Here is a 508,033-nt window from a genome sequence, read left to right as displayed (position 1 = left end):
CCTGAGTGTAGCGAACACCAATAATTGAGTGCCGCCACGAATAGCTAAGTGTAGAAGTTAGTGCCAAGTGGCTGTTAGTAGGAAGACATATTAATACTAATAAAACTGAACGCGATCGCGTATTTTAAAACTGCTTAACAGCTAGACAACAGCGCGAAAAGCAAACGAACACAATGGCAAACTAGACAAGACGAACGGACTGACAAAGACAAACGAGCAGGACCCCAAAAATTTTTATTTATTTATTGATTTTATATATATATTTTTTAAACGTTAACTTACTAACTAAACTATAACATACCATAACTATAACTACCATAACATAAGACGAACTTAACCAGACGACTAAAGTTAACAAACCCTAATCTAATTTAACCTAACCTATCATAACCTAACCGGAAACCAAGCTAAGAGTCCCTAATCTAACTTACAACTAGGACTAATCGAATTTAGACTGAAAAAGAAGACAGAAAAAAGAATTAAAATACAAAGTTGAAAGGCAGCTGTATACCGACAGCTGAAACAAAGCAAGGGAAAGCTAATTGCCATCCGTGTCCCCGGGGTGAGTGCTCTCAATAGCCCGACTAAGAGATATAAATGCGAGTAGATGATAGAACATTATACGAGTATGAATTATATACACCCCTCCCATTGCGGGTTGTACTCTTCAAGAATAGCAGCTCTCATTAAACTATCCCTAATGTGATTGTACAGTATCTATTGCAGCGAAAAACTAAGTGAAGTGGTGTTTGGTCCTCCTGAATACCACAATCGCATTGTGGATTGTCCCCAAGGTTAAATCTATGCAAGTATTGCTTAAAGTTTCCGTGTCCTGTAATTAGCTGAGTGAGGATGTAACTAGGATAAAAGTAGCGAAGAATCGCAGTAGTATCAACCTTGGGGATGAAAGTGTAGGTGTGGTGTCATGGTCCCAGCCGTCTTGCCAGAGAATGAAGATTTGCTTCTTGACGTGATTGTTGATGTACGAGGTAGGAATGTAACTGAAAGTAGTAGTGACTGAAGACTTTGCAGCTTGTTTGGCAAGACAGTCAGCGGTCTCGTTGCCGAGAACCCCCGCATGACCCGGGACCCATTGGAAATCTATTCTAATGTTGTCTAAGTGTCTGAGAATGTGGTGTATGAGATGGACGAGTTTTAAGTGGCTATCAGACTTCGCAATCCTGCGAAGTGTAAGTAATAAATGCGATAGTGTAAGTAGTGTCTTTTGTCTTTTTCACGCCTAATGTGAATTAAGCTCATATAAATAGCTAAAGTTTCCGCCTGTGCTATTGAGCAGTGTGTACCTAGACGGAAGAAAACGTTGTGAAGTTTGCGTCCTAAGTCAGAGTAAACTACAAAAGCGGCACCCAACTCGTTACTCATATTGGAACCGTCAGTGTAAATCCTAAACATGGGATGGTCACCTGGATCTTCGAAGTAAACGTCAGGGGCAAGCTAATGGGAGGGGTGGTAATCATAAATCGGGGGGAGGGGTATTTTTGTCGATGCTGAATTTTTTGATATCGTCGATCAAGGTCAAACTGGGGGGAATCTTACCTACTCTAATCATTTTGTCAACATCCGAGTCGCTATAATCTCGCCCGGGTAAGGTGACGAGATTTTCTGGCCAAATAATGCGTTTAATTTCTAAGTCGATAGGGGTCAATCTTGACATTACCAAAAGGGCATTATTGAGTGCGGTCCTATAAGCATTACAAATGCGGAGAGCTGCAATTCTTTGAACAGATAACAGTTTTTTACGGTTATGGACTTCGGCGGCCACGTGGCCCCAGACCTGTACGGCATAGAGGAGTGCTGGCTAAATTGCACTCCTGTAAATAACCTTAGTAGCATTAGAGCCAAGGCCCCATATGTTTCCAGCAATACTAATCAGGGCGTTGGCTGTCTTTTTAGCTTTATCCATGATGTATTTGATATGGGTGTGAAGTCAAGTCTCTCGTCATGAATAAACCTAAATACAGTATTTGGGTACGTTCGTAAAGTCGAACGAGTTAAACGAGAATGACGTCATCGTTATTCTTATTTCGTTAGACTTTTCGAACGATTCGTTTATAACTAAATGGCTGTTTCTAAAATCGAAGATATGACTGTTACTAGTGCAGCCTTATCCGAAATATTTTTCTTAGATTGCTTCGGATGGACAGTTATTTCAATCATTTCACCTTTTAATTCACAATTTAAACACTCGAGTAGATTTAGAAACATAGATATCGTCGGACGCCATTTTCTTAACGAAATAAACTAACTCTTTCCTTCGTGAGCTTCGTTCGAAACGTCAACGCCGCAGAGCATGCGCACTGAACGAGACTACTACTTTTCGAACGATTCGTTACTAACGCGTTTAACTCGTTTGACTTTACGAACATACCCTTTAATTTCCGTTGTTTGCTTTTTTCCGCGAGCACCTATTCGAAGGGTAAGCTTCCTGACGAGTGGCGCGTTCCTACTATCATGCTTTCGCATTTGTCTGTGTTAATGGGTTGCCTATGCTTTTTTTTTGTCCGCCCTGTGGGCACTAAGAGGGCCTCTCATAGCAAGCCCATTATGGGTTCGGCCAGGCCCACAATGGGGCGGCCGGGTGGTGAGGGACGGGAACCGACATATCCGGACGGATCACCCCCCCGAAAAATTCCTGGGGATTTTTCGACCCGTCCGGATTCGATTCCGAGTCCCCCAGGGCGGCAGGCTGCCACCTTTACCGCTCGACCATCCGGCCACTGGTTGCCTATGCTTTTTTTTTTTTTTTTTTAACTCTTTCCGCCCTGTGGGCACTAAGAGGGCCTCTTTTAGTAGGCCCATTATGGGTTCGGCCAGGCCCACAATGGGGCGACCGGGTGGTGAGGGACGGGGCCCGACATATCCGAACGGGACCACCCCCGAAAAATTCCTGGGGATTATTCGACCCGTTCGGATTCGATCCCGGGTCCCCAGAGCGGTAGGCTGCCACCTTTACCGCTCGGCCATCCGGCCGTCGGTTGCCTATGCTTAATACTCCACTAGTGAATGTTATTGAGAATGTCGTTGCATATCTCCTGCAAGCGTTCACTGTTCCTGTGTGTAGCTAGGATAATTGTGTCTCTTGTTCTTTATAATAATTATAAAAAATTCATTTTTTCTTCGTTTCTTTTAGGAAAGCAAAAATGTTTAAGTGTACAAAATTGAAATACAGCACACACTTGATAATCCAGCATATCCCTAGTGTGATCGCCTGTGCGCTTCCGTTTCCATGAAAAATGTTAGTAATGTCAATGGTTTTCCCGTTTACTCGGATTTCATTTCTGTGTACGGTATTGCATATTAGAGCGACGTATTATTTCTGCCTGCCTCAAAAAGAATCGCTACCGAAAGACGACAGGTCGTGTCATTCATTATCCTTAGACCTACAGTATCTCGGTAATCCGGCACCTCTCTATGCAAGAAATGGTCGGAATATCAAGAACGTATTACAAATTCGTAATTTCAAGAATAAAAATATCGAGTTAAGTCGATGCGTATAAGCAGTGGTGATATTCGAAATAGTTAACAAAGGGTTCGCTAGCAGAAAATTTTTCCCTAACAATCACCGACAAACAAAATGGAAGTTTTGGCTAGAAATAAATATAATACCTTTTTTTTGCGATATATCTAATAATCAGTGGCGTATTTGGAACGTAAGGGGCCCTGGGCGAAGACCAGGTAACAATAGTATATTAGTGCTGTCGACTTTTTTTTTTTTTTTTTTTTTTTTTTTAGGCAGAGAAATTTTTCACCCCGAATAGACAGATGTCATCGTCTCTCGAAATCTCGAAATACAATATCCTTTCTAATTCGCTGTCCATAGCCCGACACGTGTTCCACAGCCATCTTGTATTATCTCGCGCGCGTGAGATTGTGAGATCTCTGTTATGACTGGATCTAGTTTCAAGAACTCTCTTGAATCGATCGCGATTAAACCTCGTTTCGGTCGAGATTGAAACGGTCGAGAGAGATCGCACCAAGACATAGTCCCCGACCTTGCTCACAATCTAGATTGAAATGCTCGGTGCGAACGGGGTATAAGGCTCTAGTTTAGTAGTATTACAGAGTATAATACGTATATTTTAATATATTAAAAAAAAAACAAAAAACAAAACCACTGAGAAATGTTCCGTGTGTTTAACAAGGTTCGGAAAACTGAAAATTTTAACAACAGGTTCGGCCGAACCTGTGCGAACCCGCTGAATATCACCACTGCGTATAATACTATACAGTTGGTATGCTATAAAAGTGACTTCTCGAAATCATGTGATATATAGCGAACCAATCATAAATAACAGTATAAAGAATTATTTTCTATATACGGGATATTAATAAAGCTTAGCTCAGTTCGCCGAATGCATTACGGAACTAATGTAATGAAATGAAATTATTTGCATCATTTTACTGGAATTTAATTTTCAGTAAACTACATTTTAATTGATTTTAGGCGTTGGATAGTTTTTGGAAATAATAGATTAACGTCAATAACAGCTGCAAGAAATGGATTAGAAGCGAGTGCTTCTAAAAAAACAACCTGACATTTTTTCGTACAATTGGATTCTACATTTACAAAGAAAAAATGTGCATAAAATACAATGAAAGGTATATAATAAAAATTCAGATGTGTTCCGCTGACCCAAGTATTTTATGCCGCATAAAGCTCTGTCATACAGCATATCAAATACCATAAGCCTTGATTCCAAGTTTCCAGCGGTAGTGTTTGCCGCCATGCAAAGGGACCAATTGGAAATGCTATACATCAGCCAATTAGATGCATTGTCACAATTTGAGCTTGAGATACATTTAATTGCTCTGACGTCAGATATATACTATTGGCTATCGAAATTGGCAGTGGCGCAAGTATTCGGCACGGCGAGCCGCTAGCGTAGTGTGCTCTATCGGAATTTTATGAATCAATGTTAAACCATTGTCCATTGTATCAATGAAAACATCGATGCAACATCGATAAAGCAAAGTAAATATACCTAAAGGGTTCACCTGGGAAATATAAGGAAATTTTGTAGAAAGTAGCGACGTTATTGGTAGGCGTAAAGACGTCAAATCGTATTAAATGTTATGACGAAGGAACAGTAACGCCACCCTCGGCAGAAAGATTAAATGTTTATCAAAACACAACAACTGAAATTACTATTAGAGAGTAACTTTCCAGATATAGTTACTCTACGGATAAAAACATTGTGTGATATAAGGTATTAATACAGTAGAGCGTCGAAAAGTGGAACCAATTGGTGACTGGGGTCCTTCCAGTTAATGATTTGTTCCAGTTTCCGACTTTGTACGAAAAAATACATTAACCTGTCCGATGTTCAAATTTTTCTCCGTTGCGTATCGCTTCCTGTTGAATTTTTCTCCGTTGCGTGTCGCTTCGTGTTGAATTTTCGTCGATTTTAAGCCTAACGAAAATTTTTATAATAATCATCGAGGCTATCATATCGTTAAAAATTATTTCTGCATTTTGTACAAACAAAATAAATATATTAAAGAATATAAAAAACATGAAAATTATACTTTAGAAGTAAATTTAGTATCAAAAACATTCGATTCAGCACGACACAGTCCGACTGAAAATCGTTCCACTTTCCGGCCATTCCACTTACCGACGTTCCACTTATCGACGCTCTACTGTATTTTATTTTTATGGAAAAGAACAATTAACTAATTTAAATAGAGAAACAATTAAGATCGGACAGAGAACTTTTGAAATAAGTCTAAGGAAAATACGACACGTTTTCAACGAAAAGTTATTTCAAATGGATTATCCGTTTGTCTGAAAATATAAAAAGGACAAGACGGATAAAACTGATCACCTATAAATAATTCGGGAGAAGTTGCTCTTCTGGATTTGATTCTGGGTCCTCCAGAGCGAGTGGTGGTGACTTAACCGCCTCGGCAATTCAATGCTGAAAAAAATCACGAAAAATTCGATGCACTTGTAATTATATTTTAGGAAATGATAATATAAGTAAGAGAGTCTCATTAATAATGAAATCTCTTTGCAAAAATTATTTCTTCATCATATTTTCAAAAATAAACAATAAATACGTTACATTAACTCTCTTTTATTTCATGCAAAGCTTGAGAAAACATTTATTAAATTTAATAATAACTCATTAAGATAAATTTTATTTACTTTTCTGTGATATTACATTATGGTTAATTTAAAAGTTTATGAACTATTTAAATTAATTTATTTAAATCTAATGCGTAATTTATTTTCTGTTTTGTTTTGACAGTCTCATTTTAATTAGAGAGATTGTTACCATTGTTGATGATGTTGACTCAGTACACTATAGAATATTGTACAAATAGAGTAAGTGTGCTACAACCAATTCGTAAAGTGAGCCTTAAGCCATGGAGCTACAGGTTTCTAAAGTGCTGTAGCTGGAACCGGAGCTAGTAAAAAATAAAAAAGCTTTGTGGCTCCAACTAATCTGGTTAGCCATATAATTGTGCTACTGCACATGTATGCTCTGAATGCAGTTTAATTTTCCGTTCTTTTTGTTTATTATTTTCTTAAATGTCTAAACAACAATTAAAAACTAAATTAGGATTTTGATATGTTAAAGGAGTCGAAGCTGGAGCTGGAGTCAAATATCTGATAAATTTTCTTTCCTCTCAAGAGCTCTGACTACAATGTATTGGATGCATTGTCTACAGTTTCCGATGACTTATTATTCGGTGGTAATTCAAATTTAAAGTGTTATCGCACAGTAGTTTTAGCAAAACTATGTAAATTGACGATGTAATATTAATATTTCTTTAAAATAATTTAATATATTTTTTGGTCATTCTTTACAATGGCCATGAACACCATAAAAGCATTTATAAATTTTATTGTTATTACATAAAATATCATTACCAACCTGAAAAGACTCAATTCATGCTAAAAATTTTATATTTAATACTAAAATATTTGTATATTTTTCTTTCATCTCTAAACAAAGGAATTTTATATTTTTTTTATATTAGTCAGACAAAATAGCAGTAACATCTATATATAATATTGAAAAAATTTATATTTTATGATAGAATAAAATGTAACCTTATAGATTTTATGTATCACAGACGGAATATGGTATCTATAAGAATAGATATAGTTTTTTTTTTTTTTTTAAATAATAAAAAAACTCAACTTTCTTGTAAAAGGAAAGTACAATCTTAATGCACAAGTCAGCTTTTATATCTTTCTTTTTAATTTTTTTTTTTTCAATTTACAAAACAGTTTTTGATTTATTTTACAATTCAACAATAGTGTTTTCAGTGGTTTTGAATGCAATTCAAACAACAAATGTATTTAAAACCATATGTATAGAGTAGTATTTGGATAAATTCACTGAATACTGTAATTAGACGCGGGTTCGCGCCGCCACGTGTTTTCCAGGTTTTCTTTACGTGTTAGACACGTAAAGAAAACCTGGATGGGCTAATTTACATGGGCTAATTTTCCATAGAAAGTCCTTCCAGTAGACACCCTCCTTGGAAGATCGCCCAAGTATAGTATAGTATTGCTGTATCCTCTCAAACTAAATCAAATTAAAAATAAGTATTTTCTTGTTTGAAAAATACTGGATTTATATTTATACACAATTTTTAGCACTTAAAAAGTGAGAATAATTTTTACTTCAAAAATATTTTTTAAAACCAAGATAAGAAAAAATTTTTGCATTTTGAAGCAACGATACTAACGTTAAGTGTTATATGCTGCATTAGATTAAATTATTTTTGAACAGGCCGCAATATTATAGCTAAAATGTACTCAATATGAAGATTAAATAAGTATTTGTACTCAAATACAACAATATGAAACTATATTAAACTCATATACATTATATAGATTTAAATAATGCTAATGCATTAATGATATTATGAATGGCAGAATCATGAGGCTCGCTGACCATACATTCTGCATTCTGATTTAAAGACATTTCATTTTAAGGAAATTTAAAATATTTCCGTTGAATGTTTAATTTTCGTTACATCCATTTATAGTATAAACCAGCGTTTTGCCATTAGTTTACATAGATTTTCTTGCAGTATTTGTGACTCTCAAAATTTTCTATGCAATATTCTGATTTTGTAAAATAAATGTATCACAAATTGTTTAAAAATTATATATAAATAATGTCATACGTGATTTGGGCTAATTTAACATATAGAGAGACGCCCGCAGGATTTTGTCTCGAGTCGAACATGTATTATTGAGATTAATTAATCAACCAATTTATTTACTAGAATCAGGTTTTTTAAACAATTTGCTATTTATACTATCTTCATTTAGGCCTATTTTTATGAGAGTGAATAATAAACACGCATAAAACATTAGCAACAAGGAATCTTTCCTATGATACAACTGCTGCATATAGCTTAAAAGAAAGCTTGAGGAGCCATTTCGTCTCCCATAGATTGTAGATACTTCAGTGAAACGACCATTAAAATAAATTTACTCTTGCATAAATGTTTATAAAATTTATAAAATTGTTATTAGTAAAAATGCAAATAAGAAAGAATAAAGCACGAACACATCTCAGGAAGGGCAATTCTTCCTCCTCTCCTCTCTATTGGCAACCTTGTTACCATCTTGCTATCAAGTATATTCTTTACTTGCTATCTTCTTTACTTGTATTACGTTACAGACTCTATTGACCAGATATAGAAAAAATGTTATGGTCATCGAGGATGAAGAATGGAGTACCTCGAGATCTCAATTAGAACTAATTTCCATCTCTCTATCTAATTAAATTGAAGTGTAATATTTTAGCGTAAGGTCTCGATTTTTCAGCTGAAATTTTGTGCTCTGGTTTGTGTCTTCATAAACAAAAAAAAAAGCATCTAAAAATTAAAAAAATAGTAGCAATCTTAGATTAATTGAAATCGTTAATATTTTAAAACTCTTCCTTTAGGTTTAAATTGTTGGATTTCTTTTTTAAATTTAAATCATTATGCTTTTAGAATATTAACAATTAATATGCCACAAATCTAGTATAGAATGTTTACAAAATCTTTTCCCATCTTTCATAAAAGAAAGCATTCAGAGTGCGGGCTACATTAAAACATTTTGCATTATAATCAATATGTAATCTGAGAACATTTTAAATAAAGAAAAATACCTTTAACACTTGCTATCAAGAGTCTAAAGACATTTTGAAAAATGTTTTATTATAAAACGCTTGAAATGATTGTGTTACTGTATTCTTTGGAGTGGATCGAAAAGAGAAAAAAACATTAAAAGGGTTGTAACGTTTATCTGTCTTTGGCACACAAAAGGCTAGAGAGAAAATATTTCTTGGAAGTGTAACTTGGATTTCTACAGAGTTGAAAGCATAGCGTAGTGATGCATCGTGTATTCAGAATTATAACAAGTGTAGAATATTTTTCCGGACATGCTACAGCTCAAAACTCAAAATTACTAAGGTTAAAATGGATTTTATGTTCTGAAATTTATATTTTTGGAACATGAAATCCATTGTTTATAAATAAAATATTTTAATAAATCTTTTGTAAAATAAATATTGTTTACTGTTATTTTGGTGAACACGGTAGAAGTTTAGTCCGAAAGCGTAAAACCCTGATTACGGGTTTGCGGTACTGTAAATATTAAGAAACTTTATTAGTTCCTATAAGAAAATTTTACTGAAAGTTAATCATCACTCATTATTTTTACTGTCCCGGCTCTGTTGTATATAATAGAGGAAAAGTATGGCGATCGGTAAAAAATGATCCCCAAAATTTTTACAGTTTTGGACTTGGGACACCTTGAAACGTCCAGAAATGCAAAAAATGGGGGGGGTCTGTATAGATGTTAGTGTATGTGTGGATGTGGGTGGGAGGCACGATTTTGTTCACCCTCTTTAAAGCTTAATAACTCCTGTGCTTTTTGTTGAAAATTTCTGAAATTTTGTAGGAAGATTTGTGTATTAGGGGGATTGATGCTATTAAATTTTGGTGATTAAAGGTCGAGGGGGATATAAAGGAAGTCGTGCCATATCTCGAGTAGGGTCGGACTTAATGACAATTTTACTCGTTATTAGCATTTACGATTTTTTTTAAAATAAATTTTATCCCTACTTTCAAAATCAAGCTTTTTGCCATTTTATAATAGTTAAAAATATAAAAAGTTTTTTAAATAAAATATGATAACAAATGGCGCCACACACGCAGTTTGAAATGTTGCCGGGAAAGTTAAACAACTCATTGCTGGATTTTTTACACACGTAATTTTCATGCTTTGAGTGTGGAAATATCTTAACTATTTATTTAAATTTTTCTTCGGTATTCTCAAATTTGAAAGGGATAATCTTCTGTCAAGTAATAAATAATATACCTTAACTCCTAATTTAATTACTATAATAAAAAAAACCATAATGGTATACTCAAAAGATTTATTTATGAAGGCCATTGAAAAATATTGATTTCTGTATAAAAGTTGTTTTTTTAATACGGCTTTTATATTTTATTTCTTTTTCAAAAAATAGGAAAAGAACATCACCATCCTATGTACAGTACCTAAATAGAATTTTATTTTTCATTGATTTTATTTTCTATTTTTGATTTATTCATCTCCTATATATTAAGTATCCGATATACAGCATATTCCTATATTTCGAAATCTCCTTATCGATATTTATAATTTAAGTAGGAATAGATAAAATGAAAGGAGTAACACGAATCGAAAATTGAATTAGACCTTACGTTTAGGTTTTTAAATTTCGTAAAAATCGACATTTTGGATTAGTTCAACGATACTCCAAATTTCTAAAAGGCGGGAATTCAATGATTTCAATCCTCTCGATCGAATAAGATTCTTTTTCAAGATTTAGAATTTATTGTCAATTTTATAGAATTAAATTGAACCTAAATCCTATTTTATTTCTTTGCTAGCGTTAAGGTCTTTTTTTTATTAATACATCATCAACAGTTATTAATTGTCTAGAAGAAACAATATAAAATATTTTAAATTATATTGTTTAAAATATTTTTTTATTAAATTTATAGTTTATTTGAAATGTTTTGAGATAAAAAAAATAGAAATACAAATATTTAATCTGTATTATAAAATATGAAATAATTATGGAGTTTATACGTTCGTCCTGTAGAACGTCTTAGTTCATGCGACTTCTAGTCATTGGATTGTACACAAATATGGCTTATAGCAAGGTTATAATTATTCTTATGTAGAATGGATGCATCAATCAATTATTTTATGTTTAGAACATCATCCTCTTTCGAATGATAGTGGCAAAAATTCATTTTAATTGTAAGAAAATAAAAATAATTTAAATTCTTATTTTATTACGATATTAGTGTTAGTCATTCTATATATATATGCAGTAAAACCTGTACAAAGCGGAACCTGAATAAGAGGGAAATCTGCCAAACCGAAAAAAATATTTGGTATTCGGTAGCGTACGAGTCCGGTTTACACAGGTTTTACTGTATGAAACAATTAAGTTATTCGAATTTATAAACGCGAGATGTCTTATAAACACTGTAAAATTCTCATAAGGCCTTTGAAATTCGTTTTTTTCCACCCTGAAGGCACTAAGAGGGCCTTTTAATCTACCTATCTAGAAAGTTTTGGATCTAATAATATTTACATTTTATATATATTTATCTAGACGAGCAAATATCTGATTATAAGGTTTACATTAAATAAAATTAGACAACTTATATATATTATTTCTTCTATGAAACACTGACATTATCAAAATGTATTCAATTGTGTAGTTACTATTAAAAAAGTAGTAAATAATCTTTGAACATTAAATTGTATATTTTAGTTATGTTCCTATGAAAGTTTGAAAAATATATGTTTACAAATATTAATTTCATTCAAGCATGGAGAAATTGCTTTACATTGAAGAATATGTAAAGCAATTTCTTATATTTTTATTTAAATTTTGACAGCTTGTTTGAAAGTTGTGTAGGCTAATGTTAACCATGTCACTGATTAAACATGATTCTAATGTTTACAATTCTTTTTTAATTTTAAATTCTTCTTAAAATTTAAGTTAATAATGAAATATTTTCGGATTTTTCAGTTTAAAATTGATGTAAAAGAATCCGAAAGTAATAACATAAATTAATTTTGTAATTTTTATTTAATATTTTAATTATTTTAATCAATTTATAACGAAGATATCTTTCATTCTTTCACATTTCATCCCAAAGGTATAATGTAATAATGTTCAATACTAATCAATAAAGTATTAATTTTAATCATGGTATTGCATTTAATGTATTGCAACGATTATTTATTTAGAAAATAAATTAATATTTAAAATATATATATATATATATATAATATTTATATATATATTATATAATATATATAAACATCTGCAGATGTGCAGATTTATATGCACTTACTACTCTCTATTTAACAAATAATATATATATATATATATATATATATATATATATATATTATTTGTTAAATAGAGAGTAGTAAGTGCATATAAATCTGCACATCTGCAGATGTTTTCTCGGTGGTTTAGGATTTAACGGTGCTTTGAAAGTGCACAATGGTTAAGTCGCGGTGAGCTTGATAGAATAACCATACACCAGCTGGCTAGGTACGTTATGGCAAGTTCGATTGGAAAGTTGATAGAATGGGAATCGATTCCGGAACCTCTAGGTATTACACCATGATATATTATATATCATAGGAATTTGGAAAAAATTCTTCCTACAAAATTAAAATGCTTACATGTTAGAAATCTTTATATATATTTATATACATAATAATATTGCATTCGAACATTATTTTATATTTTAAAATTAAAAATACACTTTAAAAATCTGAAGGGAAAAATGTATAATCTCATATTTATTTTTTCCTTGAGATTTTTTTATATTAATTTAGAGTACGCATTAATTAAAAAATAGCAGTAGATAAACATTAAAAATTGACTTTTCTGTTCATTAGAACAAGCTGCAATTTTAAATGTTAATCGAATATATTCAGATAGGGAGTAAAATAAATAATTTGTCTGTTAAACAGAATCTTTAAAATTTAACAGAATAAATCTAAATTAAAGAATTTCTTTTCTTATTCTAGAGAATGAATGAAATTGGTTTTTTTTTTCCTGTTTTGTTTAATTTTTAAATATAAAATATACATAATAAAGTTTACGTAAAGAATATGATTCCTTACAGCAGAAAATTTAGAATAATTTATAATTTTTAAATTAATTATATAATTTTGAACTAAAAATACTTATCTAACTAATTGTTCTTAATTTTATAATGACATTTATTCATATTTTTATACTTAACTAATTTCTAGCGAAAACTTAAGAATAATAACTTAAGAAAAATATTATTTATAAAGTGACTTTATTCGTTTGTATAACTTAGCACATACGCAAATGGACAATATTTGATATTTATGAATTCAAAAAAATAAAATAAAAAATAGACTAAAATAATTTTTATATGAATATGAATGTGATAAAAGAAAATTATTCAAATTTATTCATCTGAATAATTTTTTAAAGTCTTTTCTCCCTGTGTGCACTAATAAGGCCTTTTTTTTATGGGTTCGGCCAGGCCGCAATGGAGTCCACTGGACTGTGAAGGACGGGCTTAACGTATCCGGGATAGACTGCCCATGAGAAATTTCCGGGAAGCTGCTCGCCCGGATTCGATTCTGGTTCCTCCAGAGTAGTAAGTGGACAGGACCATTCGACAAAATAATTTAAATTATACAATTCTACAAGAAAAACAATATTAATTTATATTTTAAAATCTTTTTAGTATCGATTCATAAATTTTCAAAACTTTATTTAAAAAGAAATAATATTTTTTAATTCGTACAAAAGGAATTTAGAAATTAAAATTCATCCTCTTCTTATTCAAGAAGAATATAGGCGCTCATAATTCAAATTACTTGTATAAATTTGAATAATTCTTTATTTTATTGCATATTAATTTTCATATAAAAATTTATTATGTTTGATTTTAAGTGAAGAAATTATTTGATCGTTTCAAAATTCTTGTAAATTTATTATATGCAACACACACAATTAAAAGTTGTGTGCAAAAATTAAATATATATATATATATATATATATGCTTGTAAAATTTCAATAGATTAAAAGAGTTTTCATATAAATTTTAGTTAAAGTGAATTAAATATTCTCTCACTCTACCATCTCGGGTTTCAAATTTAATATGGTTGAATATTATCGAACTTTGATAAACAGCGGTTACATTCCAACAACAAGTAATTTACCTATCTTATGAATTAGGCGTAAATTCTGCAAATTCATAGTACAGTGATGAAGGGAAGGCAATGATGATTATAAATTCAATTTGTATTCTATTAACTGTGTAATAATGTATTATGAAAATTTTATACTAAACTCATTTATATATAAACCTAGAATTTAATTGCTCCTTATTAATAAATTCTTTACCTCTTGAAAAAAACATTATAATTTATGTAAAAATTCAAGAAATATTCAGCGAAATTTAATGAAATTTTGAAAGAATAGGACAATTTATCTTCTTGATTTTATTTATCTATGTTGGAGTCTTGTTTGAGAATTTATTAAGTGTTTATTATGATAATATATAATTATAAATTCAATTTTTAATATAAATAATTTAAAAATTAATTTTTATCGTCAAAATTCTACAGAATATAAAAAGAATATTTTATATTATATTTTATATTTTGTATTTTATATAAAAAAATTTTCTGGTCCTCGGAAATCAATATTTGCTTCTAGAAATATTTCAACAGCGATGCTTATTTTCTGTATAAACTCAATTATATGCAATTACTGTGATGATTTCATATTAAGAAAATCAATTGAATGTAATGACTTTTATTTTTCTCTCCTGAATTTCTCTAAGAAACACTTCATTTTGTAATTAATTCAGTGCTGAAATTGTGTTTATGACTTCTGCTCTGTATCATTTCCCCTTTAGTGTAAGGAAATTATGATATACACCTGTGTGAAAAAACTGAAATTAGGAGAAAAAAATCTAAGACTTATTAAGAAAATAATTTAGACATAAAATTCTTTTTGTCTATTTCTCTTGAATTTCTTTAAAAATAATCTATGAATAGTTTGTATATTCTTGAATTAAATTAATTCTGAAATTATATACATCCATTCTCTTCAAGAAAAGCAGAACAGAACTATGTTTGTTGTTATTGTAATTTAAGTATAATTTCAATTAGTTTATATTACTTATTTGATTTAGTTTATAAATCTTAAATGTTTAATTATTTGTGATCGTGCTAAACAATTGTAATTTCGAATTCCGAGTAATGTTTATCAACATGTTTCCATCAATGATTGTCAATAATGAAAATTTGTCTCGAAATTTTCAATAAAACATTATCGAGGTTGAGGCCGAAGTTTTAAACGCGGAAACGTGTACGTCGGGCGTTCAGCGCCGCTCTCCTGTAAGCCTAGAAGTTTGACAATGACATTTGACTTTCCAAACGCCATTGTCAAACTTCTAGGCTTACAGGAGAGCGGCGCTGAACGTCCGACGCACACGTTTTCGCGTTTAGAACTTCGGCCTCAACCCCGCTAATGATAATGTAAGACTATAAATTGGAAACTAGATAATTTATTGTGTAACTCCTTCCTCGTGCGTTTATTTAAATATAGAATAATAAGTACACGTTAAAATATTTTTGTTTAAAATATATTGTAAAGGTCGCCTTTGGCGGCCTGAGTCAAAGAAATCGCCCGACTGAGATAATTGCTCCCACCTGGAGCCGGGGCCATAAACGGCCGGAAGGATCAAAGGTGGAGCGTCCCCACTTAAGGGTCAATGTGTTGGCCACGTGCCGGCCAGCTTGAGAAAACAAAAATAAATAAAGCACGGACGCAAATGTGAGCTACGTCGGCGGGAGATAGGGCGGACGTCTTGGAAGGCTCTAAGAAGGGGAAGGAAGTGATTGGTCGCAGGAGGCAGTGCCAGAATCCCTTAAATTGGAAGGGTGGCAAAAAAGCGAGGAGAAAGGGCGAGGGACCTGGTACGTGGCGGTCTCTAACAACAGGCAGACCTTTGAGGCGGATAGAGAGAGTGTTCTCCTCTTGGAAAGTCCTCTGGAGAAAGGTTGTTGTAGAGACGGACGGCCACGAGGTTAAGCCATCTCCGGAAGAGTGACTCGTGTTCCCAGGCCAGCTAAGTCGACGTGCTGCATCACAGCTTCGATACTGTAGTGTACGTAATGCTATTGCATAGTGTATATCTTTGTAAATATTTGTAAATAAACTGTATATAACTAATTATCGAGTGTGGAGGTGTGACTTTCAACGGACCATCAAACGGACAATCTCGAGGCGTACAGAACGACTCGGGACGGAACATTTGTAAAGATCACGTGACGAGTAAGAAGGATCTTCACTTATATTAAGTTTATTCTAAGACTTTCCCATCATGTACTACTCTATTGCCTATTATAGTGAATTTTACCTGTAGTTGGATTAGTCAATATTTCAGAACAGAGAACTAAGATATAGCAAGAGTTTCCGTTTTGTACAAAGAGAATAACAAGAATAAGAACTTCGGTAAGTCAAAATTTGATATTTCTAAGTCTATAAATATATTTAATTTTTGGTTATATATTTTACTTTCTATTAAAAGATTTTCATTATAATTTAGACTTATGAATAAAACATTTTCTTCTTAAATATTCCTTAATAATACAATATTAATATAATTTAAAATATAACATATGTTTCATATATCTTTACTTTTATTACTAACTATTGTAGTATTTCAGAAGGTTCATCCCCAAAAACGGACGTGTGAAATATAAATTAATGGAAGAATGCTTCTGAATTTTGTAGGAATCACCATTGAAAACTACGATTAGAAATTTCAGATTGTGTTAAGGTTATATATATTAGAAAGACTTTAAATATCTTTCTGTTTACAAAATGTTTTAACTAAAAATAATTCCACTACATATAACATCCATTCAACGCATTCATCTGCGAAACGCATTCAATTATTGGCCATTGATTACTCATTTAGTACAAACTTAAAAAAGATGAATTTCTTCAGAATGTTTTATTATTTAATTACTTCTACAACAGAATTTAATCATTCATTTCTAATTTATCATTAATGCAATGCGTTTTTCTGTTGTGTTACAACTAATAATAATGACAACTACTAAAGTAATAACAATAAAATTTAGTAAGTTTACATACAGAAAATCAAAAGTGTTCATTAATATAAGGAAAAGAAATTTGATAATTTCAATGAAGTAAATAATATAATGAAAATAACATTAATTTTGAAATTATGAAAAATTTCCATGTGTTTTATATAATTTGGTGAAAATTCCTAATGAGTTTTAAAAATAAACTCCAATATCAAATTTAAAAATAATTGGATAATGTTTTTCGAATTAAAAACTTTCTTTCTTTATCAATTTAGATTGGGATTTTATAAATTACGATGAAAAATTCGTTTAATTGCTTTTTGATTTAAATAAGTGTGAATGCGATTCGTTATTCAGAGAGGTGATGTTTATTCGAACCTCTTAAACTCAAATTTTTATTAAATGTTGAACTATTTCTCGGGTATAACCAAATGATAATGGGTTTAATTTTTTAAAACATTCTCCATGGAATTTAAAGAACATCAAGTGAAGAGTAAGTTATCAAATGGCTTATAATGCGACATACATAATATCTCATAAAGACAAATCTTCTAGACTTTTATATATGCTTTTTATGCATTTATTAATTATATACAATGCATATAATAGTGACATTAGGTAATGGTACTGGTATAAATAAAAATACATTAGAAATGGCTCTGTATAGTACAGTACATTGAATGTCAATGAATGTTTTTAATCTAATGCTTTCTAGCTTAGATTAAAAATAATTGAGTTTTGAATAGAAAACTTACCGAGTTTCTATTGAAAATCAAGGATCTAACAACGCAGAATTACACAATTATCATAAAATTTGCAAGAGAATGAATGACAAAGACGGATTATAATGTAAATTGCTCTGGTGATAAAGTAATTGTTTCTTTTACGAAATTTCGGTCATTTTTATATAAGAAATATAATTATCAAATTATTTTGTTGATATAATTTGTTAGTATAATTATACGCATAAATCACTAATATTTTTGAATAAAATATATTATCAAATATTGAATATCTTTTTTTTAATGAAAAGAAAAGGTAATAATAAAATAATAATGGACAACGATCTAAAATTATGAAAAATTTTAATGAAATATTAGTGTCTTTTAAGTAATAGAGTAATCTAGGATAGAGGAATCTATCTGAATCAAGTCGATTATGCTTATCGAAAATTGAATTCAATAAGTTAATGGATGCGATCTCAAAATTGCTCTGAAGACCGAGTTGCTTCTGCAACATCGCCTTATTTTATGATAATTTCTCTTGCAAATTTTATGATAATTGAGCTTTATTGATGTTGGATTGAAGAGTTTTTATCCTCTCAACATTGTTTGACCAATGGACAAGTGAATAACACCCCTGAACACTGATTGTGGGTTTGCGCACGACCACCGGGATGTCCAAGTAGAGTTTTTCGGGTTTTATTCACGTGTCTAACTTATGAATAGAGACCGGCTTCTCATAGAAAGTCCTCTCAGGAGGCATCCCTCTTAGCAGATCGTCAATGCGTTTGTTGCATTGCCATATACCGTTAAACTAAACATTTTCCAGCATTTCCGAAATCTTATTTTTCGTTATTTATGTATACAATGCGAATATTTATATAAATAAAGAGTTTATTAACTAAATCTTCAGTTAGCATTTTATTTATATATGTAATACATTATTTAAATTTTAACTATTAATTATTTCAATTTAGAATTAGTTAATAAATATTTAAATAAATATCCACATTTAATTATTTATTTATAAATAATTTAATATTATGTAATTTGAATATTAAATTAGAAATTTAAAATGTTAATATTAATTTTTCATTAATTTAAAAATATTTGATGTTTCTTCCTATGCATATTCTTTTCATTGAAAATTTTTATTTATGACAATATATATATATATATATCATAACACAAATATATTTGAATTTTGCAAACTAGTTTTTTAAAATGTAATTGTAAAATTTTACGAATATTTTCAAATAAAGTCAATATTTTCATTGCAAAATGCAAAGAAAAACTGTTGTTGGTGCAACGTTTGGTCGCATTTTCATTTTAATATTATAATTCACGTTATAGTATATTTAATATCATCATTTATTTATATTTTTATAATATCTAATTGCCTTTTTCAAAGATACAATGTTAAATTTTGCCTATTTTAAAAAGAAATTTGAATTTAAGTGAAAGTTAATTATATGAACTCAGATTTAGAATTTTTGCTAAACTGCAAATGCCAGACTTGATATTGTTCGTTTGAACTCAATTGTAAATAGCAAATAAACGTGTTTGATTCTCAATTAACACGATAAAGAATGATGAGCAACGTACCGATTCATTTAACTTAAAAGTTTTTGTCAAAATTCTATTCTAAAATAACAGTAACCATTTACAACAAAGAATTTTTGAAATTTGACCACGCAAAAGTTCTAAAATTGATTTGATAATTTTGTTCATTATTTTCTACTACATACATAATATCTCATAAAGACAAATCTTCTAGACTTTTATATATGCTTTTTATGCATTTATTAATTATATACAATGCATATAATAGTGACATTAGGTAATGGTACTGGTATAAATAAAAATGCAAGGAATATCTATTATATCTAGGCATACGCCCCAAAATGGCATGCCTTAAGAATTTGCTTGGCACTCCATAAGCCATACGATTTCACTTATTTTTTATCGTACGCTATTAAGAATAATAGTTTTGAATTACAAATCGAGAGGCCAGATGGGACACCAGCTTCAGCCATCTACGAGTATGAGGGATCAAGGACGGCAATATCAGTGATTAAATCGTTTTGAGGATAGCATACTGTATCTGTATGCCTCTATGATGAACTATTGCCGCATGTCCACAACATAATTAAGGTTATATTAAATTGTATTTGCTCTCAGGAAATTGTAATCAGTTATTACTTACCGCAGTCATTATGTCCACATAAATCGTTTCATTCAATTCCAATGTCTCATTTTTTTTTGTGTGTGTAACTTTTTGTCAATGAGTATAGAGTTCAGATCTTTGGGTTTTTAATATGCTACAGAGATATCAATTAATTTATTTGTTTATAGTACATTGAGTAAATTTATATGCATTGATAATACAGATTACATATATTAAATTAGTAATTTTTAATAAAATTATTCTGTTTTTAATTTATCTTTCGTAAGAAAACAATTAAGATATTTAATTTACTTTGTAAGGTTTATAATTATTTTTCAAACATAAATAATTTTTAAAAAAGGAGGGAGATTTTATTCTGTCTATTGTGAATTGTGAATCGTGTATTAAAGTTATGAACATGGGGCTGAAATATTGGGCAAAAATAGCGTTGGCTCAGACAACTTGCCTTAGTGTTACCAGGCAACACTACGTTCGGAAAGGATTCCTCTGGGTTAGGATAAGCATAAAATATAGAATAAAAAGTTTTGCGATAAAAGGATTAACTTAGGAAGATTGTTGAAGACGAAAAAGATAAAGGAACTGAGGTATAAACTGAGAGAAAGCGAAGAAAAGAAAAATCCTATAGTGAACTAAACGGACGAAAAGAGGCAATTTTCAGGTTCAATTGAGCTTTATTTTCTGTAATCATATGCTTAAAAGTTTTGGTTGTTAATAAGAAATCTTTCTGTGAATCTGCGAATAAAATTGGTTAAACAAAGTGGCCTGGAATGTTGTTTGTGTCAAGTCTTTTTGGTTTCGTGTATCTTCTCAGAATCCGGTATATAAAGAGAATTGCTGAAGAATGAACTATTATTTAATATAAATAGAATATCTCAAAATTAAAATATGAATTTTCAACAAAATTGAAGAATTCTTATCTTAGTTCTAATTGTTTTTCTTCAATTTTAAGCAAAATCTTTAGGAATGGAAAAAATTTTAATAACAGATAATGGCAACTCGTTTAATTTTCTATGAATAATGTATTTCTGGCAAACGGTATTATTAAATTTAGCTAAAAGTGCTGCTTGTATCACTTCAGAATTTAGATTAAAACACAACAAAAATGTTTATCTAAAATATTAAATAAAATGTCAAAAATAGTGGCAGTGACAATGCTAAATTCATAATTGCTGACAGAATAATATAATAGAATTCTTTTTTTTATCTTACTTATTCTATCTAGAACAATTTTGAAATATTTTTTCAACGTTTTATGCTGTTCTAACGGAAATTACCGAAGAATCATTATATTACATTGATGGACGTTAAAAATACAGGCACTTGAAAATTCCAAAATCAGTCTGACACTTCGTTCATCTCTTTCTTCGTACGTTTCTCCACAGTCCGAACGATTCGATCGATTTCGTTCAAATTTTCACCTGCTCTTCTAATCGCCCAGTGACCTATCCCGAAATTTTGTCAAAATTGGTCCAATCTTAACACTAGCATCTATAGCTACCATCCGTTTGAAAATTAGTGTTAGATCCTAATGTATTAATCGGTAAATTAAATTTTTACCAGTTCAATTTCATAAACTTATTTTATGCAAGTTTTTAAATTTTTATTACTTTTTACTGAAGAAACTTGAACTAAAGAATCCGAAAAGGTTTACAGATACGAAAGAAAATGGAGATTTTATGTAAAACTATACATCACATACAAAAAATCACTTTGTTCCTGTAATATGCGTTAAAAATAATAGAAAAAAATTTAAATTTGCTTTCGATATTTATTAATTTTTTATGTTATTCATCCAGTTGTTTATGCTTTAATCGAATCATGAAAGAGTAACAAATAATATGTTGTTTAATTTGTTTTAAAAAATAAAATTAAATTCAAAGATTGCATCAGAATTCTGAAGTGAAAGACCTCAAACTAAATAATGAAATTTTTAATAATTAATTTGAGTAATGAATTTAAATGACATCAAAAAATGTTTAGGGCTTAAATATATTTAATTGTTTTCAAAGTTTAGACATTTTGGATTATTTTGTCATTAAAACGCAACGTAACTAAGAAAAATACACTTAAATTTTTATATTGTCATTTCGCAGAAGAAAAGTGTCATCAACAAACAAAAAATAAATAAATACCCTGTACAGATTTACCCTAACGTAGAGAAATTGAATATAACAGCAATTCTTTAAAGTATAAAATTAACTATTTTATACCAAATAAATATATCAATGGACGAATGGACGTTTCGTCCATTCGTCCATTGATTCGTCCAACTATAATGATAAAGGCATTAGATCAAATATTTAAGATGCAGCCGAAAAGAAACCCAAGACACATCATTTGAGTAAAGAATGATTTTCGTTATCCTTTGCCTTTTATTTATTTATTTACTTTTTTTTCTGCTAAACGTTTCTGTTGTCCAGATAGTCACGCAATAAGATATTCGTTTACTTTTTTATTGTAACTTTTTCCTTCTATAGATACAAAGAAGGCTTATTTTATATGCTTACCTTTGGTTCGACTGGGCTTAAATGGTTTCCATTTGTCGATCCGACCAAACCGTAATGATGAGGGACTTAACGGCATCAACTCACCCATAAGAATTTCTGAGCCAATTTGTACTCGAACCCCTCGTAGCAACAAGTCGATATCTTTACCGCTTCAGCCATCTGATATTCAATATTCTTTTAAAATTTTGAACTACCACGGTCTTTTATGGGACTGATTGGATTGCATTGATGAAATAAGGCATTTGAAGCGATCTACCAAGGGGAAGTACCTTTCGGCAGTACTTTCAAAGGAAACTGGCCCCTATTTAGATGTTAGACACGTGAAGAAAAAGTGGAAAACCCAAGTTTTGCGACTTCGTTGAGGAGACACGAACACGCAATCAACTATCAGTGTTCAATAGTATTATCTACTCCGTTATGGTAGACCATGATGATCGGGTCCATTGCAATCAGAAATGAAATGCCCGCAATGAGCAAAATGAGACTATAGCCCTTTCATATTGGTTTTTTTAAATGTTGACAAACCTTATCCAATACAGACTTTCACTAAAACATGTTTGAATAACTACATTATTGGTAATAAATTAGTTTTAAAACTGTTAATAATTTCTGTGCTGTATTATATATTCTCTAGTTCTACGTCTATATAAAAATCACAGACATTATCTAAATAATCAAACTCAGAGCAAAATTTAAGACTTTTTTTTAATGAAACGACTATTTTCAAACGTGTCAAACAATTTAAAGTATTTTATATATATCGACTTTAGTTTTTAAAATAGTTAATTCTACGGCCAATTTATTTAATCATAGTTCCAAAATTTCGGAAATGTAATTTATTTTAAAATATTTTAATTACAATAAATTTTTCTTTAACATTTTATTATAATAGTTACTACAGACTATTTTTAAGCTTCAATTAATCTCAGATTTAACTATTAAAATTTAAAGCTGGCTCAAATGAGATAATTTAAATCGAAACATGCAAAAAAAAGCTTCCATTTTAAATATTTACTTGGCACATTTAATTTCAGGATAAATTCATGAGAGTCTTTAACACTAATTATATAATTTTTTTCTGATTGGAAGCATTTATATTTTGATTGATATAGCCTATTTATTTTTGAGTTTAATTATTTTATAATGGAAAAATAAATAAATAAATAAAGTGAATACTTAAAAATTTAACAGTTTCTATTATTTAATTTCCACGTTTTCGAATTATACTTTAAATTTTATAAAAAAAAATTATGAAATTCCTATGCATTAATTTATAAAAAAATTTAAATGTTGTGATTAGAAATGTTTTGCTTCTAACTACCATTTTTTTTAAAATTAATTAATATAAATTTATATTTATGTACCCATTTAATATATTTTACGATATAGGACTTACATTTTTTAGTAAAAAAAAGTAAAAAAATAATGATAGCAATAGCCTTTAGATATTAATGATGCATCTAATTCTAAAATTTCATTTTAAATTTAAAAAAATGAATAAAACCATTAAAAAATTGAAAAATATAGCAAGTTATTATTTATAAATAGGAATAAAAATATAAGAATCTTATTTCTCTCATTAAAACTGTTATTAGCAATTTATTATCTGATATGATACTTGTTTCTGTCTTTATAAGGAGACCAATATCGTAGGTAACAAGTAAATGACAGTATCTGAAGGATATCATATAACCAATTTTGACAATCTTCCAAACATGATGTCAATAAGAAATATAACAATCGGGCGAAAGTTCACGTTAAACACCATAATTACTTTTCCTTTCCAACAAACGTGTAATGGAAAAGATAAAAAATAAAACTATTTACTTTTTATTTTCAATAAACCTACGTTGGAAAAAAATTATTTTCGGTTTAGTATTTAAAAAAAAACAACTCATAATTCGATTATGGCTGGTGCGAACATTATCACGTGATTTGCAATCGATTTTATATGATAATTATCACGAAGAACTATTAATCAGTTTAAATATTACCCATTTAGCTAGTTTATTAATATTTTTATCTGGTTTAGAAGAAATGCCAAAATGCAAATCGAATTGGTCTTCCTCCTCCTCCGCTACTTTCGTTCTGTATACTTCTTTATCGTTATGGCACCTGGCCAACGTGGTATTGATTTTGCACGATATGTCAAACCATAACATACAGTTGATTGCTATTAATAATCTTCTACTGGACAGTGAGATAACGACGGAGAAATTGCCCTTAGGTTACCCATTTTTTTCTCGAGCTGTAGCTGTGTTTCTTCCTTATACATCCCCCCTTGCTCGCTTCTCTTCCCTCCTAGAAAATACTTTTTGGACCAAGCAGAAATAATGTAGTACTTACGACAACGTGATAGTGACAAAAATGTGTGTTCACGTTGAGGTATATGGAGGTGTCGATGTTCATATATCTTTCAAGAGAAAGAGAGAGTTAATAAATTCAGCAACGTGTTGTTTAATCTTTTAAATAAATAGTTGCTGTCAATAACTGTCTTTTAGCGTGATTTATGTTAAAAATTGAATGAAATATATCTTTAAAGGACCGTATAAGAAAAAAGTAGTTTGATCATCTATTTGTAGAGATATTTGTTAATGGTACTAAGATACAGGACTTTTTTCTTTTTATATAAAGATTATCATTACATGATGCTTTTAAAATGGGACTATACAACAATCTTTCAAGTTCTGTATAAATCTTGGGAATTCGCATTGTCTCTAACGTATTAAAGTTTCGATATATCATACTATATTATTTTCATATTACGAAATCCTTATTTTTCTTCTATTTCAGATCCCTTTTTTCTTATGTTCAAAGATCTCAACGAAAAAGTATATATATTTTTTCCGTTCTGCACGATTCTATCTTACATTTCAAATTATTTATGGTCCTACATGATCCTGGACAATGTTTTTTTTTTTTCTAGTCCCGTGCTTTTATATTCTGTTCTTACTTTTTGTACGTGTTTCTTTTCATGCGCTATGTAACAGGTAAGATTAAATCAAGCACTAGATCTAGTTAAGTTGAAAATAATGTAGCTGTTGCGAAAGAAATTAATTTTGGGACGATCTCATTATAACTAAAACCAGCACAGGGATTTTTTTCAAGTAACTTTATTTCATTTAATATTCCCGAATATCCCTCTTGGGATGCTATATTGGGCTTTTAATCCCTGAACCTATTAAGTTCTACAAGAAGAAATCTCTCATAATCAAAGTTGCATTCAATCTGTAAGTTAATAAATTTTCTACTTTTATCTTTCGTATAATGAATTTTTTTGTAAATATTTTATTTATATATTCAAAAATGAAGTGAATTAACTTCATAAAAGATATATTTTTCTCCTCTCCACAGTTTAAAATTGCTGGAATCTTTACTCTTTCAGCGTAATTGCTGATTGTAGATGGGGTTCGAGTAATTAAACTATCACAAATAACGCTTCGTCTGTTGTATACGTCTGATAGTAAGATTTTGATTGTTGTTAGAATCGCCTTTTAATCGGGATTCACTTGATTGCTAGAAAGTAAGGTAATAAAATAGTATCTTTAATGCAGTGAATAGTTCCTAAGTTATCTCGCTCCTTTCCAGAGTTTATTGCTCTTTCTTTATTTAGATAAATAACTCTTAGGCCATAAATTCCAAATAATTGTATTTATTACAACTTACTTTAGCACCTTACACATCCAGCTATCTCAAGTTGATAGTTAAGAAGCGCGACGCGTCGCGGCAGGCGTGGCGACGCGCTGGCCGTTTCCCTCGAAACATTTATCTGAAAAACACGATTAGTAAAACTTAAAATCGATATGTAAATATAAAATAACAAATTCAAAATGGCCCATCGTCAAGTGATGCCATCTATTGCAGGAAAAAGAAAGCACTTTTATCTATAACAATTTCTTAATCCGTAACAAATCCCAGTATATAACTGGTAATGATTTTTGTGTTAGTTTCACCGTATCAGTTAACCATCTCAAATCTCCATTAACTATTAATATGCAAATTTATCGCGTGTACGCGCCAAAATAGATGTCTTTATATACGACGAATGTCGTACAATATAGTTACAACAGTAATTACAACGGACGTAGTTCGACTTCACGTCACGTGCCCTTCTTACACGAAAGTGATAACGCCTCCCAACCCCCAAGAAAGACACATTTCGATGATGAATTTCGCTAATTACCTCGACTAGACGTATCTATCCATCAAAATATAGCGGATAGGATTGTTAGCTTTAAAAGAAGGTTGCAGATTAAATAGTAGCACGTATGTGACAATCTGTATACGTAACGGTGTTGAAAATGGTGTAGAGTGGGGTGCAGTTATTGTTGGATGAATTCCCATAGTTTGTCATTACCAACACTAAATAATGGCTGACTTTGACACCCCGATTCTGACTGCATCCTATAATTATCGTTTAGTTTTGTGAAAAATGAAGCAAAGTTATGTAATTACCGTTTGTGAATCGCGTGATGACCGATGGATCTACAGCAAATGGAGAAAATGGCGGATTTATGGATGAAACCTGATTGTTTTGTTTCCGTTTTTAAAAATATCATTATCGTCGTTAATACCCGAGAAATCGTGTTTTGATTTTCATTATTTGAATAATATATATTATTCAAATAATGAATATATATATACATATTTTTTTTCAGCAGTGAGTACAAAGCATAGCTAATTTTCGAAAGTAGAATAAATATTTTATTTTTTCCCTCTTTTACTTTATTAAAAAAAATTCATTTTATTTTCTTTTGAGTCTTTAATAATCTCTCCTTTTTTTTATTCTTGAAGCATCATTAGTTTACATAGCTAAATATTTTTATTTCTCGATCATCTTCTAAAAGCCTTTCTTCTTCCATGGTTACTTTCTATTTTCTTTCTTTATATATTTTTTTCAAAAATACTTTTATGTTAATTCTCATATTTTTAAAGGATTAAATTTTTCGAATTTTTTCAAAATTTTAACTGATCAATAAGATTTTTTAAAAATAAATTTAATATAAATATAAATGAGGTTATCGAGAGTAATTGCAGTTTTTCAAAACGAATTTCTAAATTTTTTACTTTCTTTTTCTATAATTTTATATTTTAAAGTTTATTTTTATTTATTATAATTGTTAAGTGAAAATTCTTTTATTCGACTTTACTACAAATCACCGATTTGGAATTGTGATCAATTAGCAATATTTTAAAGATTTTTTTTTTTAAAAAGGAAATATTTTAATAAAATTTCATGAAAAATTTAATGATATTTTAAGGGTTTTTTTTTTTTACTAAAATCGATTTTCTTAGATGAAAAAGCAGAAGATTAAAGTCAAAGTAGGGATTTTGATATTAAACAGTTTTAAGAAATATTTTTGTTTGTTTTATAGATATTTTGGGGAGGATTTTTAAGGAATTCCTATAAAAAATCCTAAAAAATACTTTAAAGGATTTTAAAGAGATTTTTTATAAAGACATCACACAAGTTTAAGTGATAAGTGTGATTTAAAAAAATCTCTCTCTTCATCTGAAAATCCCCACTTCTTATTTTTGTGTCTGAATCCTTAACTCGAATGTTTTTTTATCCCTCGTTCAAAGTAGCCATCTTATTGAGAATTTCTATTGCAATTTTTTCAAGAATTTTTCTGAACGAAATTATTAATAAAAAAATTTTTCTTTTTTAAAAACTTTCCTACTTATAACGTTTGTATTACGAAGTTTCCTAAAAGCTATTTTTATTGTCAAGTTTGAAATTCTTGTCATCTGCTACTGTAAATTGAAGAGTTGAGTTGTAGTTAAAGTATTGTCGACAAAGGAATGGAAAGAGAGTCGTTTCTATTGACTGATCCAGTCGGTCATTGTCTGTCCACGGGGAACGGGGGATTACTGTTATTGATCCTGAACCAGTGGTTCACTGTCATATGGTGCAGGTTGTACATAATTAAGGATATGTGGTTGCAAGCGTATCTGGCTTAGATTTTTAAATCCTCGAAAATGGATGACTTTTGAGAAAGATACTACTTTACTTTCATTACATTCTTTCGAACTAGGCTACTTTAAGGGCCTATACTCTTATATATTTTGAACTGATCAAATTGTCACAAATGTTGGCAAATAAATTTATATTTAATAATTCATCTATAATGCAGCGATCGCAACGCGTCGCGTCACGCATTACTCACAAAGCTAACTGCTCTATAAAAATACGAAAAACTCATAGAGAATATTTTATAGATATAAGCATTTTGATATAAGCTTGATATTATTTATGTGTAGCAGACTGAGATCTCTATTTTTAGAATAAATTCGCCTTTCTCTTTGCACAATGTTTCAATCTTTTCAGATATACTACTCGAAAACCTTTTCTGTCATAAATCTATATTTTATTATGTGAAGAACTAAATAAAATTTCTAGATAAAGATATTTTACGCAGTTTAATGCTACATACAAACGAACTGCAAAAGAAGATATATTTAAAAAGAGAAAAAATGTAAAGTTTAAAAATTAAAAGTAGGTCATCGTGATGGAGATGTTGAATGTTCTTGTTTGTTCTGATGGATTACATTCCTCTTATCTTGGTTTCAATGCAATTCAAATCTAATAACAACTCTCTCTTAAAAATTTGATTTGGGTTGAAGCCAAATAATAACATTTTCAATATCGGGATTAAATTTTATATATATCTACATAAGTTGCTGAATTAAATAGTGCGTTGCTGACTTATAAATACATCAGAAGAGTATTGTAAAGTAATAGAGATTTTATAGAGATTTACATGTGTTGTAGTTAAAATTTCGCTACGTATTTCGAGTTATAAGTGAATTAAATCTGATCATAATTAAAGGAAATTGTACTAATTCCTTTTTTTTGTGAACGACGAAGCTTACAGAGATGGATCGCTGCCTGTCATCACTATGTAGCCACTTAGGTTCATGATGATGTAGTGCACAACTAACCAATCTTCTAAATTGTCGTATCCCCGGTTTCTCGTAAGCTTAATCCACGTTTGTCTTGAAACGATACGATGATGACCATTACCTTGATCATTTGTCCCTATTGACTATTGGGCGCCATTTTATTTTATAGTCTATTCTTACAGTAAGCTTCCTACTCACCGAAAGAATGAATTTCCACCCTAGATTTATGTACAGTTATCTAAATTTAATTAAATTTATGTATTAAATTTATATTTTGTTTTTCGTATTAATATTTTAACACCATAAATTGTTCTACAAGCTTACTTAGTGTTAAATTTTGGTAATTTTGTCCATATGTCCTCATTTCGTCAGCATATTTAATTAAATAACTGAGAAAACAGCGGTGGATCGATTTTGATAAAATCTGTAAAATAGGCTAATAACTCAAAGCGGTATGGATATAAATTTTCATCAAAGTAGGCTTCATGCTTTAATCATTATGGAGTATTATCATCATTAAATTTATATCAGAAAGTTCAGTCCTGTATTAATTCCACAATATAAATATTTTAAAAGTAAAATTTTAATGTTTAAATTCAATTAAAAATAAACATAGCTTAATCTAGAATTAAACAACCCAATACTTATATAAATTTAAAAAACAATTAATACACAGTTGATCCTCCAATAACGGCCACCTCCCAACAAAGGCCATCTCTAAACAGCTGCCATTTTTCCAGGGAAGTTTTTGGGGACAAAAATGCATACAAAATAACCTCTAAACAACGGCCAATTTTGTGTTCCCGTCAGTGACCGTTGTTTACAGGTTTTACTGTATCTGTGAAATATAAGCTTAAAAGTGAACCTATCTGATTAGATAATACATTAAATACTATTTTTCTAAACCTATAAATATATAATTAATTACGTATATCAACAATATACTGAGATATTATAGTGTTAAATAATTTTCCTAGGGGCGTATTTTTTATAAATAATTAATTAATTAAATTTATAAGGTAGGCTTGCCTTAATTATTAAATAAATTTATATAAATAATCTATATTAAAGTTGTTAAATACGTATTATTTAAGCAGAAGACTATTCTTATTATATGTTTAAAAGAAATTTTTTATTATGTATTTATTTAGTAAGTTCAAAACTAACTGAGAAATAAATGTAGGCCTGTACTGAAAAAACCTTTTATTTAAAATAAACTAGAAAAATAAATTCTCAATAAACGAAATTATAAAATTATACTGAAAGCTAAGTAATATTTTCCATAAATTTCGAAGAAAAAGAATTTAGTTCTTTCGAATTTTAGTGAAGAGTCATGACGTTTTGTTTTAAGAACTAAAATTGTTCGAATTAAATGATGCAATAAAAAAAGATTGATGTGTATCTTCTGCCTTCAAGTTAAAGAAATTGAACAAAACAAATCGTGCCACCAAAATTTAACAACATATCAATATTTTAAGAATATTCAAGCTATTCAAAAGGCGGCATTTAAATTTATGAGCAATTTTTCAAAATTTTCTTAGGTAGGAATCTTTAAGTATTAGCCTACCAACGAATTGGATTGCATTAGGAAAAACAAACAGCTCTCGCTCCACTCTCCATTTATCATTTGCCTGACTTAAATTTTAAGTAATAACTTTTCTGTGTAAGATTTTAGAATTACTTTTTATTATTTGAAGCGTAATAAAATGGATAAATTTCAACTTATTCGTATATTTTTATAAACATAACGCAAAGTACATCTAATGCATTAAGTTTAACCTCAGAATTTTAGAAATTTATACATAATTTTTTTCTGTTTTTTTATATTATTTCTTTCGTCTTTCCCTTTTATAACTTTCAACGAATATTAGCAAATGGATTGGGAAAGCGCCAGGATTTTTTTTTTATTTTTATGTATTTTATTCCAAATTATTGCAGCGGAAAATTACACTGAGCAATCATGAATTGTATTAATGAATAAGTTTCGATACATCTACAATCTTTAATGATGATGCTGGATGAAGGAGAACACATATTAGAAGGAAAACCGGATGAAGTAAAGACATAAAGAGCAAGTGAAGAGCCCCATGGGGTGACAGTAAAACAACTTCCATTTCATAGGATACTTGGACTACCCATCTGCTAAGGTTATGACATGCTGATACTCACTATCTGACAGTATAAATGGATATAATTTGGTTTAAAATCTTTCTGGATTGCCTATCCGGAATAGAAATACGACAATACCAAGATAAGTCGCCAGATAAATGGATTTGATATCGCGCATTATATGCGATACACGACCGTATTCTATTGGTTTGGCCCGGTTTTAACGGTTTAATTGTTTACTTAAATAGCATATAAGTGCTTTGCATTCCCTCTTAAGGTTTGTATTTTTTTCATTTAAGCTGCCAAACTCATATAAAATATATTATAAGAGTTAACTCGCAGCAGGTGTTATTGGATACAGTGTTTTGAATGTAGTAGCTATCACCTATAATCCGGTATCTTTTATAAAATGTGAATGTATGACAGCTTTGTTACACTCTTGGGTGTTCACACTCTTCTTTGACTATGTCGGTGTCATATCCTTCTGTGGATGTTGTCTGCTGAATGTCCTTTCTGACATATATCTTTGACTAAAAGTATCTTGCCAAAAACCAGACTTACTCTCCGCAGACAGCTATATACAGTAGATATCAAACTGCTACAATGACAAACAGTCCAGCTAACAAAAACCCACTTCACTGTATCAATACATGTTTTTTTCCTACTTTCAGATTTACGAAACTGTTATGAAAAAGTTTGCAACAATCGCAATTTTTCTCTTTTTTGCTTATAAAATCAATAAAAAAAAAACAACAAAATTTTATTTTAGTTTAAAGGAAAATATAAAATGTCTCCAGACTAGTTTGAGTTGCAATTTCGATTAAAATGATAGACTTAATGTAATTTTATGTCAGAATTACTTTAAAATAAATAAATAATAATATTTAAATTGATTTTATTTGAAAATAAAAATGACTGATTACCAGAAAATTATTGATACTTTCCAGTTATTGATTCAACAAGTTGACACCAAAATCTACAGATAAATCTTAATTATTAACATAATTTAATATTTAAAACTTAAAAAAAAATAGGATAAAATGTAAAATTAAGATAGCGCTATTCGATATTTAAGATATATTAATAACTTTTTCTACAGAAAATCTGAAAAATAGCATCAGTAAATGCTTTCCATTTGTAACATTGTATAAATGATCATTTCTTAATTAAAATATAAAATATCATACGCCATTAATTAATTTCGAATGTTGTGCATGATATTTTTCTATATAAATAAAGAATTATTACAATTTAATGGCCCGTCCTCTTTGTTATCCTCTTTCTCATCCCTTTCTCCAGTCTACACCTTTCAATAGACTCTGTCCTTAATAATAATATAGAAAATAAAAGTTTCGATGTCAGAATCTCACTTTTATATATTATAAGAAGGGTTTATACAGTATTTAATTGGTTTTAAACATTCTATTAATGATAAAGAATGAAATTTTATCTATTAAAACGTTTTATTTATGATCGTCTAAAAACACTACGATCTTATAAGAGAAAATATATTCGTTCATATCTTTGGTTGAAAGAGGGAAGGAATAAAGTAAGATACGGATTATATCGTTAGTAGTGAAGGAAGACTCAACCAATCAAAACGTAATTTGTATCGCCAGCAATCACATCTATCGTTATTTGTTTTCTTCTCCAACTAATTAGAGGAAAGAATGTAACATCGTTTTAAGGTTACTCTTTTTTTTACAATATCGTTGCAAAAAGTTTCATTAGGAAAAGTTGTTTAGCAATCCTAGATCTTTCTATAGATCTACTCCAAAAGATAACACAAGATTCTACTGTCGAATACTTTGTATTTTTCTCAATCAATAGCACTTTATAGAAAAGTACCATTAAATTTCAATGAAATTAAAAATAATTTCTTGATTTACTTTAATTTTTATTTTTATACATATAATTATAAATTTTAATATCATTCTTATTGTTATATTTACATTTTAATTATTATTATCGAATCTCTCTTAGGACTTTGGAGGAGTTCAGATTGTTGTGAAGAAGAAAGAAGAATGAAGACATTTGTATTTTTTAATTTAGTGTTCCTTCTACATGTTTGATAATTAACTGTCGTTTTAGTATTTTATTTATATTTTTAATTCTTAATTATTACGCTAAATAAATTTTTTTAAAGCCAAAATAAATAATTTGTACAAATTTATATACGTAAAGAGTCGTCTGTCTTGTTTATACAAGTATAACTACTAGCTATGTTATACTTATATATAAACAATATTGTAGTTGGTGTTTAAAAATACAAATATTAAAAATATTTATAACTAAAAGTATTTTAAAAGTTATTTTATGGTTGCAGAATTAAAAAAAAAAAAAAAAAAATTTATGTAGGCCTATTCTGCAATAAAACTATTCTAGAACTATATAGATATACAGTAAAACCTGCGTAAACCGGAAATTGCACGGTGCCAAATATCTTTTCCGGTTTGGTAGGTTTCCGTTTTGAATAGGTTTTTTTAAACACAGAAAATCGCTTCGTTCTGAAGAATCCTTCCCTTTTAGTCAGGTTTTCGCTTTATTCAGGTCCGTGTTAGACAGGTTTTACTGTATGTGTGTAAATATATTTTCAAACAGGATGTAATAATTTTATCGACAAATTCTATAGGGTTACAAAACATGGTAATGATTATAATTTATATACTTGTATTGCTATTCTTGTTACGTCTATTTTCTACACATAACCTTTACTTCTGTGAGATCTGCTCTCAAATTTGACATTTCTGGCCACACCTTAACATCTTGCTGTCTCGACTTGGATTACCTGTTTCCATCATTCCGATTGCTTTCTACGCAATCTGTTATCTAGGCGATATCTTTGTGACATTTCAAGCAAATGGCAACTTGCAAATCATTTTTCACCAATAGCAACAGATATGAAAGTGATGAAGTGAGCTTCGCTTATATGGAAATATTGTTATCTATTTGAAGACGATATTTTTATAAACGTCGCATTTATCTACATACAATTATATTATCTCTATGTCTTGTGTTTTGGTTGTAAGAGAGGTACAAATTTAATAATATAATTTATACATTTACTCGAGTTTTATTGATATTATACGGTGTTTGATGGTTAATACTAGCCAAAAAAATATGATTAAAAATGTAAAATTTTGCTGTTTTTTTTTAAATATTTTTCCTGTATATTGTTGTTAAATCGATTAAAGAATCGATTATTTTAATGGAAATTCTAATTTATCAGTAAATTAATTATTTAGAATCACAAGTTGTTATGTCGTTTTTTGCTGCATACTTTTATAAACAGAAAAGTTTGTATGTTTATACTACTTATTTGCACGATTAATTATTCATTTATTTTTGATTTTATCTTAAAAAATTAATAAAATTGATTTGAAATAGTGCCAAATACTAACATATCTTTATGATAAATCTATTTTTGCTTCTATAGTTTATATTTAAAAAAAATCAATTTAAGAATGAAATTAAATGCAATTTCTCTTGTTAAATCTTCACGTTATGCTAATTTAAAGTGCATAGATGAGCAATAAAGTAATGAAAAACACTTATTTTTAATTTAGTTTAATCATCTTTAGACAGATTTACATAGTTGATGAATTAATAAATTATAGTTGTTGATAGAAGCTGAGTGTCAATAATTTTTAGAAATTATACAATAAAAAGTTTTTATTATTACCATATACTACATTAATATGTAGAACAATTTCTGGAAAAATGTCTAGTGAAAGAGGGAGAGATGAGTTAGCAGTAAAATATTTTTATGGTAGAAAATATACATGCATGCATGCGGGAAGAGAGAACATTTGCATCATTGCATCGTCTAAGTTTAATTTATTACTAGTTAAAACATTGCATTCTCTTCTCACTTGATCATCTCTTCCATTTTTATCATTCACAACGATGATAGATATTTGTATATTTAATTATCATCATGATGTAGGCCTATCTCAAAACATTATTAAAATATAAAAAGATATAAAAATTCTTCCTGTACTATTATTTTACTTATTAACTACTTTTAAAATAGTTTTGTAAGATTTACTTCCTTCCGAGCGGTATAACATCTCTTTGTATCATTCACTAATTAAGCATTAATTTCGTTTCGAACTTCTGAAAAGAGGCTGAAATTTTCACATCTTGTAATTAAAAAGTTCGGAAAAGTAATTATAATTAAGTTAATTTTTAATTCAAAAATTTCAGCAAGAATTGAAAAAGTGACAACAAGAAAAATCTCTGTCTAAAGAATAAGAAAAAAAAGAAAGCCATAACATCATTTCATGCATGATATTTCACTCAAGGAATTCAAATATTCCGTGACAAGATTCCTCAGTTAATAAAGAGCGCACAAGTATGCAGAAGTATGAAAAAAGGAAAAGTATTTAGAAGAGAATTTGTTTGGACTTTTAATTCTTGTTAAGGGGGAGGTGACATATTATGGAATAATTATTAGAATGCATTCAACAAGAGATTTTTAATTTCCTAGAGGGGTTTTTCGCATATTTTTGCATTCAGCGGTATGATTATTTATGGAAAACATTAATAAATATGCGAAATGTTTCTGAATGATGTACGCATTTTTGTAATAAATTAATTTTTAGCAATTAATTTTAAGAAGATTAAGCGTTTTCAAAGTTTTCAAAGTTACTCAAGTTAGTCGCGTTTTCGGAGTTACTGCTGAAGCTAGGTTATCTGTCATATCCGAGATGCGAAACTTTAATGACCTTCTACTAGTGAAATTTTCATATTATTTTACACACCAGAAGAGCTTCAGAATATAAATAGATTTTCTTTTAATATATATATAATTAATCATAGGATCATACTATAGAAGTACTGTACAATGTACAACACATGCTTATGATTGCTTTATAATGGCAAGGATTACCTGACAATGACTATCAATATTATTATTTTCTAAAGCTCTTTTTTACAAATATACTATAAAATCATCGATTAATTACAAATTAGAAAAAATGCTGTAAACAAAGAGAAATTATGCTCTGGTAGAATATAAAGTTTATATATTTTAAAACAAGTAAAGTAAGATTGTAAGCAGCTAAATTATCAATCAGGAAATAGTAATAGAAATGCACAAATATATGGGAGTAATTACAAGACATAAAAATGGAAAAGTGAGGGAATATCGTTCATAATTCGATTCAAAATGGCAACATTTAATTCTTAATATACCCTAATAGATATATCGTTGTACATATTATAAACCCAGAAGGGAGTTGATAGTTTTGGATTAATGCGTCGTGTCGGAGTTTATGAAATTCACCATTAAGTTTCTCCAATCAAACTAATGCCAATCAGTGGTGTGGCGAAACGTACTGTGTCCACAGTTCTACTTATCATGCAGTACCATACAATTACGATAAAGCAAATTACCTCCATAAAGAAGTTTTACTACGACGCATTACTGGCATCTAGTACCATTAAATAGATGTTATAGTTTCTGCTGTTTTACTGGAAGCGCGGCAACCTAAGGTGCTGAGTGATATTTCGAATTGCTAAACTATTCTTGATAACATTTAAATTGGAAGTTTCGTTGCTGTCACTTGTCGTAAATTAAGATGATTTGCTTGTATCTTAGTTGAAATTTTTGTATTGTTTCGGTTAATGTCGGTAAGTGAGTGTTTGTCGTGGATATTGCATGTGGAAGAGGGACAATCTCTTGAAAGTTGGAAAAATATCGAAAATGATTACATCATATCACTTCATTATATGATTCTATTTTTAATTTTTATCTACCTTCAACTTATTTAATTTATTTAGAAACATGATACAGTTGAACTTCCAATAACGGCCACCTCTAAACAGGGACCCTTTCTTCAGGAAATATTTTAAACAAAAAATGCATATAAAAATTACCCCAAAATAATTGCCTTCTCCGTACGACGTCCATTTTTTTATGTTTCCGCTAGTGGCCGTTCTTTAAAGGTTTGCATTTTCTTCATATTTTTCTACTTTATTCCTTGATTTTCCTGATAATCTTTCAATGATTTACTGCTCAGCAATCACTATCTTCAAGAGAATTCTTTTGATCACCGACAAAAATACTTTCCATAAATATCAGCATAAAAATATTGCTAATCCATATTTAAGAGGAAATATTAATCTCTTCTTGTGTAGCAATATTGTTCCATAACCATTTCATGCATCTAAAAATTTTCTTCTTTATGAAATTGAAAAATATTTTATTTTATTTTTTTAATCAAAAGCATAAAATCCGATCTTCAGAAAAAGTTTAAATCATGAAAGCTTAAAATGCTCTTTAACCATAAAATCTTATTCCTGAACCCGGAAAAGAAGCTTAAGTCGCTCTTGAGACATAAAATATCTACTTACCTATCCGCCTTCGATAAGAGAACTGGAAGCCTGTTAAACAATCTACCATTTTTTTCCTCTCCCTTATTCTGTCATCGCAACAACGTTAATACGTAAATATCTGTAACTCAATCTCTGATACTCGATCTAAACTACTTAGTGAAGTTCAGTAGAAAAAAAAAGGAATAAAGAAAGAATCACTCATTAAAAAGTTAATAAGATCAATCAAGATGAAGAGATACTGCGTTGAAAACCTCATCAGATGGGAAAAAAGTAGAGCGGCTTGCTTTAATAACCATTTACTAAGCAACGAAAGGAGGAATCATACAACACATTAATGTTATCTTTCAATAGAAAGCAGAAGAGAAAAAGGGTCGAAACATTCTGAAAATGGGGATGATGTAAAGTGGAATGGGCGAAACCATTTTTTTGGGTTACATTTATAGCTTTGGTAACGATCAACTCTATCTATCATAAAAGTCAGGTCAATGAAAGCAGATGTATGAAAGATCTTTTCTTACAAAGTTACCTTTATAGCCTCATGATTCAGCGTCAGAAGAAAGATAAGCAATCTATAGAAAGGTTGGTCAACTGGAGAGAAAGTTCGGACATAATCTAGTGCTTTCGACACATAAAACGACTTGTTAGAATAGGTTAGCTCGGCTTGGTTATATAGTTAGAGCCCTTAAATTGGATATTTGCCACCGGCAATGGCTTTACCACCACAATCAAAACTGCACTTCAGATTTTCTTACATCTGTTTTAAAATGTTACCGCTTTTTCCCCCTTTACCGCATTTCTTTATACAGTAAAATCATTTAAAAATATATAAAATTAATTAAACACAATTAATTTTTGTTGGAATTTTGTAAGGAGCGCAATGCATTGTATATTATTACATCAAAGTAAAATTAGTCTAGTTTTAAGATGATTTTTCTTAAATATATACGAATATAGATCTTATAGGAATCTCAGATTTTATGACTGACAATAAAAATTATTTAAACATTATCATCGGCGAACGAAAAATAACGATAATAATCAGAACGTCCTTCGAGAAATCCAGGATAAGATCTACCTTAAGCGTCCTACTTTCTAAACTTATAAACCTATTAACTTGGAGAAAACTAGAAAACTCATCAATGCACTGTGCTAATATCTGAGAAAGGGGACATTTATTAAAAGTTAATAAAGGCGATGATATATAAAATAATTTATAACATCTAGAGGTAATCTAAGCGACATAACAAAAGTGGAGCAAGTGCAGCGTGCGTAAAAGTGGTTTTAAGATATATGATTTTCTTCTGGGAAACAAAATTAAACACATTAACACGATAATGGGACGTGGGGGAGTTGGTTGCATCTTACCAGTTTAATAGAGTGTTGGTGTACTGTCAATGACTGCCATTGTTTGGCGGTGGAGGACGAATGCTTTGGAATCCACAACTCCCAATGTGCATCGTAACCGGACTATTAACAACGTCGGTGTAATCAGGAAATCGAGGTTGTCCCCCCATATAAACTCTATTTGTATGTCCTCAGGGAGATCGACTCCTTCATCGGCTTAAATTCAAACTGGTTCGTTTTACGATGCCATGGATCGACCACGGATTTCAATTAGTATTGTGATTACAGGAGTTGTTATACCTTGTCCAAAAGGACAAGCTTCGTGTTCTTTCTATGATATTTCTCTCTTGGGTCGTGGCCATTATATTGGTTCACTCTTCAAGTTTTAAAGTTTCTATTCTAGAATTTAATACAAAACAAAATCTTTATGAAGCAAGTTTTTAGTATAATAAAACGATTCATTTTCTTTATATTAAAAAACAATTGGAAAGAGTAGAAATATGGTAGATTAAAGACCAAAATAATATCGCCGTGTCCTTTAAAATTAAGAAAAAAAATCAATTCAAAATTTATATCTTAATATTAGGAAAGATCTGAAATTTTAATAGTTTTAATGTTTTTTCAGATTTTGCATCTTTAAATTTTTATATATAATTATTTTGTATTTTCCTTTTGTTTTAAGTTAATATTATTATAAACTTAAGCTACATTTCCAAAGTTTTAATCTTATTGGCATTTTAAACTTCAAAGTCCAGCAAATGGTAGTTTGATTATTTAAAATTTGAAAAATTTCAAGCTTCAAGCTTCAAAACTGTTTACAATTATAATTATAATCAAATTATTTTTAATAATAAATTATTATTAAATTTACTTTCTGATTTCATAGAGTAAACAATTTTCTAATGCAAAATTTACATGTAAAAAGAAATGATAACTAGTTATTGTCTATTCTTTTTATTAGCAATTTCATTAAATTTTAGAGGAAAATGAAGCTTGTTTTAATAATAAAGAAAGATTTAATTTTACTTTTTAATTATATTTTACTTATAAAGACATAGCGATATTAGTTATAGGAATTTCTGCACGTCAATAGCGATTGATGCATTGATTTAACTTGCAAAACTGACCTGAATTTGACACTTTACTTGATAAACGATGCTGGGACATGGTATCGGATTTCGTTCATTCTGTCTTCCTTACTGGATATGATATTGTGATTATGAGCAAAATTTGTATCAACCAAACTGCATTTATCAACTGCATCTCCAGAAGCATCCCTTCCAACGATATCATTTCGAAATTTGTCACGTAATTCTACTTTTACATAAATTTCTCATGCTAATTTTGTTACCCGATAAATTTTCATATTTATACGAAGCAAAATTTTTTGATTTTTTCAAAAAAATGTTATAAAAATGTAACTAAAGTAGAGAATGAAAAAAGCAAAGGATGAGGACGATGATAAATTCTTTTCCGAATTAAAAATAAGATTGTTTTTATTTTTTCGAAATTTTACTTCAAATTTTTAAAATTCCCGCGCTGAAATTTAAAAAAAATTATTATAATTTGAAAAAATAATGGTTTTAATTCCGAAAAGATTTTTTGATGTACTTGAAGCTAGAATGTAATTAATTATACAAGTAATTTTGAATGGGGCGGCGATGCTTTTATATTAAATAATGATTTTTTAAAATTTTAATGTACTACAATACTTAAATGACAATATAATTTAAAGAAATCGTTTTTTCCATCGATATTGGGCGGAGCACCGATAATGGAAACGTTACTGATAAAATCTTCGTACAAAATATGAGTGACTAACTCTACAAATATGCTAAGAGGAAGGACATTTAAGCGACTAAAGCATGTAAAATTATTATTATTATTATTACTTTTTTTCTGCGTTAAAATCTTCATCAGCAATTAATTTAATTTTATACAAAAAATGATATGACACTTTTGGTAGTTTTAAATAATTCTTACAATAAAAAAGATAAAGTACTGTATATTGCTCAATTCTAATGCTTAACTTGCAACTACATTTGATAAAGTTATAACTTACGAAAATATACATAACTACTGGGAGGAACGACAATATCATGAAATTTTCCAATAAGATGGAACGAAATATAGTTCGGGATGAAAGCATTCGAGTAATTCCACATCATAAAGCAAAGATATTACTATGGCTAGGTTGGCGTTCTACATTGTAATCCCCTCCAGTTTGCTTGTTCACTGCAAGAAATCCCAGCTTAATGTATAGCACCATGTGTCCTCCTGCAAATTTCTATGTTAATCGGTTGGTTGTGGTACAAACTACAAACTTCTATATAATCTCTACAAAATCGCAAAAGACTAGGTGGGTCGACATTCGGGGGGTTTCCAGTTGAAAAACGAGGAAAACCTGGATAACCTGTCACTTTCCATTTGATGGATGGTTGTCGATAAACTGTCTTTTCAACAAGAGTTTTTATGGCTGAAACCATTACCGGTGCGGCTATAGAATTTTTAAAACGTAAGTAAAAAGTTCAATGCATTCCATTCTGGTGTGATAGATCCGTCTCGTTGTCTGTCGTTTCGTTACAGAACTCCAATTTGATACTTACCTACAGTAACTGAGAGAAAAGAGGGGAGAAGTAGTAAAAAAAAAAAAAAACTGATTTGTATTGGAGATTTTTAAATGTTCAATAGAAATAACCTTCTTCAGGTGGATTTCTTTGTTGTCATGGTTACTAATGGGTAAACTATTTCTTGTTAGTTTACTCACTCGTTAGTATGGAAATTTTGAAGTAGGAGTAAATTATATGTTTGTTTAATCGTAGTTTTAATTTAGTTTGTTTGATCTTTTTATTTAAAAAGTATTTTTTTAATTTTTAATATAATTTCAATACTAAATTAGACAGTAAGAGTTAAGGAACTTTTTAATAGATTCTGAATCTCTTGCGTTAAAATTTCACTATAAATTAGAATTATTCATTCCTATTTCGTGACAGAGATTAAAATTCTGTAAATAAATTTAAAAGTTTTAATTAATAAATCAACCGAAATTAGATTTAAAAATTACATAAAAACGTTTAGTTAAATTAAAATTAGTTATGGTTTTCACGTAAAATATAATATTTATATCCTAAACGTTCGACTATTATTAATTAAAATTGACGTTAACTTGAACGAGATGTCTACAGTTAATTAACACTAATTCAGAGTTTTAATAACTAGAATAAAAATTTTTAAATATTAATTTAATAAAAAAAATTTACAGTTTAGTTAATTAGAAGCTAGTGTAATTAATATATAACTGTATTTAATTCTACAATAGATCATCATACAGGTGAACAAATTTAAATCAAGTTAAACGTAAATCATTTGGTTAATTAAAATTAATTCTAGAAAATATGGTCTAATAATTAAAGCAAGGCTAAAATATTCTTAAGTTGCCCAATAGTTCACGCATTTAACTAAGCCCTATCCTAGTCAATATACTAAATTATCGATGGAAACAAAGGAAAACATATAAACAATTGAGCTACACAGTTTAGTGTATTGCTCTTTTACGGAAAATATTAGGAAAACTGCTTAAATTTATGATGTTTTCAAAGGTTTCTGTTTTATTTTACAACTTCTGCAGTGCATATATATAATAATTTCCAACATTACTCGATTTAATTCAATAAAAGCATAAAGATATTTTACATGCATACAAAATTTACTAAAGTTCAGCAATGAATAACAATACTAAAGGAAGGGAAAACATTTCGATTACAGTAAACAAAGTCGTTCAGTAGTTACAGACATACAGAGAGAGAGAGAAGACCGTGACTCATTCGTTCTTCGATCCAATAATAAGTGGTTCAATATAAACATATGCACAATAAATAGTTAAATCACAATTTATATTATATTTTATTATTATCTTTGAATATTGAAGAGAAGAATATAATAACAAAAATACTTTATATAATTTGCTAACATGCGTGATTATTTTTTTCGTTCTATAGAACATTTTCCGCGTTATAACGTTCCAATTTTATTGTTTACAGTGCAATTTTATTTAAACTACGATGTAATTTTATTATTTTAATACGAATTTCAGTATATAAATCTATTATTTTATTCTTTATACATTAAAGTACAACATAGAATTTATAAAATCTATACCGCACTTCAATACATAATAATCCAATTATACCATAATTTTACTACTTTTTAATATTATTTATTACTGCTTATACTAGTCATTTTTTCTCTTATAATTTCTAAAAATCTGTATTTTAGTTTTTCTTACAAATAAATCAATTTAAAATAACCTTCCTAAAAACTCAATTTTAAAAAAAGACATCAACAGCAATATTATTTAAGATATGAAATCGTTAATAACTGTTTAATTATGAAAAAATATCGTGCAATTTTAGCATTTTTGTTGTTTTCTTTATTGTATGAAAGATAATTAAACAAACTGCATACCGTAAGATCAATAACATCATCAGCGTCAGTATTGCTAGGCCAATAAGTCTGTCTTTGCTCTCTACCAAGGCTGTTTTTAGAAAATCACAGAGGAATGTCAGGTAAGGAATGAAGAACATTAATCAGAAAGAAAAGAGAACGGTACGAAAACGATTTCTTGATTTTCTGATTCTTTTACGATTCTCTCAGGAAAATTACTTACATCCAACTCGAATGAAACCGGTTAGAAGTTGTTATTCTATCCTTTTCTTTAAAGGTAATTCTATTTTAAGCTATGAAATCAAACTTTATTTGGCTCTTAAATAAAATTAATATTTATCATAAATTAACTCAATTAAATACTTTTAAAGTTTATATTTTAAATACATTTAAAAATAATAATAATTATTAAAATATCAAATAATTAAATATCACTTGTGAAAAGTTTGTTAATTATATTTATAAAAATAAAAAAAAAATTAATGTTATTTGAATAATTAAAATAATTTTTTTTAAAAATAGAATATTAAGTTTCTTATAATTAACTTAAAAATAAAAATATTTTTTAAAGTACAATTAATTAAAATTTTATTAAGAATTTGATTTAAGCTTGTTATAATGTAAATAGTTTAAAATTTCTAAAATTGTATATATATATTTTTTATTGATTGAAAAATAAATTGACGACGTACATAATTAATTAAAACATTTTTAATTGTTTAATTATTATTATTTTAAATTATATAATTTAAAAAAAAATTATTTTATTGAAAGATTTTTAATACTCGAGTATATAAAAACAATTAATTATTTTAATTATGAAGAGCGTAATGAATTAAAAATTACTTTTAAAATAAAAACAACTTATATATATATAAGTTATATATATATATATAATTTTTTTATTAATTTTATTTTATTTAAAAATGTATAAAATTTAATACTTTGCAATACATTTACACTAATTTAAAACATTGCTAAAGAAATTTATGGAAAAAAATTCATGTATAGACAGCTGCTTGATTAATTTTCCTTTTTTAGACTTTTAATTTTTAGAATAAAAAATTATAATTTAAAAATTAATAATAATAATAATAATAATAATAATAATTCGTTTTTTCCATTACAAAATATCACCATAAGCTTAATGAATAAAATCATTTTGCATTTAATTATTTAAAAAATAATATTTATGATCAAGTAACTTAATCATGATAAAATTCTGTTTATTTAAGAAATAATCATGTTTTTTAATATTATAAGATCAATAAAATTAATAAAAAATATTTATTTTAAATTTATAAAAGTTTATCTTCCTTAATTTATATTCTTTTTTAATAATTGAAGAAATTAATAAAGCAAATATTATAATATTAAAACCTTTACTTAACAAATTTGAAAATTGTTTAAAAATATATGAACTTTTACCGCAAAGTTTAATTAATAATGTATCTAAATCAGCGTCCGATAGAACTTTGTTAATATTAAATTTATCATGTTTACAGATAAGAGTTAAGTCTACGTTTAACAGGAAATATATGTAAATAATTTAAACATTTTTGAGATTTAACACACGAAATACTTTTGAAGAACAAAGCTAATATTCAAAATAAGCGATAGAATTATATCTGACAGTTTGGCTAGTTATCTGAAGTAATATTGTGATTAATTACAGTTGTAGTTTAATTACAGGTATGCAATTAGTATGGAGGAGATGACATTTGAGTTCAAAATGATGTGGAAATATGGATTTAAATGAATTTTTGTTCTGTACCTTTGCACAAAATTCTCTTAAATCATCTCAGATGAAGTTTTCCTGTCAAGATTTGTGCTCTTGATACCGATAATTGGAAGCTATATTGACAGAATTAAAATTAGTGGACGGTATCATTGATGAAAAGTTTAATTTTCTATGCCAAAAAGAATCTACGTAAGCATTTACTCGTATTGATATCTCGTCATTAAATAATGATCATTAAAAATCATTTTTAAAATGTAAGAATTTTACAATAAAATATTTCCTTTCATTAATAAATTTCCTCTACTTTAGTTTTTTTAACGTTTATAAATTAATACACAATCAGATAATGCGCTTATAAAATATTTACATTCTTCAATATATTTCATTAATGATGTGAAATAATTTACTTTAATTTTTAATTTCTGAAATAGAATTGTGTTTAAATGCTAAATTAATGAATTATACAATATAGTTATTAAATCCTATCAGTTAATAATCGGATAATTATTTCAGCGTGAATTTCTAATCTTTTATAAATTCATGAAAGGAAATTCCAAATATCACAAGCATGTAATCTCTATTATTTTATGTTTAGCTTATAGAATTGATCTGATATAAATTAAAATATGTAAGACTTTATTCCAAATTCCATTTAGAATCTCAGATGCAACTAATCTGGCAAATATGACTTAAAAGATTACAATGATAAGAGAATGCATGACTTAGCACATCATTAAAGAATGATCAAAGTTAGAGCAGAGTTATGCAATGAATGAACCATAAAAGTTTTAGCATTGAATAAAGGAAGCCATGCGGAATAGAATGGTATGAAAAACGTTCCTCCATATTTTAACACAAGCAGAAAAGGACACAGTAATTTATTCTATCATCGGAGTAGTCTAATTGCTTTATATGACTTCCATTCGTGGTCATAGTTTAGTGAGAGTACTTTATATGTTCTTTATCAATTACGATTTTATTCAACAAAATATATAATTGAACATTTTAAGCTTATCAAAACTAGAAATATCATTAAATTGTTAAATTTTAATAAATAAGTTTATATATTCATTAGATTTATATTTCAATACTCATCAAAACTCCTAGTTATGATAGCGATTCCATTCGAATTTAAAATTCGTTGAAATGGAATAATATGTATATTTAGTAATGGACTGAAGGTATTATCGATAATGTTTCTCATATAACGATTGATGCCAATTTAGATTTGCTGAATTCCCAATGTTTACGTGATGCAGATGGTCCATCAACAGTATTATCAATGAACTCTGATGGCTAGCATTAGACTGTCTCTAATCATTAGAATCTTTAATGTTAGACCATTTGTACTACTGTTTTTCTATTTTTAGTGAAAATATAGAATATCTCTGATAGCTTTACTCTTTTCTTCACCAAAAATATCTGTGTTTTAATATAGATCCATTTTGTATACCGTACAATATATGATCATTTTTGTTTTCTCATAGGAAAGGTTTGACTAGTGTGACGTTTAATAATAAAAATAAAAGTGTGCTAAGTGTGAAATATTGAATTTGAGTTGTGAGACAATTAAGGTTATTGTCTGTTTACAAATATAAATTGAACGCAATCAAAATAGAATTCAGTATATGGCAAAATAAGATTGTCCAAGCGAATATAATAAAACAGTGACATAGACAACATTCTGTGAGTAATGATCATCAACTTGTTGCTTTCTTGTAATAGGTTTTGTCATCTTTATTCTGGAAGCACGACAATGGATAAAATCCAGAACTGAGGTGTCAAATATTCCAAGTTGTTTACGTGACTTTTCCCGCTTTTCATAATGTTTAAATGAAAGTAACATAGACAATATTATAAATAATTCATTATTTAATAATATGAAACACGAATATAAACCTAATTTATAAATTATTATGAAAGCATTTCAAAATTGATTTATGATTTTTCGAGATTTATTGAATGCGAAGCACATTAAATAAAAATGAGAATTCTCTTTTTTTCAGTTTCGATTTCAAAATAAATATAAAAAAACGTTATTTCATGATTTAAAATTGATATATCGTAGTTTTTTATTTTATATCACGAGTAAAATATTTTATTTTGCAGCCAGATGACTGATAGGAGAATTACATAAATGAACAGAGAGAATATTGTAAATTAAGTATTTAAATAAACTTATAATATTCTATATTTATCCACAGTAAATATATTTCTATAATTTTGTTATGGGAATCGAAAATTCTGAATTCCATAAATTCTACGATACTTCATCGAATATATTCGCATTTTAAAATAGAATTCTTTTTATATAGTAAAAGATCTTTTATGATTTTCTTCATAGAAAATTTTAGTTTTTTTACGATAAAATAATTAAATAAACCTTTGAATGTTTCAAATAATTACTTGATAGACTCAAAAATAAAAATTGTTTAGAGTTTATAAATTTTTTTAAATGATTCGTTTATGAAATAGAAGAATTTATTCATTTGTAGATATGTTTATTCATTTAAAAATAGTCCACTAGTAGCCGAATAGATAAAACCAGTAAACACTAATATTTAATCTCGAGTTCGCTCCTGACCTACGAGTTGGTCACGTAGAGTTTTCCGAGTTTTTTCACGTGTCTAGCCAACACCTCCCGAAACTCAAAGCTTGTACACGAGTATCGTCAATTACAACCTAAGACGTTACAGACAGACTGTATTAAATGATATTTTCTATATATAAATTTATGATGATATAATGTAAAAACATTTAAACTTTTTTTATTATAACGAAAGAAAACTCCTCACAAAAAATTACGAATTATAGTGGTTGTAAAAAAAAGCTATATTTTAATTTATAATAGAGATTATGACATTGTTATCTACGTTAATTACCACGTTAATCTACGTTAAGAAACCATTGACAACTAACATTCTAAACGTTTAGTCTTTTCAGATTTTAACTGAAGGCTAAGCTGAGATATATCTACAAATAAATAAATAAAAAATTTATTAAATAATGAAAAATTAATTTTATTATTACAACGTATACATATTACATACAACAGTTGAGAAAAAAATTACAGATTATTACAAAATACAGAGTATGACACGGTGGGAAAACAGATTATACCAGAAAAAGTTATTGTGACGTTGTCATAATGCCGTGCTTTAATTTTTAATCGCATTTTTAATTTATTTAACTTAAAATATGCTCTCCATCTCAAATTAGTTGTCTTACCCCTGTACATCATACTTTTCCTGATAGCAACAAAGTCATGCCGGTCATCTATGTAAATCCGTTTTAGGGAAAATGTTTGAATTGAAATCAAGTGACTTCCTCTCTAGATTTGAAGTTCGTATATAGTTAATCGGACCTCCTGCCTCTAAGCTTTCCATATCTGGTCTGGGTCTAGACTTTCATTTATCTAATACCGTTTTCGAGATTAAGGAAGAACAAACAACAAATGGATGACAGTGGGAATTTATAGGTCTACAATTTTTTCAAATTGCAGCTCAATAACTTTCTAACTAGGCATTTTTAATTATCAATAAGATTTTTTCAGTGTTTTTACCGTAATATTCTAAAACTACGAAAATTCTCTCCACGAAAATAAAGTATTTAGTTATTAAGTTATATATTAAAAAATGTAACAATTATCAGTATTTAAAAAAATTCCAATTTTATGAATTTAACCTTTAATTTATTTTCGTGAATTAAAAAATTAATTTCAAATGTCTATTTTAGCACTGTTATATTTTTTATGATTAATTATGTTTTACAGACAACCGGAACAACAAGAAAACAATTTTAATAACAAATTATAATAATATTGTAAGAACAGAATATAATTTAATATTAATTGTTGGGCTACATCTCATTTTATGATATGTATAAAAAGATACACAGTAAATAATTTAAATTATGTAAAAGAAATGTAAATAATTTAATAAAAGGCCAAATAAATAAATTAATAAATAGTATATATATATATTATATATATCCTTTAAAATAAGATTATTTATTTTATCTCTAAAATAATATAAAAGATTTATTGAACTTTAACTATTAATAGTAATATATTTACATTATAATACATGTTATTAATCTTACTAGAATTGCAGTAATAATTTTTAAATATTGTCTTTTATTTCTAGACAAATTAGTATTTTCTAAAAGCCTCCATTTTGTCCAAAAGTGTTCATCAGTAACATAATTTTTAACAGGCTATTTTTTAATATTTTGTCATATTTTATCAATTTACGATAATAATAATAATAATTTAATTAACATTTAGTTTATACATTCATCTTATTGAAAACATTTTACTGAAAAATTGACTTACCTTAGACTTCTTTGTTCGAAATTCTCTCATGGTATAGGCTAGTTTTTCTTAATGTGGAATGCGAGAAATCACTTCTACGGGTGGTAATGATAAGTTTTTAATCTTTAGATGTGTAATATGAAATTTAAAACTGAATCATGATATATAAATTTGACTCGCCTGTACTGTGTACTCTCAGATGATGATGAACGCTATGATAATGTCCGGAATCCTCAGTACTACCCTCTCTATCTTTGTCTTCTTGGACTTATTTAGATTTTACAACAAAAATATAGGAACACAATTTTCAAGGGTGTACGAGACCTTATTTTTAGATTCAAGGGGATTCCAATCACTAAAAAGGTTAAGAAAACTGGTATAGTCGTTAACAACTCCATTATTAATTCGAGGTGTCGAGAAAATCCAAAAACGAAAACTTTTGGGCCATTATCGTAGTTTACTTTGCAAAATGGTCCAACACATTTCTTGACATTTTTCTGCTTTATCCTTTCTTTTTCAAATTTAAGTGAAATTTATAAATGACCCTCTATAATTTAGTCTGACATGATGACGTCACGCTCGTTTCATGAACTCTTGAACAGTCTTTGAGTTTTAGGAGGTGTTGGTCTAACACGTAAATAAGAGCCACTTCCCATAAAAAGTCCTCCTGAGAGGCATCACCCCTTGGCAGATCGCCCATGTGTTCCGTTGCCTTATCACACCAATCAACCCAATCCATTTAAAAATAATTACAAAACTATTATCAATTATTTCTTAAGTAAATATTAAAAATTGTGTAATCTTTAAAAATTATCTTACAGTAATTATTACAAGATATTGTATAAATAATTTTTTTCAGTGGTTATTAATATATAAAAATAAATTCCATCAATATAAACAGTTGAAAATATTTTTATTCCAACATAAATAAAAATAGCTCTTTAAGCTACTGCAAATATATAAGCAATCTATCATTGAATAGATTTAAATTAAAAAAACATATTACAAATATTATTCATTAAACTGATTAAAAATTATATAAATATTTTATATAATTTTATAAGTTTTAGTATTTATAAATATAAATTAAAAAATGATCAATTAACCTTTCAAATATATAATATATAAATGTGAATACTGTGTAGAAGAATTAAATATTTTTATAACTTATAAAAATATTTGAATTTTTATTTAATGACGTTTTAAGAATATATATTTTATTAAATGAATATATAATTAATATTTATTTTACTATTAAAATTAAGAAATAATACAAAATATTTTAAAAATAATATGTAAAAGATATTTTTGACAAATAAATATATGTAAAATATAATAATTTATATTATTATGAATATATTATTTCTTCCAATTTCATTCTAATTTGTGTAAAGTTTCATACAGAGACGAATAGAAATTTAGTGAGAGAAATACATTCCGTAAATTCAAATTATATAAACAAATTCGAAAATCTATTAATAACTCTAATATAGGATTTCGTCAGAGTTTGCATAGTCATTGACGTTGTTTGAAGAGAAACCATCAATCGAATTCAATACTATAGATTACATTTGCCATTATTTACCACAATTTACTATTGAATAATTAAACTGTATAAATGTAATATTTTAACTTAAAATATCTCTATAATTTTATTTAATATGATGCATTATAATAACCATTTGTTATGAATGATATTTGTGTTTTTTAACTGCGGTTTTTGCTATAAAATTCATTTATTATATTTAATTGCAGGTTTTTTAAATTACATTTTAAGATTCAGTGATAAGCTTAGCATTGATACTAAAAAAAATGTATTTTTAAGTAAGTAAAGTTTATTTGTAATAGGGCATACCTGTTACAAAGAGGAGTTTTAGTTGATAACCAACATAATTGATTTTGTTATATGATAATATATAAATTACAATATTTTGACATCTTATCAATTTTGTTTAACATTATCATACATTTACAATATTGTGTATTTAAATAAATAAAATTGCAAATCGTGTAACGCAACTACAGAAAACTTTGTTGCAAATTATATAAATTATAAATAATTACAATTTTGTCGTCATAAAATTTCTTAATATTTCCAATTGTTGATCTTGTTCATCGCACAGAGGTATCTATTCAGCAACACTGGTATCTCCCTATACAAAACAAATCATAGGAATATATCCGTTACTATATAAGTATCCTGAAATTGGAATACATCACAGACTTTGTCAGGTTATAGCCATCTTTAGTCTCTTCAGATATATAATTGATCCAAATACTTTTGAATCCTATCTACTTGATACAGTAACCTCGGTGGCTTAGTTGACAATATTTCTTACAATTTCCTAATTTAAAGAAAACTTTTTGAGTATCGACAAGAATAAGCATAGACCGAGACTGTTTCCAGTTTTTCCTATTTTCATGAGTTTAACTTTTAGAATAACTATTGTTTCTTCAATCTAATTATAAATAACTCTATAATATTAGTCAGTTCTAACAACTCAATTGAATTCCTTTGTCTAGATTAACATCATATGTATATTTTATGTTTCTTTTATAAAATAATCATCTCTTATAATAATACTATTTCCATTAAGTTTTTCTTGTTTTGCTATTGCTAGTAGTTTTTTCCTCCTCATTCTAGATCTCATACATAAATCTGAAGTAATTATTATTTTTTCCTTCTCTTTATTACTGAATTTATCTTTTTTTCTCAGAACTCCTTAATAATCAAATTTCTACCGTATAAGAAATTTAATAATATTTTCACTATAGGTTTGGTTTCACTGTTGGATAGTCTGACCAAACTTTCTATATAACTATTAGTTATTTGCAAGTCCTTTTTAATGAAATAATTAATTTCCTTTTCATAATCAGTCGAATTAAACGGAAAACTTATAATTATTATATTTTTATTATTTCTCTCGTTAACTAGTTTGTCTATTTCATATTTCAACATACCTCTTAATTGGGAGTTATTCTTGGATGTTTCTTCTAATTCTTCTACCTTTTGAGAGAATTTTGTCAACTCTCCGTGAAAATGTTTATTTTCCTCTTTCAGAAAATTGACCTCTGTTTTAATTTCTTGTAGTTCAATGTGAAGCTGTAAAAATGTATCTTGTATTAACTCGTATATCGATTTTAAAGTATACTGTGGCACTTCCTGTACCTGTGACTCAGTATCTCTTGATGCTTCGAAGTAATCATAAATTTTCGTAGCTCTCGAGGTCACAGGACTTCTTTCGTCAAAAATTTCATCTAATTGATAATAATCTTCACTCGTTGTATCACTCACTTGCCTTTCTTTTTCCTTTTCCTTGAGATTGTTCTTGCGAGGTCTGCCTCGTTTCCTTCTTTGCATATCTTCTTGGCTCATCTGTTGAGGTGATCGAGGCAAAGAATCTGAATTTGACTCAATCCCGGCAATTATTAATAAACACGTAATTAAGACCCGAGATAATATATTAACAAATATCCAATTCTTTAAGACATATTTCAACTTATGGCATTCCATTCACTCAAAAACTCAATTATCAAACTTCACCAAAAGTTCATCCGTACCACCGGCGGTAGCACACATCTTTTTTTCATTTGCTTTCTCTTTATTTTTTGTTTTAAGTTTTTGGTATAGGAATCATCTTTACCTTATTTGAACAATTTAAATTATATATTTAAAAAATAATAATTTTAAATCTCAATAAATGTAAATTGAACAATTTTTAGTTATTAATTCTGAATTTTTGAACGTGAAAATGTTTTAATAATTAAATTTTATCATTAATGTCGACGTCACGAGTACGCTGTGGTCATCTTTTGTCCTCCAGGTGGTGAAATGTCTTTTTTGTAGTTATTAGAACTGCGCGTGTCTAGGAATACTAAGATACAGTAATATAAAATTATTTTCCTGTAAAGTGTATTGTACCTTTATGTGCTTTTAATCCTCCAACTAACCAAATTCCACGGCTTAACATGTTAAGGACCCAGAAAATGGACTTAAAACCACGTATTGAAACTTTCGAATGAAAATATGCGTTTACAGATTTGCCCTTCGTTAGAATTAATCAAAACATGTCGTCAGGACTCTATCAAACTGAGAAATTATCCAAAGACATGGAAACTGTAGATGCAGATGATATTAACTCGTAGCAATCTGTTGGGATATACTAATGGCGCTATACCCAGACCTGTAACAGAGAATCCGCACAACCTACGGCGTTTGAACGAGATCAACTTATAGAGTGGGTTAGACAAAATCGAAAGGCCCTGGCAAACATTATTTGTATATTAGGTTATCTGCGATACATCATATTAAGAAATGTGAAACTTCAAAGTCTGCTGTACAGTACACACCAGCCTAAAGACCCGACGAGAAAATCTTTCTTATGAAAAGGCTATTAAAATTACGAATGGATCCAAGTATCACACTTCAAGAACACCTCAACGCATTTATTTTGGTAGCAGACTAACTAACCGATGCAAGGTTAGCAATACAAAAAGAATTACTATGCCTCTTACTCTTATGTAGCTTGCCTGATGATTATGAAAACTTTAGAGTAGATATGTGTTACCTGAGTTGGAAATTTTGAAGGTAAAATTGTTTCACGAAGAGACAAAAAAAAGGAGAACAACTATAAGAACTATGCCATAAGCTAGTATAAGGTTGCTGACTACTCGCTCAGAAAGAGCAAAACAATAAATCTGAAAATGTTCAAAAACAGTCAGCCATCAAAATACGTGAAGAAGTGTTTCTTCTGTAAGAGACCAGAACATAAAACTAGTACAGTAGAGCGTCGATAAGTGGAACGTCGGTAAGTGGAATGGCCGGAAAGTGGAACGATTTTCAGTCGGACTGTGTCGTGCTGAATCGAATGTTTTTGATACTAAATTTACTTCTAAAGTATAATTTTCATGTTTTTTATATTCTTTAATATATTTATTTTGTTTGTACAAAATGCAGAAATGATTTTTAACGATACGATAGCCTCGATGATTATTATAAAAATTTTCGTTAGGCTTAAAATCGACGAAAATTCAACACGAAGCGACACGCAACGGAGAAAAATTCAACAGGAAGCGATACGCAACGGAGAAAAATTTGAACATCGGACGGGTTAATGTATTTTTTCGTACAAAGTCGGAAACTGGAACAAATCATTAACTGGAAGGACCCCAGTCCCCAATTGGTTCCACTTATCGACGCTCTACTGTATATGCCGAAAGAAGAAAAGAGATGAAGCAGCGAAAACTGCTGTAAACTACGATTATGAATTCGTCGCTTCAGTTTGCTTGACATAACAGAATAACAAACCTCTACTAAAGGATGAGAATAGTGTCTAGACAGAAGGCCAACTACCCGTATGTGTGGAAATAAAACATTCTTTGAAGATCTGCACACAGTGAAACCAGCAAGAATCAAGCTGGCAAACAATGAGTATATAAATGCAAATTAAACAGATACACTTAACAGTTGATATTGAGGAGGGTGTGCAAAACATCAAACTGCTTGACGTTTTTCGTTTACTTAACATTAAAGGTAATCTATTATCTGTTTCAACCACTACCAAACGTGGTTATAAAACCTTTTTTACAGCAGAAAAGACACTCGTTAAAAGAAAAGGAATAGTAAAAATTGAAGCGGTAAATATATATAGACTCTACGTCGTCAAGACCCTATCGACTCATAAGCGTATTGAACGAGCATTTCCACAAGTTGTCATCACAAATTAATAACCAAGTGGAATTATGGCATCAACGATTGGACATGTAGACCTCCAACATATGAAAATCTTGGCAAACGATGGCACCGTACCAATAGTTAATTTATTTAGTAAAAAAACTATGAGATGTGAAACATGCATCTTCGCAAAACAAACTCGAAATCTTTTCCCAAAGAAAACTGAAATAGGTGCAAATGAACTTCTGGGAATAATATATGTAGTCCGATGAGAAAATCACTTTTCGGTTTTCCAAAATTTCTTCTACTTTCATCGATAACAAGATACATTTATGTTGCGCAAAAGTGAAGTATCTTCCGCCTTCCAAACTTATAAAAAATGGGGCAGAAAAGCAAACTGGTCAAAACATTAAGGAGTACGCACCGATAATGCCAAATAGTATACTAGTCATGATTTTTATGCAATACCGAAATATGCATGGGATTGAACACCAGACCACGACAGCTTATTCGCCCCAACAAAATGAAGTGGCAGCGAGGACCAATAGAACCTTAATTGAAATAGCTCGTTCTCAACTATAGTCCGCGCAGCGAAAGAGTAGACACGAGTCAGCCTGAGCTGGAAGGGTCCATGTTAAATGAAAGGGATGAAATTAGTCGTGTGAAAAACTTATGAGTAACGTTAGAATTAAAAGTAATAAAATTTGTAAAAAACAAATAAAACAACTAAAAGCGATCAGATCCATATCTCAACTCCCAAGGAAGTAGCCACATGTCTCTTTCCATCTCTTTCAACTGACATAGACCATTCCAGCTAAGGCTGACTCATGTCTACTCTTTCGCTGCGCGGACTATAGTGAACTTTAATTTTCCAGAAAGGATGTGGGCCGAACTTGTACGATCATCAGTTTACATTCGAAATAGATGTCCTGCATCAAGTTGCACAGATAAAACGCCATTTGAACTATGCACTGGTAAGAAATCTAACTTCAAGTAGTTCAAAGTAATTGGAAGTCATGTCTATGTAAAATATAATAAACCGGGAAAGGAAAAATTAAACGTTCGAAGTGAAAAATGCATTTTAATAGGATATAATAATGAATCTACGACCTAGTTTAGGGACTCCAAAACTTAATCAAGTGACTGAATCAATCAAAATGAAGAACTAATAGAAGATGAGTATCTCAAATCCGAACTTCACTGGATTATTCAGAATGCTCAAATTTTGCCACAATAATCCTTGCCACGTAAGTAGACGATTTGTTAATTGCATCTAATTCCAATCAAGAAATAATACAATTGAAACAAGAGCTAAAAAAATCTTTTTAAATAAGATATTTAAGAATTTAGCGAAACAAAATTTAGAAACTCATTGTACCGAGATACACCAACAACATTACACTGATCTTATTTTGAAAAGATTCGAAATGGAATTGTTAAGAGGCGTCAAAAATCCAACCTTCAGTTAACAGTCGATCCAGATAAATATGACGCAGCTCCAGTAAATTGAAACAAATACCATGCGTTAATCGGCATGTTGTAAATTATCACACGCAAGATATAGCTTTTGCAGTCAATGTCTTGCGCAAAGATTTAATCAAAAGCCAAAGTTACAACTTTTAAATACAGCAAAACGAATGTTACGCCATATCAAACTAACGAAAAACTACCATGTTACTTTTAGGAAATCTTACGTGCTTATACTGATACTGATTGAGCAAATATTATTGATGTTAGAAAATCTACCATAGATTGTGATTTTTATATCTACTTAGTGGAGCCTCCCTTCTCTGGAAAGTACAAAGACAGCCAATCGTGACTTTGTCATCCACTAAATCACGTCACTCTTACAACAGCTGCTAGATACACAAGAGCTTTAAGACAACAAGTAATGTTCAAAATAACCACTCAGTCGGTTTGACGAAAACACAAATTTTATATTTACAGTAATGTACAAAATAATCCACTTTAGCGTTACAATTAATTAGGCACAAACACTAGTCTGAACAACAACCGACTATTCCCGTACAAATTCGTCGAAAGAACTCCTTACGAACAAACAGACTTGTAATTAACAAAACCTCCGAGTCAGGAACAAGTTCATACACAAACACGTAACTTCCCACGAGAGAGTTAGTTAGCACCTCGATAACGACGATCTCCCTTGATCCGATCCGATCCGATCACCTCCGATACGATGCCAGCCGATCCGAACTCCCGATACGAGCTCGATCCGAGCTTAAATAGTCGACGGCGTTCGAACCCTGCTCCAATCAAATTTGAATGTTCCCGCAACGGCCGCCAACGGTCACTTCCCGCCGGCCAATCGTCCGATGGTTGACGATTCGAAACTTAACGGTTCTTCCCACGGAAGTTCCTAACGGTCGTTTCCAACGGCCGATCCTAACGACTTTTCCGTTATGACAGTTCGTTATAACAAACAGGTGGGAATCGCGCGTCTTGGCGATTCCATACCTTACACAACAGTTAACCTAATTGAGTTTCTCCTCTATTATTAAAGATTCAATAGGCATATATTTTGTATAATGACACCAAAGCGCTCGTCGTTTGGCTGAACACTCAGACATCGCAGAAGAACGTATATATAAGTACGTTTTCACTATGTACGTGAGACAATTCAAAACAAGACTGTTTCGATTATGTACTGTACGTAGGTACCGCTAATATGATAGCGATCATTCTTAAAAATAGACTAGGGATTACAAAACATCACAAACTTTTGTGATATGCTTACTTGTGATATATTACTGTCTTACGGTATTCTTGGATATGTGCGGTTTTAATCATTACAAAAGAGACATGTCGCCACTTGGGGACAAAAGACGATCACAGCACTTGTGATGTTCAGTTTACTCATAACACAATCCCTTAATCTCGTATCAATCTCATATGCTTTTGCCTATATGTAGACAAAGCAAGAAGTTCCAAAAACAAAAATATCGTTGAGACGAGATTAAGGGTTATGAGTAATCTGAACATCACAAGTGCTGTGATCATCTTTTGTCCCCAAGTGGCGACATGTCTCTTTTGTAATGATTAAAACCGCACATATCCAAGAATACCATAAGACAGTAATATAAAATTATTTTTCTCTAAAGTATAATTTTGTGTTTTTAATCCTTCACTTACGCAAACCCCACGGTGCAACAATAACTTTTATGGTTTATATTATGTATTAGTTGGATCACAACAAACATACACACGCAGTTACATACATACCAGTATATAAGTTGTGTGAAATTCAATTTACATATCAAAATTAAAAATAATAATAATAACAATAAATATTGATTTAGAGTAATTACATGTATTGATAATTAATTTACTCTTCAACGAAGAAAGTTTTTAAATGATTTTGATAGATTCTAAGAAAATGCAATTTATTCTTCTAAAATCTATGAAGTTTAGTGTAGTTAATTTATAAAGTATCCAATAAACATTAAGAAACGTTGTTCATTAAGAACAACGCAAAAAACAGAAACAAATTTATATGTTTTAAATTACAGTACATGTCTTATATAATAAAGCTAGACAAATATTCCTCAAATCAATTTTAAAATCAAATCAATGCATAATAGCATTGACGGTTTAAAGGATTTTATCGGTTCTGAAGAGGCGATAAAATCTTCCAAACTGCCAATTATGATGTAAAGTTCGAGGAATAATTTTCGTGTATTATTCAGTCTATAAATTCAAATTTATTTTTTTACTAAAATTTAAATATATTATTTATTTTTCTATGTAATAACTTTCTTAATGAACGGTTACATTAAGAACTTATATTTGTATTTTATATTAACTTATTTATATTTTATTAAGAATTCAATTTGTTACATTTTATAAAAGGTTCACATAGTTTTTGCATATCGAAGATTCTAAATTGAACAATTTTATAAATTCTATGTGATAAAAACTAATTCAACAATTAAATATTCTATAATCATATTTTCGTTTACTGATGAAATTTAGAAATTTATTAATTTGTAAAAATTAATTAGATTATTCATTTACTTTTGAGAGAAATGTATATATATATATTTTAATTTACAAGATATAAATTATTGATACTTATATTTTCCCTTGATTAATTATGAATTTTTATGATACGATTTACGTTGGTTGGATTACATTTTATAGCACGAAATATTATATTATTGCAATTTAATATTAAAAAATATTAGGAAAGAAGAATTCATTTATTATCCAATTTTTCAAGTACTCAAATTTTAAACATCGCACAGAGTTTAAACTAGCTAGATTAATAAAGGTTACTAATTATTAATTATTTACTTTAAATAAGAATCTTTAGTAAAATAATTGAGTGCTGACTTGTTAGTAAACAATGTACATAATTAACACAGCCGCAAAATAACCTCACTGTATGTTAAACTTTACTGTTTAAATCGTAAGGTATAAATAATGCATATTTTAAAACGAGATCCAGTAATCAAGCCTATGATTTATAATGGTTAAAATAAACAAAATAGAGCAGATTATTATTTTTGTTACTGGTACAGACTTTTCGGCCTACAAGTGGTCGAGTGGATAGCACCACTGAACACTGGATCATGGGTTTCCACTTTATAAATAAGTTGGCTACGAGTTTTCCGTGTTTTATCACCTGTCTAACACCTGAATAGAGGCAGTTTCCCATAGAAAGTCTTTCCGGGAAGGACTTTCTATGGGAAACTGCAGATCGCCCACATGTTACATTGCCTTATCCCATCAATCCATTCCAATTCGGTGTAGATTTCTCTACTACGGGTGTATGAAATGCTGTTTTTAAGTGAAATATCTGTATGGTTTTTATATTGTTCAAATGTATTTCTGGGAACATAATCTCAATTTAAGATACTGAACTTATAGAAAAAACTGTTTTCTAGGAATTAATTATGTCGAGTATTCAGCATGAAGAACAGGTCAGTTCCCATTACGAATAAATAAAAATTTTCATTATACGTATAATTGTTTTCTTTAGATACAGGCATACAATTTATAATTTCTACAATATTTGTATTTTTATACACTATTTACTTGCGTAATTTTGGATTTATATTGCATCAAGTGATCTTAAAAATGTATCTATTTTATCTTATTTCCAAACAAAAAAATTAATTTATATAAAAATGAAAAATAAAAACATTTTATACAGCATGGATACCCAAATATGGTTGCTTAATTACGCTGCATTATCATTAATTTAAATGAAATGTAATAAGCAAAATTCTAAAAATATGGAAAATTTGTAGTTAAGAATATAAAGAATTATACTCTTAGCTTGCATATTAGTTTATTTTGAAAATTTGGATTACGCTGGACATTAAAGAAAATTATTTGTACGTGCAATAAGTTAATCTCATTATATTATATGTAATAGGTGTAATGTGTATATATTTTTGTGTACGTTAATGTAATGAAAAAAATTATTTCTAAAATGCCATTACATGTATCACAACATTCTTAAATAAAAAATACTGATGATCACATTTTTTTACGATGAATAATTCTTGAAATATTTTAAAATTCTTATAAATGAAAAGCAGATATATAATTTTCCCATTTTTTATTTAAATTCGTCTATATAAAACTTTGCTTATCTATTTCAAAAATCACGTTAATGCGATTTTAAAAAATAGTGTGACAGAATAATTCAGCTTAAGTCTTTGTAGAATTCCATCTTCAGCTTTGTAGAATTTGTGTAACTGAAGATAGATTAAGCCATAAATAAAAAACAATTTTTCGAAATAAATATTTCAGTTGTACATGTTGAAGAAAAATACCAAACATTTCGGATTATTCTAAGAATAAAATTAATTCCCAATGTATTGGTTAACCAATGTTTGTTATTGCTTTAAACCTCATTTTAATATGTCCAGAATTTTAGAAACAAATTGAAAAGTAAAATAACTTTTCAAAAAATATCAGATAAGATATTGAAATAATGCTAATTAGCAATCATGTAAAACAGTTCAGATCGATTTGAACATTTTCCATAAATTGTTTTCAAATACCCCATATAAAATGACTTTAAAATCAAGTCGAACTTCTAATATTTAATGTGCTAAATTTTATTGTAAGAGCTTGATAAATCTGTATTTTAATATGAACATATATTGCGAACAATATTTAATTGTTTCATTGTATCGATCGGACGTTTCTAAAGTTATCCTGTTTCAGATTTTAATATAATGTAAAAAGTTACATTAAATTTATTGTATGTAAGATTATATATATACAATGAAACAATTAAATATTGTATACTTTGTACATAATATACAGTACAAAAACTTCAATACAATATTAAAATTTTAACTTATTTAACAATGAAAACAAGACAGAAATTTATAGAAGACGAATTCAAAGTTTAAATTCCAAAATTTTTGCCATAATTTTTATTTTTTATACAGTTATATTTTTAAAATTATAAAAGTTAAAGGTATTTTTATATATTTACACGGGAAAGAACCCATGAAAAAAGGTTGACTCCTCTACCTGACCACGTGTTGTTGTGGCTTGAAAAGAATGAAATGTGAAACCTCCAAAATTGGGCTGCAATTTGAAAAAATTGTAGACTTATAAATTCCCACTGTCGTCCGTCTATCTGTCTTATCTGTCCGTCTTTCCTTAATCTCGAGAAGGGTGTTAGATAGATTAAAGTCAATACCAGATATGGAAAGCTTAGGGGTCCGATTAACTATATACGAACTTTTGGTCTAACCGGAAAATTTCAATTCAAAAATTTCCCTGAACGTAGTGACGTAGATGACCGGCATGACTCTGTTGTTATCAGGAAAAGTATGATTTACAGGGGCAAAATGCTTCTGATTTGAGATCGAAAGCATATGTTAAAAAATTGTAGCCCGGCATGAGACGATGTTACAATAATTTTTGCTTGTTTATCTTTATTTTCTAATTTAAAAAATTCTGAAAGGTTTATTTTAAGTAAATATGTATTGAAATATTATTGATTTTATTTCTTAATTTTTTGGAAGAGTTTTTAATCAATTTAACCGAAATATTAATTATTTTCCTTAATTTTATGTGAATAAACTTTTACAGTTATTAGAAAGAGTAAAAATTTTTGTTTTTATACAAAAAATACTCTATCCAATACTACTGTATAGTGATAAAATATTAGAAAAATGTCATTGAAATGCATCAAAAATATGTTGAATTAACTGATTTATATTTAGTCCGTATCAACCAGTTTAAATGATAAATATCCCATCATCATCATTCATGTATAACGTAAATTAGTATATTTAAATAATATATTATTATTAAATTAAAGATTAGATATTGTATATAAAGATAAAAATCAACTCTTAAAAATGCCTTTAAAATTTAGAACATTTTATCCGGAAGATTGATATGAATGGACTTTTCTGATTAGGATGGTTAAATAATATATTGCATCTTAAAAAAAGAATATCTTTATGACTTTCATTTAAAAATCATAATTATTTAAAAACTATTTAAATATTCCCTGTATTTTTTATATCTCAGGAAACTATGGGCCAGTTGCTTAAAGATTAAAGATTAATATTTAAATAAAAATAGCAACGTAAGATTGACCTTAACTCTAGCAAGCTACTTTACGCCAGTTTTCTATTTCTTGATGGATAGCTTTCCTGATATTTTTCTAAAGAGTTGAAACACGATCGTGTTCAGAATTCACCTGCTTGACCTTTAGACGGGCCCGGAATTTCTGAAAGATTTATTTAGATGTGCTCGGGTCTGGCGAATCAAATTTGTAATTATTTTTGAACATATTTATGTCTCTAACGTTGTAATCTTTATTTAAAATGTTGTAAATGTGTTATAATTTCAATCACTAACTAATAATATTTCTGTTTTAACGAATGCATGAATTATAAAGAGATAAAATTTATGCATTAAAATATTTTCAGAATTTTTTTTATAATTACGAAATTTCAAATAATGATAAGGATAGAAGGTAATCGTTCAATTGTAGGTTTACAATGATAAATAACATCTTTAAAAGACTTTCTTAATCTAAAACTTAGCTCTCAAAATACTTGATTAAATTCTATTGTAACATTTAAAAGGGATCGAGAATCTTACAAAGGAATTTGTAATAACAGTGTTTTATACTTAGGCCTACCTCTGTCTTAAAATCATCAAAGAAAAGTTTTAAAACAAATCAGTTTTTGATATTTCTTTACAGATCTGAATTTTTCAAGTAGATCATTCTTTTAAAATTCCAATGGTAGCTTGAATACATTTCAAAAGAGATCCTTCACTTGATTCTCTGTTGATATTTGTATCCTGAGAGTAAGATATGTTTAAAATTTTCAATGGATATAATTGATAGATGAATGTACAGTAAAAATTTAAATTGCTGTTAAGAGAAATCTGGAATCAAATTCGATCCATCCCAAACTTTTATGAGAGGTTTGGATTTCATTGTCACATTAGCTGTTACCATTATGTCTCAAATTCAAAGACGAATTAACTTATCGAGGGATTAGAAAGTAAAATTTTCGATGAGGTAGTGAGTTGATGAATTAATCCTTTTAAATTTCAGACTAGAAAATCGCATTAGCAAGTAGAAACGTAATATAAAATTTATTTAGAATATATATAAATTGAACAAATAAATTATAATCTAAAATGAGTCGTTTTATTGAAAAATTTCTCATCTTCACCAGAGTGATTTTTCGTCTTTTTCTTAAAATTCTTTCCATTTTGAAGGCACTAAAGAAAATCTATATAAATGTCCATCAGGTGTTCAGCCGTGTTCACAATAAGGACCGACCACCAGATAATGAAAATGGGACTAATGTGAGTTAATCCATTTTAGAAGTAACATGTATATAGTATGCATGGTATGCATGAATATAGAATATATCCTATATTCATTTTAAAAATATTTATCACAAAACTTACAATTAAAAGAATGGTTAATATGATAAAAACTCAGTATTTACTCTACTGAAATTACATAGACATATATATGTGTCCATCAGTGGTCGAATGGATAAAAGAACTAAACATTGGTAGTTAGTCACGGGTTTGCGCCTTGTGGAATTTTCGGGTTTTTTCACATCTCTTAGTAGTTTCCAACTGGGGTGCCGCGAAATAGGTTTTTTTTTTTTTTCATGTGGTTTTCAACTGGGGTACCACAACACTTCAAGAATGCCACGAAATATAGTACTGAGCAGCACCAATAACATTTCTTATGTGTATCACGAAAATAATTATAATATTTAACTTTAAATTAATAAAGAAGTAGGAGTGCCGCAAGAAAAAATTATCAAGAAGGGCGCCATTATTAAATTAGAAAAGATTGAAAAAAAACTGTCTTATCCAATCTCTCCATATTTATTCGTAATGATGAAATACAGACACAATTATTTTATGTCCGATAATTTTATATAGTATATTGCTACATAAAATTATTCTAAACAATATGATTTTACTATAAATTAAAACTGATTGATTTATGTGATAAGAACTTTGTGTTTATATTCTTTTTACTTTGCATATAATGAAATTTTGGAAGATTTTTCGGCAAGATTAATAGTAAAACAAATTTTAAAAAATGTTGTTGATAGTCAGAAGAATATTTTACACTGAGATAAATGATGCATTCGATTTAAAACAATCGAAGTATCATAGAAAACCTTAAAAAATTTTCGAAGTTCTCTTAAATTTATATATTTTAAATTAAAGCATAAAAATTTTTAAATATTTTTTTAAAGTAACGAGTAACGTTATTCAATGTTTTTTCTTTAAATTTTAAAAAAAAACTTTAATGAAATTTTGATTTTGGTAATTTACAAATCTCGTGTTTGACGTCGAAACTTTTCAAAGCATGATTATTTAAATGACACTCTACTCATTTTATATAAGCAATTTAATATTAAGAGGAAAATACACGTAAATAATAATAAAAAATCTCTAATGTTTACACGAAAAATAACAAAATAATAAATTTGTTTTTGTTATTCGGACAAATTAAACACAAAATTTAATTATCTAATTTTCTGTATTTTGTTAGGATATATATATATATATTCTGGATTCTGATAATATTTTGTTATAATTTGTTTATAAAACAAATTTCGTTTAATATGTAAAATTAGTTTGTGAAAATATTATTATTATTTCTCTAAACAAGAAGATAGAATCTTTTACCCTAACTCACATAAATTAAATATTAAAACTTTAAATTATAAACTGTTAAATTAAATTACGAAAAGGTGTATAGAAATTTAAATTTACAAATATATTTACTTTATTGGTACAGTACGTTGTTCAACTTTTAAACATCATTTCTTTTATTTATATATATTTTTTGTAACTAAAATAATATTAGTAACAACCGAGTAAATAAAATTTTAAAAACTATTTAAATATTTATAAATTTGTAAATAAAATTGATGATTGGTACTATAAAAAAATATATTTATATATACATATTTATTTACATTAAAGTATTATTTTAATTTAAAATTAAGTTTGTTAAGACGTCTGTCTGTTTATTTAGCAAATATAATTTAATAAAAAAAAATGATGATTTGGAAATTTTCTTCTAAAATAGAAAAATATTAGTTGAATATATATAAAAAACAATTCTATTTTCATATTTTTATTTGAATAGATGCAATATTTCATTTATGATCTCTCATTGTTTTATTTTTCCATTAATTCAAAATGGAAATTTAATGTTTTGAATATGACAATAGGAAAAAAATAAACAAAGTTTAAATTACATATTTGTTTATATTTATGTTTTAAAATTAAAATATACTAAAATTTTATATAATATATTTTATTTTTTAATTTATTTAATAATAAATTTATAAATTCATTCAAAGAGTGTGTAAGGAAGGCACGAGGAAGCTGTTATAATGGAATGAACTCTAAATAAAGGATTATTATTCCACTGCACCAAATGTTCTCCTCAACACATTATAGATAATGATCCTTTAGGATGATTATCTCATTTTAGCTAATAGATTAAACAGGGTATCTTATGAAAATGCCAAATAATTGGATAATAAAGAGAGAGAGAGAATATATATAATTAGATTGTATGAAAAAGTAACTGAGTATAATATGATTAAATATAAAAGTAATTGGATTATTTAACAGGATATATATTTATATACAAATTTAAATTATGTAAAATACGCTAGAAATATTAATAAAAAAGATTTTAAAAAAATCTGGAAGCTCTTGTATTTAAAAATAAAGGCGAATAATATATAAAAATATCAACGTAAATTAAATTAAAATTAAATTGCGTATCAGTTAGAATTTGAAGTGATAAATAAGAAAAAATTTATAAAAATGAAAAGAAATTATGTTTAATCTAAACTTAAAATATTATTGTCTGAATGTAATTTTAAAATAATATATTATTTTTTCATTATTCTAAGCTTTATACATAAACATATTTAATGCAAGGATAGTTAAATAAAAAAAGGAAATATTTATCAATTTAATATTAGCTATAATATATAAAATTGAATAAAGAACGACATAAAATTTAAGTTAATAAAAATGTATTTAATTAATTAAGAAAATAAAAAAGTAATTTTACAAAAATTTCGAAAATTTATAAATTAAATTATTACTTTCTTTTTATAATTTTACATTTTAAAATAATAATAAATAATTTTTAAGAATTATTATTCCAATTTATTAAGGTTTTTTTTTCAATTTATATAATGAATAAATATTAAGTTGATTTTTCTACACGAAATGAAATATATACGATTAAATATCAGTTACATAAATGGATAGAAGTAATGAGATATTTTATTTATTTGCTTATTAAAAGAAAAAAAAAGAAATCTAAATTTCATTCTTCATTGATTTCCACTCGTATTTTAATCCCTGAAATCATGTGAAGGTTGAGCGGATGAGATAGATTATCATTAAAGCGAATGAATGATCAGAAAATGATATGTAAGTGTGATAATGACTGTTACTAGCTGCACATGAAATAAATTACGTAGATTAATTTCATGTTGCTTTAAAAATTTATCATTGTTCAGCTTAAGGATTTATTTGTTGATCCAGAATAATGAAGTTGTTCCACGGAAGATTTGTTCAAATTATAAAAGATAATTGCAACATCTTAGATTTATTTTTGTCTGATTTAAGTGTGTTGAATGAATCACAGAATATCTTTTTTTTTATTGTAATAACTTGTCTGACAATTTGTTTTATTATGAGAATAATTTTTGAATTGTTTTTTACATATCTAAATATTTTCTTGCAGGATTTTATATAGGAATAAAAACAAAAGTGTAATTAATATAATTTAAATAAAATTCATTTTAATGTGAATATTTTTTTGTATAAAAATGTATATTAAAACTAGATATAATAATAGCAATTTATAAAATAATTAGATAAAAAGGTGTTATTTTCCATACAAAAGGATAGAATAAAATAAATAAAAATACAAAATAATATGGAAATATTATTTCTATTTATTAAAAAATATGTTTCTTCTTTCTTATTACAAACAAAAATATAAAATTTATACAGGAAAAATAAGAAAAATGATATATTAAAAAATGATATTTCAATAAGTAGATGTAATATAAATAAAATAGAATAGCGTGCAAAATAAGTGAATATAACGTTTAATATTTTGCAAAATTGTATATATAAAATGATATAAAAATAGTGAAAAATGAATAAATGGAAAAGTAGATATAAGAATTTAATAAAGATTTTAAAAAATTCGAGCACTTTGCTTAAAATTAAAATAAAATAATCAAATCACCAATAATAATTATAAAATATTTTATTTTTATGATTATATAAAAGTACAGTACAGAATTTTATTGATTAGGCGAAACTATTCAAAAGTAAATTTGATTTATAAGATAAATTTAGTGTAAAACTATTTCTATTTGTCTTTTCTATTTAAAAATTTATTCGCTATCTATTTAGATAATATTAATTTTAAATTTATTTTTGCTTGAAAGAATTTTTTTCCTTTTAAAAATTAGAAAAAAGTAAATGCTTCATACTAAAGATAAGGGATATTTTCGTTAAATTATTAAAAGGTTTATTTGATAAAGATTTATCTAGAGAATAATGGGAATATTTTGGATTTGTTTCGCATTAGAAAAAGAATTCTTTCTGTCTTTGATAAAAATAAAAATAAATTTAATATTTTTTCAGTTTTTTAAAATATGTATATATACGGATATGATCTACTGAACTCGAAAGAAAATTTGATTATATCGGTAGGAATTTTAAGTAAATTATTTAAAAATTAAATGCGTTTGCAAAATATGAATTCATTCAATTTTATATGTATATTTTGTTAAGAAAATTCTATAAAATCTTCCGATATTTGTTGGTCTTAAAGGACCAAGATCAGATTTGATAACTTTCAATAGGAAGGATTTGATTTTTATTGAAGTATTCCTCTAAAATTAATTCAATAACCTTCAAAGATATGATAATACAGGGGTAAATTGATATATTGGATATATTATAGGAAAAAGGATTTGAGATATTTGGATATTATAACAAAATTCGGTTCGATTTTGTGTGGTATTTGGAATATATGATATATTTTTAGTTGATTTAAACGTTATGCCAGCCGGAATTGATCAATATTGTAGCGTTTTTCAAGCAAATTCCATCGTTTGTGTTTCTTTTGTCCAATATCGAATTTTCTTTTTTACAGTGTGAAATCAATTGAGAATTTTATTGCACTTCCAAAATAAACTTCGAAAATAGTCAATTTTTTATCGTGAAGAAAAGTCTAAATTTCGAAATTGTTTCTAAAATTCATTAATTATTTTTTGTGGAGAACTTTTTTCATTCATCAATATTTACTTTTTGTTGAAATTTTTTAAGACTAATTAATTAAAATATAAATTTTTATATGAAGTACTGTATCTATATTTAGATAAATATTAAATTTTTGTTTCACTGCTGTCTTAATTAACAGGAAAACTATTTTAAAAAAATGATTCAATACATGAGAGATTCTAGATTTTAGATGATGAAGATTGCTTTGCTTATCGCTACTATACATCTTTAGGAAATTGCAATCATACTATTAGAGTATGAAATGCTCCATGGCACTCATACCACAAAATTGCAGAGTTTAGGAAGGATTTAAATGGTTTATTGGAAGCTATTTCCAACTCTATAAATGTACAGCTATTGATCTAAAGGTATTTCGAACATTTAGAAGGCTGTAAAGGTAGCGTGATGACGTTATCACCTGTAGTAGACTTTTTGCCCAGCTGGCACCCATACTAGATTGTAGCAGAGAGTCGTTTATAACAAATAGCTGCAATTTTTCGATTTTGTGGACAAACTTATTGGAGTGGTGATAGGATAAGATGGAATTTTTTTATTGCATCTCCATCCGTGGCAAGTGTTGCATGAAATTGTAGAGAAACACCCACCTTCGTTATCAATTCTTTAGTAATGGGATTAGTGGATTGAATATCGATTTTTTTCAACTTCCCCACAAAAATGCCATTTTTGTGAAGCCTGTATCATTTTTCAAAATCATTTTTATTTTGTGTTAAATTGAATTGATGCTGTTACGTAATATTGTCTAACCATCTATTCGTTTTTGAAATGTCAAGTTAAACATCACCACAAAGTCTTGGATGACAAGAAGACTTTTTTGGCAGGTCTTGATAACGTTGATCGGCTTTCTTCCACTCGAAGTGGCTTTGATTGATCTTGATGACTTCTTTAATCGGACGTAAAAAATTTCATCCACGTCAAAGTCCAAGAAAACGTCTATGAGTCTATGGTTCTGAAGAATCGTCTCTTTGTAACTACTGTATATTCTTTTCTCTTTTTTTTTTATACACGCCAAGAAAAAAAGAGCTCGCTCTTTGAAGCCAAATGACTCCGAGTCTTTCAGTAAAAACATCGAAACAGAACTTTCTTTTTTTTATTCTCTAGTTTTATTTTCTGTCTCCATTAAAATTTTTCCCGTTTGGTCTTTGCATTTTAAACTTTTCTAATTTATTTACAACGTCCCAAAATTTTCTTTCATAGCCATTGCCTTTCCACATTTTCTGTTAATGGTTTCTGAACTTTAAAATATTTCTAGGCATTCAAATCTTTTTATATTTTCTGATCTCCATCATAAAACTTACAATTTCAATATAGCTTATTGGCCTATATATTAAAAAATAATAATATTTTTAAAAATATCTTCGGTCCAAGCTTGCTTGTTATGGATAAAGGAATATAATTCTTTTCATGCTAAAAAAAATCGGAAGATCTATAAATCCCATTATAAATCTATTCTTAACATCGAAAAAATAATAAAACTGTGTTATAAATGTGTCGTTTCCTCGAAAAAATAAGATCAAAAATATAAAAAATAAAAATAAGAAGGTTGATATTTTTTGTAAAAACCGCACGTAGTTTCTTAAATTCAATGATACTGTTTCTATTTAAATCTTTGTGCATAAAACGTTCTCCATTTGCACGACGAACACGAAATAAATTTTGAAAGAACTAGATTGAAAAAGAAAATATTTAAAATACAGAAAAAAGAAGAATAAAAACTATTAGAGATATTTACAAATTGAAGAGGAAATCCAGAATCAGATATTGTGTATTTTTGTTCCATGCAAAGAAGCAGAAGTTCTATCTCGGGTGGAGCTATAGTTGAATCTTGAATGGAATGCTAATACTTTTATCAGAATTCCAAGACATCACTTGCAAGATTGTGATATTGCTGAATTCACACAATACCCGATGGATGTATTGTTGAAAATTCCGAAATATTCTCTAAAAATTTGGACTATTTTTTGATATTTCTCATTCTTTAACTTGTTTATATACGTGGAACCAGTATGAGGGTAGACGAAATCAATGCAACAGTCCTTTTTCTGGGAATAGCTTAGAATAGTGGAATTCTTCTTTTTAATATATTGAAGACGCCCTCTTTCTGCATTCTGATCTAAAATAATATAAAATCCTCTCAGGCTTATTTTAATATTTATGAATTTTCAACCATGTCTAGAATTAATTCTATATAAATATCCAAAATGCAAAAATACGGATTGCTACTGGATTTTAAATAAACCCTCAAATGAAATGTATAATCAAAGCACCAGGATCTAGGCATAGATTTTTGAATATTTTATGTATTAAAATTTTTATTATAAATATTTTAGTTACGCGTAATGATACTGGCTGACTTCTTGGGCAATTTTATTTTTATTAAAAACTAGCCGATAATTAATGTTTAAGCATATACAAAGTATAATTTATATTAATTTCATAACACTCGAATGAATGATAATGTCTCCAAGGAAAATGGTTTATTTAGATCATAACTTCAACTTTATTTAGTTCTTCAAAGCTTCAGATAGAATACTTCTAGGGAATTCTACAAGACCGTATCAAGAAAATTCTGCAAGACAGTATAAAGAAAATTCTTCCATAATAACACATTCAAAACGAATTTTTAGAAAAGAACCGCACGTAAAATCTGCAATTTAATTAATGATTTAAAAAGTTTTTAAGAGTGCATCACAAATCATCGGAATCCCAAGCCACTTATCCAGCCTTACTACTTAAGATAAATACCATCTACCTTCACTGTTTCTACCTAAATTAAAGTTAGATTTACCAGAAAATCATTCTCGAAACTTCCAACATTTATTAACTTCAATTTATCCGTAATAAGTTTCTTTTTAATATTAGATTCTAGATTAGATTAAAAACTTTGGTGGTTTTTCTTTCAAGAATTTTTTTTCTTTTCTGGTTCGTGATTAAACCAACACTTACCATCTTTTGAAATTTATGAAGGTAAAGCGCAACGACGTAGATGGAATTGGAGTGGCAAGTGGCTGACATAGCAATTCCTTGAATTAGTTTAAACTCGGTTTGACTGGAAAATTGAAAAATCCATTTACTTCTACTTGTCATAATTGAAAGCTGAGCGGTTATTGGTAATTTCATCACTATTATTGAATTATTTTAAAGGTATGATCTAGCAATATTATAACAAGTTTGACCAATTATGCAAATTTTGTTACGCTACTAAACTCGCAGATAAATAGTTATTTTACTAGGTGACTGGATGAAATCAAAGTTGTTTATTCAAAAATTTATTTTTAAACGCACAAAAATATTTATAAACGTAAACATATTTTAATTTAAATGAATAGAAAGCTCAACATCATTAGAAGGGAAATCTAACTGCAGTTTTTAATCAAATTCTCAAGTTTTAAAGAAACTAGAGATTTATTGATACCTTTATATATAGGCCTATATATATAATGAACGTATTCTCACAATTTTAAGAAAATTAATATATAAAATTTTACTATAATTTATAATTTACATAAGTAGATCTTTATAACAATTCTACTTATTGAGTTGTTTTTCCGCTTATATCAGTTTATTATTGTAATAAAATTTTCATAATTAATCATACGTGCCACAATATGTACGAATTATATCTTAAAAATTCTATAATAATGTATAAGAAATTTAAAAATTATTAAACAATGGATTTATTACATACAAAATCAATTTGTCATTAATGATCATTAATGTAGCTATGCTAGGCAATGCGTAACGCATTAAAGCACAAAAATATAGAAAATCATAAAAATAAACTTTAAATGATTTGCAATGAAAGGTACTTCTACTACTATTATTTAATTTACTGTATAAATAAATCTATTTTATCCATAAACTATCCTTGCAAGATTCTATTTTGAATTATACATTTGAAAAAACAGATTAGAAGTCTTTAAAGGACCATTTTAGTTTTAAAATTTACATACATTTCGACGTTCTTAACTACTTTTATGTATTCGAATCTATTTATAGATAGAGAATCTTTTGTCTGTAATTATAATAGACTCAGTTACGCTCCGTTTATTCTGAATAATTTTTCGAGTCGTTCAAGACAACGGGACCTTTCCACTAACAAAATTTTGTTAGTAATTTATTTATTAATAAATCTCGAAGGAATTATTTTGCTGCTTAGTAATCAGAGTAACAAGCAGAAAGATGACTTTAAGCACAACTTCCATGGTGACAAGAAGTCCCGAATGTGCAGAAAGAAAGATCGATCGGCCACAAGACCTTAACGTTGCCTTGGTCGTAGTTTTACTTCAGTGAAGCAACACAAAAGTCTGGCCGGGGTTTGAAAGACAGCAACTCTTGGCCAAAGCTGACCCTTCAAGCTATTGTTGGTTATAAGAGTACTGCTCAGTTAGACATATCTTCTTTACTATCAGTCCATATTGCGATAATCTGACTTTCTCAGAGATGATGGAATATGACATGATAGTATTTTTTTTATATATTTTTATCATCATTACAGCCTCTATTTTTCTTCCCATTCTATCCTGTTTGACATCATTCATTCTGCAGAGTTGCGTGTCCAAGATTGTTTATTTAAGCGAAATATTGTCTAGAACACCGCAAAATAAACGCTGGACAGAGTAAATAATTTTTAATTAATGTTATTTAGATACCACATAATCATAATACACTTAACATAATTTATAGTTTTATTACTTTCGTTCGTTTAAATTCGTTAGGGATGCGACTGGAATTAGATTTTGATATACAGTGATATATGAGTTGAGAGATTCACATATTAGGAGAGAAAAGCTCATTTCATGGTTTAGATTGTGTAACACATCTCATATTTGGGATTAACACGCGTCATATACGGGGATAATTAGCGTAGTTCGTAAATAAGGATGCTATTCTACGCTTCTACATTGATATATAAACTTAACTGGTACTATACTAACTTATAGTAAAAATTTAAACAATTTATAATTATAAGCTTGAAGTTTAATCTGAAAAACGCTAAAATTAAACTCAATTAAATTTGCACGATTTCGGTATTTATTTCTCGTGATAATGAAGCATACTTATAAGTATTAAGCAGGATAAAATAAAGACAGATTTAAGAGCAACAGTTCTAAAAAGACTTTAAATAATACAGTTAATAATAATAATCTTTTAAGTCAGAGGATTTAGTGAGATTAAGGAAAACCTAATAGCTCAACCTAATTATCTTCAGAGAGAAAAGAATCTACCTGAACTTTTATACAACTTAATAAAAATATATAATTCCCATTCTAAAGTTTCTAAGAAGGAATGATAGAAAACTCAATAAATATGATAAAAATAGATTAATATGTAACTTCAAAATGGATATTACTGAATTTTATTTTATTTTTTTTTACTTTTTTTATGTTGGAAGTAAATGCACTCGTGTTTGTAGATTCGGCCATCGTTTTAATCAATAAAATCTTTCCCTATTTGGATTTATCTTAAAGCCAATTTTGAGCGTATCATCGAAAGTTACCAACCTATCAAACTGCATACATTAAGGGATTAAGATTTCTTGAAAAGATTATATGAAGAGACAAGATGAAAGCTACCAGTAAAACTAGATTTTCTTCCACATCTTTCTGAGACTGAATGACTTTAAACTCGTTGTTCCCATTAGAGAGATTTAAGTATCTGGTGCAATAAGTAAGTTGACGTCTATGTGTTGTTTGATGGTTCTTTGACTTCATTAATGGCAATTCAGTCGGTAAATGAAAAGAAAAGATCAGCCAATAATTCACCAAGACAAAACTGAACTAAAGATAAAGAAGAAAAAAAGAAAAAAATATTAATTTTTCTATATTAAAACAAATTAAAATTTAAAAAAATTAAATTATCCAATTAACATCGACAATTTTCATTACGCAACACGATAATTGGCTGATCGATAATTTAAAAAAAATTACTTTACTTAAATCACCAATTAACGATATCGAATTTAAAAATTTAATTTAAAATCGACCAATAAGAGAAGAGATTTTTAAAATTTAATTTAAAATCAACCAATAGACATTGCATAAATTTAAAATCGAATTAAAAATTAATCAATAACTAAAGAGAAATTAAAAATAAAACTTTTACTAAAGAAACAAAATAAAAATCTCTTTAAAAAAGATAAAAGAAATTCCTTTTTTATTTTTATTTTTTTTTATTTCGGAAATCAATCAATAATATCGATTTAAGCTCTTATAAAAATACAAATATTTATCGATCGAAGAACTAAAATATCTAAAATTGATATTATTGATTAGAAAGTAAAGCTGCGCTTAACAAGTCTGGTAAATACAATATGTAATTTGTATTTCCATCGACATCTATCCTGTCAAGAGTAATTCTAATGGAAACTGTGATTCGACAAGCCAAGTAGCTGTCACTAAAGTTTTACTTTCCCGTTCTATGTCAAAATGACTGGCAGGTTACCGTAGGTGTGCCCCTTTCTCTACTCTCCTTGATCGTTAAAATATGTAAACACCGTACCTAAACATTCACCAAATCCCGCACGGTATATACATTATGAACGTCAAAGAATTAAGAGGTTAACTGGAAATAAATCCGATTATCTCGTGATTTTTTGATGTCGCATCCCTAATATTATTTATATTATCTTATAACTAATTCATAAACATTTTTACTGTATTTTTTACAAATTTATTAATAAAATTTTTTATATTTGTTCACTTGTTGGTTATTTTTTTACACTTTGCAGTGTATGAACGAAATATAAATCCTAAGAAATTTATTATTTCTTCTTGTAATTTAATACAAATTCGACTAAAATATTATAAAATTTATGTTTGAAATAAATAATATGTTGATTATTTATATTCTGAGATAAAAGTTTTTTTTAAAAACTGCAAAAATGACAGAGAAAAACGATCTCGAAGCCAAGAAGAATAGGAAAAAATAATAATAAAAAATAGTAAAGTATTTTGTTGCCATTCTAATGCTGGGAGCGTGTAAATATTAAGTCTGCTGTCCCTACTAAAAAAAGTTGAGTCAGATATTATTTTAAAATTTCTTTTATTTACAATAAACAAATTTAAATTCGACATATTCAAAGCTTAATTTTGATTTTGTTATTTAATTTAAAGCGATAAATTTAAATTGGTTTTTACTGTAAAGTAATGAAAGAATGGTTCGTTATTGTTGCTCTCTAACGCGTTAAATTTAAAGAGAAATTTATAAAACTTGGTAAGCGATACATGAAATTATATGCAACACATTAAAAAATAAATTATATCTAGTATTTTAGAATATCAGATGCTTTATAGAAATATATAATAAGTAGCAGTATCATTGACAGTTTCACTACTATAACATCATCTTCAGCGCATCATACAGAGCTTACGAATTTAAAAATTTAAGAATTTCTTACTAAAAACGATTAATTAAAATGAAATGCTAATTAATAATCTAAGAATGTAAATTAATTCCAAAAAAATTAAATTTTCATCAATCGAAGGATAAGAGATTAAAGAATTAAAATTAATCATTCTTTATTTAATCTGTCATCAAAGAAAAATTTTCTTTTGATTTTATGAGAGAAAAATAAAATTTATATCATATAAATCTCTATAATCTCAAGATGACTATTTTAATACAGAATCTCATTTTATCCTTTATCTTCAGGAGGAGTAATAAAAATAAAAGTCACTCTTCTGATTTAAAGAAAAAAGAGGAAAAAAAGAATGCATTCTATCGATATAAAAGAGATTTTTGAGTGTAGAAACTAAATTAGTTTCGCTTTAGGAGATAAGTTAGAAATTAAGAAACAATGGAACCTAATTATCAGCTCTTGAACTCTTGACAAATGGATATATTTGCATGAAGTTATAACGTTTTTTCCTCCCTTTTTTCCCCTTAAAAAGTGACATTTCTACAACTGGCACGGTTGATTATGTAGTCATGTTAGTAGCTCTGTGGTCTAGATAAGATCGGTAAAGTTGAGGAGAAAAAAGAAAATTAGTTGTGAAAAAATCACGACGTATTTTTGATGGAGAGGGTGTGCATCACAAAAAAAATAAAGTCCGAGTTGGTCGCGATGTTGACAAGGTCAAACGTTCTAGTGGTGATTAAAGTTGGCAAAAACGTTGACTTGACGAAAAATCTTCTTCTGCACTATTGCTATTTGGGAGAGGGAGAAGGAGAGGGGGAGAAAGAGAGAGAGAGAGAGGAGGGAAGAAAAATGGTAGCGCTGTTTTTTTCCTGTATTTTTTTTTAACCTAGATACCGTTCCTGTTGTACCGTTGAGAATATTGCTGCTACTTTTTAAAATGATCTGTTATATATTTTTCTTATTTTAATGGTATTTTATGATGAGATATATATATATATTTTTCTTGTAAATAAAAAGTGGGATGAGTAGAAAAACGGTTTTATTTATTCATTTATTTATTTATTATTTCATGAAATTAATTTATACAAGATAAGGTTAATTACAATATATTATCGTTATTATTTGTTTATAATATATTAAATTTTGCTTATAATTTCATAAGATTGATTTATAATGAAATTTCTAATGTAGTTTAATTTATTCGTGTATGTGGTTTATAATATTAATATGGAATAAATTTTATATGATATATAAAATTTATAAGCTGGAGAATGTATAGAATAATTTATAAATATGTTTATTATTTGTTTGTAATTTGTTAAAATTCCTTTATCGCTTGTTGATATTTGTTTACAGACCAATGCAACTTGCTTATATTACGTTATAATTTGTTTTAAATTTATGGAAATTTGTTTCTGATCTACTAAAATTTGTTTATAATCTATTAAAATTACTTTATAATCTATTTAAATTTATTTATAGATCGGTTTACAATTCTGTGTGATTGGTTTGTAATAGGTTTGATGGCAGTTTAAAAGAGATTGCCACTGCTTTATAGACTATTAAAATTTATTTTAAAATTAAAAATAAATAAATATACGTTTTTGTATGGTTTAAAAAATATATTTAAGTTACAGTATACGATGTCAGAAGCGTGTTTACAAGTTGGAATTGTTTACACGCTAAAATAACATTGTGTAAGCATTACTCAACATATGATACAATTACAGAGCAATAACGGAAACGTTACTAAATCATAAATGTTTCACTGGGAATATTTCTAAATAACAACTCCTAAGAATGCATAGGTCATAGTAAAATATTCAATGACCTTAAAAGACAATGTTATATGTTGTTCCTGTCGAGCTATTTTCGTCTCGTATTGATCTGGCTATTGCTTGCTTCTCTTCTACATTTACTTGATGGAATGTATTGCCTATACCTGTTGAGAAAAATATTCGATGCTATCCAAAAGCGATCCATTTTTGTTTATTGTTTGCCAAACGAAATATTAAAGCCAGATAATAGTTTTAATATGAGCTTAACTTCAAGCGTAAAGTCGAATGGAGAAAATTGTTATGCATGTGGATTATTTCTTTGTTTCTAGCCTGAATTTAATTCATTTTGAAAATTTTTTAAATGAATTAGGATGTTATTTCGTTTATAAAATAAAATTTTAAAGTATTTATAAGAGATATTTAGGTATTTTATTTTAGAATAAAAAAAAAAAAAAAAATCAATAAATTTAGGTAGTTGGATAGTGTTAAAATTCTTACACTTTTAAGGGGTTTGTTGTAAAGATACGCTTTTAAAATGTTATATTTTTTAATTAAACTAAAATATTTTATCGATAAATTTAATTATTTGTTAAAAAATAACTTTGATATCTTCACCGTTAGGTTGGAAACGTGATGTCTATCAGTGCAAGCAATTTACTTCGCCACATAGAGTGATTGTTAAGAGCGTACTAGGTTACAATCGTAGATAATCACTGAGCTATTTGTAGGTCACGTTTTGTAATCTAGTCACACCCAATAGGGTGGTCGTAAGGTGTCTTCTCACCTCACGTGACCGACGTTGTATCCTTTCATGGACTTTTGCTCAGTTAACTTTATTTATTCCGGACTGATATTTACTCACGTCACGTGTCATTTATTTATTCTTTAACAGAAAAGTCTTTAATAATTTGAAGAAATAAACGCTTCGATAACTTGACACGTTATCTTGATGAGAGTGATGGGACAAATTATTGAAAATCCGACAGTAATTTTCAGTGCTTTAATTTTAAAAAAAAGAAGAAATAATAAAACTTAAGCTACCTTAAACCTGGGAGACTTTCCTTATTATATATAAAGATAGATAAATATTTCTCTCCCTGCATGTTTTCTTTTAACCATCTAAATTTTTAAATTGTGAAGTATTTCTACATACATTTAAATCTTAAAAAAATGACATGAATTGACAATGATTTATTAATATCTTACAACTCTTGTCAGATTCATTATTATAATTATGGGATGTTCGAGAAATATGTTTAAACTTATTAGTCAGAATTTCAATCTTGTTCAAATGACTGACATAATATGATTGCGACCTCATTGAATGATTAAACACATTTTTGTAACCATAATTATGAATTAAATACACTCACTAATGACGTAAAGTTGTAAGGAAGGGAGGTAAGTATAAGATTTTTTGATGGAATTTTTCTCGAAAAAAGAAACATTTTTATTTAATAAATATATAAACGTTTAGTCCAAATTGATGAAAATAGTTAATTAAAATGGAGATGATCGTAAAAGAATGATATCGGAGCAGAAAGATCGTGACAAATAGACGTATCAGGAGCGTGATGAACATCACGTTTTGTACAGAGACGTTTGATATGATTAGATCGTAATATAAAGAAGATTAATACCATATAAAAAAGGACTACTTTGCTAACTTCTTGTATAGTCGAGGATTTTCTTTATAGATTATCTCAAGATTGTATGGATTAATTTAACAGAAAAAAGAGAGAACACGACCTTTTAATAAACTCTAATCCTACAGTCAATTATAGTTTATTTTCATAAATAATAAATAATTTAACTTAACTACACGATATAAAGCATATATATATATATTTTTGATAGTAAATTTATAATTATATAAACTAATATAAAAATTTAATAAATTCGTGAATATTTTCTCTTATAAAGACTAATTATTTATTATTTAAGACAATAATTGCGTTTTACAGAATATTATTTACTTTTTATACATTCCTAAAGAAATTTTCAAAGGAAAAAAATCAAAATGTCGCTATTCAAATAACAGAATTTGCATATTATTTTTTAAAAATATTTGCATTGAATTTATTATTAATAATGTTATTAAATATCATATTATTTATAATAATTATTTTGTACTTTTTTTTATTTTGCAGAATGCCATCCTTTGAGAATAATATTTAAATTACAAAAACTTTCACGTAATAAATTTCTAGACTCGTTGTATATTATTGCGTTGCGGAATAATCATCAAATAAACAATTTTTTTCTTATATTTTGCAAAGTATTTTATCATATTTTTCCTTTTTATTCTAAAATTCATTTAAGTTTAATAGTAAAAATTGTTTCTAAAGCAGTAAAAATTGATTAGTTAGCTAATTTTTTCACACCGAAGCATTATTTATAGAAGTGTTTTTTCGATTTAAAATAACAGAGAAGCTCATAAGTTCTCTTCTAAAATGACTATCTAGACCCAAATTCACCAAAATAATTTTACGGCGATCTATTTTAGAAGAATACTGTGCAATTTCTTCAATTCAGTTACAATTCTATAGAACATTTTATGTCAGTGTTTCATTTAAAACAATTTAACTATAGTAGACCGTAAATCACAATTTTATACAATTTCATTTCATTTTATAGGGTTTTTTACTTTTCAAATTAAAGAAAATTCATAAATTTCGATTTTATCTTGACGAATTTTCCATCCGCATCCCTTATAGAAACACGGTTTACATCTTAATTTTATCACGTGAGAAAGAATAAAAGAGTGAGGTGATCCGTCCAAAATCCTTTTTTGTATCTCCTTCTTTTGACAATTTTGATACCATTAACATCGTCAAATTCAAAGATGCACATAACAACATCAAAATATACCAAACATAATAATGTCTCCGGGGTAAAGTTTTTCAAAACTGCAGGTTTTATTGATTTTGCTAGACGTCATCTACATACTGAGAACAGATGTAAAATTCTGTCCTTCGGGCCATGTTTGTTAGCGAAATATCCCTTCTAAACTGCTATTACATATACAATTATTAATTACACGATCAAATAAAATCATAAATAGCAAGTTAAGAACGTTATATTATTATTAATAAAAAAGGAAATATATTAACTTAACCTGGGATAAATAAATCAGAAATCGATTTATATTCGTGTCACTCCAGGGTAAAAACCATCCAGCTACTACAAACTTTATATTCTGTTGAGTTAATTTAGACTCGGGGATGTCGACCCTGATCAATAGACACAATTAAGGATTGGTTTGTCTCGTGTGGCTCATTGTTGAAGGAAGTCTTCGGTTAGGATCTACAGATCAACACAATTACGTTTCTTTCAACTCTCCTCCTATTTTGGGTGTAACGATGAAAAGAGACGGATAGGCAAACATAGGAAATTTTCCCTTCTGCTTCTAGTCGATTGTTCAAATAAGAGTAACAGTTATATAGATTGTAATGCTCTTTGCTAGAACTCGCGGGACAGCTTTAACTGTTCTATCTCCTATGATTGTGTTTGAAGAACCCAAAGCTTATAGTGGTTTAGAGGGGAGAAAAATAAATCATTATCCTCATCGAAAACAAGTTTCTTATCAATTAAGCTAGTTTTAATTAGATAAATAGTCAAAATTCTGTTAATTATATCTTGAAAAATTAAATATTTTAATTAGAATGTTAAGTATGAAGGTTTAAATATTTTGGGATAATTATGTTGGCGTGGATCGAAAAGTGTTAAGAAGATAACAATATTGTAATTGCATATTTTATACTGTTTTATGTATTTTTAATATGTCTTAAATAATTTACAAAGCACACTAGGTTAAATACTCTTTTGTTTTGTATTTATATTTAAAATATTTCATTTTTCAGAAAGTAATTGATTTTTTAAAAATGTTTATTAAATTCGCATCCTTAAAAAGCAAAAATATTCATTTGAAATGTTAAGTATTTTGTATTTTTAACCTTTGACATTTCTTTTTTGAGTTCTAATTTATAACCTTCTCGACTTTTGGTTCTTGTTTTATATATTTCTCTTTCCTTTTTCACAGGTAGACTTTTCATCATACAAGTTTCAGTTGTGTACTTTTCACAAGTAGGGTTTGCACATAGTACGGTGCTTTAGTCATTTTGTTTTTAATATAAATTAATCATCGATTATATATATATAGAACGTTATTAAACAGGTTGAAAATCTTAAAGAACAATTCAAGTCTAGATCGCAGTTCCTGCACCTATAATAGAAGCGTCAAAATAAAATTAATGGAGTAAAGGGCTTGTAAGTATGTTTTTGTCCTTAATTTTCCATCTAAACGGTGTGCCATCAATTATAGAACACCCGTGGATTCCCTCTTTAGGAGATAACATGGGTAAATGACCTCTCTCTTTCTGTCTCTCTCTTTCTCTCTTCTTCTCTCATAGGATGTAATCCTAATTATCGATAGCATGGAAATTGCCTTAGTTTTAATCTATTCAACCGAATTACTGATCAATCTGATCATAATTACGCAGGTTGAGATCAGCTGAATGAACACGAAGAAGCCAAACAAAAAGCAACCGCAATTATAATTAACTGGAGATAATTCCTGTATAGATTTATGTTGTAAGGTAGAATAAAATGGAAGAAGAGCCGAGAAGAGGCGGGGGAAAAAAGTAAGAAAAATCAGATAAAAAGTTGCCTAAATGGTAGAAGGGATACTGGAAAGGCCTGCAGCGTATGGCATTCATCGAAGATAACACGGAAATGGCAAAGAAAGATTATGTTAAGGCGTGAAAAAGGTAGCTAAACGATGGCGGAAATGCTTGCAGAATAAATAGAGAAACGTCATTAGTGTGAAAGATTATACCAAACACCCCTTTAATATTCAAGGTGTGAAAATGTTACAGGCACAGGAAGTATATTAGAAATTATAATAAATGTTAGTTAATATGTTACTTATATGCAACGCAGAGAAAACCTTTGACTACTAAAATGGGCAACGATATAATTATTTCAATTTAGATGAACTTTTGGACACAACTAGAAAGGGAAGAAATAGGCAGAGACACAGAATTTACAACATTTCTAACGACAGAAAATTACATAAAATAATTGCTCCATTTAACATAAATTATCACTTGTAAATCGATGAATCCGTCTCTTGGCATCACTCCAACTTGGTGAGTCACAAAACGTGTTGGATGCTAGATTTATGTTGTTATTCCCTTTTAAGTTTGTAAAATCATAGATCAAATATGCTTTCTTTCTTCCTTTTTTGTTAAAATTACGATTGGTTTTTGTATAAGTGCTATATTTTTCCACATTTTTTTTAAATATAAAAAAGTAGGAAGTGTTTCTGAATACTTTACACTCATGTTGAGCTTCTTAAACAACAAACAGTTCTTAAGGATACTTTTTTGGACTCCTATTCATAACTTATAGCTCAGAAATTGGCACTCCTTTCACGTTTAAAGACCACGCAAAGAATCCATATTCTTTATGTTATATCACTACGTAAAATATATAACTTTTAAATATCTTTTAATGCATTCTAAATGAAACAGAATGAAAACAGTTCATTATCTTTGATTAATAATTTAATAATTAATTTGTTACACTCCCAACAGTGAAACTTCATAATTTATTTATCATAATTAAGCTTTAGTTTAGTTATACAAATATTTAGGTAAAGCTACGATAATTATCTATAGGAAAATTACAATATATATGTATATATGTGTGTGTATTGGAGTACGGATTTATAATGAAATTAAATACGAATATAATTTTTTAAACGAAAAAGTAATCATTTTACAACAATTTACATGAAGGAGAATCTATATATTATAATAAATTTAATGAAAATCTAGTAAAGTTTAAGAGTTAACGTCGAAAAAAGTTTATAGACAAACAGACAGGCTGAGATCTTGCACTCTCATACATCAAACTTTAACGAGTTTGTTGAGAAAATATTAGAAAATTTGTTCTCCTTAAAAATTAGAAAAAAATAAATATAAATTTTTAAAAAAATTCAAAACAAAAACTGTAATCGGATTAAGTAATAAAAATATCTAAAGGTTAAAATCCAGTTTGTCTTATGAGTAAAGAAATTAATGGAATTATTCTTTAGTAACAATATTGTAGAGGAATTAATGTACGGTAATCATTTATAATAGAGTTTAAGACAGAAGTGTACGGTTCCTACTTTAATCTGATATTCTACCTAAAATAAGATTAAGTTTTGAAGAATCCAATGCACGGATGGATGATTTTTCGACAAAAATCTCATTTTCTCTGCATGACAACGATTGAATTTCGCAAAAGACATTGTGTGTGGCAATTTCCGCAGTTTGGTTATTACCGGATTTGCTTCATTCTATGACTAATTGGCTATAAAAATAAATGAGATGAAATGCTTGAGTCATTTGTACAATTTTCTCTGTTTTGATTTTAATCGCGTTAAATGTATGTAACCTCGTATTTCATTCCTCTTTTGACTCCCAGCCTGTTTGTTTTGTCCGCTATAAATTACATTTATACTTTTACGTACTTATACAATGAAGATATCTCTGTACAAAATATCAAAAACTACGTTCCTAAATCTTTGTTGCGTTTATCTTGATTATATCACAAGTCAATGTCGCCATTTATAAAGAATTATATCTTTTAAAATTATCTTAAATGCCAGTCAGCAGGACAATAGGAAAAAAAGAAAAAACAAAGATGTTTCTTTTAAATAATATATTTAATATTTTGTATGGATAATGGATATTTAGGTCGTGTGAATAACGAATTTAGACAGTCGACAAACATTAAAAGCAATTGTTTTGGTCAACATTATGTTTGTGTTAAGACACGTGCTTTGTTAAGGACAATCAATTCTGTTTCATCCAAACAATTTTCGCCATTTGCATACTTTATATAAAGAGGAACATTGTTTTAAATTTTTCATATTTTTTTATTTATTTATTTAAGTACATAAACTGAATTTATACAAAAATTACACGCATAAGAAATTTCAAAATACTTCTGAGAATTCTTTGTTTTTTTTTCATTATAAGTACAGTATATCGATATAATATTAATATTCTTGTATTTATAATTTATAATTTTCTGACATGTTTTATACATGTTTAGCGTATTTACAACTCTACAGTTGTAAAATTTACCGACAATTGTAATAAAAGATTAAAACTGTTATTATGGAAATAATAATTTGAATCTTTTATTTCTTTATCCCTATTAACATTTTATTCATTTCTACTTCGTGATGCAAATTTTAATATTTGTACATTAAAATTTTTCGAATTTCTACTCTTGTTAAATAGTTTTGCAATTTTTTTCTTTTTTCCTTCCAATACTTTTCAATTTTTGTGCTTCAGATGGAGGAACCAGCAGGATTATCTTGACTTCAGATACAGAGATACCAAAAAGTTAGTCTTTAATATATTAAAATGATATAAATTAAAATTATTTTTATTTGTTTTATTGATTTTATTCTTACATTTTAATGTATTTTGGAGGAGATGAGACCCCACGATTGTGACTGGCTCGGGCCTCATCTCATCTCTTTTGGATCCTGTTTTTAACTAATGTTCTCAGGAGTTTATTCTGAAAAATTTGTATTTTTTTAAGAATTATTTTGTTCCTGTTTCTTTTTAAGTACATTTTTTATTTTTACACTCCAAGAATATTTGTATAATGCGTTTTCATCACGCTTCATTTTAGTATTTTTATTTGCAAATTTAAAATCTTTGTAAAAAAGTAGTTGTTAAATATACAGAAAAACACGAACAATTTATTTTTACAATTATTTTTCTTTTCTTTTTATTTTTCGGATAGATTTTTTGTGAATTTATCCATTATAAATACCGAATTTAAGCATTGTTTTGTATTATAGGATAAAAAAAATTTAGAATAAAATAGAATATAAATTTAGAATTATTTTAGATAAACTCTAATCGTATAGTATAACTTACTTAATTATAATTTATAATTAATATTATCGAATCTTTACATGAAAAATTATATTTCCAATTGAATGTAGAGTAAAGAATTCTGATGTTAAATCCAGAGTATTAAATATTATATGATAGATTCTATAGAGATTTTCGATAGTTGATTGTCACAACATCATATTAAAGTAGTAACTTCTTGCATCCAACAGTCATCCGGATAATATTGCATTAATCCGCAGAAACTGCCAACTTTGTGGGCGATGCATCAGGAATTATTCAATGCCTTCCTCGTCATAGACATCTTGATTTATCCAAAATTTTCTTTCAGAAAACTCGATCACCGGAAAGGTTGTCACTTTTTATCAAATGATCATCTTTCACGCCAATCTGATGGGTCAAAGAATAAAAATTGAAAATTCGCATGTATAAAGGAGCATCACTTCAAGCGCAATAAATATTGTCGAGTAAATTTTTGCAAATTCGCTTATTTTCGATAAGTATTATAGAAAATATTGTATAGGAAATCAAAAATATTTTAATTGATAAATTAAATTATCGGGAAGGATTTTTTTTCCTTCTTAATTTTTACCAAACGGAAGCATTGGAAAACCCTCGAAATGCCACTCGAAGTGCTTGTTATATTGGAAGCTAGACTTAAGAATCTTCTTGAAAACAGTGAATACCTGAGTATCTGAACGATATTTGATAACGTGGCACTTAAAGAAATACACGATCGAAAAGAAAGTGTACTTATCCTGACTTCTGGCTATTCTTCCTTATTTTTCTTCGACCATCACCTAATGGATGTTTAAAAGTTTCTGGCTATCGACTAATCACAATTTTTTCCTTTTTCGATTCTTTCTTTTCTTTTTTTCCTCTCATTTTTGTATCTTCTCAGCTGAAGGCGAGAAACGGTTCATTGTTCTCTGCATGGACATCTATATACTAATGACTGTTCTAGAGAATGTCCAAGCGTTCTGATGATGACATGGATTGATGATGACAGTAAAATAGTTACCTTCTCTCCGTGTCATTTATATCGATTTTTGTAAAAACCTAACTGTTAATTCGACAATCTAGTCATTTTCCGAGAGGATATATTCCAGTAGACATCAATGCGCTCTATTAATAAAGTTTTCCTGATTTAGAAAGAAAAAATAGCGTTTAAATTTTGTGTAGAGAAGATTAACTTTATCAAATTATTATATTTCTTTCCCTGCTTTAAATTTCTTTAAATATATTTCACAGATTTTAGTTATAACAGTGGTAGAATTATTGAGAAAAAAGCATCCTCTGGCTGGAATTGCAAGGTTTTAATCATAGTTTTGGATGGAGTTTGATACCATCTCTTAAATTGTGCCGATCTATAAACACCGTAATATATAAGAATTAAGGTTATAAATCGTGTGCACTTAACAAATTAAAAGATTTGTCACACAATTTCGATTATTGCTACATCGGTAACATTAGAGTGGTGTTAAAACTTTCTTAAAACTTGACGATTCTCTTTAATTTTTCAAACATTTTCTTGTACTTAAGTGTATATCGATTAAAATTTCAAAAAGATATTCTATTCTTTTATATATATCAAGATAATTTATATCAAAAATAATGAAAAAACATCACAAAATATATATATTTTTTACGTTAAATATAGTGTGTCATACAATATTAATTTTACATCTGTCAGTGTAGCAATTAAATGAAAGTGAAGCATAAAATGATAAATTTTTCTACAGATATATATACAAAGGGAAACTTTTATAAACATGGAAATTTATAGGGAAAAAACGGACATCCGAAGGATTACGGTCAATAATTTTATATGAAGACGGGGGCAAGCCAAGCTGACTCAACAAAGAAAAGAGTTCTGATATACTTTAAACTGGTCGATGATCTAAGATCTATTGCATTTCATAAGGATCAAAGATAAAAATCAAGAAAAGTATTTTATATAATAAAACACTTTCTAAAATATAAATTTAAAAAGAATAGATTTAATACTGTTTAAATATACGTAGTTTGTTATAATTTAGTAGGAATTGCAGTAGAGTTTCTTTATAAAACTTTGAACAAATTTAATTATAAACTCTTCTAGATAAATTATATTTTTCCTAGAATAATCTTGAGCAAACAATAATTTAATAATTTTTTCATGTATCTGTAATGAAATCCCAATCTTCTCGTAAACATAAAAGCAAAAATTAAACAAAAAAAGATTAAATTTTATTGTCGAAATCGTTCCTTTGGGGATTTTTTCCAAAGAAAACAATAAAAATAATTAAAACAATTGCATTATTGTTTATTATTAAAATGGATAATATTATAAAATTATATTTAAAAAACAAAATCCTGTCTGGACGCATATATTTACAATTAAACTATAAAATTTTAAGGTTTAAAATGGGGAAAAAATTATTATAAATATCAAAAAAATAATAATAATTTAAATTTAAATAAAGAAATTCTCTGTTTATAAGGCAGAAAGTTAATTTGAAAGATCAGATTTTTTAGTATATTTTATATAGGCCTAATCTATTTTGAAACGAGATAATAGAATATTTAATAAGGTTCACAAATAAATAAAAAATCTTTGAAGATTTTATTTTAAGTAAAAGATAACAAAATATACTCAAAGTTTCTGAAGTTCAAAGTAAAAAAAATATATATTTTTTATTTCAAAATTTCGAAAGTATAATAGAAAATAATGCTTGAAGTCAAGTCAAAGCAATAGTCTGAATTCTAAGTAGAAAGTTACATTGAATAATGACAAAATAAGAAATTTTGTTAGAGTTTTTCTTAAAAAGGGGGGATATTTTAAAGAATTTGCATACAATAGCAAAATTTATTAAGTTTTAAAATTAAGAATATTCATCTGGAATAATATTTGAATTTCGATATGTCATATTAAGAAAAATATTTTAAAATATAAGGTGATTATAAAATTATATACAATTTATCTTAAAAAAATTATTGCTAACATTACTCATTAGGAAAATTAATATATTTTATTGTGATTTTTTAAAAATTAATTGTCGTATTGGGGAAGGACTTTGTGTCTATGTGTGATCACATGAAAACAATTAGATTAAAAAAATGTCACTAAAACCTTTATTAATTTGCCTAAAAAGTAATGTTAATAATAATTTTTTTAAGATAAAAGAAAATTTGTATATAATTTCATTAATTTTATAACCTGTAAGAGATATAAAAAATACCAACTTTTAAATTTAATGTTAATAATTTATAAAATAATACATTTTTAGTAAAATAATTTACTTTATAATACATTTTAAATGACGTTTTCTTTAAAATATTTTTAATTCATGTTTAAATAAATAAATAAAGAAAGAATTAACAATGTTTATTATAATTTGAATTATAAAGTAAAATATTTAATTTTAATTTTATTTTATAATTTTAAATTTAAAAGAGGTATTTTTAACTTTAAAAAATAATTTAATTGTTAAAATTTTAAAACTATACATATAAAAAACCGATCAGAAAAAAGTCCAACCTCTAAACAACGGCCACTGATTAGAACATAAAAAATGGTCGTTGTTCGGAGGTTATTTCGTTTCTGGAAAAGGTAATAGACACTGTTTAAAGGTGGCATTTATTGAAGATTCCACTGTATTTTATTGTCGAAAAGTCAATTTATAATTAGTACTTGATATGAAAAATATATTTTGTAGAATTCTGAAAGATTGAATGTGCATATGCTTATATTTAATTTATCAGACGTTAATTAAACATATAAATCTATGAATTTCTCGGATATCTTTGAACTTAAAATTAAATTTTATAACTCTTAATTATATTTTATAATTTAATATTAAAATTTTCAAGAAATTCAGAAATAATTTTATAAACTTTCGAATAAGAAATCTCGTTAATTTTTTTTTCTTTTTGTGTAGCAAAGAACGAAAAGAATTTTAAATATCAATAATAATTTGAAATAAATTAAATTATAGAAATATAATTTTAAGTTTAAAATGAAAGTTTTAATTGAATAAAAATTTATTATATCTTCTTATAAATAACTTAACTAATAAGATTTAAAATTTTGAATGAATTAATTAATTTATTATTTGAATTTATAGACATTAGGCATAAAATAATTGCAGATTCACAAAATGCAATTAAAATATTTTTTTTTTAATTTAATTTTAATAAATTTGTTGTATATTTTCGTTCTTAATATAATATATTTTTATATAATATAATATGATTTAATATTTTCAAATTTAAATCCTAAAAGATCATTTTAATGTAAAAAAATATATAATAAAGATTATATTTTTATATAAAATTGATCCATTCGAATTTGATTTTAATAATAAATATTTAAACTAATTTTGTTATAGATATTTGTATTAAAAAGCCGAATCTTTATCAGCTCAATAGTCCTTTAAGGACTAATTTAATTTATTATTTGAATATATAGGCATTAGGCATACAATTGGGAAGTCACAAAATGCAATTGAATTTTTTTAAAAAAATTTATTCAATAAATTTGTTGTATATTTTTGAAATTAATAGTCCTTTAAGGTCTTCTCCTCAAAACCGGATTAACCATTATACAAAATATGTATAGTACTTTGTACTGTACGTATTTTGTGCTCCTAAAGGACCATGAAATAATAATAATGAGATTCTCTGTAAGACTTTTAATTACTTGGAAATTAAGTATTTATTATGCAGGAACCTACGAGTTTTGAATGTGTCAGGCTCACAGTTCTCATTATCTGTCTCTGCCTTTACTCCTTTTACCCGTTTGTAATGTCTAATTCACTCAGAGAATTAGGCATTACGAATTCAATAATCTATTTTATATAATTTTATATTAATTCATAACGTTATAAAGATAACGTATAAAGTTTTTCGTATAAAGAAATTTCCTTACATTAAAAAGAAACTATACAACATTTTTTTTATATAAATAAATAATAAATATATATATTTTGTTTTTCCCTATAAATTTCCATACTTTTATAGAAATAATCGAATTTTATTTTTGGTTTATTAACTCGTTTAAGATTAAATTTACAAGAAAAGATAATAAAACGATTTGAAAATGTCTTCATCATCAATTGATCAAGAAGATTTTGTACCAATTTTTTTTTTTTTGAGGGGGCAAATTATTTTCCGCAAGGTTGCCTGTCAAGTGAGTTTGCTTGATTACATGGATATCACAAAATTCAACTCATTAACTTCCAACACTGTCACATGCATGTGTCATAAAATCGTGCACAAGTCTGTTCTGTGGTTATCATAAAACACTCGAATATATTTTCTTATTATTTTAATAAAATTTTTCACCATTTAAAATATATATTTTAAATTCTAATTTCGCCCCATTTTAATATATTCAAATTATCTTGATTATGTTTAATTACTTTTCTTCGTATTTTTTTAAATTGTGTTTCTGTTTTAAGTATATTTAAAGCGTTGATCGAATGAAGTTAATTTTGCAAATTCAATGAAATTAATTAGAGAAAAATTATTTCTTTATTTAATTTAAAGTAATTATATATTTAATTTATAATTGTGCGTTGGTCTGTGTGTATGTTTGGTGTGTGGGTTAAATGAGGTAGAGGACATATATAAATGTAGTAAATAGAGAAAAAAAATCAGATTCGAGTACTACTGCAGACAATAAAGGGCTTATAGATGTAGACAGATATAACAAATGTAATAAAGAAAACAACTAAAATTCCATTGATAGAGTAAACAGAGATAGTAAGTTTTATAACAATTTTAGTTACAAATAAATTCTTATATAGATTTTTCTTTCTATTTTGGAACATTCTACATCAAGTCAATATTGTTTATTATTAGAAAAACCATTAAAAATATTTTATTGAAAATTCTTTTCTTCGAAAAAATACATCAGAGAATTACGAATTTTTATTAAAAATTAAATAATAAATGCCTTTAAAATCGTCCTCTTTTCTTAAATGATTAATTTAAGTTTTATATTATTAAATATTCACAATTTAATTTTTGCATTGTAAAGTTAAAATAATTAAAATCTTTACTTTTAATCTGTGTAAGCAACAGTTTAAAATTGTATCCTGTTAAATGGTTTCATTAAATGGTGTCGATTAGTAAATTTCGCTCATTTACTTTAAGTAGATTTTCTAAAATGGTGCGTACAGACAGATCGACGGATTACATTAATGTTTTTATATACTAAATGACCAGAAAATTGGATAAGGCGTGAAAAGTAGAAGACAATAGCTTATGTATGGTAGTTTAGGAGAAAATAAAATATAATTAATTGAATAATTATCTAAATGTGAGCAGAATGAGGAAGAATGATAGATTAGCACATCAGTAAAAAGTGAAAGCGAAGCATTATTATTAAGCTTCTCACTAAACACGGTTGATTGTCTGACACAAGGTACAAAATACGAAAATTTAATAATAAAAGTTGATAATTAGATTGGAAAATTGTGGAAAAATTCGAATTTGCGAGGAATTTAGTGCAAAGAACCGATTTTTATTATCTACTAACCTTAGTTTTGGCTTTGTGACGTGTTTTACTTTACCCCTCTCCAAGTATTCGTAGAGAGAAATATAGCGTTGGGTATTTCGAACGTTTTCACAGCTGGCATTGTCATGACACTGACAAAAGAACAGCAGGATATTTACTTTGCCAGTATAGTGACTGCGAGGAGGACTTATATGGAAGCTCGGGATGTTCACCGGAATGGTCTTCCTTCAACTCACTTCCACAGGAGTAAAAAGTCGAAAAATGTTCTCTTCAACATTTTCCATAAATGGCCAGAAAGATTCAAGCATGTAGCTCGTGACAGTTTTGGAAAGCATCAAGACGAAATTGGTCACAATAGATGCGTAATTATCATGACAAAAACACGTAGCAAAGCCGTCACATGGTGCTTTTCTATTGTTAGGAAGTAAACTCGGCGAAATTCTGTATATAATCTCATTTCCAGAAAGGAAATATTCAGAACGTGCCAACAAAAGTAGGAAGTTGATATTAATTAAAAAGGAAAACGCAAAATTAGAATAAAGGGGGGAAAAAAGAACGTCCAGAAAATGTATTGCTCGTGACGCTTGCAATGACTCTTTGTGAATGAAAGTAAGGGAAAAAAATTATATATATACTAACTTTATATCGACGAATCTTAATAGAAAGGTGCAATTTAATATCTTTTACAATTTTCTAATTTGAAAAAGGTAAATAGAATATAGAAATTGGATTCTGAAAGGAATGATTCTGATCAATTTCCAGATAGGTAAATTAAAACCTCTTATCGATCATATTCAAATTTAGATGAGAAGAGCGGAGAAAAAAACAATGAAGAATTTCTTAACTTTCAACTTTTATATCACAATTTATTATAATAGATTGATGAAATTTATCGTATTAATATTAAGTTAGAATTAATTCGAGTCAGTTAATTAATTTCTGTTGTAAGGAAAGATAATAAATTAAGAAGGGTAAAGGAGTATCAGTTTAAAAGAGTTGAAAGGACCAGAAGCTTGAAAGATAAAATAAAACTTTATTATTAATGTATCCGAGAGAATAATGAAAATAATAATAAACTTAGAAACTAGTAATAAATGTAAAAATTGTATTTAATATGAAACTATTCTAGGGAACCGGTAAGGATAAAAAACAAATAAATAAAATTAAAAGTGTAATAATAACTATAAAACTCAATTTAATACCCGGGATATTTTAGTCTCGAATTTATTTTTGAGATTAAGCTAGCTTGCATTTTTATTGTTAGAAAGATAAAGAAGCTACCCAGTCAAGATCCTGTTGCTCATTCTTTCATGCATTTTTTTTCGTGTCTAGAGGTCTAATGATCCTTTACTGTCATTGTTTTTTAGTTGTTTTATCCTTTAAGTCATCCTTTCTTCCTTTCGGAAGGGTGTGGGCGACTTTCTGACATACCAAAAAACATTTTATGTCGAGGGAATTAAAATTCAAAGTATTTTAATGGATTTGCTGGTGCACGCTTCCTATCGAATAGAAAGAAACTAAATTAATTTAAAATGAAGAAAAATTAATTTTATTTTGTATTAAATAAGTGGAAAAAAATGAGTAAAGGCGAAGGAATTATGTAAAGAATCGCGAAAGAAAAATAAGTAGTGCAAAAGAGTGGAAAGAGGCTATAACAATAAAAAGGGACAAATATCGATGGCTAAAAATAAAAATAACATATTGGTGAAGTACTGTTATTTTATTATGTTCATTCTTTTTTCCTAACTCACATAACCCCCGTTTCCTCCCTTTATTTTCTGTTATCTTCGAGTAGCATTAGAACAAACACCGAAGAATGAGCTTTAGAGTAATAAAGGAAATAGAAAAAGAAACATTTTATTGATCTATTTTTAAAATTTAGCTAATTGGCATTTTCGGAATTATGTCGAAAATAAGGTCTCATCAATTTTGACATCGACTTGCATGTGACTCACTAACTCATAGCTCGCTTTAATGAGCATGTCTCCATGGCAAATATCCTTAGGTTATTCTCGATTGTTCACTGAAGTGAAAGCCTTCGGGTCCTTTTCTGCTAATGTAAGTTACTAGTCAATGCTGTTTCCTATGATTTATAATGTTCAAATGTTATTGTCTTTTGTTATACAATTTTCATATTTTGGATGAAGTTTGTTTATATATTCACTCAACAGTTTTAAAAAATGTATTTTAATTTTTTTAAATCGAATTTTAGTTTAAACTATTTCTTTACTTAATAAATTGTTTACATTTTACATAAATTGTGAGTTTATTGAATAACTTTTTAAATTTTACGTATAATTCCCCTTCGATGCGATTCTATATTAGCGACTATTTTGACTTTTTTCCCTCGTAATTTTAAACGAAATTTCTTGAAATTTGAAAGAAAAACATCATAACCTTATTCGTTTAATGTGTAAACTTTCGAAACTTTAACTTTTTCAAGCTTCATGCGGTTACATGAGCCGATATTTGGTCGTCTTTTCCTTAGTATTTCTCTTTGCTTGTGGCAAAGATTTGGGCTTGGCTTGTTGATTTATATATCAATAACAGTTAACATCACAATCTCACCAGCTCATAACTTGACTTTAGTGATGTCTACGATCTCCAGAGATCAAGTGGTGTGTAATTTATAGCTACACATGTTTGAAGTTTATGACTTACTGTCTAAAATTGATATTTCCCCCGATAATGTAAAAATTTCCTACATTTATATATATTCATATCTACTTTCTTTCAAATTTTCTTTACTTAAAACTTTATCAATCTTTAGAGTGAAAGGTGGACGAGTTTTATATTATTTGTTTCATTTTTCTTACCTTTAATTAACCACATTCGTAAGCAAACGGTTACCGCTTGAATAGAAAGATATCAGAACTTTTTCCAATTCCAGACACTTCGATATCGATATTTTATATTGAATTTTCCATTTTATGTTACCACAGGACAGGAAAAAAATTCAATTCTATAGATGATTCCAATTCTTGTCGATGGTTTGAATAAAATCTTCAATGTTTTGAGATGAATAGCTTTATACACAATCATAATAAACGTTTTTCTCCCGCCCCGTTTAATTTAGCATCTTCGATAAAGGTAACAGCTAAGATAGTATGACTGAAATGAAGAGTAGAAGGAGATCAGTTGGGCATCGTATTGACTAAAGATAGTACACGTCCTACCTCAGGCTAATCCCAAGAAAATCTAATCCTATCTCTAGTTGCGAAGATTAATGTCTTATAGTTTTCTGTTACTTTCTGGCTGAATATTTCGTAACATTCGTATCACAATTTTCAATTAGATAGTCGATGTATAATAGTGTTGAATGTGGTTCCTATATAGGTAGAATTTTACGAAAATCGTTTTAAGATCGAAACTTTAAAAAATCGAACTCCGACATTGGATCAAAAATTTTCCTCTTACGAAACTATTTTTTTGCTTTATGAACTATATTTTTCGAAAGAAGTTTTATAAAGCATCAGCCTACTCCTCTGAGGATCCAGGATCGAATTCGGACAAGCGAATTCTCTATGTGTCGAGCCCCATCTCTCACACATTAAGAGGCAACCTTAACTATGTAGGTACTACGAATTAATGGTCCTCTTAGTGCCTACAGGGCGGAAGGAGCCAAAAGTGAAAAAGTTCTCTATTAAATAATATAATATTTTTTAAATTACACGAAATTACTTAAATATATATATTTCTCATTCCTTATCTAAAGAATTAAGTCCTTTTATTTATATATAAAGGGGGGGGGGGTTTAGAGCACCCCAACCTAAAAGATCCATTGTACAGTGTGTTATATAGGCGTACAGTTTTTAAGATTGGGAGGTTTACGTTCGTTTAATATATATATAAATCAGTTCTTAGAAGCGAAAATCAATAATAATAAGGCGTAAAAATATATCGAGCTGAAAAAGTAGGTAATTAGAGCATAATTAAATATAAATATTAACAATTTTTGTAAAAAAATAAGTTAAAAAAATCAAGCAATCTTTACATATTTTAATTCTTTTATTTAATGGAATTTATTAATATCAGGAACTATTTCTTGCTTTTAACTTGGGTTGTTTACAAGAGAGAGATAATTTGATAATAAATTAAAACTAGGGAATGTAGGATATGAAAAAATATATATCATATTGTGTAACGTGAATAAACAGCACGTAAATAAATTCTTTAAAAATCAAAGTTTCATTGTTATGGTAATTGCAAATATCGTAAATATTATTCCATATAAAATCATGAAATTAGATGAGAATATAGTGAAAATATTCAATTCACTATTCTCATGATAATTCAATTTGTATTGGATAGAATATTAAATATCTACTCTGTACAAATGGTTAGATTAGATTAAGTTAGTTTTATTTATATTAGAAATATTTATATTAAATATTTGTATTTTTTACTGATATAAAAAATACCAGAATGAAATTTAATTTTATGGTACAACGTTATACAAATATATTTAAGAAATTAATATACTTATAAATTTTTTATTATTAATATATCATTTTTATCAATTTTCTTAGTGACTTTTGTATATGTTTAGCAATCTTACATGCAAATGTAATCCGTTTTAAAATATTGTAACGTTCCATCCCCCCATTTCAAGTCTGTATATTATTTTATCCATATTTTAGTTCTCGAGGCAAGAGAAATGCTCTAAAGCTTATAGTCGATCACTACGATTCAATCTTTGTATATCATCTTTCTTCTTCAGCAGCTTCTAAATCGCACAAACACTTGATCGAACACATCCACAATTTTAGTATGTCAATACTTTTACTATTAAATCACAATTTATGGCGAATCTTCCTTTTGATCTCAGTAGATATGAATTAATTCAATGTTACAACATATTCATATACCAGTACTGTACGTTAGTTAATTCATATACCAGAATCATCTGGACCATTTTTTATTTGGTAAAAAGCTTAAAATTTAATAAATTTACACATTTTAAAGCAAAACTAAAGCGTTAATTTTTATAAAAGTTGATCGTCTCTGAACTCTTAATTCTCTTTCTAAAAGAAGAGGCCGGATGCAGAGGCAATTAAGGCACTAGTCTACCGCTCTAGGGGGTCGAATTCGGGCGGTTGATAAACCCCAAGTATTTTTGGGGGTGGTCTGCCCCGGATATGTTGTGCCACGTCCCTCATTACCCGGCCATTTCCGTTATGAGCTGGTAGAACCCACGATGAACCCGATAAAGGCCCTTTTAGTGCCCACAGAAGAGTATCAAAAGAAAGAGAATTTAAACAAGAAAAATTGCCACAAAATATATCTGTAAGGCTAAAGGAATTAATAAAGATTTAATGTATTAAATCTTTAAAATTATATTTCTTCTTGTAAAATATGTTATGGGTCGCGGAATCATGTACCACTATTGAATTCTTATAATAAAATTGATGTAAAATTTTAAGTTTGGTTCAATTAACATTCTTAATCTGCAATTTTGAATCAATCATAACAATGGACGATGTTACATTAATCAAGCGATATATTCCCCAATGATAGGAATGCCAACTGACACTTGATTGATCGCATGCAATCTCTAACTGAAGGATCAGGAAACCAACCTAGACTAACATGAAAATTCATTAGAGTAATATAAAATTATTTAAAGGTATTTTATATTTATCATGAAAAATAAGACGTACGAATGTAAAGTGAAAGGTAAAGCTTTTCGATAGATTAGAAAAGTAAAATTCGTTGATGTAAATCTGTATACTTGGCTTTATAAGTATATATACATTTAAGATTTAAAGTTTAATATTAAATCGAGAAGATTAATTGAGTGATATCAGTGATTAAACTGCAATTTGAAAAAGACTGTAGACCTATAAATTCCCACTGTCGTCAGTTCGTCTCTCTGTCTTTCCTTAATCTCGAAAATGGAGTTATATAGATGAAATTCGAGACAAAATATAAAAGCCTAAGGGCAGGAGACATCGATTAATTATATAAGAACTTCCGATAAAATCAAAAGTCACGTTATTTCTATTCAAAACGCTTCCCCTGAAAGCGGTTAGATGACCAGCACGACTATTCTAACAGGAAAAGTATGATATACAGGGGTAAGACACTACTAATTTGAGGTGGCGAAAATTATTGTGAAATCATCACAATAATTTTTGCTCGTTATCAATTAATTTAATGCTGATTTAATAATTTTCCTGCTATATATGATATATATATATATATATATATATAGTAGGTCCTCGATTTAACGAACTAATCGGGGGTGGAAAGACGTCCACAGTTACCAAAAGTTCGTTAAATCGAATATGTTTTAAAAATATACAAGTATATTGTTAACAAACTTATACTGTGATGTGTATGTTAAAATGTTATTGTAATGTACTCATCGACCCAACCTTTTAGCGTGCTCTGCGAATTAAAAGCAGATTCAAAATTTTTTCCGTTAAATCGAGTGTCTACTGTATATTGGAAAACATTAGTCTGTATGACTTGCAAACATTCTTTCTAAATTTATTTACTTTCGCTTTGGATAAGAATTTCATCAAAAATGAATTTTTTTTCCAGCTACAAATTCCAAGAGTATAAAATAATAAATTACATTTTCGATATAATATTAAACATTTCAATAAAGTTAAACATATTTTAAAATTAAAAAATACATTGTTATATACAGTAATTTCATTTAATAGATTCATTTTAATCGACAAGTAACTATTAATGATGTTTGATGTTTTCTAATAATGTTATGAAGGTTGATGTATGATCTTGACTTTCCCGGGTGTTATGTTTAAAAGAGGGGAAAGTATGGCGATTGGTCAAGAATGACCCACAATACCTTTACATTTTTGGACTTGGGGACCTTGAAACGTCGAGAAATGCAAAAATTTTGGCGTTTTTTTTTATATATTTGGATGTTAGTGTGTGTGGGGAGAGCAGAATTTTGTTTACCCATTTTGAAGCTTAATAACTCCTGCGCCCTTTAAAAAATGAAATTCATTCTAAAGAAATTCATGAACAATCGTAACAATACTTTACATAAAGGAGTGCCTAGATCCCACATTTAATATATTTTATTAATATTAAAATTTAAAAAAATCCTTATGTTTAATAGCACTTTATGATAAGATAGTATCTAATTTAATTAAATTAGCGTGTTATACAATGGTATTTAAAATTAATTATTAGCTCAAAGTATAGCAAAATGATGCTTTAATTGATTAGAATTTTGCTAATTAATTATCTAATAAAATTAATATTATTATTTATTGAAAATTGTATTGTATTAGAAGATTTTTAAGTGTTACTTTGCTATATAATGCAGTGATATAGGTTGATATATATATATATATATATCAGAAAATAAAATATTTATAACTAAAGTTATAATAAATATTGAAAATTAATGAATGTAAATCATTAATTTCGTAAGTTAATACAACAATTTTTAAATTTTTAAATTGGAAATTGACTGTTGAGTCTCATTGATAAGGTTAAAATGTTGAGTTTATATAAGATTTATGGTAAATTTAATAGAAATACTTTATTTTTCATAAGCTATACTTGTTTAATTTATAAATATAAGAGCATTATTCAATTATATAAATATTTTAAAGGAGTTACGAATTAAAAACAAATTTCCCAAGTGAATTATGTTTCAAATATTACTCTATTGTTAGTAAGTTCAACGTACGAACCATCTGGAATTGAAAAAATATATATAGGTCTGTTCGATTGGTTGGAATATAGCACATTTTGACGTAAATTTGACGTCATTCTTTAGAATTTTTCATTGTAAAACTAACGTAATGACGTCAAATTTAAAAACGTGCGCTATCCTAACCGGTCGAACAGACTTTATACGACAGAATAATTGAACGTATGTTCCAAAAACTTTTAAAGAGATTTAAACTCTTTATTATCACTCAGGTGAATTACTTTCTACTGTGATTGTATCATTAACTGCACATGAAATGCAAGAAACATCAATTGACTTTCTAAAATCTTTTTTAAAAATTTCTTTTAAAAAGTATAAAACGAAAAGAAATCAAAATTTTTCGATTTATCTCGGTTTAAAAATATCAAGATCAAAGAAATAACAATAATATGGGGAAAAAAGAACAAAGAAATCATAACGCGATGTCCAGGAAAGCAATAATGTTCCAGGTTCACTTTTCATGCAATCAAGAAATTAAGAAGCGTGAAATTGCAAAAAAAGAAGAGAAAAGGAATCTTTGATGTAGTCAGAGCGGAATTTTTTCATTTCTATCAAAGAGCCGTTTATTAATAGAAGAACAAACGTCATGTTTAATGAAAAGCAGTTTATGAAAGTGAAAAAAAGAAGAATCAGGAGAGGTAAGAGCACGGCAGAACGTTACACTTCATTATTTTAAAACCGTTATTTCAAGTATCGTTTTGCTTTGTTGGTCGGGTAGCAATCCTGATAAACGATTACCGAAGATGAATGGGAGGAGATGGTGGCCCGCCCACCTTCTGTACTATGGTCCGCAACACGGTCCACTTCTGGAGTGAAGCAGGTAATTTATACTTGCAGTATACAGTAGGAAGGGCTGTTTAGTAGTATGGCAGAGTCGATGGTTGTTTGGACGAAAACTCGTTGTATTTTCAATCTCTGATGTCTCTCCAATGTACGAGAATGTTCGTGATAAGAATGGAAAAGTGCGATAGAAAGAAGAATGAAAGGCACCACAATAGAGAGAATGTTAGGTCACCCCTAGTCCGAAAAAGTCGATAGTATAAAATGGTAGAATTGAAGAAGACGATTGGGGTGTAAAAAGAAGAAAAAAGAAGAATTGGATGGAGGTCATTACATTAAACTGGCAAGTGATAGAGCAAAAGGACATAAGATGTGTCTTTTTAGATTTCGTGCTTTGATTTTAATTCTTTCCTTACAACTGTTTTGTCTTTTATTGGACAACTTTTCTATTGTTACAAATAGTTATCGATTTCTGCTCTCTTCTCGTAATAAATACAATTTCTGATCGAAGAAAAAATATATATATATGGGCCTATATAAAAATAAAAAGAGTCAATCTTCTCTCCACGCTGTTGCTTTCACGTACACATTTTTGTCTCGTTATCTCGTTTCACCTTTAAGCTCTTCATCCGCAATGGTTTAAATTTTAAGAGTTGCAGATAATCGCAATTTAAGTAAAATACGATTTAATATTCTTCCAACGTTACCGTAAAAACTCTTTTGCATTTCGATCCCATAGACTGATTAGATGAAAATAGTCTACTTTCTCACGCGCTAGTGAAACTGCAAAGCTCACTGGCAATGGATGCTAAATTGCTATTTATACTTTGAATCGCAGTATTTAAAAGATATTTACATATGGTTGTAAAGAGGTATTCACATCGCCATGCAAACGACTACAACTTCTCTTACATCCTGTCTCAACATCACTTACATTAGGATGCACGATCACTAAAACCATATGAAAAGACCATTTTTCTTACGCCTTTCGACTTATAGCTTTTTTTATTCTCGTTTTTTTCTCTTTTCTTTTGTATTCTCCACTATTTTACTTATTATTATTGTGACAGAGGAAATATATAGAAAATAATTAAATTTCTCCTCTTTTTCCTCTATAATTATTGGAATTTTTTGTTCTTGCGTGTTTGACTTAAAGTACCATTTTTGCTTTATATTTTTATTTTTATTTATTTACAATTTATAGTCTTTTCCCCATACTTTTCGTATTATAATCTATCGAGTTTTTCATTTTTACTTTATATTTTGCAATTTTAAAATAAAATAAAATAAATTTATGTTCGTTTCGTATGCTTCTGCTTTTATTTTTTTGCATTCAGATTATTTTAGAATTTTGTTTCTTGAAAATTTCCAATAGTTCTATTTATATTTTTTATCTAAAATTTAACCGAAGATGCAGGTGAAAATTTCTATTTAACTTGATGTTTTCACTTCACGTACTCAAAAGTTTGCATTTTTCTTTCGAGTTCTTTGAAATTTGACATTTTAACTTCTTTACTTTCACAATAAAAAAAATTACATTTTTTTCTTCGAATTTCTTTTAAATTTTGCTCCTTTTTTATATTTCTTATCTTCGATCCATGTTTCATTTTCGGAACGCAACGTGATTTTGATCCTTTTTTCTATTCTGCCCGATAACAATTTAGGTTCAAAACTTGTCCAAAGATTCCTTTAATACTCCTCTTTGAAGGTATCTAACTGTCAGGCTTTGATTTCTTCTCCTCTTTTGGATTTATTTGTAAGAAAATCGTGTAATAAATAAGTTATAACGAAGTTTCTTACTACACATTACAACAAAAGTAAATGGAAGCGTAAAAGGCAAAAATTTTCAGGAGAAAAGTTTCAGGGGAGGTAGAAAAATAAAAAAATAATTTATAATTCTTAGCTGCCATACTTCTCTTTCTCCATTCTTATTTATAAAGGACTTCGAAAGTATAACTGACATATTTAAAAATGGATGTAAATATTGACTGAAGCGTGTATTTAGACAAGAGTCGCAGACGTGACTGACGTGTTTAGGAAAGGAAAACAAGGGGGAAAAACGACAGGCCAGGCTATATATTTAAAAGAGAATACAAATAAAATCCGTATCGAACTGGATAAAGTAAAAGGATGAATTAAAATTAATCTCGAATTCTCAATTAGCTTGAAAGATGACCTTTTAAATTGAAGATAAAGCATTACTTTACATTCGTTTACTTTCGAATTTTTGGCGATTTAACTTCGAATTTATTCAAAAATTTACATTTTTTATCTGTTAAATTTTTTGATAATAATTAATTGTTATTGTAAGAAGCATTACTGACCTAAATTCGTCTGCGAATAGTTAAAAATGTTTCATTTATGTTAATGTTTTTGTCTTTTGTATTTTGATTTAAAATTTATATATATATATATATATATATATATACGTGTATTTTCTTTAAATTAAGAAATTTTAAATCAGAACATCAAAAGAAATTGCTATTTGCAATTTCTGCAAGAAACGAAATTTGTGATTTAGTAGTTTTTGAATTAATGAAAAAAACATGACTTGAGATTTTAGTTTTTTTAAAAAAATCAGGTAAAAACAAGTAAATTTAAAGGATTTTTTTCTAGGATTCTTTCGAGGAACAAATAGCGAGGAAAAAGAGGAAGTAACGAAAAATAACAGCGAGGAAAAACAGCATTTAAAGAGCAGCGGTAGCGATTTTTTTCCTCTTCTTCTTCTTCTTCTTCTTCCCTTTCAGTTTGCTTCAATAAATAACTTTATCTGCAGACCGCAGAATCAATCATCGCCATCTTAAGCACAAAAATAAGCTGTTGAGAGATACACTATCTAGAATTAAATGATGTTTGGTCTTTTATTCTTGATTCAGCATATCTGCCATCACGTGGTGTATGCAATATGGCGTAACGTTTAGGTCGCCTGACCGTAAAGAGTCTTTTTTTTTTCTTTTCTTTGATTTAAGTACTTTTTAAACGTAATTTATTAATTAATTGAGCGATTATAATAAGCGACATAGCTTTTTATATTAAGATAAAGTTTTTATATTAATAAATTTTTCGAATATATCATTATTCTGTCACATGATATAACAGGAACGTGATCATTTTGGGGAATAGATCAGGTGATACAGTAACGATCCGTTTTATTCTGACTCAAGTAACGATTTTACGCTACAAGGATCGAATTACCCTAATAAAATAACTTGCTATTTCGTTGAAATCAAATAATTTTTAATAGATTCATTTGAAATTGTAGGTGATTTCACCCTCTGATTCATATTGTTGCTCACTACATGACTATATTTGTTAGTGAATTTCATGAGAAGCGAGCAAATCACGTTCAGATATACATAATTAACCTTACAATGTATAAAATGCTTGTAAAATTGTCATTTTATAGTAAAAATGTTCTCTCTTCTGTATAAAATCGTCATTCATGGAAGCGTAGGATTTATGACGTACAGAAGGGGAATATGACTAGTTACCTGATTTTTATTCATGTGACAATTTCAGATGAATATTTTTTAGTTATTTGGTGATAGATAATATATATTTATAACTAGTTCATCCAATTTGTATCCATCTCTCATTAAGAAGATCAAAAACGCGACATCAAAGATGACCAAACTTATCCCCTATACTTTGTCTAGCCGACATGAGAAGACCAAGAGAAAGGAGATTTACTTATCCAACCTCTTTTAAAGTAGATTTTTCATTTCATCCTTTCCCTTTTATTGATAATATTTCCGAATAATGGTAACGTGATCGATAAATATTCATGAAGCCGCTTTGTGGACAGAGAAAGGATAATTAATTCTTTGATATGTAAGCCACTTTAATTGTTCTACTTGAATTTTAAATTTTTGCATCTCTCGTCGATCACGTGGACGCCCAAACACGGCACCGTCACGTGACGTGCATCCCGGCTCCAGGAACGAGTAAAAGAGGGGGCAGAAAAGAAAAAAAAAATGCAATTTGTGAAATGAAACCACGTGAAGTTTACGTATTCTGTAGCAAAACACGCCAACAAATCAGGATATATATATATATATATATATTTTTTTTTAATTTAAGGGGAAAAAATAACAGTGATTAAATAAATATTTAAAATACAGATCACATGACAAACGAGTGAGAAAAATAAAAAGTTTCGGGGATAATCGTGCTTAGCAGTCACGTGACGCGACGATAGCGAAAAGTCGTGTCATGAACCAGCCATAGCAGCAAAACAAATCTAAAAAAAAAAAAACAGAAAAAAACGAGGAAAAATCCGAGAAAATTGTGTTTATCACGTGACGTAGAATAATGGAACAAACAATATTTTCCAAATTAATCACGTGATGTAAACAGTGGCGGATAAAAACAATTTCCGAAATGGATCACGTGATGCGTGCAGAGATAGGAAAAACTGCCTCTCGATACGTAATTTATCATTAAAATTTGATGAATATTATTATTTATATCGACAATCGTTTGTTTATTTTATGATATATATATATATATATATATATATATATATTATATATTTATTTATTTATTAAATACAAACCCATTCGGATAAAGTAAAACAATTCTTTTATGTTACAGTGGTAACATTGGATAAATTTTTAAATTAGGAAATAAAAAACCTTCTCTATAAAAAAAAACTTTGTACAGATTTTCAATTTGTGATGGGTTAGTGAAATGATAAAACGTAATTTCTATCATAATATATGATAATGAGTACACGTGAGATAAGAAGAAATTAAAGTTTAAGTATGAATGGAGTGATCTCATTTGCTAACTATCACATGCTGTGATCTAATAGTACGTGTAGTATTATCTTCATCCTTCTTCTAGAAAATAATCGATTTTGATTAAAATTCTCCAAAAATTATGATGACTTTTTATGATTAAATCGCTTACAAAATGTATCTTTTAACTATAATTTAAATAATAATTTTATTTAAATAAATGAATATTATTATAACAATTAACATTGTGTAATTCGAGAATTTTCATATGGAATAGCTTATTTAAATTTACTGACTGTTTTAATAGCATTTTGTTGTCATAAAATTTTTAATATCATAAATTTTTATGTAAAATATTTTTAGAAAATAAGTTAAATAACGCTCTTGCCTTCATTAATATGCTGTAAATTACACACTAAAGTAGTCAATACCATAGATTACATGTTGAGTTTACTGGATACGCCAGTTATATTTTACTTTATTATTAATTTTATGCAGTTTTAAGCTTTTGCCTTTTTATATTTATGACTTTAAACTTATTTTCAATTTATTATTATTGTTATTATTCAGTTTTAGCTCTTAAATTTGCAGGCATTTAGTTTCATACTGTACAGATTCTACACAGAGCCGATTATTTCTATTTTTTAAATAATTTTTAAAAAAAGATTTTATTTTTATGAAGATTAATCTACAATTATTATTCTTAATTACACAAATCAGCGTATTTTTTATGTTAAAAAATGGCATAATTCTCTTGCAAAAGGAGTTTTAAAATAGATTTTAAAGCGCTCCATTCTTATAATAAAACACTATTTTCTTGTTTTATTAATTTATTATAGACTATTTTCTTCACTAAACAATGAATTACACACATTATTAGTCTCTTTTGCATTAGTTTTTAAGGTAAATAATATTATTAATATATTAAAATTTAAATGCACATATGTATACTTATCCATTTTTCTCATTATGAGAAGATGCATCAATAGGATTTATTATTTTCTATTTTTAGTAAATTACCTGCAGTTTTTAAAATAATATGCATACTTATATCTTTTAACATTATAAAATTTAACGAATATTTTAGCATATTTAATTTGTTTTAATTTAATATATTTTTTCCTCTCTATTTTGTAGGTTAAACTTTAAGATATCAATATAATAAAGGCGAAGAAAACAATTAAGTTTTGCACGAGAAATATTTAAGAAAAAAAAATCATCTTGATAACCCAATTAATTCAGGGGTTGGACGGAACTTTGATTCACTAGGGATACGGAAGTCACGTGACCGAAAGTATGCCAATTATTTTTTAATTAGAAGTAACACCGATAAACGCTTCCTCCCTCTATCCTTTTTTTAAGGCACAAGTTAGACGCTAGGATGTTACGTAATCAGGACTGATTTAAAGTCAATAAACCCCCCAAATGGACATTCCAGCATCCATCTATGCTACTAGAGTAACAATTCCTGTCCAGAGACGGCACGATTCCGGCTAACAATTTAATTTCCTGACAAAGGATATGAAATTTGTGACGTCATCGCTTCCCCTGATACGTCACATTACTTCCCTCCTGTAATCCAAAGTTTGTCAATAGAAGGAACGACGATAACGATTTGTCACGCCGTTTCAAATAGGTTGAGCGTTTTAAATTAAAATATCGCTAAAATAATTAGCATAAATTTTAATAATTTGTTTATTTTATGGCTACTTAACTAAGTAAATTCTGTATACATATGTATAAAGAACGTAGAAATAATCTTTTTTATAATAAGAAAATTCTATAAACTGTTTGTCTACGTGATATGTTAGAAGACATAAGAGACAAATAACACAAACGGTGATGGTAGATCAGATAAACCGGTTTTGGGTAAAGAAATGAACAAGCAACTGACGGACAACCAAAATAAAGAAGATAGTGGTGTCAGAAGGACAGGCTGCAGATAAGACAGGCATTTCACTAGAAAGCCAGATAAATGAGACAAATGAAGGACAAAAGCTATGTAACACAAACTTTTCTGCCGATGGAAACTTGTTTGAAGCGGAAATTTCAATTTATCACGAAATTTTACTCAAATTTCTATTTATATTTACACTCAATCGTTTCTAATTTTCAAATAATAACTTTAAAAAATAATCAAGAAAAAATTTATAAATTATTTTTCGCATTAATAATCATTTAAACCACATTTTATACACACAGAAAATCTGTTTTTGTGCATGTTTTCGAATATAATCAAATCTAATGTATGGAAATTTTACTGCAAATGCAAAGAATCGCCAAACCCTCTACAAATAGAAGATCAGGACGGAATCTAAATTCAAACTAAAATAAAGTAAATATGTAGTTTTGATATAAAGGTTACAGAAAATCTTTAATATCCAGTTATATATACATTATTTTAATATTTATTTCAAGCATTTCATCAAAGGATAACACGGAGGAAAAAAAGAGAAACAATTCTTTATTGATCCAATTTCATTTTAGAAATATCAATTGTAGAAAATATTCTACAGATTTATTTTGTTCGGAAGAAACACCACGTATTAAATAACACGTAAGTTGTTTTATAAAGTTGTAGATAGACAAACAAACTAGTTTCTGTAAAAGGTCTGTCAGAGGTGTTGACGGAACGTGATATCTTTATAGCTTCATCTTTTAACTCCTCCCCACTTGCCATGTTCATGTTTAATAGTATTTGATGAGGCTTTATGTATAAAGCTGTCGAATGGACGATTCGTTGGTCAACTACGCCTTTGTCTTGTGATGTTTATGATATGAAAAGGAGAAAAGCTGAGATTGATGTGGACAAATGCATTGGTGTGTAGTGGAAATTGCGATAGAGAATTGAATTTACTAAAGATATTTCCATCCAGATTATATTTCATTTTATTTTTAAACACTTTTGTCATTAGTTTCTTTTGTTTACAGTTTGTTCAATTATTATCCGTTCATATTTCGAAAAAATAAACATTTAAAAACAATTAGTCAGACTCATTTTATACAGATCGAGTTCATTTCCAATAAAGAAAATAACAAATGTATTAAGATATACAGATTTTTGTAGTTTCAGAGTTCATATATTTTTATGTTATGCCCACATACCACTTGGACGTATTGGTTTAAGCTTGGTTTGTTTGATCTTCATGGTACAAGAACTTGCCAGGCCATGTTACTCCATGCGCAAGATAAAACTATATAACAATAAAAATAGAATAGAAAAATCTGAATAAAATCAATAAAAGAAAAATCGTTGGAATAACCTCTACAAACAATAACAAGTGTAAATTTTATACATGTATGATATTTGGCAAATTTGTGCATTGTTGCACGTTCTAAAACGACATGATTTAAGGTAAAAAGTGTGTGTTTTCCAACATACAAGTCTTATCTAAATTTTCTATCTAGAAATTTATGTTCTTTACCGTAATCATAATTCTTTCGTTTCAGAAATTTATTTTCTTCAGACTTACAAATTTCGTGTTTTCCCCCTTTTTTCAAACCCTTATATGCTTGACTAGACAATGCTCACGAGTCTCATATTCTACTTCCTTTTCTCTTTGAACATATAAAACCCTTCAAAATTTCCATACTTCCTCATTCACATAATATTCTTTTTCTGCTTCACATGCCTTTCTTTCTTACGTGGCTGCCCCATCCGTGCAGAAAATTCCATATTTTCCTTTTTCTACCCTGATGGGAAAAGGAAAAGAAAAGAAACTTTACGGTTCACCTTTCCTATTTTTTCTTTCTTTCTTTCTTTTACAGGATTGAAATAGAATGGAGTATAATATGAAACTAATGATCCACACATTATTCTCCATTTTCCAAAATTCTTCTCTTATTCTCGAAAATTTGTCTGAAACGAACATTGTTATTCAGTTCTAGAAGAAAACTCCATTACAACTCTTACTCTTGTTCTTTTAAAGGAGACAACTTACCTTCTAATGCACCTAGAGTAAAATACAGTGGTAATATTATGCGCATTATATGCCATATAAAAATTTAATGCATAAAATGTATATAGTACTTAACCGTTTATATCATCTACTACAGAAGTTTATGGATAGTGATAAATTTCTATAGATGCTACGTAAACATATATAAAATTTAGGGGCTTTCATAAATCTCTCAATATAATGAAATTTTTTTCTATAACTTTCATAAATATAACAGTAAATAGCGACATTCAAAAAATTATTCGTTTAACACTGTTTTCTGATAATAATAATAATAATAATAATAATAATTTTAATTATAAATATTTATATAGTAGACTATAATTACAAAACATAACTATATAATGTAATCAGGGGAAAACTTGCTGGGGGTGTCTTCTCACCCCCTAATGTCGGCCAATTCTGCTGAATAATTGGCAAAGTTGTACCACCAAAAATGACGTAATAATGTATTTTTTTCGGAATTAAAAAGGGGTATGAGGGATAGGGGAAAATGGGGAGGAGATCCAACTTTTTTGACTGACACTTTGTATGAACTACCGGTATCATTTGGCAAAATCAGCTTCCACGCCCCCCAATGATAAATGTTTAAATGCGGCTCTGAATGTAACCTTTAACTGTTTGTAGTTGCAGATATAATTATAGTTGCGGTTACGTGGCTGTATTATTTACATTAAATATCACATGTAAATATTCTACATGAATTAGTTGTATAGCAGATTATACATGATTATACGCAAATATGCTTTATAGTTATATATAATCATAGTACTAAATATATTTATAAGCATTACATAATTTTATATACATTCTTAAACTGAATGTTTATAACATTTTTATGTTCTATAACGCTAAAAAATAACTTAAAACTGTATAAATATACGATGTACTTTTTGTTATTCGTACATATTGGTTTATTAATATATTAAATGAATTAATTTTATTACATTTAACTTTACGTATGACTTATTAAATGTTAGTATATAATTCAACAACAGGGTGTTTGTAGATTCAGAAGCAGGACATTTAATTACGTCCATTCTGTATAATGATATACTCTATAAAGAAAAAAAAAATATATATATATATATACTATAATTATATTATATTGTTGTTTAGCATAAGAGCTGCAAGGAAAAATATATATTATATACTTAAATATTTTTTGTATGTATAAAACAATGAAGTTTAACAGAGAATCAATTTTCAATTCTCGAATTAATAGTATAATTTCCTGTAAAATTTCAATGTTCTTTTATATTTTAACAAAGATAAATTATATTACTCATTTATTAAAAGGAAAAACATTTATGTATAAATGTAATAAAGAAGAAAAAATAAAAAAATAACAGTAATAATAATAAAAAATCTAATTAAAAGATTAAAAAAAACTTCAATTTTTTCTACTAGAATGAATGTATATAAAAATTTATTATATAAACGATTTATTACATAAATTTACTCTTATATTGGAGAATATTTTATTATAAATAAATGTGGAATTTTTAAATTATGAATTTTATACTTAAAACAAATCTTAAATTAAAACGTTATAATGTAATAACGTGTAAAGTTTGCTTATAAGATATAAGACATGTTTACATATGCAGCTTGTGAATATTTCCCTATACTTACTCGATCGATAAAATATTTATAATACATTCATAAACATTTAAAGAATTATGTTCCAAAATTCCGAGATAAAGTTAATAATTTTAGACAATTCGTGATTGATGCTTTATTTCCTGGAAATTTTCGAACATAATCTATTATTTAGCAAACTTATATAAAATTTATAATAAATAATTTTCGAACAAAGGCTTAAATTTTCATGAATTTAAACAAATTCATGAATAAATTCATTTGATTTATTTATTTAGCCAAGCAATAAATTATATTGTTTTAAAGAAAAGTCAACCTTACTAAGTCGACAGCAATAAAGATGTTGACTGCTTATGATTAGATAATGAAGTCATGCGATGTTAAAGAGTACATGATTTGATTATGCTGTTGGAAGTTGATTTTCATTATAATAATCATTAATCTCTAAAAGTTTTTTAAAAAAAGCTACTAAATTTTATCCTTAAAATCATAATTTTCTTATTACATTACTTATCAAGATCTTCTCCAGGCATTCTACAAACATCCTTTATCAATATACTCTATTTTACAAGCTATCAAAATAATGTTATCCATATATTGATAAATTTATAAATTTTGTAAATTAATAATAATTTTCAAAGGAATTTCAAATAAATTATTACAATTAATATCCTTGTTATGAATAGTTATGAAATTTTCTTTCTCTATTTGAATAAAATGATATCTTATGAATGTTTAAATTATTATATTGTTATATTCAAGTTCATAAATATTTAAGATATTTAATTTGGATTTATATCAAATATAATTTAAGTAAATTATCAAAATATAATCGATAATGGTATAACATTAGTCCGGAAAATAACAGAGTGATTATAGAGTGGATGTTCAGTGTTCTCTGCAGAAGGAACTATTGGACAAATTATAACCAAATTTTACTTCAAAATTCAGCCACTAGGGCAAAATTTGCGCTGATGACTCTTTAATGTAGACATTACATATGTTTTCTACCGAATTTCGGGTATAAAGGGAATCGCAAAACGTTCTTCACAATTCTTCGACAGGTGAAGAGTTATGATGCTCATCTTGCCTAATCGTACTTTACTCTTCTATCAACGAAACAACAATGCCAATTCGCACTTAAGGAATTTCGGACGTTTTGCGATTCCTTTTATACCCTACAAAACACAAAATAATCACGTTAAAAAGATAGCAGCGCCAAATTTTGCCTAGCGACTAAATTTTAAAGTAAAATTTTTTCCGAAAATCAAAACCGCATACTCAGAGCAATAAGTATACCAAATTTGGTTGAGATTTGCTCAATAGTTCCTTCTCCAGAGAGCTCTGAACACCTATGATTACCCTGTATATTTAATAAAATATATAGGATATATGTCAAATAAAAAATAATATTTTTAATATTAAACTTAATTTTAATCTGTCAATGGTAATTATCTTGTAAAATTATATACGCAAATGCTTTATTTCAATGAAAAAATATATAATTCTTCTGATAAAACTAATTTAAAAACATGCTTCAATAAATCAAAATAGTTCATTACGATCTGTAAAGATCAAAATGACGGCCTTCTAGTTAATTTTAGAGTTTAATATTAATTTTATAAATTTTTTAATTTAAAAAAATAATAAATTACGCTTTAAATAAAGAAAATTACGTTAATATATTTTTTAAAAGTTGTTGTTATGGCCTTTTTCCCCCTCTCCAAAACTTTCCCTAGTCTAAAACTAAAAATTAAATTAACTGAACTAGTTATAATTTACTATTTATTAAAAAATTTTAGAAAAATAAACAGAATGAAAAGAAAGATAAATAATATTCATTATTCTTCATTTTTTAAAAGCATAATTATTCCTAATTATTTCACAAAAATATCCACGTTGTATTTTCTTACTAATTACGTTGTTAATGAAACTATTTCCAGAGTTATCCATCATTGTTTCTTAATCAATAAAAAAGTAATTTTCTACTTTACCGTCTCAGAAACTTAACCGAAACAAGAAGAAAAAAAAGCACCTTGATAATAATGACTTGCTTTAAATATTAAAATAAAAAGTGTATAGGGATTTTAAATATAATAAAGACATCTCGAGAGTATAGATAACAAAAAGAGCAAGAATAAAGTAAATGTATTAAAATACTATAGTGGTAATATACTAAAATTACCCGATAATTATGACTTATTATCACAATAAACTAATTATATTTAACAAGATAAATTTGGCATGCTCCAACAAATGGGTTATTATCAAACTGAACCAAATGTTCTCCTTCCTCATATTCCCGTATATTGAATTTATTATCACTGAGCTACATGCTTTGTATGTATACACTATGAAAGTTTCATTAAGAAATTACATTTTTTTACAGCTTAACTTTTCTATTTTTAATTAATTTATTTATAATTTTCCATTGATTAACAATGGCAAGATGAATTCTCTTCTCTGAGATGTTATCACGATCGTAAATAATTTAAAGCACTTAAATTATATTAATTAATATATTTTAAAACGTAATTAAAACATAATAATATTAAAATATTTTTATTATAATTTTGGAGAGTTTTTTCTTAAGAAAAAAAATTATAAAATTATCAATAAATTGTAAAAATTCGAATTAATATTTTAAACATTTCGAAAATATTTATTAATACATAAATTTTTAAAATAATTAAGTGTATCACGTGTATAATTTACTATACATGATGTTATGCTATATACAGTATACTTTACATTTTTTAATATTTTAAAAATTATATCTGATTATATAATTACAAAATTTAAAATACTGAAGTGTTTAAGATTCATAATCATATTTGAGTAATTAAATCATGTACAATGACTGATCATGTTTCATTCCCAACTCTAGAACATTTCCAACGTTCAGACTGTATTTATCTACAATTCCAGATAATCTGACCACGTTCCAGAATATCTACTCCCGTTTCAGAACATTTGTCACACTAAACTTGTGCTGAATGCAAGTTTGGATTGTCCAGCCATCTTTCAGAGATTTAGATAGCAAGACGGTTTTTCATCAAGGTGAAACTCTATCAGATTTTATAATATCGGAGTACATTCTAGAGATAAATCTATATATATAGAAATACATATTACTGTAAATTTAAATAAATAAAATAATTTATAGGCTATAATCGCATTAAATCTTTTTCATTTTTATCACTTCGTGGAATACAGAATACGGGTTATTTAGGAGGGAAATCGTATTTTCTTATCTTTTATCTAAGCTAAACGTATTTAAATAACCGAATAAAAGTTTTAACATTATAAAAATCAGTTATAGAAACAATGAAGTTATTTATATTAACATTGAAATAAAAATATTTAACCTTTCGAGTTCTCGTTTAAAATTAACGGATAAGTCACCTCATTATATTCAAAATTATCATTAAAAAGTGTTTTGGTGAATTATCTTAATTGTATCCTCAAAAGTCTGCAACTATTTATTTTAATGGATGCCGTTAAGAAACTAATTTGATCCCATTTGAAAATTCCTTTGAATGATATAAAACGGCGAGAAAAAAATTAATTACTGAAAATGCTATTTTAAATTATTATAAATTAACATTAATTTTGTTGATTCTGATATTTTCCATTATTATTATTATTAGCATACAATCGAACGGCAAGTTTACATGCATCTAAAATTCAAATAAAATTAATATTAAAGTCTTAACTTGATTAACATCTCCATTCAAAAATGCATCATAACAAACGAACCATCATATATTTTTACTGCATTAACTGCTGTATTTGAGTACTTAATAATAATATTTTCTCAACCATAATAAACAATATTATTTTTTACCATTTAAGTTTTAATTTTTATAATTAATTCAATTAAAGTAAGAATTTTTTAATGTAAAGATTAAATATAAACAGAAACTGTTGAGTGAAGTTTGTACAAGCTTCACTCAACGTGAATACAATAATGAACTGTGCCAATTCTAGCTTAAAGATGGACAGAAAGAAGCATTTATTCAAGTCTACAGTAAACAATTCAATTGCAGTTTACAGATATGCACGGATAAACATTAATAGTTATACAGCCACGTGTTTCGGATGTGACACTCCTCTTCGTTTCTTCTTCCAATTGTTTTCGCCTACATGGAACGTTTACATTCTAAAAAATTTGTCTTAAAATTTACTTATACTTTCATGAATCCAACCGTATCATCCACATACAAACACAATAAACGTTAAGCGATTGTAACACACTTCATAATCCATGACCGTATATTGAGTCCTCGATGTATGGTTATGGATTGTGAAGTGTATTGCAATCTCTTAACTTTTATTGTGTTCGTACGTGGATGGTACGATTGGATTCATGAAAGTATAAGTAAATTTTAAGGCAAATTTTTAGAATATTAATGTGTTGTGTACACGGAAACAACTGAAAAAAAGGCCCACCAGTGGCTAAGTGGTCTTCGTTCCCTGAACACTGGGAGTTCGGTCTTGGGTTCACGCCTGGCTCGGACGGGCTGATCACGTGGAATTTTCCGGGTCTTCTCCACTTTTGTAACGCCTAAATAGGGGCCAGTTTCCCTTAAAAAGACCTCCCGGAAGGCATCCCCCTAGGCAGATCGCCCAAGGTTACTTTGCCATAACTTAAAACAAACAAATTGGAAAAAAGCCCACTAGTGGTCGAGTTGATTAAACCATTGAACACTGGTAGCTGGTGGCGGGTTAGCGCATGACCAACGGGCTTGTCACGTTTCTTCACACGTGTAACACCTAAATAGAGACCAGATTCTCATAGAAGGCTGGAAGCTGATCGCCCAAGTGTTCCGTTGTCTTATTCCATCAACCCAATTCAATTGGAAAAAGAAACCATGAGAAGTGAGCTACACACGTTTTAATATTTACACAGCCACATTAGTTTTAATATTTATTCATGTATATCTGTAACCTGCAATTGAATTATTCACTGTCGACACGAATAAAGCCTTCTTTCCTGCTCATCTTTAAGATGGATTTAGAACGATTCATTATTGTGTTCTCGTCGGTATAAGTCGGTACACTGAAAGTTTCGGAATTTCTTTTTCATTTTTGAAAACTTTCAATCTAAAATTACTTTCTTTATCATCATCATCAATAAATAAATAAATGAAATTTTAAAAAATAAATAATTTTCGAGGTAAAACCAAATATTTCATCAGGATATTCGTGCAACAAAAAGCCGTTCATTCATCAAAAGGATCGGGATTCGGGCTCGATTTGAGCTATGGTAATGTTTTTTAATATATTATTTTATATGAATTTCTTTTCCCATTCTATATTCATGATGACCGACATTCTGAGAATATCTATTTATAAGAACGGAAATATGAAAAATATTAGACTATCCCTTGAATTTAACCCAGTGAAGGAATGTAGTATGCACAGATATGTATTGCGATAAAATGTGTTGCATTTTAATATGTATATTATACTTGAAAATTATAAGAAGTAGAGCAATTGTAGTCCAGCTACAGTATATCTAAGAGAAAATGTAATCGAAAATTTAAGCATTAATAATTATAATTTTTATATCTCTAATTTTGCACTAGAAAGTAAATTTAAAAAAATAAATTTTAAGTCATTAATTCAACTGATTAGAAAATAATTTTGATAAGCGCTGATTTTTACAAGATATGCACATCATAATAAAATATACACACGTGTCCAAAACTTAAATATAGAACACAATTGCTGGTGGTGATAAATAGAGAAAAAATTACTTGGTGACGGTGTTGTGAGTTACTTCATCGTTTGAGGTAGACATATTCCCTCTGCCTGAGTATTATTAAAGACTTTTCATCCATTCTCCACTTGTGACAAATTGCTTTATGTATCTTTTCCAGCAAAAACTTGCCTTTATTGCACAGAGTAACGCACCTATGTAAAATCCTACAATTTGTTTGTGCATTACTCCTGTGTTAGACGTCACGTGATAGTTCTTGCCATATTTGTCCTCATTCATCTACAGTTCTCATCTATTCATGTCCAAATGTCGTCCGTCCTTAACTTTTCGACACGTGTGTATGCGTAATATACGAAGTATATACTTTTTCAAAGTATGCACATACACAATATTTACAACGCATTGAAGTAGTAATCAGTTTAAGGAAATTCAATACTGAAATTTATTATTTGATTGCTTATTATTATTGATAAATGATTTATTTATGCATATCATATTTTTCATATTTTCATATTTAATTAAACTTTATCAAACAATAAATTATATGCTCTCCATCTCAAATTTGTAGTGGCTTGGTCATACTTTTCCTGATAACAATAGAACCATGCCGATCATCTATGTATTCAGGGGGAATTTTTGAATTGAAATAATGTGACTTCCATATCTGGTGTCAACTTTCATCTATCTAACATCGTTCTCGAGATTAAGGAAGGACAGACAGTGGAAATTTATACGTCTACAATTTTTTCAAATTGCAGCCCAACTAGTCAAGCTATGTTTTCCTATGGTACACAGACATGGAATCTGGCAACCAAAAAATCTAAGTAAGATGTTTTCATACCACTTATCTAAGTAAGATGCTGGAATATATATATATATATATAGACGATTACAAATTCATTAACGAAATACTACAGGAAGTCCAATTACTCAGCTCATAGGTATAATTTTATAAATGTTCTCATTTCAGACTTACAACCCAACAGACGGCCAGAGAAGTAGGAGAAGATACTTCCTGGTACTGTATATTGGTGTTATAGACAGTGACGAAGTTGAATTTCTTTAAACTTGACTAAAACAGGGATGGCTTAGATACTCAAGTTATATATGATTTCTGTTAGTGTGTACTATTTCTCTATTTGCAAAAGAAAACAATCTTTTGTAAATAAACGATGGTGATGATGGTGATGAATCTTTGATAAAGTTCTATTTCATTTTTACGAATTTTACATTTCTTCTATTTTCAGTGTAAGTATACTTTGATTTCCTTCATTCTTTATATTTATTTAGAACTTTCACAATATATCCTGAAGCGAGTCGTCTTCTCCATAGACCCTGAAATAGAAAAAAATATATAAAATCTTATATACAATTCTAATTTTTTAAACATTATTTTTAGTAGTATTTTTATGCATGTTGCTCATTTAATAGGTTTCTGAAAAATATTTGACGTAAAAATAATATTAAAAAATATTATATTATATTAAAGTTTTAACTCTGAATTAATAGTAAAAAATGTAAAATTATAAAATATTTAATAAAATAATTATAATTAAAAATTATAAATTAAAATAAGTATACACTTTATTTTTAAATTCTATGATCACAGAATTTAAGTCACGACATGTTGACTTACATACGTTACGTAACGTTTCATTACTTTACATTACGTCCGACAAACGTAATTCTAAACTAGATAATGATAATGAGTTGAAAGTAAACAGTGTTTTATTCAATACAAGTACACAATAATTTATTCTTTAATATCATAAATTATCGTTACAAAAATGAATCTTCCCTGTTTTTATGGATTACGTGTGTTTGATAATATGCATATCAATAGTTTAGAATATTATCTATGTATCTATTTATCTATATTATATATTATAGTTTATAATCCCCATATTAATCATATGAAACTTCATGCATACGAAACGTTTCAAGATGAGAATTAGAAGGTTAAATGGTTTATAAGTGGTTATGCAGTGTAACCATTTGATCATTTAACCTTTTATATACTCACTAGAATATATATAATTTATATTGTAGAATGTGTATGTGTTTATGTATATAAACAAGCTATTAAAATACAGTAGACTATATCTACCTTGTTACCTTAAATTTCAAATAAGGTATTATTTTTGAAACAATTTTTATTTGAAATTTTTTAATGTAATTTCATACACTTCCTGCTTTTGCTCTTCCGCAATCAATTTAATTTCATCAATTTTAAAAATTATTTTATTTAAATAAATTAATGTTTATTTTCATAATTTAATTCTTATTAGTTATATGATTTTATTTTATTTCTAGTAAAATAACGTATTATATTTTCATAAATGTTAATTCCTAATTATTAATGTCAGACAACTGTTAACAATTAACCTTTGTTCAATTTTTCCCGTTATGTACTATGGCTTATGTCGCAGTAGATACTTTTTCTATAATTTTAGAAAAGCGAATTTAGAAATTTATAATAAACAAGTTACATTTATTAGCAAACATTTCGCGAAGTTGAACAAAATTTAATTTGATACTTGCTAAAATTCGATATCTTCTTGAACTCCGCCTAATTGAAATAAGTGAAGAATCGATTGACTCATTAGCAGTATTAAGCTCCTTCCCAATATAAATCTCTTATAACAAATGTGAAATTAAACACGTTACAATCTCGAATCAATTCGCAATTTTGATAAAAAAAAATAAAATTCAGTTCTGTAGAACCGAACCCAGTTACAAGAATCGAATGTCCTATTATAAGCTCCATCCCATTACTTCTAACAGAGGAGAGTCTTGGAATTTTATTTCCTTATAAAGGTAGCGTCTTCTTTGCCAATTTTGCCAGGGAGAAGATGAAAATCGTGGCATTCGAAGGTAAAATATGTGTTAATTCGAGACACTCTACCCCAAATTAACATTTAAAACTATTTTCCAGCTCACGGTATGCCATTGCTATTAAAGAAACAAAAAATAGCTTTTCTTATGTTTTCTACGGAGTACACGAAGCGATTTGACACATAGGGAACATTGGAGAGTTTAAATTAACTGCTGTGGGTAAGATTCCATACATTCCATACACAACGTCAAGTGAGGGATGGCAAAAGAGACCAAAGAAGAATGCGGTAAAGAATAGATACAACATAAGCACCTAATGGATTTTACTTCTACAATTTTATCTATTTTTATTTTATTTTTTCTTCTAGATAAAACATTAAGTCATATAGGAGTATATATATATATATCAAAAATATTTTCCATTATCTAAAATATAGTTGAATGAAGAAGTTTTTCCTGTTGGTAGGTGCTCTTAAGTTTATTGCACTTGTGATACTTTTTTGTAGTGGTCTGTAATGATCCTTTATCTCCTTTGGCAGTCTGAACCCTTCTAATCCTAGGGAATTATCACCTGAAGGTATGACACTGTTGGACAAAAATCGATTTGCTTTGGTCTAGATGGACAAGTTTTCAGCTTTCTTATTTTGTCAAGTTTAATTATCCTCTTTCTTTTTCTCTACTTCTTTTAATCATTACTCCATCAAAAAATGAAAAAATGTAATTAGTTAAGTTACTCTTCATGTTTGTATTTAGTTTTGTTAATCTGAGATTTACGTATTTTTTCTTTAATTTTAAACAGAATAATTTGTTTTGGGAAAGCACTGCTGTTCTGAATTGAAGAGAAGAGAACGACAAAATGAAATGATCTAATTTGTAATTTTATTTTTTAAAATTTGTTATAATTTTTAATAAAAATTGAATATATTATTATTAGGCGGAGAATTTTTAGTTTGAATAGCAAACTCTTCTCAAAGGAAAACATTTGATTTTATATTTTTTAATCTTTAAATACTTTAACGTAAGAATAATTTAAATGAAGAGATTGTAAAACATTAATTAACCGTACTAATCTGGTTAAAAATTAACATAATATTTTTTTAAAACTTAAACATGAACCTAAGGCTATAAACTTTGTATATGGAGATCTTGATAGTGTTGAATCAAAAGTTAAAGTCATAAAATGATAATTATGGAAGAAATGATTTTTTTTAACATTGTTTAATGCACTACAACAAATTTTGTTTGCACGAAACTAAATAATTTTAAGTATATTTTAAAGTTTTATTCAACATTAAAGACAATAGAAAGGAATTTTTAAGCCTATTGCATTTTAAAAAATCAATACCTGTTAAATAAAAGCTATAAACGTTTTGTTTACTTAGAATGAACAAGAATTACTGGCAAATTTTGATATCTTTTTGCATTAAATCTTCTTAGTAATACCATAAAGTAGATCTGTGTTAAATATAGTTTGATTAAAATGGCTGCAGCATATGAAAGAACCGAGTTAGAAGTTTTGATTGGTTTGGGGATTTAAAAAATTTTTTCACTAATCGTTTTTAGTTTAAAGAAAATTTTATTTTTTTTTGTTTTTAAAAATAATCAATTCCTCCCTGTAGGTTTAATTTCAACATCTCCCAAAAGTTTAGTTCTCAAATCCCATGGCTAGCGAAAGTAGTTGAGCCTAAAAGAAAATGTGAACTTAATGTCATCCTTAAACCTGGAAGAAAAGAAAGTTTTTATAGTGGTTAAAGGAGAGTGTTCCCCTGCGACGGAAAATAGCACGACAGAGTTTAAGCGACTAAATAAAGAGACAGACAATTAATCACAATTTAAGGAGAAGTTAGATATTGGATAGATGAGATTCCTTATTCTGTTTTGAAAAATGAGTCATTATCCAATCCCATAAAGTGAGAGTTTTTATCTTTTCTTATTGAATGGAAAGAGGTTTGAGGAGAGATAGCTGACAAATGAAGAAGAAATGTCAAGGCCTCAACTTCTCTTCTGTAAAAAGTTCTCTTTAAATTATAGCTGAGCTTGATTTAGTGCACTCACCAATATTAAGGTACTCACCATCCAGAACTTCGTATCATTTAAATCTTTAAAAGTTCAGCCTCATTACTACTACAAAAGCTCATTTTCCAGTAGGAGTAATACCTGCTACAGAAGTCCATTTTCACATCCGATCTCATTACTACTTCATAGTCTTGTTCCCCAAAATGCATCCTCATATAAACGGTATTTTGTACTTTAAAACCTGGCGATCTATTTGCTATAAAGCTCGTTTTGTTTCTAAAATTCTATATAACTCGAAAGTTTTTTTTTTCAAAAATTCGTTTAGTTCTTAGCATTATTCTTTATTGTTTCTTAAATCGTATTTTTTAATTCACATTAGTAGATTCAAAAACTATCGAGCTCCAGATACACACGACACTGTCATTACAGTATTTTTTTATATTTTCATATTACTACAAATATATATATATATATATATTGTTTTCTTTAAATGTAAAGAAAAATGTACAGTGTCTAAAAAGTACACTGAAAATGGAAAAAAATATACTTTACTTTATACTTTAAGGCTTCTTCTTCTTCACATTAGTTTTCATTACCTTTCTTATTGTGTCAAGTAGAATTTCACAAAGTTCTTGCTCAAAAAGAGTCAATAGGTCATAATATTAAGTACCAATTCATATAAGATGATGCCAATGTAATTTATCCTTTTACCTGGATGGACATCAATACAACATTTTATGATTACGTGAAGATGAAAACTTAAAAACTTTGAAAATTGTATTAAAGATATCGAAAATCTCTAGTTACTGTATTAAATCTAATTCATTTTCATCATTTCTAATTTTATTAAATATATACTCTCTTATAAGGATTAGCATTATCTAATTGCTCTTTCAACTGTAAATTCTTCGCGTAATGAAGTAATCATTACAAGTTATACGCTCGAAAGGATTTTAATGGCGATGCGGTAGACTGGATGATCTTTTTTTTTCCTTCCATCTTTTTCTCTCTGTTCTTGTCAAATGGCGATGCTGGAAAGTTTTTGTAAAAATTGACAGTTCAGAGATGGAATGGGTGTTTGAGCTAATATGACTCATTACTTATGTTGTAATTATTATGATCCCTATTTTAAAAGATACTCGATTGTTAATGAAGATTATTGAAGCGAAAGTTTTTAATTTTTTTTCAAAAAAATGATTTATGTATTTAAAAATTAAACAATGTTCCAATATGTAATAATCTGTGCTGCTCCAATTGCTCTGAATAGAAATGCGTTAATTTCATTTTTTGAATGGATCCGGGTGCAAACGGAGGCTTTTCCTCACAGTTTGGCTTCCCCTCAATACTAATCTTTCTCACGAGATTTATTGTTCTCACATGGACTAGTTTTTAGTGTAAATGCATTTATTATTTCATAAATTTCAAGTATTTTATAGATTAAAAATTCTTTAAGTACGAATCCAGAATAAACATTTAAAATATTTAATTAAATTATATTAAATATCTATAGCTTTCCGATGCAGTTATGTTAAAATTATCGAAGGCTATTTAGAATTCTTATTTTTCTTGTTAAGAGTTTATGTCTTTGCTGTAAGAAAATAGCTCCAGTTAAGCTAAAATCAGTTAAAAGTGTTTTTTCAAGAAGATCAACATCCATAATGGATAACTATCACCGTTGTTGTAATAGTAAAAACAGTTATCCAGTGTAGTTCTCAAGTTATAACCTTATCTGTTGTATTTTTAAAAGTAGAATCGACCATAATAATGTAAGAAATCGAACAAATTTAGAATTTTTATTATAAAATATCACCAAATTCAACGATTTCACTCTTTAATAAACATAAATCACATAGAGTTTTTTTCCTATATTAAAATAAGGGATATTTTTACATTAAGAGCCCATTTTTTACAACAAGCTCTACGTATACTCTATCTAATAATACATTTTATTTTCAAAGACAAAATAACTTTATTTTTATATATTTATCTAGTGAATATATTCAATCTTATCAATTGAATATTCTTTTTAGGAATTCAAAAAATTGTAAAAAATTGAATTGGAAAAAATGCTATACTATATTGACAAACCCATCACGATCTCTTTATACATTTATTGTAAACATACATGCACTATTTATAACTTAGAAAAATACTTACCTTTGGTAAATAAGATCGTTAAAAAATCAAAAAGATATATCAAGTATTCATGAAAGAACTGAAAAATATCGAACAACTGAACTATTTTGTTTTCTTGGATATATTTTTTTTTTATCGAAAATGTTATCTGTATTTTGTAAGTCGGAACGGCTTCAGAATTTTGAGTATTCTAAAAAAGGAATTGATGAATTGGGAAGAACTAGTATTAGAAATTATTATCATGATATATATATAACAAATAATAACAACATTTTATACGTTTTACCAAGCCAAACTTTATAGAAGCATTATATAAATAGATTAGCTATGGGGATGATGGCTCGTAGAAACGTTTTATGAAGCACTCAAAATATTTTTGAAGAAGCAATTTCGATGGTATTCATGCTTTTGGAGATGTTCACTATAATAAGTCAACATATTCTCCAAAAGCAAGAATTTAAGAAGGTATTGAAGCTTCCTGAAAGGTTCTAAATCTACTTTGAATAGGAATTTATGAATATGTTAAAACTTTCACCAACCACTATAGCCATTATAGTAACCATTATATAAAAATACACTAGCACTTTTAACATTTTCTTATGGGAGAACTTTATAAAAATTCAGCAAAATTAACCAAGCTTTCAGTTAATACAATGAAGCATGCGATAAAAAATATTACCATAAATACTAAAAAAATAGAGAAAGTTTCATCATTTACGCAACATAATTTCTTCTATAATCGTGTAGACTATAACAAAAAAGTTACATTATCACAAAAAAACACTTCATAAATTAAGAATTAATATCCTGTAAACATCCTTATTATAAGTAACAAAAGAGAACAGTTATTATTCAAGAAGTCTCAACAGCTGCGTATAAAGAAATAATTTGAAACAACAACAATTGTTTAAAATGTTTATTTCTTAAATAAAGTATAAATGTAGTCACTCGTTTCAAGAATTTTTCCCCCTTCTTTTTTTATTTATTTCATAATTTAGAAGTTAGTTTTCATTGTTTGTTTGTAACAATGAGACGATCTGAAATAAAACAATAAAAATAAGTTAAGGTTTTTACCTCCTGCAATTATATATACAATATAAATTCCTGGACATTAGCCAACAAATAAAATATTCAGTTTTGAGTAGAGAGAAAAATTTTGAAATAATAAAAAATATATATATATATATATTCTTTAAGATGAAAAATATATGGCATCAAAACAATCGCAGATTTAGGTTAAAGAAAAAAGAAATTACAAATTTTCAAAAATTTTATATATTACTTGACTCGTGTTTAAAAATGTTTAATGTTTCCTTTTTTTATTTTATTTTATTCTAAAATCTGTAATTTGTTTAAATTTCAAATATAAATTAAGATAATTGTTTTATAAAAAATTTTTTTTAATAATTTCGAATATATATTTAACTTTTAAATCAAGTGATGCCAATCTGATCACTAGTGATACTTGAGGGATCAATCGATTTATCTGGGAGAGTTGGAGACAAATAATATATAATTTAAATATTAATTAAGTAAGACATACAATTTTAAATTTTGATTTATATTTAATAAAAAAAATATATTATTAATTCCTATTTATAATTCAATTCTTATTTTGTATCAGTGGAGCGAATTAAATTTGAAAGTTTGAGAACTTTACTAAGTGATTTTCTTTTATAAACAAGTTAATCGATTTGCTATAGATATATAATTTTATTGTTGTATAAATGAAGTAAATAATATAATTCTTTCGGCGCTGAAGATGAAAAAATAATATATAAAATCTAGATACTTGTATTAAATTTATTTTTGATTTCTGAGCACTTTTTCATGCCTTTTATTATCGGAAAATTTGGCAATTGTAACTTGAATTATCGATAAAAATAAGTCTTGGTATCGAGTAAATTGATTGTACTTACACATGAACTAAACAATAACAAATTAAATCTGTTATTGTATTCGGTTCAATAACAGATTTAATTTGATGTACAACTTACTTTGATAAACTTTATTCGACCGATATTGAATAAAAATCCGTTATTCTTCTATTATCAAATATAAATAAAGAAAAGTTTCAATTATTTCGATGAGATTAAATAACATCAAAATAAAAGTCATGAATATTTTTAAAATTAAAAATTGAACACAGATTAAATAAACACTGAATTAAGTTTGCGATTGTTTAGAAGATAAATAAATTAAACCACGTAAAATATTTATGAATTAAGTTGTAAACAATTATAAAAAATATAATTAACTAAAATATTTAATTAATTAAATTTAAAACATAATAAATAATTTTCTTTGTACTTCATTCATATAGCATTTTATCCCTGGAGGTATATGCTTTTGTGATATGAATTAAAGTAATAATGTGATTGTTATAATATTAAAAAAATATATCAGTGAAAATTTAATGTAGTAGATAAGTTATAGCAAACGTAAACATTGCTCAATCAATGATTTTTTTTTGTTTTAATCCTCTTCTGTCAAAAAATAATCTTAGAATAGCAGAAATAAACAGAATTGATCCATCTTCAATAATTAATCTCTAAGATAATCCAACTTACATTATATCAATAAATGATAATTTTTATAAAAAGAAAATTACATATCTCCATTTCCAGTCATTTTTCCTCTTTCTAATAGTAAAAAAATTCATTAAAAACGAATAAACTGACTTTTACATTTAATAAATGGTCTGTTAAGTATTTTACAACATATATTAATGTACGGAGTGATTACTGTATAACTATTGAAGTATAATTTGTACAAGCAAAAGTTTAATATATGAAATAATACTTTTTGTAGTTTTTTTGGCTTGTTCATTTTTTTCCTTCTCCTCCTCTTCTTCTTCTTGGAGAACATTCTTTCGATAACGAATCTAACAAGACTCCTAGTTATACGTTCATTATCGTAGTTTTGGTATTGATTTTGTGGACAGACCATCCATCGATCAGATTTTTAGGTGGGCGTCACATGTTTCTGGAAAACGGAGAAGAACAGGTTGAAGGGACAAGTGTGCGCTCCAATTGAATTCACTTTGTCAACATGGGACACACGTATTACTTGTATTAAATCTATATGGCAAAGAAGATATTCCAATACTTGCTCAATAATCTAACATGGCCACAGATGTGGTGAATGAAGAGGGGTAGGAAATCTCCTTTTAATTCGGTTTGGATGGTGCTTTTTTTACTTCATATAAAATTACACTATGCAACTGGAAGTTGAAGCGATTATTATTAGCGAAAAGGAATTCAGGAAGATGAATCATTTTTAATTTTTTCCAACTCTCCTTTACCTTCTTTTTGTTTTTTAATTGAGCAATAAAGAAATCTTAATACGCCCAATCGGTTTGAATGAATCTTAATGATGTTAAAATACATTAATTTAAAATAATGTTTAATTCGAGATGTTCGGTAATTTTTCTTGATCGTTTTTTTTATCTGTGTCTGGTTTAGAGTTTGCTTTTTTAAATAAGTATTTTTTAATTATATCTTGCTAAAATAACCACTAGAAATTTAAGCTGTAATAGCTATTTTATTTATATGTTAATTAAAAATACTTCTAATTAATTTTGTATTCTTAATTTTTGTTAATTCTATTCAATTAATAGCGTAATAAATTAATCGAAATTGAAAAGCGATAAACTCGAATAATAGCCAAATAATTGAATTTAAATTATTAGAAATAATAAATTGATTGTATTTTTTAATAAGAAAATGAGCGTATTTTATATTATTTAAAAATATATTTTTACATTTAATTAAACTAGAAAGATAAATAAGAAGTCGTATTAAATGTAAAATATGAAAAGAAAACTATGATTTTTACAAATGAACTGCCCGGAAATAATAATAAGAAGAGAAAAGAGGGACTCACCAGGAAATGTAACGTTTCTGGAATATGAAAATCGTACAAAGCTAAGGATGCTTCTTTGCTCTGAACCGAAGTGAACCAGTCACATCACATAAGACAAGACATTGCTGATAGCATGCACGAGTTGCACTCCTGAGATGTATATTTGTACTGAGAAGCCATGCTCTTATTTTTTACATCCTTCAACGTTGATTTCTCTAGCAGTGTACTTGTTATTGGAATATGAAGATTGATACGTTTCGTACGGTTGACCATGGTTCACATCCCGTCTTCGTGCTTCACTGAACTTTTAGCTCAGATGTCATTTCTTCTGATAGAAATCACTATAAAGATATTTTAACCGAAATAGATGCTGTTTCTCTCTTTCTAACTTAAAAACTAAAAATATTTTTGAAGATTTACTTTATGCGAGATTGCATTGTGAATTCGCTTTGTTTAAATAACTCATTTATGTAAAGTTTTTTTTTTAAATTAATTTTTACGATAATTTATTCATTATTCTCTAGAAAATAAATTATGGAATTCTTTAAAATATATATTTTTACGTAATGTTTATGGATTTATTTTCAAGAATTAATGATTTCTATAGATGAAAATGATAGATAAATATTTTTGTAAGTATACTTTTTGACATTAATATATCTTCGAAAACAATTATATTTACATTTGTTCATGTTTTAAATGAAGTAAATTTCTAAAAATACATTTAAATACGAATATTTCGGATATAAAAGTACCAGTAAAGTTAATGGAAGTTTGTCTTTCGAAAGTTGTCACAAAAAAGATAATTTTCTCTGATAATATCCGAAAAAGACTGTTTTTATAAAAGAAAAGATCAAACATCGCATAGAGATTATTGACTGTTAGGATTTAATTTATCAAGTAATCAATTCATTTATCAAGTTTTTTGTTGTTCTTCTATGGAATTAACTAGGCAAAACAATGTATCAGAATGGAAACTGTTGCTCGGATCAGGGATAAGTCATGCTTTATGAATTTTATGACAAGTTTTTCAACGAAAGGAAAAATATTATTTATGACTGGTAGGAATATCTGTTGAAAGTTTTGGTAAAGTCATAAAACTTTCAGCAGGATTACAAGAAAATTTTCCAGAGAAATCTTTGGAGCAAAACTAATCCATAATTAGAAAAATTTCAATTAAAAATTATTAAAGGGATTATTTAATAAATATAAAAATTCTTGTAAGATTTTCAGTCAAAAGAGTTTCTCTAGTTTTATATCCTAGTTCGATTGTGAAAGGTCCTTAAGTCTCACCGACAGGAGGTAAAGTTTCAATGGAGAGTGAAGTAGTGTGCATTGCCATACCCAGTGCGGATTTTTATTATTTAGGGTTGAATGCAATCTGATAGAAACTTTATAGTTGTGTGTAGAAGGCAGTTTGTTTTTTACAGTTGAGAGAAGAGGTCAGAAAGGATGAAGTAAACTTGATAGATAAGGAAGATGGTAAAGAAACATAGCAAAAAGTATTGACAAAAACAAACAAAAATTGAATTGTAAAAAATATGATTCAAGTTAAACAATTTTCCGTTCGTTTCTTTTTAATTAAAACAAGCAAATAAACGAAGTAAACATCGTTTAGTGTTCAATATTTATTCTCTTTCCTTCTGTTTTTAGGCCAATTATGTAGGAATTTCTAAGACAAAATCTATTTAATTAATGAAAGATTCTACTAATTTTACTCAATATATGTCTTTTCCAATTACATTATCAGCACCATTAATAACCATTCATTCATCAGAAAGGATTTTTCGGCATTAGATAACTTTTCGGATAATATTCTTAACAGGAACTTTTATTTAAGACCTTTGACCTCGATGAACGTTTTAATTATTGATTAAATGTAAGCAGGTTTAGAATTAATTTCAGGGAATAAACTTGATTTACAATTAAGTAGTAATTAGTTGATAATTTATATTTTTGAAAATTTTTCTTAATTAAATCAATAACTAGGAAGATAATCAGAGTTTATATAATTAAAAAATAAAATAAAATAATCTGAATAAAGTATAAATAAAAAATTAGTAAAACCTATAAAACTAAAATGCAGATATAATATTAAAAGATATAAAATGAGTAGTTAGCATAAGATTAATTTAAATAAAATTAATTAAATATATGAAAAGGAAGAAGAAAAACGAGGAAAAATATATAAAAAATAAATCGAAACTATAAAGAAATTAAGGAATAAAACATTTAGATTATTAAATATTAAGTACAGATACGAATCTTTGTAAGCAAAAGAAATCCAGAACTTAAGCTATAGAAGTTAATTAACCATGCTTTATTTTCTATGCGTTTGAAAATGTCGATCAGAAACTGAATTTATGAAAATTTTTGTAAAGTTTGTAAGTAATAAAATATATCAATAAGATAGCATTTTAAGCTAGGCAACGGTTAACTGGCTTTTGGGCTATCTTGTATAGAAAAGGCAAAAACAACGAGCCATTATTTATTGTGACATTGTCAATATGCCGGGCTGCAATTTTTAATTTATTTAATTTAAAATATATGCTTTCCATCTTAAATTAGTAGTGGCTTGCACCTGTACAGTACATCATACTTTTCCTCTAACAATAGAGTCGTGCCAATCATCTATCTAACACTTTCAGGGAAAAATTTTTTGAATTGAAATAACATGACTTCTGGTGCAAATCGGAAGTTTATTTACAGTCAATCGTGGCCTTCTTCTTCTAATCTTTCCATATTTATCTAAGATTTGAAATGTCTAACTTTATTCTCGAGATTAAAGAAAGACAGACGGACGTACGGACAACAGTGGAAATTTATAGGTCTACATTTTTTTAAAATTGTAGCCCAAAAAGAAAAAAAATACATTATAATAAACAAAAAGCAGAGTCTGTACAAAATACCAAAAAGTATTAAATAAATAAAAAAACCTTTTATTAGATCAGTGAAAATATAAGAGGAACGGATTTTAAATTATAGAAAAATCTAGAAAAGATATCAGATCGTTCCGAATAGCAAGGAATCGAGCATTTAATCATAAGTATAGAAGCAAAAATTAGATCTTCTTAACATGGAAGAAACAGATTTCAGTAAATAAAAAGAAACGGATATTAGATTCAGTAAACATAGAGAAACAGATATTGGATATTAACAAACATAAAGGGTATGATATTAGAATTGATAAAATATAGAACAGAGAAGAATAAAACGTAATAAAAAAACAGAATAAAGATAAAATGACATAAACAGAGATCAAGAATAGAACAAAATACAGTAACATAAAATTCGATAGAGCAATAAGGAAAAAAAAATTCGAATAAAAAGACAGAAAACTTCACATTCACCTAACGAGAAGTTAAAGATGTGATTACGTTCACTCCTTAAAATGAAATGTTGAGTGTCTGAGTCAGTTGTGTTTAGAATACAAGAGCATAGAAGATAAGCGTAACAGAACTGATACATGTGCCTGATAAAGGTCAGGATGAGAGTTTATTGATGACTACTGAAGCGACTTACTGAACTGAAGTAAAGCATCAGTATTCCGAGTCGACCAGTGTAAAGATTCGACTAAGCATTAATATATGAGATCTAAACATTTTCTATGGAATATTATTTCTAGATAATTGTAACAATTTAGATTTTTAATGTCTTTAAAAATTGCATTGTTAAGACAAATTTGTTAGAGTAAATAGCAGTTTGGAGCGGTAGAGAGTTCGGAAATTTATGGATAATAATTTTAAAACTTCTGAAACAAAACTAATGAGATTTGTGTATATTTTTGTACTGCTTAACAGTGGAAGAAGTTAAATGAGTCTATTTGGAAGACGAAATTGATAAGATAATAGTATATCGTTAGTGTTATGTATCCTTGTCAAGTAAAGCTGACTCTAATCATTAGAAGAGAACTGAAAAGTAGCACGAGGTGTCCCAACAGTAATTAATTATAGGGTTTAGTAAATATACAGACAAGAGTAATTGGATTATAATTTCATGTTTTATATCTTTATATTGTCAACATGTTTATGGTATAAAATATTAATACCAGGATGATGATGTATTGACTGACAGAAATGCAGTTAAGCATGAAGAACATTTATTGATGAGTTATGTTTAAGTAACTTTTTTCATAATGTTGTTTAAGAACATTATTAATGGCTAATGTGAAATGAAAAATAGAGAAGTGAGTTAAAGAATTGGTTGGTGAAAGAAAGACTGCTGAATCAGTAAGTGGTGAAATAATCCATTCTAATAAATCATTAATTGGGAAGAATGCTTACTAGAAAATCGATAGAACAGCAAAAAACACCTACCTTATGATAAATATAATTGGAAAAAAAATCTTAGTTTCACGTAACAAAATAAAATAACATAAATTTGTAAATTTACAATGATTTTTAGTGTTTAAAAAATTGTGGTGAATATAATTAGTGAGAGAATGCCTCGCAGATATCGTTGAACTAGTGAATCATTAATTAGTAATGGAATGATAAATCAATATATGAGAAGAATAACGGTTTAAAGAATTATATATGCATGAATTACATTTTCTAACGGATCGAAATGGTAGAAATGGCTGCTCGCGAGTTTTATTTGACTAAAATTTCCCGATGATTCGATTAGATAGAATTAGTAATTGATGATTGAATGCTCCGTTGATGGATGAATGCTATTGATATTTTGAAGTGAACAAAATATGTTTCAACTAAATAATTTAAATAGAAAATCGAATTTTCAGACATTTTTACGTAAAATGAGCTAATTAACTGATGCTAATTAAGTCAATTTTTTTGTCAATATTAAACGATTTAATCAGAGTGAAAAAACTGAAAACGTGAATTATTAATTTGTCGAAAATTACCAAACGATGTTATAATCTCTGTCAAAAAGATTAAGAACAAAACAATTCACAGTTAAATGATAAAAGATAATAAAATATGAATGATAAAAATAACTTTCCATGTCAGAAAATTGAATATTACTTGACATAAGTTAATGAATGACGAAGTGCTATACAACATCAGAGAATGACTGATAACTTTTGATATGTTAATAAATTATTAAGTGCGAATTAATATTTTATACACGATAGATAAATATTAATTTATCATCTTATTAATGATACGGGTGACTAATAAATGAATATTTTCAGATGTTAATTATCATAAAGTATTCTTTAATTTTAAAATGAAAAATCGTCGGAAAAGATACAAGATATTCTCAAGTTGATTTCTTGTTTAAAAATATTTATATAAATGTTTAAATTTCACGAATAATCAAAGATAAATTCAGATTTATTATTTATATATAACGTTATAAAACTAAGTTTAAACAGGATGCTTACATAAAGCTATTAATTAATTGCACATCAAACGCATAAACTAAGAATCATTTGTATAATATTTAGCAATTCATTTGTAACATTGTTAATCGATTCATTAACAATTCAATTTACAAAGTAGAAATTTGTTAAACGTTTATAGAAATTTAATACAATATGGAGTTAATAATTTGGTATTAAAATTAAATTTTAAGGTTAGATATTCCTGCCATTTTCTATTTTCCAGAGTCGTTAAACATTTAATTAATTAGTAATTATTTTATTTATAAATTCTATTAAAATAAATCCGATTTTGGATTTAAATCTTCGTTTAGAATTTTTATTAAATGCTATTTGTTAACTGCACAAAATGCTAGAATAATAAGCTTAGCTGGCATAGAAAAAGTTCATGTGTAATATTTTTCAATGTGTACTACTGCAGAAACAAATTGATTAATAATAAAATAATTTTTAAGGTATAATTAAGTTATATATAATAACAAGAAAATGCTACAATTAAATATCGTTATATAATTTAAACTATAATTACTGTAGTTCAATAATAACAACGTTATAATTTATTGACTCAGTGTTGGTGCAGTTACATTTTGTTACTGTTTTATAAGTTCAATATTAATTTTGCTAGAATAAAAACTAAAAAATAACACGTAACATTATTTATTTGTCTAAACAATATAATAGCCTATTTACAAAACATTAAAGATTATATTATTTTAATTTTTTAATCAAAAAATATTATTATTATATATCTTTATTTATTTTTATAGCACAACTAGAACTAATGAAAATTTATGATTATTAAATTATTCATGCTTAATAGTTATATATGTAACAGTTTCTCTCTATTAGCAAAATTATCGTTAATAAAAAGCACATTATAAAACACTATTTATTTAAAAATAATTAATTATATTTATAGTAAAATATATTTTTAAAAATTTATATATTTTATTTAATATAATATAATTTACGTGTTTGATTTATGCCGTATTTACAGTGTATTACAGAGCACATTCAATTTTTTGCTACTGTAAAAAAATATTTATTTAGCAGATTAATGATAATCATTGCTTAAAATATTCTAGGTTAGTTCTCTTTATCATTAAGAATATTATTTAACCTTTATTATCCCATCGGTATATGCTAATCAATCACGTTTATCACAAATTCTCATTAGTTATCATTACTCCATCGGAAATGCTCTTTATCACCATTTCGTACGATAATATTCTTTAATTACTTAATATATTATCTAAGAATGCATTTGATGGACCAATATTTGTAGAATATTTCTTATTTATTCATCCGTTAGTTATTATTAAATTGTATAAAAATTGAAATTTTAATCATTATGAAATAATTAAATTATCTCTTTAAAATAATGATTATTTTCCTTCTTAGTTTCCCTTAAATCATCGTTATTCACAGCGAATTTTCAACAGAAATACCCTTTAACATCAACTGTCATTAGAAATAAGCATTAATTGTTCGTCTCGCTGCAAATGCATGTTAATCAACTCTTTTACCGGAATGTGATGATGTCTTCATTGAAATTGCTTATCATTTCTTACTTGTAGATATAGAATCATCATTATTATCATTGACTAGCTTTTATCATAAAATATCCGAAAATCTGCAAGAAAAAAAATACTTTCTGATCTTCTATTAACCTTTCAATTTTACGATAAACATACGTTAATCATCAGCAAGTGAAGAGAAACACTCGATAACTAATCCCAATTTCATCAAGAAAAACTCGTTAACCACCACTTCATCAAAAAACACTCTTTAACTCATCAAAAAATACTCCTTGGCATCATTTATCCATCGGAAAAAATTCAAGCAGTTCAATAATGAATGATGAAATTCTGCAATTTAAGCATAAAAATTGAATCAGATAGGAATATCTCTTGAATAATTCCATCTAATCAATCAATGAGTCACATTCTATTAACCCCAATATAAGATAAAGCCAAAGTATATAAAAGATTTCTCATTGACACAAATATCGTTTACTTCAACTACTGTAGTAATAATTGTATCAAGTGACCCGGCAAGCGGATCAGAAGGTGGTCATATTAGAATGTAACCTGCACATTCCAACGTCTTTGTATTGATCATCAATTGGACATGGCATTACACATGCCACGTGACACACCTCTAGCGGCAGGAATAGGAAGCAGTGCGACGAGCTTCACTTGTTCTGCTTTACGCTGCAGTCGCTGGGTCTTATCTGTTGTGTGTGTAAGAAATTTTCACTCTTCGTGATGAGGATAAATTTTTGATCGACCCCTCAACTACGCTATCTGCATAACCGGTTAAGAGACTGCCGATGTGACGATGATTGTCAAATTTGTTGCTTGTTTGGCCCGTCTCCCTCCCGGCTCCTGTGTTGCCTTGGTTTTAGTAGGACTTTGGGTGGTTGTAAGCACAGACACGTTGGTCACACCGCAGGGAGGTAAGCACAAATAGACGATCAATTTGCTGTTGGAGTTAATCGAATTTTACAAGATTTATTCATCTTTTGGGACATCAATTTGGGTGTAGAAACATCTAGGTTCACCCCTGAAACCGTTTAAATTAAATCGAGAGTCGAATGTTTAGCAATTACACAGGTCGGGTTGGATTATATACTTGCATTATATAAACCTATAGGTTACTGCTATCTTAGTATTATTTGGTTAAGGTGTTAAGGTGCCTATCGACCAGGTACTTTATTTTTAAACGATTAAATATTTCTCAGCTAAACGGTTTCATATCAGATTGTTGCTATAGAAGTACTGCTTTAAATTACGGTTGTTACGCTAAAAATATTATTATTATTATTTTAATTAATTAAGTGTTTGCTGTTTAAATACAAATAAATTCAGAAAAATATAATTTAAAGCATACATTATAACTAACAACAATAAGCATCAGATAATAGATATCCTATTCTATTAAAAATATCTGTTAAATTATAAATAACATTTTAATTAAAGTATAAACTTATTTTTATACAAATTAATTTAAATTATAATATATTAATATCATTTTTATATTGAATATGTAAACAGATTTATTTTTAAAACGATAAATTAAATTTTTAGATCATATAATGCCATATATTGTATCACTTTAAATTGAGTAATGTGCAATAATAATAATACATATTAATCGCTAAATATTAATTTTAAACGCTTATAAAATTTTAAAATATTTACTTTTGTGTTAAAAAAATTATAATACATTGCTCTTATTATTTTACTATAAATCAAATTTGATTTAATCTAAATTTCAATTATTCTTCTGCAAGAAAATCAAATGTTATTCTTATAGTAGTGGAGATTTAGAATAATATTACATCTCGAATAGTACTGATGCGTGATAACACAGATATTCGCGTGTAGTTTGAATATTTAGTTAATATATATTTAATTTAATTATTTTTATTCCTCTACATAATCTTGTGTACACTGGAGAATAAAATCAGTGAAAAATTGTATTCAAAGATAATTATTAAGCTGAATTTGAGTTATATTATTACCAGTGGATTTAGCTTTATTAAACGAGTTGATTTATGAAAGTTTGTTTATTAATGAACAAATTGGGCTTTTTCTAAAAGGAGTTTTGCGCCTGTAAATGATGTTTTCCCTCATAACTATATAACCTTGCAGAGTAACTCCTTTTTTAAAAATCCATTAAACAATTTATATAATTGATCTAAAACAATAAAAATAATATCTTTTAATATCTTAATAAAGAAATTTTATGATTATTTTTATGGTAATAAATAAATTAAAGATATTTATTATAATTTATAAAAGCGAATGATAAAATTAAATTAAAATAATTATTTAAAATTAATTATTTTTCTTTTTAAAACCATTTATATTAAAGTTAAGCTTCTCAAATCTTTAAGAAAAAAAACTATAATAAAATGCATAATATAATAAAAAATATTAAACTTATTAATATTGGGGAATAAATTGATGAGAATTTTTGTTCGTCTTTAAATAATTTTTTTTAATTTTTTATTTTATGCTAATGGGAAGTGAACAGCTGAAGTTAAGGAACCATCTCAAATAATAAAAAAAAGTTATAATTTTAAATTTCTTCTTTTGCATAGTAGGCAAAGCCTTAAAATTTCTCTTGATTTATATGAAAATTAATATTGCTTTCTAGTAATTTATTTTCATATTATATAAAATTATTATTTTATACATTTTATCTCTACCCAATAACAAATTGTTAAGTTGAAAAAAGGAATGAAAACAGAAAAATTTTATTTTATTCTGTTTTATCTTCATGAATAATTTTTCAAGTAATTATTATAATAATTTCTCTGTACATAATTTATTTTAAATATATTACTCAAAGGGTTTATAATACAAATATATACATATTATCTTAATCATGCATAAATTGTTTATATAATAAAATATTTATATATATTTGTTTGCATTATATTACTTTTGATTTAAAATTTTTTCCATAATTAGTTAAGGTGGTTTTTTTTATTAAGAAAATATAAATGTGTTTATAAATATTTTAAAAATAATGAATTTAAATAAAAATGATAATATTTTCTTTTTCATCAATATAAACTGATTTCTTATTCAGATTGAATTTATTTCTGTAATTTGTTTTTTACTTTTTATTTCATATTTTTAGTGAATTTTTGTAGAGTATCTCCTGCTGTCTGATAGAGTACTTCATGACAGATTTAAAAATGTTTTACTCTCATACATATTCCATCATAGTTGTAATTTTGTAATCAAGAGTTTTATCTGAAATTCTGAATAGAAATTTTTTCTCTCATTTCATTTTAAATTTCTTGTTCTTATTTGCATTTTCATCCAAACTTATACATATATACATTTTTAAATGGTAATTTTACATCATTCAAATCGTTGTATACAATTTTTCCTGTAGAAAATAATTAATTTTGTGTTTGTGTTTTTTTTAATTGATTCAATCTCTGAGATCAGATTTTGATTTGATTTACTAAAAAGAGATTTATATCGCCATAGTAATGTTTTATTATTTTCTTTAAATGAAATCTAGGATTAGGAAAAATAATAGTATAAAATCTTATTTTAAAAGTATAGTTTTTATGACTGAATTTATTGAAAAATAATAAATATATTCTTCAGAAATTTTCATAAAAAGCATGAATTTGATATATTTAAATAAAACGCCTCAATTTTACATCATAAAAATTTAACAATAAGTGAATTTAGATTGCTATATTCTTTTTGTTATATATTGATTACTTATTCATATTTGCTGAGATAATAAAAAGAATAGACGTATTAAAATTGTTTATTTTGTTTTCTTAAACTTTAAATTGTCTGAGTGATTTTAAAAAAGTGGGATTTTTAATGAAAAATCCATCAAAATCTTAAAAATTCATTTGTATTTTGGATTTAGTGAAAGTTAAATTTTGGGGTGGATAGATTCTCCTTGTCTAACTTAATTGTTGTATCTGACGTTTTGGCACAAAGCAAAAGAAGAAATTAACTATAAAGAATTTTACATGTCTTGCAATTTTGTGTAGACAGGATTAAGAAGAAGTCAATGTCATATGGAATAGACAGCTGCGACAACTTTCTTACTTCATATGATATGGAGAATTTTTTTAATTCAATAATATAAAACTGCTTCTATGAATGTCATGTTTCTATACTCGTTAGCATATAAATCAACTTTTCTTGTTTCTTTCTTTCTCATTTTTTTCTTTATAAATCAAGCAATGTGAAAGATTTGTAGTTTATCTGAATAATTATTATAAGTTTCTTTAAATTTGGTTACGTTAATTATTTTTAGTGAATTAATTTATTTTTTATCGAAAGTTTTAAATGTATACATTTTAACTTTATTAAATAGTTTCGAGTTTTTATGTGTAAACAAATTTGTTCAAACATTAATTATCTTTCATTTTTTTAATGGATGGTTTGCAGCATTTTATTTTTATTTTGAAACATCATCAACTTATATTTTTTAATTATTTTAAAAATATATCATTTATTTTTATTTAAATAATTTATATTGGATCAAAATGAATTTATTTCTAATCGATAAAAGCATCATTAGCATCTAATTAAGCATTGTTTTCAGACTGTAACGTTATTCTTAATAGTTAATAATGTTTATTTGAATAATTATAAAATTTTATATATAATTTAGATGTTAAAGAAATAAAAAAAATATCTTTTTTAAGTATTAAAATCAATATTTTATTAATTATATCTTTAATATAATGCCAGGAATATATTAATAAATTTATCCTAAAAAATGGTTTTTGAGTTGTTTGTATATAAGAGTTTATTACTAAAATTATTTTGAACATGCAACCTACTTTTAGTAAACATTATCAATTATTTACTTAAAAAATATACAAAGTATTTCTTTAATATAAATATGTTTATCAAAAGATTTTATAAATATGAACTTTAAAATTTTTTTTATAAATGAATTTAAATTAAAATCAATATTTTATTCTAGAAATACAAAATCTTCATTACATAATTAAATCAGTTTAATCTGTATATTTATCTTTTGTGTTCCATTTGTTATAATATAATTCAGACATTATTATCAGATAATTACATTATCATGTAACAGATAATAGAAGCTATATATTCTGATATATACCTTGATAATAGTTGTCCTGTTTATCTTATTCACATAGTTGTGCTTACCTGTTAATATGCCTACAACAGATATAGAATATCTACATCAGATTTGATGAAAATCATAATATATCTAATTAATTAATTGTAATCTCCAGTGATATCATTTTCGTATCAAACAACAATAATATAATATGATTTTAGAAGTTATTTTATAAATAAAGTTTAAAACATATTTGTATTAATTTTTTCATGATATTTCCCTTTTAAAGGTATAGGCTTTATTTATACTTTTCTATAGGCATTCTGTAGCCCACATATAATATTTTGGCTGCAATTTGAAAAAATTGTAGACCTGTAAATTTCCATGTCTGTCTCTCTGTCTGTCCTTAGACAGAGAGACAGACATGGACATATACACAAACTTCCGATGCAAACCGAAAGTCACGTGATTTCAACTCAAAATTTTACCCTGAAAGGAGTTATATACATGACCGGCACGACTCTATTACTAACAGGAAAAGTATGATGTACAGGGGCAAGACACTACTAATTTGAGGTAGAGAGCATATATTTTAAATGAATTAAATTAAAAATAAAATTGCAGTCCGGCATTGTGACGATGTCATAATAATATTTGTTCTTTATACATTATTACAGTATTAAACTCTATATTTATATGAAAAATGAGTGGAAAATATTAGTGATTATCCTTATTTAATAAGAAATATATGTTATAAATTTAAAATTAAAGCCTTAATTGAATAAATTACTCTTATGATTCTCTAAACGCCAGTCTTGTTTATGGCTAACAAACAAAATGACTTTATTTACCTTATTATATTATCACTTAGGGAGTAACCAATAATCATTCATTAATTAAAGAAAAGCAAATAGAAATAAAACGAACGTTACTTATAGTATAAATCATCACATTAATTATCTAATTAGAAGGTACAATCTGATAAAAATCATTTAGTTTAATAATAAATAAGATTAAATATAACTAGTTTACTGCATAATAGATTAAGATCAATAACTAGATAACTAAATAATGGTGTTATGTTTTCCTTTATTTAACTATTTACGAAGATAAATCACATTTATCTATATTTTTGAGAGAGTTTAATGTATAATGGATAATATTGATATATTTTAGAGCATGAAATTACATCCAGCTAAGTATTTTATAGAAAATTTAATCGAAAATTTCAAAGACTGATATGGTGATTATTAGATTCAAAGTAGAGAAATATAATAATAATATTAACAATTTATTGATCAAAGTTGCCTTGTATAACATTAGTTCATCGAAGATAATTCAATGTTAGCTTTCTAAATTTTATAATAAAAGTAAATATTGTGCAGATAATTCGTATCTAACATTGAAAATGTACGGTACATTAAAGGCTCTTTCAGTTTACTGTTATTGAGATAAATTTACTGACTTACTGATGATTAGCAACACATCATCATTCAATTTTTGTTGATGTTTTATTATTATTAAATTCTGTTGTTTATATTGTAATTATTTTAAAAATGAATTTACTGTTGTATACTTCTTTACGATGTATACAACATTAAATTAAAAGCTATTTTTTGTTCTAATTTTGAAACTGTCTTCTTTAAGTGTGAATTTGCTTACCGGATTTATTTTATATGACATATTTCTGTTGTTTAGTGTTATGTAAATACGACACTAAATAATATATTGTTATTAAATGAAATTATTGTTGTTGTCATCATCTTTCAATTATCATCTTAATTCTGCTATTGTTAAACTGATCCTAAACACACTAGAAAGATGATAATATTATCATCTTATTATTGTTAAAATAATTCACTTTTGTCTTCATAAATTATTGTTAAAATGATCCTGCTGTTGTTGTAGTAATCTCACTATTGTTAAAATGATTGTACTGCTGTCATCATCTTAGTATTGCTAATGATTCTACTGTTGTTGTCAAGATCTTATTATTGTTGACATTTTATTTTTATCGTTATCATCTTATTGTTATTGTTGAAATGTAAGCAACATTTTTAACATTTTAAATTGTTTATTTTATTGATTTTAAGTTTCGGATAAAGATAATATACTTTATTTTCTTTAGAAATTAGTCATGTGTTTTAAATCTAGCAAAGTAATATAGAGAATTATTTTAAAAAATAGGTAAGTTTTTCAGTAGCATACATACATTATAACTAATAATCAGATGTGCGTGTGAACAGTTAGAACGCAAATCAGGTCGTTGTCATCGTTGGAACGTAAATCTGGTTGCAGTTAACCTGCATAACATGAAAGCAACTAATACAATTTTAGTAATATTATTATAATGTACACTAATTTAAACTTTATTATTAGATAAAGACTAAAAACTGCAACTTTATTTTTAAATATCTTTTCGATTATGTTAACACGTAACCCATAACGATCTTATATTAATTAAATTTTTAAAACGTACGCTGTTTCTCATTGTTATATACAGTATTTTAGCAAGAAAGACTTATGACCAACTTATCAATCACAGTATTTTAGTGGGGGGAAGAACTGTAATAAAGGATCCAGCCGGCAATAACGTATTTCTGAAACCTACCATCTTTATCATTGTGGTAGGGTCGAATCTTTGGTGGCCTTTATAAACCATCGAACCAAGATACTGTCGTTGACTTCCGACAATGAGAAGTTAAACAGTCCCAACGTGGAAAGAAAAATTTATTTTTCTTGTACTGACAGAATAATTTTTGACAAGAAATTGTATTATTAAAATATATATTTAGTTGGATTATTACTTTTATTCACTTATATATAAAATATTCCAATGTTAGAAAAGGTAATGGAAGATATCTTGACGAAGACATTCGATGTAATCTCTTCATGGAACATTTTGTTATCCAGAAAAAACATCCATTACCTTTATAGGTTTCCTGTCTTTTCATGTTTTTTCACCAGTTTAGAAAATACTGAATTCCTTTGAGTAACATTTTTCTCTATTCCCATACTACTTTAATATTAAATGTTTATGTTTTCAAACGAGTTGCATCGGTTATAAGATGTAATGATATACTAAGATTTCTTCCTCCCCATTTAGAAATTTAATACTTTTAAGGAATTTCTTTTCTGAACTTTAATACCCATATTTTTAAATTTATGCCAACCAAACTGATATAGAATGCGATCAGATCTTTGTGAATATTTATGCGAGAATAAATTCATACTCCGGATGTATTCATTCCATTAAAGATAGATTTAGGTCAAAGTAAACACGTTTTAGTAAAGACGTTTGTAGAGAGTATTTACAGAGTGACCACACCATTTACTATTTAACTTGGTAGCTTACATCATTCCAAGAACTTTGTCACTTCTATGTTTACTTTCTGAGATCGTTTCCTAGAAGTGGAAATTATTATATAAATGGCTAACTAACAAGATCTATTGTCCATACCCAATAATGGGCGGGTGCTGTGATGCAAAAGAAAACTGTTTTAGATTGTTTTAAAGTAAAATTTATTTATTTTCCTTCATAGAATTAAATCAGGTTTTACAAAGCATCTATACCTTTGTATTTCTTTAATTGGATAGAATAAATTAGAATTATTTCACTGTTAAAGCTTTCATTATTATTTAGATTCATTTCATTAAAGGACTTTTTTGTAATGAATAAATAAATAAAATTTTCCAAACTTAAAGCCACTTAAAGACAATAAATCGAATTTAATAATCCTTTTACTATTATTATGATCTATATTGTAATATGTATAGAAAGTAAAGGAATTTAAATATGCTTTTTTACTTCGTTAATTAAACGTACAATCTGAATTTCGCTTTTCCTTTAAGAGTTTCAACGTCATTTTGATTGGTTTTATTAAAAAATATTAATCTCCATTATGTCATTTTACGAGTTTCATGTCTATTTTTGTTCTATTTTCATTAGTTCGACGAATATTAAGCTTTATCTTTTTCATTACTGTAGCCATGTCATTTTATTTCGGGAGCTTCATCACTGCATTGATTCCTTTCATTTTACAAAAGTAATCAATTTTTCTTTCAAGATCCTCATCTTTGATTTGGTTTCTTTAATCAAGAATAATAATAAACATTTTTTCCCTTCATTCTTTTGTAGTTTTTAAATATGATTTTTCTATAAATGTATATTTTGTTAATTAGATTATCAAATAGCATATTTATAATGTAGCAATTGAAATTTGATGATAACTAGAGATAATAATTAAATTATAATTATCTGAAACTTTCATTAATCTAATTTAATAAATATAATCCTTTTGATTCAAGTTAATAAATATTGTTTATAGTTAATGATTAATAACAATTCTCGATTTTTAATTTCTTTTAAAATGATATTAATCTATTTTGTAATGTTATATCATCTTTTAACACGTTCATACAATAATTAATTCCAAATCTTTATTAATAATATTAACTTAAACGTGCTAAAATAGATTAAAACATTATCATTTTCACTTTAATAATATATATATATATATATATATATATATATATATATATAATTCCACATTTATGCTCTTGATAATGAGAAAATTCTAATCTTAGATAATGTGATATGTTATGTAATAATCAAATCTACAGAAACATTACTAAATAAATTATAAAAATATATATCTTTTTATTATCTTTAGAGTTAGAAATATATTTAAATTTATACATCTTTAATAATTTCTACTTATACTTTAATTTTTAAAAACATTCTAACTTTATTTTTCTTATTTTATTTTTAATACATAAAGTTTGACGTGTATAATTTAAAAGGCTCAAAATTCATATATTGATAGCTGATAATTTCTAAAGAAACACGGAAGGTGTACTTTTGACATGCTACCATGGCAACCGGTGCACATCCCATACATCAAACATTTTGACAAGCGCCACTACCCCCTTTTGTACACAGAACACGAGAAAGAAGGGAGGAAAAAAAGCTGCAATCTCTACAAAAATTTACAACTGAAAGATAATATTAGTGATGCAAATATTGAAGAAGTATCTCCTGCTTGTTTGTGTTTTGTTAATTTTCTAACCACACAGTCACTTCTATATTTGAAATTTTACTAAATATACAGACGTATATTATCGTTTCCATGTCAATTATAGTGTTTTTTTTAATATTATTTTTAGCAATTTATTGATATTATCAAACTTTTACGTTGCCGTTTTTCGTTATAAATAATATAACGAAATCCATTATACATTATGCTTTCGACATATTTTATGTTACTTATGTATCAAAAATATTGGATATACAGTGGAGTATATGTCTTTCTACTATTTCGAATCATCATCTACCTTCTCATATATCGTGCTATTTATCCATTAAGGAACACTATCAATCTAGCGATAAGAAAAATAGCAGATGATGAGGTAAAAGTATGTTCCATACTAAATAAGAGGTTGAATGGCATTAGAAAAAGTGGCGTTATTCGAAGAAATTTGAGGTTTTGAGTCTTCTAAAGTTACACGAAAAGCATGCAAGTCACGTAGAACTTAGAAAAAAAAGAAGAAAATTCTAAAAATCTCGGTTTGCCACTGGACGAAATGTGCTGTCACTGCAAAAGGTAATTTAGCCAAACCCTCTGGTTGGTACAGTACATCACTGAGCTTGGAAAAGAGGGCGAAAAAAAGAAAAAAGGGGGAAAAACAAAATACATCGAACGATCAATACACGGGTTTGGAATCGTGGCTTCCTACTAGTCAAAGAATCTAGAATACCTTATTGTAGAATAAAGTTGATAAAACTCTTATCGCAGAATCATGTATAAAACACTTCTGTTTCAGAAAGGTTTCGAACACTTTTAAAATGAAATGTTATATTATATTGCATCTGTAACATCATAAGAGGTATCTGTACTGTATACACTTATCATTTCTCATTCTTAGTGTTATCATACATCTTTCAGTTGAAAAACTGTAATTTCTTATTTACTACATCTTCTAGAATTAGAAACAAATCACAGTTTATATCGACAACAATATTGTTAACTTATTAAATCGGATAATTTTATATTTATTTAAGCTTCGAAAATATCAAACATTATATAAATATTTTTTTTCGTTTATTCGATAAATTTACCTTTTTTATGTTCATATAAACATAATATATGTAGAAACTAATATGTAAATTAACAATATTGAGTTCATAAATTTGATAACATATAACAATAATTTATTTTGTATTTGATTTATATTTCTATTTCGAAAATAGGACAAATAAATGGTATAAAACATTAATTTATTTCTTTTCTAGTTAATTTATTGCACTTTTTAAAAAATAAATATATCCGATAAGAAATCCAAGATTTGGTGGTTGGCATAGAAATAACTGGCATTCTCCCTCTAATTTTTACAATTTTTTTTTTATTTTCAAGAGTGAAGCTGCTCTTTTCCACAATTTATTCTTCCATCTGTTCTTGTTCTTGTTCTTTTTGTTATATTCTTCCATCTGTGATATTCTTCTCCACAATTCATTCTTCCATCTATTTTTGTTCTTGTTCTTTTCTTCAATTACTTATTCTTCTCCACAATTCCTTACTTCCCAATTGCTCTTGCTTTACTTTTTATTATCCAATTTGTTCAACTGGAGATTTCTTATCTTAACATTTTTACCCTTAATAATTTTAACTTTTATATAATAAGTAACCAACCTTAATTATTACGATTATGAATAAATAAACGCAATAAAATTATTTTAGCATAAATTTCTCAAAAGTTTATGGAATTTTATATTTATATCTTGAATTTTTTAACAAGAAAACAAAGTATTTAATAATAAACTTGGGTATATAAAATATTAATTGCGTCACCGCAACTACCTGATCATATTCGATAAAGGAATTTGTCTCACTGTACTTAGTCGTAGAAATGACATTACTGAAGCATTTAATGTGACAGAATTGTAACCAGTGTGATTTAGTAAGTTGCATTAGTGAAAAGTATAGTTTCCACGCCGTACTTAATTTTCAGTCACGAATTACAACTGGAAAACAAACAATTACCATACTAGTTGCATATATTTGCATTTGCGATTGTTTATTTGATAAGAGAGTGGAAACGAGATGATTGGATTTAGGAAGCAATGCTTGCAGGAAACCTTATTTGTGTACTGCTAGACGTTTGAATCTATTAGTTGTGTGTATATCTGATGACCTGTGTGAGTACTTAAGTCATAATCGCTTTGTTATTGTCAAGAACCTTATGCCCTGTAAAGTTTTAAGAGAAAAACTTTCTTCATTTTTATTTTCTTCAATCGTCATTCTCTCATTATCTGACTTGTTCTATTCTCCGATTTCTTATCCATTTCTGATGCGCTACTTTTCCACAATTTATTCTTCCATTACCCTTGTCCTATTCTCCTCGAATTTCTTATTCTTTTATCGAAGTTCTCAATTTGTTCTGTTATTTTTGTCGTTGTTTTTAAAGTGTTCTTTAAATTATAATGTGCTGCCTTCTTCTGATCCTCATTTTTATGATTTTCTCTAGTTTCTTATTCATCCGCAATTATGTTCCTATCTGAAATATTTCATTTTTTTCCTCCTTAGTTTTCTAACGTCTCCAGTTCAACTTTTACATCAATGGTATATCCTTACACATATTTTTTTAATTTATAAAAAAACTTTTTCATTTGTATAATTTTTTATTCTAGAAATCCATTATCATTTTTATTATCTTTTCCTTCAAATTTAATTTCTTTCTCGTTTAAATATTATCATTTACCTCGAGTATACATCTTAAACTTTTAAATTTAAAAATTGTTTAAATGATATTTTTACATTTCGAATATTTAATGAATAATTTTATATACGTTAATAGATATTTTCTTACCGTTGGCTAATTATTAATCAAATTCATTTTAGGCGAATAATAACATATTGCTGTTAAATCATTCAAACGTACAAATGAAACTAACAGGGATTTGCTATAAACGAGACTAATCATTTTAGTAAATATTATTAATCATATGCAGAGAATAAGTCATCTTTACTTTAGTTATTTAGTCAAATTTTAGTTTTCGAAAATTCATATTACCAATCGACTTGATATTTTTGCCACATTGCATTTTTACTGATGAATTTCCACTTTGAATTTTGCAGTTGTGCATAATTTCTTCCTGTTTTTTTTTTCGGTTTTCCTTTTTCTTAATGTGTCATTTCTTCTTTCCGTTTTACAATATGCCACTTTTATTGTAAGTTCTGTTCTTTTTTTTCACAGTTATTTATTTCACATTACTTTGTTTTCGTTTTTATTATGTTCTTTACATTTTCATTATGTCCTTTTCATTCATATTTTTGTTTTATATTTTCATTTACTTTTTTCATTTTACAATATATTTTATGTTGTTATAGCTTTTGTTATTTATAATTTTTGTTATTTTAATTTTTTCCTCATTTTTATTTTTATTACATTTCTTCTTTTTGCAATTTTAATTTTGTGCTTTTATGATTTTATTGCTGTTTCACTTCATTAAATTCTCTTACAATCGAATCCAATCTTTACATTTTTATCTCCTTTTATATTTTTGCTATTTTTTTAAAGTTTTATTTTATTTAAGAAAATAAAATAAATGCAATTTTATTATTATTTTTTAAAAATTTTTATCAAATATTTTAAACTGTATTTTTCTAATTTGATTTTATTATAAAATGACATTTCGGGAAGTTTTCTTCTATAAAATTATGTTCTTTCCGCCATCTTTATTAGTAAATTGAACAAAATGACCGAACAACATAAAACCATAATATGACTAAAATTGGGCCATAAATAAAGGCCATTAGTGGATAATCTTCCAACAAATCTCGTATTGGAAGTAAATACTACAGTAAAGAATAGATCTATTAATTCTTTATACAAAATCGATTTTTGTAGCAGGAAACGTGGCTTTTCTACCAGATTGAAGTTCTTCACTGTATAATGTATATATATCATGCATTAGATAGCGGTAAACCTCAAAACGTTGTATGTTACTCAATAATGATATTCCTGGTGATATCTATGCTATGCCATTTTTCATGCTGTCCAAAATACAGGCTAAAGCAATTATAGTACATTCGAGAATTGCGCGTAGACTCCATCTTCTCTTAACATGAAAATATACATAGGCTAAACAGTAATAAGTAAATAAAATAATATTTATTTCTTATATGCGAAAAAAGATAAAATTTCTAAGGAGGAATATTGAAAATAACTACAGATAAAATATTTTCACGTTTAGAAGAGTTTTCAGTGGACACGAATTCAACTGTTGAAGAATTGATTCGTCGTCTCGTTCAGTAGAGATGGAAAATTGAAAAAAAAGAAAGAAATAGGAGAAAAATACAAAACAATTGAATAGATAAAATAAAATATATATATATATTTTAAAAGTCATTTATTATTAATTATTATAAAATTTATATGCTGATAAAATGTGAAAAATTCGATAGAATCACCCTTGGTGTATCTTTTCTTACAAATCGAAAGACTTAAATTCCAACAATTTATCGAAAGAATACTAAAAAATCTTCAGTACCCAAGTGCATACACAGTTTTCCCATTTTCTAGAATCAACTAAAAAAACTGGCAAATACAAACAAATAAAAGATTTGACATAAAAAAAACTGAAGTAAGAAAAGAATAGTTTATAAGTGAACGCTAAAACGATGGTAGCAACAGAATCAGTTTAAAAGATAGAAAAATAATATTTTTCTGGTGTTGTAGTAGAAACCATTAAGTATTACTTCAAGATATTTATTCATCTCTATTTAAAATTTCATGGAAAAAAATATATTTTAGCTACTTATTTATTTCAGTATTACTTTCATCAGACAGAACATTAAAAAATTTAATGTTAAGAGTAAAAAAAACAGTATTTTTAATTTAACACGAAAAAGTTTTTTGTGTAGTAAAAATTGTGAAGTAAAAATAGCTTTTTAATTCAACAATTAAGATGCATTATTCATAACGTCTAATCAAAGTCATCTCGAGTGAAATATATTTTTATATCTTTGGCACTTTAAGTCGGCAGCTAAAGGGTACTATCTATGAAGTTTAGCTAGAATTTTCCACTATCAGTTTTAAACTCTTCTCCATTTGCTAGAAAACTTTATCATATGACAAGAATCTGTCTAAAGACATGCTTCATCCGTCTTTAGTTATACACACGTCAAGCTAACAGATAACTTTCTATAAACTGTGTTGAAAACTGTCTTTTCCTTTTGATACAGTAGGCGATACGGCAACTTTTCATTTCAGTCCTCTGCTAACTTCTTTTATTTCTTTGCTAAAAGTCTTTAGATTGATCTAGAAATGCATTTACTGCTTTACTATAAATCCCCCTGTAAAGAAATTTTAAATTATGTGTAAAGTAAGGAGATCAATTCTCAAAATTGCTCTTTTATTATTGAGAATTTTCAAGAAAGATTTATTTCAAAATATTTTACTTCTTTTATATAATTCCTTGTTACATTGTCACTATAGTGGACGATGTTATTTGGAATTATATCTTCATTTTCTCGTGTCCTTCAATGAATGTTTTGCAATATCTATCCATAAAGAATTTTGTTGTAGGGTTAAAATATAGCTTCTACCATTTATTAGAAAATTATTCTCTTTAAGTAACTTGAGTCTTTCGAATCAATTTGTGTTAAGAAAGGAAAATCACGATCAAGACAAAAGTTAGAGTTAGAAGTTTCGATTCTAATTAGAATTTAACATCGTAGTTCAAGCGTATTCGGATTTCGGATGATCGGTATTCCATTAATCGATTCGAATCGATTTTTAACTTTAAAACTAATTTAAAAGGAGAATTTTTGATATTAGTTTGGAAATTTTCGTAAAGTATTTTTCTTTTTAGAAAGTTTTCTAAGTGGAAAATTTACTAAAAACTGAATATATTTTGCTGAGAAAATAAAACTTTTGTCGGGGGAAAAAAAAATCGAATGGAAAATTTTAACTGGTGAAAATGGTATTTGCTGGAAACACATTTGGACTAAAAAGTAGAAAGTAAAGTCTCCTGGAAACAAAATTTCTATAAGAAATAGAAAGGAATATTTCTGATGGAAACAGGAAATACTTTTCGAAATATTTTTGTTGAAAACAAAATTTAGATGTAATATATAAAATTAATTTTGTTTACATCTTACATATTCATCGGAGAGATATTGTAAGACTGTCGTTATCTTAAAAACATGTTAAGGAATTGTTTATACCACGTAAAAAAAGACAAGTAGATATAATTTATAATCGTTTTACTATAAGTATAGAAAGTTTTGTTTATGAAATTCTATGCAAAATAAGTAAAAGAAGTGTTTTTCTTTATCAAAATTATTCGAAAAGAAGATGAAGTGTATAAAAAGCATCACAAATTTTTGTAAACAAAATTCAAATATAAACAGAAAATTCGGTTGAAAATCGATAAAAATAGTAAAACTGTGTTTAAGATGCAATATACTATAAAGTTTTGAAGTGTAACTGATGGTTGCGATGCAAATAAAATTTGGAACATATTTTTATGATATACTATTTACGCTGTATACGATTATCTTCAAGATAAAGATAAAACACAACCACATTCATCACTGGCAGTTATCTTTCATTTTTATCTTTTATATCTCATAGTCTTTCAAGCATCTCGGATATCCAGAAAGAATTTTCTTTCATTTTCCACTCTCTTAGTCTTTTTAATAATTGATGCATCTCTTGTCAAGTGCTTCTTTCTTTCTTAGAATGGCATCCTTCCAGCATACAATTCTTTCTGGTCTAGTAACTGTTTAGCTTCTTTATTATATGTTTTATAATACTTTTAGGTATGCAGAATACATTTTTAATGATTAATTCACTTATTATCGAAATATAAAATGTGTAGAATTCTTTAAAAAATCCCAAGAAAAATTTTTATCTCTACTTTTTCCATCCGTTCTTTTCCGCTTTGAATTTTTATTTTTAATTATTTAATTTAACGTATTGTGAAAGAACTTTTAAAGATTATTTTAATCTTTTACTTTAAAAATTTCAATCAAAAATGTTTATTTAAAATACTAAAAAATTAGAAATTTAATATTTTATTTAAATAAACAAACATAAAATATATTAATTATAATTAAAAGATGTCATCTAACTTAAAATCAAATATTCATCATTTTAAAATCTAGAATATAAATTTTTGATGACGTTAGTTATAAAAATAAATTTTGTCTACACTCAAATCTTGAATTAGTAGAAATCACTCCATCTTAGAAAAGATGCCATCAACTATAATAGATATCTTAGATATGAGCATCATAAACACTTTGAGGATTTCATTTCCAATCCATCGTCACAACTTATCAATAAATCATTCCGAGATGGAATTTTTCTTGAAGTATTAGAAAACTCCTATCTAACACCTGCATTTTTTGGATCCTCCAACTGATAGTAAATCTTACCTTTTCTTTAAAAAAACAACAAAAAAGATACAGAATTGCATATAGCAATTGATCCGTCTCTTTATCACTTTTTATTTAGTGCGTTATCTTCTTATTCCCTCTCCCCAAACATTACAGGAAAATCTTAATATTTATGAATATTTTAGAATAATTTATTATCCTTATTATTCTAATATTATTGATCCGGATAAGCACGAGTTGAAATTCTCTATCGTGTAAGGTGATTAATGCTGTAGAGATTAGAGATATTAAAGATAAAGTCGCTTTAGAAAAAGACATAATTATGGGGCTGCGCTTATAGTTAACACATTATCTTATCTATATTATAAACCGCAGAGTACTTTCATGGTAGATAAATAGTGCATTCATAACGTAATAATAATATTGATCAAAGGGTAGAAAGTGCTTTTCGCAAAATTTTAATCAACAATAAAAATTCCTCATCGATTCCAATCACGTGAAGCGTTATCTACACGCAAATATCACAAAAGCAATGTAACTTTTACTAATCTCTTCTTCCTTTAAACATCGCCTGTGATCCAGGAATGTTATTTTTCTGACAGAGAAGTGTGTATTTATATATATAGAACTCTATTTTTTTGCTTTAAATCCAACTTTACTCAGCAGAATAGAGAAATACACTTTCAAAATGGAGAAACTAAGCTTCTGTATGTTTACCTTCTCTACAAAGATGATAGAATATGTAAGAAATAGCAGTGGGATGTAGAAGATAGACCTACTGAACATCAACATCTACATGAAATTTAACATTGACGTATGTTTAACATTTGCATAGTTATTACACTTGAGAGTTTTTATAGAGTATTTTTTAACTTATAAACTACAGATATATATTTTTCTAGTTGGCATTTTTTTGGATTTTAATATCGTAAACAAAAATTTCAATTTAAATCTTCAGTGAGGAATACAGAAAAGCTTAAGAAGCAAAAATTATATAGGATAGAAAAAGAATTTGTACAAAAAATTCTCTATAAGTAAAATAGTGTTTGTTTGTAAAAAAAAAAATATTAAAAATATATTTTATAAAAAAGCAGGATCGATAATTTTAGATAGGTAATGATAGTTTGTTTTAATTTTTAATTTTTTTTTATAATTTGTAATTTGGATGGAAGTATAAGGCGTTAAGTGTTCTCATCTGTAAAGTTTTCTTGTAAAATTGAACGAAGATAGTTTTTTATGTGAAATGTTTTAATTGGAATTTTTTCTGTATCATACTAATTTCTTAAAAAATTAGTTTTCAAACTCGCTAACTCTTATAATACTTTTAAACTTAACTGAAATTCCGCATATGCATGTTTTTATTTAATTTTTGTATATTTTCATCTGGAAATAATTAAATTTTGAACTAAAACATAACTTAATATACCTGTACACACACATATATATATATATATATACTTTTTTCTGTTATTAATTTAAAAAGACATCTTAAAATATTATTTAAGTAAAAATTTAAAAACAAAAATAAAGAAATTCACGTGCAACTAATTGATTTTATGGGAAGAGAATATTAATTTAGGTATATTAAAATTATATTATACATAACATTTTGAAGTTTTATTTTATAAAATATTTTTAATTTATTTTGTTTTCATTTTAATTAAAACTTTTTAAAAGCATTTACATTTAAATTTTTAAAATTACAGTCAAAAATATTTTACAGTATAAAATTCGGATGAGGTGAATATACACGGTAATTATAATTACCTAGAGATATCAAATGAAACTAAATCTCGCTGATTTTTCAGGGTAGGCAGAAGACATTTCCGTAAAAACAGAATTAGTACCAAAGCTTACCACTAAGGCACTTTTGGCTCTGCAAGTCATGACATTTAAAAAGTGTGGCTTATGGAGAACATGTTGCAAATTTGGCAGCCTGGAAAGACTGTATCACTCTACACGTGAGAAGCATTACAGATCAATTATGGTCGGCCGTTGAACACTCTACACTATCCATCGCCTTCAGACTGGGACGTCGAAAGCTTATATAAGGCCCTGTGTAGAGCGGGCCCCTTTAATCATTGTTTTTTTTTTAACAAATGAAATAAGTAGAATTTTTCTTTTTTTCTTTATTAATAAAAGGCCTCGCCATTACGAGGTCATTAGTTTTCTCCGACCCAGTAAAAATCCTCAACTCGCCTCCCGTCTCGATGGCCTGCCTTCAGATTTTATACTTTCAGAATAGAAACCGCATTGAGCACTATCCCCTGCATCACTAAGATCTCTGCATAGAGTAAGTGTCTTGTACAAATAAACCGTTTATTACTTGCAGCACCAGAAGTGCCACAGTGGCGAGTTTTAGTATTCATTTTCTCTCCAGAAATGTCTTCCATATGTCCTTAAATGTCGCTATATTTCATTGCGTTTTTACTGCTAAATATCTCTAGACAGAGTTGAATAGGAATACTTTTTAATTACAATAAACCGGTATTTACATTTGAGTAGTTTTCTTAAATAATATAAATAGATCTGATTTAAATATTATAGAAAAAACTATAGAAAATTGTTTAAAATTTCGTTGATTTCCATTTAATCTTATTCTTGATCAATTTTTAATCAGAAACAAATTGCATCTCAAACTTTCCCAATTTTAAAACAATTTATAAAGATAAATAATTGGATAAATTCACTTAATTGAGTTATTTAATTTTATTTTTCTTTCAGAAATTTCACTTGATCTACTACAGAAACATTGTTATATAATTAAGCATTATCTTGATAAAAATGAATATTTTTCTCATATTATAATGCAAGTAAATATGAAGCTGTTGTAGAAAAAAATAAAAACATTTTAGAGAGAAACAGCCATATAAATAAGAAAAAAACTTGATGAGGGCTAATTAATTAAGCCAAAACGTTTGTTATTGTGTAAATTTAATGCTTGATATTAAAGATTTTTTTAAAAGTATAGTATAAATAAAATATTACTTTGGTTTGATGGGATACTGTAATGCAACACATGGGCTATCTGCCAAGGATGGTGCCTTTCGGGAGGACTTTCTATGGGAAACTGGTCTCTATTTTGGTATTAAACACGTGAAGAAAACCCGTAAAACTCCACGTAACCAGTCCTTTGACCAGTGTTGAGTTTTTTTTTGTTTTTTTGTTTCTTTTCTTTGGCCATTTGTCTCCTGGTGCGCAATAAACAAGACATTAATCAAGATAATTTTTATTAAAAGTTAAATTAAATTATACCTGTTTTATAATTGTTAGTTAAGCTATTCGTGTTCATTTCCAATCATAAAAACAAATTTTGGCTTCTATACACACAATACAGAAGCCGCTTTCATTCGCCGCTTATGTTCATTGGATTTAATATCATCTCCCGTATCATATATCATCATGTATCAAGATTAATTTACTCTATATTACTATATCGATGGTTTCCTGCAGAGTTACAATATTATATAACCTAGATATCAAACTCTAGCATAAAATATTCTTTTTATATATTATAAACTTCGATTGAAAATTTCAATTATATATATTTATTTGCATAGAATAGCTTGTTAGTTTTTAGTCGTAGATGTGAGAAAAAGATATTCGAAGCGGAAGAAAGAAACGTGAAACTGTACAAAGAGTAAATGCTTTAAAAACGTAAGAAAATACCAATAATCTATTTGGATATTAGAATATATCAGTAAAAACGGAAGAAGATTACAGGATATATCTGCATTGACAGGCTTATCATAGCGGATTCATTTTTTGAAGAGGTTATTTTACAAATTTTCCACTTCATCTTCAATATCAGAAATACTTAAAGCTGTCGAGTTTCTTTGTAAACAGTATTTTTATGGAAGTTTACAGCTAAGTCGATCACAACAGCATCGTCGTTAGCACCTATAATAGCATTTGCTGTACGGGGTAGAAAGAAATTTTATTATTATTTATGAACTTGCAAAATGGTAACATTTTGGATGTTTATTTTTATACTTTATTGAGTTTATTGAATATTTTCTTGGAATAATCAAGTGATCGGATGAAAGTGGAATGTTCGGGATCTTGGTAAGAGGAATGTATGTTTACTTAAGTGAAAGAGAAAATACAGTAGATTGTTTTGTTACAGGAAGACGTAAGAACAACATTACTCTGACGGCACAAAAATAACAAATCAAAATAATTGTTTTGCTTCTGGCATTTTTATGATTTATGACCAAATTGCATAAATTATTTTTGCCTTATGGTTCGTAAAATAATTAGTAAAGTTATTTGTAATGTTTCTGATATTCGTACCATCAATACTACCTGTCAAATGTATTTGCATCAGTAATTTTCTTCTTCTAGGCATTCGGAGTTAACTAAATTGTGGACAAACTTCATAAATTCTGCTTAATTGAAATTACGCGCAACTTCATAAAAATTTGTAGCTATCTCTTTTTGATTTGAAATTGATAAATTTGATCAGTTTATCGTTTATACGTGATCATAATAATAAAATATTCGTTAAATCTATATTTAATAATTCAAGAAATTTAAAATTTTATTAGATAATATTAGGTTTATGATCTAATGTTTCCAGCACTATTGCTTGATAACATCTTTCCTGTGATTTATGAAATATCTATATTACACTTTAATTTATTTATGTTATAATTTTATAAATGAGCACTAACTTCATAAATTTTAAAACATATTTAACGTTCTAATTCAGTATTTTCCGCTTTATTTTTTAATTGATGACCTAAATCGCATCATTTCCGTGAAATATAAAAGATCGTCAATTAAAAATAAGGTCTTGGACTTTAGCACTAGCAATGTGGCTACAAAATATTATATTGTTATTATTAACAAATTTAATTATCTAAATGATTACAATATATTCATATTAATGATATTACAAAGTCATAAACGGATTTCTTACACCGAAAACTATATATAATACCATAATCTGTAATGAATAGCATTTCATAGCTAAATTTACAGTAGAAATTTGAAGTAGTTTGTAAGTTTTCTCTCACGAAAATTATTTTAAATTACTCGGAAAATCTGGAAAAGTTTTTAATATATATTAGCAATAGCTTCAACTTTATACTAAGTTTGTACGAAGTGTAAGAATTACAGTTATACAGTATCTTGCGTGGCTATAATATAAATCCTGGAACAAGAATCATTATGTACGACTATAGCAAAGTTATTACTATTTGCACCATAATTATTAATAATAAAATTAAACTAATGCAGCTTTACTTAGATAAGGAAAACGTACATATACACAAAGTTAAACACACAACAATTTAATGGTGGAGATAAAGCTAACGATATTCACAGCGCCTTATCCAACTAATTACTTTACTAAGACGGTAAGCAAAGAAGCAAATAAGCAAACTTCTGCTTGGTGAGATAAACTAAATCTACGAACTCTACTTGGCTAGATAGTGTGTTTGGATAATCAATTTTTAACATTCGGAGTGGACAGCTTTACGAGCTAAAGTTATATATAGTCACACAGATATTGTTCGTAAAAAGGGGGAAAAATGAGGTTATATTCTATAAAATCTTATCTATTCAGTTTATTCTTGATATTCACTTTCCATTAAATATTTTTGCAAATGAACCGCATTTAATAATCAATAGAAATATTCTGTTGAATTTTGGTTAGATAATTCTCACAGTAATTAATCATTAGTTTAGCGAAAATTTTTAAATAAATGTCAATTAATAAATTATCATATTTATTTATTGATCTTTTACTTTAAAATACGATTTTTAAAAATTTTCTTCTCGGTAATATTAAATTTTAGGAAATTTGCCCGAGTAAAACGATGGAAAATATCTTCTTAGTTTCATTAACAATTTCATTTAAATATGCGAAATATGCATGAAGCCATATAATGCACTAATAAGTGAAGAATTGTGTAAGTGGAAAGTGCGAGGAAATGTTGTTGAATATTACCGTTTTAAAACCTGTTGCAAAATTATAATTATGTTTATGTCTTGCTAAATGTTCTCTTTAACGTTATTCACGCTAAATAATATTTGTAACCCCGTGGTAAATATTCTAATCTATAGCAAATATTTAAGTCATTGTCGAATAACTCACACAAGGGTATCCGCTTTATGTTTGAAGCAGATTTTTCTCAAATGTCAATTTATGCTGAATGTACAAAAGTGTCTTGTCCTAGTTAGGATCTTGCTAATTGCTCTTGATGAAATGCATTTCTCTGGAGCGTGATGAAAGTTCGTCGAATCTTTGATAATATTTTGTTACAAGAATTTAAACATTTGAGAATCTCTTAATGTTCTCTTTACACCGCTACAAATCAAATTAATTCACTCACCTAATTTTGTTAGCCATTTAAAAAAAAATTTAAAAAAATTTAAAAAAATTCGAAATATTTTTGCATAATAATCAAAGAACAGGAACGTTTTAAAATAAAATTTGCATGAAATTGAATGATAATTAATTAAGAATTATCGAAGTTGATAAATTTGCTTGTTTACCAAAATGATAATTAAAATTGTTTTTAATTTCTATCATCAATCAAGAAAAACAAACAAGATTTTATAAATTATTTATTAGAATTTATCATTTTTAAAATGTATTTAGTAACAACAATAATAATAATAATATTTTTTACTTTAAAATGGATTATTATAAAGTTTTTGAACGAACGTCTGATCGTCAGTCCGTAAAATTGAGCAAAATTTTATGTGAATAACTTTAATGTTATTGCTATCACTTTGATAGGCATTTAGAACATAAGCAAAGGATATTAAAGCTACTATTATACGGTATATCCTATAAAAGGGTGGAGTTTTTATACTTGCAAAACTATACAAACTATACTAGCGAAAATTAAAACGTATATTGAATCTTTAAAATGCCTGTAGCTTACCAAATTTTAGTCACGATATTCTCACGGTCCAACAACTATAATCAAGTCTATTCAAGTAGCCTGTTATACTTAAGTTCTTTGCTATCACGGCAACTTTTTTATTGCTCGAAAGATAAAAAAAAATGCCACATTGGAGATGACTCAGGCAGTTTATTTTCAACGTGTTATCCATTTGGTTTAAAAGAAAAAATAAAATAAAAAATGAAAAAATGAAAAAAGGAAGCGAAATAGTCTTTGATGCTTTCAAAACCTGTACTTCTTTCATCACAATTCCTTTTCGCAAATCACTGTTTTGATGCCTCTCGCAAATCCCATCCTCCAGCTATTTTCAATAAACTATTTATTCTAGATTGTCTAGTAAGTAGCTGTGCACTCAATACATGCGAATCATGCAAATAATAGGATTTAATGCAATTATCAATCAATCAGTCAACTTAAGCTCGTAAATAAGGTAAAAGCGGTCAAAAGTTGTTTTTAGTTTTCACTTTTCTAAATCGATTTTACTTAATGGAAAAGTAGTTTTTTTATATTAAGAAACTGCACAGATAATACATTTAATTCTTGAATATTTTGCATGAAATTAATTAAAAATTAAATATTTAATTATCATCTTTTATCGCACCATCTTCAGTATTCGCTTAATTAAAGACGAAGAAATAATTTTTAATGGAAATTTGGAGTTTGATGCTGCACAATATTGATAATGCTCCATATAATTTACATGTCTACGTATTTAGCATAATAATATATTATTTACATTATTGTATATTTCTATTATTTACTCTTTTATGAAATTAATCATGCAAATTACAAGCACGAATTTCATATTTAATAATATTAATTATGTTGTTAAAAATGTTTTCGAAGTTTTATAAATAATAAAATATTAAAATAATTTTTAAAATTTAAAACTCTCATTTGGAACTTCTGTAGAAAGTAAAAAGATTTTTATTCAATAAGAATTATGCTAATATAATTTTTAAAACAGTTTTAATATTTAAAAAACTCTTAGAAGAATAGTTTTTTAAATTAAAAACTATAAAAATTTATTCACAAGTTTACTAGTGAAAGGTTTAAAAATAGAATTAAGGTTATGCTCACGATTTTTTAAGCGTAATATCAATATCATAAATATTCTCGTTTCTTTATAATGAGACAAAATAGAGAACCCACTTCAAGTCGTTTAAGTTTAATAATTTAAAAGATATTTTCCTCTTATTTAACACGAACTTTAATTTTGATGTTCATTATTCGTTAGACGATATCAATTTCGAAGTTTCATTGAACACGACTCGGAATCAAAATTAAATTTGTGAAACATGTTGTCAGATATACCATCGTGTTTTCAATTATGGAAAAGTTTCATGTATTCAACACATTTCTGTTTATTTTCTGAGATAATCTAGAACGTTTCTGAAACATTCTCAATTATCTAAGACAAGGTTGGTTGAAGACAACTCTACTTAATTATAACATGGTGTAGAGAATGAAGAGAGCTTTAAGAAACGAGCGCTGCAGGCAAAGAGAAACTTTATTGCGCTCTTTTAAAACGAGCTAACTCTGAATAATGCGAGAATATATATTCGACTCTGCACACAAAACAAAATTAATAACCCACATTTACCTGTCTTGCGCTATTTTTAGTATCAACTCATTTATAGGGGGTACTTTTATTATGTATGGTCTTCTCGATTGTATGCTCTTTCTACGAGAAGATATTAAAAAATTGCTAATGTCATCTATAATTTTATACAATGATGAAAAATTATTGATTCCATAGCTACAAACTTTGTAAACTTTATCTCGAATTTTTTTCATTGTGTAATAAATCTTTAACTTGGCTGAATTTTAGCTTAAATCTTACAGCTTAAATTTAATGAAGAAAAAAAATTAAATATGTTTATTTTATCAATTTTTTTTAAAAGAATGATAATGTTTTCAAGTGTTAATATTAAATATATCGAAAGCCTTGTAATAGAGGGACCTAAAATTCAAAATTTATAAATTACCCATAGCCTTAAACAATAAGATAATTTTAATTAATCTAATTTATTACTTAAATTAATTATTGACATCAACGTCAATTAAGAAATATATTACAGAGAGACAAATTTTTATGTTAAACAAGTTATGAATTTATTGTATGAAAATGCTGAACAATTTAAATTATGGATATTCTTATGAATATATTTACATACATTTATACAATTTTCTTTCGTGTTAAGGAAACCTTTTAAAACACACTTTAATCTTTCAGTAGTAAAAACATTAAACAATATTTTCTCTTAAAAACAAACGAAAAAATAAAAAATAAAACTCTTCTAAAATCATGAATGTTTCTTGCTTTATTTATTTACTTAAGATTCTAAAATATAAATTAAAGGGTCAATACACGGAAACTTTGTACTAAAATCTAGTGTATAAATCATTGAAATCTTTATCATTTTATTTTGGTAGAATTAGGATCTTTAAAATTTACAACAGCCTTATAGCTTTCTGTTTCTTTCAATGCTATCAATTATTATTCCAGCAACCACATTCCTTGATTATCTTTGATCACTTTTTTTTCTGCTACAGCTCTTCCTAAATGGCAGAACCAATACAAATAATAGCCGTGTGACAGTAAGCGTTTGAATAAATTCTTAGTAATGGCTGACAGTTCAGATATGCTTTACAGATGGCATATTTCATTGCAAATAAATCTGAGCAAAGTAGTTGAACTGTTGTAGACACAAAGTCTGCCAAGCATGATAGAAACCATTTAATGTCCACTCTCTAATGTTGTATTACTTGATGGCTAAGTTTTACTCCACTTGTACAAAATCTCTGCTACTAGCATTACAGGTATTGCTACGGTTTAATAGTTGTAAACATACTTAAAATTAATTTTAAATAATTAAATTATAACTTTATTTTAATTTATTTTGTAAATGATGCCTTGGGATTTGACAATTTTCATTGAATTTATTTGTTTTAAGCAGTAAAATTGGATTGCCGTGTTTAAATTTTGAACTAGTTTCTGTTCTGTTCAAAATTAATCTTCGCTTTTACTCGTATTAATATATATATAATCTCTATTTACCTTTAAGTTTCGACTTATCTTTATCCAAATTATTTCCTATTCATTCTTTAACAAATTTTCCATTTGCTCTGACGTTTATTTAATGATTTCATACCTTTCGGCCCTTTCTCTAGCAAATTTCTAGAACTGCCAATCAGGTTATATATCCTCCGCCCACTTATTCGATAAATTATTATTAAATTTCATCAGTGAATTTTATGCTCCAACCCAATAGAGTCTTCCATTTAATTATAATAATTCATATCCAATATTCAATAAACTTTAATTACATGCGAGAATAATATATTCTCTTCAACTTTATGCTACTTTGACGTTATAAAATTTCAAATTTTTCTTTCTTAAATTAATGTTTAGATGATAGATTTTTCTACAGAATTTTGACTTGAAAAATGATTTGTAACACCTTCAAAATTCTTTACTCTTTTTTATTTTTTATTTTTATTTTTCTCTGTTCGATCGGTACACGTACTCCGCCCAAAATGAAAATTTATTTAAGATATTTAGCATTTCTAGCTGTTTTCTTGGATTCTTTTTCCTAACTCTAATTTGACTTTTTTTCTTTTGTTTGTGTTTGATTATGTACATTTTATTTATTTTATTTAATATAAAATTATTTAATTTTTTTTTAAATTTTTAAACATTTTTAAACATAAAGTAAGGAAATATTTTCTTGTAATAATTGTAAATATTACAAAATGTAATATATTTATAGATATTTTTCATTTTATGTTTTATATAATGCTTTTCCCTGTTGTTATACTTAAATACTCTTGTTAGTTGTAAAATATTTTATAAACGCTACTTTTTTGGATTTCTAACGAGATTTTACTATTGTCTTTATAATTTTTTTAAGTTATCAGTTTTAAAAATTTCAATCTTTATTTATTTATCCTTTGTTAGCATCAAACTATGTCGTATAGATATTTTTCTGAATCTATTGGGGCTAGAAATTTCAAACTTTTCTGATATAATCTAGTTGTCAGACACAGTTATTGTTATATAATTTCATTCTCTTGCTCCGTTTCATTTTATAATGTTATCTGTTTCAGTATTTTTACACAAGCATTCTGCATATACTGTATGAACAACATTCTGATTTACAATGTAATATATAAATGTAAGAATTTAGAATTAATTCGTGATAAAATTTTAATTATTTATATATTTTTCTTTTCAATTTTTACAGAGTAATAAACATATTTTACTTTATTGTAATGAAATAATATGTTGCATTTAATGTTTTACTCATTTTCACATGGCTTCATTTTGAATAAAATAATCACAAATATGCTGATTAAGGTAATTAAAATAATTTATTAAAATATATACTAGATTATATAATCAGGCTTACAAACTTTGTTTATCTTGTAAACAATTCCTCACCATATAAGCTAAGCATAATTTACCCCTATAGTTTACAAAATTATAATATACTTAAATATACAAATATATAATATATTTTTTAAAAATTATAAAGGGCATAATATTATATAGAATACTTTCAAACAATTCTATTATATTTTCACTATTTTTTTCTTATCTTTCATTATATCATTTAACATATAACTGAAGAAATCAAAGCAGAATAAAATATATATATTGAAATTTAAGATTTCAAATTATTTTTCTGACATACTTTCCATTACATTTTATTAAATTCCTTTATTAAAAGTAATGCGTTTTCTATATTTTCAATTGCATTTATTATTTTTTTTCTTTGCTGATACTCCTGTAGTTGGCTTACCTTTTACGCTCAATGTGCGAAAGTTTCCAACATCAAATATGGAGAAACACATTGAAGTAAACGAGTTTGAAATTCATGCTAATTTCTCATATAATCCTTATTAATATTTATAAACAATTTATTTACCGTAATTTGAAAAAATGTTTTTTTCTTTTTTTTCTGGTTAAAAGATCGATTTATTCATGAATAATCTCAAAGTAAAGGAAACTTTTTGGAAATACGTTATCAAAAAGGAACCTTCATTATCTTTTCCCAGAAAAGAATGTATATTGGCGATATGTAAATAAGGTAGAGAAAAAGCAAAGTTATGGTTTTCTTCGGAGGAACATTCATTTTATTTTTCTTCTTTCTTTTCCTTCAGAAAGCGGTTAAAGTTTGGCAATTCATTTTCGGTTATTGATACTTGAATTTTTTTTTTCTAAACTTTAAGAAACATTATCTTGTTTTGTTTATCGTGTAATGGAATAGGTTATTATGCGCATTTTTTAAATGTGATATAACAAGGTTAGGGATGTCTTGTTATCAAAATTTGGTTATCTTTTTAAAGGAAGATTCAATAAAGTTATAAATATAATTTTCCACGAAGTTGAAATATAACCCAATTTAATATGCCTTAACATTGTAATTTGCGGAACCAACTCTTTAAAAGGAGATTTTTTTTACAATGTGAATATTAAATTATTCCTTTTGAAATCATATTCACAGGTATGCGCCACAGATTTAAATCGAGAATAAAATTAACCTATGATGATATGATATTTTTTTCTCTCGTTTAATAAACTTAGTACAGTATATATATATATATATATATATATATAAGCTTAGGGAAGAGGCTGAAGATCCCGTAGTTAATCGGGATCTTCAGCCTCTAAGCTTTCCATATCTTGTTTCGATTTTCATCTGTCTAACTCTGTTCTCGAGATAACTAATGACAGACAGTGGGGGTGTATAAATCTGCAATTTCAAAATTGCAGCCTAAAAATAATAAATAAAGCTGTTAAGAATAAGAAGAACAGTCTCTTATTCACGGTATAAGTATATATGGGACAAGCCTTGTTTTGAAAATTCAAGAGTTTTGTTAGGAATAAAAACGAAATTGTTTATTTTTATTAGTAAAAATTATATATTAATTTTTAAATAATTTAGTAAATATAGTATATAATTTTAAGTAAAAATTTAGTACAGAATACACAATTCTTGCCGAATAAATTTTTATTCAGAAATAAATGATTTTTTGTTCAGTAAAACTTTTCATTTCTTACATCACATAAATTTTCCAGTTTTGACAGTGTCAAGAATTTACTAAAACATTTTAAAAATCCTTCTTCACTATAAAATGCTTTATTTATCTTACAGTCAGACTCTGGTCGAATTTCTTTATTTTATAAACTTTATATCATGCAAAAATATATTTAAAAAAACATGAATTCAACATCTTTCACAAGCTTCAAGTGTAATTTTAAATCTAACAAATTATATTCAATCAGCAGAAGCATTTAATTTCCTCGACACACAGTTTTTATAAAAGAATGAAACTTAGCGATCGAGAAGAAAAACTATTTGATCCATTATCTCCAAGGAAAGATAATAAACAACTTCATCAGAAAATAATTATTATACACACAAAGAAAAAAGGTTGTTCAACTGTTAATTGCTTACTATTCCCTTGCTATGTATAATAACGTGTAATTTGTCACCTAACAGTCTAATTGTCTTTAGAGTTGAATGCCATACTTTCACATTCATTAAGTATTAATCTTAGCAAGAAATTCCGCCATGACATAACGTAATCCCAATGAAACTAATGAGAAACTGCAGGATTGCCATGCGATGGACTTCATTATAAAATATCCTCTTTATTCTTTGTTATTAAAGTAGTATCGATACTTTTGTAATATTAAATTGCAACAAATATGGCGTCATCAATAGAATACACTAAATACCATAATATTGAAACTTGATGCCTTCGTGATTAGAAAAAAGTTTTATTCTCTTCTGAATATTAATGTGGATAATGAGGATATTTATATGATAATCGCTACATAGATAATTGCAAGATGGGAGATAATACCTTAGCTGCATGCATAAATTATTATTTTATTTGCATTCTGCGTGTAGTCGGAGTAGAAGTAAAAGCATTACGAGCCCAAGGACCTAGGGGATTTTTAATTAATTCAAGAATGTTAAATTCCCCAAATTGATACTAAGATCACTATTCAAAAACTATTTTTCAAGATAAGAATATCTTTTTAGTAACTTTCTTTCGTGTTGTTATAGATATAATTAAGCTTATGTAGTGATATCGAGGGAATTTAATTAAGTTATATTGATATATAACACAAGATAGGTCTCATAAATTTATAAGGAGAGAAAGCTTAGGATTGTTTATAATTTACACCACGATTGAACTTGTTTCTACGAAATAAATTTATGATTGAACGATTCAATAATATAACACGAACTAGGTTAGTATTGTAGCTTTAGGGTATTATGTTGGAGTAAAAAATAATTGAAAAATTATATAAAATAATAAGATTAAGATTGGGATTTTTTTTAATATCATTCCCTCTGTCCTAGATTATAATGTTTTCTGGGTGTTCACGTTGGTAGAAGAAACAAAACGATCAAAAAAACAATTCTAAAAGTATTTTTACCTTAACAAGAGCTTTTTATTACTTTAAAACAGAGTATAGAAGAAATTTTTACCATTTCTCTTCACATGTTTGTGATTTGGTAGCTGAGTGCTTTCAAGTGGCTTGGCAAGCAATTGTATGGGTGCAGCTGGCAAGCTCCCAATCTCGTTACGTCATAAAAGACGGGAAAACACTTGTATTTACAGGGGTTAACTTTTAAATATTACTAAAGTTGAAAAAATAACTAGAATAATTTTCCGTTCTAACGAATTTGAATTTATTATGGTCATCATCATCATCGTGATAATTGTGTTGCGATCGCTACTGATATAATTATCATTAATATTAGCATAATTATCACTTTGCAAATGTATTTATCCTGATTATTGTAGCCATTCATGAATGGTTACCCCGTTTCAATTTGTAGAACTAGCTAATTTTGCACTTCTCTGCAATGATTGGAAAGTTAAATAATTAGTGTTATTATTATTGGAGTGATTAGTCTGATTATTATTGTAAATCTAAGCACATAGAGCGTGTAGAAGTTTGTCCTAAGAGCAAATTTAATGTTACTATTTACACAAAAAGAAACTTTCTTGCAACCGATATCACATTCCCTGGAGATACATGACTGACATGGCTCCTTCCCAATGACTATAGTTGTAAAAGGCACTTAGTAATTTCATCATAATAGTTAGCGTGTTAGATGTGTTAGATGGTTTTTGCCCTTTGAGCCCACTAGAAAGAACAATTTTCCCACTGGAGACTTGCCTCTTCAACGGGTTTCCCTTTAAATTCTATAGGGAAGTCCAATAAAGGGGAAAATCTCTAATGAGGGAAACACTTCCCTCTGAGACCAAGCACAATCCCTAGCTAGATTAAAGGGAATAGTAAATGTACATGGATCTACCTTAATGTGATTTGAACCTCTACTTTTACGAATAAATGCAGCTGTGCATTTTATCTATCGTATTAGCTTGTGAATATCAACAAATTCAATAAATATTTGTATAATTTATATTTTTGAATGTATGAATATAAAAATGAAATTTTCATTTGACATTTTCAATTTCTTATTGGTTGAGTGACAATGTTTTAGTACTACTTAAACAGAAACTAATGGACTATGCATTTTCACAATGCGTACTTACTATCGACATTTAAATTTTAATTATCATTAAGATTATAAATTAATAATTAATTATATAATGCAAATATATAGTTAAATATTGTACAATTTTGATATAGATCATTAAATTTTCCAGCTTTATATATTTGTTTAAATAGAACTCTTACAAGGTGCATTGACATTTATAGATATCCCAAATATTCTTATATATTTATACAGCATTTAAATTATTATAACCTATATCTGAGATAACACTAACCGACTATTGTATATTATCGATAGATGACAGTTGTATTATATATTCAGAAATTTGCTATTTCATGATTCCAATTTCCATGTTTGAATTTCATCTACAATTCAATGTAGAATAAGGATGATATCGAACTCAATAAGCTACGATAGAATAGACATGAAACCACGAATATCTTACAGATTTATGTCCAGTACGATGAAATTTATAAATTTAAAAAACGCACACAAAACTGCTTTCATGTTTTCGAAAACGAATTGAATGGAATATAATTATACTTAACAACTCTACTTAATTTTAATGTATAATTTCCTACTCTTTACATATTCTTCCTGAATGATTTCTACAATATCTTTTATAATTTTCTTTTTACTCTTTTCGTTCGTGGGCCTTTGAGGGTCTTTTTTAAAACTCATCGTGGGTTCACCATGCCCACAATAGAGTGGGCTGGGTGACGAGAGACAGGGTCCGATATATCCGGGTCAGTACACCCAAAAAAATTTTAGTACATTTCCGAAAAATATTTTTTTCGGGATGTAGTGACCTGAATTCGATCCCGGATCCCTCAGAGTGATAGGCTGACCTTAACCGCCTCGGACATCTTATCGATTTTTTATAGTTACTACATTAGCTTATATTGCTAATTTACGTAAGAAATTTAAATTACTTTTAATTAAATATAGTTTTATTAATTTTTTTCCTATTATTTTTTACTTCTTTTAAAGATAAAAATGGAAAAATATTGTATAAAATAAATACAGATAATAAATAAATGTATATGCTATATATAATATTTAATATGATTAGAATGAAAATATTTCATAAATTTTATTTTAAATTTAATTTCTGTATATAATTTCTCAAATAATTTTATAAACATTTCCATAATTAAAACATTTACTTTAGGAAAAAAAACCTCTTAAACGAGGAAAAAATATTCTTCTATGAATTTTTAAATGAGCAAAAATATTCTAAAAAATAATATATTTTTTTAACATAATAAAACAATTATTTTAATGAGACCTTTTTCATTTAACAATATCTTTTAAACAGCACGAATTTATTGTTAAATGTTTCTTTAAAACTAGTTTATTTTTAGTGCATTTGCTGGTATGTATACTTCTACTCAACTTTGTTATATAGAATTTTGAAAAATAATAACAATTTAAAGGCGAAACTAATATTTTTCCTTACATTTACAAATAAAAAAAAATAACATATCTAAAATGAAAATCCAAAATTAAAATAAGAAATTAGCTTTTTAGTAATCCTTCCATAATATCATGCAAATAAAATCTAGCAATATCGATATTTCTTCGCTAAGTTATTATAAAACTTGAAGAAATATCGATAGCATATGCATAACATTACAGGGATTACTCGAAAACTTTAATATCCTTATTGAAAAATCAAAGAATGAAAGGAAATTACATTTTATAATTTATAATTAATATAGATAAAATTAGATTTCTGGTAAAGGTAAAGATTCCTCTGATATTTATTAAGAAATATCCATTCTTCATACTAGATGAGATTAAGAATTTTCCTCCACAAGAAAAATCTTTTTGCCATTATTATTATTATTATTTTTAATAACTAGATAAAATAATTAATGAAGGAAATAAGATTTTTGGTCAAACGGTGAATAAGTAGAGGCATTAATATATAAAATTAACATGCAAATCAAAAATGTGGAATCAAAATGTGACACATAATCGATCATTGTAGATAATCTAGTATATGCGCTATTTATCTTGATCTCAAATCAAGATAAATCGCAATTTATGCTACTTAACATGCATACTAAGAATAGACAATAGAACATTTATCATTGAGATGAATATTGTATTGCTCTTCTTCAGTTTTACATGTTGAAGGGTATTCATTTTTTGATACATTTTCTATTTTGAATTCAAAGCAATTTATCTCAGTTTCTACCCTTTTTGGATTAAAAATAATAAAAAAAAGATATCTAGAAATATGTTCACAAAGGTAAAAAAATCTATAAAAGATGTCAAAAATTATGACATTAAAAATTCTTATTTTTACGCGAGAATTACTTAATTTTAACAATAAATATTTATTTAAACGTTCTTACATAGTGCTAAATATAAATAACGCTTATTTATCTAGATAAATAATTATTTTAAAAACAAATAGTTGATAAATAAATATTCTAGAACATAACAAAACATTAAAATTGATAAATAGAAATATTTACAAAATATATAAATGTAGAATATATGTAAATCAGAATTGCTTAGGTAGAAATATTTAAATAAATTATTTTTTTAAAAATATTTAAAATACGGAGAATGAAAAAAATCCATCTCATCTTTTACCCATAAGGTTCAAGAAACACATGAATTCAGCTTTAAAAAAATACTTAAAAAATAAAGCACAAATCACATCAGGAATTAAATGAAATTAGTAAATCTTAGAAATACATTAGCAGTTTAGTAGGGCTTACTTTTTGTTATGTAACCATATCTGCAAAGGTTAAATTACGAAAAGTGCATTAAGTCACTCCAATTGAGCACAACACCGCCATATTTTGACGATGGAACTACTGTATCTTGCTAATGGTGGATCAATACTATTCGATTTCACATATGTCCTGCTTTATTCTCCTTCAATTAGTCTACTTTTTGACGAACTTAAAGTGTTTTAGCGGGTTTGATATCTTACTCTTAAACCGAATTCGCTTATTATAAGAATTTACAAGCTTCTTAAATAAATAAATAAAAAATTATCTAAGAAAGAAAAACATGTTTCGCACCAACTGAAAAGACACGAATGCTTGTGTTTAAGACGTAAACAAATATAATTATATTATATAATTTTCGTTTTATTTTATATTTAAACACTTTTATATACAATAGAATTTGTTTAAATAGTCAAAGTTTATTTATATTTACGTAAATATACGACTAGATTAAGATAGTGAAGTCAGAAGGATGCTTTGAGTATTAATTTAATTTTGCTATTATAAAAGTTTATATACTGTTTTTTTTATGAAAATAAGATCAGTAAAAATTCTTCGCTCCTTAAAACTATTTTAATCTATTTTACTCGGTTTTGCTTTTAAGAAACAGCTAGCCTAAGGACATTCCTAAATCTTTTTAGACAGTTTCCAGATCTGTTAAATCTCAGATTCTTGAAGATTATACTAAAACTTACGTAGATTTTTTTAAAAAGTTGTAGCTGTTGGGGAATAGGGAGATAAGATTAGAAAGAAAGTAAAACTATTTTGATTTTACATATTAGATAAAATAGAAAATTAAAGAAAAACAGAAAAGAACTGATGTCGCGTGTTTGAAAGAAACACAGTTTTATTTAAACCTCCAGAGGTTATTTTTGCCTCCCTTAATTACACTAAAGATGTATAATGGCAGAAAAAAAACCTCTTTATCTACTTCCTTCCAATTTAAAATAATTCGACACCAGGTACGCTGTAGGACTCAGGTAGAGATAACCGGATTGTGGAAGGTACACTCAGGTGCCATTTGTCATGCGATATCGCCCATCTGCTTTGCTACATTTCAGATAAAATGTGGCACCGTTAGGATTTCTATATATAGAAGTGCGGCGTATAACAAACCTTTAACCTCGTTTTCCGCGTAGTCTTTTTGATAAAACCAATTTTCTTTCTGACAAAATATTATAAAATATGACTACTTGTGGTATGTTGAACTGAATTCTACTAAAGTTGCTTAGATGCGTAAGAAAATTCCAATCTAGAACTTTTAAGTACGAGTAATTCTTGATTTTCCTATATTCTTGTTTACGATGGTTTTAAATCTAATTGAATTTTTTAAAATTTAATACCTCCGGTCGAATTTTTGCGCTTTCATGCGCTTCTATCTTACATCACGGTTATATATTGATTTATATATTAAAGACGTTTTGTGAAGTGTAATAGAAGTATTTAGAATAATCTTTAGAATTGTTTCATAAGAAAAATATAATGTAAATTCATTATTTTTAAATTTGATAACTATGATTTTAATAATTTATTATTTTCTAAATGATTAGAAACAGTAAATGAAGCGTAATTCGTACTTGAAGCCTTAAAAACGAGCGATTTTACATACAATAAAAGTTTTCCACCCATAAAAACGGTTGTAGAAGATAAAAATAACGTATAAAAATAAATTTCTATAGACGTTTGAAAGGTCCGTATAGATCTATAACAGATTACCACTAAAATATAACCGAACACCTCAAAACCAACCTTATAAGAACCAAACTAAAATTAACCATAATTTACTAATTTACATTTAATCCAATTAAAAAAAAAACTGCATATTTAGCTATAAAATTTAGTTTTAGATGCGCTTATGAGACGAAATTTGTATAATCTGACTCCCTAAATTCATTCATGCAAACTGTTCTGTGGGTGATTAATATAATTGATCCTCCCATCGCTCCATTGATCAGATAAATTAAGCATATTTTAACATTTTTCTTAACAGGGAATACATGAATCAGAAATCACATCATTTAGCTAACTCGCGAATATTAATTTCCGATGCGATTAAATAAATTCTGATATTTCTTTACAAGTATTATATAGTTTGGCTGTCATTTTAAATAAATTAGAAATTTTCACTTTATAAATATTCCAATTAGTTTCTACCTTAAAATAAATTTTTAAAAATTCTTTCGCTTATTTGATGAAATTTACTTTAATCATTTTACATGATAATATCAAAGTATAAAGTGTCAATTATTAAATTCGGTTCGATCAAGTTTGCGTATTTACTAAATATTTTAAATATATATTATGGATTTATAGGAGTTCGATTATTTTTATAATTTTAGATAATAAATAACATTCGTTTAAAATTCTCCCGTTGATTGCATTCATTAAAATATCTGTATTTTAACGCCGGTTTATAATTTAAACCAATTTATAGATTTATTTAAATGCTTAAAAATATTGATAAATATTTATTCGTTTTGCTTATTGTTATTAATTAATTATGCTTTTTAATTTATTTTAATTGTTTACCTTGTTAATTTATTAAATGTTGATATGTTGTTTCGTTTATTAATTTCTATTTTGTTTAAAAATTTTGTAATATAATTTTTCTGTTTCTTTTCTTGTGATGCATTTCTCTTGTTTTACTTCAATTTGTTTCTATTGGCTTTCTATACTTTGTGCTTTTCCTTTGTATCTAATGCTTTTGCATTGTTTTCAATTCTTTTTCATTTTGTTTTTTTTTTCCTGTTTTAAAGTTGTTCCTTTATTTCGATTTTTAAAATCCTTTCTTTTTCTTTAACCTTTTCAGTATTTTTATAAGGTTCTTTTTTATATCTATATTTCTACGCCATCCTTCCTATTCTTTACTTTTTTCTTTAAATACTATCTAAGGAAAAGAATTAAGGAAAATTTTTTCTTCAATCCTTCTCCAATTGTTTTTCTTTAGGCATAGTCCTATTCTATTTTTTCCAAGACTTCTCTGTTTCTCTATTTTTTCTGAAGTCCTATTCTGTTTCTGTTCTTTTTTAGTCCTTTCTTATTCTGTTTCTTTTATCTTCTTCTTTCCGTTCTTGTTCTTTTACTGTTATTCCTGAATCCGTTTGTTGTTCTTAATAGCCTTTGATTCCTTTTATTTTTTTTGTACTCTGCACAACCATTTCTTCTTCGAGCGGTTCCTTTTACTTTTTCGTCTCTTGAATTCCTTTTATTATTAAAAGTTTTCAGTTCCTTTTATTTCTTTTCCACCTTCAATTTTTTTGTTTTCATCCTCTTTTACCTCGCCTTACTAAAGCATCATCCTAAAATTCCCTTTTTTTTCTTTCTTCATTTTCTTATGATTAATCTTATGGTTTCCTTTTATTATCTACTTGATCCAATTTTCTGTTTGTAAACTTCTGTTTAAATTTGATTCTTTGATATAAAGTTTTATCTATTTATAAGATTTATAAGATAAAAAGTTCGTTGGAATCCACGAAAACTCCACAATTTAACCAATCTTGATAACAAAAATAATAGTTGTTGAGATTTTGTGAAATAAATAATAAATCAAGTTATTTATTATTTACTTATAGAAGCTATTTAAGAGAATAAATAAATTTTTTTATAATTAAATAATTATTTTATTCTTTTAGAATGTTTTATGGTCGTGAAATGGAAGGCAAGAATAATAATTTATTTTTTAGAAAATTATTTCTTTTTACATTTTAATATTATTAATTATCTTAAAATATAATTATTTTTAATAAAATTATTAATTATTATACGGATTTATATATCTAACGTTGACCTTTCGTTGACTCATTAATCTTTAAAGCAAATATTTTAAGAAAGGAAGTTAAAGATTCTGTTTGTCGTCAAAATTTATTAATTTTTTTATTATTTTATTTATCACTGAAACAGGAATATTCCAATAAAAAAAGAATACTTCGATTTTTTTAAAGATCATTAGACAATCCAATTTTATCGATCGCTTCAACCCATTGTTCGTTATCACAAGAGGTGGGAAAAAACAAGGAAGAAATAACTTTTAAAAATTCGAGATTTACTAAGCTAGATAATATAAATAAATAGAAAAATTATACGATTTTTTTCTTAATTTTTTAATATGTAAAATAAATTTTTATCAAGAGGTATCACGCGTATATGCGTACAAGATGCACTCTTCGTATTCTATAATTTAAAATTAAATTATTTATTATAACATTAATTAAATTTTTGATTTTTTTAACTGTTAAAAATCCCGTATATTGTTTTGTAAACTTTGAATTGAACGCCCTAAACATTCCAGTTGGAAGTACAGTACGTCTACAATGCAGTTACAATAACATAGGTAATTTCCAAGCAATGGACATTTTCCAGGAACTTCGTTCCAGATGGATGTCTAATAGACTTTTGCCAGTAATTCCGTTCAGTCCAACTGCGGGTTTCGACATAATTGAAGATAGATCTATCATTACGCAAGTGTAGAGTGATAGTAATGACTATGTGGGAACATTTCGAAGAGGTATAATTTGGGTACAGTGGGTAATGACCGTAAAGACAATGTACATGAAGATAGAAAATAACCAAGTAACCATTGTAAATTAATTTACTCAATTATTGAGATGAACTTAAGACATTTTTTTCTCAGTTTTTTTTTATTTTTATAATTGTTCCTTTCAAAACTTCTTATACTTTTCTGAATAAAAATTTTATTTGTTCATCTTCCCTGATAAAATATTATTATTTTTATATTGATAATACCTTTTTTCATTTACGAATGTAACAAAATTCGCTTTGATAGATTTGATTTTAAAAGATAAATTCAATTATATTTAGAAAAATTTAATGTTTTCATTATTATTATTTTAAGAAAATTTTTATCTTATTGATCTTTAGAAAAGAAAATAAAGCTATTTTTCTATTTTTCGTATTCTGAAAAATATTTTTTTTTCTCCTTTGTAAAAAATAATACAAAAATCAATATATTTTAATCTGTTATTTTTCTGAATTGCCTTTTTTTTTAAAAAATGTACATTTTTAACAATTGTAAATTATTAATAAAGTTATTTTTTATGCTTTTAACGTTTACACTGTTGCTGGAAGTATTTTTTTCCTTCTAATTTTCTGCGATAATTATATTTAAGCGCTTGTTTATGTTTAATTAATCTCGAAATTGTTTTCGTATATCATCTAAAGATAAGATCAGAATATATTTTTTTAATTAATTATAATTAAAAAAATCATATTTTTGATATTTTCATGCAAAGAAAATCTTTAAATTAATAAAGAAATCAAATATTTAAAATTTTTTTAAAGAAATACGAATTTTTTCCTTAAGTTTTATTTCAGCAATTAGAGCTTGTTAAGCATTAATATTTGATTTAAAATAATTTATTTTCGTTATAAAAATTTAAAAAATTACAATTCTATTTAAGGTTTATTTAATTATAAAAGTTAGTGAATATTTTTACCCTTATAAAATTTTATTACTGAATTAGGAAAGAGTAAATTATATTCCTTAAAGTTAATTTAATTTTAATTTTAAAGAAAGTTTCTGAAAACGGAATTTAAAAAATTCTGTCCGAATCCTAGAAAGAAATTTCAAATATCTCGATTCTTGTGAAAATTGTTAAGCATTGCTTAAAATCTGAAAAGAACTTAATAATGTTCGTATATAAATACAAAACAATGGATTGAAATTCTACTCAGAAAGCCTCAAAAAAATTCTCACAACAACAGAAGGTATTAGGAACAAGCAGATTCGATCCTCATCCCATTAGTTACAGCAACTTATAAGGTACAGTAGAGTAAAACAAATGCGATTTAAATAATAAAAGTTCCGAAACAACGTGTATAGTTCAGAAAAGAAAATTACATATCACATATTGAAAAATCCTTTAAATCGTACTTTACTTCTCCCAATACAATACCTAAACTGTAGAAGACAAATTGCATGTCACAGGTAATGCTCCGGAGATATATTTCCATCTAGATTTCAGATAAAATGGTGTTTGGTAACGAGAAAAGCAAAAAAATAGAAGTTTGTCAAACAGAAATGTATTTTTAACTGGTTAGTAGATGACATGCAAACTACTGTAGCAGGATACGGAAATGATGTCTAGGAAGCGGGAGATGACGAAAAACCCGGAAATGATTGCCCGAAGACATCAATTGATCCATTGTTTCCTGCAGAACTTCCTACACTTTATAGATCGTTGATTATGAATCACTTATGACAGGCTGGAAGGGGATAGAGCAGTTGATGTTCCAGCTTGTTTCCTGAACACTGTTCCCATGGTAACAATAGAACTAATTTATAAGTGTCATTAAATAAGGTATTTTTAGCACATTTGCTCCCTAGCATCCAGCTAAACTCTTATTTTGAGAAGATAAATAAGATGTCTCAGTACCAAGATGATTATCATATGCTGTGCAGGAGAGCGATTCCTGGCATTTTGCTTGTAGATAATTTGACTAGCGACTTTAGCCTATTAATACAGATGTAGTTAATACAAATGTATATACTGATAAAACTTGTAATACATTACACAGTAACAGGAATCATTACCTGTTATACTAGTAGATAAATTATACTTATTGGTAAGGCTTATGCACTGATATGTGTTTCTGTCATGTTAAATTATATTATCTATGAATAAGTATTACGATGCAATGTTAGATGAAATATTCAAAGAAGTAGGTCTGGCTTATGCTTTTTAACTAAATTAATTAACTAAAAGACTTACTTCTATAATAAAAATTAATTTTTAATAATTAATTGACTAAGATTTTAAATTATAAATACATATGCTTGATAATACGATCAACAGCAGCGAGGTTTTGGAACTGATTACAATATTATTACTTGATAAACTTTCTTGATGTGTATCAAATAACTAATTTAAACAGTGAAATTCGCCATAAATGTAAGCAGAAATTTCAAATATATTAAATTAATCATGCTTATTTATAAAAAAAATTATATTAACATAAGTTCTAAATGTATAATCTGATGCAGAAGAGTTTTTCTAAATCCGAATTCTTCTAAATTATTTATGGTGAGCAGTTCGTTTAGAAATAGACCTTTTCAATGACATAAATTCTATAATACAGTCTTCACTACTATTGCACATATTCTGAAAAATTCTATTACTAGAATGGTAAATGGTTGTTTTTTTAAAGAAAAATTTACTATAGACCGAAGATAACAGTAAAATTTTAATGAAGTTGATATACGATTACATGAATAATGTGCATGTATCATCGGGATTTAGTGTATTCTTTCTTTAGATCAGAAAATTTTGTTTCTGTAATATATAAATGATTTATCATGTAGAATTTTACTTGGTTTCTTACAGAGTACATTACTATTTCATTATCGAAGATTTTGCAGTATGCATTTTTCATATATCCAGTAATAAAAAATGCTGTTAAATTAGTTTGATAGTGAAGAAATATAATTAGAATTCAGTTTAGAGTCTCTTTTTGGTTTATTATTTGTATTTTCTTGTATTTCTAAGAGACTAATTTAGTACTTTGCTACAGAAGAAGAGCTAAATAAAAAAGATAAGGTAAAGCATGCATCAATAGAATGTTTTTATAGCATTGTTCCGCATCTTCTTTTGTGATTCCAATTGTGTAATGTCCTTGGGATGGCAGTTAGCGGATTATCTTCTAGAAATAATACAAATTTTAACATAAAACAGAAACAGAAAACCATTTGTTTATATTTCATATTTATTTTCGATTATATTTTGAATATTGATTTTAAAATGAAAACATTTTGGACTAAAATTCTTCACATTCTTTTTTTAAAAAAATATTTATTTAAACCTCTACCTAAGTAAATATCTCTCAGCATATAATGTATAATAAACAAAATTCTTCTTCTTATTATTTTCTAGTTAATTAACCTAATAAACTTTCTGAATTAATAAAATGGATCCTATCCCATACCACTCAGCCATTCCGTTGTGGCCCTGGCCGAATCTACGACAGGCTTGAAAAAGCTTCTCTCAGTGCCTATAGACGGAAAGAGCCCACCTAAAAAACAAATAATAAGCCTACAAGTTGGTGTTATTTTAATTATTAGAGGTATTTTATTGTATAAATTTTAACAGTAGTTAATTCGTATAATAGCCTATTCAAATTTCATATCGATCGGATGTTTTATATATTTTTAAAGCTTTGATTTAAATAATAATAGAAAAAAAGAGTCGTAAAGGATTTAACAAATGAAGAATGAAAGCATCTTTAAAGTATAAAAACTATAAAGACGTTTTCACGGTTCGGTATTAAAAATTCAAGTCGTTTGATGGACTAAACCAAACTGACTTTTACGCATCCCCCTTTTGTAATCCAACGAAAGAGTTACAAATTAGAAAAGTAATGTAGAGATTTTATGCATCCACGAATTTGTTGACTTTTTAATAAATTCGCGAATTATAATTATAAATGGTAACTTTCAACTTTTATGGTGTTTGTTGTCGCTCATCATAATCCACGCTTCTTCTACTTACCCTAAATGGTTGACAGTAAAGTTTAGAATGGTTTCTATTTGACTTTCCATACTCGAGTTGAACTAAGGGATCATTTCTCATTTACGGTTATAAAACAAGACATATCTTCTGTTATAAACGGGCTTCAATGTAGATGTTTGCGCTTAAATTTTACTCTTTTGGACACGCAACTCTTAATTGTGTTGGGAATAAGGGAGAAAGGTGTAATCGCATTAAGTGGAATAAGCTACTACTATATACGTAAATTTGCAGTTTGGGATATACAATAGTCATTTTATTATACCTTTATTCTTTACTAACGTCTTACATGCTAATGTGAGCGGAAATTCAGACCTGAATTAGATGTTGGACAACTCTACTTTTGTCTATCATGTTAATCAGATGTTTTCACGTTCACGTTCTGCTAACTATACTTCATTGATTTTTGAGCAAATTACTAAATTATTGTAACGTGTATAAATTATTTTCCCTTTTTATTGAAGGGTATAGGAGAAAATGCTATATATATATTTTTCGTTAGTCTTAAGCATAAACTATTATTTTTTACCTCTTTATTTATAATGCCTTCAAAATGAATTAGTAAAATTCTTTCTAAACGAACAATTTTGAATTAAAATTATTCCCAAATTCTTTACTGAATAATACAATTTACTATTAATCAGTAAAAACATTTTGAATATTTTCGAGATATTTATTTATTTTTTTTTAAATTTTTAATCATATGAAACGTGAAAATCCAAGATCACGTCAATTTAAAATTAATAAAATGCATGAAAAATAATAATAGAAGATCTAGGTATAGAATGCTACAAATTAGAAACAGAAAAATGTTTTAAAAAGAAACTATTACATAAGAATAGAAAAATAAACAATTTAACTTCAGGTAAACTGAACAGTTAAGCATGCAAGAATAATTTTTCAAGTCATTTTCTCAAGGAAAAAAATAATAAAATCTTTCGAATATCTTTTCAATTTTAATTCTTTTAAAATTTTTTAAAGAAATGTACTTTCAAAAATCAACAAATAAGCATTAAAAGTATATTTAAAGAAGCGCAATTCTTTTAAAATAAGTATCAAAACATTCAACTTTAAACCTTCTTTGACTTGTTCAAACTCATAATTATACACGTAAATTTGTTTACTGCTTCAGCGTATTTATCGATTTTTAAAGTAATTTTTTTGTAAGAGGAAGACATCGTTTGATCTTTAATCCGAATATCCTTTTGAAAATTTTAATTGAATTATAAAGTAGAATGGATTTTTTTTAAAAAACTCTCTGCGCGCTGTGCATTTGATAAAAAAAATTGCTGAAAATACACTTTGCAAGTAAAATAAGGAAAGTTTTACTACATTAAGCATTCAGGAAAATGCACGATGTGTAGAAATGTCGACATCAGCAAGCAAAAATGATTGGCAAGCAGCTGAATTGTAAAATGTAGTGGTGGTTGGGATATGTATCCGCAACCGCGGACATAAACCTCTAACTGACAGAGCGAATTGGTAGAAGAGGTCAAGCATTGACAACGGAGCCAGAATAGTCATTTGTCTCTAGCGAGAAGGATCTTTAGTGGCAATTTCCTTTTTATTTGTGGCGTCTTGAGCATGCTATAGCCTTTGACACTGTCTGGTAATAGCTAGATGAAAACTGTCTTCTGTTAGCAGAGGATGATTCGAATTTTCTTTAGCTTGATTGGATGACCATACCTAAAGAAGACAAGATTGCCAATGTGGACAACTTACTACCTATTTCCTGACTTAGCGGATCAGATAGTAACACTAATTTTGCTTAGAACAAAGCCAAGAAAATCAATGCCCAAACAAACATCAGTCCATCATGAGTGTGGCAGTTTATACGTCTTCAGGAATAGATTGAAAGTTATCAAAAAAGAATCGGATCTTCATTTTTTTTACTTGTCAAAAATGTGAAATCATAAAACTAGAAATGCTGTCATTTTGACTCTTGGGTATAAAAGGAGCAGAAAAGAATCTTTTATTATGTGGTATGAAAGATATTTTTTGAACTGTTATAGATAAACAAAAATTCCTTTTAAAAGACTTTCGAATCCATCAAAATATTTTTTAACCTTCATATAACATTCAAATCGTTTTTCATCTATTCCATATATCCCTTCGATATATAGTGAATTGTTTGGTAGAGTTCGTTACAATTTCTGTAGAAGACAAGCGAAGTATCATCTCACACCTTCCTCTGACACTCAACTCTCTATATGTCACAGCTAACGATTGCAGAGTGACATCCATAGACAGAGACTGAGGTCACTGGACTCTAACAGTCGATCGTATACCTCCACACTTCACTTTTCTTCTCCAATCTATGGTATTGATGGAAGACACAAGTTCCGTCCTTACCTATTAGAAAGAATAGAATTGGATCAAAACTTTTCTTTGACAATGACAAGCAAAACTTGTTTTGGTTTTTTATGTAGAATTTATCAAGAATTTTATTGCAAATCCAATAAAAGACTTATTATAATCTAACGTAATATATGGCGACAAATAGGAACTGGAGTTTGTTCGCCATTTATGAACCTAGCTTCGCATTTCCTTCCTGTTTCTGCAAGCTGTTAATTTTTAGTAGGTATGCCTCATTAACATTAGAATATCTAAGTTTGTAAGCAAAGTTTGAAGTATACAGCAATTATTACTTGTAAATCTTCACCTTTAAATTAGCAAAAATTAATTAATTAACAAGAATTACTCAAGGATAATATATAATTAATTTAAGAAATTATTATCTGTAAAGTAGAGTTGTTAACAAAGCAAAAATTGTTACACGAACCGTTGTAGCCTATAAAAGGAAATAAAAAATTGTTTTTGATGAGTTATATTTCTAATTGCTGAAGTAGAAACAACGTTTTAAAGTTTTCATTAATAATCGAAAATTTCGTTATTTAAGCGGAATAAGAGTTAGAACATTGCTATCCTACTAACATTAAATTTAACCAGAAAAGTAGCAGAATATAATTAAACGCCAGGAGGAAAGTGGGAAACACAATTAGAGTGAAGCAAGATTAAACATGGTTTGGTGCAAGAATAGCTGAATGAAGACATCAGAGATGGTGATTGCTAGTAATTGGTTACACGACACCATGATTTACACCTGGCCACGTGACAAACCATCATCTTTGGCATGTCAAGTTTTTGGCACATGCTTTACTAATTAGTAACTCTTAATTAGCTGTTAGATAAATGAAGTTTGTAGAGTTACATGATCTTTGCAACCAATGTTTATAAAGATGTTCTTTCAGCTAAATAATAAATTAATTAAATTTTACAAAAGTGCTTCGTTTGTTTGAGAACATGTTAAAAGAAAACTAAAAAACGAAGTAAATTTAGTTTGCAATTTTCCAATTGCATTACTTTAATTGATGTTCGTGTTGTACGTATGTTCAATTTGTTGTATTCGTGATGATTTTTACAATGTTATCAGGCATAATTTTCATTCTTCTTTATATGAACATTATTATATTGATCTGTATATTTCTCATTTGTTTTATGTTATTACACTTTTTTGTTTTTATATACTAACCTGCAATCAATTCTTTATTTTGTCTATCTCATTTCACACTATAAACTTTATTTTATCTATCGAAATTTGATATTTCCTTTATGTTATCTACCATGTTTATGTTCATTTATTTATTTTTATATCCTGTATTATATTATTTTTATGATATATTTTTATTTTTCTACATTATCTATACCATTTTATGCTATTTAGTTTGTATTTTTCAAATTAATTCTCTTTTTTTTCTACTTAAACTTAATAAATTATTACAATTTATTATTGGACTGCAATTTGAAAACATTGTATACCTGTGAATTCCCACTGTCGTTCGTCTATCTGTCTGTCCTCCCTAAATCTCAAGAACGACGGTGTTAGATAGATGAAAGTCGAGACCAGAAATGGAAAGCTATAAGAACCGATTAACTATATATGAATTTCTGGTATAGAATGGAAGTCATGTGATTTTAATTCAAAAATTTTCTCCAGTACGGAGTTACATAGATAATCGGCACGACTGTTGTTATCAGGAAAAGTATGATGTACAGGGGCAAGATACTACTAATTTAAGGTGGAGATCATATATTTTAAATTAAATAAATTAAAAATACTCGTATTTTACTCGTTATATGTAAAATTTTTTATATTTCGACGTCCTTTATTCTTCTTTCTCAATGAATTTTGAGAATAATTAATCATTATGGCGTAGTTTATAAATTAAAGCGTAAATTTATATAGGTGTGTATTTATGACACATTACATAAATTGGGCGTTGTATAATGTAACATTATCTCATTTTTTCGGATGGACGATTTTTATTATCTAACAGCAGATAACTGTATCGTCTCCAGCAAGAAGATTGCATTTAAAATTGGGACGGAGCTCAGTTGATACGTCTTCCTGAAATCATATCATTGATTCGTTAACATAAAAAAAATAAACTTTAAATATTAATTCCAAAAAAGAAATCTACGTATTTTTGGGCGTGATTAACTCGAAACTGAAAGATTTATGTCCTGTTTAATACTTGATAAAAGATATGTTCACCGACATAATTGACCAAATTCATATGAATATAATTCATATAAATAAGACCTTTACAATATTTGGGCGGAGCTTGAATCTAATAAAATTTTAGGAGAAGTTGTGAAATCGTATATCTTGACATGATTAAACAGGAATTTCTAGATGATATTGCACAGATTCTATAGAAAATGTCGGTTAATATATATAGTTTGCATTAATAAATGAAGAAAATAATTATAAGACTAAATATTGTGTACAAAATGCATTATTTGATGTGAATAACAATTTTTCCGCTCTAAATGCAAGCTTTGTTTTAAATCAGACTATAGCATTTCGTGACTATTATCAATCTTTTATCTGAATTGCGATGATTTATTTACAACAATGATTGTTAATCTATAACTTTAATTTTTACAGGAATTTCTAACCTAACTAAACAAGTGCATATATTATTTAAAATAAATTAAGTTTATTCTTAATTTAAAAATTAAAAGATAAACATCTGAACGTATTTTGGAATGCAGCTGTATAATTACATAAACATTTGAAAAAATATATATTATACAGTCGAAACTTCCACCTGTAAACAGCGGCCATTTTTTTTACAAATAACCTCCGAACGACGACCATTTTTTATATTCCCCTCAATGGCTGCTGTTCAGAGGTTTGACTATAAGCTATATTTTTATTTCACTTTAAATAAGAATAAATTAAATATGTGATATTTATCATCAGTAAAATTAATTTTTAATGAAATTTCTAAACATTTTTCTTGTTAGCGGTTGTATTTTTTTTAAATATATATTTTTTCAACATTATGATATGGTTTCATATTCTATATTTGGTTATCTTATTAAAATTTAACCACGTATCACGTTATAAATAATGTAAAAATTAGTTTTAGATATTCTTTTTATGGACGTATTTATTATAATATTAATAATAAAGTATTTAGTTTTTGAAATGTGATAACATTTGGGAAGGTTCCAAAATAAAATAAAAATAAAAATAAACTGTTTCGGTTTTTTCTTCGCTTAAAATTTATTTTAAAATTTAAGAAATTTAAAAAAATTTATCTATAAATAATAGGATTTTCTGTTGTATTTTTTAATACAAAAAATTCGTAAATTTAATATATTTTTTAAATGTTTTAATGTAAAATTCAATAATCAAAGACACAATACGTGATTCATTTAGGAATTTTTTAATTTTATAAAGGAATTGAATTATTAATTTTTCTAAAATATTTTAGAAAATTTGTCTAAATGATCTGCAATATTTGTTTTTTTTTTTTAAATTTAATATTTAATAAGTTACATATATATACGTTTACTCAATTTTGGGTGGAGATAATTAAAGTATAAATTAAAAAATATAAGCAATTTTCGAACATAAACCTGGACATAAAAGTAAAATTTAATAAAGCGAAACAGTGGTATAATATACAAGAAAATATTTGGGCGGAGACTAAAAGACGCCTGAATAAAAAGAAAAATTGATCTTAGGATGATGTAAACACTTAAAAAAACAAATTAAAAAATAAAAAAAAGAGTGGGGTTACTCTTTGTTAGAGAGAAGTGCACTTTGATAAATTATAAACAACCACAGGAAACATTAGAAGCATCTACTGACTGATAAATGTGACAACATGTTTAAGAAAATTTCAATAAACAGGAAGTTTTTCCTTTTCTAAACTTTACGTTCAATCTCCAGTGGAGAGATGAAAGTTGTGATTTCCGTTGCTTCTATGTTCAACTTATAAATCAAGTAAATGTCAAAAGAAATGATTGCGCTGCAACCCAAGATGATATAATGTCTAAACATATCCATGAAATGGAGAATGCCTCATAGTAAATGGATATATATATATATATATATACGGTAAATAATATATTCTTTAAACTATTCTGACTCAACCCAAGGTAATTTCGTCGCATATTTTAATATTTAGCCTGATAAATGACTCGGGGAGGTAAAGTTGTTCCTATCCACCTTTATTACTTGTTGTCCACTCAGGTTTGTTTAATGTACTTTTTTACGGCTGGACAATTTATAAATTGGTTAGTTCAGCTTATGAATCACCCCTTTAATATAAACTAAAATTATAAATTTCATGATACTATGATTCATGAAGTAACGGTCAAAACTTTGAAAAATTTCAATGTATCTAAACAAATTGAAAAATAATGGCTTTGTATATCGATAATAACTTTTAAAAATTGAAAATGGGAAAAATATTGATTAAATATTTAAAAATAATCATTTAAAGTAGTAAATAACTGAAAATTAAAGTTCAAATAATGATTATAACATTTATTAGATAATTTTTATCATTAAACAGTTTTTTTAATCAATTAAATTAACCTAATTTTTGAAATTTTTTTATATTAGTTGCATTTTAATTTGTATCCTTTATAGATTTAATACTTTTTTTAATTAAAATATATTTGCATTCCCATTTATCTGTTATAGTGAAGTCTAAAACTTCCTTCACAGCGTGATATATAACTTTTAAAATATTTCCTTCAGAAAATATAAAACAAATGGAAAATTTTATCGAATTAGTTTACATTTCTATAACCTCGTAAAATCTTTCTACTGTAAATTTTTTCATTTTTCTCTCCCCTATTCGCTTTACAATGTTGTAAGTGTTCCATTAGACAAGCCTTCTAATTCTTATCCTCACTTATTTTCGCTTCATAAGGATGATTTTCTCATATCTTTCATGTATCCTTTTGTTGTTTTTTTTACAACATTTTCATCAGCTTGATATAGAAATCACATTTGTATCAACCATGATAAATGGATTGTTTCTACGCTTAAGATTTTTTTCTTTTAAGGATAAAACTACTACTTTGCTTTTTTGCCTCCTTGTTGACCCAAATACTCTTATTATTCTTTCTGAAATGCCTTGCTCATTCGAGTTTTTTTCTTTTACCAATTAGAACTCCCGAAAGTTCAATTTGAAGTTTGTTTTTTTAAATGTTAAAAAATTATATATTTTCGATAAAATCGAATATTAAGTCAAGTTTTTTTTAAAGAAATTATAAACACATTATCAGATTTAAAGAATGTTTTCGTCTTAGAGTAGAAATTTTAAAGCAGCCTTTTAGCTTTTAAAGAAGAAAGATATAAGTCAAATTTTGAATGGTACGTCAAAGTCATCTTTCAAACTTTCATTTTGGAAAGAATATAAAATAAACTTTCCATAAATGGAATGTCAAGCGAATCTTTTAAAAGAAAATGTCAAACTATCTATGAGAAAATGTCAAGCGAAACAACTCTGTGAAAATTCTAAGAGGAATCTTGTTAAAAGTAACCCAACTGAGTCACTATTTGAGGAATGTCAACACAATGTTAGCCCGTTTCGATCTGTAACTAAGTAAAAGTGAAACGTTTCTGCAATACTAAAGTAGCATAATTATCGAGATTTTTCCCTCATAAATCAAAATGCGAAATCGTAGACTATCAAGTTTCACATCACAATGAAGCTTCGTTTTCTACCCCCGAAATCATTAAACCGAAATCACCTGTTGTAAAGTCTAAATCATTAGTGAGGAGTAAGAATTTTTACAAATTTTTCTTTCTATCATTCTCTAAATATAGATCAAAAAACTGTAGTAAAAAAAAAAAAATAAAGGTTGTCGATGAACGGGGGCTACGCATCATCGATTTTTCTGGTTCCTTTCAGTACAGAGACCTTCTACGCACCATTACCCAGATCTAAGTAGTCATATGACCACATATACCTCCAGAATATATTTAAAGATATGCGTCATTACTTTAACATATCTGTATATTTTGGCGGTTGTGCATGTTTCTGATGTTTATTGAAAATGGCATCATTACGATTTTTGCATGGGGGTTATTTTATTATCGTGTAGCGACTTAAATTATGTATTTCTTTTGAAGTAATGTCATTTGATATTCCTGGAATGGTTTAATGATGGCGTGAACAGTACTTTTCTAAGGTTTGGTGGTGACTTTGGTAAAAAGTGATTATGCCGAATTTTCGGGTGTGAAGTGTAATTAGAACGAAAAATGTATTTTAAAAAATTTTCCCTTATTTTTTTCAACTTTTTCTGTTTTTATAGGAATTAAGATAAATTATTTAATATTCCTGTATTAAAATAATAATGTATTTATCTTTATTATAGATGCTTTCACATAATTTATACCAGAATTGTAGAAAGATTTATGTAAGAAAGCGAATTTTCTCTTAAAAATGCTATTTTATATCAAATAACTTGATATAAGTTTATGGAATTTGTAGATTTATGAAATTTATAAAAAAAATTTTATTTCTCATTTCGAACATTTTGAAATGCACTATAAAATATAAAACAATGTTATAAATCATATAAGTAAAGTTTTCCATCAAAATTTTTACTACTGTTATATAAAATTTATATACATTATAACCGTAGAATCATGTTTTATTACTCCCGAATAAATTGTAATTTTTGTACGTAAATTTGTAATGTTTAATTAATTTAAAACAAATTTATATTTAAACATTTAAATAAATGAAAAAATTTAATTCGAATTTACAATTTATCTTTATAAACTACAGCTGAAATGTTTATCGGTCGTCTATGCAACAGACCTGTTTAGTATCATTTCAAATAAACAAGTAAAATTCGATTTATTCTACAAAAAATTGATTTTTCTGAAAATTATGTGCTGTTACAATATATACAAAAGCATGAAATATTCTCTAAAGTTTTTTACTCGACTTTACGTTTATGTTGAAAAGTAAAGTGAGCCGAAAAGTTTAATATTGATCATGCAGTAAAAGAAAGATATTAAGTAGATTTAGTTTGGAGATCGTAAAACGAAATTGGCTTATATGTTTCATAGACTCATACTTCAGAAGTATGATGTTCCATTGATTAATTTCCAGTGCAACTTGCTGACTACACCGAGCTATGATTGAATGCAGTTGAAAGCAATTAGAGTTTTAATTAATATCACTTGATCATTTCGACTACCCCTCCCATTTGTGATATAACTATCACTTCTAGTATTTTTTTATATATATATTCTGCAAAAGGAGACCTCATAAGACCCTTCAGAACTGTCAAAGTGTCAGTCAAACCGTAATGCTCTCTTTCTTAGACATTGTCCTGTCTTCATGTATGTATGTCAGCACTTACTAGATTGACAGATGGTCCTATATGTCGGGTCAACCGTTGCCTCAACTTGACCTCAGCACGTGTACGAGGTGATTGATGTTCACATTCGACCTTTCGTGGAGTTCGTAACATTTCGACGTGATTCTCTAATTGATCTAATTCTATAATCCTGATTTATTGTTTCATCAATTATTAAGAGAAATATTTTTTTATGTTTTTAAACCAAGAAAAATTACTTAGAACGTTTATTTTTCTTAAATTCAACACAAACTATAAGAATATAATTAAAATTATATACGCGAGTTTAGTGTGGCTAAACTAATTTTACTTAATTAATAAAATGAAACTAAAGAAATATTTTAATTATTCTGTTATTTTTCTATTAATTTCCTCGCCGAATAAAGATTAAAAATGAAATTTTAAGTACACGATATTCTATAAATCATTACCGAGATTCAATTCATTAAATTCACCTCAATATGTTATCGTATGATTCCTGATTTAAAACATAAGATGCGCTTACTAAAATTGAATTTTATTTAAATTTCTGTTTAACAATCTCATCAATAAATTATTAAACTTAAGAAAATGAATTCTGATAGATTCGAGTGATAAAAAAATCTACTGTTTCGTGTATGAAGCTTCCATGTTCTGTGAAGAAATAATTTGTCTAGAAATTATGTGATTGTTCAAACATTCTTCGGTATAATCAGATTAATGTCAGTTTGTTTATCCATTGTCAATAACTTCTAAGATGTTAAATATATAAAACGCCGAAAATTGGTCACATTATGCATAGACAAGCCTGTCTATCAATGCTAACGTTCAAGGAGAAAATCTTTAAATTACATAGATTTATTAATAAATTTATATATACAGTAAAACCTGTTCGAAATGGAACCTCTATAAAACGGAAACCTGCCAAACCGGAAAAAGTATTCTGTATCGTGCGAGTCCAGTTTAAATAGGTTTTACTGTATATTATTAAATAATTAATAATATATATTAATTTATTTAGATGTTTATAGTTACTTTTATTTGTTTAATGACATATTCAAACTAAATAAAATCTAAAGTTCTAATTTTAATGCCATTGTTTTAAATTTGTTGATAACTAAACACTTTAGTTGTACGGCCCTTCACCGGGCAAAAGTGAACTTTAATGATTCGATATATGCCATGTATACTTAAGTTTATTATTGCTTGTTTAATTCTCAAGATGAGCAGTCAATTAATTAATAAACTTTAATTAAATGAAAAGGCATCGAATTGCTAAAATTGAATAGCTTTCAGAATCCGATATTCAGCGGAATTTAATGAATTTAAGAAAATAAATACATAATAAAAAAACATAAATTTAGATTTTGTTTTCATTTACTTAAGAAAAATAAAATTGCTTTCGTTAAAATTAATATTTTTATATATACATTTTATTTTTATTCGCATTTTATATTTTCATTCGCAAATATAAAATATATGTATTAAATAAAGTAAAATTCAAATTTCCTTCTTGACTAATATATTATCAAAACTTGGGAATTCGGATCCCTATGGTGAGAAGAACATAAAAACTGTTATCGTTGCATAATAACGTTTAGTTCCTCTTATATTGCACTATATAACTTTTTATGATCATTTATCTCTGTACAAGTTTAAATATAAAGTTCATTTTATTCATTTTCCATGCTAAAAAAATTCTAGTTCTAAACATCAATAAATAATTTTGATAATGATCTAGTTTAATCTTGTCAAAACTCGTGGCAGAATTATACGCGAATATTTGCGTATTTTACGTAATTTATTTTGAAATATTTTCATTTTAAATAAAAGAAATATTTAAAGAATTGTTTTAAGTTCGATTAACCGTATCTATTAATTTCAAAGGATGCGATTTCAAAATCACAGGAATAGATCTTGCATTCTTTCTTTTGAATCTGCATGTCATTAAACTAAAATGAACATTTTTATCTTTACTTGTGTTGTTAATAGATCGACCATTCGGTAATTATACGAATGTGTTTAACGGAAATTATTAATATCCTTATTTAAATGACCGAATTAAGGCGTTAGCCTACCGCTCTGGGGTAGCCAAGATTAAATTCGGGCGAGCAACTCCCCAGAAATTTTTTAAGGGCGGTAAAGTTCCTGATATAGCGGGCCCTGTCCCTCACCTTACTATACCGCAATATACTCGATCTTCTCTATTGGTAGGCCTGGCCAAAGAGCCCTTTAAATGAAAAAGGGCTTTTAAATTCAATTAAGAGGCCTTTTCTCCAATATACGACGGGTAAAAGCCTCTTAATGCCCACACGAAGAAAAGAGTAAAAAAGTAAAAAAATTATAATTTATATTTAACAACTTTTCCTAAAAATAATTAACCATCCGACTAAATCAGATTATTGATTTTTTTAATCAAGCTCTCATAGATTTAATGTAAGTCATTTATATTTCATGAAATATAATTGATCCGTAACTCAATTTTAAACTTGTATAATATATTTCTCAACAATTTCGAAACATTTTCTATTAACGTACTTAATTTTCACTGTTTATTTGTTAATTAGAGTTCCAGATAACATTTCAGAATAAACTATAATTATGAAATTGAAAACTTTTGAATAACTTATGATTAATTTTCATTAATCGAAATAGGAGTGTCTTCAAACTTGGTTTATTATAAAGTTGAAATTATTATATAGAAATCTACAATAACTACTTTGAGGAAAGATATTTTAAAAAGCAAAACTGATAAGGAATCAAAAATGTAGATCTATTTTTGTAGGGAAACATGGAAAATCCGAATATGCTAACGACATCACTCGAAAATCAATACCCTTTGACCTAATCTTGGCCCCTGTTTAAGTGAATTTTCTGAGACAGCAAGGATTACCCATCTATCTACAACTACAATATTCTTTAGACATTTCTTATAAAGAATATTAATGTAAAAATATTTATAAATTTAATTTAATTTGAGGAGAAAAAAATAAAAATTATTATTATTATTATTATTATTATTATTGATGAATAAATTCGCGACTATTCAGTAGGGTAGATGTACCAGTTTTGGCCAGTGTACCAGTTCTGGCCAGAAAACAAATTTAACTTAAAAATATAATCACCACATATTCAAATCTGTCCAATGAAACAAACTTTTATTGTTAACTGTTCACACAGTTAACAATAAAAGTTTGTTTCATTTATGATTATATTTTTAAGTTAAATTTGATTTTCTGGCCAGAACTGGTACTACACTGGCCAAAACTGGTACATCTACCCTATTTGCTTATATAAAATATATTTACATTGTAATAACATAAATATTAGCCTAAAATTACGTACATCTAAATACGTCATTTATAAAGTCATAGAAAATGCTTAAATCTATAGAGGAGTAGTGAAATTATAGTAATTTTATGCGGATAGACTTATACATATGTAAGGGGACCATTACAATGGCGTTGAATCTTCAGATTGATTTTGTGATAAATCAGTTAGGATAAGAAACCACATTTGATTTGACTATAAAGTAAATTGAGTGAAATTCCATTGTTGACTATATAATATCATTAATTTGAAATTATTAATAAAGTAATAAAGCTAAACAGAAACATTTTATGGTATAATATTTTCAATTTAAAGACCATTCTGTAAGATGCTTTCCTACTCTACTACTTGAGAGAAGAGAGTAAAAGCACCAGTATACTTCTCTAGAAGACACAAGTTGGGTCCGGATATGCTCAAATTTTCGTTAGTGGGCTCATTCATATATCCAGAGATCAGTCCATTCTCTCCCTTACTATTCGTTTGTCTGTGAGCATAGTCGTAGCCATGATGCGATTTGAAAAAGGTTCTCATACTGCTTCTGGAGAAGAGTTATAAAAACTACTGGAGGAACCCAAATTCGAATTTAATGAATCCTTTGTGATATATTTCACGGTCATTTCGGATGCTTTATTCTCCATTTTTCATACACGCTGGTCTAATCTATTCTATATAATTGGAGAATTAGGATATTCCGTAATGGATAAAATGGCCGATCATATATAACTGATCGCGTGATTTAGAACATTGAGCAAAAAATTTAATCAATTTACATGAATTAAAAATATCTTTTGTTTAAATTTTAATGTAAGATTTTTTTAAAAAGAGCCTAAAAATATCAGAAATAATATAGCGATAATATATTATGTAATTTTGATGGAATTTATTGTGTTTTAAAGGATACTTTTATAAGAATAAACCAAAGATCATTTTATTTATACATTAATTTAATCATTAGCTTCATGAAGCGTAAGCAATCTAACTACAATATCGGGATTTTAATTTACGAATCCCAAATACATGAAATAGGTTGTTTCACGTTCGCTTTTAGTTAAGCAGTATCGCTATATCTATGAAATAAATTATAATTATTTAATATTTATTCAAAAATAGATGTAATGCCTAATATATACGTTTACATGTTTTATTAATAGGATAAATATAGTGTTTAATAAAACGAGCAATTATTTATTGTGACATCGTCACAATGCCGAGCTGCAATTTTTAGTTATTTTAATAATTTTAATTTATTTAATTTAAAATATATGCTCTCCACCTCAAATTACTAATAGTCTTGCTCCTGTACGTCATACTTTTCCTTTAACACGGAAGTCGTGCGGATCATCTGTTAACTGCTTTCAGGGGAAGTTTTGAATTGAAATAACATGGTCTACAATTTTTTCAAATTGTAGTCCAATAAAATTTTGTTTACATATAACATTGTATACATTATTAGTAAGCAGTAATCAAAAAATAAAGAAATGTAACAGAAAAAGAATTCTGTATTCTCATTTGTTACATAGATGACAAGAAATATTTTTGATTCCCATAGAAAAGTAACCCATGAGAAAAGTTTGAGTGCATCATCTTGTTGTTTGTAAGAGAAATAGCAAGTTGTACTCCATTTTCTACAGTTTCAGAATATAGAAGTTTCAGAATGAATCAAAAAGGAAAAAATACACGTTAATGTGTAAACAACAGAAAGAAATTTTATTATTATACCTGATAAGTTTTAAAATTTGATAGAATATTAACGTGTAATATATTATTTTGAACCGAATAAATTTGTATTTAATGCATTAGTTGATACTATAAATAAATAAATATATATCTATGTCTCTTCTTTACTTCTTCTTTCTACCATTTTTAAATTCCGTTCTTTCATAATGCAATTTTCTGAGTGGTGTATTGCCTTCAGGTCTCGGAATCTTCTTGGCCTCTTATGAAAGTCAAATGAAAGAGAAAGTTTTCTTATTTTAAGAAAAAAAAAGTTGAATTTTAATGTGTTCTGCTTACTAAGGAAACACACGAAATAAATTATTCTAAGTAGCGGTAATAAATTGTCAAGTTTCGTATAAAAAATAAAATAAAATAAATTCTTTCATTATAAACAGATGTAGAGATGATTTCAATTAAAGAAAAATTTGCCCCAAATTTTATCAATGTATTATTTGATAATCTTATTTTAAAATAATAAAAAAAACGCGTGTAAAAATTATATGTAAGGTCATTGTTATTTCTCCCAAATTCATTGTTCTTAATTCATATCAAAAATACAGATTTAATTTTCTCGAAAATCGCTACACAGATTGAATGTTTATCGTGTATAAAATATAAAATTAATTTAATTATCCAACTAAATTATTAATATTTTCATGAAATCTATGCAAAATTTCACGAAATGCCTAAACCACATTTACAAACATTTAACTGAATATCATATAAAGATTAAAAATTTTCATTAAAATAGGGAGAAAGTATAGTTTTTACTGCTTGATATTAGTAAAAATTTTAATACTTTTTTAAGTTTGTTTTTTTTTTGAAAAAGTAGGCGTCATAATTTCATCAAGTCATGTGAATAAAACTTATATATTTTCCAATTTTTAAATCAACTGAAGCGAATAACGAATGTTCATTGGTGATCTAAGGGATTTGATGCAGAAAATGTTGCTGTAAAAGCATTTTAATTTGGGATTAAAAAATATATAACTTGTCGTATGCTAATGAGTGTTGCCAACGAAGAGATTAGACTTTAATTAATGAACTATAATACCGAAGTGGGTTTAGGATTTCCCTAATGATTACAATGAAATAAGGATTATTTCCCTTAATTTCGAACATAAATAAATGCAAGTTATTATTTATAATGGATAGTGAGAAACGTAATAACTTCCTTTTCATAAATACTTTTAATTAAAAATAGATAAACGAAATTAAAAGCGAATTTTATATATTTGCATTTAAAAAATTCCAAATTCCAAATAAGGAAGTTTTATTAATTAATATATCAAAACTATATGTCATTTTAAATGATTTTTAATATATAACATTAATATTTTCTAGTGAAATATCTGCAAAATTTATTCAAAGGTTATCGTAATTAAACAGATGTTCAGAGCTCTCTGTAGAAAGAACTATTGGCTAAATCTCAGCCAAATTTGGTATAAATACTATCCTGACACCAATTTCGACTTTTGGGTAAAAAACTTTATTTCAAAATTCAGCCGCTAGGGGAGATTTGGCGCTGATGTCTCCTTAACGCATATATTACGTAGTTATCTAACGAATTCCAAGAGTTGAGAAACAAAGTTTAATAATTATTTTTCTATTACAGATGTGGTTACAGATATGGAGTGCGGAATTTAATAAGTAACGCACCATCAGGCAATGCTCATCCATTCAAACAATTGTGAAGGAAAGTCGAAGATAACTTGAAATTCGCTAGAAAATATGCATATGAAGGGGACAGCAGCGCCTAATTTTTTCCTAGCGGCTGAATTTTGAAATAAAGCTTTCCCCGAAAATCGTAACTGCATACTCAGGATAGTGTACCAAATTTACAAATAGTTCCTTCGACAGGGAGCTCTGAACACCAACTCTTTAATTATGATCACCCCGTATTTTATATCTAGAGTGTAGGTCCGTGTCTATTTGAATTAGAACAGTGTTTTCCAACCCGTGTGCAGAGACACACTTTGCATCAGAAAGAGTTCCTCGGGTGTTTCGCGAAAATATTAAATATTTTTTAGGATTTTGAATATGCTCTGTTTTAAAATTGTATTTATCTTTCATTTTTTACCGCCGACTGACCGAAGGGAGGACGTATTCACCTAAAATGTCGATTGTTGTAAAATTTGCAGCATCAGCATACCCTTCTCACAAAAGTTACGTGCGTCTATTTGTCTGTCGGCGTACAAACTCTTTGGAGCTTCTACAAACGTAGCTCTTTACTCATTGATTCAAATTTTTTGACCGATCGCCATACTTCCCTTCTGTTATATACAGAAAGAAAGTATGGCGATCGGTCAAAAAATGACCACTCAAGATTTTTACATTTTTGCATTCATGGATGTTAAAACGTCGAGAAATGCAAAAAGTATTCAGACGTTTTTCTGTATGTATGGATGGATGTTTCGGGGGCACGATTTTGTTCATCCACTTTGATGCTTAATAACTATTGTGTCTTTTGTGAAAAAATTCTGAAATTTTGCAGGAAGGTTTGTGTGTTAGGAAGATTGATTCTATTAAATTTTGATGATTAAAGGTCGAGGGAGTGGGGAGATAGAGGAGTCATGTATCATATCGCGAGTAGAGACGGACTTAATGAAGATTTTACTCGTTATTTGACTGCAATTTGAAAAATTTGTAGACCTAGAATTTCCTACTGTCGTCTGTCTGTCATTCCTTAATCTTGATAACGGTGTTAGGTAGATGAAATCCGAGACAAAATATGGAAAACTTAGTGGCCAATGGCTCAAATTAACCATATCCGAACTTCTGGTACAAACTGGAAGTCACATTATTTCAATTCAAAAATTTTCCCCGGAAAGGAGTTACGTAGATGACCGGCACGACTATATTGCTAACAGGAAAAGTATTAATTTGAAATGGAGAGCATATATTTTAAATTAAATAAATTAAAAATATATGATTAAAAATTGCAACCTGGCATTGTGACGCTGTCACAGTCAATAATTGCTTGATAGCGTTTTTACAATTTTTATAATTTTACCGTCAAAAGTAAGCTTTTTGTCATTTTATAATATTTAATAATATTAAAAGTTTTATAAAATAAAATTTCGTAACAGATGGCACCATAAATTTATTGCCGTGAAAGTCTGGCAACTCGTTGCTTGATTTTTAAAAATTTGATTTTGTAAATTTTGCTAAATAAATTATAAATTATATAGCATACATTGTGTATATATAGGCTATATTTATATAGCCTATATATTTATAGAGTGTATATTTATTTTTGGATTTTTTAAGTCATGTAATGCTGTCTACAAAACTCAACTTATTTTCTTACAGGCTTATTTTAATAATAAATAAAATGTAAATTCAGTGTATAAAGTATGTAGGAAGAATATATATTCAAATGGGGATCGAATAAATTTTTTTTTTACTCATATCTATCAGTTTTTACTAAAGAATGCGAATTCGGTCCTCATATAAAAAAAATATTTTTTGCTCAACCTTAAATGTTTTTTTAGATAATCATATGATTTATATATCAGAACTTATGCCTATTACCAGCAAATATTTATTGTGACATTGTCACAATGCCGGGATGCAATTTTTAATCGTATATTTTTAATTAATTTAATTTAAAATATGTGCTCTCCATTTCAAATTAGTAGTTGCTTGCCCCCGTACATCATACTTTTCCTGTTAGCAATAGAACCGTGCCCATCATCTATTTAACACCTTTCAGGGGAAAATTTTTGAAATGAAATAACGTGACTTTGAGTTTGCATCGGAAGTTTGTTTGTAGTTAATTGAGACTTCCTGTCCCGTTTTTCGTCTATCTAACTCCGATCTTGAGATTAAGGAAAGACAGTGGGAATTTATTTCTGTAATTTTTTTCAAATTGCGGCCTAATTATTAATATTTTAACACAGTAACAAGACAAGAGGTGACTATCACTAAAATAATAAAAATTTTTCTTTAAATCTGAATTTCATAATGTTTAAGATTGAACTTAATATATAGGTTTTATAATTTTAATATTTTTCTAAATTCTTGATGTTTTATGAATAATTTCTCAAGACATTTATGAAAATTAAATCCATTATTTTTGATTTATAATACAAATACAGTCAAAACTCGAAACAGCGCCCTTCTATATAGCACCACCCTCATAGAGTGCCAATGTATTTGAGATTCTTAAGTTTAGAGCCACATTCGATTTAGTGCCAATTTCGAAAGAGAACGAACAGTAGCGTTATATCGAGGTTTGACCGTAGCTTAATTAAATAACGTACATTACGTTATATTAAAAATTTTTGAAAGAATTAGGCTGGAAGTATTTTTAATTATTTTACTTTATTATTATATTTTTTAAATAAATGCTCTTAATTTCTCGCAAAGGAATCAACAAAACGCATTCGCTAATTCATTTCTTCGATACAAATTTAATGCCTTTGAGATTCGATTAGAAAAAAAATAAAATATATTAGTGAAAAAAATATTAAAATACTTGTAAAACTTTTTTTATGTTGTAGTATGAATAAAATTCCATTAAAAGAGAAGAAGAACGACGTGGACTGATAGATAAAAAAGTAGATGAGCAATTTGACAAAGTTAATGTTAAATAACCTTCTCCTTCAATCAAAGAGACTTTTTCCTTCTTTTTTTTTTAACCAATAAAAGTTTGTCGAGTGTATTCATCCGTACATTAATTGGTTTAGTGTAAATGAAAAACTGACAGAAAAGTTTTTCCGAGGAGCCGGATATGGCCATCTTCTTGCTTCTGTCAAGTAAATATTAAGCCATTCCAATGATTCAAAAAAATAAAAGAAAAATAGTTAAGAGCTTGTGCTTTTCTTACTCATTTACACTTCAAGAACAAAAGGTGCTTCAATTGAATAAGTTAAATGAGACAGGGTTGTTTTTCTTACGTCTATGCACGTTCCTTGCTTATTTATTGTAAAAATTTCCCATTACTCTATAGGCGTTGAAGATTTTATTCAACGCCTAATAAACTTTATTCTTAAAAAAATTATAAAAATTGTGAAAATTATATTAAAAACAATAAAACTGAATATTAAAATTTGATAAATAAGATTAAACACAGAAGAGTGAATAATAAAATTTAGATAACGGGAAATTCACTTTGATTTAAATTTATAAATTAACGTTAAATTTTAATTAAATAGAATATATTGAAGCTTAAACATTTCAAAATAAAATTTTAATGATTAAAATGTAAACAAGTTTTGAATAATGTGAATTAAAATAAATTTAACTAATTATTTTCATTTATTTAGATATTTTTTCCTTCGTTTAAGATGCAAAATAAAGTGAAAGTAATACAAAATGAGGCTGCAATTTATCAAAATTATCTTTAATTACAATTTTATAAAGTTAAAATTTACTTTTAAAAGTACTTTCAAATGGTCCTGACGCATAATTAAAGACTTTGGGGTAAGAAAATGTTAACCCAGTTGAACATTGTTGAATTTCTACAAATATAAATCCCATATAATTTCCAGATTCATGACGCATAATTTCTCATTGACTATTCTAGCAACCTCTAATATCCTTAATTACCCGTGATCAGTCCTAAAATACAGAAAAGATTCTACAGAAGCTTGAGAAAATGAGTTAAAATGTTTTTACCCTAGTCTTCAATTTATATCCTTACTTGCAATAATTGATTAATTACAAATTTATTAGTCTTATACGAGCATTTATAATATTATAATATGATAACTATGAATACAATTAGAGCAAACTACTGTTACTTTTTGCTTGTTTCTTTACAAAAGTTATTCTCTATGAGTAAACAAGAAATCACGAAATGATCTTTCTCGATAGAAGTATCTTCAAATTGTTGCAATAAGTTTCGATCTTTGTTGTAACTTAAGCATTGCTTTTCATTTCTCTTCACGTTATAAGTCCCACAAACCTTGTACAATGTTTCTGCGCTTTAGTAAAGCATCGGTAACAGCTGCCCTGGATCTGTTTAACACATCCATCGATTGTACGGAAGTTTTGGAGAAAGAGTAGAACTGGTATATAAAAATAGGGGTTGAGATAGGCTACGAATTCTACTGTTTCTTATTCGTTTCTGCAAGATTTTATGCGAACTGTCACAGTTGGTTGCAACGTTAAAGTAGGAAAGAGTATGAAGGCATTACGGCCCATGTTATACAAATACGAGTTAAAATCTGAAATCCTTTAAATTGAATGAAAACATACATTTGTAAGGAATAAAATTAACTTACAGAATCACGGAAATCGGTAAAAATTAATATAAAATTATTTTTAACAATAAAAATCCTGTTTAAAAAGTAAAAAATGAGATTTTAAACATTATAATTTACCCTTTAAATCTTCATTTTTATTTTTCTAATTTTACTTGTATTTTTTGAAAAAAACTCAAATTTAGTCCTTCATTTTGATACATTTATATATAATTGCATTATATATATTTATTTTTAAAGTATTTTGTTTTTAAATTACGTAGAAAAATGCATTTAAAATTTTTATTCTTTGCTCGAGAACATTTTACAGTAATTTCTATTGATTCAGAAGGTTGTTTACATTAATATTTACTTCTTTTTAAAACATATTTTCACACAATTTTGAAAGGAATCGGCTTTTAAATCTTCAGAAAAGAAAAAAATACATTAAAAGCTAAAATGAAATTTAAACTTATTTTTTATTGTTAAAATATTTATATTTGTATTAAAAAACTATTAATATAATATTCATTCATTTAATTAATTACAATATCAATTTAAAAGTTTTTAAATAATTTCAATAGAAACCTTTTAAAAAATTTATTATTTAATTTAAAAAGTTAAAAAAATTATTGTTAAATTTACCCAATTATTAAAATATTAATTCAATTTTAAATATAATTTAATACTGTAATTAATATTTTTTAAATAATTTACTAAATAAATAATTACTAATTAAACAAATTTATTAAATTAAATGATAAAACTTAATTAATTAACATATGATTGATATTATTAGAATTTTGTTTATAAAAATTCAAAAATAAAGTAAAATTCGAAGGAAAAAAATAAGAAGGGGGAAATATATAAAATTTAAAATTATAAGAAAAAAGAAAATTTATAAAATTTTATTTTATATTTAAGATCAATAAAAGATAAATCGAAGTTACTGTCTTTTCTATTAAAAGTAAAGATAAATTTTCGATTTACTTTTTTTATATATATATATAATTTTAAAAAAATATATTAAAAAAAACTAAAATAGAAAATATTAGAAGCGGAAAAAATTGAAGTTTTTGTTAAGAAAAAGAAAATATAATAAATATAAAAACAAAAAGTGTATATACATAAAAAAATATATCGAGGACATATACAAAAATTATCAATTGATTTTTAACAGAACTATCTAAACAATTTCCTTAATAGCATCAAAATTTTTAAGAGGAAAGAGGATTGTAAAAACTAATAAAAATATATATATATTATTTTTTTCAATTCTTAAAAAAGATTACTTAAATTAAGAAAAAATTACAAGTGAAAAATAAATTTAATGAGAATTAAAACTTTATCAAACCTATAAAAATAACACGGCAAAAAAAAACTATTCGTAATTTACTTTCAGTTGTATAAAAACACGAATATATATTTATTTTTTAATTGAATAATAAGGAAAAAAAAGGAAATAAAACTGTAATCAACGAATGAAATTGTTGAAATTATTACGTTTTCACAGTTGGAAAAAAGCAAAGAAAGAAATTAAGAAGTAAGTAGTACGTCGATTACTTGGCCTAGTGGCATTGCTACCTAATTTAACAGTAACTTGTTTTGCTATTAATTGTCAAGAAAATCGACTGTTCGGAGATTATAGAAGTAACAGAAAAGTCACATTAATCGTGATCATTGTTCTTCCGGTATGGTAGTAATCCCATGGGATTCGCCTTTACTAAGGTTGTAAGTAGTACAAGGGGTTTTGAATTGAATGAAATAAAATGGATTACTTTCTAAGTCAGGCTTTTGGGGTTCGAGTTTGTGAATTTGGAAGTGAAATGATGTCTACTAACCTTACAGTAGTTTTTACTATTTCTTTTTTTAAAGTCTAACAAAAGAATAGTGATGTTTTATTCAATAGATTTTCTTTTGAGAGGGAAAATAACAGTTTGACTGGTCACGAGAAATAGTTTAGTGTATATATTGTATATATAAGTTTATATTTTTATATATATTTTTACTGTCATTCTTTTCAAAAAATTTCTTAGATTATATGAAAGAAAAACTATTTCAATCGCTTTAAAAAGTCTTTTATGACGACATTCATGACAAAAATATCAATGTAATTTGATATTAAAAGAATATTTTTTTGAATGATTTTTTCCTCGTAAGTGTAAGCTTTGATTTAATTGGCTATTAATTCTATAAAACGTGTTTCTTATATTTTACGAATTGCACGTTTCACTGCTGATAAAGTTAAGAATTTATGCACGTTTCATTGAAGTTACGCACACACTTTATACTTAATCTATTAAATAGTACAAGTACAGTTGAATATTGTATTCATTTTATTGATGATTATGATTGATGTTAGGTCTGGAGGCATATCGTAGATCTAGAATGGATTTAGTGGTTTTGTGAGTCTGATTAAAACTATAGAAGGTCTACATGGTTCAATAATATGTGCAAGCATGCAGTAACTAGAACACCATCTAGTTAATCAATGCGTAGATACGTCCTATTAAGTTAGAATTTAGGATTTATGAATATATTTATCTCGCGTAACTAAATTTGAAAAATAAATTTAACTTTTTTAAATTTGAATTCAACTGAATATTAAAATAAAGCTTCAAAAATGAGTAGAAATTTTACTTTTCTCAAACTTTAAATGAAGATTTGTATACGAAACTTATAACTGTATCAATTAAATTCATTATTAAAACTGTATAAAGTTTATTTTAAGTTTAGGAAGAAACAAGATAATGTTTAAATTGGGCGGAGAATGCTATTTTTAACCAATGGAACAGTAATGTCTCGATCGATTATGCGAATGCATGCAGAAATGGGAACGGTTTTTAGCTCTAGTAAAGGATAGCTTTACGAGATTGGGAAGGTTTGAAGACTTTCTAGTGCGAACAATTTTATGAATAATTGGTTTACGTTGAATTAGAAAGAAAAATAAGAAAAAAATAATAATAATAATAAAATACGACATTTAAATCACCATTTTAATTGGATTGCTTCCTGAATTTATCCTAATTTTCTTTTACCATTACAAAAATTATTAAAAGACGAGGAAATTAACCTCTCCTAATTGAGCAATGTTTAATGAATATATAAATGAAAGTTGTGGATACATTTCCGATGCGATGAAAGAAAAAATGTATTTAATATCGGAAGAAATAATACTGCAAAAAAAAATATAGAAAAAAAGTTTTTAATCTAAAAACAAGTTGGTTAAAGCATTTTTAATTACCAATTGCACTTTCCGATGCAGAAAAAATCCCTTAAACCGAGAAATTCTTTTTTTTTTTTATCAAATTTTCTACTTCGTTTGTTGTTTGTCTTTTACTCGTTTCTTCTTTATTCTTTTAGTCATTAAATATCTTTCAGTTACTGCATTCGAAACATAAATGCCAGTTAAGTAGTTGTTTCTGCTTCCCCCAACTCTTTCTTTTATCCTCATCCATAAAAAAACGAAAAAAAGAAACGAATAAAACTAGAACAGAAGGTAATCGAAATCTTTTGGGGCAATTTAGAAATTCAAAACGTACAAAATTGTTACGATATCAAAATCAGAAGAGCGTAAATATTATGGGGTCGTTGAAGAAATACTTCCCTCATCCCAGCGATTCTTTCATGCATGATGAAGATGCAAGAACATGGAATAGGGAGGGGAGACTTACTTTGATATCAGATGTCTGAATTTATGTGTCAAGGAATTAACTTTATAGTTCCTCTCTGACCATTACCTCAGTCATTAACGCCACTTACTGTCATTTCTGGACGGTGAGCACGGATATACACAATTCTTGTATATCTTTAATCAGAATGTTGCTACGTTTTTGACGCTTCTACAATCGAGTGCAATGAACTCTTTTTCTATATTACAGATGAGTTAAAGTTCATGTTTTCGTATTAAAATGCGTGTTCTGCTTTATATCACGCTGTGTAATATTTATATGTTTACGATATTTGATGTGTAATAATATTCTCCTATTTTTTAATTTCCTTTTACTTTGCTTATAATTCTAAAGTATACTTCAAAAACTATTTATAACTTTGATAGTTATCTTTAACAGCATAATAAAACACAAACCGGATATTATTTAAAGATATGTACTGTATAGTACATACTTCTCTTTTCTTATTCGTTAAAAAATATTAATTTTTAAAGTATTAGTGCAGTTTATCTACCTTTTTTAGGTAAAATTAATTAATTAATTCTTTAAAATATCAATAATTTAAAATTTACTTAACACTAGCAAATATGCCCGGCGTTGCCCGGACGAAAAATAATAAGGGTAAGCATTAAAATAAAAATAATTTATGGATCGTGTAGAGCCTTCATTAATTATTACACAATGCATATTTATATAGTAATGCATTAAAATTATCACAAAAGTGTCAAGAACTTGAAATTAGGGGTGCCCAGGTTTTATGCTAGCCTATATTTTCGCAGGATCCTAGAGGCAACTCTGAAAAATTCTCTCCAGATCGGGTTTAGAAGTGTATAGGGGACAGACAAACACTGTATTTTAGGTATATTGGTGGAATATAAATATTTATTACTGTTAATTTAACAAAATTATTATAAATATTATACATAATATATTATTTATTGGTATAAATTGATATATTGATAATTTACATTATTACTGTATCAAACTTTCTATTTAAATAAAAATATATAATATAGCTTATATATGTTAATTTTAGACATTTTTCAAAATATGAAATGTAGCCAATAGTTTATATATGATAAATACATAAGATTTTCTCCTGAAATATTGAATTCTTTTGTCTCTTATCAGTTCACCAGTTGGTCTGAAAAGTATAAGTATATATATTTTTTGTAGAGGTTTAAGAAAGATTAGAAAGGCTGATTGCCTTTTATTTAAAAGATATAAAAGGAAAGAAAGTATTAAGCCTTCTAATTTGAGATTGCCCTCTATTTGTTAGCCTTGAAAACTATTCGAAATCCTTCAGCAAGCTTAAAGAGTTAATAGTATTAATGGCGAAGGATTAGAAGAATAAAAGTTTTTTTTTTTTTACTTACATTTCTCTTTAACGCTATTAAACAACTTTTAAGATATAAAATAAAATTTAATTTTACATAATTAAGGACGAATAATTATGTTTTTGATGAAAATGGTGGAAGGATATACATGAGCTGTAGTTAAATAGAGAAAATATTTAATTAAAAAACTAAAAAAAGGTAAAAGAAAATCTTTCAATGCATATTTACAATATCAATTTTATCATGTGAGAAAAGAGCATCGTAGATTTGTAAATCCGTAGGATTCATAGGTTATTATATTTCGTTTTGCACGAACAAGATACGTCTTGCACGGTGTTGTGCCTTAGCGAACAAATGGGATGTCCGGCTTTTACAAGACTACAAGAATAAGGTTGAGATTGAAATAGCTAGAAGCCAAGCTAGAAGCAAAGTGTTAGTGAAAATCAAGTCACGAAGAGTAGCGTTGACGTGACTAGTAAATCAACATTCTCTTCTATTGTCTTGTCTATGGATTAAGTGCGGCGTATTTTACTTGTCTATAAAATGTGATTCTTTTACAAACTGGGCATAAGTTAGAAATTGGACATGACTAATTTACCTCTACTATTAAAGATGTAAAAGAAACCCAATTTGTGTGGCGAAATGTTTAGAGATGTTCCTCCAGAGATTTTGTACTCTAGCTATCATTTGTTCATGATCCACCTCAACTATTCCTTTACTAATGGAAGTGAAACTTGTCGTGTTTTTTGCACATCCTTAAAGATTCTTTTTCTTTTTTATCATCCATCTCTCAATGGAATTTCCTCGTGCTGTCAAACGATAAATCCAAGTCGGATGTTGCAGAACCTTCATTAGGTGTTTTCATTATCTACCAGGTTTTTTTTCTCTTACTTCTCCTTATCTACTTCAAGAAGTTAACGTTGGCTAGTTAAATACTGGTTTCAGTACATTAGTTGTTTAATATTCCTTATTTTTAATAAACGCCTCTGAATGACCTGATGATGATTGATTTCTTTTATTAGAATTTTTAAAAAATTTTAAACACGTTTCTTATATAAAAATTTTTATTTCTTCGTATAGAAAGTATAAGTAATGAGCTATTAATGTTAATTAATTGCTTATTTAAGAAGAATGCTGAGAGTTAAATAAGGAAATTAAAAAGTTAACAATGTTCATAATGTTATAAGAATCTGTAGAAGATAAAGTATTTACAGAATTTGCACCAGAAACATTATTCTAACGTACGGATCTTTAACTAACACATTTTTAATCATATAATCCTTTTAACAATCGCATTTAACTCATTTATCCGGAATATATCGCATATTTTAAATTCTTGACACCGTGTTTCCACATCAGATGTGATGTAATTAATGTACGAGTATGAGGTCTAACGAAGAGCCCGATTTTGTGGTTGTAATGAATAACGAGCCAAAAACGAATAGTTAAGAGATAATGTAGTTTGGCCCGAAGCTGTTCAATCGACAGTTTCAAAAATGATAATGTAATAAAAGAGTATTCGAAGTTCTTTTTTTCTCAACTAATGCGATTAAGGCTGTTTGCATCTTTTATTAATTAGTATTCTCTAGAGAATTTTACTCTTAAATACGAAGAGCTTAATTTTATTTAGTATCAAAGAATAATTAAAATTTCTTCTACAAATTTAAGCAAATATCTGTATTTTAAAACGATAAAAACAGTTTTCATTTTTTAAAAAATATTTCGAAAGTTATTTAGATAATTAATAATATTATTATACGATTTTATTATTATTATTAAATTTAATTATTTAAATATTTAATATTAAAAATTTAAATGATGGGGGAAAAATTGTTTTAAAATAGCTTTAGAGAATTGAAAATTTCTTAACACAAACAAACTCGTTTGAATAATTGAATCTGAAGAAAGTCTTTCGGTACGATTTTGAGTTTTATTCAAAAATATAATTTTGAAAAGAATTCTCGGAATGTAGCCAGTGAAAATTTTATATGATGTTTACAGTAACTGTAAATTCTATACAATTCTTAGAGTTATATCCGTGTAAAAACAGAGTAGAGTTTTATTATAATATACAAAGAAATTGTGTTTAATTAATTTATATAATAACAAAACTTGACAAATATAACATAATTAAGAAAGTAGAAAGGAAAATTAAGCTATTCTAAGTGATAATTACGAACGATTCTTAAAGCTAAACACACTATTTAAATTCTTATTAAACGATATTTTATTTTGAAAATTACCCCAAAAATGAAATAAAAGGCAATTTAATTAAATCCAAAATTTAATTTATTCAGAAAAGGCTTTAATGTATATTCATAAATCCAGGAAAGTATTAGCTAGTGAACACCTAGAAATCCGAAGAGAGAACGATTTCATTCAATATCCGATCAATGTTGGATGACCTCCTACAACCAATGGAGTAATACATTGGGATTAATGGTGGAATAATTTCCTTCTGAAGTATTGACTGATAGATACGTCGTCAAAGCACCAAACTAAGAAACAAGATAACTCCATAGAGAACGAAATGAGAGATAAGATTAAATCCCTACTAGTCGGTGATAACAACGAAAATAGATTCACACAAAGTCATTAATGCTGACTGAATCTAACCTATTCATTGAATGTATTGTAGCTGATAAGTTGTTTGTACTGATAAACTCTATTTAATTCATTATTACTTATTAAAAGTTTGGGGAGAAAAAAGTGAATTTAGATGCGCGAAGGTGAGAATGCTAATGAGAAGTTTGCTTTGTCTCGTTTGAGTTTTTTTTCTTTTACTTAAATTTAGAAAATGCCTCTTGATCTTTAAAATGAGGATATCTAGAAGAGTTAACAACGCGCAGGAGAAATTAGTTTGACCCTATTACGACTTTAGTACTTATAGCAAATCCCAATAAGCTTCGTTTGATTTGATAAGAAAGATTTCTTCAATTGCTGTAGGAAAAAAAATGGTACTTGCTATAGAGGAAATGAATGAATCATTATATTGGAGAGAGATACTTATTTAGAATTATTTAAAATCTAAATTTTTAAAGATTTTCAGAATCCTCTCTTGAATTTCTCTACATGTTATATACATTAAATCTCGAATAATTTAGTTTAGTTGTAATTTAAGTAACAGAGGATGCTTTAGCATTGTAACAAACCTGAAATACCTTTAATCCCGGAACTTTTATATGTTTACAAGCTCCAGACGATTTAAATCAGAGGAATGTTTAATATTTCGAAGATCGCATAAAGGTACCTTAATAAATATACGTATAATTATACGATAAAACTTGAGAAGTGCCAATTGAATAGTAATTTTGCAGTTTTATAATTTCAGTTACATAGTCAATTAACGTGAATATCTTGTTAAATTGTTTAAATATTGAAATTGCTTCAAGCATATTATCCGTCTAGACGTTTCCCTTTAGGGAATTTAGAGAAATTACAAAGGCATTATTGCATTTAAGTAAAATTACCCGAAGTTTGTTAGTATATAGTGCGAAACTGTCAAATCTTACAAGGTTGATTGGAATTTGGATTAGTTTAGTTAGCTCTCTAATTTGCAATTTTTGAAATTATCTCGCTTACCTCGGAGCACAGAATAATACGAATTTTAATATAAAATATATTATAATCTATTTATAGTAATAATAATTACTTAGTCATTAGAACATCTATAATGAGATATTCTAGAAAATGGAAAAAAATCGAGTGAAATCAATTTTCAAGATGGAAATGAATAGACAATCAAGCTGCTCAGTCAGATAATTTATTTTAATTTCTAACAAAGCATTGGTTTTTTGTAACAATTGAAGTAAATAAATCAGTCACTTGTTTAAATTTTAGCTGTAGTTTTTCTGAGGTTTACACAAATTCTAAGTTAAATTACACAAGGACCCTATTCTAAAAGCTGGATATTATTTTTGAACTTCTGAATTCTCCTCCTACTTCTAGTCGACCTGGGATTAATTTTCGTTGAACTCTAAGCCCCACTTACAAGTTAGATCTGTAGATCAGATTTGTATAGAAGACATTTCTCCAATCTAGCTATAGAGCTTCAAAATGGAAAACAACTAACAAACTCGAAGACTATAACTGGTAATGTTTGATAATTAATTTACTCCGTTCCAGTTTCTAAACAGATCAGTGCAATTAATTTAATTTGTGTAAATTTTCAATTATTTGTCATTTCGATGGACGTATTTTAATCGTCAATAAGTATTAAATAAGATTAAATTACTTATTAAAAATTTAATTAAAGTAGAATTTTAATTGTTCAATTTTTACAATTTTTGAATATTATCTTTATCCGATTTGAATGTTGATAGATTACTCTTAAGATCGAATTTATCTTTATTCTGATTGCATAAATTAATACGGAGTCGTGTTAACTTTAATTTTACATTTAATTTTCTCATTTTGACACCATAATCACAATGTACTTTGAATAAATCAACGTTTTGAACTACGTCTCTATGTTTGCTTGTTCTCATCCATTTTGTTTCATTTAAACATCTCTGTCCGCAATGTAACCGTAATTCAATTAAAAGTGCTTTCACGTCTCAATTTCTCATTTCTCATTTCAAAAGAGAATATATCCAATGGCTCCTTCTCAATTATGCTATCTAGTTCTGCTCAATTAGACCCTTCTCAATTTCTCTTTTAATCCCGTTACATTAATTCATCTCAATTTCGTCACCGCAATTCACTTTACATCCCATTGCGACTAATTAGCTCCTTCTCAATTTATCAGTATTTCTCGTCTCTAGTAGTTTACCAATCAACACAAACGCTCTGTTAAATCAGCGCTCCCTCTCAAAATCAACTCTAGAAGCAAACTCCCACTTCATAAGCATACCAGCCAACAAAACTAAACAATGCAAAATGTTTCTGATGTGAGTAGAAAAGAGTTACGCATAAGCAATTTTAAATAGTCAAAATTAATCATCGTATCTAGCCTTTGGAGTAAAACAAACTAAAGATGCATACAACTGGGACTTCAGGACGAAACATCATGCAGTTACGTTAGAATAATTTATATGCAAGACATGTGACAATGACTGATGAGAAAGATAACAGTCACAAGAGCTGTCAAGTAGAGAAAGACACAGTCAACTACGACAAGATAAAGGGAAATCACAAACCCATGTGTCACACCCCAGAGAGGATGTTCACAAGTTAACAACACAAAACGAATAGGAGGAGTCAAGCGACGACAGCAAACTTTGAATACGTCAATTTTCATTTGGTAGGACAAGGAGAGGTGACATTTGTTATATTATTTTCTATTCGATTTTATTTCTATTTTTATTTTTATTTACAACTAACGTATTAACTGTACTGTATATAAATGAAATTTTACATTAATCTAAATTGTTACACTCGTTTGCCTACTTTATACTCGACATATTTATATTTTTCTTTTTAATTTCATTACTATTTAATTAAATTAATAGGAGATATAAATTATTTAATTCAAATTTATTCCCAATTGATTTTTTGTTTCTCTTTTGTTTGTGTCGAGTTGTATTTTTATAATTTAATTCACTGATTAATATACTTTCAATTAAATTTCTCGTATGTTTATTATGCCGAAGTAAAAGTAGAACTTCTCAAAAAAATTTTAAAATAATTTCTTTTTCCTTTTTTTTAAATATGGCAATCAATAAAGAGTGAATAAAATGAAGTTTTAAAAGTCTTTCCTTGCTCTACTTTCCTTTACTTTGGGTATTATTGAGAATACGAGATTGAGGAGACAAAGCGAATCTAGGATATTCATCTGATGGATAGTATAAGCCAGAGATGTGATTGATAGAAGGAAATAGCTGAATTTTGATCTAACTCCTATCATTTAGTCATAACTCGTTTATCAGCAACAGGTCGAATCTGACAAGTTAGTCGATAGCAATTGAGAAATAAGAACTTATTCGCATATTATTCAGTAATTTCATTCATTTTCTGCTGATGATTTCCGCTATACTTAAGACTTCTCTATAGATTCTGTTATATCAGTTTAAATAAATAATACATTATACAAACTTAAATTAAAGTTACATAATTATTAAACTTAAGGATGTATCAACGTATCTTTAATTATATTTACTTCGATGAATGAGATCAAAGTTTTGCCGATACGAATAAAACTTTACGTGTTTAATGCTGTTGAAACAATTAAAAATCAAGATTTAGTGAAAAGTAAATTAGATCTGTTATATTCTAACGGAATTTATGTAATGTTACCATAAATAAGGATCTGTTATTATGTTAAACGAGGTATAATTGCCAAAAGTTCAACAAATAAGCAGTAATATTCACCATTTAAAGTGTTAGTAATGTTAAAATTAATATATCTTACCATTAAATTTTCTCATATTATAACGTAGTATAGTTTAATATGAAACAGAGTAGCATAATTGCTTCAATTTTGACATATTCGGCATAAATTTTGCTAATTTTTGTATTAAATATTAAAAAATCCAAGTGTCAAACTAAGTGTCAAACTTACTACGACACCGACAAGTAATAGTATTTAACATTGAAAATTAGTCTTGTATGATAATAGTGTTTAATATAATATTAGAATTTAACACAGATAGGTTAGAATTTAGCATTATAATAGCGTTACTACGTTAAATTCTACCGAAATTTTAAGAATTTAACACGATTTCTAACATTGTCCAACAGTTCCTGCCAGTCTTTTGAATTTTTATAAATGGAGAAAAATATGAAATACATTGCATATCATCACTGTATCGAAAACTATAAATTTCTGAACACAAAAAGATTTATTTTTAAAAGTATAGGTTGAAACATCCAATTTTGATACTTTGTATTATTACTATAGAAGTAAAAAATTGTAAATAAATGAAAATGCCGCTTCTGTGTTCGCTATATCTTTCTGCATTTTTGAAAGAAAAAGCTAACATTCCATTAATATTATTAAAAATGCAATTTTAAGAGAATTCTTAAAGTATTATAAGCAATGAAACTTTTCAATAAATAAATAAACTCTATACAACGAAAGAAGAAGAAGGAAAAATGTATATGACGGAAGAAGAGAAAAGAAAGAATTTAAGTAAAGATATTATATTTTAAAATCGACTTTTTCCTCGATAGACTTAAAACTTAATCAACAATTCATAGATAGAGTTTTATATCTAACTATTTGGAGACAGTCGAGTTATTTGCGAATATTTTCATTCCGACTATGAAGCCATGTGTCTATCAAGAAGAAGCAGGAAAATTCGTCTTGACTTCTTTTATTTGCATTTCCTCTCCCCCTTTAGATATATACTTTTGAAAATATGATGACAAGTATGAAAAGAAATATCCGAGCCAATGGAAAATTTAATGGAATTTTTTAAATCAAAATATTTCTCTCCCCTTTCTTCCCAACTTGTTAAATAACCAAATCTAAAATTTGATTCCATTCAATGTATATTTGCTTAATTTTAATATAATATTTTGTGTACGAGTATATATGGTTTAGAAATAAAATTATACTTATTTTAAATCCATTATAAGCGCTTAAAATTATATAAATTAAATTAATTCTCCCATATTACGAGTCATTGTTTTTATGCTTTTTATAAAAGAAAACAAAAAAAATATTTTTAAGATAATTTAACTGAAAATTTTTTTAAAAAATTCAATAAAAATACCTTAAATTTTATTTTATTTGAATTAAAAAATTTTGAAGTAAATAAATTTTTCGTCTTCAAATTTTAAAGTATTTTTATACGAAAAATTAAGAGTAAATAAATAAATAAATAAATATAATTTAAACTACTTTAGAGCTTCGCAAATTACAATTAAACATAGTAAACAGCACATGATTTTCGAATCGTTTAGAGATATTTAGCCCGCAAGAATATATTACATAACACAATTAACCATCGCACAAACATACGAGGAATAATTAACGCAGAAAATTACGATTAGAATTTACAACAAAGTAGGAAAAGTTAAAAATCTTAATTGCAAGTTGCATTATCAGCTTCATTCAGAAGGAGTGGTATTAAGAGTGGCTTCTTACACGACAACTAGATGTGACAATATGACTTAACGTTCATCTTAGTGTCACTCATCAAATGTATATACAACAGCAAAGAAAATACTCTTACTGGAAGCAAGGGAAAAAGAAGGAATAACATCAACACCATCACTTTCTGCAGCTCTGAGTGTTTGTCACGCTAACAGAAATACGTTTCGACTTCATCGGAACTATTAAGAAGGCACGTATCAGCCACTACCGCACCCAAGAGGATTCACGAGTGTGGTCACTATGCCAGACATGTAATGAGTAGTGTTATTCCCATAAGGAAAACGTCTAAGACGTAGAAAGAATATTACTAGAGGATGCGAGTTCAACCAAGTCAAGTGTTTGCTCTAATCACCTCCAAATGTGATTTTGCATTAAAATACCGAGAAAGCCTTTGATATGGAATACTTATAGTCACGCAATCACCTAATAATGTCATTTTGGATGCTAGTAAAAGCAGAAATTGTTGTTAATCAGTCATAATTCTTCATATAATAGATAATAGAGTTTGTGAATGAAGCTGGATTGAGAGATAAAATTTCTGGCTGCATATTTGTCGAGAAAAAATGTAATAATTTGTTTAACCGTTGTTTTCAGAAGCATATAATCTCTATATATTGGACTTTGTTGTTTCTGGATTTAAATACTTGAACGAAGCATTGGTTTGCGTGATGCAACCACGTAACTACTAAGTCTTGCGGTGATTCAGGAATGGAAATTACACCCAACTTCGATTTTAGGAGCAATTGTAAATGCATGAATGACATCGGAAAGTATGTATTTCAGGTTGGGCCAACTGTGTAATACATTAAAATATATAGAAAGTTTATTTAGATTCATCTATTTTAAGAAGGTTTTTCTGGAAAAACGTATTTTAACAATGTAAAATTACCTTTTAACATATTTATATATAACTGATTTAAAGCTGTATCTGTCAAGATATGACATGTATATTTATCTCAATAGTACATTGCATTAATTTTGAATTCGGCTGCTTTCTATATTAAATTTTAATATATTTATTATGAATTGACCGTATAAAATTATAAAATTTGTAATATAAAAAGCTTAAAATTCGAATTAAATAATATACAGTAAAACCAGTGTAAACCAAATACGCGCAGTACCGAATATTTTTTCCGGTTTGACAGGTTTCCGTCTTGAACAGGTTTAACATAAGAAAATTCTCTTCGTTCCGAAGTTTTTTCCGTTTAGACAGGTTCCGTTTTAGACAGGTTTTCACTATATATTAAAAAATTTAATTCTGATTCAACAAGATTTCTCCATCGTAAAGTATCATAATTCTGTAATAAAAATAATAATAATAAAAAGAAAGAAAATGTTTCAGAATAATAATATTACATTTAGAACATTTTATTGGTACGAGGTACCTTTTTTTTCAATCGTTTCTCTTTCTAGTCACGGATAGAGGGTCTTGACTGGATTCTAACCCGATCTATGACGGTCAATTGAACTCTTTTTTTATTTCTAAAGATATTGATTTACTTTCTAAATAAAACTTCCACCATTAATCTTATTCGTTTTTTAAATTTAAATCGATGGAAACGGTAAAACTGTTTTATTTTTTAATTTACTAAAATAAAGATATTCTTGTAAAATCCAAAATAACTTTCGCCAAATCAATATTATCAAGAAAAGAACTTAATAAATAAGAAAAAATATATATATGAGATTGTTGCAACTAGATAAGTTTTCATAGGATAAACGATAGTTATTGTTTTATTTTATTTTTACTTTAGTTTTCTCTTAGAAATAGAAAATAGTTTAGCATCTAAATTTTAATTCATTTTGTTTTATCTGCAAAACCACATTTTATCTTCATTTTTTAACTTTTAATAAATCTAAAACTGAGGAGTAAAACTAATTAATGTAATTTTTTAAAGAGCATATTATGTAATTAAGCCGAGAAAAATAATAAACTTACCGCCCTTAATAAAATTAGGGTAGAATTAAATATAGAAATGAGAAATTTTATGAAAATTTGTAAAAATTTCTCTGTATAATTTTAATTTTAAGCAAAGAAATTTATTTATAATATTTATTTATTTATTTAGTGAATGTTTTATAAAATCTAATATATAATTCCATTTTTCATTTTAAACTACTAGTAAAATATTTTAAATTTTATCATAAAGAAAGTACATATACAGTATTTTTTATTGATACTGAAAGCACGATATTCATTTTATACTTTTTAAATGTTATATTCCATTCGCAAATTCAGATAGAGAAATTATTATAAAAAATTTAAAACTTTATATATTTTAAAATTAATTTAAAAAACTGTATAAAAATTTAAATTAAATCTTTTTTTTACTAAACTAAAAACATCATAGGCCTATCATTTGCATTTCCTTATCTGAATAAATATATAAAAAATAATTTTACACTTTTATATACTCTTTAAATTATAATATGCTTTATTATATTTATTCAAAATGCAATTTTTTTCTATTTTATGTTATTTTTCTTGTAATAAATAAATTATACAAGGTGTCCCATAAGTCCTTTGGAATTACGTTGTTGTTTGTTTATTCTTTACGGGTAAAGCATGGCGCTGAATAAAGAGGAATAAATTCGTGTTATTTTGATGGAAGGGACCCTCAGTCAGCATCCTGATCTTTATATGTAATTGATGGAAAGTCTGGATTTAGTTTGTTAAACTCTTCAGCTACTTTTGCTGACTGTGTCTCTCTACCATCAGAATAACTTGAATTCGTTTCTCCTTACTCAACGCCATGCATTACCTGTAAAAAGAAGAATCAAAGATCAATGTAATTTCTTTGATTCCAGGTTAATGGTACACCCTTTATATGACTCCCTTATGTTAAAGAGACACCCTATTCCAGACTTATATAAGTTAGCTACTTAACAAGTATTGTTGTATATTTAACATTGTATAAATAATTTAATTTAAAGTTTTTGTGCTTTAAATTGCACTCACGCTACAATTTTTTAAAAAAAATTTTTCAAACAAAATTCAGGAATATTACGTAAATGTTTACTATTTATAACCCCAATTTTCATTACTAATTCGAAAAACTTCAGCTTTAATCTCATTATAACTGCATGCTAATTTTGTTAATAACAAATATTAACTTAACTGTAAAAATTAGTATTTATAAACAACTATTTTCGTTAAAATTATGTGTAAACATTAATATATCGATATTAATTTGCAAATTTCCATCTGAATATAAAATTCAGCGAGTAAAGCGATACAAAACTGCTACAAAAATCTATATAATTACCATATAAATTTATAAAGCAAGATGTTGATAAATATTTATATAAAATCTCTAACATTCATAATGATAATAATATCTAATTATTAAAAAGTTTTATAAGACAGTCCTGTTTTAGTTTATACAACTTACATCTTAGATAAAATCGTAAAAAACTAATATTATTTTTATATTTAAAATAAAATAAGACAAATTTAACGATTTTTCTCACAAATTATTTCAGTAAAATTTAATAAACTCTGTCATTTTAATCAATGAAATAAATTACCACAATTAGCAGATTCTGTTAATTCTAATCACAATTTTTAAATAATTATGGGCCTGTATGGGCCTACAGTTAATAAATAAATATAAATACAAGTCTATTCAGACCATTTATAAATAACTTTAGGCTTTATTTAGGTCTAACTACTATTTAAAAACTTTCTCATTGGATGAATAAATCTGAGAAACATTAACAAATTTAGAAATTTGATATAGAGACAGAATTAAAAAATATATATTTTACTATATAATTTTATATACTGATAAAAATAAATAAAAGATTTAATAAATACAAAATTTCTATATTTTATAATTTTATTTTTGGTTAAATTAAGTAATTGAAAGAAGCTAATCTGTAGACAAAACGCGAGAAAATGAGCTACATATAATTATTTAATTTTGTTCCACATTAAATAAATAAATTCGAAAATTTAATACGTTTTGGTTTCATATTTCTTAAAATTGCATTTAATATTATGAATAAACTTTAAAAGCTAAATGATGAAAAGAAAATTTTTTCTTATAATAATTGATTATTTTTTTTAATGAAATAATAGATAAATTTAAATTTTAAATTAAATATAATGTCTTAAATAAATAAATGAATTTATTTATTAAATAATTAAAAAGCTACAGATCTTATTTCTTTTTATTTTTATAGGTTTTGACGTCGTATTTGATCCATTTACGAGGACAGAAAGAAGTATCGGTGGATCAAAAGCCGAGCCACCATCACGTCCAAATTCATATTGGGACGATCCACATTATCGTCCTTATTTCGATAATAGCACAGAAAGAAATATTACTGCTCAGTTAGGAAAAGCAGCCTATCTACACTGCCGAATTAGACAACTTGGTGATAGAACGGTATTTACACTAATTCTTATATAAGTTTTTCCTATATGATTATATCAATTTGCCAAACTGCCAATTACGGCAGAGTCTTCTTCTTTGTCTATTATTATTTTTTTATTTGCAGATCAATCTTTCATACTTTCAGTTTTTCTTACAGACATCAATAAAAATGAGTACAGAGTTCTACAATTCTTTTAGCCTTATATAAAAAATAAGTTATACTTCGAATCCTCGTCTCCAAAGATACAATTGATAGCCAACCCGGATGATTTCTCTAAAGATCTCTTTCTTGTCTGCTTTATCTTTCAATTTTGCAAGGGAGTAAGCATTAGAATTCACTTTAAAAGCCTTTTAAGACATATAAAATGTGACCCTCTCCTTAGGGCAGTACTTCGTTGCCAATGCATTCGAAAATTCTGATATCCTTAGGCATTTAATTCTGTAGCTATGGGCATTGTCATCCTGAAGGTTAGAAAAAATTCCTTTTTTTTATTTTTTCCTTTTTAGAATCAATGTAGGAAAACTATTATTAAATGTAGATAAAATCAATTCATAATATAAATTATTTCGCCGTATCTTTTTGACATTAAATGAAATAAAAACGGATTTTAAAAGTGGCAATAAATTAGTTTCTGTTGCGAAAATCCATTTCTGATAGTTTGATGAGTAATATAGAAAAGAGGATAAGTAGAATAAAATCTGTTTTTATGTGTAGCAATTGGACATATAGTCTGGGAGATGCACACCTGGTTATAGGTTGGAGTGCCAATTTTGAGTGATGACATAAATTATTTAGTGTGAGCATGTTTCTTATTGAAGTTCTTTGCGGATTTGGTTGCTTTAGATGTCATAATCTTTACTTGATGGATGGATAAAAGAGATAATTATATCATAAAATAAATATAAAAACGCGTATTTTATGTCATAAATTTTGAATTCAGATAAGAGCAGTCTTGAAACAAGAAATTTTCAAAAAATTTCCATTTTTTTAAGAGAAAATTTCTTTCATTTTTTTATTTTTTCAATAGAAATGTTTAGGCAAATTTATTGAAGAATGTTTACTTAAATTTTTCCAAATTTCTGCAAGAATTTTAATATTTTATAGACAAACAACGTTATTAAAATCATGAAATGCTGTTTTTATTTTTCGTATGTGACATGAATAAAGACATTTTTCGGTATCCTGAATGACTCTATTTTCTTTATGGGCCAAGCGTTATAAATCAATTTTAGGCAGTCTGTCTTCTCTAAAATTGATTTATAACAGCATGGACTACCAATTTTAGTGTAAATAACCATTTTAGGTCTTTACGAATCGAATAATATAAAATAAATATTTATTATTAGTTTTAAAATAATAAAGATTATAATATAATTTTTATCTTGCGTATATTTTAATTATAAATCGGATGATATATTTACTGTTTATCCTCATCCTCAGCATCCTCAGCAACTTCAATTCAGATTTTTTAAACCGTTGCAGAATTTTAATGTAATTTTTATTTAATAAATTTTTGAATTTTTTAAGTTCGAAATTATATTTTTACATGGTTTACAATTCAATTAAGAGCCAAAGTTTATATTCAGAGGTTACATTTGGTTCTTATAAGACTTAAAAGCCAAAGATCATTAAGAGCCGCATCAATACAATATAATAATAATTTTTATTATTCATCAAATAAAATACTTAATTAATGTTTTAATTAATATAAAATTTCATATTTTTAAATATCGAATAAGTAACAGTTTATGAAATATATAATTAGTTTCATTAATTAGTACTCAATCCTTATGAGCGTTATCGATTGCAACTGAATAATTATGAAAATTCCTTTAGCGAAATTAAACCAATACTCATAAATAATTATAGAATAATACATAATTGGTTTAAGATTATGTGAATTTGAGCATTAAATTTAAGTAATTCTAACCTCTTTTCTAAGCTTTAATAAGTAAATTTTGTGAGAAGCGCTCTTGACTTCTTGTAAAATTCATGGTAAACCTTTTGTAATTTTGTTAGCCTTTGACATTGCCAGATCTCAAGTTTGAATTTATTAATGTCTTTATCTGTCAAGACTTTTGCGTGTTGATATTTTTTAGTCGATTTACAAACAAACTTTCGTGTTTAGAATTGTAAAACATGTTCTAATATATTGAATTACTAAATTTTTGCGTAAGGAGTTTACGTAAATGTCCCTTTTCTTCACGCTATGACTAGTTGTTTTATTTCGATTTTACAAGAAAATTTTGACAAGTTAGTAACCTATGCTTCTTTTTTCTTTCCTCAAAAAGTGTAAAATGTACCATCATTTATTTTCTTATAATTTTCTTTTTCTTCTGATTTCTCTTCTTTCCGTCTCTTAAGATTTGAGTGCAACTCTATAGCTTTAACTTTATTATGGTAATATAGAAAAATTCTAGTTATTGGAAAATTTTACAATTCAATTTCACTATTTCTAATTCAAAAAAAATTGCGATTTATCAATAGCTTGTTATCAAATTATAAATTTTATTCAGAAATTTTTGGTAATAAATTCTCGTCAGTGATTTATTTAGCAGAAATTTTGTTTTTTTATTTTGTAAAAAAAAATTCAAAAGAGAATGTTTTAAAATATTTCTTATATCAAGAGAAGAATTTTTTAATCAAATAGCAAAATCTTAACAAACCTAAGGGAACATTTTGATATTTTTTTCCTCGCTTCTGAAATTAATGTTTACAATGAATGAATTTAAAAAAATATTATGTATACTGTAGTAGAGTCTTATTAATGTCTTTCATTTACATTAATTTTTATTCAAATAACCATGAAGAAGATGAAAACTATGCTATATTGAAATTGATTCTTGTAGTTCCGAATTTAAAAGCATCATCTGATATGTTTGATTGTATGATAAATTTTAGGAATCTCTTCATAATTGTAATTCTCTTCATAACACTATGGAGAGAATTACAATTTAATCACTCAAAATCCAATTCCCAGTTAGCCCACCGATGGTCGAGTGGATAAAACTACTGTTAGTCGCTGATTCGCGCTTGACCAACGGGCTGGTGGCGTGGTTTTCCACATTTTCTTCACGTATTTAACACTTAAATATGGACCAATTTCCCATACATTCACGTATCTAACACCTAAATAGGACCAGTTTTCCATACCCTCACGAATTTAATAACTAACTTCCTATAGAAAGTGCTTCCAGGAGGCATCTTTCCTATGTATTGCGTTTCGTTATACCATTAATCCAAACTCCCAGTTTCATATTATTTTTTAAACAAATTCAAATTATGCTACTAATCCGTTATCAAAAGTTCTTTCCTGACAAATAAATAAGCTTTTTTCAAAATATTTTCATTTTTATTTTATTATTAAAACTTCATTAAAATTATGTATTTAATTCTCATACAATTTTAAAAATAATTTTAATATTGTTTGTTAATTTAATTACTTAATCCTACAAGATTTTAATTCAATATATAATAAAATTCGAGTTTCTAGATAAAATTTATTTGCTTGGAAAACTAACTTTTTTTTTTTGTCTTGAAATTCTTCGAATTAAATTCTATAGTGAATTTAATATCAATCTTTATGGATTAAACGATTAATTAAACAATGTTTTCATTATATAATCCAACTTTTATGGATTGTGTCATGGCGAATTGAATCCTCATAAACGAATTTCTCTAGTTTTTTGTGAATTCAATATTTAAATTTATTGATTTTTCTTACTCCTGATGCTAATTTTCACATTTTGCTACTTAAAAATCAACAGAAGAGAATAAAATATAAAAATGTATGCTAAATTTTTTAAATATAATAAGTTTTACGTTTTAAATTTTTCTGTAAATTTTCAAGAATATTTTTTAAAAATTATCTGAGTTACATTAACGTTGTCTGGTTTCCATTTTAAGAATTAAGTATTTACGAGTACTCTTAAGCCGTAATAAACACTAAAAATTGTTAATAAAATTGTATAAATTGCCGAGAACTGTCTATCAATTCTCATTATATCTGTTGACAGGCACATCAGAAGAGTTCAATTCAGTGTGAAAGTAATTATGATATGGAACGAAATCTTGACATGAGAGACTGTATGGTTATATAAATAAGAATAAATAGAATTCAACAGTTTTAAACTTATCGCCATATTAAGATATAAACGAAAGAGAAACAATGTTAGATAATTTCGAAAGCACCAGCAGATTGTCTTTCATATCTTATTATAAGAAATACTGGAAATTTATTCTCTTGTAAATGTATTCTGTTATATTTGGCAGGCAGTTGGCGATTTGTGCTCGGAAAGAATGATTTTCCGCATAACGAGTCTGACTTTGCCTTCAGCCATAAAGTAAGAGGTAATAGCAGCTTAGATCGGTGATAAATATGCTAGATTAGCGATGATATCGAACTATCCTTTACCGGAGTAACGATAGAACAGTAGAAATTGCCTTTAACTTTTTATTTTTTATTTTTGTAAAAGTAGATTTTGAATATTTTTTCCTTTTTACAACTCTTCCAAAACCTGATGAATATTCTTATGGTCTACCTGCAGAGAGCTTAATGGGTGACAACAAATGGAGTTAATTTGATGTCATCGACGACGTTAATAGAGGTTAACGATTTTAGGGAGGTGTTTAGAATAACTATCAATAAAATCTACAGTTTAAACTTTTCTGTACGAGTTCTCTCATAAATGCTGTAAAATTTTAATTACAAATTTTACTAATTGACAAAATAATTACACGTTTCTAATGTATCCTAATGTTTTCTAATCGTTAATTGCTTCCAATACGAATATCATTAAGAGCGTTAGATGAAATGTAGACCTTATTAAAAATTTTATTATTTTTTAAAATGATCTTTCAACTTTATCTCTGCATTTAATAGATGTAAAATTCATAAAATTTCTACAGTAAATTATGATAATCGTATAAAGATATAGCAATTTAATGACAGATCATAATAATGTAACCATTATAATTAATAAAAATTAATACTTTTTCAGTAATATATTATATAAATTTTAAGCATAAAAATTCTTATAAAAATGAGCAATTATCTTTATAATTTTATATAATTTTTTTCCATGGATAAATTCATTGAGAATAATTAAGAACGTAGTAAAATAATTTTCTCGAATATATATACAATAAGCTTTGATTTGAAAGTAATGTTATATAATTCAAATAATGTAAACATTATATTTGTGCCCAACAATTTTAACGACAAAACATGCAAGAAGAAGAAGGAAAAAAAGATATTTAAGTTAATGAGAATACATTTTAGCAGCAGCCATTTAATGGAAATCAAATAAGTGGATCAATAATTCCAGGAATGAAATTTTTCTTCATCGTTTTGGAATGAAAGTGTTGTTTATTTCTTGTCATCACTCAAGTATTTTTAAACCGCAAATGTTTTTTTTCCTTCTCTTAAAAAAGTTTTTTCCATTAATGTTTTATCGGTTTTTCTATTAAATTTGCTTGTTGCGTTAAAGAGGATATCAATCTGTATAAAAAGCATGCAAGAATATCGCAGGTTATAAGAACTTTTTCTATTATAGGTTTAAAGATTTAAATAGTTATTTAATAGTAATTTAAAAGAATGGAGGTAAAAAGTGTGAATTTTATATAATATTATCTTGCTTTTCTTTTATTTTCTAATGAGTTTGCTTCTTATAATATAAAAACTACTCTACAATCTAGTTTGGTTCCTTTTTTTAAAATTCCTACTTGTTTTATTTTATTAACTTTTTACAAAAGTTATCGAAATTTATTGCTTTTATTACTTTAATTTTATTGTCGAATTTTATATAAGTAAAGGAAATTGTTTCATATTATAATTCACAGAATAATTTATCTTATTAGGCCTATATTTTTAACATAAAAATAGGAAAACTTGTTTAAAAAATTTTAAAAGAATAAAAAATATAAATATGCCATAATAAATTAATATTTAAAAATTTAATAGAATAACTTATAAAAAAGCAAGCTTTTATAAATAAAAACTAGATGATTAAGATCTCAGACTAAATAATTAAGGCCTCAGACTAGATGATTAAGGTCTCATATTAGGCGATTAAAGCCTCAGACTAGAACCTAGAATCAAATCCGAGCGGTCAAAAAATCCAGGAATTTAGGGAATGGTCTGTTCCAGATGTCTGTCCCCGTCCCTCACCAATCGGTTGCACCCACGATGGATCTGAAAAAAGCCCTCTTAGTTCTTCTTACTTCTATATCCTTACTGTTTTACATTTCTTTGTATATATTGTCTACTTGGACTTTATTAATAGGACTTATTATACTGGTGTATTTTCTGATTAGAAAAGAGAGGAGATCTTAGTAAAATGTCAAGACAAAATATCAGGTGAAAATAAAGATATTTTCTTTTGACTTTTGACTTAGATTCCTTTGCTGATCAGAAAATACACCAGTATAATAAGACCCATTAATAAACGAGGTCCAAGTAAACAAAAATGTACACAGAAAGGGCCCTCTTAGTGTACACGAGACGAAAGGAGTAATATATATATAATATACAATTTTAAAACAATTAATAATATTTCAAATAAATAAATTTATTAATTTTAATGCAATATAATAAAATATAAAAACATATAAAAAATATTTTAGCTATAAAATAAAAATAAATTTGAAAAAAATCTTTTCATTTCTTAAAATTTCATTTAAAAATCTTAAAAAATATATTACTGTAAATAAAAACTTATAAATATAAAATTATAAGCGAAGAATGTAATAGAAATATTTTATAAGTTTTTGTTCATTTAATGAAATTTTGATATATATATATATATATACATACACATAGTTTAAAAATTTTTTATAGCATTGTTTTGTACTTTATAAATAAATACTAAGCAACGAAAGTACAAAATCAAACAACAATTTCATTTTTCAAAAATGTATAATAAATCCTATCTAAAGTTTATACTGTATATATATATAAAATTGAACACATTTTTCATCATGAATTTGGGTGGGGTGTATGTTCAAGTAAGTTCTTTTATGTTGTATAAATCATCTTTGAAATATAAAATTTCTTTTTTATTTCTCGACATTTTCCTTTAATTTTTAAATATAAAATTGTATTTATTAAGAAAATATAAGAATATTTTTTTAAAAGTTTTCTCTTTGACAATCATTACCATAATTTAAAATGTGCAATTAAGAAATTAACAAACTGTTGGATGTAATTTCAAATCATTAAAATTTTTTAAAGTGGAAGAGTGTAAAAGCCATTAAAATCTTTAATTGGTTTCAAATTTCTAAAAAAATTACTTTAATTGGTATTTATATATATGAATTATAAAATTTTCATGAATATATTTTCAAGTTAAAATGACATATCAATTAAAATAAAAATTATTTTACTTTTTTTAAACCACTTTTAAATTAAAGGCTCATTAACTTCATTAATGAACTTTCAGCATAATTTTTTTTATGTATTAATGAGATTAGAATTTTTGTATATGAGATTTTTAGATCCAACTCCTTAAATTTAAATGTAAAAGAAAAAAAAATTACGCTAAAACATAACGCTTGATTGATTTATATTTTCATCAATTTAACTCTGAATCAACTGATCGATCAATGACCACTTTTACTAAGAGAGATAGCTAACAACGAGGTTAATTACTATAATCTACTAACAACATGAATATAAAATTCGCTTGATCATATTTTATTGATATTAATTTTATTTAAGTTTTAAAATTTAAATTACTTTTATTAAATTTGCAATTATAATTCTTATATATTGATATAATGTAGTTAATATGAAAATTATCTTAATTTAAAAATACCTGTCAATCATTGTATTAAATTAGAAGAAAGATGAGTTTAAATTACTTTATTTATGAGAATTTATGCCATTATTTATGAGGAAATTACCTTTAAATTCTTTTCTTTCTCTTAAATTAAAACGTAAACTTTCATAAAAGAAATTATTCAAGAAAAAAACATTTTTTTGAATGAATTTTCTTTTCGTTTTAATGGAAATTTGTACACTTCTTGAGTTTCTGAATATTGTTATAAATAATTTATAATGATTTTTTTTGATAATTTTTAATTTTTATGCAAATATTAAATAAAACACCATTTTGTTCTTATATTAATTTTGCTGAATTATAATTAAGCATTTAAAAATCCACAACTGAAAGGTTTAAATATACTTCTATATTCATCAAAGGGAATTTAAAGTGAAAGAAAAAAAATAGTAATTTAAAAATAAAAAAATCTAATTTTAATGCTTTGTTTTTTATTAATTTCTAACTAAAAAACATGCATGTGAAATAATTTTCATTCAATAAGAACTATGTGATAAAGTTATGAAAATATTTAATTTTAATAATTTGATAGAGAATCAGTTTAATGCAATTTTTAGAATATTTCATTTAAAATAAATGAATTTGCCTCCAAGTAAATTGGAAAATTCTTAAATTTACGAAAAAGAAATGATTAACCCAATGAATCCCACTGTGAACACAAATATTGAGATGGTTATGAGAACTAAAAGAATACATAAAACAAGCCTCAGGTTATTAATCTATAGTTCCACCATATTTTTTTCTGTTTTTTGATTAATTTTGCAAAGTTATTTTCCCTCCTCCGTACTTGTTCGTTAAATACTTTCTTATATAAATATTGTTGTACTCCGTGATTTTGTTTAGAGAAACAGTCGATTAGATTTTTTAAAATAAAATATTCATGTTAATAATAAAACTAAGCAAAAGAAATTAAAGCATTGTTCATAAATATATTATGCAACCTGTAAATAAATCAGATCAATATGCTCTTAGTCACACAATTAATAATGTTCCTCTGAAATTAATAATGTTTCTCGTCAATAAAGTTAAGGTTTAGTCTCATTTAACGTACTTTTAACTGAATAAAAACGATTATACACGTTATGTAAAGCGTGTTTATTTTATAGTAAATAATGTATTTTTTTAATAAACGGTAATAATTTAAAAATTATCACTTAAAAATCTACTAATTTCAATTAATTTCCACAACTTATACAGAGAATTCCCGATATAATAAACTCTCAAAGGACTGAGTTAATTTACTCCTGTCAAGAGTTCATTATACATGTAAAGAATAGCAAGGACTAATAAAATTGTTCGCTATATCGAAAGTTTACTATATCAGGTGATCAATATATCAAGATTTGATTGTGTACAAGTATTATGCATACATTTCTTTCGTATAAATAAAATAATATATTCGTTTTTATGAATACAATTTCGATTTTAATTATTTATAAAATATTATTTTCACGATAACAATCAATTGATGCAGTAAGAATATTTCAAAGATATGTAATTTCGTTATAATGCCAGTTCACTGTTGTAAAATGTTTAGAAAATAAATAAAAAGCGTTATAACGAGGTTTAAAAATTTTATAACAGTTCTTCACAGAGAAATTTTATAATTTCGAAACCTCGTTATAACCTACTTTTCATATATAATAAAATTTTTAAATTTATAAAAATTTGCGATAAAAATGCAATTTTTCTCAATTTAAAATACAAAATACTTTCTTTTTTAAAATATATTTTTGAACAATATATATATATATATATTTCTTCCACACAATTTAGAATGAAAAATGATTTCATAAATTAAATAACGTAGATAAGTTATACTTTTAAAGATAAAATCGAAGATAAAAATTTATAAAAAAAGAGAGAAGAAATTATTTTTGAATATAATTTATTGAAGAGATTTATTATATTTAACAGATAAAATTGTAAAGGTTAGATTGTGGTTGTGTTATAAAATCTTTCTACATTATCCCACTAATTAATGATATTGGTTAATATCTTAAAGAGGGCATAAACCATGTGTAAAAGTAAATTTTCAACAGATTTATCCACAATGTCCTTAAAATCAAAGTCAAACCAACAAATTTGTATCTAGCAAATTACTTTAATTACTTCCATAATTTGAATACATTTTATGTTATTATCTATAATTATCCACAAGTATTAAATTTCATTGATAATATGACAGATAAATTTTAAATGACGCAGAGAAGATTTTTATAAACACACTCTACAGGCATTTTCCTCATTAATTTTTTATGCCTTATATTATTATCGATTAATTTTAAGATTAAAAAAAGAACTTATTTTATATTTATCTCCATTGGTGTAATACAAAATCTCATCAAAATAAGCTTTAAAAAATGAAAGAAAAAAAAAATGTCGGCTCACTTTATTCAGAATTTTGTAAATGTTTGAAGAGAAAAATTACATAAAGAAACTTTTTACGTTAGGTTATTTTTAAATTAGAAAGTTATTCGAAGTTTAAAAATATTCTTGGAGAAGTTTAAAATTATCTTTATAACAGGAGAATTGAATAAAAGTTTACATAAATACCTAATGCTAATTTGCATAACATCCAAGACAGATGATTACCTTATTTACATTCTACATCTAACCAATTGCAAACTTTCTTATAATTATATGAATGAATTATTACAATAAAAAAATTTAATTTATTTTAAAATGTCTAAATCTCGTGCCTATTTCTATATTTAATAAAAAATAAATAAATAAAAATTTTGAAAGATTTAGACACTAATTCATAATTTCATACACAAAAATGTCCACATTTATTATAAATTGTTACATTTTCCCACTAGAAAAAAATAATAATTCGAGAAAGAAACATATATTTCAATAAAACTAGACTTGTTCCTTAATTATTTATACAATAAATAATTTTTCTTGTGAACTATAAAATAAATCTCTCCTCATAAAAATAATGATGTGTAAATATACTTAGTTTCTAGGATATTTATACCTTTAGTAATAAATATAAATATCTAGAATAAGAGTATAACCTGATGTCGTAAATTCTACCGATTATATAGTCTATCAAATTATAGTATAACTCAGTAACATTTCTTATCTTTTATTTTGCTTTACGTAGATCGACTCGATCACCTAATGAATCAAATTTACAAGACTGTATCGTAAAATAAATCTATATAAATATAACATTATTTTTTTATTATTAAAAATTTTTTAAAAATACAAAATTATCATCCAGTATACACTAATTTTTTTTTAAGTTATATCAGAAGAATATCGAAATTTCTTTCATTTAATAGACTATTTTGCTGCAAAATTATCAGTTTTTTTATAAGATAACTTTAATTAAAGCTTATCATTTATGATTTCCGAAAAAAAACTATCTTTGTAGATCGTTCCATGAATCAATTTGATGGTTACACTACATTGAACAATGGTTAAACAATGATGTGGAAAACTATTGATTAATATCTTTTTTCTGGGAGTATTAATAAAAATATTATCGAAAAATTCGGTTTAAAATATTTTTATAAGCATTTTTTTATTTTATATTATAACAATAACGGTAGCGGCCATCTTTAAACAGCGGGCATTTTTCACGAACGTTTCTTCATGAAATGCACACAAGAAAACCTGTAAACAATGACATTTTTTAATGTTCAAGTCAATGGCCATTGTTTAGAGGTTTGACTGTATAAACCTAATTTCGATATAAATAAGGAGTTATTGGGCTGCAACTTGAAAAAAATTGTAGTCCTATAAATTTCCACTGTCGTCCGTCCGTCCGTTTGTCTATCCTTTCTTAATCTCGAGAACAAAGTTAGATAGATGAAAGTCAACACCAGATATGAAAGTCACATAATTTCAATTCAAAAATTTCTCTCTGAATGGAGTTACATAGATGATCGGCATGACTTTATTGCTAACAGGACAAGTATGATGTACAGGGGCAAGCCACTATTAATTTGAGGTGGAAAGCATATATTTTAAATTAAATAAATTAAAAAATATGATTAAAAACTGCAGCCCGGCATTGTGACGATGTCACAATAAATTGCTCGTATTACTTTATATTAAAATTAATTCTATATAAATTTGTGTATGTTTACCTTTAATTTTTTACGCTGTTTTAAAGTGAATAATTATTTTTGCAAAGTTTTAAATTTAAATAATTTCAATATATTTCACAAGAAAAAGGTGTTAAATCATTATTATAATAGAGTTTTCTTAATTTTTATTTTTACATATTATGTAATTAATATTAATATATTTAAAACATAGTAGTTAATAATATATTTCCTACGTGTAAAGAGAACCTTGTAATTCTATATTATGATATATTCCCGCTGTAATTATTATTATTATATATTAAAATTCACAAACTGTTGCATATAAATGTATACAAGTTGTAATATTAAATTATAAAGGAATGAAATCTGATTGAGCTTAAGTTGGAAATATTCGGAAGATATGACAACAAAATCCAGATATGTTACACAAGTTTGATATAATTAGATTAAAGATTATGATACAAGATTAAGTGCATAAGATCGATGTTGTTAGCGATTGGACAGATTATTAATTACCATGTAGCAAACTACTTATCACAATTTTCTATTAATTGACTTATAAGTTCAGATTTGTTTCTAATTTCGTCAGTTGAAATGTAAAAGTTACATTAATTAAGCGGCTCGTAAACATTTTCTAAAGGTCGAGTTATGTTAAGATTACAAATTTGGGTTTTAACATAGAATTTATCAGCCTGTAGCTCGCGATCTCTTGATCTTGACCCGCTTAAAATCAAATTTTAATACGCTAAAACACGATTAATAAATTGAAAAACATTAATTAAATATTAAACTATATACTACTGCAAATTCAGACTTTAATGCAGAATATTTTAACCAGTATTTCGTGATTTTCTATGCAAAGACAGATTTTTAAATGCACTAAAATATTACTTATAACCGAAAAAAAACAGAGAGAAATTAATTAAATATAAATATGAAGTTCTATAAATATAAATAATTCTCTCAGACATCTCCATTCTTACTCAAGACAGAGAGGCTCGGAGAAACTTGAGTAGTGTATATAGCCAGGTTTTATGTTTGTTTCCTTTTTCACAAATGCACTGAATGAAATAAATAAAATATTAAACCATTTTTTACACGGTTTTCTTAATATAAAAAACATTATTTTGAACTATTTTCCTTTCATGTCCGTATTTGGTCTATACCTGACTGAATAAATACTTTGATTATTATGTCGTGAATTGCAGCTGATATAATAAAATGTTATCATTCTTAATTAAATTAACTCTTTGATATATTTATATTAATATATTATTATTATGATAATGAATTTTATAATGACTATTTGTTGATCATTTTTAAAATATTTTAAAATATTAAGCATTTAAATAATTTTTAATTAAGCATTTTTAAATGTTTAATTGATTTAATTTTATTTTCATTTTATTATACAGATCAATTTAATTTATTTAAATAATGAAAGTATTTTTAAAAGTTTAAATGACTTTTCAAAGAATATTTTTAATTAAATAAATTATATAAATTTATAGGAATTTTATTTATTAAAAGAATTAAATTTAATATATATATATATATATATATATAATATATGTTTACATTTAATTTTAATATTGAATTATAAAATTCTTGATTTTTTAGAAAATAATTAAAATAATTTTCTATTTTTAATTAATTTTTTTAGTTAAATCATTAATAATAGACCTAATAGTGATACATTAACAATGGATTTTCAATGAATATGCATCCAAGATAGAAAGAAAATCCTTATAAAAAGAATTTAAAATTAAATGGGAAGATATTTAAATAAAACATTTCATCTCATATAATACAGTAAAGCAGCAAATCCGATTTTTAATTTTCCCTTTTTTTTATATTTATTTTTTCTTTTTTTTTTTGTTCTCTGGAAAATTGCAAGAATGCATTCTTCTCATTACAAATCCTTACTAAATGTCGTTACTATGGTAATGATGGCTTTGCAGTGAATGACCACATACAAGCAAAATGAAATTGGTTTAATGTTTTACCAACGACAACGTTTCCAGGTCAGATTCACCAAGAGAAAGTAGAAAAATAAAACGTGGCATCTTAATATCTAACTAAAACGTAAATCATTCAACCTTAAGTAAATGAATAATTATATTCATCTTCCATCATTATTATCTAATTTATATATTTTCAAGTTAATTCATAAAAATAAGTCAAGTTTTTATATTATGTTTGTCACTTTATATTGCATTCGTTATTAATAAAATTTGTTAATTGACAAACTGTGGTTTCTATATCCTATTAAGAGAATTAAATCTTAAAGTCGGGTTATAAAAATGGGGGGAAATCAATTTTTTGGCATTCAATTGGGATTAATTCCTACAAATTTATGTAAATTCTATACATTAAATTTTATCAGTAAAATTTTCGATTTATAAGCGTAAACTTTTGATAGAATGGGGTAACTTTTTCCTCATACAAACAGTGATTTTATCAATTTAATTCATTTAATTTTCGATAAAATTATGATTTTACTACAAATTAAATATAATGTAATACTAGGCAATGCGATAATATCGTGTATATTATAATACACGAAAACTGTATCTCTATGTTTTCTGATTACGGACAGACAAACGAACAGACAAAAATAATAATAAAATATTTAAACAAAAGACAGAATAATGTTAAAAAATAGAAAGTTACTTTGTTAAAAAAATAATTAATTTTCACAAACAACAGTGAGGCAGATATTTGTTAAACTAAAAAATTAAGCAAGAGCTTTATAAAATAAATGTATTTAGTAATTAGACAATAAGAATTAAAAATAAAAAAGAATATATAAAATATTTTAATTTTGTATTTCACATATTTTTTGCTTACAAAGAAAAGTTATCATACAGATCTACACATCATCTTGCCACTCATTTATCTAACTAAACTTTTCGTTAATTCTTTATTTGTGACTATATTTTTATGATTATTGTTATTTAAATATTATATATAGATGAGATAATTCATAATTTAACTTAATTACACATAAACAATTTACAATTCGTTTTATTTATATAAATGCACGTAGATATGTGTATATGTTACCTTATTAAATAATAAAATTCTGTTGTATAATAATTAATTTTATTTTTCTTTGATAATAATAAGAACAAAAATAATTTATATTTAGATATCTATTCATTAAATTTACTTTTCTAAATTATATTCTTAATTATAGCTAAAAGATATGAGCTTAGGAAAAATGATAATCAATCACGATAACATGGAATTACAACTATTTAGCCTTTAGTCATAATTACTGGATGTTAGAATCCTGGAGGCAAATCACAGACACAACTGATAATTGTCACTCTTTGATTTACTCTTTAATACATTCAATTTTAAAGATAATCATCTTGATATCTTTTAATGTTCGCAAATGGAAATTCTTGTTTGCATTATTATTATTATTTATATAAACTATTGTTTAACTTAAGAATATTCAGGCATAAATATAATTATTTTCTATAATTCTTAATAATTTTATATTTACATAAATGATCGTTAAATTAACGAGAGAAGTTTTCATGTACTGTACAGTACATATATTTTTTTTACTCTTGGTAAATAAATGATTGAAGCAATTTAGATTCTTATCTATGCGCTGCTGCTATGATAAATGTATTTATTGTTATCTGGAATTGCTTTAATATATCAGATGAAAATTCGTAAATAGCATTTCTCATTAAAATACATAATTAAATTTATTCTATAAAAATATATTAATTTATATTTCTTTATACAATTAAAATTTATGTAATATAATAATAAATGACTAAAACTTTTAAATTAAATAAACAAAAAAGATTAATTCATTCTTAAGAGATTTCTTGAACCGTTTTAAGTATCATATTAAAGTTTTTAAGTGCTTAATTCTAATTAAAAACTCATTATTTTTCGTTAAAACTTTGGATGTAAGTGCTTTATAAACTTTTAGAAAGTAATTCAAATTTAAATTTTCTTATATAAAAATATAAGGATATATAAATTGTGTGTAATATTTAATTTTAATTTAATTTATACTAAAAGAAATTTATTTATTTTATTTTTTCTTTTAAGTTAGAAAATTGAGATAATAAAATTTCATTTTACGTATAAAGAAAATGAAGAAAAAATAAATAAATTATACACTACTGTATAGATTAAAATAAGTTAGTGGAAATTGTTAAAAAATTGTCTTTCAGTTTAAAAGTGGAATAAATGAATTGTAGAATTTCCCCCAAGCTTTTGCAGATCTTAATAAAAGGGTCGGGATGGGAGAGGAAAATGAGTTTTCAGGAGAGTGTTGGAACTATTCTGTCTCAGAAATAGGACTGACTGCTATCTGGCAAACTTTATGGAATTTCCATCAGACTTTAAGTTGAATTGTCTGACACTCCCCCTTCAATTTACACCATGTTCTGGATGACTAGTGAGGTCAGTGGACTAAATGACAAATAAAATGGAAATAAAAAAATTCTGGCTTGTCGATGTGGATTCATTTTGCCGTAAATTCTATAGTAATGGGTTGTGTGTTCATTGAACAGGAATAAATGTGTTGGGCGTCAGGTTTTAATAATTGTGCTAGGTACTTTTTTACTAAATGGAAAAAATGGAAATTGTATAAATATCATTCATTTCCACGTTTTTTATTATACATTTAAAATATTTTAGTAAAAGCAAATTAAAATTAAGATTCCTTTTTTTAGTAGTAATGTTCATCAAAACGTTATTCACTTGACTTAATTGAGTGGGTTAGAGCATTTAATGCCTACTTTTATTTCAAATTTGAACAGCATAGACAAACATGGAGAAGTGTATTTTATTGTCTATTTTTGTCAATCTTGGTCTTTTCATATCTGTTTGTCGACATCTGATTTACTGATTTTTCTTCTCTCTATCTTGTATATTCTTTCCAGTTTTCTATTTGTTCTTTTCTGTGATGTCTTTTCTGCCTCTCATCTCCTTCATGGTCTCATCTTTGGTCTCCTCCATTCCTTTTGTGCAATATGTTTGTCTTTTTTCTCTTTTATTATTCTTTTCCATTCTTTTTCTTCTGTCTCCTATAATTTATCCCATTCTGACGTCTTAAAATCCGAAGAAAATTCAATAAAACATGAACGTTTTAAAGGCTAGTTTGTAAAATATTCTTATTAAATTAATATTAAAATTATGCTAAAAAGATAGATATCATTTTCTACATAAAAACTTTAATTAAAAATTCCGAATATACATTTTTAATTAGAAATATTTTATTTGATTTATTTCTATTTTTGTATGTTAGTTAATTTAAAAATTATTTATAAAATTTATTTAGTTTATTTTCTTCATCTTTAAGTTAACAAAAAAAATGCAATAATTAAAATTTATTATGTTTACTTTTTAAACAAAATTTTAAAATTTATATATGAAAACAGATTCTATTAAGTAGGGAGGAATAAGAGAAAATTTCTTTTAAATTACGTATTAAATATTTATTAAAATTTTTAATAAATTATAAATTATTTTTAAGTAAATTCTACTTTAGGGCATTTCTTTAATAATTATTAAATAAATAAAAAAATAATAATTATCTGTGCTTGAGGCATGGATTTTGTATTAAAGGACTTTTTAATTATTAGAATTTTAAAAATTTTTATACCTTTTTTGCTTATTTATAATACGGTAATTCTAATTATAATTTGTGTGTAAATAAAGCATAAGTTATGAGAAAATATTTACAAGTGTTTATTGTATAATAAAAACATATTCAGTAGAAATTTTGAAGCTCTGAGGGACTTTTGAATGTATTTTCCAGTGCTCATACCCCTTTATTTACGATCAAATATATTGAAATTGCGTGAAACTTTAATGACAATATTATCAAATTAACTCTAGTTCACATAAATATATATATTTATATAATATATATTAGCGAAGAGAGAGAAAGATAGCTTCTAAATTCGCTACATTTTCATGAATATGATAATTTCATCCAATTCAGAGCTTTAGTTAGGTCTGAATTCCCATATATAACATATAACTCTCTCCATATAAGTGATAATAATTGAATCTATTTAGTTTCAAAATGTGATTTCATGTTTTTAATATTTAAACATTCAATAACTACACACACATATTTATATATATTTAGAGAGACGAACAATAAAATTTAGATTTTTTTCCCTATTTTAGTCTATTGAAATAAATGGAGACTATTGATAGATTATGTGCCATTGGTTTCTGGTAAGACGACGTGGTAGTTTTAACCATGCAGTTCATGTAAATGGGACTATCTCGGGTTATTCGTTGAGAATTGATCGCCATTTTTTTTCTAAGTTAGAAAAAGAAACCCCCTTTCATATATTACAGAAACAAACAGATTGAAGTTATTTACTATCATTGCACAAACGAAATCCATTTGAGTATAAAATTGACTTGAGACAAATTTTAGCGGTTTTACTTTTTTACAATTCTGTTTTTTCCCTCAAATAATTTTATTTCTGTTGGCAAAAAATACTATTTATAGCTTAATTTAGTTGTTTGAGATATAACAATTTTATACAGACAAATTTTCTACGTTTTATTTCTTCTCTTTGAGAGTTAAAAAAAGGAAGGAAGGACGAGTTCTAAAAAGTTTAAATAAATAAATTTAATAAATCATTTATACAAAAATATAGCTTTAATTATTTTTTTATATATATTTAATTTTAAATTAAAAAAATACATTATAACCGCATTTTATTGGTTAATTTATTCTAAGAATGACGACATCGTCTTTAAGGAATTTTCACGAATTTTTCGTATTTAATTCAATTAATATTTGAAATTGTAACAAGTTTAACAAGTGTTAAGCAATTTATAATTTGTTACAAACATGTTATGGTTTAAATTTTAAAAAAATTTAGCATTTAATTGTGATAATCATCATTAAGTTGTGATAATCATCACAACTTAAAATTAAAATATATATATATATATATATATATATATTTTATCGATTTTTATTTTCAAATTATTATATATATCTGGTTTAATTCTCGCATTTTAAAAATTAATTACTGTACGTTTATTGGTTAATAAATCACTACAAGATATGACATCTCATCTAATTGGTCAATTTTCTCATTATTGAAAAATCGATTTCATTGGTTGATAAAATTTTAAATTATATTGATGTCATCACTTCGGTTATTTCAAATATAATTTATAATTTAACGAGATAAATAAATTGATTTTTATCATAATCTCTTAGATTATTCGAAAATTTGCAATTTATTGAAATATTTTGTTTCGTGTAATAAAAAAAATTGTGTTTTAACTCACTTTAACACTTAAAGTGAAATTTATTACTTACAAAGTGATAACATTAGTCGAAATTTGCAATTTTTATGAAGAATTTTCGAAAAATGTGCTATTTTCCCCCTTGTACCATTCTTTAAAAATCGATTTTATAGGTTTAAGGTTATGTAGAATATTATCAACCGAATTCATTTTTCTCTTCTTTTTTTCCTTCCCCAAAATAAATTTTTAAAAATCAATCACGTAAGGTAAAAATCAAAGATAGTTATGACACTCATAGGACAAAATGATCGGAATGAAACTCATATAATATGCAAAGCATCACAGTGACAACAGCTGTAGGCGTCCACATTACAGGAAGGGTGTGCCTCTGCCTGTAATCTCAGTTGTTCCACCCACTGGCATACCACATCGTGTTGGCTTTAAATATAATTCTCTTTATTAATTACGTTCCAATGGAATGTCCATTCGAGTGTATGTCACCATTGGGCGGTGTCAGATTTTTCAAGAATATAAAGAAAATGGTGTAAGGATAGGTTAACAGTCTTTCTTTTTTCTATTATTTTTTCTTTTATATTTTTTTCTTTTATTTTGGGTGGAGTTTAGCTTCCGAGAGAGATTCTCCGAAAACAGAAGGAGCTGTTATAGATGCTGTTTGGTGTAAAGAAGAAATATTGATAATAAAAGTTTAATTTTATGAAAATTTAATTAATTTGTCTGTTTCTCTTTGTATTTTAACATTTATTTAACATATAAAATAATTTATATTAAAATTTTTCTATAAGTTTTCAGAATTTTGATTAAATTATTTACTGTTACTTATTGGAGAAATTATAAAAATATTTGTCATAATATAGATTAATGGAAGATATTTTCTAAGATAGAACTCATAACTGTTTCATTTTATGATTTATTTGTTAAACAGCATTTAAAATATTTTAAATAATTTTTTATAAATTTATTATATCAGACAATTATGAAAACCTATTATAAACAGGGCACTACGTATGATTATAACATAGGTGTTAACTTATAACAAAAATAAATAGAGGACATCTTTAATAAATTAACTTTTAATGGTAAAAATTTTTAATTATTTTAACACAATAAATAAAAATATCTATATAAAATATCTATCTATTCTAATCTGCAATTTTCAATCACACTTTTAATTTATTTATCTTAAAATATAGGCTGATTTTAGTAGTGTCTTGCCCCTATACATCATTCTTTTCCAGTTAAAAATAAAGTATGCGGTTATCTCTAATTCCATTCTCCATTTTTAAATTGAAATAATGTGGCTTCCAGTCCAAATCAGAAGTTAATATATAGCCAATCGGGGCCTCCCGACCCTAAGCTTTCTATATCTGGTTTTGACTTTCATTTATCTAATTTCGTTCTCGACATTAAGGCAGGACCTGATAACAGATAGACAGATCTTTAAACATTATACATTATCACAATATTATGCAGTAGACCTATATAAAGACATGCTTTAGGTTAGCTAAGTGTTTTCAATTTATTTAAACATTAAAAGACATCGTAGATTAATTTATTCTATATAAATGTAAATTGAAATTTTAAATAAATGTACATATTTTGTTTTAATTTTGTCTGAGTGTACGCTACAAATTAAACTGATTCCTTCAAATAATGACATCCATTAAATTGTAAGAAACTCAAACATTCACACGCTTAACAGGATTCGAACCGCTAAGATATAGTATACATTAATATATTCTACCAAAATGGAAGCAGAATGCATTAAATGCTGATGTAATTTACTTAAAATTATTGCTTTAAAATATTTATTAACACTAATGTATTTTAACACTGCAACAGTCTAACTGCCACCTCTAAAAGGCGGCCATTTTTGCAGGAAAGTTTCTTTTTGAAATGCACATAAAATAATCCCCAAACAATGGCAATTTTTTAACATTCCGGCCGCTGTTCGGAGGTTTGACTTTACTATATTAATGTATATTAGCATATACTGCAAATTAAGAACCACGGTAGCGACTTAGACACGGTAGTACTATAGACTACATAATACTTGCAGATTCTTTCTTGTTCATGTTTTTGTATCTAATTAAAATGATTTTTAAAATATTTATCAGAATTTCTACAGTGTAGTAACGTTGAGAAATAAGTTTTAACGTTCAATATTGAAGAATTTTAAAAATACCACTATTTTAAAATGGCAAAATCGGTTTGATACTGGATTCATTTCCCCTTTGTTCCTCTTCTTCTATATTGACGTCTCTGGGACGCAAAAGGCTTGAGGGATTTTGTTCAAATTTTGCAGCTATCTTTCTTATGATTTCTGTGAAATTCCCGAGAAATTTATCCGAAATCTGTTCAATTTTAGGCCATTATATTAAATATTATAAATGTAGCGCAATAACTTTAATGTTCGCGAAATACGTACAATTTTAAAGTTTTAATAAAAGAATATTATAAATAGTTATAAAATTCAAAAAAGTTTATTTTATAATCTTCAACTACCAATTTAAAAAGTTTTTCCTAAATGAATTTCGTGATTTTATAAATTTATGAATGGTTTGTTTGATTAAATCGGATTTCTTACAAGAGACTTCACAATAGGATAATATAATCGACCTTAATTTTTGCTTATTCCTGATAGACCTAACCCGCAATATGTTCAGTCAGCAGAATTCTGGATAGAAAGAAGTTTCCTCTAGACTTGTGTGCAAAAAAGTTCTGAAGATCCGGATCGAATTCGAACCTAGATGCATCACATCAATAACAGAATCTGTTATTGTTCGATTTATTTCCACTGTATTGCGACTTATATCGACTGTATTTATTCTATGTTTTAATATTCACATAATCTATTTTTGATAATATTTATATAAGGCTCACTTAGTTATAATTAGCCACCATTAGATAAAACCCGGCAGCAATTTTAAGAGCGATTTTTCAAAACAAGAATATTAATTCAGCGTATTTTTAAATAAATATATTTTTACGAATATAAGTTATTCATATTGTTAATAATAATCCATACAATATTCTTACAGTGATTACTTGAAGATAAAACCAATGAGTGTATCCATAAATACATTTCTATAATAAATAATAGTATAAGAAATGTCTTAGATTGAGTGATAAATTGATTCTGCTTGATGAAAGAGAGAAAAATTTCGTTAAAAGTCCTTTGTTTTCTGAGTCAATTTCCTTGGTTGAATAAAAAAAATAAACAGTACAGAACTCGATATAACGTTCTCCTAAATGACCTTCCCTCATAAAACCCCAACGAATATTAGTATTTTCGAAGGAAGATTCTATCAATAGATATTTTTTCATAAAGGGCAATGGAGAATCTTCCGTATCTGTGAATTAATGTGTCGATTTTGCATTGCAAACGACATTGTTATCATAAAACAATGTCGTGACTTGTTTCATTGTTATCACGCGACTTGAAACACGTGACTTTAAACTCGAACACGTGTGTGCAGACTTCGCCATTACATATAATTCTTATTGTTCGGAATACTCCAGTTTAACCCCACACTCAGTTTAGTGCCAATTTCAAAAATAAACAGTGGCGCTAAATCGGGATGTAATCGTACATTATAAAAAATTATCGATATCCGAAAAATCTGAAATTTAATTTAAAAAAATTAAAACACAGATCAAACTATCCTAAATTTGATTCTAATATTGCAGCAATAAATAATTTTATCGATAATTTGACTGGCGTATTCGATAAACCGAAATTATGTCGATAAATAGAGAATTTCGAGTACGCCTTATATTGAATGCGTTTATTGCTCCAAGTAATTAATAAAATTATTTATTACCACACAATTGATCGATCAAGTTTAGATAATAGTTTGATCTATATTTTGCGATTTTTTCCTGTGTTTTTATTTATTCCACCCCTAAATTAATATTTTATTAATAGATAAATTTCTTTATAATTCATAAAATATCATTAATAATAATTATAAATTTAGTTTAAAAAAAGAAGATAATTTGGAAAACTTCCAGTAAACACTATTTTGCTAAATAGAAATTATTTAGAGCGTAATATTTAATAGCTAAAGCGAAACAATACAATTTTCGTGACATTTAACCGCATTCAGTTTTGTATCAAACTTTATAAAGTATTTTTTAGAATATATTTTTTTAAAGTATGCATAGATTTTCCCCCTTCTTTTCCCACACTCGGATAACACTGTCAAACTTTTCTTGGAAATCATTGATATGTGCATCTACAATATGCAATAGTTATCGATTTAAGGGCAGGTAATTTCGACGGATATACCAAGATGGCTGAATTTCATATATATTAGTTGACCCGTCCTTGTTGACAGGAGTGATTATGACTGCAGAATCTGTACTGACCGTTCTGTGGGTATAGAAAATGACCGAGTATTTTTGTCTCATGCTGCTATTGTTGTATAGACGCAACCAACCGATGATATTGGAATTTTTGATATTAAACGTCCGGTTTTTTGGTTTGTGTGTCTGTGTGTGTATATATATACACGGCAGGTACTGTAGATACTGTATTGTTATTGCAAAACTTTTTGTCTCTTCTTTGAACGTTGAGTATTTTATTATGTCGCGCTTGTCAGAATTTTAATATATACTTTTTTATATAGACTTTTTATGAGTTTAGAGCTCTATATTTTTATTGTAATGTGATTTTAAGTTACTGAAAATATCATTTTGAATTATATAAATTCAAAATATTTTAAGTAACTCTTTTTTTTTATATTTAAAATAGCATAATATTGTCTTATATTTTATTTATAACTTTTAGCCTAGTTTAATAAGCTAAAATGCTTATTAAACAAGCCTTATATTTTATATGCTAAATTAATATACAGTTGAGTGTATGTTAGAAAATACATATTATACACAGTGCCGGGTCACCCAATAGCCACGTGAGACACGTGACTAGGAATTTCGGTTTTCGAGGCCCCCAGAAATGGAAAGAATGCAGTAATTTTATTTTTTGCAATTGAAGATTTTAATTTATAAACAATTCTAAAGCTACAATTATACTGTGTTAGTTTATGATGTAAAATTATGTAGAAGAAACCCAAATCTTCTGTGCCTAGGAGACCCGGAAGGTCTTCATCCGTCAATGATTTTACATGTTTACACGCACACATTAAATATATTATACACATTCAATGTTATTATATATATTATTTAATTATATATATAGGTATGAATAGACACTCTATAATGATTCTGTATATGTGTTATAAATTACATACGTTAATTATTGATTCTATTATTAATTATTTTGGACCTATGTATGCAGCCTATATTTGTATAGGGCGAAGATAATTAATATATGTAACCTTATAGTCTATTTATAAATTATATTTCTCTATCAGAATAAATAGAAACGTAATAAAATTATAAATATTTTAAATCAATTTATCATCTAATATTAAAATTTTTATTAAACGATTATTTATTATATTATTACAATGTAGTTACCATCGAACGTTCATTCCAATATATCTTTAGTTAAAAAAACTATTTATAAAAATAATTATAAAAAACATCCTTCGGGATTTACTAAATATTCATTTTAAACGGAGAAATCCGAACTTGCAAAATCCAATTTTAAATTTAACTTAATATCAATTTTCTGCAAAGAAAATCGATAGGAACTATATATAAATATATGATCTTAGTAAGATAAATGGAAGAAGTAAAGTCAATATCGAATATTTCGATCAAGTAATTATTGACCACTTGGGAACATTCAACTTGTATAGCTATACTTATTAATATTGATGGGAATTAATATGCATTAACAGAAGATAATCTAAACCTAAAATACATCATAAAATATTTAACCATCTCCGAAACGTAGCGGCACATTTAAGTAATATTAATTCTATCTTCTGGAAAAGTTAATTGGGAAAGGCGCTTTATCAATTCAAAAAAATTTCTGTGTAAGGCTACTGGGATGGAAAAAAAATCAATATGCTATTTATAATTTAATTAATATGGCTAAAGTTTTATTAAATCTTGTTTACAATTTTATCCACGATCAATTTTGAATGTCTCTCAAACATCTGAATATTTCAATATTTTAATGTTATATATTTATCTAGCGTTTTTATATAAAAATAAAACGTTAAAATGCTTTTAAAACACCCTAAAATGTCAATAAAGAGCAAAATTTTGAACCATAATTAGGAATGATGCATTCGGTTTTCTTTGATTATTTTAAAATATGCTTCTACTCAATTTGAAAAACTTAAATTATTATCGGTAATTTAGGCTAAATTTAAAAGAATTTAGCGTGTAATAAATAAAATGTGATAAAGAACTTAATTTATTATTCAGCAATGCTAATTCTATAATTGTAAGACTTGATATACCGCAGCCAATTTGAATTTGAAGAAATAAAACATTTGTAACAAATGACAATTCAGAAGGAAAAAAATTAGTTAAGTTTTATTTTTGTGTAAACACAAAAGCAGATTAATTTTTTTATTAATAATAATAAAAATTTCTACGAAATTCGTAAACAACAGATTTATTAATCAACAAATATTGTAGATTAATATTGCGGTTTATTGTTATAAAAAACATTCACATTATACTAAAAATAAATACAAAAGGAATATCATAAACAGAATAAAAGATTTAAAAAAAATTAAATTAAATATAAATTTACAAACAACAAAATTGTAGCAGAGGAAAGGAAAAAATTTACAAATTTCTATTTTCTGCTTGAACGTTATTATCTAACGACTTCAATTATACAAGTTCGCATATAAAAAACCATCAGAAACTTTCAAATTTTATATTGTACTTAATCAGAAAGAAAAAGAAAAATCTATCTGGCAGTTCAAATTCCAAAACATAGTTGAGATGTCAATCTTTGATTTGATTCTTAAGTATCAAAAGTTTAAGAAAGAGCATAAGAGAATATTTATAGTTGGGAAATACGATAGGAAAATGTTCTGCTTCTTCAGTTTAACTCGTCAGAAAGGAAGATTACTGTCTAGTATTATGATAATAATTCTTTTCTACATAACAGCTTTTCTGCTAAAGCTTTAGGCAAGATAGGAAGATTAACAGGAGACGAACAGTAAACTTTAATATAACCTACCTCGGTATGAAGTAAATGTGCATCAGGCTGTTAAATTTTTCTTTGCTCTGCTTGTTTTACTAGCATTTACATTGTTTTCTAGCTATTTATGTAGTTTTACATGTTTAAAAAACAAGCTTAAAATGTCGTAACATCAACTTTACTTTAATTCCCTTTAGAATTTGCGATAAACATGTCTGAATTAATTTTAATGAATGTAATGTTATTTTTGGCTTGGTTTTCTTAATTTGAAAAGAAATTAATAACATTTTAACGTGTGTATAATCGGGTGAAGCACAATGAATTTTAATTGAGTCAAGTTGAAAGTCAAAATTAATATAAATTTTGCTGTTTTTCATTTTGGATAGAGTATGTTTGTGTGCTCTTTCAGCCATATAAGTATTAATAAGGCATTTTTCATCACACTCACCATAATGGGGAAAAACCGAATGAAAAGAGATGAGGTCTAGCATATCCTAAATAGCATAGGCATCCAGTATATATAGACGAAAAGACATCGCCTAGGGCCTTTTACTTTCAGGAGTCTCGCAAATTTGGTAGTATATCGTTCTTCAGAACGGTAATTTTCAAGTTAAAATCTACTCTGCGCCTCCATTTTAATAGACTTCAAAAATAAATTTTACCTAGAAATGTGAGATAGACCTACCCAAAAAGTTTCCTGGGGTTGCTTACCAGGATTCATTCTCGGATCCCTCAAAACAGTGGGCTGGCGCCCTGTCTCAACCATCTGAATATACGTTTAGATGATAAATTTTCGACATTAGTAATTTCTTTGGGAGGAGTTGAAGTAAATTAAATATACATTCCTTCACTCTTAAGTTACATAAAACGAAGATTGCTGTTATTATTTTGATTTTTTTGAAAATTCCAGATAAGTAATTATCAGAAGAGAAAATGGGCGGGCTAGACAACCATCTCATCATGTTTAGAATATTCTAAAGAGATAGTAATTTAATCCGATTCTTATCTTGTAAGGAACAGAAATTCTTTTTGTTGTTATTCAATAGGCGGAGTTAGAGACTTCTAAATAATATATAATATTCGTAAATTTTTACACATATTTGTTAAAAAGTTGTCTAGTTTAAATCTAAAATTAACAGTTTTAAGCAAGCAAAATAAATTAAAAAAAAATTAGTTTCAGTATTTAAAAATCGATATTAATTTTATCATTTCTGTAATAAAATATTGAGCCGAATAGTTTAAAGTTAAATTTTAAAAAATGTATTTAAGGAAAAAAAACAGTTTTTTTCTTTAATTAGGAAGCAGAAGTTTATGTTAAGAATTCTTGTATAAGTGAAGTTTAATGAAGTTTCTTTAAAAATAGTCATCAGTTTCCGATTTCATTTTATTGATGAAGTTAATTTACAAAGCAATTATCGCCTAAGGTAAGTCACTCATTAAATCCTGTCATTTGAACAGGAAGCAAGTAAGATTAGGTAAAGGAAAAGCCAAATAAGAAGCTTTTCTCATTCAATATAATTATCTCATTTTTCACTTTCATACAAATATTGAAGAATTCAACAAATTTACGCTTATGAAATCACTTCGTCCGTTCGACTGTTAGCACCATTCTATACACAACATTTCACATGTCATTACTTCAATTATTTCATATAAGCAGTAAATTTTTTCTTATAAATTCAATTTAATGCTATTATAGTAAAAAATAAATCAGAAAAAATTGATTATATTACAACGAAATTAAACTTCCTACACAGTTTAGATGTAGTTTTAATAAAATTTATTTTAGAAAATCGTATATCATTGCTTTATATGTTATCATATACTGTATATATAATTCTATACAGTTTTCACGGTATTTTCTTTATAAAAACATAGATTTTAGGCAATTTATATAGGCTACTTTGCTTATAAAAGCAGTGAACTAAGTGTAATAGTGTATTAAGTGCTCTACTCCGCGCTAGTATATTTTTACTAAAATAAAGTAATTAATCTTAATATATTATCATTAATACAACGCACTAATATTTATATAGCAATAAAATAATGACTGTACTGTACATAACACAAACATATAAAACGGAATTGGACTATTATAAATGTCGTAAAAGTCATCACAACTTCAAAATTGCACTTTTGAATAAATGTAGATTATTACGCAAAGGTTTCTAGAATATTATTATACTTAAAAAGCATTTCTAGACATTTAAAGCATGTTATAATGGTATAAAAACATCATATAAATTATCCATAGAATTAATAGGAGCCAGTTAAACAGTGAACATAAACATTGCATTCCGGATATTTTGTTAAGAAACAAGAAACAAAGAAAAAAAAAGAAAAATAAATATATATCTTTTGCTAGGGTCTTAACATGTCTAGTAATGCATTTTGGAGAAATTTATAGATTTCCTAAATCGTCTGGAAAATTCTCACCATATCTCCAAGTGAGAATTGAATCTCATACTTAAAGTAGTTGCATAACCATTTTCACTACCATTTTTTAACATTTTCTAGAAGCAAATGTTTTATTATAAAAACTTATAAAACAGAAATTGATTTTCAAATTTACTACACTCACTCGTTTTGTTTTCCTTTAAATTTACAAAAACGAGCTAAAATTTTACATATAAAAACTGTCTGCAAAATACAGAAATATAGTAGTCTTACTCTACTTCTACTCTATATTTTTACAAATATTTATTTTGTTTATTTACTATATTTATTTATGTATAAAAATATTTTTACATAAGACTTATTTTAAATAACATATATATACATTTCTAAATAATTTATTTTTCAAAATATTAATTAGATGCTGGGAGAGAATGCAAATCCTCATATAGAGAGACGTTTATATTAGTAAAAATTAAGAATATAGTAGCAGGAAATTTGAATTATTTTAAAAAAATATACGTTATTAAAGTTAAATTTAAGATGTAATATCGAAAACACTTCATTAAATTATATTAAAAAATGAAATAAACTATACAAAAATAAAGTTATCGAAAACATTAATAAAAAGTTTGTAAGTCGAAAAATAAAATAATAAAATTTTAATAAAGGTGAGTAATCAATCTCTTAAGTGCATCAGTTCTAATTTTTTTTTTTTAAATTGCAAAATTAAATTTCTCCAATTTAATTCTGGAAATTTTGAAAAGCTGTTTAAATACTCAAAAGAAATATTTGATGATACTCAGTTTCTTCAACGACTTATTCTTTTATTAATTCTAATTTCTATCCTTGTTAATCGATACGGTAATTTTCGATACTTTAAAAAATAAAATTTATTTATTCGTTTGTTATAAAATAATCGGTTAAAATCGTATAGAAAATTCAAATATTTTCCTATACTCGCAGAACTTTTTTTTCTAGATTTAAAATAATATAAAGTTTTGAATGAAATATTTAATAATTTAATCTTATCTGAAGAGGAATTCTGTTCTAAACACAAATATTGTTATTGGTTTAGTAAAGCTCCTTCAATAATCCAATAGAGGGATTGAATTGTGCTGCATCTGAAGAGATAAGTGTTTGTGTTGGTCAGATCACACAGTTGACATATTGTATGTCTCAGCAATGCATTCTCTTTCAGCATTTCTTGGGCTATTGTACAAATATTTAAACTATTCTAAGCAATTTTATTTAATATTCTCGGATATGCTAATAAGAAGATGCAAACTTCGGAAAGAATGAAATTAAAGTAAATTTCCATTAAAAAAAAGAAAATACATGTTTACTTGCAATTTTTATAATTGTATTTTGCTGTAAGTTAATGTGTTTTAATATAAACAAATGCTTTTCTAGGAAATTACTAGTAAATTTTTTCTACTTGATGTTGATGAATTAATGGACTTTAAATATGTATATACATGTATATATATTTTAAATTAATTATTTAGAAAATATTTAGCTTAAAAATATATTAAAATCGTAAGATATTTTCTTTAACTTATCAAAAAATAATGGTTGCTTGTTAGTTTATCTTAACAACCAAGTACTGAATATTTAGAATGTAATCGATAGTGAGTTTCTAGAGATTTGGAATATTATAAGAGAGTAAAGAAGTTCAAGATTTTTACTAAAATATTTATATTGTTATACTGTTAAATTATTCACTAAACAATGTCAAGAATCTTTCAATTGTTTAATTCTTTTGTAAAGACGTTTCGTAAAGCTATAAATATATAACATTTCCTCTCCAAATCTTGTTGTTACACGTTAAGAACTAGAATTATTGCATCAGGAACTAATGTACTAAAAAGAGACAGAATCGAAGTGAAAGAAGTCGTTCGTATAGCAATTTTTCAAATCTTCCATCTACTTTTATAAGATAGTTAAGTGTTTCAATCAATTTCCGACCACAAAAGTTGAATCTTTTAAAAGGAGAAAAAAAGAAATATTAAGATAATTTTGATTGCGAATGTAAATTATGGATTTATGTGCGAAATTATTTATGTTAGAGCGAAGTTTTTAGTACGAAAAGACAAGAATAAGATGAAGAATGGTCGAGATTAAGAAATTATTAGAAGTAAAGAAAGATTGAGTGAAACTTTATCAAAGGAAAAAAAAATGAATAAGTGAGAATTGGAAAGATAAAGTGAATTGCGGCATGAAAAAGAATATTTGAAAGGAAAAGTGAGAAAGAAAATATAAAAAATAAAATAAAACAACAAGAAAAATAAGAAATAAAAATGATAAAAGAGAGTGGGTGTGAAAATATAGTTTGACTGAGATAAGTAGATATGTTTGCGCAATGAGTAAATGTAGAATATATATATCTATATTCTTTTTCTTTACTTTTTGGTAAATAAGGTACAAATATTGATGAAACATGGAGTCAAAAATAAGATAAAGAAAAAAAAATGTTATTTAAAATACATGTAATATTAAAATAAAACAGAAGAAGGGGAAAAATAGCCATAAAAATAAATTTTAAATTTATGAAATTTAAAATGATATTTTTAAATAAATAATAAAATGAAAACTTTATAAATAAAAAATAAATTAAATTAAAATAAAAGTCATCCATAAATTCTCATATTCGAAAGAGAGAAAGATGGAGGTTACGAAAAAATTGAATTTTTTTTTTTTTTTGGTCTTTTATTCCAATATATAATACTCGAATAGACAGTAGTAAAAATGACAAAGAGTGTAACTAATAAATAACTATTTTTTATGATCGGTAAAGTTTGCGAATTTCTTCCTTTGGGATTTACAAGAATTCATGTTTAGAGATGATTTCTCGCACAGTATCAGTAACTTTTGTAAGATCATTTGTTTGGTTTTAGTTTTTTCGATACAGGAAATACGGTTAGCAGTAGGTGGTAGCAAATGATATACTTTAGCTTTCTAAAAGACTCCGCAGATGAAAGAAAAAAGAAAAGTTATTTATTGACATTGAAGTTTTCGGGCGTTTAGTCAGTAAGTATAGCTACTTCTCATATATAGAAGTGCAGCAAAGCCTTTTTGCTATGGCTGGATCACGTATAACGTTAATAGAAGTAGCTATTGCACAACATAATCCTTTCTACTGTATATATGGTCTTTTCTAGTCACAGACAAAATGCATTTGCAGAAACTTGTTTTCTCTTTTTGATAAATATAACGGTTAATAAAAATTCTGTAATTTTTCTTGATAACTTGTTATTAAATGTTTTATTTAAAGAATCGATCGTATTTTTGTGTGAATAAATTATAAAAATTCTTGTGATTTTTTTAGATTTAACTGCGATGGTAAAAAATATTTGATTAACCTTTCCTGAAATTCAGTTTCAAAATTTCATTTTAAGATATTAAAGAAGCAATGTTTTAAATTTGAATTAAAAATAAGGAAAAAATATTTTCATTTTGTTAAATTCAAAAATAATAAATGTTAAATTTTCTATTTACAACATTTTTAAACATGGTATCTATGGAAACATTTGTAACAGAGACGATTAAAATAAATTTTTCTTAATAGTAAACAGAAGAAATTTCTCTATATTTACAAGGAAATACGATTGTTTTAAACGTATAAAAATACAAAAGATAATTTTTTTCTTTGGCATTTTTATTATAAAACTTATACAAGTTTTAAACGAGAGAAGTTTGGATTTTTATGAATCTACTAAAGAATCATAAAGTATTAAGAGATTTGCAATCATTGGAATACTAGCGTTATTTTAAATATAAAGTTTAATAATAAATAAGATTTCAGCGTGCTTTGTAAACAAAATTTTAAATATAAATAAGCTATATTTTTTCAAGGCGAAGAATAAGTGCCACATAAAAAGTTTAATTAATACCGTTCATAAAATATTTGCGATATTTTCTACGTATACGAAAGAATAAATTATAAGTAATAACGTAAGAATTACTCCGAATAAATTATTGATAATTAGAATTTATTTAATTTGCATATATTTATAGAATTGTCTTAATAGATTCTTATCTATTTTAAGAGCAAGTAGAATGAAAAAAAATGTTTTATAAATCAATTCTTATTATTTGTATATAAAATATTTCATATAATTTAAATAATTATATATATATATTAATTATAAATTGACATAAATAAAAAATTTACAGATGAATAAATCTATAATAAAAATAATATGAAGTTGAGAAGAATAAAGATCATAATCAGCATCAGCATCCCAATTTATCATTTGCTCTTTCTTATCTTTCATTTTATTTATTTCTATTTGTAACTAAATTATTTTAGTTTAGTTTTCGTTTTTTTTTAAATTTGCAATCACTCAGAAATAATTTTTTTATAGAAAATTTATGATTTTCAATTATTTTATTTTCATTTTGTAGAGTATATAGAAAAGTATCTAGGATATACATTTCTAAGTGACAAAGATGAATATAGTCTATATAAGTTGAAATAGAGATGAAGATGAAAGAGAAAAAATTGAAAAAAGTTATAATTATGAGTCAGAAAAGAAGAAAAAGTAGAAAATGATGGAAATGATAAATGAGTGAGGATAAGAAAAGAATAAGAGTAGAGCAAAAAGAATAGGAAAAAAAAATGTAACTAAGATGGAAGTGGAAGAATTATATTTTGACTCGTAGAGTAATATTTTAAGAATAAATTTTATATTAAACATTTAGAGATTGAATTTATTTATAAATATATTATAAATTTATGATGTCACAGCTACCTGTGACTATAAATATCAGATTAAGCAGGCTACTTTCAGAATTGAAGCCTAAGGAGTTTGAAGGATATAACTGAGAAAATTGGAAATCACCTTATTGGAAATCTGCTGGACTAATATAATTGGAAAATATCCGAAATCACAATAATTAATATAATTGACTACTGTAAACTGAAAAGAGCAGAATATAAATCTGAATGCTGCCAACTATAAAACAAGTGGCGATGACAGAGAAACGATTGGTCAAGGTATTATAATTAGTGGTTGAAACTAATGGCACATTAATTATTTAAAGCATGTGAAGTAAACCGTTGTAAATTGAAATTAAAGCTAACATTTCGTTAATTTTATTTTCGAGTTGTATAAATTCCAGCCATTCTTCACTCTAGCTATTCACTCTAATAACTCATAAGTTATCACCTAAGTAAGAGTATGTATATTAATAAGTTAAAAATTCTTACTAATAACATTAATTACTGTCAAGAATGGAAATATTAAAGGACTATCAATTAATATTTTACTGATTTAATGGAACGTGGATGCTGAATGGTTAAAGATGAAGCGTAAATAATGTAGTGAACGTCAAAGTAAAGGAAGATTTACAACAGTAAGGTATACTTGATTTGGTTACATGGGTCGCTGACTACTAACTAGAAAATTATATATCATTCTGTCAATATGCTGTTTATTCCTTACACTTGATTTTAGTAAGTCTTCTTCATCTCTTCTACTCTATTATGTGCAATCTTTGATGGAAATTATTATTAATCTGCCTGGCTTTACTGAATGATGACATTTTGGTCGTTTGCAATTTTAAATAACCATTCTTTTATGCTAAACGATATCTCTAACATTTACGTGAATATTTATATATATTTACAATGATTAGTTTTACTTTTCATCAGTTTATTTTCTGTAGAGATAAATTTGCATTTTGATTATTATAAATTGACGTATTTAATAATTTCCACCAAATTACTTCTGTGCATGAAAATAACTTTATACTAATCATAATTAAAGTTTAATTTACCTTTAATTCAGTTTGAAAGATTTAACTTGCTGATATAAAATCAAATTTTAAAATTTAAGTTTTTACATTTATAACGTATAAAATATACTTTTTAAAATTATATTACTCATTCAGATTAATGTTAATTTAATTTTATACGTTAAAAAATGTATAAAATTTATTTTATAGTAAGCGAGAGAATTAAAAATTTTGTTTGCATACTTCATCATGTGAATTCGTGATGTTTTCAGCTTACGTTGGGCATCCTTGAGATTACAATTTTTATTATTTTTTAAAAAAAGAAAATTGAAAAACTTACTGGAAACAAAATAAAATTAATTTAAATCTCGTTATAGAAACTAACGAAAAAAAAAAGAAAAATAATCTCTGAGCCGGAATATTTCCGCCATCTTTAATATTCTTTAAAGTTGTTTAAGATATTAAAAAAAGAGTATTCATTCTACCTTGAATGCTCAACAAAGTAGAATTGGTAAAAAATATTCTAATAAAAAGTACATAAAAGTGATATAAGATAACATACCAAGAGAAAATATATCACGTAATCATGCAAATATTTACTGGGACCAGCTACTCCAACAATTAAATAATGCTGAATAGATTAAAGATTATGCTTAAAAATACATTTTAATTATCAGTAGAGTTAATGAAATTTTGTTTTTGTTAAACTAAAAGTTACATTGTAATTATCACTAGAATGCTGCTGGAACGTTAAGGTAAAAATCTCACCATGTTGAGGAAAGAAGAAAAAAATGAACATACTAGTCTCATGACAGGCTACGGGGATAAAATTGTTCAAGATCCTCCCCCCAGACGTCCGGAGGCTAAATCTGACGGATTTTCCTGATCGTCTTTCTCTTGTTTTTGGCAGATGGAATAAAATACTCTTCCCCGGAGCCTCAACGTTAAGAATAGAAGGAAAAAAAAGAAACAAAGAAGTGAACTCGTAAAGTTTGTCAATGTAATAACTTTAGAAACGATGACCGAGAACAAAAAAATGCAATAGGGAAGTGTTTGTAGCTGTTGAAAATTGTCTCAGTTCCATTATTTGCTACGAAGGGATTTTCTGACGAGTTATTGAGTTGGCAACGTGAAAAGGTGCTATCGATCGGTTAGGTCGCGTGACAGGTATGAAGCACCTTCTATCTTGTGTATAAAGCTTCTCTAGCCAACATTCATATCATTCAAAATAGAACTGAGCTATCAATTTACAATAAGATCATTATCCCATTCCTCTTTTTTCTGTATTTCGCTACATAATGATCGTCTTATTATATATGGTATATTTTTATTTATATATAAAAAAAATCTATACTGTTAGATAATGAGAAGTGAAAGCTATTAGGAGCTTTTAGTAGAAAGTTCAAAGTCTACAAAGTAACTGTCTGTTTGTCTTCTTTCCAATAATGTCTTTTTTTTTCGGTGGCAGAAATGGAGGAGGTCCTTAGTAAGAGGCCACGGTTTCGAGTTCATTCATCATGACATCAATTATCTAGTCTTTGTACAATTGACGTGTTCAGCAGGATTACTCTGAAACAGTATGAAGTAATATAGATAAAAATAATTGAATGCATTCTTTTTAATTCAGAAAATTCAAAATATAAATTAAAAATGTTTAATTTTTATATGTAAAAAAAGAATATATATAATCGTTTAAATCGTTATGAATGTTACATCGCTAAAAGAGTGATCCAAAATACAGGTAAATTGAATTATCCTGGATGTAAACTTGTTACTCCGGTTCCTCGTGTACTTACCTGTTGGTCTGTCCATTACAACGTTTCGCCATTAAGTGGCGGAATCTCTAACTATTTATATAAATTAGATCTTACCTAAGTTGACAAAGAAAGTGCATTCTTGAAATATTAAATAAGTAAGCGAACAATGGATACTTTCCGTCTGAGTTATTTTGTAAACAATTTTGAAAAATTCTTTCTGAATTAACAATATGAATAAAAAAAAATTGATATGAAGTTGCACGCTTCAACGGCAATGTAATATCCGACAATGCAAAAACAGTAATTGGAATGTTATGAAATCATCTTTTAATATAATTCTTTACTGATAAATCGCAAATATTGAGCAATAATTCTTTACATAATTCACTTTCTTCATTGTTTAAATATATTTTAATAAATTTCTTACATATTAATAATGTAACACGTATCCAGAAACGAAAGTAAGAATATTTTACATGTCTTTAACATAAATATGAATGACATAATCATATACAGAACTTGTAATAAGAATATTTACAATTTTTTTAAACCGATATTCAAAATATTTAACGTATCTATAAAGAAAAAATGAATTTTACATATATATCGAAGAAAAAATATGCAATATCTGCAAAAAACATTTAACGTATGTGTAAATACTAACGTTAAAATGAAAATTCAATATTTATGACATTCAACGTGCGTGTCTACATGTAAAAATAAAAGTAAAAAAAATATTAAAATATTTAAAATTATTTATTTATAATAAAATATTCACTAGAATTAATATAAAAAAGTGAGAACATTTTAAAATATTAATAATTAATTTAATTATATTTACAGGTGTAAGATGTGTGTAACTTTTATTACGCTTCATTATAATTTATTGTTGAATAAAGTAAATCGAATTATAATATAGAATGTATAAATTATGAAAATTGTCCATTGAAGCAAATTAAATAAAAATATTTTATAGAATATAAGGAATAGTTAGGTAGACTACTAGTTGTTGTATGTGTAGTTGTTGTGATATTCAACATTTATGACATTATAAAGTCGTTACAATTCACAAAGGTAGCAGACTTTTTCTCCATTAGTCATTGCACCAGTGCGAAGTGTTGCATCAACTCGCAAACTGAAAAGCCATAACGTGAGTAATTGTGACATAAACGCTGTTTCTAGGAGATGAATCCTAACTCGCACGAAAATGCTCCCTTATAAAGCACCAGAAAAAAAATTTTTGAGATTAAAGCACTCGTAAAACTTGGAAGAGTATTAAGTTTATTTTTCTAAAATTTAAATTGAAAATTCAGTGCAGCAAACTTGGATATTTAAAGTAGTATATAATATTTTTTTAAAAAAGAATTAAGAGTAAATTAAGGAATAAATAATTATATCGAATTTTATGTTATTGTTTAAACAGTAAAAGACAAAGAAGTGTCTTAGTTTCATCCATTTTCATTTTAAAGATTTTCGAAAAATTCCGGACGTATGGAGACTGCATTGCCATGACAAATGATGCTTTGGAATGTCACACGCAGGGTAGTTTTTCAACACAGACACTCAACTTTTACTAACTTATATATTTGTTATATAGAAGGCCTAAGAATTTTTATTGAATTATGTGATTATATTTAATATATCATCTCTAAAAATTCCAAAGCATTTTTTTTCTTTAAAACTCCATTATATCTCCATTTACTCGAAAAGTTGTGATTTATGAGTCTTATTTATGCTTTCAAAGTTCTATGGACCTCATAATTTTGCATGGTTGATCGATACGTGAGATCCAAAACAGCCACAAGGGTCTTATTCTTTTGGGCTTTACTGGAGCTTCTAGAACTTCCGGGATCTAGAGAGCCTTCGTTAAAAAAAGAAAAGATCTAGAATACTCCAATGGATCTGAAGCTTTTTTTTCTATATGGCTTGGCATTTATTTTATGAGGGTCGAAACTGCTCTTCTGTGAGAACTCTCGAATCTCTTACCGAAATAAATCTAAAGTTTGTCTTGTAAGATTTTAAGAAACTTTTCTTATTTAAAAAAAAGCAAAGAAAAACACTTCTCAACTCGAAAGGATCCTCATGGCACCTACAATCAAACATTGAAACTCAACAGAATTTGAGCCAATTGGAGCAGAGTTTGAAACTAGAACCTTACGAAAATACATTTAAGATGTATTCAACAGCTCTAAAAAATGACAGGAACGAGTTATTTTGACTTGTAATTTTCGTATTTATTCGCCAAACAGCAATTGGATTGGTAACATTTCGCTGATAATACTTTAGTGAGGAATAGGCCATTAACAATAATTGGCTTGGAGCCAAATTGCCATTTAGGCTATTTGTTAACAATTTTTCCTTCGTTAATCTTGTTTGCATGATTACAAAATAATTTATGAATTCGAATTACGGTCAGAATACATAGAAATTAATTTTAGTCAATTTTTCTATCAAAGTTTCTTATTTTATAATAAATTGCTGCGTATTAAATTTTTGAAATATTTTCTTCCCTATTAAATTATTAAAATTTAATCAAATAAATACACATTTAAATTTTATTAAATCTGTAATTTTATTTAGTTCAGACATTATAGAATTTATTATAGAATCGTTGTTGTTTGTAAATGTAATTAAGAAAATATTTCTTAATAATTTCGATTTTAAGAAATAAATCTTGTTATTTTTAAATAACTTTTCAATATTTTCTTTTCTAAGATTTGAGTCTTTTTTTTAAATGCGATTACTGAATGTATGTAATTTAATTTCTGGATCTTTTTTGTGTTATTTAGAAAAATATTCAAGTAATATATTTAATATTCTGAAAAATGAAATTCTAGAATAATCTAGAACCGGATTAAATGTTGTAGTAAATTTATTGATCTCCTAAAAACCTTTAATAATATATTTTTTACGGAATTTCCGAAATTCAAAAATATTCTTTCCATTCAAAATCAAGAAGAATCATTGGCTTGTTGATCCGTAAAAGTCTCGAAATTCCTTGACTCATAAGTTCCTTGACGCCTGAACGTTTTGGATTACCTCGAGAACATTAATATCCATAAATTTCTTCTGAACGTTAAGAACCATCACGTGTCAAGGGTCAAAGAAATTGACTCATGAAGATTCCTAAGCTCTTTGAACCATAAGTGTTTCGAAATACCTTGAGAATGTTTCATCAAATTCTTTGACCACACAACCTACTTGAGAATATTTCTCAAAGTCCCCGGTTTTTCGATGATTTCTAAGTGATTTGAAGTTACAAGTATAAGTTTTCTATTATATTATGCTTTATTTATTCTTTTGGTCCATAACCAGACCAATTTCTCTCTCATAAAACTAAGTATTAGTACCGTAAGAATAGACTTTTTTTTTGTTTTTCCTATTGGCAAACATAACTAAAATTCTTTTCTCTTCAAACTAATCATAACTTTCTCTTATTATAACGGGGTTAAGAAGAGATTTTTTTTGGCTTCCATCACGATTTCCTTCTTTTGTACGAAAGCTAGATTTGCTTCTTCCTCTCAGCATTAACCTTATCCTGTAGATATTATCTGATTGTAACAATAATAGTTTAAACAATTCGGAATTAGGTATAAGAGAAATCTTTATCGGAAATGTCCGCTTCAATCTGTGAGAAGATAGTTGAACAAAGAACACGTGTTTAGTAAAGTTGATCGACTTGAGACGGATGGATTCTCAATACAGGATAGTGAAATTGAATTTTGGGATCGATGAATCGTGTCTGACTGCCAGAAACCGTAGTTGTTGCATACATGTTATTTTTTTCTTTCATCTTTTGTTTTCCTTCAAACTCTATTTGATGGATGGTCACTTGTACAGGCTAGTAATCATTACTTTCTTTTACGCTAATGTCTTTTCTAAATTTGTTGAACTACGAACAAGAGAAATCATGGTTAACTTTGTTCTTACAATTTTTCACTTGTTAAAACTTCTAAAATTTCCTTTCACTTATGACGACATCATCGTAAATCAATTTATTTTTTAAAAAATATAAGAAAATTATTAATATATATAAAATTTTATGCACACATCGGAATTTTAAGTGAAGAAACATAGATATACTTCTTTTAAATTTAACACAAAGAACCATTTCTGGATTAAATTTATGAAAGTTGTTACAATTCTCGATCGACGTTATCATTTCTGTTAAGATCTTGAACTGTGATAGAAAATCATAAATGATTTTCGATTAAATTTTATATTTCGAAAAGTTTAAATCAGAAAATATTTTCAGATTGAGTTTATTAAAAAAAAAAAATACTAAATAAATCTAAATTATAGGTATTTTATGCTCGTATCAAAGTTGCAAACTTAAAATTATGAGTTTAAAATTTCGTTTTTTTTAATTCACTGAATGAATTTTGAATTACTATATCTTTATAAAAATTAAAATATAATATTATTAAACCGTTTTTTAATAGCTGACAAAACCGAAATTAATTAAATAGTTAAAAAATTTCTATATACAATTAAGAACCGAGCCATATTGAGTTTTATTACACAATAAAATTATGTAAGAGCCAAGTCTTTTTTTGCTTTTATAATTTTGTTTAAAATAGAAATAAAATTCTATTGTTTGTAATTGTCTTTCCTTTCTTTCTATTATCCAGCAGCCTGTTTCATTGACAACTTCTGGAACCATCTACCTCGCCACTGATGTGCACAATGGGGATGTTTCTTTCTGTCGCACAATCTTTGTTGGAAACACATTTCCTGTAAACGGTCTCAGGTCGGAGTTGTTGCAACAATATCTGAGCAACTTTCTTTTCTGACAATCGATAGCTCTTATGTATTGTGTAACTGCCAGAGGACACAAACTTCCTATTTTCTACATTTCATGACTCCAAGCTTTAAACAATGTCACTTCTTCATAAATTACTTTTGAATATATCCTTAAAAAATTTCCCTTTTAAATTAATTAATGTTTATCTTTAATGAAAATTTATATTATTAATAAATTATAATACTCAATTAATTATCAATAGAATTCTTAAATTAGCTTTTTGACTTATTTAAAGAGTTTAATTGATTGTAGAGTTTTCTTTTTATTTTTAGAAATTTTTAAATTCGAAAATTAAACTTCAATCTATTTAAGTGGTTCCCAGTTGTTAAGATACCAATTGTGCCTTCACTTGCTACAAGTAGCTTCAATTTATCCTTCGGGGTATCGATGTGTTTTTCATGTTGCGTTTACTTGTCAGAAACTTTTTAAAGATCTTATGCACTTTTTCTAGATCAGTTAATATCCGATAACTATTCGAGTGTATATAGTTGCACGTTTGCTTTTTTTTATATATATATTTTTCCCTTCTTACAATGATCGCTTGAGAACTACATCCGACACTTTTTCTATTAAGCTAACGTTCCTCAGGGCTCTATCCTTTATCTTTTCCTTAAATCGATGATTTTTCTCACTCACATATAATCCAATCCATAACTTTTTTAAGAGACAAGCTTTCTCTTTGCTTTTCAAACTGTCCTTTTTTCCCCAGAGGAAGTTTTCTTCGACCTTGATCTTTTTCAATAAGATTAAATTTTGACTTTAAAATTTCAATTTTGCAAGAGAATCAATTGAGTCTTTTTCCAATTTAATTATTAATATTATTAGTGTATAATTTGAGTAGATTAAATTTAAAATGTTAAAGAAATGATGTTTGATATTTATAAAAGAAACAAGTTTCTTGCAAATGCTCTATGGATAAAATCAATAACATATCGATAAAATAAAGAAATACATGGTTTATAATGATATATAAATAATTGCTATAACATATTTTAATTCGTTATTTGTGGGAAAACGTCACGTGTAAGGATATTTTTATTTTTAAAAAAATCTATGCGAAAGCAACCATTTGCTAAATCTGTTGTAAGGAACATAAAAAGTGTATTTTTAAAAATTGTGTGAATATTAGCATTTTTAGTTAGTGCTATCTTTATAGTTACTTCTAAGGGTCATAAACATATTCTGGAACACGTACCACTATTATGAACACTACTTTAATTGGATACTGAAATGATTTTTTCGAGTATAAATTGAAACGATTTTACGTAAGAGACGATACAAAAAGTGCTATTTAAATGATAAATTTGATACGGAACTTCTTTTCTGATATTACAGATAATTGTTATTATATCAAAAATTCAATTTTATGGAGTCGTTTTCACGTTTTTCGAAATAAAAGTGGTTTTGTTCACCATCTTAGAAGCACTAACTCATATACGCCTAGTGAATAATGAGGTCAGCTGATGTAAATTTGCATGCATATAAGTTAACTATACATATATAAAATCTGCAACTATTCTAGTTATATTCGTGGAAAAAGGAAGAAAAAAGTAATACTTTTTTTTATAATAAGGATGCTGCTAGACGTTATTTGTTATGTTGTGACAAAAATAATATTGCATGCATGCATTTATATTGGTATGACCTCGTCTTCTACATGAAATTTCACTTTGATGATATACTGGCTGGAAATAAGTGGCTGAAAAATTTATCATCGGATAACACCATCCATAACACAAAAGTTGTTGGAGCAGTCATACAGACACGACTGAATTAAAAATGGAACTGGATTAATCTTTCTTGGATTAATGCTGCTACAAAGCAGATTTATTTTAAATATATGTATTTAAATAAATAAAATTGATTAAAATAATTTAAATATTTTACAAAGACGAATCTGGTAAACATAATTTTCGAATTAAAACATAATTATACTTGCAATTCAACCAAGAAAACTTATTCGTATTATTTATGTAAAGATGTCTAGATTGTTGCAACTATATTTTAATTGAATGTATAATTCATAAACATTAAATATATATTTTAATTACTACAATGCATATAGATATATTATGAAATATATATTAATTTTCTAGAATAAGACAAGCAAAAATTGTCATGTTGAACGATAATAATCTAAACTAAAATTCAGCTGCTCTTTCTTAAAAAGAAAATTAAATTTTTTACATTTTTCCTGTTTTTAATCCTAATATATTCTGCAAATTATTTACAATCTTTACGTAAAATAAACAATAAAAATAAGAAATAATTGCTTTAAAAATAATTGTAGGATTATTTTTCTATCAAACTGTTTATCTACACAATAATAAACAATGCATTTTTATCATGTAAAAATAAACATTTAAAATTCTCTTATCGCAAATATTATTTATAAAACTATTAATTTATAATAAAATATAAAAAATAAACTTAGGAAATTTTAATTTTCGAATAGAAATTTTATTAATTTTAACCGGATGAGATCATTTCGAACAATTGTATCAAGATCAGTAACAAATTTTGCATCTGTATCATATTCAGGAAAAATTCAGGATTTCCTGATCTGTCTACATGTTCTCAGATTGCTTCTGAACAGCTGCAAGCCATTTTAGCAGAATTGTCATAGAGAAGAAGCAATAATACTTCAGGAGTACCAAGTGAAAGTGATATTTCTGAGGCATTTATTCAAGAAAATCTGTAGTTCGATAAATATTCTATACACGAAAAGAATGATGATAATCTATGTAATGGAGCAACTTCATTAAACAATGCTCTGATGTATATGCAAATTATACCCTCATCCTGTTATAATTCTTATTAACGAGGAAAATGTTTTCATTCTAAATATTGAATTGTTATCGAGTAAAATGTATTTAATAAATTATTATGGGACCGAATACATATTTTAAATTTAGCAAAAATTATTGTGTGACAATTTGAAGACGTAGATTAAATTTTTATCTTTGCAAGTAATCAATTAAATCTTAAATCTTTCTTCAAATACATTTACTAACTGGAGTATTAATTTCAATTTATTATTTCCGCACTACAGCAATAAAAATATCGAAAAATCAATTATCATGTGGTGGAAATTATCCTGAGTTAATGAATAATATGATCGATAAATATATTTATCACAACAATAAGCAGAGGTACACATTCTTTGTGAGAAACTCAACAATTCTATCGCAGTTAATTGAGCAATTTTTCACTCCAATATTAAATTAGTAATCTGAGACGGATGATCAAACATATTAATATATTATGGCGTTAAAATTTAAAAAATATATATACAAGCATTAGCTAATAAACAACAGATATAAAGTATCCATTAAAATTAATTTCAAAACGATCGATTGCAACAGCATTTATTTATCTCCAAACATGTAGAAGATCTCCAGGAAATGCCATACTTTCCAATCGATACTAACACGAACACCTTTAGAAAATTTTGAAGCGCTCTTATAATGTATAAACATAGCTTCTAGGTATATTATATATATAGATATGAAGGTAGTCAAACACGAATAAATGAATTCAGTTTCTATAAGTAGCATCCTCTATGAGAAAGATTCGGAAATTATGTCATAAAACCTAATCCCGAACGAAGTAAAGTTGTCTAACTAATGCTACACATTAAAAGGCTACTAATGTCTGTACTTAAGGGAAGCGATTTATCAGTAAACACGAGTAAAAAGAGAGAGAAAAAAAGGCTTAACACCTTATATCAATTCATGCAATGTTCTTAATCCATTACAACGCATCTTCTTGTATCAATGAGGAAATCTCTAGTACGTTTTCTAAGTCACAGATTTATAGTTCGACAAAAAGGTAATGTGGCGTAGTAATGGTGCTTTCTGGCCAGATATTTCAAGAACGAATAGCATGCAGGTAAAATTTTCAATAGTTGCCAATAGCATTATATTATGAATTCAGTCAACCTTCATTTTTTGAGCTGAAGCAGAACAGATTTTTAATACGCAGTTGGCATTCCGAAAGTTATTGCTCAGACATGAAAGAAAGGTCCTGTGAGGAATCTTTTAAAATACTATATATATACATACATATAGGAAATATCTTTATATATTTATTCGGCTCACATCTAGTGAGGTGGCAGATGATTTATCAGATGTTTTAGTATCGTTAATAAAGATATAACTTTTTAACTTTTTAATTTCATATTTTATCGATAATGTTTTAGATTTTTTGATTTTATATTCACATTTTTGAAGATTTCAATTTTATATTTGAATAAAACAGATAAATATGAATGTTTGTATGTGACGGTTGGATAAAACATGTTTACTCAAAGAGGAACTCATAAATAATAATATTTTTATATTCAGTAAAGAGAAAATTCTCAAATGGTAAAGTCTCTAAAGAAAAGAGCTATTCAATCATAACAATAAATCAAAATATTCTCAATTGAAAATTTATTTATTTATCTTTTTTTAAACTATAACTACGTTTATGATTTCAGGTTTCGTGGGTAAGACAACGTGATCTACACATACTCACCGTAGGAAGGTATACATATACCAGTGACCAAAGATTTACTTGTATCCACCTGGAAAACTCCGATATATGGACATTGGAAGTAAAATATACACAAAAACGTGATGCAGGTATTTACGAATGCCAAGTCAGCACCGAACCAAAGATGAGTCTAAGCATTATGCTAAACGTCGTAGGTAGGTATATACGTAAACGAATATCTAAATTCAATTCTGATTTGTCATCTGCTTTTGACGTTTGCCATTGCAATAAAATGCTATAAAAACATAATATTTCCAAGATATATTGTCCTATCGAGAGTAGAAAAAAAAGAATGAAAGGATAAAGGAAGAAATAAAAACCACCTCGTTTATTTTTATTTTTTCTTATCTGCAACTGAAGTTTCCCCTCGTTAAACTAACTTTAACATTTTTTTATATTTGTATTTTTTTCTTTTATTTTAACCCATATCTGGACAACTTTCTTTAAATTGCAATTTAAAAAAAATACAATTTCATTCCTTTAATGATTTAAATAAAAATAAAAACTGTTTTGATCCGTTAATTATCTACAGAAACGTAGGAAAAAGGGGGGAAAAATTATATATTCTAAAACGGAAGGTAACGATAACGTAACAGCTTTCTTTGCTTCTTATTTGACTTTAGTTAATAATTTCTATGAAAAATCTCTTCCTATTTTTATTAATTAATTTCTATCATTAATTAATTCAGTTAAAAATTAAATATTTAGCCAATAAATTATGATCATTGGAAAACTTTTTAATAAAAGTGTAAAGTTATGGTTATAAATTTATCTACAAATATACAAGACAATTTTAAAAATATATTATTTTCATATTGGTATAAATCAATAAAGTTTTAATTAAATCGAAAATCGAAGTGTAATTTCTTAGATAAATAATTCTTTGAGTTAAAGTTTGAGATAAACATTTTTATTATTATTATTTTTTCTATTCCAAAATGGCAAAAAGTAATAATTAAACATGATTTAAAATTCCGAAAATTTATCTCAAAGCATTCTATTCTTATTGGAAATCATTTTTCAAAATAATAAATAAATCACTTCTAATGCTGATATAACTCATAAAGAATTATTAAGAAAATTTATAAGAGAAAAATAATTTCTAGTTTAGAAGATTATTGATGATGAATTTTCATTATCTTATGATAAACTAAGCTTTCTAATTAAACAACCTTCTCACTAATCAAGCTTATCTCAAATTATTAACTACGAATCTTTCAAAATTTCTCTAAATAATCTTTGAAATCTTCATGTATCAGAGGAGCTTCCATACACCAAACTTAAACTTTCTTTCGAAATTTATCTTTGAAGTTTTCTAAATATCAAGAAAATGAAAACATCTAAAGATTAACTGAAAATATTAGTAATTAAATTATGAAGCAGTAGAAGACCTTTAAAATAGGGGATAAAGGGAAAAAGCAAAAAGGTGGTTTTGAACAGGATTCGTTCTTTGATGTATTGCCGGTAATTGAACTGGAAAGTAGACAAGATCAGTAGCAAAAATTAAATTACCGTTCAATGTAATGTTATCACCTTTCATTTTAGGAGAAGGTAAGTTAAACGAAAGATAAAATTCTCTTATCTTACTGACCTGGAACGGAGATAAGGTTTTTCAACTTAGATGTTCATTACCTGCTTTACCTTTAATAAAAATTGATCAGCAAATGTTCACAAGTGCATTCTACTCCAACATCTTTCTTCGGGCTAAGAATTTTAATGTAATTCATCTTGTAATAAATATTATAAATTTGTGCAAATTTTCAAACTCTGAAGGCTTAAGTAAAAATGTTATATATGCAAATATGATCTTTTCTAATTTGGAGATATTGCAAATGAATTTATATGTATCTTCCGTGACCTCTACGTTTTCACATACCAAGAACACAGTTAAATATAGAAATACGTAAAGACTACAATAAAAGGTCGACACCATTAAGTTTTAATTGTGTTGCTGTAGCTGTGAAGGATGTGTTAGTGGAATTAATTTGTGCTTATCTTCTTTTGTAAAATAGAATAGATGCTATCGGCGTGCTAAGCGTGTTCCTGATACATACAAGACTTGAATCACTAAGAATTATTTTCTTTCAATTGTCTTCAATAATAAATTCACTATTAACATATGAATTATTCTAATATTTTAAAATTATGTATATATATATATTTTTTATTTTATAAAACTGAGAATAAAAGTATTTAAATTGAGCAATTATCTCTTAAAACTGGAAGGAAATATGAAAAAACAAGACAAACTTCCAAATATCAATCTTCTAAACTTCAATTTAAACTCCAGTGTCTACTTCTGTAAACGGTCTGTTCACCTTTAAAACCAATCTTTAACTTCAATTTTAATATTTTATTTTATATTAAACTTGATTTTCTACTCTTTCATTCCCAAAATAAACTCTGAATAGAAACTTGTAGTATGAATTCAGAGAGAAAAAAAAATTCGTTTTTAGAATTTAAACATCGCAAGTCTTAAGCGAAAGAAATGAAATATTTGAATATCTTCTATGAATTGCAGCGTATCTTTTCTAAATTGTTACATTCTAGTGAAGTGTCTAGACTATTCTACCCATTATCCATTTTATAAATTTATTTCCTCCCAAAACTCTCGACTCGTATAATTATTACAAGCGAAATTGTTAGTTAAAAGGGCATGCGACTGTACTCTATCCATTTCTGAAGTGACAGTTTTTTCTTCATTCGCTACACTCTGATAACACTGCAAACATATCAAGTGCAGAAGTTGGTAAAGTAACTAGCTACTAGATAACTGTGCCCCGGGACTTGTACTTCTGCTTGACAGATACAGGGACAAAGGAATAAGCCTATACAACTACACAGGTGTAACTGCTACCCTAACTCAGATTCTTTCTAATTTTTTTATACGAAGATTGCTCATATATAATTTAATTAAAAGGAAGACATTTTATCCTTTCTACATAGTAAATAGACTGCTGATTTTACTACTAAGAATTTGATATTTTAAAGTGAAAATATCAAAAACTGAATCGTTTCAAAGTAATTGAAATCTCGTGACGAAATTCAAAATAACCAAGCCACAATTGAGTTTTGAAAATCGATTTAATTACACACTTAAAGGACAAACAGGAAACGATTTATAAAGCTTATAATCGAACAATATCTACGTATAAAAAACCCACCTTCCGGATAAAAATCGAAATAGTTGAATGTATATATATATATATATATATTTAAAATCTCTTTTTTTTATTATGTTTAATATCAGTGGGAGAGAGAAAAAGCACAGATTTATGTCAATTTGAAACACATTTTCTACGTATCATTCTATATAGCGTGTTAATAATACTTAACAAGTAGACACGTCACGAAATCGTACAAGTTACGTATATAAACGACTTATGTAGAGTTTAATTCACGTAAAAAAACATTATTTCATCTCTATTATATGTGGAAATAAAAAAATGTATGTATATATATATATTATATCGGAAATATTGTCTTTAATTTTGATATTGCGTGACGTTCCTTTCTACTTTGACATTTGATAAAGTGCGGTCATTCCTGCTTATAATCGAATGGATTGCTATTCTTAAAGAAGAAGAAGAAGAAGAAAAAAAAAAAATATTAAATATTTCCCGAAAACATAAAATTTAGCTTTTTCCCCCTTCTTATAAAAACTTAGTTTGTAATTAGTTTGAAGTTTAAAAAAAAATTATTATTAATTTTATTTTAAAATGGGAAGAAAAAAAAAGAAAAAAATTCTCTGAGAAGTAAACAGAAGTAAATTACTATTTAATACATGTTCTTCAAAAATTTTAAAGCTAAGTTTCATTCTTATAAATTTTATAATTAGAAAAGTTAATTTTTGCCTGATTAACAATAATTTAAAACGATTATAGTGTGTAAACGCCCGTACTAATTTGATTCATTTTCAAAATTAAAAAAAAGAAACGAAATTTAATTTAATTTTAAATTAGAGAGTAAATTTTTAACTAGATGGCTTTTTATGGTTCTTCTTTATATATACATACACCACATTGCATAAATTGAAAAATAAATAAAGGATTTAAAGATAGAACTTTCTTTTTCTTATTGTCAAATTGACCCATTTTCGCTATGTTAAAGAATTAAGTGAACTTAATCCAAACTTATTTATTATTTTTATTTTGTTCTTTTGCAGTGGCTAGAGCCAGTATACCAGAAGGACCAAATCTTTACATTCAGAGCGGTAGTACTATTAATTTGACTTGTATCATCACAGAAAGCACAACTCCTCCAGTTTTTGTCTTCTGGTACCACGATGATCGCATGATCAATTACGATTCTACAAGAGGAGGGATTAAAGTTACGACAGAGAGAGGACCAACGACAGTTAGTAGATTACAAATACACAATGCCAAACCATCAGATTCTGGAAAGTATTCGTGTATGCCCTCTTATGCTGATCCTGCAAATATCACCGTTCATGTTTTAAATGGTAAGCAATATTTTCGAGTGTTTAATATTATATTTGATTCTATAAAGTAGTTTTTCTTTAATGTAATCCATTAACTTTACTTAAACAGTTTTACTTAAACTGAGGATTCTGTTATAAAATTCGGATCAATATGTTTTTTATGGATAAGTTTGAAACTTTGTTACACACGATGTTCAAGATTTTAGTAACAATTCATGATTTTTAAAGTTATTCAACAAGTTGTAAGATTAAGGTCTCGGTTTACCACAATGAAGGATCCATATTCGAACCGTGTCCGGATCTTCACAGTTTATTACGAATAGTATGGGTCAGAATGTCTTTCCTTTCTCTTACTCACGCTGATCAACTCCATTGGAGGTCAGGCCAACCCGTACTGGATGTAATTATGGCCAGTCATATAGCCTACAATGAGTTGGTGCCTCGTGTTAATCAATCAAACCAAATCAATATGTCCGCAACATCTTTCCTCATTGCTTAAGCTGATTTTAAAAAAAGAAATTACAGCAATATTCTATTAATTTAGCGATAATTATTTTTTAAATTTAAAATATTTAAATTTTACTCAAGTTTAGCAATCAGTTCAACCAGTAACAACTTTTTACTGTGTAATATCAAGTCAGCTAATTGACGTTTTTATAGCCCTGTTCATTAGTTAAATATCTTGATTTTAAAAATTTATTTAAAAAAATTACGAATAGTTCTAATTAGAGAATATGATACCATTCCAATTATCGAAATTGATATTTACCAGCATCATTTTTTGTAATGCTTTTTAGGCTTTCTTTTTGCAATATACTAAGCTATCAAATACTGTACTTCACATTCTATATATTTAATTAAAAATAATGGAGTAAAGGATATAATAATTAAAAATCATAATAAAATATTATTTTTCTCGTATTAATTCATCATATTAATTATCCAAAAAAATCTCAAGTTTTTTGAAGTATTGTGGCTTTGCATTGCATTCGTTTATGAGAGTTTTTGAAGCTTAACTTAGCTCTTAATATTTTTTCGTGCTCTCATTTTTGTTAAAGTAAATTGTTTTTTCCAAAAAATAACAGACATTATATTGATTTTATGCACATTTTTACCACTTTAATGCGCAATCAATATTGAAGGTATTTTAACTTAGTTAAGTTCTAACCTTATAAATGGTAAACGGCGAGCTAACTCAATAAAACATCTCCAACAAACCCTACAAATGGTGAACGTTTTCTTTAATATTTTTTTCATCAAGCATCACATTATTAAATGTTATCAAATTTCAATAGGGTCATAGTACTTATGGGACACAGGCGTTTGATATTTCCATTCGAAACTTTCGAAAATAATGCTGATGTAGATAGAAAAAAAAATTTTCTTCCCCTTGCTTAAAGTAAATGAAAGATATTCTTATCCTCTCGAGGGATATATTGGAAAATACTAGATTTGATTATTTTCCACAATACTCGGTCTCGAATTTTATTTTGCTTTTTATATCAAAAACAAATACAGTGAGAAAATTTGATATGATAAATTTGTTTTCCCCTCCTAACAAATGGGATTTTCTTTTATTTTTTTATTTTTTATATAAAATTCTCCGAATTAAAAAGAATATATATATATATATATATATATATACACTCTTATATATATATATATATATATATGTATACACACAATACACATCTGGTTGATCTTCTTCTGACTAAGGTCAATAACCAAATTTTACTTTCCAAGATATTAAAAAAATAAGAAATCGTGTTTATTTTTAAGTATATACAGCATAGTTAAGATAAAAAAAGTGCATCGTATGCTGTATCTATAACCTATCCATATATTGAATGCTTGCAAGTGACCGCATTGCTGAACTTAGATTTGTGACCTTAAGCTATAGCAGACCCTCCACCAAATAGTAATACATTGTGAGGCCCTAAACTACACTCATGAGGCGGATGCCCTAAACTGAAGCTTAGTTAGCTTATCTGTAAATCCGTCCCTGAATGGCGGAATGGATAAAAACATTGGTAGTTGGTCTCGGGTTGGCGCCTGACCAACGGGATGCCCACGTGAGGTTTTTTCGGATTTTCTTCACGTGTCTAATAGGAACCAGTTTCCCATAGAAAGCCTTTCCGGATGGCATCCCCTTGGCAGATCGTCCATGTGTTGCGTCGTCTTATCCCATTAATCCAATCCAATCTGATCTCTATATTGTATATAAATATAAGTTATAGGTACCTAACACTAGGTTATAGGTCCTTACTATATATGAATTTATATATTTCTCTCTTTATTTTCCTTAATATTTTTAGGTATATTATCATCTTTAAGGTTAACAAGTGCTGCAGAGTAAATTAAATTTTAGTCAATATATTTAACATTTTCTATTAATTATAATGTAATTTTACTCGTATATACCTTTATATCTTTATTTTTGTAAATATAATTAATGGTAAATACAGCGGACTCTTCAATAACGTCACCTCCCTCCCAATGGCACTCATTTCTTTTTGAAATGCACACAAATCAACGGCCACCTCCGAAGAACAGCCAATTTTTATGTTTCCATCAGTGACCGTTCTTCAGAGGTTTCACTGTATTAAAAAAAGTATCAAAAAATAGATTTTATGATGAATTTTTAAACGATTAAAATATTTTAAGAATTTCTTTTACACGAAAACTTCTACATCCCTGTCGACATCATAAATCAAATATTTTATGATATTTAAAAGAAAATATCTTTAAAAAAATTATCTAATGATGTTGTTGAGGCATTTACATATTTAATTACCTTCATAAAAGTGTAATATTTTTATGAATAAAGATTATTTTGTTGTAATTTCAAAATGTTTACTGGGATTAATAATTCCGATATCATCAGCTCGTTATTGCTTCAGTTAAAGGAGTAGAAGACTTTAAATCTGCATTTTAATATGTTAATAACGCCGAAAATTTCATTCTGATTTAGAAATAGTAATTAATAATAACTTAATATCTATGGTAAATAGTCGAATTGCATTTGTATTTCATGAATAAAGTAGAAAGCTTAACGGAATTACAGCGACGAATGCCATAGTTTGCATCTGCTGTTCACCAAAGAATATTTTATGATAAAACCTTATTTATTATTTTATTTATAGTAGGATTATACAGTCGTGTATCAGTACACAACTCAGAGTAGACTTCATAAATTCTCATTCATGTTTGCATTTTATTATTTATATTGGATATATTTAAAAAAAATAATGATAATTCCTACTTTGGAATGGATTTTAAACATGAAATAACGTACAAATAATCTTTAAAACATGGTTAAAAACATTGGAATAATTCATTTCAACTCTCTTTAATATATTTAAAACAAATTTTTCCTATTTTAACAGAATGAAAAATTTTTTAAAATAAAATTTATTTAAAAATAATCTTTCTCTTTAGAAATAACGAAAAGATAATGGTTATGAACGTTATTTAATTATCATTTATTGATCTCAAGGCACTCCAGTGCATATATCCTCTTAGTAAGTTACATTTTAGCAACTTAAAAATCTATAAAGTCTCATGAGAATTTAGGTAATTTTTAAAATATTTTTAAAATTTATTGATCTACAGAATCGGAGTACATATAGTTCCTCATAAGATAAATTTTTAGCATTAAAAAATTTATATAGTATCACGAGAGTTTAGATTAAAAGTAGAAGCTTTATAATAAAAATATTTATTAAAAAAACTTTTTAAATATTTAATTATCGTTAGTACTTCATCTTCCATATTCCTTTGTGAAAAATTTGTAAAAATCTCGTGAGAATTAAGCAAACTTTGAAAATTATTTTTCGTTTTAGTATAAAAATATTTTTAAAATATTTTTGAAACATTTTTTGTTTTTTCAGTATATATTCAAACTAATTATCTTATTATACTTATCGTTAGATAATTTAGTTCATATATACAGTAAAACCTGTCTAAAACGGAACCTGAATACAACGAAACTCTGCTAATACGAAAAAAACAATTTGATATCATGCGATTCCGGTTTATACAGATTTTAGTATTTAATATCTCTGAAATTGTTTAAAATATTATTATAATTTAATATATATTCCTTAATTTTAAAATATTTCAAAACTTCTCTTTATAAAATTAAATTATAATCGTCATTTTAGCTAATTTTAAAATAATATTCGAGAATATTTAAATTTGATGATTAACATAATTAATTTTATTGTATTCAAACTACTGTTGTGGGATTCAGTTTTGAGTTCGATCCATAACACTCTATACATGATACACGATACACGATACACCAGAGTCAACCATCTACCTTATTATCATGGATAAGCTCCATTGGATAACTACAGATAACTATTACAGATGAACTGATGATAAACTCCATAATTTATCACGGATAGCAGGGATAGATGCGCCGTTTCTCATCTCTCACCCCATTGATGATTGATCCCATTGCGGGTCAGCCCCGTTCGTGATAGGCGAAATGACTAGTAATATAAATCGTAATGTGCTTTACGCGTTAATATATCAATCATATCTGAATCGTAATTTATTAAGATAATTAACAAATTTAATATTTTCAGGTGAGAAACCTGCAGCAATGCAACACGGAAGACAGACAAACTGCACAAACTGCATACCGACAACACAACTGATAATCATACTTTTATTGAATTGGTTCAGTGTCATCGTTCACAGATAGTGTGCCTTGGACCAAAATATGGTGCAGGAGCTGGAGAAAGAACTCTGCAGTGTGGATACAGTCCCAGTTTCTCGATAATCCTGGTCCTGGGGTAAAGAAACGATTATCAAACATCTGCAGGCCAAAATAGTAAAAAAAACAAAAATAAAAAACCAAAAAAAGTCGTTCGGAGCTAAAAAAATAAAAGAAAAATATATTAAAATAAATAAATAAATAAATAAAGACATCAATAAAGGATGACATGAATATTAGTGATGTGAATTCAACTGCAGTAATGACTTAAATAGTAAAAAAAAAATTGTGCTGTTTCGTTAGAATTCGTGTGAATGCTGTGATCTGTGGAAAAATTAACTATGAAGACGAAAGAATCCTGATAGAAAAAACAAAAAATCAGTTTGAAATCGTGAAAGTAATTAGTATATAATAGAGAATATAAGAAAATTTTATGTTTAATTTTAAAAAAATGAAAAAAAAAAATGTTTCGCGAGATATGTGAAAATTCGTGGATATTTGGATATATTTTATTTCTTTTGTCTTTTTGTTGCTTATTTTTCATTAAATATTTTAAATAGAATATTTCTTTTTATTCAAATGTTTGTTTCAAATAAAGAGAGTTATTTAAGAAATTGTTTTCTTTTTTAATTTTCAATGAAGAAAATGAAAAATAACAATAAATAAATAAATAAATAAAAATAAATAAATACTATGCGCATGTGCAAAATCTCAAAAGTGTGGCGCCATCTACAGATAATTAAGTTAACTAAATTCATATTTCTTTGTAGTATAATAATTTTTCATAAATAAGAAAGAATTCTTTTTAGATAAACAATATATATATACTATTTATATATTTTATTATCAATTTATTTATTTTGGTTGAATTTTTCGAATCATTTCAAATGAGTAGCTTATTTCTAATTATATATTTTCCGAATAGTTAAGGTCACGCTTGACAGATGGCGCAGTGGGATTGCGTTAAATAATTAACTACGTTAAAAAATAAATTTATATATATATATATGTAAAATTCTTTAAATATATAAATTTTTAAAAAGTATTAATTAATATAAACTTCTTTTTAACGATTATTAAAAACTACTCTATTTTTAAATCAAATTTTTTCTTGATATATTTATATAAAATATAAATAATATAAAACGTTTAAAAATTATAATTTATATAACGAACAGATGTCGCTAAATAAAAATAAATACGATAAAGGAATAATAATTAAAAGTTAATTTTATATTATTTTAAAAGACACCTTAAACGTTATTAAAAGAATAATCATTCTAATTTTTAATTACATTTAAATATTTTATAATATTAAATAATTAAAAGAAAAAGGAATTCTTATAGGAAAGCAGGTGGCGCTATATTACAACAACAACAACAACAACAACACGTGCATTTTAAAATTTGGAAATTAAGTTATGTAATTAAGATCTGATGAAATTATGAAAAGATGGCGTGTGTTCTGCAGCTAAAATATAAAACTGCAGAGAGAAGAATTAATAAAGTGAGTCATAATTAATCTATCTACTATCATTAGTCACGGCGATGTTACACTTTACAAGTAGAGACCACTGATAAAGCTGTCTACGCTATTTAATTTATTTAATGCTAGTTTATCTGCAGTTGTCTCAGGTGGCCAAATGACCAAAACAATTCGTGTTGGATAATGCACATCGTTTAAAATTTTCCATATTAAATGTTTCGATATTCTTTTTCCTTCTCTCTGGATGATTGAGTACGATATAGCATCGAGAATCCTCCTGTTCGTTTAGTTAAATTACATAAAAGTCTCACTTGTAATTAATGGGGTGATAAAATAACCTCTTTTTTTACATTATTACAAAAATTAAGAGTCTAAAAAAATTAAATAGTGATGTTAACATGCTGTGATGATGTTAAAGTAATAAAAAATAAGTTGCTTTACATTTTTTATTTAATATATTTTTTTAAAATGAAGTTAATGTTGTTTCATGTGCAAATTTGTATCGATTTTTCAGGATATTTATAAAGAATTATTCTAATTAAAAATTAATCAGGAATGCTTTAATGAAACTATATTAGTAAATTATTGAATTTTTAAATTGAACAAGATTAAATTAAATATGTGTTGTTAATTAATTTGGGTAAAATTCTTTTCGTTTTACAATTTATAAATTTGTTAATAAGCTGAATGTTCTTCTAAATAATATATAATTTCTTTTTAAGAATATCAAATATGCAATACTTGTTAGAAATATTTAAAAACGAAAATTATTCAATTATTCATAATACTTAAATATTTTTAACTAAATTGTATCACACTCTTAACAGTATGTTATTTAAGAATTTATAACATACATTATAATACAAATTACATAAATATTTCTTTAAAAAATGACATAAAAATATACACGAGAATTTCAACATTATTTAAAGGTTATTAATGAAAAATATTGCTTATAAATTGTTATTAATAAATGCATTTAATGCCCATAAATGGCCCTTTTAAATGCATTTAATTCTTATAGAAGTATTATAAAATGCTTCTACAAGTACTGTATAAGAATAAAATTTCCATTTCTAACTATAAAATGTAATTATTTTATGAACGATAATAGAATTATCAATATAGAAAAATACAGATATATTTTTAAATTAAAAAAAACACCTTTAAGGAAAGAATTTATTGAATAATATGTAATATTTATATAGTGAATGGGTGAATTGCCATTCTACTCTTAAACATTTAAAAGACTAAACAGCTAAATTCAGAAAGCCAAAATTATTATTTATTTACTAATGCCTATTCTTTTTGTTTGAAAAATTCTTCTTAGATGAATTTTTAATCTTTTTCTTCTTCTATAATAACTATATTTTAAACAAAAGAATTTATTTCTAATTTGTGGTCTAATCGTTTGCTTGCATTGATCATGCTGTAGATGCCATGGAATTTACGAATACGTTACTTAATGAGGAATAATTTGATTCTCTAAACTTAGAAGTTTGATTTCTTACATTACAATACATTTTCAGGACCCTAAAGCAAACTAATTAGAAAAGTATGCCCCGTTTATTTCATATATTAGCCAAAATCTAGGGGAAAAATATTTGATGCCAATAAGATTATTTAATGGTACATAAAGCTGCTATTACATAAGCTAATTAACGATTATAATACTTTGTTGCTATCGTACCTTTATTTATATTTTAATCATATGAATTAGAGAATTAAACAAACCATTGCAAATTTAAATATGAATGCAATTAAGAAAACTAACTAATTACTTCTATTAAATTAATTTCATTGCATACGAAGTCTATAAGTAATTTTATATCAAATATAACTATGAATAATTAGTTTATTTTCTTTGTTTTGTCGTAGAGTTGATGAATTATTTAACGTGTAGAGATATTATGCGGAGTACATTATACAGTTTCCTTTACGAGGGATAATTCCCAGGGTTTCTTATCGTAAAGGACAACGTTTTATGATAAGGAAACCGGGAATTCCCGGGAAAATGTTTGAAATGTTTTCAAAAAAATTTCTGGGGAAAAACAATGAGACTAGAGCCTTTTATATAAAAAGTATATTATATATTAAATATACTTATCTGAAACAGAAGCGTGTTTGAATTTGTTATAATTTTTAATTTCAGTGAAATAAGCATTGTATCGAAGAATTTGACTAAAATTTTGTTATAAATCAATGAAACTATTTAACATAAAGTAATTCGTTATTTAATATATTGATTTGTGTTACTTTTAAACATAATATAGGCATACAGAACATCTTAGTTAGCGTTTTATCAGCGTTTTTAATTAATACCCAAACTTTATTGAACGTATTTATCTCTGATTACGTATTTCTATCGATGTTTTCACGAAGAAAATTTATTTTTACGTCAATACAACAGTTTTAACAAAACGATGCGTGTGTAGAAGAAGTTTGGAGTTACGTTCCAAACTATTATTGCTCAGAACGTCAGAATCACGTGTAGATGTTTTGAAAAACGTACCGAATGTCAATAAACAAGATTTGCATCTCGAATGTTGCTGGAGCTGAAAAAAGCATCACAACCTTATATCAGAAAGTGTAAATACGCTTTGTAACATCATTAACGGGCGTATTCACGACCAAGGATTAAGAGTTAGGAGTTAACCAATTACCATTCACTTTAAATTCGCGTACGTTTATACGCGAACGCTTATTGGTCAACTTGTATGTTAACTCTTGGTCATTGGCTATGGATACGGACATAACACTAGCCGTTCAATTCTACAATTTACAGAAGTATCAGGGAAATTTTTAAAAATATTTACCAATTTATTCCTTTTTTTTTAAATTTTATTCTAAAATATTTATTGTAGTATCCTATTTACCATGATGTAAACGTAATGTTTACGGTACTGTACAGTATGTTACTACAATATAAAACAGATATTTGTTATTGTGTTTTAGTTGCGCATTAGGAATTGGTTAGTTTTAAATTACATTATAACGCATTACATTTTTTTTTCCTATTTAAAATAATGGAAAATAGACTCCCGAATAACGTTTTGCTGATGTTAAGCGTTGGATTCCTGTACAGTAATACCATTATATATTCAATTAATATGATATAAATCTTGTACAACTAAACAGCTACAGGCAAAATACATATTTCATGTATTTTTGTTATATTAAATTAATAACAAACAATATATTTCTTGTTTTCATAGCTTAAATATGTATTAATTCAACATAAAAATTTGTCGTAATAAACGTTTTTATTTTTTAATTGAAAAAATAACCTGTATTTAATAAATTGTATCATTAAAATGTATTGAAATATAATAAATATGGCTGAAAAGACATTTTTATGATCGTAAGTATGTAGTCCTTTATATGTGCTGTATATAATGAAGCCAACTGTTATACAGTATAACAGTTTGTGTAATAAGATATTATCTCGGTATGTAAGTCAAATATGTCATTTTTTAAATATGCAATTGCATTATAATTGAAGAGAATGAAGATGGATCATCGTCCGAAATACATATTTATCACCATTGAGAATAAAGAGCAATTCTTTGGATAACCTTTCTATTGCGAATACTCGTGAAATACAGTTTATAAATTAAGGAACACACAGATTAAAAGCTATAGTTCTTGATTTTAAATGAATAATTTATAATTTCTGTATTAAATTATTCTATAATCATCGCGTGATACGGCATAATTTTTAGCATCATTATCAATTTTTCTTTTCATCAAACATTCTTTTTCTATTGTGGTAAAATTAACTAAAGATTTAATTTCAATTCCAATCAAAATTAAACGTATTTAAACGTATATTTTATAACACATTCTTTACTATGACGGTACGTAAAAGTATAGTCGAAATTTTATGTATTTTGATGGAAGTAAAATGAATAATGTAGTTTACATCGAAAAGCATGAAAAATGCCAAAAAATGTGTTTTAAAATTCTAATATATCTTCATTATTTGAAGATATATTCGAATTTCTTTCCTAGAAATTATAGTATTATTATAATTAAGGTAATATTTTATAGGGTCTCTGTTGAAATCATCCCCCTTAAGAAATTACAATGGTACATGATCATAAAAATGTATAAAAATCAGTTAACGTCGTTATGAATGAAAATAAACGAAAAAATTATATATATATATATATATAATAATTTATTGAAAAATGTCAAACGGATGTTCACTTTCAAGTGATTGAAAAATTTTAAAAATCAACTTTTCTCTTGAATTTTAAAAAATTGATTGATGGCATTGTCTACAATAAAAGATAGCATTAATCATAAATAACTTATATTGAATTTTTCAAAGGAAAGAATATCATAAACACATTAATAATAATTTTTTAAGCGCTAAAATTTTAAATTTTAAGAATTTTTATTTATAAAAAGAAAAGAAAAAGAAGAAAAATAATAATAAATCTGATCAAACAGAAGTATAATAATGGAATCATTCAACATAACTTTCATTAATTATTATAAAAAATGCAGACATTCATATGTTTCATAGACACGCTGTCAATTATTTTGACCAATTTATCAAAAATGCATTTTCAAAGAAACTAGATACCATTAATTTCTGACAAATGACAAGGCGAAGAAATCTTTTTTTTATTATTATTATATATTTTTTCCCTTTCCCTCCATCTTATCCTTGCATTAATCTTTAGTTGTCTCTTCCACAAGTGATGTATAGGCAGGAACTATCTTCCTTCTAAATCACAAATCAGATAAATTCCAGGAAAACATTATCATACACAACAATTCTTTTATATTTACAGAAAAACTGTATAAAAATCTAAAGTATAAGAAAGCAATATTTTTCTTTCTCGGTTTGTTTCTAATGTATTCTAGAATATTTTAAAATTTTCTTCTTCGAAGAAATGATATATAAATTTCGCTTGATAATCTAGGAAATGGAAATGCTTATATAATTTCTCAATTATTTATAATAATTTGCTTAAATGCATATTTAAAGAAGAATTTAAACTTTCTAAAAAATTATTAAAAAGTTTTCTATTTATTCTTACTTTCCACATACTCAATTATTTACAATTTTTTTTTTTCATAAATACTGGATTTATACCAGATTTTCCTCAGGTGATCTCTTGAGAAATGGAAATTTCTCAATTATCTGTAAAAATTTTTAAATCGTTCTCTTTGCAAACAGAACTTGTTTACTTTTTTTATATATATATCAACGTTTAAAATCCCCAGTGAAATGTATTTTTGATCAAAATACAATCAAAGTTTACCTTGCAATTTTCCATTACTAGATTCCATCATCTGACTTGGAGTATTTGGCCTTCTAATAAATTTTCTATCTAACTTCTTGTTAAATATATGTTGAAATGTCTTTTCTTATTCCATTCGCTGGAAAAAAACATTAAGGATGATGTTATTTTGATCCCTGAAACAGTACGTTATATTCTGTTTTGATATGTATCCAGTTCTAGCGTTAGAGGTAATCCCGGATGGATTTTCATCTTTACAAAATTTCTAACCTAAAATCTACCACCGACATCACTAAAATCTATTTTTTCTCGGTAAAAAATAGAAGATACAATACCGAATTTTTGAAATCGCGTTTGAAAATGGGTCATTACTAACCTAACAAAATGAGGTATTCTGGTATTTTACTTTTTTCTTCTTCTTCTGAAGATTGTCTTCTCGCTTTTTTCTTTTTTCCTCGAGGAAAATAGAATGGTGCTTTTCTCTTCCAATGCCAATGCACGCTTTATTTGAAACCACTACATCTTGAAAAATGAAAATTCATAGCTATTTGGCCGCGTGAACAATAGAAAAAGTTTCTAATTTTATGATAAAATTGATATCTTATAGTTTATCTGCACGCGGAATCATATTGGAGATTTGGGAAATATTCGAGGGCACAGATTGCATTAGATGGCGTCAGTTTGACATTATTGTTTCTATTTTCGGAGGTCCCAACGGAATACCAGAGCAATAAACAATTTGGAATCAGATCTTACCACAGTTAAAAGGAGTAAGAAGTCACGATTTTACTTCGTTTTTTCTTCTTCTTCGGATGAAAATGGTAACAAGACTGAAGCCATAAAAGTTGTTGACAAATACGCATGAAAAAATTCCGGACAATTTAGCAAGAAAATACAGTTCGATAAAGGAAAATACTCTTAGAAATTTGAAAGATTCTTCGCATAATTAGATTCCTTCTATCAGTATTTTATTCAAAATTCTTTACATAAAAAAAAAATGCGTAGGATTGACCTAGTTTGTGTTGATGAAATTTTGATGAGAGAAAATTTGATCAGGCAAACTAGATAACTTTTAACTAAATTAATTAGATGCTCTATTAAGAAAACTTTCATTACTGAAGAGAATAATTGCATTGGAAGGATACAAATTCTAAGAAATCTACAAAAATTATTTGGTACTATTCTAAGTAATAAAATTAATGGAAATTCCTCTTAATTCTTCATTACGGCTTTGCTTCCGATGTTCTAATTATTAACTAGAAGAGTTTCTAAGTTTCTTTTTTGTAAAATTGCTGTTTACGAAATTCTCATCTTGTTAAACTTGAAAATGATTGTTGAAAATTCTTCTCTCTACTCAGAAATTTAACAAATTGATGTCGTTGTCACCATTTGATCATAACATCACCACAAATTGGTGCTCGGTCAAATGATATTGTTACGAAATCTCTGGAGGATCCACAATCGATTCCCGTTCATCTTAATTCATCTATGTCTAATCGATGGTCTTCACCATGTTATACATTTTCAATTTTTTTAAATAATAAAGTCTGATCAAATTAAATTCTGGGAATATTCTTTTATGTTAATTATATTGCCGCTAAAATCCTAAATAGTCATTAATGTGAATTACATAATTAAAAGTATGGTATAAATAATTTATATTAAACGATGGTTGTAGCTAGATGCATACAGAATGTGTTTTAAATGCTGCTTGCGAGGATCTGAAATCGATTTCTGTTCTTAATTCATCTTTCTGTCTAGTCGATGACGGGTCATCACAAAGTATCTTTTCTCATCACAGAAAGTATTGGTATATTTATAATATACACAATGTAATGTGTATGTTCAGAGCACAGAATTGTTAATACATGAAACACAAGTAATACGAGTAAAGATAACAGTAGTAGTAGTAGTAGTAGTAGTAGTAGTAGTAGTAGTAGTAGTAGTAGTAGTATAAACAATAGAATCGGCAGTAGTTGTATTAAGAGTAAGAGGAGCAGTGAGAAATTTGTAATGACATCAAAGTTATACGTACGACAATGCATACGAGACATGTCAGTTGTATGACCCCCGTTTCCTCTTTGAGTAACATTCGTGAGTATAATGGAATACATATAACTTTTCGCCATTTTCTTATTGCACAATATCTTTTCGGACACCCTGTAGAAACGGCAACAACGCTGTTGTCGTTTCTACAGGGTGTCCGAAAAGCAGCAGCAACAATAGTAAGAGTAGAAGTAGCCGTAGTAACAGTAGCAGCAGTAGTAACAGAGGAATGTTCCTTTGAGTTTCGACAATAAAGTTTATACATTTTCACACATAAATTTGATCAGGATCGACGTAATATTTCTATACAAGACTCCGAAAAAAGTATGAAAATGATAATTACAATTACGATTGAAATCTTTATTATATTCCTTACGGTTTTTTTACCATTTTAGGATCAATAGACTAAATTAATGATAATAGATCAATATTTGCTACTTTAATCTTAACATCGGAAAAACAATACCCAAAAATTCACTCTTATATACACGTTCCTAGTATATTTACAATTATGTTTTATTTACTGCTGCTTAATAATTTAAAATTTATTAATTATGAAGTATATTGTTCCATTCCAATGCTCCAAACCAGTGTTGGCAAGTGCTCTCTCTTTGTACATATATATATATATATATATATATATATATATTTATATATTTTAAGGAACAGATTTAATAACTAGAATCCACCAATTTATGTCACTATAAAATAAGATTATGGCAACTTAAAACGATATAATTTCAATAAACGTTTAAACTTCAAAAGAAAAAACAATCCTGTTTTAGGATTTTATTTCTTATCAATAATAAAAGATAAAAATAAAATAAAATTTAAAAATTTCTTATAACTTCTAACAATTTCTTTTTATTCTGTAAGATAAGATTTAACTCCCCTTTTCTACACAGAAACTTAACAGCGAATGTGTTTCATTTAATGAAAAAAAAACTGAAAGATTAAAAAGATTAAAGTTTTCTCGAATCGTCTTTAATAAATTATTTTTTTTTACTTTATTTTAAGATTTATTTTTTTAAAAAATTGGTTATAATTCTATAAACAGAACTTAATTATTCATATAATGCAAATTGAAAGTCGTGATGGATAAAATTTGATTGACAAAGTAGGAGGATGGAGATAAAAAAGAGGAAACTTCATATAAATTCAGTATTAAATATAAATATTTAAATAAATTTTTTTGATATGTTTACAGCGATTAAAAATAACGCATTAAGATGAAAAACATTCCTTAACGAGGTAAGGTAAGTGAGTGAAACCACTTGAAACTTTTAATTGAGGAAGAAGACTTCCATTAGTCTGCTGGATTTATACAAAGCAAGACATTAAGTTGTCTTTCTAAATAGCAGGCAACGTAAGGCATAAAGGCATTAGTCCCCTGTGTGCCTTCACATAAACAGTAATAAATTGATGTCTGATTGTAATTACTCTGTTTAAGAGAAAAGAAATTTTCTGCTTCCTTGTTTATATTCTTATTTTACTCCTAATTATGTTTAAATAATTTTAAAAACAACTTTAATGCATTTAAAGAAAAATAAAGAGAAAACAAGCAAAGTTTTTTTAATCTCTAAGAGCACTTGCAATTTACATTTATGTAATAAATTTAATTATTTTTAATGATGTAACATGTATAAAATTATGTGTTGACCTTTAATTTTTGCATGTATATATATATTTACATACATAATTCTTAGTATATACGTTTTTAAAAATACATTTATACATATATAAATTAATAATTTTATGCTTGAATTTTTAAAATAATATTTCAATTTTTAAATATTAAATAAATTATAATATTAACCGATTCATTTTAAAATAATTTTCCATATGATTTTTACTTTTTATTTTCACCACTAGATGGAAGGATATGATCAAGTAAACGTATTATTTAGTATATTTTTTCCATATTTAATTTTATTTTTGTCAATTTTATTTTATTGAAAGCGTATAAATAATAAAATTTAATTTAAATAATTCTATAATGCATATTTATTAATAATATTTTTTTTAAATAACGTAAAAATACACCAAAACTATGTTTATTTGTTTTTCTCTACGCTAGATGGAGGCAGCGTTAATTTATTATTATTTTTTGTTTAAAAACTTCATTTTTAATTTTTCTTTTTAAATTAAATATGATAAAGTGTAAATTAACTTAAAATAATCTTAATAACTGTTATAAAATATAAAATATTATTCTCTTTATTAATTAAAACCTATAATTATAACTGTAGAAATAGATTAAACTGTATATAATTATAATGTTAATAAACATTAATTAAGTTTTAAATATTTATCAGAAAAGTTCTGTAATTCGATTGTCCGAGAAGATACTTAACTTAATTAAACCTTAATAGACGTATATTTGTGTCGCCATCTGGCGAGTTTTAGAGAAAATATTTTTGACATTTCTAGGTTAATTTTTTTTTTAAATTTAAATTTACACATAAAATAATAAATCCTTTATTATTGCAAAAACAAAAATTAAATTTAAGAATTTATTTTATTGATTTAATGCAATTTTTTCGCTAGATAATAAACTTTTCTTAATTTTTTTTCCTTTTTCTGACAACAATGGAAGTCATCAATAATGTTTTTATTTGTGTTGAACTATTACCGAATAATTTACTGGACTAATATAGATTTTAAGAGAAAACAAGGATTGTGAATGTAGTAAGGAAGCTTTATTCTCGTGCTCCCACTCCTATGTATTGTAGGTATCCTATTATGTATCTATTGTAAGGTAGGTGCTCTTTCATGAATACTTCTAACATTTTCTCCCATTCAAGATCTATGTATTCTTTTATTGTAAGTATGTTTTTATTTTCTTTTCTTTATTCTTTACATTTATTTTTGCGTATTATCACTTTTCCCCCTCTCTTCCACAACATTCTTTACTATTTCACTTTTTCCAAAGTTAGAATTCTGTTTAAATATTTATTAAAAAGGAAAAAAAACTAATATTCAATATTGAAATCTCGAATCTGTAATATTCTTTCATTACAATATACCCTTTTATTCAAGAATATATATTTATTTTTAGAACTGTATATATATATTTTTTTCTTTATATATAAGGCAGCAGCATATACACCTAATTCCCTCATTTACATTCTATTGCAACTGCCACATGCCTTGTCATCTTCAGTTTTTTTTCCTTTCTGTCTCGCATAAAAAAGAATAGGAAAAAGCCTATAAGATATACCAAATATTTGCACTAAATATCTAAAAGCCGAATCTTTGGCTAAATTTTAATTATTAGCTACCACTAAATAGGTCAGCCATCTTTAGTCCAATTTAGTTCCCATGGTTGAAAAAAATTAAGATTTTACACGTGCTAGAAAATTAGCCAAATTTTAATATATTTTAAAGCAATTTTTATAAATTTTAATATATTTTTTTATTATAAATATTTTATCTGTAAATTAAATTCTTTCCTTCCTCCTCTTCTTCTTCCTCTATCCAGATTCATTCTAGTGGCATTATTATAATATATATTATATACACGCACATTATTCTTTCTGTAAACATTTAACAATTTGATATTTAAACTTTAATCATATAAATTTTTAAAGGATACATTCTGACAAATTTATCACTAACACACACACAGGCCAGCCATAATATTTGAGTAGAAACTGTTGGTTGACAGATATCACAAGCAAAATATACGACTTACACCCGAAAACCACAACAATGTTTGCTGATGTCAAAAGTTTCTGCAGCTATAACGGATCTTAAGTGAGAGCAATGTGGGAAGAAAGTTGTGTAATCCCAACCAATAAACTCGGCTTTAACATTGCTCTGGCAGTTGACAAGATACTACCTTTTCTCACTATTGCGGGGTTATTGCCAGATAAATAATACGGGTTTGGCCTATTTAGAAACTATTTTATTAAGAATATATTTCTTCATCCAAACTGTTACTAGATAATTAAAAATATCTAGAACTTTTTTTACCTGTGAGTTGCAATAAAAATCATCGCTTTCCACAGGTAAAAACTTAAGCTTGGATATCGTTTTATTACTTCTGTTACAGAAGTTATACTTAGATTTATTATAAAATAAAAGAAATTCTACACTTTTATAGAGCATTAATATATAAAAATTAGTTTTTTTTACTACTTAATTGGATAATTGTTTAGGTATTTATACAGTATAAACGATACACTTTTTAAAATTGTATTTATATTACTTTTACGCGCCAGAAATTTTTATATTTGCGCACACAGAAGATATAGAGCCCTAAAAGATTTTATTTAAATAACTTCATTGATAATAAAAGCTATAGCTTGACTTCAATCAAAAATTTCTTTCCAGAACTTCAGATCTGTTAAACGGTTTCACTCTAATAAAAAAAAAGTGGAATTCTGGTCTTCTTCTATACAGAAAGATTACTTTGTATTCTAAATCTCTAGTTGCCACCGTTGCTTTATCATAGAAAACTCCATTACAGAATTCTCCAAGAGTAACGACAGCATACATTTTCTCCAATACTAGCTGCACCTTACCTATGATGATTTTCTTGACAATGTTCTTCCAACGTCATCTGTCTCCAAGAGCAGTGATTTTATCACATAAGGACTAGAGGGGAAAAAATTCAATAAAGATGGTCTATAGGGGGTTAGAGGGGTTGCAAAAGTAACTTCTATCGAAGGGTTTTTTCCTTTTTTTTTTTTTATTGATTTGTGCATCTTTCTGACAAGTTATCCTGGATGACAACACCTAAGACCTTCACATAATTGTCAAGATTCCGTTTCCTAATGTGTTTCCTAGCTGCTTTTATTATTTTTAAGGGATTATAAGGTTTGATCCGTCATCAGATGAGCGTTTTTTTTCCTATTCCTTCAGGCTAAATATAGTTTCGTTTACTGCTTAGTGTTTCTTCGCAATTTAACGAATGATCTCATGTTAATAAAAAATAATAATAATTCTATGAGAATATAATTAGTCTTTCAATAGCTCGATAGAGACAAAAATTCTAAACTTTTGCATTAAAAATATTATCTAAGAGCTGATGCATGTGTATAAATTTAGTATGTTTAATATCTTGTGAAGTAAAAAAAAAATATGAAGAAAAATATTGATTAATGATGAAAAAATTATCAGAAATTCTGTAAGAGAGAAATATTCAAAGAATTTCTTACGTAGACAGAATAAATTAGAAGTAAAAATGTTGTAATCTTGCGAAAGATCGAAATTTTTAAAGTTACATACGATAATTTTAGTTCTTAAAGATGCTATTGCTAAATTAAATAAGAAAAAGAAAATAATTGAATAATGCAAAATGGAATTTTGTAATCTAAAATAAATAGGATCAATTTTTAATCAATGAGATTTGAATTTATAGGAAATTTATGGAATTTATTGTAAGTTGTTAGTCAAAATCCATTGAATATCATCCTTTTAACCTGAAATGGTTGACAAAGTAGCAACGACAAGTGACAAAATCAATTGAGAGAAAATCTTGTATAAAAATTTTGAAAGAAATATATAAATTTTACATTTTGCCAGAAAAAAATCTTACATAAGATTTGGATAAACGATAAAAATAATAAAAAACAAAAATGAATCCAATATGAAGAAAATATAAAATCCTCTTTACACAACGCATCACAATCTTCAGAAGTTTGTCACGTCTTACGTAAAAATGATCATTTTTAAATTAAGAAGCCTTCAAAAATTGAAAAAGAATTAAGAAATCGAACAATTTTCTTAAATTACATTCGAATTTCTACTATAAAAATTAAAAATCATTTAAAATTTAGACGATTCAAGAGGGATATTTCCCGTTAAAGCAAAGGGGGGAAAAAGAAGAAGAAGAAAGATCCCTAATCCAGGAGGAAAGTTTTTGAAAGGAAACCCAAACCTATGAAGAAAAATTTAACTAGGGAAGTTAGAATCTAGTCACGTTTACTTTTATCCAAGCAGATGATTTGATGGATAATGACCACGACTAAGAAACCTCTCTCTCTAGCTGCAAGCCGAGAAAGAAAATGAATTTGGCTTCTTGTTCGTTGCTTAATGTTAGAATATGTGGTTAACTATAGAAAGAAATTGGGGAAAAGACGAAAGCCTTATTCTGTAGGGTTGCGGCACATCAGTCACGAGTTGTCGACTTGTTGACGTGTCCCAGATAGAAAAGAAATGGGAAGTGCAGTGTTTGTGGCGGTCAAGTTTCTCTTGTATTTATTGGCGGTTGTATAGAAGTCTTTCAACTGCTTTTTAATCTTAGCAACGGATGTAGTATGTCAATGTTAGCTGTGTGTATGAAAGGATTTTCCTCGATTCAAGAAGAGTTTAAAGGTTTTATCTGGACTGCAGAAGTGTTTTCCTTTATACTCTATCATCAAAATTTTATTCCACTATTTTAAGTATATATATATATATATATATGTTTCTCCTCTTAGATAAACTTATTTTTGATGGATAAAATTGATTTATTATTCAGTAAAATAATTACTTGACTCCTTTTTTTAGAAGAGTTTATGTTATCATTTAGTGACAAAAAGCCAGATATATAATATTTATTTTTTTAATATTATAAACTTCTTAAAGATAAATATTTTGTCTGTGGAAAGTTTTAATGTAATTTCCTAACCGAATTTTTGCTTTTATTAAAAAAAAATATTTGGAAATATTAAATTGGATACAGAGATATTTATATAAATCAAATTTTCAATTTTATTTGTTTAATGTGATATGTTAAGAAGTTTTCAACGTTTCCTTTATATTTACCAATTTTTCCTTAAACTTAATTTAAATTATTAATACGAATGAAAATTTATTTATTTAAATTTTATCCAAACTAAATTTATAATTAGATTGACGAGTAAAAAAAACTAAAAGGAAAGAAAGAGAAATTTTTCTTAATCAAATTTACTTCAAAATTTCATTTTGTTAATTAGAATAAATGTAATTGTATATGTGGAATTTTTCTTAGAAATGGCTTTAAATTAATAAAAAGACGGATTTATTATAGGAAAGAATAGCATTTGACTTAAAATTTCGAAGATAATTTTGATTTTATTCTCTAATGTCTCTATAATATTAGGTAATTTTTATTTCTTATTTTTAAATGTACTTTCGTTAACGTGTGCCATTCTTGAAAAAGCATTATTAAATTGTTTATTTTATTTTATTTTATTACAGAATTATAAACTGCCTTCTAGAAACTGGTAATTTTTAATTATATTTTATAATCATTACAGAAAGTTTTATCATTGTCGTGACTTATTAAGCCAACCCGAAAACTGGGTTTTGTCTTCAGTTTTAATAGTTGTGCTCATTATGTAAGGGTCGAGTAGATAACATCACTGAACACTGGTAGTCGTGGGTTGGCGAGTGGAGTTTTTACGCGCGAACCCACGACTCACGTGTCTAACACCTAAATAGGCACGTGTTTCCCATAGAAGGCAAATGGCCTAATCGTTGCATGGCTCTATCCCATCAATCCAGCATCCCATTAATGATAAATAAAGCGCTGGTTAAATAAAAGTCTAGAGAGAGGGGGACGACCACATTCATTGTTATCTCCTGTATCCATGTCTGTGTTTACTATGTATATTTTTAATTTTTATTGACGTTTTGATTAACGAAACAATGAATAAAGTCTGACACAGTAGAGTTTCTAGCATTATTCAAATAAATAATCATAAATATGTAAATAAAGTATGTTTAAAATATCAAAAATTATCATTCTATTCTACAGTTTACTCTATAAATATTCTTAACTTTAAATAATAAATAATTCAAACTTGACTTTTCATAAAATTTTTCTCATTTTAAAACACAATATTTTTAATATTTAATACTTTTATACAGTTCCTTTCGATCATCTAAAGCTTAATTTTACAGCAAAATAACGGTAATTTGTCGAACTAATTACCATTTATTTATGTTATATTTCCATATTAACTTAATTATAATACATTAATACAGTAAAACCTGTTCAAAACGGAAAAATATTCGGTACCGTACGAGTCCTGTTTACACAAGTTTTATTGTATTTTATTCACAAATAAAATACAATAAAACTTGTGTAAACAGGACTCGTACGGTCCAGTATGGCAGGTTTCCGTTTTATGTATATACACCATTTCTCTGTAACATAATATATTTTTATTTTTATGTTAATCAGATTATAATTAAATGCAATTTTTCTGTTTAAATATTTGATATGATGAATCCAATTGAGTGATCAGAAATTCATATATTCAAAAAAAATCATCCTCATTCCAAGTTGAATTAAAATACAATTATTCTTTAGAATTGAGCCATTAAGTTGGATAAGTAATGAAAAAAGTAATAATAATAATAATAAGGAACATTAACACAGATAATTATTCTCTCCCTTTAAATAAATATAGAATTTTTGGAATTTTAAAGAAACGTGAGAAGAGTTATTTAGGGAAAAAAAGGGGGAAAGAAAATTGATTGAGGTCAGAGGTCAAATAATTACAATTTAACTAGATTCTTGATCAAATTTGCCCGTTAAATAACCATAATATACCGTTTTAATTCATTAATTAGTGAGTTAAATGCAAAATTAAAGTTGAATAAAGTGAATTCCAACTTGAGAAATATCCAAAAATGTTTTCCATATTTTTATTTTAAATTTAGAATATATTTTCATTTAAGAAAAAAAAAATTCCATAAAACTCATTAATTATGGACTTTAATACTTAAAGATGTTTAACAAAACAGTAAAAGGTAATTTTAATTTATTATTATTTTTTAAATATAAATGATTAATATATTTATATATATATACACATTTAAAAAAGTATAATAATGAATAAATAATTCATAAATTATAATTACATTTATTTTATTTTTAAAGAGCTTAAATTATTTTTTCCTTTCTATATAACTTTACAAACACGTTTATAAATTAAAAAAATTAATATTTTAATCATATTTAAATATTACATGATTAAATTATCGACATTTTATTATTATTATTATTCTTATTATTAAATTTCAATCAAATTCTTAAATATTATTTTTGTCTCGTTATAAATTAAATACGATTTATTTAAGCTTAAATAAAATTTAAAGGTGAAAAATAAGCAATTTTGAAAAAAATTTATAAAGTGAAAATTTATGTATTTTCATTTCATTTTTATGTTTTTATCAAGAGAGTACGGTATAAAGTATAAAAATAAATTTAGTATGATCCCAGAGAGAAAAGTACTGTAATAGAGAGTCTGTTTTGATTTGACGTCAGAAATGTTACACACACAAAATAAAAAAAAAATATATATATATATATATATAAAAATAAAAAAAATAAAAAGGTCTCTTCCATCCTTACTGCTTACAGTAGATTGCTCAGAGAAAAAACGGCGATTCAGCACTTCTTTGTTTCATTTGGATTTCTAGAAAGATAGATTCATCTTATCCAAAGCACACATCTTTACCATATCTGACGTCAAGAATAAGAGGAGGAGGGGAAAGAGAGGGAAAAAAACAAACTTTAAGAAACTTTCTAGAACTTTTCTAGTGTTAAATTTGAATATATTAAGGGTTTTTTTCCCGCCTATATGTAGATTAACCTGTTAATTTCGTGGATTGTTCCCTTAAGAATCGTTAAAGAAGAGAATTTTTCAAATTATCCACTTCTGTCTGATGGAGAGTTATAATAAATCCGTTTATATATATTTAGAAATTTGTGGTAAAATTCTGTATCATTTTTAATTTATGAATAAAAGAAAGTTTTGTTAATAGAGTAAGATATTTATGAGATTATCTCAGATGGAGTTTCAACTCTAGAGTAATTTTTTAAAAGGTGTTATGTTATTGGGAGGAGGGAGAGGGGAAAAAAAATTAATTTTTATACGTGGATGTGTCGTCTCTTGTGGAAAAGTAATTACATTCTTATACATATTGAATGGTTGGAGAGAAAAATAATAAAAAAAAAGGTAAAAAGAAAACAAAGGAAGTGGCACACATGATGCTATTGCATTCCTAAGAGTTTGGTTACGCTACAGGCTAAAGTGTTTCAGTGCATCGTCAACAATCCGTTTGGAAAATATTTTTATCCGAATGCCAATTGGTAAAACTTTCATATGTTTTTGCCACTTCAAAGGTTGGCATTCTTAACATGACAATCTGTCATATTTCTCCTCGGTAGGGAATGCCCCGGGTTTTTGAAACAAAAATATTGGTTTTTTTCCCTTCCCCTGATATACACGGAGAAATAACAGGTTAAAAATTATTTTATGTTTTTTTTTATTTGTTTACAAGCCAAAAATTACTTACCTTTCGGAAAGAACATTCTTGAAAGTAAATAAGAAACAAGAATCTTTAGATAAGTTCAAAATAGTTATAAGGCCTCCGTTCTGGGTTGAAGATCTTCTCGAGAGGAAGAAATCTTTTACAAGTAACTCTCGAGATATATTCGACTTTATATATATAAAATTTCTTTCGTCTTTTGAGTCAAAATAAAGATTAAAAAATCAAGAACAACGCGCTTAAATGGTGAAATTTTAGTTTAGTTTAGCGAGTTGATAACTTCTCCAACGATAAGGAAAGCCAAGAAACGTCTTATAAATCAAATAATTAGTCTAGTTTAAGAGCAGAAGTTTGATGAAGTTAGAAAAAAAGATAAAATCGACGGTGATAAAACCCTAGAAAAGTAATGAGATCTTTATCTTTGTAGATCAAGTAAGCTAAGAGCAATTAATACTTTTCAATTAAAGACTGTAAGGACCAACACGTTTTCGAAAAGTTTTCTAAAAATAAATTTTCATAACAAAGTAACCTCATCGTAATTACTCGAATAATATGATAAATGTAAAACTACAATAAAGTAAACCCATTCATCAAAACGTTTAAAACATCACAACAAATCATCCCTTATTACTGCAATAGCATTATGAATTCATCTAAGCGAATAATTAAGGATGATTTGTTACCTGTATAAGCATATCACTCTACTGAAATTTTAAAGGGAAGGAAATGAATTTTAAGAAATTTACTCTGGTAATAAAATGTTCTTGACAATGCACTCGCAATCAAGAGCGATCACGTGGATGCTGAACTTCACTTTATTGTTCTCCTTCGATTGGGATAAGTTCCTCCTTTTTTTTTTCCTTTCCTTTTTTCCCCCTCCTTCTCATCTGATTCAGTTGTATAGAAAGGAGAGTTAGGTGATGATTCAGGTAGAGGATACGTTATTAATGACGGAGGGAGGGAAAGACTGATGTTGCTGCCTGGGGAAATTGAAGTAATGGGCTAGAAGAGTATTGACGAGAGTAAAATGTCAAATAGACCTTTTCAATTAAGTTAAATTTCGACTAGATTTAAAGTTGATTAATTTTAATTTGGAATCAACACCGTCTTGTCTTTGCTCTATTGGTTTCGAAGAAGAAAAGTTGTAAAAGGTAAACCTAGTAGACATAGGCCTATCAATAACATATAGAGTTATTTCGACTTTTAATACGTCTTAAATTAAGCATAACTTAATTTTAATGATCATTTTTACATTGTTTAACTCAAAAATTATAAGTATAATAAGAGTTTTTACAATTAAAACAATCGATTCTTTAATTTTTCAATGAGCATAAACTGCGAGGAGCGTTATATCATCTCATATCTTATCTTTAATTTAACCAGCTTAAAATGTATATAAAAATATAATATGCGCAGTCCCACAGAAGATCCCTGTTGAAATAATTTTAAAATGTTTATATTTTACTTTCTATAAAAAAAAAAAATTTTGAACTTTTCCAGATTGGTCGGAACGAGATGCTAATTTATGATCAGTTTAAGCATTTACAGAGGCAGAATAATTTGTGCATAATATACAGAAAATCGTTCCTAATTCGCTTATGACGGTAATATATTTTTTAATTTATAGAAAAATGTTTTTTTCTTATCTTCTTCCGTGTTTATTTATATTAATATATAAGTTTGCATCGGAGAATTTGAAAATTATTAATATATATATATACGTTCTTTAGAAATCCATTTTTGTCTATAAACATTTTAAGTCTTTTTAACTTTTAAATATATATTTTTTTATTTATGAAAGTATTTTATAAATTATATTATAAACCTCTACAGAAATGTGAAATATATATATATATGATTTTTGTATAATTAAAAATGCTTTCTGTTAAAATTTTTAAAATTATTAAAACTTGTATGAATTATTGTCTTCATTCTAAATTAATTATCTAATTAATTTATTATAATAACTGTAAATTAACCTTTAGTGTTATTGAAAATTTTTATGTATTTAATATGTATTTACATCACGAAAAAGGTCAATGAAAAAAATACAGTAGAATTTTGGTAAATATCTAAATTAAAATGTAGAATATACAAGTTTATTTATTAGTTAGATAATGCATTCGAGATAAAATGAGATCCAAAATGTATAAGGACGTAAAACTTTAAACATAAACACTATGTTCGCTACCTTATTAACAAGAGCAGTAATTTTAGAATAATGGACAAAATAAATGGCTACGAAGTTTGACTGTACTTAAGGATGGTAAATGATATAAACTTTAATGGCTACCAAAATTTATAAAAGCTAACACCTATTCATTTTGAATATTTTAAAATAATGATTGTGAATTGTTTCATATGGACGAAGCAATGAAAGTAATTTGTCACGTGAAGAAAAGGAGGAAGAAGAAGAAGGGAAAAAAATTGCATTTTCCATTCAGCACTTATCGTTCATTCACGTGTAAAGAGTTGTAACTGAACTTCCTTCATTCGTTCAAAAAAATAAATTGAATTCACTTTCTAAATGTTTTATATTATCATATTAAGATTAGAATTCTGATAATTCAAACTCATAAATTTTTATTTAATTATTTAAATTTTAAATTTAAAAAAATAATAATAATAAATAAGTAAATACAATGTTTTTTTCTTCCGTCCCCTCTTCAAACTTTTACAAAGTATTAGTCAATGATTCATGTTTCTTATCTGAATCTTTTCCATCCTTCATCTGTTTGACAGAATTTGTTTCCTTCAAAAATTGCTTTGTTTTCATGTGAAACTAAACCTTTTTCTCACAGGAAATTGAAGAAATCCAATGTTATGTTTAAATAATAATTTACATGCAGAGCATATAAGCTGGCATGATTTTAAATATGAAAAACGAGATAGTTATTGATGGATAATATTTTTTGAAATGGAAAGAAAATATTTTCTGATATTTATAAACTTTCTATTATTTAGAAAAGCATGAAATGAATAAATAAATATGTTTGTTCGTCAAAATAACCTTCGGTTTATCCAGACGTGATGCACTTTATTTAGGTTTTTATATTTTTCATTAAACGTTCAAACCATTCGATCTCAATCAACTAGGGACTTCGATTAGATTCTAAGATAAAGGATCTCTGTCTTGACTTTTTTTTAAACTCCTAAATTAGGTGGTACTCATAGAATTTCACGCAATAATATAGTTTGAGATGCATTCTTTCCGTATTTTTATCAAATTGCTAACTAAAAACAGGATAAAACTATACTCTAAACATTATTACTCAAGTTTTATACGATGTTTCCAAGTAAACATTTATAAAAACCCACTTCAATAAACAGCTTTACTTACATGTGTTAGCGTTTAGAAAATATTTCCGACAAGAATTATCTTCTATCCATTTTACAGGTTGAGAATATCGAAAAGTAAAACACCAACTACTAGATCTATCACTTCAAATTCTCCTTATAAAAGAAGCTAAAGGATAAAAAAATAAAATAAAAAATAAGCACGATAAATCGCCTAACGTATACGTGTTGGTGCATTTATGACACTTATAACTTCTCGTATATTGCCAGAACGTGAAAAATACCGCCAGCTATTGATAAAAAAGAAAGAAGAAAAAAGAGTTGAATAAACGTCGACAGTTAATTCAAAAAATTTAGTAATAAAAATAATTCATCGACTAGAATAGAGTGGAAAGGAAATAAATTCTGTATAATTTAATAAAATTTTAAATAAATTCTACGAATCTATATTGAATTATGCTGATAGGACGGACGATATTGCATAATTAGAATGAATTATTGAAGCACGAAACGTTTTTACACACTTCCTAATCGCTTCTTTTTCCCAGAGACAAGATAAAATGTCACATGGCCTGTTAAGACCAAACGATTATTCCCGTTAGTCCCAAAGGACTTCAACTATCCTCTGTGTCCTACTTGATTTATGGTAGAGTTGAGACCCAATGTGCAGACCTATTTCTTTCTTTTCCTACATATATGATAGTTTCTTGCCCCCTTCTATTGTCTGCACGTCTACAATACTCACTTGTCAAGAAAGTTTTGCTTGCTTAGCAACAATTCTCTGCTACTTAACGTTTGTGTTTAACGTTTTGCTTATTAATTAATTAATTGAAACCGATCCGCTCGTTGATTTAGCTTTGTTTACATAATCTCTAAGGTCGCTTTTAGATTGTTGATGTTATTTATGTAAGAATTCGTCATGCAAACTTATTAAAATGCTTTCTATGAGTTAAGTAGAGTGCGATAATAAGCGATAAAGTTGATTCAAATAGTTTTAAATGGTTAAACTTTTTATAAAATTCTATGCAAATCGAAGTTCGTACAGTTGTATTTTCACTATGTAAATACGGACGAAGTATTTTAGTTCTGTGTATTTCACGCAAGACACGATGAATTTTAGAAAAATTCTGTTGCTTATTGGGAATTAATTAAGTAAATTTCAGTTTATTTAAATGAAAAATTGCAAAATATTTCTAGATACAGCATCTTGTTTACTACTAAACTATGAGATTTAAATTACTGTTATGGTTACGTGGTAATTATCCATTCATAAACAGTAATAAAAGTTTAATAAAAAACAGATTTAGTGATTTGAAATTTGTTCATTTTTATATAAAAGTTGTACGATAAAAAGTTTTTTTTTATATAATTTTAGTAAACGTAATATCGGGTTTTAAAAGATGATCAAAACAATGTATAAAAATTGGGCGGAGACAGTTTGCATTTTTACTTCCCGCTGCGATAATATACATTTTATTATTTAGTGGAACACAAAAATTGTGCAAAAAGTTCTTTTGTTTTTTTCTTTATTTTTAGCAATTGCACAAAAGAAAATCTCAACTATAAAAAGAAGCAGGAGATGAAACAAAAGTTTTCCAAACGGAGGGAAACCTTGTACAATTTTTCAAAAATCTAAGCATGTTTTCCTTCGTTTGTTAACAAAAATAAATCAAAAAATGTGTCGAATATTTACGAACCAGTTGTGTTTTTTTCCCTTTTTTAAGGGGAAAAAATAACTACTTCCATCAACTTAAAATAATGGTTGGTTTGCGTGGTATAAATTCTTCTCAATACTCCACGGTAAATGATGTTCTCCTTCTCCTTCCTCACAATTTTCGAAAAAAAAAGAATAAATATGAAAATAAAAATAAATTCCAACACAACTCGTTTAATTTCGGTTATGTAAAAATAAATGAATAGACGAGTTCAAGAGAGCGTGCAATAAAAGCGTCAAGTAAAAGCGTATATATATATTTGCGCGACAATTGCGTTAAGTATTTGCCTCATCCTCTCCTCCTGCTATAAAAAAATAGAAGAAACAACAAAGATTAAAATAAAAAAGAGTACATTTTATATTTAAAGATTTAAATGGCATTAACGGTCAAAATATTTGTCTAAAATATTAAAAATCATCTTATTTTCTGCCATGGACACGTAAAATTTCTCATAGATGCACACCACACGAGTCGATTATCTGCAGAATTTTAGGAATTTAAAAAAAAAATCTTTTACCACTTTAAAATATTTTGATGAAGAAAAGTAACCTCGAAAGTATAAATCAAGTAAAAATCCCGAAAAAGTTTCCATCTTGACAATTCCAATTTATTTTGGATAAAAGATAGCATTTCTTAAATCCATAATAAGATTTATCAGGCGGATATATTTCATATGTTTGTACATATATAACGTTTTTTTAAAACTTGAAACGTTAAAAATCAAATAGAATAATTCATTATATCATTTTTGACATATTTCGTTATAAAATTTTAGAAAGGAAGGAAGAAAATTCTAGTGTAGTACCTCTTTCTATCCCTCTCTTCAGCAATTTGTTCCGACCATTTACTGTAAAGTATTTTGGACTGTTACTCGACTCTAAATAGTGATGGTCCTTCTTTAGACAATAAAATTTTTTGGCCAGTACACTAAGTAGTCCTACTCTTCTGATCGATACTTTATTATATATATTTTTTTCCTCTTTTTGAAAGGTCGGTATGTCTGCAGAACCATTATTTAGTGGATATGTGGAAGAGTTTTCTTTGACGAGCAATCCCTGGGGTATAAAGTGTTATTGGTCATATACACGTTTTGATTTTTGTCTTGAATCTTCTTTCAAAAGTGTAACTTGTCCATTGAGTTGTATGTTCCAGTTACGTTTACTTAGTTTTAGTTTACATCATTATGGAGAATGATTAAGAAAATTGATGAATATGTACTATAAAATATGTTTTAAATAAAATATATATTGCTAAAATGATAAAGAAAAGAAACTCAGTAGAGATACATTTGCTGAAAATTTTGATCAATAAAGATAGCTTTGATGTTAGTCAAGATGAAGTGTTATGGCCATTAAGGTATCATTTTTTTGTTATTACCATATATTTTGATTCGTATAAAGAATATTTGGCCATAGAAGACGATAAAATAGAGCATATTTTAAATGTTAGAAGGTAATTTATAATTGGCACTAAAGGTAAAAAAGGAAAAAAAACGTTAAAAAATGTATCCATCTCCAACGCGTTTGAGAAATCTCCATCGTATCTTTTATAAGGAGCAATACATTGTTTACGTCAAAAGTTTATGTAGAAGTACTTTTATTGTTGAAAATTAATGCATCATACGGGTGCAATATAAATAATGCTTCTCGAATTTCTCAATACGAGGTAAATTTAAGAGAAAAAATCTGAAATGCACTATAACTTTCACTTTCTCTGAAAAACATGCCGAAGTGAAAAGTTAAATTAACCTATCTGTTTGGAAAATTGCAAAATAATCTACCATTCATATTCCATATAAAGTAGAAGGTAAATCACTGCTTCTGTCTTTACATATCCTGTCATCTTAAAGTGGCTATAAATTATTAGATATAGCGAAAAGACATTGCAGTTGAGTCGAATGTGAGAAACAAATGAATGATTTATGATCCAGGAAAGAAATTTGTCATTCACTTTTCTAGGGAAAAAAATATAAAAAAAAATAAAATAAAAAGTTGCCGAACTGACGAGATTCAATGAAAAAGGTGGGACAGTTAGAATTTCAGAATTTTTTAAGGAAAATGAAATGCGAGATATCCTAAAATAATAGGAAAAAAAATCCTTGTGGTGGGGAAGGTTCTAATATCCGAAAAAAAAGACAATGAGACGATTCGAATATATTGCAGACGTCGTCAAGTTCTTTGTTTGGATACGGAGTTTCGTGCTGCAAATGCAAAATACCTGTATTCCCTGCATAACAAAACAGCTTGAATCTGTGTGCTTAAGTTCTTGGAATGGTGGATGCGGATTCTGTCTTCTCACGTACGTTTTGGAACGGGAATTAAAAAAAATAAAGGCATCCGCAAGAAGGTTTTTCTCTTATCCTCATCCTGGTGATGTTTATCAATGCGCGCTTCTTCTTATACTTTACGGATAACTCAAGAAAAATGGAGTGGTCGCTTGTAATAAATGATATGGCATGTGCAAGGTGCTTGGTTACTGTACCCTTATGCCGTTTTGGTAAAATCGAAATGCCAATTTGGTAAGTGGGTGAGTGAAAAGTTAGTGGATAGAAAAGTTGAAGAAAAAATGTCGAAATCGGAAGGAATTTCGCTTTTATTTTTCAAAATATATTTATATACATTTTATAGAAAGAATATTTTATTTTATTGCCGTTTATGTATTATATAATTATTATATTGTTCTGTTTAAAATATATTTTTAATAATTGCACACATTGAACTAGATAAGTTTACTATAAGGTGCTAATCTCTATCTCTTCATCTCTAAGACTTAAGCAAACTCCATAGTCTAACATATGTTAGGGTGATGATTAGGTATAATAATGATGACAAGTTCTATATTGATATTCACGTCTTTTTAATAACTTTTTGTTCATTGAAATGTAGTGATTTATAGCATAAAATGTGAAATTTAATAATATAATTCTTTATAAATTTAAATTTATTGGATGATGATTATATTTATTTTAAAAAATAAATAAAGTGAAATTATTTTATTTGATATTATAAATTTTTATTTTAATTTATATTATTTCTTTACTTATTTTTGTTAAAATCAATTTAGAATTATTTTACAGTGAATAATTTTAAAAAATATATATATTACATGTGGCTATTCGAGAATATAAAGTTGATTGTTTATGCTTGTTAGTTTTTCATATAATAAAAATTCCCATAGCAACTTAACTAATTATTGAACAAAATTATAAACATCAAAACAGGAAATGTTTTCTTAATATATAAAATTCTTAAAGAAAAATAAAATAATTCTTATTGATAAAAGTAGATATGATAATAAAGAAAAATGAAAATTAGATAAAGAATGGTAATTTTTATCAGAGTAAAGTTGGTAGAAATTGAAGATAGTACAGTACATGTCCCAAATGTTCTAGTTTCTTCTTTATGTTACAATAATACTATCAAATAATGTCTGCAATGCAAAGAGGTAATATTCGAAACAGTTTCTGACTTTGGTTGTTCTCTTCAGAGCAATGAAGTGATGATAACTACTCCTTTCTCATTGGACCCTCTATAACGACTTCTACCGTCCAGTAATTAGAAGTGTGGACCGTAAAAGCACCCAAGAGACTAATCACATTTGCGACACTCGGAATACAATTGCAGTTAGTTGAAATGTTCATTTTTTTTTATTTTTCTCGCTAGTTTGTGCAGTGATTTTTTTTATATAGGGGGATTAATAAACAATGTGGAGTATTCCTGAATCTCCTGTGCCATTTAGATGATGAGTTCATTAACGAAACTAGTCTCTTTAGTAAATTTTAGTTTCCGTGGCGATGAAGAGTAGCAGCGATTTTACTTTTAAATTTGATATTTTTCTGATAAATGTGAAAAAAAAATGTGGTTCGTTATACTCCAATTATTAAAATGCGAATCTTCTTGTAAATTATGCTATTTTTGAATATTTTCCGTAAAGATAAGTGTATGAAATTCAAGCTGTAGCCATTTTAATTTATTATTAGAATTTTTAAAATGACAATTTCGTTCTTTCGATAGATTTTTGAGATTTTTTTTTTTTTATTTCGTTTGAAAGATGATGATGAAAAGAGAAAAATATTACTTGTTAAGAACAGAAATATTGCGATTTATAAAAGAGCAAACCCTTTATAAAAACAGTGTAATTATTATACTAATAGTAAAAATATGCTAAGATAAATAAGATATATATTTCTTGTCTTTGGTAATCTGTGGTCGCATGTTTATATAAGGTGTTGGTTTTTTTTTGTTCTCTTATTTCTTTTTTTTATCATTTTCTTTTCACAGCTTGTAAAAGAAACAAGGTTTGTATAAGCCAAAGGGTGAGAAAATCCACCAGATGTTAGTGGAATGTATTCCGGTTTCTTACCACAAATGGAAACAAAACAAAATACTTGTTCAAAACCAGAGACATTAAGAGAATGATTTTTAAGAATATCATTTTGCTCGAAGGAGGTTCACTCATTAAAAAAAATTACTTTAAAATTTATCATTATAAAATATATAAGCTTAATTAACTTTTAAACTGCTATTTTCAATTTTTCCCCCTCCTCGTCGAGATTTTTTTTTTCGATTGTATTATCTAAGTTAAGACAAAAGTAAATTATTTTGACGTTGATGATCTTCGTTGAATTATTCAGCGAATTTAATTACTGAAGAAAAAGAACTAAATGGTTTAATGCATTTATTCCAAAAAAATCGTTGTATGGTGAAGTAATGACAAACATTAAGTTATTTCTGTTGCATTTATCAATAAAATATATATATATACAAAAGGTTAACGTTCACTTCACTGAATTTCCTTGAAATTTACACTATTAATTTTTTTGTACTTATTTAAAGGAAGAATAGATTAATTGGTGCGAATTTTGCATCGAATATTGGAAAAGTTGTAATCTTTGGGGACAACTAAATTAATTTTTACCCTTCGGGAGGGTTAGGGGTTTTTTTTCATCACAGTAACCGATGGGGTTAGAATTTTTGCATATCCTCTAGGGAGAGAATTGGTTGCTTCAAAATGTGCATAATTATATACTTTATAATGATTAACGATTAGATTTTATCGTTAACTCGTACATTTAATTACATATATGAAGTTTGAAATGATATTTTAATATTTATTTCGAAACTGATGGAGGGAAAAAAGAAAAATTGATGCGTCAAATATACAAGATAGTCTTGTATAGTCTAATTAAAATGCATTAATATAAAAGATAAAAATTAAATAATACGATATGAAATTGTCAAACATGATTAAAAATTTATATGTAAAAATATTTTCGAGAATTGGACCCACGAAACGAAAAGAAAAAAATCCACCCCTTTATAATATCGATTATCGGTTTTGAATATCATCAAGATCGTATTCCTATTGGAGATTGAGTACGATAATTGATAATAAGATTACAGAATAATTGGAAAATATCGAAATTTCTAAAGAAAGAAAGAAAGGGGGAAGAAAGGAAGAAAAAATAGAGCGGTGTTACCTCATCGATCCGCTAGTAGCAATTGGAGTTTGTTGGAATCAAAGCAAAAACCCGTTATTCAAATGACAAAAGAGGAAACAAAACATTTTCCAGTATAATTTCTCACCGATATCTTTTTATCGTCGAGACTATTTTCATTTATGGGTCTTGTTCCATCTACTAACATAGAATTTACAGCAATATATCATCTACTGAAAATGGATATCCATATTAGATGCGGTCTATTTCCTTCTATTTTGAGTAGTAGCTCACCTATCGTATTTTCTACCTTGCTGAGCATGTGTTTGATAACTACGAACTACCTGCCACCTTTTATGGGCATCGTTATACTGTTATTTGAATAACTGAGCGCAAAATTTTCATCTCATATTTTCCACTCTATTAGATTCCCTTTCACACCAACTGCACTTCTTCTATTGGGTTTGCAGACCTTTAAGTTCGAATTTCAACTCGGAAAGATATGTACTCCACTCCTATTTTTTACCAAGAAAAATTCGTACAAAAATACTCCAACAAAGTAATTGGCCTTTAAGTCCCACGATATCATTAAAATATATTATACGATGAACTAAAAATACAAATTTTTATCTTATTAAAATCTCGATAATAATTAAACGTAAATAATTTTAATTAAAAATATTTTTTTTTAAATCGTATAAACTTAAATAATTATTTTTCAGTAAAATCAGTAAAAAATTATAATTTTTTAATAAAAAAAAGGTACATTTATAATAATAAAAATATTAATTATAATAATTATATTTTTCTAAAAATGGAAATTTACATTTAATGATAAGATACGAAAAAATTATACATCATTATTATTATTTTTTGTTATTTAAAAGAAAATAATAATAATAATAATAAATAAATAAATTGCTTGCTCAGAATAGAAAATTATATTGATAGAAGAATTAATTTAAAAGTTATATATTTAAATTAAATTAATAATAAAATACATTTTAGATTTTTAATTGAATTTGTTTAGTTAGATCAATAAAAATTCTTATTTTTCTTCCACAAATTTCTAATTAATCTTGTATATATACTGTATATGTAGTTATTATTAGTAGAAAAATTATATTATTGAAAAAAAAATTTATTATCAGCAATAGAGAAGTTAGTGACTAATCTAATCTAGTTTGTTACTATCAGTAAAAAAATTCAATAAGATCATAACTAATCAATGGATAATTAGTTAAAAAAAATGAAATAAGATTAGGAGAAAACTTTATATTTTCTTTTTCGATTATCTTTACTGGCGATTTATAACTTACTTTCTATTTTTATTATTCTTTTTATCTTAAAAATAGCACAAAAATCTATTGCGAGCGGCAAGAATATAGACTAAAATAAAACAAAATTTAATTATAATACATCATAAAATCAATAGAAGATATATAAAAAATAATAGAAAATAAATATGTTTTATTATTATTTTTTAACTTGAATATATTGCAGGTAGCGAGAATATATTAAAACAATTAAAAATAATGCATAAAATTAATAGAAAATTGTTTATAGATAAGAAATTAATAAAAATATATTTATTAATTTTTTTTAATTAAAGTATATTAAGTTAACATTTACATAATATGATATTTACGCAAATATTCTTAACCTTTAACAATATAAAAGAAGAAAAATTGTGATCGTTAAGGCTGAAAAAAAAGAAAAGAATAAAGGATATTAATGTCATGTGTCAAAATGAAGTAACCCCTTAAAGCATTATACTGATGAAAATAGGAAATGATTACATCCAACAAGAAAATAATTCCTCTTGTAATCTATTAAACATCAGCATAGAAAATAAACGTTTTGAAGTATAATATATAATCAAGAAAGTCAAACATTAAGTTAATAAATTTGTAAATGAATATTTTTATTGAATAATAAAAGAATATTTTTATTATTTTTAAATGAAAACATTTTAATTTAATTTTGGTAGAAAAGATAATTTAGCCTTGCACTCGAGATAGATGAAAATTAAAAGAGTGAGAAAAATTAGAGATAAGGAGTGACAAGGTAAGTACCACTCAAATGAAGAACAATGGACAAACTTCTATTGAAATTATCACAAGTAGGTGTTGAGTGTTGCTTAAGAAGACAAATTCTTAATCATTTTTAAAATCTAAAGAATTAAAGCATACAAAAGTTTATTAAAAGTAATTTAATTTATATGCATTTTACATAAATATTTCTTGAAATAATTTAATCTCTGTTCATTGTTTTTATTCATTTTTTTCAATTTTTTTTAAATGAAATATTATAAAAAAATAAATGACTTTTTCAACGTGATTTATTTTTAAAAAATTACTTTAAATTTAATAGTAAATAGTATTATTAAAATTAAAAAACTATATTTGATCAGATGGCTTCTAAAGTACATTAAATTGACTCTTTAATTAAATTTTATCATTATTATTCTTTATAAAAAATAACTTTAATTCTAAATTTTAATTGAAATTTTTTGCTTAAATTTAAAAAAGTGTAAACTTTTACACTCTAGAAAATTTATTACTAATATTATTAATTAAATTTAATTTTATGAAGATAAGTATCATAAATTCTAACACAATTTTGTTATAATATTAAATTGTAAATATTTACTAAACAAAACTCCATTTGTAAAAGTTAGTGTATAATTAATTTATATAAAGTTTTAATTATTTAAAAAGATGTAAATATGCAAATTTTCTAAGAAGAAATTCTATTGAATTCATAGAAATTAGGAGAAACATCAGTTAAATTCTCTTTTTCATTAAATTCATGTTAGTAAATGAATCCTTTATTTTCATCACAATCCAAATGATCACCAAAATGATAATAGCTGAATGTTATTTAGATTGATTGTGAAGGCTTTTTTTCCCCTCCCTTCATCTTCTTATCTATTCCTTTCTAACTAATAATATCATTAGTACCTAGATATTTATAATGTGGCAAATGTTTATCAGGAAATGAAATTGTTATTATTATCATTATGATAATTTTCTAATGATGGCTTTTAAATTGTATTTTATTATTGAAGTATTTCATTTATGAGATATTAATATTAATAAATGAGATAAATATCATTAAAATACATATGTTGTTTTTAAAATAAATTCTCCACATTGACATATCTATGTTATTTAAATGAAGGAATTTTACATTTATTTCCAATTCTAGTAATGTTAGACAGTTATAAACATTCTTGAAACACGCTCTTTAAGTAAATAAGCGTGTTTATATTGGAATTTTAGTTACTAGAATGAAAGAAATAATTTATATATAAAAATTTTCAGTAAATTAAAATCAATGTTTAAAGTAGAGAATATAAATAAATATATATATGTAAGACATTTAAAATTTATTTTACCAGTAAATTTATGTAAAATATTTCATTATGCTTATATTTACATATATATGTACACACAAGGAAAGTTAAGTTTTATAAATGGGAAAAAGATAAAAATTTTTAAATTAATTTTTATTCATTCTATACTTATTAAAATATTCTCAAAGTTAAGCTTTTGTGTAGAATAGATAATGAAAAGAATTTTCTTCTTGTCTTCTTGATAAAACTTCAAACAAGTTTAGTAGAGAAAGAGAAAAGATATTTAATTGGATAAAATTTAAAAATTTCTTATATGTGTTTAGCAAGGTTTGGTGCAATCAGAATATGTAAATTAAATAACAACCTTAATTCAGAAAGTAAATCGATTTCTGTAGAATGTTAACCACTTTGATGCCCAAGAATCATTTCTATTGACTGAAATGATTTGTGATTCTTACACAACCATTGTAATTACCTTCAGTAAATTGTCACATCTACATATTTCTACTAAGATAAATTGCTTCTTTTTATGTTTTTAAAAATAAACGAACTTTAATGATTCAAATTAAATAAGGTATTTTGAAAATAATGAGAAAAAATTTTTCTATTGATGTAAACGTTTACAGAAAATAAGCAGATGGTTATGTAAAATGAAGTACCATTTTGCGTGACTGTATAAATAAATGCAGTTTTATGTGTTCGAACTAAATCCTCAGTCACGTGAAAGCGTTCAACAGATTATTTTCAATTTTTGATTTAATCTTTAGGATTATCTTTGCTGAATTAAATGCATTTTCCTCTTTTATTTTTAGAATTATATATAAAATTCCAATTTTCCTTTTTTCCTCCCTATTTTTATATATTTATTAATAGAATTTATTCTTTCCAAATGAATTGTTTTATTTGTAAAAAAAAAATTTGATTATTAAAATTAGCGAATCGATCATTAAGAGTGGTTTTTCAATCAATATTTTAAACAGAATAGCGATAGAGATGACACTTTTAATCATTTTATTGACTAAAATAATCGTTAAATAATGGAATTAATGAAAATTTCGTGATCGATAAAATATTTCAAAATAACAAATAGAAAATAAAATATTTTAAATGGATAATAGTGCTAAAAGCATTTTATAGTTATGTTTTTCTATTGCCCACTTTTATTTTGTTTAATATTTCATAACTATTGAAAGAAATAACGTTGCTATATATACATATTTTATTACATAAAATAAAATAAAGCGAATTTAAAAGATAAAAAACTATCTAAGGAATACGATTATCAGACGTTTCATCGATTTAACTTCTATAATATTATAAATATATACATAAAATTTCTTAAAAGCTTATTTTTATAGCAAAAAAATTCTCAATATATTTTCTGTACACGATGCTCTCTAGAGCTTATTATTATGAAGCCGCAGTTCATGTTTACTGTTTATAGAGCACTTGATATAGTTTATTATCATTATCAAACTAGAACTGATACTGTTTCTGTTGCATTTTCTCAGATACCAGATACATTATAGAGAAAGGATCCGAATCCGCAATATTTATTCTCTTTCATTCTATCCTTATAGGCCGAGATTTGTCGAAAGCCTAGTCACTTTTCATTTAGTTGACAAATGGAATGAAATATCTGACGTCACTAAAACCTGACGCTATTTGATTGGTACTTTCATTTCTATATATCTAAACTGTCAATAGATCCTTAGTAAATTATATTAAGTTTATTCTTAAATCATTATTTTTAATCAAGAGAAATATTTCCTTTGTTTGATAAGAGAGATGTGTTTTTCTTTTCTTTTTATATTTTACTCTTTTTTTAAAAAAAGAAAGGTAAAAAATAGAATAATGGGATCGATAGAAGATTCCAAATTCCTATTTTTTGTTGTGCAATTTTCTGGAAGAAACGTTTGTGCACGCTATGGACAAAATGATGTATCCGCAACAAATCTACAATATATCACCTCTTTATTTCTGTATGTCAAAATCTATGCTGTTTCTAGTAAGAATGGTTGTTTATCTATTCGTATAATTAATTGTTATTACAATCGTTGTTTCCTCGAATATGTTTCCTCTATAAGAATGTTTTTCTGTAAAAAAACAACATTATATATTATTAAAATTAATTTTCAATATATTTTATAAATATAATTAGTACAAATATATATTTTTCAAGAAAATTATTTATCATTACGACCGCTAGTTATGTTTTCTTAGATGTATTTTCTTATTATCGTCATCAAAAATAACTGTAATATATCGTTAATGCAAGTTGTTTACGTCACATATGTCTACAAAATTCATTAATATTTACATTAGAAAAATCGTTTATTTAAACTTGAAAATTACTACGAATATATTCTCGAGGTAATATTACTTTTATTCGGTTTAAAATACACAAAAACATTTATAATTAAGCTTTTCATTAATTACTGTTTTTTGTTGTAATAATTATTAAGGAATTATTTATTTATTTTTTCTTGATTCTTTCAATTAGAATTTTTCTATCGAAATAATTTTATTTTTTTAAATTTATGTAAACGAGAAAAAATTTTTATTTATTCCTCACTTTCGTGTTTGACATGCAAGAATAAGATGACGTCTATAGCAGCCATCTATCAATAAACACCTGTTGTTTTAACAACATGACAATAATTGTCAAATGGTTAGAGGAATATACCAAAACATTAAATTAGTTGACAGATTAGTTTTAATCAGATATCTGTCATTAAACTGCTTGACTAAAAGCTGATACAATAAAGCAAATTAAACGAATAGAATTGCAATAAAATCCAAAATTTTACTTCTATATAAGTTAAACGTTTCATATTTAAATAACTAGAAAAAACAATATTGTATTGCTTAAATTCTTTATTGAAGCGTCAATACAAATTTTATTTAAATACATATATATAGATATATTATACGTAAAACTAAATTATAGATTATTTAAACAAATTATTTAGCTGCTATATACATATAAAATATATGTATAATACAATAAAAAGTTTTATTATATTAATATAAATTTAAATAAGAAAGGAGGAACTACAAGAAAGAATATGATATTTTATTAAAAATATATGCTCTCCATTTCAAATTAGTACTGTTTTGCCCCTGTACATCATACTTTTCCTGATAACAAGAGAGTCATGCCGGTCATCTATGTAGCTCCGTTCTGGGAAAAATTTTGAATTGAAATCACGTGGCTTCCGGGTATAGACCGGAAGTTAGTATATAGTTAATCGGGCCTCCTGCCTCTAATCTTTCATCTATTTAATACCGTTTCGAGATTAAGGAAGGACAGACAGTGGGAATTTATAGATCTACAGTTTTTTCAAGCAACCAAATTAGATTATTTTTAAATTGATATTTTAAGAAAAAATTGTATAATAAACATTCGATTTTTTAAATGAAATATGATTAATAATTCAAATAATTACCTAAAAAATTTCCTATCAAGATTTTTACATTAAAAATCATCTTGATTTGAAGGATATGCCAAGGGTCGTTTGTTGCAAGACTGCTTTCACGGCTATCAGTTATGAACCAGAAAGATCATTATGATAGCCGTGAAAGCTTGTGTAGCAAGAATACTTTCATTAAGATGAATACTACATTACTCAGCAACACGATTAAATGATTTATTATTGACATTCATCCGTTTAATTTTCTTACTTCTTTATAATTATTTTTCTCTCAAATTTAAACAATTATAGCATTTGAAAAAAAAGGAGCGTGTTGAAAAGTTAAAAAAATATATATATTCTATTATAAAACAGAAAAATAGTATATAAAATATGACAGCGAATTTATTTTATTTTTTATTTTTTGAGAGATTAAATACTTTTATTTCAATTCAGTATTAATAAAAGGAATGAATAATTTTCGCGTGGAGATGAAAGATAAAGAAGATTCGTTTCATAAAAACCATTTGACAAATTAGTTTTTAATTTTAATTAATTTTTCAGTTTAGGTAGAAACTTTTAAAAAAATAATAATAATATTTAAATCGATTTTTATGAATTCGGAAATGTCGGAAAAGATCAAATGACACCAACTTATTCATGAATTTGAAGGGAAAGTATTGTTGAAACTACGATGACGAATGGATTTTTTTCACATTTTCCACTTCCTATATCCGACATTTATATTAATATTAAAGAGTAAAATTTACTATTGATCAACTGAAAAGACGTGAATGGCAAATTAAAATAGTTCGACTGATTTTTGAATTAAAGAAATATATATATATATATATATAGTAAGCGTTAAAAAAATAAAAATACAGTATATAGTTCATTCAATCTTACTTTCTGCACGTCTTTTTGGGTTAAGAGTTGACTCTTTGCCAAATTTCAAATGAAATTTTTATGAAATAAAAGGATTGCAACAAGAAAAATTTCATGCTGAAAAATTTTACAAGTTGTAACTCAATTTTTTCCATTGAGTTAAGGTCTGTATTTGGTAAATATTTTTATATATTTATTAAAGGAATAAAATCAAATATAAAAATAATAATAATAAAATTAAAGTGAACATTATTTTTAAAAAATTCCAAGGAATTTAATTAAAAACATATAAATAAATTTATCTAATAATTATTTTCGGTTGTTGTTGTTATTATTATTATTATTAAATTGATGTGAAACTAAAGTAATTTTTATAAAAATGAAAAGCGATTCATGAAAATTATTTAGAGGAAAGGATAATTAAATAGAAGATGATGACAGTAAGTATATTACGAAAGAATAAAGGATAATTAAATACATTTATAAGTGAATATAAAAAGAATAATTAATAGCAGTATCAGATATGATAATTCAATAAAGTTTAAATAATGTAGGAAATTACATATTTCGAGTACTTCATACGGAAGATAACGCTGCAGAAAGCAAGTTATTAATGACCTTTTAAAATAAAATTTTCCGATAAAATTAATTATTTAAGCAAAAGTTAATAAAGAAAAAAAATTCCATTTCTTTTATTTATTAATTTTTTTAACATAATTTTCTTAACTATCTCTTTTTGTTAACTCGAATTATTATGTGACCTACTTCGACCCCTTCTTTTTTTTCTTTCATTTCGTTTTAGGTATTATTAATCAAATGAAAATTTTAAAAATTTTCTTAAGGAACTATTAAGGCTTGATCAATTTTTTCTCTGTTTTTTCTAATATAGAACAGTTACGGCGAGTCACTAAATTAGAAACGTAGGCCTAAACAGTGTGTTTAACATTAAAAAAAAATATATATATATATATATATATAATAATTTTTTGGTCGTTAGATTTTTTAAAGATTTTTCAGAATGACTGACGTGTAAGTTTAATGCATAAAAATTATTTATTTTTTGAGAAATTTCCGCGAAATCTAATACAAATTGTTAGATCTTAGCTGGAAAATACAAGAGTTTAAACATTATAAACGGTGTTGAGATCGCTAAATTCAATACAAACGTTGCTGAGGTATTTGTCGAGAACAATTGTAATTTGTTTATTTTTCGAATATAAATAAGATTTAAAAATAAAACAAAAAAATAAATAGCAAATTTCTAATATATAATATTTGTTAATTATTAAATTTTCATTTTAGAAAAACAAGGTTATTTTAGATTTTCAAAAGTTTTTCTGAATGAGTGACATTCCCCTACGGACAATATGGTGTCATTGTTTGTCCGCCTGACTATTTATCTGATTCCTTCTTTTCACTTAAGTAGATTAAGGCCTCTATCTTCTAACACTTCTGTCTTTCACGGTGTTGATTTGCTTTACAGTATAATTTAATCTCCAAACTGCTAAAGTCGCCTGTCATTCAAAATACCATAATACTTCATCTTGACTTTCCTTTTTTTCCCCTTTTGCTGGATTTTATCGGCCTGAACTATTTATAATTCAAATGGGAATATCAAGCAAAATCAAATTCTTTGCTATATTCTTTCAACAGAATTTCACATAAATCAGAAGCAAAAAAGAAAGAAAGAAAAAAAGATTATAACAAAATGCTTCACAATATATTATTTATTCTTATTGCTAATTTTCTTATAAAATATATAAAATTTACATTATTAAACAATAAATTCTGTACAGATTTTATCAAGGTAAACATAATTAAATTTACCAGTTTAAAGTAGAATTTTTCATTGATATGTAAATTTACTGATAAATTGTAATATTCATTTGTGTATATACAAAATGAATAAGAAGTGATGAGAATTAGAATTTTTATAAAGAGAGATAACAATGAAAAAATTGAGTTTTAAAATTAAAAGAAGAATTCACGAAGAATTTAAACAAGATATCATTACAATGAAAGAGTTTTAAAAAGAATTGTATAAAAAAGAAAAATAGCTGTTTCGGATTAGAATTTTTTTAAAAAAAGGAACTAGATTAGCATTTGTTAAGAGCACATTTGGCCTAACTAACTAAATTTTGGTCTGTTATGAAGACAAGGAAAATTCTTCAAGTATCTAGTTATGAAAAAGTATCATAATTAAAATTACTTCGATTTTTTTTTAAGAAAAGAAATCGAATAAGTAATTTCTTAATAAAAGAGAACTTTTATTTTAAATTTTCAGTTAATTATAAAAGCAGAAATCGCAGTAGAAAATTAAATGTCGGATAGATAAAATGTAATAAAGCGTAAAATTTATTATTAAAATAAAAGCAAATTCATTTGCATTATTAATTTTGTTTTAATGTCTTAACAATAATGAATTTTGTTTTAAATATATTAATTTATCGATTAATATTTATCCTTTGTTAATAACTAGAAATTCATAAAGTGCTTAATTTTCTATCCATGAATAGGATATAATACATAAGCTCTTTAAAAATTATCTATTAAATTAGTCCATTTAAAAATTTTTGGTATTCATATATCAATAATATTTAATTAAATAATTAGAATAAATTCTAAATAATTCGTTAATAATATATTGATGGTGATATCGATTCTTATTCTAAAATGTCATATCAAATTGCATCTGTAAGATCCTTCAATCTAACCATTACAATATCAAAGTACTTAATAAGTGAAAATTCTAATTATTTCGTTATTAATGTATTGATTTTTTTGTAATATTTTATGATAATTAATTATTTTTTTCATAAGAGTAAGTATCTTATTGCATCTATGAGATCTTTCGACCATGTTTACATTGTAATCATCTCAATAATGCAATGTATATTTAAAATAAGAAAATTATTGACAACATAAACTATTATATATATATATATATATATTTATTTATATATATATATATTTATTTATTTATTTACAAATTATTTAAAATTAAAAATATCATTTTAATCAAATTAAGGAATTTCGACTTTGAAATAATTTATTCATTTAATTTTCTAATCAGATTATTTACTTGTCATATTATTTAAAAGTGCATTAACAAACAAGTCAAATTCGGTGTGATTCGTTCTCATAGGTACTGCTATCTTTTCATGTCTTTATTTTTATCCTTATATTTCAGTATTTCGTATTCACATATTTAAAGCTATAATAAAGCAGTTATATTTTTAAAAAAATTCAGCAACGAGTTGCTGAATTAACTTTTCCGGCAACATTTAAAATTTTGGTGGCGTCATCCGTTACGATATTTTATTTTTAAAAATTTTTTTTATAATTTATTATTATAAAACGGCAAAAAGCTTAATTTTGAGGGTAGGGATGGGTTTTATAAAAAAGATTGTAAATGCTAATGAGTAAAATAGTCATTAAGTCCGACCCTACTCGAGATATGAAACGAATCCCTTTATCTCCACACTCTTCGACCTTTAACCACCAAAATTTAATATCATCAACCCTCCTAATATACAAATCTCCCTGCAAAATTTCAGAAATTTTCGACAAAAAGAACAGAAGTTACTAAGCTTCATAGAGGGTGAACAAATTCGTGCCCCCCACACACAAATATCCATCCATACATACAGAAAAGAACCATCCTCCGAATTTTTTTTTTTTTTTTTTTTTTTTTTTTTTTTGCATTTCTCGACGTTTCAAGGTCCCGAGTCCAAAAATGTAAAAGTCTTGGGAGTCATTTTTCACCGATCGCCATATTTTCCTTCTGTTATGTATAACAGAGCCAGGAAATAAAAAATTATTTATAAAAATTACAATAAGTAAATTGATAGAAGCCTTTATTTTATGGACTTTTATATGTTTTGATGACAATACACTTTTATTATATTATACGCATTATGTATAATAATCTATTATATATTTTAATACAATTCGCACTGTAGAGAGAAAAGTGGTCGAGATAAATATGTTCTAATGGGCTAGGATTACAATGTCAAATTTCATCTGATAAATGACGAATTAATAGATTTGGCCCATCGAGAGAAGTCAAAGATCATGTCGAGAACATGAATGCGCTAAGTTTTAAGCTAATGAAGACAGCTAATGAGTTAATTAGAATGTTATACACAGTGGTAAAATTAGTAGAAATCGTTATTCTGATGATTTTATTTGATGACATAGGGGTTAAGAAATAAAGGAAAAGTGAAAAACCAAAGTGAAACGAAAGTTCGTAATTAAGGCGACTAAAAAAAAAAACTCGTTACATTAGTAAAGAAATGCGGTTAAATATAGCAAAATGGAAGTACAATTCGCCCTGTAATAATACTAGAAAACGTCTATATTAATTTTACTTAAAAAGTTATCTGAATTAATCCAATACTAACTTTTTACCTAATTAAGAGATTTTTCTTCATTCTATTTTGCTTTTTTTCCTTTTTTTTACTGTACTTTAATTTCTAAGTGTTATCTCTCCAATAAACTATTTAATAATTTAAACTAATTTCCCCACGCTCTACAACTTTATAATTGACATTTCGTAATTGTCTTCACTGATTTAAAAATTTAAAAAGTTTAAATATAATTATACAAAATTCATTTTGGGATTGTTTATTTATATTTATTATTAATTAATTTCGACAATTATACGTGTGTTTTTATTAAAATCTCTAAACGTATATAAAATTTAATAGCAGCTAGTTTTATTTTTAGTGTAAATCTGAATACAGTTTATTTAATAATGCAAGTCCCTGTGTTAAAATAAACGCTTTGTCTGTTTTTCAAATAACCCACTGTTTGCAATTGTAATATTATAAAACATTCAATAAATAAAATAAATAAAATAATTTTAATAAAATACGATAACTTAAATAACTCAATCGTTCTTCCGAGTTTTAATCTAAATATTTACACAGGTGACTAGAGCCATCAAGTATATGAAATATTATATAAAATTTTAATCAGATCATATATACCCATTGAAAATATTTGCCCTGTATATGTTTCTTTCAGGGGTTTAAACGTTGAAGAATTAAAATTCAATGCTTCAACAGTTTACTTGACTTTTCAGAGCCTACTTTAAGTTATCGGAAACGTTTAATGTGTATAATAAAATCTTATATTTCATAAATTTATAGTTCTTATGAACTAGTGTAAATATTTGGATTAAAATTCAATATTATTTTATAAAATACGAGCTTTCTACTGATCGATACTATATCAAGTATTTTCTAATAACTAATTGCAATATTTAACTACAAAATTAATAAATTAATAAAGTAGAAATCGCTTATGTATTATCAAATAACTAACTGTACAGATTAACATAATTAAATTGTAAAAATTATTATATTTATTTAATATATATTTCTTTCATATTATTAATTTTCTAATTCAGTTTTTCTATTTAAAGATTGTTTTTTTTGTTTTTTTTTGTATACTGAAAATTAGAAAATTTTAATAAATTTATTATTATCAAGTCTTTAAGATCAGTAAATTAAGCATTTATTTGTCTTTTTGTTCACTTACAATATTTAAAAATTGAAATTAATATTTACAAATCGCTTCAAGTTTTTGTATTTTTAATCAATTTTGGATTTTTAATTAATATTTTTTTTAAATAGTATCATTGAAATTTTATTATTAACAATTCCTAAGAACAAAGCTTACTCTTCTTTTTTTTTTTAAAAAAATAGATAGGATTATTGCTCATTAGCTTTAATTTTTTTAAAATTTATTTAAAATGACTCCTTTTTTTATTATTCTTACTTTTATTTTATTATTAAAATTGTTTCATAAGCCATTTTTATTCAATAAATTTGAAGTTTAAATTATTTTTTCGACCTGAAATCAACTTTTATGCATCAATTTTAGACTTGATACGCGCATTTTTCCTACAAAGAATTTATTTGAAAACGTTCTTGTTTTTATTTTATGAATCGAATTAAACTTTATTTATTATCTTTCGAATATTTTATATCAATTAAAGTCACTTTAAGATAAGTAATTATTTATTCACATTCTCAGTTTGAGATTAATAATGGAAGGCCGATGCTAAAATTGAATCTTTGTTCAGCATTTGTCCAATGAAGCTATTCAGTTTATATTGGAAACAGTACAGCATTGATGTTTTACAACTGTTCGCTGTCACTTTTACATTCTAAAACGTTAGTAAAGAAAGGTTTAGTGACATGTATCTTGAGTATTTCCAATACAATTCCAGGAAGAAAAACGTATATTTGAAATATGAAAAGTTGTTAAAATACTATAAATTTAATTCGTACAATTCATTTAATTTAACAATGCTTAAAAGAGAGGCCACATTTATAAGTATAACTTCCGCATCATAATGTTTAAATTGTTTCAGATTTTTACAACATGTTAACGTATTTTTATATTTCCTTCATTTGATATAACTTGCTGTAATGCAATGAATCAGAAAATGGTGCCAGGATTACGCACAACAACCATATTTTCCTCGTATATAATATTTTAATGAAAGTTTATATATAAATAAAACTAATCTTTAATTAAATTATGATTTATTTTTTATTTTTATGATTTATAACGAAAAATTATTCCTAAGTTAATTTTTTATTATCAATCAATAAATATATTAAATGTATTATTTATCGTGGACATCACTGATTGAATTTGAAATTTAGGATATTTTATGTAATTGCTAAGGAGAAAATTATCATATTTATCAGACAATAATATATAGAATATAATATATAAATAATATAAATAAATATATTTAAATTATATATTTAACTTATAAAAAAGAAAAAAAGATCAAATATACTTTACAAATATTAAATTTATAATTTGTCAGTCTAAATTTTGAATTTATCAATTGACTACTATGAATTTATTTAACATATTTATCTAAATAAATAAGGTAAAAATAATATATAAAATAATCATTGAATATATTCTGCAATAGATTAATATAATTGAATATATTCATTAATTACATTCGAAAACGTATGTAATAATAAAGAAATAGTTATTGGAAAGCATGTAAATATATTACTAAAGCTATATTTATATATTCTGTATGTGTAAATGCATTAAATTTTGATATATCTGTGTAGGCCACTAACACATGAACCATATGGGGGAAGGTGATAAACTAACGACCAATTATCACACGACATTAGGCACAAGTTTTTGAATACATTGGCCTATTATGAATTCTTGTCTTTTAAAAACAGGAGAAATTTCATTAGAATACTTATTTCTAATGAAATTTTCCTGTTTTAAAATGAATGGAATGAAAATAGTGGAAAATGGGCATGGTGGGTAATGAAAATAAACCAGAAAAAATTAAATAATGTATTAGTTATAATAAACAACCTGATGTATGTCTACTGATTATGTTGATGTTATAAAATGAATTTATGAAATGGTCATTGATGTGCCTCGTCATATCTTCAAGCATTTTTGTTTTTCTAATACTATATCTTAATTTTTTCTTCGCTTTTGAACTTTTTAAGCAAATATATTCAATTTTGTTTAAAAAATTCAGAAGATAAGAAGCAGAAACTCAGAAGAAATCATTTAAATTATGATATCTCAAGCCATATATGTTCAACAATTGCTTATATACAATTTTTTACAATAAAATATACCATAAATGTATGATACTACTAATACTTGTCATAAATACTAAAGATACTGTCATAATATTAAAAATACTGCCATAAATACTAAGATTTAAGCTACCGTTTCGACCAACCTCTGGCTCAGCTTATACTATGTCTTTTGTAATGTGATTAAAGAGATATGGGAATAAAGGTTGGAGGTATATCTAAAGGGACAAATTATCTGGCACAAAAGATGTTCGAAATCACGATTTAAATCAACTTTCTATAAATGGTCGGCTCATTCATAAAGATATCTATGATTTGATATTAAAGAGTAAAATCTATCTTAAAAATAATATATTAACAATTTTAATTAGAATTAACTGGAGAATAAAATACATAAGGATTAAAATTACATATTTAATATGATACCAATTAGGGAAATTGTTTTCTAAAGTAAATTTTGAGATGGAATGAAATCTTACAATTTCGTATACATGCGTATTTAGTCCTGTTTATTATCTCTTTTCTTATCATTAATTTCTCTGTATTCATAATATTTTGCTGTATTTTAACAGCAAAATATTCAATTTTTCAATAGGTTTAATAAATGCTCTCTCCTATATGATCGAGGCGCTTAAGGACTCGCTAATGTAACGCTTTGAAGGACTTAGGATTGAATCCGAGCGAGAAATCTCAGGAATGTTTTGTAGATGAAGTTTTTCGGATATGTTGAACTCCATCCTCATCACCCAGCTGTGCTCGTTGTGGGCCTAGCCGAACCCACATTGGGCATGGGAAAAACATTCTTAGTGCCCAAGAGGCAGAGTTAAAAATGAAAAAAATAATCTATTCCAAACGAATTACATCCGTATTTATTACTCACTCCTCTACCTCAGGCTCACCTTATATTGTACAGCTTATAAATTCAGCATTTACTTTTATAATGATAAGTAAATGGAAATATATAGCCCACAGAGTGTAAAACGAAACTCTGTGCAAATATTTGAAGAATAGATTCTAGCATCAAAAATAAGCTTAAAATCTTCTATAAATGTTTTTCAAATTCTTCTTCGTTTTTGAGATCTGGCCTACCAAAACATTATATTTTGAAGGTAGGAGTCTTATTTTTTTAAAAATTGTAAATGCTAATAACGAGTAAAATCGTCATTAAGTTCGACCTTACTCGAAATACACACGATTCCCTTTAGAACTTTGGCGGAGAATTTGAAACATTTCTTTTCTTCTCTTTTCTTTTGGTAGGCCATATCTCGAAAACGAAAGCGGATTTTAAAAAACGTGTGTGTGGAAGATTTTAAGTTCATTTTCGACTCTAGAATCTATCCCTGCACGGATTTACAACCTGTATAAAGGCATATGAATAAAATGTTAGTGTTACAAATATAATATAACTAAGAAATAGGCATAAACTAGTCTGCAATAAGACTAAATTTAGTTTTAAAATATTTATAAAATATTCTTTACAATTTATACATATATGTGAGGATTAAATAAGTGTTTTTTATTTTATGATTAAAAATAAATAGAATTTAGAAAAGATTTTAATAATTTAAACTATAATGAAATAATCTGTTTAGTTTTTCAATTAATTTTTCGCCTTTTTCCTAGAAATGAATACACTTCTCATAGAAATTTCCATTCTATTCGTCATTAACTTCTCATTATTTAGCTTTCCTGAACTAAGTATTGCTTCGTTATTTTTTCTACTTGTTCAAACTAATATAAAGTTGATTTGTAGATCTTTCATTCAATTTTTATTTTAAACTACAAAATATATAACAAATTTATTCCTTTATAGTTTATACTATATATACCTCGAAGATAATTTATTTTCATATGATGTTATGCAGAAATCAATAAACTCATTATCAAAACTTATCATTAAATTTGAACGATTGAATCCAGTTACTTAAGGAATTACCCGAAGTAATATAAGAAGAATTACTTTTTATATTTTAGATATTTTAATGATATGGTTTTCTACCGATTTCTCGTAATCAAGACATCACAATCACCAATTGTAATATGATCTGTATAACAAATCTTCCACCTACATTATTGGATAGAACCTTCAGGGAATTTTAAAACTATAAATTTTCAAATATTTCTCTTTTTCTCTCTCAACAGAAATAAAATGTTTTCATACAAAGGTGTTTTTAAATGATTTAACTATTTTATTTCGTCTTTCCTACGTATATTTTAATATATTTTTTAAAGTCTTATATTTTGATTAGATCATCAATTATAAGTTTTTGTGTAACTTTGTTACAGATTTAAGAAATCTTAAAAATTTCGATTTACAGTTAGAAAGAGATAAAACAATTGTGTTATTTTTGTTAGATAAGTGAACTTGGCGAATGTATTCATCTTTTAAACTAACCGAAAAATACTTCGAACGAAGCGAGAAAGGAATATGATTGAACTTACAGAGGTGGAAAAGTAAATGGACTAGATGACACCTTAGGTTCAATTCATATTGTGAACCGTTAGTAGAAAAAAATTCACTACAGGAAAGGCTCACTACAGCAATTCAAATGAATTACAGATTTTTTTTTCTTTCAACTGCTGCACACAATATGAATTGGACCTTTGGTGTCATCTAGACCAATTACTTTTTCACTTCTATAACTTCAATAGCATTCATAGTGGTTTTTTTTTCTTTCTTACATTCTTTTTGCATCACTTTTGGCATAGAACATTTAATTTTCACTACATTTGTAAAATAATTCGATTTTAATACTTTTTTAATGGGTGAGATTATTGCATAAATTTAGAATTAAAATTTATTAAAATTTTGTTGGGGTAATCAGCTCGTAAAGTAATGTCGAACTTTGAATAAAGTATAGAATGTTTTTAAAATTAAATACGTATAAATTTAAATAATAATAATTTAATTATAAAACATTTAATTTTATATTTACTCGAATTAATACAGAGATTTTTACATATTATCTCTTAATAAATTATTTACAGTTGAAAACAATATTTTTACATTTGTATATTTTTATTGCAGTTAGGCTATTCGCGTAATTTTATAATAATACATTAAAAATTAAGTAATAACTTAAATATTTAACACGCTTTTCTGAATTGTTTACACTAGTTTGTGTTTTTCTGTATTAATATTCCAGATTTTTAATATATTATAACACGATCTTAGACTATTTTTGAAATAAATTTATTAATTTTTAAATATTATTTACAGCCGAGGAAGTTTTGCAGTATAAATACAGAATATTTTTCAGGGATCTAATTCAGAATAGGCCCACTCTTATATGTGATTATTATTGACATGGTTGACTGTTTCTGGAGGTCAAACAGCCATTTAATAGCACTACCTGTTATATACATATTATACACATACATACATACATACATATATACATTCTATATTAAATCATTACGATGTACTGTTTATATATACTGCAAAATTGCTCATCTGTAAATATCACAATTACATTTTAAATCACGTAAAAATAATATTTAAGAAATTAATAACCGTAAAAAATAATCGAAGAGGGATAAAATAATTATATACATATTTATTTATTTATCTCAATATAGTAAACTATGAAAAGTCTAAACAAAATATCCGACTACTCACCATAATGAACAGCTTTTAATTTAATTTGATATGTTTTGTCACTGTTAAATTTTATGGAGTATGTAAGACAGCAGTAAATAGAGAAGAATTTCATCTAAAACATGAAATTCTTCTCTATTTACTGCTGTCTTACAATAAAACTTTCTAAAGGCACTAAATTGAAAAGCATTTAAATTAACCGATGATTATGTAAAAGATAAATTATCTTCAAAAGTTTTTAATAAATAAACATTTGAATAAAAAAAAATAACAGATGAATATTTCGGTAATGTCTCACAATTTGGTCAATGCAAAAGAAATTATTAGTGTTATTTAACAGAATAAATTTACATACTTCTTTGTGTAATTAATGACTCTAGTGTAAATACTTTATAATAATAAATTTTAATACTAATTCAGTATTGATCCAAATTCTCAATTATAAATTATGTTTTACATTTAAAAAAATATTTGTTTATGAAGAAAAATACTAGAGCTATAAAGTTTATGGACTTTTCTGATAATTGCAATTGACTGATTTATGTTCAGTCTTTGTTAATACTTGTATTTTTCCTCCCTTTGTAGTTAGTTTTCTGTGATAAATGAAAAAGTATTTATATATTTTTATGTAATTCCTTTATAATTTTTACATACAGATGTTCTTAAACAAACAATAACAGTTTCAGTTTGATTCTCGCGTTGAAAATCAAAGGAAAAGTACAATCAATTTTTTGTTTGTTTTTACTCGAAAGATTTATTATATGACTCAATTTTATTTTGTTTATAATTTGATTAACGAAATTAAAATTGATTAACTTTCAAGAAAACATTCAATACATTTTTATTTATTTATAAAAAAAACATTAAATATGTTACGAAAAATCAAATAATGGAAGATATATTAAGAATAAAATATATTAAAATGATTCTGAATTCGAAAATCTGTCGATTATATTAATTATATACATAATTGTATTGTTTTAATCTGAAAACCTATACCTCATGTTCTGGGTTGGTGTAGGTATTACTCGTATCTATGCTATCGATCCCATTGCGTGTAACACCTATCCACAATGGGTAATGTTGAGCTCTGATATATACCCATTTATATTGGAGTCTGGTGAAGAATTGAATTGAATACTTACAAGTTTTGGAACCAGATTTTAAAATATTCGTGCCATTTTATGTAACGTTTTATCAAAAAAAAAAAAGAAAAAAAATATACAGGCTGATCTAGAATATGAATATACCCATGATATAAACTATATTAATTTGAAAATTTGCAAACCACCTCCCATTCTACAAAATTCTATTTAAATTAGATTATCTCAGCTTTCAGTATTTAAGATAAAATCTTTTTAAGTTTTGTAATCGCCCACCAGGGCCGAGTAGATAAAAACCACTGAACACTGGTAGTTAGTCATGGGTTCTTGCATCATCAAACGGGCTGGCCACGTGGAGTTTTCCGGGTTTTCACGTTTGTAACACCTAAATAGGGGCCAGTTTCACCTAGAAATTCTTCCCGGGAGGTATCTCCATTGGGCAGATGGTCCATGCGTCGCGTTACTGTATACAACTAAACTCAAACCTTTAAGTATTGGAAATAGATAGCCGATGGCCGAGGCGATAAGGCTTTTAGATTATCGCTCTGGGAAATCCGGGATTGAATCCGGAGGGACTGAAAAACCCCAGGAATTTTTCGGGGTGGGTTCGTATCGGATTTGTTTGGCTCTAACTATTCGACCGCCTTATCATTGGCCTGACCGAACCCTGATGGGCCTGAAAAAAAGGCTCTCTTAGTGTCCATAACGTTGAAAGAATGAAAAATAGTAGTGAAAATTTATATCAATATATTTTAACATATTATTGATTTAAATAGGTAATTGATTTTTAAAATTAATAACATAAATTTAAAAGTTTTGGCGTGAAATTTTAGAGATAAATGTGACCTTATTATTTATAGTTTTGTTTAATTTTAGAATTTGAGAAAAATGTTGTATTATTCTTAAATATTAATTAACAAGAAAATAAACTGTTGTTATACATTATGTCCAATGATAAAGTGTATTTTTCTTTATATTTGTCAAATTATACAACAGACAAAAGTAATAGGAAATCATCGAATTGATCAAATTTTTTATAGTTTCGGGATAAACGTATCAATCCTTCAAGCGATACAGAGAAACAAAAAGGAAAATTTCGTTTGAAATTCAAATTTCTAAGTACAAGTTGAAATATACATTGTTTATCGGCTTATATGTTTTGTTTAATAGAATATGTTACATACAATGGCATGAATATTTTAAAATCTGGTTCCAAAGCTTTTAAGTATTCGATTCATTTCGATTTTTTACTATATATGGGCATTAGAACTCAGTATTTCCCATTGTGGATAGGCCCGACTTACAACGGGATCGATAGCATAGATAATACCTAATTCAAAATACAATCAAACCTCGATATAACGCTCTTTAAATAATTTGGCCTAGTAAAATGCTCCACTGAACGAAACTTTCCCATAAATATTAAACAGGAGGCACTTCAACAAAGTGCCTCCCTTGCAAGCTTCTGTATTCCACAGCAATGCAAACAGCATTGTTATAATCAAATTAATTACATTATTTTCAAACTCTCAAACTCAAATTTGTATATACGGCTTCAAATATTATTATATTTAATTCTTATTCTTTGAGATATGGCATTTTAATGCCATACTCGATTTAGTGTCAATTTCACAGGCGAACAAGCTGACACTAATTCAAGTGTTGACTACATATTACTAATGTAATTATTAAGAATCCAAGTATGGGACACAATATACTTTATTATAATTTGCATGTATAAAAAAATTTGTAAATAAATAAAATTTTACAAGGTATTTTAGTACAAGCTACACGGTTTTCATTTTTATGTATAATGTTTTATATGATAATATAAATTTGCAGTCTCATATACATAAGTAGATTTTGTCGCTGAAATTCGATCATGTTTTTTTATTTTATAAATATAAATAACTTTTTAAAATCCTATTTATTTCGCTTTGAAATTACAAAAAATTTGGAATTTGATACACAGTATATAAACAAATTGCAACTTTTACAAAATCTTTCAATAGTGAAGCGGTAGTGAATGCAAAATATTAATGTTAAATATTACATGCAGTAATTAATTTCATAAAAATTTTCATGAAATTTTCACCAGAATTCAATGGATTGTCATGAAAATTTTTAAAGATTCTTCAATTTGTTACTATATTTTAGTAAAAGGTACTTTACTGTTAGGTATAAAGTTCCTTCCATCTATATTATTTTCACGAAAAGATTAATACAAGTTGATAAACCGAATGATATTTTATACATTAAACTTTGATATTGTCTTTTATAATGATAATATGAAGGTTTTTAAATTTTACATCTATATTATCATTAAAACATTTCATAGAAGATGAAGCAGATCTCCAGTTTATTCTGGTTATCGTCTCTCTTATTGGATATTTTAAAGACTACTAAAACATTTTTTTATTCTTCTTACAATAATATAAAGATACAAATTAATGTAATGTAATAAACGTTAAATGTAAATTTTAAGAATTATATGATAATTTAAGTCTATATTACTGGTATTACGATAACATTTTTCTAATGGCATAACAAATTAAATAAGCTATTAACGAAAATAATTTCGACATTTAATACTGCAGATTCGATATTTGAAGAGGATAAATCGTTAAAATATCAAAAAAATTTTAACCAAATTATTTTAGAGTAGAAATTAATTTTATATTTAAGAAAGAAGTTTGAAAAATTTACAAAAACTGCTTCTTATATTCACAAATATCAGGTTTCTGTTTGATATTTTCACATATCTAGTTTTCTAGAATTTTTCCTTGTATTATCTTCTTCGACTCTTCTATTGAAAAAATATTTTTTTTTTTTTAGTTTGAAATTTTCTGTTTCATTAGATGCTTTCTAAGCTGAAGAGATGTAACGTTTCCAGCAGTAGCTTCATTTCAAGTGCAACCTGTTCTGAATTCTTGACGGAACTGTTTTCCATAACTATATAACTTATAGTTTCAAGAAGGATAACGCTGATATTTGAATACAGGTCATGCGAAAGAACGACAGAAATCGAACGATAAATCTTTTCTACCCAAAAGTAATTAAGTGTAACTCCAAAAATTATTTTTCAGTTTTCATTTAAATGATATTCTAAGGATTTTTCATGAATATGAATTGTTTTTTATTATATAAACATATATATATATATATTACACATGTTATTTAATAATACATTATTATTCTTACATAAATAGTGATTTTCTTATAATTTGTTTGAATGCCGAATGTGTTCTTTGCTTGCATTGATTTTACCTTGTGGGCACTAAGAGCACTTCTTTTCCAGCCCGTTATGGGTTCGGCCAAGCCTACGATGGGGGCAGCCGCATGATGAAGGACTGGGTCCAACATATCGGAGACAGATTACCCACGAAAAATTTCTTAAATTGCTCACCCGGATTCGATCCCGAGTTCCCTAGAGAGGATGCCTTAATCGTATCCGTCATCAGGCTGTTGTGCTTGCATAAAGATTGCGCTTCTTTTTAAAATAAATATACAAAGGAAATAAGATCTTAGTTAAATTTTGAAAAAGTATAAAAGGTACATTTTTTAGTATTACTTTACATCTGTTGTATGGGCTTATAAGCACGCTACCTATTATATAAATGCGTGAAGACATATCTCTCCACGCATTTTTGAAATTCAATCTATTACAAAATATTCAAATTATAATCAAATATACTACTCTCCAGCATTTTATTTGTATGTAGTCTTTCACTAGGTATAGTGTTTGTATTTTTATTTATTTTTTATTTTATTTTACATTATTGTCATGCTATTCTTATTCTTCTGAAATATACTTTGCTTTCCTTCGATCTTTTGCACTATTTTGCCTTCTTTTTATCATACTCGCAGCTTCTTTATCTGATACATTTCTTCATAACAATCTCATTCAGCATTCTCAAATATGCTTCCTTCACTTGCAGCTGTCGTGACCATTTTTCAATTCATCAAGAATCCTCTTTCACACATTTCTTTTACCTTTATCGTTAGAAAATTTTCACAAATTTCACATAGGAAAGTCTAAAAAAATTTTAAGAATTGATATTTTGTAATCCTTTTCATTCGTTCTTCAACAAAAACTTTGCTCATCTTCGAAAAGCAATATTTTTGATCATCAACTTTGACATATTTACATTTCCGATCTGTTTGTTCCTTCTCCTTATTTCCTCATCGTGCTCTCGAGACCACTAAGTATTGGTCTGTGTCATACACAGCAACACATCCTCCAAATCCCTGAAGTAGTCATTCAATCGCACATCCTAACAATCTATCTTCTCTTCTGATTTAAGACGTATTCTCAGACCCACATGGATACACAACTCTCCGATTTATATATCCAAAGAAAATCGTAAGAAAAATTTGAAGTGAATGTGTAAATACTCATTTTATCATTCCATATGAAAAAAAGAAAATCATAACATTCGTATTTTTTTTCTATACTTTCTTCGCCATTATGCCTCAAAAATTGTTATTACGTAAGGAATTTACTTCAGTACACGCCCGTTTTTGTTTAAATATCAATCACAATTATTGCAGCATATAATTTGGTATGATTTTAAAACATTTACAATAATCTCAATACATGAAACGGGGCATATACTCCGTTTCGCGTGTAAAACGTATAATTTATTCGTGGAATGATTATTTGTTGTTTTGTAATTTATAAATCACTGTCATCCACACCTTTGGTAATAATACAGTTTCGATTCTTCATTTTCGTCTTACTCATACACAATACATTTTCTGTCCAATTTATCTCTCTTAACAAATTGTCGACCTTATTTCCCACTCCTCTCACATTCCAAACACTCCTGTCCAGTTCATTTCGATTCGGTATCGCGATCGCTGGAGATCACCTTCCACATTTTCTTTAGAAAGTCACTTGACCATAAAAAAAGGATACATTGGTTCAAGAACTGAGCTCACGTTAACGGTTGTAGTGGTTATTCCACGAAGTTTCCTTCCATATGACCCAATGAGTTGAGATTATGTAGCCATTGCTGTACATGGTAAATCAATAACTTCCAAGACTATCTTTTCCTATAGCTAGATATTTTCCTGGAATGTCACAAGGAGAAAAATCTGTTCCACAGCCAAGATTTCTTGTATCTTACTTACATTAATGATATTTTAATATTAATTTTATTATTCTTTTTCGCAAGACACGTTTATTTGCTTTAAAATTCGTTATAATCATATTAAAATGATTTACAAAAGAATTAGAAAACATTAAAACAAAAAGAGAAATATTTCAATTGAATGGGATAAATATATCAAAATAAGTAAATGTTAAATATGCTAATTATTTAAAAATGAAGTTATGTATTTCTATAATTTGATATGATACCAATTCAGAATTTTTGAAAGGAAAAATTGATTTACAAAGGAAATCAGAAAGAAAATTAATTAAAATTAGAAAAATCAATATTCATTTATTCTCTATAAATAATTCATAAATTTCAATTTTTATTTTTTATTTTTCGTAATTTGTTTCGCGAAGTTTATTCGTTTTAGAAAAATTCATTGATCATTTGGTATATCCGATTATGTCCTGGAGATTTTCATTGATCTCGGTCACATATATCAACATGTTCAATAGATGCTCTTTTATATTATGTGATACGCGAATTATTGTCAATAACTTAATACGAAAACAATTCGTTCAAAAAAATACTCATAAAATTTTAATTTAATTTACGATAAAAAAATAAACTGATTTAATTAATGTTGTAAACCCTGTTGTAAATGTAATTGTAAATGAAACCCTGAAAATATTCAACGATGTTTGAATATTTGAAATATTTTAAATGTTTTAACTAAATTTCGGTAGCTGAGAAACATTTTTTAAAGCAGGAAATAAAAGTATTTAATATTTATATATAACGTTATGATATTTATCGAAGATAAGGCGTGTATAATGCGCAGCAGAAGAGCACTGAATTCTCATAAATTAGTTAACAGGAATCGATTTAGAGTAGAAGAATTTTAGAAAATAAAGGGAATAATCTCGGAGAAATTAACAATGACTATTCGAGCTCATTAAGTACTTCCAAGTTACAAAACTATTCATCGATCGGAGATAAATATTTTGACGTTAGATACGTAACTACCTCATAATATTTTGAAGCTATTCATCGAATATTTTGAAGCTACACATTGATCAAAGCTATTTCCAATATTTTCAATAGGAAATCAATACCGCCAACCAAGTGCCACTGTAAGAACATGCAGGAAGCAATTGTGCAATTCACCATTACTCTTTAACCTTATCAAAACGAAAATTTGGAAGTTTCTTCGTTATCGATGCATTCATAGAAGGGGTTTTTATCTCCTGTACCATCATCAGTTGCCTCTCACTCAAACATATTTCTGACATTCACATTGTCTCAATAGATTTCGATTTTTCTCAGTATTTGGCAATATTGCAGCTTCCTTATCTCTTACACACTAACAATGCTTTGGTGGGCAATAGGAAGATGGTCTTTATTGACACCAATGCGAAGATCATTTATTTGACGGCTCCCTACATTAATTCACTTATTCGACTTACATTTATCCATTTTTTCTTAAGCTAATACTCTAATCGAAACTTTTTCTACTCCAGCTCCTTTTTACATTTTTAAACGAGCTTGTTACAAAATGGGTCATCTCTTCTCTTTTTATCAGATGTAAAAATATAGGAATGTGAAAATGGCGAAAGAGATACGACATTTTTGCAGCGAAAATTTTTACTTATTGTGTTGGTTAGTGATGTTTGACACTGGGCTGATGCGATCATCTTGTCAGATATGACGTGAGGCAGAGATTAATTTCCAAAAGTGGAACTTCTTGCCTACAAGGGGGTCAAGTGAAGAAGCGATGGTGTGTTCATTCGCATCTTGCTGCTCTTGAGACTCGTGGATGAGTGAAATCGAAAATGATAACACGCATGGTAGTTACTATAGCAACGTCGTTGTTTCCAACAGTGCTGAGTACAGCACTCAGTTCGAATCGATTTGTCATCAAGGCGTGGTTTATCGGCACTCTACTAGAAGTAATGCAGAAGGAACAGAGTATACAAGGATTCTTTTTCATCTTTAATGGGCAATTTTGTTGTCCGGCATATAACTATGAGTTACGAGACTTCTGATTTTTGTGGGTGCAAAAATTGACTCTCACGCTATAAGCAAAGGTTATGTATTAATGCGTTCTCCTCTTATCGATTGATTAACGCCGAGATAATGCAAACAACGGATGCTTTTAAAATTATTGGATAATGTGGAATATGTTGGATTACGAAAACCCATCTCATTATACAAAAATACCCTGATAAATAATTATCGATGTTCCACTTTCTTAACAGTAATTCTTCTACACGAAACATTGTTAAGTAAGCTTAAATGATATCCATCCAAAAATAACTGAATTTTTATCAATGAATTTCCAGATTATGTACTGTTCGTTACTAATAATCTTTATCACAACTCCCCTATTAAGATTATAGTTTTTATATTATCGCTAAACATTTAACATCATCCGCAATTTGTTTTCAGTTTTGATTGTCAGCTTCTCGTAGTTTATAGATTTTTTTCTTTTAAAATAAAAAAAAGAATTAAATTTTTACGATTGATTACATTAACTGCACCATTTTAAAACAGAAAAATCACTTTGAGCGTATTTTCTGATAACTTACGAGACTATTCTATATGTCTGTCATTCTCTTATCTAAATTTGGTAATTCGAAGTGATTAAAGACCTTCTGCACCACAGTTTAATTGATTAATCATAAAAAAAATTACTACATTTTACTTAACTCGTCGCTTTCTACTTATTATTTAATGTATTCGGCAAAGTTTGAGATTTTTACCTTTTTTTATTTTCTAATAAATCTTTCTCTTTCACTCTAAGTAATAAGATGGAAAAGTTGAAAAGTATCACTCGGATATTATTTTATTCAAAAATTCTTATTGCCAAATCTGACATTTCGCACAAGTTTAAATTATTCATAAATAAAATCGTCAGGTACACGCTAAAGGCCGAGGGATTGTTTATAACTGGGTTTTACTTTAAGGGTAATTTCGGAAAGTCTATCTTCGCAAACTATGCATAGTGATCAATAAAGTAAAGCTTTATGTCCCTAGTTTATTCGGGTCGGTCTCAAAGAGCAAGATCGTAAAATATTGCGTAGCAAAGCAAAGACCACAGATTGACTGATGACCCGTACAAAATACTTCTACTCATAAATTTACGTCTTATATCCTTACTAAAGAAAACAAATTCACGTTAGAAAAGAACAGAGGTTACAATGCATCGGAAACCCAGGGCACTTCTGTAGATACTTCCAATAAGGGCGGAATCACGTGATCTTATCGATTCTTCTCCATTGCTAAGATTCCGGATATCTGTCCAACCAAACATAAAATTGACGGAAATTAAAGTTTTCTCTTTTGACCACTGGAAGAGTCTCTCTCTCTTTTCTCTCGTTTATTTCCGATTTTATTCATTTATTTAGAATCATTTGTTAGATAACTCTTTCCGCTTTCTGAACACTTCTATAATTAAAAATGGCTCTATTATCGCATTTAAAAACTATTTAAAAAGTAATAATTCTTACAATTATTTTCCGTTTTACAAGCAAACTTTACATGATAATAAGAATTTAAGATATATTGAAGGGCGTTCGATGTCAGATTGGCCTTAGGTATCTTCACAGTTGGGAGTTGTGTGAGAGGCAACAGATGGACGAGTTGATAGCTTGTCTGACTCTGTTAGCATTGTTTAACACGGTAAACATTCTCCTTTAGTAACATTCGTTGTCCACTATAATAAAACTACTGATACAGTTAGCTGCGGGGTATCGTGATATCACTATACAGCGCGATGTTCTGTTTGGGTTGGAGTAACTTTCTCTCTGTTTTTATCTTTTTAAAAATTCGTTATTCACTTTCTAACTCGTTCAAATTGTTTAAATGGAGATGAAAAAGTTGGAATTGTGCGCTTAGTTTTCTCTCTTTCTTCCTCTTACTGTTTAATTATTCAATGTTAAATTTTAAAACTATTTTTGAGATACCGTGTTAGAATTTATATATATATATTTACTCGTATATTTCAGCTTTCGTAGAGTCTTATCGAAAGTTGTTTTAATTTGATCTATGGCTCGCAGTCTGACCATCATTTATCGTAATTTGTCTCTTTCCATTATTGTTGATCATTTTTGATCACAACTCGGACCTCTTTTGAGTTATTGATCTCCTTTCATTACTCTTCTTCTTTTTCCCTGATATTGATCTTTGATCGTTATAGGTCTTTTTGCGTTATTGATCATTATTGATTATTTACCAGGCTCTTTTTGGCTCACCATTGATTATAATTGCTCTTTTTTTCTCGACTATTGATCAATCTTTGATCATTGTTGCTTTGTAAGTGCTACTTCTTGCAGCTGATCATAATTAAATTTTAATAATCTTTCAGTAATCACGTTATACGAATTTTTATTATCATTATCATTAACATCTTTTTTCTTTTTTTTTTTATCTATCATCAAAGAAAAAATTTTGACAATTTTTACTAGATTTAATTTAATCTATTTGAATATTTTAATGATCTTAACGTTGATTGTCATAATTAAACGAGACAATAAATTAGATGTTCTAAACAATAAATAAAGATAATAAATTAGATGTGTAACGTTAAAAAAATTAATTAATAATTGTAATTTCGCATCTATTTTAATTATTTTTTTAGATATTTTGAATTTATATTCGTAATTTTTCTAGACGAATTCATACTTTAAAGTAGTATAAATGCATTAAAAATTTTCGATAGAACTTACAAGTATGCTGTTTATTTCTCTGTAAAACGAGCAAGATCGGTTAGTGATATAGCCAATTAATCCCAATGATGGCGATAGTATATCGTCGTCAGATAGCGATCACAATTACCTTCACAAATAAAAATCTATCATTAATTCAGCATGATAAAGATGAAAGGCGTTATCATAATCCGATTATCGTTGCATTACAGATAAAAATAAGAAGAAAGAAAATGAAGTGTTTCAATCGTGCCGCTATAAAGAAACCCATTCCCAGTGTATTTAACTTCTTTAATATTATTTCTTAATTTCAATTTTTTAGTGGACGTCGTAATTTATTTCGTAGAGAGACAAGACATTTCATATCAGTCGACAGAATGATCAATGACAATTATTTCATCTTGTAAAAACGTAATGCATTTTTTCGCTTCGCTTAAATTTTCAAAAATATCAAATTACTTCAAGTTTATTTGTACTTTTGGTTAAAAATAAATAAGAGAAGATATTTATTTATTCAAAAGCTTGAATCTAATCCAAAAAAATACTTTTCAGCCGCAAAATTTCAACGAAAAAAATTGAATAAAAACAACAAAAAAATGAACATAGTTGCTAAATATTCCCAACAGCGATGATGATTATATTCTAATTTTTCAAATCTGTTGTTTATGTAATGTAAATGTAAGGTTATGTATACATATATCATACTTGAATGCAAATGATGATAATTTCCAGAAAAAAAGGACTTAGCATTCAGCATCAATGATATTGAATGTTCAATCATAAATAAAACATGGTGAAATATTTTAAAGATGTTTAAATAAAGGAAATATTTATCAAATTTTATATCCACAAAAACAAATGCAGATGACATAAATAGTTTTTAAAATATTAAAGATTTATAAACAAGTTTATCTTATTTACTTAAAAAGGATTGTTGTAAAATCTTATTTATATATAAGCCTATATTGTTAGCTGAGTAGGAAGTTGTCTAAGATTTAATTTTGAATGCCTTTGCTGTTTCATTCATTAGGTTCGTTAAACAATACGCTTGATAGAGATGTTAAGACATTATGTCAGAAATGATGCCCAAGACAAAGTAATTGCTGACTTTGGAGTGTTTTTGTTAGAAGCATCTACCCAATTTACTTCAAGTATCCGTTCGTTTGTAGTTTTATCTCTCAATGTATTACAATATTTTCGTAGGCAAATAGTACAGAAACTATTGATCAGATTTTGAGCCGTCTTTTCAATTTCTGCAAGGGAACAAAACATAACGCTATGATTTCCCGGGAGGAGTGAAGCAAAAATATGTTTATCTAAACTCTCGAATATTTACAATTTATATGTACTATAAATTTAATTTAATCAATTTTCTGAACTTTATCATTTAATTATTTTTACGGGATGCAAAATTAATTAAATTTTAAGCGTTTTTTGTAAGCATCGGAACATGCCACAAATCTCATGGCAAGTAATATATGTTGGAATGGAGGTAAAATCGTACACTTTTTCTTCATGTTACCCATAAATTCGATGGTATATGTCTCTGTCGACAACTTCCAGGCTTGTAGATCTTATAAGAGAACAACACGAGATTTGCTTTGTACAGCTTAATTTTTATGGTCGAGTTGATCTGGGAAGGTTTCCAGATGTTGCTTAAAAACTGTGCTATCCAATTCTATGCATCTACATATTCTTAAGCAATTTCTGTATCGGTCGCCTAGATATTAGAATTTTAAGACATCTGCACGGATTATTTTGTTACGTCTGAAAAATAATTTAAAATTTTTACATAATATTCCTTGCTAGTCGTTAACTATAAGTGATTGATAAGCACGAACAAAAATCGATCATTTTTTTTTTGTTTTGTTTATTCGTGTAATACCAAAACCAATTTTAGTACAGAATTAAATTAAATACATTTATCAATTTACAAAAAAAGAATAAAAATAAATAAAACGTTTTACATCTGAAAATAATAATAAAAACGATATATATATATTTAACAATTAAATAAGCAAACTTACACCTAAAGAAAATAATATATATTCTTTTATTTTTAAGTTAAAATTGAATAAAATACAAGTCTAATTAAAACTTAATTATTTACAGGTTAAAGTTGAACTGTTTCAATTAATAGTGACAAATCCATATCGTGCTATTCTTTAATGGATAATGCAAACATCTATTAATTTAGAAAGAAAATAAATTTTGCGTGTTTCCTCCTAAATCATTTATTACGTCACCATATAAGTCATCCATTTGGGAGTTTTTTTTATTTTAATTATTTTATTTAATGGAACATCTCAGAAAATAATTACAACTTATGTCTTTTTACATTAATAATTTTTTTTACCGCCCAACTGAATATTTTCTTAATAGAAAAGCTTTGATAAATAAATATTAGATTTTTAATATAATTAACAGGATATATGGTTATTAAATTAGTATATTAATCTAATTAATGGTACGTAAATGATGTGTGTTGATTAAATCAAACTTATCTTTTTCTTTGATAATATTGTTTATTAGTTTGCTCGATAGAAAATTATGCAAATTTTAAGGACGTTCAAATATTGAAAAGTAAAAATTGAATATATTAAGGTCTTTTTTTTAAAAAAAATAAACTTTGATTTTTATAGAAGCGAATTAAGTAAAAATAAGGTACAAAACTGGAAACGGGTTACGACTTTAGGAGGAAAAAAAACATATACATACAAATGTAAAATGGGTTTCCTTAAAGAAAACACGCTTTAAATAGAAAAATATCTCAAGAAAAATATTTCTTTTCATATATTGAACCTAACTGAAATGAAGGTCCGAAGGGAAAACTTCAAAGAGAAACTGTTTCATTAAAGCGAAAACCAAGATGAATGCATTTGAATAGGGAAAGTTCAATTATGTTAAAGGGAAAACCCAATTAGAAACAGATTACTTAAAGGAGTAAACCAGTGAAAATGGTTTTAAAAGGATATCTCGATTATAAAACCTAATAAGAAATTAGTGTCGGTTAGTTAAAAAGAAACCCAAATATACGTTTTCCGTTCAGTTTAAAATGAATTACGTTGTTATATATACGAGATAAAATGTAATCATTTTCATTAATTATTTGATTAAAAGGATTTAAATTTATTCAAATTGACATAAAAGAATATGTTTTATTTATTTATTTATTATTATTTTTTTCTTCTAAACGTTTTTAGAATAAGCGATATCAACGCTTTAATGGTGAATTAATGACCAACTCCAATTGGTAACATATTATAAATGTAAGTAAATGATACTTTAATAGATATTTTAACGTTATTTAAGGATGTATGTTTGTAAGATATCAATTGAATAATGAGTAAAATTAAATTATTTTCCCTAAAATATCATTTCAATTTTATTTGAAAATATTCATTTTCTAAAGCTGCTCTAAATATTTGAAGTTGTATCAACAATAATCCGATTATTATAAACATTAATTAACCTTCCTTTAGTACAAACGATTTAAAACACAATTCTAATCAGATTAGAAGACAATGATAAAATTCAACACGGTTAATCGAAAAGAAGCAATAAAAAATCATCTTAAACTTTCTTTAATTACCACTTTCATCAATTATTATCTTCGTAACGAACTCGGAAAATTTATCAAAAATGATTTTAAAAAATGAATTTACGATAATTGCATTTAAAAATTTTTAAAAACATTTTTGTTTACTTCTAGACTAATAAATTGCTCATTAATGTATTATATGCTGTATTTAAGATAATTAAGAAGCAATTGACGAATTTTAGAAACTAATTTAGTACCGGAATTCCTTTGTAAGCCCATTATTGGAATGCAGAGTTGGGTTCCTAAGAGATACAAACATCTGGTAGATGTAACAAGAATCATCAATATTTACATAGCTGGACAGTCTTAACGAGGTGTCATATTATGTTCGAGCAATGACTGATGATCCTGAAATATTAAGGAATATTCAAAAATAATGAACTAGAATAGACCCATTCCATCCAGTGTAGAATATGTTAAATTGTGTATACGAATTTCAATAGGTCTTTAAAGTTTTTAGTATTTTCGAAATTTTCAATCCTACTGTACACGCTGAGAATTAGAAATTGAATATCTTTAATTGTATATTATGATTTGAATGTTCATAGTTAAATTACATCAAATAAACAAGAATAAAGGGATCTTTGTGTGTGTAGGAATGTAAATATAAAACAATTAAAAATGATAAAATTTATAATTATTAAAATATACTGTACTCTGATGATAGGTTATATTTATTTTCAGATAGCTGTTTCGAGTTGAAATATTCAAAACGCTTAATTAGATGGGTTCGATTACAGTATGTATAAGATACTATGAAAGCATATAAAGGTCTGCTATGAGGTATGGGGTATATGAAGTATGATGTGTATGAGGTATAAGGCACTACTGTGAAGTATTAGATACTTTGAAAGTACGGTATAAGTAATCCGGGTTCGAGTCCAATTGGGATTTTTGTGAAATTTTAATGAGTAACTGGCACAATTACGATTCTTGTCCACATTTAATGTACGTTAAAAGGCATTAATGTATTGAATTTATTGTTTAAAAATTCAATTATTCGATCAAATAATATATGGATCAGTTAAGTGTATTGTTAAATATTCAAAATGTTGAGTACTTTTGAAAGATTAAAAATAAAGTATACTTTCTAATTTTGGCATGATTTTCAAATAATATATAAAAGTAAGAGAACCCTTTGAAATATTTACATTTAATTGAAACAGATACTAGATTAAAATATTAAGAGATACTACGTCAAAGAATAATAATCAGTACTTTTATTTTTCTCTATAACATTAATAATTGCAACGAAAATAAAGAATAAAGGGAATTACTATTTCTTGATTATCTTTTTATTATCTCTACTTTATTAATTATCTCTGTTATTGATATTTTTCTCAACTTTTTGTAGATGAGTGTAATAAGTTATGCAGCAGGAAGAAGAAGAAGGAAACATATATATATCGTAATCGCAATTCGATGTATATCGTTCAAAAATAATATAAACCCTGTAATATAATATGATGGTTGAGAGAAAGTGCATGTAGTATAATAAACGTGGTTCGATATTACATCTCGAGTACTTTTTTTTATTTTTTGTTTTTTTCCTGAGAGTGAGAAGAGATGGCTCCGATTAGATCAATGAGCCTTGTGGCAAAATACGCGCAGACATTTGTTTTTAACGCATTATTCCGCTCGAAGATCTAGTAAACATTTATTTTATATTTTAGATTTTTGCTCTTATACGTGCATTTTCATAGTTTATATAAACAAGAAAAATCGCTTAAGCATTAAAATATTTTGTTGAAAAATTGGTTTTAAAATAATATTCAAAGATAAATTTACTCAAATTTAATATATTTTTTTCTTTTTGTTTTGTTTTCTTTCTGTATGAGTGATGAAGATGAGACATGTTTCAAAAAGAAAATATTAATTCTGAATCAAATGGACTGTAAAGATAATTGGATTTTATATTGATAAGTATGGAATCGCCAAGACGCGCGATTCCCACCTGTTTGTTATAAACGAACTGTTTATAACAGGAAAAGTCGTTAGGATCGGCCGTTGGAAACGACCGTTAGGAACTTCCGTGGGAAGAACCGTTAAGTTTCGAATCGTCAACCATCGGACGATTGGCCGGCGGGAAGTGACCGTTGGCGGCCGTTGCGGGAACATTCAAATTTGATTGGAGCAGGGTTCGAACGCCGTCGACTATTTAAGCTCGGATCGAGCTCGTATCGGGAGTTCGGATCGGGGTGTGATCGTATCGGAGGTGATCGGATCGGATCGGATCAAGGGAGATCGTCGTTATCGAGGTGCTAACTAACTCTCTCGTGGGAAGTTACGTGTTTGTGTATGAACTTGTTCCTGACTCGGAGGTTTTGTTAATTACAAGTCTGTTTGTTCGTAAGGAGTTCTTTCGACGAATTTGTACGGGAATAGTCGGTTGTTGTTGGAATTAGTGTTGTGCATATTTAATTGTAACTCTAAAGTGGATTATTTTGTACATTACTGTAAATATAAAATTTGTGTTTTCGTCAAACCGACTGAGTGGTTATTTTGAACATTACTGGCGCAGTCTCGACAGGATATTTTGGATACTTTGGATTACGTTGGATTATCCTGGATTACACTTCAAAGAATCGGAAGAACTGAGCTACGACAGAGAAGCAGACGTACGTACAGAGCATCACCAGCAATTAGACCCAGGTAAATTTTTTGTTTCTCGCTAGCACACAGAGATGCCCAGACGCGCGAAATCGCGGCAGCTAGAGGCTAGGGACTGGGAGGATGACGAGCCGGGAACGTCGCGTAGGACAAGCGGATCAGGAGACGACCTCGAAGCTCTGAAGTTGCGGATCGAGCTCGCGAAAATCGAGGCCAAGGCGAACATAGCAAAATGCAAGGCGAGAAGAGCAGAAATCGCGGCGGCGAGCGAGGCAGGGGCAGAGGAGGTAAGGAGAGCAGAGATAAGATTGGAACAGTTTATGTTACGGCTGGGGATCACCGGAATATTAGACGATACGAGGAGGCAGGAACAGCAAACACGATCCGAAGGACTTAAAGTCGAGGGGAACCGCGACTTCGGGGATAGAATTAGCTTGTCGGGAAACAAGCCGCAGGGGGAATTGGATAGGCCAAGGGAAACTGACCGGCAGAAAAGAGGGTGTCCTGATAGGCGGGTAGACGACGAGGCCGAACGCATGCGACCCAAGGCAGCGGACCGCGTGGTGGTGGAGGTGAGAGCATCCAAACTCTCTTGCCCACCGGGGAGCGGGGAAGCAAAGGATCGGGTCAAGGCAATGCGGGGAGAAGGGAGGCCCACGTACGTAGCCGGATCGAGGACGGGAACCGCTGGGGTCAGGGTGGCCAAAGTCCCCATGCTAAGAGTAGAAAGTAGGCGCAGCTCACAGGTAGACCGGGACATTAGGGAGCCTAGTGGAGTCGCGGCAAGACGAGAGGAGGCAGTTCATAATATCCAACCCGAAGTCGGGAGGTCGCTGAAGGAAGCTGAGACAGTAAGCGGCAGAAATGGTCCCCCAGTTAAGGACGTTTCGGGAACGGAAGCGTCGGGGTTAAGGGAGTCATGGGTCCCTAAAGCGGTGACGGGAACGAAGGAGAAAAGCCAACTCGTTGGAGCCTTCGGTCACCAGGTAGAGGCAGGCGTAGCGTCAGTGCCGCTTGGATTGTGGGAGGAAGGACGCGAAGAAACGCCAGGATCGGCACGGGTGACGTGTGCGATCACCAATAGGTTAGGGAAAGCGACAGACGCTCTCTTAACGGAAAGGGACTTCCGAGCGCTGGTAGAAGCGAGAGAGAAAGCGGATTCCGAGGCAAGAAAAAGGGAATTAGCTGAGGAGCAGAGTATATTAAGTGCGGTAGCGGGGATGTTCGTGGAAGCGAGCGAGGCGGTTAAACGAGAGCCGCCCGACGACAAAAACCGGGGGATGGTCATAGGACCGCTTGACCAGACACAAGAGCGGCAGCGCACGGCCCAGTGTGAGCGGAGGGCGCAGTCTGAGCAAAATAAAGCAGGGGACGCGACTCCTATTGCGAGGAGATATTCCGGTAGCGAATCGGATAGCCGAAGCGAACGACCCGCCGCGAACAGGAAACTGGAGGGCGAGGACGCTGATGAAGGGAGGCCGGGAGTCAGAGCAGTAAAGAATGGGGTAGCTGGGACGCCTCAGGGTCAAAATTGTGGCGTCGGGGAAATAATCGACTTGGGAGATATCGGCCGGGAACCCGCGACTCAGTTGGCGCAACACGCCGATGACCAAAGACGAGCGATCGGGGAAACTAGCGAACCGCTGCTAGGGTTACCGAATGCGACACGGGATAAGCCCCTGGATGCTACGAAGGAGTGTCATTCCGTGGACGACTTGGCCGGATTGATTGGGCAACAGGCGAACGTGATCTTGGCGACCGTCACTCGGGTTCAAAGAAAACACAGCGGTGAAGAGACCCGGAGGTCTCGGGCCACGGCGGGCGCGGCCAGTGGCCAATCGGAACCACCCACACACGTGCTAAGTCCGGAGGGAGGCATATCGCCGGTCCGGAAAACGACGGACAACGGTCACAACCGAGCTCGCGGTAAGAAACCCAAATTCCGTGAGAAGGGCCGAGCGACATCTGGTGACCAACAAAACCGGATGACGCGCCGAAGGCGACGGGGACGACCTCCTCGTAGGGGGACCCGCGCGGATAGGTCTCGGGGATCCAAGGGGTCCTACACTATCGCGAGGCATCTCTGTGCGCGGGTTATAGCGAGTTTGCCCGGTTGTACCGGAGGTAAGGGTCAGTCCGCACCAACGGACATTTGTAAAATTGCTGAGTGTTGTTGGATCAAACAGGCTTGGGCTAAGCTCAGTTTGATCCTTGGCCGCGGAGGTGTAAGGTATGGAATCGCCAAGACGCGCGATTCCCACCTGTTTGTTATAACGAACTGTCATAACGGAAAAGTCGTTAGGATCGGCCGTTAGAAACGACCGTTAGGAACTTCCGTGGGAAGAACCGTTAAGTTTCAAATCGTCGACCATCGGACGATTGGCCGGCGGGAAGTGACCGTTGGCGGCCGTTGCGGGAACATTCAAATTTGATTGGAGCAGGGTTCGAACGCCGTCGACTATTTAAGCTCGGATCGAGCTCGTATCGGGAGTTCGGATCGGGTGTGATCGTATCGGAGGTGATCGGATCGGATCGGATCAAGGGAGATCGTCGTTATCGAGGTGCTAACTAACTCTCTCGTGGGAAGTTACGTGTTTGTGTATGAACTTGTTCCTGACTCGGAGGTTTTGTTAATTACAAGTCTGTTTGTTCGTAAGGAGTTCTTTCGACGAATTTGTACGGAATAGTCGGTTGTTGTTGAAAAATTGGTTTTAAAATAATATTCAAAGATAAATTTACTCAAATTTAATATATTTTTTTCTTTTTGTTTTGTTTTCTTTCTGTATGAGTGATGAAGATGAGACATGTTTCAAAAAGAAAATATTAATTCTGAATCAAATGGACTGTAAAGATAATTGGATTTTATATAATAATATTTATTCAAATTTTATTTTGTTATGTATAACCAATAGGAAATAATATAAAATTTAAATATATTCAAATTTCACGTACAGAATGGATAAATTTGTTAGTCAAGAAATCCGATTAGTATATATGTTTATGTATTTATAAATTTAAAAAAAAAATATAGCGAAAATTAAAAATGACATATTGTTATCTTTAATTATTAAATTAATATTATTAAAATACGATTTTCTCGTAATTTCTACCATCTTATATTTAAAGAATAAGTGGAATATGACATTCTCTTTTTTTGTTGTTTTTCGTGGAATCTGAGAGAATATATTCTTTATTTAAGTTGAATATTCTTAAAATATTGTATACTCTAAATCGAATTAATTTAATCTGAATACAGGTCGACATTACTTCACGTGTTGACTTTAAATGCAAATAACTTTACGGATCAAAGAACGTCATTACTTATATAATTAGAATATATTCATGATTACTGATTAAAGAAAATACTTGAGAATATCAATTATATTGTCAATTAGAACTTAATGAATGTTTCGTTTCGAGTCCAAAGTATATTTGTTTAGTAATCGAATCATTTAACTCATTCAATATTCTAATCGAGATATGAAGAATCTGAGAAAGAAGAGTCTTAAATGTCTGAGATTTAATAATGATGCTAGAAGTTTCGAGTATTCCAGTTCATATAACAATTTAAATTGGCTTTTTTGAATTGTTTTTTGTATTTTTGTATGATTCGGAAGGATAGCGTATAAAATAATGGCCAAATTTATAGAAAGCTTGACGAAAATGAATAAATTAACATTATACAGGAAAACCTACGTAAACCGGAATGGCGCGGTACCGAATATTTTTTCCTGTTTAGGCAGGTTTCCGTCTTGAACAGGTTTTACTGTATAATGTTTATAAGATTATCATTTCTATCCAAGTTCTTAATGATATGATTAAATTGTTTTCTAAATGTGATTTAAAGTATCTGGAAGAAGAAAAAATACTCAAATAGTTAAAGCTAGAAACAATCTCTAATTGCTCATTATGAATAAAGGACTGCGATTTCACTAATTTTACATTACGAGAATGACTATTGCTTTGGATTTATAACTGTTAATGGATAGATAGTTGTTCTCGCAATAAGTGATTAAATTATTTAATTTGTACTGAAGATTCACTCTAGAGCCTGAAATTATAACTCGCCTACTCAGCAATGATGGCGATAGTTAACTGATTATTAAGAAATTCATTTTAATAATTAAATTTTGTATTTATTTCCATTAAAAATTTGGTTTATATCATTGATGAAAGATTGAATAAAGTGGGACTTAATGGATCTCCTTATGCAATTCCCCTTACGCTTAGAAATTGGTTCGATATATCCATCACCAGAAGATAGAAAACATTATTTTCATTAAAGATTATCATTATCAGATCGATAAATCATTTAAAATATTTAAATTTTGTATATAAACTTTTTAAATTATATGTGATATGTGTATAGAAATATTTATTTTTTCATATTATATTACTTTTAGAAGATAAAACTGCTTAAATATTACAAAGAAAACGAATTCAGCATATTGAATTTGTATAGATAGTGCCATAAATAATAAAAAATAAATACTAAACTAAATTAAAACATTCTATAAATTAAAATATACATTTTTAAACATATACAAGAGAATAATCTTAATCTTACAGGGGAAGAATCGATAGTTTCATTCCATTTTCCATATTAGAGATATATATATAAATTATATTATCCTTGTGGCAAATGATTTGTATTTCTTTAATTTTAAATTTAAAGTAAATTAAATTACTAAGTATAGACTCAAATCAAAAATACTGATAATCAATTAATATCTTTGACCTTTTACTTATTTATATCGGAAGAATTTGAAGCAAAATAAATATATAAAAATTATTAATCGTGTTAATTGGATTGGTTTATTAATAATGTATGGAAATTAGAATGTTTCGATCGATTAATAATTTTACTTTCTTCCAATTAATGAAAATTATTGATTTTTAACAGGAATAAATATTAAGTTTTCGTAGACATTTATATGTGATGAAGAATAAATGAAGTTGGAAGGTAAAATACGTCTACATTCTTTAAATATACGTTCTAGATTTAGAAAAACATATATATATTGAAGGCTGATATATCTTCAGTCAATCAATTTGTATGTTAGCATTGCTTCCAGTAAACAAAAAGTAGTGAAAAAAGGTGCAATCGTTCTATTTACTAAGATGATTGCCTGATATCAATAGGACTAACAAGTCATACATACTACTATCAAGTAATACATAATTTATATAGTTAATTAAGGATTCAACTCATAAAATATTTTAATAGGTCATAAAAACTATCGTGGAAATTTATAAGATAATTAATTGTGTTCTTAAATTTAAATATTCAATTAAAAATGTTATATGATCAGCTCTGCTTCTTACAGGTTATTTATAAAATATTTATATTATTATTTGGTGTATTTATATATATTTTAAGCTTATGTGGTGTGTATGATTAACAAGTGATACGATGCAGAATATATATATACACGTTTATTGTATCTTGCTTATTCAGACATCTGCATCTTGCTTTCTGTTAAAGAACATAAAGTATCTGCGAACAGATGGTTCTGAAGTTGTTAGAATATTCAAGAATATTATTAATATTAAGGCATACGAGTAACAATATGCATAGAATATTTATTTATAAATATGCACTCTATCCAAATACATAGGTAAAGTGTAGCCATTTTTATAGTGAAATAATATATATGATAAAATGGTTAGATTCTGCTACAAGAATGCCTGTTGCGTAATAAATCACTCAAAAAATTCTTATGGATTTTTATAGCATTGTAGAAGCAAAATAAATTTTGTTCTAATGCATTCGAAAATATTCTTCTCATAGCTAAAGATAATATTTGAAATGGAAAAATGGTTTATTATAAATCATTATTATCTGAGTTATATTTCTTTTAGACGCTTTTATGATTGAAGAAAACGTAGAGCAAAAATCTTTTACAATGATTAAAATCCAAATTTCTAGAGGAATAAAGTGAATATTCATGAAATATCGGCATTAAATATTATTAGAGTTAATCCAAGAGGGAATCCTTATTAATTGAATGGTCGTAGTTGTCTCTGTACGGATTAATTTATAATTGTTCGTATTTTAAGATTTCAAGGATATAATTAATGGTTTCCAGAAAATATGTCAATGTAGCAATTTCGAATTTTCACTTAATCAAAATTTTATTTAAATAAAAATCGAATATAACAATAACAAATATTTCAAATTTTCATACATTTTACATTAAAATATTTAACACAAGTTTATTGAATAATGATATTAACAAGTTAAATTTGAAATATGTAGATTATATCATTTGATTATTAACAAATATACAGCTATATAATAATAACATTCAAGTTGTCACTGAATACTAAATTAATAAAATTGAATAATAATAATAATAATAATATATATATACATTATTTTCAATATCTTGTCTGATTATTCAGAAACATTACAATATGTTGTCTACTGCTTCCTTATCAGTATCAATTTTACTAGGCTCTAAAGTATTATTTGTATTAAACAGTTTACGCTGTTTGTATGTAGATGTTTACATTATAAATGAAAGTTTCAATATTAATATATTTTAATTAACGTTATTAATTTACCAGGAATCTATAATTAATTTGACGTTTTTAAACATTTTCCTCCATTTATAAAAATTCAATTGATTTCTCCATGATTTATTATATATACATATATATATATCTGAGAAATGCCTATGTTTTATATAAAATATAGAAGAAAAATTCTAGAATTTTTTTATGGAAATATATAGATCTATATATAGTGCAAATAATGTTTTAGTTTTTTAAAAGATAAAACACGTATTTTATTTATTAATAATAAATTTCATTAATAAATATTTATAATATCTTGTGCACGACACAGAATATCTTTAAAACTTTATGTTAAATCGTTTAATATTTTAGTTTATTTTTTTAAATATGTATTTTGATATTTTAGAATATAAAATGGGGAATAATTTTTCAGAATTTCAATGCCCATTTAAAATTTTATTTTTATAATACTTAACAAAGACTTTTATTATTTTTATTTTATCCTTTAATGCTTCTTAATTACGTATCACAAAAATAAAAATATGTTTTTTTAATGTTAAAATTTTAAATTTTAAATAAATAAGCATCTTTTCCATTTATTCTATGATATTCTTTTGAGTAAGTTTGGTATTTTTAAGTCATTTAAAATATTTATAACATTTTAAGAGATATAAAAATAATAAAAATTCTTAAAGGATATTTTAAAAGAGAAATTTTTCTTATTTTCTTCACAATTTTAATTATAAATTTCAAGAATCGAAATTAATTAAGATAGAATTTCATTCATTTTTAAAAATACTCAATAATATTGTTTCAATTATTTTTAGTTTTATACGAATTTAAAATTCACTCTCGCATCCTTCCAAATATATATATATATATATATATTTAAATGACGACTCCTTTCATGTTTTCTATATACATTCATTAATATACTGAGCCCACCAGTAGCCAAGTGGATAAATCACTGAACACTAGTCGTGGGTTCGAGCCAGATCAACGTGCTGGCCACGTGGAATTTTCCCGGTCTTCTTCACGTGTCTAAACCCGCCTAACATACACCAGCCTGACCAATGGACACGTGGAGTTTTCCGGGATTTATTTACATGTCTAAACCCTCTTAACAGTTAAATAGGGGCCAATTTTCCATATAAAATACTCCCGGGAGGCATTCTTCCCTCGACAGATCGCTCATGTGTTGCGTTACCGTATTCCAACAAACCAAACCATTAATATACATGTGGGTATAGATTAGGGGTTTAAATTTACATTCGTATATTTTTATTAAAGTCTTATTTAAAAAAAACGCATGTAAAAAGTAAAGGGTTTAATTAAAGAAAGAGAATTAACCCTTAGAAAAAGTGACATCCCCTTGGGTGTGGATGCACGCGTTATCCTATTGCAAAAAAGGCAATTGTCTGGGGTCCCCACCAACAGGAGACCCCAAACCAATCTTTCATATGAAAATATTTTCCCCCAAAAATTTCCCTAAAAAAATGACTGAAGTAAACACTGTACGTGGGGTCCTCTAATTAAAATTTGCCTTGGTGCCCATGAAGTTATAACGTGTCACTGGATGCACTCCAAGTTAAGAGCCGCTGTTCTACATGACATTAACTATTAGAATATCCTTTATACAGGAATATCTAATAACTAATAAGTTTATTATTACATTAAAAGTTTAAATATTATAAATATTTTACTTATGTTTAAGTTATTTAGAGCTTAGGCTGTTTCAAATCTACTCGGATAATTAAAATAAACATTAAAATTTTATTAAAATTTAAAATATTATCTCATTTATGAAAATTCTATAATTTATAACTTTTATTTCTGTAATGAATATTAATTTCATTTTATGTAATTTGAATTTTGTTAAACTTTATTTAAAGATAAATTTTCAAATTTTATCTTATTATAAATTTAAAGTCTACTTTAATTTTAGAATTTCATTCTAGAATTATTGTAATTAAATTCATTTAATTCTATAATTGATTGTACCTTAAGAACATTTAAAGGATATAAGGTAATAATCGGAGTTGATCAGGATTAAATATAAATCATGGGAGGTATTAACTAAATGTTGATGAAATAAAATAAATACAAATAATTTTAATAAATATTTAATTAAATTTTGATGTGATATTTGATGATAGTAAGTGAATACAGATAGTAAAAGTAATTTTTTTTGTATGTAATGAGTTATTAAGAAATTTTTAAATAAGTAAAAGTTGTACCTTCGCTTCATAAATTACTTTTTGTCTCTTTTGTCTTCTTTTTTAACGTATATTTTCTCATAAATTTAAAAATTTATGAAAGAATTTGAAGAAATATACATAAATTTATGAAAAAATATAAGTTAATATACAGAAATTTACGAAAAACACCAGAAAACGGGCACAAATTTATGAGAAAATATACACATATTTAAGAAAAATACATGAGAATTTATGAAAACATGAGAAATTAGACAGAAATTTATGATAAAATATAAATAAATGATTTCAAAAGCTTCTGCATGACGTAGAGGAATAGGAATGAGTGTAACTCCTCGACATTTAAATAAACAACACGGAAATTAAACAAAATAATATGGAAAATGCGAAGAGGGAAATACATGACAGTCAAGATAAATCACAATAGTTTAAGACACAGGTGTCGATATTTACCTTTCTTGAAGTGTGTTTGGAGTAAAAGGAAAAGTTGTTGAAATTAATATTCGTCAACTGCAGAATTCGAAGTGACAATTCATTTGAATTCGCTTTTAACTGTTGAAATGAATTCTAGTGAGGACACAATTAGCAGCTGACACTAACAAATCCTTGATTAGTAACGTTTGATATAATTAGTAACATTTGGATTTTGGTAGTAACCATTCCTTTATATTGTGCAATTTAAGTGAATAATTAGATTTATCGTTATTGCCGATATTCAGAAGGGAATGTCGACATAACTTCAAATGACCAGATAAAAGAATTAAGGTGATATATTACTCAGATCTTAACTTATATATGTTTTCTATTTATTTTTTAACTTTAAAGATGGGTATAAAAATTATGTGAGGGTATTACTTTACAAATATTTTGCAAATTATTTGCAAGAATACCTATGGTATGTACTCCATTCGAGTTAAATCTGCATGGCTGAGCGAAATAAAGTTAAGCGCAGGAATTTTATACAACATTGAGTTTATAGCTTGAGTGCTTGTGATTCTGAATACAAATTCTTACTGTTTAACAGGATAATGAGTCTGTCGTAAAGTAATCTTTTCTATACAGATTTTACTGTGATTTTACTTTTCAAAAGTGTCGTTTTACTTAAATGTAACCTATCTATATATGTTATTTTCCATTCTTTTTGTTAGAATCATTCTTATTCTAGATATAAGCACTTCATTTGCCTAATACAATATTTTAATGTTTTTTTTTCTGGCATATTTTAGGTTGTTTGCATTGACTCGAATTGCCATTCTCTTTGAAATTGCCGATTTCTTTGGTTAAGGAAAATGCCATGTATGAAAGTAACAAATAAAAAAGAAAGTATATTTATAAACCTAATAAGTTCGTGGTATATATAGTAGCTTTTTTAAAAAATTTTAACTGTTAAATTTAATTTAAAGTAAAATTTGTGTTATTTTCGTTTGAAATTTTTAATAATTTTTTAAATGATTTTTCAAGATATTTTGAATTTATTTTAGATTAATAAATTCTTAATATTTATTCACAATTTTTCATTGATAAACTTTTATAATTTCTAACAAGTACTTAAACATTTAACTCATAACTTATTCATTTAAATCTACTCTTTTAATTTTCTTCAATTCAACATTTTAAAAATATCTTTCGAAGTTTTAATCAAGCAATTAAATAAAGCCTTTTCTAATTAATCATAATTATTAATTGACGCGATAATAATTAACCAGGGAATAATTTGGTAACTAACTTTTGAATATTATAAATTTTATCACACGTACTCATATCTCAATTATTAAAACGAGTTTTAAAAATGCAAGATGTTTATGATATAAGCAAATAATTGTTATAATAAATAAGTAAAAATTTTAAATTTATTCGTAGAAATTAGGACTCAAATGATCGAAAGGGGGACTCAAATTTATATACAGATTTCCCTGCTATTGAACGATGGTGTTTGCTTAAGGGACTATTTAATTTAATTCTATCCCGTAAACAGACGGATAAATATATCTTAGAAGAATTCAGGATACCAGATACCAGGAAGACTTTTACTGAAAGTGTCTTGTGATAAAACCGATAAATCTATTCAGGATGCATCTAAAGATGCGGATTCGATTCTTATCTTGAGTCAGACACATTTTCTCTATAGATTTTTCTTTCCTTTTTTGGGGGTAAACATATGTTTAAAAAACAAAGATTTCTCGGATATTATATATTTATTTTTAAACCAAAATATAGAAGCAATAATAAAGATTTAAATTGCATAATTACATTTTTTAAAATATCATTTTAAATGTGGAACGTGACGATATAATTATCACATAGTTTACAGTTTTCGTTTATAATTAACTTATCAAGTAATTTAAATTAAATCGTTTACACGTAAGTGTTTTAATCGAATGATTGCGTTGTAATTATTAATTACGTTTTATAATCTGTTTTTACTCGAACAATTAACGTTTTTTTGTAACATTTATCGTAACGAAATGAGTTTTAAAAGTAAAAGAAATAGATTATTTTCTAAGCGTTACGTTACGCAATTTTAAATTTGAATTTAAGCAAATTTACAGATGAAGCAGTGATGCGGGAAATGTGTGGAAAAAATGAAAATACCCAAGCGAAATGAAATCATTCTCTAGTCTACTTCGCAAAATTTCTGGGATCTATTTAAGGAGAAATATCAATTAAAGGAAGAGGAAGATTGGAGTCATGCAAAAAGACAGGGTGTGTATACTAAAAATTACACAGCTTTATGTAATATTTAGTTAATCGTGTTAAAGATTATATATAAGAAAAATGCCTTCTTAATTAATTATAGAACGTATCGTGCGGAATCGATATAAAAAAACATATAAAAACGAGGAAAATATCCAAGAAAATTAAATAATTTTATATCAAGTAATAACCAAAGTTAAAAATACTGTATAAGTTGAAGCGAGATAGTAATTGAACCAATTTAATAAGTACATATGGCAGTGATGCAAAAATAATGTAAGAGAAAGGAAAAAACACAAGGAAAATTAAATAATTTTATATAATATCTAAACTTGTTAAAGTATATATGAAAGAGAAATACGTAAGCAAAGGAAAGATTTGCCACTTTATGAGATTTCTGCCAGCGTCACCTCAAGCTGAGCAGGAGGAAGTTTACTCAGTAACCAACTGACAAGGACTTGATGTGGCCAACTGCTGTAAGTGATGTCTACACGAAGGAAGAGTGAGCTAGGGGATTTGTCATCCGGGAAGAACTTTCCCAGTCACCGCAAATACTTCAACTTGCCTGCCGGTCCTTCGTTGTTTATCTGACCTCTACGATGTTTCCAGCAGAATAAAGCTTGTAGATATCCACAGTTTTTCAAAGTAAAGAAATTTTTTTTAGTTTTGATTCTCTGTTTAAGAAGGAAAAAAAACGTTAAAATTCCTTATCAAATCGAGCGCGGGTTCTTGATTGATATTGATGCACCATCCTTAATTATGAATAGCGAAGATGGGACTAAGGCATGGCGTTGCTTATAAAAAGGAAGAAAAACACATTGCTCTACCTTCTATAACCTATTCATGCATTTCTGTACACTTCCTGACATTCGCTTGGTTGCCTACAACGAGTCGTTCACCTTTCTACTCCTTTTATTCCGATATGAGCGGAAATGGGTTTCATTAGTGTCTCCTCTTCTCTTTTGTCTTATGTATAGTTGGCATCGTTCCACTCCGAAGCATTTTTCCTTTACTTTTGTTATTTAGTCGATTCTCCTTTTCCACCATCCAGAAAAAATTGAAAGATCACTGAAAATCACGATTGAGTCTGCGGTAAAAATTCTTACTCCTTTTTTTCATATATTTTTTTATTTTTTATTATTAAAAAAAGAAAAATGGAGTCATCTTCAATTACTTTGCTGGATTTGAGTTTCTTCTGCGGCATTTTTATTCGTAAAAAATTTCCTTTTCTACTGTTTATCGAGTTGAAACGTCAAACAAGTTGTTTCTACTATTTGTGTAATTTATTTAAAAATTGATATTTCAATTTTTAACTGTTTACTGAAGAATGGAAGAAGAGTAAATGAATTACTCCTATACAGATTTGTGAGACGTATTTACTTTCCTGGAACCAAATTTCGATAAGTGATGACATAATTATTCAATATTTGTTAAATTTTGTGAATAATTTTCTGAAGGATATTGAAGAATAAACAGAAATATCCTTACAGTTCTTTTTTAAATTTAAATTCAAACCCTTAAATTAGCCTGTGTTAAGAACTTACTACTATTAATTTCCACTAGACTCTGATTAATAAAACATATTGAAGCGCATAGATCACACATATTCATCCAAACAATTCGAAAATATGTATAATATTTAAATTTATTCACTATTCTATTCACTAGATTATATTCAAGCGTGTATAGAACTAACAATAGTGATAATAACTTCATAAATTGAACAAGATTCCATTATAAAAATTCTTCAAAAATATTATAAATTCTTGAAAATCTTTAAGTTCAAATGATAAACAAGTATATTTTCGAACAGAATCAAGCACTTATTATATATATTTTATCCATATTCATGATTTTATTGTCGAATTTCTTATTAAAACACTAACAAAGAATTTAAAAACTCTGTAATTTTCCTTTTACTAAAATCACACGAGCAAATTTTTAATTTACTTCTCGCCTTAGATCTATTATTATTAAAATACAATGTTTTTTTCAGGTAAAACTTGAACCATGCACTCGGATATTTTGTATTTTAACACGCCTTTATAATTTAGAACACATTAAACTAAATTTAACGGAACTATTTGAAGTTCTTCAGAAAGAACAGATGTGTCTTCACTAAGTAATTGGTTATTAAAAGTTAACTTTTTAATTAATCTTAGAATACGACAGCTGGTGTTTTGATCAAGCACAATGAACTTGAATAACAATAGATACTACTAAAGTTTTAAAACAACCGAAAGATTAGGCTATTATTGACAATTAAAAACTTAGAAAACATCTAGTTAAATAATAACTTTAAAAAAAGAGATTATTTATTTAATACTAAAATATCTAATCTCTGTAAAATGAATCATTTATGATCCAATTTCTTTAAGTGTTTTCATCTTCACTTTCTCTACTACAGTGATGCTGTCCTGATACTCCGCATTCAACTACGTTTGTTTGAATCTTTCTTTATTACAAATATCATTTATATTTTTCAATTAATCAGTACATGGTATCTGTTATTGTACATAAACAAGTCTACCTTTTTTTTATATAAAGTTTAAGTCTCTGCAGTTTTAAAGAAATTGCGATTTATCTTTCCTTTTCTTTAAAGCATATTTTCTTTTAACTAATTCGAAAAAAATATTAGATTTTTTCGCGATTTTCTTAATAATTTATCATCGTTTCTACATAACTGTTATCCTCTCTTTCTATATAAATCTTATATAACAGATGAACCTGACTAGCCTTTTTCATCTTATTTTATTTATGTCATTCTGTTGTAAAACCTCTCGATTTCTAGTCAAATTCTATAATATTGATGAGTTTAATGAAAAAAAAATTGATATATTTGTAAAATATTTTTAATAATATTTAGTTTGGTTATTTGTTCTAATAGTCAAAGTTCCTATCGCATCTCAAATGATCATCCCTTGCTCTTTAGAATATCTGTTTAAGAGGATTTTCTGGCTTTTCTCTCAACAAAAAACGCATTTGGAAAATTTTTTAATGTCTAATCTCTAACAAAATGAGATTATATTACATTTTAAAATCTTAAGAAAATTTTTTATCGGATTTTATATAAGACAGAATTTTTTACATATATACATATTTTTTTTTTTTTTTGGTTATTCATCACCAAACTGACATGGAAATATCTCATTTCTATGAGATATTTTAAAATTCCTTAGTGTAATAAAATATTTTCTTTAAAATTTTACAAAAATATTTTTCTATAAATGTTTTTTTTTCATTTAAAAATATTTCAATAAAAGAATTTTTAGTAAAAGTTTATAATCTATTTATATTTTGAAATAAGATATTTTCGTCGGGAAAAAAGTTCACAAAAACTTATTAATACATAAAATTATTTGTAAAAGCATTCTTAATATTCATGTAAATATATTTATTCATAATTTATTAATATAATAACAAGATTTATTAAATTATAAGTTTATAAATTGTTTTTTAAATGGATCAAAGGAGAAAGAGGGAGCGAGAGAGAGGGGGGGAGAGAGAAATATATAAAAAACATTGTAAAATTTCACGAAAAATGGAAGATATTTGCACGATCTCAATTTACACTTTGCTTTTTAACTTTTTACGCGAAGAATTCTATATATATATATATATATTTTTTCTTTTCGTATCAGGAAACTTTTCTTCTCCATCCATTCGGTTCTTGGTGGTTCGAGTATTGACTGTTTGTCAAGCTTGGAATAGTTCTGACATGGCACACGTGACCAGGAATCGAATGGACACTACAGTCAGTTGAAGTTGCACAATGTCAAAAAATGAATAAAGAACATTGTCTGACAGGAAATGTGATGTCCAGTTAGCACGAAAATGCAATCTGTGGAAAGTTATGTGGGTATCTTTCTTTAATATGTACGCACCTTTCGAGATATATAAAATATTTATGAATAGAATTAAACTGGAAGACGTCATTTCCTTAAGATCTTTACAACTATGATGATAATAAAAAAAATTCTACAACGAGTAAAAACTTAACTGCATCTCCTTCCAAATTATCCATAAAACTTCAAGCAGATGAATAAACTTTAAACTTTTGAAAATTTTTAAAAATTTTCTTTTAAATTTTTGTAAATTTATTCAATGTATTAACTATGACGGAAATTTATTTTGTAATTGGTTTGTCAACTAAAATAAATTCCTGTTTTATTTGCGTTTTAATTATAACGAAAAGCAAAGATTGCAGTTTATGTTTGTACTAGAAAATATATTCATCTGGTGGATACAATTCTGTGTACTTTTAAATATAAAAATTTTTTAAATGTTTTTATGTAAAAATAAAGAAATTTTATAAACATTAAAAAATTTCTTTAATAAATTTATATCATCGAGACTAAAACAGCATTTATTAAATTTTAATGCAGAGAAAACAGAGACATATTTCATCCGAAAAAAAATCCCCACTAAAGATTTTTAATAATGCCATTTAAACTTTTTTATATTTGGCAGGGTCTATTGACGTCATACGTGCTTCGGTTTTTAGATAGTTTGTGCAGTGGTAGTTACTAAATCATCACTCATAATCCATACCTGTATCGCTCTGTTAAGTTCCATTAGCAACTGATCTTTATCGACACGTTGAAACTAGACGAATTATTATCATGTTTTAAAAAAATACTCGAAGAGTTTTATTGTAGACGAAACTTTTGACGTGTGACAAACTATTTAATAATTAATTATTTAAAAATTTTATTAATATTCCGAAAAAATACATACATGGAAAATTCAATGGTACTACAACACTGTTCACGGTTATGACTTTTTTCTTATTTAAATGAGCGGATAAAATATTATTTTAAGTTCTTTTAAAAATCTTTTAAAGAGATTTGAAAAACGTTTGAAAGAGATTATTCGAGAGAAATGTGAAAATGTAGATTCTACGATAACAAATTCTATAAAAGTAAACATGAAGTGCGATAGTGATATGTGGCTTCGGTAGAAATTGTTAGGAACTATCAGATTTCGAGGTTTAGTAGCTCACATGTGGTACGAAGTATTGATTTGTTTTGGCATGGCTTCGTGTAGGATTTTGGAATGAATTTAGAAATGTCAATGCAACAATCGTTTAGACTCTCTGCCACTTTTAAAATTAAATTGTTTTAATATATATACATATATATATATTTCCTTGCCTACTTATTGTAACAAGATTCAATTTTCTCGTGTAATAAATGGATTATCTTGTTCGACATAATGTCTTTATGTATAATTCGTCCATTTTTGAATGGTATAGTTTATTTTGTTGCATTTAGGAATAAAGATTTCATGTAAAAGAATTTGGAAAATTTGTTTCTTGTACAAAATTATGTTTGGAGGACGATCAAATACAAAAGGAATGCCTAAAATTTGGTTCTGCTACAAAAGAATGTCTAAAATCTCGGTGATAAACAAAAAGAATCGACGAATAGTATAAAACTTTATAAGAAAGTTATCTAAGACCTGGACTTCACTCAATAAACGTGTGAAATTTGATTTGGGAATAAAGAATATTTTAAATGTTTAAATTATTTATAAAATAACATACAAAATAATATAGTATTCGAATTAAATTATGTATTTTGTTTCAAAATTTATAAGAAAATAAATTATTTCGTCTTTATTATTAAAATATCAAATTTTCTTTAGAAAAGTAAGCTATTGTACTGGAAGAATTTTTAAGATTTTCTAGAAAAATAGCCTATTTTAAATATCAAATAGATAAGAATCGAAAATCTTCATCCTTATTAATTTATTAATAATCGAAAAATAAAATATAAATGATTTTGTTTCATTAATTTCATAGCTTCTTCTATATAAATTATCCCTCATCATCCCTCATCACTAATTTCTACTTGACTTTATTACATGATTTCATCGGCTGTCGTAAATTTAAGGAAATAAAAATCCTTTTAAAAATTAATTAATATATAATTATCTTAATTATAAAAAATAAATTAAGTATTATATTTATGTTCAATTACTATTTACATTCATCTTATTCATTGCGCCTATATAAATGTTTATATATCCTGTTTATTTATTTAAATTACATTTAAAAAAATATGAGATTTAATATTTTTAGCTTTAATAAACAAAGAGGGAAAAATTTTCATTTTAACATAAATTCTCTCGATTCTAAAGGCGAATTAATGTTTTAAAAATGGCAAAACTGTGTAAATATCAAAACAACGCAATCTGGAAATTCAAAATCAATAAATTTTATTTAAAATCTACTTTCAATCCAAAATAAAAGCAAATTATCCTGTTTAATTTTCTCTTTTTCTTTCTCAACTTTACTTTAAATAATTTTTAATATTCTCAAAACAAATTCTTTATCTTTAAAATCATTCATTTTCTAATATTCTTTCGCCTAAACTTGCTATACTTGAAAATTAATTTTTCCATTTTGTTTTATTTATTTTTACATTAAAAAAAAAATTATTATACAGAAAATTTTCTTAATAAATAAGTTAGTAGAAACAATATTTAAAAAATTTATAATTAAAAATTTTAAGTGAAAAAATGGTAACTAATTGCGATGTAGAGACGAAGATGGCCATCATCTCGATAAATAATTATTAGTATTTAATATATTTTCCTATCAAAGATAATAATAGTAATAAAGTAGAAGACAGTGGAAAGAGAATTTTAATTTATGGTAATAAATTCCAAAGCTTTCACCATGTAAATGATATAACGACTTCACAGTCCGATTAAACAGAATAGATACAGCTCTTGCCCGATTGGGATTAGTACAGTGTAGTGTAGCAGAAGCTTATTCTTCATACATACATAAGAGAATTTATGTATCTGGACGAAACACAGGTCTATTTTCGATTACTTCTCCTTCCAATAACGATCTTTATGTAAATTTTGGACATGTTGGGGATTACAAATAATAATAATAATATTTTTTCCTCTTCTCATTTTAGATAGAACGATCTTGTAATGTTATTTAAATTTAATTTTAAATATACTGCGAATGGCAGTTTTTTAGATGATCCATAAATTACCTATTAATGTTTGTAAATCTTATACATATTTTCTTTAGGTAATAACGAGATACTAAATATTCTGTCGATATATCTAGAGCCTTTTAAATTCAAGCTCTTCTGAAATCTTCCTATTGAAAATCTATCGCTGCAATCGAATTTCTGTGTTGTCGTCTACACTTTTTCCAATAAAGGGCTTACAGATAGAATCTTATGTCTGACTTTACAGTTTTATGTCTTCTATTACTGATATTAATAGCGTTATTAGGCCGAAGTGAACGTCTTGCTAGGTTTTTTACCTTCCGGCTGTATGTCTGTTCTCTGATGGATTTAGCGGTTTAACAAAATCTTCGAATCCAATTTTGAAGAAGATTAAATTGTAGATTAAACATTCAATCTTTTTTTCCAGTTTGGTTACAGTAACTCTCACTGTAGACCCTAGGGCTGAGTGTCTATATGTGTTAAAGAAAAAATGACTTCTGTGTAAAATTGAACATAAGTCTCATATTAAAGATGCCATATGAAATGTATAAGCTTGATTTTTCTAGCTAAAAATAGCCTAATTTTTTCTCATTTTTCTCATTTTCTTAACTGTGTAACCATTTCAAATCTTGTTATTGCTTCTGTTATTTACACAAATTATTTTCGTTCTTAACACCGAATAATCCAATTAATATAACAAATTTCTAAATTTTATAAAAATATTTTTACAGATTAATAATAAAAACTCCTCACACGATATTAAAGTTAGGCCTACTTGATGTAAGAGGTTAATTGATTATATAAAAGGAAAAAAATTAGCAGATAAATTTATGTGAAACTAAATTTACAGTAATGACGGTCATAAGAAAGCTATCAAATACATTATAGGCTATTTTAGATTCTTCCATTCGATTAAAATTGTTGGATATTTTATAAAATTCTTGAAAACATCATATATTTAGTCATATGAAGAGAATATAGAATGTAAAGTAGGTTCCATCATAATTTAACTACTATGACACCTATTAATTTTAGTTAATAACTCGAAATCCCATAATCCAATTTACCCGAAAATTAAACTATAAATTAACCACATAAATACCAAGCATAAAGCCAATTTTAGTCAAAATATTATTCTCTGTATATACTTAGTAAGTATCAAAATTACGTTACACGTATACGGAACGACATAAAAATCATTGAAATTTGTTAAGAGATTTGCATAAATTCTTAATAAAAAATATTATCTTAGGATATTTTTCGTGAATTTTATCTAAATCTTTGATCAAAATATTTGCCTTTATCATGGATCTGGGTCAAAGTTTTAATCGTTTTCAATTACTTTTTTCCGTTTATTCATGATTTCTCTTCGGTAAATCGAGGTTATTTTATAATGTAGCATTGTATTTTTTTTTGTATTTTAGAGTTAGTAGAATGAATATACATAGAAATATATATATATAAATATCCTGAAGTATTTATGCTCAACTGGATGATCAAGGGGTTGTTTTTGTTTCTCTTTCTCTTTGGAAAAAGTCAGTAAAGATATTAGTTCTTTATGTCTCGAACTTATTGACTCAAAAGTTTGGGAATATGGTTGGAATAAAGTTAAGCCAAATATCCTAGCTGGACATAAACTTTCGTTTATATCTGAGACGTTGATGCATTATCGATCTGATGTCAATCAAAGGAAAACATCGAGGTATAAGGCTCTAAAGAAAATTCAAAAGGGAATTTTTTCAAAAAATAGCATTAATATATAGTTATAAATTTAAAACAATTTGTATTACCAAAAATAAATTTAGTAAATTTAAGAATTATATAAAACTATAAATTTAAGTAATTCCACTTAACTTGGTAATTATTCTCATTTATATAAGAACAGATGATTTTTGAAGCATTTATCACATCGATAAAATAATATTTTACTTAATAAAATTTTTTATTCGTGTTTAAAATCGTTTAAAATCATTTCTTTCAATAATAAAAAAACAGAGTATATTTATGTGGACAATTTAAAAATTAAGTGCATTAAATAAATGACAATTTATTACCAAGAAAATAAAATAAAAATAAACGTAAATTCTTTTTAAACAAAATTATTTATTAAAAATTAATATTTTCATAGAATATTTTTATAAATAAATTTTTTTTTCATTATTTTTTAATTGTATTTCGATCGTGTCATAACGATGCGACGCGTTGCGACTCTCCATTAAACTGCACTCAGTAGATAATTGAAAGTGAGCTTAATGACAAGTAAATTATATATATCTTCTCTTAACTCATTTTTATTAACTATTTTTCATAAATTGTATTGAGAATGGATAGATTTAAACTTAAAAAAAGTACAAAAAAATCGATAAAACATTTAAGTTTGTTTTTTGGATAAGAATTTTAAGAGCGGAATTATTTTTTAGAAAAAATATAGTTTATAGGTGTGACATTAAATATCCGATATCGTGAGAAAGGCTAATAGAAATCGGTCGGATTGAGACTGTCAACTATTCTGCTAATTGAGCTCAGATTACAGCTTAAGTTCTGCACCAACAACGATTATTCGCTAATACCAGACAGTGCAATGTTTCGCTAAAGGAACAACGTTAAACCACGCTCTTTCTCTCCGGACAGCGGTCAATGAATGGTTTGAAGAAGAAAAAACCGCTGTACCAGCTCAATAAATAGATACTTCACTTCACAGAATTGTTCTAAACTTCCTTGGCTATATATTACACCGAATTCAACAATTCTTCACTTCGGCAATTATCTTGAAAATAAATGTAAATTGTATCTTCTCATATAAACCTTACTAAATGAACAATTATAAGTTAATGATACATATTCCAAATTGCAATTATCCTGATAAATTATATATCAAGTTTTGAGCCATATAAATATGCTAAATCGTCATTATCTCCTTTAACTAGACGATTATATAACCTTATAAATATGATAAATACGATATACAAATTATATATATATATATTTTAAAGTATTATAATTGTTAATCTAATGAAAAAGATTGCCAAAATAAATCGAATCCTTTATCCTTATGCAAAATTTTAATGGCTAATTTATTATTCCGAGAGAGAGAGAGCTTACATTTTCTCTTGAATCGACTCTCTCATCCATTGATCCTAAGCAATAAATTATCCAGGATGCATCGATGCAACAAATTAATTATCTCAACGTTTTGCATCTCGATCCTTAAACGCCATCTCTTTAAAAAAATGCATAAAAACGTGATTCTAAATACAAAAAAACTATCCTGATCCTTACATAATAGATCTACCCGAGCAATAAATTATTCTGATTCTCCAATCAATCCTAAATATCGATTTTTACGTCTTCAGCTTTGGAAGACCTCAAGATAAAGAGAATAAAAAAAATATAATAAAAAACAACTTTAAATCAACTTTATATATTCTGAAGCTGATGAATTATCCTTATCCGTAGAATTTTTTTCTATATATATATATATATATATATATATATATATAATTGACCAGTGTTAATTTGTAAGATAATTAAGTTGTAGCACCCAGATTAAATCTACAGTGGAGCTAATTGAAGAGACTGATTCAGTTTAAGGGAGAAGTACACCCCCCAATGACTAACTGTGAGTAACCCAGTTACAGTGCAGTGTCCAGTCGATGCTACTTCATTACGAAATGTTTTAAATAAGTGCTTCACTTTATGATTTACATTATTCGCTTATTACTAATCACATTAAATGTAATTATTGTCATAAGGACTATTTAACTCTAGCAAAATACATTGACTCTGTTCCATTTAATTCTTTTTTTTTCTTTCTTTCTTTCTTTTTTCCTCCTTCTCAACTTCAGAATTGTTTGTTAAATTTTTTATTTTATTTAAGAAATATTCTAAATATATATTGATTTTTAAAATATATTTATTTTTTGTAATTAAAATTTAAAATTTAATAATGTATTTTCTTTTTCATTTTTATATAATTATTTCTGTCATTTTATAATTTTATAGCTAATTATTTCTAAATTTTAATTATTAAAATTATTACTTAATTATTTTTAGAATTTTTTATAATTAATGTGACTTTTATTTGATACTTTCGCTTAAAGATATTATTAAATAATATTATATTTCATTTACCTACGTGAGCTTTAAAGTAATGCTTAAATGAATTTTAAATCATTTTTAAATGATATTAATATTGTAAAATTTATTATAAAATCTTAATAATTTATAAGAATATAACAAGAACAACCTATTTAGAGAACAAATAAAAGTAAACAAACAGCCAGATTTTTTATAGTTCAATTTAAAACAATATTTAAGGCCTAAAGGCATCATAGTATCTTATAAACAGTAAAAATTAAATTCCTCTAGAACAATATTCGAAGCTAAAAGAAATATTATTGTCTTTGATATATTGATAATGTGTAGGATTTTTAGTTATTTTACAATTTTATCATTTAATTTTTAATTTATAACGACATTTCAAATCTTGTAGTAAGTCTTGAAAGGGCTAAAAATTCATAAATTTGTCTTTAGCTTAAATAAAACCCTCGACACTTGCTTGTAGAACAATATGAAAATCAATCAGAGCTTATGCTTATATACACTTTAATTGTTTAAATATATCTTTAATATTATTAAATTTATATAAATGTTGGTGTTTAGTATAAATTTTGATGATTTTTTTTCTCACAGGCTTACATTTTAGATCAATAACAAGTGAATTTTCCAAAAACTTCACGTTTTATTTCGATAACGACACCTGCAACAAAATCAAAACATGGCTCGATCTTTAAATAGCAAAATATAATATTCAATTTAAAAAATAAATAAACAAGTAAATATACTTTATGAAAAAAGCGAAAAAATTATCTTTAATTCCATTTTATCCAATTTCGAGTCAATAAATTATTCAATGTCTTTAAAAAAACTTAAATAAAATAACTTTTATTAAAGAAATAAAAATCCGATTTATGTTTAAAATTAAAATTTAAAATACGTAATTTATAAAATATTTGATTACCTTATTTTTAAATTAAAAATATAAAATAAAACTGAAAGTGGATTGAGATGAAAAATACAATTCGAAGGAAAGTTAATATAATTTTTTAGGGGCTAATAGAAAGAAAAATGTACATATAATTTGTAAGGAAAAATTTCAGTTAAAATATATTCAAAATCTTACATTTTATTTCGAATATCTAATCATTAAATTAAAGTTCTAAAGGAATGTAGAAGGATACGTGTTCCTATCGTTGTTAATGAGTCATCCAATTATTACCAAGATTTGAATTCATCATCATTAAAACGAAAGAATAATTATTGTCCATTAGATAAAAGAGAGCTACAAATGATTCAGCGTATTAAGAACAATTTTAACTTTTACTATTTTAGAATTAAGCTTAGAGATGCCCGGGATGCGGGAGAATGACGTCACGGAGGGGGTAGAGCAAATTGTTCTTATGCCAGATGCTGATTTAGGAATGCTCGATACTGATAACGTTCGATGATACTGTTCTCTATCTGCTAATTAATCGAGTCTGACAATGCTAATACTATTCATTAACTAGGTTATTATTAAATGATTATAGTTAATTAAGTTAGTCTGATATTGTTAATGTAGGCTCTTTTCGCCGCCAATATCTGATACTGTTGCTTTGGAGGTAACGTTATTAATGCACATTCCACTAGCTAATATCTGATACTGATGGAGCGACTTTAATTGGTCTTAACACTTTTGACCCAGACACCCGATAACGTTAACACAGCGCTATTTGTTAAGTACTGTACATGTTGCCGATATTACTCTCTAACTAACACTAATGCCGTTAACAAACTAGTTCGGACACCTTTGGCTAATTGCCACGCCACCCAATCATCGAACTGATACTGATGCTAGAAAATTCTGATAGAACGAGCCGCAGCCCTATATAGATAATCAGCATCAATCATGACACCTAAAAGCAGTAGTAAACAAATGCCAAAGTTGAGGTCGACCCCATTAATATCTATCTTAATTATCCTCGACAAAACAAGAATATTAACCGCATATTGATCAGAAGCGCATCAAATGATACTGACACTAAGTGTAAACGAGAGTGGAGACAAATTTTAGCTTTTAAAAAATGAACCTTTTGTTCACACAGTTAGCAAAATGACGTCACTATCCGGGGGGAGAAACAGGGAGTTTATTGTACAATGGGATCAAGCAAAGGGAAATCCGGGAGTATGGGGAAATGGCTAATTTCCATAATCCTACCGTAAATTTTAAGCCTTTCCCCACTAAGAAGAAGGAAAAAAAATATTATTCATCACAACGCCAGTTTAGGTGATTCAGATGGGATACGATTTGTCAATGTTTGCACTGTTTTTACTTTAGTATGACTAATCTAATCACAAGTATACAGTAACGCTTCGTCAAAATTGTTGAAGGAGTTTTACCGCTAGCGTACAGTGCATGCGCAGTATTGGCGATTCCTGCGTGTCCCACAGCATGGTACACAGATAGACAGAGCTTGGAAACACGACGAGGTTATTGCTGAGAGAAGCTCGGGAGTAGAGAGTCGGTCTAGTTCCCAAGCCGATACTTGTGCCCGGATTGCGTATAGTGATGTCTGTACATCCCTGAGGTCAAGATCGCAGAAATGGTCCCGCAGCGACGACATCTTTCCACAACTATATACCTTCTACTCGGCTGTAGTGCAGGTATGCACCGTTTTATACAATCATTTTCACATTTTTTAAAATCTTTTTAAATAGCTTTACACTGCAGATATAGAGTTATCAAACGTAGAGAAAGTAGCATATTTTTTAAAAAAGATTACTTCTCTAACACGAACAGAGAGATATACACGTATTTAAGAGGAGGGGAGAAATTCTTTTGATTGATGAAGGGTAGATATTGTATATTTTATCTAACGTTGCAGAAACTCAGTTTACGAAACCAAACATTGCTTTTGTAAAGTTTTAAAAGATATCTGTCGAAACAATTAAGAGTGTCGAGGTATAAGAGTAGTCGATTTTCGGTTAAAGTAAACGTCTACGAGTTGACAAGTGTCTCCAACTGCCAAGACATAACGAATGGACTTTGGTACCTGTTGACAGATCTGAAATCGTCTTGTTCTGTTGGATATATTTATGGTTTGGACTCACGAGACAGCTATCAAGTCAAGACTAATGTGCACGATGCACGACACGCGACACAGTCTTCTATCCAAACTTAAGCACTTCTACGAGTTGGGGGATTAGGGATTAGATTGGTTTGGGAGAATCGCTTATTCCGCTAACTGGAGCAAAAACAAAAAAGCTATGCATTCAAATGTCACGGTTTATGAAGAATTAAGAAGCCATTTTATCATTTAATATAGCTATTTAATCTTTAATATAGAATAAAGAACATATAATTGATGATAGCATCGTTTACAGATCGATTGTATCGCTAATAAGACGGATACAGTTACAGATTGATAATGATAATTTGATGCTAATGCAAATAGATGTTGTGATTCATAACAAGTTTAATTAAATGTAGGTTTCTTTTTATTTAGATTACTTTATATAAATATTAATTTCTATAAGTGATAGTTGGAGTTTTAAAAATGAAATTGGGAATTCATGATAGCGATATGAATGCGTTTAAGATCACTTACAAAATATCAGAAACTTGTAATGTAGAAAGGCAAGTAAATTCTAAGGGGATACGGATACCAAAGGCGTATAGTATCGATAGAAAATAGCACATTTGAATACCACAAAAATATTTGGTTAGATCGATGTGGCGTTTTATCAAACAGGGGTAGAATAAGGAGGAGATTCTAACAGGGTGACAAACTTACCTGGAATAGATTCGAAATTCTGCCTGGAGCACGTGTGATTTCTGTTCTCTGTATCCCGAATTCGTTGCTGAATCACCAGCCCACCCTTCATCTTCTCCCCATCCGAACAGATTCAAGCAAGCTATTCACACTTCTCTCTCTCTCTCTCTCCCTTTCTCTCTCTCTGTATCTAGTTGCTTGCGGGATAAAAATGGATTTGACACTATTGCTTGATTTAATAGTACAGTGTTGGATGGTATGATGGGACTCTTTTTTCATTTTTGGTTTTCTTTCATCGTCACAAAGGTGATTTTCCTTCTATTTGATACGTTTATGGTCATTTGAGATTACTTTATTCAATATAGGTTTGATCCAATCCCCTTATTTTGCGTTTCAATTCTTGGGATAAAGAGCTGAGCTCAACTATCTTTTATTTATGATTTATAAGGATAATGTATGGGAAAGGGAAAACAAAATTAAATAAATGTAAGTGGAACATTCGTATAACATAATTTTATATATATATATTTATGCTTATTTCATTCTAGGAAAGGAATATCGTGGTGATATTTAAAGTGCTGTATCTCGGGCCTCCGTTCAATTTACGACTTTCCAAAAGCGTGAAATGTAGCGGGTTTGTTTTCGTTTAGTTGTTAAGTTCTATATCGATTTTGTAAAGCACCTTATAAATTGGGAGGAGGGTACATTTGTGTTACGTTTGGGCGGAGCACTCGACCGAAAGCTAAGCAAAAATAGAAGTATATATATATATATATATATTTTTCTTTTATTTTGACCGATTTTTCAATAGTAAAATGACGTTGATAATGTTACAATGTTCCCATAATCACTCTTAAAAAATATCGGCTACAACAACGTTGCAGGTTTCAAGAGAAGGTAAAAAAAAGAACAATTAAAGCAAGAGTAACAAATAAATTCTACAGTAGAGAATGACAACAAAATGAAATTTTTACAGAAATTGCCTAGTAAACCAGACAAAAACATTTCGAAAAACAAATTTGCGAACCTGAATAGGGCGGAAACCAATTTAAGTTCGCAGTTGCTATAGAATTAAATAAAACCGAATTGGAAAAAAGTTATTAGATAGAGCGAACCTGTAGATTTTCAATTCAAAAAATCGTGTAAAGTTACTAAAATATAAACATTTGTTATCGTTTAATTGTCACAATAAATAAAAATATACAATTTCTAATTTTAAACTGAGGAAAAGTTTAATTTATTTAGAAGATAATTACAAATGTACGCATTATATTCGTTAGGTAAAATTTTGAATTCCTAACCCCTTATGCTCATCAGATAAGAAAATTTTGAAAACTTTAATCATTGATTAGTTAGCATTAAAATTTTCCTAGAAATGAAAGGAAAATATTTTGCTGTAATAAGTCTTAAAAGGAGATTCGTTATGTAAATGGATGGCAGAATCACATGATAAGATACAGTGGATCGCTCAGATTTCATGGCAGGGTAATTACCGATGTCATTCATTGTCAGGAAACGCATCATTTCCACAAAGATGACATTTCCTGTCATCTTTATTAATTACTGATGGTAAAAGTATTTTTAGTCCAACAAACCTTAACTACTAGGAAAGTTATGAAGTGACCATAAACGGGACATTCATCACTTTTTCTATTACATCATGCATAAGTGAATTAGAAGGTTAATAGAAAATTCAAAGTAAATTTACTTCTCGTGGAAGAAACATTTACTTTAGAAATTCTTCAAAGATAAATTCGGAAGTATTTGTTTCCTACCGGAAGATAAAAAGGAAATATTTGAGCTTCTCGAGAATTTCAATTATTTTTTTTATCGATTTAAATAACGTTAGCTCGATATGGGTAATTACAATCTAAAGGTAAGATAAATAGATATAAGCCACATAAGTAAAGAGGAAGGAAACTGATAGGAGAAACAAGGAAGATAAGTGGTTGTCCTGGAAATTGCGGTAAATTAGTGGGTAAATACAAGAATTAAGTATGACTAAGAGGTGGCAGTGGGACTAGGAAAAGTAAAGGATAATGAAAATATCGGGCTTAGGGCCGAGAATGAAAACTGGTCGGATAAATCAGTAGGATATACATAAGCTAGGTTGGGTAGATAAGATAATGATTTGCGGAATAGATAGGAGGGTAAAACAGCGCCTGACAGCATGTGTAATGTTGGCAAAATAATCCGGTCGATAGAAAAAGACAAAAATAATAATATTTTGAAAGTATATATTGTTAAAATGCATATAAAAATAATAATGAATAAAAAATCATCATAAGTATAATGGCGGATGTAAAGAAAACGGCACGAGTAAAAAGAGCAATAGTTTAAAAAGGTATAGGCTGTATAGGCTATGTCAGCTACAAAATAGTAACTAATTATTTAAAATAAAAACTAAATAAATCCCGAGAACGAACAGGTTAAATAATTGCAACTAGAAAATGTACTGTACCTGCGGATGGAGCCCTTCAGGCAATAATTGCAGTTATACACTTAACTTATTCAAACTACTTAATAAACACAGCCTCTAGAGATTATCCCGAGGTCTTTATAGCAATTAGAAATTTAACCTCATCAGCTATCCTTTCCAATTATGATTTAACCTTGTGAAATTATAAGAGTATATTTAAACTGTTTATGAGAAATTATAGTGTTGTCTACTCAAATAAATTCATACTTTTACTAAAGAAATAGCTTTTAAATGCATGCATGTAGATATTTTTTCATTATTTTTTTCTTAATTTTTACTTTTTTCGGCTTAAAATTAAAAAATTCATATTTAAGATCATAGAATGTGTGCAACATAAGTGATGTGTCCACATTAATAAATAAATATCCTATCAAAACCAATTACTGAAATAACTTTTATTTTTTTAATTCTTTTTCTTCTTATTATTTTTTAAACTTTAATTTGATATATTCTATAATAATTTTGTTTTATGTTGTTTTTTCATATTTAAAATGTAGTAACTGTCACTTTAAATTTGAATTCTCGCAAGATTTGAAAAATAATTACAATTTCTTTCGACTCGATCATTCCAATCAGAAGAAAAGGAAGAGGCATATAAAGAGAAAAATCAAATTGTAATTATTTTTCAATTCGTTTTTTAATATTTATAAATAACTTACATAATATACTTCGTTGCAAATTATCAACATTTTGATGAAATTATTTAAATATTCCATTAAACAGATAAAGAGATAATGATTCTAGCATCATGACTTGTTTTAATTGTATTCACTCTCTTTGTATTGCAGTTACTACCTCTTTCTACTTTTACAATATATGAGAATAATGTTATTCATTTCAGCATCTTCTGTGTCTTACTGAATGATACATTCAAGCAAGCTTTTCCAAACTAAACTTCCTTCACTAACTGACCTTTGGAGAAATGCTGCCTCTTGGTAAACGACCCTATTCGAATTTTTATTTACCCATATTTACCCTACTTCTGTTTGCTCTCGATATTCTTCCATTCCTATTTACCTTCCTGCTTCCATTATTTTTATTTATCTTCCTTATTTCCTCTTTATTCTCACATTTCCCTATTTTCATCCTTGCATTTCTTTACTTTACATTTCTAATTTTCATTGCCACTTTCTCTCATTCTCATTTCCATTTTTCTAATTTTCAGTTGCTACTTTCTTTAACTTTTTATTTTTATTTTTTCTAATTTTAATAATTATTTTTCCATTTTATATTATTTTTTCAAGATAAGAAATTATAGCAGTTTTTATATAAGTAATTATTTCGTAATAGAGATAGGCGCAACGTACATAAATACACAAATTTATGCAAGAATTATATAAACTCTTTTAACTCGTGTTTTAGAACTATAGATTAATTTAAAACTATTTTTAAAAATTTAAATGTTAAAATAGTGTTTAGGAATTAATTTCGTTCGGGATAATTAATTCACCGCTTCCTTATTGAATTATCATACTCAAAAATTAAGCAGAACAGCTTGTTTTATAGACGAAACAAACAAATTATTTTTCAAAATTCAATTTGTATGTTGAATATTATATTTTACAAACAAGAAATTGTTTAATTTTTTATAAATTTAATGTAGAACTAACTTTGTTGGAAAGTTTTAAGTCAAACGTAGTTTAAAATTCTGTAAATGTGTAAAGAATAGAAACAATTGGCTTAAAATCTTGTGTGGTTTCTATAGAAAAATGATAACTTGAAACAATGTTTCATAAATTATTGAACTGTAAACTGATACACAACGTGGAACCGTTCAGTATTGAATATAGAATATCGTTATGACTCCTTCATGCAAACAAACCATACAACATCGTTAATTAAAGCATGATAACTGGGATAAAAGAGTAAAATTTCGATATAAAAACACGATTGTTTCTTAAGGAATTTTATAAAAAGTAAACAAGAATAGGTGAAGTAGAAAAGCGATGCTTCAAATGGTTGAGCAGCAATTAATCCTATTCGCTTTCTTTGTAAAAACTTACTCAATTAAACAGAACAATCAGCAATGAATAGTCAGAGCAGCATGGAGCAGGTGACACAGTTCTAATTTCCACTAATTACGGTTGCACAGCAAAGGGAACAACCATATTCAGCTTGTAATGACTTTATGAGAATATTTCTCATTTACATGCGCCCATCTAATTTGCTCATTGTCTGTCGAAACAAGCGGTATCATTATGCAACCTCATACGTCATCATCCTTTACCATAAACAAACTACAATTGTTTTCTATTTATAAATTAAGATTCTTACATACTGAATCATAGTAGTGGTAAGATTAAAAGGGATGTAGATCTCGATTGTTCCCATCCTACATCATTTGTAAGAAAGGTGTGCGGTTGTTTTTTTAATATTATTATTTCATTCTCTCACGTATAGGAAGTAAAGATAAAAAATATGAGTCCTCCGGTTGTTGTTAAAGCATTATTTTTCCTCGCTCTGTCAGTTGTATCATGCGTGCTACCTTAGCATGATTTTAGTTTTGCGGTCGTAAAGCAATGAAGAGTATAGTAATAAGGCTATTTATCGTTTTATTTGATGTGTCTTTCTTTGGTGATTTATTATACTAAAAAGATATACTGCTACAGTTATAAACATGCCAATTTAACATTAAAAAATGCGATTTTTTTATTTAAAACATCGAATTTCGTTATATTTTTACTAGGAAAATAAATATTAACATTCATTATCGATTAATTTCGTTTGGTTTATAAGTATCATCAGCTTTTCTACTGGTTACAATTTAAGTTAATCGTTTCGTTTTAAAGCATACTACCAAAGTAATAAAACCCAATAACGTTAAAGATCAATTGACTGCTTTATTTTATCGTATTTTAAGAGAAAAGTTACAATAATAAGGATTTTTATAGGTTAAATGTGATTAATTTTAGCATCTGTACGTCTAGAATATAACTAGATGCTAAAATATTAAAAATTATTAGTGCTATTTTAAGAATTAACCTATATATATATACGCATTAAAACTCGATTTAATAATTAATTTTATTAGATAAAATCTGCGAGAATGCTAATCTTATGGTAATAAATAGTTACTCTCCGGAAAATGTAAATGGTATAATTTAAAAATATAGATAGAATAATAGTAATTATTTAATTTATTAACGCAATTATGTTAAATTATAATAATATAATTCTTAAAAGGGGAGAAATATCAAATTCCTTTATAAGTAATCGATCATCCCCAAGAGAATTCAAGCGATTTTTAAAGTTTATTCGGGATAATCTGCGATTAAATTTTGGTCACCGGACCGATAAGTGAGTGCTCATCGTAACTATAAATCGCGTGATCGATGTTGTTTGTACACTGCGTCATGTGATTGATCATCGTGTCCTCGATTTCTCTCTCAATTATTTGAAGCAGAATTTCACAATCGGTTTTTCCTTCTTATATTCCTGTGTTGGTAACGTGATTATTTACAATAGAATAATTATTTTAACAACGTTACCGTCGTGTAATACTCGCCAGTTACGTGTATCGTACATCACGTGATCGTTTCTGCGATCACGAAACACTGTTACGTGACAGCCATCGTTACGCATGCATGCGGAATGCGATCACATGATTTCTTTTCCAGGATGATAAATTCTTCTATGCAGTTATCACGTGATGGTGTAGGAGAGCATTCTGATCGTGTTGCTAGCAGGAGAATAGACAAAGTTTTGAGGAATTTCTTTCGTAAACGAAAGGCAATTGCTCATCAGTCTTCGTCCTGTCATTAGGTAGTAATTTGTGAGTGACTACACACCGTCTTGCTGTAATCATAGCGTATTGCATTTTGGGAAAAGAAGAGAGCTAAACTCGTACCACGTGACCATGTGTTGTAGTTTTCATCCGTGTATCATCTTATTAGACACGTCCGAAAAATGTGTATTAGCATAAATTAGCCTTTATATTGCGCATTTAATAAAATCTTAACGATTTTAGTAATTAGAATTTGTGTTTCCCTCTAGTCAATTAGCGTTTTTAATTAATTAGTTTAGAGAATTTTTAAGATCCTTTCTCCGATCAAGTGACTCTTTCGGAGATCGGGTTTGACCACGTGACTGGTTTTCCGATAAACTGTGGAATGTTCGCTACCTTCTCTTTCCCTCTACCCTTAGGGGATACTACACACGTGATTGCTCTTACGCGTCACCCGAATACTAAATATAGTTACGCTTTATTTAATTATTCGGTCACGTGATTGATGAATAAAATATTTTATTATTAGATAAATAAAATAATTTGTTTTTATAGCGGAATAAATCAATTATTATTATTATTTTAGAAACACGGCAATTACGTGGCTGATTTTAAAGCAATTTTTTTTACGATGATTATTTCGATTATTTTATTATCATTTTTAAATTGAGTGAAATGAAAAATCATGTGATATAATGAATATTTTCGCTTTGTGGATAATTTAAGATGTATTGTTGCGTGATTAGGCATTGTCTGTAAATGTTTGTAACGCTGATTGTACACCATTCTTATTGATAACGTGATATATATATATATCTTAAAAGTAGTGCATTTTGTTAATTAAAAAATATAAATCATTTACAGTAATAATTGTCTCTTTGCTCCGAAACTGTGATATTTTACCAGTTTATGAAATATTGTCATCTCTAGTAATGAATGAGTCCGATGGATGATGATTCACTATTTTTCTTCTGAGTCACGTGTATCAGTAGAAGTGCTAACAGTTTACCTGACGCTGTTTAATGGAATGATATAATAAAGACAATTGCAATTAAATGAAGCAATGAAATTTTCTATGCTACGGTTATTAAGTGATGAAATTTTGATTAGGTTTTTTAAAATAAAAATTGTTTTAATTGCTTTTTTATGAAAATGTAATTACTTTGAGATTTTTTTCTGTGATCTTGAAAGAATACGATTAACATCTTTAATTCAATTAAACAAATATGGCAGTATGATGCTACTTATATAGATACGATGAATTATGGTACAATGGTGATAAATTGCGAAAAGTAATATTAGCATATTAATCATAAGATCACATGATTAATTTATGGAATTTATGTAAATATTATTAACGACTCCCTTTCTTGAATTAGCATATACGTGTATTCCTATTAAGCTAAATCACGCGATCATTTGGTTTAAACATTTCCGTCGCGTCACGTGATCATTTTCATTATCTCTTCGTGCACACGATCATCTGCTTGGAATTATCTGTTTAACACCATTTGATTATATACAAGCGTGTATAGATCACGTAACCGCACTCGCTTAACACCAGAGTCAGCCTCCCAATCACGTGATCTTCAGAAAGCTCATTATCTTCTCTCCCGCGAGACATCACCCGGAGAAACTGTACCGGATGCTCTTCATCGATTTTGCAGTGGGAGAAGTAATGTTAAAAGGAATAATTATGCTAGATTTGGCCGAATGTTACTATAGTAGTTGATTTCCGCTCCAGGATGACTAGTTTCCTGATTATCCGCTCGTTTACCTCTCCAGTCAACTTACTCCTTTGGTTCACACTCCATTATTTCCTTAATTTTTCCATTGTGTTATTAGAGGTACAAAGCGTATACGACAAGCTTATCCTACTATTACAGGAACAGAATTCATGCCAATCTATCTCTTAACGTGCCATTCAAGGCATCATTTTTTCCTCCTTTGATATTTGATCATACACGTGTCTTGTTATTGCTGTAATCATATAATGTTAATAAAATATTAAATCTCCTTTAGCCTCTGACGATTTATTATTCTTCAAATTACTTAAATTCCACCATTAAATTTAATCGTAATTCTTGCTATTATCCTAACAAGCAATAGCATTCCCCTTTACGAATGGTTTCTACTTTATACTATTATATAAACAATTATATTTATGAATAAATATAAGCAATACACCTTTGCAACTAAAATAATTTTGACGTGTAATTAAAATAGAAAACACGCAATGGAATGCAAAATTTACAGAAAATTAATGCAATAACCAAAGTTTAAAGATAAATTTTCTTCGTACTCCTATAGCATTAAAGCGGTTAATTATTAATGTAATTATAATTCAAACAAAGCGAAAGCATTACAAATTAATGGTAAATTAATTAAAATTAATAAAAGTAAAAGACACGCAAAGATTTATAGGACCGTTTTATGATAGAATATTTTTGAAAATTGTTGATGCTTCAGATAAAGAAAGAATTAATATAAAAATATGATATGCATACATATATATATTATTGAAGTTTTATATTATTAGAAAAGAATTTCTTCTCTCATTTGTTGTTTTTTTTCTGTTTCCTCAGAGAATAGCAAAAAAAATTGTACGCTTTTACTTTATCTTCCGCTATGGAGAGTTAACTTAGTTCACAAGGGAACCTTTCATTTTTTTGTTTTTTGTAAACTTCTAAGAGAAACTTTTGCTATCTCTTCAATTTTAAAAATTTCTTAAAATTCTAAACACTTTAAAACACAATACTTGATTAATTAAAAAAGTATAAACATCATTAAAAATGCAAAATCATACAAATTTAATTGCCACCGATACTGATAAAACAACAAAAAGTCGACGCAGCACAGCGGATTATCTAATTAAATGTGGAAATTTCGAAGGAGCCTTTAGGCCCTAAAATACCCGCCTGGGACCAACGTAGAATCAGAATTGCAGTGGCCCCATACCTCTGATAGAAAAGTATGTAGTAGGACCAATTTGTTCAACAGATCGGAAAAAGAGAAAATGGAGTTTGTTGCTTTAATCTGCAATCATTTGCCCCTGACAATGACACTTCTCCTACATGACACGAGCCATGCGGAGAAGCACAGATGGGTTAATGAGGAGATTGGTGCAAATATGAGTAGAGATTTCACCGTTTAATGTTAGAATATCTGCAAGATTAGGCATTATTTGATTGTAAATTTATTTATTTCCTGTAATAATTTGCACTTAATATTGACAATTATTAAATTCTAGCAGTAGGAACGAAATTATTTTAATACAGATAATTGATTAGTTCGAAGTTTGATGCATTTTGCATCTAGAAATATATATATCTTATTGTAAAATAAATGCATACAGAATAAATTTATCAATTTAAATTACTTGAAGTGAATAAAAATGAATTATAAACTCTGTGATATTCAATATATATATATATACCGTAAAACAATCGCCTTCTCATCCAAATTTTTATTTAAAATTTGTAAATTTAGATATTTAACAAAATCTTAATATTAATATATATAAACATTTCAATGTTTCTCACTTTATTATTTTAGTTTCCTTAATAATAAAATAAATAAAACAAAATAAATTTTGTCGACGTTAAGCTTCATTGTGTTACATTCGAAAATAATATCTAATTAGAATTAAGCAGTTTATAAAATTGAGTTAATTAATTATAATTTTATTATATCATTCTTATAAATTATTATATAAATATTTACTCACTGTAAATTTCTCTAAAATATATATTTTTTGCACATTCTTTTTAATGATATAAGAACTATCATTGATCTAAAATTAGAATATTTACCTCAATTTTTAGAAAAGCTTAATTTTAAATATTTACTCTTATTTATGTAAAGAGCATTAACCACTTTGTTTTATGTTCTTATAAAACATAAAATAAAAGTTTGATATTAAAAAAGATTTGAGATAATTATAAGTAAGGTTTAAATATTTATAGTTAGTAAACTAGTTAAGAATGATATTTTAACAAATTTAAAAATTAAATCAATTTATTTAATAATGAATTTTAGTATTTATAAATTAATAGTTAGAGTGAAATTTAATTTGAGTAGTTTTGTTTATTTTTAAGTTAAATATTAAGAAGGAAACGATATTAAAAATTATAAATTACCCCTCAATGAATTCAAATATTTATTGGGATGTTGAAAGTATTTGAGCAATTAAAATTATTCGAGTGAAATTGTGAATTTAATTAAGTTAAAATGTAATTTAACTTTTCAAAAGTTACTTAATGTATAAGAGGTAAGACTATAAAGTAAATAATTTTGTTTTTCATTTAATCTAAGTATATATTTTAAAGTAGAAAGTCTTTTTTATGATTTTAATTGTTGAACATTTCTAAACTTGAAACACTTCATAAATTTTATTGTTGTTTGTAATGTTCTGAGAAGTGAAAATTAACTCTTATATAGACGAATAATATTTATACATAGATAGATTTTAACTCGATTAAACCCTGTAAAATTTTAGAAAATTGGAAGATATGCAAGAAAATATATGAAAACATGGAATAAGCGCCTAAAGAATTTACACATCCCTATCATCTTAAACCTTTTGGTGAATTTAAGATTTGCATCGGTTAGCGGGAAATGGAAGATGAGTATTAAAACGAAACAGTTTTATTTAATAGAATTCTTTCCTATTTTACTCTCTTGCAACTTCTCTGAACAGTTTTTACAGAGTATAAAGGAATATTTTACACCGTAATAAGAAACTAACGGAGAAAGAAATGTTATCGTTTAGTAAGATGCCCAAGTACTTATACCAGGAAATGTGCACATTATTAGTTATAAAGAAGCCTTTAAAGAGATTGAAAGTCGAACTGTTCTTATCTTTATTTCATTTCACTTTCACCCAGAAGTAATTACCTTATTTTTCTTCGATGTAGGCGTCTCCAAAATTTTATTACAGTTAATATTTATAAAATGTGCAAATCTATCACGTGATAAAAAATTTCTTGAATATTTAATGTATCGATATTAATTTTATTTTCTGATTCATCATAAATTATCTTCTTCGACCATCTTGAGCAAGAAGTGCCTTTATGCAATAAATACTTTCTGGCAGTTTTTCTCATATTTGCAAGAAAGTAGTTTATGGTTTATAGACTTATAAAAGCGGTTTTTCTCCTTTTTAAAGTTCTAAAAATGTTTTTAGTGTGGAAATGACAAATCTTCTTCTTTTCTTCAATGGAAATTTTATCAATTTATTATTTAAATAATTTTGAAATTTTATATCTTTTAGTAGACTTACTTATTTCCCTTTTACTTCTTTAAGTTATTGGAAAGAGTTTAAGAACTTTATATAAGTTAAAATAATTAATTTTTTTTTAAATTAATATTTTTATTTTTATTTTAACTGCTTTAAAAAAGATAAAATTCTTATAAGAACTTTATTAGCAGAAAGCTAAAAAAAGCAATTATATTTTTTTAAAAATCGATTTAAAAAATTCAATTTTCTCTTCTTCAAATATATTTAAATAAATAAATTTAATTAATATAATTTTATATTCTTCACATTAATTATATAAAAAATTATTCTCATTATCTTGTTGATTTAATTGTGTAAAATATTCAAATAAAATTAAAATTTATCTTCATCTCTTTAAAAATATATTTTGAAGAAATGCATATGTTTTTTTCTACCTTTCTACAATTAGATAAACAAATGTTATTTTTTAATTTGATATATTTCTTTATGTTTCTTATTCAGAAATTTATATTCAAAAAGAGTATGAAAAGAGAAAAATTTAAATTGATCTTACTTCTTTTGAATAAAATTTAAAAATTTTTTTAAATATCTTATTACATTTTAGATAAAATAATTCAGCTTTCCAGTTTTCTCTCTATTATGCTTTTTTACAATAGGAATAAAAAGAACCTAAATTGATAAAAACTTAAATCCGAAAAAAATAATTTAAAATTCGCAATACTCTTTTACCAAAATATTAAGACATTTATAGGTATTATATATATATATATATTTAAAATTATTTTATAAATTTTTATATAAATTCTAAAGCTCTTTAGAATATCCTACAAGCCCATAAGACATAAATAAAATAAAAATTAATGATAAACCTTTGAAAAAAACCATAAAAAATACGACTCGATTCATGTTTTCGTAATTACAATTTATCTTGAAAAACTCTGCAAAGGAGGAAATATTGATTTTTATAAGTTTAATTACAGACTAAAGCATCTTGTAATAAAACTAATGACCACTATTCGATAACATAGAGTATTAACTAAAGTAAGAAACCACTGAGAAACTGTATTGAAGAGAGAAATAAACCATCTACAAACACTTAGCTAACCTGTAGATTCTTTACTCTAAGTTGGAGGTTGACAGAGTAAGTAGATAGCCTGTTTGATGAGGAACCGTGCAATATACTGACTTATATTACTGTAGTACGTATAGCTGTCTGGTGACCAGTAAATGTGACCACCTACCGGATATAAGGTGATAGAAGTGTTTGTGTCAGTAAGATGGAGTTGTTTGTTCCCTATGGACGTCACATTCTACTATTATTTATATACATTATGATTCTTATAAATAGGTAGCAGGAGACTTTTTAAAACTGCTTAAACCTTTAGTAAGAAATCTTAAATAGAATTAATAATTTATAAATTCTTTTTAAAATTGTACAGTACGTATTTACTTAATAGAGGTCTAGGAGAAATAACTAAAAGGAAAATTTTAATGGAAAAATTGAAAAGATGGCATTATTAATCTTTTATATTTTTAAATTAAAACGAATTAAATTATTACATTTTAGTTTAAAAAATCTCCGGTCTTCATTTAGTTAGGTTTGTAGAATTTATAATACATTAGTCGATTGTAAAAAGGAAACATTAGTTTTAGAAATTAGTATAATGTTTTAGCATTTACTATCCACTCGATTGATAATAAACGAGTGAAGATTTTGATGGAAAAATCTTAAGTTTTTAGTCTTACTAATGGAAATGCGATGAAATTTTTTATATATAAAAAGATTTATGTTCATCTTGTATACAGTTCCATTGTTCAATCTGGTCATTAGTGAGATAGGAAAATAGTGGGCATGTGCCCTGAGAAACCGACCATATGTCTTTTGGCTGTCGTGTTCACACACTTTGCATCCATGGCTATACTCCCCCCATGCTTTATTGGAGAACGTAGAAAGGTGGGGAGAAAAAATGATAGGCCAAGTAGGAAAGTAAGTGCAGTACTACCGAAATGTATTTCACTTTAAAAACTTCGCCTTTTTCCTCTTTCGTTTCTAACGGGTTTTAAGAACTTAGACGGAAAAAAAGTGGAAATAGCAAACGAGAAATTATCGTTGGAGATTTCACCATACCAACTTTATGGCCGTCGTTGAGGATAAAAGCCCTAGCAAGCAAAATTTACAAGACCGGATAAAAATGGTGTTCTTCGAACCAGAAACGGAAAACCCTGTCGTCAGGTGCTACTATTCTGTTTTTCTAGATGTTATTTCGCTTTATCTAAAAATGTGACACGAAGGCTTTTATCTTGAAAATAAAGCCGACTACATTAAAATGTTGAATTTATAAATAGAAATATCGAGTTTGTAGCTTAATTGATTCCAAAAGTCCATAACTAATGTTGGAACTTTGCCTAGACGAGAGGGAAAAGGTCAGTATAACTACGGAGAAGAGTAGGCTATATACTTTTCCATTTTCGTAATCTGAAAAAATAAAAAAAATTGGAGAAGGAATAAATTTCTCGAGAGAAGATTTAATGTCTCGATATCTGCAACATACTCACTGATCTCCAATGACATCCAGTGTAGTTCGTAATTTATGATACTCTTGTAGTCAGTCTAGTTAGCATATGCAATAGTAGAGGTTCCGATAGCGTTGTAAAACACTCAAACTTTATGGGTACAGCCACTTACTGCCATGTTCGGGACGAAGTTGACTTAGGAAAACGTCTTTGCAAATAAAGGTTGGAACAAAACTGGTGCTATGCAACGCTTTTCTTCCTGTTTAACTGGCTCTGCTCCTCCTCGTAAGGAAAAATTGCTTCAATTAGAATTGTCTAGTTGTCTTAGAGTGGTTATTGAGTTCGATTTCTCATTTATTCGTCAATGGTGTATTATGCAAAATGTATAATTCGATTTCTAAATTGAATGTATTTGTAGACTAGAATTATTGATTTTATACGTTTACCAGAAGAAAAATTCAAAGAAAAAAGTGAAATTATTCCGCAAAATCGTGTTATTTAAGGAGGAAAACGATAGAAAAATTCAGTTTTAAGAGAAAATAGCGAAGACACTGCACTGTACTGTACGTTTGCAAAGTATCCGATGTTAAAGTCGAAAATGAATTGAAATTCATAACCACGTCAGAAACTTTTTTTAATCTGAAAATGCACTCAAACTACAATTTTAAAAGCGAAATCGTTTTCAGGATTTTAAGATTAAAGTATTGTCATTTAATTACTCGATTTTTTCTCCTAGAATTAACTTAAAGAAGAGCAGATAATCCTTTAAAATCCAAATTACTTAATCGAATCGCGGGATCTAGCGGCTCGTTTTTACTCAAAGACAGAGAACCGATGGAATTTTTTTTTCTTTAGTTTCTTATAGAAGAAAATATAACGGGTCATTCGACCTAATTCCATATAAAAATACCCCATTAAACCACTCAGTTTTATATGGTACAGTACATCGTCTCTAGTTTACAATCTCCGCACGATAAAGATACCTCACAAAATATATATAAAGAGGAATTTAGCGAAAGATATAAAAAGAAAGAAAGAGGAAAATATTTTATATAACAGAGTTCAAGAAAAAATACACACTCGTTTATATAATAATTGCTTACAACGATGCGAAAACTGTGTCAGTCATAAAGAAAACGGAGGGGAGGGAGGGGAAAAAAAAAGGACAAGCAAAGCCAGCTGATTGAAATTAAAATCCTATTTCCATGCCCGTAAGAAATAACCTGTCTATATTGAGAATAAAAACGATTAAATCACCGCTAGTGACAAAAACTATCGAGAAAATTTTCTAAAAGTTTTCAGTCAAGTAGTTAAGTACTTTCATAAAATACATTCCTTCCCCCTGAAGCTGCACACACACACACACACACTACGGTAAAGATAGTTGATGTTTATTGCCATGTTGATGCGAGTGCGTGTAAAATAGAGAACCCACTTTCATACTGCTTGATTAAAAATTTGATGGGACACTACTTACTCCACATAACAGATTAGAGGATCAACTCTGTGAAATTCTTAAAAGAGAGGGTGAAGACGTAATTGCGTATGCAACAGCCAAGCAAAAGTGCAGAAATGTATCTCGGATAGTTATGAAGTTTATTGTGTTTTCGGTAGTTATAGTAAAAGTTTATGAGTGGGGGGTGGAAAATGTAATCGGCAGCTCCCCCAACAAAATCAATTTGATCTTTTTAATTATCATTTATGTACTTTTTTTCATTCAATTATATCTAACAGAGTTATAGATGTATCAATTAAAGAATTAAATTTTTATCATCATTATTAGAAAAACTGCCGGACTAATTACTAGAGCAATTAATAAATGTGATATATTTCTAATTATTTTCTACGTTATAACAGTTATTATTGTAAGAATTATGTGTAAAGATGTTCTCGCCTAGATAAGATATATACAATATTTAAATTAGTGACAAGATATTTTATAAATGAATGTTGCGATCATTCTTAATATATGCAGGAAAAAAAAGAAGATAATTGCAGTTTTACATATTCATAATAACTCCTAAATATTAATTTATTATTATAATTAAATTATATTGAGCATCGTTTCCTGATTTTTTCTTCTTGCGTGCATCAATTTCGCATTTAGTAAACTGTAAAAATTTATTAAATTTTATTTTTTTTAATAACAATTTATCTTCGTGGAACACATTTTGCTATCTTCTTGTTAATTTTTTAAAATTCCTTCTATTTATTTTAACATTATTTAATTATTCTTAATAAGTTTTAATGGCTAAAGTAATTAAATAGTTTTAAAATGTTTTTAAGAGATTTAGGTGGAAAAAAATAAAATAAAATTTTTCTTTTAAATCCTACTTAACAGAACAAATTTGCCGTTTTTTGTGATATAAAAAACTCATTTATTAAGAAATTTTTAAATTAAAAATGATAAATGAAGGCAAAACACAGTCTCTCCCTACTTCATCTTTGTCTTCTTGAAAATATTTACAACAAATGTTAAGTTTCCAACTTGTTCCCACTGCCAAAAAATCTTTAAATACGTGCCTCTACTGGCCGTTACAGAAGAATAAAATGGAGAAAATTATCACTAAACGAAAGTTTAAATTTACCATTAATAACGGAATTTTTTCCCCCAGTATAATAATAAATGGTGTATAACATAATACAACCTTATCCTATTTCTTAATTTACCATTTATTATAGAGAAAAAATTCTTTACCATTTATCATAATTAGTTTTTGTGAAATTGAAAAATGTTGAGAGAATCAATCATTATTGTTGGAATTACTCTACATCAACGTCATGTAGAACAATCATACGTCAGGGGAAGTTGTATGAGGTTTTTCTTTTTATTTCAGCAGGCAACACTAGATTGAATACCACCATCTGTAGTGTTCTAAGACGTAAAAGAAAAACTGCTGACATTTATGATATTATTGACTGTTCTTAGTGACAAACTTGTCATCATTATCGTCTCAACTACCTCTTGCAACTCAAGAGGATTAGCTTGATTGCCAAAATCCCCTCATCTATCCTGCTTGATGAAAGGGGAAAAAATTACAAGTAAAAAGAGAAAAATTTAATAATTGGAAAATTAAAAAAACATGATGAAATTCTTTAATGGAGGTGTTCATTTACGGAAGTGTTAATTTTTACTTTTCTTTAACTTAAAAAGCGATTTGTGAGAAAGGTTGTGACGTATGCTTTACTTTTATCGCACGTGTAATTTGGTCAGGTAATTACTGTTATAGTATTTTAAAAGAAAACCACATCATCCATAAAATATGCGGACGACAGCAATTAACCGTACGAAAATGATTGGAGCGGCATGTTTGCAATTAAAGCTGTAGTTTTTTTTCCTCCTCTTCCTCTTCTTTTTAAAACTGGAGTGTTCATTAAAACGTTGTTTGTCTGAAAGGCCAGCATCTTCTCTCACTTGTTGAACAGAATGCTTTCATCTTTTCTTACTTAAACAAACATTAAGTTATTTAACTTGACTTTATAGAAGTAGATAAATCTTCAACAACAACTTGCTTTGCAAACATATCTTGATACCTTGTTATTGTTGCAATAATTTTTAATAAGCATGGGTAATTAAACGGTTATGTTTAATACAATCTTAACTATGATATTGTTTAATCTGTTACTTTTGTGATTTTTAGTAAGTAAATTAAATTAGTTATTGTTCGGTAGAGTAGCGAATTATCTCGCTAACATCGATTTAATTTGCTAAAATGATGAAAAATCACTTTATCTTCTTGCTATGATCTAGATCATCTTCAATTCTTTTCATAAACTTGATCTTACAAGCCAACTAACATTATTTAGCCAATCAATATATCGTTTCTTACGTTCAACTTAAAAATTTCTGATAAGAACTCTAAAAATATCTTTAGTATTCTTGCTAATTACTAATCTAACTCTCCAAAGCTTTAGGTACTAGAAAAAAGAATGTGTTAGAACTAAACAAAAGACGAACATTCTGATAAAATCAAAGTAAAGAAAATTGATCATATGCGCGAAATGAATAAATCGAAACTAAAAATAGTAATATTTAACCTAGAAAATCGTTTGAAAATTCAAATTAAAATTATGAAAAATGTTCTTAAATACGTGAAGAAAATCGAAAAGAGAGTCTTAAAGAAATTTGGTAAATTGAATTTGGTAGAGAACTGAGATTTCACACAACACGTTTTAATCTGTTTAAATTGTAGAAAATCTCTAGAGATAAATCTGCGATATTAATTGCGGGAATGTTAAATATACTCTTAATTAATTTGAATTATCAAAAAGATTTCTTAAAAGATTCTTTGAAGGAGTAACTGATAAAAGTACAATAATGTTGGATTTTTCAAGTTGGAAGATGATTATAGCGAAGAAAACTAATCAAGAGCTAAAACTAATCAAAAAATAAGCTGCATTTAGCTTTATATCGCAATAAAATAACAAAGGAAACGATAAATCTGTGTATATTTTTAGTTATAATTAAGACTTCAAAAGGAAATTGTTCAAGAACATTTCTAGAGAAGTAAAAACAAAATCTATAAGAAAGTTAAGAGCTCGAAGAATTAAATTTTCGTAAATTTTAGAGATTTTATGATTTATCGAATCGATTTCACTAGACATTTGTCTATTAAGTTCTTAGAAAAATCACAGAACAGCCATAGATTATTAATGGTTGTAATCTTTATAATGTTCTCTGATTACTCGGATGATAAAATAGGTCCCACGAAAAGATCTATGGAAGAAATTCGAGAAAAAAAAACAAAAGAGAAGGGTCACGATAAAAATCAGACTTTAGAGGTTTGATGAAGTGCATGATACGATATTTCCTTTCAGGAAATAGCATTACAGGAAACTAAATCGAGAAAGCTCGGATCGCTCGTTAACGATACTGACCTTCAGGGAAATGTCACCTATTTCTCGCTAGTGGGTACATCGACGACTAATGACTTTTCTCTTCACTCTAACAGTATCTTAGGTTAGTCATTTTTCTGTGCTGTGTGCTCGAAGAAGAGTCATGAAGATGACGAGTGTTCTATCATTGGGATGGACTCTCAGCATGCACTTACCGTACCTTAGGGCTATTAATGTCCTTCTTGGAGGGATGAGAATAGTGATAACAAGTAGCTCGTTACAACGACCTTCCCGTCGAGAAGTAGCTCATAACAATCTGAAATTTTATACTTTTCAATTCACATTTCTTTAAATCTACTTTCCATAAAATGGATTTCAAGGTCATTAGCAGCTTACGATGCACGAGTAACATTAGAAGCATACGTATCTGCAGTTCAAACGCATAAGATTACCATTAAATTGATTCCTCTTGCAAATCTCTGGACCATCAAGAGCAGTTGGGTCAATGTATTGTATATAATGTATTTTGATGGTTCGATAAACTAACCTATTCTCTTCTTTTATTTTTCTTCTTTGTTGCCATAAACTAAAGTAGATTTCGAAAATTTAATTCTAGAATCATATAAATTGAATTATCTTCAGTAGAATGAATATTTTTACTCCGATACACACTCGAAAACTGCAATAATTAACAGAGAAATTATTCGTTTATAAGTCCCTGTAGGATCCGTTTCTCCTTTCTTCTACTTTATGGAAAGTGATGTTAAGATTATAAAATTGTAAAATGGAAAAAAATCTATTTTTCTTTTTCAGAATTCTATGTGAATTTTCGTGTGTTTATTTTGAAATTTTCCATCTTTTTTTAGATGCAAAAAGTCTTCTCTAAGAGAGTTGACATTCGTGCTTTTCATCTATTTTATCCCAAATAACTACTTCCCCATTGGGAATTTCTTATCCAAGAAGAATTTATACTAAATTTTGAAATGTGTTGTAGGTACAAAGATACCTTTGAACGTAAAATGACAAAAAATTACCAAGATACATCGAAACTATTCGATCTTTCGATCCATTTTTTTTATTATTTTAAAAAGTTTATATGATTATTTGGTGAGAATTTTAAAATATTTTGAGTTATAATTTATCGTACATATTCAAATAAACTTTAAAAATGAATTTAAAATATACGAATTGATCGACTCATAAAATACATTGATAATACTTTAAGTCATAAACATGATTGCAATGAGTTTAAATTGAGAGGAACAACAAATTTTAGAGGAATTTTCATTTATTGTACTAAATATTTCGCTTATCTATTTGCTATTTTACATCATTTCTCGAGAGTTAGAATGAATTATTACAATTAAATACGGCCCTTCTAGCGTTTAAAATTCGTTTACTGTAATAGAAATATTGTAAATTTAAACCAATGTAAGGTGAGCTTGTATATGTGCTGCGACAAAGCGTGTGAATGGGGTATTAATTGGTTGCAGCAGCGACAAGCAGAGATATAGGATGCTGAGGTTCTGTTTGGTGCATAGGTTTAAAAGACCGGGTTAAAATCAACATTGTTAAATTACAGAAAACACATTCTAACGATATGTAGTGTCGTGTGTAATCATATATCAAGTCAGCTCGCTAGAATAATCTTTAAACCAGAAAATAAACATATTTAACAACACTACAAGTTCTGCATACCTATATCCCTTATAAAATAAAGAATACTTAATGCTTATTTATACTTTTAATAATATTAAATTTAACTTTATTCGATAGTATAATTTTAATATTTATTCAAAAGTTTATATATTAAAATATGAATTCCGTATTACTTTACGATGTTATGCGAATATAAAAATTAAATAAGAGAATGGTGAATTAATTTTTAAGTAAATTCTTGGCAGTAAAAGTAAGAAAATTTACGCCTGAATTTGACCATGTAATCATTAAATATAATATTTTTGGCTCTTGTGTTAGATAAGGCTTGTATAAAAATTAATTAATCCCATAACTGGAAACTACACAGTAATTACGATCTGATGTATTTAATTATCATATAAACTAGCAACTTATTTTATTTAATACACTTTATTTTAATTTGATATACGTAAAAAGATAAAAACAATTTAGTGATGGGACGTATCTTTTCTAAACTTCTAAATAGAATTTTAATATAATCATTACTTAGAAATGCAAATGATCAAGATCATTACTTAAGCACTTCTAAGTAATGTTTTTTATTATTAATTTTACATGAAATTACTCTATGGTAATGTTTGTTAATAAATTATCTAATGTTTATCAATAAGCATTATTGATATTGATTAACTGCGAATAAATGCTTTAAAAATGATACTAAATTACTAATTAACGCCAAATTTTCTTATTATAATTAAGCTTAATAAGCATTTATAATATAATATTTCTTAATTAATGCGTTTTTACGTTAACTAAGAATGTTTTTCTTGTACGATGGTGATCGATTTTAATATTTATTTTTCTTAAAAATTTCTGTATATTTTTAATTTCTGCGTTTAATTAGAAATTATTTGTATTCTTTTCTAAAGCAAACATCATTACTTTTATTCGGAAGTACAATTTCCTTTCATTTTTCTTCAACGGGAAGTATCAACAGCATATCACTATCCATGTAAGAGATAGCATTTCAACTATTAATCACAGATTATCTTCATTTGCTCTATTAATCATGCTACAGGTAACTTGTGTCTTGTTCCTAAGCGTTAACGTCTTCTTATGCTATTCTAAAGACATAGAGCATCCTTTATCTCATAATTTGCATTAACTTAAATTGCAATATACCCTTTACAGTATACAGCTTACTTTAAAATCTATTTATATACGTGGCATTCCGATAAACTTCAACGAATGGATTATGAGTGTTTACCGTGTTTAAGTATCAGATTGATAGCTTATTTCGTTAAGTGCTATAGAGATTTCCAGAGGTGTAAGCTGACAACTCTCGAAAATCAAGTAGGCATCCACTACTTCATCAAAATTCCCCAGCTGCGGCACATGACTCATTCCTCAAATCCAGTTCATCTAAAACGTTTGCCAACAGGGCGAAGGCTTTATTCTTTAATTATCATATAAACTATTTTGAAAACTTAAACGACCGGTTTATTTAGTAAGGCAAACACAATTTATAAAAGTCGAGCCTAAAATTTACTGTAACGATATTTCGAACCATCTGTTCCGTATTAACGGATATGGCTCTAAACAGTTTATGGTGCACTAACAATAGCTATATCTTCATAACCCAGGTAATTCCAGTATAATTAGTTGCTATTGTAGCTAATATCGGCAGACCAATGGTCATTCTGCGGCTTGGATAATTTTGCCGCGAGTTAGTAAATGATCCAAAGTTACTCATTAGCGATTCGGACCCAAATTTGAAAGGAGGAGAGGGGAAAATCCCAAAAAAAAACTATTAAGTGAGAGAAGTAAAGATGCAGATGTCATGTTGTTGCGAAGCTCGATTCCCATTAAAGCCCAAGACTAGTGATTAGGTAAAGTCCATAAGTACTGCCATTAAATAAGAGGAGCCGTACCCATTTCCTGATTTATGTCACGTGGTTGACGAGGAGACAAAGTTTGTTAGGAGAACATATTACCCAGAAAAACACTTAAATCTTTCTTCTTCCTAAGTCGTTTATTCCATTCTACTTGACTAGGAGATTGATCTAATGAACAACTCACTCCAATGATAACTTTTACGACGTTGATTAAGAGTAGGGCCATATTTCCACCCCCAACTGCTTTAATAGTCTATAATGCAATCTACGAATAAAAGGCAGCACTTACCCGAAATTCTGTGTTCATCTGTATGGAAGTTATTTGCATTGGTTACTACCAGATGTTTATAATGTTCTTGAAAGAAAAGTATTTTGTACTTTGTTTTGAATAAATAATGTTTACGTTTCCGTGTGCATAATGGACTTCATCAACATCCTCTCTTGTTGAATTACTTCATGAGGTGAAGTGTAAAACAAGATGGTTTCTCTGATTTATTCTTTGTTTCAACGTCGCCTTTCATTATATCCTGGCTTGTCATATCGCTTTGATCGATCATCTTGCTATGATTTTCCTTCCTTACAACGGTTATTAAAAATAATGCTAAATAACCATCGCTTAATTTTGAATCTCCGTGATGCTATTTTAGTAATAATGAGTAAATTTACCTCAGATTTCAGACGCTTCGAACAGCTTAAATTTTTCACAATTTTAATGTATTTCTGTTTGAGTTGAAGTTTATGTTTGAAGATGGCGATCATTTTTCTTTATAGCAGAATTGTCAAAGCTTCAACATTTGTTACTGTAGCAGCGTAGCATAGTTACTGTATATCATAGCAAGTTCAGTTGTTAGAACGAATATTACTTCAGAATTCTTAAAATTTACGTAACTCATTCTAATCAAATTATATTAAAATACTTTGTATAGAATACCGAGTAGGACTCGAATGTTTCGCGAATTAACTTGAAAGAAAGCGTATTTATAGCTGGAATAAAGGAAAAATTAATGTATCGAAGCATCAGATCGTTCGGTGTAAGAATAAGAAAACAAAGAATTTATATTATCCAGTTTCCCTATAAGATATCAATTCAATAAATCAACTTTACTTTATTTGCAGTAATTGTCTCTTCGGAAGAAAAATATTACAAATATGGAAGAGGAAACAGTTTTAGCAAGATCCAATCGGTGCTATTAGATTGTTGAGAAGCAATTGTCGATAAAATAATGTTTGTATTTCTCTTTTTATCAGTGACAAATACACGTAATAACTTGAAACAATAGCATTCTTTCAAATAGAATAATATTTTTTCCTGTCTGGAAACTTACCAGCAGAGATAAGTTCAAAGACATACTTCATCACAAATGACAGCTTGTGTGTTTGTCTCATGCTATCTGCCTAGGTCATCTGTTGTGGACCCTCCAAAGAATGTTCTTACAGATGTAGAAAAATAACACCACTAAGAGTTGTTCCCTAGATAATGATATTTCTCTGTCTGTATTCTGGGTTGGAAGAGTTAAAATGCTTTTTCTTATTTAGTTCCTTGGCTTATATGTTGATGGAGAAGTGTGATTTATTGTTTTAAAGAAACTGTATGAGAGATTCTGCAATAGTTTCAATGCTATTAACGAACTAATAAAGGTTTAGTATATGTTTTTCTAACTCTTCTGTGTCACTTTCCTGCTTTACATCTGCTTCGTAGACTTTCCCTTTTCACAAATTTACAAATTTCATCTTCTATAAGAAGACTCTGAAGATTCACTCTCTCTATTTAAACTGTATAAAAAACTATTTTAGAATTAAGGCAGTTGTAGCACGCGTTTTTCATTTAATTTAGCCAAATTATGAAAATTAACTATTATACAATTCCCACGTTACAACCCGTGTCATAATTATAATAAGAAAGTTAAAAAGTAGTATAAGTATCTAAAATTCTGCCCGAAGGAGGTAGATAGAAATTAAATAACTCAACCACTGACTAACCGCCATACTTTTAGTTTTCTGTCGAGACTAGAGTTCATTAACCCTCTTCTCTCAGCTAATTACGAAAGAGAGAAAAAACCTACACAACAAAGGCCTCTCTGCTAATTACAGGAAACGCTAGAATGACCTTACAAGGAGTTCATATTGTCTAGGAAAACGTATGTATGCGTTTTTCATCTGTCATTTGATGGTGAATTGCCCGTAGCACGCGAACATGCAGTGATGCACCTATCGACTTCATCTTCCTAATGGGCAGACTTTTCACTTGATGTCTTATTGGGGATCTTGACTAATTACCACTCTTGTACATTCATATCAATACTTAGACTTGTACAGCTGCAATTGTTCAGTTTAGCGCACATGAAACACTTCAATGGAGATTTTTTTCATTTTTAAATACTTACCTGCAGTCGTTAGTTTCACTGCTAGTAGCAACAAGAGTTGTATACAACTTACATTATTTTGTTTCCGTATTTGAAGGAAAAATATACAATCCAGATAAGTTTATTCCTTATAATACTCTCATTAATAACAATTATAAGACAAGGAAATATAATTGTTTTCCACCAACGATTTTACGCAATTAAGAAAACAGAAGAAATAATAACAATTTTCAGTTGGTATTACATAGAAATTATTCATAAAAATCCGCAATTAATACGCGAAAAGTTATGAAAATAATATTTAAAAAATGTTTTCTTAACAACCGTTCTGCTGTCGGCATAGAAGATAAAACTATTATCTATAAGTGTGAGAAATTTTATATTATAATTGCGCTTAGAGCGAAACGATTTCTATACAAAAATAAGTTTAATATGTTTGTACTTTAACTGTGATAATAATTATGCATTATATTAAATTACTCAAGAAAAAAATGAATGAAAATTTGCTTGGGATACGTCGTACAAAAGTTTTATAGCGATTGTAACATGAGTTTGGCGAACAAACATTAATTTTTGTATGTAAATAAAATCATAAACATATTATAATTGACTATAGGCCTAGTTTCACTGCATATTTACATAAGTAACAACAAAAAATATCTTTAATTAAGCTCATTATTGTTTTTGCTGTACTCATACGTTTTCTGCATATTAAATAACCAATTTTTATGTAATAAATTACTTTAAAATTGTTGGCAAATGTTACTTGTACGATGAGAAAAATTACGTAGCAGCAAATCAATTATTTGATTAATTTAAAACATTAATATTGCGCATTATCCAACAAAATATAAGGGTCGTCTATCTTCAGCATTGGCTGCACATCATATTTCTACCACATTACGATAAGTAGCATTAAAGTAGTAGAGTTAATCTACAAGATTAAAATTGCTGTTTGCTTTCTAGAAATGTAAACGTTTACAATTTTTTTTTTCATAATTTTCAAATTATCTTTTAATAGGATTATTTTACTAGTTTTAAGAGGATAAATGTGTCAGAATTTATTAATAATATTTAAATATTCAAGAAGAAACTTCATTAATGTGTTTCCAAACAAGTTAAGGGATTTTGAGAGATTATCATAAGAAAGTTCGCTATTTATGATGACTTACTTACCATTTATGGGTTTCTTACCTTTAAATTGAATTTTGTTATAATATTGGCTTCTCTTCTAGTCATTTTTCAAAGTTCTTTATAAAAATTTAACCACGTCTCTAAGCAAAAAAATCTATAATTTTCTCGTTTATATAGTAAAATAGTAATGTTTACTACTTGTATATATGTATATATAATGTTTACTAGATACATATACGATAAGATTTATCATTTCTAGTAAGCATATCATTTAGAAAGCATTATTGTATCCACCATACTACTATAATAATAAACTGGCATCATGCTTACTCTTAATAGCTTAAGCTAGATAAACAATAATAATATTTAACTGTTGTTTAGTATGTGCTTCAAAACGAGTTTGCAATGTGATATTACAGTAATAATAACTGATTACATTCGCAATCAGAAAATCTAGTTAGATATAAATGCTACATGAACAGAAAAATTACTAGTGGAAAAATTACTAATACAGCTTGTAAGAGTATACTACCACAGCAACAAAACATAACTGTTATTTATTAAATTTTCATGATTATTTAAAGAATTATATAAGTATATTTAGTAGAATTAGTTAATAATCTTTTTTAAATTAAGGAAGAATATTGTTAAAATTATTTTTAAAATTCAGAGTAAAATTTGATCTTGTATAAAGATAAATCAATAGCGTGAAGTAGAATGTAGGCTACTGTTACAATAATATTATGGTTAGTGAATGAAAAAAAGTGTTCGTAAACAAAGATAACATAAATATAACAAATATAAATATAAGTATAACAAATATAGAACATTTCTTGCAGCTGTTACAGCTACGAATCTCTCCAGTTCTATAATAAATTTATAGATTCTTAAGCTAATGAATAAGCATTTCCTTCTAGTTATACGCTTAAAAATTAGTAAATAAAATAAGACTCTATTGAAAGAATGTTTTGAATTTGAATTTGTTTTTATATATTCAACACAAGTTGAATATAAAATATCAGCATAAAAATCTATGGAAACAAAAACAAGTCGAGTTATGTACCGCATGTTCTCAATTGTAATGTATAAACACTTAGATATAAAAAAAAGTTTTATTTGATAAATATATATAAATTTTCTAGTATAAGTATGTATAAGAAAATCAAGAAAAAACAAAATTATAAACAACAGAAGAAACAATTGTTTACATGTAAAGATAAACAGAGAGGAACACAATTTAGAAATCCGGAACTCAACATATTTATCAATGTTCCATTATTCTTGCCATACTCCATCATCCCATTTCCCATTCCATATTCCATTATTTCGAAACAATATTTTAAAAAGTGCAGTTACTATATATATACTTTAATATTCTATCAAACCAGAAAATGTTTTAACTCTTCATCAACATTAATAAACGTGGTTAATTATTAGAGTGGTAAGAAAAGTTTTCGAGAGTATTAATTAATTTAGTAGCGACAAAATAAGATTTAGCAGCTACTCTTACTGTAGAATTTTCACAGACTACAAGAAGGAGAAGAAGAAGAAGTAATAAAATTTATTCTGTGATCTAAATTAGTCGAAAGAATGTTATAGAAGACAACAAAAACGGCAAAACTCAATAAGAATTTATATATATATACACATGTATGTTAAACGTGTGAGTCACTTAAATTCCTTTGCTGAATTAAATTCTAGATCGTGTTTGACATTTTCTATTCGGAATAAAAGGATTCGGCTGTAAATATAATCTTAATTTTCTATAGTTTAATTAAAATTAAGATAAAAGTAAATTATTTTAAACTTATGGCATAATTTCATACTTAATTTAACTCAATGTTAACTTGATAAACAAGATTATTTTATAATCTATTAATTTTATCTCATATTAATGGCGTTAAACTCTTTTGTTTCTCAAAATTGGTGTAATATTTTGATTAGAAAAGATATAAACTTTATGATAACAATTTGTTAAAATAATTAATAATAGTATTTTCTGCGTAATGTATTAAACACTATGTTAAAAGTATAAGCTCGGCCATATAATTTGTTATATTATGCCTATGTTAAATGTTATTCTATCAAGTTTAAAAGAATTTAAATTATGTACGTCATGCCATGAATTTAGAGATAATAACTAAAGTAAATGAAGACGCTTTTAGTTAGGATCTAACTATCTATTATAAGCAGTCCATTTGCTTTTATATAATTAAAGTACCCCCTATTTAACATTGTCTTGAAAGATATTGAGCAGTTCAAATGCAACCATATTTGATACGGTGACATTTTGAAATTTAGTAGCAAAACTCACCACTACGGCATTTTTAGCTCTGCAAATTGTGTGATCTTAATCCGCCTGGTTTTTGGTTATAGGGAGATTTATAAAGTGTGGTTTAGTGATTTATCGAAGACATGATGAAAATTTGGCAGCCTTGAAAGATAGTACCACACTGCATGTGAGAAACACCATGGAAAATCAATTATGGTTAGCCGTTAAACATACTGCTCATCGTCTTCATGTTTTCACACTTTCGGAATGAGAATCACATTGAGTGATATCCTCTGCATCGTTAAGATCGCCGTATAAGCATGAGTGTCTTGTAAAACTAAAACGTTTGTTGTTTTCAGCTCCAAAAATGCCATAGTGGTAAGTTTTGGTACTAAATTTTTTTCTCGAAATATGTTTCTCACGTCCTGAAATGTCACCCTACAAGATTTTATTGCATTTGGTTTGTATGATATCTCTCTAGACAGTGTTAAATAGAGGTACTTTAATTACGATCATTCGGTGTATCAGATTAAGCCTGCATCTAATGTATAATGCCTTGAACGAATTAGGGCCTAACAATGGTTAGGTCCTAATTCGTTCAAGGCATTATACATTAGATGTTACATTAATTTATGATTATAGATTATACATTAATTCGTTATTATTTATGTTAGCTGTAATATATAAATTTGTGATTTACATGGATCCTATAGTTTCGTGTCTTATGAATCCTATATAAATGTAGAGAGAAGAGAGAAAGTGTTTAGATCGTCGAAATCATGCAAATATCATTAACATTTATTTATTTTACGGGCCCTCCATTAATTACGTGTACAGTTTTTGATCAACTCTTGACTCCCTCCCTTCCTGTTGTATACAATGATATACTTTTGGCAAACCCCTCCCTTTAATTACGTGTGCAATAGTTCATGGACTCCCTGACATTGAAGAAGTTACTTTAAAAAGTTCTGCAAATATTTTCTGATAGTATATTCACAGTACTAGTAAATAGGCTTATAAGAATAAATTTGTGTGCCAATGCTACCACTGAATAAAGTCCACGTAGACAATGTCTCGACCCCTCTCTCCCTCTCCATCATATTCAATGATGTGCTTTTCGCCACCCCCTTAAAACTGTACACGCGAATGGACGGATTCTTACTATATATAATAAAACTAGGTAAATTATACTTGAAATAATTTCGTTAAAAAAGTCTAAACCGATAAAACTAATTACTTTTAACTTAATTTATTAACCTCTATTTAATCTAATTTCAGTATATCCGAACAATTTAGTTAAAGGAAATGAAGAATTATAACGTGAAGTCCTATAATATATTATAATCGAATCCAGAGATCACGTAAGGATAACATAAAAATAAAAAATTCTCAATCACAGTTATCCTTTTATAATAAAATTGGTATATCAGAATTTAAAATGATTACTCGGTTCATTATACATTCTACATATTAATGCAGTAATTAGTCTCGCGCTGAAATTTGTATTCTGATTACTCAAATGGATGTATAGTTATGTAATTTTCTTTACTTTTATACACCTCATTTGTATAATGACAGGGATGACAACCGTTCTCTACTCTTTTCTTACACAAAGAAATGCTTAAGACAACAAGCACGACAACGAAATTACTTGAAAAAATTACAAAATTCCAGTAACTGTCAAATTACTGCTTAGTTTTGAATAAACTTCAGCAATTTATTTCATAGAATTTTTTAAAAATATATATACAGTATATATAGAGGCAGCTTTACCAGTACACTATAGAAACGAGTTACGAGTTGAATTACACGTTACGTAACTTCAAAAACATAATTTTTTATACGGATCTCATATTATAATAATGTTAATTTTTATTTCTTTAAATAACAGTTTTTGTATATAATTTTATTTAATAACATTTATTGATTGAAATTGTTTTATAAATATCGAATTATTTAATCGAAATGCCATCTACGAGTTTCATTCTGTGTTTTATTTTTTTCACAGTTAAATTTTGCTATATTTTTCTTCTAATTATATTTATCGATTTAATTCATACTTTATTTACTGCGCCGTTCGACTTGAAAGATATCGATTTAAAAAAAGGAAAAATAAAAATAAAAATTCCAATGTCTAGCCTTATTTGCTAATCGATGATTAACAACGTATATTGTTACCGCAACTATTCTCAAATGATACGGATTATTAATATAGTAGCAATAGAAAAGACGGCAGGATTCCGTGTAGAATATATCCCTTAAAGCCTATCTGTATACCTCATTCGCTAAAGTGGCATTCCCGCACATCACAGAGAGATGAAGTAAAACAAACAACACCGTTTATCATTCACTTGCTCTTAGTATTTCAAGAAAAGACAAAAAAAGTATAAAAATACCTAGAGAATAAAACCAGATTTTTAACGTACCAAGAGCGAACATAGCATGCACAGAATGCTACCAACAGCAATTTATCACGAGATGAGTCATGTAAAGTAATTCCCAGCTTGCCCCTACCCTCTCGTATCACTACCAATCTCATCTCTACACTTCACTCCTCATAATACCTAATTTACATAATCATCATCTTACATACCGTTGCGTTGTGTAAAATACAAAAATTTTTAAAACAAAAATTAAAAATATGACGCAAACATTTTTAAAATATTTCTACCCTAATTACAACTTGGGTGTTTAATTAGTTTATAAATTAACGTCAAATATTGGTAATTTCGTTCCAGATTCTTAAACATGCAACCGCGCTATCTTGAAACGATTTATTAAAAATGATTACTGATAATGATTTGTTGTAAATTTGGTTTTAAAATTTCCCTTAGTGTTTATGGCTATAACAAATTGTATTTAGTTTTGTGGCGTTAATTAGTGTAACAATTTATTTGGGTCGTTACTGTACCCTCGGTACCAATAGATGTCATGTTTAGGATAAGTATCAAACATTACTGTCGAGAATCTAGTTATTTTTAGCAGGTTACGTTCCGAATAATGTCGTGTTATAGTCCTTTGCTGCTAATCGGAAGTGTTTTTGCCCATTTTATTGAGATGAAAATGTGAAAGTTAACACATCTCTAGTCACCTACTCGATGGAGTTTTTCTTTTGGATTTATGCCTATACCAAAGCTGTAACTTAGATAAATGTCCATCCGTTCGAGTTAAAATGACGATTTCTCTACGTTTATCGTCTCAAACAAGAATAGTCGATCAGAAAATATACTGTAATTCTAAATAGATAAGATTTTAAATAATTATTTCGGCTATAAAAAGTTTAGTTAATTATTGTTCAATAGGCACCCCTTCTCTTCTAACAATATATTGTAATGAATTAAAGATAAATTGTAAAATATTTCTCAAATTCTACATATCACATCGGTAAACATTGCAATTTTCTTAATGGAAACCACCGCTTAAAACTGCAAACCAAGAGTGTATTGAATAAATATACATGCAAACTTACTAATTCCAATTTCGTTGAATAAAATAGAAAACATTTAACTGATAGATTTCACTAAAATTTATCAAAATATTCATAAATTATTTCTAATTTAATTCTATTAATTCGGCTTATTGGATAAGCATGCAGACAGAACTAATCCCATCCAATCAAACAACCTAAGCAAGTTAAACTGACCTAAAATATTTATGCAATTAATCCGACACAATGGAAACATTGGGTAACTACGCTTACAACTCTAATTCTTACATAAAAAGGTAATATCGAGTCTAAATTCTAATCCAAACTGCTGTTAAATATCCATAATTATATCTATACGTGGCAAAATTTTCTAAACTAGTTATCAAATTATGCACTTAACGCTACAAATTCGATTTATTGGATAAACATATATAGAGTAATCCTATCTAACCAAAAGAGTTTAACTAAGCCAAACCCAAAGCAAACAAATGATAAATATCCTGGTATATGAGACAAATTTCCTGGGCTATTTATCTGGTTATGCACTTAATATTACAAACGGGGATTATTGGATAACTCGCATACAGAGTTAGTAATCCTATCTAACTTAACCAAACCAAACTAAAGCAATTTGATTTAATCTTATAAACATATTCTTCTCTTTTTAACATTCGTCTTAATTTATCTCAGTGATAAATTAGTTTAAAAATAATAATTTTTTAAAAATTTCGGGAGTCAATTTTAAAAAGTAACTTAAAACAAAGGACCCGTCTTGCGTTAAAAAAACCTTCCACTTCTACATAATTAATAACGTATAAAACGCTGAAGAATAATAAAAGGATGCAGGAAGACCTCATATGAAAGAGTTTGCCGTTATATATGTTTGTAGGTTAAAATGCGCAATCAATAATGTCACCGAGGGAGGGTTTTGTCCTTCGCATTCAAAGTAATTACATCAAGGAATGTTCATAGAAGCAAGGCTGTAAATAATGATAAAGTTCGTGCTCTGAAACACAAGCCGGCTTTGGATACATTATCTTGAAAATAGGTATCTGTCTTTTGTTTCTAGATATTAAAACAAAAGCGGTAAGAAACCCGTGGATAGATGATATAAATTGCTTTAATTTTATGGATAGCTTTGACGGTTGTTTTTAGTAATAAAACTTTACCATCGAGTTCCTTCAACTTCTTCCTTTCCTATTTTAAGATTTTTTTTTAGATATATGAACCTTTTATTATCATTTGACTATTACTAAAGTTTGATGATAAAAATGATCTAAATTCTGCCTAGTAAATTATTCTTCCGATAAATCGTTACTTTTATGAGGTTTGGATAACTGATTATATTAAAGAAGTGCTTTAACCATCGAATATTCCCACTATACAACTGATTGGGATGCAATTTGAAAACATTGTAGCCCTATAAATTCCCGCTGTCTGTCTCTTCTTCCTTAATCTCAAGAACGGTATTAGATGAGACCAGATATGGAAAGCTCAGGGGCAGAAAGCCGCAATTAACTACATACAAACTTCCGGCGTAGATCGGAAGTTAAGCGACTTCAATTCAAAAATTGTTTCCAGAACGAACTTAATAGACGACAGGCATGACTATTGTTAAAAGGAAAAGTATGATGTACAGGGGCAAACAGTACTAATGTGAAATGGAGAGCATATATTTTAAATCAAATAAATTAAAAATATGATTTAAAATTGCAGCCCGGCATTGTGACGATGTCATAATCATTTTTGCTCGTCCCTCTTCAAATGCTCGTAGAATGCATTTAATTATTTGTTTATATCTGTAAAAATAATTCATATAAACACAATATTTTAAGTATTTTTTCTGTTTATCTGCATACAATCATAAATTTATATTTATTCCTTTAGCAGTATTATTACTATAGTAGAGTTATTTAAAAATATTTGATTTATTATTTATAATGCATGTATTTATATATTATATTATGGATATATACTATAGCATAAAGAAATATATATATATATATATATATATATATATTTTATTTAGAAATTTAGAAATAAAAATATATATATATATATATATATTTATTTATTTATTTCTAGAATTTAAAGTCATATAAATAATTTTTTATAAATATTTTAAGCATTATTCACTTATTATTTATAAAATTTAATTAAATAGAGAATGTCTTTAGAGAGAATCACGCCAGCATCATTTCACAATAAGTAGATTTAAGAGAAATCTCTTCTAAGTACACTGAAAGATTAAAATACATGCTCTACGACATCAACTAAAGCATTTGAGAAGATATAAAGAATCCATTTATCTACTTTCTCGTCTCATTTTTTTATATAAACATGCGATAAAATTAATTATGATTAATAATTTGTGGTTGTAAATTAAATGAATGAAATATTTACTTTAATTTGATATTCAAGGTTATTAATGTACTATAAAAATTTATTATACTTTCGAATTTTTATTCCTAACAAATTTTTATTTTGTATTAGATTCTTTGTGGCAGTTTTTCCCCTTTTCTTGAAATGAATTTTGTGGTTTTTTTTTCTTCTGATTTTGAATTTTTATTTTTGTTTTATTTTATACTAAAAATATTTTTCTGGAAATACTTTTTACGTACAAATAAATATAACAAGCATATTTTTTTGACATATTTTATATAAAATTATTAAATATTCAAAATATATAATAATATAGCAAGGAAGATTTGAGATAAGAATGCAAGTTGTGCAGTTCTTTCTTAAAATAATTTTATTTGCTAATTTTCTGATAATATTAATTTAATAGATATTGTTTTTTTCTTAAATTTGTTCATAATTTATTTAATAAATACACTTTTTTGTAATTGTTATTAAAGTTTATTAAAATTTATGTATGATAACATGATTTAATCTACTTATAAACAAGGAAATCAATTCTTGTAAGCTCTGTAAATGGTTACATTTGGTTTATTCTGTTAAGTTATATATCATATAACCTTATATTAATGAATTTTATTGTTAAATGTAAGCATTTTAAAGCTATTGACATATGAGAATAAGTAATAAGCCTATATTAATTAAAGAATAATTAGCAAAACTATTCTATTCTTTGAAGTGCGCTTTGAATTATTAATAGTTTGAGGATCCATAAGAATTCTATTATGATAATAATGGCTATTTTTGTAAGCTAACCATTTAAAATATAGTTCTACAATGTGTTCTGGACAGATAACTTGAATTCGAGTACCAGAAATGACACTTCTATATACCATAAATGCTAATGTTTAACAATGTCTACGTGCGAGCAGTTTCCAGCAGGGATATTTGATGGGTTATAAAATATAGATCTGGTTCGGAAATATTAATTCGAATAGATAAAAAAAGAATAATCTTCGAAAGCTTTGTAATGCTACGTTCAGAAATCATTAAGTTGTTTTATAGCATCTTTATCAACAAATCATTTTTTATGATAAACTAGAAGGATAAAGGAGCGAATTTGATCGAAGTAATGGTCATGTACTTCGCTAGAATAACCTAAAACAATTCTGTATCAGTGAAGAAGCGAATGATGCCAACGATCCGAGATTTCCCGTTTGAAAATAAAAATTACATAAAATGAAATTTTTAGTTTACAAATAGCGAAAAAAATAAAGAAATTTGGTAAATATGTTGAATATTGGATGTTCCTTGTATTTAGATAGGAAATTCGAAAAATTGAACAGGATTTCACTATCCAAAGGTAAATGTTTTGCTGCACGAAAATGGTGGGCTACTCTAACGTTGAAAAAAATATGTTGTTTATACATATATAAAAAAGGAAACTTTTGAATTTACGAAAGACTTTTAAAATATTTAAATTAAAAATAGAATTGTTTTTTTCAGTTATTTATACAAATGTACAGTACAGAGATTTTACTGCACGAAAGTAAGGAAACATGGTTACTTTAGATAGTAAAGGATTGTGGTAATTGGAGGATCACTCTGAATTCTTTAAGATCAGTTATTGACTACATTAGGAAGATATCATGCACTAATGCTTTAAGTCCTTCAAATCCAATACACTGTTGAGTGGTCAATTATAAGATAATATACATTCTGATTAATGGTAAAACTTCTTATTAAACAAATGTACTTAATCTAAGAGCGATTTTACTCTAAGAATTAGATTTTCTAAATGAATAAGCTTTGAAAAATAAATGAAGAGGACGTCAGTTTGGATATTTACATGATTGCATTGGCAAAACAATTTATATTTATGAGTATTGTATGCGTATTGAAAAACGTGTGCCGTTTTAGAAATCCCATAGAAATTGCTATATTTTTGAAATTTTTACATTTTCATTTTTCAAAAATTCTGGAAAGAATATAAATATTTTTCGGTATTTTTTTCTTTCTTTCCTAATTTAATATATACACATACACTTTTTCTTAGCGGTATGTACTGTACTGTACAGTACAATCAATAAGATGAAACTACGCTAATTATGTAGACGTTCGAATGGATACTTAATGAATATGCGGTTAGAATGATGAATTTACATGTCCGATAAGTGCTAGTTTTGAAAGTGATGTGCAGTATGATTTGCAAAAATGATGTATTTTGTGGATAGGGGCAGTATATGTATACCTGCGATCGTCCGTTTTTGATGTATGGTCGTGATACTTTGCTATGACAGAAAAGATGACAGATACAAGAGGCAAAGAGACTACTAGAAGAATTTACTCTGAGAAATGATGATATATGAAAGGTGTTGTTGCAGGAGTATATAATTGATGAGATGTAAAATTTACTCTTACACCATTTTGTGTATAAATGTAGAAAATTTTATTTATTTTAAAAATTTCACACAAACTAATGAAAGCGGAAAAAAATGTGAAGTATTAAGTTATCAAGGTAAAAGAAATAGTGCAGACAAGTCGAAAAACAAAGGAGAAAAAGATAGGAAGAATTGGGGAAGGAAAAGAATTGCTAGTAATGGAAAACAGAATTAGAACTTCTGGAAAAGTGATTGGAAAGATAGATAAAGAAGAAAGTTTAGAACATCTACTAATGTACAGCGATCGAATGAGTATAAGATCTAAATTTTATGAATTAGAAGGCTTAAGATGTATAAAATGACTCGCATAAAGGCACAAAAACAGAATAATTTCTAGAATAATCTACAAGAGTTTTAAAAGAAAACAACTGTCATAAAGGAAAATGAGTTTCGTTGGGGAAAAAAATGATGAAACGTCTTAATTAAAGCATATCTTGTTGACATTTTCTTTCTTTTTCCTATAAAATCTTGATGACATTTCATTTTTTGTAATTATGAATTCTTGTTGATACTATAATTACAAGAATAAAATTCGACTAATCTTGTTTTCTCAATTGTTAATCTTTATATTGTGGTTTTAATATTTAAAGTAGTTAATAAATTTTATAATAATAATAAATATATATTTGATTTTTATCGATTTTTTTTACTGAATTATTAATAAATAACTTTATAAATTGTTTAAAAACTTCGTAAAATTCTACTTATATTTATTTTAAGAAATGAATCATTTAAAATGTAGATTAGGCTGAATGCAACTGGAAAATTATTGAGATTCTAAGTTATATTTATGGGATTTTTATTAATTTTTTTTAATTCTAAAAGTTTGACGATTCCTTTGAAGTTTTCTTAATCTATCTTCAAAAAAATTTTAGAATTACTATTATTTTTTTATATAAAATTTCTGTCTGGATCTTATTAATAGCTGTATTATGAAGTAGCAATAGTATTTTCATAGAGATAACCCAGTTTAATTCTCTGAAACTTCTACTTACTTACGAGTAAGACATTAACTCTAGACTTTAAATTGGGTTCTTTTTCGTTTTTTTAATCTTTCTTAAGTGATTCAGTCGTGTAAGTATTTTAATATTTAACCAAATTTAAATTCCCACATCAATTCTAACAGCTTTTAATTATAGAAAAAGAGAAGTTCAACTCTAACAAGTTCTTTGATGAATGGTGAAAAAAAGAAAACATTTAATAAAATTAAATTTTCTTTGCTGTACAATAATTAAATTAAATCTCTTCTTTTCAAAATAACAAGAAATAATCTCTGAAGAGAATATATTTAAAATTTTAATTTTTACTATAGAAGTTTGTATTTTATTTTTTTTTAAATTGAATATTATTTATTGATAAATGTATGTATACTTTATCAAGATATATTTTTTTAAAAAAAGAATTTTTCCTCTTCTTAAATCCGATGATTCATAATAAAACACTTATGTAATATCCAATTTGTGATGAAATTAATTCGGTAATATTTGTATTCTTTAATGTAGTAGTAAGGAACGGAATTTAGCATCGACATTTTTCTTTATTAGTGTTGAAATAATGCATAAATCTTCATACAGGCGTATAAAAATGTAATAAATCACGATGATTGGAGGAATCGGATGCTTCAAGATATCTTGTTACTCTTAGATATTGTAAGATCTCATCTACAGGTTGAAACCTGGATCAGGTCTAAGATACAATAATTTTTTATTCTATTGACCTTTCTATTACTTATTTATAATTCTATTATATTTATCTATAGCTGAAGGGGTTAATAATATAAATGCTTGTTATTGTGACATTGTACTATCAGTTTTCTGTCAATCTTAATGCCGTTTTGGATGTGAAATGTATAGAAATAAAAAATTAATAATGAATTTTACATTCATTATTAATATACAAGAAAATCTTTATAAATTCTGAATGAAAAGTGTCAATAAAACTGAAGCGTCGGATCGATAAAAGATCAAATGAAACGTTCAAATTCACAATTTTTATAATATAAAAATCAATAGTAGAATCAAAAATCGTGTAGGATCATTCAATTTTAAGAATACAATACTAATCTATTATATACACCGTAGAATTTATCCCTTTTATAAAAGAAATTTCTATAGAATTTTCGGTAATTTAAGTAAATAAAACCATTAAAAGCTTGTTTTGTTAATAATACAGGTAAATACCTTTTCTAAATTTGTCGAATTTTCTTATCAGAAATATATTCTAACACAATATTTTATTACTACAAATTTAGTCAATAGTTATCGATAAATATATATATTATATGTAAGTGTAGATAAAATTCTATAACTATCGTCTGATCAGAATGTATCGATGAAATTCAATAGTATCGATATTCTTTCAGGGGGAAAAAGCGTTATAAATTCTGTATTTGATATCTGATCGAGAAGTGTCGATAAAATTTTATATCTGAAACCTGATCAGAAAATGTCAACAAAATTCCATAACTACAATCAAGTGGGAAAGCGCTGTTGTATCTGCAACCTGATCAGTGTGTCGATAAAATTCAGCACTCGAAAAGCTGAAGAAAACGTCAATAAAATCATCTAGTCGAGTCGAACTTGTTAAAGAAACGAAAACTAGAATGTAAAAATGTCGACAAAACCTAACACAAGATGCCATTTTAGATTATATTTCAGTTATAGACTTAAGTCCTTCGCGATTCTAATTTAAACTCGTCTATACAAAAACCGTAGAATAACAAGAAAAAGAAAAATCTTTTGAAGTTTATCCATCATAAAGTATCTCAAGAAAAGGATATTTACAATCTCAACTGAGTTTTTAAAAAAAGAAGAAGTTATGAATAACCAAGAAAAAATAACACAAAAGGAAATTTTTAAATCTGTAGAAGTATGACTGTATGCTGATAATAGACTTGGTTTACACATTTTGACAAGTGAAGAAGAATAGGTAACCGTATACTGCCAACAACTGAAGAAATTTTGTGAAAAATACTGCAAAAGATAACTGAACTTCTTGACATATATCGTTGACACAAAAGAGCCAGAAATATCGCTCAACGTCCAAAGAAGGGTTTGTCATTGCTAAAAAAAAAGAAAAAATAAAGCAAAAAGGTTTTGCCTTTGTGATTTGAGAATAGAGTCCGCATCTATTTCTTTTGTCTTTATTTATTTGTAGCAGATATAATACTTCTTACTTGACACGCACAGCTCTTATTTTGCTCAGGCAATAAAATATCTTTAAGCGATTTTTATTGAAACAATTCTATATACTAAAATATTCTCAAGAATTTCTTACTATATAGAATCTTGTTTCACTCCTACAAGAATTGTTTTCTATATACTTAAAATTTATTTTGTCTACAAAATGTCAAATAAATCTTAGAAAAAAATAATAATAAAACGGGGGCTAAATTTTCAATAATAGTAATACAAAAATAAAATAAATAACAGTAAACCTTTATTAATTTATTATTTATACCAGTAAAATTGTTATTGTAGTAGCAGTCAAAGTTCAAAAAAATTAAATTGAATAAAAGACTAGAAGAGATAAAATTGTTATTTTGGTTTCAATAACAATTTTTTATTTCTTTAAAATTCGTTCTTGAATCTGTTGTATATAGCATTTGTTACTGTAATAGTAAATAGAGTGCTATATAAAATTTTAAATTGGAAGTAAGAGAACCGTACAAAATTGCTATTTTTCGACTGGAAACAAGTTCGAAGCAATGAATTTTTATATTATATATTATACTATATATAAGTTTATATTATTTCCCAGAATAATCTGTGAAATTTATTCATAATCTAGTACAGTGCTGCAATAACAATAAGGCACTTAAGGAAGGTTAACATAAAGAGAAAGGAAAATTGTTACTGTGGTAAAGATTAATATTTTATCCACCACAAACATTTTCTTATCAATATTTACATTTAAAAAACATTGTTATTGAAGTAGTAATATTAAACCTAACATTGTGTTTTGTTTTTAAAAATTAAATTAGATGAAAGGAAAGGTGTGATTTAAAATGCTTTGAAATTACTATTTTATTTCTGTAACAATAACATTTTCTATTTTTTCTTAACAATTGTTAACTCAGAGTCTCCCTCATTTAACATGAGTTAGTGAGGGAGACAATTTATTATTTGTAAGCAATTACTGTTGTTATAACAGTAAAATATTTTTTCAAAAAAATTAAATTTAAAAGATGATAAACTTCACAATATATTTATTATTTATCAAAAAATATTTATTTTATTTCATAGTTTCTTCGGTAAACTTGTAAACAAAGTTGTTATTATTATAGAAGAAAATTTATAAAATATTTTAAAAAACAAAATTAAAATTTAATATCGAATCAAATTGTTGCTTTTTTCCTATTTAAAAAAATGCAATTTTTAAATTATTTATTTAAATTTTAACAATTGTTGCTGTAATAACATGCAATTTTTGAACATTGAATTTAGTTATATCAGAATCAATTAAAGTTTAAAAAAATTAAATTATTATAAAAATTTTCTTTTATTTTTATGAAAAAAATGTTTCGAATTAAACACAAAATTTTCCTCTATATTAAATTTAATTAAAAATTTACCATTTAAAATTAACGTTTAAATAAATAAATAAATAGGCATTAATCATACATTAATTAAATTTTTAGTAATGAAAAAAAGTTTAAAAATTTTTTTTTTTGAAGGCCTTTAAAACTAAAAATATATTATTAATTTAATTTTAATATTAAATATTTCTATAAATAATTTTAATAAATTTATTTGCAAAAATATATATAAAAACAAACTTACAAACTTTATAAAAATCAATCTTGTAAATAAATAAACACGTTAGAATTAAATTTAAAAAATCATTTAAATAAATATTTTATATTTAAAAAAAATCAATTTTAATAAATATTTTCGCTTTTAGAATATTATTATCATCATTAGTATTATTATTCTGATTTTAATTAAAATAAGTTTAAGTTTTTAATATTTAATAAATTTATTTAATAAGAAGAAAGAAGGAAAAATTAAATTTTAGATAAAATAAGAACTACTTTATTTCTTCGTTAAATATTTCGTAAATAAGTAATATATATTTTTACAATTATTAAATTTTTAGATAAATTCTGCTTAACATTGTTATTTTTTTACATATAATAATATTTTAGTCGAATCAATTGAAGTTAATTGCAATTTTATTCATAAAGATATGAAAAAAAATTCTGTATCGACTACAGTAGAAGTAAACTCGAACATAATCAAATTTTATTTAAAAATATATATATATATAAAAAAAAATCTTAAATAAAATTTAACCTAGTTTTATTAAAATGATGTTTATTTACTAAACTAATAGTTGATAAAAATAGATTTTTTATTATATTAAACTATTACGAATATAATAAATAAAATAAATTTAATAACAAGTTTTAACTTCGTGCTATATATTAATGTTAAAAATAAATAAATAAAAAATATTTTTTAAGTTTTAAATAATGCTAAAATTGTATATAAACATTTTAAACTTTTCTGTTTAATAAATTAAACCTTGATATAACCTATATATATATTATTTTTATGGTATTATTAGAAATTCTCTAAATCTTCATTTCTGTGAAACAAAAGAATAAGCAGTGCTGTTTCTATTAACGTTTTGTTTTTAGTATAGTTTCTTGTCTTCACTTAATTTAAACTCGGTTATCATTTTCTGTAGAAAAGTTTCTCGTAAAACTTCAAATAGCTTTTTCTTAAGCTAAACAGAAATTTTCTTCTTCCTTTTAAAAATTAATTTTCCTTTTGCCATGTGACAATTGTTGATAAATCCACTTTTTTTCCTCTTTTATCATTTATTTCTGTAGATAAGATTATCTTGAATAGAAGTACTAATATCATTAAGTATTTTTTTTCTTTAATTTAATAAGAAATTAATTGTCAGATGCTTTAAAATTAAATTGTATTTTTTATATATTAATTTGTTTATCTTATCTTTTCATATTATTCTTAAGTTGTTGTTATTTTTTAATTAATTAATTAAAAATTAAATTAATGAATTTTTTAATTTTTTTTATTTATAGGTTAATTTAACTTCATTTATCACAATTTTACTTTAATTCGAATAAAAATGCAGATTAAATTATACTTAAATTTTATTCATTTAATAAAAATCTTTCTTCGATAATGCCATTAAACGTAGCTTAATTTTGTAACCTTAAAAACAATTATTATTATTATTATATAGGCCTATATAAAAAATTAATTTATTCTATTGATTTTGTTAATAAAAAAATAATTTAAATTCGTTTTTTGTTCCAGATTTTATATTGGTTATTAACAGTTATAAAGCAGTTAGATTATTGATTTTATATTGAAAAATGATGTTTATTTTGACATTATTTTAATAAAAATTTTAATATTTTTTTATTATATTTTAAAATTTTCTATTAAAATTTAGTCTTTTCATTATAAAATTTGCTTTAATAATGTTTCGTTAGTGATTTAAATTATAATTTTTCTACTCTTTGTATTCTACTATATTAAATTTGCTTGAAAATTTATGAATTTTCGCCGTTCTTATGTTATAATTTTGTTGATCCTTTTATTTTATTACTACTTACTTTTAAAATTACAGAATATATAACTCTAAATTACATTCTGTTTATAGTTTTGAGTAAGTGGAAGGTTGCCTTACACACACCAGTACGATCCAATGAACACGATGCAAGAGCACATCTCACAAACACTTTTACCCAGTTCTAAATTATGTAAACAGCTTCTAAAAATTTTATATAATCTTCATAGAACATTCCACAGCTAATTTTTACTAAATATAAAGCCATATCGGCTGAACTTATTACTTAAGACGAGGGAAGAGAGAGAGAGGGAGGAAAAAAAACCCGAAGTCAGAGCGTGTATGAAAGATGCTGCAATAAACTTTCATATCACGTCGAAAGAAGTGGAGTGCAGTGACCGCATATCCACCAACCAGACAGCTGCTAATACAAACCAAACAACGTGATTGGTTGGCTACAAACCTACCGATTCTTTCACTGATTACTCCAATATTTGCTCAAGCAGCACCTTCTGTCCAGTCGAGCGTAGTTCAACCGATTCCAGCGTGTTGAATAGTAGCAGCTGTGCAGAAGTTTTATCGATTGATTCTAGTAAAATGTAAATGCACAGTATTTAGGATCTTTAATTTAAGTCAACACTCCTCTGCGAAATGTGAAAATTGATACGTTTGTATAATTCTGTTTGAATGTTGAAAGTTTAGACTTGAATTATTACCGGAAATGAATATGAGTTAATGAATTGAATCTCCAAGTGTTGATGGGCTTTTATGCGAATTTAACGAGTGAATGTTTGTTTGTGGCTTCGAATGAACTCTCTATTTTAGAATATCTTGTTTTTTTCCTCTCTTTTTATTTTTATATTCTCGAATTCAATTGACCCGTATCGAAAGATGAGAACTCCCTTCGATGAATTATAATGATCCTGAGGATCACTTTAAATGCTAATAAAACTTTTATTATCATAGTAAACCTATGCAATCATACGATTTAAGTATGCTAATATAATAATTCGATTGCTACATTTATGACATTTCATATTTTTATTTTATTATTCCTTTTTAATCCTTAATTAGCTCATTAACTCCATAACCTATATCATTTTTATTGCTCCAATAATTGCGATTTTAATTGAAAAACTTGAACTGCAAGAATAAATTACAGAAAAATGTAAAAGAAGAACACATTTAATAACATAATTTCCTATATTCACAGCTGAAATCTTATTAGAAAGATCTTAAATAATGAAGGAAGTTATGTCTAACCCCTTTGAGATCCGAAATACAGAAGTACTGTACAGTACATGTTTAATACTTTTAAGATGAAAGATACGTATAGAAAACTGTAAATTATAAGCTGTAAATATTATAATTTAATTCAGGAAGTAAATTCTCTAAAAACTATAACTTGATATTATAGAACAGAGTACAGTACACTCTCTTGTTCAATGTGATTTTGTAATTTTGCATCATATACCCACAAATTACGAATGAAAGTAAGTAAAACTTAAATTATATACTATAAAATAAGCATTACTTTAAATATAATATTAAGCCTTAAATTTAAAGATATTCTTTAAAATCGATATAATGATATAGTAAACTATGTTACATTATTATATCTTCTACATGAATATTTTATGTGAATATCGAAAAATTTAAATCTACCATTTCATTTTCTTTGTGAATAATGTTTATCAAGTAGTTTAAAATACTAATTTTAACGAAAATAGATTTTGTATACTAGTATTTTTACAGTTTTACTTCTATATTTTGAATCTCAGAAGGGGGTTAGATGTATTCTTTTCAGAATTTACCCCCCTTTGCAACTATAATTTTCAATTCATAGCCATAAATTTGTAAATTTTCTATACGAATTTTAAAATTTTCATCTAAAATTACACGTTTAACAGTTTATATAAATATACACAGCTGTTGGGGCTGTTTCAAACTCAATTAAACTTTCATTTTTTAATATTACAATTGCCTAAATACTATTCAGATTATGGAGATTTTATCGATAAAACTATTAAAATTTTATAAATTATACCATTATATATATATATAATATATTGGTATAATTTATAAAATTTTATATATATATATATAATTATAAATTTATATAATAATTATAATTATAAATTTTATATTATATATTTTATATAAATTATATATATATATATATATATATATTTATTTATTTATTTAAAATACTTTTAGTACAAATTTTTTACTTTAATAATCATAAAATTATATCTTTCATATAAAATCTTGCATCTAAATTTATATCGATTTTATCGACAAAAGCCACATTAAAATTTTTCCATTTTTTAAATATCCTTGATTATAACGTTATAAAATCGTGTAAATGTGTTTTACGCCAAATTCGGGAATGTTGCCCATTACATAAAATAGGAAACATTCGCATGTGACACGTGAACACGACACGTGCAGATGTTTCTTATGCTCATTGAATTATGGCTGAGAAAACGTTAGGCAAAGATTTATTTAAATATTTTAATATTTTTTAGTTTGTAATGATGTTTATTTATATTAAACGAATTTATATACCTTCTAAAGTTTAAAAAATTTAATCGAATGGTAACGACATCGTATTTAATTCCAGTTTAGTCAGCAAAATGGTAGAAAGTAGAATTATTTGGAGTGTATATAGGTGACAAGCAACTAAGTAAGCAAGCCAATGACACTGGCTTGCTTAGTTGCTTACATGCATGAAATATAAATGGTTTTTAATCAATGATTATTCGCTTTTTAATTTTTTCTATTAACGTAAAGAAGTACTGAGTTTATTTGCATGTGATGTTTTAACCGTCAACGAGTCTAACCACTTATCTTTCATTGAGCAGAACATAATACCACCAATAAAAAATAAAATACAGCATGAGATATTAGTGAACGGGAATGATTCGGCACTGAATTGGACGTTTCTTTAGAGTTAAATGTTGACCTTGCACTGGTTAACCATTACTTACATGTTACACAAAATGCTAGATTAGAGCAGAGCTTAATTATATATATAATATAAAATAGTAAGTGCTTACAGCAGAAACTTCAAAGTTAGAAACTATTTATGAATTTACCACGTGTTGCGTTAGTCTCACTTGGCGCCTGTAGTGTAATAATGGGGAAGGCCTGGACTCCCTTATTTTTGTATACAAATAAACGATAAAAAATCAAATGAGTAGGCCTACAGGAAAAATATTTGAATGTGAGTGTGTACAGTACCTATGAATTTACTCTTCATCCACAGCGCTAGTAACTACATCCAATGATACAGAGGTAAATGTAGGTTTGCACTTGTAATTCGCCCCCTAATATCGGTTCTAGGTACGCTACTGCTTGGTGTAGTTGTCATGAATATTAGCAAATTTCGGCGTAAAGTACTGTACTGTATAGTACATATATCTTTTGTAAGATATACAGTATATATATCTTTTCATTCATACGAATAAACAAGAAATTTTGAAATCTTCTAGAATATTTGCTATTGAAAACGATAAAATGAAAATGTATGGTCCACTTCAAACTACTGTATAAATTATTTTATACTTTCATTCAATTAAAATGTTTTAATAAATGAATATAAAGCTATAAATATAAATTTATTTGATGAACTTAAAGAGAAAAATTCAAAAACTTTTATAAAATCTAAAGCACATATTTACTTTTAATTTAAAATTAATGATTTATTTTGTTTTTATTCAAAAGTGAACTAAATTCTTATTCATGTTTTCTCGAACGTACAGTACGTGCTCCTGGTTTTCATTTTTATTTTTTCCATTTTATAAGAGTATAATTTTAAATAAATGTATACAAAAATGTGGAATATCGATCTTTTATATATTTACCATAATTTAAACATTAGGGAATGTTAATTTAATGACGATAAAAAGAAATGTTTTAATTGTCTTCTAATCGTTTGTTAACAATGAGAGAAGTTTAGTAAAATGTTAAAAGTGATGGTAAACGGAATAGATATTTAGGTCGTATGGTTTTTTCCACCCGTAAAACTTCTTATTTGATAATGCAGTGAGTCAATCTTCGTTTCTGTTTGGTAAAGAATACAATATTTATGAATGTAGAATATTCATGCTTTATCTCTATTCTGAACTGGATTGTTGAGCTTGAAATTTTTATGACCTTTACAACAATTGTAAATCTCCCTTATGTCCCAGTTTGATAATCAAGGATTTAATGGAGAATTTTCTACGTTAAACTAATTTAGACTGTTTATTTTATAATTATACATACATATATATATATATATATATTTTTCCCCTTTATTAAGTTTAACTTTTATTTAATTTCTAGTCGTGAGCTTGAAAAAAAAAAAAAAAAAAAAAATGTGATACTTTAGCGATCTCAGCTTCATAAAGTGGGAGTAAGTTGCCATGTATTGACGTGGATGATGCGTTAGACATTTGTTCATTGGAGTAAAAGTTTCATGTGTGCTTCACCTCTCAAGAATTCTTCTATACATATCCACTTTTGTTGCCGTAGTAGTAAACATCTATAAGTACATACGGCATAAATATGTTGGATGATGAGTGTATTCCCACAGGTTGTTCTCTTTGTGTAATTTATATTAATGTGTCAACTGGGCACAATCTGTTTGTTTTATTTTGACAGTGCATGCATCATTTGTTATATATAACTTTAATCTTACAATTTTTTAAATAAATATAAAAAAACAACAGAAAACCCCGAAGTATAACGGAAATTGTTTGTCTAGTAACATATTAATTTTTACATTTTACTTGACTTTTTTATCGGAAAAATTTTCATTTTCGACTTACTTTTATCTAAAATAAGTATTTAAGAAGTGGAAAAAAATTCCAGAATGATTTATTTGCAGCACTTTAAACACTGATTTGAACTTTACTTGAGGGTTCCCCTTCTACTTTGTTTCGTTTTTTTTGTATTAAAAAATGAGGTTCTTTCTGCTTTCCAGAAAGAAACTTTGCTTCTTACAGGTTTTAAAAAAGTCGTATTTTAAGTAGAAAAGTAACTTGCTACTTTTATATAAAAGATTTTGCGTTTTTAATAATTAAGAACGGGTAAATGAATTAACACACTTATCAAAAATAAATGAGAAAATGAATAAAGCCACGACATTCCTAGACATAAAAAAAAGAATCTATGAAAAACCAACCTTACAAGAAACCGCTCATTATAAAGTAAAATGCAAAAAAAAACAAAAAAAGATTAAGAATATTTGTTAAAAATTGTTGTAGAAAATTAAAAAAAATTTATAAAATAAATATTTTTATGATTGAAAAATTTTAATTAATAAAAGGTTTTTTTTTAAAAAAAAATATTTAATAAACAAATTTTATAGTCATAAATCATTTTTGTTTTATTAAAATTAATTAAGTGATCAGTAAAACATAAAAGCATAGTAATTAAAAAGTATTTTTAAAGATGAAAGTGTTTATTTCATCTTCTGTTTTTCCCCCCTTTAATTTTTTTAAAATCTTTATTTCGGATTAAAAAGATATTACTTTGCTTTATATTCCTATTTTGCGAATCTTTTTTATTTTTATTTTTTGTTTTTATCTTTCTTGTAATTTATAGGAAAGTTAAATTCTTCAATTTCTGTACGGAACTTAAATTAGAAAAGGATGCATTATTAAAATCCCTTCTCTAAAACAGTAAAAGCAAAGAGTAATATTCTGTTTCTTAGATGAATGAGTGACGGAGGAACTGATCTTCCTGTAATTTAACTGAAAAGTGAAGAATTGTTTTGTTTACATCTTTTTTCCCCTCTCTTTTTTTATTATTTTACCCGCATTTTTTACATTATTTTGCATAAAACTAAAGATAAATAATCCTATTTTTTCATTAATGAATATAAAGGTTAAGACAATTTCTCTTAAATTGCATTACTTCCAACCTTCTTCTTTCTTTTTCTTCTTGTTTTTTTACTTACTTAAAAGCTATCTTTTCGTGTTTATAAGCGATAAAATAATATATTTTTTTATATTTAAAAAATTAAATGAATCGTTTTTTTAAATATTATATCAATAATAAATGAATAAAAATCGATTTAATGAATGTGAAAAAGGAAAAGCATCGATTAGTGTGCGCTAACAAAAATTTACTGATGAGAGAGTGAACAAAAATCACTGATTAGCATGTAACAGGAACAAAAATTACTGGTTAATGATGAAGAAAAAAATATAATATAAATCTTGATAGAATATTGAAACGATGAAAAAATTATTATTAATTGCTTTATAGAATATATACAATTTTTATTAATTGCTATGAAAAATTACTGTATATCTGTCAGATGTTGAATGAAAGTTCCTTTAATGACTGAGAAATAAATTATTTAAAATTTTTTAAAAATAAATAACCATGTAATGAACTGCTCCTTACTTATAATATAAAATTTTGTACGACTACATAAAACTGTATTGAAAAAAAATACTTCATTTTGAGTAATTGAAGTTGGATTTAAAAAGAAAAAATTGTTTATAATATTAGCACGGTTTAATTACTGATTATTATATAAAACATTTTTAAAATACTCCCACTTTATTTACTCAAAATAACATTTTTTCCCAAAACATTTAATGTACTTTACAGTACAGCTGTGTTCTCACCTTTAGAGCTAGTGGAACACATAATTCTTGGTGGCACCCCAGTGGGTTAGTGCTGCATTAAAGATACCTTACATATGTAAGAGAGTTGAAAATATGTATTTTTTTAATGTAAAACACTTATAAATAATATTAAGAGTAAATAAAAATTAAAATGTTTAAAGATGATAACTTTTAAATAATTTTATAGTATCACTGTGAGAACTTCATGGTTTACTGCTTGAGAACCAACTTTTCTTAAACTCCGCTCTATGAGTATTAAGAGGGCCTTTTTAGCGAGCCCATTATGATTCGTCAAGACCGACAATGGGGTGGATATAAGGGACGGGACTCAACATATCCGGATAGACCAACCCCGAAAATATTCTAGAGTTTTTGACCCGTCCGAATTTAATCACGGGTCCTCTAGAGTGGTAGGTTTCACCTAAACCGCTCGGATGTAAACATACCAATTATTGTATTATAGATTAAGACGATTGCATTATAATCGAAATTAATGATTAGTATAGGAAAAATATTCGATAATTTTTAACAATGTCCATAGAATAAAGGCAGAAAAATTGACTAATCTGTGGTAAAATTTAGTATTAATTCACGTATTTAAAATACTGTAGCATAGTCGATAAACAAAAATCACTGGAATGAAGGAACAAAGAGACCACTAATTACTGAATCACAGATTAGTGAGTAAATGTATTCCACTGATTAATGATTGAACAAAATTTACTGGGAGTCTATGAACAAAAATCATTGATTAATAGTACAAAGAAAAATAAAAATCACTGATTAGCACGCGTGAAACCTAAATAAAAATCAAAGTAAAAGTATTGATCAGTGATAAAGCTTTTAATTTTATGTTTGGCTTAAGTAATTTTTTACGAAAAAAAATCTTAATTTAATAAAAGATTTTTTTATAGCGATAAGAATATGGAGACATATTTAACTTTTATTTACATTCTTTAATTATGAATAATCATTTTTAGTTAATTAATTAGTGAATAAAAGCCATTAATAATTGAAATTGCTGATTAGCGTTGAAGCAAATTCATAGATTTGTAAACGAATTTAAAGTTTTATTGATTAATAAAATTATTATAATTATAAAAATAAATTTAATGATATATATTTTAATTTCTTAGATATATTTATGCCTTAAAGATACATCACTTATAACGCTACATCATCCATTTATTTAGGTCTACACGTTCTGCACTTTAATTAACGAAATTAGATAAGTTGTACATAACGTGTTTAATTCACTAGAAATTGAAGCAAATGCATTTCTAATTAAGGGTCAAACTAATCACTAATGAAAGAGATTGATGAAATTTCACGGAAAGAAATTCATTATATTATACTCATCATATTTAGACTATATAATAAGAATACCTCGCTTTAAATTTAATTTATTAACGTGTTAATGTATTTTCTTAGCAGGTAAACTGCACTTTATCGAAGACGAGACGTTCAGAAATATCGAAAGAAAGGTTAATTCCTTTTAGTTTTAATATAATAGCATTTTTAGTTTTATATTATGCTAGTCTGAATAGCGTTTTTAATAATTTATAACCTATCCGAGAACATAAAAGAGCAGTTAAAAGACAAAGGCCGCATTGGTGGCACAGTTATAAACATTATGGAGTGGGTTATACAGGTCGCATCCTAACCATTTTTTTCCTCTTTCTTCTTTGAGAAAGCTTCTACTGACATGAGGAGATTGCAAACGATCCCAAACGGGTAAGAGGTTAGGACAGAGTAAGTAGCCTTGGGATGTGAGAAATCACTAGTAAATTGGAGAAGAAATCTCCAAAGGAAAACGCAAATTCCACTTTACGTGATTCTCCTAGACCAGTATTGATGCTATACTGATTAGTTGGCTAATTGTACAGGAGTCAATTCTATCCTGTGATGTTGGACATGAACTTGATGGATGATCCTGTGACAACCGAGCATTCAAACGGCAAGATCACGTAGCTTCTCCAATTATTCGCCTTCCTTGGGAAATATATCCGTAAAAAATGCTGAGATTGTACCAAATACTTTTACAGAACATTTGTCACTGCCAAGTTTTCCAGTGCCTACTCAATAACTGACACTATCGCATACTATACCGTTATTATTAAAAAAAAGCTACTACTAAAATACTACTGTAATTTCTAAAAATAACAATGACTTCGGGCTTTTTATTGCATTTTAAATCTCCTTTCTTAAAGATATTTTTATTTACTTTTTTAAGTTAAAGGATAATGTATTGCATTATTTAAAAAAATATATATATATATTCGAAATTTTTGGTACGGTTGTAAATTTATGGCATATAATATTTACTATTTTTGGTAAGTCAAAAAAGGGATATTTTATTTGGATTTAGTACATAATTCAATGGTTATGAGTACAAAAACATTTTGTACAGGGAAAAAAAGAAATTTGTTTATATTTCTTTCTAACGAAAGTAATGCGAGTATTCTGCTATAAATTTCTAATGTTAGTAGGAGTTAGTATAGACGTTTATATAGCTTAAAAGTAAGAATTGTTGATCATCCTGTCTACTTTAATTGATTTTATGCACTATTATACTTTATTATTGCCAGAATAATATATGTGAATTTTTATTTTTAAGTATAATCTTAAAAAATTTGCATTACTTAAGTTGATTCGGAAGCGTAGAATGAGTTATATGAAATGAGTTTTATACATAAAAATTGATATATTTATTTACAATTCGTAAAAAGAATAAAAATATTTTGAAGATTTTATGTAAGAAACACCACGAATATATTTTTCTATTAGTAAATAACTGTTTGTATGGATCCAGTTTATCTTTTGTGTTTATAAAATTGCTTAATTTAGGAAGAAAATCTAAAAATATGATTATGATTCTTTCTTCTTAGTTGATATAAAGCTGAAAATATGTTTAAGCTTATTCAAATTTCACTCTGCAGAAGATTCTTGAGAAAAATTCCAAAAATTTCCAACGATTTAAAAATTCATTGACTTGAGTTATACGTAACATGATTAAAATAAGTAAAGATCGTTAAATAATTAGCACTTTATAAAAGTAAAAAGCATTAGTTTTAATTATATAAACATCAAAATGTTGTAAGTAATAAAATGAATAATTTTATCGTTTATTTCTGCTTTGTATTCAAAACGTTGACTTCCTCCATATCCAAATCTGAAATAACTCCATTCACTTCGAATATTGGTGTCATTTTATTGTGGAGATGACATGAAATTCATACTTTAGCTCATAGAAACAAATTCTCTTATAAAATCCCAGAATAGCTTTTACGTGACATACATGCAATATTATCTATCCAAGCCACAAACATTTGCAACATATGATGCACCTGACAATATCATAAAGTGCGTTTATCTTTGAAATTGTTTGACAATAATAGAAGAAAAATGTAGTAGAGTTACATTAATATATGTTTTTAATGGGTTAGAAAACTGTATAGGGGTTTTTACACGATGAATTATGGACTATGACTTTCATTTAACTTTGCTTTGCATCAGTTGATGCGTAATGCATCCACACTACAAACATTCATTACTTGAACTATACAGAATTTCATTTCCTGTCGGAATTGAATCATTTTTCTGATTCTTTAATACCATTTCTCCTTATTTTCTATATTTCATCTTACTATCAATCATAAAGTGAAGCGTGCATTAAGTACAAGACAAACAAGATGGATTTTAAATTAGAAAATACTTAAAATGAATGTTGAAAATTTTCTCTTTTTTTTAAAAAAAAACTTATATTACTAGTTGAAAAGTACCAATTATATTTAGTAACTTTTAAAAGTTGTCTCGCTCGATGATACTCCTCTACTTTAAAGATTGTTTTAATGGTCGGTTGATTGGATTAGTGGCCCCAGCGATGAGTTGATAAAAGAAAGGAGAAAAAAAAAATGCTGATAAAAATGCAATTTTTTCGAAATTTAATTACTTTTAAACCATTTTTTCCAGTTTATTTTGCTAATTAAAATATATTTTTATTGATAAAATTATCCTGGGTGAATAATTTTTTTCCCTATTTTATTTTCTTTTATCAATAAAATTTCTTTTTCCCTCGGAGTATTGAGATCGGATGCCATATTGATTTTATTTCGATATGAGTGATGTCTAGACTTTATCCGGATTGAAATCTGCATCGGCATTTCTTAACAGGATGACTAGTATTCGGTCAACATCACTCGGATCAACATCAGCATCACTGACAACACAACTTCCATCACTGGCCACACAATTTGTATAAGCAGCATCAGCAACTCTAACGTCACTCTCATTTTTCATATCGACTTACGACGTTGGAATTTTTGAACATATAAAATTGGAAAGAAAATATAAAATATAATAACTTGTTACATCGAAATTTTATAAATTTGTAAAATTTCAAGCGTAATTTATAATAAATTTTAAACGATTATTTATGATAATTTTACAACGGAATTTGCTTCAAATTTTTATTATTATTTTTTCTTAAATTTATAAAGAAAATTCGATATCGAGTAAAAATAAGGAATGATTTCAAAGAATTTTTCCTCAAAAAATATCGACTCAAATTTAAAATTAGAAACTAATTATTCCTCATTTAAAGCTGAAAAATGTGGATCTGAATAATTTTTAGAGTTATTAACTTTAAAAGCATGTTCACATTTTTCACAAAAACATGAAATTACTTTTAAAGTTTACTAAATTCGTTTTCTTTTAGATATTAAAAATATTTCCTACTGTATCCAGGAAAGTTTTGCTCTTGCCTTATAGAGAATTTATTTTTCATAACAATTTTTTGTAAACAAATATTAATAAAATTTAATATTTTAAGTTAAACTACGGACAAAAAAATGCACATATTTCTTATTATAAATCTCAAATTAATGATGTTCTAAGCGCATCTTTCCACTTTTACTTCTCTGGTCTCAGCTAGTGATTTAATGTGGCCATTTTCTCTAACTTTATGTATACCTTGCTTATATATATTTCCCTTATTAGCCTAATACCTACAGATTATGACCTATTAACTTAATTCTATAATAAATACTTAACATGATTTAAGATGTTTTAATTTTATTAAAACTTTACATCAACTGTATCTAGTTATCGTGTCGTAAACTTTGCTTATTTATATTTAACGTTATCATAATAAATGATTTAATTTTCTAAAAATAATTATTCGGTAGAATTTATAAAATTAAATTAAGTTTTGTATATTTTAAGATGTATTCTTGTTTCATATCGAAGAATTTTAATCCGGTTGCATTAAATTTGTCTTAATCTTTATGTAAATCCCATTACGTAGTTTTATTTTCTTCGTAATTCTGAAAAATTCTGCTCAAATTTTGTGTTTTTTACAGCATATAAAGAGAATTTACGTTTAAAAGAAGAGAGATAATTTTTAATAATATAATTTAATTTGTTTTTAGAATCTTAACTGAAAAAGCTTTAGTTTTTCTATTTTTTTTCTAAATTTAAAATTATTTTTATTGTATAAAATTGCTTCTTAGTTATCAAAATATGAATATAATTGCATTTACTCTAGAGAACAGTTTAGATAAAGATTTTCTTGAATTTTTTCTTCTCGACATCCTAATGGTTTTGTATGGAAAAGTTGAATAAAATCAATCTTCCCGGTTGAAATCATTATAATATGCTCTTCATCGCCATCATCCTGCAAATTTTAGCAAGGCTATTGTTATAAATAACATAAATCATAATGCAATTTATAAAGCAGAGAAACTTCATCAACATCATTATTGCTATGCTGATCTGCAACCCTAAATTTTCCGTCAAACTCCCAACTCTCATTAACAACTTCTCCGCCCAAATCTATCACTCGAATTCCTCATTTAACAACAAAGCAACAAACGCACTAACAATTTCCACATGGCCAAATTAATCCAACATCTAACCTGTTTCAAACCACGTTATGTAATTATTTAATTCTCTCGAATTCAAATAAGCCATATTTAAAAATCTTCCTTTATATCAGGCAATATAGAGTGACAGAAGAAGGGAATACATAAAGCACTAAAAGTAAATTGTTTGAACAGGGTTGACTCAAATTAAATTTCAACATTCAACTCTCTTTACAACTTTCAACCTCGTTCGATATTCTCAGACCACCTAACAAATATAGTAATTGAATTATGCTGCCACCTGACAGTGTTTGCTACCTTGAACCCACTAACTTGCCAAACACAACGCAAAATAAATCTAGAACTAGGTAGAAAGAACTCCTCCCACCGTCAAAAACTTAAAAAAAAAGAAAAAAAATTGAGATACTCCGTGTAATATAAAAAGCATCATAGAGGAAAGGGGGAAGAAAACTTGGCAGTTAAGCATCGACTGGATGATGTAAAGTGGACGAGCTGAATAAACATTATTTATGGAATAAAAGTGAAAAACTTTATCGACTGCTTGTGGCTTGGTCGATATCTCATCAGCAGATTAGTGGGCTGCAGGTGATAAACCTAGACAAGTAAAAGTTTTCATAGGTTCTTGGGGCAAAGCACCAGAACCGTTTTAAACTCTTTAATCTTCCACCATTGATTAATTGTAAATCATTAAAGCTATTACGTCGGTTTCCATCGTTAGTGGGGTACTTCACCTCCTTTCACATCGTTTTGTTTTATTTCCCAAATCGTTCCGTAGGTTCTCGTTTTCTTATTCTTAAATTCTTCCTGTTTTTTTTCCTTTCCTTTTCTCTATAAGCGTGTTTTCCGAAAAGTAGTTTTCTCACGATAAGAAAATTGCGTAAGATAGATTCAGAATAACGATTTAATTTTTTTCCCTTAATTGACCCTTTTCGCATTATCGGTTTTTATTTTACTTTCGGGAAGAGAAAATAAAATTTTCATACATTCTACAACTTATTATAGAAGAAAATAGCTTAAATATCCCGGTATTTTTCTTAAGTTTCTATGTATGTAAGCTGTTTTCCTACTTTTAGAAATGAACTTTGCGAACCGCTTTCGTGAAAATTTAAAGTAATAGTTTCTATTTTTAGACTTTTAGGAAATTCCTCCATTTAATAGTTTGTTTTGTATCTAATTTTCATTTAGCAGAGATGCATTTTCTATTGTAACGCATCTTCATTCTGGAAGAGTAGTTTGAGTCTCATTCTTAAATAAAACTAGTTAATGAGAAAGTTGTTTGTAACAGGAAATGAAATTGTTTCTTCTCATAATTATCTTTTATGAAATATACAAAAGAAAGTTACTTTTTTATTGTTTTAGATCAAAGATGCGTGGACCTATCAAAGAGTATAAAACTCATTATCCCGTAGCTGAATCTGATTCAACAACATTCCCAATCACGGAAAAAAAGCAGGAATCTCAAAGGAAAACAAATTCACAAGTCTATTACCACGACTTAGGGAAAAATAACAAGAAAACTTGCAGCACTTCATTTTCTTCCAAAATTAGTTAGAGACAAGTGAGTGTTCGTGATTTCTAGGCGATTCCATATCCCACAGGATCAACGATGCTGATTATCTTTGTTTTCGTAAGAAAGGCAGCAGACAGTCATATTGACAGCTTGTGGCCTATACCCATCTGTGCCTGTCTTGACTCAGGTTATTGTTATTAGAGACGGTGCCTTTGGATCATGTATGCAACTGCTTGTTCAGTCGTAATTGGATGGGTTCGCTAGCTTTACTCTCCTTCTTCCAGGAAATTCAATAAGAGATACCGAAATCTGTAGCAAATCCTGACAAAATTCTTTTTGCTTTTTTCACTTCATGCAGTTCTATGAGACAGATAATGGAATTCTTAGATGCCTTATGGATTTTTGAATTTAAAACTGAACTTTACATGGATTTTCTTTTTTTTTCAACGAAAGAGAAAAGAAAAAAGAGAAAAGAAACGTTTGCAAAGTTGGCAAACTATTCTTCTATGTGTTACCTTCTTAATAATGTCATATCTTTTTCGAATTTCTAAACGATTCTATAAATGCTGAGTATCCTTTTCCGATTGAGAAGGGAACTAGAGATATTTTTGAAGAAGCGTAGTTGATTGATAGGCATATCTTTCCAATCAGCTGCTGTTCTACTAAAGTCTAAAATCGATGGCTTGTCGGGAGGAGGACGATGTTTTATCATCTATATAGGCGAATGTAAAAGTGATTATCCGTAAATTTCTTACTAGTAAACATGGCAAAATAGACAATTCCCTTTAAGTAAGTTTAGATAATAAAATATGAAAGTAGATAAACTCGGTAAAGGTTGATGAATGATGATATAACTCGATTAATACAGAGGAGTTCGGAGCTTGTCTCGAAATAACTTTCTAGAATCTTCATATATGTGATTCTTAATTGGATACAGGTTGAATAATATATCATGCTAACAAGTTGTAAAACTTTTAAAATTCATCGTTCTGCCACGGGTGATTATTTTGGAGGGTGGAGTACCGAGTATAAAGAAAATATTCTTATTTGACTTGCACGCAAAACCATTAGAAGATATATTTTAAGAAGGAAAGTTATAGATGAAATAATAATATTAAAAGAACGCATTTATAATTATATGATGCATAAATAAACTATATTTTTCACTAAATAAAACTAAACGGATCGAAATTCTACGATTAGCATTACATGGAGCGAATACAACGTGACGTGTATTGATAAGTGTAATTCGTATTCGAAAGATCGTATAAGTCCTATAGAATTAAGTAGACTTGGAGACTAGAGAAGAGTTGTAACCTCCTAAAATCAGAGTTTATTCCGTTTGCAACCTACTATTTCGCTAAATTTATATTTCTAACCGGGCAAGCGCTTAAAAATTAATTGAAGCATGCCTTTAATATATTTTGGCCTAGAGTTACAATTTATTCTATTTAATGTATCAAAACTTTTAAATTACCGATTTTAACATAAACAATACTTTAGAGCCCTTTAACGTTACAATTTGCTGCTAGCCAAGAACGAATAGAATACATTACACTTGGATGTCAATTGATATCACAACCGACGGAATATAATCTCAAAATTGTCAATAGCAATTATTTCCGGAGTACCGAGAACAGTAGAACTTGACGTGTTGTCTGTTACCCCGGAGATGTACCTAAACATTACAACCCATGCACAACATAAAGTTAAGCTTTAGTTTCGTGTATCTATAATACTTTCCTTTGTCAAATAGAATAAATTTTGGATTTACAACTTTGATCTCTTTGATGGATGAAAAACAGCTTCAATATTCCCATCCGCATTTGTGGAGTTTTTCGCAAATACAATGGCTTTTTTTCAATATTAAACTGCAGGAAATCTAATTTATTGTTTAAATATAACGTAGAACGGTTTTACTAAGGTTGCAGGTGCGGAATAAAGTTGAAGAAGAATTTTGATTGATGAAGCACTGCTTCAATATTCCCAACAATACCATAAACTATTTTTAGAGATTATATTCTAATTTTTCGTATAGGAAAACTATCTATATTGAGATAATTATTTTATTAATTGCTATTCTAGAAATTTAAACGCTATATTATGAGTGTTTTAATTAAATAAAATTTATATTTTTTTTCGTGATTAAAATATCAATTTTACACTCGAATTTTTACATTTTATTTTAAAAAATAACCGAGTTTTGAATGAGAAAAAATCGGCAATTTCAGTAACAAATTGATTTAAGAACATATTAGTAATTACGTATTTTTTCCTAATTTTATTATTTAGTCTACTTCATTATTTTAATTGCTTCATTTTAATTTTATGCTTCTAAAAAGTTTGAACGTAAGCAAAAGAGGATGTGTATAAAAGGAGTTTCTAAAGAAAAACGAGGTCAATTTTTCTTGCTCCATTTCAACCCTATTATCTTCAATGTATATCGCATACTTTTTTACATATCTATCCTTATTTTTCATTCCTTTATGCTTTCGTTTTTCATCTTACTTTCCTTATATATATCACTAAATCCAACACTTTCAACTTACTAAAATAAAAACATAAAAATCCAACACATTTTCATCACCATTCAAACCGCCAACAAATTCCAAAAACCTAAACCTTAAAAAAAAGAAAGAAAATTCTAATTTACTGACCAAAGAGTCATCCACTCCTGCACTTAACCCGCTCAGACTAAAGTTCAGCAAGACCGCTTACGTTATCACATTGTGATAGATCACCATCCCCAACATAAAATAACCATACGATTGCTTTTCTGACAAGTTAAACCAAGAGAATTCCCTAGTTTTCTCCAAAAGATTTTTTTTTATATACGTGGAATATATATATATCTATATAAAAAGACATCCACTACCTTAAACATGTCTCCATTTATCTCACATATTTTCTCATTTTCTCTATCTGATGCGGCTACACGAAGACATTGCCTTTGTCTGAACTAAAGGGAAAAAAAGTAGAAGGAAGGAGAAGTAAGACCGTCAAAGACATCCTTTGCCAAAGAAGTATTTGTCAAAGCCACAGAATGGTCTAATAGTGAAGAAATTGGTGGGCTTTCTAGCTAGGGCATAGGTTTTAGGCAGTAGGTCTCTAAGGGACTCGAGACTTCACAATGCCTACTATCTAACCACACTGCCTGATCACCGCTACTATCCTAAACACATATCCTCTCTCCTTCTCATACACTCTATATACAGTGTGTGTGTGTATATATATATATATTTCTAAAGACTTAAGCTTTGGATAGGAATTACTCCTACTGGAGGTGAAGAAAAGACTTTGCTTCTTCGCTTTCAGTTTTCGATAGTTGGTCACACGCAGTTTGGTTTTGGAATTGCGATTTCCTTCTGAATAGAAAGTAAATTGGGTAAGATATAGAATTTTTATGGTTGGCAGATTCTATCCAATATTCGATATATATTTCTACTATACAGGTGAGCTTGATAGAGTGCACTGTACTTTTATTTTAATAGGTTTTTCCCCTCTATCAGAATCCAAATTATCATCAGTTTTTATATCGTCTCATCTCTTATAAGTTTTTTTTTTCCTTTACGAGTTTCTTCATCTCTTGCTTGTTATAATAGAATTACATTCTAATAAAAATTAATATATTTTAAATTTAAAAAAAGTTTAAATCGGAATTTTATATTCTTTTATTAATATTTAATTAATACAAAATATTTTTTAATTATATATATATAGTTTTTGCTTATTTTAAACTTTATATTCTTCTTTATATAATATTTTATTTATTTCTTAAATTATTTTTATAGATAATTAGAAATTTTTATTATTTTTCCATTGTTTTTTTAATATTATACTACGCCTTTTTAAAATATTTTCTCATGTTTTCTTTTTAAGTGATAAAAACTTTTTTATGTTGCACTAAACACCCCTTTTATAAGATGTGTCAAAAATATTTTTTTCTATAAGAAAACGGAGGGAAAAAATTACTTAGTCTACGTAAAATGTCTCCTTTGAGAGTATCATCGAAATCTGCTTTCACGAAATAATAACAGAGAAAAATAAAATATTCTCATATCGTGTTTTTTTCCCTATATCTTATTTATTTATTCTCTGCGTTTTAGTTAAAACAAGAATCGTTTTTATCAAAATAACGGAATTACGTTATTAGAAATCCTATTAAAATTGCATTAATTTAAATTTACTCTGTAACTGTACCAAAATCGTTTTGCCTTAAAGTTATTTTCTTTAAAAATATAAAAATTAATTTAATTATATAATCTCAATATTTCGCCATTTTATATTGAGGAAATTCTTGAATTTTGAAGCCTTTTCAATTAAATTTTTATGTTTTATTACTTGTATGATTAATTAATTAGAAAATTTTCGTATAATATTTTAAAGCAAATTATCGTTATTAAGAACATATCTTTGTTGTAAATGATACATAATTTAATTATGCGAGCCTTAACAATATTTTACTTTGCATAAAGACGACATAACCCGGGATTATCTTCATTTAAAGCTTTAGAACACTTACATAAAGAAATATAATTTTTTCGAGTCTATTATTTTTATCCTTTTAACGGTCCAGTTTAGTGTAATTTTTTAATAATCTATAATGGTTGTTTTAACGAAGATTTAGTAATATTTTCAAGTCAATTTGCAAAGAATAGACTCGAAAAAATTATATTTTTTGTGTAAGTCTTCTAATGCTTTAATATTTCACTTATTTTTAATACCTGACTTCATCACTTTGTGTTTTTTAATTAGTGGATCGCAATCCACTGGAGAATACGGATCATATTCTTGAATAAAATCACTCTGTTCTATTATAAGAGATTCAAAAAATAAAAATCTGAAATATGATACATAATTTCTATATAAATGTATAAATGTGTGTATAATTTTTAACTCAATATTCAAAATTTAAAATATATTCAAATTCGTTTACAAATTATTAAAACTACTTTCTATAATATAAAAAAAAATTAGAAAACAATGTAATTATCCTTATGGGAAAAATATTTTTGCATAATTGTAACCATATAAAACTACAATTTAATAATTATCTTACGATATAATTAGATACACCCGACTAATAATGAGTAAATTTAGGATGTGAAATTATTAATTAAATGGCATATCTAAAGATTAACGAAAGTTGTAGTTTGTGCGAATGTTTAATAAGTTTTACACAGGCTCCATTCTAATCAGAATAAGGAAAAACATTTTCAACAATACTTTGCTAGATGGTAATTATTTCTAGAGTATGCCAGTGAGATCCATAAGCTAAATCGAAATAATTTACTTTGTCTATTATCAGAGAGAATTACTGAGATAGTAAGTATACTAAATACAAAACAAATCGCTCAGGAGCAGTATCGCTTCATAGCTCAGCTCAATTGCTAGTGATGGCTTGAAGCAAAGTTTTCCACAACATGGTGGATTAGGCCGTAAATCGCGCTTAATACCGACTTTTCATATTAAAACTCCACACCATCAAGGATAATAACCTCACTTACGATAAAGTTATATCCGATTATCCTCACGCGACATCACTCAACCCTCTTTCCTCCAAAGATCATTAAATAAATAACATACATAAAACATTCGAATTATTACGCAGCAAATCATTTTTCTTCAAGAATAGTAAAAAAAATATATGCAATAAAAATTCAATTTATTTTTTCCTTTCTTGGACATTTTATCCAAAAAATCTATTCAATCTTTTATCCTTAAAATTCTTTTTGTTTTACTTATTCTATATTAATTTTTTTTAAATAAATAAAATTCTTCTTGTTATATAAATGATCAAATTTTGCTTTTAAAAATTGATGAAATGTTTAAATTTAATTGTTTATTTCTCTAGAGAGAACGTTTCTCAAACGTAACGAAAGGTATCATTATCTCAATAATTATCTTTGCATTTATTATCAGTTTTGTTTTATTCAAAGGAAACTAAATCGGTTTATTCAATAAAATAGATATATAAAGCGTTGAAGGAGGCTAATTAACATATAATTAATCGTACTTTTGTAAGAGCAATATAGTCATCAACAATAGTTGAATCCTTCTAAAGGTAAAATGCTCCTTGCAATAATTTCACTTCTAGTCTATTTACCATTTTAATTCAGCATTCCTTATGTACGTTCCTTCGCCTTATTAACTATAAATTTCCTTCATAAAACTTCCATTACTCTTTACATTCAAGACAAGAATATACCACTTATAATTTATCCTTTTCACGTTTAATAGCAACATATTCCTTAATTATTAATATCATAGACGTGTTGTGTACAATAACTTATCCCCCGCAAATTAAATAGCAGATCATCTGCATTCCAAACAATGCTAAATCTTCTATACCCATTCCGCAAATATTTGAATATCTATTATTCAAATTTTGTAAATATATTTTTGATTCGACTATTTATTATATAATCTTTTGATATTCTTTAGTGCCTATACTTCGCATTGCAAATAGCGGTTCTTTCGTTATACTTTCATCCCTTAATCCCTCAAATCTCCATCAATTCCTATATTCAGTCTCTATTACTTGTCAATCTATTGATCTTTTACACTCTCATCTTCAGTAATTTTTTCTTCATATTAATTTTTATACTATTCTCCGACGATCATCTATGCTCTCGCTCTTCCTCTTAGCTTCGTCAAAACATTAAACAAAAATTTAAAAATGCCTATTGCAGTGATTTTAATCAACCCAAAACAAACTCGGCTCGTAAATCGGAATCAATTAAACAATTATCCTCTTCAAAAACTGGCACCAAACATGAAAAATGATCCGGCTATAAATTATAGTGATGTAATTAATGTCTGTACCCCCAGCAAATCCCGATGGGGGTGTAAGACATTACTTTATTTAACATTAATCATCCAGTATAGTACATACACTTCAAATCGGTGCGTAATTGTATATTTTGCAACTACAATTACGCCTCCGGACATGAAGGAGTGCATCGATATCCATCACTTTTGAAATCATGCCATTTCTTGAAGTAATTACTTTTCTGCGAAGGAATAACATACTCAATAACCGTTGTTTTTGATAGTTTACCCGAAACAGTAGGGATTCTATATGTTCAATAGAGAAAAGTACTTTTTCCAATGAACATTAATGATTTCTCATCACTCATTCCACTTTCGTAGCCGTGGTGATGACACAGTATTGTTTGATAGCAGCGCTACCATCTCTCCGCTTTGCTATGTAATTAATGACTGGACAGACTTGACCCGAGTTCAAACATGATGGATATACCGAGTATAGCACATAGATTCCAATATTTAGAAACGAGGTTTGTTACAGCACATTTATCAAATATTTAGCAAGATTTGTTTATATATCTATTGTTGGTTGACAAAAGTGAAAAATGTCTCGGACGGAGAAATAGTATCTGTAATGAAAACAAAGATTCTACAGGTCGCAGGATGCATATCCCCTGAGACGGGCGAATGGATTGTAGTGGTGTAGCAGTAATAGATTTCTGGATTGGTGAAGTTATAGTGGCTAGTAAATCTTCTCCTCACTTCTCCCTTCCAATTTTTGTTTTTCTTTTTTTCCTCTAGAGTTATAAATCCCAAGGCTTTATTTTTAATACCTAATTATAAATATATATATAATATTTTTCCATCTATTTTTATAGGATAAATTTTTTTATTAATTTAACAAATTATACAATTAAAAAATGTATACGCATCTTATTTGCAGCATACAAAATCCGCGGCAAACTTTTGATATATAAACGTTAGAGACATTATTTAGATTAGATTAAATTGTATAAAAATCAATTCAAAGCTTAATCTGATGCTTAATAAATTCTAGTCCAAAAAACAGCAAAGAAAACTTCTAAAGGTTGAAGAGTTGATCCCATGTCAGAAGAGGAATTGATCCCAAGAGAATCTGAACTTTTGTATTAAATGAATTCTAACATTTAGAAGGGGGAAAGTCGGAAACAATACGGAAATAGAATTTTTTTAACAATAAGGATTAATTTATTACAGCATTATCAATTGCCAATTGTTCGATGGTCGAAACCAATCTATTATGACAGTTTTATCTTGCAAATTCCTAATTGTTGTAAATATTTATTTCTTACAACATGAAAAGCTGCTTGTTTGAAATTCCTTATTCTTTAAAATATTTAGTTTATTTGAAAGTAATAGCAAGGATAAAATTGCGTTAATTTAGAAAGCAAATCTCCAAGCTTAACTAACTTTTACGATCTCGAATTCTTTGCATTTGCGGTTAATTTTATTCTGGAATTATCAATTAAAAAGTGAATAAGCGAAATTAATTCATTAAATTTTCGGTTAGTTTTTTTATTTTGTTAAAATCTTATAAAACTAAACAGTGTTATTATTCTTAAAGTCGAGTAAGGGCAGAAAAAATTGAATTAGTTTCACTAAGAAATTTTAAAAAAAACTTTAACTCAGTTTATTAACTTAATTGACCTTCATTAATTAACGATTAATTATTATAAAGCAACATATATAAAAGAACCAGTCTCTCACACGCCTTGAAAATTTCTTATTAAACTTCAGCAAATTGAGCATTGGCTCGATGAAATGAAATTTCGATAAGATTGAGTTAGTTTAGCGAAGGGATTTAATAAGTTTTGGCATAGTTTGGTGATCTCAAATTGTCGGATGTCGCTAAAATTGAGATGTTTCCACCAAAGTACACTCCATCAGACAAGCTATTTATGTACCTCTTACTTCAACGTAACCTTTAGAAAACTTATAAAAACTCTCATTACGGTTAACTTAGTCGCATTTAAATCCGAAAAAGCAGAAAGAAAAAAAGAAAAATAATACAGAAACTTTTATCTCGTTAAAGTAAAACTAATCGAGTGTAAAATTTCTGTCAGATTGTTGATGTATTTCCTTTCTGGAAGAACAAAAATCTACTTCTAACGCGGATTTACTAACAGAATCACTCCTGATCGCACTTTTCTAAGTTAATCCGAACAAGTCTAGTTAGTGGACCACGTAGACTTATGTGTCATTGACCGGAATCTTTTGCCTGTCATGAAACATGCTCGGTTGAACATCTTTTACCTCCCAACACGTTGCTCTTTGATAAATGAACTTTCTCCCGAATCTACCTTAAAACATACAAAAAAAATTGCATTTATTTCCATAACTATAACTTAAAACTTCAACCGTGTTTTAATATTTTACATTTCCTAAAAATTACTGTTACCAAACTAGCATTTATAGCAGATATTGTTAGGTAGCTAGCGACAACTTTGATAAATAGTTTTAAAGAAATTTATATTAATGCTACCTAAATAATAAAATTTGGTTGTAGAATTGTAATTATATTCATTTATCTTAGGAAAGCTGTTAAAATGACGGAAATATCTGCTGTAAATTTACTAAATTTATTAAAATGAATGGGTACAGACATACGGACGAATTTATTTTTATACACTTCTTTGTTTTTTTTTTTCCTTGTCTAATATTGGTATTTTTGCCTGATCCTTTTCTAAGACAAATAATGGTCTTGTAATCTATAGCCATTATTTGAACTTTGTAAAGAATAAAGTCACATCAACAATAATTCATAAATATGTTTAGATACAGAAAATTATTTTATGTATTTTTCTAGTAATAAAGAAGAGTTTTCCATCTTTTTCCAGACAACATTAAAAGATTTTTGATGCATTTCTAAATAAAGATAGAAGATAGAAGGTTTTCTTTGTTTATGCTTTAAATAACAAAGCTCAGTTTTCTATCAGCAGACCAATTTTGATTCAGAATTAATAAGAAAATTAAATTAGAATCTTACTTCTAAAATTCGAAAAATATATATTTTCATTTGTGCTTAATAAATAAATATATATATATATATATATATATATATATATATATATATAGGCTTTATATATACACACACACACATACAGTTATATACAAATATACTTAAAATATACATAAAATATGATAATATTCTGATATAAATTTAATAATGAGTAAATATTAATTCAGATTTATTAAAAATACTTTTAAAATCAGATAGATTTTTGTTATAGTTTCAATAAAAGAAAAATTCAATTTAAATTCAATTTAAATAAGTATAAGAAATTAATAAATTTAAACGAAATTAATAGTTTAATTTGAAACAAAAATCTAACAATTTTTATTTTAAAATTATTAATTTTTTTATTCGAACTTAATTATAAAAAAATAATAAAAATTTGGTTAAAATTTAATGAGCGAAAATTAATTTTAATATAAATTTAGTAGCAAAGAAACGTTGATTCAGATTTAATAAAAATTAGAAAAACTTTCCTGTAGTGTCAATAAAAATAAATGCAAGAAATTAATAAATTCTGAATAAAATAGATTTTAATTCAAATTTAAATTTAAAAATCGACAAAATTATTCTGACGGTGCTAATTTTTAACAATATTTTAAATTTATTTAATGTGAAAATATATGCTCTCGAATTTACTAGTGTCTTACCCCTGTACATCATACTTTTCCTGTTAACAACAGAGTCATGCTGGTAACTCCGTTCTGAAGAAAATTTTTAAATTGAAATAACGTGACTTCCGATGCAGACCGGAAGTTCGTACGTAATTAATTGGGGCCTCCTGCCCTAAGCTTTCCATATCTGGTCTCGACTTTCATCTATCTAACTGTCTTCGAGATTAAGGAAGGAGAAACATACAACAGATGGAATTTATAGGTCTGCAATTTGAAAATTCGGCTCATAAATGGGACCTACTGCTTGAATTCGGCCAGTAAAAAATATCATTTCTTGATATTAATTCATTAATGAACAAATATTGATTTAGATTTAATGGAAATGTACTTTAAAAATCGAACAAACTTTTGCATGACTTCAATGAAAATAAATGCAAAAAAAAAAAAATAAATTTTGACTGAAATTAATAAAAAATATTTTAATTCAGAATTAATCTTATAATAAAATTTTTACTTAAAATTTTTGATTTAATAATATAAAAATTCATTAAAATTTAATATATTTAAAAAAATTCAACTTAGTTTGACATTATTTTAATAGAGGGAAAAAATGATTTAGCGCATGAAGAATTAAATTTTGACTTTAATAAAAATAAAAAAATATATTGTCTCGACTTTAATAAGAAATAAACAAATTATAGAGGAGTTTTAACAAGAAACAATATATTTATTTTTTTATTTAAACAAGAAATAACCAATCAAAAGTTTTTTTTTTACTAAAAGAAAATATGTTTTTTGTGGAGTTACATTAGGATTTTAAATTTAAAAAAGAAACATTCTATTGATATATCAATGTAATGATGATAATGCTTCACTTCTTCCAACGTTTCGATATGATTTTACGGAGTTATGATTTACTTCGTCTTATTCTAACGCAGGATGGAAGGTAGAAAGTTAAAAAATTATATTCGATAACAACCGAATTCTTTGTTTTAGTAAACATGGTCTACGTCTTCGTCCTCATTCCCGTCACGTGATTAATAATATTTAGGTTAGTATTAACCAATATAATCTGTGCTAACCTATGCAAATATGTTTACATTAATTGTTTGTTTTCCGAGCTATGTTCACAATTTCCCAATTAAGGTATTAATTTTAAACTTAGATTAATTAAATTAAATTGCTGCTTTATTGTTAAAACACTTTACTAAATGAGATTCATTTTTTCCTCTATGTTTTATTAACTGATGTTTCAATCACATTAATGTATTTTTTTAAATTTTATTTCATGATAAAAATTAATATATTGTAGATTATGTCGATTATTTTATAGGTTTCACTTTTATTATCTTTCAGTTTTATGTGTTGATCCAGAATTTGCAGAACCAATCACCAATGTTACAGCGGCTGTTGGTCGAGAAGCGGTTTTGCAGTGTACAGTAGATAGTTTAGGAACTTATAAGGTATGTTCTGTTTGTAATTAATTTTATTGTATTAGCTTTATTTCTAGATAATTGACTACATAAGTAGCAGAGATTAATGGCGGATAAAACAGTGAATTTGTGGTACTTCATACAGATAAAGCACCGATAATGCTTCGTTATCTAGCATTTTTTGGGGTACAAATTTAATTTTTTTTGTTAATCTAACATTAAAATTGCCTATTTTACTTTCCTTTTTCTCTTATCTGCCAGGCTTTGCTAAACTGATTTTACTGGAAATGCTTCACCGTAACGTTATTCTGAACCCATTTCAGTATGCTTCAATTGACTAATTTAGTTTTTATCCTTTATCAGCTCCCTCAAAAATCAGTTTCAGTATAGTGAAGTGAATCGTCTAGAACAAAAGCATTACTTTATTTCATTTCATAGTGCAAACAGAAATTTTCTTTTTCCTTTATACTGATTTGATTCTCTCTCTAGCAATGCTTCATTGCACCAAACTACTGATTCCTTGCCTTCTCTTTTTTTCCTTCTTACTCAACTGTTTCTCTCTAACCAATTTTTAAAAAAACAGTAGTTGTTATAACTAATTTAAAATGTATATTAATTCTTCTTATTATTTTTTTCATTCAAGCAAAAATCTAAGCAATAAAATTTCTTTAACACCTTCACGTACAAAAAATGGGGAAGAAAATTGTTCTTTAAACAAATAACAAAAAACGTTCCCATTGTCAAAGCTTTATTTAAATTTAAACTATTTTCCATTTTTTGAGATTATCATAAATTACATAAAATTTTATAAAAATTCGATTTATCGACTTGGATCAGTAGCAAATTATTAGATATATACATACATATATATATATATTCTCTTTTTTTTCTACTTCCATTTCTAAATCAAACCGAATTTTTAAGAAGAGAAATTACAATAAAGATTCCTCTGCGATATTAGATAGAAAAGAAACAAAATCCGACCTTTAACTCGCATAAATATGCTAATAAGCAGAAATATCAAAGCAATGACTTCAAGCTATTATCAACAGCGATGAATGTTATACAGCATCAAATATCTAAAGAGAAATTTCCTCAAAACAGCCACGACCTCATCTTTATTCTTAATGTTGCTTGGCATTCGTAAAATCGTTTTGCCACATATCCATTTAAGATAAGAATTCCTTATAGCGTATTTACTTATCATTAAGCGTCATTGCACATATTTCGCTTTGTGCAGATAAATATCTCCATCACTATCCCAGATTTTAATATGAGGCCTGAGAAGACTTCATTGTTTTCTAGATGATAGTTTGACTCATTGTTTTAGATCACTCTCCTTAATGATGTTTCTGTTAGTATGTGATGCTGATGATAAAATGCATCACTCTAGTCCTAATGATGATATATTGCCTCGGAAGTGATAGTTATTTTTTCTTGGAGTGATAACGTATTGTTTTCTGAATAATTTCTTATAGAAAACCTTACTTTTCCTTGTTAATATTATCATTTTCATACATTTTTTTTCTAATCTGTATCGCTGAATAGTTTCGATAAATATAAAAGAGGTTTATGATAATGATTCTGGGGAAAATGCCACGTATCTATGTTCGAAAAAAAGCCAAATTTATGCGATTATTGAATGAATTTTTCAGCTAAATCATGAATAATTTATCTATCCATCATTTTTCTCTATATATTAAGTTAATTAATTGATATAAATTGAAGCTAGACTTATATAAACAGGATATTCATATAGTAATTTTAATGAAGCATAACAGTAAAGTGAATTATGATAATATTAAATTTAAGATAAATTTATATAATACGTCTATCAATGTAACGTAATCAAGTTTAAAAATTTAGAAGTGTTAACGGTGTCAATTCTCAGCAAAGCGATTTCCATTTAAACAAATTCATTTATTTCCCATTCAAATATCATTGCTAGACACTAGAATAACAGTTTAATGTATAGCATTTTAGTTTTAAAAGGTAAAAATCTTTGTACTTTATCCCAGAATAGCACTTAACTGTGTTGATAATATAAGGAAGACTATTTCTAGTCATTAACAAAGATCACTTTTACGGAAGAGGTGTGATAGTCGCTTTTTATTAAAAAAAACACTGTAAAAAAGGTTGGAGGAAAGTGTCACAAATCTTTCATTAATACGATAAGTCTAAACAAGATACTATTTAGCGTAGCACTTTGGAATATTAATATCCTAGCTGTTTTAACCATTAGTGAGCACATAAAACACAAAACGTGCAGTCATTAAAGCTGTATTCATTTAATAGCAACACTTAAGAAGGAGTGTTACGCTCTCAGCTCATCCACTCACTCTCGGGGTGTTTTTAAAACATCCTGTTACTGACTAAACGACATCATCTCTTTTATACACCATCCCTAATGGTCTAACGTCTCTAAACTTAAGAAAAAAAAGATCAGCTTCATGATTACTTTCTTCAGTAAGTACTTCGGAGATTGAAAATAGACATTGTCAAATAGTAATTTAGATGCTATAAGGAACTTTCACCTATGCAAAACCTTTTATCTTTTGAATGGAGTTAATCCATTAAATCTGTTGATCCATCTTTCACAGATTCTTATTTATATAGATTTTCGGAAGCCCGGAAACTAAATACCTCATTTAAGTGTGTTCTCTACGTGTGAAAAAGTCTAGTTTTCGTTTGTACAGATTTAAAGTAATGGATAATTCTTGATGAAAAGTTTTTCAGATACGGTAGAAAATTTGGCTGAAGAATTTGTAGAGAAGTACTGTACATTAAAAAAAATAATAAGGAAATTAAAAAATTAAAAATTCTTCTTAAGGGATTAAACATATTTAATTAAAATTAAAATTTCCAGTCAGATAAATATATTTTAAACTCCCAACACCAAGTAAAAGTTGTGGCTTTATTATTATGCACTGGCACAGAAAGAGAATGGAATAGATAATCAATTTTTTAATGTTATGTAAATTTAACTAAGCAAAAAACAGGCATAGATAATGAATGACATTATTATTATTTGAAAAAAATATATGTTTTTTTATACACGATAGAAATAACTGCATCATTTTTCCCATAAAAATTACGTGATTGCATCTTCTTTGTTTCTATAAATAGAAGAACAAAGTTGCTAGCTGTGGTGTTTTTTTATTATTAATTTTTTTAATGTTTGAAGAACTTATCCAGATTAATATGCTTGAATTCTTTACATTAAAATCTTGTGAAAGTAAACTATAAAAATTATATTTTGGGAAATTATTCTACGACTAGTTTTCTTTTTGTTAATAAATGTGCTGAAAGCTCTGAGTGACTTGTGGATAACGAAGAGGAAAATGATAATAAAAAAAGACGACTAAACTAATATAGATATTAAAATTATCTTTTTCTTTTTTATAAAATGAATTTTACTTGCAATATTTAAAAAAAATTCTCATTGAAAAAATTTCTTTTAAGATTTTAATGACTTTCTGGCCTTCAAGAAATTCATTTTAACTTTCAAAAAGATGCTGTTTTCATTTTTTAAATAGCTAAATCCTGTCGATTGTGGCAACATCTTAAGGTTAAAATTATATAGATGATAATATATAGTAATAAAGATAACGAAACGGATGGAAATGTAATAAAGGAAGATAATAAGAACAATGAAATTCTTTCCTGTTTAGTGCCAAGAGGTTTATTTAATAGGAAAGACAGGCTAAAACTGTCATGTCGACAATTGTGCTTAAAAAATAGATTGCCACATTAGCCCAATTTCGGAAGGAAATGGCAGATGTCAATAGGATTTTCTGGCAATAGCCTTAAAGCAAGCATAAATGGCTTCTCTACAATTGAGGATCTGCCATACCATACACCCAAAAAGAAGGAAAGAAAATAACTTCGTGGCCAAAATAACGTATGTATGCCATAAAACAAATGTTAGAAATTTAATTTTCTATAGAGAATTAAACAACAAAATTAAATATTTAAAGTTAAGCGCTATTAAATAATGATTTTATTTGTTTCTCAGTTAAGAATTTATGCAAAATTATTATGAGCATTATAATAATGTTAAATATTTTGCTGTGTAATCATTTATTATGTCGAAATATGAAGAAAATATGTGAAACAACTTTTACGATCTGAAAAATTCAACGATTAAATCCAATAGAAAATATTTCTAGAATTATGGGTCAAAAAGTCAAAGAAAGGAAGTAAAAGAAAAAAAGAATAAAACTAATGGATGTGTTTGTAAGAGTTATGCTGAGCTACATCCAGAAAACAGTTCAACGCTTCATCTCCTCAAAGCCATGAAAGTACGATACAGCGATCGAAACGTAAGCACGATCAAAAATTATATACAAACAATAAAATTTTATATATTTTTCTTTAAAATCTATACCAAAAAAAAAATAAAGGATAATATATTTTATAAGTTCATTACAACATATTAAAAACGTAATCTTCTCTTTAAACGATTAGAAAGTTAAATAATACGAACTAAAGATGCGTTTATACATAAATTTATATACATTTCCCGAAATAAAATTAAAATTATATATATATATATTCCAAAGTTTCTCTCATTATTGTGTATAATTTGTAACTTTCGACATCATTATATATTCAGCACTCGAAAATCTAGTTACCAAGGACAAACCACTTCTTTAAATAACTTTCTCCATCTTCGATAGTTCACCACAAAGCCACGTAGAGGTCTTCAATATAATTACTACAGATAGGGGGGTTATTTAATGTGGAAGACAAGTAGGGGTTTTTGAAGAGGAAAAACAAGATTTGTTATGTCTTTGACATTTCTGCCCTGAAGTAGAATATTTTTTTTCATATTATTATTATTATCAGTAGAAAGAAGAAAAAATTCACAGACGGAAACATGCCATCCAACGCTTCAGGGTGTACGTGATGTTGTGCAAATTTAGCTTATTACGGTAAGTATACCAACTGGCAGATATATTGTTTCGATACTTGTACATCATTTTATTCGAGATATTTGGTAATAGTATTTGTATAACTTTAACTTTATCCTATTTCTTATCCATTTAATAGAGTGAATAATATTAAGATGCTTTCTTCTTTTCTCATTATAAACGAAACATAAGTTTGTATAAATATATGTAATTTGTAGAGAATATAACGTATTGTGTAACATTCTAAACCATATTTACAGATATAATTCGCCTGGAGATCAAAACGAATGCTTTCATGTGAGAGTAATGCCTTTAGAGTCGTGTTTCCGAGAGATGAATTACAGTAAATGTTTCATATTAGTTATTTAATATGAATCTAATGCAAAGAATTAAAGTTTATGCGAATCAACTTGCGTAGAAACGTTCGAAAATCAAAGATTTTAGCGTATTGCTAACCAGAAAAATAAATCTTTGCTCTCACGTCAATCTTTTCTATAGTTTTCCATTCAGAATTGAGCCCTTACCATACTCGGAATTCAATCATATACACTGATAGGAGGGTGGATGGTTCATACCACGCTCCAGCGTTTTTCTCCTTCCCAATGGGTATATGCCATAACCAGATAACTATTGGGAAGGAGGTTAAGATAGACCTGGAAGTCTTTCTAAGAGGTAAAGGAGGAAACCTCCTTCACTTGAAGAATCGATCTTAAAGATCTCCCTAGTCGTTCCGATCGTTGTGCCAACTCGACTATCGCGTTTGCTGTTAAATCAAGGAAAAATAAATAAAAAAATGCTTCGCAGGTGGAATGAAAAATTAAATTTCTAAAATATATTAAAAATTTTCGATAGAAAAAAGTGATAAAAATGTGTGAGAATGAAGTTACAAAATTATAAGATAAAATATTAAAAACAAACAGACCTTTATAAGAATTAAGTGTAGATTAATTTAAGAAATGTGACGTATACAATTTTAAAAATATTAAATAAAATTGATACTATAAAAGTTTAAAGCGCGAGAATGCAATTTTAAATAAATATATCCAGAAGAAATAAAATTACGAAGAGAAAAAGAATTGAAAATAGGAGTAGGAGGATCGTTAATATATTTATAGGCGTAAAACTTAAAATTAGATTCGAGGAACTTTCGTCAACATTTATAAAAACTTTATCTCATTTTATATTAATAGACTATTTTAGAATAAGAATCTGAATAAAATTATAATTGCCTCCTATAAAAACTGATCTTAGAAAGCTAAACCTAAAAACAAAACCTGAAGAAAATAGAGGAGCATCTTAAGAGAGAGAGATTAATTTCCTACTAAGAGTAGGAATGGACAAGTCACCTAATCCTAAATGATTCGGCTAGTCTTTTCTTTACTAACCTCACAGATTTAATTCTCTTAAACCTCAAAGATGAAGAGGAAAAAAAACAATTTATTAACACAAAAATCCTATTTGTAGATGATAATTATTATCAAAAAGTTATTAATTTAAGAATATTGAGCTGTATAGGATATAAGATGAGTCCTATGGTAAAGAATATGATCTAGCATAAATTTATAACTAATTGAAACTTTATAGGTTGTATATATGAAAATAATTGATAAAAATATCTTTATTTAAGAATTTTAACATTAATACAGGATATAATATGGGTATTTTTGTGGTAAAGAGTATCTTTGAGTGTAGTTTCATCTACCAGTTTAAATCGTTTTTTATGTGATTATAAATATAGAATTTACGTATATAAAATAAATTAAGGGTGTAATAAGCTCTAAAGTATTTTTATAATAATTAAACAATCTGCTGTTTAAGGCTAAATTAACGGAAAAACTTCTTCTACAATATCAATTCCAATTAATCAATCCTATCGGTTAAAAGAAATATATTAAAAGATAAGAGAATTTTCGAAGGAAAAAAAGTATCATCAAAGCACCGTTTAAAGCAAATTTATTTGATGCACTTATAGAAGGATGTTGTACACTAATATTTCTTGATGGCGAAGGATTACAACTGACAAAATTGATTAGTAACGCCAAAATAATTGCGCCATTATTCCACACTTAGTTGAATAACTCGGTTGAGAGATTAAGTGTATTTTTCTTCAATTTAATTTTCTTGAAATTAAATTCGTTTACAATGATCTTTCACTGAAAATTCTATTCAATTAAAAAATATATAAATAATTATAATTTTTTTCATTTGTTTAATTTATTTAAAATATTTTATAATTTCTCTCTCTCTCCTCCTCCTCCTCCTCCTCCTCCTCCTCCTCCTCCTTCTCCTCCGCTTCCTTCTTCTTCTTCTTGGTGTTCTTTTCTTAATTTCTGGATGCATTATTTATACAGAAAGAAATTTTTTTCTATATATTTATATAATCTAACTAGTTTTATTTAATTTAATCGAGCAGTTTAGGTTATTTAACCAAAATAAATTATTTTAACGTGATCAGAAAAGAAAAATGTTGGTTAAAGTATTTAACAAACTGAACCAATTCTAAAGAATTAGTCTGGTAATCAAAAGTTCTTAAATAAAAGACTCTTGTAATAACATTAATCAATTCAGTTGCTGTAATAGAATTTTAAAATGACCGCTGTTATTGCAGCATTAATTAACTACTTTATATATATTATACTAAGTTAAGAATCGATAACGAATACACAGTATATAATAGATTTTAATCATTTAAGCTTATAAATACTAATATAGAAGCGTTTATTTACAACCTGTGAACAACGGCCACTGATAGAAACGTAAAAATGGCCGTTTCTGGAGGTTATTCTGTATACATTTTTCTTAAAAAAAAAAGAAAAGTGGTCGCTGTTTACAAGTGGCCGTTATTGGAGACTCGACTGTATTATATCGATTGTGTCTCGGAAATTATATTATTTATCGGTAAAATTAAGCGGGAATTTTGCAGACAATCGATTTATCGTGTACTAGAATGCTACTATAGTAGCACAGCTATTGTCTGCCTGCATCATCGAGAAATTATCGATTGAACTACAGGTGAGAGATACAGCTACAGGTATAATTATGTAATAGTAAAATATAAGAATATTAATAAATTTTGAATCATTTACGCTGTAAAGCATAATGATCATCATTAATATTACAGAGCAATTTGCGAATTAGATCAACATTCTACGGTAAAGACTACTTTAGTAACAACTATGCGAATAGAATTAATAATTTCGCTTCGTTAAATTGAAAATTTAGAAACTATTATCGAATGAAAATGCTACTTAATTAACCACAACATACTATTTTAACATTAACCTATTGTGCGCTTGTTATTATAGTAACATCAAGAGACCGGATGAAATTTACTACTCTGTCAGAATAGCTACTCTATCGGAAGGAATTCGATGCTAATTTAATAATCACAGGCACCGGATATAATTTGATACTACAGTATTTTAATAACCATCGTGGTATCGGATATAATGGTATCGGATGGAATTTGCTAATGCATTATCAAATGTTACTGTAGCAGATGAGATTTACTACAATAATAATAATATTTACATCATCTGTATGATATTATTATGTATTTTAAAAAAATCCAAAAAATACAGCCCAATTTCCGATTTTATTCAAAAATTCAAGCCTTTTTTTATGCAAAATTAGATCTATTACATCACAGTTGTAAACGTTTTAACACAAAATTACTCGTATTACGTCAGAACTTACGTTATTTTTAAATCAAAAAGCGAAATTATTAATTAAATTTTCTATATTTTATTCAAAAATCATGTCTTTTGCACGATAACTTTTTCTGTATTCAGAATATATTCAATTACTTTATTCAAAAATAGCAAATTTCTCATCCATTATTGAGTATTTTCGCCAAACCCACATTTTTCACAACATATCTGCTTATATTTATACATAAAAAATCGTCTATCTTGAACAGAAAAGATTTAAACTTGGACTAATCTAGAAACTAGATGGATTTTTCTTACATTTTTCAGAAAAAAAATTGTTTTTTCTCTAAAAAGAAAACTATTAGATATTAAGCAAGTGTAGTAAGAGTTTCCAAAAACTCGTAGCCTGTAGTATATAGCCAGAAATTGTATCTTTTAAAGGATATGTGAAAACTTTTACAATTCGCCATATCCTGGATAATATCACGCTAAAAACTTTCGTTTTGCAAGAGAAACAAGGAAAAAATTTTTGTGAAGAAAAAAGAGAAGTATTCCAAGAAAACTTGTATAAAAGTAAAGAGTAGATGACAAAAGATGTTTTATTGTATCTAGAAACATTCTTCGAATGTTGATAGTTATGTGGGTAGCATATCGCTGGTGCTATCCCTGGAGGCAGCCATGTCGGTTGGCCATTACGTCACCTAATCCACATGTTTAGATAGCCCCAAGTGATTCGCATTCTTCTACTTTTTTTTTTCTTCCTGTATTTCGTTACGTCTGATGTAACGTAACTAAACTTTACCATCCGAATTTTCTTCACTTCTATCCCACCAAAAATTGCAAGATATTTATTTTTTTTTTATTAAAAAAAATACAAAACTCAAAAATCTTATGTAAACAGGAAAATAAATATAATGAAATAGTAAAATAAAACTTTTCCCCCCTTGTAAACAAGATATTTTAAGTTTAGAAAATTGAAAATTTTTATCTGTATTCCAGTAAAATTTCCTATAATAAGATGTGATTTGTTTAAAAATGTTCGTGTAATTTCGTCTCCATGATTGTCTTTTTTTGTTGTTGTTGGTTAAAATACAGTTTTTTTTATTTTTATTTTTAAAATATTCTAAGAAATTGATTTATTAAGACATTATAACAAGGCAATTTAGTTTATTTTTATTTTTATTTGATTTTTCTCCTAAAGAGGGATCCATGATTGAAATCATCTCAAATAATTTATCTCTTCTTAAATTCGTTTATAATTATATTAAGTTTAACAATTTCTGTCGTTGCACGTCACTAAAACTTGTACATAAATATTTCATTAGGTTAGGGAACATTTCCATTTTTGTCAACTTCAATCATAAAATTCATTCAGTTAATATTACGTCATGGAAACGAGTTGCAAGGCAACTCCATTAGAGACTTTACGTCATAAAACTGTGCACTTGAAAAATGGATAATGTAAAGTTTTGAATTCGAAATTTAACTCTAAGAAATCCTTGCTTATAACTCAAGTTTAATTACGTTTTTCGTATGAATTATTTAATATTTTATCGATTTTTTAAAATAAATATTAAAATAATTGAATTTTTTATAGACTAAGTGTAACAAAGAAAAAAAATGTTCTCAGTTAAGATAAGCCGAGATGCATCTTTATAACGAATTTATACATAGAAATTATTAGGTAATATAGATCTATAAGCTTGTAATATATTGGCCCACAGGTATACTTGTGTTATATACATAAAGTGAGAGATAACGCAGTGAAATAAGATGTCCAATATTTAAGTTATAGCAAAATATTTTTAGTTGATGTGGCCAACAATTTTATTGCATGCGGGAAGAAAAGCATTTTCAGGATTGCAAGTTTCTTAGTAGAGTTTGAAAAAATATTTTATTCTTAATGCGAAGTCTGCAAGACGTAAACATACTTTACATGTTTCTAACACGTAATAATGCAATATAAGTTTATTAAGCTTACAAATTAGTGTTCCGTATGGGGGATGAAATGTGTTTCTGGGGGTGGAAATTAGTTTCACGCGCGAAAAAGTATTGGAAATCACACCAGTCATGAATGGTGTTTAATTTTAAATATTGTAGATAAATAATAAGTATGAAGTAAAATTTTATTAGGGGTGATTAGAAAAACACAGCAATTTTAAAAGACCTATAGGGGTAGGATTATCAGACGAAAAATTAGAAATGGATGACAAGGAGGACGTTACAGATGTGTTTGAATTGGCTTGAAGTTTAAAGAATAATAATTTAAATAAGTTTATATTACAAAAAGTTACAGTAGTTATTGTATTTTTTTAGAATTACTTAATTCTTTGGTGTTTTTTTAATATATAGAGAGGAAATTTTTAAGGTTAAAATGTAGGACACGTCCTCCTTTTGAATAACTTACGGTAATTGTATTTAGTAGACGATTTCTAAGGAAAAGTTGATAAAGACTAATTTAAATTAATAGGAATTTAAGTATTTTACAATTTTTTGAACTTTTCGTGTTTAATTTGATTTTAATATCAAGACAAAACAAATTTCTAATTCAGATTATTAACACGAATAAATTTATAAATTGCAAATCCAATCGACGCATTTTTATCGTGATTTTAAATTAATCATTAGATGATAATTTTTACATACAAACCCTTTTGTAAAATAATTAAACACGTTGCGTCACGATTTAATTATTTAATTAAAAAAAAGGAATCCATCTTAATGTACTACATAAATCAAACGAAAACAGAATATTACGTCGGAGATCGGCTTTAAATCTTCATAATTCAATTAAAACATTCCGTCATGCTTGAAATTTATTATATTTTCGAAAATAAAATTTAAAGCGTATAACGTATAGGCATTAATCTATATATTCTTTCATCAACAATTTTTATATTATAAAAGATGTATTAAGTAACTTTGTTTTCTTTTTAAAAATAAGTAAACGAAATTTAAAAATTGTTTCGGAAAAATCTTAAAATTTTGATATGTTAAAATTGAAAAATTAATTAATTTAGTTGCTGTTGTGTAGTTAACTAATTTAATTACTGTTTTGCTGCTGTATGGTAGACTGATCAGGCTGCTGTGTTGTTTTTCTGTTCCCCTTCCAACCCTCTCTATCAGTTTCTCTCTTTTATTTTTTATCATCATCATCATTAGGTCTGGAAAAACTAGGCAGTTGTCTAGAGTCGGATCTGACAGTCTCTAGATCTGCTCGTAAGTTTATATACAAATAAATAAAATTTAAAATGTATAATGAACATTGTGACACACAGTAACACTCAAGCCTCCTCCAAGAGTCCACTGATAGATGTAACAAATAAAATTAATGACTATGTTTTTTGGGCTCGGATCTCACATTTTGCCTAGGGACTGAAATATCCTTAATCCGACTAATTAATACGAACAATTCTGGTTTAGGCTAGGAACGGTTTCGTTCTAGCACGAAGTGTTCTTGACCTCCATCTATGCTCAGCATTAACTGAGTGGACAACACCACTGATCATTGCTTAGTCGTGGGTTCGTACCTAACGACAGGTGAATTTTTCTGCGTTTTCTTCACGTGTCTAACGCCTAAATATGGGCCAGTTTTCCATAGAAAGTCCACACCCCTTTGACACATCGCCCATGGCTTAACCCTGTAATTCAATCTAGTCTAATCACTGTTCTACTTTTGTGATGAATTATGTCTCTTTTTTGATAAAAATTTATATTCAAAGAGAATACTTTTTAAAACTTTTATACGTTTTCCTTTATTCCTACTTATACAATACTTTAGTTCATCTCAATTCAAGTTCCTTTATTAGTTACAAATTAGTTTTTTTGTAGTTATAAACGCATTTATCTTTCTAAATTTAAAATGATATCATAGATAAGACAATTTAATAAAAACACATCGTTACGTAAATCATCTTAAAGAAAACTTTATCCGGTTACGTCATCACGGTTTTCTCTCAATTCGCAGAACAAACGAAATTAATTTAATGCAACCATCATAATTTAATCACTGCACATTAGATACAATTACATCATAACTACGTTTTATCACCTTCCACCGAATTTGAAACAAAATGATTAACTCGTAATTAAATTCTTAACTCCTTCCTAAAAACAATAACCATATAAAGAAAGAAGGGAGGAGGGAAGAGGAAAAAGAAAAAAAAAAGAAAAGGAAGAGGAAATTGTGTCATTGCATTACCTCTTACATAAAATCAACATTTAATTTCTTCGGAAGTAAAAAAAAATAGAATAAAAATCGGAAATTATTCGAGCGAAAAGTCAAAAATACGTTTACGTTTCCATCCGCATGAATAATCATATTAAATCATGATGATACACGACGAAATTGGAAAAAAATTTATTGTAATATCTACTTCCTCTCAACGCATTATTTTCCCAAAAGGATTTATGCTAATGCCCACTACAGGTGACAGAATAATTCTATTGATATATAACTCCACAACGGGCAATAATTCTGCTGGCAGCAGCAAAGGAATGAGTGGTATACAGACAAAAATGTAAATTAACAATAAATAACAAAAGTAAAAAATAAAAAAAACAAAACCGACTGATATTTAAATAACTAGAATGTATTTAGATTAGAAAGATCAAATTAAATAAATTCTTGCAGAGTAAATCCTGTATGTTAATCCTGATGGAGTAATATATCTTCAGGATTTGTAGAAGGTATTAAAATTGATAGCGGTAGTTATTAATGGATACGTAATATGTAGCAAATTCCTCTTGCATGATGTCCTTATACAGGAATGTTTGCTTTCGCATGACGGAACGAATTGGCATTCCTCTAAAGGTTCTTTATTGTTCGTGTATAGTTTATAACTGCTACAATGTCATATAATTGCAAAAAAGGGGGGGGGAAACATTTTTTCGGCAGCTGTGTTGTTATTAAAATTTGATTTAAACTGCTTTGTTAAGGTTCTGACGTACTTTAACTCATTTATTTATTTAATTAATTCCTATTCGGGAATATGAACTAGCGGCCTACTGATTGGAAAAATAAAAATTTCGAAGCATAACGACAAAAAATTGAATTTTTGAATTAAATTTACCCCTTTTTTACATGGTCGTGTTATTTATAAACATGTACTCGCGATCTACTCGTTGAGAAACCTTGCACAGTGCCGACGACTATAACCTTATATTACTGATGCGCTATTATTAAAATTCAACTTAAATTCTACTATTTCGCATTAAATTAAATTTCTGTAACGTTAATCAGTAGCACCCGCGATCTACCTCTTGAGAAACTGGCGTAATATCGAGGATTACTTTCGAATTCTTGCATCGCAATCTTTAACGATATTGTATTAATTGATATTCTAATTATGACGTAACATTGTTAACATTAAAGTTGCCAACCTATTCTAGATTTAGCCTTCTGTTTGGATAGATAACAAACAATACATTTAAGATCATTTATAACGTTACTACAACAATGACTAATTGTTATATTAAAATTGTCGAATTTTCATCAAAATTCAATTAAACTTTCCTTATGTTGATATTAAAATTATTATCTTAACCTTTGTTATTTAGCAATTTAAACGCAATTTGAAAATTTTCTATTATAATTATATCAGATCGTGTTTTATTAACATAACCGAATAAACTTCAATTTTCGTTAAAATTCCCCATTACGTTGGGTTGAAAATTGAGCAACTTACGTCATCATTACACTCCAAAACTTAATTTCGTCTTGGAATTACTCAGATTATATTTCATTGAAATTTATCTAGAATTAGAATTTGCATATATTTTACTTAAATTATCATCTACAGAATAAACTCCATAAAGGGATTATTAATCAAGATTTTAATAAGTTTGGAGCATGGGTGTCTGCAGAAGATTTTTCGGGGGACGAAGCTTGGAGACAAATAATTACAGCAGTAAATTTTTATTTAATTATTTAATTTTTTGGCAGTGGCGTGTTATAACTTCATGGGACCTAGACGTATTTGAATTAGGGGGCCCCATGTACTGTACAGTGTTGATATGAGACATTTTTCGGAGGGATTTTTTGGAGAAAATATTTTCTTGTAAAAGATTGGTTTGGAGCCCCCAGGCAATTATCCCTTTTACCCGTAGGTTTGTTTGTTTTATTAAGTTATGGTAACGCAACACTTGGGCGATCTGCCTAGGGGAATGCCTCCCGAGAAGTCTTTTTAAGGGTAACTGGCCCCTATTCAGGCGTTACAGACGTGGAGAAGACCCGGAAAACTCCACGTCCTGGCGAGGTGCAAACCCACGACCGAACTTCCAGTGTTTAGGGAACGGAATCGCTTGGCCACTAGTGGGCCTTTACCCGTAGGATAACGTGCCGCTGAGTTTTTGGGTTTTTTCCCCCAAAAGTAGGTTACAGAATACAGTATTGTATCAATGCAAAAAGACAGACAAAGCATCTCTTAGTCGAGGGTGTAAAGTTACGTATCTCAACCACTTTTACGACTGATTTCGGAGGGGGACAACTGCCCCATTTCTCCCTCTCTGCGAACACCCATAGTTGGGAGGAGGATGAAATATTTCACTTATCTTTCATGACTTTTGCTTAAATAATTTGATAAATAAATAAATATATTTTTTAAATTCCTTTTTTATTGTTTTTTATTTTACTTTTTAGGTGGCATGGATCAAAATGGATACGCAAACTTTACTCACCATCCATAACCGCGTGATCACTAGAGATACCAGGATACGCGTAACGAACAGTAATCACAGGCAGTGGTATCTTCACATTCGCGATCTGCAAGTATCTGATCAGGGATTTTACATGTGTCAGATTAATACAGAGCCCATGGTTAGCCAGCACGGTTACTTGGATGTTACGGGTAAGTAAATTTAAATAATATAACAGTATTAATGACGAAATTCTTGTCGTAACTTTACGATATACTTAATATACATATATAAATGAATAGTCGTAAAACGGTATTATTTTTACCGTTTTATCCCTATTAAAGGGAGATCTATATAAAATGGATTCTGCTAAAACAAATCATACGCACCATGAACTCTACAAGAGTAACCTGAATTCCAATTGGTCAAACCATCTCGATGCAGGGGGGTATTGTTAAAATCTTTCCAATGGTGCGTAACGTCAAGAAAATCCTACTATTTTTCCCTCTCTTTTTTTTCTTTTTTGTTCTCTTCTCTATCTTTCGGTCATAAACTATAGAAGCCTAAATCACAAATCATTCCCATCGTATGATAATTTAGTCGCACTTTTAAACTTGACACTTTTACGGTCATTCCACTAAACCCTATTTTATGGTTATTGTACGTTTAATATTGGGAGAAATAGTTCTCAGTCAGTTTTAAGAAACTATTTTAAGAATAATTCTAGAATTTTTTGAAAGATGAATCATATCCTATACTACTCTTTACATCTTCAAATTTAATTTTAAATTTCTTTTTCCCTTTTTTAATTGATGAAATTATAGAAAAACGAGTGCTAACAGAAATATGTTTTTAAACAATTTTTTTTTCGGAATTTTCGAGTGAATTTAATTGAAAAAGGAAAGTTGAAAAATATAAAATTTTCTATATTTTTCGAATTGAAAAGATGGAAGATGAAGACAGAAAAGTTGTTCTGTTTCTTTTCTGAGCCAAGATTAAGAACAAGAATAAAATAAAAGCAAACGAGATCAATTTTTATACTTTAAGTTTCCGGATTAGAAACAAGAAGGAGGAAAAAAAAAAGAGAGAGAAACTGTATGACCATTTCTCTGATCTTCTAAGATAAATATCAGATAAATAATTGATGATAAATTAATATCAAAGTCGAAGGTATTTTTAAAAAATTCTTTAAATATTTGCCAGAAAGGAATTTTAAAATTAAAATTGTTCGCTTTTACAAATTCCTTTATAAACTTAGCGAAAAGGCAAAGAGGTCTTTCCTGTACAATTCGGTTGCAAAAATAAACAAAGTTAACTTTTGTTTATAAGGATAAAAGCAAATGGAGAAATGAGAGTAAAATGGACATCAGCAACTAGTTTAAGAGAGAAAGTTATGGTTACTCCAGCACCTACCAAACAAAGCAATGTCGCTCCTAACTGATAGTAAAATCTTATTATCCAATGTTGTAGGACCGATTCGGATTATTGCCCTGTCATTTCTTAGTCATGAACGTCCGAATCCTTCTCTTACATAAGTTGAACAAGCAAATCGTAAAGCTTACACCACTCCGGGGTATTATAAGCAGTGGAACGGAACTGCCCTGCAGCAAATTGACTACAATATAACTGTAATCAATAAGGATCATATTTTTCCTTCGAACTATTATAAGACTTCTGACTTTTATAGCAATTCTCGGCCGTTTTATTCTCTTGTCTTACGATTGTAACCCCTCAGGCAGGTACAATGTTATTATGACTGCTGCTTCTGTCTTAATGTCACATTTCCTTACCTTACATGTTTATTATACATTTAACGATTATTAGCTACTTTATTATTAACAAACTAAAGTTTGAGTTTTTGCATCGTAAAAAAATAACTCCAATTGCAAAATAATATCAAGTTATTGCTTGGAAATTTGTAATTCCAATCATGCAATACGAAAAAAACAAAATCTTCGCTTTGAAAAAAGATGCTGCTGAAACAATTTATTTATGATTTTGAACTGTATTATATAAAAAATTTTTAATTTAGAATTTTTATTCTTTTTTTTTCTTTTCTAAAATTCTCGTTTTCTGCTTTGAATTATTTAGATAGATGGAATAAGACAACATGAGCGAAGTACCTGTTAAGGGGGGGTGAGGCACTCCCTGAGAGGACTTTCTATGGGAAAATGGCCCCTATTTAGATGTTAGGCACGTGAAGAAAACGCGGAAAACTCTACGTGACCAGACGTAGGTGAGGTGCGAACCCGCGATCAACTACCAGTGTTTAGTGGCCATGGTGTGCTTGAATTATTTGGATCACCTCGAGATTATATTAAAGAAACGTCATGACATAAGCAACAATTTCCTTTATTTATTTTATTTTTTCTTAACTTTTATGATTAAATTTATTTTCAAAATTCATTAAATTTAATTCCTAAATTTGACCTGTTATTTGTCAAGCAACACGCGCCTTGTATTTTAATATAACAATATTCTTTAACAACATTCGATTAAATTCTTGGTTAAATTCAAAGATTTGTATCACGTTTTAAATATAAATTTATCATATAAATTACAGAAAAAGCTATATAAAATAATAATTTTTATCAATTTCGAAGCACAGTGAAAGGTACTGGAAAAGATGATTCGCGATATCCGGGGATCGCGACCTACTTGTTGAAAAATATCGTTTCTAAATGCAAAGTATTTTGTTTTCAACGTCAAATTCGAGTTATTCTAGAAAAATATTTTAACATAATGAAAAAGTACTAAATTCTCAAATGTATAATTTTTTTTTTATTTTTAAATTTGAAAAAATTAGGAATTTTAATATCGTTATTAAAAAACAGCGTCATGTGTTTAAATGAAATATTTATATTAAGGAGTAAGGGTATAATGAGAATTTTTGACATAGCTTGTGGCGACATCTGTCGTTGAGGAAAACAATTATTTTTTTATAGTTCCTCCTTCTATTCTGGAAGAAAAAACAAGTTCCGATACAATGATTGATGAGAGGTCAAAGGTCAGCCTGAGATGCACAGCTTCTGGTTATCCAACACCAACAATAACATGGAGAAGAGAAGACGGAAAGGATATTAATTTGAGTCCTTACGGTGGGAAAAAACACGCAGGTAAATTAAATATTAAGCAACTGTTTTTTTTAAATATATTTTTTAAAAATGTTTTTCTAAATTATTCATAAACATTAAATGTTTTTGAAACGGAGCTCATTAGAATTTTTAATAATAATAATAATAAAGAAATAACCTTCATTGATTAAAATTATTAAAATACTTTTACATTATGATACTTAAATTTTTATATTTCTTAAAATTAATTTATGAATTTTTCTTATAAAAAATAATAATAATGGACTTATTTAAAATATTTATAATTTTTTTATCATTATTATAAAATATATTTTAATTAATTAATCAAAAATTTGTAACAAATAAATTTTTTAATTTTTAATTATTTTTTTCTTTTTTTTTTCTTCTGCACTTTTGCATCTCTTTTAAATAATTGATTTTTCTCTTCACAAATATTTCAATTTAAATTGAATCTATAAATCTACAAAAGGTATTTTTGTAATTACAAATATTGATTTTTAATCATTTATAATGTTTTGTTGGAGATTCTTACCATTTAAATATATAGAAAAATAAAAAAATGATATTAAACAATGTTATTCTTTTATTATTTTTATTGTTATTTTCCCCTTTTTTCTTTAACGGAAAGTTTTTGCAAATAATCTATAAAGCTAGACGAATGCATTCATTCCTTAATAAATAAATCTAAGAAATATTTTTTTTTTTTTTTTCTGTTTCGCTCGGATGAAGTTGGTATTCAGAATTCTCCTTTGTTTTCTGATAGTAGAATTTTATTGATTATCATAGATAATTTTTATTATTTATAATAACCGATGTAAAGATGATAACATCAGTTTTAGATGCTTTAAGATTATGAGAAATGTTAAATTGATAAAGATTTTGCTACGCAAGCATCACTTTTTCTTTGTTTCGTTACGAAATTTTTGGCAAAGATAGCTTTAAATAATCATTAATTTTACATTTACAATTAAATTTTCTTATCTTTTAACAAGAGATTCGAGTTTTAATTCGTTTTAAATTAATATAATTTAAATTAAATGAACGAAACACCTTAGTTCTCCTCCATCATCTCTCATCCTCCTCCTCCTCCTCCTCCTCCTTCTCTCTCTTCTCTCCCACCATTAATGTATTTTATATAGCATTAAAAACCTTAATTTACTCTTTATTTAATTGTAGATTATATAGAAAAAGCTATAAAGGAAATTAAAGTAGATATATTTGATGTGTTTGTCTCACCAAAACTACTAAATATTAAGAGTAAGAAAGGTGAAAGACAACACTCGAACAAATTTATACAATGTTTTCTCGAACAATTTAATAAATATAGGTTCATATGTGGCGTGTAAGAATCTGTACATGACATTTTGTTGACTTAGTTGAGTTGAAAAAACATACAGAAAAGACGCAGAGAAAATGGCAATCGCTGAAAGTGTTTACTCACATAAGTCAACCTGCGCCCATGTACATGTAAAAGTTAGCAAACATAGAAAAGTGTATTCATGTGAAGCTATCGCTAAAGCAAACAGTTTAACGCGATTGCTATATTATAAAATGTCGTTAATTATATTTTAATTGTTAGTGAATGTAATAAACTTCGAAATTTGACGTTTACCCTTTTGCATGACGTGGTGAAAATATCGAGTTTACTACTGTAATTATAATATCGATATGATAGATATTGCTGTAGGAAAGATTAATTTCTTTACACATGAATTACTGTAATTTATATATTAACAGTCTTCTACGTAACTTTAATATAACAGATTTACTGAACGGAGCTATTATGAATTGAGTAAATTCAATTTTACATAGCTCTATTAATATAATTGTAATAGTAATATTTATTAATGTGATGTCACGATCATTATTACTGATTTGAAATTAATATATTAAAATTATTACATATGTTACGGATCTTAATGAGTAACAAAAATTAGGTTAAGTTTCTGATATAGAACAGCGATTTAAATTGTTTTAATTAACGTTTTAATGTAATAATAATGAGTAATAAATTGCAGATTTTTTAAATCTTTTCGGTTGAAAATAGAAAGAATTTTTAAAAATTTACTTAAGAAAATGCATTTTAAACATTTTATTATAGTAGAAATATGTTATTTCATATTATTAATGTATTTACTGACACGATATAAACATTGAATAGACAAATATTATAATAGAAAGGTTTGAAAATTGAAGAAAATTAAAGCTTACAAGAGCGAAAGATATAAATGTAAAGTTAAAAATATATTCAAAAAATATATTTATGAGCATACCGTAGATAAATTCGCATGTAGACTATTACAGTAATATCAAAGGCAACAAACCCATTTGAGTCGAAAACTAAGCAAACATTATTACACATCTAAGGCAGAGAGTAGGAGCATCGTTCACTTCATCATTAACATCGCCTCTATTTAAAATCGATATCCAAACAATTCCAGGAAACGGATGTACCTCGACTCTTTAATATTTCACACGGGTTGCACATCTATACCTAGCAATCATTAGTAAGACGACTGATTCTTTTGCTTTACAGATGATAGAAAGCACACACATACACTCACGTCTGTAATATTTGTAATGTTTTCTGACCTCTTGTATTTATGTGGGAAGTATTCGATGGGAAGATGCCCGCTGGTATTTGGCAGATGAATACGTTGTACGGAGGGAGAATACGCATCTGCACCAAACAGCCAAGATAAATAGCCCTTTCTTTTCGTCTATGCTATGTTTACCTCATAATATTACCAACGAACCTTTAAATCGAGTGAAATAATAGAGCATTCCTTTTTCGTGCGAACTCTCCCCATCTGTTACACATTTACAACAAAACAATATTAAAGTGCAGCGCCTTTTACAGTTTTAAAATAATTGTTTAGTTTTTGTAATTCAATACTTTCCTTTCTTCGTGATATATATCTATATCATCTTTTTTTATTATTCTTTTATTTTTAGCTAAGGTGGAAGGAGAATACCTTAACATAACTCAAGTCACTAGAGACGATATGGGAGCGTATCTGTGTATTGCTTCCAATGGCATACCTCCTTCGGTTAGTAAGAGGATAATGTTGCAAGTGAATTGTAAGTACTTTATTCGTTTTAACTTATATCTTTACTTTTCTTGATAATGCTTGTTTCTAACCTCTAAAGAAGAATTCATGCGCAATCTTCGTAACAAGCTGCACATTTGGAGAGTGGTTAAACAGGAATAAACGTTGTCATTATAGACAAACTCAGTACTTCAATCAATAATCACTTCAATGTACGAGAGTTTCTGCTTCGATAAAACGATAAAATAACCAATCTATTTACTATTTTACAATTCAATTCTTAGAAATAACTAATGATAAATTGGAAGCTAAACTTGAATTTTTTCTTTCTCCTCTTCTTCCTGTGCTTTCTTTATTAATAACTTTTATAACTAACTTAAACTGGATGCATATTATTTTATAGACAATATAAAATGTCATCTACACTTTAAGTTAGCTTCTAAATCATTTCAAACAACTTTAAATAAATAATTTAAATTTATGACCCATCATAATTCTATTTATAGAGCTATTAGATAACAAATAAGTAGCAAGATCTTTTTATTTTATAGAATTTAACGATCGCAACCTCTTTTAAAGTATCTCAATTAAAGTATAGTGTCTATTTTTTTAAAATTCTTTTGTAAAATTTATGCTTTAAGCGAATAATATATTTTTTTATGTGTAGCTTATTAATTATTTATTAAACCTGCTAATGATAAATTTCTTAATATAGACCTAATTATTATTTATAAAAAAAAACAATTAATTTCTCATATTCTTGAGGACATAAATTTAAGTTAAATAATATAAATGCAAAGAAGATGATAACTTGATAAACAAAATATATGTTGTTATAATAGAAACAAATGATTATTTATGCAATTAACTTTGATTTGATTGCAATTTAATAATTTATAATGCAAATAATTGATCCTAAACAGTTATATGCACAAACAAATCTAAACTTCATATTATAATTCAACTCTGTTCCCTACGTTCCCTGGACTGTTAACAAGATTTTAATTACGTGAAATATATTTATATCCCATATAAATCAAAATTTTTACTATAATTATAGATAAAGGTAGGTATAAGTTGTAAATAAATATATATATATACCGTATATAAGCAGTAGAAAAGGTGTTTAGAGCAGTATCTGAGGGAATAAAGCTGAGAAAGCGAAACCAAGATGGTTGCATCTCCGGAAATCCTTCTCAGAATCCTTAAAAAACACTTAAAAAGTTATTTTTTCCTTCTTTAGCCGAAATTTATAGTATTACAACTTTATGCTTCGCACTGCTTTATTCTAGAAAATATCGAATAGAGATTGAAGTCCAAACAGATTTAGAAAGAAAGATGCAATGTCCTTTACAATATTTTGACATTGAAAGTTGTCACGTCAAGATATCCTACGTGGTCTACAGAGGATGAGAAATGTCACGAGAGAAAGTGCAGGAGTTTCAGATGGCTTTATAGTTATGCCTTCGAAATAAAGAATTGTATTAAGCGAATAGCATTCAAGTGAAAAATAAATCGACTTTATTTTACTACTTATATACTCAAAATTAACTTAATTAAAAAGTATGTGACGTATTTAATGAGGAATTTCGGCAAATTTAGCGAATGCAACAATGAGAAAATGTAGTTTTTACGTAAAAACAAAGTTAAAAAATTTCATTTTTTTATTATTTTATCTGACAAAATACTTTTAGGTATTTTTCAGAAGAAGAAGGAAAAAAAAATGATTTTATTTAATAGAAAGAACTCTTTAAGGAATGCAAACGTCACAAGTTTAGAAATAATAAAATAGAAAAGTCTATGAAATCAATAAAATATCAAAAATAAAATTAACATATAAATGGATCGACATTTTTGAAGAAGTAGCTTGAGGCATTTTTAGTTCTAAAAGAGCCTGAAGCATTTTTCAAAGAATGTACGAGTAACTCTGTATTGATTCTTCTATAACATGAAAACTGAAAATAATACATAAAAGTACATCGAAGAAAAGATTTTTCCGTTTAGTTTAATATTATTCTTTTAGTTTTACCAAATATATTAGTGGAAATTTTAACTTAAGATCAACAAATATATCATTTTTATGGTGGAATTATATTTATATAAACCCTAATATATAATTATTTATAATATTTTTCTATACATATCGAAATAATCTTCAAAAAATGTATGGTAAATAGAAGCTGTGTGGAAGGGAAGATTGAAAATTTGATTTACTTGCATCCTATAAGAGAAAGAAATACAAGTTTTGTGAATGTAGTCAGATTAAATCTTCAAATATATATATAGATAGATATATATTCGATACGTTATACTCGTAAATATGTTTGAAGATGTTTATACAATTTCTCTAATGAAACTAATCCTAATTAAAATTTTTGCTTATTTCTCAGTAATTTAACTGCACGCTATGCCGCGATAGATTTTACGTGAAATTATATGTAATTGGTCGATTATATTTATAAATAAATGGTTTTTTCCCCCTAGTTCGTCCAAAGATCCGAGTACCGAATCAGTTAGTAGGTGCCGCTGCAGGTACAGATGTGCTGCTAGAGTGTAAATTAGAAGCATCGCCTCGTCCGCTGACATCTTGGATTCGAAATGACGGTATGATTGTCTTGAATAACAAAAAGTATCAGTTGACTGAAGAAGACGATTCCTATCGTATTTTAATGAAACTAAGGATAAACAACCTACACGAAAGAGACTTCGGCTCATACAAATGCGTTGCGAAAAATACATTAGGAGAAAAAGAAGGTTTTATCAGATTATACGGTAAGAAAGTTTAGAAAAAAACGGCTCACAAACGAATAAGTATTAAATGATATGCAAATTTTTCCTTATGTTTTCTAAATGTAAATATTTTACAAATACTTTCTCTTTCATTATTTCCTAATTCAAACGCCAAGAAAAAAAAAAGAAATATATATACATTTTGAGCTTATTTGCATAAGTTTTTAGTAATTAGTAAAGTTTTCTTATCTTAAATTTTTATTTTTAATTGTAGAAATACCACCACCTACAAGTTTGCCACAGCCCACAGCTGCACTTGAAGTGTATCTACCGAGGATGAGAGGTGATTAAAATATATAATTCGCTCTTCGTTTATGTGAAAATATTAAAATTAGTTAATTAAAATCGTAAATTACGATTTAATATTCATAATTTATACTCTTTTACAGTATAAACAGTTCTTTTTTATTATTATAATGGTCGATATGTATCGAAGATACTGTTATACGGTTGCTTTAGGGTATGCTTTGAAGAGAAATGTGCGCTTAAAATGTTTATGTATAATTTTCAATATTTTAGAAAGTTTAGAATAAAGCTTGGGAATATATTTTACAAATTTTTAAAACGTTTTCTTTTAATAAAAATATTTATTTTCGTATTGAACCGTTAAAGTATAAATTATTAAACGGACTTTCTATCTATAAAAATTGCATCGACTGGAAGAAGTATATCGAAAAATTCGGTATAAAAAAATAAATAAGGTGACTCGAAGGAGAAAAATATTAAAAAAAAGAAGGTTTGATCTCTTGATTTTTGAGTAGATTTTCAACTTTACAAGATTTCGAAGTAAACATAATTCTGCGCTTGTTTTGTAAAAACTCTTCACTCTTTTAAGTTTAAACAGTAATAAAATATACTATAAATATTAGATTTTATTTATTTTTTTAATTAAAATTTTTATTTTATGAACTTATATCCACGAGGAATAATATATACTTATATATATATATATATATTTTCCTGAATTTATATTCGCGCATTAATATGGAACTAGGTTTAAAATTTAAATGCTCTTTTTAACGTTAATAATTTATATATCCTTTTAAATTTATAACTATTGAAGATTTTAAAGGTCAAACTAAGTTAGATTTTCAATTTACAATGAATTTATTATTATTATTAATCAATATTTCATGTCACATCTCTTGTACTTAGCGAAGCGGAGATCGCTTCAATGTTCCAGCGCAAATATGTTAAAAAAAAGAAATGTTTATTCTGCATTAAGTTATAAATTTTTGAGTGTTTTTTTTTAAAATAAAGTATATAATTTAAAAATATTTAAAATTAACAATTATTAAGTATTCGTTTTAATGAATTTTATAAAATTCCCCAAAGTAATTTTAATAATATTTATCATATCGAGCTACAATAATTTCTAAGATTAGCAATTTAATTAGTAAAATATCACGAAAACAATAATTATAGTTACGTTAGAAGGAAATTCTCTCTCAAATAATTACTTAGAAAATTTAACACAAGAAATTTCATTATGCAAATTAGTCAGAAAATATCCTAACGTAAACGTAATTAATTCTTGTAAACAACAAAGAATGATAATTTACTTTAGGCTCGATAATGTTTTTAAGTAAATCCGCAAATTAAAATAATTAAGACATGATAGCAACATAATGAAAAATTGAATGATTTATGAAATTTCTTTTTATTAAGAATCAATGATTTTTCAGGTAGGTGATACAATTTTATTGTTAAAAATTATCAATTTTAATCGAGTGGTTTTAAGAGAAAAAAGAAGGAAAAAAATATTAACGATTTTAATAAGCTGTTTTTAATTCTATACAAAGTTTCTTCCCGTAAAAAGTAATTAAATGCTAAGTTTACTTTAGTTTAAAAGCTCAATTTAACTAAATTTAATTATTGAGTTCGAATGTAATTTTGAATGTTATCTTATTCACGTATTTTGGGATCAATTTTCTTTTTTGTTGATTGAATTTTAATTCAGAATTTGGTGCATAATGAGTAAATTATGCAACACTACTTGTTTACGATAAGAATTCTTTAGGGGAAATACTGGAAAAAAACTTTTACATTATTCAAATTTCACTACAGAATGTGCAATTATAAACTCTAATTTTGAATTAAATATTATTTCTGTGTTACGCGTAAACCGATCTTCCTCACAGAATCCTTCAGGATGGCCTGGAAGCACCGTTATCCTTATGTGAAATTGGTAAATACAGTACAACCCGTGAAAACCGGAATTATTTTTCTTCGTTTAGGCAGGTTTTCATTTTATTTATGTTCCGTTTTAGATAGGTTTTACTGTATAAATTATTTGTTTATAAATTATCGATCGAGGGTTTCGAATTTTAATTTGAACTCCTGATATGAAGCTCTTCAAGTTGTCTGCACTATTCTCCTCTTGTTGAAGAGCTTCTACTTCTTGGTTTATCCTTTGTTTCTAGTGCTAGAGTTTCTTCTCCAAACCGCAGGAGTGTTTGTATGATGGAGTGTATGATCAGTATATAGTGGTCAATTATATAAAAGGGGATGAGGAGACTTTGTAGCCATCTGTACAGTACATTATTCACTGAGCAAAACTGTGGTTTGATGTATTGAAATTATAAGAAATGATCACATTAGGTGTTAATTTGTGCTGTATAATTTTTGGTAATGTAAAAACCCTTTAAAACTGATTTTTTGGGGTTGTTTATTATTTTAAAATGTGAAAAAATATAAAATTTTCAAGTGTACGATTTCGAACAGATACATACCCATTCAATTCTTGGTATATATTCTTATATAATATATATTTATTGTTATATTTATATACTGAATTGCTGACATAAAAATACAAAACCGTCAGCATAAAGCTATTTTAATAATAAATAAACAATTTCTATTATTAAAATATGAGATAAGTACAAGAATAGATGTAATATTTACAAAGGTGTGTGTAGAAGTAGAACGATTTATGTTACTTTCAGTTAAAAAGTAAATAAATAAATAAATTTAATTTTTACAAATTAAATTTACTTTTTTATAAAATAAAGTCATTTATAATTTATTTTATTACGTAGAATTACAAAATAACAGAAATGAATCCTATTCACCAAGGAAGAGTTATGGTCAACCTGCGAGCAATTCTTTAATGGATGAATCACATAATTTAAGCACAGGTTTGTTCTAATTTTATTTATTTATTTTTTAACATAACAAAATTATATTTAATAAACTTTAAAATTGCTCTTTGTAATGACGATAATAATAATAATAACGGTCAAATTCCGATTTCTAAACTCAGTTCTAGTATTGATTTTAGTAATTTATTCCTATTATACTCTAATCTATCCACAAAGCTATTGTTGGTGATATAACCTAAGAGAATATTCACAATGAGGAGTTTAATTTGCATAATATAGAAAATGTCAGGTCATGACAAATGTATATAATTATCAGGTTTACATGACAATTAATCTATTATAAACACCTCATAAGTTTTAAGATTAAATTTTAAAAGAATCTCTTAAGTAACGATATGGATTATCTTTATAAAATTAAATGCAAGTAGAATAAATAATCTTTATATAAAATATAGATATATTTTCTCAACTTTTATATGTATATTTTAAAGTTTTGTCTGGAAGGTAAGTTTAAAAAAGAAGTAAATACATATATATATGGGGGGAACCTTTGATATGTCAGTTTGTTATCCTGAAAGAAAACTAAGCACCTTCAGGATATTTTTTTTTATTGTGTTAGTGGAAAAAATAAAAATAAATTCTCAAGTTTAACAACTGATTTATTGTAAAGTATAAGAAAATAAATTTTATTTGGTTATCTTAACAGATAAGAACACTAAAGCTAAAGGTGAAGATAGATCGAATAATCGTCAGCAGCATTCGTATATAAACCCAACGCCAAAAGCAGAATCAGGTAGTTTTTCTATTTGAGTTATTGTAAATAATGTCAATCTGAATGCTATTCAGTGCAAAAGTTTAAGTAAATATTTAAAAAAGAGAATTTCATATAAGAAAAGGGATTGTTAAGGGGGTGACTTATAGCACGCTTTTGAATATACAACTCTCACTAAGATGCATAATTAAAAGTATGTGCGTAAGCAGAATTTTTAAATTTTACTAAAAAAAATATAGCAAATTTTATCAGTTTTAATGTTACATTTATCACAATTTATTTAATATTTATTTTGAGTATGGTTACGTTTATGGTGTTCTTTCGTGTTTTATTATATAAGGGAACTTGGCCTAAAATGACACACCCTAAAGAAAATGTTTAAAAAAAGAACTATTTTCTTAGATAAGATGCTTAATGATTTATCAATATGTGATATTTCACTGAATAATACAAATAATACTAATAATAAGAACTAAAAAATTAAAACTATTTTTAAGTAACGGATGGTTCCAAAAATAACGATATTGTTTCATTTTACTCTAGTTACTAGGATAAACCTGAATTTTTTTTTTCGTTTTTGCATAAATCGCATATAAAATTCTCTTGGTGAAACCTGCACGTTCTTTATGTGCCTATAGAGCAGTGGTCTCCAAATTGGAGTACTCAAACTGATACTTGTGGGTACGCCAAGTTCCTCTTCAAAATATTGTGTGTCCAGAGGCGGATCTGTTTTTTTCGGGGCCTAGGGCTTATTGAAGTTTAATGTGGTCCCATTTTTTGCTAAATTAAGAATCTTTAAATTGGGATTTAAAATTCACATCATCAAAATCAGAGTTGAAATATATTTATGAAATGGTGTTGAATGACAAACTTTATATCTTATTAAAAAAAAATAAGAAGAAGAAACAGAACATTAAAAATTTATGATAATAATTCAATATTTGTGGGTCCTTGACACTTGGGGGCCCAGGGCTTAAGCCCTATTAGCCCATATGTAGATCCGTCCCTGGATGTGTGTCCTGTCCGCAGTGTCTAATTTGGTTATCCTCCCGAAAAAGTAGGCTCACGATCACTTGCGATCATACACGGAAAAAATTCAAATCGCGGGTAGCGGGAGATTTAGCAGGAATTATGTATTTATAGTGGAAATTTAACAAATTTTATTATATTATAGGGTTACAACTTATAATTATTTTTGTCTTAGAGATTCGCGATTAAAAAAGTTCGGAGATCATTGCTATAGAGAACATTTCTTACACTCAAGCCATGTTTATACAGCTTTAGAATGACTGTTAAGGTCATCACAGTAGAGGCAAGTAGCACCATTCTCATCAATATTTTGAAAGTTGAATCTCTAAAAAATCTTGAATTTCTGAAGACCTATGATATTGCAGTGCTCTGTCACTCTCTTCTTCCTTCGTCTTTAATATGTTGATGTATGTGCTTAAAGTTGATGTTAAAACTTGAAATCTTTCATGTTTTCTTTACTTGCTGCTAGATCTAGAAGCAAATGCAATTGGGGAAATATCCTGAGGTCTCACATGAGATGTTTCCCTTACAACTGTAGCTGAATTTGCTGAGGCTTTCTCCACGAGAGATGGAGTTTCATCTATTATACGCAAGCTTGGGTTCTCATTTGAATTTTCTGGCCTAACTGTGGTGCCTGCAGGGTTCAATAGTTAGGAAAGCCATCTGGATTAAGAGGACGTATTCCTGTTGATGAGAACCCACTGAGAACATTCAGTCAAAGCACCAAGCAGCTGATACGTTATATTATTAGGGTAAAATGAGATAACCTATAGAGATAGAGGGTTAGTTTGTTCATATTAATAAGGCAGATTATTTATATTTGAAAGCATTACGTTTCAGTTATTTATGAATTAAGTCTACGATGACAAAAATGCATAACGTATATAAACAATACTATATTGCAGAGAATAATTATCTTGATTTTCTTTTTTCTTCAAAGTTTCTGAACAGCACAGAGTGATAAATTCAAATATAATTTGTACCGTTTTTAAAATGTAACCAGTGTAACGTTTTTACACCAGTTTGTCTGACCTTTCATGCCAGATTCCCTTGTATATGTAGGCTATATATTCATCATATTCATTAGCGAAACTCATGTAAATGATATTGACATGTAAATAAAGAAAATTTATTAAATGTTTCCATTGCATATACTATTGCATGAATCAATTTTACTTGATTTTAATTTGTATATGCAACTTATTGTATATGAGGAATTAATGTCGCGTGAGATGAATTCATTAAAGTGTACTAAGTCAAGTAGTAACTTTGCATGCAAACAAAGCATACAGAATCTGTTATGAATCTTGATATTGCTGGATTTATAATTTTATATTTGATAATTGCTTACTTTATAAAATTATAAAAAGTATTTTACTTTTAATATAGAATTTAGAAATGATTTGGATAATATATATAAATATATAAAATAAATAAATATTTACTTTATATGATTGGTGCACGACAGCATTAAATTATAATTTGGATGCTGTATTCGAAGACCATTGATGAGATTTTAAGTAAATATGTATCAAGTTCTACTTTCACAAATTGAATAATTCGTAAGAAAATATTGTTTTACCAAGTGGAAAACAATAGTTTTTGTCATAAAAACACCATTATTTTTTATAACAAAAGTTGCATTTGAAGTAGATTTGTTATAAAAAAAAATGAATAAATCTACTTCATTCCTAGTAATCTGTTATATTTCAACTAAGCTAGACTTGAATTAAGACAAGAAAAGTATTTATTCCGTTTTATTTTGATATAAAATCTATATTAAAATGAAGTTTCTTAAAGGAATATTAATAATTATTACATTGAAATCTTAAGTTCTGGTGTGAATCCTGTTTTCACTTTAAACAAATAATGCTGTAAGTTTTTAAGGTAGAAATAATTTTCCTTTCTTATACTTATATATATATTCTATTTTAAAAATATAAAACATTTTAATAATAATAAAACCCGATTTATTTATTTATTTTCAGCTTTAAGTGGATGTCTGTCAAGTAAAGTTAACCTATTTTCATCTCTATCACTTGTGACACTATCTGTGTTGTGGAAAAATCTTCAATAATTATGACGAATCTGACGTCACCAACGTCGTCATTGTATACATAACAATGTTGAACTAGTCAATGGCGAGTGGTGCTTAACAGTGCAGGTAAAGTGCCAATAGAAGTAAAGCAGTCCGTCTTTTGCCAGCAGCGTTTGAACATTTTTAATAATAATAAATAATAATAAAAGAAAAAAAACACCTGCAAGAAAAAGTGCAGTGCCAACTTTATAAAAGCTCAAAACTGAACTCCTGTCCGAGAACTGAGAGAATGCTGCCAAAATATTAAAAAAAAATTTTAAAAATAAAAAAATAGTATAAAAAGTGAAGGAATGTTCTATCACAGATAGGACCAAAGTCGACTCTTCCATCCATTCGTAATTTATTTGTAGAGAAAGGAGTTAAAAGCACAAATTCGAAGGAGGACAATAATAATAATAATAAAAACACTCTAACCTGCATCTTTTAAAAATTCTAATTTTAACAATTTAAGAAAAAAAAAACAAATTATATTGCACATGATAGTAAATATTTAAAATAAAAAAAACGGCTTGTAAAATATATCTTATGTATTCTTTCATTAATTACTACTGTTATCATCATTATTATTATTATTTTTTTAATTTGATTTTTTCCACATTGTATCTGTTAATTGTTATCAAAACGCGCATTTGTGAAGTTCTGCATTTTATGTCAAATTATTCTATTCAAAGATGGCAGCATGCGTGAAGAATTATGGAAAAATATTTCGTCTAAGTTGGAATTCAGGCAATTGTGGCAATAAATTATTTGATCTCTCGTAGTCTTGTGCTATTTATTAACTTCTTACATCAAATATTAAAAGTTTAATTCCATTTTATTCATCTATAAATTCTAGAAAATTGCATGAGATCAGAAATTATTAATATTTTATTACAAATTTTTAATATAAGATGACTTCTATAACCAAGTATACAATAGACTATCTCGATCTAAAATAGAGAAAATGTACAGGGTCGTGGATTTTCAGTCTTAAGACTAGGGAATCCCGGGCCTCTCCATTATTACCCTCAGTTTATACACTTAAAATTAAATAAATTGACTTTCTAGATTTCATAATTAAAATTTTAGTTATACAGGCCTGGGTCTCAGGATTACAGCCCTGGCTTCCCTCCCTCCCGTCTTGTAGGCCCTGAGAACATCTAAATTAGGTAATATATTGGATATCATTAGTTATAACAATAGCATAGTGTAATATGAAGATAGATCGGTTACCTTTATATACATATGATACATTTTAAAGCTTAGACGTGCACATCAATCGCGTATAATGTACGTACAATCTATGAATGTAGATAAGATCAAATCTACCGCACTTAATGATATCTAAGGTATTATGATGCTAAACATATTTGAATAGGAAACGGCTACAATCCATTACATCTAAATTTCTGTTATGGGTTGTGAGACATCTCCAAAACTAATTAATTAACTGTAGTCGCAATGTTTTTCAATTCAGAGAGATCCGTATAAAATTAATATATATGGTAAGTGATACACTGTAAAATGTACAAAAATATAGAAAAAATACAGGAGAAATATATGGATTTATAGCTAATTGATATCGAATTTCAATAGTAATTGGAGTAGTTCAACACGCTTAGATTAATTATTAATCTAATTAATACGTGTTGTCTGTGCAATTGGTAGTCATTAAAAATAATAGAACAATAATCAGGGCCGGATTAACCATTACACAAATTACGGACTATTAAGGGCCGAATTTTTTCTTTATCTTTAAAGTAATTCGTTTTCTATCATTCTATAAAAATAATAAACGTGTTTCCCAAATACTTAAAAAGTAAGCGTTTATTATGCAAGTCTTGAATGAGTAAGGCCCACAAGTCTCTCGATCTGACTCATAATACATAAAGAAATAATGAAAAGAGTCTCATAGTATTCGAATCCTGAAGTACAGTACAGAAAAATAAAGTAGAACTCAATTTAACAACCTTGTGAAACACACACACTTAAAATTCTACGATGATACCAAGTTCGAATTCTTTATCAACCTGTTGCAAAAATAAGGTAAGAAATGCCAGTTTGAACGTCTGAAAATTTGGAAAATTCCAACAGAAATCTCTAACCATTTTACATAACACAAACTACATTAATTATAATATTAATGCGTCTCGATATTTCACCTTCCTATATACATTATTGGTCAGTATAACCCAGTGCTAAATTTAAATTTAACCATGTATCTTAATTGTATTCAATCTAAATACACTATTCTGGCGTGTACGCAGTTTGTTGTCACATCAAGTAAACATCGTATTGATTTATAATAATCTCATTCATAGATGGAGACACTATTTTAAAACAAACTCTTTCTTGTTCTAAACAAATTATATAGGCTAAAATATCAATAAGTAAATCAAGAAAAACTTGAAAAAAACATAAACCTTACGAAAAAGTTTTAAAAACAAAAATATTAAATATTTTATAGTTTTCAATATTTAAAAAATTTACATATGGAATTATATTAAAAACACTGTTGAATTTAAAATCCGAAATTTCAAATTGAAAACTTCTACAATTTAATAAAGTCTGTCTGTACATTAAAATAAATCAAGTAGTTTTGCTACTTAGAGATTGTATCCTGTTCCCTTATCTCCAATTCTTTTCATTTTCTCGATCGATACATTATTCTAATACCGTGCACGTTCATCTGTTTATTCAATTATTTCTTTGCCCAGGATTCATCAATACATTGACCTCTCTAGCACCGATAGAAAGAAATTTGTCGTAAACCTTCTTCTAAAGATATTCGATGAGTTTCTCAAATTACTACGACTTCTAATTTTTACAATAATTCTATACATGTATATAAAAAAAAATTTAAAATAACTTATAACCAATCGCGTTTAGAGTTATCGATGACGTATAACTTTTTTAAAAAAAACGACTTTACTTTTAAACCAATAACTTGCTTAGTTTTCATATTTTTAAATCGGTTCTCCAATAGTTGCTCGTAAGTCGTTTGACGTCATAAATTTTAAACAGGATTCGAACTAATCAGATCAAAATCGAATGACGTCATAATTTAAATAACGATAACATCAAATTTAAAACGATCACGTTCCTTACCGTATTTAAAATTCAAAAAATGGTTTCGTAACAGGCACGATATCATAAATTTTAAAATATGTACGTATGATATTTTACTATTCAAAGTGCACATGACGTCATGGATTTAAGACAAGATAACATCGGATTTAACCGATCTATGAGGTGACATCAACTATTTAAAATACATAAAGTGGCTTCGGAATGTCATAAATTTTAAAATCTCTCATTTTTTTTTATTTCAAGCAATCTATATAAAGACTTAGGCCTATATACATATTCCGTATAGATTACGTTTAAAATTCAATATATGACGTCATTAAATTTAAATAAACCAAGTGACTTTTAAATTAATCTCGTTAACAAAACATTCGTAACGTAATAAAATTTTATAATACTGATTTTTCTAATTGGTAGATTTTATGACATATGAATTCAGAATATAGCCTATAACGAAATTTAAATTTAACTATATCGCGAGTATTTTGACTAATATTATTAATATAAATTCGTACCTTATTTTTTTTTATTTTTTTTAATATTAATCAATAAAATTCAAATATATTTTTTGTTTCCTTCAAAGCGTCACGAACACGTGATCATGCAATGACCTGATTGGTTGATTCTGAAATACAGTATATACAAATTTTAAATATTTAAATATTAGTTAGTTTAAAGTTTTTTCTAGTAAATAATAAATCAAAGACAATGCAAATACTTTTTAAACACAGATTATCAGATTAATTTTAGTTCAAATAAATATTTAAAATAAACTTAAACAAAATATTTGTTTTAAAAATTTCATACTTGATTTTATCAATAACATAAAAATATTTTTACTATTATTTTATAAATAAATAAAGATTTTTTATTAAATCTTATTATTTATTTACGAGAGATATATACAATATAATAAAAAATAGAAAAAAATAAATATTTTAAAAATACTTTATATAAAAAGTTAATATATTATTACCTGAACACATAAATAATTACTTTAATTTCCAGGCATTTTAAACATAAAGCCAGTAATTTAATTATATATATTTTTATGCCCATTTTTACAAATTATATCCAAAATACAGTGAATGTTAGTAAATTTTCTGGCTACGTACTGTACAGTACAATAAAAAAAAATTATTTACACAGTTTCTAGACGTTGTAAAAACGTACATAAATTGTGTCATTTAAGAGAATATTAATGCGCTGTTTTATGAGGAGTAATACTGTTGTAAAGCCGGGATTAACTCAATTATAAATTTGACTACTGGCAACAGCTAATCTTCCATTGACTTATAACTGCTGCCATCTTTTGACGCAAAATGGTGATAAAATTAACACACAGAAAGCAAAAAATTTTATCGCATCGAAACAAACAAAAAGTAATTTTCTAAATAAAAGTTTTAGATGTAGTTTAATATATTTTTTTAAAATATTTTTTTAGACCTTTAAAACAATAAGTATCTAATTGACACACGGATAAATTTTTGCTACGTTTTTTTCCTCTTACACACAGCACCACTCACCTCTTCTATCGATTACCGAGTTTTAAAATATATTTTAAACTTTTTTCTCTTTTTAAATTAGTGAAGTAATTGATAACATCACCGCATATTGTCCATAGCAGTATCGAAGATCGAAAAGGAAATTACTGGTTTTTCTATAGATTCTCATAAAGATTAAAGGAAGGAAAAAAATAAAAAATAAAGAAGAAATTGTGCTATTCAACTTTACAAAGTGCACTAATTGGCAACAATCAAATGTGTGGTTTCATTTTAGCCATCAAGTTGGGCTTTTCGTCATGTCTCATTAACCTGCTAACATCAAAGTTCACTCCAAACCCACCCAAACCTTACTACATAATGTAAATCTCTGTCAGCTCTAAAATTTAGATTAAATGAATGATTTACAATAAAGTGATTTAAAAAAAATTGAAACAAATGACTCCTTTTTTATTCCAGACAATCAATTAATAATAATCTCTTCTTAATGGTACACATTACCATTTTTTTATTGGATATAAATTAAATTTAACGTTTATTATGTGACCTAAATCAATAATAAAGAATTGATAGTGAATCCATTCATTTAAATATATATATATATATATATGTACTGTACATATATATATATTTTTAATGTCTTACGCCTTAAAAACTCGATACGACTAATTAACGTTGCTAAAATTAAATTTAATTAATTAAAAAATTAAATTATTTATATAATAATTTAAATATAATATGAAGAGGGACATCGTCATAATTTAAAATGATAAAGCACGTGGATATTAAATGATTTAAAATTTATATTAAATGTAAAAATAATTATTAATTTCATTATAATTTGAATTATTTACATGAAAATTAATTCATAAAAATCTATTTTAAATTATGATAGCAATTAAAATAATATTTGAAACATTTTAAAATGTTAAATAAACTATATAAAATGAATTTTTCTTTATAAAATTAGTTTAATTATTCAATGAAAATTTAATTATTTTTTTTTAAATTTAAAAAAAAATTATAATTTATTTTCAGAAAAATTAAATAATTATTATTTATAAAAATTTTCTGATTTACTTTAATCGTAATTAAAATAAAACTTTAATTTTATTAAGTTAATTTTTAAGTTAAAATTTGCTTAAATTTTTAATTGAATTTAAATTAAAGAAATAATAATAATCTTTTTATTAATTACTACAATATTATAAGTAATATTTTTATGACAATTAAATCTTAATTATAACAAACAGAAAGGTAATAAAAGCATTAACTAAACTTAATAATTAATAAATAGATAATTGTAAAATTTTTTATTTATTATAAGTCTATAGAAAGAGCACGGGATATTGTTATAACTTTCTTGTTAAAAAAAAAAAAACCTCAAAAGGAGGGAAAAAATTCATTAAACCAAAGTAAATTGACCAACTAAAGCTGTAGGTTGGTTGTCGTATAATTAAAGAGAATAAAAAAAACAACAATAACAAAAAAAATAGTGAAAGTATGAAGATATTCAAGGCGAAGATAATTTCCTTCACTAAATCGAAAGCCATTTTCACAAAAATATAAAAAATATAAAAAAAAAAAAAAAAATTGTTAATAATTAATAGATTTTGGAAACTCTTATATAACATCGTTATAACTATTGCATTTTATGTGTCTGTTCGTATAATTGCTTAAGTTATTAAGAAAATTATTGTAGTTTTATTGCCGGTAGACAGATGGCGACACAATGCTTCTTTTTCACTTTCACTATTCATTTTCTTCATTTTCACGCGCTTTTATTTATTCGTATATTTTATTATATATATATTCTACTTGCTTACTTTTCCCTCGTGCCACTTTAATTTTCTCTTTATTTTATTTTAATTTAAATTTTTTTCACTTTCTTAATACTCTTATACTCATTAAGCTTTCATTTTTCCTCTATTCTCTGTATTTTTTCACACTTTTAAAATTATTTTCCCATTTTTTTTTCCTAGTTAATATGTTTTATTTCTATTTTTTAAAGAAAATTCTTCAATTAGAGAATCATATTTCTTAACATTTAATTCATTAAATATAAACATTAATAAAAACCCGAAATATATCATTTCTTCTTAGTTTCTTATTATTTTTCTTCGTCCTTAAAGCTATATGAATGGAATATTATTACTTTGCTATATTAGAAAAATAAAAAGACAGGAGAAAAAAGTCAATAAGACCTTTTGTACCAATTGCGAAAGGTTTCTTTATAAAAAAAATAATAATAAATAAAAAAAGAGAGAGAGAAATAACATGGAAAAAGAAAAATAACAGTTCTTGTTTCATCCAATACAAAGAGAATCTACGCCACTGAATGGAAAACATCACAAGAGTTAAGATTTATCCGCTGATGCAAAATTAAACTAGGCAAAATATTCACCAAAATAGCATTATAATGGATTCAAACATACAATTCATTTAAATTCAAAGAACGATTACAATAACCTTATCTGGCAAACTTCCATAAATTTCATCTTATATTAAGGAATTATATTTACGAGTTTTTAAATAAATAACCGCGTTATAAAGGTTAATTATTTTTAATTAAATTGTATATATTTTTTTAGTTTAAAAATATATATATATTATATATATATATATATATATTCGATTTTATTTCCTATTTTTATGTTCTGTTCGGTTCAGAAAAATCTTTTTGAAGAGAGAAGTTTAGAAAAAGTTATCGCACGTCCATTGAAAAAGACGTCTGAGAAACTTTTTCAAAGTGCATTTTTAAGATTTAACAGAGAGAGTATTAGGTGTTTTATATAAAATATAGCAGAAGAAAGTTCTAATTTCCAAGCTTAATTTTCGAAATTTTTAGTTTATATATCACCAAGAATGAAAGTTAATATATTATACAAGTAAATGAATTCATAATCTTTAAAGGATTTAGGATCGCCTCAGTGCATCTTATAACGGTTCCCACATTAAATTCCAAACGTCAGTTATTTGTTCAATCAGTAAAATTAATTGAATCCTTTAATATTGTATACAATTAGGAATATATTTACGAAACCCATCAATTTTGTATCCTCTACAAATTTGCTTAACAAGCATTTCGTAATTAAGTTAATAAAATAAATAATTAAAAGATCAAACTTTATCTTAGATTGATTTATTGGAAGAATTTAATCTAGAAAATTTCTAAATTAATTTTTCTTATGGAAACTTTTAAATTATGTGAATTTAAAAAAAAACTAACTAATATATAGAAGATAAATGATGTTTTTCTATCACTTATATTTTATACCTATAATAAGTTTAAACGTAATTTATGACACCTGCTTAGATTGTCTGTATGTCTGATCTACGCTAAGATATAAACATTATGAAACTTAGTAAAGTAGAATTTTACCCTTTCTGATAAAAGAAATCTCCAATATGTTAGTTATAAATAAAAGCTGAACACCTTAATTTACTTTATTTACGCTGTCTGTATGTCTGACCGCTGCTTACGTTACGAAACTGAAAAATAGAAATTTCTTTATTCACAAATTTCCAAATCACAAATTAATATTAAATATTTTAATTTACTTTATACGTACTGTCTGTATGTCAGACTGTTTTTATGATATAATCATTATGAAACATAGAATAAGATGAAGTTTTTAAAATGGCCCAGACATTTCTTATTTTTTATACTAAAATTCTTAACATTTATCCGCTCCATTTGGCATACCTTAACTGATAATTTAGTAAGAAGGTCAATCACATTGTATTCACGTGATTTAACAATATTCAAATAGTTTAATCTATATTCAGTAACTTCTTCCAACAATTTATTCATCAATGAAAAGTTATTTGGTGTGTAAATCTCCGGATATTGGATAGAAAATAGGATTCATCTTGACTAATTCCTAATCAATAAGAATCTGTATAATGTTCAATGAAGCTTTAAAAATGATCTGATGATGAAAACTGCTTCTAAAAATTCAAGAAAATGGCATAAAAGTTCAAAGTATTTCTTTTTCTTCATCTTCAAAACTTTTAATATATTATTCATATGGATCATCAATATGATATTTGAAGTAGCAAAATTCCCTTTCCCCCCCTTAGAAAGTAAAATCACTGAAAATATTAAAAATAGATGATTATGACAAACAAAATCGAAGAAGAGAACAAAAATTATATTATAGATTAAACAGAATTTAATTTAAAAATAGACTTTGAATTTTTTTCTTCTTTTTTTTAAAGAAATGGGAATTTTATATTGAAGTTTTTAAAGATTTTTTCAAGAAAAAAGATGAATTTCATCTAGTTTATATGGACAAAAATAAGAAAATATTATATTTTATCGAATATAACTTTTTGTTATTAGAAAAGAAATCTATATGAATGAAAATACTTGAAATATTTATAAAATCATCAATTAGAATGAAATACAAACTTTGATAACCAACTTTTTATTATTTTTTATAAATAAAATTCAATTTAAAATTGCATTTTTTTAAAAAAAACTTTTATTTATAAACTTATAATTAAATTTTAGTTAAATTAAGTTACAACAGTCATATATAATTTTATAAAATTATATTTAATTATAATAAATATATTATAACTTTAATATAACAATAATAATTGAAACTATATGCAATAAAAGTCATACATAAATGTAACATCGTCACAGTGCCGGGCTGCAATTTTGTTTAATCGATTTTAGTAGTGTCTTGCCCCTGTACATTATACTTTTCCTGTTATCAATAGTCATGCCAGTTGTCTGTTCTGAAGTAAACTTATGAATTGAAATAATGTCACTTCCGGTTCAAACCGAAATTTTGTATATAGTTAATTGAGACTTTCTCTCCCCAAGCTTTCTACAGATGGTCTCGACTTTTATCTATCTAACTCCGTTCTCGAGATTAAGGAAGGACAGACAGACAAACGACAGCGGAAATTTATAGGTCTGAAATTTGAAAATTGCAACCCAAATCTCTTAAAATATTAATGTATAAGTATCAGCAGTTAACAATCATACTTGTGCTTTTAACTATAATTATATAAAGTTAAATGTAATTATATATTTACTTAACTATAATTGCGTATTGTTCTAATTTCAATTAAGTTAGAGCTATGTTAGTTTACATAATTATAAACATAATTGTTACAGTTTATGCTTAATTGAGAATAATATAAATTGAATAATTGTAGTTATGTTAAAGGTTAGTATTTAAAATGTGTAATAACAATTTTACTTTATCATTTGCAAATTTTAAAAAGTTAATTGTTTCCTCTTTACGAAAGGATTTGGTTTGGAAATTCTACAAGATTGAATAGGATTGTACGTAATGTAATCAAGTTTGTTCTGTTAATTGATTGAAAGCGTAAAACAGGTACTGATAAATGTGATTATTGGAAATATGGATCGTTTAATAAATTGTTCAATCGATCATAACATTATCTACATCTCCACTACATTCTATTGGCTGCTCAACACGCGGTAAGATATTATCCTACTGTTAAGAGGATGCGAATCAAATATATAATTTTTCATAATTTTTACTTGGAAATTTTATAGGGAAGTCATACCACTGCCTAGTGTGGACTAGGCTTCTCTATAAAAGAAAAAGCTGAAGCCTGCAATACAGTCCTCGTATGCTGATACCATAAATGATTAAAGAAGGGTGCTTATAGAATTCGTTGTGTGCAGAGCCGGATCAAGAGAGAAAAAATGTCCCTGTGCATAGAATTTTGGAATTTAATGTATGCCCTCGCTTCACTTATCTTCAACTGAATTTAAAAGTAAAATGTATTCCTTTTTTTGTTATTTATTTTCTTCTTCTCCTCTTTATTATGGGACTGCCATTTTGTGGATGCTCCAATCATTGGCTGCTTCGGTGCATGCGAATTTTTATGCCCTATAACTAATGTGAACTTGGTTGTATGCTAATTCATTTCTTTTCTAACCATAAATTGGATAGATACAGTATATATTATATATTTTAAAAGTATTTTGTAGAATGTCAACTTTCATTTTGTTAAAGAAAAAAATCTATATTCCAAAGAATGGCATCAAATTATTTAATATTCTATATATAACAATTATATCGTAATGTAATTTTAATTAACTACAGTTAAAATTACATCGATACAAATATATAGATTACAGATATGTGTAATTACATAGTACGTAATTAAATTGAATAAATTTATCTATCTATCTATATATTCAATATATATGTAGGTGGAATTATTTATACTGTATATGGTTTCACTTACAATAGTAATATAGCAAAGATATTGCATTTATTCAACGTCTTTTATACATAAAATAAAATTTATTCTTACACGCTAAACAAAACTCGTGCCACTTTGGAATCATCAATGAAGTATCGTAAAATATTAATCAAGACATGAGCAAGCATTTACATATTTTTAGATAAAAGATATTGCTTCGTATATACCTGATATGACAATCTCAGAAGCTCCAAGTGATATGTTGGGTTGAGCTTTAGAGCCAATAAAACTGACACATGTTTTACAGTTATTGGTAAATATGGATTTCCCACGTGTCTACTATACAAGTATCTTCAATAGAAAGAAATATTTTTTTATATCTCTTTTTTCCCTCCCTACTTTCAACAATCAAGAAGCGGCATTCTTATGTTTTTTAGTTTAAAGATTTGTTACGAATTTCCTCACATAATATTAAATAATATTTTTGGGCTGCAATTTTCAAATCCCAGAGCTATACATTTCCCACTATCGTTCGTCTCTCCTTTGTTGATATCGAAAACAGAGCTAGATAGATGAAAATCGAGAGCACATGTGGAAAGCTTAGAAGTTCTAGACTGGCCCGGAAGTCACGTGATTTCAATTGAAAATTTCCTCCACAACTAAGTTAGATAAATGACCGGTAAGGCTCGGTTGTTATCAGGAAAAGCGTGATGTACAGGGGCAAGACACTACTAAAATCGAGAGCACATATTTAAGATTAAATAAATTAAAAATATGATTAAAAATTACAGCTCGGCGTTGTGACGATTTCATAATAAGCAATTTTGATTTTTATCAATCATTATTCTTATCATATGCTAATTGTGTGTTTTTAACGAGAAAAATGCTTATAAATTTTAAAGTAATGTTATAGCTTATTAAATTGTTTACTTGTAACATTTTACAAGCAATTTTTTCCATTATTAAAGATGAAAAAGTAGCTTGAAGAGTGATGTGTAATGAAGAGGATAGGGAAAAATAGCAAATCATTAGTAGTAGTACTGTTACTACTTTATTAATAAGTGAGCCTAGAAGCATTATTATTTGCTATCAAAATATAGATAATAATTACATTCAATTTAATATTTCCTTTACTTACTTTTCTTAATAGAAAAATTACAATAAGTGGTAATTTGATACTGATACTATTATAATACTTTAAAGATTCTTATCATTTTTCTCAATTAAACATATTAAAGATATGTTTAATTAAAGATTGCATAAGCTTAATTATAATTAACTATATAACATAATTAACTATATATATTGTCGTTATTAATTCTCTAGATACATGCTTCTAATATGACCTGGGTTGTAAATTATAATAATTAGTTATAAATTAAACTTGTACAATTAATAAATCATTTATATAAAATAAATCAATAAATCAATAAATAAGAACATATTTACACATTAATTAATCATAATTAAATATAGATTTAATTGATTTCTTTACTAAATTAGAAAGTTTAAATTGAATTTTGTATAATTATATTATTCTGTTAAATAAAATGATATATGAAAATTTTATATTTTGATAATAAAATTCATAAATCATGTAGTTTTTATGTATTTAAACTGCACATTCTCGCCATTTATTTAAGTATTTACACTTAAATAGTTTATTTAAATAAAAAAAATAATAAAGTATTTATGTCAAGCATTAAAATATATTTTTAAAAATTTCATAAAAATTTAAAAATTTATGAATTTTTACTACCCAAATATAAATTTTTTAATGTAATTTTATTTTAAAAGTGATATAATTATATAAAATTCAATAAACAATTCTAATTTAATTTTTAAAAAATTATTAATACAGCCAAACCTCTGAACAACGGACACTGACAGGGAGGTAAAAATGGCCGTTATTCGGAGGCGGCCTTTGTTTGGAGATTATTCTACATGCATTTTTTTTTGTTTATGAAAAAATTTCCTGAAAAAAAAGATGGCCGCCGTTTAAAGGTGGTCTTTGTTAAAGGTTTCGACCGCATATTCTTATTCATTGAGTTATTGAATTAAAATTTATAAATATTAAAATTTTTCTAAATTTTTAAAGTTTTTGTAATAATTTTATACTAGGAATTTCTTAAAATAGGGTTTAAACTTCACATTTTCTTAATTTATTTACGTGTTTAAATTGTCAAGCGTTAACAATGACAAGTTATATTCCTTCGGGAAATAATATAAAGTTCTATTAATCTTTGTTTCTATTTCTTTTCCTCCTTTAAGGAGCGTAACATTAACAATGAACAAAGGGAGAGAAGTAATTATAGCAGTGAAGATCGGATATTTGGTACATAGACTCATATAAACACCACATCGATAATAACAAAGACTACTTTCTCTCTAGCGTAATTGGTAAGCTGTAAAGTTGTAAACAATTTTATGATCTAATTAATTAAATGCTCTGAAAATTGTAACAAAAATTACGATATATATTTTTTTTTTGTAAAAAAATGATAAATAAATAAATAATTGTAACGAAGACAGCATCACAATTTAAACAGATTTCAATACAGTTTTATGCACATGAGCTTGAAAACGCTCCTTTTATTATAAATAATAATAATTTTTCGAACTAAATATTATATTTAACAGCATTTAATTGGATTTATAATCATTTATACATATTAAAATATTCATTTTAAGGAATTTACGTGTTTTCCTCCATATTTAATTTATTAAAATTTTATTTTTTACACTATTCTATTTACAGTACAGCTTTTATATACAAAATCTGTATGCTATAATTAAATATAGTAGCATTAAAAATATTTTAAAAATTTAATTCTGTATTAAGTAAATTTTCGTAAAAATCGAGAATGTTGAGAAAATATTTAACGTTGTTTTTAGCAGGATGGACAGAATAGGATTTTCTTGCTTAAAACCGAATAAAGAATACCGAATATTCTTGCTCCTTCCGACTACCGAATACTGAATATGTGGCCGAATATCGGGTGATTTATCAGGAACTGTATAAAATAAAAGACATAGCATAAGATGGAAGACAGCATCTCCCATTCAATAATAAATACAGGAGGATGCAACTGAGAAATTCAAATGTTTAGTGTAGCGTTCAATATTATTATTATTGTTTTGTATTCCTTATTTGTGATTTCTGCATAAGAATGAATGTCTTTACCGCTCTATGTTTTTCACTGCATGTTTTTCATAACAGAAACTGTATACCCAGTTTTGGTATCCCCTGTATAATAATAATAACGACAATTTAAAATATAATAAAAATTTATATGAATTACGTGATGAAAAATAGAAAATTAAATCTTGTCGTTGAGGCCCCTGTCCATTTATTTTTATTTATTTGTTTATTTATTGGCAGCTGTAACAAGTAGTGTTTAGTACTGAAGTGCTGACACTACTTGCACCACGTTGAACGTGCTGACCAATAGAATCGCTTACTTCCTATGAATGCAGAAGCATTACTGTCCGTTCATTACAATTTATCACTCGGATTGTAATCATTAATTAACAATATTTGCACAAGATCGTTTCAGAAAGGAATAAACAACAATATTTTTAAATATTTGAATTTTTAGACTGTTTTTTAGAGTGAAATTACCATGCTGAATGATATTTTTAATTAAAACATTAGTCTAAGATAATGTTAAATGTCGAATTTATTTATTATTTTGTGAATATTTTGATAAATTTTTAATATTTTTCAATTATTTTTATGTACGAAGAGATTTTCTCTTCAGTTTTGTCCTCGATGTTATTTATATTTACAAGAAATATTTAAGAATTATTGGCCTCAAATATTCTCGATTTTTATGTAGAATTTAACGTATTTATTTTACTTATCCTATATTAAATTTAAATATGATAAAGTAAATTGATATGTAGACATTACACGAGTTTATGTGCTACTATAAAAACGTTAAGCAAATCGCTATTTAAAAAAAGTCTTTAAAAAGCATTCAATTCTTTTTGAAGTTTAATTTAAAAAATTTTTAAATTCCATTATTAATTTACATCTCATAAATATATAAAAATTTTCTAAAATTTTAATGAATAAAAGGAAGAACTTCAGTAGATCGCGATCCACCGATTGAAAAACATAACCATATTATCCTTGAGCTAATCTACATCAACCTGGGAAACTGGAAGATAAATCAAATATTTCTAAATCTGCATTAGGAATATTACAAATGTAATTAGTCTATTTATTTTTAATTTTATCGTAATTAATATTAATTACGTTTAATGAATTGTATCATTTTTAAAATTAGGAAAAAATCCAGGAACAAAGTTCTATATACATAATTCAATTAAGAATATGTACAATTGTTTAATTTAATTAAATCATGATTATATATTTTTGTGATTTATACATTTGATATTGATGAATGAGATGTAATTAGTTTTAAAAAATAATAAAGATAACGATAACTAAGATAAATCATAATTAACTTTGAGGTTGATGAGGATGTAAATAATTTATTAAATCTGGAAAATAGATAAATATTAATAATAATGAATATAAACAACTAAAGTTTATTTTTAAAAAATAAATTAAAATATTAAAAATTTGCTAATTGCTTTCATTTATAGTCAAACCTCTTAACAACGGCCACTGAGGAAAACATAAAAAATGGCCGTGCAACGAGTTGCTTAACTTTCCTGGCAACATTTACAACTGCGTTTGGCGTCATCTGTTCCGATATTTTATTTGAAAACTTTTTATATAATTAATCATTATAAAATGGCAAAAAAAAAACTTAACTTTGAGAGTAGAGACTTCATTAAGTGCGAGCCTACTCGAGATACGACACACGCAAACTCCTAAATCTCCCCACCCCTTCGACCTTTAACCATCAAAATTCAACAGCATCAACCTCCCTAATATACAAACTTCCTTGCAAAATTTCAGAAATTTTCGACAAAAGGCACAGGAATAATCAAGCTTTAAATTGGATGGAAAAATCGTGCCCCATACACATCGACATCCATACATACATGAAAAAAGGCCGAATTTTTTGCATTTCTCGATGTTTCAAGGCCCTCTAAGTTCAAAATTGTAAAAATCTTAGGAGGGGAGTCATTTTTTGACAGATTGCCATACTTCCTCTCAGTTACATATAAAAGAGCCAGGAAAATAATAGCTGCTGTGTCCTTTGTTTGCAGGTTATTTTGTATGCATTTTTCTTCAAAAACAATTTCCTGGAAAAAAATGGCCGCTGTCTAGAGGCAGCCATTATTGGAGATGCGACTAAATCTTATAATTTTAATCTATAATTATTAAAACTTTATAATAATTTTAATTAATTAATTATAGGCACGAGTTTTATAAGTAATTGAAGAAAATAATAAATTTAATCTCAAAAAAATTTTTAAATTAGAAAATTAAATTTTTAATTACTTTTTTAGTAAAACATATAAATAAATAAATAAAAATTTGACAAAATATTTAAGAAAGGGAATAAAAAAAAATAATTAATTTATTTTAGTAAAGAATTCAATTTTTATTACTCAGATAATTTAAATATTTATCTTCATAATTAATTTTGTCTGTGACTTATACAATTTAAAAAAAAAAGATAATTTAATAATTTTATTGTTATTATATTTTTTCCGCAGAATATTTTCTGCTTTTTAATTTATTTATACAATAAAACCTGTGTAAACCGGATCACATCCTACCAAATTATTTTCCGTTTAGGCAGGTTCCATTTTACACAGGTTTGTTGTAATTTAAATAAAAATAAGGACAATATTTTACTTCTAAAGATGGAAAAAAACAATTTTATAACTCAAAATTTCAATTTAATATATAATATTAAAGGAAATTTATAAAACAAAAACAAAGATATTCATATAGAAATTCATATATTTTTTATATAAAAAGAAAACTTATCATTTTTATATTTTAATTTTAAACAACAATAAGAAATCTGATATATATCTGTATAAAAAAAAATTTAATATATATTTTTATATTTGTATCCTGATCCATATTTTGTTTATTTGTTATATATTTATAAGAATTTTACAGTACTGTTTAATTTTCTTCTTCTTCTTCCTCCTCCTCCTCCTCCTCCTCCTCCTCCTCTTCTTCTTCTCTTCTCATATAAAACATTCTTTTGAAGTATCCGATCGATTGAATCTGGTATTCATTTTGTTTACACGATAACAGGATTTTTATAACTTTCTCCAAAATTTTAACATAAAAAAGGGGGAGGGAATAGTTTGAAAGTATTTTCTGATTTTGGAAATTTTTCTTACTTATCTATGCTTAAATTTGAATAAATAAACGCTATGGATGAATTTTAAGAGCCGTATTTCGTTAATCATTAATGGTATTTGCATAGCCTAGATGGAAGATTTTCTTAATCGATATATTTTATAAAATAACTCACGTTTCCTGTGCGGATTTATGTAAAAAAATAGATAATTTCCCTTAATTTAAATTAATCAAAACGTTAAAATATAGCATAATAATTCGACACAATTTTATAGATTTTTATAGTATCGAAGAAGCTAAACTCTGCCGAAACTCTTAGAGAATTTAGCATTTTGCAAATTACTTATCAGTGAAGTTATCGATCTGATATACAGTTTTCTGTGATACAAAAGTTTTAAATTGTTTAAACTAAGTTTTTAGAATAAGCAATATCAAACTAACCCATTTCTAGGTTTGAGTTGATACAAGTTTTGTGCCATTCACCTTATGAGAGGGAAAAGTAGAAACGGAATTCAGATTGTATTTACTCTTCTCCTGTCAATATTCGGAGTTAAAGAACCTAAAAATATATATAATAAAAAAAATTAGATTTTTAACGTATAATGCCCTTATACAATTTTCTTCATTAAAATTTGTTTAAAACTTTCTATTTAATATTATGCAAAATACTCTTTTCCAATTCATTTCCCAGAAAAATTCACTCGATATCCAGTGCTTTTGTGCAAACTGCATTATTCAATATATAAAACTTTCCTACCGCCCTATGTTACACATACGTAACTCCCATTCAATATAATGGAAAAGTCTAATTACTAAAGCACTACCTAACTTTTTATGTATATAAAAGGTTGCTTCCATTCAATATAATGCAATCTATTCTCTTGTCTTTAATCTGCGAAAAATTTTACTTAATGTTTTATAGAATATAATATTGAAAATATTCATTAAGCTTAAAAAGTTTCAAGCGACTTAACGTGTCAATATCCAACGAAAGACTGGCAAAATTCAATATCTTATCCTCTTTCCACATCGATATTTACATCACAGCTAGCATGGTAACAACATTCTGTAACAAATAAAGCAAACATTAAGCAAGTTACACGCGCTGTTCTTTACTAAAAAAGTCTTCTTCTTATTGTTTACAATAGGTAATAATTATAAATCAAAGAGAGCGCATTATAAGATAACAGTAACAAGTACACATTATACCCAAGTATCAATAAATTACTGTTTATGTAGCAACAACAGCCAAGACATAAACACCTGAGCTTTTACATCACTATTTTAAAATAGGGTAATTGGACAGTTTGTTAGATATTTCGGACAATTTCCATTCCTTCATTAGTTACCGTTTTTAGTTAGTTACCCAGTGAAGATTTTAATGGCCGTAAAGTTGCAGTAAACCGTGTTGAACAAAGTTTCCTTTACCACTTGTTTCAGTCGTAAATCATTACAAGGTGTATTGGTTACTATTCTTGCTACTAATTTACTATCTCCTATTTAAGGTAGTGCATAGGATAATATAATAAACCTTTGCTTACACAATCCCCACTCTGATCACGTACATAACTATACAATTACATTGAGTGACCTTTTTTTCCCTCTTCAACTTCTTTATTGTTATATAAATTTTTCGGGAATTAAATTTAGGTTTTTTTATAGCTAGTAATAAAGTCATAATTTATAAATAGATTTACAGAATTATCTTAATTGAAAGTTTATTTCGAGTAATTATATGACTTTAGGGGTTATTTTTCGCCGTTTCCAACGTATTTATTATAGTCGAGTGTGCTTCAAGGCTACAAATGATCTATTTTTTCATTTGGTTTAAGTCGAGAATAAACGATAATTCTGCTAAGTATTAACGTGAAATGCCACTTTGAAACGGTTTTATGATAAAAAGGCAATCTTAAAATTTTCGTTTCAGTAGCATTGACAGAAGAATAATATCGGTTACTGTTTATCAACCCTTCAACATTAATAAAATATTTTCTTTGGGCTTCAAGCTGTAGAGCTTTTTAAGAGAGCATAAACATATTCTTGAAGTACTGCTCTTATCCTTTCTAAAGAACCTCTAGTGATAGCAAAATGCTGACATTTTTCTAGTACTGCCTGATTTAGAGTGTTTATTCAGTTTAAAGTACTGAAAATAATTAAACAAAGCTTTAAATTCAGTTATTGAAATTCGTCAACGGTCATTGATTTCGAAAAAGTAGTTTTATGTTTGTAAGTGGTGCTGCGATATTTTTACTTTCCTTAAAAGGTTCTTTTTTTATAGAATTTTAACGCTTTTATTTCTTAGCTGGTATCTTTATCTTCTGAATATTTAAGCTTAATGCTTGTAAAATTCATTAGAAATCCGATAGTTTTAACACAATTAAGACCTTAAAATGTAACCTAATATGCAAAATTGTCAAAGAATTGTATAAGAAAAGGCTTTGGTTATAAAAAAATTACTATTAAAAACTAAGTAGTAATATATTATCATCGTGTATTGTTGATTACATATATTTTTAGTAGTTGTTGATTTATTATTCTTATTATGAGAAGACTTTATCGTCTAAGAGACATCATCTTACATTTTATACATAAATTAATATGCAGTAGCCCTACTATGCTAAAAAATCCAGCAACGAGTTGCGTAGCTTTTCCGGCAAGAATTAAAAACTGTATGCGGCACCATCTGTTACGAGATTTTATTTTATCCTTTAAATATATAATATTAATTATTATAAAATGGCAAAAAGATTAATTTTGGGGTAGAGATGATTTTGATAAAAAAAATTGTAAATGCTAATAACGAATAAAATCTTCATTAAGTCCGTCCCCACTAGATTTACAATAAACGATCTCCTTCTATCTTCCTACTCCCTCGACTTTTAACCACCAAAATTTAATAGCACGAATTCCTCTAATACACAAATATCCCTGCAAAATTTCAGAAATTTTCGACAAAAGGCACGGGGGTTATTAAGCTCCAAAGTGGGTGAACAATTTGGGAAGGTCATGTTTGACCTGTCGCCATACTGTTATATATAACAGAGCCAGGAAATTAAAATAGCTTACTTTTCTGTTGCCATGCACATAAATGAAATACATAACAGCCGGAAAAGTAAAAATAAATACAAGCAATTTCTTTATAATTAGTATAAGCATATCTAAAAAATTCGTCTACAAGATTCATATGTACAGTATTGTACGAAAGATATACATTCAAACCTTGATATAGCGCCAATGAAGAAGCTCCATGAATAGTTGTAAACAGATCTTTAATATAAATATTAGCAAATCTTCAGTATCTTTGGATTAGTATAAAGATTTTGTATTACAAACGACGTTATTTTTACCAAATCACACACTCAAACTTAAACCCAAACAAGGGGAGGATTTAGGGAGTGCTCAGGACGCAGCTGCACTCACTTCTGAGGACTTTTCTTGGATAGAAATAGTAAAAAATTTTGTAAGGAATATTTCTGCACCACTTCTAAAGATTTCTGGATCCTTCTTTGACTCAAACATATGTGTAGAATTCATTCATATATATTTCTTATGTCATTCTAGTTTAACGCCACACTCGATTTAGTGCCAATTTCAGGAGCAAATGATTGATCGCGCTAAATCGAAGTTTGCACGTTACACGAATATGCCATTTAAACATTAATGTATAGATAGATTTAGCAAACACAATTTTTTAACATTAATATTTGGGGAAAATTACAAAAAATTAACGAATATAAGTAAAATTTTTGTATAAAATTATGATTTATTTCTAAAAAGTTTATTTTACTAGACTAAAATTCTAATTAAAAAAGGGAAGAAGAAACTTTAAAAATTCAAATTCTGTAGAGATTTATTTGCTTTGGAGGAAGTTGAAAAATGGGGCCAAACAAAACAAAATTACGCCAACAATAATATAGATTGAAGGCATTCTAGATGCGTTGTTTCTATAAAACTGATTAAGTCATATCTCCATAGTGGAATAGATAAAGTTTTGTACTGGAAAATATATTCCAGTAGCAGGTGTATTTTATTTTCTTCTTTGGTTGGCGAAACAACGTTGAAGAGTAAAATCATGACATTGACTCTTTGAGCTACTTTTATTGAATCTTGGACTATAAAAGAACAACAACAATAACAAAAAAACTCTGTATTTTTTTTATTTATTTAAATATAATATATATATATATATATAACTTACTTTAGCATTTAGGGAATAAAATATCGAGAAAGTTCTTGCTGAGGATCGCTGGTGTTAACACGATGTTGTAAATGGCCTTTTCTGGATGTCTTAAACAGACTTTCTCTTCTTTGAGGAAATCAGGTAGAGTATCAGTTTACTGTCGCAGTTAAAAGAGGCTGCACTTCTTCCAAGTTTGATAAATGCTTTGGTATTGAAAGGAATCGAATGCTATTAAATTCCTGGCAGTGTTATCGATACAATGACATTCTTGTTTGAAAAGATTTTTGGTTCTAAAAGTGCAAAACATAGAATAAATCCATAGTAAGTAATGTTTAAATTCCACATCTTTGTTGATTTCAACTGGATGTTTTTACTCAACCGTAAAATTTCTATAGCAGATTCTATACAATAACTGACCTTTACCTGTATATAAATTATCGCTTTAGTCGTCAAAAGTTTTACATCCCTTGACTTTCAATTAGATTGGCACGATATGGCAAATTTTCCATTTTAACCATTGTAAACCCGAAAAATAATGTCAGATTTCGGTTTTAAGACACAAAAAATAATTCAAATTTGTTATTGAAAATACATTTTTACTTCTAAAAAGTTACTTTATATCGTTTTAAAGGATGTAAATTACCAGTTAAATTACGTAAAAACTTTGTTTGACGGCATAATTTTTGAAAATTCCACAATTTAAAACTGTTCTTCACGTAATTAATTAATTTCTGAACGAAATATCGATTTTTCCCCTTACGAATAGAATTTATCTCTTAAGAAGAATCCGATGGTGAAGTTGGAAAAGCAAGAGCAGCATCGGGAAGAGAATAACTGGAGGGTTTATTTTTGTTGTATGAGCATCCACAGGTATCGTATGTACAGAGGATGGAAGTAGAGACTCTGACACGGTACACCCGAGAGAAAACCTTCTAATTAACACTAATAATCACAAGACATTAATTTAAATATACTGACCAGATGTAAAGTTGGACAATCAATAAATTCTTGCAGTTTATGATAGTAATTTACAAGTTGTTTAAATCACGTGGTGGTGCTATTCAGACATAACAGCATCTATCTAATTAAAAGTTGACTTTACAATTTATACGACAAAAATCCACAGGGTTTCTCTGTCAATTAACTCTAAGCAACAATCGATTTGATTCCTTTTAATATTTTATATTGCATGTTCTCTCTTCTTGTTTTAATTGACAGTATCAATTTTATTATCTTGTGTGAATTTTATGCTTTTATTTTAACTCGCTCATAAAATATCTTAACAGCAAAAATTCTCTTTTTATGACCAGCTATTGTTCATATTTTTCTGTTAAAGGTTTCTTTATATGTTTGACTTGATTGTGAGTTATACGCCGTTCACAGATAAATTTTATCTGGTACAAATTATCATCTGATAATGCGATTTTTCTGTTCTTCTAACAGAAAAAAATTAACTATAAATCCAATGGAAAATGATGCCTTATACATTACCTTATAAGAAATTATTTAATTTAAAATGATATCTTGATATTCTTCTGTGTAAAGTATTGTATTTTTATCGTTATCATGGGAATAAAAATACAGAAAAGAATCCTGTAAATGGTTTTTTCCCTCATAGTAGATTCGCAGAAGATTATTGTGTAGCTCTAGAGATAAATTGTGATGCTTGTATTTACGAATATTTTCGCTTTGTCGTCAGTGTTTTAAATCTATTTTCTTCGGCAAATTTATTGTTTTCTACGTCTAGAGAATTCGTTAAATTTAATTGTAAGCAAAATCTTCAGTTTAGAATTGAGTATTTTAATAATGGAGAGTTTTATTTGCATTGAAACCGTTTTCATTCTATTAATCTCTAATCAAAGTGATCGAGTTCTTTTTCTTTATAAAATTTGCATAAGGTCGTTTACACAAATTTTATTAAAGATGTCGTCGTGGAGCTTTATTTGTTTGGCATTTGTCTTTTAAATTTATTCTTAAGTTCTCAAATTAATTGTTGTAATGACAAGTAATACTATAAGCAAATGATTACGAGAAAAAATTAACGTTTTCTGGTGTTAATTCTCTAATAAAAAAGGTGTAAACCTGAATTTTTCGAAAGGAAAATCTTACGAACTCGCAATATTCACAAAACAATCGAGGAATGTGATCTAGATACTTTAAAAAATAATTATTATAAAATAATGAACTTTATAATTTTATCCTTAAGAATGTAATTAACAAGAAGTTTATTTGAATTAAGTAAATTGCAGTAATTATTAATTTTATTTAATTTTAAATTGAATTAAAATATATGCTCTCGATTTTAATACTGTCTTGCCCCTGTACATTATGCTTTTCCTGGTAACAATAGAGTCATTCCGGTCATCTTCTAACTCCGTTCTCGAGATCAAGGAAAAACAGACAAACGGACGGTTGCCAGTGGAAATTTATAGGTGTGCAATTTAAAAATTGCAGCCCAAAAACTTGAACACAATATTTAACAATACGCATTGGTAGAGTCAATTGCAGGTGTTTCTTCGTGTCGTTCATTCAGCTGTGAAGCTATAATATGAAGTTTATACAGTAAAACCTGTTCAAAACGGAGTTGCACTGTAGTTTTTCGTTTAGACAGGTTTTACAGTATTATAAATTTTAATAGAATATCATTAATGAGGATTTAGTTTTAAATGAAATTTCCTAAAATACTCGTATATCAATTTTAAAACTAGGTTTTTTTTAAAAAAATCAATAAAATACAATATTTTTAACTTTTAAAAAATTATAATATATTTATATGCTTCTTTTATTTGTCTAAATAATAAGATTTAAAAAATACACGAATAAAAAAAATAAAATAAAATATTAACAAGCTGACGATCGGACTGGAAGATAACAACGTGTAGGCATGTTGGTAGGAAGATTACAGGAAAGGAGGGAGATAAATCAATGAAAGGATATTGCTCAGCCTTACTACAGTGAAGCATTGTTCCGCCCTTCACCCCTTTTTCTTTCTTCCTTCTCTTAGTAATCCTCATCAAAGGAATGCACTCTTCTAATAACCGATTAGAGTAATGTACTGGCTCTTAATTGATTAAAGTATCACATTACTTTGGTCAAACCTTAAGAAGAACCAAACAGAAATAATATTGACCAAAATCAAACTAATGCAATGGTTAAGCTTCATATTAGACTCATTTAACGTTTCCAAATTTATCAACATCAGATGTATTATACGTTATATAGTAAAACCTGTATAAAACGGAATCGCACGGTACTAAGTGTTTTTTTTCGGTTTGGCAGGTTTCCGCTTTGAACAGGTTTTTTTAAACAGAAAATTGGTCCGTTTTGAAGAATTTTTGCCATTTAGACGAGTTTTTGTTTTACTCAGGTTCCATTTTGGGCAAGTTTTACTGTGTTTATTTTTATATTTAGCATGATTTATAATTATTATTTTGTAGTGGCATCGTGTCTATGCATAATTTCGGAGATTTTTTTTGTATTTGTATTTAAAAATAATTGTAAAAATATTATATTTTTTAATGTTTTCTACTCTTGTTTACCTATTAGCGGGGTTTATTTTAATCGTTACATCGAGGAATAGTAATATTTTTCTCCGAGTTTTTATGTGTATACGAATTAAAATAAATAAATAAATAATGAGAATAAATTATTCCTCTAGATAAGTGAATAAAACTAATGTTATAATTATTATGAATCAACGTCTTAGTAATATTTATACAGTACAGTGATACTTGGTCTTATGGACTAGAATAATATTTCTTATCTAATATCGCTTTTAAATAATGTATAATTATTATTATTTTATGAAGTGATAACTAGGAGTTATTTTATAAAAATGCATATTTTTGATTCTAAAATTCTATATACTCGCTATTAGTACCTAGTGCATAGAAAGCTAGAATTGGTCGTGATCGATCCAGATACTATAAAACAATTGTAAACTCGATTGTGATCGATCTAGATAGTATAAAACAATTGTAAACTTGATTATGTTCGATCCAGATGATACAGAACAATTGTAGAATCGATTGTGATCGATATAGCAAATGTAGAATCGATCGTGCTCGATCCTACGATAATTCAATGCTAGCTGTTCTTAGAAAAAATATATAAATGTTTAATTCGCTTGGAATTTTCTCATTCAAAATATATTTCTAAGACAATTTTGCAACGATAATATTTTAATTTATAAATATATTTAAAATCCTATATAAGTTGGGGCCTATAATATATAAGTATTTATAATAGAACATTAGTCAGAAAGCAATTTATAAATAAGAAATTTCGACAATATTGATTTTAATAATAGTAATAATATTAGAAATTATAGGAAGAAAATAGTCTGAATTTTTTATTGTCGTGTAATTGCAAAATAATGATAATAAAGATAAAGAATCTACCACATGTAACATTAATCAGGATATGATCTAGATGCTGAGGAAATACTTAATATTAAATGTTTCTCTCAACATAAAAATTCATGTTAAAGGCTTTTTATGATAGGAAATGATATGTCGAGAAATCTGAAATGAGAATAGGAAAACATTAGCATCACATGTTACATAGTTATTATCATAAATATATAGAGCCTTCATCAGTTTAATATTGAAAATTTCGCTATAACGATACTTCGATATAACAAATTAACGCTATTTCAACGTCTAGAACGTTAATAATTATTACATTATCTCGTATATAGTTTGATCATAAACTAGCATAGTAGAGTAACTCTTAATACTTGATATGCACACGTTATATCGAGATTCCTTAATAATTATCTTTCCAAATATTCTAATAATTTCTAAATTATAAATATAATTAAAATCAATAATGTTATATTAAGATTATATTGAGAATAATCAACATTTCTAACATATTATCAAACTAATTATAATAAATTCCCCCACTTCCGATTTATGAATGAATCATAAATGAATCAACAGAGCAGAAACGATTTAGTTTAAAATCTGAAATTAAAATAAAAAAAGAGCGATTTATTCTTAAAAGAAACAAATTATATCTTCTCTTTCAGCATCATTTACTATAATCTCAATGGATCATTTATTATATAATATTAATAAGAAATTGATTTTGAATTTATCCTTTATTATCTAAAGGTTATTATTGAATTTATTAATTTTAATAACTTGACTTATTTGGTAACATATATTATATATTTTCTATTTCTTCACTGATATTTTCTATTGTTTGTTTTGTCTCACCCAGTCGTGTATCTTATCTCAAGTCTGTGATTCACTATCTTTATATTGATTACGTCTACTGACGTGAAAACGGTAGTTTCAGATGATATCTTCTATTCCCAGGTCAAAGAATTTGTCTTATATTTTATTTGATAAAAGAATTTCTCACATCTCATTCAATAAAATATTTATCTTACATAAATATTCTTTCCTGCGCTCTTAAAAATAATAATTCTGTTCCAATGAGTGATGCGATTTTATTATTTTTTTATATATATAATATTTATTTTATTTATTTTTTTCTTGGTAACTTGGGCACAAGTTTATGCACCGGTTTGATGTTGTTAAGAAGTCGAGTTAATTAATCATAAATATAACCGCTAAGCATACAAAATTCAACTTGCCCGGGGTCTAGGTAAATAGTATATGATGCACGATAAGCGTTTTTTCACTTAACTAATTAAATTGATTCATCCAATTGTAAAATTATCGCAAAGGAAAAAGGATAATGAGATTAAAACTTAAAAAAGTATCTAAAATTATTATTTATTATCATTTTTCACTGTCTAGGTTACCTTTTTAAGAAAAAGAAGACTTTTTTATAATTTAATGTTCTTTCCTCTAAACAATAACTCAAAGATAGTATACCCTGGATAGAAAAAATACAAGTTGAAATTCAACTCACAGATTTAGGACAAATCGCCTTATGCACTTGATGACATTTCTGTACATCACCTTTGACCAAATCCATCGATTGAACCAGCACAAGTTTAAAGGACACCTTAACACTGTTAAAAATAGGAGCAGATGGTCAGGAGTAAAATGTTCCAGTTCGGGATATCGTTTCGAGAAACGACCCTGTATCAGCTTGGGGTATTTTACTTTATTTTGCCCAACGGGTTAGGACGAAATCCGCCAATCTGTCCTATCCGCTCTCTCATAGATTACTGTAGTCCTAAAAGTGTTATCGACTCCTCTATACTCACGTTGACCATAGCCATCTGCTTTGATTCAGCCAGTGACACAGGTGTCGATATGAACTGAAGAAGGACTGCTCTCTGATGACTTGTGTCAATAGTAAAGCTTTGACAGTTGGAAAATATTCGTCTTCACCATAATTGTCCTTTTTTTCAACTATCGATTTATATCTTGTCCAAAGTTCTTTCTAGAATTCCCGTGCGATTTCTTCTATTTGGTACGTGATAAAACTAAATTTGTCAATTTTCTAAAGATGTATTCCGAATAAATTGAACGGTTTTTAAATCAAATTAATGTCTTTTTACAAATTTTATTATTAATTTAATAAAGCCATTGAATCGAGATCGAGTCCTTGCAGCAGCATCAAGAGAATAACTCACACAGAATTGTTAGTTAATTACAGAAGATTGATTCTCCTATACATCATAAACTATCGTATAAAGAGAATAATTTACACCAAGTAAAACCCATCTTCCATAATTAGCATTTAAAAGTCTTCAACTCATAAAACAGTCATCCGTTACGTCAATCGTGTTGATATCCTATAAACGAATACGAATATATTCCATATGTACAGTACATAGCACATTTAAAACACATAAAAATTCTCTTCAAATAAGCTAAGAAGTTTTTTATACTAGTTGACAACGAAACTTCTATACATTAAGTAAGAGACAAGACAAAAGAAAAAAAAAATCTTTAGCGAGGAGTTCAAAAAGCACCTTGGCTAAGACACTTCATTAAAGCAAAGCGAGTGAGTCAGCAGATGAGGCCATTCAATAGAACTAGCTTTATGACACCTATATCTCAAACACCAAATGGGTGATTTGGCTGTAGAGGAAATGTATGTCTGCAGAAACAATGACCAGCAAACTAGGGAGATTTAGAAACTGGGCTGGAAGGTATTTACTGATAGTAATGACGGCAATAAAATACGGTAGAAAATGTCATAAGATTGTACCAAGCCTCTAACTAACATGCTGACATCACATCTCAGCTTTACTATTATTTTCGCCATTTAGGAATTTTTTTATATTGATTCATAAGTCATTCCGGTGATTTTTGTCTCATTTGTAGTCAACTTGTACGTGATTTGTTTCTTGTTCCACTCAAATCGATATTTTATCCTCTTCTGTGCTCGATAATAATGTTTTAATTCGAGACTTTTCTCTTTAAAGTTTTTTTTCTGGAATTAACTATTGATTTTGGTTGTGAAGTAGAATTTTTATCTGCTCTTTTATCCAGCAATCTGTCAAGAAAATTTTTCTTTAATTATAATGAATCTTTATATATCTGCTTTATTTAAGAGTTTTTTAATAGCATCAAAGAAAAATAAATTTTTTTATGTCATCTATGAATTGTCACAATAGATCTTTTAGTGGCTTCTATGATCATCAAGACATGGCACTTTCTTTTGAAGAAACTGAGACTCTCGAGAGGCCAAAATACTCTTTTGTAAGAAATTCGAAGCATTTACAGAAACAATCTATCGATCTTGAAATTTTGTAGAAAAGTAAAATGTCTGCATTTTTATGGAATTTAAATGAATGTGCACAGCTTTAAATACATCACACTTTTATATAGGTTTATCCTACATAAAAAAAATTAATAAATGTAATTTTTTTAAGGAAAAATATATCTTTCGGTATCTTGATTATCATTCTACTTCGTAAAGTACCTTTGCTTTCTATAATAAAATATTTTAATAGATCTTCACGAAACTAATCGTGAAGCTTTCCGGATTATGCTTTCATCTTTGTCACAGGAAAGTAGAGGATAATTTTGTTAAATTTACCAAAGGAAGTAAAAACTTTTATAATTTTCCTTCTCAGTTTTAATCCTTTTGTAAGTCTCTAAACATTTGCATCATCCCTCAGAACTTAACAACCAGAAAAGCGTGCATCTAAACGACAAAATTAATAATTAGCAAAAACGATATTAATTCAATTTACTTATCGAGTTGTCGTTGATAAAATTAATAAAGCATTAAAAACGCGATTATATCTAATTATTTTTTTCTTCGGTAAATTATTTATTTTCAATATAATTGCGGTAGTAAGTTTCGAGAGAATCGAGCTAATCAAGTTATCAGCATCTCGAATTCGTCACAATGATGAGGAGAACAAAATATCAACAATCATTTGGATGTCATTCAGGAAAAGATAACAAGTGGAACTAATTAAACATCTGATAGAAATTATTTTGTTCGTGTGACAATGTATGGCAACGTTTTAATGTAGTTTGATAAAGGGAATGTTGGAAAGAGGGCAGTAAATCAATAATGTCACAACCTGTGTCATTTCCACAATTAACGCCGGTTACAGAGGTGTACATCTTCTCAATATGTCAGAAAAGGGCGGATTTAATGTCTCGAGAGGCCTGAAGCCACTGAGTTTGGGCTTCGAACTGAAGTGGATAATTTGTTTTGTTGCCTCACTTTCTTCTTTGGAAAATGATAGCAAAGAAGTACTTGGTTTAAAGAAGCCTGAGGCTATAGGATCTAACTTTTTCCAGAAGATAATTTAATGGTTGAAATAGTGGAGAGAGGGTTGAATGTGTCTGCTAAGTTTGCTAAGCAGTTATGGATTTAGGTAAGAAAGAGAATATAAAATTAATATGGGAACATAAGAAACTTTATAAAAATAATTACTTAATTAATTTAAACAGCTTAAAAACTTTCAACAATTTATCTCGTAAATTTTTTTAAACATAATTATGATTTTCAAAGGTTAATTTTAATTAGCTAGCTAATTGACTTAACAGTAGTCAAGCCTTATAAATTTTTAAGTTTTAAATAAATTTTTAAGTTTAAATAGTTTTATATTAAATTTAAACACAACTAAAAGTAATTTAATAATTTTAGAATAAAAAAACGTAGAAACGTGCGTCAAACGTGGCTAAGACACGAGGAAGAATTAAATACAATTATAAAAATTTGCGTGAGAAGAGATTAGCATTATTAAATACCTTAATAATGTGTAAAATATATTAAAATTAGAAGCAGATGGTGTAATTTCTGTCATAAATTTTAATAGAATTATATTTAATATGATTATCTAGCAGATAATAAGAGAAACAGTGACGAGAGGACGAACTGGTTTAGTTTTGTTTGATATGCTAAACAATTGAGGTTAGGTAGTAGAATAATGACCAGATTAAACAGCTACCAATTGATCTCTAAAGTTTATATTACGTTACAAAGGGAGAGAAGAGACTACTACACATTTTAATAGGTGTTAACACACGTTTAAAGTGATATTACGTAAGTTTTTCATGGCCTTACAAAGGAGCTTATCTAGTGACAAATAAGATTGGTCTGCTGCAATAAGAAAAGTTCTCTTTCGTTTGTCTCCTGTGAAATATAAAGTTTTCTTTTTTTGCAAACAAATTAAGAAAATTGCTATTTTCTCATTGAGAGAGAAGCGAGAGAAACATCTCGAGGGACTCGGCGTAAGTTGAGTAGAAGCGATAATTGACGTGGGTAAACGGTGTGAAAAATACGTCAAGATTTGAAGTGAAGCCGAGTAATTAGTGATCGAAAGCACGATTACAAACTGTGATTTAGCTCTTGTACCTTGGCCCTAGAGAATCTTAATGGATACTCCCCTTAGACTTCGAGGGTTACATGTTATCACAGTTGTTAGCTATCACCTTCACTTCATTATCATCTACTGAATTATCTGATGATATTGAATTACCTGGATACGCATGGAATATGCAATTTGAATGACATAATTTAGAATTCCATATATAAATGATATTTAGCATAATAAGAAAATATCCTTTGATAATTGGCTTTGTCGAATCGATTGGGAATGATTAACAGATAACATTTCTCCGATTGAACAAATGCGTGACGTGAAAGATAATTTGATAAATTGAGATTTATATAACCATTTCTTTGTAGATTTAGGAAATATTGTATGATAATTAACATTATGATAATATTAAGATATATTTTAAATTATAATTGATGAGAAGAAGGAATAATAACTTGAATGATGAGTGATGCCTTGGATGAATTCCACAAAAATCCGTCTAGTTATCTGATGTAGTGAAGATGTGAAGAACTTTGCTATGTGACGGTGAATATAAAAATTTTAAGTCTAATTAATGATGCTTTGAGAATGGAAAATAGATTATAAAAATTCATTTGAAAACATAAAAAATTAATAAAATTAAATGACATTATTTAAGTGAAAATTTAACTCATTTAGATGAGGGTGATGATAAGAAGTGATTTAGATATCATAGTATAATGATAACAGTGCGCGATACCATTTAATAAAGCATAAAAGATCAAGAGAATAATGATGATCAATCTTCATAAAGATAAATATAGAGTAGATTATGAAAATGGTAAGCTAGATCATCTCTCATTTCAGCAAATTCCGGAGAGGGAGAAATAATGTAAAAAGAATCAGAATTGCTAAAGTGTTTGAATGATATAAACAACCGTAAATCCAATTATGTTAATGGAAAGATTAGAGCGTGAGTAATTGGCGAATAATGTCATTTAATTTTGTTGTTATTCTATTTGAAGTAGTGAAAACAAATTTATCATATGTCGAACGTCAACAGAAAGATTATCTGAGATTTCTCTACGATAGGATCAACTTCTCATCAAATGTTAGTCCGATTAACCCGACATATAACGGAATTTCGACAACTTAGACTATTATTACAATTATCCTCATCCACGAAACTTGAAAAGTGAACTAAAATAGGATTTGAAGAGCGTACATAGCATCGCCGCTTGGGAAATCAACATTGTACAGTCCAGAAGCGAGTAGGAGAAAAGGGACAAGAGTTATTTTAAGGATAGTGAATCTAATATCGTATCTTGATGTGTTTTCCTTAAAAAAACACCTACAGAATTCTCTCCTCTCTTCTTATGGCAACCGTCAGAAATGGACAGACATACTGTTAAACTAGTTCTTTAAAATGTTTAATCTGAGGATAGCTAGGTTAAAAGATCGATAAGACACTTCATATCGGTCTTTTGACTTTTATGTGTGAAAAAATACTTAAGATATGTCTGCAAGTTGCAGGATAACTTAAATCGTACCAACTTACTTCCATAAGGATCCAAATTATTCTAGAAATCAGCAATGTGGATAAAAAATATTTGATGTTAGTTATCAGGTGTTATATATTCATCAACAGAAATTTTGCATAAGTAATTGAAGTGCATATTTCGAAATAATTCAACTTAAATGATTTAATATTTGATTAAAATATAAATTAAGTAATTCGGAATTTTACGAAAATTCCCTAAAGCAAATTTTAGGGAAATGTTTAGTAAATTATTATCAAGCACAGGGAGCAATTTGAGATACTTATGCACTTTAAACATTTTGGAGAAAAAATTCCCTAAATTTTTTACGGAAAAAATTTTACATTTAGGAAAATTCCCAGGAATTTTACAGACATGAAATAAAATTTAGGGAATTTTTCTTGAAATCTAAACATTTCTTTATTTTTTTCTAAATTTTATGAAATAAAACTTACAAAAATTTTGGTTTTGTGAGAATTTTACCTTTAAAAGATTTATCAGGAATTATCCCCAATTATTCCTTGCATTTCAGGGAAATTCCTTAAGTATATCCCTGAAATACACTTTGAAATTCTAAACCATTGGCAGGCAACTAATCAATTTTTCAAATGTAAGAATTAATGAGAAATAAATTGTTGGATTTGTTTAGAATAAAAATTACAAGTAAATTTCGGCGTTGGAGAATTCGTATCATTGAACCGAACGAGTGACTGAGTAAAAATGATCACGTATCACTAAACAAGTAAAATTTCTACACAACTTTAAACTGTTGAAACACGAATGAATAATTTATACATCAATTAAAAATGCGATTTATTCTCTAAGCACTGGTACATTGAGGATTTAATGAAAAGAAAAGGTGGAGCGCCAAATCGTATAGTGCAGGTGATAAATATACATCTCGTCACGTACCTTTCAATGTCCGGAACGTGACATTTTCTCGCCTCTAATCTCAAATAATGTCGACTGATATGTCGTCTGTAGTATATCCGAGAACTTTCTAAATATCTAGAGACCGTATAGCATGCCTGTGACTGCTCTCTCACCAAAACTGTAAATGTTGCAACGGGACGTGGATGAGCAGCACGCTACGTTTCACATTCACTCTAGGTAATTCCTAGCTAATCCCACAGAGCGTCGGAATGTTAGTTTCGAATGAAACTTTCTCGACATGATTCTTGTTGGATTTTCTTCTCGTTTTGTAGTAATTCACTTCCACTGAATAGATAGCGGCGATGATCGCTCTCAAATTTGCTTTTGCAACGTTAAAACGAGGGTAACTTTTATCTAATGTTCCGCTAAACGTTCTCAAATGATAAATTACTCGTAACCGAACGATTCGCTATTACGAATGCTCGATATTTCTTCTTTACTCGAACGTATTATCGAGTTTAACACGTTTCGGATGGTGAAAATCCGTTCGAATTGTTGATTTTTTTTCTGTGAAATCAGCTCGACGTTCCTGTTTACATAATTAATTATTTTAGTTATATTTAGTTAATCGAACAAATGAGCAAGTGACTAACTAATTTCTCTAGTCTTCGACCTATTTTTGACGTCGTTGTAGACTAACTGCGATCGATAAAATAGTAATAGGCTTTGTTATTTGATGCCACTAACTCACTGGTTGAATCAAGAAAATTTTATAACTTCTTTCCGATTTATTTCTTTTATTTTTGTTTTTTATTATTATTTTTTTACTTTATGATATAGTAAATCGATCATTAACCCGATAGAGTAACAGCTTGAATTCATTTTTTAAATTTTAAATACGTTTAATGTCTTTAAAATATCCATAATAATTGTGTAAGTTAATAAGTGATAATTTGGGGGTTGGTAACTCTCTAATTGACTAATTATAATGCGTTAAGAATGATTTTTTCTCGTTCTAATTTATAAGAATTTTATTGATTTTAAGTGATTAGAAAATCAAATCTTTTTTTAAGCTTAAGCTATTAATGTGATAATGTAAAGCAATTTTCATGTACTGTGCATGTGAAGTTAATTGGTTAAAAGCACATGATTTATAACGCGTTAATTACATTATATCATAATTTCGGATGTGTTTTACATCATAATTTCACATAATAATGTGTATTATAACACAATTTCGCATGCAAATCGTATCACGATATGAGATGATTTAGAGTGTGATTTTAGCATACAATTTCATAAATTGTTCTTAAATCACACAAATCTTTTAAAATTTGAATATTTTATGAATCACGCCGTACAATTTTAGAATGATTTTAAGTAAAATAAGAGGAAACGAATCGTTATTTTGCTTTAAATAAATCTTAGTGCCTTAAAAAAATGCACGCACATTCGAATCGAGGGATGCACAACGATTTACACATTAACAAAGTTTTGACTATAACTATAAACAAAGATTTATCTATCCCGAGGGAGGGGGAAGGAGAATCACGTGACACGTCCTCCTCCCCTAGTCCAATTAATCGGTCTGTTCCGCGACTAAGATTACTATCCCAAGGGGAGTGGAGATCGATGGACTAACTTTACTTCTACCCCGAGACAGTACAGAGAGGAGACAACGCTCTAAAACTCACACCCTTTCCCCCCTCTATCTGAGAAAGGACACAAAACAGAAATCGATAGGATGCTACCTGACAGGTAGAAATTTTATCGCTTAAAAGAAAGGAATAAAAAAAAACCTAAAAACCCTTTTACACAATAGCACATATAAGAATTAAATCCGCGAAAAATACGTCTGTATCAGGGATAAACTTCAAGGAAAACGTCATTCCTGCAACCCTAAATAGGATTTGTAGACACAGAATTTCGTATTAAAGGTTTATTCTCTTTAGAACGAAAGTAGTTATTCGTTTACTTATCAAAATAATATACGTAATTCGAAAATATCCGATGTAAAATTATAGTAAAATTTAAATCTCTCGTACGGGAATATTTTTTTATGTCTGAATAATTTTACACTAGAGTAAAATTCACCCTTGAGTAGTAGGGAAATTAAAAAGTTCGGGAAGTATTTCATCTTATTCCAGATCGATCCCCGGAGCAAAATCGCATCCGATAAAGATTTCTGACCGAATGATGAGTCACCGAATAAGAATATTAATTAAAATCTTTAGTTTTCAACACATATTCCATCAAAACTTACTCAATTTACAAGGATAATTGAAACAGAGTCTTTTATAATCCCATTAAGAAGGGAGTATATGAACAATGTGAAAGTGAGAGTTATACAGCGGAATAGTTCATCCTACCTAACCATGTTTGGTACGAGCAGGAATCTTAGTTTAATCGCCACTCTCCAGAGTGAAGAGAGAAATAGAGCATGAGAGTATATTGTATAAACAATGGCATTTACCTATTAGTTTTGTGAACATTGACGTTATACTATTTTCCATTCGGTTCGCTTTTTTTTTCAAACGGTGAATGCTCTTCAATTTATGGATAGAACAGCTTTTATTTTCGTTGTTATTATCGGTTTTTTGCTAGGACAACTTTAAAAATTAACTTAAAAAATAAAATTTAAGGAAGATATTTATATATCTGACATAGAATTATTGATTTCTTTTGCTCTTAAAAAGACGTATGTAGCGCTTTTAAAATTGAACAGAATTCGATTGAAATATTTATAATATTTTTATATTTTTATAAGAAAACTGTCTATAATACTCTTTATTTTTTTTAGTAAATATTTGATTTATATTTATTATTATTATTATTTAATTAAAAATTTAGGATTTAGATATTTTCTGTAATTATTAATTCCGTTAAATTTCGGCTGTGATCTGACGAAAGAAAACACAACTCTATTATTATTAATTTTTATATAATTTTCGGAATATTTTCCACAAAATATCGAATAATTTATCAGAATAAAATATATTTTTTGTCAATAAAATAATTAATTTAAGCTTAAATATTCCTCTAGGCACTAGGCTATGTAACTTTATGTTTTATTGTTTAAAAAATGGTCAAATATATTCGCATATAAAAAAAAATTAACGAATAAATTTTCGAAACAAATTTTCGTATCCATTTTTATAATTTTTAAAACACATAAATTATTCATAAATTCTGGAAAATTAATTGAAAATATGTGTATCAATTTCACTTATAAAAGAATTTTCAATTGAATTATTTTAAACCATTTTTTTAACATAAAAATTGGGAGGAAGGGGAGCGATTATATACAAATTTATGTCCAAAAACATTTAAAAAATCAATTTATGTTAATCCCCTCTACGTCAAGCGCGCCATCTATTACACAAATTCGGCATTAATAAGACATTTAATAGCACTAAAAAAAAAAAAAATGTGTAAGCAGTTATAAAAATCGGTCTCTTGCGTCTTCAACATGAACTATTACTTTAACTTCAGTATATCAGAATGGCCATTTCTGTCTCGAATAGGAGATGTGATCTTGGTATATGCATTTGTGTCATTCGGATTCTTTTTGTTCTTTTCTTTTTTTCTTTCGGGGGGCGCAGGAATATTTCCATTTGTATTCTGTATCACGTATACAAAAGTTTACAAGCTTCTGGATCTGATGGACAAATTTCCAGAAGGAAATGATGTCCGTATTTGCACAGATGGTAGAGTCAAATTTTATATTCAGATAACTACAGTTTACATAGAATGATTTTATCGTGTCAAATGATATGGAAGATTCACTCTACACTCGCTTCGTGTGCTTTTCTGGATGAAAATTTTTTAATAGTTTATATAAATATAAGATTTTAACTATTTTAAGTAATAAAAATTAACCTTGTAAGAGATTAGACACGAGGGGAAGAAGCATCAAAACAGTATTATTTAATACAGGATAGTTTGACTTTTATCCCCTTTCCCCCCTCTCTTTTCTGCAATTTTTTAATATTTATTCATTTTAATTATTTTTTTCTTTATTTTGATGAATATTTTTTCATTTATAATCGAATTATAATGTTTAAACATGTAACAACATTATTTTGTAAAGTTTTTAATGTAACGTTCTTACATTTTTACTAAAAAAAATGTTTAAAAAATTAATTCCAATTTATTTTCATCTACGATTTGATTAATGACATTAAAAATCGTAAGTATTGACTTTTAAATTGATAAAAATAAATTGTTAAATATTTATTAAATGATCATTTATCACGAATCCATCCCTTAAGTAACCTACACATCTCAAGAGAAGGATTTATGATCCATGATATTCTTAAAAATATTTTACAATTTAAAGGTTATAAAAGCTATATATATAAATTTAAAAGACATTTTACAATTTGTAGATAATATAATTTCATTTTATCACGTTTAAATCTCACTTTAAACGTGGAAAAATCAAAATTTCTCTTAACTGATGACAGAAGATGATCTACTTTAAATACCTAATTTTTCGTTATTTTATAAAATAATTAAATATAAATGCACTTTATTCGCTCAAAGATTTAAAAAATATTATTATATTAATATATTTATAATAATTAAATATATAGAATTTCTTCTTAAAAATCTGTATCAAAAATTTTATTAAAAATAAACATTTAAAATATTATATTAATGAATAATAAATGTATATTTTTGATAACTTTATAGTATAAAAAAATTTTATTATTATTTTAAAGATTTTATATTTCTTATTGCAGCATTTCTTCTAAATTTACTTTACAATTTTTTAACTCTGCACAATTTACTTTTAAATATTTATAACTCTTTAAACCATTTTAAAAATGACTTTTTTTATTATAAAATATATAAAAAGTTGTCAAAGACATAAAGAATTAGCATAAAAAAGTTTTATAAATTTCCACTAAGATTAGTTTTCCTTGAAAGTGTTGTGAAAAATTTACGAAATGTGAAGAGCATCTCTAAAAGTTGGAAAAACATTGACAATTCTTAAGAAACTTTATAAAATACTTTGAATTAATAAAGAAGATATATAATAAATAATTGAATCTTTTAAAAAGTTGATAAAAATATTCATGATTCATGGAGTTTCTTTAATAAATTAGAAATAAAGACATCTCCAGATAAAGAAGGAAACATGGATGAAGCAAGCAACAATTGTCAAGTGTATAAGGTTAATTAAACTATATATTTGATTTTATTAAGAATAGTTTTCGAATTGCTCAAGAAATTGTGTTAAAAATCAAATTTATTTCTAACTTATATTGTTTTTAAGAATAGTAATAGTAATTAAATGATGGCGAATGAGGTTTGTTTACCTGAAAAATTTATATCGATGCTATTACTAGGATTATTAGTACTTTTATTACTTTAACAATACTTTGAATAGGATATTAGAAAGAATTTAACATTTATAATAAATTTTTCGGTGAGAAAAACAAATATTTTAGTTTTAGAAACGAAGTAATTCTTGAATTTTAGTTGAAACTATTAGTGATATAAATAGATGAAACCTACGTGATAGTTTCCAGATATGAAACAAGAAACTCCAACAATTTAATTCTCTGGAGAGAGAGGGAAGAAAGGATTTCTCCCACCTCTTGACTTCAATGAACTAAATTGATAGGGATGCTTTTTCTTATCTCTTATTGCATTTTTTAGATAATACTACTAGATATTTAACAGCTAATTTATTAGTTTTCTTGTTATATATTTCTTATTGAAATCTTTTTTTAAAACAAATTATAAATAAAAGTAATATGTCGTAATTACTTAATTATACATTTTTGTTTGTTAAGTTCTTTGATAATTACGATAAAATATATAAACTTATGATCTGTGTATAACTTGAATCCGTCACATTTACACATAAATGCATCTGAAATTTAATTCATTTCTTTAATTCCTTGAAAAAAAATGTATATTTATTCAAAATTATAAGTTTAATTCTCATAAATGTCATTAAACGAAATTAATTAAAGGGTTTCATTCATGTTATCTCTTAAAGCTATTGAAATGTAGAGAGCATATGTATTTTAATATATAATTTTACAACTATAAAATAAATTTTTTTTCCTAAAAGCTGAAAAATTTCATTTTAAGTTGAAATTTCTAAAAGTATAAATTTTCTAAAGGATTTTTACCACTTCTAATGCATATCATTATTGGTTTGTTTGTATTGATTTACAGAGAAGAGCCTTTTACAGGGAAACGATATTTTTTTTAAAAAAAGCACATTATTATTAATTTTATTAAACTTCTCATAAAATAAAAATAAATTTAAACAATTTTCTTAAAATTACACAAAATTTACATATTTTAACACTATTTTACCTAAATAATTTAAATTAATAAAGGAAAAATATGTAAATAATAAAAATATTAATAATATAGCTATTTTCATTAACAAAGCTGTTGCGATAACAAATTATTTTAAATTAAACATTACGATATTTATCCAGGTGAGAATATTTTACTTTAGTTATTTGATTTTAAATTTATTCCAAAAATTTACATATTTTCTACCAAGGCGAATGCGAATATGCAAATAATGATGTAGTTAATTCGATCGCTAAGAGTTTGTTATAAACATAAAAAACCTTAATTAAATTAAAATAATGAAAATTCATGAATATAAAACTTTTGTTTATGATTAATTTTTGGATCAAATGTATTCATACCCGCTTAAATTATAACTTTATTCATTAATACTCCAAGGGAAAAAAAGTGAGAAAAATCCTTTATAATTTCAGAATTAAATTGGTTTTGCAAAGATAAATTATGTAATTTCTATTGAGATCTTCTAAAAATCTCTTTAAAATTTGTTAAGGAAACTTCTTCCTCTCAAAAAATATGTAAAAGATTTTCTAAAAATCAATTTAATTCTTAATCTTTTTTCCCCTCAATTTAAAACTTGTAAATTTAATTTAGAAAATATAGTAAACGTATCAGAGATTCGTTTTAATTAAAGGAAACATTCTAAATTATCTAATAATTTTTGTGTAAATCTGTAAGATATCTCGTTTAAAAGGTCTTAGAATATTCAAAGTAAATTAGTTTTGTATATTTTAATTTTAATTTTTAGAAAAGTCTACAGGAAACCTTTAAGAAAATCTCTCTAGATAACCCATCAGTAATTAAAATTTAAATAAATATATATATATATATTTAATCTAGAGATATATAAATATAATTTTAATAATATCTTTTATGTTTTTCATATAATGTACTCAAGCAATAATATATTTTATTTAAACATGTTATAATAATAATGTTTATTCAAATGATCCTTCAGATATTTGAGTAAAGTGAATGTTTATTTTAATTATTTACATAGTTAAAATTCTTATAATTAAAAATGATAAACAAAATAATTTTAAAGTAATTAATTTATCAATAATTACAATTCAGATAAAAGAAAAAGATAATAATGTATCTGAAAAATTCTTAAGTTTAGAAAGATAAAACCTTTTAAATAATTTAAGAAATTTTAAAGAAAAATTTTCTATTAAAAAGGAGAAGAAGGGATAGAACATTTAAGTATTAAAGAAAAATATGTTAGAATGCTTTTGCATTTCTATTTAAAGTAATGAAGGAAAATCCTTTTAAAATTATAATGAATAGATAATAAGAGTTAGAAAGGTATTTAAAACTGTAAATATTTAAATTTCTAGAAGACTAAAAATTACAAAAGAACGGAAAAAAGACTCACAAATCATGAAAAATATTTAAAAATTAGCGAAGAATATTTTTATAACGTTGTATATTAATTAGAAGAAATGTATATATTTTAAATTGGAAACGTCTCAATAAATCCCTTGAGAAATTCTTAAATTAACAGAAAAAATTAAACTCTTTATTAATCAACAAGCTATTATTATTGTAAAGATCACTTTTCTAAGGCTCAACGCATTACATAACGTCACATAATAATTACAATTTAGGTTAATTTTAATTAAACTTTTTTAAGTAGATCATTAAAAGTTTTGTAACGAATTAAGGAAACAATTTAAAAGACATCACCAAGTAAAATGATCATTACAATTATCCTAAGGATTTCCAATACTTATCTTTACTGCCGAAAGTGGAAAAAGGGTTGTTTTTCTCATATGATTACAAGAATGAAGCTAAAGAGGCCCAGACAGATCGTTTATATAAAAGACGAATGAATGCTACAGACAATAGATAAGGAATATACTCTTCTTGTTTCTACTTGTCATCCTGGCTTGTAAATTAATAATTTATCTTCATGAATAACTCCCAATAACCCAGATGTAATTAAAACTTCCAAAGTCTTTCTTCTCATTGCTTTCATCACGCAAAGGTACCGTGAAAGGTTGCATATCTCTTCTTCTGATCTATCATATATCAATGTTATTTGAACATATCTCGAATAATTATCCCTTAAATTTGTTTAGAATTTTTTAATGAGAATTCTTAGCTTCATTTTTTCTCCACCAGTAAAATAGAATATTCATTTAGTTTTTTCCTAAAGACGGGTGATCATGAAAGAAATATGTTTTTATATCGGTCTTTCAGATAAATAAAATACAAAATTAGTACATTTTTTAGTTGAGTTAATGAAAAACTTCACTTAGAAGTAGGAAGCTTGACTTTTTTATGTTTTAAAAATGGCATTTCATGATAATTTAATTAATAAATTATACGATGGGCTATCATTTTTAAGGTAATTGCTGATTTTTTCATGATTTTTAATCTTAAAGTTTTTCTATAAAAATATTAGTAAGAATTTCAACAGATTTTTCTAACTTTATATAAAAATATATTCTGAATCTATTTACTGTGTTCTTCATAATTGAAAATTCGATAAATTCTGACCGCACTTAAATGTATTTTTCAACGTTGTAAACAATTTTTGGTATGTTTACAATATATCAACATATTTTTATCACATTTTATTAAATTTTTAGCTAAATATTTTAAAAACTATAATTAAAAACTTAAAACTTAATCTTATAAAATATTATTTTTGAGTTTAATTTAAAAATTTTCGAAAATATTTTTATTTTTGCCTTTACAGAACAAAAGCAGAAAAGGAGATTAACGTTATTTGGTTTTATGCTAAAGAGATTAATTTTTAAAAGATAACATTTAAAATGATAGCATTAAATTCTAAATGAAAGCTAAAAGCAACATATTGTTGATCTTACTTAATATGCCAAAAAAGGAAGCTTTATAAAATGAACGATTTAAGAACTGCAACAAAGCTTACTCTTTCCATTAACTACAACATAGATACAATAATCTTCAAAATGGTTATCCCGGAGGATAGTAGGAAACGATAAGTTCTTGCTGATAACCACCATCCCCCCTGTGAATATTTCTTTCCCCTTTAGGTCACCCTTCTAGTAGAGCGACTAACAGCAGCTGGCACTTTTCTAAGACACGCGAATCCTTAATGTAGTCAAATGTCCTCCGTTAAGCCGTTTTTGTCACTCATTGTCACGATTGGAAACGAGGAAAAAGAGATCAGCACCCGGCAATGCATCTTTCCTGCATGACTCAAAATCACTAAGGGAAAACAGACATTTAGGCGCGAGAAAGTGGAGAAAAATCGTTTTTCTTTTTTTCCCCCTAAAATGTATAGCTTAAATATTTCAATTTTAACCCACAATTGTCGATTATTTATTTTATTTTCTTTATAAAATACAGGTGGGTAAGTTAAGATTTGAAATATTTTTACTATTAAGCATAATCATTATTGATAGTTCTCAACTGAAAGATTCTTCAATCCTTTGGGATTCTCCAGATTGATTGATTAGACAAGCACTCGTTAGGAGGTCTGAGTAAATGAGGCAAATGGGTCAGACATGTTTTGGTAACATCTTCTAAGAAAATATTTCTAAAAGTATCATTAAAAAATCTCTTCTAGTAAATTATATTCAAATTTATATATATATATATGTAAAAGTATAATTTTTACTTTCTCTTCACTCGGCAACTTTAATGGATTCATCCTGGATGTTATTACAGGTACAATTTTAATCTCTGGTATTAATGCTTATAACTTATTCACAGAGTTCTAAAATGAGAAAATAGCAAGGAAAATTGATGGATGTTTATACCAAGTGGTAGAATGCAACGTTCCGTTTTAATGTCAGTAGAAACAGAGTCAAACTAGCTTTAATTCCATCGTCATCTTTGTAAAACACTAGTTAACAACAAAATTTACAGTCGCTTTAACTAAACATTAAAGTTTTAAATTTAAAATTTAAATAATTCTTCTTTATAATAAGGTATATTTAGAAATTGTAAGTTTTTAGTTAAATTACGTTGCTTTTATATCTCTAGAATTAAAAAATTAATTTCGACTTTTGAATAAAATTATTCTTTTATTATTTTCAATAAAAGTATTTATTTTTGTTTTTTTTAAATAATTAAAATTAAATTTAGAACGGATATTTTATAATAAATATTTTAAATGAACGAAGAAATTTACTTAAACTACAATTTTATTTTCTCTTCGAATCAACTGAATTTCATTGCTTAATTCTTTATTTTTTTATTATTATCCGGAACTCAATTTTGAGCGGAGCTATTTAAGAATTTACCGTAACATTTAATTAATAAGTAGTTTGGGCGGAGCTAGAATTATATATGGTTGCAACTTATTGTTTCAGATAAAATTAACTTTGAAACTGCTCAGCGAATGTGGTTAATTTAATTTGGGAGTGGTTTTGTTTCGATTTTAGTAAATATTCTGGAATTAATTAATTTGGTCAAAGTTTAAACTAACGTGGATTAAATAAGTTTAAATATTGTTTGCAAAGATGATTTTATAAAGCCCATTACATAGATAAAATCAGCGTATGTATGAAATGGAGTTAGAGAAGTCTTC

General features: G+C 27.1%; 2 protein-coding genes across 4 annotated transcripts; both read left to right on the top strand.

Moving 5' to 3' along the window:
- The first annotated feature begins 135,793 nt into the window (after positions 1–135,793).
- Positions 135,794–272,913, top strand: LOC136976468 (tyrosine-protein kinase receptor TYRO3-like). Its single transcript, XM_067271753.1, has 5 exons — positions 135,794–136,034; positions 217,450–217,655; positions 263,080–263,290; positions 267,301–267,597; positions 272,169–272,913. The coding sequence occupies exons 1-5, from the start codon at positions 135,917–135,919 to the stop codon at positions 272,285–272,287; spliced, it is 951 nt and encodes a 316-aa protein (XP_067127854.1). The 5' UTR covers positions 135,794–135,916; the 3' UTR covers positions 272,288–272,913.
- A 768-nt stretch (positions 272,914–273,681) lies between these two features.
- LOC136976470 (lachesin-like) lies at positions 273,682–464,628 on the top strand. Of its 3 annotated transcripts, none has more exons than XM_067271758.1 (10): positions 273,682–273,806; positions 432,658–432,764; positions 447,938–448,145; positions 450,879–451,049; positions 453,984–454,109; positions 456,563–456,850; positions 457,083–457,151; positions 459,907–460,005; positions 460,676–460,762; positions 463,759–464,628. In XM_067271758.1, exons 3-10 carry the CDS (start codon positions 447,953–447,955, stop codon positions 463,845–463,847), a joined length of 1,122 nt encoding a protein of 373 aa, XP_067127859.1. In that variant the 5' UTR covers positions 273,682–273,806; positions 432,658–432,764; positions 447,938–447,952; the 3' UTR covers positions 463,848–464,628. The 3 variants fall into 3 exon arrangements, with proteins under 3 accessions (XP_067127859.1, XP_067127858.1, XP_067127860.1); XM_067271757.1 differs by lacking the exon at positions 273,682–273,806 and adding an exon at positions 362,662–362,874; XM_067271759.1 differs by lacking the exons at positions 273,682–273,806; positions 432,658–432,764 and adding an exon at positions 446,097–446,243.
- Positions 464,629–508,033: the final 43,405 nt, after the last annotated feature.

The sequence above is a fragment of the Centruroides vittatus genome, unplaced genomic scaffold, assembly GCF_030686945.1.
Source record: "Centruroides vittatus isolate TY-2023 unplaced genomic scaffold, ASM3068694v2 contig_400, whole genome shotgun sequence".
NCBI lineage: Eukaryota > Metazoa > Arthropoda > Arachnida > Scorpiones > Buthidae > Centruroides > Centruroides vittatus.
This window is presented reverse-complemented; position numbering and strand designations above follow the sequence as displayed.

What these genes read in the sequence shown, in the direction of transcription:
- LOC136976468 (XM_067271753.1), top strand. Translation starts at nt 135,917, where the DNA reads ATGATTGTCAAATTTGTTGCTTGTTTGGCCCGTCTCCCTCCCGGCTCC. An exon ending in GACAACTTGGTGATAGAACG is followed by an intron (nt 217,656 to 263,079) that starts GTATTTACACTA and finishes TTATGATTTCAG; the next exon opens with GTTTCGTGGGTAAGACAACG. An exon ending in CATTATGCTAAACGTCGTAG is followed by an intron (nt 263,291 to 267,300) that starts GTAGGTATATAC and finishes GTTCTTTTGCAG; the next exon opens with TGGCTAGAGCCAGTATACCA.
- LOC136976470 (XM_067271757.1), top strand. Translation starts at nt 362,814, where the DNA reads ATGGTCCCGCAGCGACGACATCTTTCCACAACTATATACCTTCTACTC. An exon ending in ATAGTTTAGGAACTTATAAG is followed by an intron (nt 432,765 to 447,937) that starts GTATGTTCTGTT and finishes TTTACTTTTTAG; the next exon opens with GTGGCATGGATCAAAATGGA. An exon ending in ATCACATAATTTAAGCACAG is followed by an intron (nt 460,006 to 460,675) that starts GTTTGTTCTAAT and finishes TTATCTTAACAG; the next exon opens with ATAAGAACACTAAAGCTAAA.